The 448,016-nt window shown below is 38.5% G+C and overlaps 12 protein-coding genes, 2 long non-coding RNA genes and 1 pseudogene across 23 annotated transcripts in view; 5 read left to right on the top strand and 10 right to left on the bottom strand.

Annotated features, from left to right (window-relative positions):
* Positions 1-1,560: 1,560 nt before the first annotated feature.
* LOC127421962 (zinc finger ZZ-type and EF-hand domain-containing protein 1-like) lies at positions 1,561-78,007 on the bottom strand. Of its 4 annotated transcripts, XR_007894121.1 has the most exons (55): positions 77,158-78,007; positions 74,385-74,529; positions 73,778-73,972; positions 71,424-71,607; positions 70,654-70,853; positions 69,637-69,847; positions 64,830-64,946; positions 64,338-64,516; positions 63,809-63,907; positions 63,569-63,660; positions 61,048-61,193; positions 60,615-60,720; positions 59,950-60,168; positions 59,645-59,736; positions 59,351-59,535; positions 58,477-58,610; positions 58,296-58,366; positions 56,524-56,638; positions 56,123-56,282; positions 54,804-54,925; positions 54,438-54,560; positions 53,338-53,507; positions 52,688-52,769; positions 49,217-49,418; positions 48,565-48,713; positions 48,218-48,461; positions 47,437-47,516; positions 47,251-47,341; positions 46,561-47,044; positions 41,577-41,741; positions 41,326-41,445; positions 40,968-41,129; positions 31,967-32,096; positions 31,097-31,235; positions 30,475-30,640; positions 29,584-29,846; positions 29,149-29,318; positions 28,879-29,020; positions 27,305-27,471; positions 26,859-27,139; positions 25,933-26,107; positions 25,601-25,733; positions 23,430-23,665; positions 22,557-22,874; positions 22,103-22,203; positions 21,012-21,147; positions 20,545-20,904; positions 19,764-19,907; positions 19,398-19,566; positions 17,500-17,598; positions 16,476-16,641; positions 14,787-14,937; positions 8,359-8,430; positions 3,828-4,309; positions 1,561-2,503 (listed from the first exon to the last, which is right to left on the bottom strand). XR_007894121.1 is itself a non-coding variant. In XM_051665226.1 (54 exons), exons 1-54 carry the CDS (start codon positions 77,602-77,604, stop codon positions 4,229-4,231), a joined length of 9,090 nt encoding a protein of 3,029 aa, XP_051521186.1. In that variant the 5' UTR covers positions 77,605-78,007; the 3' UTR covers positions 1,575-4,228. The 4 variants fall into 4 exon arrangements, 3 of the variants coding, with proteins under 3 accessions (XP_051521186.1, XP_051521196.1, XP_051521202.1); XM_051665226.1 differs by having other exon boundaries at positions 1,575-4,309; XM_051665236.1 differs by having other exon boundaries at positions 1,576-4,309; positions 48,571-48,713.
* Positions 78,008-80,602: 2,595 nt separating this feature from the next.
* LOC127421113 (neuferricin) lies at positions 80,603-82,418 on the top strand. Its single transcript, XM_051663883.1, has 4 exons — positions 80,603-80,989; positions 81,082-81,222; positions 81,954-82,140; positions 82,241-82,418. Exons 1-4 carry the CDS (start codon positions 80,695-80,697, stop codon positions 82,416-82,418), a joined length of 801 nt encoding a protein of 266 aa, XP_051519843.1. The 5' UTR covers positions 80,603-80,694.
* Positions 82,419-84,846: 2,428 nt separating this feature from the next.
* Positions 84,847-114,912, bottom strand: LOC127421100 (rabankyrin-5-like). 2 transcript variants are annotated; one of them, XM_051663871.1, is made up of 25 exons: positions 114,832-114,912; positions 110,240-110,444; positions 108,337-108,455; positions 108,060-108,195; positions 106,774-106,897; positions 102,166-102,315; positions 101,879-102,044; positions 98,384-98,588; positions 98,195-98,263; positions 96,430-96,629; positions 96,246-96,343; positions 94,521-94,731; positions 94,295-94,393; positions 92,631-92,784; positions 92,256-92,424; positions 91,904-92,022; positions 89,686-89,842; positions 89,209-89,409; positions 88,540-88,716; positions 87,273-87,420; positions 87,068-87,158; positions 86,659-86,783; positions 86,340-86,486; positions 85,989-86,079; positions 84,847-84,995 (listed from the first exon to the last, which is right to left on the bottom strand). In XM_051663871.1, exons 1-25 carry the CDS (start codon positions 114,839-114,841, stop codon positions 84,863-84,865), a joined length of 3,504 nt encoding a protein of 1,167 aa, XP_051519831.1. In that variant the 5' UTR covers positions 114,842-114,912; the 3' UTR covers positions 84,847-84,862. The 2 variants fall into 2 exon arrangements, with proteins under 2 accessions (XP_051519831.1, XP_051519838.1); XM_051663878.1 differs by lacking the exon at positions 114,832-114,912 and adding an exon at positions 110,569-112,289.
* A 578-nt stretch (positions 114,913-115,490) lies between these two features.
* On the bottom strand, positions 115,491-124,750 carry LOC127421120 (ubiquitin-conjugating enzyme E2 G1). Of its 3 annotated transcripts, XM_051663896.1 has the most exons (7): positions 124,572-124,750; positions 122,726-122,788; positions 122,344-122,446; positions 121,972-122,069; positions 120,915-121,093; positions 118,942-119,067; positions 115,491-116,978 (listed from the first exon to the last, which is right to left on the bottom strand). In XM_051663896.1, exons 1-6 carry the CDS (start codon positions 124,615-124,617, stop codon positions 118,981-118,983), a joined length of 576 nt encoding a protein of 191 aa, XP_051519856.1. In that variant the 5' UTR covers positions 124,618-124,750; the 3' UTR covers positions 115,491-116,978; positions 118,942-118,980. The 3 variants fall into 3 exon arrangements, with proteins under 3 accessions (XP_051519856.1, XP_051519875.1, XP_051519865.1); XM_051663915.1 differs by lacking the exon at positions 122,726-122,788; XM_051663905.1 differs by lacking the exon at positions 124,572-124,750 and having other exon boundaries at positions 122,595-124,548.
* A 3,710-nt stretch (positions 124,751-128,460) lies between these two features.
* On the top strand, positions 128,461-155,905 carry LOC127420338 (protein spinster homolog 3-like). The gene is made up of 13 exons (XM_051662558.1): positions 128,461-128,659; positions 138,643-138,891; positions 138,992-139,057; positions 139,659-139,795; positions 140,012-140,163; positions 140,309-140,375; positions 148,424-148,566; positions 148,749-148,901; positions 149,770-149,959; positions 150,220-150,285; positions 150,557-150,655; positions 150,892-151,063; positions 155,261-155,905. Exons 2-13 carry the CDS (start codon positions 138,666-138,668, stop codon positions 155,302-155,304), a joined length of 1,515 nt encoding a protein of 504 aa, XP_051518518.1. The 5' UTR covers positions 128,461-128,659; positions 138,643-138,665; the 3' UTR covers positions 155,305-155,905.
* A 3,838-nt stretch (positions 155,906-159,743) lies between these two features.
* On the bottom strand, positions 159,744-162,844 carry LOC127420349 (uncharacterized). The gene is made up of 2 exons (XR_007893800.1): positions 162,712-162,844; positions 159,744-161,225 (listed from the first exon to the last, which is right to left on the bottom strand). It is a non-coding gene; the product is annotated as an uncharacterized LOC127420349 (long non-coding RNA).
* A 22,567-nt stretch (positions 162,845-185,411) lies between these two features.
* LOC127424955 (sphingosine-1-phosphate transporter SPNS2-like) lies at positions 185,412-275,178 on the top strand. Of its 3 annotated transcripts, XM_051670547.1 has the most exons (14): positions 185,758-185,850; positions 196,182-196,234; positions 210,724-210,789; positions 234,570-234,706; positions 243,491-243,642; positions 246,925-246,991; positions 251,433-251,575; positions 253,027-253,179; positions 253,409-253,598; positions 257,943-258,008; positions 258,574-258,672; positions 264,673-264,836; positions 267,548-267,584; positions 272,088-275,178. In XM_051670547.1, the coding sequence occupies exons 4-14, from the start codon at positions 234,587-234,589 to the stop codon at positions 272,097-272,099; spliced, it is 1,203 nt and encodes a 400-aa protein (XP_051526507.1). In that variant the 5' UTR covers positions 185,758-185,850; positions 196,182-196,234; positions 210,724-210,789; positions 234,570-234,586; the 3' UTR covers positions 272,100-275,178. The 3 variants fall into 3 exon arrangements, with proteins under 3 accessions (XP_051526498.1, XP_051526507.1, XP_051526503.1); XM_051670538.1 differs by lacking the exon at positions 196,182-196,234 and having other exon boundaries at positions 185,412-185,850; XM_051670543.1 differs by lacking the exons at positions 185,758-185,850; positions 196,182-196,234; positions 210,724-210,789 and adding an exon at positions 211,296-211,323.
* A 24,191-nt stretch (positions 275,179-299,369) lies between these two features.
* LOC127424993 (ruvB-like 2) lies at positions 299,370-314,833 on the bottom strand. Its single transcript, XM_051670564.1, has 15 exons — positions 314,793-314,833; positions 314,079-314,133; positions 313,795-313,850; positions 313,515-313,656; positions 312,863-312,992; positions 310,693-310,759; positions 307,516-307,622; positions 307,150-307,243; positions 306,926-307,049; positions 306,675-306,769; positions 306,329-306,447; positions 304,944-305,063; positions 304,716-304,845; positions 304,493-304,607; positions 299,370-299,619 (listed from the first exon to the last, which is right to left on the bottom strand). The coding sequence occupies exons 1-15, from the start codon at positions 314,802-314,804 to the stop codon at positions 299,594-299,596; spliced, it is 1,392 nt and encodes a 463-aa protein (XP_051526524.1). The 5' UTR covers positions 314,805-314,833; the 3' UTR covers positions 299,370-299,593.
* A 33,135-nt stretch (positions 314,834-347,968) lies between these two features.
* Positions 347,969-360,581, bottom strand: LOC127424926 (tripartite motif-containing protein 16-like). Its single transcript, XM_051670489.1, has 7 exons — positions 359,870-360,581; positions 357,907-358,002; positions 356,527-356,760; positions 351,135-351,294; positions 350,808-350,864; positions 350,074-350,142; positions 347,969-348,789 (listed from the first exon to the last, which is right to left on the bottom strand). Exons 1-7 carry the CDS (start codon positions 360,446-360,448, stop codon positions 348,263-348,265), a joined length of 1,722 nt encoding a protein of 573 aa, XP_051526449.1. The 5' UTR covers positions 360,449-360,581; the 3' UTR covers positions 347,969-348,262.
* Positions 360,582-368,265: 7,684 nt separating this feature from the next.
* On the top strand, positions 368,266-375,835 carry LOC127424909 (tripartite motif-containing protein 16-like). Its single transcript, XM_051670453.1, has 7 exons — positions 368,266-369,135; positions 370,761-370,856; positions 371,157-371,390; positions 372,596-372,755; positions 374,430-374,486; positions 374,661-374,729; positions 374,939-375,835. Exons 1-7 carry the CDS (start codon positions 368,545-368,547, stop codon positions 375,457-375,459), a joined length of 1,728 nt encoding a protein of 575 aa, XP_051526413.1. The 5' UTR covers positions 368,266-368,544; the 3' UTR covers positions 375,460-375,835.
* A 7,715-nt stretch (positions 375,836-383,550) lies between these two features.
* LOC127425149 (intraflagellar transport protein 22 homolog) lies at positions 383,551-387,711 on the top strand (annotated as a pseudogene).
* A 149-nt stretch (positions 387,712-387,860) lies between these two features.
* Positions 387,861-390,138, bottom strand: LOC127425107 (ATP synthase subunit g, mitochondrial-like). Its single transcript, XM_051670765.1, has 4 exons — positions 390,118-390,138; positions 389,325-389,481; positions 388,753-388,913; positions 387,861-388,070 (listed from the first exon to the last, which is right to left on the bottom strand). The coding sequence occupies exons 1-4, from the start codon at positions 390,121-390,123 to the stop codon at positions 387,972-387,974; spliced, it is 423 nt and encodes a 140-aa protein (XP_051526725.1). The 5' UTR covers positions 390,124-390,138; the 3' UTR covers positions 387,861-387,971.
* A 2,751-nt stretch (positions 390,139-392,889) lies between these two features.
* On the bottom strand, positions 392,890-401,403 carry LOC127424931 (Na(+)/H(+) exchange regulatory cofactor NHE-RF3-like). The gene is made up of 10 exons (XM_051670501.1): positions 401,330-401,403; positions 400,958-401,000; positions 398,296-398,507; positions 397,938-398,142; positions 397,225-397,361; positions 395,806-396,010; positions 395,501-395,697; positions 395,169-395,393; positions 393,488-393,712; positions 392,890-393,383 (listed from the first exon to the last, which is right to left on the bottom strand). Exons 1-10 carry the CDS (start codon positions 401,390-401,392, stop codon positions 393,339-393,341), a joined length of 1,557 nt encoding a protein of 518 aa, XP_051526461.1. The 5' UTR covers positions 401,393-401,403; the 3' UTR covers positions 392,890-393,338.
* A 6,400-nt stretch (positions 401,404-407,803) lies between these two features.
* On the bottom strand, positions 407,804-432,336 carry LOC127424893 (ATP-binding cassette sub-family G member 4-like). Its single transcript, XM_051670430.1, has 15 exons — positions 431,949-432,336; positions 427,103-427,340; positions 418,794-418,911; positions 418,203-418,335; positions 417,530-417,580; positions 414,830-414,975; positions 414,574-414,697; positions 414,312-414,426; positions 413,026-413,171; positions 412,827-412,925; positions 411,988-412,156; positions 411,705-411,805; positions 411,450-411,608; positions 409,868-409,986; positions 407,804-409,536 (listed from the first exon to the last, which is right to left on the bottom strand). Exons 2-15 carry the CDS (start codon positions 427,329-427,331, stop codon positions 409,311-409,313), a joined length of 1,935 nt encoding a protein of 644 aa, XP_051526390.1. The 5' UTR covers positions 427,332-427,340; positions 431,949-432,336; the 3' UTR covers positions 407,804-409,310.
* Positions 432,337-437,304: 4,968 nt separating this feature from the next.
* The window catches only part of LOC127425175 (uncharacterized), a 14,315-nt gene continuing 3,603 nt past the window's right edge, over positions 437,305-448,016 (bottom strand). The window contains exons 1-4 of one of the 2 annotated variants that reach the window (XR_007894574.1): positions 444,458-448,016; positions 441,800-441,967; positions 441,071-441,273; positions 437,305-437,451 (exon numbers count right to left, since the gene is read on the bottom strand). The exon at positions 444,458-448,016 is cut by the window's right edge and continues 3,603 nt beyond it. This is a non-coding gene — a long non-coding RNA (uncharacterized LOC127425175). Of the gene's footprint in view, positions 437,452-437,973; positions 440,946-441,070; positions 441,274-441,799; positions 441,968-444,457 lie in introns of those variants that run through there. The other variant, XR_007894573.1, reaches the window with a different exon arrangement.

Raw genomic sequence — 448,016 nt, 5'->3', positions numbered from 1 at the left:
GTAATGGAACTTTATAAATATAACCAAAGCCTTGAAAATGCCAGTCAGTACTGTTCAATCAATTAAGAAGTGGAAAATTCGGGGATCTCTTGATACCAAGCCAAGGTCAGGTAGACCAAGAAAGAATTCAGTAACAACTACCAGAAGAATTGTTCAGGATACAAAGAAAAACCCACAGGTAACCTCAGGAGAAAATAGGAAATACAGGCTGCTCTGAAAAAAGACGTGTGGTTGTTTCAAGGAGCACAATACGATGATATTTGAACAAAAATGAGCTACATGGTCGAGTTGCCAGAAAGAAGCCAATGCCACAAAAAAGCCCGGTTACAATATGCCCAACAACACCTTGACACGGCTCAGCTTCTGGCACACTGTAATTTGGAGTGACGAGACCAAAATGGAGCTTTATGGTCACAACCATAAGCGCTATGTTTGGAGAGGGGTCAACAAGTATTGTGCTCCTTGAAACAACCACACCGTCTTTTTCCAGAGCAGCCTGTATTTCTCCTGAGGTTACCTGTGGGTTTTTCTTTGTATCCTGAACAATTCTTCTGGCAGTTGTGACTGAAATCTTTCTTGGTCTACCTGACCTTGGCTTGGTATCAAGAGATCCCCGAATTTTCCACTTCTTAATAAGTGATTGAACAGTATAAACAGTATGGCATTTTCAAGGCTTTGGATATCTTTTTATATCCTTTTCCATCTTTATAAAATTCCATTACTTTGTTAAGCAGGTCTTTTGACAGTTCTTTTCTGCTCCCCATGGCTCAGTATCTAGCCTGCTCAGTGCATCCATGTGAGAGCTAACAAACTCAATGACTATTTATACACAGACACTAATTGCTATTTAAAAAGCCAAAGGTGTGGGAAATTAACTTTTAATTGCCATTTAAACCTGTGTTTTTCACCTTGTGTGTCTGTAACAAGGCCAAACATTCAAGGGTATGTAAATTTTGATCAGGACCATTTGGGTGATTTCTGTTACCATTATGATTTAAAAAGGAGCCAAACAACTATGTGATAAATAATGGCCTCATATGATCACTATCCTTAAATAAAAGACAGTTTTTTTGCATGATCAGTCATATTTTCAAAATCAATGCCAAAATGTCACAATTTCTGCCAGGGTATGCAAACTTTTGAGTACAACTCTATACTGTTGACGTGACATCTCGGGTATGATATTTGTTGTCTCTGTAATCAATGGAAACAGGACACTTGGGATGTTGTATTACTTTTCAAATGGAAATGGGAAAGGACCTTCAAGCGTAACATTTTGTTTTGGTTTGAGTCAAGTTTAATAAAAGTTGGATTATGTGTAATTTAGTGTAACTCCTAGAAGCATGCCACATTTGATGGCTCCAGGCTTCAAATTTAAGGGAGTTTTAGATGAATGGTTCCTTTCAGCAAAGGGAAAATGAACAAAGTCCATCAAATAAAGAATAATAGAAAAAGTGCAAATGTCTTGCCGAAACTTTAGGCAAGTTTGTATGTTGGATATAAACTTGATTTGATGACTTCTGTTTGACAGCAAGTAAAACATAGTTAAACAAGTTTAAATACACAAGAAGTTCTATTATTTCAGCTTTAAAAGTTAAAGGGGATATAATGTCTCATTTTGAATAACTAAAGTACTTGGTCAAATAAGTAATAGAAGGCAGTACAAGAATGTAGTACAACATGTTGAAGTGGCACATCTTGAGTCTACACAAGTAGCCAGTAGATAAATAAGACATAGCATGTTCTTTTACTGAACAGCAATTTTTCTTGAAATTAATTTAAATTGACTTTATGCAAATTAATAAAAACCGAGTGAAACTCCCAGGCAAATTAATTTGCACATCTTGCTTTTTTTTAATTAAAAACAATTCAACAATCAACCCAAAGCAGTTTTTTTGTGACATGGCAAATAAATTCAAAAGGATCTAAGTGTACTACAACAATATAGTAAATTATTCTGACATTTCTTTAATGTGGAGGTGTGATATGAAAGATTATTTTCATATCAATTATTTATGCAATTATCAATATTCACAGCTATGTACATTCATGTCAGTTTCAAAGCAATATGAACTCTGAAACAGAAAATAAATTCATAAAAATAAAATAGATAGAAAATGCTCCAAATGAAACTATAGAATTTTCTTAAAAAATTTAATTGAAGAGACAATCTTTACAATGATATGAAGATTAAATTAAGATTGCTTCATTTTAACCATAGGCACATAGTTTGTTAATATCTGAGGCTTTAGAGAGACAAGACGTCTTCCTGGCAGACATTTTGAAACCTACCCAAACTGAGGCTGAGCAGGGACACCAAAAGTATCCAGTGCTATACACACTAGTGCTTGTGTAAACAAAAACGTTGAGGACTAAAGGATCTGTGTCCGTAGCTGGTGCCCATCTCTTCAATCAGAACATCAGATCTCTGGTTTATCTCCATTACACCACCGCCATCATCCACCCCAATATAAGACCCCACAAACCACAACAACCAGTTGTTCTGGAAGATAAATAAACATTTCTTTGTGTTAGATTATTATTATTTTTTTTTTAAACAATAACAGGTTCTTTGGCATAAATATCCATCTTTCTCAACCCACTAAAATAAAGTGAAATCAAAATAAAAATTATTATAACATACCTGAATGCCCCGTAAAAAAAGAAAATCATAAATGCTTCTACGATATTAAATAAAAAAAAAAGAGAAACATTGGCTACATGGGGGAAAAAAGAAGAAATCAAATCTACTACTTATACATAAGCATTGATTAGAACTAAGAACTGAAAAATAGCAACAAATCTCTATTAGCCAATCATATGTTTTACTCTAGATCTACCCAAAACATCCCTGTAATAATAATAATAATAAATTATGTCTTTTAAAGCAACACAAGTTTCATACCATCATCCATGTCACCACTGTTAAAATACTGGTGCATGTCTATCTAAGGAGGGAAGAAAACCATTTCAGTGGATGAAGTTTATGATTATCAAGTTCTTTCAGGTCAATTCTGTTTTAATTAAGAGATTAAATACTGCAGACCAGGCCAACTGCAGAAAAATTACAGTATATATCTATAAAATGCCAACCGCTGATTTCACTCAAATGTAAAGCCGCTTCAGTCATGGACATTATGGGTCATGAGTCTGTGTTGCATGTAGCAAAACACAAAATGAAACTGCTCTACGTGGTGCTCTACATTTCCTCTCAATGAACTGATTTAAAGGGATAGTTCCCCCGAAAATGAAAATTCTGACATCATTTACTCACTCCTCATGGATACTGAAACATTTATTTCTTCCGTGAAACACAAAAGTAGATGTTAGGCAGTATGTTAGTCTCAGTCTCTCTGTCATTCTAAAAAACACTTTTCTTTGTGCTACAAGGAAGAAAGAAATCAACACGGGTTTGTAAAAACATAAGGATTAGCAAATGACAGAATATTTATATTTTGAAATTTCCCTTTGATAAAATGACAACATTCACATCAGCTCAATAGGCTACAATCAGCCCACAGAGGGTGAATAGAGAGAAGGCCCCACAGTTGGATAGATATTGATATACTGTGAGTAGTATATGTTGTTTCACTCTTGCTTGAAGTCTCAGGCCACCCTGACGGATGAGACTGCCCTGGCAGCTTTGTATTTTTAGGCGGTGTGTCCAGGGAGAGATGGTGGAAAGTGTGTGAGGCAGGGAGAGGTGCTTTCACCTGCTTTCACTTTGATCGATTGTCTTACTAACGATGGCTTTTCCAAAAAAGAAAATGGAGCAGTGTGGAAAACATGGAAAGCTTACAGATAAAAAGCAAAAAAAATGTGCACACCTCACAAAACTGCTCTCCTTGTTACAGCTGATGTAAAACAGGTAAGGTGAGCTCAAAAACATCCTTCATCTTAATTTCTTCCATAATTTTGTTGACCAGAAGGTACTGTAGTTTCAACAGAAGGTAACTCAACAGAGGCAGAAGTTTGCAATTAGGAAAGCCTTGTCTAATTATATGAGATGATTCGGAAAGAGTCCCATGGTATCCATAATTGGTACCAAGATGACTGGGAGACATCACTGTGCCCCTCGCTTTACGATTAAGGGGTGGGTTTACAGGTGGATTTTCTGGAAGACAATATGTGAAGCTCTCCTGCTGCAACCATCAACCACAGAAGGCTGTTCCTGAGGGCCTCTGGCAGGCTTCCCTTCCCTCATCTACCTCTCTCTTTCATCCCTCTTTCAAGGGGACAGGTTGAGCTGCTTGGTGGATTTATTTGGGTAATTAATGGCCAGGCTGATGGCTGCGATGTTCTTCAGAGCCTGGGCAATAAAACAGGAGAGAGAAAGATATAAAGAAAAGTGAATGAGTACAGGATGAATGAGAGGGGGAAGATATAAGGGAGCACAGAGGTAGAAAATGAAAGAGAGAGAGAGAGAGTACCATTAAGCAAAACACTGTGGGCAATTTATCAAACTGTTTAACACATGTGGCCCTCAGTGCTCAGCAAAACACACCCACACGCATGCACGCTCACACAATTATCAAACTTTAAATACGGCTCTGTTGTGCCAATTAAAAAAAAAAAAGAAAAAAAAAAGGCACATAAACACACGAACACGATAATGTTGGTGAAACACAAAACATCTACCTAAAATACATTTACAGGCAGAATCCTGATTTGGTTTTTTTTTTTTTTCAAGCTAAAATGGTGCTTTGGATAAATACAGGGCATTAATCCTATCCTACACAACACAATATAGCCCTTTACCTTCCCCTCTACCGGAGATGAGGCTGTGCCACACCAAACAGGATAATGGGGTTAATTACTAAATGCAATAGAGTTACCTACAGCCCACACACAAACACACTCAGCCATACACATATATAGAGGTTTGTGAGCAAAACGATGGTACGGGGCAGAACTCTTTAGCAGGCCCACACGGAATCTACGTCACATCCGAAGGTTCCGCAAATTTCTGCAGAAATCAAACACTTGACATTTACAAAGTTCTGCATATCCAATGCACCACGGATTTTCATTTATCAAAGCTTGACTGTGTTATTTCTGTGCCATTAGTGTGACAGGTTTCCCCCCAAACATTCCCCCCATCTGCCATGGATGGACAAACAGACAGTCCCACCCCAAACACATGCCACTGGTTGAACCACTGTTGCTGTGGGGCTGGCTGGGATTCCCAAACAAACAGCAATGTTTTGACAGAGCCAGAGAGGTGAATTTACTCAATTTACTCAGTTGAACCACTTTTGAGCATGGTATTAATCTGCGTCTTATTCACTAACCACCCGCAATCTAGTTTAAGCAGGTGCAATTTATACTTACCGTATTAAAGTGTTTACACTTTTTGGGGAAAATCAACCTTAAAATGGCTTATTTATATCTAGTTGTTTGTGCAAAATTAAGCTGGGATAGAAGAAAATATAAAAAAAATTCTTCGCAGAAATGTGATAAAAAGTCTACAGATGCTTTGTAGGCCTGCTGTTTATTTAATTTGATACAATCTGCACATTAATTTGTATCAATATCCTTTCTGTTCACCTTTGTTTTGCAGTTACATTTGTTGCTTTGTGTTATAATAATATTTAGTTAGAGCAGCCGTGTGATGAGAAGTACAAATGTTTTTTCAACCATAGGCAATTTTGCGCTAATACCATTATCCATAACTGACATGAACAAAGGTCAATCCCACTTATACTTTAGACGACTCATGGAGAAAAGAGATAAGTTCCCAAATTGACGCTCCAATTACATTTTGTTACTGCAACAGAAAGGACAATCTCTACACAAACAAAGTGAAATACTGTATAAACAATACTGTTTAATAGTGAAACCAAAATACACTCATCAAATTTTCATGAATTACCCATACACTTTACAATGGAGCGGAATAACTGTCAGTCAATATGGTTTGCTATGAAAACAAACCTACGCTTTAAACATCATTATAAATGATAGGATCTTCCAAGTCATTATCACTCATAAACATATGGTGGGACATTTGATGCAGCCATCCATTAGGTCTATACATTAAAAAAAAAAAAAAGAAAATTCAACTTTACACTAAAAATTGTGGAGTGGTTTACTGTGAATTAGCAGCTTTGTGGCACAAGTTAATGCACTACTAAGCTGAGCCACATCTCACTACAGTATGTGTGGCTGTAATGCATTAGCTCTTAATATGGTTGATCTTGTCTATCATGTGGCAATAAGTTTCATCACAAACTGCACAACCTTTTGTAAATTGTATTTCAAAGTCTGTTAGCCTTCTTTTTCTATTCGTTGATTTATAGTCAATGTTATGTTTATTCACAATGGCATTTTTAGAAAGACCACCTGGTTAGTTATCTGTATTTATGATTCTAAAATGTAATACATTTTGGCTATTATGTTCTCAGCACCATTTTCTTGGTACAGTTACTTTTAGTGAATCTAAAACTATTGGTAAATCCAAGGCATTTGAATCATTTGATTGTAATAGTTATAAATTATAGTTTCTATCCTTCCAGTCTATATGTGCTTTTATGTATTTATTAGAGCTGTCAAAATTAACACGTTAACAGACTTTGGGACACTTTTAGTGTTACTTGAATTTCAATCTTTATACTATAGAAGGCTTTGTTTGAAAAATGTTCATAAATATTGTTACATATTGTTTTGTTCTCTTTCCTAAGAAGAAAATAAATGCATTTTAACAGGGAGAAAATGTATATACTGGGTCTGTCCCAAATCCTAGTGAGCTTCCTTCAGAGGCAGCATTAAGACCTCCCAGGCACGCTCCTAACGTGAAGGCTGTACCAAAAGGTAGGTATCTTAATTATGCTGTCTCATAAGATATCTCGTTTTGGCCAAATTTTAAGGTATCATCATCGTATGTATCCTTCCCCGGGTAGGCGATCCCAGATCCAGAACACTAAAAATGTGTGTATACTATGCGTATTTATGTTCATTAGAGTATCGCTTCATTCATTTCACATAACCTGTATTAGTCAGTTGCTAGTCCAGTCTTGTGTGCGCGTGAGGAGCGCTATTTAAATGATCCGTGGAGCTGCCACCTATGTAGATTGTTTCAAGTTGCTGTCTTATGAGGCATCATTCCAGTAAGGATGCTGCCATAGAAGACAGCTGTCTATGCAGGCAGGAGACAGTGAGGTAGCTATGAAGGTAAATCAGTAGCAAAACCCGAGAGCTTGCATTTTTGGATTTGAGAACTTGTACAATAAATATGTGTACTCATAAGTTGAAATTTACACTCACAGCACCGATGTGAAAACTTGTAAAATAAAAATTTGAAGTTGAATGTTGCAATCTGCACTCGCAGACAATAATTCAAAGCTTGTGTTTTGAATTCAAAATTGCAGACAAGTAGTCACAAATGTGTAAAATGATATTCACATAAATACAACTAGACATAAACTTGTATTACACATTAACTTTTGTACTTTAATTCATTTTCGCAGTAAAACCACAAATCGGCACTTACAACCTTCTCAGATCTGGCACTTTAAATCTTCACGCCTTTACTTTTGCAGCTCACTTGTGCACTTGTAGAATCCTGATGCGAGAGAGAGCAGTGTTCGGCGGGGGAGGGGGAGGAGACAAGAAGTTGTTTTATTGGTTGATGCCTAGCCAATGAATGCCACCGGTGTGGATCGTGTTAAATGGGGGTGTGCGTGTTCATGTGAATAATTTACCTTGCCTTTTCAGCAGATTCCTTCAATGTGAATTGCCAAAGATCAAAGAAATCTACCTACCTACTGATTTACCTGCATAGGCAGCTCACTAAGTTTTGGAACAGACCCGTAGACTCCATTTTCAGCACTTACAAAATTTGCAATTACTCACGATTAACTATGAAATATTACGTGATTAATCACGATTAAAAAAATGTAATCGTTTGATAGCACTAGTATTTATGCAAATACCTTTTTGCTGATAATTCTTGGTAAAGAGATTTAAATCTCAGTGAGAGTAACCTGGTTAAAAAATAATAATTGCTCCGTTTAAAAACCTAGTGAGCTGCCTACAGGGACAGAATTTAAAGCATCGTAAGGCTGACTGGCCGCATGTTGAGAAAACCTGGGCCACAAGCGGACAGTCCGTGCAAACTGTACTGATGGCAAAATTTGCGTCACGCATACTGTGCACATTCTGATCAGCAACACGAACAGCCAAAGTATACTAAGTATACAGTCTTTATGAGGTTCCTTGATGGTTAGGATACTGCTTTAAAAGGCAGCTCCATAAGTAGGCAATAAGGCACTAGGTTTTGGAACAGAGCTAATATAGTTAATCTAATATGAAGAGAACTAATAAATACTCTATGTTAGGACTGTGGCTGTGTAGTCATACCTGTGCAGTGCGCACTACCAGCTGTTCATTTGTAGTGAGAGCAAGAAGGTAATCCTGCAGAATACCCTGATCCTGATGGACAAATGAAAAGAAACATAGCAGCTTAATTATTAAACCACGACATTCATTTGACACATTTAGCCATTTTTAAAGGTCATCAACATAGACTTTACAAAATACTTAACATTCTATAGCACTTGCCAGGAGAGTAATCGTTGACAAGAGGCTGGTTAGAGACACTATTCAGTTCAAGGCCAGTTAGGCTAAACAGTTATTCACCAAAGACTGGCTTACGCTCCTGTGGCTCAACATGAGCTGTTATGACATGACTCAAACCAGACACCATCTAAATGACATCTGCTTCTGGTATCTAATTCCTGCTTAAACCACTTTCCGGAGTAAACAGTATTTGCACTATTCCAGGTCATTCCCATTGATCAAAGTCTATACTGTTTAAGGGTGTGTTCACACTTGTAGTTCGGTTCTCTTGGTCCGGACCAAAAAAGAAAATGATACATTTAGTCCTGGTTTGCTTAGCGTTCACACTGGCATTTTTAACACTGAACCTAAAGATACGAATCAAAAGGCATCAGGAAAAAGTCACAACCTAACCGGACAACTTTTATGACGTATATTTTGCGATGGAACTTGCCGAACATCCAAAACAATGCTGGCTGCTGGGCGAAATGCGTTCGTTATATTTATATATGGTGGTATTTTTACCAGCTGAGAACAATAAAATGTGTAAAGGAGTCAAAACAGCACCAGGAATTCCTCCGTTGCACACACAAACAAAGATATGCTGCAAGGATGGCTGACGGCGGTTCCGACGCCTGTACCGAACTGTAATGGGCAACATAGATCCTATGATGAGAAGAACCAGGTATGCTTGAGGTCAGTATTAGGCAAATTACTTCCTGTTTTTGGTCCGTTTAGATGTCTTTGGTCCATGCTGCGTTCATATATCAATCGAACCGCACCAGAGTTCGTTTGGAAGCGGACTGAGACCCACTATTCATGCAGTCTCAGTCCGCTTGTTTGGAGCGCACCAAGGTTCAGGTGACAGCGTTCACACTTGTTCAAATGAACTGCACTAACAGAGCAATCACACCAGAGTTCGTTTTAATCGAACCAAACCTGCCAAGTGTGAACACACCCTAAGTAAGCATTGTTGTGTTTTTTAATAGCTGTTATATGATCTCTGTGGTAAGGTTTGAGGGAATATAGTGGAACCTAGAAACTGCACAGAAAAATCAGTGAACATGTTCATGTCAAGGTAAACTTTGTAAACATCTCAAAATGGTTTTCGAACAGATGAAACAATGAGAACTGTATATTACGACAGTTAACACAGTTAGTACACAAGGTTCAATTACACAGATGACTAGGCTAATGAATAGTCATGCACCTATTGGCAAGAATTAGCCTTAGCATGTTAAAATTTGACCATGAACTCCAGATGGCACCCAAGACTATGCATGCAAGTAATGCTTATGACAAAGGACAAACTAAACAAGTGTAGCATAATTGGTGTTTTTAGGTTAAACATTAAAAGGGAAGATCTCATACACATATCAATGTTCATTTTTATTTAGTTTCCCTTTTCTATTTCATTTTAAAGTAGATCGTTTGGGTAACGCTGCCTGGTAGAAATGCACTAGTAAAAGGCAGGAAGCTGCAAGTACCTGTTTAATGGTGCGTTCAAGTCCTTCTGGGAACTTTGTATATACAAGGTCGGAAATCCCAAATACGATATGATGTGTGTTTAAGTGATTTTAGTAGGAATGAACGGACCCTGTTTTGAATTTAATTTTTCTTTCTCTCTTTTTCACTTGCGAACGCAGGAAGCTTCTTTAGGACCAATTCAACAAAATAAAGAGCAAAACAAAGCATTAGGTATGTAATTAATGATTTATCTATTCATTGTATGCATAAACCAGTTAAAGGACTCTTATTTTCTGGCAGGTTTTAATGTTATTCTTCATTTACAGTACAAAAAATGCATACAAACTAAACTGTACAGTCAAGATCATTACGTAAAACTTAATTATTACTAATAACAATTTGCTTCCGCCATGATTCTTAAATCAACATGCCAGAAGTTGTCATGTCTGGCCACTCAAACAAACAGAGCAATGTTTTGATAGTGCCACAGAGCCACAGAGTTTACACTTTTTCAACATTGCTTTTGAGTAGATAATTTTTTACTTTTTAATCTTAATGTCGCTACAAAAAAAACCAAAAAAAAACCAGATATAGCAGATAAACTAAGATACAGTACATGCATGCAAATATCCAATTCAGCCTCGCTTGCCTTGTAAATCAAGTTAAGCTCCCTTACTAAGAGCTCAGCTCTGATGATTTAAATGTGGAGGAGTTAAATTAAAACTCCACTGTTGGGGGCCTGGGTAGCTCAGTGGTAAAATACGCTGGTTAACACCCCTGGAGTTTGCTAGTTCGAATCCCAGGGCGTGCTGAGTGACTCCAGCCAGGTCTCCTAAGCAACCAAATTGGCCTGGTTGCTAGGGAGGGTAGAGTCACATGGGGTAACCTCCTCGTGTTCGCTATAACGTGGTTCGTTCTCGGTGGGGCACGTGGTGAATTGAGCGCGGATGCTGCGGTGGATGGTGTGAAGCCTCCACACACGCTATGTCTCCGTGGCAACACGCTCAACAAGCCACGTGATAAGATGCGCATTGATGGTCTCAGAAGCAGAGGCAACTGAGATTCGTCCTCCGCCACCCGGATTGAGGCGAATAACTACGCGACCACGAGGACTTAAAAAAAAAAAAAAAAGCACACTGGGAATTGGGCATTCCAAATTGGGATGGAAAAATAAATAAATAAATAAATAAAAACTCCACTGTTAGATTGAACTGTATCTAGACATCTCAAAACATTTCTTGACAGAACTCACGAAAGGCTGTGGAGAGGCTGCAGCCTTTTGAAAAGCTTGTTTTTGTCATGTTACAACACATTCTAAACCACTTCCTTTGTGAAGGAGTGGTTTTTATCATCCCTCACAAATGAGTGTTACTACACTACAGGAGAGGAAGAGAGAACGAGTCTGAACATCTTATCTGTTTTTTTCCCTTTCCGTCTTATTTCTGACTAACTGTGCAAGAGCAGATTATATAAACATTAAAACTCTGTTGCAAATAAATGCCGTCTATCCCTTAATAATTCAGTGGTCTGAACCAGGGTTGAAATTAACCAGGGCGTGGGGCCAAAATGCCACAAAAAGTTACAAAAATGATCCAATGTTGGGGCAAAAATGTTACAATGGAGAATTTATCTGTTATATGTTATCTAACATTTGATATTTAATAATATAATGATGCTGCTTATGTAGTTATGGATTTAGTATGGGTTTATTGCCTTAAGACATCATAGTGACTTTAGCTTTCAAACATACAGTTCTGTGAAAAAATGTTAGGCTCTTGTGAAAAATGTTGCATAGTGAGGATGTCTTCAAAAATAAAGCCATAAAGAGTTTTCATTCATCAATTAACGTCATACAAAGTCCAGTAAACATAAAAAAGCTAAATCAATATTCGGTGTGACCAACTTTGCCTTTAAAACAGCACCAATTCTCCTAGGTAAACCCGGACACAGTTTTATTTGTTGGCAAATAGGATGCTCCAAGCTTCTTGGAGATTTTGCCACAGTTCTTGTATCTGTTTAGGCTGTCTCAATTGCTTCTGTCACTTCATGTAATCCCAGACTGACATGATGTTCAGTGGGGGGCTTTGTGGGGGCCATGACATCTGTTGCAGGGCTCCCTGTTCTTCTATTCTAATCTTTTCTATTTGCAAAAGTAATGTTTGGGAGTCTAAAATTTATATTTCCTATTGACGCACTAAAGCTGAAGATATAAATAACCATCTTAAGACAAATGTTTTTATGAAACATTTTAAGTGCCTAAAACTTTTGTACAGTACTGTATGTATTCACTGACTATCTCAAAGGCAAGTGTTGTTAAATGTGTAGCTAACATGAGGTGATTTTGTAATAAATTAATAAATACAATCAGCTTTGAAAACACTAAATATGAAGAAAACCCTTCCAACAAGACCTACCATGACAGTAAAATGTCTTTGTTTGTGTAATCTAACATAGTGACCGGCCAACTATTGAAAATGTATTCTATCATAGCATTTATTGTGTTACTGTATGTGTTTGAGTGCATTATTTATGTTGATACGACATAATGCAACAACCATTTTTGTAATAACCATAATTGTTTAGACTGTGAATGTATTTCAGTTAGTTGAAATTCAATTGAAATATTTGACATATGGATAGCATGTTGTTTTTATGTGGGTAGAAAAAAATATAATCATTAAATGGACAAAAATGCCCCCTAATTTACTTTGTAACAACATGATGTTATGGTAAATGATGACAGAATTGTTATTTTTGGGTGAACTATCTCTTTAAAATAATTTCCAGGGGGCTAATATTGCCCTTTAATATAAAAGTTCATTTCTGACACTGGTCTGAGCCCAATTTTATAAAGTAAACAAATAGACCACTCATCTGGTTGCAAGGAAATTGTCTGAAATCTTTATGGTCAGTTCTGAGAAGTGCAGTGGTTGTGGTGAGGGATTACAGTTGACAGCCTCTTTATAATGAGCCTCAACAGTGCTGAGAGTCTATTGGTGTAGCCACTCAACACTTCATCCATTTTCCTGTCACTTCACCAGACTAATGCTCACTTAAACATATCACATTCAAACTCACACACACACAAACCACTTCACATTCTTATCCAACTTGGCTGTTAAAGGATTATGACTCAGTGATGAAAGGGTATTGTCGTAAATATTTTCCTCCCTTTCACAGGCTAGCAGAGAGATAGAGAGAGAGCAGCCATTTACTCATCATGAAGGTTTTACCTGAAATGACTCTCTCTCTATATAACATACTTTACATGTTCATATTGTGCCTTGATTACAATGTGTTCTTGAGGAACATTTGGCTTACTTTGAATATAAACAAGCAGGTTTGTTAGTGCCCTCTCGCGCCCCCTTTTCTGACTTTCTCTACCACACACTCATATATATTCACATACACAAAAACTATAAAATAGACCACAACCATAGCAGTGCTTCCATCACAGACACTCATTCACACAGACCCTGACACATTTCAGATTGAATGAAGCCTGATGGTGTTCCTCATATACTTCCTATATTTCTGGCCTCATTACAACTATGTTTCCATGTTGAACAATGTTTCTCAAAACAAAATGATGCATTTCATTATGAATAAAGGGCAACCGTCAAGATATTCTGCTGCATCCGAGTCTGACGTAACCCTCTGAAGACTCTGTCCTTTATTTTGTCAGAACTCAGTACAGTTAACTTGTATGAAAGCTCTGTGTTCTTATAATACTAATCTAAGCTGGCATTGGTTAATAAGTTCAGATGCACTAAAGTCAAGTGTTTGGATTTAAAGAGGTCATATCACGAGGAATTAAATGTAACCTGAGGAAAAAAGTTCATTGTACTATGGAAACATATTGTGACTTTCAGAACTTAAAACCTTCCACCCAGCTGCCATTTATCAAAACCAAGCTACAAAAAAAGGTTCAATTCATACTTCGAAAAAATAAACAAAAGCACGCACATCCAACAGCAAAAAAGTTCAATGTGGGTGCCTGACCAAATTAACTACGTCTACATCCAAGAATTTTTTGCATAAAAAGTTGTAGCGCATCAAAATGAAGCTGATGGAAACGCAAATTATCACTAAAATTTCACAAGTGTCGACATAATATTTTTTAGTTTAACTCTAGTGTATAAACTCTATGTCGATACTTCAAATGTCACGAAAAGCTGGAAACACATTTTGTCGAGAAAATTGGCATTAACACAAAAATGTGTCACATGACAGAATTTGCCCCGATCATTAGATAGCCTGTGTTGATCATGACGATGGTATACATCCTTGAAAGCCAATTTATTGTACGTGATTATGGATTGATCTTAACGGCATATATATCCAATCTGCAAACATGACACTTCCAGGAGTGCCAACACAAATATCTCGTATCATGCACATCGACAAGTGCACGGAGAACAAATTAATGGCCACTGTTTGTGATTAATTTAATCGCGGTAGCCATAATAGACAGCAGTCATGGAATTAGAATCTGAGAAGTAATACACTTCACAGGCAAAAAGGGCATTTACATAGAAGTCTTAAAGGCACAGCAGCAAAAAATGGCCTAATTAATTCCAAGGGTCAGAGAGAGGGTGAAAAATGGCCATGATAAACTAATTTATTATAGTTTTTTTAAACAATTGATCAGGGGTATTGTGAAACATCTGTGTGTAAAGTGAATGGTTTATCTGAATTGTTAATTCATAAATGTTCTGCTTAGAAGACATGCTTGAGTAAGGAAGAAGAGGACAGTCACTAACCATGGCCTTGACTTCAGCGATGAAGAAGAGCTCGGTGAGAGCACGATGTAGGGGGAGGAGGACTGTAACGCTGGTGGGGTCCTGACTCAAACCGCTTTCCATAGTGGTGAAGAGCTGCCACAGCGGCCGCAGAAGTGTAAGGTCACAACCCCTGCAAACAGACAGAAAAACACACAAGTGAGGTCGTTGCCACTCTGAGCTTGCCGTTATCATTACTCATATTTTAAGTATGTGGCCAACTGTTCCGCCCTATAATGATCCTTATTTGATGAGCAGGTGGGCATTTGCATGGGCTGTTCTTCTGACACCACAGGTCCATCTCTTTATTTCTCTCTCACACACTCTGTCTGTTGATGATGATGTAACTGTGTCCAAACACCATGGAAATCATGCAAATCACCCTGACATGTTGCCATGGGAACAATCAAGGCAGAAAGCCATTGTCAGCTGCATTATGCAAAAGCTTTGTAAATCTAGATATGCAGCACTCACCCAAAACACACTGACAAAAGGAGTCAAATGTAATATGAACCCATTCAGAAAAGGTTTTGAGGAAAACCACCAATAAGATAATACACCCCTATTGCTCTCTTATGGGAGAAGGCAATTTGCCATCTGATCGCAATTTACATCATGGGTTTCACAAGGGGTCAGTTCAGAATGGCATACTAGTACACACTATTACTATTTCTGCCGTTTATATGTATAGCACAAATAGTAAAGAGTAGTGTTGTAGTATGCCATTCCAATCAAAGCTAGGGTCTCTACAATGTATTATTAATAGAATAGTTCACCCAAAAATTATAATTCTCGCATCATTTACTCACCCTTATGCCATCTCAAACTCGCATGACTTTCTTCCACGGGACACAAACGAGGATATTTTGATGGAGATATGGTGTGAATATACCATAAATCTCAAGTCAAAGGGGTTCAAACTTTCAAGCTCCAGAAAACACATAAAGGCAGCATAAAAGTAATCCATATGACTCCAGTGGTTTAATCCATGTCTTCTGAAGCCATCAGATCGGTTTTGGGTGAGAAACAGGCCAAAATGTAACTCCTTTTTCACTGTAAATCTTGCCATTGAAGTCTCCTTGGCATGTTCATGAGAGAAGTTACAGCATTAGCAAGTGAAATCAAGCACGATTGGATAATTTCAGAAGACATGGATTAAACCACTGGACTTGTATGGATTACTTTAATGCTGCTTTTATGTCCTTTTTTGAGCGTCAAAGTTTGAACCCCTATTGAATTGCTTTGTTATGGATATATTCAAATCATACTCCATCAAAATATCTTTATTTGTGTTCCGTGGAAAAAAGAAACTCATACGAGTTTGAGACGGCATAAGGGTGAGTAAATGATGAGAGAATAATAATTTTAGGGTAAACTACTACTTTAAAAGTATTGGTCTAGAATAAAGTATTTATAAAAGTTAAAAAACAGAGAGAGAGAGACAGAGCAAGAGAGCGAGAGTACTTGAGGCTTGTTAAATTAGGCCAAGTTGCACCTGCAGTCCACAGAGTACAGAACTGACAAACCTGAAGGTTTTTAAAAGGAAGCTGCCACCTCATCTCTATAGAACAGTGGAAAGGATGTAACCACTGCTGGAAAGTGACTGCAATTTGTTGCGTTTAATAAATACTGTCAACATTTTTTGAAGGATCTATCAGAAAAGAGACACACCACTGAGACGGACACTGCAGGAGCCTCAGTAGCAGGTGAATGGCTTTCAGCCGCTGATTTCCTGTTTGGCGGCAGGCCACACCGACCTGCCACTCACAGATGTCAGACAATGGTAGGTGAGTGAGGGCTTGCTCATCAGCTAGCATCTGCTTCAAGATCTCAAAACCTGTATGGGTTTAAAGAGATTAAACATTAGTGATCTTGCAAACATTAAAGACTCTGGATAGTGTTTTAGTCGCCCTTCACTTTCATTGTGTGGGGAAAAAAATGCAATAGAAGTGAAGGGTGACTGAGGCTGTCATTCTTTCTACCATCTCCTTTTGTGTTCCTGGGTAGAAATAATGTCATACAGATTTGGACCAACATGAGGGTGAGAAAATGATGACAAACTTTTTATTTTGGGGTGAACTATCCCTTTAATGTCTACTGTGACAGCACCCTAATCCTGCACATGTTGGACCGCTTTCTTTGTATTGTTTACCTCCTCAAACCTCATCTATGAAAAAAATTAATGAGCTGGCAGACCCCATAAACGAGGCATTCCTTCTATGGCTGGGAAACCCATTTCATATTCCATTAAAGAATAATAATTTCAGAATGTGAACAAGTCTATTAATTCTTTGATTAAATATGGACGAGGCACAGTGTGTTCACAGCGACTCGTGACCGAGAATTGACAGCTGTGATCAATCACATGCTCAAAAAACTTACATAAGGTGGGCAACAGGGCTGAGGATTCCATAATGGATAAACATTGTAGTTCACATGTAGTTTAAGTGCTGTCAAGATCCTTAAAAGACTAAATGAACTGCATCAAAATGATGCTATGACTGTAATGCGCTTTGAAAGACATAGACAAAAAGGAAAAGGTAGAAACAAATGTTTTGATGGATTATTAGAGGGTAATCTTTGATTATCTAGGAGACAATGGCTAATGATGACGGCAAAAGTTGAAGATTAATTGTGGCTAAATGTTATTAAAAGAGATGTCAAGAGGTAATAAATAAATGAATGGAAAAGGTACCAGTCTGGAAGCGTCCTCGATGTCCACCAGTCACAGTGAATTTGTAGCCCCATTCTGTGTTACTCATATCAGTTACAAACCTGTAGTAGAGGGTGTCCCCTGGAGGAGAGAGAGAGAAAAAATACCAGTTGCATTTTGTTCATCCAGTACTTAAAGGGATAGTTCACCCAAAAATAAAAATTCTCCTATCATTTACTCACCCTAATGCCAATCCAGATGTGTATGACTTTTTTACTTCTGCTGAACACAAACAAAGATTTTTAGAAGAATATTTCAGTTCTGTAGGTCCTCACAATGCAAATGAATGGGTACCAAAATTTTGAAGCTCCAAAAAGCACAAAAAGGCAGCATAAAAGTAATCCAAAAGACTCCAGTGGTTAAATCTATATCTTCAGAAGCAATATGATAGGTGTGGGTGAGAAAAAGATCAATTTTAAAGTCGGCATGAAATCAAAATGGACAATTCTTATTTTCTTATTGGATGTTGCTTTTTTTATTACAAACGATTTATCCGTGCACGTTATAATTGTTTTTGTTTTTTTAAATGGGTTGCCCTTTTAATTTTTTATCAAAAACAATAACTTGCCCCCCAACTCGGAACGAATATTCTGCTCTGCTGACGCAAGTGTTAACCGAGGGTGGGGCTTTAAGTTTGACCAATACCCAGACGAGTTTCAACCCCTCCCCTTCAAGAGTCTTGTAAATAAACCTGCCTTTAAAGCAGCTAATGCAGAGATGAAAAGGTGTATTTTCAGATGTTTTCCCACAAAACTCCCATTCCTTACCCCAAACTTGCTTGGTTACGGACCCGCTGGCTTGAATTTACATTTCGAAGGAGGAGGAATAATGGCGAATTCGCGGCTGTGTTCGAGACATTTCACGCTTGAATTGCTGAGGTGATCACTACTGAATACAATGCGAGTCGGATGCCTCTGGAGTTTATTCATATTTCTAAATGCAGATATCTTGGAATGTACAGCACGAGTAAGTGTTTCCCCTTTATATTTAGTATATTGCGATTCAAAATGTTGAAATTTTGTAATCTTTTACTCGCTCGTTTCTCAACGGCTTCAGCCTATTCGTAAACAAAGACCGTAATGTGCTATTATGAGTGTGTTGAGATCGCTGTTCAATTTACCTGGTAACCGGCTCTGGCTCAAGCTGCATGGTGGAAGGGGTGTGTGTTTGTGTCTGTGTGTAGACAACTCGCATTCAGATCTGCCTCCACTCCATTTTGCAATGCCCACTTTTCACAATCCAATCAACAACCGATGGATAAAATCAAGTCCCCAGCCTACATTTTTTTCTTGTTCGATAACTCGGTAATATGTCACAATATGGAAGTAAAGTCGGTCACAACTTCCGTTTCATGCCAACTTTAAGTCCTTTTTTAAAATAAATTCTCCTCCCTGCTCAGTAGGTGGCGATATGCACAAAGAATGTGAATCCCCAAAAACAAAAGAAGAAGAATGTGAAAGTGGAGACTGATAGTAAAAAAGGACTTAAATATTGATCTGTTTCTCACCACCACTTATCACATTGCTTCTGAAGATATGGATTTAACCACTGGAATCATATGGTTTACATTTATGCTGCCTTTATGTGCTTTTGGAGCTTCAAAATGTTGGTACCCATTCACTTGCATTGTATGGACCTAAAGAGAAAATCTTTGTGTTCAGCAGAAGTAAGAAAGTCATACACATCTGGGATGGCATGAGGGTGAGTAAACAATGAGAGAATTTTCATTTTTGGTTGAACTATTCCTTTAACCTAAACAGATTAATAATGTGTACATCAGCAAATCTAAATCAAAACAAAGTACACATTTCTATTATAATTTATTGATAAACCATTGGCATAGACTCACATCCAAACATGTCTTTTCCTTAAATTCTCACCTGGAATCTCAAAGTCTGTCCATTTCTGGTGTGAACCGCTGAAAGTGTGCAGGTCCTGCAGGAAGTCACAGCTGCTGGCCATCAGGAGCTCATCACATCCTTCCTCTGTGTGACAGCGCGAGTCAAACTTCACAGACAGGTAGATCGCTCCAGGGATGTGCACCTTATCCTGACGTAAGACAAAAATGTACAAATGGGAAAAGAGAGTGGTCCAGATTCCCATTTTAGGTATTTCAAGACAGTTTGAAGAATAAAAAACTGTAGCTTGAGCAGATAAATAAAATGCCACTTTAAAGGAGTGCGTTATTGCCAATAATTTCTTTAATTTGGACATATCCAGGGATTTTGTGTAAAAATAATTCTTACCTCAAAGTTAGTGTTGTTGTCGTAGGGGTGTTTGGATTCACGGACCTGCACAGCCATTCCAGGCTCCTCCATAAATTGACATGCTGTCAGTGACAGATTACCCAGCATGCTCTGGCTGCAGCCCCTCAGAACCTTCTGCAAGATCTGAGTCCCAACAAATGATGAAGCATTATACATGTGCTTATATTCACATAAAATCTTAAGTTACACTCAGTCGCTCAGTTTGAAAGCCATTTCAGCAACTTACAGTATGTAATCCAGCATACATGATATTTAACATATCATACACAAAACACAATGATAGTGAAGAAAAGAGATGCACCTTATGTCAAAAATGTTGCTAACCCCTGCACAAATACATTTATACTAGAGGTCGACTGATAATGGATTTTGCCGATACCAATAACTAAAGAGGTGGAAAAGGCCGATAACCAATTAATCGGTAGATAGTTTTTATAATCGATTTATAGAATGTTCAAAAAAAAAAAATTGAACCAATGCGTTCTAACTGTAGAAACCTCCAGCTCCAGCCACAGAGGAATATGGAGGAATTATAATAATAATAATAATTAAAAAAATATCTGCAACTATTGGCATAGATTTTTGCCGATATCTGATAGTTCCAAAAAGCAACTATCAGCACTGATTAATCAGTAAGACCGATATATATCGGTCTACCTCTAATTGATATATTCTAACAATACAGTTCATACACTGAGACTTATAATACAGAGAGTTTACCTAAAGATCTACAAATCCACACATTCTTTACTCTGCTCACCTTCTCCCACATTGGTCTTTCCTCTAGCTGCATGAGCATGTCCAGTATGTAGGCCATGTGAGAAGCACCACTCAGCTCCAGATCGTCCTCTCTGATGGGTTTGTCGGAGGGCCAGTCGGCAAGCAGAGTCGCCAGCACGTGACGCGCGTACAGGATAGCAATGGCCTCATTCACCTTGAAAAGGTACTGTCGCACAGCCTTGTTACTGCGCGCATCTAGCTCTTTGTGCAACAGAGCTGAGCTTTTCGTGCGCCGCTGTTTGGTGTAACTCAGCTGTAGGTCACTCTCAGTGTTAGTGATGAGTTTCTGTGTGACAACGTTTGTCTCTTCTGTGGCTCGTTCACACCGGGTGGGTTTAGACTGAGGGTCAAAGAAGGTCAAGTGAATTAACATTAACTTTAGAAAGTACAATGGGAAGAGGTTTAATCTTAAACTTCTTTAAGATTTATCATTTATCTTAATCTTACCACATAAGGCACAATAATTATATCAGTATCTACAGCCTTGGCACTCCTCTCCTCAGAACGAGGTCCTTTAGATGGCTGCCACTTCTGTGCCAGTGTACGAATTGTCTCATCGGTTTTTATAGCATCACCATCAAACCTGGGAGAGGATATGTTAGAGAAAAGGATTATGGGAGAGATCATAGTATTTAAAGTCTTTGAAGTTATTTTTACCCTTTTGTTGTGTCATGGTCACGCACAATTTATTTATTATTTTTTTTTACGAATTTTCTTTTAACTTAATCCAGTTGGAAAAAAATGCCTTGACTTTATTTACATATGGTATCTAAAAACAAAACAAAAAATTGGACCATTTTCTTTACATTTTATTGGTTTTATTTCACTTTGTTACACCTGCTACATTCACCGGTCAAAAATGACCGGCCATTGAAAATGAATGGATTAGACTACAAAATTCAGAAATATTAAGTGTTCAGGAGCATCCCAATTCTCTAGATGAGAACATATGTGGATGTGTGTTTGCACACACAAAGTCTTCGGACATGTGCCCATGCACGCACACACACATGTGCATCTTTTTTCCAGGTACATTCTTTGAGGGATATTTTAAGATCTTCTTATCATATTATGTTGTGTTTGGGCTCGTTTGAATTGAGATAGGGTGCTGTAAGACACGATATGTTATTGTCTATATTATATGTATGTTTCAAGAAGTAATAAGGAAAAACGTGACAAAAAGACACTCCTGTTTATTATATTTATGTGTGTCAGTGGGAATTTTATAGATTAATACTCACTGCAGTTTGGACTCTGAGAAACAAATTTGCTCATTGCGTTTTACTAATTGAGACATTTCCAATGGTATATAACACATGGCTATGTCATCCTTTTTTATGTTTTTATAATTGTTGTAATAACAAATTTACTATTTATGAGAACAAAACAGTTCTAATTTGTCAGCAAATTAAAAATAATTATTTAAGAATTGGTAAGATCAGCTTTAAGCATTCCATAAAATAAATCATATTCCATTAAATAATTACTAAAACTTGGTTATGTGTGCAACTGGAATGAAGATTTAAAGAGTAACTCACCTCTTCTGCACCTCAAGGAAAAATGAGTCTGTTCTCTTCATTTGGAGCTCATACATGGCTCTCAAGATGTGCAATGGGGCATTGAGGGCATCATGGGTAATCTGGGAGCAAGACAAAAATCAATCTTTCCCAGGGTCCAAAATTAACCATCATTAGTTTATCGAAGATTCCAAAAGGTTTTTTTTCCCTCCAGAACAACACTTTTGCAAAATATTCCTCATATTAAGTCACCAAAACAAAAATATGAAGGACAAAATCACTATGGGTCTTCATGTTTTTGCAAAATATGTTCTTAATTTACCCGCCTTTGGTAGATGTGAAAGTTAATTTTGGATTGCTCCTCTAAATCCTAGTTCTGCTCTCATAGGTTTGATGAAAGAAGAACAGAAGTAAGTAATGTCAAGTGCTGATAAGGGTTCAAGACTAACAGAAGACGCAAGAGAAGAACTCTGACCTGGAAACAGATCTTAGTCTCCTCATCCAGTCCTTCCAGTGGATCAGGTCTGTTTGGATCAGCATCATCGGCACAGCAGCCGGAGTGATCAGAGTCATGCTCTTTCTCCTTCTCCCTCTCTCCAGCCATCTCTGTGTCTCCATCCTCTGCCATGGAGTGGATCTCTCGCTTGGAGGAGTACAGCATGATGGAGAGGATCTCCAGGTCTCGTAGAAGCCACATCTTGCTGAAGCCCGTGCCCTTGCTACACTTACGGACCAGAAGTTGCATTAGGCCTGAGCCTTGGATGGCTTCCTGGGCTTGATCCACACCGTGCTTCTGCATGAGACAGAGGTCCTGTTTACACCTAGTATTAACATCAACATTGGGTGATCCGATCACAAGTGGTCAGGTAAGACAGATTGCCATTTAGCCCCGTTATGTGACCATTTGTGATCGGATTTGAAGGGACCGATTTGCATGATGACAAAGCGCAAAAAACAAAGATGCACTCTGTGATTTTTTCGCTAATTGCTTAAATGAATGTACACTCACACGAGATGAAGACTTAGTGAAAAAGCTGCTTTATTCTATTTATGATGTTGGATACACATTCAGTAGTGCCGCCATGTTGAATTCACATGACCAGCCAAATTATTCACTTTATCTTGATAATCCTTGGTAATTAAACAATGTTACTCATGAAATATATCAATCATGGCTGACTGTGAATACTGCTTTTCTACAATGTCATCGGTAACTGAAAACTTGTTTTTTTCGTGATGCTGAATCTACGGCCCTAAGTGTCAGCACAACATAAACACAAATATTAATGAGTGCACCTTTAATCTTTAACATATTTGCTATAACAGTTTATGTGTGTCTGGTACATACCTTGAGAGTGTTATAGAGTCCTTTAAGAGCCAGAGAAAGCACCCAGGTGGCCTCCACAGCATCTTGGGTGCTGCTCTCCACCCCCACCTGCAGCAGGTGGCTCACGATGGAGATGAAGTTCTTCAGGTAGAGGCTCAGGTGGGAGGAAGTTGGGGACACAGCCTGACCCTCAAAATGTCCCTCTGCATTACTGTTGCTGCTGCACTCATGTGCTTGGACTAACTGGTAGTCTTTCACTGAGAGCAATAATGGCAGACATGGAAAGTTAAAGGAATGTTCCGGGTTCAATACAAGTTAAGCTCAATCGACAGCATTCGTGGCAAAATGTTTATTACCACAAAAATTTATTTTGACTTGTCCCTCCTTTTCTTTCAAAAAAATTAATGGGGCCAATTTTTAGATGGTTTAAAGACAGAAATGTGAAGCTTATAATTTTATAAAGCACATACATTAATTCTTCTGTTAAAAGTTGTGTATTATTTGTCAAAGTTGTTTAAAACGTTTAGTGTTTTTGGTTGTAAAATTGGATATAATTTTACACAAAAGTTTAGTAAGCGATTTTATCACACTAAACTCATGTTAACACACATATTGTTTAAGTCTTGTAGCTATAATTTTTAAACAGTGAGTATCTGAACATTTACGGACTAGCCCCATTCACTTCCATAGTAAATGCCTCACCGTAACCCAGATTTTATTTTATTTTATTTTTTTAAAAAAAGGAGGGATGAGTCGAAATTCATTTTTGGGGTAATCAACATTATGCCACAAATGCTTTAGATTGAGTTTAACTTGTATTGAACCCAGAATATTCCTTTAATACACCTTTTTACTGTTATTGTGTGACTATGGGTGTGTCCAAAACGTTAAAAATGCTGCCTTAAAAAGAAATATCCAGAGGTAAGAAGGCATCAAGGAAAGTCCAAAGCGAATGTTTGTGTAACATCATGTCTACTGAGATGCCTCCACTTGTTTGATTTTTCAAAGCAGCATAGAATCTAAAAGGGGCCCATGAGAATCACATGAGAACGATTGTAACGAGTGTAACGATTCACTCGTCTCACGATTCGGATCGGTTCACGATACTGAACTCACAGTGCAGTTTGGTTCATGTTTCTTTAAACTAAGCCTGAATCAAGAAAAGTTAAGATTGAACGTTTTTATTATTATTATTATTAAAGACATGCAAAATAGTTCCTTTCCTTTAAAATTTAGCTAGTACTTTTAAGAAAAGTGATAAATGATATAATGGGACTACAAATTAGCCCAGAACAGGGCAATGGTGACAACAAAAGGAAATATTAGCTAATAACTCTACTTAATGAAAATACTGAATTATGTTAATTACATATGCTGCTTACACACTGTCACTGATTACATGAAATTAAATAAAATATTAAAATAATATTGTCTCTGACCACATTTAAATATTATAAATATTAAATATACTATATACTAAATATTAATTAGTATTACATTAATCTATTACATTAGATGTGCTGGTTTGAGTATTTATGTAACTGCTGATCTCCTGGGATTTTCACGCACAACAGTCTCTAGAATTTACTCAGAATGGTGTCAAAAACAAAAAACATCCAGTGGGGGCAGTTCTGCAGATGAAAACACCTTGTTGATGAGAGAGGTCAACAGAGAATGGCCAGACTGGTTCACACTGACAAAGTCTATGGTAACTCAGATAACCACTCTGTACAATTGTGGTGAGAAGAATATCATCTAAGAATGCTATTCTGAGATGCGTGTTGGCGGCACGAGGGGGACCTACACAATATTAGCCGGGTGGTTTTAATGTTGTGGCTGATCGGTGTGTATCAAATATATTGACAAGCCCTTCATTGTAATCATTGTAATCATCATATATTTGCTTGGTTATCTCTAAAGCCTTGGAAGCCAGCCAGTTTACTAAAGGAGTACCTTTATACAAAAACACTGTTTGTTTAGTGACTGGGCAGTGACGCAGCAAAGCAGCTGCCTTCTGTTTCAGACACACCCTGTGCAAATGAAGGTGGCTATGAATGTTAGTGACTAATGTGATTTCAGATTGTGCTGTTAAACGTCAAAGATTCACACAGCTTTGGGCTGCCAGAAAAGGTATTTTTACAGTTGAGAAAATGTGTGAATAGTGAAGACCCTGTTGACAGCTGTTCTCGCACCTGTTCTCCTCTTACGAGTCTTCACATCCACCACAGCAGCTCTGTTCTTCTCAGTGAAGTGTTTAAGCAAGATCACGCTGTGCCGTTCATTGGCGTTATCTATGAACACAGCCTGAGTCCCCATACATAGCACCTAATATAAGGAGCAACACATTTATCATAAGCAGCACAATAAAAATGTCATAAGTGCTCTTGCATCTTCAAATTGGGTTATTAGGATATGATTTTACCAGGAATTTTTTTTAATTTCATATTACTCTGAAGATATCATACCATAACTTTCCACAGGCCTATATTAAATGTGTTAGCATGTGCATATGGCATCTTCGTACCTCAGGGAAGCCCACGAGCACCAGCAGAGTGAAGAGATTCATTCTCTTGAGTTGCTGCGGTAACTGTTGGATGCAGTGATCAGTAAAAGCTGCCACAACTGCACACCACTGAGGACAAACATTCAGGTTCCGCAAGATGTCTGCCACTGAGCATGCCCAATCCAATCCGATACGGCTAACAAAACATAAAACCAGATGTAATAATAATCATCTGAAATCCAAAAATGGGATCAAGCACCATTACTCCAATGTGTCACATGCATGTATGTTACCACTGCACCATAGTTACAAATATATGGTGTGCAGTTGGTGATATACACTACCGTAAGTTTTGAAACACTCATTCTTTATTATAATTTGTTTTCTTCACATTTTAGAATAATAGTAAAGTCATCAAAACTAGGGAATAACATAAATGGAACTATGGGAATTATGTTGTGACTAAACAAAATCCAAAATAAATCAAAACTGTGTTATATTTTAGCATCTTCAAAGTAGTCACCCTTTGCCTAGAATTTGCAGACATGTACTCTTGACATTTTCTCAACCAACTTCTTGAGGTATCACCCTGAGATGCTTTTTAAACAGTATTGAAGGAGTTCACATCTATGTTGGGCATTTATTGGCTGCTTTTCTTTATTATTTGGTCTAAGTCATCAATTTAAATAAAAAAATTAAAAAAATCTTATTAAATATTAGTTTTGTAATGAAATAAATTAATATGGTGACACAATTATATTTTTGTCTACAAAACTAATTTCAAACATTTAAGCATCTGCCTTCAGATCAAAAGATTTTTAAGATCATGAGAAACATTTCTGTCAAGTGTTTCAAAACATTTGACCGGTAGTGTATATTATTATATTTTATGCATTACATGATGCCAATATAATGTTACACATTATGAAAACATTCTATTAAACTACCTGTCCAGACACACGGCACTCAGACTGAAGAGCAATTGAGTGGTCTTCCAACCCTGAATATCAAATGTTGCTCCATCACCAAGGGTAAGTAAGTCAAATTTTTCGGTGAGTGCCTCAGCCACAGCTGCATCAGCTTCTGCAGGCGAGATCCTTAACAGAAGCTTTCCCAGAAGACCCAGTGTCAGGTGGTATGTTTCATTTAGACAGCCGGCGTTGGAGATGACTACTCTGAACAGCAGTGGCAGGATAGGATGCAGGCTGGACAAAGAGATTGTGCTGCCCTATAAGGGATAAAGGTCACAGAATAAATGTTTATATTAGTATATTCTGTATTTCTAAGGAAATGTGAAATTGGTTCATATTAATAGTAGGTAACACAAAAACTAAGCAATCTATAAAATGAAAAGTTTACAATTACAAATTAAACTGGAAGGTTTTGTTGTTACCGGTTTGGCCGCAGGCAACATGGCTGCCAACAATCCCAGAATTCTCTCTCTGGAGCATTCAGCAAACACATGATCCTGTAGGGGCCCTCTGGCAGTCTTCTCCTCTGGGTCTTTATATGCATCCATGTTCTCTGAGGTAAGAGATGTGATGGTGTCCCCACCTGACTCTGAGATAAAAAAAACAAAAAACAGTCAAATTTACAGCTGTTGTAAAATAGCCCATATACACACGACTTGTGACTACTAGGGATGTGCAAAACTACCAATTTTCCTAATCGATTAGTCAGTTGGTTGTTTGAACGACTAGTTGACTTAGTCAGTGTTAAGGATAATAATGTATAATTAGGCTCGGTTATGTACATGTGACTCCGATCAGATGCCTTTTAGAGAGATAATGTATAAGGATGCAAAGTGCAGCACTTCAACATGGTGACTAATGGATATATTCAACAAACAAACAGGCTATGCTGACTACCACCCCTGGAGTCACGAGTTCGAATCCAAGGTGTGCAGAGTGACTCCAGTCAGGTCTCCTAAGCAACAAAATTGGCCGGCTTGCTAGGGAGGGTAGAGTCACATGGGGTAACCTCCTCGTGGTCGCGATTAAGTGGTTCTCTCTCTCAATGGGGCACGTGGTAAGTTGTGCATGGATTGCGGAGAGTAGCATGAGCCTCCACATGCTGAGAGTCTCCGCGGTGTCATGCACAGCGAGCCACGTGATAAGATGCGCTGATTGACTGTCTAAGAAGCGGAGGCAACTGAGACTTGTCCTCCGCCACCCAGATTAAGGTGAGTAAACATGCCACCACGAGGACCTACTAAGTAGTGGGAATTGGGCATTCCAAAATTGGGGAGGAAAAGGGGATAAAATAATAATTAAAAAAAATATATATAAAAAAAGAAAAACAACGGGCTAAATTACTATAACATCTTATTGCACAAAACAGTCAAAGTAAGAAATAAGAAAGGCTCCAATACAGAGCAGCACAAAACCGCTTACGCGCATCCTGAACGCACCATGACACGCTTCATGTGCTTCAGGGCGAACATCGCTGTGCATTCAAAAGCACAGAACTGCAAGGTAATATTGCAGGTACACATCTAGTTCATGACCTCAAGCAGTTAAAACCTTTTTTACTGCAACTATTTATTTAAGCAGTGTCTGACAGAATCAGCAAAAGACTTAGCATCTGACAGTGATCTGACAGCGCATAAAAAGACTAAACTTAAAGCATTAGAGAGATGAAACGTCTTGCAGAGTGTTTTACCATGCTGACTGTTATTCACTGTTACAGTAAGTACAGCAAGCTATCATCATACAAAAACGCTCTAAGAAGCTAGTCTCTGTAAACAAAACTAAAATATGACTGTGGGCTGCGGTCATATTCTTTTTTATCCAATCAGAAGTCTTTGAGGTACTTTCTGCACGTCAACTATTTTGCATGTTCACGGGCAGCACGTATATGGGACGCTGGCGGCTAAAAGCATGGTAGTCATTCAAAATCTTTGACGAAATGAGATGACAAATATCTCTAAAAACCGTAGTGTCAATTGATTGATTGCACAGCTCTCACCTCTGACTCCAGGGGACAGCGTGACCTCACTAGACAACGAGGGTGTCTGACTAACACTGGATGAGTCTGACGTATCTTGAGAGACCAGCTTCTTTTTCATCCTCTCATCACCCTCTGCACCCACTTCTTCCTTTTGGGGTTTCTTTTAAAGAGGAATACAACAAGAAGACTATGAGATGTTGTATAGATAGAACTTTAAAAAAAAAAAAAAAAAAAAGGTAGACATATATGAGGTCTTAATGGTTTCAGAACCGATGTGCAGTGACTGACTGTGTCTCTAGGTGGCGGTGGGGAGCAGCTAGCTGTGGTGCTGCTGGGCAGGGATGAGGTGTCTGTGCTGCTGATGTCCTGAGAGGAGCCAGGCGTTGCAGGACACAGTTCACTCTCTGTGGCTGATTCATTAGAGGAGAGCTGGGACAGCAAGGCTGAGGCTCGCAGACCTACACAAAGACACAGAGAACAGTTGATTAGATAAAACTATGAGGAGTGAGAGAATTTGAAATATTCCACCATTTTCCAAGAATGATTTCAAGACACAAAATATATAACTTTTACTACTATTACTACTAAACAGTTCATTTCTCATCTCTTCCAGGTTTGAATATACAGCCTTTTTTTACAAGCCCAGGTCATTAATCTCTAGACAACACCACCCCCAAAAGCAATTAATGTGAACAGACACTACAAGTGCACGTATCTCTCCACCTTTTCCTGTTTGTCCCTTCAGCAGGCACTCATTGATGAGGTCTGAGCAGTGGGTCTGCAGAGCGCTGGCATAACCGAGGGTGACATCATCCAAAGGCTCTCCCTCCTGCTCTTTCTCACTGACCAGCTCCGAGGTGAACAGGGCAAGCGCGGCGAACAGAAGCCAGGAGTAGTTGTGGATGTAGGGTTGGATCAGCCTGTGGCGGTCGCTGATGCGGATGGTGACCATTGGGTAGACAGTGATACGGTGGGTGGGCAGATGGCTAGAAAGAGGGAAAAGCAGAACAGAAAGGTCATCCAGTGACTTCTTTGCAATAAAACAGTAATTGCTGGACTCAGAAAGTATCTGCAGAATTTTCTGAGCTGATTTTAGGGGGAAATTTGTGGAATTCTGCTGAATGGATTTAGACATGTGTTCAACACAGCTGAGAGTACTACACTTTAATTGGTAGCTGAAAGCATTATCAAATTATATCAATATTTAAGTCCTTTTTTACCATTAATTCTCCTCCCTGCACAGTAGGTGGCGATATGTACGAAGAATAAAACAAAAACAAAAGAAGAATGTGAAAGTGGAGAGAAAGGTGTCAAAATTAAACAATGCATCTCAATAAACTCCTACACACCAAATTCAGAATATTGTACTGTGATGATATCTTACTGTTTCATTCGGAGGCAAGGTAACATTTTTATTCTTCTTTTGCCTAACAATTAATTCAGGTATCCAAACTTAGAATATACCACATCTGAGTATAAACAGAAATTTGCATGTTGCACAAAACTAGAGTGAATAGCTTTGGTTTGAAAATTTCATGTTTGTTGTTTAGTCACATTATACTTGTGTGTGAACAGGCAATAAGTGCTAGCCGTGGTCTGCAGCTAGTGTTTTACCTGTCTGGGTACTTTTTAGCATTGTAACATCCAAAGCAGAGGTCAAAGTCTTCACAGACGTTACAGTTGATTCTGCTGCCTACAATAAGGCCTTGACAGTGGTCACAGGCATACTCCATGTTTACCATCTCATGGTCATCCTCATGGCCTTCTGGTTTAGCACCACCTGAACCGGGAGAACAGAGCTGGTAAATACAGTACATACTCTAACAGTTCAAGTATATAAGAAATGTACTGCTGCACGCTTCTAAGTCCTTGCAGTTAAAACTCTAATACAGAGTGTTTACTACAGAGTAATTATAGTGTCTAGCTTGTAAATGAAAAATATACATGAACTTTGTTTTCTTTACTTTGAAAGCTCAAAAAAGTTCATAAACTAATATTTTTTTCTGTCTAGTTTTCTGAAAATCAACACTTGTTTATTTTTCACAGCCCTAATTACTATTATTTGGTTATCTTGCTTATTAGAAAAATAAGCAATTATCTTCTGATAATGAGATAGAAAAAGTAATGCATACATAAAACTATCTCTCACAATGTCTATATGTTGTCTGCACTAAGTTATCAGTTAAGTAATGAAAGCTGACTGTCAAGAAGAGGCATATGTGCTGGTGGGACTCACTAAGGAAGCATGTTTTGCAGAGGTCCATGTCAGTACATTGCAGGCACCGGTAACGATGCCACGGTGCAATTCTCTCGCATCCGTCACAAGAAATCTCTACATTCAGCAGGTCGCAGTAACATGCAATGAACATGTGCATCTGCAAAAGTCAGTAAATTAGCACCAAAAGAGTACAAAACAAGTACATTTATGCTTGCGTATGTGGTTCTGTTACTTACAACATTTTTTTTTTTTAAACATGTTTATTTCTTTTTTTTCCTCCCCTTTTCTCCCCAATTTGGAATGCCCAATTCCCACTACGTTCTAAGTCCTCGTGGTGGTGTAGTGACTCGTCTCAATCCGGGTGGTGGAGGATGGATCTCAGTTGCCTCCGCGTCTGAGACCGTCAATCCGCGCATCTTATTATGTGACTTGTTGAGTGCGTTACCGCGGAGACCTAGCGCGTGTGAAGGCTTCACGCTATTCTCTGCGGCATCCATGCACAACTCACCACGCGCCCCACTGAGAGCGAGAACCATATTATGGCGACCACAAGGAGGTTAAACCAACATGACTCTACCCACCCTAGCAACCGGGCCAATTGGTTGCTTAGGAAGCCTGACTGGAGTCACTCAGCACGCCCTGGATTCGAACTTGTGACTCCAGGTGTGGTAGTCAGCATCTTTACTTGCTGAGCTACCCAGGCCCCTATTTCTTTTTATTAAATCTTTAAAAAAAAAAAATGAAATAAAACAAAATCCCAGACTGAAATTAGATGATCTTTATGATCTACAGTATGATATCTTGAATGAGACTTTATTGTACTGGAATACCTTCATTTGTAATGGAAGTGCTCTTTTAATACTGCTGTATATGTAGTTCTATCTGTACCTTTCTCTTCTCCTCCAGTGAGGCCTGGCCAATCTTGTCAAACCATTTCTCAAACATGCCATCCAAACATTCGTCCATCCACTCACAGTTCCTCTCGTAGTCTGCAATCTCATCCTCTTCTGTCCACTGACTACACCATCACATCACAACCGCAGAGAAGATGACAGAAGAGAAGACCAGCCAAATTAATATTACTGACCGCAAGAGGCTGTGTTAAAGGGTTAGGGTTAGTTTACCCAAAAATGAAAATTTGCTCATCATTTACTCACCCTCATACCATCCCAGGTGTGTATGACTTTTTCTTCTGCTGAACACAAACAAACATTTTTAGAAGAATATCTCAGCTCTGTAGGTCCATACAATGCAAGTGAATGGTGACCAGAACTCCAAAAAGGAGATGAAGTCAGCATAAAAGTAATCCATATGACTACAGTGGTTTAATCAAGGTTTTCAGAAGCAATCCAGTTGGTTTTGGGTGAGAACAGACCAAAATATAACTCCTCATTCTCTGACAGTAGTCTCCTTGGCGATAATGATTTCAAGATCAATTACACTTGCCATCGAGCGCTCTGCACATGCGTCAAGTGCTAAGAAGTGTAATCGAGCTTGAAATTATGATTGTTCCTAGAGACTGCAATGGCAAGATGTACAGTGAAAAAGGAGTTATATTTGAGTCTGTTCTCACCCAAAACCAACTTGATCACTTCAGAAGACACTGATTAAACCACTGGAGTCTTATGGATTACTTTTATGCTGACTTTATCTAATTTTGTAGCTTTTGGAGTTCTGGTCACTATTCAGTTGCATTGTATGAACCTACAGAGCTGAGATATTCTTCTAAAAGTCTTTGTTTGTGTTCAGCAGAAGAAAGAAATTCATATACATCTGGGATGGCATGAGGGTAAGTAAATGATGAGATAATGTTCATTTTTGAGTGAACTTATCCCTTTAAGCACTAGTGGATTATCGTCACGCTAGCCAGATTGGTTGAGAGAATATACCAACAGTCACGTGGTGATATGGGCTGAACTCTGAAGGTATATACAGAGCCATTCTACCTCTGCCTACAAGTTTAGCATAGCAATGCATAATGCGGCGATCCCATAGACATTCTATAGGTGGTACACTGGCAAGGAGACAAGACGCATTTTTTTTTAATGGATGTCTGTGGAGGAGATGCTTCAGTGTGCTGAATAAACTACTTTTGTGTGGAAGCAGCTCATCACTTAATGGATTGACTGCCTGTCTGCTAAACTTCAACATGTTTTACACTAAATCCTTTTGGAATGAACTAAGTGTGGAGTTTACTACGATAAAACTGCTGTTTTCTAAGAGAAGAATTTTGCAAAAGGTAGGTGTCAGTTTACAGCTCTCCACATTCATTTGTATGGTATCTACAAACGTTGCCTTACTGTCGTAAAACACGCTAGTTCACCATTAAACTCTCTCTTATGGTAAAAGCGGAGGTCATTATCTTGGCAAAGAAGATCTCTGGTATATACACCACTGTAGCTCAGCGCTCTGCCTCTTTTGCTTTCTTGCCTGATAAGGATAGGTTGTTTTTCTTTTGAATTATGTTCGCACTGTTAAATTAATCTTATTTAGAGCAGCGAAGCTCTTCCACCATTCGACGGATTCGGATTACCTTATCATCTAAGATGGCGGCGTGCATAGATGCAGTGGCCTCTCTGGGTTTCTAAAAACTGGTGCATCTGTTGTTATTGTTTGCACCAAGGTTTCCTGGAGAACTGTATTTTATTTTTCTCTCTGCCCTGCAAAGTAAAAAATGAAAAGAAACTTGATTTTGATTTTGGAGTTTTTTTATCATTTTGGTAGTTTTATGTTTCACTAGCGTGACATTTTCTCAGCCCGTCAGTAACACATTTTGCTTATCGGTGATATCCAATGGCTGGTGTTAACCGTGCTGACGGTTCCCTGCTAACTTAAATATCTCTCCAAACCGGATTGTCTTCGTGTTTTTTGAACATTTGTGATACTCTGTGTCCCGCAGTGCAATCCGACAGGCAGTTTTTTTTGAAGCAGTGGATATAATCATTCATATTTCTTTCCAGAAGCATTTTTTGCTTGAGATTGAACTGCCTTTCGGTTCTAACCGGAGGAATTGGATTACTTCTTTCTTGCCTTTTATGCCATTGTTAATTATCACACTACTCTACTTCTAGCTTACAGTTCTATCTGAGGGTGTTTATTAATCAAAGTGATCATGGCTCACAGCTCTATTGCCACCGGCTTCCCGCCGTCCTGTAGGTTGTACCCAAATGTTTTTCTTCCTGATGACGATAACGTGAAATTGACCGATATTGCTGTACACCCTTCAACCCAGGATGCACTTACTGGTTTCTCAGTGGCAGGTGGCTCTAGTGCAACAGTTACTCTTAGCGGGCAGTCCATGGCAGCTTCCCCTTTAGGAAGGAGATGGATGGCTGTGTTTGGCACCTGGACCCAGCCCGGCAGCAGCTTTGGCCACTGGGTTTAACCCTCTTCTAGAGGTTTGTGAACCTACGGTTGTTCACACTATCTCCAGGGCTACTTCCACACGACAGCTCTATGTTTCATGTTGGATACTCTTTTCTGCGTGGTGCATGAAGCGTAGGATTGATCTTGATGTTTTTTAAAATCCTAGCCCACACTCCTTCCTCCAATACCAAGTTTAAATCTTTCTCACATAATCTCTTGATAGAAGTTAAAGCGCCATCCCCCAGACTCTTAATTAGCAGGGAGTAATACACTGGTGCCTCATAACCTTTTCCAAAAGCAGTAATCACCACTCCCAGAGTATCTGCCGCTTTGGATACTTTTGGATACTAAGGATGGCCACTGTATTTGGGGGGGGGGTGATTTCTGAGATCATCCGATAAAGATATCGTGTTACGTGAGGCGAGGAGTAAAGGAAGGTTTTCTTGGAAGAACCACAACATTTTCTTGTTCCCTGACTTTGCGAATTCGACAAGAGAGAAACGTGATAGATTCAAGGAATGCAAGAAGCTCTTACATCAATGGAAGATCGCTTTTGCGCTGATGTTTCCGGCCAAATTGAGAATAGATACTAAGGATGGCCGCAAAGTGTTTACATGCCCACAACAAGCGATGTCTTTCATAAAGTCATTGGAATGAGTAAGTTATTTTGGTGATTTTCATGTTGCTCCTGAGTGAGCTTGACTCGCTGAACATTCACTTGACTGTCCGAGGAAACTGGGCGCCTTTCTGCCTTATTTTATTTTGTATTTATATATATATATATATATATATATATATATATATATTATTTTGTGTGTGTGTGTGTGTGTGTGTGTTTTGGTTCGGCTAGAGGCTGGAGCTTGTTTTGGGGAGGAACACACCTTCTTGACAGTATGTGGATGAATCTACACATTCTTTGTGTTTATTCTGCCTATTGGCTGGAGTTTGTTCCGACGGCAAAGTTGTCGCGGGGGCTCTCGTAGGCGTACATGGACTTTTTGAGTTTAGAGGAATGGACGCCGGTTGGTGCTGTCGTGCGCGGGGTTAATGCGCACGGTTTTCTTTTTTCTGTTTGTTTGGTTCTGGGGGAAGTACGGGGTTTGATTGTTGCACTAATGTTGGAATGTGGTCTTTACAATTTTGTTTTTGACACACAATCTATTTTTTCTAATATGTCAAATGTTAATATGAGTGGATTGTCTCTCTCCACATGGAATGTGAATGGGTTGGGGCACCCCATAAAAAGAAGGAAAGTTATTTCTCTTATTAAACTTAAGAAATATGATATAGTGTTTCTTCAAGAAAAGCATCTTTTGGGAAATCAAAATTTGGGAAGATATGGGGTGGACATGTTTTCTTTAGTGCTGGCACAAGTAAGAGCATGGGAGTCATTACATTGATAAGTAAGCATCTACAATTCAAATGTCTCAAACAGATTAAAGATAAATTAGGAAGAGTCATTATTGTTTTAGCAGAAATTCAGGGGCAAAAGTTGATTTTGGCAATATTTATGCACCTAACATGGATAATCAGGGCTTTTTTATAGATCTTTAAGGGATGTTACAAGCTGCTGGCACCCCACATGGTATAATATTGGGAGGAGACTTTAATCTTTTGATGGACTTAGTCCTTGATCATAGTGAAGCAAAAGTGTGTCAAAAGTAAGCCCCCTAGTGCAACATTGACACTTCACAGGATGTGTAAAAATCTTGGTCTTACAGATATTTGGAGACTTTTGAACCCATCTGGTAGGGACTATACATTTTTTTTTCCATCAGTCCATAAGATCTACAGTGCATCCGGAAAGTATTCACAGCGCTTCACTTTTTCCACATTTTGTTATGTTACAGCCTTATTCCAAATTGGATTAAATTCATTATTTTCCTCAAAATTCTACAAACAATACCCCATAAATGACAACGTGAAAGAAGTTTGTTTGAAATCTTTGCAAATTTATTAAAAATAAAAAACGAAAAAAATCACATGTACATAAGTATTCACAGCCTTTGCCATGACACTTACCAGATGGGGGCCAGAATTGGCTCCAAATTTGCTAGAAGTTTATACGGAATCATTAAAGAATGGAAAGCTTCTGCCAACCATGACGCAAGCCCGGATCAGTCTGATACTTAAAAAGGACAAAGATGCAAGCAAGTGTAAAAGTTACCGTCCAATTTCCCTGATCCAGCTAGACATTAAAATATTGCCCTGGAACCATTAGCAGCCACGATAAGAAGGGAAGATGATTTCCCAGGGGTAGTGGTGGGAGGTGTGGCACATAAGCTTTTGCTTTACGCTGATGATATTTTATTATTCTACTCCAACCCTAATAGATCTATGCCTTGCCTCCACAGAATTATTCATTCCTTTTCTAAGTTCTCAGGATACAGACTCAATTGATGTAAATCCAAAGCTTTGGTTCTGACAGCGCACGCCTTTCAGTGGCCCAAACAGGGCATTATGTATTTGGGCATTTTATTCCTAGCAAATTTGTCTTTTTTGAGTTAATTTTGACCCCTTAATAAAAAGGTTTGAGCGATGTGGGCAGGTGGGCTTCATTACGTTTATCTATGATTGGGAAGGTTAATGTTATTAAAATGAATTACAATCTCTCCCTGAAGATGCCCCCCTCTCTTATTTCAAGCAATTTGATAGCATAGCGAAGTCCTTCATTTGGAAAGGTAAGCGTCCCAGATTACATTTCAATAAGTTAAATAGGCCGATTGACAAAAGTGGGCTAGGCCTACCAAAGACTTTGTTTTATTATTATGCATTCGGTCTCAGACATTTGGCTCATTGGTCTCTTCCATCTGAGAGAGCCCCTCCCTGGTTTTGTATTGAACAGGAAGTTCTGGCCCCTATTTTGCAATTGCAAAGCCTTTCTATTAAACTAACCACAGATGTTAAGTTACACCCCGTTGTCTTGCATTTGCACTCGGTGTGGACAAAAGTGTCCAGTGTTTTTAATTCGGACATTTATTTAAATGTTGCCTTGAGCATATGGCTGAACCCCAAATTATGTATCAACAAGTCCCCTTTTTGCTGGTCAGAGTGGATTGTGATGGGGGTTACTACACTCGGTGACCTATATGAGAGTGTAGTGTTGAGATCCTTTCAAAATTTACTCCCTGCTAATTCAAGAGTCTGGGGGATGGAACTTCAACTTCTTTTAAGAGATTATGGGAGAAAGATCTAAACTTGGTATTGGAGGAGGAAGTGTGGGCTAGGATTTTAAATAACATCCAGTCTTCATCTAGAGATGTAAGGGTTCACCTTATGCAATTAAAGATGTTACATAGAGTCTATTGGACCCCCTCTAGATTGTATAGACTTGGTCTCAAAGACACACCCACCTGCTGGCGATGTCAATCAGAAGATGGAGTCACAACCCATGTCTTTTGGGGATGTGTTAAGATCCAAGAATTTTGGTTGAGTTTTATGTCTGAAGTATTGGGCTCTCAAATTTTATTTTGCCCCAGACTCTGTATTTTAGGTGATGGGGCGGTCATTAATATGGAGAATAAGCACATAAAAAACTGGGTCCTAACTGGCATTATGATTGCCAGACAGATAATTTTAAGGGGTTGGAAGTCGGCTGGAGCACCCCCATTTCAGGAGTGGTGTTCGGAGATGGGCAGGGTGGCAGCTTTTGAAGAGGGGGCATCCAGAAGACTGGGGAATTTAGACTTGTTTGTGGAGAAATGGGGCAAGTATCTGGCTTTTTTGGAGGGCTCTCAGGGAGGGACATTGGAGAGAGAGGTGTAGTGGATGTGTGTGATTGTTATATATTTATTTTTTTTGTTTGTTTGTGTGTCTATAATTATGTGACTACTGGGGTGTTGTTGGGGGTCGGGCTGGGGTTGGGGGTTGGGGGGCAATTGTGAGGGTTAAATATTGATTCTGTTTGTATATTTTTTGCTTTTCATTGTTTAATAGATGAATCAATAAATAATGTTGATCACAAAAAAGAAATGTGTGATGCAACAGTTTCCTTCAGAATCAAAGCACATGCTTATAATTTGTAACTTTAAAAAAAGACAATTTTTTGGGGCAACGTATCCACCTTTTTCCTATGTCCCGTGATGCTTAGCACGAAATGTGGCCGTTACTTCCATTATCAAGTTAACACAGTTGTTGTTGCGTCTATCCATTTATTCTTTCCTTGCTGTGTTGCGATTTTGAGGAGAGGGTGTCTGATTTCATGAGGACATACTGTACATCAATCACTACGTCAGTGTGTTACTGAATGATAATAAACTGCAAAAAGTCATAAATACAAAGAAAGCACGAATAAAACCGGCGCACTGTTTTTCCCAGTTGCAGTTGAAATTTCATTCAAGCACAAACGTAACATTTCAAACAAAATTATCTGTTGTGTTAGTGTAGTACCTCTGGTAGTTCAGCTTCAGATGTGTGTGTGTGCTTGTCATCTTGTCACCCTGCATGATGATATCAGACAGACACACTGAGGAAGAGCCGTGAAGTTCTCATGCTTGGGAATGTAATCGCGTTTTCAAGTTGTCTGATCGGACGGTTATTTCTTTTTAAATCCATGTGTTTAAACTTTTGTTCAGCACAGCAGTTGATTGAGAGGCATGACGCATCATTCAGGACAGCGTTTACACCTCAAATGTGATGTGGTCACATGCGTTTATGACTTCCTCTGTATGTGTTTTTTTGTTATCCAATCACAAAATGTTTTGCACCCTGTATATAACTATATTAAGCGCTGACCATTTGCAATCGGATCATCTGAAACACATCTTATTACCAGCTGTAAACAGGGTCTAGCAAATGCTATAGCTAGCAAATGCTATAGAACGACTTCCGGCGGAAGTTGCACCCACATCCGTTTCCCAGTAAGACCCAGAGGAAAAAGGTGGATAGGATTTACACTAAAATTAAGTAAAAATTAAAAATATAAAATTATAAATAAAATTAAAAATAAAATTAAAAAAAAGTAAAAATTAAAAAAAAAAATGATCAGAACGGAATTTACCAGTTATTAACCGGTTACCAACATTTAAAAATAAGTTTCAGTCCCTGGTTGGTATATTCTCTCAACCTATATGTCTGGCATGGTGATAATCCACTAGTGCTTTAAAACTGCCGGAATTCACAGAACAACAGATACATATGTAACTAGTGTTTCTGTAATCAGGCTAAAGTCTACTTTAAGGTGTTTGAAGAAAAGCCTCAATAAAAGTGTTGAGAATGCTAGTCACAAACTAAGCTCAAAAATGTACACATAAGATGTGCTCAACCCATTCAAATTAAACAATGCTAACAGGAATAGTTCACCCAAAAATAAAGATTTTGTCATCATTTACTAAACCTGGCACATAACACACAAATGAGATTTGAGAGCTATGGCAGTAGGAAAGATTATGAGAAAAACACAGCTTAAATTTTGGCCTGTTCCTCACACTAAACTATCCTGTGACCTAAAAACACTGAGACTTCTTATATGATACATTTACTGTGCTTTTTTGAACTTATCGGGGGCTTTCACACTGGGCATGTTTGCTGCGGTCCGATTCCGAGTGCGATTGTTCCCGGTGCCCCCCGCAGCTTTGGTCTGGTTTCACACTCACTTGATTCTATCGAACCCCGGTCCATTTTCGTTCATCTTACGTCATCACAAACACACATGGAGAACACAACGCGGCTCATCATACTTTTTGTTTTATTTGTTTTTTTGATGCCATTATGCACAGCAGAGTGAATGACAACTGCGTATATGTGCGCTTCATGGTGTAACTCATCAGATGTCCAGGGGAAGGAGGCTTGCTGCTGCTCGCAAACAGCGTTTTTTGAGGAGACAGCTGACTGCAAGGAATTCATTTGCAACTTTGTTTTCACTGCACGCATACTCACGCTCATGTCCAAGGTGAAGTTATCACCACTGTCATCTCCTATTATACCCTATATTTATAACCTATAATAGTATTTATATATAGTATTTATAAGGTGTATAGATAGATAGATAGATGTCATCATCGGCTAAAACGCATGCGCAGGTTACTTTACTTCCTGAACGAGTGCGTACCCGAGTCCGATTTGCTTTCACATTCACGTGAATCATGCTAAAGTTCTATTGCAACTGAACTCAGACCACTTCCTATAGGTAGTCTCGGGTTTGGTACCGCGGTGCGCTCCCCAGTCCGCATGACAGCTTTCACATTACCAATTTTTCATGTGAACCGTGCTGTGTTTCGAACTAAACTGCCAGTGTGAAAGCACCCTTAGTAGCTTGGTTATATTGTTTACAATCCACTTTCCTTGCACGGAAAACAGAAGCTTGATTTTCTGCTTAAGATCTCTTTTTGTGTTTCACAGACTAGGCTAAAGAAAATAATGCATGGTTGAAACAACATTGGGTGAGTAAATTATGACAAAATTTTAATTTTTTGGGTACACTATTTAAGTTAAGATTGTTGTTCTGAATAGCCACACAAAGGTTGATAAACAACATTTATATTCTCAGTGCGTGTGTTCTGATTCCCGAAGGCCTTTCCCATACCTGATGGCAATGTCATGTACACTGATGTTCTCCTGAGACATGGTGAGCAGAAGATCAGGCAGCTTGATGTCCAGAAACAGTGGCAAATCCTCTGCCTCCCAGCTCATATCCAGCAAATGCAGCAGACAAGTCTGCACACATGACAGGGCAGGCAACAGGACCCTGATGACACAGAGAATAAATGTCAAGAGAAAGGTGTTGACAGTGGCTTTATTACGGGTTGCCACAAATAAGTCAATAGCCAAGTCAATAGAGAATTACAACAAAAAGTTTAAAAAGGTATAATAAAATGAAAAGATATGCTAACTCTTACTGTAACAAAGCTATAATGTTTAAAAACAGGGGAAAGAGAACCAACTTCTCATTAAGTGTGTTGAAGCCCTGCACCGCCTCCACAAGCATGAGAACCAAACGATGATACGAATGTCTGACCAATTCCCTCATCTCTTGCCCACTGCCCACCAACAGAGAAAAGTAACTGAGAAGGAAAGAAAAGTTAAAATTATATTAAGACATTACTTTAGGCTTCAGGTATCTATGCCACCAGAAATGACCTAATATATATTTTCTTATTGGATACCCTATATATCAAATTAGTGGGGGCCATACTTGGTGAAATCTTTCTGACACGCCAAGAGTTCCTGGAGAAACAGAATACAGGGTGCCTGGAAGAGGTGCGGTTTGCCCAGTGTTAGTATACACTGCTGCACGATCTCTAGAACCTCACACACACTCAGAGCCTGAGCCTTCTTCAGAGCCAGAGTATGAAGAACACTGCATACACAGAGAGAGACACGTCAGTACAGCTGATTGTGGAAATGTATTTAAAGGGATAGTAACACAAAAGTGGATGTGATTTGAGAGCTACTGCTGAGGGGAAGATTTTCATTGAATAACAACCTTAGTTTTGGTCTGTTCCTCACACAAAGTTATTGTATGGTTTCAGAATATGTGGAATATAGGGCACAAGTCATATGGACTTCTTTTATAATATTTTTATAGTGCTTTTACATAGGGATGTATGATTTGGACAAAATCAAATTATGATTGTGGAAGCAAGGGCGTGGTCGTGCGTTCGTCTGGGGAGATAAGAAGCGGTAAGGGTTTTCACCTGAGATGAATTGCTGGTAATTGCTGTTTCTATGTTCGCAGTGACAGACGGGGGAAAAAAAAAAAAAGGGGCCAGACCTCAGAGTGAGAGAGAGAACCCAGCTGACAAGCTACGTGTGTTGGCCACTGCCGTTTCCATGAGAGAACCTGTTGAGTGATTTACCTGAAGCTACACTGTTGCGCTTTCAAACGAACATGTTTGTGTTATTAATAAATTTACATTTGAGTTGGATTTGCCATCTCCCGCTTTCTCATTCCTTGAACCTGTTATAACGATTATTTTGAAAAATATTGCAGTTGCGATTTTAAACTGTGATATGATTATTAACATCTAAAAAAACAAACAAAAAAACAACCTTTGATATTTGAACTCAACAGCCAAACAAACAAACCCCTCCCTACAGTACTCCTTCAGAAACTCTGCCCCCCAAATTCATGTATGCGCAATAGTGTTGTGTTTAATATAAAAATAAACTTTGTTTATTTTCCCATTTTCAGAGCCAGGGCTGTGTACAAACACCAGATTTTTTTTTCAGCGGACCGTGAAGAGATATTCACAGAATTTGACAAAAAGTGTATTGGATTAAAATGACTTACTCCACGTTTTAATCATAAGCAAACATGCTTTACTGCCAATAAATATACTGTTTAAGAAAGGGTGTTCTGTTTCATTCCTCCTGACCGCCAGAGGCAGTGCTTAGCACTAGTGGATAATCACAACGCCAGCCAGATAGGTCAAGAAAATGTATCAACACAGTCACGTCATGAAGGATAAATCCACAGCAGCTCGGTGCCCTGCCCATTTCGCTTTCTCGCTATATGACAGGTTGTTATCTTCTCCCACGCTGTTCAGTGCAGCTTACAAGAGTTGCGAGGATTTACCCTCTCGAGCTGTGACAGTGCACTCTACACCATCATCTGGACGGATTTCTCATATTACATAATATGTGAATGCATTTATTTTATACTGATTGTTAGTGTCGGCGACACCCTGTGCTTCACGGTATTATACGGTGGCTGGTGTGTGACCGCGCTTAGGTTACGGTTCCCCGCAACCTAAAATTGTTATTATTATTATTTTTCACTTCTGTACGGTATAGTTACTATTGTGTATAACTATCGTGTCATTAGTACCATTCGGTGCTATCCGACGGCCAGCCTGATTCACTTACGTGTTCTAGGTGCTTGTATCTTTCGGTTCTTTCTGAAGATATTTGGTTTTTCAATTCTCCGAGCTCGCTGTTATAATCATGACTGTTTTGTGATTCCCAACAGTCCTAATCGAGGGTGCATATTATTAGGCTGAATCATGGCACACAGCTCTCTCGTCACCAGCTTTCCACCGTGTTGTAAACTGTGTCCGAATATACTTCTCCCCGATGACGGACACAATCGCTGCCCATCATGTTTAGGGATTCTACATTTATGGGAAGCCTTGACGGACCTGTGCTTGCACTGTAATATGCTACCGATGTCAGAGAGGCAGCTTCGCCTCTCCAAGCTGGACCCTCAATCGCCTGTTAGCCTCACGCAGCCGGATTTAGCCCCACGGCACGTTCATAAGCGCCGTACATCGGCCGCAGCTAGCACTTCGTCAGCGAAGAAGAAAGCTGTCTTGCAAACTAACAGTTCTGAACATTTGCTTTCGAAGACTATTGCTAATCTCTCTTCATAAATGGCCGGGATGAAGCATCTTCATCAAGCTCTCCAACCCACAGTATCGGCCACGACTACTAAGAACACTCCAGTGGATGATGATTTTCAAACTCCACATAATGTTGGTTTGGATGCTCTTTCCATGAGCGCGTCCAATTTGCATTTTCATTATGAGGATTTGGTTGATGCCGGTGTGGCTTGCTCAGGCTAAGCTGCCTGAAGATTGTAAAAAGACCGTGAGGGAACTGCCAATTGTTCCAGGACATCTGTTTGGCCCTAATGTCTCTATGGTATTGGAGAAGAGAATTAGGTTTTCAGCAACTTACTTCACGACAACTGACTCAGATCCCACAGCGCCTACTTTTAGAATGCCACCAGCTCCAGCTCATCATCGTTACATGATGCCAGAGCAGATAATTAGTCACCACACAACTTCCCAACCTCAGGCCCCACAGCATCCTCGGGGTGCTGAGGAGGCCCAGGGCCATCGTCCGTTTCACTGTCAGCCTCAGGGGGTAACATGTCAGCACCCTCCCGTCGGTACTACAGACAGGAACCACAAACCCTGAAGCGCTCAGGCCGGCAGTCATCGTTTCTCCTTTCAACATCTAAACTATTGGAGAACCTCAGTGCCAGACCCCTGGATTCTTGCAACTTTGAGCAGGGGATATACTCTGCAGTTCCGACACCGGCCACCCAAGTTTTCAGGAATTCTCCTGACAGTTGTTGAGGATACAACACATGTAATGGCTCTTTCTCTAGAAATTTATTCTCTTTTGGAGAAGGGAGCTATAGAGAAAGTTCTTCCCCGCAGTCAAAGGGACTTCTTTTACTCCACATACTTCCTCGTTCCAAAGGACAGCGTTTTTTGTCCAGTTCTGGACTTACGACGACTGAATGTGTTCTTAAAGTCGCTTCCCTTTTGAATGTTGCGCACAGCCGACATTCTTTGGTCTGTGATGAAAGGAGACTGGTTTGTGAGTGTAGATCTGAAGGACGCTTATTTTCATGTTCCCATCGCACTTCACCACAGGCAGTTTTTATGGTTAAGCATCCAAGATCAAGTTTATCAGTTCAAACTGTTACCATTCGGTCTGTCTCTGGCACATCGTGTTTCTACGAGATGTATGAGTGCAGCCCTGTCTCCTCTTTGGTCCAAAGGCATGAGACTCCTGTCCTATTTAGACGATTGGCTGCTTTGTGCCCCAATGAGACTACATGCTCTTCGCAACACCAGGATACTGCTAGAGCATATCAAAGGGCTGGACATCACTGTGAATGAAACGAAGTGTTGTCTGGTTCCAGTGCAGTCCATAACTTTTATCGGACTGACTCTGGATTCTCTGGCAATGTCTGCAACATTGTCACACGCTCGGACAGTCAGTTTTCATCATCTACTCCACAGATTCCGACTGGGGGCAAAACTTTCTTATGGTGCCTTTCTACAGCTAATGGGGATGTTGACTGCTGCCTCATCTGTGATACTATCGGGTTTACTCCATCTCAGGCCCCTTCAGAGGTGGAACAACAGTTTACGGTTGAACCCGGTGCACCTTTGTCCAAGCAGAGACTGTCACGTTGGATTGTGGAGGTGATAAAATTGGCATATAGTAAGGCTCAACAACCCTTACCAGAAGGTATTACTTGCCATTCTAGTCGGGCTGTCTCTTCCTCTTGGGCTGCTTTCCGGGGAGTTTCCTTGGCGGACGTCTGCGTGGCGGCTACTTGGTCATCTCCGCTTCAGTTCTTCTGAAGCGAACTTGATGATCCACCACCTCTAGCGGTCAGGAGGAATGAAACATAACGCTAGTTACGTATGTAACTGTGGTTCTGTGAATTCCAGATGACCACCAGAGTTCCTTGTCATTCGGAATGTTGTTCCGAGGCAGGGCACCGAGCTGCTGTGGATTTTATCCTTGTGGCTCGGTCTGCATCATGACATGACTTTGCTGATAAATTTTCTCAATCTATCTGGCTACCGCTGCAATTATCCACTAGTGCTAAGCACCGCCTCTGGCAGTCATACAGAATTCACAGAACCAGCTACTTAGGTAACTAGCATTCACATTTAAGTCCTCTTGAAAAGAACCAGACTAAGTAAATAGAAAAATATTTACTTCAACTTCACATTGTATCTGTTCGCTGTGTACCTGTTTTTGTCAACTTTGTGAAAGGGTCTCAGCCCACTTTTCATAATTATTTTTTGGAAACCAATAATAAGTTAAGAAATGTTTATGGAAATAAATTGTTGTTTAATATTAACAACAAAAACTATTATTATTATTATAAAACTGTACCATATTTATGTAATATTTTATTAACCTGCAGGCGGCATAGCTATGCAGGCCTTTATTTTGGTGGTACACTGGAGGAAGACATGAAGGAAGAGAAATGCTTTGAGTATGTGAACACTACAGAGAACAGAGCTGCGCACAGACAGTAAGCGCAGCGAGTAGCGTGTGCAGACTATTTAAGTATTTAATTAAATCGCAGCCTTTGTAGTTTGATAATCGCACTATATCATATTGTGATTTTGATTTTATTTTGATTAACTGTTCAGCCCTAATTTTTCGCCATTTTGGGAGCTTGAAATCCCAGGTCCTCATTCACTTTTACTCTATGGAAAAAAGCCGACAGGAAATTTTTAGGAAAAAAGACAATTAGCACAAGAAAGAAAGTCGTACAACTTTACAGTGACATGAGTAAATGATTAAATAATTTATTCATTTTGGGTGCACTATCCCTTAAGTTCTTAAGCCAAAATCTGTTGAATCATAGAAACACAAATATAAGCATTATCTGGTGTCATGAGGTACTTGGTTCATACCTGCTTTCACTGATGACCATGTCCTTCACAAAGCAGAGGATGTGTTTGAGGATAGGGAAGCGTTCTTTAATAGGTGGCACCACGCGAGGCTCCTCCATTGATCGTAAGGAAAGGAGCCTCAGGCGTCCCCGACTGAAGGGTGCTTTTCGTGGGAAGATTAACGGGGACAGAGGCTCTCCTGTGTGGGCCTGAAGACTTTCTGAGGAGCCTGTGGCACCCTGTGCACAAACACTGCTAGAACGTCCAGCATCCACTGAAGCAGAGAACGCCTGGTCCTGTGCCCGTTCTGCTCCCTCGGGCGTCTGGGAGATTGAAGGAGAGGGACTGGGCTGGAAGTCTCCCTCTGATGTGGAAACTGATCGGAGAAGAGGACCAGCACAAGCACCCTCTTCTGCTCTGAAGGGCTCTTGTTCTGGAGGTGAAGAGCTTCCTCTACAGGGACTGAATCTGAAGAGGAACAAACTTCTACTGATGCAAATCTCAGCTGTAGAGAGAGAAAAAGAGAGAGAAAGGAAAGTGAGAAAAAACAAAATATAAATCAGGGTTTTTCCCCAACTGGATATTTGCAAACAAGGTGGGGTTCTAAATGAAAAAAAAAAAAAAAAAAATTATAAAAAAAAAAATCGCTGACAGACTTAGTACACTCAGTATTTTTGATATGTATAAGTGTTTTTTGGCAGAAAAACTTACCAAGTGACTCCATAGTAACCTCATTCTGTCCTTCCTCTTTTTCCTCTAGTCCGTTCATTTTATCCACAAGGTAGCGCTGTTTCATCTCCAACTACCAAACGGGTAAAAAAAACAGAGGTGACAATTAAATTTTTTTTTTTTAAACTACCATTTATTGTCAAAGCACGAATCATAAGCCAGACTCACCATCCATGTTTTGATGCCATCTGCCAGTGCGTAGACCTGCATGAGGTCATCGCTAAGACTGCTCTGACCGCTTTTAGCAACTAATCCAGGGGAAAGGGGACAGGAGAAATGGGGTCAAAATTACACATTTTAAAGTATATTTGAAAGATTAGATATGACATTTCTTTTTATAGTGTAATGACTTCAATAAAGTGGGCGGATGAAATACAGCAATACATGAACATTTGAATACTATGGCCACATAAAAACTTGAGATTTCCATGTTATGCATTTGGCAGACACTTTTATCCAAAGCGATTTACAGTGTATCCAACATATACACAGTAAACACATTTAATCAGAGTTCCACGTGAATCAAACCCATGACCTTTGCGTTGCTAGGGCCATGCTCTATCAGTTGAGCTACAGAAACATAAACTTAGTAAAGCTGCTGTCTTTGTCTAAGAACTTAAAGGTGCTGCAAGCGATTTTAGCCATTCTAAAATGTTCACAAGCTGAGCCGTTGGATTAGCCACGCTCCCTTTTTTCCAAAACCCAGCACTCCAAAGATACCAAGTGAGCATTTTTGAGACAGACACCAGCGGAAACAGTTGTCAAAAACAGCAAAACAGTGCCCTCAACTGACAACTGTTATGAGCAACGTGGCATAAAAATGGCATTATGCCTCAATAATTTGCTGCAACTACAACACTATGAGAACGCACAAAATGATGGAAAGGCAGAAAGCGTCAGAGACCGTGGCCTGCAGACACATTTTATATGAAACAGAGCCTTTATTTACCAAAGCTCCTAAGACTATGGTGAAATGCTGGTGTGTGATACACCATGGCTGCCCAGGCTGCATTCACAGCCTGGTCCACTTTGCATCCTGCAGCAATCTCGTTCCTGATTAGCTGCTTCTTGCAGGTCATCATTAGAGTCCTCATGAGCTCTGCTCTGCTATCAGAAGAATCCTGGGAAAGATTCCAATGGGCAAACTCCATAAGGAACTCCACCAAATCATCTTTTAAATGAGCTGACGCTTCCTGTGGAACAATAATAGTACACAAAGCATAAATGTTATTAGAATAAGTACAGATGCTTTCTTGGACTTAAACATGCTCACATACATCAAGTACACTTATGTACCCTCACTTGTGCACTTTCCAGGCTGGCCAATGCTAACTTTTCTCTGCCGGGAAAACCACTCAGTCCATGTCTGAACAAAGGCTTCCATAGAGGAGAGGACAGCACATGATTCATCACACCTGCAGGCAATTCCTTCACACCACGGATCTCTTAAAGAGGAAGACAGCCAGGAAACAAGATCATCAATGTAAGTCTGTGTGCGTTTACGCTTTTGCTACAAGAAAGACCAAAGGGGTCGCCTTAAATTGCAAGACTAGGCAAATATAGTAGAAAAAAAAAAAAAAAACAAGGTCCCTCCCATACACTTTTTGCTGACCAGGCACTGACAGATAAACTTATCTATCCACACTAAAAGCATAAATGCTACATGACGTGACACAATAAGTCATACAGTGACAGACAGTGGATGGAGCTACCCACTGCTACTTCACCTAAAAAACATCACCTCTTGTTGTTTTATAGCATCATGTCTGGTAAGTGTCTCATAGTCATTAGACAATTTTGTATCAATATGCATGACAAAGCCCTTGCCTGTTTTTCAGCAAATCATTTCACAACAATAAATTATTTCTAGAAATGAACATTTTCTGTGTTCCGGAGGTATGCAAATTGCTGAAAACAGACCCTGCAGTGTGTGTGTATGTACTCTTACCGTAAGGTGATTTCAAAGCCATGGTGCGTGAGGCCAGACGGCCCATCAGCCTGGACACGAGGAGCTGCAGATCAGACGTCCAGGAAACAGTAACGTCTGGCAGGCCGTACGCGGTCACTGTGAACTTGTAACCCCACTCGCTATTACTGCTGTCTGAGTGGAACAGAAACTGAAGCTGGGGACCCGCTTTAAATGTCACTTTCTGAAAAGAAAACACTATTTATTAAACATAAGACTTAACTGTATTATTCCTCGGGATATGGCAGCAGACTGAAACAGTGCATTTGAAAAGATAAATGGAAGTATGAAAGTATATATAGAATACACAATAGACAATATATATATATATATATATATATATATATATATATATATATATATATATATATATATATATACACACACATACATACATACACATATACATATATATATATACATATATATATATATATATATATATATACATACATACATACATTATATATATATATATATATTACACACACACACACATGCATACATACATACATATACACATATATGAATATATATATACATACATATACATACATACACACACACATACACATATGTAGTGCAAATCTAAATACAAACCGGTTGTGTACAGTGCAAGGGAATGTAATGGCAGAAGAGGTAGGATGTGTTGGATAATATAAAAAGACTAAGTTGTGTATTGCACATTAATTATTGCTCAAACGGGCAGTTTTAACTGTTCATAAGATGGATAGCCTGGGGGAAAAACTGTTCCTGTGCCTGACGGTTCTGGTGCTCAGAGCTCTGAAGCGTCGACCAGAAGGCAACAGTTCAAAAAGGTAGTGGGCAGGGTGAGTGGGGTCCAGAGTGATTTTTCCAGCCTTTTTCCTCACACTGGAAGTGTATAGTTATTGAAGGGGAGGCAGGGGGCAACCAATAATCCTCTCAGCAGTCCAAACTGTCCTTTGTAGTCTTCTGATGTCTGATTTCATAGCAGAACCACACCAGACAGTTAATGAAGTGCAGAGGGCAGACTCAATGACCGCTGAGTAGAACTGTATCAGCAGCGCCTGTGGCAGGTTGAACTTCCTCAACTGGCGAAGGAAGTACAACCTCTGCTGGGCCTTTTTCGCAATGGAGTCAATGTGGGTCTCCCACTTCAGGTCCTGTGATATGGTAGTGCCCAGGAACCTGAATGACTCCACTGCTGCCACAGTGCTGTTTAGAATGGTGAGGGGGGACAGTGTTGGGGAGTTCCTCCTAAAGTCCACAATCATTTCCACCGTTTTGAGCATGTTCAGCTCTTGTTTTGACTGCACCAGACAGGCAGCTGTTTAACCTCCCTTCTGTATGCAGACTCATCGTCATCTCAGATGAGTCCGATGACAGTGGTGTCGTCTGCAAACTTCAGGAGCTTGACAGAGGGGTCCTTGGCAATGCAATCTTTGGTGTAGAGGGAGAAGAGTAGTGGGGAGAGCACACATCTCTGGGGGGCACCAGTGCTGATTGTACAGGTGCTGGGAGTGAATTTCCCCTGTCTCACAAGCTGCTGCCTGTCTGTTAGAAAGTTGGTAATCCACTGACAGATAGACGTGGGAACAGAGAGTTGGTGTAATTTAGTCCGGAGAATAGCTGGGATGATGGTGTTGAAAGCCGAACTGAAGTCCACTAAAAGGATCCTTGCATATGTCCCTGGTCTGTCCAGATGTTGCAGGATATGATGCAATCCCAAGTTGACTGCATAATCCACAGACCTGTTTGCTCAATAAGCAAATTGAAGGGGATCTAGTAAGGGTCCAGTGATGTCCTTCAGGTGGGCCAACACCAGTCTCTCAAATGACTTCATGACCACAGACGTCAGGGCGACAGTTCTGTAGTCATTAAGTCCTGTGATTTTTGGTTTCTTTGGGATGGGGATGATAGTGGAACGTTTGAAGCAGCATGGGACTTCACACTGCTCCAGTGATCTATTGAAGATCTGTGTGAAGATGGGGGCCAGCTGGTTAGCACAGGATCTAAGACGTGCAGGTGAAACGCCATCTGGGCCCTGTGCTTTCCTTATCCTTTGTTGTCGAAAGACGTGGCTCACTTCATCTTCACAGATCTTAAGTGCAGGTTGAGTAGCAGGAGGGGGGAGGAGGGGGGTTGCAGGAGGTGTTGGTGTTTGTGTGAAGTGAAGGTCAGAGTGGGTGTGGGGTGTGAGATTGGGACTTTCAAATCTGCAGTAGAACACATTCAGGTCGTCAGCCAGTTGTTGGTCCACCACAGGCTTGGGGGTAGGAGTCTTGTAATTCTTAAGTTGTTTCACGCCACTCCACACTGATGCAGGGTCATTAGCTGAAAACTTGTTTTTCAGCTTCTCAGAGTATCTTCTTTTAGCCACTCTGATTCCCTTATTCAGTGTGTTCCTGGCCTGATTGTACAAGACTTTATCCCCAACTCTGTAAGCATCCTCTTTGGCCTGACGGAGCTGCCCGAGTTCCGCTGTAAACCACAGTTTGTCATTGTTAAATGTTAAATAAGTCCTAGTAGGAATGCACATATCCTCACAGAAACTGATATATGATGTAACAGTATCTGTAAACTCATCCAGGTCTGTGGCTGCAGCCTCAAAAACACTCCAATCAGTGCAGTCAAAGCAGGCTTGTAGTTCCAGCTCTGCTTCGTTGATCCATCCCTTTACAGTCCTTACTACAGGCTTAAATCATATTCTGTATACTTTCTATGTTACATAAACACATAAATCATTTTTATAAGGCCTATTTACTTGTAAAACATCCAAAGATAGTAAGTGATACTGCTGCTGGAGTAATGTTAATAGCTTGCACATTTCTGACATCATTTACTCACCCTCCTCATATGACATCATCCAAATCACTCGTGTGCTACAGTATATTTAAATTCCTATGAAGCCATGCGATAGTGTTGTGTGAGGAACAAACTGAAATTTAAGTGTTAATTCACCTCTTCACCCATGCAAATCTGGCACGCACGAAAACGTCTTTACATAAGTGTAGCGCAGTGAGCGCACCTGACAGCACACAAGTATAAATGCATCAGGCCGCCGAAAGCTGTGCGCACAGGACACAGGCGCTGCAGGGGAAAAAGGCGGAGGAAAAGAAATTGCGTACATTGGTTCTTGCATGTATTGTGGCTAATTTTTTGAATACGTGAAAGTGAATGAGATTTGAGAATGGGGCAATCTTCCGTGCCCCCCTTACAATACCGACCCACACTTTGAGAACCACTGCATTACAGTGATTTTACCACAGGATTGAAAGACACCAATGTTTAAAGGTTATGGTTGCCAAGCTATGTAGCGCATTATTATAATGTGCAGTCAGAGGTGTGCATTTATAGTCATTAAAACGGTTTCAAACACGACTCATACATTCAGAATTTAGAGTTGAAACAATCTGTTTTATGAATATACAGTATTTACAATAGACTAATATAAAAATGTTCGCACTGTACCTTTGGCCATTTCTCCGTGCCGACCTTCATGTCGTATCGCACTTTTCCACCCCTGGCATCAGTGAATTCCAGATAGTCGTATCTATAACAATAACACACATCAGTCTGAATACAATACATAGATACACATGTTGCGTCAATTTCCATTTAATTTTCTATTTAACATATGTTTTTGCAGTGGTTGATCATTTCAACCAATCAGACACGTCCATTGCTCACTTCTGTGTATGATTTATTAAAAATTTGAATAACAGCTTTGTTTTTTAAGCTTCTGAGAGGGCCAATGTAAAGTTGACCAGTTAGGTAACTAGTCTTGATTTACTGTTTTATAAAACAGCAATAAAGTCACCAAGAACATAGTTTTCAGCTTGTTTTGGATGTGTAGCCAATATAAAGAATACAGCATGCAGTTGATCCACCCAAAATAAGTATTTTAGTGTAAATTCTATTAATCGAAATTAATCACAATTACAATATCAAGGGAAATAATCGACAATTATGATTTTTGTCATAATCATGCAGCCCTAATACATACTAAAAGTTAAACAGGCAAACGACTGAACTCAAGCTACATGAAGGTTTCTGTGACAGGCAAGAGTTTGCTTGAGTCCTGCTATTGGCAGAAGGTGGCAACAGAGAGTTCTTCACACCTTTTCTCCGTTTCACAGCGTTCATCAAACTCCACCTCGAAGGACATAGCCCCAGGACAGACAAAGACGGTGGTCTCATGTCTGCTATTCTCGTAGTTATGAGGGGACTCCATCTGCCACGACCTCAATACCACAGGCTGCTGAGTCTGCTGACAGCCCTCCATATCAACCTACAAACATACAAAACATAAAAAAAAAACTCTTATTCTTTCATTTAATTATTGATGGCTTGATAATCTTACTTCAAGTCTGCATTAAATCAAAATTGACCCAATTTATTTTCTTAATGCATGCTACTGGACTTATTATGAACCATGCATAACTGTTAAAAAAAAAATGTTGACCTCGTAAATCATTAATCAAAATGTCATGACTTGCCAGGCTGCTTGGCAGTTAAATCAACAGTCAAAAGTTTTTAGACAGTTTTAACTCAGCCCCTTCAAGAGCCTGTCTTTGTACACAAACCTGGCTCCAGTTGCAGCTGCAAATGCAGAGAGGTGAATTTTTTTTCCCTGTGGTGCGGTTTCCCTCCCAAAACCCTGTTTCATACACTAAACTACCTCGGTTACTACGCGCCCCCATTTCCTGTTGCAGAAGGATATACATCAAAACACCAAATAGAACTGCGTTCAAGGCACTTCACAACGACTTTGAAGGTGGGCTAAATAATATTTGTGTTTATGTTGTGGTGATACCTAGTGGTGTAGATGCAGCATCACGCAAAAACAGTAGTTCTCAGGTACCAAAGTAAATAATTCAATATTCACAGTCAGCCATGATTAAGTCATTCCATGAAGGAAAGCACCCAATTACAGGGGTTTATTGAGATAAAGCAAGTAAAATTTGGCTGGTCATGTGATCTCAACATGGCGCACATGAATGGATGCCCAGCACCATATGTAGGAAAAACAGCAGCTTTTTCTCAAAGACTGATCTGAAAAAAGTCTTCATCTCATGTGAACGTAAATTTTTATCAAAAATACTATTCCACTATTACCATTCCTTTCTATTTAAAAATCATGAAATAACTAAGAATTACCATTCATTTTAATTTATTTTACCTGAACAAAAATGCTTTACCGCACATACAGCCTACTGACCTTAGAAAAGATGTCCTCTGTGTCACTGGAGAGCTTCTTGAGTAGGTCTGCCAGAGGATAGAATCTCCTGAGCAGCACACAGTGAGGAATATCCAAAGCACACAGCTCCAGCAGGAAGATTGTCTGCAACAGGACACCATACATACACTCAGTCAAAACATATAACACCATGGATAAGGAACCACAGATCATGATATTGTTAATTACCGATAGAATCACCATAGAAAGTAAAGTTCCTCCCTACTAATAAACATTTTCTAACTAATCTGTTGTGTTTTAACAGTAATGCGAGCAGTTGAACAGGTATAGTGCAGCTATCAGAGGATAAAGACACAGTTTGTAGTAGTATGATAGAGGGTTTGCTACTAGCTGTCTTGTTGCCATGGCGAGGATGGATTTGCTGAGTTTGTCCATGATGTCAGCTCCAGAGAAGCGATTCATCAGAGAACTCAGTATGTCTCTGGTACCGACCAGGAACTGTTCCACATCTACAAGCCAGGAGAAACCGCACACACTTATTAACACTGTCACAGACAATAATCAAATATCTCTCACGTTCAAATTGAATACCATTTATTGTGGATTACACCTCTACCTGTCTGACAATCAGAAATAGCTGACAATGCAATCTTTTTTTTTTATCCCATTTTCTCCCCAATTTGGAATGCCCAATTCCCACTACTTAGTAGGTCCTCGTGGTGGCACGGTTACCCACCTCAATCCGGGTGGCAGAGGAAAAGTCTCAGTTGCCTCCGCTTCTGAGACAGTCAATCCACGCATTTTATCACGTGGCTCATTGTGCATGACACCGCGGAGTCTCACAGCATGTGGAGGCTCATACTACTCTCCGCGATCCATGCACTTACCACGTGCCCCATTGAGAGTGAGAACCACTAATCGCGACCACGAGGAGGCTACACCATTTGACTCTACCCTCCCTAGCAACTGGGCCAATTTGGTTGCTTAGGAGACCTGGCTGGAGTCAGACAATGCAATCTTAAAATTGGACTAAAAAGCTTGGTTACTGGAACGTTAGATCACATAAATTTGTTGTTTTACCAAAACCTTTTAACTACGAGGGAAAACATTAAGGCAAATAAAGAACTGGACTACATATTACATCTTTATGTTTACTGAAGATCAGATTTTTTTCTTGAGTGAAGTGGATCCATTTTAATAAGATTCATAGAGCATGTGCTGTCCCACATAGACGATGAAGAATGGGTTTAACCTCAGATACTATTTCTGGTCAGGGGTCTCAGAGGCTAGCCGTGACAACCTCACTGAAAACATGAGAGGCTGTGTCTTCTCTAGCACATTTCATCCGGTATATCTGGTGCCATTATACATATGTTATTGGATACACTTAGCTAGCAGTGTTGACAGTCTCAGTTAATGAGTTGTGTGTGAAGCAATTATGATGCTTAAAAAGATCATCTCAAAATTTGCATACACTCACCATTTTATTTAATATGAAATGTTGTGTTATGTTTTCTTAACTATATTATGCAAATTAAGATCAACTGTAATGGACTGGTCCTCTGATTGAAACCATATGACTCATCAGTTTTGCTCTTCAGATGAACAAACATAGAACACCACTAACAATCCAAACCATTGTTTCTGAGAAGTATTTTGAAGGGTTTTGTAAAACTAGACTGAAGAAACAAGTAAAGCACACTAACATTTAAGCAATATTTCCCTTGCTAGTTTAGCAGAGGTGGCTGTTCCTCCTTTGAGCTGCAGGAAGCACCAGGAGAGCAGACTGCCCTGGAGAGCCCAGAACAGAGAGAGCAGGACCCTCCAAATGGACCCTCCACTCAAGTCCAACATCAACACCTCACACTGAAAGGGGCATTTTAACATGAATAAACATTAAGTTACTTTTCATAAAGCTAGACATGGGAAAGCAAAACCTATCACCATGTAAGTCAAGTTGTCAAAGTGTATTACAACACAGGTTGTCAGCTTACAGATGTTAGTGAATTGTAAATATCTAAAGCATGTGTCAGTTATTTGCAAAGGTCTGCGTGGACGGTCCGTGTGACTAGATGAGGCTGATGGCTGTCAGTATGTGGGAACATACCTCACTAGTGGCCACGATAAGCAGAGTGTCCATGACGGTCAAGACAGGTGAGATGTTAAAGTCAGACGGGGCTCCTGTAGGCGGCAGCAGGAGGAGACCTTTCGGGTCCTGATCACTGGAAACAAATTAGTGGCAGTTTGTGAGAGCAGAAAGTACAGGACAAGGTGGGGACAGAGGAGAAGAGAACTGGACAAGATAGGACAGGGTTTGGAATGACATGGGAGTGAGTAATTTATGATAAAATATATGTTTTTGGGACAGAAGAGGAAAGGAAAGGACAGGGACAGAGAAAAAGAGGACAGGACAGGAACAGAATAGAAGAGGATGGGAAACGACAGCATGAGAAGAGGATGGGAAAGGCTAAGGACAGGATGTGGACAAAATAGAAGACAGGGATGGGACTGAGTGGGGACAGAATAGAAGAGGACGGGACAGGACGGGGAAAGAATAGAAGAGGATGGGAATGGGTGGGGACAGAATAGAAGAGGCCGAGACAGAATGGGGACAGAATAGAAGAGGACAGGACAGCATTGGGGACAGAATAGAAGAGGACTGGAAAGGATGAGAACAGAATAGAAGAGCACAGGAAAGGATGGGGACAGAAGTGAAAAGGATGGAACAGAATAGAAGAGAACAGGAAAATGAAGACAGTAGTGAAAAGGATAGGACAAAATAGGCTCAGAAAAGAAGAGGACGGGACAGGACGGGGACAGAATAGAAGAGAATGGGAAAGGAAGAGAACAGAATAGAAGAGGACATGACAGGATGGGGACAGAAATGAAAAGGATGGGACAGAGTGGGGACAGAATAGAAGAGGACAGGATGGGGACAGAATAGAAGAGAACAGGAAAAGATGAGGACAGAAGTGAAAAGGATGAGACAGAGTGGGCTCAGAATAGAAGAGGATGGAACAGGACGGGGACAGAATAGAAGAGGATGCGACAGGATGGGGACAGAATAGAAGAGGATGGGAAAGGAAGAGAACAGAATAGAAGAGGACATGACAGGATGGGGACAGAAATGAAAAAGGATGGGACAGAGTGGGGACAGAATAGAAGAGGACAGGATGGGGACAGAATAGAAGAGAACAGGACAAGATGAGGACAGAAGTGAAAAGGATGAGACAGAGTGGGCACAGAATAGAAGAGTACAGGACAGTACGGGGACAGAATAGAAGAGGATGGGAAAGGATGGGAACAAAATAGAAAAGGATGGGAGAGGGTGGGATCAGAATAGAAGAGGAAGGAACAGGGTGGGGACAGAACAGAAGAGGACGAGACAAGTTGGGGACAGAATAGAAAAGTACAGGACAGGGTGGGGACAGAAGAGAACATGGGGACAATATAAAAGAGGACAGGAAATAACAGGAACAGAATAGAAAAGTACAGGACAGGATGGGGAGAGAATAGAAGAGGACAGGGCAGGATGGGGAGAGAATAGAAGAGGACAGGGCAGGATGGGGACAGAAGTGAAAAGGATGGTACAGAGTGGGGGCTGAATAGAAAAGGATGGGACAGGACGGGGACAGAATAGAAGAGGACTGGAAAGGAAAGGATGGGGACAAAATAGAAGAGGACAGGACAGGGTTGGGACAGAATAGAAGAGGACAGGACAGGATGGGGACAGAATAGAAAATGGCAGGACATAGTGGGGACAGAAAAAAAAAAAAAGAGGATGGGAAAGGATGGGAACAGAATAGAAAAGGACAGGACAGGTGGGGACAGAGGAGTAAAATATCTGACTGAGAGGGTTTAGAGATAGGAGTTTAATACCTGAAGTAATTGCAGAGAGACTCAAATGTAAGTTTCACAGACTCTGGTTGATTTTCCTCTGTTATATTTTTCTAAAATAAATAACAATAAAAAAAACTAATTAAAAAACAATAAAGGAATTTATAAATTATATAATAAGCAAAAAAGTTAATCTCACAGCTCAACATACACACAGCCTTACCATCATGTGGAAAAGCTTATCTCTCCTGCTCTGTTTGTCAGGGAAGAAGATGGCAGCTCCATTGAGAATGGCTTTCACAGCTTCTTTCCTCAGAGCTTTCTCCACTGCAGTCTCTCCTTCAGGCCCATCCACCACTGCAGAACACATAACCAACAGTTATAGTATCAAACTATTGACACAAAGAACCGTTACAATCTAAAACTACTGCCACATTGAGCAATCTACTTTTAGCCATGAATCTTTGCCTTAACATCATATCGACACACTGTCAGCTGGATATAATGCATTTGATGTGAGGTGTTAATTAAAGGTACAGTTCACCCAAAAATGTAAATTTATTTCTCTCATACACTCATGAACATGCAACAGAAGTCAAGATTTTCACCAAAAAATTACTTCCATTTCAGGTAGTTTCTTACCAAAACCTATCGTATGCCTTCTTGAGATTAGGAATATGATGCACGAGTCACATGGACTACTTTTATTATACTTTTGGGCCCTATTTAAGTTTTAAAGAAAGTCACTATCAACAGCCATTGTACTAAAAAGACAGACCGGCATTACAATTTTTCATTCTGTGTTCCGCAGAAGAAAGTCATATGGTTCTGGAAAAAAAATGAGGGTGAGTAAATGATGACATAATTTTTACCTTTGGGTGAACTATCCCTTTAATATGTTGTTCTGTACTGTAATGAACGTGTTGAGCACTATGACCCTTAGTTCAAGTCTTTATATGCGACTCCAGCAGCGCTCCAGGAACACAAAACGACCTGCACATGCAGCAGCGAGGCATTAAAAACAAACCAGCACAGTGTTGTCTGGTGTTTGGCACAGTCATCATATGGAGGTATGACAGTAGTTTGCTTGTTCTCACCTTGACACAAGTGACTGTAGAGCTCGCTGACAGCTTCTGCAGGGTCCACTTCTGCTGATGCTGATGCTGACAATGAGGTGGTGATGTCTGACGGCTGGGTTTCTGTCAAGCTAGCCAGCATTGGGAAGCAGTTCTGCAGCAGCTGAAGCAGCAGAACTTGAGTTTTTACTGCTTCCTCACCCTCACTAAGAGTGTATGCACACACACAGACAGACAGGAGATAACACATTACAACAGATACTGACCAGTCAAGTATATATTCATGTTTTTCATTTTGTTTACAGCTTTACTTACACAGATCTGAGTTTGTGGTAAAAGTCCCAGAACAGAAGCAGGTTAAGGTCACTGAAGTCCAGCAGGGACTTCTGCTTGGACAGAGACACATCCTGTAACACAGGCTCACAGTTTAAACAACTCTCTATGGACATGCTGGAAAATTTAGGATGGATGCGCCACTGAATTCAAGAGAAACTTGTGGGTAAACAGGATTATGAATTAAAGAGTAATGTTTAAACCAAATCACAGTCTTGGTGTAACTGCTTCTATTTGATAACATGTACAACATTCAGAATGAATAAATGAGGGCTTGGTGGATGTACCATGTCTCTGGTGAGCTGCTGGATGAAGTAAAGGGTTTTCTTCATGAGGGTGAGGCCAGTGACCAGAGCCGAGACGCTCCCCTCTGCCTGAGGGCTCAGATCCTCCACATCCTCCAAACGCTCAGAGTCTGGACACAAATACCCACTGAAACTCACCTGTTGAACACCCAAACGCTCTGCTGTGTCCTGCCTGGCACACAGGAACTTCACCATCAAAAACTACAGACAGACACATAGAGAGCGTTAACTGTAGTAGCAAAAGAATGTCTATTGAATATAATTATAGTTTTTGGAGTTGCCATATTTAAGTGCAACTCTTTAAGGTGATCTGTGTAAGTTTTTGATGTTGAAATACTTGCCCACGAAACACTATCCCAGCTTAATATGCAAAGACAACAAAATAAATGAGCCATTCATAAGCTGATTCCTCTGAAAAGTGTAAACACTGCAGCGCTTTCAAAACATTGCTGCTTGTTCGACTATCCCGAGCAGCCCAACAAACAGTAGCAACATTAGCACAAACAATGCCATGAGTTTGGGGCGGGCTAGCCGCTAGTGACGCAAAAATAACACACTTCACCTTTAAATGAGAGAGTGAGAGAAAAAGAGAGTGAGTGCAAGAGGACAAATAGAGAAACAGAGAAATAGAAACAATGAATTCATACTTTTGACACTCGACATTGCTGCAGTTTGATCTCTACATCGTTCCAGTCCTCCTCCACCTCAAACCAGCCAATCGGCTCCTCTTCACTCGTCTCTGGTATCCTTGTGCTACAGTGGGTGTGCGAATGTAATATATGTGAGAATGTGTGTGGGGTACATAGTTAGATAATAGCAAGAGTTCAATTGACTCACAGGTGCATTCTCATTGAATTTACAGCTATCTTGGCTGCACAACACACATGCACTTACAAGACCGAAATATACTAACATTCACTGGACAATAAGAGGACAGTAGTCAGTAGCTAGTGAGCAACAATGTTTAATCTATTGCATTGTTAACTCTAGATAAATAAATCAGTAGAACTAAATAAAATAAAATAAAAATTCACAAATATTCTTTTCAAACAGACCAAGTAAGAATTTGACATACAGTACCTGTCTTGGACAAATTCCTTGTAGTCTTTGTAGTCCCAGCTGTCATACTTTTTGAACCTTTTGAAGTGTTTATCTGCATCAAATGCCTCACTGTCATTGTATGCAAACACCAAGCCACATTTAGCACCAATCGCTCCTTTACGCACCTGGGATGGAAGAACACACCAGAGTCTACAGTAATGCTGAGCTGAATATGCAAATAAATATTGATTTTCAAAACTACAATGTGCAGATCGATTCAGTTTATGTGTTTACAGTTGCGGTGTGGCCAATTGTAAAACTTGAAAAATAAATAACATTAAACAACTGTATTTCAAACATGAGCAAACCTCAAAGTATTAATAAAATTACTTAAATATTATTACCAAATAATTTTCTTCTTTTTATGGTACTAATTATTTTGTCTGTTAGAAATGTGTGTTTAACCTTGTACCATATACAGTACATAATTCAAATTAATTCAAATCGGGAGACTCTAGGCTTTTATTTAAGCATTAAATTATCCAATTATCCACATGACAAAAGATGCAGGCAATTTAAGTGAAATGCTTCTATATAAGCAGACCAAACAAAAGTTCACCTGGTAAAAAACCTCATTAAGTTTTTACATTATAATCTGTTTCTGTCAAAAGAGTAACATATGTACTTTTAACTAATGTGCCAATTTAAAAGTTTCAGTGATATATCACAAGAAAGCACACTGTTTATCACGTTGTCCTCGTACAAGGACATCGGGACTTTATGAAAAACCAAAGACCCAGTGGGCGTGATCACCACTGGCTGCATCTGACTGCTGGAAAATGCTGCCTTAGGAGCCTGAAAACCGAGGTAGGATGAAAATAAGGTGCCATTCAAACTGTTCTGAGACCAGTGCATTCATTCAAAACTCTGTAGGTTAAGCCATTAACTGATTAGGCAGCAATACAACTGCCTATAGCTTTCCTCTGCAGTAAAGTGCATTCACTCCTTAAAAGAATATTCTGGGTTCAACAGAAGTTAAGCTCAATCGACAGCATTTGTGGCATAATGTTGATTTTCCACAAAAATAAATTTCTTTAATTTATTTATTTATTTTACTTTAAAAAAAAAAAATCTAGGTTACATTGAGGCACTTACAATGGAAGTGAATGGGGCACATTTTTAGAGAATTTAAAGACAGATAGCTTATAATTTTATAAAAGCACTTACATTAATTCCTCTTTTATTTAATTATTTTTTCTCCCAATTTGGAATGCCCAATTCTCACTACTTAGTAGGTCCTCGTGGTGGCGCGGTTACTCACCTCAATCCGGGTGGCGGAGGACAAGTCTCAGTTGCCTCCACTTCTGAGACAGTCAATCCGCGCATTTTATCACGTGGCTCATTGTGCATGACACCGCGGAGACTCACAGCATGCTGAGGCTCATGCTACTCTCCGCGATCCACGCACAACTTATCATGCGCCCCGTTGAGAGCGAGAACCACTAATCGCGACCACGAGGAGGTTATCCCATGTGACTCTACCCTCCCTAGAAACCGACCCAATTTGGTTGCTTAGGAGACCTGGCTGGAGTCACTCAGTACGCCCTGGATTCGAACTCACGACTCCAGGGGTGATAGTCAGCGTCAATACATGAATTCCTCTTTTAAAATAAATGTATTATTTGAGCAGTAAAGTTGTTTAAAACATCATTTTTACAGTCATTTTAGGGTTTGTTGACATTACATCGTCATGGAAAAAAGTTTTACAATTGGATATAACTTTACACAGAAATGTTATCACACTACAATCATGTTAACAATCACTGTTTACATCTTGTGGCTATACTTTTGAAACAGTGAGTATTTTAATGTTTACAGAATGGCCCCATTCACTTTTAGTGCCCAGATGTTTGCTTTTTTTTAAAGAAAAGGAGGGGCAAGTCAAAATATATATTTTTTTAGTAATCAATATTATGCCACAAATGCTGTCGATTGAGCTTAACTTGTATTGCACCTGGAATATTCCTTTAAATCAGGTTAGGAGTTTAGTTCCAGGTTGCAGATGACATTTTGCACTGATCAACATGATTTGCAGTCACACTATGTTGACCATTACATTGATTCAGAAATGATAAAGCTAATTTCTGATTTTCCAGATGTTACAGCACTGGCTACCTCTTGTTTTTTTGACAATGCAATGAGAGAACATTAAGACGTTGTTGCAAAAGTAAAGAAAACACTGTAATAAAAAATGTTAACCACAAAGCTGACTTTCTATAGTTGGTATTGATTAAAAAATTCCAAAACAAAGACCCACTGTCACCATATGAGGGCATACATTTTTAGGACAACTATTTGGTGTTCTAAGAAATTACTTTGTTTGCATAGTTATTAGGTGCTACTAACTACAAATCATAAAGGGAAAAAGCAAAGTTTTAAGTCTAAAGTGCAATACATTTCCAACATTATAATGTTCTGAAATAAATACGTTAAAGCTAATATAATTACATTTTTAAGAACATAACCTATGTATAATATAAAAAGCTGAAGATAGTATCACCTTTATCTTGATCTGTGTGACCTGAAAGCAGCTCTGATCTTCAGTGGACAGAATCACACTGGCTTTCCTCTTTCCATTCTCTGTCAGGAAACCTGCAGGTCCACATTAAACATTCACTTTAAAAGTATTAACTTTGAATACCTTTTTTTCTGATCATTTCAGATGTAAATACCACAAAGTAGCTCTAAAATTCTATTTAAAACCTGTATGAGGCAGAGTGTGAATGTATGGTGTGTGTACCATCTCCAGTGTTGGGTTCAGTAAGCATGTTTTCTGGGCCAGACTTCTCCTCTTTACTCTTGACATCACATGCCTGAAGATGCAGCTGCAGGGGTTTACCTACACACAAACAAACACACAGATTTACATGCATTACAGTGCTATTGGGCAAATGAAGCTAATCCCTGTTGTTCTACACAGAGGGGTGGACTTTGATTAAAAATGTAGAGATGGCATTTGTCATTATTACTTCACCTCGCCCTAATTAGGTGTGTGACCTGTTGAGTTTCGAGCATCAAAGAATTCTGTCCTTACTTAAAACAAAATTCTGTGTGAAAATAAGTAATCTGTGCTGGTCCATGTTTGCGGTTTACATAAATAGGTACATTAGTTGCATATGGAGATGGAATTTGACCAATGAAATTTCACTGTGGGTGTACTTCTCTACATTAAAGTTTAGTTTACCTCCTGAACACTATCTGAAAGCAGTTTGAACTGAAATCAGATTTTTCTAAAGATACAAATGCTCTATAAAACTAATGTGTTTTACCATTACGGTAGAGCAGTCTTAACCGGACTGACGCCATAGAGGCCAGTAGTGAGGAAGCTCTGTATTCTGAGTCCAGATGCTCACAGATACCAGACAGAGAGATGAGAACTTTAGCCACGCTGCCTCTCGCCAGAGCAAATGCTAACAAAGTCAGCTCAGCCTCAGGAGACACACAGCAGCTAGAGAGAGAGAGAGAGAGAGAGAGAGAGAGAGAGAGAGAGAGTTAAAAGCAAAAGGACTTCTAATAAGCTTTCTCTACAGAAAGGGGCAGTGTGTACAATTACATTCACATTAAATTGCTGTAATTATTCACTGATAGAAAACAGTCATCTATTAACACCAAGCTGACTCGTACTGTATAATTAAATCCAAAAGGAATTTGCCGCTATTGCTGTCTCTGTCAGCATTGTTTTGATTTATTAATAAGAGATCTAAACGTGCTGAGCTGAGCTTATGAAAGCTCATCTAGTTGTGTGAAAGGTTGTTTCTTACTCTGCTATGCGCATTAAAAACCCATCCACTTCTTCTAGAATGTTTGCAGAGAAGAATTTGGGGAACTCAGTAGAAGATGGCGTTAAGGACAGGGGCGGCATGTGCTGTAAGGCTTTTCTAGAGAATGGAAAGAGTAAAAAACACAGTAAAACAAACTACCTTTCATCAAAACAACACTAACAAAAAAGGACCATTGTATTACCATGATGATTTGGACATTGTAACATGGTAATTTCATATTTTTTTGGACATGTACAATAGTAATTAGAGGTAGACCGATATCGGTTTTACTAATTAATTGGTGCCAGTAGTTGCATTTTGGAACTATCGGTTATTGGCAAAAATCGATTCCAATAGTAGCTGATAATTTATATACATATCTATATCTATACATACACACTACCGGTAAAAGTTTTGAAACACTGACTGAAATATTTCTCATGATCTTAAAAATCTTTTGATCTGAAGGCATAAGCTTAAATGTTTGAAATTAGTTTTGTAGACAAAAATATAATTGTGCCACCATATTAATTTATTTCATTATAAAACTAAAATTTAATAAAAAATAAAAAAATAAAAGTTTTTGAAATGGATGAGTACATGTCTGCAAATTCTAGGCAAAGGGTGACTACTTTGAAGATGCTAAAATATAACACAGTTTTGATTTATTTTGGATTTTGTTTAGTCACAACATAATTCCCATAGTTCCATTTATGTTATTCCATAGTTTTGTTGACTTTACTATTATTCTAAAATGTGAAAAAAAAAAAAAAAAATTATAATAAAGAATGAGTGTTTCAAAACTTTTGACCGGTAGTGTGCACATCTTTTATTTATTATTCATCCGTGTTCCTCTGTGGCGGCACTGAAGGATTTACAGTTAAAAGGGCTTGGTTCTTCAGTATAACAGCTCTATAGATAAAATAAAAACAATCACTGACACTGACACAACCACTGGGTATTTGCTGTATCTATATATCTATGGATCTATACATAAATACATAAAATTCTTTATCTGGTCAATATACAGGCTATAAAAAAAAGCTTATTTGGTTCATACTTAAATACAGACCACTGTATCGAAGCCAAGTATTTGTCATATTAAAATAAGAGTTAATTGTGTATTTGGGCTTGTTTATACTTAAAAGACCTATTTTATGCACCATATCTTTATTTTTTTTCTGGTCATTATTGGGATTTTAGTTGAGCAATAAACTACATATTGGATTTTATTCATTTTGGACACTTGTAGCCTCTGTGTCTGTGCCTGTCATAGTTAGGAAAGACATTGATATTTTTTTTAACATTCTATAAATGATTTTAAAAAAGCTATCAGCCATTTAATCGGTTATCTGCCTTTTCCACCAGCTTAGTTATAGGTATCGGCAAAATCCACTATCGGTTGACCTCTAGTAGAAATACCATATTATGTTTGAAGCCATGTATATGAATATGGTAGTCATTCAGTACCATGATTATATATATATTTATAAACTCAGCAAAAAAAAAAGAAACGTCCCTTTTTCAGGACACTGTATTTTAAAGATAATTTTGTAAAAATCCAAATAACTTTACAGATCATGCTTGTTCGATAAACCATAAACAATTAATGAACATGCACCTGTGGAACCGTCATTAAGACACTAACAGCTTACAGACGGTAGGCAATTAAGGTCACAGTTATAAAAACTTAGGACACTAAAGAGACCTTTCTACTGACTCTGAAAAACACAAAAAGGAAGATGCCTTAGGCATGTTGCATGGTGGCATGAGGACTGCAGATGTGGCCAGGACAATAAATTGCAATATCCGTACTGTGAGACGCCTAAGACAGCGCTAAAGGGAGACAGGAAGGACAGCTGATTGTCCTCGCAGTGGCAGACCACGTGTAACAACACCTGCACAGGATCAGTACATCCGAATATCACACCTGCGGGACAGGTACAGGATGGCAACAACAACTGCCCGAGTTAAACCAGGAACGCACAATCCCTTCATCAGTGCTCAGACTGTCCGCAATAGGCTGAGAGAGGCTGGACTGAGGGCTTGTAGGCCTGTTGTAAGGCAGGTCCTTACCAGACATCACCAGCAACAACGTTGCCTATGGGCACAAACCCACCTTCGCTGGACCAGACAGGACTGTCAAAAAAGTGCTCTTCACTGACGAGTCGCGGTTTTGTCTCACCAGGGGTGATGGTCGGACTCGCGTTTATCATCGAAGGAATGAGCGTTACACCGAGGCCTGTAATCTGGAGCGGGATCGATTTGGAGGTGGAGGGTCTGTCATTGTCTGGGGTGGTGTGTCACAGCATCATCAGACTGAGCTTGTTGTCATTGCAGGCAATCTCAACCCTGTGCGTTAAAGGGAAGACATCCTCCTCCCTCAAGTGGTACCCTTCCTGCAGGCTCATCCTGAAATGACCCTCCAGCATGACAATGCCACCAGCCATACTGCTCGTTCTGTGTGTGATTTCCTGCAAGACAGGAATGTCAGTGTTCTGCCATGGCCAGCGAAGAGCCCGGATCTCAATCCCATTTAGCATGTCTGGGACGTTGGATGGGAGGGTGAGTGTGAGGGCTAGGGCCATTCCCCCCAGAAATGTCCGGGAACTTGCAAGTGCCTTGGTGGAAGAGTGGGGTAACATCTCACAGCAAGAACTGGCAAATCTGGTTCAGTTTATGTCTTAGTTGTTGAATCTATTTATGTTCATACAAATATTTACACATGTTAAGTTTGCTGAAAATAAAAGCAGTTGAAAGTGAGAGGACGTTTCTTTACACACACTGGAGGCCAAAAGTTTGGAATAATGTACAGATTTTGCTGTTTCGGAAGGAAATTGGTACTTTTATTCACCAAAGTGGCATTCAACTGATCACAAAGTATAGTCAGGACATTACTGATGTAAAAAAACAGCACCATCACTATTTGAAAAAAGTCATTTTTGATCAAATCTAGACTGCCCATTATCAGCAGCCATCACTCCAACACCTTATCCTTGAGTAATCATGCTAAATTGCTAATTTGGTACTAGAAAATCACTTGCCATTATATCAAACACAGTTGAAAGCTATTTGGTAAATGAAGCTTAACATTGTCTTTGTTTTTGAGTTGCCACAGTATGCAATAGACTGGCATGTCTTAAGGTCAATATTAGGTCAAAAATGGCAAAAAAGAAACAGTTGAAATTGCCAAAAAACTGAAGATTTCATACAAAGATGTACACCACAGTCTTCAAAGACAAAGGACAACTGGCTCTAACAAGGCAGAAAGAGATGTGGAAGGCCAGATGTACAACTAAACAAGAGGATAAGTACATCAGAGTCTCTAGTTTGAGAAATAGACGCCTCACATGTCCTCAGCTGACAGCTTCGTTGAATTCTACCTGCTCAACACCAGTTTCATGTACAACAGTAAAGAGAAGACTCAGAGGTGCAGGCCTTATGGGAAGAATTGCAAAGAAAAAGACACTTTTGAAACAGAAAAACAAAAAGAAAAGGTTAGAGTTGGGCAATGAAACACAGACATTGGACAACAGAAAATTGGAAAAAAGTGTTATGGATCTTAAACCCATTGAGCTTTTGTGGGATCAGCTAGACTGTAAGGTGCGTGAGAAGTGCCCGACAAGACAGCCACATCTATGGCAAGTGCTACAGGAAGTGTGGGGTGAAATGTCACCTGAGTATCTGGACAAACTGACAGCTAGAATGCCAAGGATCTGCAAAGATGTCATTGCTGCACGTGGAGGATTTTTTGATGAAAACTCTTTGAAGTAGTTTAAAAAGATTTTTTTTTCAAATTGCAATAGTAATTAATGTCCTGACTATACACTGTGATCAGTTGATTGCCACTTTGGTGAATAAAAGTACCAATTTCTTTCCATAAGAGCAAAATCTGTACATTATTCCAAACTTTTGGCCGCCAGTGTGTGTATGTAAGTATGTATGTATATTATATATATATATATATATATATATATATATATATATATATATATATTACACACACACACACACACACACACACACACACACACACACACACACAGTACTGTGCAAAAGTTTTAGGCACTTGTGAAAACTGTTGCATAGTGAGGATGTCTTCAAAAATAATGACATAAATAGTTTTCATTTATCAATTAATGTCATACAAAGTCCAGTAAACATAAAAAAGCTAAATCAATATTCGGTGTGACCACCTTTGCCTTTAAAACAGCACCAATTCTCCTAGGTAAACCTGGACACAGTTTTTCTCGTTTGTTGGCAGATATGATGTTCCAAGCTTCTTGGAGAATTCACCACAGTTCTTCTATCTATTTAGGCTGTCTCAATTGCTTCTGTCTCTATATGTAATCTCAGACTGACACGATGTTCAGCGGGGGGCTTTGTGGGGAACATGACATCTGTTGCAGGGCTCCCTGTTCTGCTCTTCTAATCTTTTCTATTTGCAAATGTCTAACATTTATATTACCTATTGACCCACAAAAGCTGAAGATATAAATAACCACCTTAAGACAAATGCTTTTGTGAAACATCTTATGTTATAAGACTTTTGCACAGTACTGTGTGTGTATATATATATATATCAGTATATATATTAGTACCATGGTATTACCATCTGATATCATCACTGTACAATGGTACCACCACAATACTTTTAAATTTTAAGGGAAAACAACGAATTATACATGTCTGTAACACAAAACAAAAAATGTGATTGTAGGCATGTCACTATTACAAAAAATACAATGGTATCACTGCCATGCTTTCATGAGAAGCAACATTCATTAGTGATTTCTCATTGACTTACTGCGTGCTCTGTAGAACCGTCTGCGCAAGTACAGGGTTGGTTTCCATGGAAGTAGTGACCAGAGATGTGAGGAGTGACAGATACCATATAGCCGAGGCGTCGGATACAGAAACCTCTTTACTCTTGGTGATCTGGTAGCCAATTGCTTTTAGGCCGTGAATACGTGTATCACAGCCATCACTTAGACAACGCTTAATGTTTATCTGAATATCTGAGAGAAAAAGAAGAGTTTTACCACTCAACATTCTGTCTAAGTTTACAGGGGATCTCTAAATGTAAACATCCTCCGAAACATTCGTGAACATAACAAAAGTGCATACTTAAAAAAAAGAAAAAAAAGTGCAGTCTTTTTTTTATACTGTACGTCATTCTTTACAGGCAATTTCAAATTACAAAACACCACATTGAGACTTCAAACTATGCATGGCATTCTAAAGTTGAAGTGTGTAATTTCTGCACTACTAATGGCACTGAATGTAATTGCAAAAATAATCAGTGCTACCAAACTGTGATTGTACAGCAAAACAAGTAGTCCTGCCCTAAACTCATGCCAATGGTTGAGCCAAGAGTATTTGGTAACATTTTACGATAAGTTTGTTAACATTTGAAAATGCATAAGGTATCACAAAAAACAATGATCAGTGGCATTTCACAGCATTTATTAAACGTAATTAATGTTAACTTATCAAAATTCTATTGTTTATTATTTATTCATGTTCGTTCGTAATGCATTAACCAATGTTAATGTATACAACTTTTAATGAAAAAAAAGATTAGTACATGTAGAAATGAACATTAATAAATTCTGCAAAAGTATTGTTCATTGTTAGTTCATTTTAACTAATGTAGTAGTTAACTAATGTTAACAAATACAAACTTTTTGTAGTGTTATCGGGTATTTTAACACTGACAAAAATAACACACTTCACCTTTAAAAGAAATAATGGATTTAAGTTTTGTCAGTTTAGGTAACCTGTATTTGAATAAGAAAATGATGCTATTTAAGGGTGTGCTCACAGGGATGGGTGATGTTGGCGTTATCCAGTAGCGGTACATATCCTGTGACATTACTGGGGATCCTCACGTCCCTGATCTCCTGCAGGGAGCGCCGGCTCTTCCCTACAGCTATAGACACCAGCTGCGGCATGTAACTGTGGTCATTAGATGCAACTGCAATGGCCAGTCTTCTCAAAACTATATCTGGCTTCATTTTTAACCTGTGTAAGAGATCAGAGGAGCTGATTATTGTTGGGTATTGTTCAACAAAAATGTTTATTAGTTTTTTATTATCATTGGACATGATCAAACAATAGTGACAGATTGATAAATCGGCTAGGCTGATTAATTATTTGGTCAATATATCGCCATTTTGAGATCTTGAGATTGTTGGCATCAGCAGATAACTGTGCTTGATTAGCTCATTTAAAAGAAGTGGTCATTTAGCCTAGCATCAGTTCCAGAATCTACCATTAGCTTTGTCAAAGGATAATGGAAATGTTCTGTTTTCAATCCATTTTTTTTTTTTTAAATAAGTGTTCATTTAAATTCAGCAATTTTGTGCACATCTTATTTGTTATGGTTAAACAATATAGGCATTATACTGGACATCGGCTACACTGTTCACTAGATATTTTCTAGTAAATAAACAATTAGTTATTAGCGAAGGTCATGGAATATGTGAAATTAACAGTAATGCATTTGGAAATGTAGGTGTTTACATGCTTAAAACTAAAACTAAAACTAAATTTTAATTCCATTTCAGTGCACCAGTGAGATGAGCAGCTTGCCTTATCCAGTGTGAGCGAGCACTGCCGTCCGACTGCCAGAAAGACACAGTCTCTCCGTTAGTTAGTTTGTGTATATCGGCACTATTAGACGAAGCGTCAATGAAGCTGTAGCACTGAGTGACCACTTTGACCTTATCCACGTCTGGGTCGTGATTGAGCTCTGATCTGTACTGGATGTCTAAATCTGAGAGGAGAGTGAGAGAGCAGAAGATGAAGAGAAGAGGAACAGGGAAAGTGAATGGGGAGATTTAGGAACATCCTCTAATATTTTAAACCATGGTTCCATTAAAGGTGAAGGGTGTCATTTTTGCACCACCAGTGGCACCAAATGGATTGGTACAAGTACTGGTTGTTTTCAGACAACCTTACCAAACACTCCTTTTGCCCTACCCCCATTATTTGGACCAAAAAGGTAGTCTCGAACCAAAGTAACACAATGGTTAAAGGCTTCATACTTCATACGAAAGCGAAGAAAGAACGGGTGTGACATAATTTAGAACAAAATCTGGCCAAAACAAAGGTGTTTTTAAGGAACGTTTCGGTGGTTCGTAACAGCTCGCCAGGGCAAGAACTTCGTACCAGCTGCTAAACACCTTCTTACTGCCATTGGTCCACTTCATCGGTAGGTGTGACCTGAAGCTCCACCTTCTTTGAGGCCGATAGCTAATTCCCGTTCAGTCAGTTGGTGTAAACTTACCTACATCTGTACGATCGTTTGCGTAGAGAAATTTTTCAAGACCATGTCATGCAATTTTTTTATTTTTTATTAGTATACAAAAGGAATCAAATCTACTCAAATACTCTTAAGTGCCCATTCACTTTGTTGTTTGATATGCTGCTTCAATCATGTGCCATCTGCAATAGAAAGTTACTCACACATCTGTCAAAAATGAGTTATTACATTCTTATCATGATTCTTTTGTCTGTATTCTGGGCATTTACACTCTTTTATACACCCATCTTTGCAGTAGTATCAGTGTCATCATAAAATACAATAACAGAGTGTAACTGATGCATATAATGGGACAGTGTTAGTGCATTAGCACCATGAATGCAGAATGTAAACATGACAAATTACACATTATCTATGGCATAAATATTACTTTTAATCATCATCAAGTTGTTAAAACGGCTTCTTTTACTGATCATATGTGAATTTTAATGTAACATTTGTAAAGGTTTTACATGTAGTCTTGTGCATCCTTGTATTTAAATATTCCTCTAAAAGCATCTCACAATGCCTTGGCCGGTGTCTGACTGTTCACAAACAGTATGCTGTTGTTCAGCTGTTTCAAACTTCTTTTTGGCTCAGAAGAATGAAGAAAAATTTCTCTGCGAGTATGCCGGGGCCTTAAGTCAGAAGTTGACAGGTCAAACTGCTCAAATAATCAAAGGAATGTTTCGAAAGTGCCACATTGTTTACATTCTTCAGGGAAATCAACCTATAAATGGCTTACTTTTAGGTGTTGATACACATTAAACTGGGATAGGAAAAGTATGTTAACGTCGTCAAAACACTTCACCTTAAAACTTTCTCTCTTAAGTGAAAATTAATGTCAGATAAATGTAATCATTGCAAAGATATGATGAAATATAAAAAAATAAATAAACTTAAGAAGGCACCTTATATGGTGAGAATGTATAACCATAATTGCAAGAAAAAGCATAAACTGGCCTCAAGGACATGTCAGTTTTCTTAAAAATGTGTGCAGAAAACTTCGACGATCAGCCCTTCGCCCAATTCCTTTCTTCTGTTATTTTGAATATGTCTGGCTGACTGCCTTCTAGTTACACTTCTAATAACACAATATTTTAATTATACAGTCACACTTCTGCAAACAACTCCACTCCAGATTTAAGTATTTTCAGTTTTAGTGGACATTACGTACTCCTGTCTTATCTCAATGTGCTCCTCAATGTTCTAAGCCTTTAGTTCCAAGTAACCCCAAAATACATTCCTACCACTGATACATCAGTATATTTCCTTGTGACCTCTCTCAACATGATATCCATGCTCCAGTTCAGATGCTTGTTCACATTATTTTCATCTAAACATTTTCAATGGCTGAACAATCAACACCAAAGTACACAACTGTACAATCCATTGAATGGACTCTCAGCCTCATTTTCATCTACCCTAACTAAGGTCTATTTATCGAGGTGTTTTCATCCAAGATATCCGATGATATAGTAACACAAATTCAAAGTGCTACCAAGTGTTATATCAGGGAATTAACTGCAATTTATATTGCCAGACCCCTGACTTTCACTCTCAATGTCTCATTGCCATAACGGAACATAATGAATTGAGTGTAACAAGCAGAGATGAGCATTATTAAGCATTAATTTGTTACCTTTCTCCTTCTGTAGCAGGTATTCCAGGAAGTCTTGCACTACAGATGACCTCATGGTGCAGATGCTGTTGTAGCCCTCCAGCACTGGGAATGGGATGGCAGTGCTGGGGATGCGGTTCCTGTGCAAGAATTTCAGGATCTTGGAGGCATGTGCTCTGAGACGGTCCTTGGACTTGGAGAAGATATCCACAAATCCTGGAAAAGCATGAAGGGTTGGAGAGGACATTCAGGACAACAACAAAGTGAAAAACTGAGAGTCATCCTTAACTTTGCCAAGCTCCGGGAACCCACTCCTCTGGACTGAGGAATTCAATGACTTTTCATTACCTTTTTCAAGATGGATACATATTTTACAAATTATTTTATAGAGATTGCACTCCAAATGAGCAATTTCTGGCCAATTAAATATTTTAGAACATGACTAGAAAAATATGCCTTTTCCAGGCCTGGAAATCAAAATTTTAAACTTCCCTAATTCTTCCAGGTTTTCTATTACCATGGGAACCCTGGTGATTTTATGACGTGACCAATAGTGGACATTTGCGCTTCAGTTTCCACTGCAAGAAATTTTACTCTCTAAATTAAGTTTTCAAGTTTGGTCCCCCACCTGGTGTCAGAGAGCATGCCTGAAGCTGCCTGATCACATGACTGAGTTCTCCCTGCAGATTGGCTCCAGTAGAGTTCTTCAGTGCCATGAGCATGTTCTCCACATCAACGATCCCATCACCCTCAGCATCAAACTGACCAAAGGCCTACACAACACAAATAGAAAAGTTGATCTATTCTGGCTGTGCATCCTGTGATACAAATATTAGAATACTGATTATACTAAGAGATAATCACACAATTAGGAGAAGCAAAAAAGAAAACAAAAGGAGGCTGCAACAAAGACAACAATTACGCTGCTGGCCTCTCCAGGCAGATCAGTTGTCTATTTCAACCACATAAAGAAAAACAGGCCAGCATTTGAATCATTTGAAAAGCAAATGAAAGAGACACAAGGTTAAATCAGTGCAGTGTCTTCCAGAAGCATGTAATGGAAGACAATACTGTGAGCAAATTACAGATAACACATTTATCCAAACTGATTAGCTTGGGACAGAATGCACATTTTAATGAATAATTTTCTAACAGCTGAAAGGTAAGCTTACTTGTTTTCTCTTTTAGACTCATATACAGTATGTTTGCTTGGGATTTAAAGGGATAGTTCACCCAAAAATGAAAATGATCTCATCATTTACTCACCCTCATGGCATCCCAGATGTGTATGACTTTCTTTCTTCTGCAGAACACAAAGATTTTTAGTAGAATATCTCAGCTCTGTAGGTCCTTACAATGCTGAATGGTGACCATAACTTTGAATCTCCAAAAAGCATATAAAGGCAGCATAAAATTAATCCATAAGACTCCAGTGGTTAAATCCATATATTCAGAAGCAATATGATAGAAATAAAAACCGATCAATATTTAAGTCCTTTTTTTTTACTGTAAATCTCCACATTCACCTTCATATTCTTCTTCTTTTGTTTTTGACAGTTCACATTCTTTGTGCAAATCGCCAACTGCTGGTCAAAAGTGGAGATTTAATTTTTTTTAAAGGATCTGTTTCTCACCCACACCATTCATATCACTTCAAAAGATATGCATTTAACCACTGGTGTCTTATGGATTATTTTATGCTGCCTTTTTGATTTCTGAAGATTCAAAGTTGTGGTCACCATTCATTTTCTTTGTGAGGTCCAACAGAGCTGAGATATTCTTCTAAAAATCTTTGTTTGTGTTCAGCAGAAGACAGAAAGTCATACACATCTGGGATGGCATGAGGGTGAGTAAATGATGAGAGAATTTTCATTTTTGGGTGAACTATCCCTTTAAATCCATACCACAAATTAAAGGAATGTTCTGGGTTCAATACAAGTTAAGCTCAATCTAAAGCATTTGTGGCATAATGTTGATTACCACAAAAATTAATTTCGACTTGTTCTTCCTTTTCTTTAAAAACAAAAAGCAAAAATATGGGTTCCAGTGAGGCACTTACAATGGAAGTGAATGAGGGCCAATTTTTTATGTTAAAATACTCACTTTTTCAAAAGTACAGCCACAAGACATAAAAAAAAAAAAAAATGTGTGTTAACATGATTTTAGTGTGAGAAAATCACTTACAAACCTTTTCTGTGTAAAGTTATGACAATGTAATGTCAACAAACCCTAAAACGACTGTATAAATGACGATTTAAACAACTTTACAGCTCAAATAATACATGAGTTTTAACAGAAGAATTAAAGCAAGTGCGTTTATAAAATTATACGTTTCACATTTCTGTCCTTAAACCCTCCAAAACTTGGCCCCATTCACTTGTATTGTAAGGGCCTCACTGTAACCTTGATTTTTTTCTTTTTTTAAAGAAAAAGGGGAATGAGTCAAAATTAATTTTTGTGTTAATTAACATTATGATACAAATGCTTTAGATTTAGCTTAACTTGTATTGAACCTGGAACATTCCTTTAAAATACAATAAAAGGTAAAGTGACTAAAACCCTATACAAGGTATTTATGATCTACTTTCACTAAAAATTCTAAAACTGATTTAGACCTGACTTTGTTAAAAAAATATTTTCAAAAGTCATACATACAGTATGTTTATTCAATAGGAAACATTGTATTTTTCACTTGTACAAACAGGAAGTCAATAGTCGGGTTCAGACAAACTTAATTGTAGAGCTGCTTTTTGAAGTTATATTTGTTGTGCTTGGAAGAGATCACCAATTAACACTTTCTGGGCTTTCTACATCTATTACACTAAATTTTACACAAGTGAGCAACTTACAGTGTCACAGCACAGGAAGGTCTCTTTTTGGCTGACATGGTACTAGATTTGTCCGACTCCTTGAGAGTCAACATCTATTGGTCAATGTAATCAAACCCTGTTCAGATCTTGGAGAAAAGCAAAATCTCAAAAAGTACACTGTCTCAGGATGATAGCATACTCGAGGTTTTGAGACACAGACAATAAGTAACCTTTATCAAATGTGTGATTCACAGATAGAGATTACACAACTCACTGACAGGGTCGTTACGCAATAAAAAGTCGCACCTGGTTTACATCACTTATTGACTTGTTAGGGGGCGTTCACAACGAACGCGTTTTTTGCATTCATCTGTGCTGTTTTTCAATTGTTTTTTACGTGTTCTGTCTGAACAGCCCCTAACAGAGACAGCAACCTAGGCTTGAGTGCCTTGCTTGAGGACCCAATGGTGACAGTTTATCCATCACTACTGATTGGGTTTGAACCCGTAACCTTTCAGGTACCTGCCCAGATATTGAACCCCAAGACTAAACATCCCACCACCTCATCCGTCACTTGAGAAGCATCATTACCTCTTCGCACTCATCTCTGGGTGCGTCTCTGCTCTCCAGCATCTCGCAGAACTGCTCCAGAGTGACGGACTCCTCACCGCGGCCCTGCCGCTCCTCCAGCCAGCGCACCAGAGCGCTCTTGTTCCGCGCAAGCACTGATTCCGAAATGGCGACCCATGAGTCGCTCATACGGGCCGCTGCCTCTCTCAACTTCACCTGCTCCAGCAGAGCTTCAGGGGTGGGGAGTCCGTAGCTCGGTGCCGGTGGGTTCGCGGATCCTCTTCCGCTTCTCACCGGACCAGAGCCGCCGCCGCCTGCAGCTGCTGCTGCTGCATCACCACCACCGCTGCCGGCCCTGTTGCCTGTGGCCGCAGAGGCCGGGCTGCCCTCGGCGAACACGGGACTCTCCGTTTCTAAATCCTCCTCATCGCCGCTTCCAGCGTCACAGCCGCTCTCCGCGTTCCCCATGCTGTTCTGCGGCCTTGGGCTCTCTTCCGATCGCCTTCAGCCCAGGTTTAAGGTTTAGTTTTAGTGTCAGGTTTTACCAGTTCAGGGTGCTTCTTCAGTCGGTGCGTTCCTCCGCTGTCACTACCGCATTGACGGGCTCCGCCAGCTGACGTCATGTTTGTCAGCAAAAAAAACCTTTGGTCTCTTCCGTGAGCTCTGGAACGTTCGCTGCACTAAAAACACGCCCCCTAGCGTATTACATCCAGGATTTAAAATTACTTTTTTGTATTACTTTTTTTTAAATGTATTTATTTTTAATGCAGTAATGTATATGGGTTTTTTCTCAATTCTAAGAACGCAGAGAACGGACTTGTTTTCTTATGAAGACCAATCTTGCCAAGCTACCATGGAAGAACGAACTCGGAAGGACAGGAGAACGTAGCGAGCTTTGAGATTTGCTGCGATCTTCCTGTTGCGCAATGAACCGTCACAGCACATTTTAATCCAGTGAGAGAACTATTGGCATTATCACACCAGTGGCAGCATTAATATAATCACACCAGTGAGCTTTAGCAGAACCAGTGACACGTTAAAAGAATAAAGTCTGTAAACACTCGTTTTCTCCATGTTTATTCCTGTATTAAAATGATGCCCAAAAAAATAACAAATCGTGACGGAGTATAACAAATCTCAGAGCCACGGTTCAGACTTTCGCCAGATTACAGCGGGAAACTCATGAGGAGCGAATGATTTTGGTTTTGTAATGTAAAAATCTCCCACTCCCCTACTTTATTTTTGTTTATTTTACTTATTTACTTATTTTTTGTAATTTATTGTTTGGTATGTCGTGGATAATGTGATATAATGTAAATTGAACTGTAATCTCTGTCTTTGTAAATCTATCAGTTATGACTGCCTTTCTGTTAATGTTCATACAAGAATAAAAATACATAAAAAAATAAAAATAAAAATAAAAAACTCTTGAGGAACAATTTAATCGAACGATAAATGTCCTTCTTCGGCCACCGTAGAACCGAGTGTTTGCCCATTAATCACTATTCGACGCATTCTCGTGTTCAAGAATATATCCGGGTAATTGTCTGCGTGCTCGGTACTTGCGTTCTTTCTTTTTTTTTTTTTATTATGATATTTATGATATTTAACAGGGGAATAAATAGTCTTCAAGCAATCATGTTTACAAGACCTTATTCATCTAACATATTCCAACATAAATACATCAACCATCTTCCTTACAAACAATTTTATTTATTTATTTTTTTTTCAAAAGTAGAGATGTCTTATTAGCATTTTTGTTATTCTTTAGGGAAACTAATGAGTCATAAATTATTTCTGAGTCAATGGAAAATAGTTTAATGTTTGGCATATTTGACATACATCTTGCTTTGTGTATATGGTATTTCCCAAACAAAGCTAGAATTGTAATTGTGTTGTCAATCGAACATATATCCGATATCACAATCCAAAAAACAAGACCATAGCATCACTTATTTTAAGAATTGTATGAAAAACCTCGAAAATATTTAGGGATACTTGAGACCAAAATTATTTTTAATAAATAAGTATAAAATAGGTGTGAGATTGTTTTTGATTCCTCTTTGCAAAAGCAACATTGTGGTGAAAGACCTTCCTTAAACGTACTAATAAAGGCATTGCAGGGATAATATCGGTTTATTACTGGATCTCTTTAGCTTGGTTTGGAATTACATATTTATTGATGTCTAACCACAAATTCTAAATAGAAAGCAACGGATAATCTTGCTTCCACTTCATAACAGCACTAGAGAAGAGACTATTATCTTTGGTTAAGATCTTTCTAATATATAAGTTATATATATTTTTTTCTTTTTTATCCCTAAGGTCAATGCTCCCAACAGTAAGACCTGGAAGTGAACCAACTACAGGTTTATACATATTTTCTGCTTTTATGAGATGAAATATTAGAGGAAATACAATTAACACATTTTAAATATTCTTTTAGAGGTACGTTTATCCCAAACATATTAATGAATCCACTTAAATTATATACATCACCAGAATGATTTAATAAGTCTACAACAAAAATGAAGCCTTTGTAGAGCGTTCCTTGCCTCCTTGAGGATTGGAATCGAACTTCGGCGGTGGATGAGGACGTAGAAGAACCAACGAGAACGTAAGAACACAAAAGAACGCACATTGAGAAACGGCCATTGAATAATTCATATTTAAAACAAAACATAATTTTTTGCTGGTTTTCGAAGCTGCACAGCTCCCATAACTGTTTGTAGGCAAACTCGGAAAGCTAATTCACCATGGGTTCCCTCAAGACTTTCACGTTTTGTTCTAGATTCTAGAACATAAATTACCCACAGTCATACCTTAATTGTGAATTTGGAAGCTGTTGTGTCTTTTAAAAATGAATGTCGCTAATCCACCGCTAAATAAGGACTACAACAGTCGTCAAATTCGTAATGCACATTGCTCACATGCTCATGGTACTTGTAGTCCTTAATTAGCATTGTGATCGAAACGTGCGTTTAAAATAAATAAATACACAGTGGTTTCAAACGTGATGTTTGAGGGATGACTGTGTACAATGCTTGTTCTAGAACAAAACGTAAAAAGACTCTTAAAGTAATTTTAACCACACTTATAAATGTAAAACTGACATTATAAAATCCCAGAGGAAAATCCGAAAGGAAACTACGGCTCGAAAATGCGAACTGTCTTGTGGGTTTTTGAACTACAACCTGAAAATAATATATGTTTATATGCGTAAAATGCGCTTATTTTATATATATATATATATATATATATATATATATATATATATATATATATATATATATATATATATATAATTTTATTTTACACACACACACATATATATGTGTGTGTAAAATAAAATTATATATATATATATATATATATATATATATATATATATATATATATATATATATATATATATATAAAATATGCGCATTTTCTACAGCGCATGCGTTATACGACTTCCGGAAACATAAACGATGTGTTGCGCGGGGTGTCGGTCTGTTCTTTATTCAATGCTGACTACTTGATATTTTAGGCTTGCCTGTATACATTGTATGCGCAATGCTGAAATACTTAGTAGCTCTCCTTTCAATGGTCTTGGCTGTATGGACGGTGCCCGAGTGGCTCACATTCCCGATTTATGGCAATATCTTGAATGCATTAGATTCATGGCTGCAGCAGCCACTCAGAGATCTGTCATCTTCACCTGGTCGCATGCTGACCGAGGATGACCTGTCCTTATACAGTGGAGCGCAGGGCAGTAAGGGACTGTACCTGGCGATTTTAGGACAGGTGTTTGACGTTGAAAAGGGGAGGAAACACTACGGACCTGGCGGCGGTTACCATTTCTTTACAGGTTAATTAATTCACTACACGTGACTGGCTAGTTTGAGTGTTTTTAGCAGTATAAAGATGCATGTGTGATCTCTGAAATGTGTGTTTGTTTAGGCAGAGATGCATCAAGGGCGTTTATCACAGGAGATTTCACTGAGGCTGGCTTATCTAGTGATGTCTCAGATTTCTCTGACTCTCAGATTGTGGCTCTTTATGATTGGCTAGCATTTTATCAGAAGGACTACACTCCAGTAGGTGGGTACCTCAACAGTGACACTCACCTTAAGAGGGATAGCTCGCCCAAAAATAAAAATTCTCTCATTTACTCACCCTCATGCCATCCCAGATGTGTATGACTTTCTTTTTTCTGCTGAACACAAAGATATTTAGAAGAATATCCCAGCTCTGTAGGTCCTTTCAATGCAAGTGAATGGTGACCAGACCTTTCAAGCTCCAAAAATAACAAAGGCAGCATAAAATAAATGTATATGACTCCAGTGGTTTAATATATGTCTTCTGAAGCAATGCAATCACTTTGGGTGAGAAACAGTTCAATATTTCAATCCTTTTTTACTATAAATCTACACTTTCAGAATGAGAAAGTGAAATTGGAGATTTATAGTAAAAAAGACTTAAATATTTATGTTCCTCACCTACACTTATATTGCTTCTGAAGATATGGATTTAACCACTGGAGTTGTATGGGTTACTTTTATGCTGCCTTTGTGGTATTTTTGGAGCTTGAAAGGTCTGGTCAGCATTCACTTGCATTGTATGGACCTACAGTGCTGAAATATTATTCTAAAAATCTTCATTTGTGTTCCATAGAAGAAAGAATTTATAAAGTCATACACATCTGAATGGCATGAGAGTGATGAAAAAAGATGAGAATTTTCATTTTTGGGTGAACTATCCCTTTAATGTATTATCCACCAAATGTTACTCATATCAAGTGTTCTGTCTGTAATATGGACCCTGTGCTGCAGGTAAACTGATAGGCCGATTCTACACAGAGACTGGACAGCCCACAGATGCTCTGAGGCAGGTGGAGGCCTTCTTGTCGGAGGGTTTGAAAAAGAAGGCCCAAGCTCAGAGTGAGATGCAGCTTTACCCTGCCTGTAACTCAGAGTGGAGCGAAGCCAGCGGGGGGCGAGTATGGTGCTCTACAATGAGGTAATTCTCCTGTATGTGCATTGTTTATAGAATATCATGTTATCATTAATGCATTTCATGGACAAAAATGGAACACAAGTTAACTTTAAATTTTCTGTAGTGGCGGCATTCACAGAGACTGGGTCGGTGTACCCAGAATGCTCTTCTCCCCTGGATCCATCCACTCCCGATGTGTATGTATTCAAACATCCGATCCTGTGCACTCAGAGAACCGGAACCTGAGAGAGTACAAGGACTGCCCCCCTCATGCAGAGTCTTGCCGTATCACCAAAGACTGAGCTTCAAGTCTTGATCACAGTCCAAGAGCTGATCTATCTGTTTTTCATTTTAAAGACTTTTTAAAGTGTGGTTTTACCCTTTTCAGTTTGATTCATTCCAGCATTCAGAGATCATAATACAAGGAATATTCTGGGTTCAATGCAAGCTAAGCTCAATCGACAGAATTTGTGGCATTATGTTGATTTCCACAAAATGTATTTAATCTATTCTTTGAGGTTACACTGGCACTTACAATGTAAGTGAATGGGATCAATCTGTAAACGTTAAAATACACACGGTTTCAAAAGTAGAGCCACAAGACGTAAACAATGTTTTAAAATGATTTTAGTGTGATAAAATAGCTTACCTTTTCTGTGCAATTTTACAATTTCATTGCCATGACGAAAAATGCTGTAAACCCTAATACAACTGTAAAAACAGCATTTTAAACAGCTTTACAGCTACAGTAATACACACATTAACAAATTTAAGTGCTTTTATAAAATTATAAGCTTCACATTTCCACCTTTAAACCATCCAAAAATGGGCCCATACACTTCCATTGTAAGTGCTTCTGTAACCTTGATTCCTGTTTTTTTTTTTTTTTTTTTTTGTTGTTGTTGAAAGCACAGATGAGTCAATTAATTTTTGTGGTAATCAGCATTATGCCAGAAATGCTGTTGATTGAGCTTAACTTGTAATGAACCTGGAATATTCCTTTAATGTTTTCATTGTTTAGGTTACGGTTTATGATAGTGGGCATAATGCCAAATAACTGATACTGCTAGTTATTTATATGGTTAGGTTTCCAAATGATTTTAGATGTATGCTTTCTCTGATTTTAGTTGTTTACACCGCTAATTACACTGCAATTTGTAGCACATTTAAAATACATTATACCAGAAAAAAGATGACAACTTTATGAATTTTTCAGTTGTCCTTTATGTAAAGTTGTCCTCCCTTTCTTGAAAAGGATACTAGAGGCGGTGACAGGCTAAATATCTGAGCATACAGATACCATACAATGTGCAGAAAAGATTAAACAGAGGCAAAATTTAAGGTTTGTCACATAGACAAAAAGCACAACCTGCATCAAGTACAAAACAGTTAATAGTGGTCAAAAATATTATACATTTATCTGTACAATTTCACAATACCAATAACGGACTGTGGACTTCGCCCTTCCCCCCCAAAAAAAACTAAAAAAAAAAAATAATAATTCTGCTTTTGAAATATGATCAGAAATGTGTAAAAGGTAATTAATTTTGATAGAGTGCACCTGTTAAGCATGGACATGAAAAAGCATTTAAAATATGACAGGTCAAAATAATGTGACATTTTGTGCACCAAGAAGGCTTTTGAAAACTATGACCAAGCTAGCAGCTTCTCCAGCGCCAACATTTAACTGGAATGTATCCTTTGGTGATTAGAAATGAATAACTCTTGATTGATACAATGATAACAAAAAGAACAGGCTACAAATGATGTTATGCATAGTAAGCACATCATGGTTACGCACTTTAAACCCCTGTGTGGCTTAATAGACACAAGGAAAGATTTTAGATTTCATGTCAAAACATGTTCATTTGAAGTGTTTCAAATCTTTAAGTAGGCTATTATGTAAACGCTAATGGATCAGTTAAAATAAGGTCCACTGAATATGCAGGTTAATCAATGATTAAGTGATCAAGTCACATATCCAATCATATAACGCAATAAAAACCCAATCACGGCAAGGTACATTTCTCCCCCTCTCTTGTAGTGCTTTGATTTGAACTACAGAAAAAGATACATTTCCTGTTTATATCTGTCCAGAGAGGTGAAAATGTGTGTAAAACTGAAAGGCAAAACCCTGCAGTGTATGATTAAGGCTTCACACTAAAGGCTATCATTAAAGAGCTCTTCATATCCAGCAGCATTCAATAATAAAAAAAATGCTCAAACAACAAAGGTGTTGAATAAACCCCTGTAACCACAGGGTTAAATCAAAATGTAGAACAACAGTTGAGGGGTGGTGATGGCATGATTGCATGTGAAAATCATGTACTTTTGTGTCCAATTCCAATGGAAAACGTGAAATAACACTTAAATAAGTCTCCATATAGCACATTTAGCCCTCTCTAAAACCTGTTCTTTCATAAGTGGAAAATGACAGTTGCCCTCCTGGATTATTTCAGCCTGGGTACAAGGTGAACTTAGATCTACAATTTTAATTTGTTTCTGAATTCCACTATTTTAATATAGATCCTCAACACATAATAGTTTGGTTCTAAAAAAGTACTGCTAGAACAAACACACATTGCTATGGTTGTATTTTTTGCTTTAACAAGAATGGAATGGTTTTGTTCAAGGGCTCGTCCACCCTGACTTAACTCCATTTCTTCATCCTCCTTGGTTAATGCTAGGCCCAGCCTTAAGGTACATGCTCAGCTTGGCTGGTGCCCATCCTTTATCCTCTGGTGTGTTAGGACACAAAGCCCAATGTCAGCACGTCAAAGCAGATGTCGCATACGCGCACAGGTTTGTTCAGGTCAAATTTGATGATGGGGATCTCTTTTATAGAGCACTTATGGCAGAGAAGACGCCCACAATGGCGGCTATGAGAGAAACCAAACAGACAACAATTAAGAATGAGTTATTAAGTGGCACGAAGGAAAGATATCATAAATGGCGGGAAGAGTAACAGTTTAATAAAGGAGAAAACATGATCAGTTAGGGACCTGTTTACACTTGTTATTAAAAATCTATATCGGGCAATTCAATCACAAGTGGTCAGGCGAAATGTCCATGTGAGAACTTGCCTTGTTTTTAGCGCTAAACAACGCAAGCACTCATGTGAATGAGCTTCTCTCACAGCACTCATGAAGACGAAAAGGACTGCAAGATTTTCAATAAAAATGTCTTTAATTTCATGTTATCACTAAAACATATCGTATGCCTTCGTAAGGCTTTGGAATATGACGTACAAGCCGCATGGACTACATTTGGGTCTTTTCAAGCTTTATAGAAAGTCACTATAACTGCCATTGTATTGAAAAGATGGACCGGGATATTCATCATGAATATTTTTTGTGCGCGTGTTCTGCATAAGAAAGTCATACGGGTTTGGAATGGCATGAGCGAGAGTAAATTATGACAGAATTTCCATTTTTGGGTGAACTATTGGATACAGCTTCATCCAAATGTAGTAGTTTTCAGGTTTTGATGCCATTGAAGAAATGTATTATTCACAGTCAGCCATGATTATTTCAAAACCTGAGTGAAAGTGTCCAATAACAGGGCAGTTACAGCGATAAATCAAGTAGTATTCGGCTGGTCATGTGATTTTAACATGGCAGTCCCCATGATGGGACGCTACATGTAGAATAACACAGCTTTTGTAAGATTACTGATATGACTGGAGTCTTCATCTCATGTGAGTGGTCATGATTTTATCCATATGTTTCTAAATTAATATTATTATTATTTTATTTTTTTTTTGGAGTAAAAGTTTTATAAAGAGAAAGAGTTCACATTTAATACCAGATGTAAACAGGATCTTAGAGAATGCAATTGCTAAACCACTATATTGAAGTAAGTTGGTTAAATACCAGTGATGCTTTCTAGTGGTGACTCCAAATTTGGTCGTACATTCATAGCAGTTTGATCCATCACACCAAGGGGGCTCTTTGGACAGCATGTCTGCAATGTTCAAAATGTTAATCATAAGACTACTTTACACAATCACTAAATGAAAACTATATACATCTGTATACAGCATATTTGTACATATGTTAATCTGTCCTATTGTGCATTTCTCCAATGTTTTTTTTTTATTTAGTGTATATTATTTTATTATCTATGTCTCATTGTGTCCTCTTTGCCCTGGAAGCTTCTGTCACCAAGACAAATTCCTTGTGTAAGCATACTTGGCAATAAAACATGAAGACTGTAGCTCTTACCTAGCAGACGGAACAGAAGCTGCTTGGTAGCAACTTGATAGTTAAAGATGTTGATGCACTGGTTGTTAGTGACCCCGAGTCGAGCTCCAGCCCTTACGATGGCACGACACAGGTTGGCATTACCTTTCATGTAGGCCAACAGAAGCACTGCAGGGAGAATCATCAATGCATTAAATTTAAACATTTCACACAAGTGAAAATTCGCAAGCTATTCATGATTATATTCCCTTCAACCAAAATATCATGATTTTTTATTACAGTTGATATGGAAAATGAGGAATTTAGAAATGCTTATTCAAAGCAATCCAGCTCTACCAACCCGTGTTTCCCTCATTGTCGGGTTTATCCAATGGGTATTCAGGCATGCAATCCAAAAACAGCTCAAAGATGGCTGCTGCATTCTCTTTCCCATACTGGCCTAGGACATGCATTGGAGATTGGCCTCTAAGAAAAGATGAAGGGACAGGGAAAAACTATTAACATCCAATATTATTTCAAGACTTTTCGAAAGATAATAGCGAAAAAGTAGTAATAAGCGTAATTACACATATCACATATTGGGCCTTCTTCATGAAACAAGAATAGAGTGAATTGTCCAAATCACTTGAATGCAACAATTTATCCAAGAATGGATTTCTGAATGATTTACACAGAAATTCGTTCTTAAATTTAATGGGCCATATTCATGAAACATAAGTGTGGAGTGACAGTGATATTCGGAGTCAGACCTGAGATTGTAGGCCTCTGCATCTATGTTGGACTCGGTGAGTAGAGCACGAACATTATTCAGACGCCCCTGCATCACTGCCAGGTGAAGAGCTAGAGAAAAAATAATAATATAGATTTAGTCATCCAAAGATATTAGAATAGAAGTAAATTAAGTAAACTACTGAGCCCTTTCACTCTAAATCTGAGTTTAGCACAATTGCATACCATTGTTTCCATTCTCATCGACAGCAACGAAGTCAACGCTGTTCTCGATTAGTACTGAGCAGATAGTGGAAATATCCTGTTGTGCAGCAAGATGCAACGCGGTCTGACGATGTTTGGTCAGCTCATTTACTTTTGCACCAGCTAGGAGCTAAATACACACATACAGACAAAACATAAGTTTAAGCGCAAAAGACTTTACCATAAAAGATAATAAAATCACTGTTAACAAACTCAAGTATGCAGCATAAAATGTTGAATCATCAAGGACAGAGTTCAAATCAAGTGTGCAGCACTTACACACTGACCACGTTTGCATGCACTTAAGACAACAGTTTATTCCAGGGTTTTTGCAGAAAGCGACATTGTAAACGTATGTAAACGAGAACACCAAGTTCCTTGCACCGTAAAAGGGATTAACCCACCTAGGTTTCTCTGAGACAACATGGCATATGTGGTTATGTAAACGCATGAGCGGCGTTCTTACAGGTCTTTGAAGAGTGCGCATGTGTGTCAACAAACCGGATAAACATCATAAGATAGAGCCCAACAAGTCAACCATGGAAATAATTCAACATGTCTGGGAGTACAGTGGGAAAAGCCTTTTTCACTATAAATAATACCCATTTATACACATCAGTGTAGCATATCGACTGTCCCTTACATTTGCGGATATACGTGCTCATACATTGGGAGAATCCCAGAGTTTTATGTAAGAGGAAAACCCTACTATTGCAGCGCAATTCCAATGCAGGTCGCGAAACAAAGGAAACAAAAACAGCAACAACTCTGAAATATCTGGAAATAAAGCGAAGCAACAGAGAATAGAATAGCAAAGTCTTTCTCAGATGCCATGTTTATTTACAAGAGTTGCAGGGAAATTACGATGCTGTGGAGAAAGTTGCTTACTGACCAAGCCGCATGTATACGGAAGAGTACGCCACTTATACAGTCCATGTAAATGTGAACGCCACTTTCTCGCAATAAGCCACTTTCTGGTGTCCATGTAAACGGTCAATGTTGTAAGTTCTTATGAGATACATCATGTCTAATGACACAGAGACATGATGACCAAAACTGCAATAAAATAAAAAAAGGCAGCCAAGCTCAAGCCAAGATTACTGTATCTTTAAGAGGCAACTCTTCGGATAAAGAGTATGAATTATGCACAAATGCATTAACTCAAAACTAATCAATCTGAAGTCATTACTACCCATGTGGCTATATTGTTCATTTCACTAAACAACCCCTACTGCTTTGTCTTCTTTACCAGGTTTCTGACGATGATCTCAGATCCTGCCTGCACAGCCAGGTGCAGAGGAGTGAGTTTGGCACTGTCCTGCACTCTGGAATTTACATTGGCCTGTACACTAATGAGAAAGAGCACACTCTCAATGTCTGAGTTCTGCACAGCTAGATGCAGGAAGTTACGACCTTTGTTGTCCACCTAAAGAAAGAGTGGGAGAAAGAGAGTGAGTCATTCACACAAGCAACAGCTTACTGTGTTTTACATGTATTGCTACAATTCCCATCCCACCACCAAAACTCTTCAGTTAACCAATTATAACAAGCAGAGCTAGAAATATAGTAGGCCTTTCAGGCACTTTTCCAGGCACTTTCTTTCAGACATTTAATAGCTCATGACATCACATAGACCTACACATAAAGGGTGTGGAGGTAATGCATCAGCTTCTTTACACTTTTTTGAAAGGCTCAAACTCTTTGACAGCAGACATCTTGCATCAAAGTGTCCTAACCTTGTGTGCTTGAAACGATGTTATTGCTTTGTCCACACATAGCGACATTATGGAATAAGGAACTCATTAAGCAAGCCAGTTTTATAGAGATTATTTGCCGGTATTTTCGTAAAACCATTAAGTTTGTTGCAAATTCTGTGTGTGCGAAAGTGTCTGACTCAAACATGAACATGCACACACACCTGTTCAGCAGCGCCAGACTCTCTCTTGAGGATGGCTTCGGCAGCCTTGTTGTTCTTGTGGGTCATGGCACAGGCAAACGGCGTCATGCCTTGTCGGTCTCGGATGTTCAGGCGGATCTCAGGGTGTGAGATGAGCAACTGGATGATGACGCTGTGCTGGTTGCTGATGGCGATGTGGATAGGAGCACGGCCCTCTGAATCCTGCATCCAGAAATATAGACATTGCAGTTGTCAGAGTATTTTAATCAGTGTGCATATGGAACATATCTACATAAATACATTAGCAGCCGTTAGATTATTCTGAAGGCAAAGAAGGCCCAGAACCGGTTATGTAATATAAATTCATACATATAAATCACTACTTTTTCATCTTAAGAAAAAAAAAAAGGAGAACTATACTGCCATGCAAAGGCAAAACACAGTAACAGTATAGTAAAGTGAATGTATGCATTGGGTTCATGGTTCATCTGTATGGACCTGTGCGTTCACATTGGCTCCAAACTCCAGAAGGCACTGTGCAACCTCCTCCAGACCCCAGCATGCAGCCAGATGCAGTGGGCTCTGTCCGTCTCTGGCCTCTTCATCTCCCTCACCATTAGGGCCAGGCCTTCTGGGGCTGTTTACATCACAGCCACTGGAAACAAACACAAAGGTTGAGGTGATCCCATTGCACAAGGCCACTGGGTCATCATATACTGTAAAATTCTGATCACAAAAACAGGCTAAAAGAAAGCAATGATGAATACTGATGACACGTGTTCATTATGAAAGAGATATGATTAAATGTCTAAAAATAGCCTTAGAATTTTATTGTAATCATTACAGTATTAAACACTGTCTTAATGTCATATTGAAAAATTAGATCACTTCTATTCAATGATTCAACAGTCACATACTATACAAAAATAATTTTGATATATACTGTATATTCATTTAACGTAATCAAGAGGACTGGCTCCCCCAGCTGAGTCTGGTTCCTCTCAAGGTTTTTTCCCTCCACAAACTAACATCTTAAAGAGCTGACTTCCTTGCCACAGTCATCTTCGGTGTTCTTGCGTTACCATGGCGGGAACAAACCTCAGTACCCAATGAGCGATAGAGATCTTCAAACATCTGTGCCATAAACTGGATGTGTTATTATTAAGGTAATTTCCTATAAATATATAGACTTTAACTTACTTGCTCAGCAATATTCTCTACAAATTGTTGCTCCGCTATGACAGCAGTTGGCTTGAAAGAGAAAACTCACTGTAGAAGCGAACAGTTCACACTAATCTCGCTATAGCGGCCCTTGTGGCAATACTGAGGAAGCAACGCATACTTGTGTTGTGTTATGAATATAGAGCAACAGTCTGGCTTTGGAAGTACAATCCAATTCATTTTTTCCACTGGCGAATTGATCTTTAATGATAACTTCTTAACCTTTAAAGACAGACCTACCGTGAGCTCTGAGGTTGTTCACGATGGTATCTGCATCTGTTGAAGCCATAAGTTCGCATTATTTTAACTTTGTTTAAAAATCTAGTTTATTAGTGGAATTCCCATGTAGGTATAGCTGCAGACAGGAGATCTCCAAATGGGGGCGTGGGGTTACTCCAAAAGGGGGTTGCGCTAACTCCAAAAGGGGGCGTCACTTCCACTCACGGTTAAGGATAGGGGCTCCCTATATCTTTATTGGCGATTGAGCTCACACCCCTTTTAGGAGCTATGCCTGCAGCTATACCCTTCTCAGAATTCCTGGAGAACAACTACACTACCCATGGTCCAGCAGAGAAATATCCACCAATCAGAGAACCGTGGCCAACAAAGCCCGCAAAACGAGTCCAGCAGTGACAGCCCACTCCCATGATGCACTGTGTATGATGCAATCGAGTCACTCTCCCTTCACCCTAAAACTACTTAAATATTTGCATATATTGGAATATTTAGCAAAATACGTAAAATATTGTTTTATTTCCATAGTTTCCATCAAATTAAAGTTTGTAATGGCGTGATTCACCTCGAGCAGGTTGGTTTGGTTCATTGCTTACAACTCTATTATGAAGGATTTTATGAAAAGTCTATGAGAAAAATACATCCGGAACCCAGGTGGCAGAAAAAGTGTGCGGGCACTGTTGCATTCTATTGCAATCTGACACATTTTGGAATGCAACAACGTACAAAATTGAGCTTGCATAGCTTGTAGCGTCTGCATTCACGTACTTGCATAGAGTATGTTTCGGCCTTAAGACATTTAGGCATGACCTTCTGTAAAGCTGCTTTGAAACAATGTGTATTGTTAAAAGCAGTGTACAAATAAAACTGAAATTGAAAAAAAATTGTAAATGGATGTGGCAGGGCGGAGGGCGGGGCCGGGTCGTGATTCCACACACCCAGCCCCTAATAAGGCTGATTAAGCCCGAGAGGGATAAGGCCGACCGGAGACGGCAGTGCGACAGAGAGAGAGTGAGTTACGGACAGCTGTCTGACACCTGTGTGTGTTTGTCCTTTTGGTTTATTTTATTATTAAAATATTATTTATGTTATCAAGACGGTTCTCGCCACCTTTACATTGAGAGTATTACAATGGACTACACTCTGAATTTTACAGAGAATTTTCTGATTGTAATGAATATATAAATCTGATTACATTTCATATTATTTAAAAAAAAAAAAGAGGAGGAAATTAGGAGAGGTGTGCTGGTGGAGTGCAAACCTGCGTATAAGGAAGCAGGAAGTGACCTCATTGTTCTCATCGATGGCTCGGTGGAGAAGAGTCTGCTGACAGCCTCCAGGCCCTGAACTCCAACACGTTGCATCACAACCATGCCTGACCTAATCCAAACAATAAGTCAAAATCAGCTCGTCATAAACACAGCATGACTAAATCAATTCTAAGTGTTTAAAGATCAAATGGACAAAGAGGACAGAAGTAGAATAAATAAAAATCTTAGCATGTTGAGCAATAGTTCTTAAATTGAGTAAATGAATGTGAAAAACAATTCAATCATGACTAGGAAACCATGATACACCCCACCGATTTTTGTTTTTAAATATAAATAACAAACCAGTGTAGACGCGATGTCCTCCAAACCGTTCTCCAGAGCTAGCCAGAGTGGAGGATCTCCCTTCTCATCCACCACTGACATGTCGGCTCCTCTTGTGCAGATGGCGTCCACCACCAGTGGGAGCTGGTTGCTGATGGCCAACTGCAGGGCCGTTTGCCCCTCCTGTGTCCTGGAAAAAAAGAATAGGGGACTTGTGGAATGAGGATTTGTTTATTACTTAGATTTACTTGCTCATTTTGTGACCAACACTAAAATGAAAATAGATGAGTTGCAAGTTAATGTCAAGGCTTATGTATAGTGAGACTTCATAAACAAATACTCGTACTCATTTAATATCAGTTCTAACAATACAAAAGACACTGGGGCATGTAATACCTGATGTTGATGTCGGCCTGGTGCTCCAGCAGAAAGAGGGCACTCTTGCTGTCCTGTCTCTTGATGGCCATGTGCAGCAGAGTCTGTCCATCAGACATGGTGTCATTAATGGCTGCTCCAGACCCCAGGAGCTGTGCAGCAATAGTGTGCATACCTGGCAATGCAAACAAGACAAAAGAAAAAAACATTACACAGTTCTTAGCAATACTTGATTCCAAATGGTCAATTGCAGGGTTCTGGGATCAAATATTTTTAACACTCTATAGCAGTGATTCCCAACCGAGGATACATAAGCAGGTTCCAGGGGGTACGTGAAAAGAACTGGGTTTTTCTTTGTTTAACCTAAAAAACTAAATGTATGAATTGAAATAAAAATAATAGGGATTAGGGCTCGGTAAAAATTTAGATTTCCCTATTCATCATGATCTTAGTTTGAACAGTCTCGATGTCTATTCTTCTTTTAATATGCAAAGTTCAGAACAGAGATCCTTTCACTGTGTGTTGAGAGTTTGGTTTGTTCAAGGATGAGATCCATAAAGCCAATTTGTCATTGATCATCTCTTTTAATATCTTTTCTGCTCTTCAGACAGATGTTAATCAAAACAAAAAAAGAAAAATTGTATTCCAATAAAGAATAATATATATATATATATATATACACACACACACATATACACATACATACACACATACACACACACAAATGTACCATCTATCAAAATGACCAAAATGATGAAAAACTATTGATAAAATTGTACCAAGTTAAAAGGTTCCCTGTATAATTAAACAGCATTAGTCTGTTCTAATAGTTGGTTTATATGGCCTAGTTTTGTTTAGCCTTTGGTATCTTTGGTATTGTGTCAATGAAGCAGTACTTGGATAGTACTGTGGGGGTAAAAGTTTGGAAAATATTGAAGTCCGTTTTTAATATAAATTCTCCCCCCTGCCCAGTAGGTGGCGATATGCACAAATAATGCAAATTGCCAAAAACAAACAAGAATGTGAAAGAGGAGATTTATAGTAAAAAAGGACTTAAATATTGATCTGTTTCTCACCCACACCTATCATATTGCTTCTGAAGATATGGATGTACCACTTGAGTCGTGCGGATTACTTTCATGCTGCCTTCGTGCTTTTTGAACTTTCAAAGTTCCGGTCACCATTTACTTGCATTGTATGGACTTACAGAGCTGAGATATTCTTCTAAAAATCTGTGTTTGTGTTTAGCAGAAGAAAAAGTCATGCACATTTGGGATGGCATGAGGATGAGCAAATGATGAGAATTTTCATTTTTGGGTAAACTATCCCTTTAACTGTTGTTATTTAGAAAAAAAAAGCCACAAGATTTTTTTATATAAAGACTTTTTCCTAGGGTCACCCTTACAGGAAAGGCACATACTGACTTACTCCTCAAATTGCACTGTTAAACAAATTTCAGTACATTTCTAATTTTGCTCTATCTTTGATAAGTTACATAAGTGACAGTACAAAACTGAGAAAATATCAACGTTCTGTTCCACTAAAGAAATTCCAGTAATGCACTTCATAATTGGAAATTGGATTGGTCTGTGTTCATTTTGCAATGATGAAAAATTATTTGAATAATCTGCTTAAGCAGCACGGTCAGTTAAAATGTTTAGTGTGGCTTCAGTGAAGAAACTCACCAGTCCAGAGTGCAAGGCCCAGGACAGTCTGATCCATTGAATCTTTCAGATTGAAGTCTGGGATGATCTGCAGGTTGTTAGTAGCATGTAGAGCATTGGCTGTGAGAGATGGATGGAAACTGAGGTTATGAGAGGCAAGATAATGCATGTTTGCACAAATTCAAGATACCCCATCTGAATTCAAATCAAATATCTTTCATCATCCATGTATTTGCATTATCCTCACCTTTCTGCTCTAATATAACTGACACCACGTCTGGGTGGTTGTGAATGATGGCCAGGTGGAGCGGGCTCTGTAGGGAAACACCCTGGCTGCTCTCATCTCCTTCAGGCAGGGTGCTGTGGGTTTGCATGTTAGGATTTGCCCCCTGCTGGAGCAACTCTGCTGTCAACCCTGCCAGCCCACAGCGACAAGCCGTATGAAGTGGGGTTTCACCCTACAATGAAAAATTATTATGACAAAAACATCAGAAATGTGAAGGGAAACAAAAGACCATTAAGAGAATGTGTAGTAAGTAGACAGAGAGGGTGGAATGTAATAGAGAGAAAAAAAAATTGGTCACTAATTCTGATCATTTATCATTAAATACTTGTAGACAAATATAAATTGTATTTACGTACAAATCTCTTTACAAAATGGAAATTTGGACAGGATAGTGAAGGAAAAGCAGAAAGCTAGTGCCCAGCATACATGGGAACTCCTTTAATGCTGTTTAAAATGTATCACACTTGGGATACCTCGTTTGGCTGAGAGAATGCCCAGAGGGATCTACAAAATGCCCAAATAGTGTAAAATGTTAAAAATATTTTCAAGACAATTAGAAAATAATAAAATAAAATATATTTTGATGTTTTATTTTTCATTTATCACAGAGATAATGCAACAAATCTGGACAAATCTAAAACAGGATTCATTACTTTAACACTGAAATTTATGAGATACAGCTGGCTGTCAAACACGTTGAGCTACACAGAACACATAAGCTGCACATAAGTTACACAAGCATTTTCTCAGGCACTTATTGAGTCTAAATAGATGCACAACTTATGTAATTTCAGTAGTACACCCAAATGACAACAGTCACAGCATACTGTTCATGTGTTGTACTTGCTATAGTTTACTTCCATGTTGTTTCTGCATCAAATAGCAATGTCAAATGTAAATCAAGTCAATCACTGAAACAACAGCGCCACCTTGAGGAAGAAGTAGCATGTATATTATGTATGTGTACATGCATATGGAATACAAATAAATCATCATTAATGCACAAAAAAAAAATCAATGTGATATAGTATTTCTTTGTATGAATATAGTGCTAATTTCTCTAGCAACAAACAAAAAAGTATATATATATCCAGTGATAGTAAACTTATTAGTGTTTGACAGCCAGCTGCATATGAAATAACCATAAAAAAAAATAAAATATATATATATATATATATAAAAAAAAACAAAAAAAAACAACACTTACATACCTAGGGTCTCTGACAACCCAATACACTTTTGGTACTTTGTTACACAATTTATTGGAGACAGATTGAGGAATACTAAAGAGGTGTGGGCACAATAGGGTTGGGCGATCTTCTCCATAGTTAGATCGTCCTATCGTCAGCCTGTGAGATTGCCAATACCCGATATTCAAACCGATGAGCGACATTACCGCTGGTTGGACGCTAGGTGGTACTATGGGGTAATTTTCATTGAAAAGGGTTAGGGTTAAGCCTAAACAGTAAAGCAAGAAACCTTGATTTCAAACTTTGAACTTTATTTTTTATTTATTTTAACTAAAAACTTACTTTGTTATTACTATTTTCCTCATTATAGAGTACTAGTAAAGAATCACTAGGTGTGTCCAAAATTTTGCCTGGTACTGTATTTTGAAGCATCAGTATCTGCTCATTTGTCAATGGCACTAAGTTTAATATTTCAAATCTAAGCTGACAGACTCACCCATTTGTTGGTGTGATTCACTTTAGCTCCATGTGTGGCCAGGAAGATAGAGGCTGCTTCACTTCCTGCAATAGCTGCTCTCTGCATGAGGCAATTCCCTGCAGAGGAGATGGCAACATTAAGACAAATTAAGAACTGGAATAAGCCTCTACAGAGATGCCATTTAAAGAGATTGTTTTTGCACCGTTGGAGTCTGGTGCATCAGGATTGCTCCCTCTCTGTATGAGCCGTGCTGCAAAGCTGTTCTCATCAAATGAGGTTCCATTTACAACAGGGGCCTCATCCTCAAAGGGGTTCACTGAGGGGTCAGCGGCCACAGTGATGTACTGCAATGCCAGCCACAATGCAGTGCTGCCTTCATGATCCTTCAGCACCAGGTCAAGCCTAATCCAGAAAGGGAGGGATTAGTGTTAAACCAGGGAAACAGGAATGGGACAATGTTTCACCACAGGGTACAGTTATCGCTATGTCGGGAATGGAACACTAGCATACTGCTTACTGCTAGGGACACTATAGGATGAAACGGGGTACTTGCATACATATGAATTGGGAGAAATTGTAACACTAAATATGGCAGCTGTAGGAATGGAAGTCCCGCCTTAAAGTTAAAAGCGTCAAACCACTTTTTTGATAAGGACATCGCCTGTCTATTTACTCGAGAACGTGCATGAGTATTATTTAGACATAGGGCTGGGCGTTTTTTTATTAATTTGAATTTACGTTTTGACAGGATTTTCATTTTGAAAAAAAACCTTTGAGTTGAATGCTAAGCATGCACCACTAGAGGGTGCCGCATGCCCTGGACTCTATCGGCAGCGATTTATGATTATACATACAAATTGTTTGATATAAAATTAGTACTTTTAGATAAACTTGATCATTTCTGGATAGACTTGGTTAAGAAAAAAATTAATACCTACATTGACTAAGTTATATTGCAATTTTCTTATTTTATACTATTATTTCTCAACATCTGGGTTTATTCAATTAACATTTATTTGACATTTACACTATGTTGACAATTTCCTGTGTGGTGCAGTTTTTTGTGCATTTTTGTTGCACATCTTTAATGAAAATAACTTTGATTTGTCTAAACAGGTTGCCTTGCATTCTAGTAACGAACATGTTATTTGAATCATGTAGGAGTTACTTTTTAGATCAGTACATTTAAACGTTGAAAAATCGAATTATTTATTTTTTGCCATATCACCCAGCCCTACTTGGACCAGTCTAAAAAATAGCATTTTTGTTTGTATGATTTGCGTTAAAGCAGCGCAATTTATGACACCATTATTGTCTGATTTTATTGCTGATTAGAAATATGTAATTTGATCATAATCTTCACTAACCACTTAGGAGATTTAAGTCTTTCCCCATTCAGGTAGACATGACCTTTATGTTGTATGCAAGTTGTAGCTTGAATGACTACAAAATATCTGCCTGGAGACATTACGAATATGACCACTGAGCTGACCTGACTTGCCTTAAAGGGTTGTTGATACTGCACAGTATACTATACAAAAATAGTATCCCAACTGAAACCCATTATGCATCGATAAATATTTCAAACAGTACTATGATACATTGTAGTCACAACCTTATTACATTTAGTCAAGTCACCATCTAAGAAATGAAACTTGTCACTTTGCATTTTTAATCCAACTCTTGGCATTCCGAACAAATAGTGAGTCAAGACAGATGTTAAAAATCACAGTTGATATTACTTCTGGTTGATTTGTATTTAAGGAAACGGAAGGTCAAATTAAGTGCACTCCATTGTGATACAGTATAGTATCCCAAACATTGCACTCTGTTACATGTAGCTACTGAATACAGTAAACATAATACAGAAATAGTACAAGAGGTATGCCTAGTATGCTAATCCAAACCATAGCCTCCATCAAGTTTATCTTTTAGTAATAAAATATAACATGTTGGATTTTGCTTACTGTTTGCATTGCAGCAGCTGGTTAAAGACTGGCTCATTTCCAGACACCACAGCCTCATGTAATGGCGTTCTAAGAATTAGAATAAGTATATATAAAAATTCAATATATGAATACTGTGAAGACAGTACTCACCCAAGAACATGCAGAAGAAACCTTTCACTTCATGTTTGTTTGAACTTGGTAACTTACCGTCCTTTGCTGTTTTGCATGTTTGGGTTGGCACCAGCTTTGAGCAGAGCCTCAGTAATGTGGGCCATGCCAGCCATAACCTCACTACTGTGTTTCTTAGGGCTGAAGGAACAGACAAGGTGCAGAGGTGTCTCTACTGCTCCCACTGTTGCAGCATTTACCTGCGCTGAGTGTCGGATAAGAAAAGTGGAGGCAAATTCATCTCCTAAGAAGAGAAAGAGATACAGGACAGAGAGGTTATTTATGGGGCTTTTCCACTGCACGGTAAGGCTCGGCTCGACTCTGCTCGCTATTTGGGGGTTTTCCACTGTGGATAGTACCTGGTACTTTTTTTAGCACCACCTTGGTCAAGGTTCCAAGCAAGGAGAGCCGATACAAAATGTGACGTCAAAACCCTGCAGATCACTGATTGGTCAGAGAGAATCGTCACTACCAGCGTCACTGGATTTGCGACACGGGACATCAACCCGCTAGTTTTAAAGTTAACAACAGCGATAGCAGTATCATTTGTTCACGCGACTTTCGAATTGTAAAAAGAAATGGCTGTGCGCAAAACCACGCAGGTCAAAAAACGTGGTGCAGACGTTCCTCTTGTTAGTAGCCGAGGAGAGGATCCAGCGAGAGTTGGATGGGGCAATGCGAAGAGGCGGCGCAACTATGACGATCAGCCTATAATCACACCCACGTTGAGGCTGCACTAAACTGCATTGGAAAAGCAAGCTCAGAAAAGCGAGCAGAGTCGAGTCAAACCGTAACATGCAGTGGAAAAGTGCCATAAGACCACCAAAAAAAACATATCTACTGACATTTAATGCAAGTGTTATGGAGGCAGCATAGATGATATGAAAAATTAACATCAATTTTTTTTAAACTAACCATTTTTTAAAAGTATTTTAACAATACTTTATTTTGCTTTAAAGCTGAAGTGTGCAGATTCGTATTCGAAAGTGTATTAATCACAACTAGGACTGGGTAAAAATATCGATTTTCTGAAGCACCGCGATCTTCATATGAATGATCTCGATATCGATTCTTAAATCCCAAAATCGATCCTTTACTATATGCGCAACTTGCCTATGCAGATAAATCAGTCACATACGAGACCAAATTTCATGCTATGTGACTAAAAATGTCTGCGATTAGCCACTCTCTGGTAAATGTTCAGATTTCACTAACCAGCTAATGAGTAGTATATTGCCGAAGAAGTTCAGTATCCTTTCACTGCATGTTGAGAGTTAAAGTTTGATTTGGCTCATTCAGTGTAATGTGTACCCAAAGACAACATCCATTTGTCATTGAATTATGCCTCTTTTAATATCCGTTCTGTTCTTTGCATTCAATTGTTGATCAAAAACAACAAAACAAAAACATTCTTTTCACGAATAGCAAGGATTAGGTAAAGCCATTCAAGTCCTCTCTCGTTAATATCTTTTACAAATCAATGTAAATATTTGAAAATAGTATAAATTGTGCATTAAACAATAAACATGTAACAAAATATATGCAATATAATATTTATTGATGGAATACATGGATTTGTAAATTTTTAAAAGCTAAAATGTGACAAAAATGACGAAAAACATAATTTGCTAAATTAATGTTTTTGTAATGTTCCTAGTTAGAAGGCCCCCTGTATAATTAACAGCATTAGCTGGGAGAGAATTTCTTTAATATGTAAGCAAAATGGACATTATAACTGAAATATAACCGAATCGAAAGCTTGTGAATCAGAATCGTGAAATCTGTATCAATACTAGGGGTGTAATGGTTCTCAGTAAAAAAAAAACGAACCGTACCGTTCGCCACCCACGGTTCAGTAAGCATTGGCACTGCGGTTCACATCAAGTTTAATGACGCATCTGGAGCACATGGTTTTGTGAAGAAAATAATGTGTCAAATAGACACGCACAGTTACAACCTCCACTAATGCACCTGAATGGATCTGTAGATGGATACGCTCCACCTGTGTTTCACGTGGGTCAACTTGATGACATCACTGTTCTGCATGTGTTGTGTGTAGTTGAAAATGGCAAGTGGAGAAAACGAGCCACTGATAGAGAGCCCCCTGTGTTATTCAGGTCTCCTGTCTGGAAACATTTTCTTTTCGCAGTCAATTACAACAGTGATGGTCAAAAACCTTTAACAAAACACGCACTGTTTGCAGACATTGCTCGACATGAGTGTTGTATACTGTTATTTACGCCGAAATCAACGGGAAAAGACAGCATGCGGCGTGACACAGAGCCGAAACTGCACACACTCCCTTTCGTTTTTAAGCAGGCACTCAGTGCTAATTCGGACAGGCATAAAACAATACCTAAAGCGATTGGGGTGTTCACTGCCAACGGTATGTTTCCCTACTCCACTGACAAAGATGTGTGATTTCAGAGTATGATTAAAACACTCGAGCCGTGTCACAACATCTCTCGTATCCATTTTAATAGCAAAGTTCCTTCTATAGTGATGTACAGCTTCTGAATATTGAATATGTGCGCAGTAGAGTTTGAAATACATTTTATGTCGATGCATGTAGCATAATAGTGCAGGTATTAAGTTAAAATGTTGACTTAGTAATTAGAGAAAAGGGTTTTTTAAAGACCCTAACGAAAATTAATCATGATTTTACTAATAGTAATATTGTAGTAACTATGACTGCTGTCACCATGCTTTTCTTTGCAGAAATCATTGTTGATTAAATTAAACATGGTTTTACAACAGTAATACTGTACCATGTTGATTTTGTGGTTACTATGATTTGACTACAAATACCATAGTTAAAATATGGTTACTGTAAAACAATGATTTTTCTTAAGGGAAAATCTGTTGACGTGTTTGTTACCAAACAGAGAATTCTTACTTTGGATTTGGCAGTAATATTTTTTTTTCTTGAACATGGCAAATACCTAACCATACCGAAACCGGACCATAAAACCATGATACAAACCGAACCGTAAGACACCCATAATCAATAACCAGTCCTAATAACAATGGATGCAGAGAATTCCACAAGCTGGTGTAAAACCTTGATAGTCCAGGCTACTGAATCATAATTTAAAAATGTTGCAAAGAGCATCTTGCAAGGAAATATGACACAAATAATCTTATTTGATTAGTAACCTAGAAATAGTGCTGAACCTTAAATATTTCTTCATGTCATAACATTTCTTCATTTTACATTTTTTATAGGCTCAAATTTTATTACCTTGTTTAACAGAAATAAAAGACAGATTTTCAAATTGGACCCTACTGTATATAATAACCTAGTATAGTATCGGCGTCTGCTGTGTGGCGCAGAGAGCACTAGTAAACGTTCTGTTAAACAGCAATTAAACAGTCTGTGTAAATGCTGCATTCTTGTGATATATATGCATGTAGATGCACCCTCCGTGTTATCGTTGCAAAGCAAGACAGTTTTAGTCAGGTTCCCAAAATTGGAAGAAAGAATTTCTTTGCATGGGTGCATTTTCCCCCTGCCGTAACAAAGGCACTCATTACCTCTCTGGATGGCTTTGTGAAGAAGACTCCAGCCACTCTGGTCCACCATGTCTACATCTGCTTTGTTGTTAAACAGTGTGGTGGCAATGCTCTCCAGCTTCTTGGACAGAGCCAAATCCAGTGCCAAGTCTCCATTATTGTCCACCTCATTCAGCTTTCCTGGTAACTTGGGGATGACATTAAAGAAAAATTTACCTTAATAGGCTTATCAGTTGAGGTTAAAAACAACCCTTTTAAAGCAGGAACACTTCTTTGATTCAGTTCTAGTTCTATTCAGGTCTCTTTACCTGTGCATCCATCTCTATTAGATAAAGGAATACCACATCTTCCCTTTCCACTTTAATAGCTTTGTGAAGGGGGTACTCTGTCTTGGACTTGATCATCTTATAGAGCAGCTGAGCATCCATAGTACTGAAGTCCTCTTTCCGCAAGTCATCCTGTTTGAGAGAGGGTGGAAAGAAGTAAGAGATCAATTAAACTAATTTAAGAACTTTTCACTAGCACACCCTCATGTCTACAATCAAACACACTTAAACACAGTCTCATAATGCTTTCCTCATTTTAAAACAGCAGGTGACTCCATATGCCATCTACACATATCTCAGTCTCCCATCAGTCTGTATCAAGATTTTTTTTAAAGTCTGCTGAGCCCATACTGATTTGTTTGATTCAGTCAGCAGATAGTGTCTGTATACCCACCACAATGTTTCTTTTATAACCCCAGCCATAAACATAACCTTGAGAATCAATCATTATGCTCTGCAGGAATATATGAGAAGTCATAAAGGAGTCCCCAAACATCAAGCAGAGCCTGCTGTTTTGTAACAGAGAGAGTGAAATGAAGGAAAGATGTTTTCTACTAGCAAAGGCTCTATTTTGGGGTTTTAGTAATTCATCAACCAATAAGTCCTGCAATAATAAAACTAGATTTTTACACTTTCTGATAAAACCTTGCCAATGCAAAACAATCCAGCTGACACAATGCTAGAGTGTTGTTGGTGGTTGTGAGAGTTTTGCAATGCGGTTGCTAAGGTGTTCTTAGTGGGTTTAGCGTAGGGCAATATGGCCATATCGATATTTATCACAATATACATTTAATAACATTAATGGGGGAGGAAATGCATTCCACATGTTTGTTAGACCTCAAGAATGTAAAAATAATTTGTTTGTTTACATGTAAACTCCACAGGGTAAGCTACCTTTCAATTTGGAGTTTAAGAAGTATACTAAGTTTAGGACTGAATCCTACATAAGGTGTGTGGCCCCTTTTCGATTAAATTTTGCCAACTTCATCGTCTTCAAAGGACAGTGACTCCACTGAAAGACTTTGTGATGCTCCACACTCCAGCTATGTAGGTGGCAGGAATGCAACATAAGCTGGATGCTAACTGCCAATAAACATCACAAGAAGAACAAACACTTTCTTGCCTGTGACAGAACTATGGATCATGAAAAAACATTTAAAAAACAGTGCATAAATAAACAGCAATGGTGTTGATTTTATAGTTTTTGTTGTGTTCAGTCGATAGCTAGATTGCACTGTCAGTGCTGTCTTGTTTGATACACAACAATATCATATTAGCCGGACAGCTAGCTAGCGGCTACCGAGCCTCACTACTGATTTACACAGAGCCCTTCTTGGTTTACATGACAACAGGGCGAGGTAGCCAAGAAAGATTTTGGCAGAGCTCCAAAAATGGGCATGATCTCCAAACCACCAGCAAAGATATAGGGAGTTCCTTACCTAACCCTTTTCCTAACACTAACCGTGTGCGGAAGTGATGCCCCCCATTTGAAGTTGGCGCAACCCCCTTTTGGAATAACCACACACCCTTTTGGAGTAACCCCGCCCTCTTTTGGAGATCCCACCCCCATTTGAAGATCTCCAGCCTGCAGCTATACCTACTTGAGGTAGCTGCTAGCCAGCTAATACTTCCTAACTAGCTAATATCATGACTGTGAAGGGGTGGGTTTACCTCGGTCTCTTCGGCCTATTGATAAGTTGAATACATTCACTAGCAATTGTTATAATCAAAAAGTAATCAAGCATTTTATTGTGTTTAAGTTTTAGGTCATTAATGTACCACATGTATTTACTGACACAAATGCATTCATCACTAAAAGTATATTTCTGCCTTACTTTGCTCTGTTGCATTTGGACGTATTGCTCTCTCATCATGTTTGTTTCAGCTGAATAAGGCCTGTGTTCCAGTCAAAGTTTGACTTAACCTTGGGGAAAAGATAGCCTATGTCTTATGGTGTCATTGTAGGAATTGTTTGGAGTTTTGTGGCATGTGACTAAGTCAGAGGAACTGAATGCCAATGGTATCTAAAAAGAAAAGAGCCCTCTCGATCTACGACTTATCTCTGACCTGTATCTGCAGACCAACTTGACTTGGTGTTTAAAAATATTATCTTTTGAATGACTGCATTCAGGTAGTTGAACTGAACACCATGTTTGGATGTTTCAAAATCTATCTGTACAGTTCACCTATCAGAACTCTGTACTTGTAACAGATGATGTCAATTAATTTGCATATGCTTATAATTATGGTTGTTTCTGTAATCTAAGTTAGTTCGAGTTTAGATCCTCAACTCATTTTCTGTTTCTGTCTTTTGCCTTTGGAAATGCAGAGAACTTTGTCTTCAGTAAACACTCTCTCAACTGATTTAAACTTCAACTTTAAATCCTGGTCATCACTGTTCATACTGGTCTCTTTACTGGGTATAACTGTATTACCTTACAACTGTGATTCAGTTAGCCATGTATAAATTTGCCAAACTGCTTGCGTTTTTAGCTACACATACCTGATCCGATCATCTAGATGTAGTCTAAATTTAGAAAATTACTCAAAAGTTTGTCATCGATATCTAGGATTTATTTTTTCCAATAAATATAGATATCGTTTTATTGCCCAGCCCTAGTTTAGGGCATTGTTATGTGGTTGCTAGGCAGCTACTTGCTACCCCAAGTTGTAGGATCCCATTCCCAAACCTCTAAGGCATTCCTATTCAATATAAGTCTTTTACGATTTTTTCAATTCCAATTACTAAGAAAAGCAAGAGCACATCTCTCCACAACCAGCCGCACAATTTGAGGTAATCAAGTTCATAGTACAAATGGTGCAGGATGAATAACATGCCAAAGATTAATACCTTAGGGCTGGGGTTTGTTCAAATCCTCAACCCCAAGTATGGGCTATAGTAATACTATGATAGCCTTAGCAGGCTCCACTAATCATGGTTTAGAGTTTGGAACTGTAGTGAACTACTGGCAATTGAAATGAATGTCCAGAAATGAAGAAAAACATTTGCAATCTTCAATAAGATATTTAAGTAGAGCTGCAACTAACGATTATTTTGATGATCGATCAATCTTCAATTATTTTTTGTTTGTTTTTTTATTAATCTGAAAATTAAATTTTTATTTCCTGCATTTTATTAAAATGTGATTTTTCAAATGAAATCATAAAAGGCGTGAATATTTGGCTCGATTTACGGTACTGAATTCTACTACACAATTCTATACTCTCATAAAACTTTGAACAAAGCCCGGATCATGAAAAGTTTGAATTTATTATTATTAATATTATTATTACTTTCAGGACATATGCAAAACAGTTCCTTTACTTGTAAAGCTTAACAAAAAGTACTATTCATTAAAGAGTAAAATGATCCATCAGGGATGGAGTTGGACAAAACATCAGCCCAGAAGAGGGCAAAATGACACCAGAATAAAAATATTAATATTTCTGCCCAGCTGAAATAGACATATTTATGTTACTGATTACAAACATTAAGTATTTAAAATTCATATTGTAAGTTTTAAAAAGTATAGTCACTCATATGTTTCTAAACTATTATTTTCGAAAAATCACTTTTAATGGTAGAGTATGCTTATCCAGTAAAATAATGTTTGCCATAGTATAAATTTACTGGTGAAATCAGACATTACATTTGGCATTATCAGAACTATCAAATATTAGGACCCTCAGCATTATTATACATTATATTCAGCATAGAATTTATATAGTACAATCATCAGCTTCACTCTCGCGCTAAAAAGTCTCATCCTAGATTTTTTTGTCTAGACATCCTAAGCTCATTGTATTACATGCACTTTCAAGATGAGAAACGATCTAAAACACTTTAAAAGCTGGCACACTTGGACCTCTGAGACATTGTGACATCCATGAAAGCTGCATAACTGATTACATTGAAACTGAAATCACGGTATGATGTTGCACACGTGTAATCAAAATGATTGTGCTCCCTTTCTCCATTGCAATCAATTTGATTTACGTGGATGCGCACGTGCTCGCATGCTCGGTAAAGTTTAAGGGGAGACTCATGACAAATGGTTTTTGCAAAATGGAAATACGTGTCTGATTTTGAATTCATCACATGTATACATTACAAAACAAACAAAATAGCAGTCAAATGTAAGTTATGCGTTGGAAAGAAACAAGTCTTAAGTGCATGAAACAGCACAAGCCCTCTCAACGCACCTGATGCAGCAATCGGTCTACATTACACTATATGCTTATTATGATCTTCTCTGAAGTGTTTCTAAAGTGCTCTCGTGCGATGGGCATCTTGGGTCATGTTTTTTCCGCTTCAACTTGTCTCCGTCGTTTTTCAAACGAGTTATCATGCAACACATTTTTCACTGGGCTCTAAAGTGACGTCACTGACGAAGCTTCTCCATGCTCGGCACAAATATCCAACTAATCGATAATGAAATTCATTGTCGATGATTTTTATTATTGATAATTATCGATAAGTTGTTGCAGCCCTATATTAAAGCGTGTGTGTCTATAAAACAAATCCCACATCTGTCTAAGTTTGATAAGTCTTTTGAGGATGAGGATGATGACTCAGCTCTTGAGACTTACCCAGTGACTGGCAATAATCTCTCCACAATAGTTCATCAATGTTGTGGCGTCCAACTCTTCGGCTGTCTGGTAGAACCTGATGCAGTTCCTCACGTTAACTGATGACATCACTCCTTTCTCACATCTACATTGGAATACAACAAAGGTTTTGAGTTTACTTTGTGTTCTGACCTTCAGTCAATTGTCACAAATTGCTATTTACATAATACATGCATAATACATCACCTCAGACAAAAACAAATTAAAACAAGAGCCCATGACACTGTCAACCTCATCTGCAAGACGTATTGGAATCCTAAAGGTACATTCCATAATTGTATGTTCCACTGGAGAATGTGGCATTCGTCTTGGACTTATACTGACAGCAAGTGGCTTGGTTGCAGAATCAAGACAAAGAAAATGTTTTCAGTTACCAAAAAGTATTCGCTGCCAGCCATGATTATTTTTTTCAAAAGTGTTTGATAATAGGAGGGTTTACGAAGATAGGAAGAGTAGCATTCTGCTTGTCATGTCAGCACCCATGAGGTGACCCCACTCAATGCAAAATAACTTTATAAAAGCAGATTTTTCATCTCATGTGAGAGTGCATTTTAAACATATTTTTAGTACTATTTATTAATGACCAAAATATTTTTAATTAGGAAGAACATTTATTTAGCATTTTTATATTTTAATAACTAAAAAGAAACCTATTGGACAAAACTGAGGTGATCATTAGCATAATGCACAAAAAGCTTGTTTGCTTGCGATTTAGTAGATGCTTTTAACTAAAGTGACTTAAAGCACCCAGACAGGTTTACATGTCTGACTCACAATTGCACAATGATGATGATGGGGGATCTCACAAAAGCCTCTTTCAGGTAAACACCAAGTACAACAGCAGATGCTTTCAGAGATATGTCGATTTCTTTTGATAGGCAGAACTCAATGATGGACCACAGTGGCTCAAATTGATGGCATGACGCATTAGAACAGGCCCTCTACTCTTCTCTAGCATTTTCTACAGCCAATACTGTATAAATCGAGAGCAACAATTATACATCACCAAAAGTCATTGTGCTTCATATCAGTCGATGCCGAGTGGTGCTTTATACACTTGTAGTTGATCTAAAATGTTGAGTGATCTAACTGATCGACAAGAGCAGTTTCATGTGGCTTTTTTTGGTATGCAGCGAGACATTTAATAACGGTGAATCACAATGTGATGTTAAGATGCAACATGTGGCTTATTAGTCATGAATCCATCCAGTCAATCATATCTTTTAATCTTAACAGACTGTTCCCACCTTTCTCGTAGCAGATGGAGCTGGAAGCGGTTGGCTAACTTCATCAGATCGATAAGGAAGCCATCGTTCTCACTTAACTCAAGATCATCCGTATATGCCCAGCGCAGCATTGCCATGGCAACCTCTGGTTTAGCCTCTAGCAACAAAAATGCCAATACAAATGAAAGAATTCAACGAGAGGTTCAGTTTTGAGGGATCTGGATTTTGATCAACCAAAACATAATCTAGGTACCCTACCTCTCGAGTACAGGTTGAATGAAACAGAATTTATTGTTACCTGAGAGATCCAGTTCTGAGGTGGAGGCCAGGTTGACTAAACTCCAGATTTCACTCCGGGCAGCCAGCACGAATTTATGAGCACTGAGCTTCTGTTCGCCAATCTTCACCTTTAGATCACTGAAAGAGAACACATTTTCATACTCATATTGGACTTACTCAACAGGTATTACATAGATCACTCTAAAACGTGCAGTCATCAGCTACAGTATAATTTGATATATTAGATGTTATGTATTATTTATGGTCTCAGTGGGGGAAAATCAGAGACAAAAGTCTTGGCCAAAATCATAGATGGGTCATTCTGTAACCTCATAAGCACACAGTGCAATAAAAGGAAATATTAATATTACTGTAATATTACTTCACATCTTTACCGACCCCATAGAAACAGTAAAACTCTTTCAGCCTCCTGTAATACACTTAAGTCCCTTAGAAGAAAAATTTAAATATATATAAAAACGTATATTGCTAGTTGGGTATTGCAGAAAGTCACAATCAACTTTACTTATTCCTATAACGAGGGAAACTTCTTGAAAACTGTTATAAGTAATGACCAGATCAAATTTCACTCAAGATTAAAAGAATAAGAAATTAGGCTATTTTCTTTCATAAAAAAAATTAGGCCTACTGTTTAAAACCAATGGGATTTATTTGCATGATGATTTAATTTTTCATTAATAAAAAATCTCGAACCCCTACTTGAAAAACTGACCCAAACCCAGCACGAAACCCGACGGGTTCTCGGGTCCCATTGGGCCCGGGTTGAGTTGCAGACCTCTACTTAGCAATAAACGATGGCTTACTGTTTATTACAAACACACTGATAAATGAAAGATCAGAAATAAATGGTTTACTAATCAGCACTACTGCATGGCGCAATACAGTTGGCACTCAACATATTTCAATAAAATAAACATCTCACCTCGAAGCAGTTGCTTGAGCCGTTCTCTGCTTAACAGTACACTCACGACGATGGCGCATGTTTTGGGCCATGTCAATGCAAATGAGCAATGTGTTGTGACACGTTCCATTCAGAAATAGAGGTCTGCAACCTGGGTTGGGTCAGTTTTTCCAAGTAGGACTTCGGGTTTGTAATTAATGAAAAAATAAACAGGCTTACCGAACTTGTTTCGTGCACGCGCTCTCACTCACAGACACGCGCAAACAGACGAGTTAGGAGCCGTTCACACCTAATGTGTTTTTGCACACTTTTGTTCTGTTTTGCACCACGTCTCGCTTTTTCTTCAGCGTCTCGTGCTTCGGGTTTCATTTTAAGGCCCGTGCAGACCTCTGTTCAGAAGTGATCATCCCTTTATCCTTTCGAAGATAAATACCCTCCACTGTGAGAGCTTTAAAAGGCTGAAAGGTGATAACTTTCATTTGGAACTCACTTTTAAAGTGATTCTTAATAGAAATTGTGTTTGGAAAGACCCTACAGCATGCACTGTGCTCCCTTCAAAGTGCCCTGCAAAGGCAACATCAGAGGTGGTTAAAACACAGACAGGGACACTAAACAGAAGTAAGGGGAGAATGTATTCTTGTTGCAGAATGCCTTTGATTGGACAAAGTTCCTTAGCAACGTTGTGATGTCAAGAATTTTCCTGCGTCGTTTTAGCTGGAAGAGAGAGACTGCAGATTTTAAATGCATAGGCTATATCTGCTAAAAGCTAATTCTGTCAACATTTAGAAGTACACCATCATATAGAGGCCCTTAAAGCTACTAGACATTGGCTAAAAGTATCCGAATTTTAATTTTAGTTAAAACGTTTAACTCCAATTTCATGGGGTCTTTAACAGCCTTAAAACAGACTTCATATATGCAATATATAGCTTCAAATTTTGTTATGAACCACTGCTCCAGCAGTTTGTCACAGTTTATGTCCATTTCTCCCAGAACTCACCTGTACTGTTCTTGCTGGAAGAGGTCAGCCACGATGGCCAGCAGGCGGCTGATGAAGGACTCACTGGCCTGGGAGGCGGAGCCGGGGAGAGAGGCCTGGGCAGCCAGCATGGAGCACCGCCTCTCCGTCTCCACCAGCTTCTGTTGCATCTTCACATACTCCTGCCTGAGCAGAGCAAGGTGCTTCTGCAATTTCTGCACCTCCTCTGTTGACAGCGACGAGAAGAGAATAAGGAGACCGACGTGTAGAGATGTGGAGAGGAAATTAGGTAGGAGGTAAGAGAAAATTAACGGGTAAACGGATAAGATCAAACAGAGAAAAGTATCCACCTTTTTCCTGACTTCTCCATGGGCGGCGCCATTACGGCGAGAGACTTCCTCTCGGATGCTCCACACTTCCGCTTAGTTGTTGTTATCAGCTAGACTAACGTTACAGGTGATTGCGAGCAGCGGAGGTTCTGGATGAATATGCGCTGTTATAGGGCGTTATAACAACTACAGGTGGCTTAAAAACTACTGTAAAATGAATGTCACAAAAATAAGCCCCCACAAAAGCTGCCAATGCTGAAACATTTCAAGTCAAACCAGATGATGTAATCAGAGGTTGCATAAAATTAATTCTCTGTCACTTGCCTATTTTTTAAAACATTGACAGATAATTCGAAATGAAGTCCGTCATTTTGGAAGATAAAGATGAAAAACATTTAAACCAAGCTCCTTGTTGTTGTTTTTTTATTAATCATCTTTACGAGGTTGATATATCATGCTGTGAGTGTATGTGAATGAGGTAGAGACAGAGTGCGTGAGAAGGCGGTAATTGTTAATGCAGAAAAAATGCCATAAATCGGAAGATTTTTTTAAATGGAACCTATGATGACCATACACCCTCTTTTTCGAACCTTAATAAAGCATCCGGTTGGATTTCTAGATTCCCTAAATGTCCGGGATTTGGCTGTTTTTATATTTAAGTGCACAACAAGAAACGCAATGAAATCTAGCGCATCATATTAGTGGATTCTCTCGCTCTCTCTGCATGCTGTTTGTCTGTCTCTCTCTCTCTTTCACACACACACATACAGGGTGCGTGCAGAGAGTGTTAGAGTCCAGTAACTTTTCCATGCAAATGTGTGTGTGATTGTGTTCTCATCTATTCAGGGTTGCCGTCGAAACCTAATGTCCATACGCTGACATTAGTGAGAAAGTGATTTACTTTTAAGTAAACACAGACTGTTCTTCCGTTTTTGACTGTTGTTAGTGATATTATAGTGCTTGGTAATGGGAATAAGTTGCGAAGCGGAAGTCTGTTGCATCCGCATTGGAAGAACGCGCTAAGCATAATGGGTAATTTTGCTGCCTGTGAAAAAGGTGGATAGAATGAGAGGTAAAAGAGTTGGGCAAAAGGTGGACAAGAAAGGAAAAAACTTATGAATCAAAACATTATGAAGCAAAAGGGAAGTGAAGAAGTAGGAAATGCCATGTAAAAGGAAGTGAGACAAATATGTATTTCACATGAACATAAAAAAAAGCAAATCTGCTGACACAGATAAAGGAAAGCAAAAGGGCACTTTGAGCATGTGCACGCACACACACACACTGCTTATGAGAAGAGAAGCATTTCGTGGACATGAGAGCTTCACACATTCCAAGTTATTTTAACAGGGTCCGATTCATGATAACCACAAACCCAATAGTTTGTATCCTCTCAGGAGGAGCCTAATTCACTCAATCGTTAATGCAACAACTTAAACTGCATAATGACGGTGGTCATTTTTCCTTTGTCTTGGATGAGTAACTAGAGGATTTCACAGCTTAATGTACATTCAAAGCCGCTTGCTTCCTCTTCCCTCTGAATTTATTCCTGAATGTGTCTCCCCTGAATGCTGAGGCAACACTTTGCCTTTGTTCCACATTAGCTCAAGAGTTGAGAGAGCTAGTCTAGGAACTCCTTAAAGGAATAGTTCACCCAAAAATGAAAATTCTCTCATCATTTACCCACCCTCATGCCATCTCCGATGTGTATGACTTTCTTTCTTCTGCTGAACACACATGAAGATTTTTAGAAGAATATTTCAGCTCCGTAGTTCCATACAATGCAAGTGAATGGATACCAAATTTTTAAAGCTCCAAAAGGACATAAAGGCAACATAAATGTAATCCAAAAAACTCCACTGGTTAAATCAATGTCTTCAGAAGCGATATTATAGGTGAGGGTGAGAAACAGATCAATATTCAAGTCCTTTTTACTATCAATCTCCACCTTTCCACTTTCTTTCATTTTTAACGATTCGCATTCTTCATGCATATCGCCACCTACTGGGCAGGGAGGAGAATTTATAGTAAAAAGGGCTTAAATATTGATCTGTTTATCACCCACATCCATCATATCGCTTCTGAAGATATGGATTAGCCACTGGAGTCATATGAATTACTTTTATGATGCCTTTATGTGTGTGGAGGCGATGGCACGGTCGAATGCCAGTCTGGGAAGAGAGGAAGTGGTAAGGAGGTTCACCTGAGATGAATCTGCTGGTAATTACTGTTTGTGTTTGCAGTGAGAGACGGGGGAGATAAAAACGGCCAGGCGCACAGAGAGAGGGGCACACGAGAGACTGCGTGTATGCTACCGAGTGCTTTGTGTATGCTGAAAAGCGGAACTTAATTTCTGTAAACTGAAAACCAGTTTCTGTTTGTTGAGAGTTAAAAGTCTGACTCATGTGAATCATGGAAACCGGCTCCCGCTTCCTCCTTTATCTGTCCAACAACGAACTTTGTTACAATGTGCTTCTTGGAGCTTCAAAATTTTGGCACCAACAGAGCTGAAATATTCTTCAAAAAAATCTGTGTTTAGCAAAAAAAAAAAAAAACATCATACACATCTGGGATGGCATGAGGGTGAGTTAAAGATAAGAATTTTCATTTGAGTAAACTATCCCTTTAACAGTCGACATCTTCAGGAAAAACTCTGATTGCTGCCAAAACACCAATTCGGAGCCTGGTATTTGGTCAAAACGTCACTCAATGACAAAACCAGTACTACAATTTTCAGCATCGGCGTTGGGAATAGAAAAGTCTGCCTTGATAAGTCATTGCAAACAATTAAGCCTGTTTGTTGTGTAAGATTAGCAAGTTTCAGTTTAATATTTGAGCCACTGGCATTTAGCCTCCATTCTAGAATTGAGTGTCCTGAGGAATCAGCAACTAAATGCTGTCCAAATAGGTCTCATAAAGTATTAAACAGCTCATCCGCCAATCAGATGAGGAAACCGTGTGAAGCAATGACCTGCTTATGTCATCCACAAATATATGCATAATTTTCTCAATTAATTCAGAGTGAAAATAACTTGTGTTTTTCAAGAATCAGGAAATTGTGCTAAATGTATTCCAAGTATTCTACAATAAAGAAATGGATCTGGATGCAAAGCCTTACAAAAATTACCATGGTAACTAAAAGTGGTTTAAACCAAGATACCATCGTTGCTGCTAATTAAATAAATTGTTACTACAATAAAACTTAATCAGGCATTAGCTACAAATATTATCACCCGTTCAGACCGGACGCGTTTTCTCGTGTCTCGAAAGCGTAAGTTCTTTATTAGCTGACAGACACAACGTCTAAAAAACGCAGCACCTCTGCGAGACGCGCTGAAAAAACCTCAAGACACGGCGCAATGGGCAAAAACGTCTGTTTAAAAAATAAAACAAATTAAAATTAAAAAGGCGAAGAGCGAAGACTGACGCTAAAACGTGTTCGGTTTGAACTGCCCCTCACATAGCTTGTCGCAGCAATGGTTAGAATGGTATTTTGTTTGTGAGGGAAGCTCAGGGCAGATGTCATTGGTGATAAAAATGAGCTTTGTGATAAAACTAACGGTTACAACCGCCTGTCGCGACGTAACTGTGATGCAAAAATAGTTATACGAACAATACACTGGCAAAGACATGTTTTTTTTTTTTTTAAAGTACGTAATTCACATACACTTATTAAATATACCTACATCACATTATGTATCCAAACATTAAAATACTCCCAGATACACTGATCATGCACATTAGATCAACGCAATGGCAGTTTGGACAGTTAACTGAATTTCCCACTGAAAGTGATAAAGACCCATATTAAAGACTTAACAAGAAAATGATTGTTCTGAGATTATTTCAGAAACCCAGTGTTAAAGAAGAACGCAGGGCGACATTTGTTTCCCAAATAATCTCACATCAACAATTCCCATTTCAACAATGCAATAAATGCACTAAATGGCAGACATCGACCTACTAAAAACGAGCCGCTGATCACAGTGTACTAAAGAGTATTTTATATATTATATATATATATTAACATCGGAGCTAAAATCACCCGGCGAATTATCACTACCAACCACCCAGCCCACCACCAGACTTGCAACTAGCTAGCTAGACAAAAAACAATCCAAGCATTAATGTGGTCAAATTCAATGCGATGCCATATTTATCATCAAATAACTGTGGTGATATCAATTAAATGAAACATTAGGACTGTATGTCGCATAGAGAAACAACCGCTTTAGGCATTAAACAGAAAGGGCGTGAAAAATAAGAAAGAAACCATTCTCATACCTTCCGCCATGTTTGATCCGTGGCTCGTCGCCTAAAATCGCGAGAGATCGCGGGAGAAAGGTTTCGATTGGGGAGGAGCATGTGTGTAGAAGCAATCTTACCTCCTCTCCAACTAACCCCCAGACACACACATATACATACATACATACATATATATATATATATTGCTTTATGTGAGTTTTTCAGGCAAAAGTAATGTCAGAATATGTAAGTTTAATGGTAGGCTAAATGTGCCTCAACACTGAGTGCAGGTGCACCATCTTTGCCTTTCTGATGAACATTCGATTTACTTTCCACAAGTTTGTTTCAAACTTTATGGGATAAAGAGTTGCATGTAAATAAATGCCCTCTTTGGCACACAGTCTCAGAACCCTTCTAAAAACAGGGCTAAGCCTGTTGTATAAAGGTCTCAGTAGACCTAAATAGCAGCTACACTCTTTAGTTTGCCTTGATAGAGGTGAAGTCAATTTGAAACAGAACTCAGCTTTTATTTAAAACAAATTTCCTACACTTCATGATGCCCAATCAATCTTTTCTCTTTACAAAATTGTAAATTCACTTTGTTATGAACATAAATGGAGAGTCATTAGACATCTGCATAGGCAGCAACACTTTAAACACAGACTGAATTGCACACAGAAAGCACGCTCAAAAACAAGTATTGGAAAAGAATTATATTTTAGAAGAACTCACAAGAGGTGACAATTTCCATAACATGAAAAATATACATCGGTATTTTGTCTTTGTACATTAGGCAAAAGAACTGCAGTAGTCTGTCAGAGCCAGAATAAAACCAACAAGAGAATTAAAGATTGTGGGAGGAGAGAGAGTGGGATACAGGCGCGCGCACACACACACACACACACACACACACACTCAACTCACAGTTTAAATCCCAGAAACTGCTAGCGAGAAACCTACATTTAAAGCATGGCTAAGAACCCTATCAAAGACACCACACAAAAAGAAATGTCAAGCTCTTAAAAAAAAAAAAAAGTATAATCTGGTTTGATGAAAGGAAGAAATCTATGCTTCCTTACAAGACATCTTATGCGAATATCCAATTTAGCATGTCCACACACAAATGGGCAGAGTTATTGCTACACCAAAACAAAATTAAAAATGCTGGTACAAGGGTTATGAGAAAAAAGAAAGGAAAAAAACCACCTCACACATTCACACAAGCTTCAGAGGATGTTGAGTTGTTTTAATGTTAACACGTCACTCCCGTTAGCTCCTGTTTGATGCAGGGCATGTAACAAGCCAAGCAATTTAAATTGGAGGCACTTTTGAAAACCAAAAAGAGAACTTAAACATGCTCAGAGAGGAGGAAAAAAAAAATAAATTCACATTTGATGGGTTTCCTTGCCACTGCCTCCCCGCACCAAAACAGAATAGGAAAAAGATTAGAACCTGACACTCAGAATGCAGTCATCCTCTATAATAGAGCTCTCTTTCAGCCAAAGCAAGAGAACTCCCCTTCCCTCCCACCCCATTTAAAAACCAAACCAGAGAAATACCTTCATGACCCCCTAATCAATTAGCAAATGAACGTGCTCTTCAGCTATTTATTTTACCTGAAGTGTCCCGAGTGAGAGCTGTCCAACATACTTGAGGAATTCTAATGATTGAAAAATGCCAAAGCAGACTTTTGTTCAAACTGACAGATGAGTATGTGAGGCCACTCATACCTGTAACAGATCTGATGCACACTAGAAGATGTGAGGCAGCAGGAGGGGAGGGTGGAAGATGATCTATTCTCTTCAAAAACTTTACAGGATGTCACACTCTAACTACAGAACTTCTATTTTATTTGGTACTAAGTCTCGCTGGATGGATAGGAACAGTTATTATATATTATCCGGATTTTATGTCTGTGCTATGTACAGGTCTTTACAATTTCTTCCTGAAAGTTGTATCAGTTCATAGACTTGGAAAAAAAGGAGAAAAGGTAAGTTATAATAAGTTTTTTTCTCTTTTTTTGTTGGCACTTGCTTGGCATGTTCTGTCAGCATCTGTGATGGCCTTATGTTCTATTGCAGCCTATTAATGCCAGCCTGTTACTGCTAACATTCAATGAAAACCAGTCCAGCAATAGGGTGGTAGAGTGCAAGAAAACAGTGCCATGTTGTTTCTCAACTGGAGACCTGTGAAAGACAAGAGAGATAAGAGTAGAGATATCAACAAATGTAAAAAAAAAAAAAAACCAACAAAAAAAAACACCATATCCATATAAAAGTATAAGCGCCAACCAAATCAGACTTTCAGACATGTCAAGCTTTCAACAATTGATTACTCCAAAAGAACACATCACACAATTTTTAGTTATGTCATATACTTATGTTGCGAAAAAGAGGCTGATAGATGTACCAGATATACACTCACTGAGCACTTTATTAGGAACACCTGTACACCTATTTATTCATGCGATTATCTAATCAGCCAGTCGTGTGGCAGCAGTGAAATGCATAAAATCATGCAGATAGACAGGAGCTTCAGTTAATGTTCACATCAACCATCAGAATGGGGAAAAAACGTGATCTCTGTGATTTGGTGCATGGCATGATTGTTGGTGCCAGACGGGCTGGTTTGAGAATTTCTGTAACTGCTGATCCCCTGGGATTTTCACACACAAGTCTCTAGAGTTTACTCCGAATGGTGACAAAAACAAAAAAACGCCCAGTGAGTGGCAGTTCTGCGAACAGAAACGTCTTGTTGATAAGAAAGGTCAATGGAGAATGGCCAGACTGGTTTGAGCTGACAGAAAGGCTATGTTAACTCAGATAACCACTCTTTACAATTGTAGTGAGCAGAATAGCATCTCAGAATGTTCAACACGTCAAACCTTGAGGCAGATGGGCTACAACAGCAGAAGACCACGTCAGGCAATTTATTAGGACCGTAAAGTTCCAAATAAAGTGCTCAGTGAGTAATATCAGTAATATCTTTTGAAATGGAAACATTTATTTTTAATCATCTACAGACAAGGGGGTCACACACCGGACGTGTCTGATGGGTGACACAGTGAATTCTAAAATTCGAAACAATTGTTTTCTATGCATGTAAGCGGCCAGAAACGACAACGGAGGCTGCTCAAAATTCGGCAGCGCCATGGAGCGCCTCTCACATAGCTTTCCATTAAATTTGACCCAAATCATTATCAAAAGACATGGCTTATTTACTTTAGTCATGACTGGATGATACATTGTGTATATGTATCTTTCATATAGCCTACACAGTGTATTTTCAGTTACAAGTATGAATTTTTGTGGTTTGATAGCTTGAATGAAGCCTATTCAAGGCTACATTTAGAGAAATTGCATAATAAACGTCACCATTTTATTCAGTTGCAGTTGAACCGGTGTCATATACTAACCTGCAAACTCAAAGTCACTTTGTTCACTCTTAAATATGTACAAAAAAAACATTTGTAACTTTTGTTTATGGTGACTGGATTCACAACTTTGGACTGCCACCTACACCGCACTGTCCTGTGTGCAATAACTGTGCCTTGTCCTACCAGCAACACGGCATGGTGCTTCTTGTCAAGTGTGAGACTGGCTTTAGAGTGTCAAGTGCAATTGCCCATTAATGCACAAATAAGCGCAAACAGTGCTGCAAGTATTTTATAAAGGCCCTGAACTAGAGGGTGTACAGATACCTCTAGTGGACTGACTTTGGGCTAAGCAGACAATAGAGAGTCAGTACTGTTAACAAAAACACCTTTTACACTGAACCCCCATTTCAATCACAGGCCTCATGAACCTCTTCTAACAAGTTACCCATAACTTTACTTTGACAGAACTCTACTCAGACTTACAAAAGCCGTATTTGGACAAGAGTAGTTGTACATGGGCAATTTAATAATTACCAGAGCTTCAAGGATTTTCATATTATCCAAATCAGCCATGTCAGTATTTTTCCCCTGACTTTTTATGGATTGTGTTTTCATTTGTTATGGTAAATATTACAATGTCTATTACAGTATATTACACCTTCAATCTACACAATGCCCTGAAAAAAATACGCTGTACAGCCATGTACAGTTAAAATGATATCAATCACAAGACTAGGGCAGTGAAAGGAGGAGGTAAAAGTCCACTTGCTTACCCTGAAAATATTGTGATGCTACAAGCTGCTGGATGAATATCACTCAAAGGCAGTCTCTTGGCTCTTTCTTACACAGCGGGCGACTTTCCTTTTGAATTCGCCGTGTCTGTCTTCCCTCCACTCTTTCTTAGATATTAAATAAAGAAACAACTCACATCACAAGCAAGGGAAGACCTAATTCTGAAATGTAACTTTTGACACGCATTCATCAATGTGTAATGAGGCAAAAAAACAAAACAAAAAAAAACACAGGAATCACATTAATTGAACTAGAATAAAACAGATATTATAAATTAAAGCTGAAGTATGTAATTTCTGCGACACTAGCCGAACAGAACTGTACAAATAAACAATGTTTTCAAAACAGCTTTCTGAATACATCCTCGCCTGCAGTTGTTCAAACAGTCAGACAGTCCCGCCCCCAACTAGGGCTGAAACTATTAGTCAACGATATCGACAACATCGACTATAAAAAAAAAAAAATTGTCGACAAAACTTTTCGATGTCAAATAATCTTTGATCTCATTGAACGTAACATGAGATCTTATGGAACTCTAATAATGACACGCAAGAGGAGCACTTCAGCTCGAGTTCATGATAGAGAGGAAGAAGACACAGCTCACAGTCCAGACGCACTCCAAACTTTCTTTTATTAAAGTTCAAATAATAAGGAAGCGGTCAGAGCCACTTCTATGATCACTTGAAGTGACCCAAAAGGTGGAGAGTTTGAAACTTTTCTCGGCTGATTTGCTCGTCCCTCACACAAGCTTGTTGCAGCTTGAGATGATATTGTGATGACTCGCAATGTATTGAATTATAATATGTGTGTCACGGTGAATATCTTATCGTGAAAAAATACGCAAGATGCAGCTCTTAAGAAGAGTTTGTTTTTGTGAGTTAAAGACGGATCGAAATCAAGTGAACAAAAAGGTGAGAGAGGGTAGTCACAGCCCATTATACACTGCAACAAAATAAGTTTTTATTTAGTCCTTTTTGGCTTATTTTACAATATAAATATCTAAAACGCTGTTAAAACAACGTATATTTACTGTAGGATCTATATTGCAGAAGACAAATTTGTTATCGGAGAATGTTGAATACAATATTTAATATTTAAAAATGTCTAAAAACCCTAAAAACAAGATCCATTTACCTGAGAAGCAACATAAGATATTTAGATTTGCGTTCAGAGAATATATTTTGAATACAAGTGTATTTTTTACAAGTATTTTGTCTTTACTTCACTGGTAGAAGTATAAAGAAGTGAAAAATACACTTGTATACAAAATACACTTATATTCAAGATACATTATCTGAAAGCAACACTAAATATCTTATGTTGCTTCTCAAGTAAATGGATCTTGTTTTAAGGATTTTTAGATATTTAAAACAAGGAAAAATACACTTAACAATAGGATTTTTTTTGCAGTTAATTTTTTACCAAATTAAACTTAAAGTATTTTCATTTTGAAATTTAGTTTTTTCCTGTAATTCAGTTATGCCATTTAGAAGTATTTATAAAAAAAATAAAAAAAAGATTTTGTCCTCTATTTTGTTAGTAAGAAGCATTTTAATACAACCTTTTAACTCAAGGCACAAGCTAAATGGTTGGTTAAGTGCTAATGAATAATCATTGCAATAATCGCCCGAATAGTCGAATAATCGTTCTAATAATCGTTGGATTAGTCCATTTTCAAAATAATCGTTAGTTGCAGCCCTACCCCCAACTCACGCCATTGGTTGACTAACATTGTTGGGGCGGGTTTAAACATACATTTTTATAGCGCCACAGAGACACAGTGTTTATAGTTTGAGAAAGTTAACCTATTAATGACTGAATTATAGTTGTCTCTGCATATTAAGCTGGGACAAAAGACAGTATTTTAACACTGAAAAAGTTACATACTTCAGATTTAAAACTTTAGTGTAGAACACATCATACAGTGGGACGCTTCAGTTAGCATAGGACTTACTGCTGCATCAACGTTGGCAGGGGAATCACCATTGGGGTCAGCTAGCATAGAGATGACACTAATCATGATAGTCTCTACAGTGTGGATGGGGAGCCAGCGCTCTTCTGGTTTCTCATAGCCATATTTATCTTCTCCCGGTTCGTGTAATATTGAAATACAAACATCACCATTCTTGTCAACTGCAAAGACAATCCAAGACAGGAAATGAGAAAAGAATGAATATCAGTGATTAGTTGTTTTACACAGGTGAGCCAATTAATTAGAAAGATTTTTTAAATTTTTACATTTACGCATTTGGCAGACACTTTTATACAAAGTGACTTACAGTGTCCTTATTACAGGAACAATCCCCCTGAAGTAAACAAGAGTTAAGTGCCTTGCTCAAGAACACAATGGTGGTGGCTGTGGGGATCGAACCGGCAACCTTCTGCTTACCAGATCTGTGCTTTAGCCCACTATGCCACCACCACTCCTATGATACATTTGTAATAATTTAATTGAATGCATTTAAACATAGTAACGTGTTAAACAGAGTTAAGAGTTCAACACTGTTATTGGAGGATGAAAGCATTAATCAAATTAGCCAAAATTAAAAATAGAACAAGGGGCAGAGGACTTAAGTGGTTGAGCTTTTAGCCATGTTGTGCAGGCAACAGATTTCTGAAAGATAGATTGGCAGGGGAAGAGTCATTCACATTTATGAATACAGCACTACCTGAATTGTTGGGGTTAGGTATAGGGTTAAGGTTACAGTTGGGATATAGTTTCTCCGACCAATTATGTAGAGCTTTCCTGATGAGTATTCCTGGATTGTCCAATCAGGTATCACTTTCCACATGAATATTAATAACTATTCCTTGCCATGCTTCGTTTTGGAAATTTACTTGCAGTCCAGAGATGAGCAAAGAAACAATTTACAAAAAAAAAAAATCTCATAAAACTTTCTTGGGTTTAACAAATAAATGACCATTCAAATGGACATTCAGCATTCAATCATTAAATATAAACATGGGCAGAAATAAATAAATGAGATCCAGTGGGGTAAACCCAAACTTACCGTTTGGATGCCATATTTCCGTTATGAACTTCATTTTGGGAGGTCTGAGAGGATAGTCTTTGGGAAACGTAAGATGGGCTTTAAAGACACCACCCTCACTGTAAACAGACAATACAACATGCTTAATGTGATTATCAAGAGAGAGTTACTTTGATGGTACCCCCTTCGGGTGCAACTTACTGAAATATTCTGCAATTACAGTGCCAATTAGGACTCCCTTTTTTATAAACATATGGGCTTTGGCACTAAAGTTGCACATATTCAGGATATAACAACTTTATTAAGAAGTTACAACACATTCTCTGACATCTGTTATCAAAGGTTTGGAATTGTCAAATGTGGCATTTCATAACACAATAAAAATATACTTACTAGAGTGTATCAGGAGGACCAATTATTAGCACTTCCCATCTATAGAGGTCATTATCATCTATCAAACCAGCTGAGAATCCTTCCACAGGATTTTTATTCAGTTCTAACATGAAGAAAATGACAAAAGATACATATCAGCTGTTTTATATGAAAGATGGAAAAACAAACCGATCACCTCAATGTGGCATTTCAGGCTAACTGCTGCACATGTGCTTTAAGGTGGGTAATGATAAAAGGAGCTATTGCCTTACCACTTATTTGAGACTCCCTTATTGCTGAAGGTTTCCCTTTCACAACCATAATTATAGGACCAACCAAAACTGTTTTCAGGTCAGGGTAACATTTCATACAACAAAAAGACAGATTTGCCTGATAAACTGACTTAGCCTGGAGCCAAAGAACATCAATCCATTTCTAGCCATGACATTTGACAGCTTGGTGTGTTCTTGCAAGAGAGAGCAAAACAAAATCACTGGCGGATGAAAGGATGTGCATAATGTTGACAAAAACAACACAACAGTTGGGTCATCCAGTCATACGGATGTGTCATTTTTATGAGCACATGAAACACTAAGACAGTCTGGCATCACTACTGAAGTGTCTCTTCCCTGTTAAAAAGCAGGACAAGACACAGACGAACAAAACAAAGATTACAAAAGACACATATCTACAATAAAAATCACGTTTGTTAGGCTGGTACAAGATGTTTTCCCTGGCTGGTATCTTTAAAATCCAACTTAAATGGATGTTTGGAGGTTTTGGTTCCCACACTCCTGCTGAGGGTTCACCAAGTTTAGAATGAGGGTAATGAGTTCACCATGCTGGTCCTGCTGAAGAGAGACAACCAAAACAGCACTATCCCCTGAATCAGTCAATCAGGCAGAGGGCCACTGCAGAACCTGATGCAATGACATGCTGAGGTGATGCTCACCCTGTTGACCCTTGGAAAGAAATATGTGAGCTGCCTCTGCATGTGTAAACTGAGTAATATGGAGGGATGGGGGTTGCTTCACGAGTTTGCTATGTCTCCAAAGAGACAGCTGTCATGAATCATACCTAAAACATGCTCTTATATATACACACACTGGGTTTAAACTGAGAAAGGGTGTAATCTGCTTCTTTTGACCCCTTTACTACAAATTCACTTCGTTGGCTGTACTGCGCAAATGGGGCCCAGTGGAGAAATCCTTCTTTGGCTTGAGCTCACTAAAGATGACACACAGATCATGTTGCTCAATCTGTGTGCTGGACAAAGAAGAGCAGAAAAAACAACTTTGTAACAACACTTATAATAGGTGATTTTCCATATCACCAATATCAAGTCTTCAACAAAACATTGGCCTAAACTGTATATGTTAATCTACTGTACGAGTATAGTTGGGCTGGGGGTCTAACTGTCTGTTAGCTATGCTAGAAAAACAAAGGGAGTTGATCACCCCGCTGCGGGTAGATGGCACACAATCTTACGCTTATTAATCTCGCCTTTAATGTCTCACGACAACAACAATGTCTTGATTGATCACTAAAGGGCGGTTAACAGAAATGGGTCCAATGACAGCGAGCTTTTCTCCCGTTAATGAGACGATACGAAGGCTGCTGCTAACATGCAAACTGCATCCGGACACAGATGTCAAAACACGGGCTAGCCGACTGCGTGCAGTCCGTCCGGCCGGACAACGCAGGATCAACCCCAGTGTGATAGGGAAAAAACAGCCTGGCACTTCTACATTTAAATCAGGAAAATTGGATCAATTATACTAATGTAAAAATTGGATTGTTTATACAGAAGTTCAACAGCTCCTACTTTTATAAGCCATCATAGATAGTACCAAAATAGCATTTAAAAGTAACAAGAGGCATCGTACTAGTCAGCGGGCGGGGGAACGGAGGCTAAAGTAGCGGCTAACGAATGCTTGACAATACATGCAGCGAAAAACCAAGCGCTTTAGCTGATTAGCAGCTAAAGTAGCGGTTAACGGCTAAGGGGCCGTTCAGAGCAAACGCGTTCTTGCGCTAAAAAAGCTAGTCGCAACAAATAGAACAGCACACAATTGTCAAAGACGTCCGTGTAGCGCATGTTTACATAAAAAAGCGCAGACAGACGCAAATACGTGTTCGGTGTGAACGGCCCCTAACTCCGATGCCACTGCTTTAGCAGGCTACATGTTCACCGGCGCATCAAGCATTCGTTTATCGAGCTTCTTTGCCGACAGCCTTCAAAACATTACCTGCCAGCTGTCTCCTGAGTAACAGTGCTGACTGGGGCTCCGTCATGTTATTATAAGTTATATTCTATGTCGACAGTCCTTTACTTCACTAAGGAGAAGAATATTTTTGCGCTTTCTTGTGAGTCTATCCGTCTCTGCTCTAGTCCTTTTCGCTCAACATTCTGATCCGATGTGCGCATGCGCACTGCTGTCTGTGAGGCCGCGAGGATAGAGCGCTCCAGGGTACTTATGGGCGGAGGATACTTGCATGTTCCAAACACATAAACTTATTACAAAAACAGCAGCGGCTTTGAATGGGTGGTCATATGCAGATAATGATAAGAGAGAAAGTAGAGCTATTTAAAGTGAATAGACCTCTGTTTTTTCATTATAGTTCAAAGTAGGGTAATGAGAGACTAAATAAACCTCAAACATCTGATGTGACAACAGTTTTACTTTTTATCTTTAATTAAGAACAACGATCGGATTTATGTGCTGTTCAACAAAAGCAACCCCAGTTTATACATTTGTTGTTTGTTCTTAGTTCGATGCAGGGTCAATGCCAATGTTTTTTCTTTGTATGTTTACAGTGTGAAGCCGCAGCAACATCGCGCGAGACAGCAACACGATCCTATTCATTTTCAATGAAAGTACAGCGACTTCCTGCGACACGAGCTGCCTCGCAGTTTGCGATAAAGATCGCCGTGGAGAGCGACAAGAGAAGTTGAGAAAATGTCAACTTTATGCAAATGACGAGCGACATTCACGAGCGACTGCCAATGAGAGTAAAGACAGCAGAGCACACGTCATCTGTCTCCTGGCAGACTGGGGACGAGTGCACGCAAGACAGAGAAGTTTCAGCGTCGTGAGGGATTTTTACTGTTCTATATAATTTGTTTGTAACCACATGCATGGGTATAATAAAACATTGATGCGTGGAAAAGCATGTCAGAAACGGTCTGCATTCCGAGTGAGTTTGATTCATTCATTCATGATAGATTGATTGTCCTTTACAATGTACAATTTTAGAGACAAGAGAACTGATTCCTTGTCAAACTGTAATGATATCTTAATTTAACCAGTATTAGGTCTCATCCGTTATCACAATTTTAAACGTTATTGCTAGACGTGCAGTCCTCCAATAACGTTACAGCGACAAAAAGTAGGAACGCCCACTAGCGACACAGATCACAGAGTCCAGCGACACCAAGCCACAAAGTCGCTGGCAGTGTGAACGCAGCTTTATTCCACCACTAGGCGATAGTAAAGAGTAATATAAATTATAATCCAGATAAAATGTTCCCTGTTAAAGGTGCACTGCACTCAGTAATGTTTTCCTCATTAAAAAAGTTTAACTCCTAAAGACATGAATTGTGATTTTGTAACATATGTATGAGATCATGACCACTCACATTAAAATGAAGACTCCAGTCATATCAGTAACCTTATAAAAGCTGTTTTATTCTACATGGAGAGGGTCCACACATGGGGGCCGCCATGTTAGAATCACATGACCAGCTGAATACTACTCACTTAATCTCAGTAACCGTCCTGTTATTTGACACTTTCACTCAATGATTAAAGTAATCATGGCTGACTGTGAATACTACATTTCTACAATGGCATCTGATATAGAGCACAACAGTGCCCCGCCCATTTATTCAGCGTCTGGGTACCGGAAGTATTTTTCCCATTAATTTCTATCATAGACTTTAAAAAAAAAAAAACCCTCCATTAAAGAGTTGTAAAGCATGAACCAAACCAACCTGCTCCGAGGTAAATCGCAACAATACAGACTTTATTTTAAGGCAAAAAAAATATTTGAAAATCCAACAAAAAGTCACAGGTACAAGTCTGTGTACTTGCCGTCTTTCAAGAGGGCATGAACTGCAATCCCATATAGCATTGCGAATGACATGATCAAATATAAAACTATGGAAATATATACAACTAAAAGGATGTTGATTATAAGTATATAAACAATATAGTTTATGTTTATTGTGAAGTATTCTGATATACACAAATATATAAGTGCAGGGAGACCGACTTGTTTGCGTCATTCAGAGTGGGCGGTCACTTCTGGTCACTTTCCGGGCTTTCTTAGACGCAGTTCTCTGATTGGTGGATCTTTCACTGCTGTACCATGGTTACTGTATTTGTTCACCAGGAATTCCGCTATTAAACATGATTTTAAAACAATAAAGTTGAAATAACGCAGATGGATGGCTTCAACAGAAGCATATACCACGGATTAACAACCTCGGAGCTAACGGTAGGTCTGTCTTTAAAGGTTTATAAGTTATTGTTAAAAATCAATTAGTCTATGGAAAACATTTATGGGATTTTTACCTCCGGAACCTGACTGTTGCGCTCTATTGATTTTAAATGATGCTGCATCCAAGCCACTAGGTGTCCGTGTAAGTCCAAGATGACACAAAGACAAAAGTTATTGAGTGCACCTTTAAAGGTTCACACTGTAGCTTTTTTCCTCATTTAAAAAGTTTTACTTCTAAAGAAATGAATAATAATTTTGAAACATATGTATAAAATCATGACCACTCATGTGAGATGAAGAGTTCAGTCATATCAGTAACCTTACAAAAGCTCTTTTATTCTACATGGAGCAGGGGTGTCATACGGAGGCAGCCATGTTTGTATCACATGCTGAATACTACTCGCTATAACTGCCCTGGTAATGGACACTTTCATTTATGGATTTAATTAATCCTGGTTTACGATGCAAAGTGAATTTTTACAATGGCATGGTAACTGAAAACTACTGTGTTTGAAAGATACTGCATCCAGGCCACTAGGTGTCAGTGTAACCTAATGTAAGCCACTTTGACATACTTCAAAAAATTACTGAGTGCACCTTTAAATGCACTTTTAAATTTCTAATGGGGATTGTTATACCATTTCACATGTAGAGTACAGTTGACTGAAGTTCTGAATAGTGATTATTTGCTTCATTCACAGTTTGGTTTCAACTCATCTTTGTTACTATTTTATAGATATTATTTAATTTCACATTTAATATCACACATATCATGATCAAATAAAGTTACGGTTTAATTAAAGAGAACATGTTTGATAACATGCACAGTTAAAAATTTATTCAAAAGAATGCATCTGTGTTATATATTGGCTTTGTTTTTTAGAGAAGTGCTTGGACAGATGATTTCACAAGTATGACAGACTTGCGCATTTTCTGGACAGCCTATGTTTCACAACTTGTTGAGAAAAAAACGTAACAAAATAAATTACAAAGATTTTACAAGGTATGATAAGAAAGGCCCAATTTAACTGGACAGAGACTCTCACTGCCAAGCTATTTCAAGATATAAGTGAACATGATCATGTGTGACCTGCTCGATCATTTTGAGCCACTTTGACCCACATACAGTTTTTTGAGTTTTATGCACTAAAATAAAAAGGAATTCTCAGCAAACATTTAAATTATTATATCGTGGCAATTTATAGGAGTAGGAACATAATAATTATATGTTATAATAAAATAATGCATAGCAAAATAGCAATATAATTTAATAATAATTATATAATTAGAAAGCAAAGACATCCCTTTGAACTTTAGCATTAAACTCAAAATGTTTTTCTGGTTCCAAATGATGGATAACATGAATTGTTTACTGTTTAAAACTTTGGGTATAAAAGTCATCTGTTAAGTTAAGATTTCCATTTGAATAATTCCCTCAGTGGTGCTTATTTTCTGGGAACTCAGTTTCTCAGACTATTGCCCTGGTGTTCAGAGCCTTACTGGAAAAGACATACAACCTGGCAGATCTGGGTAACAGATCAGAGTAAAGCAGAATGTGTAGAGTGAGCAAGGGGGCAAAAAGCTGCTGGTTTGTGGTTTATATTGCAATACAAGGAGGAACTGTTCTGAGGCGTGTGACCAGAGAAAAAGGGACAGCACTTGATTCTAACGTAATAACCCTGCAGTGTTCTATATACACAGAGGAATGTCCTTCTTAAAACAGTGACAGCACAACAAATACTGCAAAAAAGACGAGACAGGAAAAAGGATCAACAGAAAAAATAAAAGATGGATTAGAGTGGAACAGGATACTGGATCACATCAACCCAACAGTGTAAGCAACTTTATTCCAAATCTTTAAAAAAGTAAAATTATATTCTCTAAAAATATAGAATGGATATAGTGTTGCATTTTATTCAGGAAAAAAAAGAACATAAAATCTCAATGTCTCATCTGGTTGCATTCGAAATTTATCCAAAGCTAAACAATCACACGGCATTGTCCTGCTGTGGTAATACACAGCTATGCACCACAACACACTGTGGCAGTCTGCTATAAGGAACTCAGTCCTGTGCACATCTAGTGATAGCATTTTAGTAACTTTTAATGGGATCTTCTGTCCAGAATACCACAAAAAAAAGGAAGCTTAGGTGTTATGTTCTCTCGACTGTTGATTTAGTCTGTCTGATCTGTGATAAAAATAGGTGGAATGCCTGTTCCTTTCATTTCTTTTATTAACATTTCCAGTTCCTCGGATGAGGAGAGAATGACTTGTCAGGTGCTGTTGTTCTAAGATGTTAGTTGCCAATTACATGCTGTTATTTTATTTGTAAAGTACATATTTTATAAATATGTAAGAATGTAACATTTTATAGTTATACTCCAGGCTGAAAAATAATATTGTCCAGCAAATAAAATATGTTTTTCTAAAAGTCAATTGATCAAAGCCTAAATTTGATTTGTGTGATTCCTCTCTATAACATAAGTTTGTGTTGGTTGTGTTGGGGATGTAAAAAGGATAGCTCACCCAAAAATGAAAATTCTCTCATCATTTACTCACCATCATGCCATCCCAGATGTATATGAATTTTTTTCTTCTGCTGAATGCAAATGCAGATTTCTGGAAGAATATCTCAAGCTCTGTAGTTCCATACAATGCAAGTGAATGGTGACCAAAACTTTGAAGCTCCAAAAAACACATAAAGGCCTAATGAAATTAATCCATAATTCATGTCTTCTTAAGCTATCTAATCAATTTTGGGTGAGAACAGGCCAAAATATAACTGCCTTTTCACTGTACATCTTGCCATAGCAGTGTCTAGGCACAATCATAATTTCATGCTTGATTACACTTCTTGACGCATGCACAGAGCGCTAGATGGCTCTAGGAAGTGTAAAGGAGTTATATTTTGGTCTGTTCTCACTCAAAACCATTTGGATCGCTTCAGAAGATATATATTAAACCAATGGAGTCGTATGGATTACTTTTATTCTGTGTTATACAGTATGCGCTTTTGGTCACCATTCACTTGCATTGTTTGGACCTACAGAGCTGAGATATTCTTCTAAAAATCTTTGTTTGTGTTCAGCAGAAGAAAGTCATACACATCTAGGATAGCATGAGGGTGAGTAAATAATGAGAGAATTTTCAATTTTGGGTAAACTATTCCTTTAAAGACAGTAATTGGGTGCAAAACAGTGAAATCACAACCAAAATTCATATAAAATCTTCCAGTCTACATTACATTCTAAAAACGTTTTCTGTAATAACAAATAAACAATTTATCAAGACAAATGCTCAAGATGTATTATTAAAAGGCGAGATTTGCTTCTTGAATAAAATAGTTATTAATATGTATAAGGTTACAGGAAAAAGGAAGGAAGCGGTTAGCGGGGTGGCAGTCCAAGTAAGTCAAGGTTTAATGGTTTTCAGCTTGACAACAGTTCATGAACTTTAGCTTCACAGCATAATACACTTCAGCTTCACAACTTAATACACTTCAGCTTCACAACTTAATATACTTTAGCTTCACAACTTAATATGCTTTAGCTTCACAACTTCAGGGTTTCCTTGTTCCCGACTCTCTTTCCCTCACTGGCATTCTCGGCAGCCTTTTCAAGCCCATCTCCGTCGTCACTGTAACGAGACACAGGTGTTACATATCATTAATCACCAGGTGATGGCCCTTAACTCTTCCTCTCTCCCCAGCGACAGACATATGACTAGGTCCCACTCCACATACCCCCACCGCCCGACTCAGGCCCGGGCAACGTCCGGCCTGCTAACACCCCCCCACCCCCCATTCCTGGAGAGGAAATCAGCCACAACCATCTGTGGCCCCAGCCTGTGGACCACCTTGAATTTGAAGGGCTGAAGTGCCAGGTACCAACAAGTAATCCACGTGTTGGTATCCTTCATGCGGTGGAGCCACTGAAGTGGGGCGTGATCCGAGTGGAGGATGAAGGCCCACCCCAGCAGGTAATAGCGGAGGGTTAGGACTACCAACTTGATGGCAAGACACTCTTTTTCAATTGTGCTGTACTTAGTCTCTCTCAAAGAGAGCTTACGTCTAATGTACAGCATGGGGTGCTCCAACCCCTCCACCTCCTGTGAAAGCATGGCCCCCAACCCCCTCTCTGATGCATCTGTCTGTAAAATGAAGGGGAGAGAGAAGTTATGAGCATGTAGGAGCAGCCTGCCACAGAGTGCAGATTTCACACTCATGAAAGCCTGTTGGCACGCCTCCATCCACTGGACCAGATCTGGCGCCCCCTTTTTAGTGAGATCAGTCAAGGGGCTGGTGACATCAGAAAAATTAGGCACAAACCTTCTGTAATAGCCAGCCAACTCCATAAACTTTCTCACCTCTTTTTTGGACTTGGGACGTGGGCAGGCCACTATCACTGCGGTTTTATCAATTTGGGGTTGTACTTGCCCATGTCCCAAGTGGAAGCCCAGATACCGTACTTCCACCTGTCCAACTGCGCACCTTTTTGGGTTTGCCGTGAGTCCCGCATACCTCAGCGACCTCAGCACAGCTCTTAGATGCTGCATATACCTCTTCCAATCATTACTGTATATGATAATGTCATCCAGGTAGGCAGCGGCATATGTGGCGTGTGGCCGGAGGATCTTATCCATTAGGTGCTGGAACGTGGCGGGAGCCCCAAACAAACCGAACGGAAGAGTGACGAATTGGTGTAATCCGAACGGTGTGAAAAAGGCAGTTTTTTCTCGGGATAATGGAGTTAAGGGGATCTGCCAATATCCCTTAGTTAAATCCAGTGTCAAATAAAATTGAGCCACACCCAACCGATCGAACAGATCGTCAATTCGGGGCATTGGGTAAGCGTCAAATTTAGACGCTGCGTTGACTTTCCGGTAATCAACACAGAACTGGACTGACCCGTCACTCTTAGGTACAAGAACAACCGAGCTCGCCCAATCGCTGTGCGATTCTTCTATTTCCCCCATTTCGAGTATTGCCTCTAATTCCTCCCGAATCACCTTTTTCTTGTGCTCGGGTACGCGGTATGGCCGACTACGCACAACCACTCCCGGTGGGGTCTTGATATGGTGCTGTATGAGGTTAGCATGACCGGAAGAGGAGAGAACACGTCCACAAACTCTTTTTGCAATCTGGCCACCTCCGTGAGCTGGGACAGTGAGAGGTGGTTTCCACAAGGGACCGGGGTGAATGGATCAGCTTTGAACTTCACCTCTAGCCCGAGCTCCGCCCTCTCTGGGGCTACCATCGCCATGGACACGGGGACCGCCTCTCTCCATAATTTAAGGAGTTTGAGGTGGTAAGTTTGATGTGCCCCGCCTCTATCCATTCGTTTAACTTCATAATCGAGGTCTCCTCTTGGTGAGTAATTTCGAGCTCGATGTGGGGAGTAATACAAGTACTTTGTCTCCCGGTGCAAATTCCCATAGCTGGGCACCCCTATTATAGAGCCGCCTTTGTGTCTCTTGAGCTTAGAGCAAATTCTGTTGTGACAACTGACTCAGTGTGTGTAGCTTTGCTCGAAGATCAAGGATGTACTGAATTTCATTTTTGCTCTGGGAAGGTCCTTCCTCCCATGCCTCCCGTATGACGTCAAGCACCCCACGGGGCTGGCAGGGGAGTCATTACATTGATAAGTAAACATCTACAATTCACATGTCTCAAACAGGTGAAAGATAAATTAGGAAGAGTCATTATTGTTTTAGCAGAAATTCAGGGGCCAAGGTTGATTTTGACTAATATTTATGCACCTAACGCTGATGATCAGGGCTTTTTTATAGATCTTGAAGGGATGTTGCAAGCTGCTGGCACCCCTCATGATATAATATTGGGAGGAAACTTTAATCTATTGATGGATTCAGTCCTTGATCATAGTGAAGCAGAAGTGTGTAAGCTCCCTAGAGCAACACTGACGCTTCTCAGGATGTGTAAAAATCTTGGTCTTGCAGATATTTGGAGACTTTTGAACCCATCTGGTAGGGACTATACATTTTTTTTTCATCAGTCCATAAGATTTATTGTAGAATAGATTTTTTTATATATATCTAAGTCCCTCATTTCATCTGTTGTTGATTGCTCAATTGGAAACATCTTAGTCTCAGATCACACCCTGGTGAGTTTAGAGGTGTTGCCACATAAAGAAAAAAAGAAATCGTATAGTTGGTGCTTTAATGTATCCCTTTGCCAAATCCTGATTTCCAAAAAATGTTAAAGGCTGAAATCAATGTTTATATGGAGACCAACTGGTCCTCAGTATCCTCTGTGGGCGTGGCTTGGGAGGCACTTAAGGCGGTTCTTAGGGGTCGGATCATACAGTATGCCTCATTCATCAGAAAATCCAAAGCACGAGAACTCGTGGAGTTGGAAATGATTATTAAAAGTGCCGAGGCAGAGCTGAAGTGCAGAATATCGCCTGATGGCCTCAGAGAATTGACCCGATTGAAATACAGATATAATACTATTTTGTTGTGGAAGGTGGAGTTTTGGCTATTCAGTCATACTTTGAGTCAGGTGACAAAGCAAGGAAGCTTTTGGCTAGATATATAAAGCAGAGAGAGTCTTTTTCTACCATTCCCTCAGTGAAATCTGCTGGTGGTGAAATTTTTACCTTGGCCATTGATATTAATAATGCTTTTAAAGAATTCTATCTTGATCTCTATAGTTCCACGTCTTCGTCTACTGATGAAGATATTCAAAATTTTGCGGAACCTTTAGAACTCCCTAAATTGACGACTGAGCAAAAACATTCTCTTGATTCTGAGATAACTTGGAGGAGCTTGGCTAGGTAATTAAGGCCTTACCTACAGGCAAGTCTCCGAGGCCAGATGGCTTTGCCGCTGAATTTTTGAGATCTTATGCTAAAGAACTTGTTCCACTTTTGTTAGAAGTTTAAATGGAATCATTAAAGAATGGAAAGCTTCCACCAACCATGACACAAGCCCGGATCAGTCTGATTCTTAAAAAGGACAAAGATCCAAGCGAGTGTATGAGTTACCGTACAATTTCCCTGATCCAGCTAGACGTTAAAATATTGTCAAAAGATTTGGCTAACCGATTAAGTAAAGTTATGACATCTCTTATACATATAGATCAGGTGGGGTTTATTCAGGGCCACAGCTTTTCTGATAACATTAGGCGTTTCATCAGTATTATGTGGTGAGTGGCGAATGATCAGACTCCGGTCACTACCATCTCACTTGATGCCGAAAAGGCATTTGATATGTAGAATGGGATTATCTTTTTAAGATTTTGGAAATGTATGGGTTTGGAAGTATGTTTATTGGATGGATTAAATTGCTTTATAGACACCCGATAGCGGCGGTACAAACAAATGGATTAATTTCAGATTATTTTACTCTGGATAGGGGCACCCAGCAGGGTTGCCCTCTTTCCCCATTATTGTTCTGTCTTGCCCTGGAACCATTAGCAGCCACGATAAGAAGGGAAGATGATTTTCCAGGAGTGATGGCGGGAGGTATGGCACATAAGCTTCTGCTATACGCAGATGATATTTTATTATTCGTCAGTTGGTCTAAATACGAAGCTTTGGCACCTTCCAGTGGCCCAAACAGGGCATTAAGTATTTGGGTATTTTATTCCCAGCAAATTTGTCTATTTTAGTTAGAGTAAATTTTGACCCTTTAATAAAAAGGTTTTCAAGCGATGAGGGCAGGTGGGTTTCGTAACATTTGTAACGTTCCTGTTCTGCCTGCTCCGTACGGGACTCAAACCGATGCCTCCGGCATGAGAGGCGGGTGCGCTAACAATGTCAGTCGCTAGTGCACCTCTTGAGGTCAGGAGAGTGAGGTTTATACACATTGCACAGCTATCTATCAGCTGGCCACCTTTACACATTTATCGATAATTGGGAAGGTTATTGTTATTAAAATGAATTGTATTCCAAAATTAAACTACCTGCTACATTCTCTCCCTGTAGATGTCCCCCTCTCTTATTTCAAGCAATTTGATAGCATAGCAAAGTCTTTCATTTGTAATGGTAAGCATCCCAGATTATGTTTCAGTAAACTGTAAGCAGATTGACAAAGGTGGGCTAGGCCTACCCAAGATTTTGTTTTATAATAATGTGTTCGTCTGAGACATTTGGCTCATTGGTCGCTTCCACCTGAAAGAGCCCCTCCCTGCTTTTGTATTGAACAGGAAGTTCTTGCCCCTATTTCAGCATTGCAAAGCCTTTCTATCAAACCAACCGGAGAAGTTAAATTACACCCCGTTATCTTGCATTTGCACTCGGTATGGACAAAAGTGTCCAGAGTGTTTAATTCAGATATTTATCTAAATCAGTGGTTCTCAACTGGTTTTGCTTCGTGACCCAGATTTACATTGGAAGTCAAGTAGCGACCCACTATAGTAAAAACGTAAGCTGTATTTAATGTATCCTGGGTCGCATTTCCTTTTATCTTGCATAGTTTTGTTCATGGTTTTCAAGTATAAGGGCATGCATCAAGTGACATTATTTTTGTTGTTGATGTCAATGACAAAATCTACAGGAAATTTTCTCTTCCCCCTTTTAAAAACTGAACAGCATATTTATTTATTGGTTATGAACCCATTATTATCCCGTTTGTTTCCTAATTTCAAACATCATTCAAACACAACATACATATTACATACACAGGAGGAAAGGCTCCTCATAACCATGGTGTAACAGGGTTCAATGGAAAGGAGGAGGCGGGAACCGGACGAAGCATCAAACTAATGTTTTTAATAAACTTAAACACTAAGACACACAAACGTAAAACACATACAGGGCAGCTGCCTGTAGCTCTCTCTCTCCCGAACTGCCGCATCTCGTTGCACTTATCTCTCTCCTCGGCTGATTAGCCTGATTGGGGGCTGAGCGTGCATAGTCATGGCCACACACATGGTTAGGTCAATGTAGCTAGTCTTAAATAATAGTAATAATAATAATAATAAATTATAGTAGCCTGTTGATGAAAAAAATACTAGCTGAAACACATTTTGAAACTTTAACTACAACTGCCATTGTTGATATAAACATGAGGTCTAATAGATTCTACCTATAGATTATTTCATATGAAACTATAACTTTTTGTCAAAATATAACAGTTACTTTTACTCATGTAAAATCGTGAAACTGAGGATGTGTAATGATTTTATTTTATTTTTTTTAGCGCATAACACAGTGTTGCTCTTTTCCTCATCAGTGGGTTTGACTTGACTTCCTCTGTGATGCTTTAAACTAGAAAAGTCTTACTAGAATTGAAATGGGTCACATCAGTTTTAAGGTCTGCGTGCCACAATATCGTGGGAAGGCCGGCTGTTGCACGCGCGCGTCAGAGAGCAGAGGAGATCATTAGCACGAGCTGGTAATGTTACACTTGTGCGAAAGCTTATCGCATCATGAAAATATCTCAGTGCAAATGAGAAGCCTTAAACTGAATGCGAGCTTATCATTAAATCTCTTCATTATATGTTGTATTATCATTAAATAATCTCTATCACTTGGGCGAGTGCCGAAAAATCATTGTTCTTTTCCTGCTGTCTGCGACCCATTCTGAATAGACCTGCAAGACCCACCAGTTGAGAAACACTGATCTAAATGTTGCCTCAAGCTTATGGCTGAACCCCAAATTATGTATTAATAAGTCCCCTTTCTGCTGGTCAGAGTGGATTGTGAGGGTTACTACACTCGGTGACCTATATGAGAGTAGTGGGTTGAGATCCTTTGAAAATTTGGTTCAACATTTTGGGATCCCTAGATCTCAGTTTTTTAGGTATTTACAGCTGCACCACTTGCTCTGTACTATTTTTGGGAATAGCATACACCCCCCTAAAGCGGCAGATACTATGGGAGTGGTGATTACTGCTTTTGGAAAAGGTCATGAGGCATCAGTGTATTACTCTCTGCTAATTCAGAGTCTGGGGGACGGAGCTTCAACTTCTCTCAAGAGACTATGGGAGACAAATTTAAACTCGGTATTGGAGGAGGGAGAATGGGCTAGGATTCTAAAAAATTTCAAGTCTGTATCTAGAGATGCAAGGGTGTACCTTATGCAATGCAAGATTTTACATAATTCTAATGGACCCCCTCTAGATTGTATAGGCTTGGTCTTAAAGATACACCCACCTGCTGGCAATGTCAATCAGAGGATGGAGACATAGCCCATGACTTTTGGGGGTGTGTTAAGATCCAGGAGTTTTGGTTGAAGGTTCAGAGTTTGGTGTGTGATGTATTGGGCACTCAGGTATCATTTTGCCCCAGACTCTGTATTTTGGGCGATGGGGCGGTCATCGATGTTGAAAATAGACACATAAAGAGTTGGGTCTTAACAACTGTCATGATCACCAGACAGATACTTTTAAGGGGTAGAAGGTTGGCTAGAGCACCCTCATTTCAGGGGTGGTGCTCGGAGATGGGAAGGGTGGCGGCCTTTGAAGAAGAGTCAATTAGGAGAATGGGGAAGTTTAACTTGTTCGTGGAGAAATAGGGTGGATATCTGTCATTTATGGATGTGTGATTATTATTATTATATTTTTTATTTATTTATTTATTTTGTGTGTGTGTCTATATCATGTACGTCCACTGATATGTTGTTGGGGGCCAGGGTGGGACTGGGGATTGGGAGGGGTAATAGTGGGGGTTAAGGTTGATTCTGTGTATATATGTTTTGTTTTTCTATGTTCAAATATGTGAATCAATATAAATTGTTAATCTGAAAATAATTGGAGCCTTTTTTAATTGGGTATGTGTTACACAGTATGTGTAAATTGTAATCTTTTACATTTGAGTGTGAAAAATTGCAGGCGGCTGCCCAAAAATGCCCCAGAGTTGAAGAGGTAAATTTTTTGTATTTCAATAAATAAATGTAATTTTTCAAAATCAAAATGGACTACTAGATACTAGATATGATTTGTGTATCAGATGAAAATGATAGATTCTCTAAAATGAAACGGAATGTAAATCCAAATCCTGATGAGAATCACATTTTCCATGTGTATAAAAGGAGCATGTCACTGTCATAGAAATATGCCTGGCATTCAACAGGGACGCAGTTAAGGCACAAAGAACATAAGTCCATATTTTTTTTCTTCTAATTCATTGCATACAGTCCATTTACACCAACTTCTTATGAATGTGCTGTCTTTGTTTATATCGCTGGTGCTTGACAGGAAATGGTCTATACAATAGGATGCAGACGGTGCCAGAGAAGAACCTCCAAATTAAATTGCATTTGACCCAGCCCAGGGCTTAGATTTAGTGCATGCTTGCATGAAAATAACAAAACTTCATGACCATGCCCATTGAATTAACATGTACAGCTTATGGCATAGCACTGTACTTAGCACTGGACTCTTAAAATAGGGCCCATTATATTTGAATAATTGATTCTACACTAAGGCAAAGACTTGGGCATTTATTTTGTTCTTTTCTACTAAATATAATAAAAATGTTCCCAATCCAGCATAAAAAACCCCCCAATAAGTTGGTGAACAAATGTCTTGATTATCATATATTAAAAGTTCTGTTGGTGATCCCATCTCCAATGGAGCGTTTTATTTCCCCATTAGACATTTGCCACAAGTTGAGATTCTAATTGCTATTGCTGACTGGGTTCATGTGTAACTGATTATGACTACACTCCAAAGTATGCTTTTCTTTGTTACCATGGTTACTTCAATCCTTAAACAATTTCCAGTAGCCAAACATTACATGAAATCCACATGAGCTTCATGCCACAGTTCTCAAGCATACATTCTTCGTGAAAAGAATCATTATTTTGTCACTTTTACTATCTGTAAAGTGCTCACAAGTCTTCTCTCCATATAGAGACATAAAGACATTTGGTAGCCATGGAGACAGAGGGCACTGTGGCCTCGAACCAACATAGTCGGAAAACCCGCTTGAGTTTCAGCACAATCATAAGTGCACGCTATGGCTCCATAAGCTCTGAGTTACCAGATGGCAATGCATCCTCAGTACAGACAACCTCCATCTCCCCGAGGCGCTCCTACATTGCAGTGGCAGTGCTCTGCTATATTAATCTCCTCAACTACATGGACCGTTATACCATAGCAGGTAAGTGCACAGTACCCAAACTCAGTGTAATGTCCAGAATGTTACAGTTGTGTTACAGAAATCTCTTTTTTTCACCACGACTGTGTCCTGGTTGTTTTAGGTGTGCTGCTTAGCATCCAGAAGTACTTTGATATCAGTGACAGCACATCTGGCCTCCTGCAGACAGGTATCAGTTTGAATGTGTTGCAAAACAGAGCAGTAACAAGAGTGACATTATAGAGGAAGTGAACATTGCAAGATTTTATATTACAATAGAACTTCCTTGCTTGACAGGTTTTACTGTCATTTCAGTATTTACCACCAATGCAAAGCACAAGTAGACATGTGTCATGCTGTAAAAGAATCTGTCATGGCTTACTTGCAGCTTCCAGTAAGTTTTGTCTAGTGTCATGCTGACATGAATCTGGTTGCAGAATTATGTTTACGCAGTCTCTCTTTCTAAGTATGCCATTTTTAACCAGTTATCACTATGAACTCAGTACACTTTCAAATTGCTATTGATTATTTGCTGTTTAAATTATTCTTCTTATATACTGCTGCATTTTAAATACTTTATAAAGTCAATAATATTTTTTTTTGTTTTTGTTTTTTTGGTTAAAATATTATAACATTTAGTACATGTTTTTTACATTGATTCTGTTTTATGGCTATTGTGGTAGCCTTAATAGAGTTCTGAAAATGCTGATGAAATATAACTGAAGTTTGAAATATCTCTTGACCAAACAGCACAACTGATTGCTGTCTACTGTGTATTAACATATTTACAGTTTTTATCTGTAGCTTTATGTTCTTGGCCCCAGTTTTTGGTTACCTTGGAGACCGTTATGACAGGAAGCTAATCATGATTGCTGGGTTGTTTGTGTGGATTGTCACGACCCTGGGAAGCTCTTTCGTCAAACAGTCGGTACAGTAAAATTATTCGTGACTGGGGAATTCTGGGATGTTTTGTTGTCGCCAAAGTCAAAGTCTCAACTTTAACATTGTGTAAATGTCTTTTAACTATGTTTTTGGACCATTAACAAAAAGTAAAACAATGGCAAAATAATAGTTAAAATAAAAATTTAATTCATTTAAAGAAATTGATCTCATTTTATTAATTATTCATCTCATATTATCGTAGCACTTCTGGATTCTGCTTCTGACGAGGGCACTAGTTGGTACAGGAGAAGCCAGTTACTCAACCATTGCTCCCACAGTCATTGGTGACTTGTTCGCTGGCACCCAGAGGACTCTCATGATCTCCTTCTTCTATATTTTCATACCGGTTGGAAGGTGAAGGCCTTTCTCCACCACTTTAGATTTAAATGTATATATCATGTACTATAATATGGTGTTTGCTACAAATGAACCTAGCTTCTACATATCAATCAGTTTTCTGTGGCGATAGTTTCTGTTCTTTTTGAATTTTCATTCATAGTGGTCTTGGATATATATTGGGGGCAACAATAGCTAATGCAACAGGGGACTGGAGATGGGCCCTGAGGGTAAGATAATGATTTGATATGACATCCATCCATCCATCCATCTACATTATATAAACATTATGAGAGAGCAACAATATTATAACAGCATTGCATGAACACACTTTGTAGTCTTATTGTGTTAGACTTAACAATCAAGTAGTGGTCTTACTCTTCTTCATCATCATCTTACAGTTTTTGTTGATCGCTTTGGTACTATTATTGCAAGTTTGTGTTAAAACCTCACAACTCTTAGTACATAACTCCAAACTCATCACACTTGTAATGCAGCCAGTCTTTCATTCAAAACTTGCCATTGTGCATTCATTTGGATTGTAAACATCTCTCACCACACAACCATTGATTCAAAATATAAGTTTCTCATGAAATGTCATGAGAACATATGGTTTAATCACCAAAACACAACATAATAATATCTTGTCAATTTAATCGTTTTAACTACCAGTGAATCCAATAACAAACAATGCAAGATACATGTTTTATATGTAATAAATGTTATGTTATATGTAAATGTTTTATGAATTTACATGCATTACAGTTTACTGTAAATGTAATGGTAAAGCATAGTATATATCCTCCAGACTTACCGGTTTTCTTGGCGAAAAGTTCGGATGATAGAATTGACAGTTGATCTTTTTAGATTTGGATCAACTACAGTTTTTTTTTATTGGTTTGGTGCAATTTTCCCAAGCAATTGGTACATTTTCAAAACTCTTAGTACAAAACTTTAAACTGATCACACTTGTAACACCGCTAGTCATTCTTTCAAAACCTGATCTCATGCTTTCATTCTAGTTGTACATATTTTCATTCCACATAATCATTGTTTCAAACACAAGATCATCGTGATATGTAATGAGAATATTTGGTTTAATCATCAAAACACAACAGTAAGATCTTCTTTCAACTTAGTACTTTTAATAATCAGTTCATTCAGTAGCAAACAATATAAGGTACAGGTTTCAAATCACCCTCGGTGCTGAATGAATGTTACTTTACTGTAAAACTGTATACACAGCCATCACAATGGATGTTACACTTACGTTCAAATAAACTGACAAAAGCCATATATAAAAAAAAAAAACATGTTTATACAACACGATCAAAGAGCACATCAAAAGGAATTTACAGTTTTTACAACAATACTGTGGTTGTATTGTGGGGAAAAAAAATGTAAATGGAGATCTGAAATACACAAAATATTACAGTAATTAACATCAAGCCGGTCTTCAACATTTGGCCATAAATTTTCATCAACATTACAGTGAATGTCCTCATTGTTCAGGCACCGTGGGAAAAACCTTCTGGCATGACAAATCCAGGCTTGACATTGCTCTGCAATTATATCATTGCAAGATTCATCCATGGCTTGAAGGGTGACATGCTCATGGGGATGGCAATCATACACCTTCCACCACCAAGAAGAATTCCTCAATTGGGTTGAGGAAAGGGGAGTATGGGGGAAGGTAGAGGGTCATGAACCGAGGATGTGCCTGAAACCATTCCCGAACCAGCTCTGCATGGTGGAAACTGACATTGTCCCACACAATAACATAGATGACATCTTCACCCTGACAGGCCTGCTCAAGCTCACTTAGAAAAGCTATCAGGTGTTCAGTGTTGTATGATCCAAGAACTGGTCTATGGCCTACTACACCATCTTCAGATATAGCCACACACATTGAGATGTTTCCCCCACATTGTCCGGGCACTTGGATGGTTGCCCTTTGGCCAATAAGGTTACATCCACGGCGTCTGGTTTTTGTCAGATTGAAACCCGCCTCATCAACAAAAATATACTTGTGATGATTCACAGCAGCATGCCTCTAAAATAATAATTTGGTTAGCTCTTTTACAAATAATAGTTGACATTGTTAGTCTGTAGTACAGTACTGTAAATTGCATGTCTATCACATACAGTAAAAGCTGAAAATACAGTACACTGATTTAGTGTTGTACCTGAACATATTCTGAACGCAGTTGTTTCACCTGGGCATTGTTTCTCTCAAAAGGCACCAGGTAAATTTGTTTCATAGAAACCTGGTGCTTCTTCAAAAGGTGGACAATAGTTGGAAGGCTACTTGTTGCCACATTGGAAAAGGTGTCATTGCTCTCCTCAGTAGCCTGCTTGATTTCAGACAGCCTTGCCCTGACCATTTCCACCACAGCCAACACCTGCTGGTCAGTCAGAACACGTATGCGACCACCACCAGGTTGTCTCCTGTTACTGTAATTCTGAGAGTAAAACAGTATGCTGTCAATATTTTACTACTATAAATGACATAAAACTGTAACAATTACAGGTTGTTCTTCTTTACAGTAATACCATTTACAGTACTATATTTTAAAAATATAGTGAATAGTTACTGTAGCAGACTTACCGGTTCCCTATCTGTCACTCACTCAATGATGTGTCGATGTAGTGACACTAGGGGTCACTCTTGGGAGCCCGAGACACCTCTGGTCTTTGGTAAAAGGCCAATGAAAATTGGCGAGTGGTATTTGCATGCCACTCCCCTGGACATAGGGGTATAAAAGGAGCTGGTATGCAACCACTCATTCAGATTTTCTCTTTGGAGCCGAATGGTCATGCTCACTGAGCTGAATTCCCATGACTGTTCATTCACCTCTGCTGGACCTGACGGCGCATTTCAGTGGCTTCTCTCCCCTCTGCACTGGTGCAATGCAGAGAATGCCTCTGGGCGCTTCGGCAGAAATAAGAGTATGTTTCTCTAAAAGAGTATATTTCTCTAAAAGAGCGGCACACATGGAACATCTTTTTAAAGACGTGTCTTTTTAAAGATGCCTTTCCGATTGTGTGTTATTCCTGGTTGCGCTCGTTATCTCTTGCCTTCTGACGGTCATGATCACTGTCTTTCATGTCTGGGCACTGCTCACGTGGAGACAGTGTTCGTAGATGGTCATGTTCTCATTGCGAGGACATGTCCATGGCAATGATACGGTCGCGGTTCACCTTCGTAAGAAAGCAAGCCACCCCAGAGGCTCCCCACCTCAGTCCTGCTTTCCCGGGCAGCCGCGAGCATCGGCTAGTGTGGAACCCTCTGCTCTTCCCTGAACCCTCTTGGTTCCTAGGCTCACGGCGCCGCTCAAAGCCACACCCCGGAGAGGTTGGAAGGGAGGCTGTCCCCTTCCACCTTGAAGGTATACGTTGCCGCCATAGCAGCACACCACTACGCAGTCGACGGTAAGCCCTTAGGGAAGCAAGACCTGATCATCAGGTTCCTAAGAGGCGCCAGGAGGCTGAATCCCTCCAGACCGCGCCTCGTTCCATCATGGGACCTCTCTGTAGTTCTTCAGGGTCTACAGAGAGCCCCCTTTGAGCCTTTGCAGTCAGCCGAGCTTAAGGCACTCTCCTTGAAGACTGCCCTCCTGACTGCGCTCACTTCCATCAAGAGGGTAGGTGACCTGCAAGCATTCTCTGTCAGCAAAACGTGCCTGGAGTTTGGTTCGGGTTACACTCACGTGATCCCGAGACCCCGACCGGGCTATGTGACCAAGGTTCCCACCACCCCTTTTAGGGACCAGGTGGTGAACCTGCAAGCGCTGCCCCAGGAGGAGGCAGACCCAGCCCTGTCGTTGCTGTGTCCAGTGCACGCTTTACGCATCTATTTGGATCGCACGCAGAGCTTTAGAATCTCTGAGCAGCTCTTTGTCTGCTTTGGTGCACAGCGGAAAGGAAGCACTGTCTCCAAGCAGAGGATCGCCCATTGGCTCATTGATGCCATAACTATGGCATATCTCGCCTGGACATGCCGCCCCCGGTAGGGCAACGAGCCCATTCTACCAGGGGTGTAGCGGCTTCCTGGGCCCTGGCCAGAGGTGCCTCTCTAACAGACATTTGCAGAGCAGCGGGCTGGGCAACACCCAACACCTTTGCAGGGTTCTACAACCTCCGGGTGGAACCGGTTTCATCCCAGGTAGTGGCACGCAATACAAGCGGATAAGCCCGGGATAGCTGGCCAGGTGTATCGCTTGCACATAGCGCCTTCCACCTCCTTTTGAGCTGAAGACGTGCGCCATTAATTCCCAGTAGTGTTCACAAACTTTGTTCCCTGGTTGACTTCCTCCGAGCCCTGTGGCAGTCGAGTTTTCGGAGAGACTTGCTGCCGGCCCAGTACACGTGCTAACTAAGAGTCCTGTTCTGGGGTAGGTGCTCCGCATGTGGCGGTTCCCTGTAAGGCTAACCCCATGCGATATATATCTTCCGCTAGTTCGTTTCCCTGTTGGCAAACTGCGTCTTCTTAGGGCAGAGCCCCTCTGCCCCAGTCTCCATGTTTGTAATAACTCCTCCCCCGTTGGGTAGGATCTACCTTGAAGACTCTCCACATGGTCGGAAAGACCCCTCTCTTTGGCGAGGTGTGGTCTCCGCGGTGTCTTCCCCTTGGGAGGGACACCCCCCGACTAGACCTGGCGGCCCAGTCGGATAATCCCCCTTCTTTTTTAGGGAGTGGAAAAAGAGAAGGGAAAAAGAGGCCACGACTGGGTTAAGCCTGTCTCTATCTTTTGGGTAGTCGACTTGTCCCCAAAGGGCCGTTCGACACTCATAACTATGTTGGGGTGGTTACGTGTTGACCTGGTGTGCTGGCTATGAGGCACACAGTAGTCTGCCCACCACACACCGCCAGTTCACGTAACACAGTTCAGCCAATTGTGGCATTTCGTATAGGGACCCCTAGTGTCACTACATCGACACAACGTCGAGTGAGTGACAGATAGGGAATGTCATGGTTACTTGTGTAACCTCCGTTCCCTGATGGAGGGAACGAGACGTTGTGTCCCTCCTGCCACAATGCTGAACTACCCGCTGAAATGGCCGGATCTTATATCGGCTCCTCAGCACAAAACCTGAATGAGTGGTTGCATACCAGCTCCTTTTATACCCCTATGTCCGGGGGAGTGGCATGCAAATACCACTCGCCAATTTTCATTGGCCTTTTTATCAAAGACCAGAGGTGTCTCGGGCTCCCAAGAGTGACCCCTAGTGTTACTACATCGACACAATGATGTCACGTTCCCTCCATCAGGGAACGGAGGTTACACAAGTAACCATGACGTTTTCTTGCCGAAAAGTTCTGATAGAGCTGACAGTTGACCTTTGTAAGTTAGGCTGAACTAACCTGGCAGCCTCTGCCATGGTAAGGCCTCTGTTAACCACATGGTCAACAATGATGGCCAAGACTTCATTTGGGATGACAGTACGCTGTCTTCTGCCTACATTTCTCTTTGTTGAGGAGCAACACCACCTCTTTGTCTAGGCCCATGGCCACCTCTTTGTTGAGGAACACCACCACCTCTTTGATGCAGGTTTCCTCTCTCTACAAATCTATCCTGCTCCATGTTTGAACATTGCAAATTCTCACACACAGTTCTACTTATATGGTATCTAATTGTGATCATCGGGTGAAAGTATTTAGTAATATTTGGGATTATTATAATTGGTCTTTCTTGACTGAAAGCTCTTACAGCAATTTGTAACTTACAAATTATCAGACAACAATCAGACCAGTTGAAAATCTATGGACATAATAAATGATTAATTGATTAAACATTAAGATCAGCTGAATTAAATGATAGACAAATGTATTAAACTGAATGATAAGAGATGCAAATCAAAAGTTTGATATTGATAAGATTATGAAAAGCAGTTACTGTGAATGAATAGTTGATATAGATGAAACACATATTATATGTAGTGAAAAGGATACTTTGTGATTTTGTGTTTTGTACTAACACAATTGAAAATATGCTGAAATGTTTGAAAAAAGTGTATTTTTGATGATCTGTTGTGAGATTAGTACTGAGAGTTTGGAAAATGTACCACTTGCTTGTGAAAATTGCACCAAACCAATTAAAAAAACTGTAATCTGGCAGCCTCTGCCATAGTAAGGCCTCGGTTCACAACATGATCAACGATGATGACCCGGACTTCATTAGAGACAACAGTTCTGCCTCCCTCTCTCTCAACCCTTCGACGGGCCCCATGCCCACCTCTCTGACCTCTCTGTTGGTGCCCATGCCCACCTCTCTGATGGATCCCTTGTCCACGAGCTCTTCCTATTCCTTGCTGTCTATCCTGCTCCATGTTGATAGAAATTGCCAGTGTTTAAACCGCCCCTTTTACTGTATATGGTGACCAATTGTGGTTACCACTATGTGAAATCAATTAGCAATAATGAGTATTCATTATGTGTGGTTACATGTAATTTAGATATTCATACAAACCCACATTTTATTTGTGTAGTTCTTGAAATCCATATACTGTATATAGCTGACAAACCAATTTAAAATCTATAGGTTTACCAAACGGTTCAGTGATTAACCATTAAGAGCAGTTGGATTAAGTGTTGGTCAAATGTATTTACGCAAATCAGAAGAGAAGCATATCAAAAGTATTGTGAGCATTGCATTGTGAAAGACAATTACTTCATATGAAAAGTATTTCTTTGATGACACACTGATTAGGTGTGGTGAAAAAGTTACTGTGTAATTTTGCGTGTTGTACTTAGTCAATTGAACATGTGATTATTTTTTGAAAAAAAAACAGCCTTTTTGATGATCTGCTTTGAGTTATGTACTAAGAGTTGTGAGGTTTTACCACATACTTGCGATAATAGTACCAAAGTGATCAACAAAAAAATGTAATCTTATGAATCATGCAGTCAAAGTAAAATGTAACAACTATAAAGCAGGCTCTGTATTACATTATATGTTAAGGGTTTTTATTGGGGTTTCAAGCTTAAAAAAGTTCACTTTAAAGTGGAGCAGTTTCTTTTTTTACATTTTGCACATGCTTTAACTGATCAAACTTGATTTGATTTGTAAATTCTTGTTCTGATCAGCATAAATAGTTAAAGAATCTAAACTGAGGGATGATCTGATGTATAATGCAAGAAGAAACAAAGATAAAGACTAGCTTCCTTAACCAAATTATGATCCTGAAACATTATGTGGGAAGCTATAATTAAAGGTGCACTCAGTAACTTTTGTCTTTGTGTCATCTTGGACTTGCACTGACACCTAGCGGCTTGGATACAGCATCATTTAAAATCAATAGTTTTCAGTTTCAGATGCCATTGTAGGACTTTAGTATTCACAGTCAGCCATGATTACTTCAATCAATGAGTAAAAGTGTCAAATAACAGGATGGTTACTGAGATTAAGCGAGTGGTATTCGGCTGGTCATGTGATTCCAACATGGCAGCCCCATGTGCAGACCCTCTCCACTAGAATAAAACAGCTTTTATAAGGTTACTGATATGACTGGAGTCTTCATTTTAATGTTAGTAGTCATGATTTCCTAAATTCCTAATTTTGATTGCAAAATTACAGTTAATGTCTTTAGGAGTTCAACTTTGTAGTGAAGAAAAAATTACTGAGTGCACCTTTAAAGGAATATTCTGCGTTCAATACAAATAAACTCAATCAACAGCATTTGTGGCATAATATTGATTACCACAAAAATGAAAATTTCTTTAAATAAAGCAAAAATCTGGGTTACAGTGAGGCACTTACATTGGAAGTAAATGGGGCCAATCCATAAACTATGTTAAAATACTCACTATTTCAAATGTATAGGCACAAGACATAAACAATATGTGTTAACATGATTTAAGTGTGATAAAATCCTAACTAACCTTTTCTGTGTAAAGTTATCACCAATTTTACAACTTTGTTGCCATGACAATGTAATGTCAACAAACCCTAAAACGACTGTAATATGACAATTTAAACTTTACAGCTCAAATAATACATGAATTTTAACAGAATAATTAATGCTATTGCTTTAATAAAATTATAAACTTCACATTTCAGCCTTTAAACCCTCAAAACATTGGCCCCATTTACTTCCATTGTTGCAACTTTGATTTTTTTTTATTTTTTTTTTGTGGTAATCAACATTATGCCACAAATGCTGTTGATTGAGCTTAACTTGTATTGAATCCGGAATATTCCTTTTAATCATTATTCAATTCAACATTTAAATCAAGACAATTTCCTTAAATATTCATAAAGTGTTGATTGTGATGTAGGTAAATCCTGCTCTGGGAGCACTGGGCATACTGCTTCTGGTGTTTCTAATTACTAATCCTCCTCGGGGAGCCTCAGACAACCACGGAGGAGCAGCCATGGAAAGCACATCCTACCTTGAGGACGTCAAGTACCTCCTGAAGAAGTAAGCTGCATTGTAGAGTTTGAAGAAAGTTTAAAAGTCTAGTTTGATGTATGTGGTCAATAAGGCATTTACCTACGAAATTTTTAAAGGTTTTGGAAAGATCTTAGTTTCTTATCTTCTGGGTTTTCTGGTATAAGTATTAATTTGACCATTTATTGTGTTTTGAATCTGTGTCCCTCTAGTCGTAGTTTTGTCTGGTCATCTTTTGGCGTGACTGCCATGGCTTTTGTCACAGGGGCTTTGGCCTTCTGGACCCCCACCTTCCTGTCCCGTGCCCAGGTTGCACAGGGAAACAGGCTACCTTGTGGAGTAGAGCCCTGTAACCCTATAGACAGGTACAGCAAGTCTCTTGTCTTTTGACTTTCCATTTATGGGCAGAGCATTGCAAAAGACATTGTTCAACATTGCCAAACATTGTCAGAACATTGTCAAAGTTCACAACATTTCATAGTGACACCTCCAGCAACTATTTTGGCAACTTTTGTGTTTTGCATTTTATTGTTTATTCTTTATGAATGCATGAAGGGAAGACTGGGGCTAGCTGTCACACCTTTTATTCCAGTGAATTCTCAGGCCAAGATTCTTTTTGAAAGTCATTGCCTGTATGGGCACATACCCTATAGTCTTGGCCACAAAAAAAGATATTGAACATTTTCACCATTACAGAAAAAAATAAAAAAAGATAAATTTAACTGAATGCACATTGACCACTAAATGGGGCAAGCTGTCATGAAGTAAACCTGCCATTAAATAGCCTATTACTTGCTTTTCAGCTAAATTTAAACAGTACAACTATTATGAAACAAAACAATTAATGAAACAGCAAATGTAAGTAATGTACAAAAATATAAAACCATTGTTTTGATCGGCTAATATTGTTATTAATCAGTTGTACAAATTAATGGCATTAAAAAAAGTGACAATTTGCTCCGACCTGACAATTATGAAAAAATATCCTTGTCCTAAAAACACGTGTGTAATTGGACTTTTGACCCAAAACCTAGTTACTGAGATATAGCCCAACTTCCGGGTCACCTCTATATTCTGCAGGTATGCATGTATTTATTCCACTTACTAATTTACAAAACAAAAAAAACAAAACAAACAAAAACAGCTATGATTGTCCCCTTTATGTCTCCACCATTTAAAAAAACAGCTATGATTTTCCCCTTTATGTCTCCACCATTTCTTTTCTTGTCAAAGTTACATCTTCGGGGCAATCACAGTGGTGACGGGGATTGTGGGAGTGTTTCTGGGCACTGGCATATCAAAGAAGCTGAGAGACAGAGTACCCAATGCAGATCCTCTCATATGTGCTGTGGGCATGCTCAGTTCCTCACCCTGCTTTTTCATCGCCATCATGCTAGCATCCACCAGCATCCCAGCCACATATGTAAGCACACTTCAGTCCTCAACCGTGTTTCTCTGCAATCTCACTGGGCTGAATTATTATTTACAGAAGAGTGAACTCTGGCAAATCTGGGGGGAGGGGTTGCCCCTTGCCCCCCTGTAAGACTCGGCCATGATAGATAGTGAAACATGAGTTATCCACTACCATAGCACAATGTGACCACCAGGGTGTGTTTTGCTTTCAGGTTGATCTTCCAGTATACTCTCAAAATATCTCTATTTGATTTATGTGTTCTCCTGCAGACATTCATTGCTATTGGAGAGACTCTGCTGTCCCTCAACTGGGCTATTCTGGCTGACATCCTACTGGTAAAATGTTTAACTTGCAAGTGAAGAAATTACACACACTCTCTTTTACATTAGTACAGGGTGACAAGTCCATGGACTCCACCTTTAAGTGATTTAATAAAACTAACAGTATAAAAGTACAATTTAATACCATTATACTGTACCTTAATTTAGCTCATGAACACTTTGAGAACACTGGTGTATTGTTAAATTAATTGTTTAATTAATCATTTTCCAGTGATGTGTGTAAAAGGCATCTTTTTAATCTTCAATCTTATCCTAATTCTTTTAGTATGTTGTCGTGCCTACTAGAAGAGCGACAGCTGAAGCCTTACAGATTATGGTCTGTCATCTCCTCGGAGATGCAGGAAGTCCATACCTTATTGGTGCGGTAAGCATATTTGAATCCCAATCCACAATACTCGCATTTAAAATATCAGTAGGTTCAAAGGCTATGCCTTCATTATACAAGCCCTCTCATTACCCAGAAGTGCTTTGAAACACTTGACGCTACTATATATAAAATTGCACCTTGTGTAATTGCAATTATCTCAGCATAATTAAAATGTTTTCACAGGGCAATTTAAAAGACAAAAGTAATTTTGTCTTTTTATGTGTTCTTTTCAGATCTCAGATGCCCTACGCAAGTATAAACCAGACTCTCCTAGCTGGGACTTCCGTAGACTGGAATATAGCATTCTTCTCTGCCCCTTTATTGGGGTCCTGGGTGGCCTGTTTTTCCTTATGACCTCTCTGTATATAAAAGAGGACAGGAAAGCTGCACAACTGCTTGTGTCAGGTAATAAGAGGCTACACAAAGTATATTGTAATTACAGACTGTCCAAACTCTTTTTCTTCTAGGTATCTTCTTGTGACACTTGCTTGTAAGTTCTTGGAAATAATCAGCTGGCTTTAAAATAGGGTGGAAACACGTAAAGTGGAAACTATATCTGATGGCAAATGGCTTAGCCCCTCACACAATACCATTTATATAGCAATAGATTTTCACTGCATAATACAGAAGAAAAGAGAAGACATTTTAAAGGTGCTCTCATTAACTTTTATCTTTGTGTCATCTTGCACTTACACTGACGTCTAGTGGCTTGGATGCAGCATCGTTTAAAATCAATAGTTTTCAGTTTCAGATGCCATTGTAGAAATTTAGTATTCACAATCAGCCATGATTACTTCAATCAATGAGAGAAAGTTCAAATAACAGGACGGGTACTGAGATTAAGCGAGTGGTATTTGGCTAGTCATGTGATTCTAACATGGCAGCCCCCATGTGTGGACCCTCTCCATGTAGAATAAAACAGCTGTTATAATGTTATTGATATGACTGTAGCCTTCACTTTAATGTGAGAGATCATGATTTCCTAAATATATTGAAAAATTACAATTCATGACTTTACACATTTTTTTAATGAAAAGAAAAAAAAAACAACAATTGCTGAGTGCACCTTTAAATATAAAAACTCCCACTGTACCCATTTTCATCCTATAATAATTAAAAAGTTAAATAGTTGTAAGACAATATATATATATATATATATATATATATATATATATATATATATATATATATATATATATAATATTTGTTTAAAATGACAACATTCAACATTCAACAAAAGCTCACATCAAGTTGTTAAAGCATTAAAACAATTAAAAGGAAATCTGGTGTATGTTTCCAAATTGCAGATGATATTGTCTCCTATCTGTGACAAAGTATAAGAGATTACACTATGACCAATCTATGGTGTAACATATGATGAGATTCTTACACAAGGCTCAGAGTTGAATCCAGGAAAAAGGCCTCCATTGTCCCCACCTGCTGGCCCTTTTCCACTGATGGGCAATGCATAAACAAAGCACATTCCTTGGAGGAATGTGTATCTTAATGATTTAATTGTGTTATGGGTAATACTTAAAAAGTATACAAATGGGAGACAGGGGCTACTTGTCACATGGGGAAGTTGTCATATGGCTATATCTCAGTCACTATTGACCTTATTCACAGTAGCGCCATCTTCGATTTTTGACGGGAATGACAACAAGGTTGTGAGGGATAGACGTTAATAGGGTGTATTCCCCTTATGCACCAGAGAATCTAGCGCGCAGCCATCTTGAAAATTTTGTCTCGGAACTAACGTCCTGGCGGGTCTATATAGATTTCTGTCGTGTTGATGTCAATGTGTAATTAGCTATCAAAGTGGATTTACAGGTTATAGAGATGTCAAAAATTATCATGAGTATTTTAAAGTGTTTAGGAGATGTCATAACAACTGAAACCCTACAACACTTATGACCATCTTCTCGTGTCATTCACTCATCAAGTTATAGTTAAGGTAAGCAGATTTTTTGAGTGTTAAACCCGAATGGGGGAAGGGATGCAGCTTTACACACACACACACACACACACACACACACACACACACACACACACACACACACACACACACACACACACACACACACACACACACACACACACACACACACACACACACACACACACACACACACACACACACATATGTTGGTGCAGCTATCATTATGAGGACTCTCCATAGACACAATGATTTTTATACTACAGATTCTATCCCCTAACCCTACCCCTACCCCTAAACCTAACCCTCACAAAAAACTTTCTGCATTTTTACATTTTCAATAAAACATTGTTTAGTATGTTTTTTTTAAACAATTTCAATTATGGGGACACTAGAAATGTCCTCACAAACCACATTTATAGCATAATACCCTTGTAATTACCAGTTTGTAACCTAAAAAAAAGTCCTCGTAAACCACTTAAACCTGCCCACACACACACACACACACACACACACACACACACACACACACACACTTATATTGCGTTTAGAACTATTTTAATCACATTTAAACCTCTTAAAAATGTGGGGTGACAAATTACTTTTAAAAAGAAAATGTAATTGCCTTTATGTAATGAATTTGCATGTAAAATAATACGAGCTGTCCTGTTTGAAATTTCATGTCAACTACACATTTTAAACCAAATTATTAACGAGTTGAAACCTAAAAACAGAATTACACGTATTACAATAAAACGCTTGTATTATGAAAAAGTGCAGTGTGTCATAGCTGTCTGAATGTGATCTGCCAGGTCCAGTTTACCTCTGTGAGTGTCAGAAAAGTGAACATCTACAGTGACCGAACAAACACCTCATGAGCATTTTCAGGTAATAAAGGGGTGCTGTAGACTCACACCATCAACTCTTGGCAAAAAATACTTTCTGTGCTCCCACACGTAATCCATTTTGATCGACTCTTCTCAGTAGCATCAATGCAAACAGGAAATTAGATGACAAAATTCAGAAGAGCAGAGTGCTGAAAAGGGTCGGGACTGAATAAGGTGGATAGATCTGTTCAGCTGTGATGTCAATCCAACGAACCCGGAAGTCTAATTCGCTATGGGTTCCCTGGGGATTTTCCTATGGGTTTTTGAACTTTTGAGTCAGATAATGTCTGTGGTAAACATTACTTGACTATACGTGGATGTTTTGTACTACAACATAAATTACACACTTTCATACCTCAAATGTGAATTTTGAAGCTGCAGTGTGTTTTTATTTTTATTTTTTATAATGCATTTTAATAAGGCTTCAAAATTCACATTTGAGGTATGAAAGTGTGTAATTTATGTTGTAGAACAAAACGTCCACGTATCATCAAGTAATGTTTACCACAGACCTTATTTTACTCAAAAGTTTAAAAATTCCATTATAAAACCCCATAGGAAAATCCCCAGGGAACTCATGGCGAATTCTCTTCTGGATTTTTTGACAACAAGCGGAACAGCTCTATTGCAGTTTGAAGTGTTTTTGGATCGTTCCGTGGACAAAACATTGAAAAATACATCTTTCCAAATACATCCAGTAGACAAAAAACTCCAGGCAGCATGAGTTGTGGAAAATCAGATGTGATCTATAAGCTTTTTACAGCTTTATACTGTGCGTGCCATTGAAGAGATGGTAAATCTATCCCTTACAGCCTCGTTGTCATTCCCATTAAAAATCAAAGATGGCGCTAGCGTGAATAAGGTCTATAAGGTGTTGAGTCAAATGTCCAGCTACACAAATTTGTGTTTTATCTAGTAGTGGTTTCAAAGGCCTAGTTTAAAACTGTGTTAAATTAGAATAATTTTTGTGAAATTTATCTTCCAAACTAAATTCAAATATCATCATATTTTTATGATAGCTGTTGGGCAAACAAGTCAATGTAATAAAAAAAAAAAACACTGGTATACATTCAGGAAAGGGTCAGCTATATAATCAAAGAAGTACATTTTAACTAAAAGCCCAAAGTGTGCTCTAATACAAGGGTATTTGCAAGCTGTCAAATGTGTTTAAAATATTTTTATTTTAAATATTAATTACAGTAATTGTTGGCCAGAACAATATTATTTTGGTTTGATATTTTTTGTATGTTATCTTTCACATTTTTGCTTTTTCACAAATCGTTTTGGATTTCATAATTAATTTACTGTTTATTTTGTATATAAATCTATATAAAGAGAGGAAAAGAAAAGACAGTGATATAGATTGGAGTAAGTGAGATTAGACAGATTAGTTGATGCACCACTGACTTCCTGTGTGATAGTGTTCATCTGTTTACGGCAGCTGTTTCTAGTTTGCAATCATATCAATATATTTGTTGTGTTTCTCAACCATTGGTACCTCAAAACTGAGCTGATCTACTTATGCAGAGAGAGTATTTATTTCTGAGTTTGACTAGTCAGAGTGGTCTGGTAAATCTTATAAGACAAAAAACACAGTGAACTTTCTGAATTGATTAAGGCCAAAATCTAATAATATCGCAGTACAAAACATCTGTGTTAAAATGTCAAAGGCTGTCAAGAAAGATCTTGAAAGTCTATTTTGGGCATTACTCCATAACAGTACATAAATACATATTTTTAAATCATTTTCTTACCTTCTTTCTGTCTTTTCCAATTCAGGACAGGCTAATGGGCAGCCGGCAACATCCACAGAGTCAGTGTGACCTTATAAACATCAACCAAAACAGGCAATCATGTTCACCACCAGATCTTGGGTGAGCTTTGCTTGATCAAGCAGGCTCTTAGAGACACAACATTGATTGATGGACTGATTTTGGACAAATTTGTTTTTCATGTTTTTTGAACATTTTTAAAATAATCATGACTCACACTTGTGCGAGAGTAACTTTCCATTATCTTGCTTTTCTTAGATTGCCATATTTTGCCATTTTCACACACTAATCCTAATCAAAAATTGATCACCAAAGCTGTGCCATGTACAGTTTGTGTGGGCAGTTTGTGTGAGGGTCTATGCGGTCATGTTAAACAGTGAGCATTTTGAAGCTTTCGTCCTGCTTTTTTTCGGCAGCTGTGTGCTACTAATGGGAGCCTCAGGGGAACGAGGGGAGAGAACAGCCCCTCCTGCATTTAAACTGGAATCTTGAAATACTGTATGTGCCAAATTACTCTTCTAGAGACTTTTTATTTTCATCTAGAGAGTGTAGACTGAGACAGAGAATGTATAGGAAATTCATATTTTAATAACATTATAATTTTTAATGTCCATCTTTTTAAAGCTTTTAAATAAATATAATATATAAAATATATTAATTTATGATTATGCTTTGTTTGCATTATCGTTTCCACACAGCTGGTAAATTATGTCATACCATTAAGCACCACAAGATGGCAGAATATACTCACGTTTAAGTGCTTTCGAATGGTGTATTGCCTGCAAAACATCCATTACCAATACTGAGTAGTACAGAGCTAAATGGTAAATGCTCTATAACAGACGACTTGTCCCTGTGAGTTCAGAACCAGTATTTTACCATGGAAGCTTGAGAGTGGCTCATTAGCACACCTGATAAAGGTAATTAAAAATCTATTCCAGGAATTAGCAAAGTCCTGTATGCTGAGCAGTGTCATGAGCTGCCTATATATTATCAGATCAGATACCAGTACATTTTATTCAGTTCAGTTCAGTACAGTTTATTTATTTATTTATTGCCGGTGCTGAATAACTGGTGCTGATATAAGGTTAGTGTTGTTCAGTCATTACAACTCTCGGAAAGATTTAGCATGTTAATGTAGGTATGACGTAGTGATAGCATATTGGTCTTGGTGGACTAGATCTGTGTACGGAGACTACTGAGTTAAAGGGTTAGTCCATTTAAAAATGAAAATTCTCTCATCATTTAATCACCCTCATGCCATCCCAGATATGTATGGCTTTCTTTCTTCTGCTGAACACAAAGTTTTCTAGAAGAATGTTTGCTCTGTAGGTCCTTGCAGTGCAAGTGAATGGTGACCAAGCTCCAAAAAGGAGATAAAGTCAGCATAAAAGTAATTCATAAGACTTAAGTGGTTTGATCAATGTCTTCTGTAGTGATCCAGTTGGTTTTGGGTGAGAACAGACCAAAGTACAACTCTCTTTTCACTGTACATCTAGACAGCAGTCTCCTTGGTGATCATGATTTCAAGCTCGATTACACTTCCTATAGCGCCATCTAGTGATCTGCATGTGTCAAGCACTAGGAAGCATAATCATTCTTGAAATCATTATCGTGCCTAGAGACTGCAATGACAAGATGTACAGAGAAAAAGGGAAAAAAATAAATAAATAAATAAGTGTAAAAAAACTAATTTTCTGGTAGCAGGGGTGCCGGAAAATATCTGTTGAAAAACAGAAAAGTACTGTCGGATTAAAAACATAGATAAACTGTAAAAAAAACACACAAAAAAAACAGTAATTAGCTTTACCATAATTAACATATATTACTGTAATTCTACAAGAAATCTCCCTATAATTCCATGAAATCTTTTACTTTTAATATATATTAATTGTTAGAATAGAGTCATACACCTCTAAAACACAGAATAATTATATTTAAAAGAATGATGAAGAAAAGCTTAAGTACAGATAATTACTATTGTTATTACAAAAAATACTGTAAATCTAAGACCATTTATATATAAAACACACACACACACACACACACACACACACACACACACACAAACAAAAAACATGTAACTTTACTTTGCAAAAGTCCAGGTTTAAATTAACTGTCAGAAGTGTTGCAAAAAAAAAAAAAAAAACACTGTCACATTATTTTAAATTTTTTCCAAATACATTAATAAATGGTCAAAATAAATGCATTTTCTTTCTCTAAATGTAGGTTAACTGTACTTTTACATTGTGTCATTCTTCATTTAAAAAATATAAACTGCAAAAAACTAATTATCTTACTGAAGCAGGATAAGATTTGTCTGCATAATACTTTAAAATCACTGAAAGAGTGAAAAAAACTTACATAAAGGTTGTGCTATAGAATTAAAACTTTATGCCTGTAGCAACATTTTGGAAAATAGTTCAGAATACTAATTAAAAAAATAGACCACCTCTGTGTCACTCATTGGTTCTTTTTTCTTTTTTTTCTTTTTTTATTATTATTTGCAAAAACAGCATAAAAAACAACATACAAATTCTTTTGTTCAGCATATTACTCATTAGCAATGGCTTTAAATGCTTATGCATAGTTTTCACTGGTTCATCATTTTTTAAAGCTGACAAACCAATCTCTAAATGTTTTTGCTCTGGGAACAACGGCTTTTGTTTTCTGCCCCTGAAAAAAAAATACTATGGCCTTTTTGACTTAACATATTATGAATTAAAACATGATAACACACACACACACACACACACACACACATACACATTCATACACATATATTTAAAATAACAATAGAAGCAGAATGAACCTGCAGTGGAACATTTGAACATTTAAAAATTACAAATTACACTCAAAAAATAGCACTTTGGCTGAACATAATTCAATCATGGATAGTGGTTCCATGTGATTGAAACAAGTTCTCTTAACAAAACTGAATCAATTTAAACCTGATAAAACGGACCATGTAAAACTAACTTGAATGAATGGTGTTTGTTTAACTTGAATGAATGGTGTTAGTTTAACTTGAATGAATAGTGTTCGTTTAACTTGAATGAATGGTGTTCATTTAACATGAATGAATGGTGTTAGTTTAACATGAATGAATGGTGTTCGTTTAACTTGAATGAATGGTGTTCGTGTAACATGAATGAATAGTGTTTGTTTAACATGAATGAATGGTGTTCATTTAACATGAATGAATGGTGTTAGTTTAACATGATTGAATGGTGTTAGTTTAACATGATTGAATGGTGTTCGTTTAACATGATTGAATGGTGTTTGTTTAATATGAATGAATGGCTTTCATTTAACTTGAATCAGTTATGTCCTCCTGTATTTAAGCCTTCTTGTCTTGTTTAGCCTACATGTTTATATCACGTTAGATGAAGTCGATTAGGTCAAGTTACTAGAACAAGGTATAATGCCAGTTATAAATGTCAATTCTATTTTCTCATTCTTCAGTGACTGTCAAATGAGACTACAGAGGCAGCACACAGTATGTAACTAATCAATTTATTGGAAAAAAGTTCTGAAGTCTGTTGTACATACCACATTCAAAGCTTAAGGGAATACAGGTTCAATACAAGTTAAGCTCAGTCGAAAGTATTTGTGTCAGTGTTGATTACCACAAAACTATTTTGACTCGTAATTCCTTTTCTTTAAGTGAGGCACTTACAATGGAAGTAAATGGGGCCAATTTTTTGAGGGTTTAAAAACACTGTAAACCTGGATAAGTTCTACTAACTTAAAACATTTGAGCCAATTGATTGCCTTTACTTTTACAAGTATCAAAACTTAAGTCTCAAGTATGCATAACTTGTTTTTTCTCAGAAACTAGAAATTAAAAGAAATGATTTTGGTCCAATCAAAATATGCAGTTACTAATGTTTATTTTAATTAACCACAACTCAAAATTTAAAGTTTTTTAATTTAAACTTTAAAAATGTATGTTTTTGAAATCATGAATATGCTTTGTATTAACTTATTTTCTAAAGCCATGTTAACTTAATAATTAAACTATATAATTTTAGGTGACTTTTTATTTTTTTATTTTTTTAGTTTCCTTAAATGTGAAAATTTTGCAACTTAAACACAAATTTTTTTAAAAAATAAGCAAACTGCATGTAGTACATATATTTAATATAAAAAGACAAGGTAAAATTATTGACAAAACATGAGGCACAACACTGAAGAAAAAAAAAACATTTGACAACAACAGGATAAATTGTCTACAGTTGCATTAGTGTTGCACATCCTTCAATGTTAAAACCTTATAAAGCCACCTGTCTTTAAAACTCTTTTGGGTAACTCAGATCCAATGCATAAATCAGTAAACGTAAAAAGAAATCTGAAAAGCCTGGGCAGGTGGGTGATGACTTCACTTTTAAGAACAATAACATTTCTGACCAGATTGTAGTGAATCAGAATCAGAATCAAAATGAGCTTTATTGCCAAGTATGCTTACACATACAAGGAATTTGTCTTGGTGACAGGAGCTTCCAGTGTACAAACAATACAAAAACAATACAAAAACAGCAGCAAGACATAGATAATAATAAAAAATAAAAAATAATTATACACATACATACAGACACACACATACATACATACACACATACACATGGGTAGTGCAAATCTAATACAATCTGTTATGTACAGTGCAAATGTTTTTTTGTTTTTTTTTAGAGGAATGAAATGGCAGAAGAGGTTGGATGTGTTGGATAAATATAAGAAAGACTAAACTGTGTATTGCACATAGTTATTGCTCAATGGGGCAATTTAACTGTTTATGAGATGGCATCTGTGTGTTGCAGCATCTGTGAGTTCTCTGACCGCAGTTAACTGGGCAACTGGTGAATATCCAACATTTGGTTCTTCTGAATCTTCAGCCCTGAAATGCTGAAACAGAAAAAAGTGGCAAAATTAAAGAACAATTTATTAAAATACATTTCAAAATACACACCTACATAAAAGAATAGTTCACACAAAAATGTGTTGTTCTAGACCTGTATGACTTTATTTCTTGGAAATAAATTTTCCAATTCATGGAAGACAAAAGCTTTGTTTTGTTTTTTTGTTGTTTTTTTTTGGTGTTGTTATTGTTTTATAAATCATCTTCTTTAAAAGGATAGTTCCCCCAAAAATGAAAATTCTCTCATCATTTACTCATCCTCATGCCATTGCAGATGTTTATGACTTACTTTCTTCTGCAGAACACAAATGAAGATTTTAGAAAAATATCTCAGCTCTGTAGGTCCATACAATGCAAGTGAATGGTGACCAAAACTTTGAAGCTCCAAAAGAATGGTGACCAAAACTTTGAAGCTCCAAAAAGCACAAAAAAGCACAAAAAGGCAGAATAAAAGTCATCCATAAGACTCTAGTGGTTAAATCCATACCTTCATATACAATAAACAGATCAACAGATCAACAGACCAATATTCTTTTTTATTACAAATCTCCACTTTCACTTTCATATGTGAAAGTGAAACTAAAGAGGTTTTTAGATGTAAATGTGAAAGTGGAGATTTATAGTAATAAAGGACATAAATATTGATCGGTTTCTCACCCACACTAATTATATCACTTCAGAAGACATGGATTTAACAACTGGAGCCGTATGGATTACTTTTATGCTTTTTTATCAGCTTTGTGGAGCTTTAAAGTTCTGACACCCATTCACTTGCATTGTATGGCCTTACAGAGCTGAAATGCTCTTATAAATATTTATTTGTGATCTGCAAATAAAAGTCATACACATCTGGGATGGCATGAGGGAAAGTAAATAATGAAAGAATTTTCATTTTTGGGTGAGGTATTCCTTTAAGTTAAAAAAATGGTTAAATGATTTAGAAATGTGTGACTAAAGTAATTTACCCCACATGTTTTGGTGAATCTTGAGGCGTCTTCTCTCAGTAGCACAGTGTACGAAGCATAGTGGTTTGACTTGTGTGGACACTATGTTGATCCTGAAAGTACATTTTTAATCTAGTGTTATATGTTGAACATGTTGAATGTGTTATTCAGCCTAAACATTGTGAATTATAAAAACAAAAACAAAACAATTCAGTTCCCAACCCAAATTCATAGCTTTTGTAACCTTCACAGTAGTCTGAAGTTAGGAGAGCTTAGGCCCAGACAGAATCTGTAGAATTTTTTTGGCTCTTTCGAAGCAAATTTTTTGGGAAAATCTACAGAATTAGATAACTGTTGCCATTAGTTTAGTATTCTGCATATCCTAAAATATCATAATTAAACTTAAGTTAAACTAAGAGGTTACTTCAGTTACCTAAACCAGCAACTTGCTGTATGTCTCCTTCCAACATTAAGTAGTGTTTGGGATATTTTCGTAAATACATCTAAATTTAATATTTGTGTAGTTCCCATATTACAAAAATAATAACAGAAGTTATGATTGAACTTGAAATGACTTAACAACTTGATGGAGGACAAGTGCGTGCTCAGAGACAGCATGTGTTTGAACAGAAGTATATTACTTCTCCAAAAGAAAAGTCCTCTAATTAGAAGCTACATGCATGTAAACTTTAAATACATGCAAACCGTGTATGGTTTTCGTGTATGGTGCAATAAATAAGTAGATATTATGTCCAAATTAATATGCACGACAATAAAGGTGTCTGTTCCAGCTCAGCGTTTTTAATGTACTTGCTTTGCTTTGCACATCACATAAAAGTGTTAATTTATTCTTTCAATACACAGTGAGTTCATTTTGTTCATTCTGGCCAAATCCTTTTTAATTGGTGTTATACATTGTAGTTTGGAATGACAGTGATAGGGGAATGTAGTGATGGGTAATTTATGCTTGATTTACATGTCATATAAACGTAAGGAAGTGTAAAACACAGTTATTAACTTTAAATGTAACTCAGGTTTTAGAACATGAAATGCACTTATTTCACAATAAAATCTTTAAATTAATACAAATGTAGTGATAAAGTGTGTCAAAATCTGATAAAATTGAGTTTTTAACTGTCTCATAGAATAGTCAATACCTGTTTTGTTTTTTTTTGTTTTTCTTTTCAGTTTATGTATGTAAAGTAGTGGTTAAGTCATGCAAAATGACAAAATATTTCTTTCTTTAGTCATATATTTTCTTGCAATTATACATTTCTAAATGTATTATTAACAGTATTTTTTATGACAGTGATGTATCGCCATATCAAAAGCATTTTTTTGTAAAATGAGAGAAAACTATGCTATTTTTGTCAATAAAATTAGTTTGTTAAAATTGTCATTTAAAAGCTGTTAAAAAACAGATATTTAATGTATTCCATTTATACAGAATTTTTTTGTTAAATCACGTGACACGTTTTGATAAACAGTTTATTCTTGTAATTTTAATAACATTTTCCTGTAATTTTTAAATACAGGGGAAAATTTTACATTTTATTGGTAAAAACTGTAAAAAAATACAAATAAATATTTACAGTGTACCTTTTGGTCTGGCCTGGATCACTTCAGAAGACATTGATTAAACCACTGGAGTCTTATGGATCACTTTTATGCTGACTTTATCTCCTTTTTGGAGCTTTCAGAGTTTTGGTCATCATTTACTTGCATTGTATGGACTTACAGAGCTGAAATATTCTTCAAAAAAATCTTTGTGTTCAGCAGAAGAAAGAAAGTAATACACATCTGTGATGGCATGAGGGTGAGTAATAGATGTGAGAATTTTCATTTTTGGGTGAACTATTCGTTTAAGCATGTGGACATGCTTCTTCACAATTAGACATAAATAATATCCCCATGTAGCAGTCCTAGCCCGGTGGAGCTGGGGAGGTGGAGGGTTTCAGAGAAAAATCGCAGCGCTCTGCTGTAAAACCGGTTTAATTACAAACTGAAATTTAAATGTTAGCCAAAAAGAGAGTATGCAAGTTGATTGGCTACACAATTACACATCAAAGGACCTATCAGCTTACACCATGTGAGCCGCTGACTTGACATAACACATGTGAGTGAGATGATTGGCTCACAGATAACAAGTACAAGAACCTATCAGCTTGTGCCATTCAGAGTTTCATGCCAGAACTTAGTTATTTGTGTATAGTGTACATAATCACTTATTGTCACATAATGTCATAGTAAAACATATTGTGTTACTATCCCCTAGGGGTAAGGGTTAGGAACCCTTGAAGGAAAACCTCTTCTAAACATACTCAATAATGTACTGATGAAAAAATGTGAAGATGTCTTTAAAGGTTAGGTTTAGGGAAAGGGATAGAATGGAAAGTCCCTACCATAATAGAAAAACAAACGTGTGTGTTTGTGTGTCTATATCTATGAATTCCATGCCTGTCAGACATGCTGCCAGTTTTGAAGCAGGGAACTGTCATTCAACCAGCTAAACCCAGTGTCATTTGCTCCGGGTCAGTGTCTAATGGCATGTACTCATAAACTCACACAAAAACAAGCCCTTACACGCTAAACCCCTAATCCCTCTGACACTTATAACCCATAAAATATATCCATAAAAATAAATGTACAAGGACATAAATACATTCACAAACACAGACCTACTCACATAAACTCACTTTTACATTTATGTGGAGAGCTTGTCACCGCATGTAAAAAATAGACATAAGGCAAACTCTATGGTGAGCTCAAAGCTCATTCCGTTAGTTTAAAATTAGTCTTAAGAGCTTAATAAATGTCAAAATGTCAGATCTTTGATGTCCGAATTTGTTTCTGACACACTTCAGTGGTGCTATTGGGCTGTTTGAAAGTATTGAAAGGACGGAAAATGTTGTTTTCCATTTATGTAACTGTGCTTTGCACACCCTTAGAAATACTTTCCTCAAAACATTGAACTTAAACTTATGCTATTGACTGTAAAAGGTCAAGGTAATTCATTTAAAGTCATTGTCGAGCTGTTTGTTTGTCTTTGGCTAGAATCCACTTCCTCTAACATGTTTTGTCCTTTTCATCCGTACTCTCTTGTTTTTCTGACCTTACGGTTGGAATTTGTTCATTCTTCAGCTGCCATGAATGAGGAGGTACATACATAACCATATTGAGGAAACATACCCACAGACACACGTACATAGACGCAAACTTACGCACATGCCTACAACCTGTCCTGAAAAACATTCCATTGAGGTAATAGTTTGACCCGCAATTAGGACACAATAGGTATTGTGTGCCCACCCGGTTTCTGCAGACTTTATCTGAGCAGTTGTGTGTTTCCCCTGGTCGTCTGCTGAACTTGGCAGGAAACTGTCACAATGGCTAATAAATTTATGGGGCGATCAATGAGAAGAGTGATGGTCAGCCAAAAAGAGAGGAGAAAGAGTGGAGAGAGAGAGAGAGAGAGAGAGAGAGAGAGAGAGAGAGAGAGAGAGAGAGAGAGAGAGAGCGAGAGCAGACATGGTCAGTTTTTACTAACAAGCTCAAACTTTCTCATGAACAATAAGTAAATTATGTGTTTTGTTGTATCTGGCATCTTAAAAATATGGAGGAACAAAGCACCTTACGGGAACTCTCTGGCTACATTTTCTTAATTACTATTCTTCTCTTGCTTTCCAGTAAAAATATGTAAACATCTTTTTAACAAAATAAATGTACTTGTGAAACAAAAGTGTGGAAGATTATGAGACTTGCTTTTAGACAATATATCTTGAGTTAAGTTTATTTATTTATTTATTTTCTGGTTTTAAATAAAAACCTTGACAAATTTTGTTAGATTTATGCTTAAAACAAGAAAAAAACTTGCCAATTGGATAAAACTATCATATCTTATATATATGTGTGGCTAATGGAGTATTGCTTCTAAAGTAAATATATTTTGTTCTTAAAGGAATATTCCAGGTTAAGCTCAATCGTTGTGTCAATGCAGTGACACTAGGGGTAACTCTTGGGAGCCCGAAACACCTCTGGTCTTTGATAAAAGGCCAGTGAAAATTGGCAAGTGGTATTTGCATGCCACTCCCCCGGACATACGGGTATAAAAGGAGCTGGTATGCAACTACTCTTCAGGTTTTATGCTGAGGAGCCGAGACAAGGTCCGGCCATTTCAGCGGGTAGTTCAGCATTGTTGCAGGAGGGACACAACGTCTTGTTCCCTCCATCAGGGAACGGAGGTTACGCAAGTAACCAGGACGTTCCCTATCTGTCACTCACTCGACGTTGTGTCGATGTAGTGACACTAGGGGCTCCTATACAAAATGCCGCAACTGGCTGAACTGTGTTACGTGAACTAGTGGTGTGTGACGGGCAGACCACTGTGTGCCTCATAGCCAGTGCACCAGGCCGACACGTAACCTCCCCCAACATAGTTATGAGTGTCGAACGGCCCTTTGGGGACAAGTCGACTACCCAAAAGATAGAGACAGGCTAACCCAGTCGTGGCCTCTTTTCCCCTTCTTTTTTTCCACTCCTTAAAAAAGAAAGGGGATTATCCGACTGGGCCGCCAGGTCTAGTCGGGGGGTGTCCCTCCCAAGGGGAGGACACCGTGGAGAACACACCTCGCACACTGGGTATGTGACCCAGGGAAGGAGGAAACCGCTCTTTTGCTGAACTTTGGGTACCGCAGCCACTTGGGCATGCAGCGAAATCAAATAAAAGGGCAACAAAAGATTCTCCACCCGGCCCTCCACCGGGGGATGGAGTGGTCTTACTACCAGCTCCAATGCAGTGGGTTTCGTCGACACTGGGTCGCCCGTCTCAGGGGCGCTTTGACGACCTTCGTGGGTTCTTAGTGGCCGGCCGTGAGACGGGTGGCGTCTGCTTCCCGCGGTGGGCTCCACGCCGGGGCCGGGCTGAAGGGGTGGGTTGCGGCGGAGCCGGTGCAGTCACCGCAGGGGGACACCCTTGGCGACGAGCAGACGGGGGTGCGGGATCTTGAGCCGCACCAGGGCAGGATATGCCGGATAGCCTCCGTCTGCTGCTTCACCGTTGAAAACTGCTGGGCAAAGTCCTCGACGGTGTCGCCGAATAGGCCAGCCTGGGAGATGGGGGCAGCAAGGAACCGTGTCTTGTCGGTCTCACCCATCAAGACCAGGTTGAGCCACAGGTGGTGCTCCTGGACCACTAATGTGGACATTGTCCGCCCGAGAGACCGCACCGTGACCATCGTTGCTCGGAGAGCGAGGTCGGTCGCCGAGTGCAGTTACTGCATCAAATCTGGGGTGGAACTACCATCGTGCAGTTCTTTTAGCGCCTTGGCTTGGTGGACCTGCAGGAGAGCCATGGCATGCAGGGCAGAGGCGGCTTGTCAGGGACGACGTGAACCTACAGGGCTTGGATGGGAGCTTTGGGCATAGGTGCACCGCGAGCGCCTTATCCACCAGGGGAATCGCCGTATAGCCCCTGGCCGCCCCACCATCGAGGGTAGTGAGGGCGGGGGAACTGAGAAATCGGGAACAGGAAGAAAAAGGTGCCTCCCACGATTTCATCACCTCCTCGTGCACTTCTGGGAAGAAAGGCACTGGAGCAGGGCGTGGCTGCTTTGAGCGGCGCCGCGAGCCCAGGAACCAATCATCGAGCCGCGAGGGTTCAGAGGAGGGTGGAGGATTCCACTCTAGCCCGAGTGCAACGTTGCCATGGTCATGTTCTCGCAGTGAGAACATGAACCATCCACGAACGCTGCCTCCATGTGGGTCACGCCCAGACATGAAAGACAGTGATTGTGACTGTCTGAAGTTGAGAGGTAACGACCACAACCAGGAATAACACACAATCGGAAAGGCATCTTTAAAAAGACGCGTCTTTAAAAAGATGTTCAGTGTGTGCCGCTCTTTTAGAGAAATATACTCTTTCAGAAAAATATACTCTCTTTTTTCTGCCGAAGCACCCAGGGGCATTCTCTGCAGTGCACCAGTGCAGAGGAGGGAGAAGCCGCTGAAATGCGCCGTCAGATCGAGCAGAGGTGAATGAACAGTCGTGAGAATTCAGCTCAGTGAGCATGACCGTTCTGAATGAGTGGTTGCATACCAGCTCCTTTTATACCGTATGTCCGGGGGAGTGGCATGCAAATACCACTCGCCAATTTTCATTGGCCTTTTAACAAAGACCAGAGGTGTTTCGGGCTCCCAAGAGTGACCCCTAGTGTCACTACATCGACACAATGTCGAGCGAGTGACAGATAGGGAACTCGAGGTTACAGTGAGGCATGCAATGTAAGTGAATGGGGCCAATTTGCGGGTGGTTTACAGTAAAAGCAGAATTGTGAAGCTTATAATGTTTTTAAAAATGCTTTCATTCATTCTTCTGTTAAAACGTGTGCATTATTTGAGCAGTAAAGTTGTTTAAATCGTAAGGTTTTTGGTTGTTTAGGGGTTTTAGGGTTAATGCCGTTGCGCTGTTATGGCAACATAGTTGTGAAACTGGATATACTGCGTACCTTTACACAAAAAAGGTTGAGTGATTTTATCACACTAAAATCATGTTAACACTTATTATGGATTTACGGATTGGCCCTGTTCATTCACATTGTAAGTGTCTCATTGAAACACTTTTTTTTTTTTAAAGAGTGGACAAGTTGAGGTAAATTTTTGTGGTAACCAACATTACGCCACACATGCTGTCGATTGAGCTTAACATGCACTGAACCTGGAATATTCCTTTAGAGGAATGTTCCAGGGTCAAAACAAGGTAGGCTCACTTGACAGAATTTCTTGCATAATGTTGATTACCACAAAATCTAATTTCAACCTACCTTTTGTTAAAAGCAAAATCAGGTTTCGAGAAAGTACTTAAAATGTGTATACGTGTATTATATGACCTGTGAAGTTGTCTAAATTATAATTTTTCCGATAGAACTACCGTTCTAGGTGGATGAACTTCTGGTTATTCACAACAGATGTAATTCCTGTGGGAGGCACCAGTACATGAATCAAGCGTGTCGTCACCAAGGTTGTCACGCACCTGGGGCTCTATTTTGGTGACAGCGCTAGGTGCAGCACAATGCACAACAACCGTTCTCTACATCTTATCCAATTTTCATGAGAGCGCTAATTATAAGCACAATTTTTTTGTGCCAGCGCAAATGCCCATGGGTGGGAGTGTTTGCACTATCTGTGGGTGTATGCGTGCAAACTGTGGGAGTATTGTATGTTAATGAAGTGGTGCAAAGCACCATTTGCCATTTTCCTGAGAAATAAGTAATTGTGAACCTCAGAATTAAATTGCACTTGACCCAGCTCATTAGCATTTGCACGCGCAATTTCCCCAGACCACTTGCGTTTAGACATAGCACTGCGCTTTAGGCATAGCACTGTTAAAATATAGCCTTTGGTGTCAAGTAAATGCTTAGCAGACAGCTTTTATTTAGACTGCTCTGGCTGTTTTTGTCGTCCAACATCATGAACGTATGCAGACAACAGGAAGATATTGTTCTCTTGCTGATTTAAGACAACCGCCTGGCACAATACACCCCATGTTGGGTGTATCTATTGGCCATGTCTATTAGCTCTCTACTCAGTTTTCTAAGCAAAATCTAAACTTTGTATTGCAGCACTTCTCATATTATTGCCTCCTTAGGATGATTTGCTTTTGCTGTATTCCTAACTTGTAAATTGCTTTGGATAAAAGCGTCTGTTAAATGAATAAATGTAAATGTTAAAGGTAAAATTCCCAGTCAGCTCTATGAAAACAAGGAAGCTGCATCAACTCCCTTCCAGATATACTTGCCTGAACATTGTGCAAAAGTTACTGGTATTACAGGATTTTCCTGCATTACATCATCATGACAACAAATGTGAAAAATTTGATATTAATTTACATAGACAAGTGTGCGATTTTTTCCACACTATAGGGTCATATTAACACATTATGTTGAAGTCTGTGGCTATACTTTTAAAACTGCTTGAATTAGAACATTTTGTAGATTGGCCTTATTTACTTCTATTGTACCTTACTGAACAACACAAGGCATGAGTCGAAATTACATTACCGCAAATGTTGTTGATAGACTATAGCTTAGCTTGTATTGGACCCGGGAGATTCCTTCAATGATATTTAGATAATTTTACAGGAAAACAAGTGTTGCAACTGGTTCATGATGTCCAATGTTTTTGTTTTCCTTGTAATGTGCTGTGCTGTATGTTAAATTCCCCTTAGCTTTGCATATGCAGAAATATGCTGTAGTCTTCATAACTCATGCTCTGCTTCATAGTCCTGTAATTATTGTTGAATTTCATTTCGCTGTACTTCATGCTCGGTCGTAGTACCACGTCCCGCATGGGCTTTCTGGTCCTCACTGATCTCAGACCTGTTTGAAGGAACTATGATCGGCCTGTTAGCAGATGGCATAAGATGAAAGGCTTCTTATCTGTGTCTGTCGTGTCAGGGAGGAAGAGGACACTCCCTGTCTTATCACCCTCAGCCGGAGAGGCTGATGACATCACAGAGGGACTCTACACACAACTGACTATTCGTATGTCTTCGTAATACTGACTTATCACACTGTCCTGTCTGTGCAAAGCAGAGGACATAGATGGAGTTATGCCAATGCCAATTTTAATATCTATTTTTATAACTTGCAGGCAGCATTTGCAGACAGCATAAGACCACATGCTGGTAAACATACACACTACACTCACAGGCTGACACAGAGGAAAAGTTTGTGCTTGGGGGTTTTCTGTAAATGGCATTAGTTTTTTACTTTTTCACTATGATATACATACAGTAAAAAGGACTGTTGCACAAATGCAGCCTGATGGTTAAACCAGGAACTTTTCATTTGTTTGTCAATTTGCAGCAGTTAATAAGTCTGATTAATAAAGGTTTTCTCTCACACAGTGCAAACATCATAACTCATAAGTTCACTTTTGTCCCAGTTTTGTGGTTTGATAAACAACTTGTGGATTGGATCCAAGGTTTAGCTCTAGACATATCTGAATAGTCCAGTGTAATGTATTCAGCATTTCATAGTGAGCTATATTTATCTCTGCTGCATGTATATGTTATTTTCTTTTCTGCTACACTAGGACCTGCTGTGAATGCATTGGACAGCTTGCTAATGAACTATGGATCCCTAATACTCCTGCTAGGATTTTATTAAACAGTGCTGATCTCGGACCAGCTTTCAGCACATGGATTTCCAATAATAACTGTGATGAGGCAGCTTAAGGAAACTTTTCTCAGAAGAAAAGGTTCCAGCATCTTTATTGTTTACTTCTGACGTTTATGTACAAGTAGATGCAAAAAGGAGATCACAACTTCCTGTAGCACTTTGGGATATATGATGTTTAATTATGTTTTTAAATGGTTTGAAAGTAAATAAAATAGAAAGTAAGAATATAGAAGAAAGAGATTGGCCATGCTGCAGAGACAAGGTGTGACACTGGAGTATTATAAGCATGAAACAGGTGGTGTAGGGCTTGTAGCACAGTAATATATAACAGGATCTAACACATTAAGATCTATACATACATTTTTGTTGACTTCAAAAAATGTATACATCATATCATCCAAAGGCCAGCCTTTGTTGGGTATGAATCATTCTTTGGTATTTGAGTGTTACCCTAATTCTGATGACTAAACCTAATGCTTAACATCAAAACCTGAACCCTTTTTAGGACATACTGAATGATCTGTAAATTGCCTCTAATACACTTAATGATCTGGCATAAAAACACTATAATTTCACTGAAATGTGTATTACACAAAAAATATTTTCCATATGCAAATCTTTGTTGTCCCCTCAGGCATATTCCATATTTTACTTCACATTTTGTGCAGAACATGTAAAAAATAGCTGAAACCCAAAAAATGAAACCAAAACCAAGGTCAGGCACTTAATCACACAGTATATCTGTGGTGTGTGTTCTCCCATGTATTTAGCATTCCTGCATCTAAGCCGCCTTTCTCTTTTCTGTGCATCTCTCTTTCTCTATGTTTTTGCCACTATATGGAATGCAAACACATAAACACAGGAGAGTAATTACAAAGGACTAAAAATATTGAATACCACTGCACTGCAAAGAGATGCATGGAGATCTTGTTACACTGTGTCCTCATTCCTTAACTAAGTGGAGGACACTTTAGAGGTCTGCTGGAGTTATTATACACTCACTTAACACATTATTTGGTACGCTATGGTCCAAATAAAGTGCCCGACATGGTCTTCTGCTGTTTGTAGCCCATCTGCCTCAAGGTTTGAGGTGTTGTGCATTCTGAGATGCTATTCTACTCACTACAGTTTTACAGAGTGGTTATCTGAGTTATCATAGACTTTCTGTCAGCTCGAACCAGTCTGGCCATTTTACGTTGACTTCTCATCAACAAACTGTTTCCGTCCGCAGAACTACAGTTCACTGGATGTTTTTTGTTTCTGTCACCATTCTGAGTATACTCTAGACACTGTTGTGCTTGAAAATCCCAGGAGATCAGCAGTTACAGAAATACTCAAACCAGCCCATCTGGCACCAACAATCATGCAACGGTTGAAATCACTGAGATCATATTTTTTCCCCATTCTGATGGTTGATGCGAACATTAATTGAAGCTCCTGACCTGTATCTGCATGACTTTATGAATTACACTGCTTCCACAGGTTTGGCTGATTAGATAATCACATGAATAAGTAGGTGTTCAGGTTTTCCTAATAAAGTGCTCAGTGAGTGTTTGTCACAATGAAATAGTGCAGTTGTTATTTTTAAGACAGTTTTTTAACAGTATGAACATAAAATAATCATTGCCAGCATCCATGCATCAAGCACAGATTCAACATCCCCTAAACATTCACACATAAAAGATTCCCTGTGTGCATGCATCATTCACACAAACTTTCATTATAGCCTTATCGATCATCCCCCTACCGTTCATCCAAGGGATTATGACTTCAAAGTAGTTCTCCCCAGTGCTTCTACTAGAGACCGTGAGACATAAACAGTTGTGAGAGAAAGGTATAAGAGAGATGGGAGGCCATACAATGGAATTGCATGACACAATATAGAGGTTAGATTGGCCGGTGTGAATTTGTTGTTTCTACTGAGGGTTACATCTTCAGGAGATATTTTTTCTCTCTAACATTTAAAGGATTAGTTCACCCAAAAATTATAATTCTCTCATAATTTACTCACCTTTAAGCCATCCCTGGTGTGTGTCTTTCCTTTAGCAGAACCGAAATGAAGATTTTTATAAGCACATTTCTGCTCTGTAGGTATGTCCATACAATCAAACTGAATGGGTGCCGTGAGACTGCTAGCTGTTTGATGGTCCAAAAGGCATATTTAGGCAGCATAAATGTAGTCCACATGACTCCAGTCAATCGATGAATGTCTTCTGAAGCAAATCGATAGGTTTGTGTAAGAAATAAATTGATAATAATTTTTTTTTTTTTAACTATAAATCATTTGTTCCTGCCAGCACTGTTTTTCTGTTTAAAATGACCTAACTCTCTTGTGATGTTCATTCCTCTGTTGTAAACAAAGCGCACACTTCCATCTTCTGGCGTGAACATGCTATCATGCTTTCGTCACGCGACAGCTCCATTATGGGTCGACTGGTAGCAGGAAGCTTTTTTAAAAAGTCAATAAAGTTTTAATTATCAATTTACTTCTGACTACCACCCCTGGAGTCGCGAGTTCGAATCCAGGGTGTGCTTAGTGACTCCAGCCGGGTCTTCTAAGCAACCCAATTGGCCCGGTTGCTAGGGAGGGTAGAGTCACTTGGGGCAACCTCCTCATGGTCGCTATAATGTGTGGTTCTTGCTCTCGGTGGGCGCATGGTGAGTTGTGCGTGGATGCCGCGGAGAATAGCATGAAGCCACGTGATAAGATGCCTAGATTGACGGTCACAGACGTGGAGGCAACTGAGATTCATCCTCTGCCACCTGGATTGAGGCGAGTCACTATGCCACCATGAGGACTTAGAGCACATTGGGAATTGGGCATTCCAAATGGGGGAGAAAAGGGGAGAAAGTCAAAAATATATATATTATCGATTTACTTTTTAAACAGACCTATCGATTTGCTTCAGATGACATTAATTGATTGACTGGAGTTACTTTTATGCTGCCTAAATATGCTTTTTGGACCGTCAAACAGCCAGCAGCCTCATGGCACCCATTCACTTTCACTGTATGGACATATAGAGCTGAAAAAAATCTTTATTTCAGTTCTGCTGAAGAAGGAAAGTCATACACATCTGGAATGGTTTAAAGGGGAGTTAATCTTGAGAGAATTTTCACTTTTGGGTGAACTATTCCTTTAACATTCACCTACACAATATGGAGCAAATTCACTAGACAGTTGTGTCATGACCCTGGCAGGACAGTCCCTCCTCCTCTGTCTGTTTGTCTTGTCTGTGTTTGTGTGTGTCCCTCTCCCTCGTGTGTTACAGGTGAGTGTGAGCATGGTTGCTATGGGAACGCTGCTGATGCTGCCCCATCAGCTGATTTGCGGCACCTGTTCCTCATCTCACTCTCCTTATTTAAACCCCTCAGTGTGTCTATATTGTTGCTGGATTGTTCAGTGTGTTTTGATGCTCACCTCTAGCAGTCTTGTCTCTGTCGGTTCTGTGTGTGAATTTCCTGTTTCTCGGTTAGTGGCTGCGTGCCTTCCTGAATCTGAAGCTCCAGTGGATGACTGAAATCAGCCTCCTTGCCTTTGGTTCTATTCCTGACTCTCCAAGCCCGGGTGCCCCGGTAATCTGGATATCTCTCTGGGTCTATGCCCGCTGCAGTCTGTGCCAGTCCTTGTTCCAAACTCTTTGATTCTGTGTTGATTTATCTTGAACTGTAATTAAACTTACGTGAACTGTTGGGTCCTACCAACTACTCGTAACAAGTTGTGTTTGACCATGCGCTATATGCACTCTTTAGTGCTGTGCCATGCGTATTAAGTCATTGTCAGTATTTTCAGCGCAAACAAACGTCCTTTTTATGTAAATTAATCTTATTATAGATTGTGCCTTATTCATAAATGTCAGTGCTGTTCGCAATTAATATTGCACTATTACTGCCTGCTTTCTGCAGAATTAAAGAGTTGTGTACATTTTCTGTTGATTGTGTAATCAGTAAATCATCAAATGATGATCAATTAATGGAAAAGAGAGCAGATGCAGTATAAATTAGTGCATTTTCTGCATTTATAAGAGCCAATTCAGGTGCCTTCTTTAGTAAATCTGGAGCTAAAGTAAATGATACTATCAGCAGGCACAATTAATTTATAATGAATCCCTCATACAAAGAAATTCATTCAGATGACATCAGTTGTCAAACATCTGTTCAAAGGAAAATTAGAGATTACTTTTCATAAGTGTTTTAAATTTTCTTTGTTTTTCTTCTTGTTCTGTGGTTCACTGCATCCTGAATCTGAATAGTGCCGTTCAAATATAAAGGTGGAAATCAGAATTCAGAGCACACACCATGAGTATGATTGTGGCGGTGTAATGGCTGAGGCTGGTGCAGGGTTAGAGGAGGACAGTCTCAGTGACACTGTGTACAAAAGCAGGCTGAGGCAGACTGGACTGGACTGGAAGGAGTGACGGACACATTACCATGACAAAGATTAGCTTCACTGCTGTGAGACTCGACTATACAGAGATTCTTGATGCATTATTAAACTCAGTGATAAAAGAGTCTCTCCATTCCTATCATCTATGTATCTCTCTCTCATTCTCCAGGCTAAATTTAGTGTCTTCCAGTAGAAATCCAGGCACCACAGATGGGAATCTAGGGAAAGAGTCGTCAGCTCCGATTTATCTGAACTAAGCAGCTTCAAAGTAGAAAAAACACAGAGTTTGTTGATGTTTGTTTGCTTTTCATGCACATCTATGATTGTTGTGCCAATGCTGTCCCACCCCCACCCCCTTCCCACCCACTATCTGCCCACCTTTTTACATATTTTCACACCCCTTTCATGACCCTTTTTTTAATAAGTATAGATTACAAGTATTGTTCCAATTAATAACATGTTTAAACTGTTTATATCATTTTTACACACGATTCTTTCCAATCACCCCTCAGACTGTGTATATATGATAATACAGCCAGTAAACTTGTCCTCAAGGTGAACTGAAATAGTTTGTGAAGTGTTTTGAATGTTTTCTTTCTAGTTGAGCTCATCAACAACAAACTCATCATCACTGCTGCAGCTTGTAGAGAAATCCATTTTCTTTCTTCGATCTGTTTGTCATAGAAATTGCTTGCATGTTTTCGTATTGCGATTTCATGGTTATTTCGAAAACTTGTCAAGTAGTTCTTCTTCTCATCCGTATTGGGGGGAGGGCAATCCAGATAAAAGGTGCAATGCGCTACCTGTACTGGGGTAAAATTGCTTGCCAATTAGCACCACCTATTGCAAAAGCAGGAATGTGTTAACGCCGATCATTCGCCTAGCTTTTAATGTGAAAGGACCATTCGTTGGTGATTCGTTTTAGTCTCGTCTGTGGTGTGCAAATACCTATACAGTGTAGAAACAGTAAGATGGGGCAACCGTTGTCATGATGTCTCGCGGTTGGGGTCTGGACCTAGACAGCGGCCCTCTAATTAGTGACCTCTGCTTTAAGGTAACAACTTCATATTTCCACTTTTAAGTGTAAGCAAGTTAAACTGAGAAAAACAGGCTGTAATCTCACAAACATAACATGTCAAAGCAATGTTCTAATAGTCTATAAAACATGACTCTGTATATGTAAATGTGTGTGTCCATGTTTGCATGCTTGCTTTGACCATGAATGTGTTTTATGTAAGTGTCATGCTGTTTTGCGTTTCAACTCTGACGTTTTTGCCTATTGTACCACCCTTGATGTGGTCACACTTACATCCTAAAACAGCTGGGACAATAGGGTCAAAGGTCCTAAAGGTCAGCTGTGGCATGGTCTTTACCTTCCTGCACAACAAAGTCTAACAAACCCTTGGCTCCAAAAACATTAACAAAATGTTTGTGTTTGTGTGTGTGTGTGTATCTGTGTGCCCATGTTAGCCTTTCTCTGCATATCAAGATTATAAATGACATGACCGTATATGGATAGTTGACATGAAAAACTTTTGGGAAGTTGATATGTCCTGAAGTGTGATATGTTGTACTCCATCTCAATTTATTATAAACTATTATTTTACAATTATTTTGCATGCAGTTTTAATTACCTCATATTGAGACTTTTTAGAATATTTGTACTTTTCAAAATTCATTTGTCACATGGCAGAACCATTTTAAATGAACTAGTATAGGCAAAGAGGTGATTAAAAATGGTGAAAAAGAAAAAGTGACCAGTCACAGAAGCTAAGATATATACTTTCTGTTATAAACTGTACCCTAAAATCTTGATATTGCTAAACACAGTCCATTGACATGCTACACTGTATGGCCAAAAGTTTGTGGACACCTGAACACCAACATTTATTTCAAATACCCATATACACGTAACATAAATTGAGTCAAAAATGAGAATTTAGCTATAGAGGCAGAAATAGTTGTAACTACTTTTACATGCTTCATAGACAGAAACTGGAGGCAACAAATCCACTTTCAGCCAACTGAGTGATATGTAAGAGACCAGAATGTTTCACTTACCTGCAAGTCTCAAATTCCCTTATTAATCTTAAATTATATATCAAGAATTGAATAAAGATCAAGGAAATGTAAGAAAAAGTGACAAAAAGTCATTTGAGCCATTGCAGACTGACAGAATGAAGCCCACATCCATCTGCAAAATGCTCCTGACAAAAGCTCTATTTTTATTTGCCACTCTGCGCCCATGTGGTTTCAAAATGAGTGGCCTGGCTTGAGTGGCTTAACTAAATACTGTATTCAGTGAGTTATCCACATTCATGTGTATGGTCTTGGCAAGAATAACTCTTCACAACATGATGAAGTAGAGGGAATGAAAAAGAGCTTGGGCTTTCTTGTGTTTATGAGTTCTGAAGTTAGGATTAGTCTGAATTGCAAAACAGAAAATGGTTGTGGAAAGAGCAATGACAAAAGGATTCAGCTCATATAAGATCAGCTGTTTCTGCCTCCATAGTTATACTGACCAAGGAGGCCTAATACCTGAAGAAAGCTTTCCACATTCGCATTCATCTCCAAGGCAGTGGCGCTTGGCTGGCACAAGACCCACTGGAAGTATGCAATTGGAAATCTAGTGATCAAAATCTAAAATCAACTCTAAAACCCTTTTTCTCAGTTTTGTGTTGGCATTACTGTGTTTTGCCTTAATAGGGCATAACAGTGTGTCTCTATGCAATCTACCTCCTCTGACTTCAGAAAAAGTTTTTTTTTTCTCTCTCTTCAAAAAAACAGCATGATCTCCTGGACAAAATGTACCAGCAGAGAGCCAGCACAGCTACAGATGAATCTTGGGTTTTAATTTACTAGAAGAGAATTTCAGTAGGGTGTTGTGGCAAGTACAAAATAATTTGGCTAATAACACAGTATTTCCATCATGTCTGAATGAGCTATTTGGCCCTGGCTTTAAAAGAGATGTTCTCTAATACATACATCTTCAAATAGGAATGAATGGAATGCCTTCCCCAGAGCAGGTGCTTCCTAAACCTCAGCAAATGAATATGCTACTAATTGAGGATCATCTGTGGGAGTGTGTATGCCTGCATGTAGGGAGAGAATACTCATTAGAATGTGTGTGTGTCTATAAGCCCTTATCAGTTACAAGAATGTTATCAGAATTGCTAAAACACTGTTTATTGCATGTATTTTTTTTTTCATGACAAAAACATAGCAGACCGATCATTGGCCTTGTTATCACTTCCTACATGCAAGTGTTCAAATGGAGCACCAGTTTATCATTTAAAACACATTGTTGCCTGAGAAATGATAATGTATTATCTGCCACACAGCTCTGTGGTTCCACCATACAGGAAGGAAGAGATCAGTGGAACGGCCAGCTGGACGAAGGCTATTCACCGAGACAGCATGCAGACAGAGTAATTCAGTAATGCTAACCAACCTTTTTCTTTTTGTCATCAGCCATGTAATAGGCACCATAAAAAAGATCTTCCAGAAAGACAATAATATTAAGGACATATCACAACAGGTCCAAATTAGGTTTGCCTCAGACAAAAAGTCTTGTCTCAAAACCCCTTTTTCCATCAGGCTGACAAATCATAAACTGTGACAAAAGGAATTGTCAGTGTTCAATACAAGTTAAGCTTTTGAATGAATCCACTATTTGCAGTGTGGAAAAATTAACCAGAATTTTCTACTGCTGTGTTTGCCATGTTTCACTTACATTAAAAAATAGTGAGGGAATAAATAATGAATGATGGGGAGGTGTAGGGAAAGAAGGAGGGAAAGATAGAGAAAACAAGCAAAGAGATAAACAGACTGAGAAATCCAGAGACTTTTCTATGATCTTGAGTTTGATCTACCAAAACATGATCAATATGAAAAGAAGAAACAGGAGCAACTAGAGTAGAGGAGGGAAAGCAAGGCCAACGAGAGCAAAAAGAGAGTGTGTGTGAGAGAGAGGATAAAACAGATACAACATAACATGATAATGGGAATGATAAATAAGTAACAGTAATCCGTATAAAAACAAAAGAGAATTGTCATGAAGTGACTGGATCACAGGGACATGTAGCCTGAATGCTTTTGGACTTGAAAAAGTCTTGCATTGGTGCAACCTATTCCTCTTATCTTTCTGTTAATCAGCAATTTTCTCACTCTTTCTCTCTCTGTCTGTGTCTCTCTCCCTAATTTTTATACACAGGCCTTTTTAGCTGAGTCAGAGGCCATTCACCACTTGGGACCATAACACCCAGTGACAGCTAGAAAGCCTGTAGTCTCCAGCCTGCCAGAAACCTCTTATTCATTGTATTGTGTTGACCCCGCCCTCTTCTGCTCTCGCCATGGCTACAATCACCACAAGCATCATTAGCCAGAGCTTTGCACAACCTGACCTCGACCTAGCACTGTGGAGAAGTGCAAACTAATAACTTTGATCCTGCTGATGTGCAAGATAAATAAAAAAACACAATACAGTGGTTTAAGTGATCTGGTCTGACATTAGTCCATAAATGATTGATCTTCTGAATGCAGAGCCCCTGCCAAATTTTTGTATTGGAAAAAAATGACATGTGTGAATTGTGCGGCTATAAGTGGCTTGTTTATCTTCTAATAGCAATAACTGGCTGTCTTGTTTAAATGTGTTTTTGTTCATGTTTTGATTTCATGTCTTTTATTTAATAGTTTAATTCCTGTTTTATAGTCATGTGATCTTGTCATGTGATCCTGTCATGTGTTTCCCCTGTTCATGTGTCTCGTTTTCATTAGTTCATTGTTTGAGTATCTTGTTAGCAGTCTTGTCTGTTGATTGGTTGTCATTGTCACACATTTTCATGTATTTAAGCCCTCATGTTTGCCCTTGTCAGATGTCAGGTATTGTGTTAATGTAACGTTGTTCGGTTTTCATGTTGTCAAGTCATTTATGTTTGTTTTGTTTTGGATTTACGGTTTTGGATTTCACGTTGTAAATAAACTGCACTTGGGTTCTTCACACTTCATTGTCTTCATCTGCCTGTTGCTAGCGACGTTACACTGGCCAATAATAGGCTAATCGAAAGAACATTTTGGCACATATCCTTTCAGATTTTTTTTTTTTAAAATCAAAGTCTAATACTTTGAGTTTAAATTAAACTGGCATTGTTTAAAGAGTCCTTAAAACTCTGAGAATCAGAATTTGTTCAGATGTCATTATAAACGTTTAGAGGTCATTTCTGACATTGACATGGAACTTTGATTATGACATTGACATAATTTTGAGAGAAATTGCAATGCTATGCTTCATTTCTAAAAGTATTTTTACTACTGGTAATATTACAATTATTATTTCTGCTAAACTATGAAACCTAAATTGTGTTGTGTAGACAGTGAACACACTTGCATCAGGACCTAATTTCTGTGAGATTGGTTGTATTATGTAGGGCTGGGTATCTATACAGATTCTCAGATTTGATTTGATTCCAAAATCTTATTTCGATTCAAATTTTGATATGGTTTGATTCAATTCTGATTTCTTATATTTTGGTTATAATGTCCATTTTGATTACATATAAAATAAATTCTCTCTAATGCTGTAAATTATATAAGGAACCTTCTAACTTGGTACTTTACGAATATATTCATTTAACAAATTAACAACAGCACTCAAAAAAATATTTTGATATATGCCTTTCCATTTTTTAACAAAATTCCACCAAATTGAATTGCGTAATCTTTAACTAAATTAAATTAATAAAACTTGAATTTAATAAAGTTTTATTAATTCAATTTTGTTAAAATTACGCAGTTCAATTTGATGATATTTTGTTATGAAATTAAAATTAAAATATACATTTGTTTTGAGGGAGTGCAGTTTAATTACTATTTATTTTGTTCAAATGAAGATTGTGATCAATCAGAAAATCTGTATTTTTACCGAGCCCTAGTAGTCTTGCCTAACAATCTCAATGTTGAGACTTATAACATTTTCTGTTCTGGCTGAAATAGACAGACACCAGAAACCACAGACTGGCTTTGCGCCATTTCGCCAGTTTTATTGTTGATTGCTGAGACCAAGGTGCATATAACATTGATTTTAATGTGACCATAAAATAATTAATTATTTACTGAGACAATTCGGAGATCTGGGATTTCATGTTTATCTTCTGGGCATTTTATTTACCAAGTCTTTGACAGATACAAATGATGCCCTGGCTAGAATACCAAGAGGAACTGACCATTAAAATTAGTATGATTACCACTCTGATTTTCTATGTGTGATATATAACATTCACCTTAATAAACAATAGTCCTTCAGGGCTACAAAATTGACAAGGCTAGATAAACTTTATCAATGCCAGAGCTCTCCTTAGTAAGATTTCAACATTCAGATAATACAGTCAAAAAGCCTTGTGTCTATAGTTAAGCAAGTGTTCTTTTCTGCTACACTGCTCTTTTGTTTGGGAGGGTTACGTATATTTACACAGTAGCTGGAGTTCATTCTGTAGCATTAATACAAGCTATTGTTAACCTATTTTTTTATCTTCCCCCACACATTCTCTTTCCTTCTTACTTGTTTTCTAATGTAACAGCATCCCTATAGCATAGACCAGCAGGTCATAACACATCTCCATCTGTCTCTCTTAGTCCCACTCTCTCAGGGTCCTCCTCTTTCTCTGTTATCTCTGATTTAATTTTCTATTTTGTTTTTCTTTTGTCTGAATTCTTTTAGGGTTCTATTCTATTCTATTCAGTACAATTTAAAGGCTACCCACCAGACGTTTCTTTTTCTCCGTAGTTGCATTTTAACTGCTACATGTAAATGCAGCAGGATAAAGTTAAGAATTTATTATACCAGAGATGAACTAGAATTTCTTTAAACAAGTTACACATATTTTTCTCTGCACTCTGGACCATGAGGCAGAGTTCAGGAATGTAAAGGAAGATAAATAATATTTTGGAAGCCAAGCAGGACTAGCCCCTTTCCCCTTCCTTCTCATAGTGCTTATCATGTCATTATTTGAGGGACAGAAGTCGCAGAGGCTTCCTTTAGTGAAATAAATGGTGTGAACAACAAAAAACAACACACACACACTCACACACACACAAGCTATTATTTATTTCCCCTATAGGTGTGTGTTTCAGTCTAAGTATATGTATACTGATAAGTTGTGTAATGCAGATGCAGAACCAAGTCAAGAAGGAACTCATGATTTGTGGAAGACAAAGGTAACCTTTAGAATTTAGGTTGTTTTACTTATCTGTGATCCAGCCTTTGCCAGAGAGTAGCTGATACACAGCAGGAGGTAGATAAAGGATATTTGGTTCCTTATTGCACGGCCTGTGATAATAAATATGTAAGATGTGCTGGCATGCAGATAGCTCATGAAGGTTGTTTTTGAAGACCACAAGGTCATCTAAGCTATAGGTAGTCTACTGATAGCTTTAAAATGCTGACTCACACACGTAGGGCTGCCAATCCTTTTATAGGAATTAATAAATTAGCAAGTCTTTCTTAAACTGTTTAGAGAGTATTTTTTTAACACCACTATCTAATACTGTTGAAATAATTAAGACGTGTTTTCATTTGGAAAAACTGTTGCTATGAAAGAGGCATGATCATAAGCTTCTTAGATGAAGATGAAGAGAAGCATTAAAATAATAATAATAATAATAATAATAATAATAATAATAATAATAACTTCAGTATTTCCCAAACATTATTTGTCCAACAGCTTTCATCCTTCTCTCTTGAGAATGACTTGAACACTTCCTTAATGTATTGTCTGCACTCGAGATCAGTGAGGGTTAAACCCCTCAGTTTCGACATTTCCTGCTCTGCGAAAGGATATTCTGAGCCTTGGTTTATTATAGAGATGGATATTATAACATGAATTAGACATATTTGCTGTCGCCCAGCAGCATTTACAAATTTCACTCTGGCATATACAAGTGATTATTGAATTAAAGGAATATTCCGGGTTCAATAAAAGTTAAGCTCAATCGGCAGCATTCGTGGCATAATATTGATAACCACAAAAATGAATTTTGACTTGCCCCTTGTTCTCTTTAAAAAAAGAAAAAAAATCTGGATTCCAGTGAGGCACTTACAATGGAAGTGAATGGGGGCCAATCTGTAAACGTTAAAATACTCACTGTTTCAAAAGAATAGCCACAAGACATAAAAAATATGTGCGTTGACATGATTTTAGTGTGAGAAAATCGCTTGAAAACCTTTTAAAGTTATAGCCAAAGACGATGTAATGTCAACAAACTAAAATGACTGTAAAAATGACGATTTAAACAACTTTACAGCTCAAATAATACATGAGTTTTAACAGAAGAATTAATGTAAGCGCTTTTATAAAATTATAAGCTTCAAATTTCTGCCTTTATACCCTCCAAAACTTGGCTCCATTCACTTTCATTGTAAGTGTCTCTCTGTAACCTCGATTTTTTATTTTTTTTTAAGAAAAGGAGGGACAAGCCTTTTAGCGGTAATCAACATTGCGCCACAAATGCTGTTGATTAACCCGGAATATTCCTTTAACAAAGAATGGAAAAAGAGGGGATGAGAGGGGCGGGAAAACTAAGATGTACTTAATGGTCTGATTTGATGAAATCTTCGCTGATGGGTTTCGGTGAAAAAGCGGACCATGAAAAGAATCAAAAAGTGCTCCGTAAAATTCAAACAGGAAGTAAAATCATAATAAATTTGCGTTATTTTTCGTTGCTATTTTACCCAAAGATGACCATAATTTGTTAAATCAGGTCAATATCATGTTTCCTACAACATGAAACATTAAATGGTAGCCATTAAATAATATATCCTACTATAGTAAGGCTGAGGTGAAACTATATTTATTATATAAATCTTTTTTACTGAACGATTTTAGATAATGAGCTGTCCAGAGTGCTGAAGACGATGTGTCGCTTTCAGAGGAGGTGAGTAGCTACTTGTAACAAGATGATTTAAACCATGCAATCCCTTTCATAACTACAATAATGTGCTATAATTCGTGCTATAAAACCACATAAAATCAACAAGCGGTAGCCTATGTAGGCTAACAACCATAGGGATTATTTTTGAGACTGAGATTATGAAACAGGGAACAGTCCTGAACTCAGAACTAAGTGTAATGAAACACTACGAGATTTGACAGAGGTGAATGCGATGGCAGTATACGCATCACCAAATAGCTATTTAGATATTTCGAGTGTCCAAATGCATTGCGTTTCATGTTTAAATAGGCATCTTTTCAATATGCAATTATTTTCTAAGAATGTGTATTGTCATTCCGATCAGCATCACAGTTATTTTCATGTGTCCAAGCCACCAAAGCGAACTAAAATTCGTGCTTTCACGGGTCTACCTGAATAGGGAACAGTTTTTAACCCTTGTGTGGCAATAAAAAAAAGTTACCCAGAGGTCCTTAGAGGACAAAAATGTCCGCGTCAAAAAACTGCCATAATAATATTATATATTAATATTATTTTCCACTTTCAATGCGTTATTTTTTTAACCAACATCAGTCCTGATCATAACTACCAAATATTCATTCATTGTCAGGATTTTAACCCTTTAAACGCCAGTTTGTTTACATAATGCCACTGTTGTTTTTTTTATATAAAAAAACAAAAAAAAAAAACTAAAAAAAAAACTGAGATAATCCACCCCCCCCCCAAAAAAAAAAAAAAAAAAAAAAAGAATTATTTTCCATATACTAAAAAAATCCCCTTGGGGGATTATCACAGTCTGGGATATGTCAATGATTAGCAACAACATTGATTTTGATGCATTATTATTTTTTGTGCAGTGAAAAAAACAAACAAACAAACAAACAACAACAAAAAAAAAAAAACCCTCACACTCATGACCTTAGAGGACAAAAATGTAAATTCTGCCATAAAAATATTATATATATATATATATATATATATTATTTTCCACTTTCACTGACTTTTTCTGGATTTAAACCCTTTAAATGCCAGTTTGTTTACATAATGCCACTGTTGTTTTTTTACACACACACACACACACACACACACACACACATACAAAACACTCTGACATCCACCCAATTTTAGCTGCATCATTTATTCAGTTGGCCTGCAGTGCTCTATACAGCAAACAGAAAATAGGAAAAAAGCATGTATTTGCTCCATAGGCTAAACATGAGAAAAATGGCGCCATCTGGTGGAAAATATAAAAATTTAAAATTTTGAAGCCAGGGCTCCAGAATAAAAGCATAATATCATAGAATTCATGAATTTATGCTTTAATGGCACTGGGATCAAATACTGCAGTTTTAATGGATTTCAGTGAGGACATTTTTGTTCTTAAGGTCCTGAGTGAAACTATTTTGTGTACACAGTGTTTTATAGATGTATTATAGGTACTGAGGTTGAAATATCAAAATTCCCCCCAAAATACACACAAACAGAGAACATTTCAGCGCGCACGGTTCTCACTCGATGACTCGCGCGCCGGGCCGGTCCATTGTAGCCTCTCAAACGACAAAAAAAATAAATAAAAAATGAACAGAGACAAATCAGTCTTTCACCTCAAGCCCTGTGTGTGTGATGTGTCAAAATTTTGGCGACAATTTCTTTCGTTCACGTGAGCTTCGAGTTGCCATTCTCCGCATTCCGTAAACACTAAGTCCTTCATTCTCTCAGAGAGTAGGAGAGGCGGGGTTAACGCGTACAGCCGCGCCTCCTCGCTCAACACTAGTACGAGTGAGAGAAAAGCGCCTCGCGAGCGCTCAAGCTTGTCACTGTACAGACATGAACCGAGCTCAACGAGCAATAATCACATACTTGATATTTTCCCCCTCTGCAGTTAACACGTAATTTTTTCTTTTAAGTCCGTTAAGAAGTGTTATTTTTTCCACCTGCACCGCCTTGTCTCCGTTGCCGAGAAATCTTCCTTTTTTGCGCTGGATCTGTCGTGGAAGAAGATGTGTGTGGAGAGCGATGGATGCGAGATCGAGGGTTGCAGTAGTTCGGATGAGGTGCACACACTGTCTGGAAGCATGAGTCCGACTCTTAAATCAAGTCCAGACCTGCATTCCTGCAAACCTGGGCAGAAATTCCGTGCCGCATTACTCCGATGCCGGTCTCCGTTCGTTGCCGCCGGGATTCTGAGTTTTGGGAATGTGCTCAATTACATGGACAGATACACCGTTGCAGGTAAGACCAGTATTTTCTTGGTATAAAGAAGACGTCCGTTTTATTATATGGTTATTAAGAGCCAGAACAGCGTTTCTGTCACACCTGACTTTTCACTTAGTTTCAGTTTAACACATTGGCAAGGAAACGCGCGTTGTAAGCATGAAAAGAAGTCAAGTCAAGTGATCATTTGAATAGTATTATCTCTTGGTTTTATTGAACGGGTTCGAAGAATTTGTCTTCCAGGTCTTATGCTGTGTGATTTAATCAAACCATCCGGACAGTGAGCGGTGACGAGTGGCCACCGTTGTGCTAACATGATAGCCTATTGATTACAATTGTGAGGGATCTTAGATCAATCCAATCTGACCCTTATGACAACTGGCAATGGCAACTGAGTCAAAAGCTAAAACCAAAAGCCTCTTGTTATGACACATGACAAGTGATCACATGTATAATTTTATGTCCCAAATGAGGTTTTTAGAGATAATCAAGTTTCACTATACAGTGTACATGTTACACATATCACATATTAGGCTACTTTATTTATGAACTATAACAACAATATGCACATACAATCTTAAAAATAATTAGATAGCATATTAGGTAGGCTACTTATTATAAGTACTTAAGTATTATTTTCTTTGTATTGCAGTTATTACTAATATAAATTCACAGCAGCACTGCGATTTATAGCATTCCTGAAAATCAACAATAACTTTGTCTGTCATGACATAGCCTATTTATCAACCGATATGATTGATGTGAAGTTTTATGGGCGTTGTGTTCAAATATATATAGTATATTACACACACATACACAACCCCCATTTTTAAGCAGTTGGGTTTTGCTCTTTCCGAAGATATTACAGTCCATAGTAATTCAGTGCAAACTTCTCGAGGGACACATCTTATATCCAGAGGGTTTATTTTAGTAACCACTTTCGAGCAAGCACTACACGATGCCCTTGGAATCCAAATAGAAGTTATTCAGGAATAAATGCAGAGCATATAATCTGTGTGCAGCCACGGTTTCCATAGAAACTAGAGCAGATTTAATCAACTAGATATTATCTTGGGTCAAACCAAGCATGCATCAAAAGTGCAGAATATTTCATTTATTGTATGCGTACTTGGAGTGAAATTAAGAATAAGGCAGTGATGATCTGAGGCAACATGTCAGCATTTGCTCCAAAATGCTCTGAGAGGGGTATTTTTCATGAATAACTAATGATAAGCAATTATAGGTTTGGAACAAAGCAAGCTGTTGGCTAAGGATTTCTCAAATGCGAAATTTAACCTAACTGTCGATGCTGGATACACTTATACCACACATCTCTTAAAAATGTCCCCCTCTGGCATATTAGACTGCTTATTAAGGATGAAACAGCTCTTGACATAATTGGTAAAATTGCAGTGTTAATGTTACACTGTAATTCCTAATACAAATTAATATCACTTACTTCAGCCTATATTTAATTATTTTGTGGAGCCGCTTTTTGGCTAAATACAAATTGTGGCTAATATAGTTATCATGGACACTGTGATGTGAAGTGTTTGCAAACAACACTAAACACATACAAGTAATTATAAATAGGAAGAATAATAAAACTCAGAATTAGTCCAAATTTAGGTTACATGATCCCAGGGGTGTAGATTCCAGGTAATCAAATAATCAAAACAAGCAAGTACTACCCCCCCCCCCCATTATTTATACCATGATCAATGAAAATATGTAAATGCTTCACACTGCAACCCCCTCAATGTTCAAATCTACACCCTTGCTTGCTCCTATCTGCCTGCAGTATCCACAATTCCCACTCTGAACAGCATATTCTTTGCGTGCACTTCACAAACAGTTTGACAGCGCGAGACGCTTGAACGTGCTGCTGCAGCATATTATACACCTACTTTACTGCAATAATGAGTGGCTTTATTTACTCAACCAAGCCCGGGACACCTCGATAGTTATAAATGCAGTAGCTGATTTGTCTTTTCTGAAGCTTAATCATCACAGATACAGTATAAGCCAAAAATACAAAGGTGGGTTACTTTGCCAGATGAATTCCAGAGGTCAGTCAATAATTAATGGGGCGAAATTTACGAAGACGTGAGGAAAATGTAGACAGGGCAACGTAATCACCTCATGGTGGATTGTAGCGCTATAGTAGCCTACTATAGTGTCCAGCATTACATAAGACTGCCGATCTGTGATAACATTATGAAAAGGATGTGTTTACGTAGGACATCGCATTTAATCTGCGCATCTAATCGATCTCATTTCACTCAGAGTAGCCTATATCCTGGAAAGACAGATTTGCCATCTTTTTATTGAAAGAAGTGAAATACAGCTAAATTCTATTCGTTTTTACTCAAGTAGTGAATTTACAGTGATGCATTTAATGTCTTTGTGAGGAACCTTTGTTATCTTATACAACTGCTTGTGTTGTGTGTATAACACGCACAGTCTCTGAAGTGAGTGAGTTACATCTGAACAGTTTAGCTGGATGAAGAGAGTGAAATATAGAATACATAAAGACAAATGGGATGAGGACTCCATGGAGACTGCAGCAAAAATGGCTAATTCCCTGGAGTGGGGTTGTGTGTATAAGTGTGTGTGAGTGTGTGTTACTTCATGTTGTAGAAAGCAGAAGGGCTCTCATCTGTACTACTGGGTCTGACTGATCATGCATTATACATGGGGAGGGTGTGTGAGGGTGAAGCCCCCTTCATGGGCAAAGAGGAGAGGGGAGAGCTGATGCAGTCATCCTGCAGTGGTAGTTACCATTCTTTTGTAAACAAGTAAATTAGAGAAAGAGAGAGAGAGAGAGAATGGTCCACATGGTGACTGAGACCTCATCACCTCTGCTATTAATTAATTTCTACTGCAGTCAGACTGACACAGGCATCAAGTTCAGCAGCAGTGGTGTTAGTGAGAGCTTGTGTGTGGTATTTAGAGTTTGTGTGTTTTTATGATGATGCGCTAATGCTAAAAGGGGTTTAGCCATAAATTAAAAGTAATCCCTGATTCCATGATGTTTTACAATTGGCAGTGATGCAGTTAAAATGATGACTGGAAGTTGTCTGGCATCCCATGATGAGGTCATCATTGTGTCAATTGTGGTTTTATATGATACAGCAGGGCTTTGTAAAGTTGCACACAAAAACAAAACAAAATGTATGGGCAACATTACATTGAGCTTCATATTAAATTCTTAATTAGTAACTTGACTAGATTATTGCATTTCAGCCCCAAATAAAGATAGCATATGTCATCGTGAAAACACTTCAGAGTTTTTTGCTTTTTATTTCATGTTCATTTACTGCCAGTTGAACTTTTTACAAGCCCTTCCAAGCTGTGGCTGCCTTGCAATCTTCTAGCATCAACCAAAGTCTCTTATGTTAGTCAGAACTGAATAAAAATTTAATTTCCTTCAGGGAAAAAAGGAAAAGTGCTTATAATATAAGTTTTTCCTCTCTACAGTGTGTCATTTTGGCCTTGCTGGTTTAATTGATTGATTCTCATGTTTTTGAAAGGGAACAGTAAGGGATTGGCTGTTCTCTTCGGCTGAACAAAACTTGTGGGTGAGCAGTTTTTAGAGCTGAGGAGAGACAACCAATCCCTCAAGGACCCACAGAGCAGAGGCATGTGTTTGTGATGTGATTGAGAAGAACTAGATTTATATTACCCTTTCCACTATATGTGAGTGTGGATACTAAGGACATGCGTAGGTGTGAGTATGTGTGTAAAATGGTCGCAATAAACTCAGACGTTATGTATGTATTTGGTGACGATGCTGTCTGGGACATGGTTGCTATAACTCATATCTGGCTTTCTAGAGTCCTTGGAACGCCTTGAACCTTTTTAATGTTCAGCCTGAGGTGCAGTACTACAACATTGGGGCTCTTCTCTTTCCCCTCCCTGTTGGCTCATTATAGCTGTCCATTATATCTGTCTCTTTCTCTGTCTCCAACACAGCCTCCAGTGGGACAGAGAGATCAAATTGATGGGACTGAGGTTGCGAACCATTTAGTTTGATTAAATTTGTGGTTTGGCTGTTTTGGCTTAGACTCATGGAGGCTCGCTGGCTACAGTCCCTCCAGCAGACAGACTGAGCTCAACAACAGATTATGTTTAAGACAGGGATTAGGACATGCAGAGAATACCACAGGGGTGTACAGATGGAGGCCACTTAACATTATTTGATCTAAGATCCTCTGTTTCCTCCTCTGTTGAGCCACCAGCCTGACTCATGCTGTAACGAAGGCAGTTTGACTTGTAATATGGATTATGAGGCGCAGCAGATACTGAAGGTGCAGTTTTTTTTTCTTAAGGCATCTGAGGTATGAGGATGTTTAATCTCACACAAGTTCTTTATTAAGTGTGTGGTGGTCAATCCAGCAGCCTGAGGAACTCCCTGAGGGAAAATGGGAATGTCTGCACATTCAGCTACACAGGCTCACACTTTTTGAAGGGAATTTGGGGACTATAGACAATGTACATTTTTACTGCATTGCTGTTCTACACTAAATTATCCAGTCTGGCTGTCTCAGCTGTAATTCTACCTGGACACATTCTCTCAAAATCCCTTTTGTGAGGCACACACACACACACACACACACACACACACATGTTGTTGCAGCTATCATTATGATGACTCTTCATAGACATAATGATTTTCATACTGTGCAAACTATAGATTCTATCCCCTAACCCTAACCCTACCCCTAAACCTAACCCTCACAAAAAACTCTCTGCATTTTTACATTTTCAATAAAACATTGTTTAGTATGTTTTTTAAGCGATTTGAATTATGGGGACAGTAGAAATGTCCTCAGAAATCACATTTATAGCATAATACCCTAGTAATTACCAGTTTGTAACCTAAAAAAAAGTCCTCGTAAACCACTTAAACCTGCCCCCACACACACACACACACACACACACACACACACTCACACTTCCAGTTGTGCCCCTTGTGGTGTGAGTTGAAGGTGTGATAAGGCCCATCAGCAACACCACAGTGTGTCGTGTGGAGTGAGATCAGAAACAGTAGCAAGTAGTACATCCATTAATGACACTGTATTACATCATTTGTTTCTGAAAACGTGTGGGGGTGGGCAGTAGTTAAATTTGAACTTGCCAATGTTATTATGATGGATATTAATTTGTAATTGTTAATATTTTTTTTCATTGTATGATGGGTGGATCTTGATATCTTGCTGCTCTTATGGGATAGTATAGATGTGGAGCTTACTACTAAGATGTTAGTACAAATAGATAGGTAAAGTTTGTCAAGACAAACTTTGATGTTGGCTGCAAAGCCTTGTCTGAAAGTTTATTTTAAAAGTTTTACATTTGATGGTTATGCAGACATTACAGTAAGACAAACAGCCAACTATCTAGTCTGATTAACCATCAGATTTATATAAACATAATATATATATATATATATATATATATATATATATATATATATATATATATATATATATATATATATATATATATATACTAGAGGTCAGCCGATAGTGGATTTTCCCAATGCCGATAACTAAGGTGGTGGAAAAGGCTGATAACCGATTAATTGATCAATAGTTTTTAAATTTGGTTTAAAGAAGGTTAAAAAAATATTTCCTTACTGTAATGGCACAGACATAGAGGCTACAAGAGTCCAAAATGAATTAAATCTCAGATTAAGTTTATTGTTAAACCAAAACCCAATAATAACCAGAGAGAATGAAGATTTGGTGCTTAATGTGGAACTTCTAACTATAAACAAGCTTAAAACACACAAGGGGCTCTTAATTTGAAATGACAGAGACTTTGCTCCATTAGATGACGGCTAGGTGTGTGTTAAACGATTTTAAATGGCTATAGGCAGCACTTCAGCACAGCAACATAACATACACAACACATTACAGTTTATATTGTCTTGCATCGCCTTGCTGGACAGCGAAAAATGCATTTAATAAGTCCTTATTTCCTTCTCTCACCCTCTGTGCAAAACAAGCCGAATTCCATTATATTAGCTTAGGGTGACCATACGTCCTCTTTTTCCTGGACATTTCCTCTTTTTCTGACCTTAAAAAAACGTCCGGCTGGGATTTCTAAATTTGAGAAAATGTCCGGGATTCGGCTTTAGTTGCATTATGATGTGTATCTGGTCTAATACTTCATTGTGTGTGCGTGCATATTTGCATTGCTTTAACCCCTCTTTGTAAGTCCCGCCTTCTCGCACACCAATTGGTCAATTATAAGAGGCTTGCAGCAACTATTGGCCAAATTCCTGCCTGTCAATCTCTCCGTGAACACCGAAGCGCTGTTGTGTTCGGCATCAAACAGTTGCTTGACAGTAGCAGCAAATGACAGTTGAGTGGAAACACTGCCCAAACGAAAGTGCAAATTTACAGAAGATTTGCACAAAACAATCCCATGCTTTCATCCAGGTCAAGATCTGTGGGAAGCAGAATGTATGACATGTAAAGCTGGCTCTGATGTGTCAGTTGCTAATAAAGGTGGAAGTGATTTAGAAGCACACATTAGCTCTGCTAAGCATAAAGGGTCAGCAAAAGGTGAAAGTTCATCAGGTAAATTAACAGACTACTTTTTGCGACCAGGTACAATTGTTATCACATTGCTTCATTTTCCATGGCCATTCAAAATAATAGTAATAGTAAATGAAGGTACACTCATGGCATCAAATATTTTATTTTAGTACATGGACATTCAAAAGAATGTTTGAAATTTTTATTTATTTATATATATTTATGTTATGCTAATAGAGTCAAGTCAAGTCATTTTTTATTTCGTTTCAAAGCAGCTTTACAGAAGATCATGCATTAGCAGAAAATGAAACTAATATCTATAATGTCATATCTATAATAGAGTGTCTTTTTCACTGTATTAAAGTTTGCATTCATAGTAACAATGTTTTCCGGTGGAAAAAAAATGTGTCCTCTTTTTGGAAAACCAGAATATGGTCACCCTAATTAGCTATGCTGATGAAAGTGGTTAGGAAATGTTTTCAATTGTTATAGCTCACTCTGCTTGCTCTGCAATGTTATGTTGCTAGGGTTACAAACAGAGCATTAATATCGAACGGTGATTAAAACTGACCGGAACTACCTGTGCATTCAACGTTTGGAACCGCATGCATTCCAGCCAATCAGAATCGAGTATTTGAAAAGACCATGGTATAATTAGGAATAAGGTTTATTATCATGGTTGCATTTTAATTTGCACACCCTTGCTTTATTATAGATTACTTGATTATCTAATCAAAATAGTGCCAGCCACAGAGAAACACAGAGGAATAATAAAAATGATCTGCTACTATCGGCATAGATTTTTGTTGATAGCTGATAGTTGCATAAAGCAACTATCTGCACCGATTAATCGGTAAAACCGATATATCAGTCTACCTCTAATATATACTGTACATATTTAGAGGGAGAGAGAGAGAGAGAGAGAGGGAGAGAGAGAAAGAGAGAGAGAGAGACTTAAAGCAGATCAAAGACATTTTGTAGGTTTGTCTACATTTCAATTTTTGACAGTAGGAGTCTGAATTAATGAGCATTGTGTTGGCCTATTTGAACATTCTGTCAATGTAAATCTATGGAATTTTCCCAACATTTGTTCATCTCCTGTGCAAAAACTGTTAATCCAATCAGTTAGAAAAGACATTGCACACTATTCCAGAACAGTCTGAAGGTCTGTGCCGAGCTTGGTGGATGTAGCTTGAAAGCTCTAGGAGTTAGTGTTAGAAATTTTGTTCTTGATTTAGGGATTTTGAAAAAACCCACAACAAAGTTTCCAGAATAACAGTATGTTGGCAGAGAATTTACGTCTTTGCAAGTATTTTTTGATAATGTTGTCACAAAACTACCATTAGCTTAGTCTAAATGAATTACTTCTGTTAATGTGCTTTAATTGATGGTATAATTTTTAGGCTTATAAAAGAAGACAGGATATTTTCTGAAAGGTCAGACATAACATATATCTTACTGAGCAAACTAATAATAGTAGCTAACACACAGTTGATAGTTTTTGCAAATGTAAGCTTAGTTTTAATAACACTTGCAACAATTTAGCAGTCTGTATTGAAATTAAAATTTGAGGTTGACTCAGTCACTTTAGAGTTGGCTGTCATCCCTCTTTTCTCCTTCTGTGCTCATATTAAAGGACTTTCAACAACAAAAGCATGAAAGTAATGGAAAAACTCTCAGTAATTGAGTTTATGAGCTTGTCTCTTCTGAAACCCTCATGCAGAACAAATGGCTTCCATTTCTCCAAAAGCTGATTCCCACATGCTAGTTATAGAGCCATCGTTTTACAACTGATATCTCTCTCAAACCTGTAATATAAATCCATTAAGCTTTTATTAAAGAGCTATTGCAAGTTCATCTCTAAATGCTGGAGTGTATTTATGAAGGCACAGAGTATTTAATATCCACTATAACTGTGCTGTACAATCTGCATTAGGGTTTGAGAAATTATTTGCATACTTTAATGCTCAAGGTGATCCATTTTAATTGGACAAATTTCTTCCTCTTATTAAAGTTCTCTCCTATCAAGTAGGGCTGCAACTAACGATTATTTTGATAATCGACTAATCTAACGATTATTAGAACGATTATTCGACTATTCGGGCGATTATTGCAACGATTAATCATTAGCTCTAAACCGACTATTCAGCTTGTGCCCAGACATAAAAGGTTGTATTAAACGTGTTTGCTAACAATAAAGAGGACAAAATCATCTTTTAAAAATACTTCTAAATGACATTCACAGAATTTAAGGGAAAAAAGACTTTTTATTATGTTTAATTCAGTACAAATTTCACTACAAAAAAATCCTATAGTTATCAAGTGTTTTTGTCTTTTTTTCCATTTAAAATGGTCTAAAAATCCTTAAAACAAGATACATTTACTTGAGAAGTAACATATAAGATATTTAGACTTGCTTTAAGAGAACATATCTTAAATATATGTGTATTTTGTATATAAGTGTATTTTTTCACTTGGTTATACTTCTGCGAGTGCAGTAAAGACAAAATACACTTATATTCAAGATCTATTCTCTAAAAGCAAGTCTAAATATCTTATGTGCTGCTTCTCAGGTGAATGCATCTTTTTTTAAAGGATTTTTAGATATTTTAAAATATTTGTATTTTTAATATTATGTTCAACATTATATTAAGGTAAAAAAAAATAAAAAGGTCTGCTGCAGTATAGCTGCTAAAGTAAATGTACGTTGTTTTAAAGGAGTTTTAGATATTTATAATGGAAAATGAGCAGAAACAAAAACAAATCAAAAACGTATTTTGTTGCAGTGTATAATGGGGCGAAGACTACCCTCTCTCACCTTTTTGTTCACTTCAATCCATCTTTAACTCACAAAAAAACAAACTCTCTCTTATTAATAAAGCTGCGTTTTGCCAATTTTCTTCACGATAAGAAATGCACAGTGACATATATTATGATTCAATTAGTTGCCATCACGTTATAATCTAGCTGCATTAAGTGCGCGCACTCATGGGATGACTGTCCCCGCAACAGAGAGTGCATCAGCCGGATGCAGTTTCAATCTCTCTCCCTTAGATCGGGACACTTCGCTCAACTTATAGAAGTGGCGCTGTCTGCACAGAGAAATGCCAGTTTCCTTATTATTTAAACTTTAATAAAGCTATAACGCATTAAATAGAACTGCATTAAAGATGTAACGCCGGGGTGTTTCCTTTAAAGACGCTCGACATGCAAGTTTTGCTTAAGCTGAGTGTCAACTCCGGCTCTGCTTATTCTACAACAAGAGTGCTCCTGTATTTACTTATTTTTTATTTTTGCATTATAATTCCCTCATATTTTGCGATCTACATCACCTGAAGCTGTTTGGAAAGTTTAGAGTGCGTCTGGACTGTCATTTGTCGACAATCTTTTATTGTCGATGTTGTCGATAACGTTGACTAATTGTTTCAGCCCTACTATCAAGATATCTCCATATCTTCTTTGCATGCGTGTATGTGTTTGTGTTTTTGTGGGGTTGTATTTAGTGGATGTATGGGCTGCCTGTGAAATAAGTGGCTGGAATTAGACAGTATCTCTTCTCCATTTTCGACACTGTTCTTTTCATGTGGTCACAGCATCTATTACACAAGCCAGCCAAGCCATTTCCATGACAGCCACTATTTCCCTAAAGACAGCTTGGCTTCTTAAGCCAGAACTAGCCCTTAAAGTTAAGGAAGAAAGTAAGAGAGAGAAAGAGAAATCTTTTTTTTTTTTTATAACTGTGGTAAAGTCCCAAGAGCGTCCAACCTTCCTGAAACATTTATTTTCATTCATCTGCCTCAACAGTTTCCTTATGAAGAGCGCACAAGCATGACCACCTATCTGACCTCAACAATAAGGTCAGTGTATAAATATACATAGACACGAGTGGCGTTCAGTGGGAGAATTCAGTCTCATCTTGCTCTAGAGAGACTATATTGGGCAAAGCAGCCTGACGACTCAACAGACCAGCATCTCAAAATAAACACTGACACAATCGTGTCCATTAACTGTCTTTGAGAACCAGGATGCAATTTGTCTGGTTTATTTTAACGGCATTGTCTTTCATTGGTTTGTGCTTTTGGACCATATGTTCATTTAATGTACCATGGACATTCCAAACAAGGCACAACTCTTGTTATTTTTTTCCACCAGAGTGATGGCTACCGTGCTTGTTTAAATTGCATTGACCCTGGTAATATAATTGGTGGCCCACTTTTAGCTCATAGCATGTCCAAACATATGCGTAGTATGTGTGTTTGTGTGTGTGTGTGTGGATGTTTATCTGTTTTAAATAGCAATTCACAGTGATTTTTAGCCTCCAAATGTGTCTTTTTGATAGAGTGTATCTAAGGAATTAAGGGTGGCAAGTTTGACAGACAGCTGTAGAGGAAGGTGGAGGAAGATGGAGAGGGTTGCCTTAGGGGGTAGTGCACCTGTGGATTATAAATCTTAGGTATGTCAGTGTGCATTAGATCAGGCCTGTTCTCACAGCACTTATGAATTTGAGTGTGAGAGATATCCTCAGACCTGACCTCTGACCCCATAATGCCAACAACTGGCCAAACAGGTCTCAGGGGCTGCACACAGAAAGTGTCAACCGTTTCCCACTTCTGGATTACTCATGTATGTTGTTGTATGTGAGAGGGGTAGAGATAGAGGGAAAGAGCAATTTAGAAGGATAATACTGAGGAATATTAGAGAAAGATCATAAATCACAATCAAGACAGAAACCAATCAGGAGTGACAGGCTAAATCCATATTAAGGTGCTGCTGCACAAGTTGACATTTCTGACAGTCCCTATGCATCATGTGCAACAACCCAAACTGACTCAAATACTGTTCTCCTGATATCAACAAACCCAGTAACCCTGAAAGTAATGCTTCAGTATGCGACATAACAGTTGACTACATAATTCGAATGATACTGAAAGCACTGTAAATCCCTATTGTGCTTCAGCATAACTGTGAGATACTGGAATCCCCAATAATGAGTGAATGCACCTGAAATCATATATGATTTGAGTATTCATGAATATACATGGATTAGATTGATAATCTGTTACGTTTTACAGAAGCCTTACTATTTTTCCTGTAAATATTGTCTCCAAACCAATTCAAAAGAAAGGTGAGAGGACTAAACTACTCTACCAAAGCGTGGCTTTGTCCTTAAAGTAGCCTTTGGAAGCGCTCCACATTGCCAAGCAAATATTTGAACTGGACTTTACAGCCTGTCTGTGTTTGCTGAGTCTTTATTAAGGAAGAAAATACAGTATGTCATGTTTCCTTCTATTCAAAAGTGATAGAGTAAATAATCAGTGCAATCATTATGCAACGCATTTATCCCCAGATCTGTAAACAAATGTGGGTGTGTGTGTATGTGAATGTCAGGTCTACAACTTCTTTCTTTTGAGCAAAGTGATTCACTGTACAGGGGATTTATGACTACAAAATGTGACACAGTGTCAGTATTATTGAGTAAATAGGGGCATAGACTTCTCTCTGTTTTGTGAGTCAAAGATCAGGCCTACTGTCTGCAGTGGGAACAGTCTGTATTTGTAATATTGTTCCACGCCTTGCAATGAAACAGAAGAAGTAATGTTGTACGTGAATTCTTGTGTCATTTTATGTCATTGTATTTCTATTTATACTTAAAAACATATGGATTTGTTTGCCACCCTGACACATATCAGAACCCCTACCACATCAGTGGGAAATATATCTGTGTTATTTCAATGTTGTGGGATCTGTAGATGTTCTGGTTTGAAGGTTTAGGTGTTTGCTTAAAACATCTCTTTAACCTCAGGGTAGACAATCAAACATTAACATCCTGCCCTTCATAAATAATGTTTAAATTCCAACGATTCTTCACCTAGTCCTAGACAAATGTCAACTCATTTATTTCTTAGAGCTGTTCATTGACCTGTCCTAAAAATAACCCCTTATTTGTTGCCTCAGATACCTGACATACACCTGCATCCATACTAGAGACACAACCTTCAAGTATGCAGAGTAACAAATACTTAAAGACTTTAGTTTCCTTTAAGGATTAATTGGGCATTCTTTCCAAGTTAGCCACAACTGAGTGGTTTGGCCACACCAAAACATATAATTGTCCAGAAGTAACACCTAAAAATACCTGTATGTATATGTGTCTCCACCTCATTGCAGTGGAATGTGAAGGTAGAGCTGAAATTCCAGTGATGTACTTGTTTTGTATTCCCACAGTTACTTTACCTCCGAGCTATAGTTACCAGTCTCCCATCTATAGTTACCAGCCCACGCCACAGGAAGACATTTATGAATACAAAATCAATACTGGGTGTCTCACAAAGCAACTACATATAAGGCCAAAATCCTTCTTTATGGCTCCTACAATCTCACTTCGTCATGTGTTCTTACAGTTTTCTTTCTTTTTGTTTATTGAATGCTTCGCCACTGTTCAATCAGTGTGTCAATGGCAGAAGACTGTGGTAGGTCATTTTCCATTTGCTTGCAAGAATAAATATGAATCTAAGACATACTGTCTCTCGAAAGTGTCTTGCACTGTTCTGCATTAAACTAGACCAGAAAGAAATTAGATTAATCTCTAATTCATGAAGGAGAAAGTGAGATGGATTACTGTGATGGCGAGTCTCAGCTGTTCTCAATGAGAATGCTGGGTGAATGGATGAAAATAGTGCTTTGCAGAGCAAGAAAATGGATGAAATTAGATGCTGGGATTGGAAAAAAGTGATCAGGAGGTCTTGCGTGTTTGTGTATTGATTGGATAGAACAGAGGTTTATGGTGCTATAGTCAATTACATAGACTATAGTAGCCCTTGAATATGTGCCATATATATTGATTTCAAGCAACCCAGTTCTGGTACTTTGCTGTCTGTGTGTTCATCAGCACACAATTACTCAACTACTGATTGCTGAGATGAGGGTAGAAAAAATGCTATGGGATATCACAGTATTCTTTATTGTAGTATGTGTACTGCACACACATACTGTTCACTGTGAATTAGGGTTGCACTAGGTGGAAAGCAATGTCTTACCAGAGGAGTCCCTTGAGAGAGATCAAACAGAAGAGCCAGTCCATGCTGAGCAAAGAGGGATGACAAATTACAAGCTGTATAGCACTTGATAGTAAGTACTGTCCTCTCTAAAGTTCTTTTGGTCTCCTCTGAAACAGTGCTCTGAGCAATGTCTCTGAGCGTTTAACTCTTTGATACAGAGCACAGCCGTGCCCACTCTTTTTCAACCATCTTGGTTCCGGAAGTATTTTTCCCATTCATTTTATTCCATATGGTTTTTTAAAAATTCTTCATAAAAAAGCTCTAATCCATAAATCAAACCAACCAGCTCCAAAGTGAATCACAACATTACAAACCTTTTGATTTTAAGTGAAAACGTATTTAAAAAATTGATAAAAAAAGACCAAGGTACAAGACTGTGTACTTGAATTAACTACAATCCCATGAAGCATTGCATATGACATTAAAAATAAAAATAATGGAAAAATATAAAACTATTGATTTAAAGTAGTTTATTAAAAAACAATTATTCTGTTGCAAAATTATTCAGATATGCAAATCTAGAAGCTGTTTGAGTGTGCAGGGAGACTGACTCGATTGCATCATTGCATCAAATTGTGCTATTAAACAGTTTTTAAAAGAAGTTAAAACATGGACTGATTGCTTCAGCAGAAGCATATACCATTAACAACCTTGGAGCTCACGGTAGGTTTGTTTTTAAAGGTTTATAAGATCAGTTCACCTATGGAGAAAAAAAAGAGAGGGATTTTTACATTCAGAACCGGACTGTTGTGCTCTTTTAAAAACTGTTTAATAGCACAAGTTGAAGAAGATGAAGAATTCGTAGCAGGTTGCAAGGGGTCATATCATCTTTAAAGTATAGCTATAACTATGTACAGCATGAATCAGAAAGAGAAAATGTGGAACATTTGTGTAGGTTCAGTTGACCATTATAACTGACTGACCTAAATTGAGGACGTCTGACCAAAAAGATGACTGATCCAAGGTGTTTTGGTTTTTTTTTTTTTTTACACATATTTGTCCTTAATTTCTCCCTCAGCTGTCAGTTTTATAAACCTTATGGCAGCTCAGACAGAGACAGAGCAGTATGGGTACCACTTAATGGTTAATTGAACTAGAAAGACCAGCTCTCAACATAGGCTTTTTCAGCCCTAAGCATGCTAAAATGCCCTTTCCAACTTAGCTCTCCTCTTTTCCCTCCAGTTTTCATTTACTCGATCCCTTGACACCTCTTTTGTTCTCTCTTCTCTCTGTTTGTTTTAGCTCTAGATTGCTCTACACCATCAGTTGTAACTTTGAGAATAGCTTCGCCTGTTTAAAGCTCTATTGATTGAGCTCTTAAAACATAGACATCTTAAAAATCAAAGAACTTCCTTGATTTTTACTCAGAGTTCGTATTTTTGTAGTCTAGTGCAATTGCCACTTTCAGATCAAACCTAACTTTTAATCTAACCAAAGACACAATTTAAAGTCAAACTTTAAAAAACAATGACAACCCAGACCCAAAAATGTAGATTCATGTGCTGCTATTAAGTGCAGATAATATCTTAGTCTTAGCACTGGTTAATAAAATTCAATTTACCATCTCCACACTTTGTTATAGGGATATTGTCTAATTATTGAAGCTTCACTGTAGGTTTGCACAATGGGAATAGCAGTAATTAAGAAAATCAAGCATTTCAGCACATTTATTCAGGAGTAATTATCATCAGAATTATCCTCAGACCCCTTGTAGAACACAAAAGAAGATGTTAGACAGAATGTTAGGGATGTACAGCCTTAGTCACCTTTAACTTTTTTATTTTATGGAAAAAATATGCAATAAAAGTGGATGATGACTGACATTTGTGTTCCATGGGAGCAAGAAAGTCAAGTGGGTAAATACTGACAGATTTTAAATTTTGCGGGTGCACTAGCCCTCTAACATGAGCATTTGAGGTGGATAAGGGAGGGTAAGTGAAGCTTCTCTGTGCTGTTAACAGTAGCACAAAACTAACAGGATAGATGTCAAGGTTAGCGTCAGAGCTTGCTGACAGATATTAGTGGTAGCGTGAGGGCAGCGTTAATTGCACTCCACTGTCTGTCAGAGGGCTGCTGTAGAACTGCTTTCTCTCCTGCTAAACGTCATCCACAGAATTGCTCAATGTGGTCAGACGCTCACTTAATTAAAGCCTCTGTGAATGTGTGGGTTTGTTTGAAATGTCCTCTGTACAGTGTACATAACAGTAAATGTATAGGGAATATCACTAGCAATATCATCTATTGCTGCACTTGATCTCAGTGTCTCGGCGTGTTTATGGATAGCATAGGTTTTTTTATTGTGAGTCTGATTATGTATCACAGTGTAAGGAGTAAGTGTACGAAATATCTATAACTGCTTTTCCGCCATCAGGCTGATCACGTTTGCACGGTTACGGTTATGGTTTGTTTTTTTATTGTGGTGCTGCAAAATCAAGATTACAATGGACTGACTGGGCAAGTGAACAATCTTAAGTCGCTTAGTCACTAAAGCCTTCCACCAGCACAGTTCTATTTATTAAGTAGCTAATTGTGTTGAGAAATCTGGGCTGGAAACGGTTTGCAAATGTACCGTACCTATCCTCAAGTGGAAATGCTACAGGAAATGTAACTTACTGTGCTCAGTAACTGTTCGGCCCTATGGTGGAAATGCGCTTCATACGTCTTCAATATAACTGCTGCAGCAGGGAATTTACTGACCGTACACACCCTAACTGCATTTCTATAGCAGCACTCTGTATGTGATGTGGAGTATCTAAGGGGATATCAGGGAGTCTGTGAGATCTTTGCACCACAGCACTCTGATCGCTGCACAGCTATACATTGGCTCACAGTCCACAGAATAATTATCTGATGAATTATTGATGCCCTGCACTATATGCTGTTTCTGCATAGCACCTGTGGAAAATAAAATCTTTCTCTTTTTCCACCCCCTCTCTCTCCTTTCTTTTTATAATGCAATATTTAAAAGCAGGTGATGTGGTCTAGACTAGCTATCTTTTGGGAAACCCTGCAGTGCATGCATACACACCATATTTACACTCTCAAGTATTTTGGTACACAGGGAATGTATCTGGGGTTAGTGAATAATTTAGTATGTGTTTGTGTGGTTGAATATACATAGATTTCATAGACACAGACAGGGCTGCACAAACCATATACACTACACATACTACACAAAAATGCCTTAGAGCTAATTTATTCTCAAGTTTTCAAAGCACACAGACACAAACACACCTGAAAACCAGTCTCAGATCAGCAGAGCAGGGACCAGCATAATACACCAACAGGCTGCATTGGTAACCTGCTTGAGGGTGAGGCAGCAATGAGGAACGACTGGTACAAAAGTGTTAGGGAATTGCAAAACACCCACACCCGCAAACGCCCGCTCAGAAACACCCCCGGTCCTCTGACATCTGCATTGTGTTTATAGTGACTGCATGGTGGTTAAAAGGCTGAGTGGAAAAAAGCATCCCTTGCTTGTGGCGCAGGCCAGCAGGAGGATGATGGACCCGCTCTTTGCATACTTGTGGTCAGCTTCTTCCCTGCCTCTGCACTCATGAAGTTTGGGCTTGCTGTAAGGAAGCAGACATTTTGCTGGGAAACACAGATTTGTGGGAACGGTTAACATGGGTAACACAGTCTCTCACACTTTTTCTCACTTTCTCACTCTCAAGCCGAGGTGTTGTTATATTGATCCTTGTGACACTTTAAGAAGGATCACCCTTAGCTGAGAGGAGAGAGAAACAGAGAAGAAAATGAGAAGGGGATGGGAAAAAAAATAAAAGGATGAGGCTTCAGGATGTGTAAGCAGTGGTACAGTACCAGTGGTTTGGTAGAATGAAAAGAATGAGGGAGAGAATAACAGAGCAATCAGGAAAAGTTCTCTTACCACAGAGAGTAGCATTACACAGGATATGAAAATGTACATTTGTACTGCAGTTTGACCTACCACACACATATGAAGAGTTCTGTCTACGCCAAGAAGCTTTGCTTTCTTTTCTAGTTTTCTTTCCACTTACCTCTTTCTATTGCTCAAAGATTTCCCTTTCATAGCTCAGCAGACTTATTGGAGTTCTCGGTTATGTTTCATTTAAAGGGACAGTTCACCCAGAAATGAACATTTTGTCATCATTTATGTCGTCCTTTTTATTTGTATAGCGCTTTTCACAACACACATAGTTTCAAAGCAGCTTTACAGAAAATCATGCATTAATAAAAAAATGAAACTGTAATAATGATGAAGTCTGAGTGATCATTGTGTAGTTTGATTAACTAACCTCATGTCTGTTGTTCCAAACCCATATCACCATTAATTTTCATTGTATGGAAAAAGGATGCAATGAAAGTGAATGGTGACTGAGACCATTCAAACATACTACCTATATCTTTTTGTGTTCCATGGAAGAAATAAAGTCATATGGGTTTGGAGCTATACAGGGGTGAGTAAATAATGACAGAATCTTTTGGGTAAGCTGTCATCTAAGTATTAGTTTTGTCTCAGATGTTTCTTTTAAAACTCAGGAAAGATACAAATAGAAACAAATGAGACATTGTTTTAACATACATTAAGAATAGAACTATACAATGTATGTGAATAGCATAGCTTACAGTAGATAATCATTGATTGCAGTTATGATTGCAAACTATGGGATCTTGGGAATCTGAGCACGATTTGAGATGTTGCCGAGATCTCTTATGAAACTCTGGTGGCACACATTCAGTTTCTAGCGAAAACATTCAATTTAATTAATTTCAAAAGTTAAACTTTTCTCAACTTTCTGAAGTCAGTGGACACACACACATCTAGTCGCCAGAGGTCGTTGTCGCCATCGAAAGTTAATGAGATCATGTCACTTCGTTGCTAGAAGTCACTGCATGTGTGAACGGGGCTTTAAGCAAAAGTCGCCATTTGTTCTCTGTTTGATTTTATTTGTCTTCGAGAAACAACTGAGATATTATAGGAAATCTCATTTGTGATGTTTCTACCCTATGGGTCCTCCACTTCTCAGTTACAATATATAGGGCGTCCAGCCTCTGTTGCTATGCCTTTATCCTAACCTACTTCTCCCATCCTAGAAATAGCACTGGGGGCTTGCTCAGGTCTATCATCTCTCTTTTGGGACTGGGAAATGAGGTCTGTCCTACCACTCTATGATCTTCATTTTCATTCCCTCTCCCCAGACGACTAGACGATTCTCTGGGTCTATACAGTGACGTCTGTGTTCAAAAATAAGAACAGGGTGTATAGCATTAGCAGGTTTGCATTAATCCAGTATTGCCACCTTAACAGACATTTGTGTCTGGGTTCCAAGAAGAAATTTTTATGCCATTGTCTATGTGCTTGACAAGTGAATAGATGCATTTGCATTTTAAAAACTGTATTGAACATTTTGGAATTTCAGCCCATAAATAATTTCCTGTTTTAGTGAATGGATAGTTTAAAGCTCAAGTGTGTACTGTCTGCATTACTAGCATCACCAGGTGGCCTTACGAAAATATCGCTGTTTACAAACACATACTAGAAAATGTTCCCTGGCTTCCATTGGTTGTACAAACAGACAGTCCTGCCCAAACTCACACCATTGGTTGAGCCAATGTTGCTGTGTTTGGCTTGACAGTCTGCTGAAGCAAACAGAGGATCAAAAATGTATCTGCGCTTGACTTTTGAGTAGGTCAGTATATCGAAACTCAAAGCCCTTGGTCTCTCTTGGCAATGAGCTCATACTCTATTATAACACACTCTCCCCAAACTAGCACTTAAACTATGTAAATATGGGTCCAAAGAATGTATGTCTCAGGTAGCCATCTTGTGTAAATCAAATTGCATTTTAGCTTGCAGGATCCATTAAACAGCTTCACTGCAACATTGAATGAATTCCTCTGAGATTTTAAAAGCACTAGACACATTAATAGAACTGATTCGCTCATCCTGACCCTCAGAGCTTTTTTCAAAATGCTATTGGCCAGTCTACTGGTAAATGGCCAATGGGTCTCCTGGGAAAGTCACTATAGTAAAAGCATTATTGGATTCACTTATTGAAAGACATCATTCATATGCACTGCAGTCTCTCGCTGCATCGCAACAGTGTAGCCTCAATATTAGCATATTGCCATTTCAATGCACCAATCAGCTGGTACGATGGAGACCCACACGAATGGGTCAATGTTTCATTAGCATTTAGGATAATGAAACTAGTGTGAAAGCAAACAATAGACTCTCTCTCTCACACTACTGTGTGTTTGCATTGCTGTTTCATTGGTGTGATTTGTGACCATATGTTGATTTGCATCTAAATTAATACCTTTGATTTATATTATTACTAAGCCATGACTTCATTAATTTTGTATCTTGGAATTTGCAAAATAAGCATCAAGGACTTTTTCCATTAATTAATTTGCTAAGATTAAATAATAATATATTACATTCTAAGAAATAATCTATCTGTCTGTCTATCTGTCCATCCGTCTGCCTGTCCATCCGGCCGTCTGCCCATCCATCCATCCATCCATCCATCCATCCATTCATCTACTGTATAATTATTAGTAATTAAACACACACACACACACACACACACACACACACATATGTTGGTGCAGCTATCATTATGAGGACTCTCCATAGACATAATGATTTTTATACTGTACAAACTATAGATTCTATCCCCTAACACTAACCCTACCCCTAAACCTAACCCTCACAAAAAACGTTCTGCATTTTTACATTTACAATAAAACATTGTTTAGTATGTTGAAATACGTTGTATTGAATTAGTATGTTTGAAGTATGTTTGAATTATGAGGACACTAGAAATATACTCATAAACCACATTTATAGCATAATACCCTTGTAATTACCAGTTTGTAACCTAAAAAAAGTCCTCGTAAACTACTTAAACCTGCCCACACAGACACACAAAGTAATGAACTACTGTACCTGCTAAGAAATTATTCTTTCGAACTCACCTATCATTTATAGCTTTGTGGATTTCTGTAGGAATGGAATGTAAAACACACACGCACACACACACACACACACACACAAATTCACAAGAAAAAAGGTGCACCTCTGCGGATGTTATTACCTATTATCAGGTCAGACACCAACGTACTGTATATTATATTATATACTGAGTCAGATACCAAAGAAGATTTCTTTATTAAGAAAAATGTTTACATCTTAACCACCATCTCTGGACTTATGCTGTAACAAAATTTGTAACTCAATTGCTGTTGGCTCTTATACTCATCCAGTAATGTGTTTCATACAAGGAACCTATAATAGAGCAGTTACAACAGGCAGGGCAGCATTCTTTTACCTCTAAGTATCTGTTGCGGTTTCTGCATTTGAGTAATGCAATTAGAGCACAGCTCACTATTATTCTTATACAGGCTGCAACAAGGCGCACTGCAAGTGACCGTATCAGCCAAAATGGACAGATCTTTTACCTCTAACTATGCCTTTAGAATCAGGTACATTTTTGGCTAAACTAGATAACTGTAGATGTCTTAATATCACAGATTTCCTTTTTCCGTGCTCACCAGCCAAATTTGACCAATAGTCAGCTTACTTTTCCCTTCTCTGTGCGCGCCTATGCCATGTTACTATGGCAACACCTGGGGACTGATGGTATCAAGGCGGGCACTGGAAGGTCGATGATTCTACTGTTGCCATTTGGGGCATTTGTATCACCTTGCATGGCATCGCCCACATAGTCGACAGGTTTTACAGTATGATGCAACATGTAGTCAGAGTTGTTACACCTCAAGTGCTTCTTGACACATCTCTCTGAAAAGTGAGGTGTTTCTATGTTTTGCCTGAGCAGTGTAGCTTGAAAAGAGAAAGAGAAGGGGAGCAAGAATAGAAGATAGAGAGAAGAATTTAGGGCAAATCACATGTGAATGGTACTGCCTGCCAAAGAGAAAACATAATTTACTAATATGACAGTTGCTCAAATGGTCCGGTGTTGTGTAGTGCACACGCTGACCTGCTAGTACCAGCCTCTCCCAGATAAATGTATTTTATTCATAAAGTTAAGTAATTACCCTGTGAGCATAATCAGCTATAAGCTTCTTGAAATCATTCATGTTGTTACAAAGTTCATTCATCATATCATCATACAGACACACACTCCTACTGTTTGAATTGGTTGCGGCTGTGGGAGTTTTGGTAGGAGGAGCACGGTGGTTGAGGTTGCATCTTTGGCAGGCGTGAGGGTTGGCAGGTGCAGTCTTGGTTGAGAGGAGAGAAATGCATCACCATCTGGCACAGGTATCCCCCTCCCAGTGGGAGGAGAGGGAGAGACGGAGGGATTGAGGGAGGGGGAATTGGAGGAGTGTGACCAAGGTAATTAGTACACTGCCTCAGATTAGAGTGACAGCAAGAGGGAGGGAACACCCTGTAACTACTGAGCATAGAGAAGAGCTAAAGTGAAAAGCCAACGCCCCACATCCGCTCATCAAGTACAGCAGGGTGCAATTGTTTCTCCTAGAACCAAAAAGAACAGCCAAAAAATTCCAAGATGCTTCAAGTTTACCTTCAGGTGTTTAGCCTTTGACATGGCCAAGTAGGAATTTATTATGTTGGCTTGAAAAAGCCATGTTCAAACAAGCCAAGGTCACATCTACACTAATGCGTTTTCGTTTGAAAGCACATTTATTTCACTACATCTATGCCTGTCATCCACACTGAAATGGCATTTCACTCCACCGAAACCACTAGCCATTACTGCATACTTTGGAAAACAATGATATTAGGAAACTGAAAACAGAGGTTTCAAATGAAAATGGATTAGTGTGGATGTGGCCCAAGACTATTCAAACTCAAAATGTAAGAAATTCAAAAGTAAACAAGCTTGCTGGATATTTGTCTTACTGTAAGTTCTGTTAAAAATTCAAGCTTTTAAAACTTAAGGCCAGACTTTGTCAAGCCAACATCAAAGTTTGTCTTGACCAAATGTAGTTATAGTTATTATAGTATATCTAATATTGCAGCTGTTATCTGTAAGGACCAAGCGAGATCTGTCTTCTTAAGAATTATAAAGGTAGTTAGAAAGTTGACATTACATTTTTTGGGACAGTTTACATGTTCTGCAATGTGAGATACTATTCTCCATCTAAATACTTTTATAATTATTATTAATAAAATATGAATTATTATAATAATTATTTAATCAGCTCATATTAATTGAGAGGCTACATGGGATATTTGTACTTTTAAAACCTCATTTGTCACTCAACAGGACCATTTAAAATGAGCTATAGTGAAGGCAAAAAGGTGACCAGACATCTTGAAGAACCTACAGTTTTTACAAAACTTTTCTCAATACTGAGAACACATTTTCAAAACTCGTCATACAATCAGCACAACATCAGTCTACATGGACTAAACTGTAGATACGTTTTCATTTCTTTAACATAAAATCCATTCAGTGACATCATGAAATCTTTTGTCACTAACTCTCAACAATTTTTATACTTGTTTGCATCCTGTTTTCAATACTGTTAAACTTCAGTTCAAAACCTTATACAAAACTAAATTTGACTAAACTATATTTCTATAATAATAGTAGGCTATACTTAAATATATCCACAATCAGGATACGTAAATAAATAAATAATAAAAAAACAGTTGATTCCCATTTTAGCTTAAGACCTACCCAGGTGTTTTGTCTTCTATGCCATTATCATCTCTACAAAAGAAAATTTTTGGAATGGTTCCTTTGCAAGCATGGATCAACAAGTAAGTAACAGAGAAAGACGAGTTGGTAGAAGGAGAGGATTACAAATGTGTGGTAGAAGACCAATGAGGGGAAGACCAAGAACTGTAGTCTCTGATGAGAGAAAATTCTCTTGTTTCAGAAAACAACTTTGAAAATTCAATAAGTTTTAGACAGTCAGAAAAAGCACATTCGCACAGCAGGAATGCAAGCAGGTAATGTGACTTGTTTGACAGGAATGTTGCATTTGTCACAAGTCTGCACCTGCCTGAGCGCTTCTATTATGTACATCTTTGCACTGCAACATGCCAGTGACAAGTCAAAACGGGTGGTGATGGGAAACCAATCGAGATGAAACTCGAAGATGACTAAAGCCACTGCATTAACAGTCACTGCAGAGACAGACCATCAGTGTTTATATTTTTCACAGCCACTCCTGTCTTATGTGCATGACGTAATTAGCCAGGCAGCACTGAGAAGTTAATTAAGAGATGTTTAAATGGCATTAGGTGTTTAGATGATCTGAGTGCATGAAGGCCTGCGAAGCAAATTTCTTTATCTTTCCATTCATAAAAGACTATTCAGTGATTCAGAAAGAGATAACATCATGATAATGTCAAGCACGACCAGGCTGTTATTTCAAGCATTGGATCTCTGTCGTACTTTTCTAATTCATTGGCTGTCAGTTACAGGCCCTGCTTACAGCCTCTCCCAGCATTTAGACCATTCTTGAAGTGTCTGAAAGCGTACGTACTTTTTCACAAATGGAAGATCAAAGCACATGTCTAAAGAGTTAGACAGTTTAACATCTCCAAAGGCTCAATTTTAAACTTTAAAGTGATCAGAAAGAGGGAATGTTAAGATGAGAATCTGCTGATTTGAAGGCAGCAACTCAAAAGCTGCAATTACACAAATAAGGGAGTTATGATCTGTTCAAGAGGTCTTCAAATTCCTGTTCAAATCAAACACATACTGTACACACACCACTAGAGCAAAAATCCATAAAGCATCCCGATATGCTCTGATGATGCAAAAGATAACACGTTGCATCCTCTGAAAAATGATTTACTTTTGAGATGATTACAATGATAGATTCCTTTTTAAAGAGATTTTTGACATATTTGCCTAAAGGAATCTTGATCATGCACTTCTGTTGAAATATGATGACATGAGCAGTTTGCAGCATACTTTGTTTTATTGCTCTCAGATATTTATGTATTTATATACGCCCTGAGGATTAAACTCAAACAGCCCAGAGTGGAAACGCGTATGTGTGTTTGTGTGACTGCCAAGTTCATCCTCTTCTTTAGGATTACACACTTTCATACTTTTAAGCATATGATTGTTCTGTTATTGAGGATTAGAATGAAATATAGTAAGATCTTAAAACGTTTCAGTATTTTTAATGCTTAAAAATGCTTAGCACAAAAGATGCTTGAAATTTAATTAAGTAATTATGACTTCAAATAGAGACTCAAATACTGTACTTACAGTAACTCGCATTGTTATGCTTCAAGGCCAAAATTTGTGTCACAGAACCAATTCTAAACTCTCCCTCTCTCTCTATTTCAGGTGTACTCCTTGACATACAGAAGCACTTTAACGTCCGTGACAGTGGAGCCGGCTTGTTGCAAACAGGTAAGTCTCTCATAATACCATAATTACGTGGTTTTGCAATCATGCAGCATGCACACACTCTCGCAAACACACACAGTGACTTATCGCTGACTCGAGGTGGTAGAGAGGTCTAAAAACCATTAAGCTCCCTGCAGCTGGAGTGACAGGGATAACAAAGGACAAAAAGTATGGATGAGGTGCTGCACTCCACCCCCCTCCTCCCCAAAGCCGGTGCAATTGACTGTGCTTGAAGCACTTGTTTGGCTTTAACAAAGCAGAGGACTGTCACAGTTGTTTGGATTATAAGGACACCCTCCCTGCACTGTGATCCGACCATTTTACTAGTACAAGTAGGAAATGACATACATTTTCCAATAGTTCTATATGAAGAAAAAAAAAAAAAATCACAGTATGGCTAAATATAATCTGTTAAAACTCCACTGAGGTACAGAGGAAGCAGTAAATGTTTTTTCAGTCTGGTTGTTACAGGAAAAGTTAATGGTTCTGCAGTGGACGCCCAACACTGCAAGAGTGGTCTTTTAATGGAAGGAAAAGGTGAGTTTATTTTGGAACACACTGAGTTCTTGTTAGTTCACTGTTGCATAGATTATTTGTTATCTTTTATTTTGCACAACATTTAGAATGGCTAAAATTTAAAAATGACTTATAATTGTTCTCTTGTTATATGCAGATGACAGTTATGTGTAGCAAATGTGCTAACGAATTATGACATCATTAAAGGCTATTTGTGGTGGGTGATGAAGTATGTATACAAATGGGGGTGAATGAAAGGGCTCAGTATTGAAACAGCAGGCTTGTGACTGTGGAAACGGTTTTTGCAGTGAGTTGGGCTTTGGGGTTGGGCTTCCTGAACTGGGCTGGGTCCATTTCAAATAGCTTTTGTAAAGGAAAGTCACTGTGTGGAGGACCTATTGGAGAGCTTAGTGAATTAAACGTTAGCATATACACAATCTATACCTGTATGCAGGTTCACAGATATAATAAAGTATCCATGTGGGATTGCATGAATACACACACGTTTACCTAACCATCTAAATGGGGACATACCATAGACTTCTGTTGTTTTATATGAAGCAAATTGGTTTCTAAAGACTAACTCAAACCCTAGACCAAAACAAAAACCTTTTTAGTTTTCCAGTTGAGGACAATCACAAATTTCCATAAAGGGAGATTTTGTCAGATTTAGTTCACTTTTGGGGACAGTTTTGTCTGCAAACTGTAGTTAAGTACGCACACACACAACACTGTCAGACTAAGTCATAAACACAGACAGAGGCAAGAATATATACAACAAGCACACACATACACATACACATACACATACAGAGCCTCATTGAGCAGTTGTATAGCCGGGGATGTCTGGGATTCAGATTCAGCTCAATGTTTATCTGTTCCCCCATTCATTTGGTTTGAAAATATAAAAATCGCTGGCCCGTGGAGGCCTGAAAAAACATTTTCGCATAAACCTTTCAGTATTTATGAGTGGGATATTTGATTTTTAGGGGGGAAGGGACAAATAAATCTTTGCACTTTGGCACTTTTTTGTTGAGTATGAATATTCAAGTTAAATGATTATTCAACTCATTTATATTATATAACTGCATAACTGTACAAATGATTGAGGGGTACTGTAACAGAAAAAAATCATTCTGTCAGGCAGAGTGGAAGAGAGAGAGAGACAACTTCTGTTTTTGCTTAGCTATCCATTTTAAACTGCAGCATGTACTGTCACACACTGTGGAAAATGTGTTTTTGATTAATCTGTAATTGGTAGCAAATAAACATTACAGATCTGCCTGTCACAGGCTGACCATAACACGGATGACTGTTTGGAAACTTTTTATAGGATGATTCTCAGCAGGGAACGTACACTATTGGTTCTTTGTCAGAATGGCAGTCAACTATAAGTCCATATGCTACAAAACAGAAATTGATTGTTTGTGCTTGTAGGGAATGGTGGAGTTTTTTGTGTCTAGATGGTAACCCTCATGATGTTAACCTTGCAAGATTCACCTTAACCCTATCCCTTGTTAGGTGTAAATGTTCTACCAAGTTACCGCAGCACAAGGGTTACCATCTAGACATTTTGGGTAGTTTGAAGTTTGGTTGACATAGTTGCACCAAAGGACACTCAAGGCACATTTTTGGCTCATAATTGTATGAAAGTCATTGCATTAGACAACAAAATATTGAAGCAAGTTGCATCTCCAATCAAGTGGTGCTAGACCTTTTCTCAGAACTAACTTCACTTTTCTGAGCCATTTTTGCAATTACTTTTAACCAGCTCACCCCAAGGACATTTTTAGTGCATGTATGAAGTCTGTTTCCCTCAAGTCCACAGAGGTTTGCTAGCAAAGTAACCACAGGTATAGTTGGTCACATAAACTATGTAAATGTTTCACTATAAATAATTACTTCAAACACACATACAATACATTTATTCAGGAATAGTTGCCATGGAGCCATGCCATGAAGTACACATCGGCACAACAGGGATTGACCATCTCCATAACTTTTAAATTCATTTGACACCCCAACCTGTGTTTGAACCTGTGTTAGCCCACATCCTTTAACAGCCACTAAGCTACCACCAAGAGAAATGTGAGCAGAGTAAAGTCCCTTTGTTAAGTCGTGCATATGATCTTTCTTTAAAGTGTGGAGAAAGTGCCAGTGGCGTGACCCCAGGCTTCACATAACATAACGAAATTTCAGATGCTCCGGCCACTGGCTGGAAACCTCTGTGTGAAAAGTTTGTTTTGGAGGGATGATGGGAGATGAGCTGGAGTGTGACCCATTGTGATGTAATATGATTTGTGTGTGCATGCTTAAAGGTGAAGTGTGTAATTTTTGTGCCACTAGCAGCACCAAGTGGAATCTTTAAAATGATTACTGTTTTTAAAAAGTTGTCCCAGACTCTCCCCCTGTCTTTCATTGGTCAAAAAACTGATTGTCCCACCCTAAACTCACACCATTGCTTGAGTCAATGGTGCTATGATGAGCTGGTCAAACAAATACAGCAACGTTAAAAGTGCCACAATCTTCTGAAAAATCAGCCTACTGAAGGCTGACTTATAATTGTCTCTACTTATCAAAATGGAATAGGACAAAGATTTTAACAGAAAAAATTACATCACATTTAACTCACCCTACTGTATATAGCTCTGCAGCAATTAAACACATAACCCTTTATTCTTCTTCTTTTCACACACCTTTCTCTATCCTCTACTTTAAAATTTCCATCTTTGGCTCTCTTTTCTTTTCAAATATGGCAAAGAAAAGACCCTCCCTCAAGAGTCCTTGTCTGACTTTTGATACTTGGCCACCACTTTACACGCACCACACATCTCTCACATACACACACACATACACACACACACACACACACACTTCTGTGGGTTTGACTTTGGTTAGTGAGCCTTCCCAAAATCTACAGACTGAGGCAGGATGACTTAAAGTGCACATGCCTTGAAAGATGTTGAGATTAATGTCTTAAGTAATGTCTTGAAGAATAGCTGACTAAGGCGATCTTCCATTAAACAGGAGGTGAAATACAGAGACAAGTTGGGAGGAAGGAGCGTTTTGTAATATAATTCAACCTGTAGCCCTTTCTTTGAGAATCTATCTATCATGATGGTGAGCTATTTTCATAACAAAAGGAAATTAATTTACAGTAAAGTCAGTGAATGATTTCCTGTGGTGAGACTGGAGTATCAGGTACCATAGAGATGAGGTCATACTGCAAACAAAGAGACACTAATGCCTTACCTCAGTGCAGTGTGATTCAGGACCCATGTACCATTGATCTAATGTTGTAAGTACCAAAACATGCATATTTTTAAGAATTCCCAGTAGATGAATGGTCATCAGTTTATGTTGTGTTTTGGGTGCTGGTGTCCCCACCAGGCTTTTTAACTGGCTGAACCAGCTTCTTTAGAAAGACCATGCTGGTCTACATGCTTCACCCGCAAGGCTATACCAGCACCAAACCAGCACTAACCAGCATAAACAACCTAGACCAGCATGGGATTTGCATGCTTGTTAAGCTGGTCTTTTCAGCACGGATGTGATACATGATGTCTAGTTTGTGTCTGTAACAAGGTAAAAATGGGAAAGGAGGAGGCGGGAACCGGCTGAACAGTCAAAGTAATATTTAATAAAACAAAAAGACACAAAACACAAACGCGCACACGGCAGCGTGTGGCTCTCTCTCTCTCTCAAACTGCCACATCCCGCTGCACTTATCCCTCTTTTCGGCTGATTAGCCCGACTGGGGGCCGGGCGTGCATAGTCACGGCCCAGCCCCGCCCTCCTCCTCGTCACAGTGTCCTTTAAGTGATGGCCAGTGTCAAATTTTCAGACAAATGTGTGTCTATACTTGTGACTGACACACAGACAGCTCTCATGTAATCTATTCAAAATTGACTTTACCAGGCTGTACACGATGTGCATGTGGCTCTCATCCCTGTCAATCTCCTCAACTCATGTCAACAAAGACAAACCTTCAAGATCTGACCCCACTCAGAATGCTAATATCACTAGATGTTCTTCTCTCATAGTTCACTATTTTGCCCCAGCTGAGTTTTACCCAAAGCTTTATCAGACTAAAAGATTCTAATTTTAGATTGGTAGGAGAGAGCAGTTATAGATGACACAGATCTAGAAATTACTGTTTGCTAGCCACAATACACGCAGGCTCTCCTGGATGTCTTTGTGATAAGGCGAAAGAGGATAAAAACAGCATTAATGAAGATGGAATGATGATAGAAGAGAGGGTTAACTTGGATGTTATTACTGTCCTGAGGGCCTCCTTTACTGTTTACTGTTCCTCCGTTCCTCCGTTTCTTTTGTTTGCTAGGTGACATCGGCATTGGGGGGCAGGGTATGGGGAATCTGGATGGCCTCTCTGAGTCTCAAAGAGAAATATTTGCTGAAGATGGATGAAGATGAGTTTTAGGCAGGTGAATGCCTGTGGTTAAATGGTTGGTTTAGTAAGGCAGCAGAAAATGGTCTTCAGGATGGGCTCTCACACACCCTAAATAAACCCTAACTGTGATTTTATGCTAGGAAGGTTTGCAATTGTTTTGAGAGCAAGAATAATAAGAAACTAGTGGGTGAAACTTGTCTACGCAAAACTCGACGACACAATGGTTGGGTGCTGTGGGTGGTTGCTAGGGTGTTCTGGATGGTTGCCACTAGGTAGTCCAACCCTAACCCTAAGTATGAGCAATAGTAATAGTGATGCTTGCCTTAAAAAGAACCACTAATAATTATTTGAATAAGAACAGAAAGATGAAAAATGAACTTAAGAAATTATTGAAATCAGGCAACGTCCACACTAATACTTTTTAGTTTGAAAATGCATTGATTTTGCTATGTATATGCCTCTCATCCACACTGGAATTGTGTTTTTCTCCACCGAAAACCAAAACTTTACAATACACTCTCCAGTAGTGCATATTTTGGAAAACAATATCATTAGGAAACTGAAACAGAATGAAAATTACAAACGGAAACATATTAGTATGGACGTGGCCTCAGAGACTTACACAAATGTACAGTTCATACGGTTACTTCATATCTCTGACCACACTGCAGTCACACTCAACTCTAATTAGACTATATTACTCCAAAGGTTAAGAGGTCAGTGCCCTCTCTGGTCAAAGATGGCAGCTCTTGTCTGCATGTGAGGTGTGTGTCTGGAGCCATTGCTGCCTCTTCCATCTGTCGCTGCAGTCTTGTGCTCTGCCTTGAACCCTGACACGACTTCACAGTGTCCGTGTCTTCGTCTAGCCGATCAGTCTGGGGCATGTGTCCTATATAGCTGCCTGCCGTCTGTGGCTAGTCAGTCTGTAAGTGAATGGCTGTAGCCCAGGTGCCTGAATGCATCCACCCAGACAAAGAATGTGCTATATTAAGAGGTTTGGATGTGGAGGAAGTTTTCGGTGTGGATTGTAAGTGTCAAGATATTGGCTTACATTGCCATGAGCCATCAAAAGGCATTATTGAAAAAGTTAGATATCTTAGCACACAGATGCACAGTCCTCCTATAGTATTGTACTTCCACTATATGTTTATACAGTCACAATTGTCTCCTTCTCAGCTTTCGTTTTAATGATGGCTCTTACAGTTTCTGATTTCTTTGGCCTGGACGGAGGAGCTGCTACTGTATCTATGTATTATCAGCTGTTCACACTCAGACCACAGCTGTACCCCTCTTCCCCCACTTTCTTCCTCTCTGCCTCTGTAGATCTGTTTTTCCAAAACTTAGAAAGGCAGCTGGCCATTCAGACTGAACGCATATTTGCACTAAAAAAAGCTAGACTCAGTGCTACGCATATAACAGTATGCAGGTGCCTAGAGACGCGTTTGTAAAAGTTGACGTTCTTTTTTTACTCACACGGCAGCAAAAAATGTGGTGCTCCTCCATGAGATACTGAAAAAGCAGCTGGATGTGGTGCAGCGGTCAAAGATGGGTGTTAACCTAGAAAAACAATGGAAAAACAGTGCAGACAGACACAAAAACGCATTCAATGTGAACAACCCATCATCCTAACCTTTATGGAACCTCAAAAATTACTGTTTTGGAATGCTCTATAGTCACCAAATCGCCACACAAATAGTGCTCCGCACGGAAGACAACAATTGATTTCAGTGGAGTTTGATGTTAGCATGTTGCTAAGCTAATGGTGCGATACTTTTAAAAGCATGTCTCGAATGTTTTGCGCTCCGCTAGCTTTTTTTTTTTACAACCGTATGGCCCCTTAAAATGCTTCCTCTGTAGTCAGCTCACTAGGTTTTGAAACAGAGCCTCTGTCTCTCTCCATATGATTTGGGGCCTGACATGACACATTGCTTCGTTGCTGTTTCTGCTGCACTATCAATTTGACAGGCACTTTTTTTTAAAAAAGAAAGAAAAAAAAATAGAATAAATGGATTCCACAGCAGGAAAGAGACAGCAGGACACATGCTTGAGAGAGAGAGGGACAGCGTCTAACCAAGGGGGGTGGAAATGATGAAGAGATGTATATTGAAAGAAAAAGAGGACAGCACGGCACCTGCTCATCACTCCCACTGTCAAAGGCACAGAGATGTAATGATCTATAGTTGTCTGTCAATGCAAAAATGGCATCTCTGCACATGCTATGAATAGATATGTAAGTCTTACAGCTTAAATCTCTGTGGCATCTGTGCAATTCTGTGTTTGTAATGAATAAGACAGAGAAAGTGGGAGTCACATGGGACATCCTCATAGATTCCCCCAAACCCCACCCTGATCCATAGGACTCTTTTACAGTGCTCCATGCCAATAAAACAACCTGCAACCAATCAAAACAAGCATTAACCCCAAAGCCATTGAGCAGCCAGTCTCATTTTAGATTCACAATTGCATCCTCCCTTTCATTTAAAGAGTCTGTGTGGACTGCGTAGTGTCAGTCTGTGTAGACTGAAAACACAATCAAAGCACCCATCTGCCCTACTTCTTTCTCAGTGGTCAACACAATATAGCATTCTTATTAATGACCCCAAATCCCTCACACATTAGAAATAGATTGAGCGTTGCACAAACCTAGTCCTATGGAGGGTTTTTTACTGGAATGACGAAGATATCAACAAATCAATACAAGCTAAGTGTCTATTCTCTGTCCCCTGTGGACAGAAACACCCATCCACACATAATACAGCCTCATCTCTCAAGGACGTAGGGTTTATTAAATTCAGAAAGAGGGAAATGTGGGTGTGACCCTTTCATATATCATACATTAGTATGATAGTATGTACGTGAGTGTTTGTGCGCATACTCACCCGACATGTGAGTAAATTTGTCATATTGGTTTAAACAGCATTGGCAAGGTTCTTAGCATAGACATTTACAGACACATTTACACACTATGTCATTTGAATGGCGCCCTATCATTAGATGTACAGCTCTGGGCTGGAGAGAAAAACTCCACACCCACTTTAAAAAAGCCCATATCCCACGCTTCTCACACACCAGCTACCAGCTATCACACAAAGTGTAACCAGCCATAAGCAAGGAAATTTCAGGATGTTATCTTCTCAATTCTGGTTTCCAACCAAGGCGAAAACTGTAAAAAATACAGTTAAAGCTCCATTTCCTATCTACAATTTGTTTCTTGTACCTTAAGGGGCCGTTCACACAGAATGCGTTTTTACGTCCGTCTGCACTGCTTTTAAATTGTTTGTTCTATGTAAATGTACTAGAAATACATCTTTGACCATTGCTCCGAGTCCTGCACTGTAACGCGGAGGATAGAATGCTGTTGAAGTGAGGCGGCCATGTCGTGAACCGGAATGTATAACCACACACTACTGATTTTTTTAACACACTGAGAAATGCTTGGTAATGTGCACCACGTGACTGCGTAATGCACGGGTGGGTGACGAGTTTCGAGCGTGTGTTGAGAGGAGCTGCCATTAATAAGACGGGAGCATTTTATGTGGAGTGTGGGTTGATTGTTCTCTGAGATGCCAGGAAGCGTGCAACGCGATCGCAAAACGCACGAGTGGGCGCAAACTCAAACATCATTGCCAATCATAAGATTGCCGTTATGATACAAGAGCTTCAACTAGGTTGTGGAAAAGGAATTTCCCCATAGCATTCATTGCAATGTCTCATTCCCTTCATCTCAGGGAACCGAGGTTACATTAGTAACCGGAAATGTTTCTTTCTTATTTTTAACAGCTACACGCAAACTAAAACAGTGCTCTTCTTTCCTATGTTCATGGACGTGACATTATGACGCAAGGATGTACGTCATAAGCCAGCGATTTCACGCCAAATCGAACCCGACAGCTCAAAATAAAAACCATTTTTATAGGCTTACCTTAGTGAATCGGGGTAAAGTAAGGACATTGTTTTGAACACTGATTGTTTATGTATTAACCAAAAAACTTACATAGTGCTGCTTTAAAACAAGATAAATTGTTATCTTGTTCATTTAGACTTGTTTTCAGAGAATATATATCTTGAATTAAGTTTATTTTTCTTACCCAGTTGGCAAATACTTATTTCTTCTTTTAAGCAATAAATCACACTACGTGTTGTTAGATTTATGCTTAAAAAAAAAAAAAAAACTACTTGCCAATGTGGTAAGAAAAATAAACTTAATTTAAAATATATTCTCTGAAAACATGTCTTTATATCTTGCACAATTTTACAAATGTATCTTATTTTCAGAATTGTCATATTTGTTACTGAAAAGCAAGACAAAAATACTGATTAAGAAATATTTTTTACAGTGTACTCTACTATACATATGGGTCAATTTTAAAAGTCAGACCCTTCTGTGCACAAAACAGATGAACATGAAAACCTCTGAACCTCTTTATCTGTATTCAATTTAAAGCTTAGCGCAGCCTGTGTTCATATTGGTCGTATGTAAAAGTGCTATTGTATTTCATCTGAGAAAAGTGTGTTTCTGTACATAATACTTGCCTAAACACCACCTCGTGAATATTTTGGTCCCACACACTCTCTCTACTAACACTTTTCAGATGTAAAGTGTTGAGTTGGTCTTCCCTTTTATCAGCAGCACTCCTCTCATCTCTCTCAGAGATGTTGAAAGGAATGAGTAGAGCTGAGAGCTAATAGTGAGAGCAAAGATCTAGTGGTGAAAAGCATTACAACCTAATACCATTTTCCACCACTTCCACATGTGGGCCATACAATCACATGGATTCACCCCAGAACTTTGGCAGTATTGATTGAGGTGTTTCTAAAATAATAATAATAATAATTGCTACAATCTGGTTTGCTCCATACAGCGTGGCATAATTCAGAGAATCGCTTCCCAACAACTCATGTAATAAGCAAAGAAACATATTATGCCCTCACACATATACATCATACACACCCACGCCAGTAAACCAAGAGTACTGAAGCCTGAAATAGTTTTTTGAAATGGTTTGCAACTAAGTAAAATCTGAGGAATGTTGGTGATGTTAACCGGATAGGCAGCCCTGTGGGTTTGTGTTGCGGTTATAGCGTTAATTAAGCTCTTTATTGAAGGGGAATTCTGACTGAGGTATGCATGTGTGTCAAGATAAGGTGAGAAAATTGTGAAGGTGGATTCTCACTCTCAGACATTGCTCTTTCATTGCTCTGGAAACTTAATGGAGTTCTCAATTATATCTCTATAAAATATAAATTTTGTCTCAGATGTTTCTACTAAATCGCTTAGGAGAATAATCAGACACCAAATAAGACAATTATTGACATACATTATGTGTTTAGAGCTATCAAGTGAATGTGGATATATAGCTAAGATACTCTGGCCGTGGAAGAACTTGATGAAAATTGCATTTGAGTTCATATTGAAATCTCAGACTTGTGATTGCAGACTTTGGTATCTTGGCAAATCAGAGCACAGTTTAAAACATTATTTAGATCTCTTCTGAAACTCTAGAAGAGACACATGTTAGATTACTGGAGTCTTGTTTTGTTTTGTTTTTTTCCAAAAGAAAAATCTGAGAAGCAAAAAACTTAAGCAAATGTCTCCACTGGCTTTCCATTTTATCTGTCTTAGAGCATCAATTGAGATATTATACTGCCTACATTTGTGATTTTTCTGTCCTATGGGCAGTTGTCTGTTTACCGAGCATTCCTTAAACATTTAATGACAGAAGCACTACAACAATGGGCAGTAAAAATGTTAAGCAGTTCACAGTCTCAAGACATTTCTGTGACAGCCTCCATAGAGGTTTTACGTTAAAACATTGTATAATTTTGAGGTGAAACATCGCTGCTGTTTCTATGGTAATTCTACACCTAGAAGAGAACATATAGCACCTCTCTGACACATTTACTATAAAGAGGAGAATCCACGGAACACTGTCTCTCAGATGTGAATATTTTTCATATTTTGCCTGTGTTTGCTGTTCTACAGAGGTATGCATGTGTGTGTGTGTTTGTGTGTGTGTGAGAGAGAGAGTGTGTGTCTGAGTGTGTATGTGTATATGGGTGTCTTCATGCTTAGTCATTGTTATTTCAAATTAAAATTATTTGTATGATACATTTCACAATACATATTGTTCCAAAGCGACTTAACAAGAATAATGCTGCACATAGTTTTATGATATGTCATTCTCTGGGCATTTGGCCTGTGAGATTGTGTTAGTATCTAGGTTTTGCATTATGAATACAGTTTTTCTTTGTTCTCTTTGTTACTACAGAGGCTGGAAAACTTTACATAGGTGTTCCACTCTATTAACACCATCTTTATCATTAGTATCCAATAGAGAAGTTATTCAGTGCATCTAATACACTTAATTAAATCTTTAATTGGTGTAGTGTTAGCAGGCTAGCATCAACTTATGGATCCCAGGTGGCTTTTTTTTTTTTTTTTACCTTGTAGCATTTTAGCTCATTACTAATTTGCCATAGACAACCTGGGAGAAGTTTCATTTTCCAGCACTTACCCACATAAACCCTTCCCACTCTCCCTTACACACACTCTATATAGAACCCTAAGATTCTTTACTCAGCTCCAAAGAAACCTTTATGCGAAAAAGGTTCTATTTACAAAGATAAAAAATACTAAAAAAAACTTTTTGCACCCTTTTAGCATATAATGTTTTTAATTGATATATTAAATGTTATTCTGGTAATAAAACAATTTAAAAACCAAACAAAAAACAAATATTACGATTTCATGTTGGGACCCCTAAAATGTTCTATATAGAACATTTTCACTTGGCTCAAAGTACCCTTTAGGGTTTAAAACCCTTTAAAAGGGTTCTATGTAGAACCTTTTAGGGGTTCCACATATGAAGCGAGCAAAATAACCCTTTTGGGTTCAATATGGAACCTTTTTCTAAGAGTGCACACACACAAACACACACACACACACACACAAGTGTTATAAAGCATACTATAAAACACATTAACATTACTGTAATGTGAAAGAAAAATTCTTGTTGTGGCCTTGGGACATCTTATTGAAATCATTAATTGTTGCCACCTTGGCCTTATTCTAATATAAGTTGAACTGTCTCAGCTGTTTGAAATGAGTCCATTTAGTCATTTTTTTAAAGGTATCTCTTTGCACAAGCACATTTTAAGTGGCGGTCAGAAAAATCTGTATGGAGTCTTCTTTCTCCTTTTAACAGGATGTTGAGGGAAGGACTGTGGGTGGGTAATTCGTGGACAAACTGCTCCTGAGCTAATGGCAAAGGATTTGTCATCAGCTTTTAAGTTTTCTGATTTGAACAGAACAGAGTTATAGTCATTTGAATGCTTTCCATCATGGCAGCTGTGACACATCTGTTTTTCTTGCTGTTAGCACAAAACACTGATGAAAGATGGATAGTATTTTTTAATTGTTGCTGCATTTATCACTTTAGTGGCTAAACAGTTATGTAAGCAAGTGTCCCTTGCTTTGAAGGATTAGCTATATCAGATGTGATGAGATTATTTTACATTTACATTTATGCATTTGGCAGATGCTTTTATCCAAAGCGACTTACAGTGCCCTTATTACAGGGACAATCCCCCTGGAGCAACCTGGAGTTAAGTGCCTTGCTCAAGGACACAATGGTGATGGCTGTGGGGAATGAACCAGCAACCTTTACCAGTTATGTGCTTTAGCCCACTACACCACCACCACTCCATAGTTTATCTATACAGAATAGTGCAGCCCTAATATTTTCTATGAAATTCGTTGTAACATTACACCTAAAATGTAGTAGCATCAGCCGCATCTCTACATTAGGGGCAGGTGGGGCTAAGCCCTACCAGAGGTGGTACTGTTGTGCAAATTGCATGGCATCTTCATACATTTATTTTAAGAAATAATATATTTTCCGCAACTTAAAAAATAAAAAAGTATATATTCTTTTGAGAAATTCTATTATTATTTGTGTGGCATCCCATTCAAAGGTTGCCCAAAATGTTTTCTTTATTCGTCACTTTCTGTAAAATTTCTGTCATAGTCTATTTTTATCAGTCATACTTGTTTTCATTTTATAAGTACTAGGGCATTGAGGGGCATAGCATCTATTTTAATGGCACATACATGACAGTAGATAGGCTTTTATGACTCCCCTTGTTTGAGTCCGGTGAAACCAATGAGTTCTAGTGTGAAACTTCTACTAAGTTTTTAAACTTTGCTGGTTAAAGCGCATACACACATGCACAAGTTCACAGAACTTCATAGTCCTTGATGTAAACATAAAGTGTAATATAAAAAGCACATCTGTGAAGCTCAATTTAACACAGCTACTCCACTAAAATAACGGACAATTCTGCTCTAAACGTGATGTTTGTGCTTATTAAATGCATGCATAATTGGCTGAAATTATGTGCTGCTTTTTTTTGTTTTCTTTTTGTTATTATGCAGTTTGCGCTTTATTATCATACATTAACACACTGAAGTAATGATTGATGTATGCAGTCAGAAAATCAGATACCCTCTACTCAAAATCTAAACACAAAAGAGATGCACAATATCAGGTGTAAATGATGATGGTGCCAGTTAATACGCATCTAACACGCATATTAATACCAGGGAATAAACAGGGTACATGCATAGGGGGAATGTGAGGGACAAAGAGTGATGTCAAAACTGATGCACTATGTTAAAATGTTTTTGTTGTTTCTTTTTTATCTGTCAAAATGACAGACAGAATTTTGAATTATTCTTCAATGTTTCAAAGATCATTAAATAATTTATTGTTAAGTGATTGTTTTTGCCCCACACTAAATAATGACCCTGAGACGCCACTGGGTAGCATGTCAACAAATGGCATCAGTCTTGTTTCTTGGTGTGAATGCCACATGGTTAACTTTTATGGTCAAATGTGTGGGACAATAAATCTTCTACCAAACTGCATTTTTTAGAATGATTCTGACATACTGAAAATGATTGACATAGTGACTAGCCCTGTTTCTTAAGAAATGCAGTAGCTATCTGCATACCTTTTCCATAGCCATGCACCTGACTCAGTCAGTCATTGTCCAGAGGTGATTATATTTAGGTGTGTTCTGTAGAACCCAGAACAAAAACCTTCAGAACTGTTGTTAATGGTAGAGAGGTTGCACATTCCTTGTCTATTCTCTCTATTTTTGAGTGCCTTTCCTAACGAATTAAGTTGTCTATCAAGCTTTCGTAAAGATTTGCCTTACAACTTCTTAACCATCTAAAGCATTGCTTTTCACCTCAAACATTTTTACATAGAAGTTTACATGATCATTCCCTGGCATTGGTGAACAACTTCAGTCACATTTTTTCTGAGACAAAAAACATGCCAACAGTGTTTCTTGGCAGACAGAACATCATCTTTACAGATCAAAGCACAGTATAGTCACTGCACTTGTCTTCTTGGTACAAATATTCCATTTATTAAGATTAAAACTGACTGGGAGGTAAAGATGCTTTGACATTTAATTAGTATAACACTAACTGATGGCAGCTTTGTCATATCAGTTACTAAGGGCATGTATCTTCATTTGGTGTGTACTGTATATCTTAATTTCTAAATTATGTCTAAAGAAAAAGTTATGCCACTAAATTATTACAAAACTCTGGATATTCTAGCATCCAAAATCTGGATGGTTAACATCTCAAACCTACCTGTATAAAGTAACAGCTTTGTGATTATTCTCACATTGTTTCAGTCGTTTTTATTGCTTCAGCATCAGATTTATAACTAGTGACCACAGTCTATCTATCAGATTACCAGTCTAGCTGTAAAATAATAAGATTAGGAAGATATGAAAACATTTCAAATCATAAAATCATAAGCTGTAGTGATCTGATAAGAAGTATGATGATTTTCTGAACACATCATGGGCTAGTAACAGCTCATGGACTACAGTCTCAGCCAAAGAGTTTAGTAACTTTTATAAAATAGAATCAAAAACAAATACACTTACACCCATACACACTAATGTAGCAGACAATAATAACTGTGTGCATTTTACATGGATTCTTAAAATAACACACACACTGTCACATAAGTCAAATATGTAAAACTCGCCAGATCCTGGTCAAGGTGACATTGTTCACTGGAGGAGCTCAGAAAATTACTGGCACATTTCTCTTTTCTGCTCTCTATGCTCCCTCTCGCTCTTTCTCTCTCACTACCTGAGATTTATCCTACTAAACGTTCTTTTAACACTAAAATAAATCTTGTTGTTTGAACTTAAATTGTAAGTTGTGTCAACTTAAGAGGGAAAGTAGTTTAAACAGAACCTAAAGTTGACTTAAATCAGTATAACTTGGTAAATGATCTTAATGTCTTTCTAAGTAAACCTGACTTTCTAAGCTAAATCAACCTCATTCTAATTTAATTCAAATTGAATATAGCACTTCTATAACTTATATTATGATTTAATATAACTGATGATAATAAAAAAGTAGTCAGGGCTATACCATTGTCAGAGGTAAAATAAACTGCCATTTGATGGCAAATATAGCCAGTTGATGATCAGAGATCATCATTTGATCCCTCTATCATATTCAGACTTAAGCTTGTCAAGGAAACACTTTACATGCAAATCACAATGATGGTGACAATCATCAAACACATCACTGAGTAAAAAGATGAGCTTTAAATGACAAATAACTTAAAATGACAACAAAAACAACAACTGAGAGCATAAATAAAAGCAGCAAACAGTAAAAAAAAAAATAAAAGGAAAAGAAAGACATGCAGTGCATGTTGGGAATCTGAATAGGTGAGCATGATGCGCATAGTTTTCTTGACTTTTATTTTTTATTTCAGCTGAATTTTGAAGTTTAGCCATCAAAAACTTGGATAATTGAGTTACCTCAATAAGATCAATCCCGGGCAGTTATTCTAACTATATGTTTTAAGTTATGATAACTAAATGGCAAAGTCAGTGTACAAAGGTTTCATTCATATACATTTTAACCTAAAATCATAACTTAAAAAACACAGCCCTAAAAAAGGACATATTATTTGTCCCACATACACACAGTGCATTCTTGAGTAATTACACTGTGATCAGCAATAAATAGAAAAACACTGTTATCTATTTTGTGTCTGCTTTGTCTTTCATTTATACAGAGATAAGTGTACAGAGATAAAAGGACACAAGAAGATAAGATATTTCTAGTTCTGCGTGTCAAAATCTGCAAAGCTCTCCCATATCTCACTTTTATTTCAAATCAATTGAGGAGATGCTCTTTGTCTGTTTCAGTTTAGTTTTACAATTTGCATTCTTAGAGCAATGTTTCATTTATAATGCATAATTTTATGTGAGTCACTAAGCAGAACATTTGTAATCAACACTCTGCCAGGGAAGAACAGGGGTGTCCCTGATCTATTTCTTATACCTTCACCAAGCTCAGGCCTTATTAACCTGTTGTACAGTATCATGCTTTCTGTTTAAATTTGCATACAACTAGCAATTTTCAGTCAAGAGGCTACTATAACACTTTCTGAATGTTGAACTTTTGATGTTTTTCTTTAGAAAGTAAAAAAACATCCTTGTCTATTCATCAGTGGGGTGGAAGTTTCTTTGACTGCCCCCAATACTGTAGGTGAAGTGTTCCTGTCTGTGTCCTCTCTTGGCAATTGCTGCTTTGCCTGGCTAGTCACAACCTTTTTGTATCCAAACACCCACTCGCATACTGTCCAACTGCCGTCCAAATGAAATTATAAGTGGAGAACAGAACTCATTATTGTAACATAGGTGAAGGCCTTATGGCTGAGCATGCTTCTCCTTGACAGCAGGACAAAGCTGGTTAAAACGATGGTAATTCTTGTAGACTGAGTCACAACATGGAAAGCATCATGCAGGTATAGTCCTCTGTTGTCATGGTAACAAGTTTCTAATAAACCTTTGGTATTTAATCAAAGAAGAGGATCATTTTGAAAGTACGCTTAGAGTCTGAATACACCACCACATACACGAACAAACACCCCCTTACACAACATTAACTGTGGTTTATTAAATAACATTTAGTCTGATCTGTTAAATGAAAATAACTTCAATTTGACCACTGACAATATTAAAGCACTGTACCCATGAGCTCTAGGTGTATATCATTTGTCTAATTGGTTTGGTTGTCTTTGCTCACTATGCCATATTCTGAGGCTACTCCTACACTTATGAAATCATACACTCCTACCTGTTTACTGGGGTTGAGCACTGACTCAAGAAGTTGAGGCGTTATTTGAACACTGCGCATAAAAGATATCCAAGCAATTAAATACAGAGTGATGTAATCTGTTAGGTAAGTCATCCACAGCTAGCCCACAAAACATGACCCATTTCTAGACATTACATTGCACTCACCCACACTGGCTCAAATTGCCTTTTGCTATATGGGGAAGGCAGTGTAGGAGCTCAGGATATCTTATTAATTTGGACACAATCCAAATACAGTATGTATGTTCCAGAAGTATAAAATATCTTAATGAGCTTATAAAGTAACTTGACACAAACGTTTTCAAAACATGTGCTGCCCAAACACCCAAGTATAGTACAATATGATGCATCCTTGTGACACTAGTGTTGCCAGCGAGTGATAATGTTTCAAATGCTACGGTATCTCTAGTCACACCTGATGTTTTTCTCTAATGTGATTTAAAGCAGGTAATTACAGTATGTAATTTGCATCAGGCCATAATTTGCATGAATAGAAGCAGGTCGAGCTTTCTTTGTTTACACTGATTTACCGTACATGGAATGCAAGCTGGAATCTCTGCTATTTCATTAGTTGTAAGTGTCAACTGTCAGCTTTAAGGTTTGTGGTATCTCAGACATTGTGGGAAAATGTTTGGCCTTCATTTGTGACTTCATTATAAGTCAGTGAACCTTTAAAGGAAATTTTAGCTCGGGTCAGAGGTTTGGTATGTTGCAAACAATTACAGAGGACTTCAGTAAGGTGGATACTGTGCTTCAGTAAGGCAGATACTGTGCTGTGGAGTGGCATTGCCTGGAAAATTCATGGAAACTACTAAAATAGTAAAAAGTCATGGAAAAGTAATAGGAATTTCTATAGTGAAAATGCATTTTCCAATTAGGGTCTGATCTCTTTTTGAGTAAAATTTCTTCAAAATTAAGATTTCTCAAAATCTTTATCCAGTAATAACTAATTACTGGAAAAGTACTTTATATTTTTTGGTCAAAAAATCTAGGAACCCTGGTACCATCAAGATCCATTTCACAAGTTCACTGGTTAATATAGTCCTGGAGAACATAAAGGTAAACTGATTTTGCATGCTGGCCATAATGTAGGGGTCGAGCACAGGACTGGGTTTGAGCTCTGAGACACCCCCCCCCCCGACTATTTGATTAAAGAATGAAATAGAAAGACAATTTTGAAATAAAAATTGGTATAGGCGTTATGAAACAGAAATGTAGAGATGGCAGGTGGAGGGTTGTGGAATATGATTGGCAAGCCTAGAAAAACAAGCTCCTCCCGAACTTACATTTGGAACTTTATTTCAAATAATGTGGACTAAATGGCTAATTTGCTTATCAATGAAAAATATAATGTAATGCTGAAGGAAGCATTGTATGACTTCCAACCAGTGTTGAGTAAGTTACTCAAAATCCACTACAAATGACTAATTACTTCTCTAAAATTTAATCAGATTACTTTTCTGATTACTTCAACTAAAAGTAATCACATTAATAATAATTTTAATTTTAAGTTACTTTCTAATTCACTTTTCCTTGGAAGGTTTTTGATTTTCTACTCAAATTTCCTCATTCATTGTTGCACACCCTTCAACTTTCACAGAAATGCAAACAGACGTACATATGAATTCATATTTTAAAAGTATTATATATATATTACTTTAGCTCAAGTAATGTACTTAAAAGTAATTACTTTAATTGAAAGTCAGTAACTATAATCTAATTACAAGAATTTAAAATGTAATGCATTGCAGTAACGAATTAATTTGTAAGCGGATACAGTCAACACTGCTTCCATCACACCTTTGAGGACGAATTCTTTTTTCTCAAATTCTATTTGTAAATCTCATATTGTAAGTCTGCTTTCCATAGACAAGTACATTCACTCGCTCCAGTGAATCATTGTATCACAGTCATAAATGCTAATACATTGTGTTTCAAAGCAGCTTTACAGAAAATAGCGCCTTAATTCCCCCCAGTGGCAAAGAAAAAACTACATAAGATGTTTAGGTACTCCAGAGAGTGTATGTACTAAAAACAAATGGTATATTTATTTTGTTCTGAGCCAATGCAGTTAGTCTCTTTGGTTCCTGTTGCTAAAAACACAGCATAAAAAATTGCCATACCGTTGTGAGGCAAACTATAGCCGTGCTCCAGTTAAACATGAAAAAATAAAAAGAGCTAGCGGGTGTCCTGCATGACTCTCACTTACAACACTGATTGTAAAGGGTCACCACGCTCTGACAAAAGGGTTTAGGAAGCAAGTAACGAGGGTGATAAGGAGGGTCATTCTCTCTCAGAACAGTGGAAGGATGTAATCCATCTTTATATCATTTATCATCTCCAAGGCAGAAAAGCAGAGGACGTGTCTGTTCAAACATCTATCTGGGAGCTTTTCTGACAGTTACAAGACCAAGTGAATTTTAAATAAAAAGCAAGCAGCAGTGAGTGACAGAGGAACATTGCGTTCTAAGTGAGAGGGAATCAAGAATGATATTTACAAGCTGTGAATCAGCCAGTTGAAGGGCAGCATTACACAGTTGCTTGACGCTTGACGATATGAAAGCAATGCAAATGTGTTTTTTTAATAAATCTCCTAGGAAAAAGGGATCGGAGGTCATATAAAGGAAAGGTTTAATTTCTTTTAAAAAGGTGTGTTATTTGAAGTCAGAAAATTCCCACAGCATTCACCTGGACTGACAGGTGAGGTGTGTGACATGGCTTGAATAATTTCAGAAATGGCAGTAGTTTAGGTAAGTAATGAGGAAGTATGTTAATTGATGAAGACTTAGGCAAATACCTCAGGTCATAGCAACCTGCAGAGGGCATGCTCTTTGTGCTTACTGTAATATGTGGGGGGGAAGGCTTAAAAACAGGCATTCTTGCTTTTTTAACTAAGCTAAGATGATTGCTATCTTTGTTCCTATTTTAAGGATCTCTCCTTACCGTAACACTTTTTTTTGGAGATCACTCTATTGTGAATGAACATTCTGTTCTGTCTAACATGCTAATTTATACTCGGCAGGATGAATGGTTCATTAGGGAAAGATGAATGAATATTTCAGGAGCTTTTTCACTGCACACATGTTGTATATTTGGTGTTTGGTCCATATGTTCTTTCTGTCTCACAGTCACACATATACACAGGTGTTAGTGATGTGCATAGATGTATTATGTGATGAATACAGACAAAGAGTGAGGTCATTACCAGAGAAATTAGCAGAGGGCACAGATCAGACACAGAGAGAGTTGTGGGAGGAGAGACTGCTAGTGCAAAATCTCCCTGTCTTCCTATCGGTCTTTCTCTCACTGCTCTCCAAGAGGGAGAGGTGTTGATTGCATCGTTTGGGTTGTGGTTAGATGGATCATACCCTCTGGGATCTCTGTTCATTTAGTGTATTATACTGTACAGTATAAGAGAAATGATTCCATTCTAATTAAATGCACATTACACTGACTCGTTTTCAGTGTGGATGATTTTCTTTCTTTCTTTCTTTCTTTCTTTCAGTGTTTTTAAATAGAACCGGGGGCACTGACCATTCATTAACTGTGTCAGTGGGGCTAGCACAGCCTTAGCCACCGGGTTAGTGCATATGGTCGCATGGGAGGTTATGCCACACTGTGGGTATGGTCAAAAACTGTTTAGCCCAAGACAGAGAACTTGTATTAAAATGAATGGTAGAAATTGGAACACCCAGTATGGCAGATTTAGTAAAGGATGTCCTGCCTTACAGGTAAAAGAGCCAACCACCTTTTAGATGTAGGCATCGCCTGTCAATCAACTCCAGAAAGCGCATTAGCTAGACCAGCTGGGAAAATAGTGTTTTTCAGTGTGATGTGAGGTAAAGAAGCACAATGTATTATACCACTGTTGTCAGATTTTACTGCTGATTTGAATTATGTTTGGATGGCACATTGGTTCAGTGGGTAGCACTGTCACTTCACATCAAGAAGGTCCCCGGTTTGAGTCCTGGCTTTTGTCGAGTTTGCATCTACTCCCTGTGATTCTGTGGGTTTACTTCAGGTGCTCTGGTTTCCCCCACAGTCCAAAAACATGCAGGTCATCTGAATTGGAAACTCTTAATTGCTTGTAGGTGAGAGTGTAAATGTGTTTGTCTGTGTGTCTTAGCCCTGTGATGGACTGGCCACCTGTCCAGGGTGTTTCCCTGCTCTCGGCCTGAGACAGCTGGGATAGGCTTCAGCAATACCCCCGACTCTAAATAGGACAAGTGGCTACAGAAAATGGATAGATGAAATAGGTTTTTTGATTGTAATCTCGACCAACCGTTTTGGAGATTTCGGTCTTTCCCCATTCAAGTAGATAGGAGCTGTACTTTCATGCCGCTTGTATCCATACAAAATAGTTTGTTAGTTGGCTTCTGGCTGATGACCCTGCAGGTGGACTGAAGGCACTGGTGGAGGTGTGGCAGGCTATAATGCCTAGGAGATTTTGACAGCTACCTATGCACCTTATTAGTATCTGTACTTAATGGTGACAGAGGAATGACATGCAAACAGTTTCATTATGAGACTTGGTGTCCATCAGAAAAGTACAAAGTAATGTTTTGATCATGTATCTTTAGTTTCGATGCACTCTAAGTTGCACAACAGTGTTGATGGCACCACCCACAGCACTTAAGATCATTTTTGACTGTATTTTCAAACTCCCAGCTAGATCACCTGAGAGCAATGTGAGGCATGTGCCTCGTGACATAACCAAACATCAGAGGGAGTGTAGACATCCAGGGCACCAGTTTCACTTCTGTCAAATCAGATCCAACCTGCTGTAAGTTTTGTAAACAAGTCCAGCTCTGACTTATTTAAACCACAAAAACACAATTTAATTGCTTTAGTTTTTTTAATTTACCCATCGTTTAGAGAACAGAAGTCTTTTTCATTTTTGGAGCCGATTTCAAAGGCAGCCTAATTACAGTCACTAAGTGAGAGAACTCATGGATAAAATAGCAGATCATTTAGCATAGTGCCACTGTAATTTGTACTGATTTGAATGTTTGGAGAGTGTGTTGATTTCCCAGCAGGCTCGTGTGGGCTTTGTGCCTGTTTCTGGAGTGTTTCTGGAAGTCTAGACAACCTTTGGTTTGAATAAGCAGCCAAGGACAACACAGGGCAATGTTTCCGGTGGCTTCAGCAAATTCAAGCTTCCACAAAAATTGGAAGTTATTAAATATCCAAACATGGCTATTGATCAAGGGTGGGGAGAGTGCAGAAATTTCAGCCCAGACTTTATAGATTTAGACTCCACTGTATGTAACCAAGTACTCTCAGAATCAGCACTAAAGAAAATGCATTTGTGCAAGTGATATATTTTAACTGTATATTGCAGTAATACATATTATATGTACAGTGACCCCAAAATGTATTTGGACTATGAAGCTACACTTAAAGTGTATGAATGTCTTTGTATTATAATAAAATATCAAACAAAGTCATTAATTTTAAAGACATCTAGCACAAACACACCTTTTAAGCAAAAAATATACAAAGTGATAGATATATTGTTCAAAATTATGAAAAAAAAAAGTATTTGGATACTGTCTGTTTGCCAAAATTGGTGAAACATGTCCATAGTTCATGTGATTATCTACACCTGTGTTTACTCTGTTAGGACACCTGTGTGAGGTTGAGGTGAACTGACTTCATACATCCACTAAAATATTATATATTTTTTTAAGTGTGACTTAAGTGTCCAAAAGAGTCCAAATGCTTTTAGGGGCCACAGTACAGGGTATGTGTGACATTTTACAGCAACTGCAGCATTTTACAGTCTTAAATATAGCAGACTACTGTATTTTACTAAAGTCCTTTTCAAGGCAAGTCAGTCAACTCAGCGGCCATCTTTGGAATGCTCCTGGGCAGCTATTTTCTTTAGATTCAAGCGGCATAAAAGCACAGCTCATATCTACTTGAATGGGGAAAGACCGAAATCTCCAAAACGGTTGGTCAAGATTACTATCAAAAACATATTTCAAATCAGCAGTAAAATCTCACAACAATGGTATTATAAATTATGCTTTTTTAGCTCAGATACACAAAAAAACACTATTTTTCTGGTCCAGCTTATGCGTGTTCTCGAGTTGACTGACAGGCGATATCTGTATCTAAAATGTGATTGGATCTTTTAATTGTAAGGTGGGAAGCCCTTTTCTACATCCGCCATATTAGGCATTCCAGTTGATCCCATTCATTTTAATACAAATATTCAATCTTAGTCTTTGATTTTACAGACTACACTGCATTTGTCTCTCTCTGTGAGCTTTGCAATCTTCATGTTGCGTAACACAACACACACATACACATTCTACTATGTATGTGCAAAAATGTGCAAAATCGCCATCTCCATATGAGTATTAGTACCATGACATCTATGCAAACTCATGAAAGTATTTCAAATGGAGGAAGGAGTCTTACAGTTTCCTCATCATTTTAAAGAATAAGGATGTGGATGCATGTGTTCACATTGATATACATGGTATCAGTTGTTCAGTTTTCATCGAATAAGTGGACTTAATTCTCCGTCCATCTTGGGACTCTAAATATTATCTAAACTTAAGCAATGTTATATAAAGTATAGAATAAATGTTATTAAATTAAATCACTCTCTCTCTTTCTCTCTCTTTCTTTCCAGTCTTCATCTGCAGTTTCATGGTGGCCGCACCCATTTTCGGATACCTGGGGGATCGCTTCAACAGAAAGATCATTCTGAGCTGTGGAATCTTCTTCTGGTCTTGCGTGACGCTGCTCAGCTCTTTTATTACCAAAGATGTAAGAGTCATATTTTTTGGTTCTTCTTAAGCAAGCATCTATCTAAACCTTCAAATTCATGGTTGCTTAGAACTTCTTCACAAAATCATGTTGATTAATTTTAATAGAATCTTTAAAATATAAATGCAGCTAATTTTTGCACAGAAATGGCTGGACTAGTTCTTGCAGTGCCAGCTGTGTGTATTTTTAGAAGCAGAACTGCAACCCCGGCCCAGCCGTTGCATCTCTGGAGCTCATTCAGTTTCTGGCTCATTTAAGAGAGAGCTTTGAAACAACACTCGAGTCATTCAGCATAGCAGGACCCATTGCACATAAATCTGCTGAAGTCTCTTTAAAAACATTGTTTTACAACTAAAAAGCTCACTACACTCAAATGTATGTTATTTATCATTTAGATGCCTGTCCATTTTCTCTCATCTCTCTCTTGCTCTCTTTGCTTTTTTTCATTTTCCTTTTGCGAAGATTAAAATTACATGCTCACTTAGCATAACACTAGCCATGTCTCTAAAGACCTCTTGTTACAGTGCAATGGCTGTTTGTCACCTCCTCTTTGTTTTCTCTATATATCTTACTCTCTGTTTCTTCCCGCACTCATTCGCTCATGTCATAAAGAAATCACAGTTGTTAGCCAATCATTGTCAAGAGTCACAAATCCACCCAATGCAAAACCTGCTCTTTAAAAAAAAAAAGAATGGAACCATGGCTGATCTTTAATCATGCATTTCTATAATTAGAAACACTAATTCTCACAATGATGTGGCAAAAATAACAGACCCTGGAGGACGATATGAAAGCCAAATTGAGGGTGGCAGGCAACAATAGATGATAACAAGAACATGCCTTTTATTGATACCTATTGTCTAGAATCCTTTGCACACCCAATCAATCAAAGTGTATGCATGTGTGTGGGGCCAGTCTCTGGGGAGGTTATTGAAACAGAGATAGAGAGTGGCTGCTTATTAAAAGGCCATGTTAATGAGAGTAAGACATGACAGCTGAGATATGTTCCTTGTGGCTAAAATAACAGATTCTTGTGAGTTAACTTCTCTGACATACAGTAGTGTGTTTGTGTGTGCGGTTTTGTCCTTTTGCCTCTTGCCAGTTTTCATTTTCAATGAGTGTGTGTATCTATGTGTGTATCTGGAGGAAATGTGTGTGTGGTCAGAATGGGATGGCCGAATGCCACAGGGGGTATAAATGCTTTAATCCCCTCAATCTGCAATGCTGAGTCGACACTGAGAGGAGAAGCCTCTGTGCATCAAAGTCACATGTTCCCTTAGAGAACACAGACCCAAATGCAGATGTATACATCAGCGTAGAGGATGCAGATATCCCTTTATCTGTCAATCATTCTACCCATGGCTGTATGCTGTTATATAACATTCTCCATAAAGAGCAGTCTGCAGATCATGTTTAAACACAAGCTCCTCTATAACCATCACGTTAATATTACTGCAACGTTACTACAAGGCTGCATAAAATGTTTAATGCAGTGCTCATAATGGATACACTAAAATGATGAAAAACTGTATTAGACCAAGAAGATATACACTATATTGCCAAAAGTATTCGCTCACCCATCCAAAAAATTGAATTCAGGTGTTCCAATCACTTCCATGGCCACAGGTGTATAAAATGAAGCACCTAGGCATGCAGACTGCTTCTACAAACATTTGTGAAAGAATGGGCCGCTCTCAGGAGCTCAGTGAATTCCAGCGTGGTACTGTGATAGGATGCCACCTGTGCAACAAGTCCAGTCGTGAAATTTCCTCGCTACTAAATATTCCACAGTCAACTGTCAGTGGTATTATAACAAAGTGGAAGCGATTGGGAATGACAGCAACTCAGCCACGAAGTGGTAGGCCACGTAAAATGACAGAGCGGGGTCAGCGGATGCTGAGGCGCATAGTGCGCAGAGGTCGCCAACTTTCTGCAGAGTCAATTGCTACAGACCTCCAAAGTTCATGTGGCCTTCAGATTAGCAAGAACAGTGCGTAGAGAGCTTCATGGAATGGGTTTCCATGGCCGATCAGCTGCATCCAAGCCATACATCACCAAGTGCAATGCAAAGCGTCGGATGCAGTGGTGTAAAGCACGCCACCACTGCACTCTAGAGCAGTGGAGACGCGTTCTCTGGAGTGACGAATCACGCTTCTCCATCTGGCAATCTGATGGACGAGTCTGGGTTTGGCGGTTGCCAGGAGAATGGTACTTGTCTGACTGCATTGTGCCAACTGTGAAGTTTGGTGGAGGGGGGATTATGGTATGGGGTTGTTTTTCAGGAGCTGGGCTTGGCCCCTTAGTTCCAGTGAAAGGAACTCTGAATGCTTCAGCATACCAAGAGATTTTGGACAATTCCATGCTCCCAACTTTGTGGGAACAGTTTGGGGATGGCCCCTTCCTGTTCCAACATGACTGCGCACCAGTGCACAAAGCAAGGTCCATAAAGACATGGATGAGCGAGTTTGGTGTGGAAGAACTTGACTGGCCTGCACAGAGTCCTGACCTCAACCCGATAGAGCACCTTTGGGATGAACTAGAGCGAAGACTGCGAGCCAGGCCTTCTCGTCCTACATCAGTGTCTGACCTCACAAATGCGCTTCTGGAAGAATGGTCAAAAATTCCCATAAACACACTCCTAAACCTTGTGGAAAGCCTTCCCAGAAGAGTTGAAGCTGTTATAGCTGCAAAGGGTGGGCCGACATCATATTAAACCCTATGGATTAAGAATGGGATGTCACTTAAGTTCATATGCATCTAAAGGCAGATGAGCGAATACTTTTGGCAATATAGTGTATATGAATGGGTGAACAAATGACTGAATGTGTGTTCTCTTGTATTATACTTTTTGTTTTCTGTTGAAATTATCTAATGTAATTTCTATATTATCTATATTGCTTCAACTGACCTCTCGACCTCTAGCTGATCTGTTCCTCATCTAGAATTCCCTCAGAACTCGATGTTCCACTTCTTTTAACACAATTTCTTAGAGCTTTGAGAAGAGATAGTCATTTCACTTCACTTTATGGCAGGAGCATAATTGAAAGTAGGGGTGGGAATCAGCAGGGATCTGGCGATAACGTGGGAATATCTTACTTACGCAGGATCTGCAAGCTTTACAAATAAACCATGTTAAAGACACTCACTGACCACTATATTAGGAACACATGTACACCTACTTATTAATGCGATTATCTAATCAACCAATCATGTGGCAGCAGTGCAATGCATATAATCATGCAGATATGGGTCATGAGCTTCAGTTAATGTTCACATCAACCATCAGAATGGGGAAAAAAATGTGATCTCAATGATTTCAACTGTGGCATGATTGTTGATGACAACAGTCTCTGGAATTTACTCAGAATGGTGCCAAAAACAAAAAAACATCCAGTGAGCGACAGTTCTGCGGATGGAAACACCTCGTTGATGAGAGAGGTCAACGGAGAATGGCCAGACTGGTTCGAGCTGACAGAAAGGCTACGGTAACTCAGAAAACCACTCAGATGTACAATTGTAGTGAGCAGAATAGCATCTCAGAATGCACAACACGTTGAACCTTGAGATGGATGGGCTACAACAGCAGAAGACCACGTCGGGTTCCACTTCTGTCAGCCAAGAAAAGAAAGCTGAGGCTGCAGTGGGCCTACCATCTGTGTACCTCAGCAGAAATCGAGATTCATCAGACCAGGCTATGTTTTTACAGTCTTTAACAGTCCAGTTTTGGAGAGCCTGTGCCCACTGCAGCCTCAGCCTAAATTGAATTGCAAAGCATGCAAAGAAAATGCTATTATATGGAAACTTACCCCATCATCAAATACATCGGGGTCTCCAACTTCGTATCTTGTTAATAATAATTAAAAAAACCTCATCAGTTGAATATGTATTCATACAAAATACCTTATCTCGTGAATATATAGGCTATAAAAAGCTTAATTTGGTAAATACTTCAAAATAGAGCATTTTAACGAAGTCTCTGTCATTTCAAAATAAGAGTCCTCTGTGAATTTTGGGCTTGTTTATAGTTAAAAGTCCCACCTTATGCACAAATCTAAAGTCTGGAAATAATTTTTTTTTCTTTCCTGGTTATTATATAATAATGCAATAAACTGAATCTGGGATTTTATTCATTTCACATAGTAAGGAAAGACTAAGAACCTTTTTTAACATTCTGTGAATCTATTTTAAAAACTATCGACTGATTAATCAGTTATCTGCCTTTTTCACCACCTTAGTTATTGGTATCGGCAAAATCCACTATCGGTCGACCTCTAGTAGATATCTATAGCGGTAAAAGAGGGATCACGGGCAAATATTATTTTTGCATTACTGTTTGTTCCAACAGTAAATGAAAAATTCCTCTTAAATTTCCATGACTTTCCAAAAAAAGGAAAAAATAGAGAGAGACGGATTACGTTAGTCAGAAGAGAGAAATGTACTGTTACTCCCTCAGTAGCTATATGTGAAACTTCATCACAGCAGTTTTTTAATTAATGGCAGAGTGTAACAGGTAAAGGATGGGCAAGGAAGTGGCGGGAACCGGCTGAACAGTCAACATAAAGGTTTAATTATATAAATGAACTTTAAAACAACATAAAACCTAAACAGACACACACAACGCGGCCGCGTGCATCTCTTTCTCTCGAACCAGCGTCTCTGGCTGCCCCTTATCTCGCTCTCCCGCTGATCAGCTAATTCAGCACCGGCCGTGCTCCATCACTGCCCGGCCACGCTCTCCTCCTTGACACACAGGGTAATATAAAACAAAGAATAATTGAAAATATAAAAAGGTTTACAAGAATTACATTGCTAAAATAAGATGGAAACATGTCATCACAGGCTGTGAAATGGATGCATTGAAAGAGAGGATTTTTGGGGAATTAACATAAAAACCCTAATGCTTTGAATATTTGAACAGAAGTAAGGAATATAAGTGGCAATTGAAAGGGAAATTTAAGGATGTCTGTTGCCCATGGAAATTCCCCAAGCCAAATTTATCGTAATCGTGTTTCTTGCTTTTGACAAATGACAAGAAAACAAAATGTCAGGGGCTGATGGTGGTGGTGGTTTTTAGTTAGATATGCACATATTCATGTGGAATGTATTTGAAAGCTCATGTTTATGTATATGGTTTTGAGGGATGAGGGAAGTCAGACGTGTACAGTCAGTCTTGCAGTATTGCAGCCTCATGAATTGGATGTGGTCTGGAAAAAAGACAAGGAGACAGATGTGTCAGCTTTGTTGTTCAACCTGGGGTGTGAACCACCCAGCCACAATCTCAGATAGAAGCTGTGCATGTGAAAATGATCAGATCAGATAATCCGTTTTTAAGGAATCAACACCTAATCATGTACAATTCATTTTACATCTAGTCCATCATCACAAAAATTAAAAACAAAGACCCAAAATCTTTGGCCATATTATACTGCAGAAGCCTCAGTCTAGGGCAGAGTGTGATGTGGCCATGTCACTATATATTATACTGTGAGTGTTTATGTGTGTGAGTTTGGCAAAGCAGGGAGGTTACGGAGATCACCAGCCTCAAGTCCCATCCCTCACACCATTAATCCTATCACATCTGGTGACAATGAAGTGTGTGTGTTGTGTACTTGTGTGTCTCACCCCAACTAACCACCCTCCAGATGTGTGTATATACTGTGCTCATGTTTATGTGTGTGTGTGTGTGTGTGTGTGTGTATGTGTTGGGGTGAAGCGGGGAGAGGTTGTATAACATACAAACAAACAAACATTCATCTACTAGGCATCATCTACTGCCTAGCCTTTTTGTTGTATTCCCTCACAGCACTTCTGTCAATATAAATCTAGCACAAAGCTTTTGTCATTTTTGAACAGAGTCACGGAAAGCAGGAAAAGATAGAGAGGGAGGGAGAAATCCTCTGGCTGGCAGAGGATAACCCAGCTTGCTGCAGTCCCTCATCATTGCTGATTCCTGTCACGTACTCTAAAGAAATTCCCCTGCTGTTGAGTTATGTAACACTCAACAACATATAAAGTTATTATTCTTTTAGCTGTATACTGAGGAAATTCTGTCACACCAAAGACTGTCAGGTGGAATAGAGTAAGAGATGGAAAGGAGGAAAGGGATGTGAGGGATCCCCTCTAATGAAAAGTGACCACCGTACAACCGCTTGAGGTTTGCTGCCTCTTGTTTTGAGAGCAAGAACGAAATTATTGAAGCATACTCACAATTATTGTCACTGAGTATAGGAGTACAATTGGTTTTGGCTGGGACATTATCTTGTTTATTTCCTCACAAAATGATGCAGATTTAAAGCCAAACTGAAAACTCGTCACGCACCCAATGCTAGTAAAAATTGGCTTTGGTGAGTGAATAAAACACCACTAAATAAAACAAATACTTGCCATTTGGCTGGTTAATTATTCGAAACTCCAACATAATACATGATTTAATAAGAATGATAGTCTGACCCTCACTGTTAGTGACATAAAAGTAACTTGCATGTCTTCTAACAAATTTTAGCTTAACTTTTACCTAATTTGAAAATTTACCATAAGATTATTATCAGTAAGTTTTTTTTCTCCAAAACTCCATGCTGAGATAACATATGTGCAATATTCCTCCCATTAAACACCAAAATGAATATATGAGGAACAAAATCACAATTTGTCAATGTTTTTGTATCAAATGCAGTTTCACAAAGAGATAGAAACTGACTAATCTTGTGTATGATAGTGCTATTAAAACAATAACCTGTGCTCTCACTGATATGGAAGAAAAATAGCAAAATAATCCCATTATCATGAGGACAAAAATTTATATATTTTTTTTAAAATAGTGCAAAATGCAGTTTTATGGCAAGTATGAAATGTTTATGGCCAGAAAATATTCTCTAATTTTGGTCCCTGTTTACAGAATAGCTGTAAAGACTATAAATATAGCTATAGGTACATAAGCACTCACTCTAACTCTGGTCTCATTAGCATTTACAGGAAGCTTGTTAGTACACAGGGGTACACAAAAGTCTGCCACAACAGCATCTGGCTGGTCAGGTGGCATTGTGAACTCCCTCAGGAGATATCACACATGGAGGTCTGCAATGACAGATCTCCTCTCTCTCTCTCTCTCTCTCTCTCTCTCTCTCTCTCTCTCTCTCTGCTGTTCACACAGTAATGGGATGACCTGGTGTCTCTTGAGGATGTCCATATTTGCTGCTTACATTTTCAATCACTCCATTAATGCTGGGTGTGGCTTGACTGCCCACTGCCTCTCGTGTATGTGTGTGTGTGTGGGCAGGTTTAAGTGGTTTACGAGGACTTTTTTTTTAGGTTACAAACTGGTACTTACAAGGGTATTATGCTATAAATGTGGTTTATGAGGACATTTCTAGTGTCCCCATAATTCAAATCGCTTAAAAAACATACTAAACAATGTTTTATTGTAAATGTAAAAATGCTGAATTTTTTTTTGTGAAAGTTAGGTTTAGGGGTAGGGATAGGGCATAGAATCTATAGTTTGTACAGTATAAAAATCATTATGTCTATGGAGAGTCCTCATAATTATAGCTGCACCAACTTGTGTGTGTGTTTGTGTGTGTGTGTGTGTGTTTGTGTGTGTGGGTGGGTGAAAATGAAAGGTGAACACAGCCAAAATATACAAGACAAAGTCTTTAAGATAGACAGATGTAAGTAGTGAGACATTATTCAGGAGAGGGTGTGAAAAGAAACAGAAGAGCAATGTGATACGAGTGTGATATTATGGAGGAGGTGTGAAAATGACATGAAGAAAGAGGTCATAAAGTAAAGAGAAATGGACCATGTGCACAATAGTGAGAGAAATCTATAACTAGCGTCCTCACTTGGGAGACTGCCAGGAAGACCCAAATTCTCCACAGCAGTATAGATGTCCATTACACACACCCACGTTTAAACGTCTTCACATGAACAGCTATACAGTATATACAGCGAGTCTAGGCCATTTCAGGGAAGGGTGGTTTCTTAGTCTGGCTTCCTTCCTCACCAGTAACCAGATCGAGGTCAAAGGACAACAGACACTTGTTAGCACTGTATCAGAAATATAGGATACTTGCTCTTCAGCCACAAAAAACAACTGTATTAAAGGACTAGTTCACCCAAAAATGAAAATTCTGCCATCATTTACTCTTTTACTCATGTTTTTCTAACCCCATATGACTGAATTTCTTATAGTAGGAACACAAAAAGAGATGATTTTCAGAATGATAGGGACTGGTAGCCTCAGTCACCATTCACATTCATTGCATCTTTTTCCATACAATGAAAATGAAAGTTGACCGAGACTGAACATTTTATGTTCCATGCAAGAAAGAAAGCCAGATGGGTTTGAAACAACATGAAAAATTAGTAAATGATGATTTTTTTATTTTATTTTGAAATAGCCTTTAAGGTTTGTCTGCTTCTTTGGAAGTTAAATTCTCATTTAACTGAATGAGCAGTCAGGTCTCAGTTGCAGAAGACTGAATCTATTTCTTTCAGAGAATGAACATCTTTCATGTAGGCTGGCTGCAATCAGATAGCTAAATGAAGAAAAAGCTTCACAATATAATTCAAAGATCTTGATCTATAGTGTTTAAATGTCAAGGAATGAGGAAATGAGAGCCATATTTGGATGATTGATTAAAACCATTAGAAAGCTGCTGGTAATGTTTTGTCTGCTTTACAAGTCAGTTGGCAATTGAATAGCCTACAAAATAAATTCCTTCAGACATCACCATTATTTAAAGAATGGTTTCCTTTTTTCTGATCATATGACCTCTTTCTTTACAGTATTATTGGTTGCTAGTGCTGTCCAGATGTCTAGTGGGTATCGGAGAATCGAGCTACTCCTCAATCTCTCCTACAATCATTGGAGACCTGTTCACCAACAACAAAAGGACCATGATGCTCTCTGTCTTCTATCTGGCCATCCCACTGGGAAGGTGAGTTTTAACAGCCATATAACAAATTCTTCTCAACAACACAGTGCATTTTGTGTGGTTGCGGCCTCAGACAGCAAGCCTGAAAGATCAGTCTGGGCCAAAGACTGATATTTTAAAACTGCTGCTGCTGCTGTGAAAAGACTTTAAGCTTGCCTGTTTCAGTCACTTAACACAAGCAGTGGCATTTTCTTTTGTTCACTGAGGTGAAAAAAGACTGGGGGAAGAGAAAAAAGATGAGAAAATAAACAGAGCGAAGGTGATAAAAAATTTATGTATGTGTGTGTGCAGCATTTTTAGCGGCATTACCTTCACATACTGAACAACATCTTGCAATTTAGTCATTTACTAGTTGGAGAAAACAAACAACACAAAATGAAAAATAAATGTAAAACAGGCTTGAATTCCATTTAAACGTTTTTGCAACCCCTGCGAATAAAATAAATACATAAATAAAACATCTTAAACCAGCCTAAGCTGGTCTTAAAGCTGGTCTCCCAGCCTAACCAGCTGACAAATGCTCCAAACCCCACTAAAACCAGCAAACAGACCAGGCTGACCAGGCTTGGAGACTAGCTAAGACCAAACCAGCATGGTTTTCCTCATTGAAATGAACACTTTTTCCCTACATATCTGAACACTGCAGCTGCTGCTATCAGGCCTTTTCTATAGGCTACTAATAGTATCGATGAGAGATTGAGTGCATTCAGAGGACAGGAGCTGGAGCCAGGAGAGTTGTGGTATGTGCAGGCTAATAGGGTTTGGCCCTAACAAAGCGATTGACAGTAGGAACAATAAGAGGTGAAAGACTGGAGTGCTGCAGTGTGCCACCTCACTTCCTGTCCAATGCCCTGTTTATCTGCAGTCAGGTTGTTACTGTTTCCAGGAAGTGACTTCAACCATGAGATTACGGTTTACCAGGAAATGGATTCCTCTAATGAACATGGACAAACTTTTCTGTTGCTAATAAACATGGAAATACTGGCTCATGTGGGACACTGTGGGCTTTTGCTTAAACTAATGTGTGTTTGCTGATAAGGACCTATTGTTTGATTGGTCAGGTCAGGCTGATCCATCAGTTGGATATGCCAGGCGAAGTTGAAGGTAAAACAATATGGTTTACCTGCCGAGCAACAGTCTGTCGCAAATGTCTGGGAACACAGGAAGTGTGTATTAGGTTAAATGCTGGGAGGGACGCTCTAAATTTAAACAGAATGATTAAAACACTGCAGTTATGCCAGGGCTTGAGATGTACAATAGGAAAACTGAACAAATGCCAAATACTGGCGACTACTGTACAAAACCACTTTAGTAATATAGTAAAATAGTAAGGAAGAACCAACTCCTTTATGACAATGGTTTTGAAAATAAATTCTCATTAAGCACATACGTTTGGCCATTTAGTGTATTTAAATCTCCCTCATTAAGTAATCATTTTCATATCTCAAATAATCAGCAAAGTGGGGGAATGTTCTGAAATAGTTTCTCGTTTGAGTTTATTCATGCTAAACTTCTCAGAAGATTAATTAAGTTTGCAGAATGATTTCCCAACCTGTTTCAACATTGTACCTCTGTATTTCTTGCTTTTCCATGGCTACCACACACCTTTACTAATGATGACATCGTGGTGAATGTAGCACCTTATAGAAGCAAATACACTTTTCTTTGGACTACCTTTTGCCTTTAACAAGCATGTGTGGGAAGGTAACAGGTGTACAAACATGGGAGGGTTTGATATCCATGGACATTCAAGAAGACTTTCACACAAACATGCATTAAGGCAGACTGAGTAAGTTTGAGAATAATAATGAATCAGATGGAGGGAATTTGGAGGAATACTGTAGAACGGAAATGGAGAACTGATGGAATTAAAAACAGCAAGACACCCAATCAATTTTTTTTTTTGTGAGAAGATGATGTCTGAGGAGAAAGAACAATTTACACACAGCCAGATGACAGACAGCTCAGTCCAATAACATCCAGTGACTGTCTAAGACCAGATAATCAGCATACAGACAGACAGAGGGAATAGTTCTTCTGTGTTTTATCCCAGAGATCATAACAGTGTAATTATTAACTTTATCAGACTGTAAACAGGATGTAAAGCTGAGAGAGTTTGGTCTGTGTCTGAAGAAATGTGACTCACAGATTCCTCAGATACCAGAAGGGACAAAAGGATCCCACCTTGAGTGCCTGCCTTCCTCATTTTCTTATATCATTCTTTCTCAGCCGGTCTTGTCAAATAAGGACATACAGGAATATCGGTGTGAGAAAAATGCCCTTTGCAGCCCCATCTTCCTACTGCTAGCGGGGATTGACAGTGCAGAATCTATGAGAATTAGGTCATCTGAACATTTGAATTTAGGATTTCACCACAGTTCCCAAATTCATCCAAACCCAGATAAACACTGTGCAGAAAGCTGGCACAGTAGGAAGCTTTCCCCAGTCATCCTCTCTCTTTCTCTTTCCCTTGCTCTCAAAGCCGATCTGTCATTCTAAGCCCCTGAGTAATGATAAGTGGTTGACTCTCTTACATAGCCAGAGGTGATGTTCAGTTTAAAGCCATTATCGGCGGCATTAGTTTGCATGCTGAGTTTAGCCAGCCAACCCAGCACATTACATTTTTAGGGTGCATGACACAGCTTTGGGTGGGGGAGACAGCCAAAAAGGAAAAAGAGACAGAAACCCAGCTGAAAAAAACCCCCATCTTAAACCAGCTTAAGCAGGTTTGCTGATTTTAGCAGGTTTAAACTGGTCTCACAACCTAACCAAGCCGATTTTCAGCATGTCTAGCTGGTTTTCAGCCTGGCCAAGCTGGTCTTCAACAGGTTAGTTGGTTGGCCAGCTGGTCTTCCACCCTGACCAAGCTGGTTTAGCTGGTTTTCAGCCTAAACAAGCTGGTTTTCAGCTGGTTTTATTGGTTGGCCAGCTGGTCTTCCACCCTGACCAAGCTGGTCTAGCCTAAACAAAGCTGATCTTCAGCTGATTTTATTAGTTAGCTAGCTGGTATCTCAGCCTGACCAAGCTGGTGCTCAGCTGGTTTAGATGCTTGAAATGGTGGACCAGCTGATAAGTGCTAAAAACCCTATAAAACCAGCAAACCAGACTAGTTTTACCAGGCTGGTAGACCAGCAAACAATATTAGGCTGGTTTAAGATGGGGGTTTTTTTTCAGGCGAGAGAGATTGAGGATTGAGAGAGTAAGCCTTGGCAATATCTAGGGGTTTATGACAAGAATATGATGTTTACTTGTATATGTTGACATTTTTTGCTCTCTTCTCCACAGTGGTCTGGGATACATTCTGGGATCCATCGCTAAAGATGCTGGAGGGGACTGGAACTGGGCGCTGAGGGTAAGAGATGTAAAATGTGTGAGTCTCTGTGTGTGTATCAATATTTTAGAGGAAGCACGAAAAGCCTCCACAAATACACACCATTTCCTCCCATGCTGTTCAGAAATATCTCTAAAACCCATGGCAGACAGGTGAATCCTGAAATACCTTTGCCCATCTCTTGAAAAAGAAACATAACATTCCTACCCCCTTGAAGCCTGTGTGGTGAGCACTGACAACCAAAAGTGCATTAATGTTAAAGTGCATTAATTTAGCATTACCTCCAGCTCGCTTGGGTTCCACTCATACACGCTATCCTTAAGTCTTTCCTCTAATGAAATAACAAGGTCCTCTCAGTTCTCACTGCATTCTTTGTGCGGCAAAAATCGAGGAGAAGAGGGGGCTCGCTTACAAAGACACCTTTGTTGTAGGATATCCTTCTGTAGCTTGATGTAGCACAGCAGTATCCAAAGAGCCAAACCTTTTAATACAGTTACAAATAGTAATAGCTAATTAATGATATAATTGAATGAGGGGAAATGATGTGGTCTGCAATCTTTTTTGACCATTTTGTAAAACAGGAGGGAGTGCAGCGAAAGAAAGAGCCAAAACAAAACTTGTCAGAGAAAGTAAAAGGCCTCCAGAAGTGCTTTGGATTCCAGTCTTTTCCTCCTTCATTAGCTCAGCGCTGTTTTAAAACCAGGCCCTTCACTCTTTCTGTTGAAACTTTAACAGGTGAAAGCTTAAATTAACAGGTGGACTTTATTAGGCATTCTTTTTGTACGGTCATAAAGAATCCACAGAGGGTCTTATCGTGAAGTATGCTCATTTTTAAACTTTTGTAAAGCTCTTAGAACTAAAAGAACACTTTAAGAGGAGTGTCAAACCCTCTCGAGCTTACAAAAACACTTCTCCACATGATCGTTATATGGCCCTCAGAAACATAAATGGCTTTATTTGAAGCTACATTTTCGGAACGCATTTGCAAAAACCAGCGCGGAGCATCATTGTTCGAGCGCTAACTTGTATGCAGTAAAACATTCCTGGAAAAGACAAAACTCGGGCAATAAATTGACAGGCAATAAATCATCACTGGCAATTTAAACGAGTATGAAAATAGCAGAGAGATCAAAAGGGACTCCGTATCAGCCATATCCTGTTCAGAGAGGGGAAAAAACAGTCCGTGCCACTTTCCACTTGTTTTGAAGGCTCCTAAAGAACTCAGTGGCCTTCCTTTCTTGGAGAAAGAGCGAGAGAGATTGAAAGTGAAGTGGACAGTGTAAGCCACATACACACTGCAAGGTTTTGAGAGTGACAACTGCATTTAAATGCAAGAGTGAATCCCCTATATTATCATTTATTTTTGTGGAGTGACTGTAAGTGACATTGCGATCACTGACAAAATGAGAACTATTGCACCGGTTTGGAATCACAGCAAACTAGAAGTTTATGCCGTTTGGTGTTTGTTACCTTTGATCAAAGTAATCCAAAAGTAACTGACCAAGTAATAATAGTGAATAAAGATGTGTTCATTCTGCAAATCTGAATTAACTGCCTTCGACTGAGGCACCATGTCTGTTTATGCTTGTTAAACGAATGCTTTTAAATAGTGTGCTGTTTCAAGACCGTCATTTTGTGAGAGTTACCCCTAGCACTGTAAGGCTACTGAGAGCAACTAAAGCCAAGCGTAGACTACACGACTTGCAGTCAGTGTCCTGCAGCTCACAGTCTTGTTTTTCGTTGTGCTGGTGCGCACACTACAGGACTGTAGTGTATCAACTACATCACCATTCGTCCCCAACAGAGGACATGTATACACTGGAATTAAGATGCATTTTGGATGATCCCAAATATAAAACGAGACACATCACCATTACACCTGGTCGTCTCTTTTGACCACTTGTGTTCAAATTTCGAGGAGAGAATCTCTGATTTCATGACGACATACATCAATCATTACATCTGTGTTTTACTGAATGACAATAAAGTGCAAAAAAGTAAAAGACGAGAAAGAAAGTGCTAAAAACCGGCACACAGTTTGTTTTAATTATTTGTAAACATGACTTTTAGTTTAGAGTTATTTCAGTGCAGCACCTGTAACTGTAACTCATATCTGTGTCCCAAATTGACCATGTTCATGTATTCGCTTTTTTTTATTTTCCGATCGCACGCTTATTTCCCTTTAAATCCGCACGGAACCAGCTGTTACAGCTGCCTTTAGCGTTGTCCCATTTCAAATGGATCCCCTCAAAATGCATCTTAAAATAAAGAAAATGAATTTTTGAGCTTATTGGCACCATTTGTGAAGGCAATAAAACAATAAAAACAGCTTGAAATAATAAATACAGTGGATAGGGGTATGTGGGTGATGTTTTATTTTATTTTCTAATTATTTTTTTTACTTCTGCTTACTAATACCTTGCCCTCCTCTTGCGCTCTTTCCTTGGCTGTGGCTCATTGTCGGTCTCTCACTCGTCGGGATGGTGCGCACACCTAACGACAAGACCTTTAGATATCAAACTGTTTTGAAAACCTTCGTAGCTTCTGGGACTAGTCTCGGCATGTTGCAGAAGTGCACACCCAGCAAGGCGCACAACAATCTGAGACTTCTCGTCGCAGACCAGTCGCCGACTCAAAACATCAAAGGAGACGAGCTTGACTCATGTAGTGTACACTAGGCTTCAGGTGGAGAGACAGACTTGTATCAAAATTTGCATTTGAATCAGGACACATACCTCTTTGCATGTTATGTGCTTGCACTGCTCTTGAAAAAGAGACACACAAATTGCAGATTCACTTCTAATTACAGCAACTATTTTTTCAGTTTGGTTCTACCTGAATTTTTCGGGAGTGACTTTGGTCATAGAATGTGGTTGTCACTTCCGTAAATAACCAAACTCTGTGTGTACACAACAGGATTAAGCATAGCTGAAGTGTGTATGTGACCATAGTGTTCCATGTGGAAGATTATACCTAAATTATTGACACCCATCAATCTTCTGCAGACCGGAGATGGGAAATACCAGCAGAAATAGCACCTTGATCTTTCTTCCTTTGTTTGCAATTGCCCTTTGGTGCTGCTCTAAGACCAGTGTCTAACTTCATCCTTTACAAGCGCAAAAGAAGCCCCTGCTTTTGATTAACAGGAAAAGGCAGTGTCTGACAATACCATAGCTGAGTGTGAGACAGAAGCAGAGTTTAAGAAGACTTATCAGCACAGACTTTGATATATAACTAGACCAGAGGAGGGGACAGATCCCCACAGTGTGTCTGTCAGGAAAGGGGTTCACTGCAAAGACCTCTTTTACTGCTGTTGGGTTTCCTAGTTATGGTGTGATAACGAGATCAAATCCAGGGTTTAGAGAGACTCAGCAGTTCCGTATCGAAGCTGTGCAGTACTTCGATACATAGAGAAACGTTCAGAGTTCAGCGTAGTCAAGTGATCTGTTTCACTCTCACCCTGTTCACTAGGCAGGTTTATAATGCAGCAACTGGATCACTAGATCCGTACAGACACTTGCACACCATTTTGAGCAGAGCTTTGCATTAATGTGACATAAATTATTTCCAGGAGAATTGCACCTGACAGGCACAATTGCTTTGGCTTTCACAAGCAATGGAGGCTTTTACACTGTTTCTATGTGGGCAAGCAAACCAACTAACACACACACACACACACAAACTGAGATACACATGCATACACACACTGCTTTGCTGCAGCCATCAGGAAGGATGATAAAAGAGATAATATCTCATGGCCTGTTGGACAGCAGTTGCTCCCACAAAAGGGAGAACAACTGTGAAAAAGAAAGAGAGAATGAAGGAAAGACACCTAATGGAGTCCACTACTTCACACAGCAGTCCAGAAGACAGTCGACAATACACACACTGACTGAATTATAAAAAACAACTCAGCTGTAACATATAAAACCATAAGCAAATCACATCACAAAATAACACCACATTATAGACCAAATTAATAAATTGCTAGACCAAACAGGAAGCAAGACAGTTTCGTATCATTGTTCAACACACAAGATTTGTTTGACAGATGACATGGTAATACAAGCAAGCCTAGTTACAGTAAAAAGCACTGTAACTCATACTGTATGCATATGAGAGATTTCAGGTAATATTATCTAAACATCTTTAAAACAAGATACATGAACTTGATAAGCAACATTTTGTAAGATAATTAGACTTGTTTGCTAAAGGCATAAGTAAAATAAACATAATAGCATAAACAAGATATTCTCTGAAGACAAGTCTTCTTAATATCTTATGCAATTTTGCTTCTCAAGTAAATGTATCTCGTTTTAAGGATGGTTAAGATATTTTACAGGGAAAAAAAGACCAAAATACTGATTAAGCAAATATATAAATATATATATATAATTTTTTTTTTTTTTTTTTTTTGCTGTGTGTACATAAAGACATGGTTTTCTTCTCTTCTGTCTAAAAGGTTTCTCCAGTGTTGGGGTTGACTGCCGGTGCCCTCATCCTCATCTTTGTCCCTGAGCCAAAGAGAGGGTGTGCTGATCAACTGGCTGGACGTATAAGGACACGCACTTCCTGGCTTTGTGACATGAAAGCTCTTGCCAAAAAGTATGCCACATTTGAATTCTTTGGTAACACTTTACAGTAAGGTTCCATTTGTAAACATTAGTTAGCAACATAAGTTAACTTGAACTTACAATGAACAATACTTTCACAACATATAGTAATATATATCTTTTGATTTTAAAAATGTATGTTAACATTAGTTAATGCACTATGAACTAATGCAATTGTCTTTTTATTAACTAACATTAACAAAGATTAATAAATGCTGTAAAAATACTGGATATTGTTCATTATTAGTTCATGATACCTTTCTTCTGCTAAACAAAAACAGATTTTTAGAAGAATATCTCAGCTCTCTAGATCCATACAATGCAAATGAATGGTAGCCAGAACTGTGAAGGTCCAAAAAGTAAATAAAAAATACTTTTATGGCAGCATAAAAGTAATCCATATGACTCAAGTGTTTAAATCTATGTCTTCAGAAGTGATATGATAGTTGTGAGTGAGAGACTTTGTTTTATTATAAATCTCCACTTTCACTTTCACCTCATTCTTCTTTTGTTTTTGCCAATTTGCATTCTTCATGCATATCACCACCTACTGGGCAGTGAGGACAATTTAAAGTAAAAAAGGACTTAAATATTGATCTGTTTCTCACCCACACCTATCATATCACTTTTGAAGATATGGATTTAACCGCTGAAGGTCCAAAAAGCACATAAAGGCAGCATAAAAGTAATCCATAAAACTCCAAAGTTTTGGCCACTGCTCACTTGCATTGTATGGACCTACAGAGCTGAGATTCTTCTAAAAACTCTTATAAAAACTTTCATTTGTGTTCAGCAAAAGAAAGAAAGTCATGCACATATGGGATGTCATGAGGCTTATTTTTGGGTGAACTATCCCTTTAACTAATTTTAACGAATGGAACCTTCTTGTAAAGTGTTACCAAATCTTTTCTCTTTGATCAATTACTTGAGGCTAAATGTGTGTGGATTTGTGACAAAGTGAAAGTAACAGTTTATATATGTGAATAAGACATAAAGAAAGAAAATTAATAACACAAAACTGTCAATGCAGACAAAAGGGTGGACACTATTTGTTTGAAAGAAGGAAAGCAGGAAAACTTAAAGCTGATGTGTGTTTTTTATTTTTTTATATTAAAATTCATTTCTCGCATCCCAGCCTAAAAGTAAGCCATTGTCAAAACATTCCTCTGTCTGTTTAAGCTACCCGACAAATTGTGAGAGTTTGGGGCAGGATTATCTGTTTTTCCAACCGGTGGTAGACGGGAGACCTTTTCTGGAATCTGTTTGATAACACTTTTTATTTTCGCAGTTACATTTGGTGGCACAAAAAAAAAAGCAAGTGGCACAAAAATGGCACACCTCAGCTTTAAAAGAGAACTCTGAGACCCCATGTTTTCTCAGTCGGGTACATTAGATTTATGCATACTCATTAATTTTCGGACAACTCACCTTTGTGCTCCTCAGCCGCAGCTATGTGTTCTCATCTCTGGCGTCAGCTGCGGTGTCATTCGCCACAGGGGCATTTGGGATCTGGATTCCTCAGTACTTGTTTAGAGCTCAGGTGGTGCAGCAGACAGCGGTGAGCTGCACCTATCAGCCATGTAGCAGCAAAGACAGGTGAATACAAAAACATTTACATTTATGCATTCGGTAGACACATATCTGAAACAACTTTCAGTGTATTCAAGATATACATAATATTTCTATCAGCTCATTCCCTGGGAATTGAACCTATGTCTTTGGTGTTACGAGTGCAAAGCTCGACCAGTTGAGCTAGAGGAACATACAGTACACAAACAAATGTTTACACTTTTGACAATAATCCATGCTTCTCTTTCATCTCCAGTCTGATTTTCGGTGCCATCACCTGTGTGACGGGTCTGTTGGGTGTGGTGATTGGTGCTGTAACCACGCGACTCTTTCGGCAGAAGACAGAACGTGCTGATCCTCTGGTGTGTGCAGTGAGCATGCTGGGCTCTGCTATCTTCATCTGCCTCATCTTCGTTGTGGCCAAGAAGAGCATTGTGGGAGCATATGTGAGTGGCTTGGTTTCTTTGATTGTTGCTCCCAAGACTGGGGTCAGTTTTCTCTTGGTTACAGTAATGTTTTACAGAGTGTTAAAACTCCTACCACTGATCTTAAAACTGAGCAGAGAAACACCCTAGTGGGAAGTACTTTGGTTTAGTGGGAATTTCAGTTTAAGTGTACATGCCTATTCCAAAAATGTACTTTATATTCATATCTCTCTAAAATGTCTAACATTAAAGTCGATCCATTATTCTTACAATGCTGAGCAGACATGTCATGAAACAGGTCTCATTTATTGGTTGCCATGGAATCATGGTGTTAATACCCGGATTCTCCTGATTGGCTTCTTAACACAGTACCCTGAACATTTCTGGTACAACTCCCTTCTGACTACCATAAAGTCAGGATGAAATAAGGCCATGTCTATTCAAAGTTCAATATAAGGTTTTAAACAGATTTTAAATCTGTTCCATTTAGTGGTTTTAACAGCCATAGTTGCTTGGTAGGATTGTTAGGTCCAAACCCAACACTAAAATAATAAGAAAGGCAGGCACTGCTTGCTTGTTTAATTGGCATGTAAAGCAGGAAAAGGGTGCAGTTTTCACAGTTACTGCTGAGAAACAATGGACTGTGGCATTTCTGAGTAACTAATGGAAACAAGTTATGCTATATAAGTAAATGAAATGCAACCAGGTCACATTAATTCTTACAACATAAAACACAATCAGGTCAGAACACATTTTCAGTGCTCTTGAATACAACTCCCTTTGGGCCCAAACTAGACTGAAGATCTCATAATTGATTTGATGAGAAGTTTCAATATTGAAAGTATTTTTAGGGACTGTTTGACTTTCTTGTGAACAAAAGTGGCTAGCACACAGTGATAATACCACATACTGTATCTAATGAAACTAATTTAATCAAGCTTTCTCAATGTTTGCCATCTTATCTTAACTATGAAAGGTTAATAACTGTACTCTCAGCTGACATTTGGCAACCTCTCTGTACCTCTTGTGCCTTTGTTAAAATTTGTGCTGACTTTGAAAAGGTGTACTGTATAAGGAAGACAGCTATTCAGGTGAGCTGTGGTGTCCGGTTTGAGATGTGACCAATATACAGTAGATGGAGTGTCATGGATTCATGGATCAACAGATCCTGGGTTCATGATCTATACAGGCATGAGAACTAGAACAACAACATTAATAATAGCTTTTTAACAATACTCTATTTTTATCAAATATAATATAATATAATATAATATAATATAATTACTTTGTTTTTTAATTTATATGCAATACTGAATACTTTTCATTATTATTTCAAATTCAAAAGAAATAACTTTAATCACTTTCTGGCAACTTGTTTTGAAACCTATTCTGCAAAAGGGAGAAATTTATTTAGATAATTGATGCATCCATCAATTTTTTTTTAATCAATATCTAAATTTTAGGTAAAAAAGTTTAATTAATGTATAAGTGAAAATGTATCTACCATTATTTTTAGCATTAATCAGCTTTTTGCCTTAACCATATAGTCTCAAAGATAATGTGAATTCATAAAAGCAACATGCATAATAATTATTAAAGAATTAGCAAAATGTCTTTTTAAATAGTTTGAGTACAGCATGTCACACCACAGGGCATGTCAACTACCCATTTGTCTCATGTTGTGCATTATGTCACTCTCACAGAGAGCTATCAACCAGTGCAGATTTAACAATAAATAATAACAGATTTTGGGTATTTATGGAAATGAAAGACAGATACAGGTCTGTATGCATCTTTTCAAACTGGTAACATAACAGTGGCTGCGCTGGGTAAAGGTATCCCCAGCTCTCAGCTAAAGACATGAGCAGCCCCCTCAATCACCTGTCAAGAGGCCTCTGTAATTACATCCAAATGGGCTGTACAAAAAACAAGGAAATCCAAAACTTTAAGTAGGGAAAATATTTTGGAGTGAGAAAATTTGATAGTGACAGATGTGGTGTCTGAGAATGTGACAGCTTGCTAGAGAGAGACAGCGGGAGAGAGAGAGAGAGATAGACCTGTCGGGGTCCGCTCCAGCAGGGACAGCTGCTGTCTCGTCAGCATACTGGCTGATCACACTTCAGAGTCCAGAGTCCTACAGGGCTTTACAGTTTTTGCCTTTCTGTCCATCCGTCACGCTGTCTGAATCTTAACTCACTTTGGGACAGAGTTTCATACATGTCCGTACACACACTCCCTTCCATTCTACTCAGGTATTCTCTCACACTGGTATATAAAAGGAGAACAGGGATAATTGGAATGCTGGTTTTTGCTTATTTATTCAAAAAATGTTTAGCCTAAACCTTTGAATTTTTGTCTCAAACTTGCTTTTGACATACAGAATTAGCAGTCATTACCCTTGTCATTTAAATGTATAACTTAGCTGAGTTGGATACAATTAAACTAGAAGTACATGAAGGATAATGTTACTGTACATTCATTATACCTGTGCTGTATAATTGTTACAGTGGTATTTGATAAATGTAACATGAAATGGAAAAAGTTCCACATCTACAGTAGAATGTGAATAATTTTATTTTATGTGTACATACTAATGGTAGTCAATAGAAAACACATCCTCTAACACTTGACTTACACTGGTGGTAACCTGCAATTGTTACCTCAAAGGAATAGTTTACCCAAAAATGAAAATTCTCTCATTTACATCATTTTGATGTGTATGACCTTTTTTTCTGCTGAACACAAACAAAGATTTTTAGAAGAATATTTCAGCTCTGTTGGTCCTCACAATGCAAGTGAATGGGTACCAAAATGTTGAAGCTCTAAAAAGCACATAAAGGCAGCATAAAAGTTCTCCATAAGACTCCAGTGGTTAAATCCATATTTTCAGAAGCAATATGATAGGTTGGGGTGACAAACAGATCAATATTTAAGTCTTTTTTTGCTATCAATCTTCACTTTCACTTTTACATTCTTCTTCTTTTGTTTTTGGCGATTCACATTCTTCATGCATATCGCCACAGGAAGGAGAATTTATGATAAAAAGAGACTTAAATATTGATCTGTTTATCACCCACACCTATCATAACACTTCTGAAGATATGGATTTAACCACTGGAGTCTTATGGATTACTTTTATGCTGCATTTATGTGCATTTTGGAGATTCAACATTTTGATACCCATTCACGTACATTGATAGGACCTACAGAGCTATGATATTCTTCTAAAAATCTGTGTTTGTGTTCAGCAAACTGGGATGGCATGAGGGTGAGTAAATGATGAGAGAATTTTTAATTTTGGATAAACTGTCCCTTTAAGGTTTAATTTCTATGTTATCTAACCTTTAAAAATTACTTTTCAGGTTGATTTAGTCATATTAAATCGTTGATTTAAATGTTACCACATGAATGTAAATTTGATTAGGTTACCTTTTTTTTTTTTTTTTACATACCAAAGGAAAGGCTATAAAATTGACATTAGACTACATGTAAACACACAGCAAAAATAAATATATAAAAAATATAAAAAATGATGTTGATATAGATATTTTAATAAATTGTAAACTTTAAAGATAAACTTTTTAAATGGGTAAGAACACCAAACATTACATTAGACATTCAAAACCCTCACGTCTCTTTTACTCCCTAAGGTCATGTCTTTGTCAGTTGTGTTTAGCATACAGTGTCTCTCACAGCAGTCAGGACCCAACATAAAACAAGACCCTGTCAAAGCCAGAACAGAACAGCCACTGGAGAGATCAAATTCCCCTGCAGCCAAAAGTTTTTTGCACAATCCTAGCAGCTGCCATCAGTCGCATTATGGGCTCAAGAGATGCAGAGAAACAATGTACACACTGTCAAGTCACTCTGATTAGTTGAGATATTCAGTACTTGTGTCTCAATCTGGCATTAAGCACCTTGAAAATCCGGATCAAACAGCGTGTGTGGCAGTTCATTTGTGTGGGAATGCTGAAGTCAGTTAGTCTATTCTCATGGGATTCCATCAAGTCTGTTAAAATATCTTTGCTCTTGTTAAACTGACAAGTTTTCAGCTGCCAGACATTTTGAGTTCCACTCTAGTTGAATGCTAACTGCTCGTCTGTTTTTATGGTTTGGAGCAAGAAAAGGTTCTATTGCCCTCAAATCAAAAACTGCATATAATGTAACCACAGTATAATAACACGTTTTCTTATTCCACAACATTTATTGGGGTTTTTATGATTTGGTAGAGGGGCAGGGTTAATTTTGTCTTCGACCAACAGTAAACCCTGTATAAGAAATATAGAGAAACTTTTCATTTCTAAAGAATAAAATCAAATATGATTGACCTTTCCTCTCTGTTTTTTTCTCTTCCCTCTCTATCAGATCTGCATTTTCATTGGAGAGACGCTGCTGTTTTTGAACTGGGCCATAACAGCGGACATTTTAATGGTACGTATTGAAAGCCTGTATTTATTTGCTGGGCAGAGTGGAAACTTTAAAGTCTTTAACTGTAACAAAAGTGGTCATCTTTCCAGGCTAGTTTCTTATTTTGAATTGGTAGGATGTGTGACTACAAGGTTTGGTGTAGCCTGGGTGGGGCCCAAGACAAAATTGCTGCCTTTGATTGCACTTAATGGAAATGCCACACATGGAAAATAAAACGGAATAACAATTTTAGTTTGTTTGCTTTTCGTGTGTCAAGGAAGTGAGTGAGTTCGAAAAATGAGAGTACAGAGAGTGAAAGAGACAAGCAGTAAACAAAAAGAGAGAGAGAGTGTGTGTGTTAGGCAGAGTGAAAGATTTAGTAAGAAAAGCTGTCATGAAGTTGAGTCAGCCAAGCTCTTTTTGCATATTTAAACTCCAGTCAGTCTCAGTCAGTGTAAAACAATCTGACAGTGCTGGAAGTCTAGTGGCAACAAGGTATGCTAAAGTGAGTGCTTTTGTAATTTTTGATTTCCTGTTTATTTAGAGACATTTTGACTCTTGTTTTCCCATCACTTCTCTCCTACTGCAGTACGTTGTCATACCAACCAGAAGAGCCACTGCTGTCGCCTTTCAGGGCTTCACCTCACATTTACTAGGGGATGCCGGGAGCCCGTACCTCATTGGCCTGGTAAGAATGTCTCACACAAACAAACTTATGTTATGCTTTGGATGCTGGTCCCCAATACGATGCTGATGCTATTTATTTAGTTTGAGGACTCAAGTGTGAATTCCCTTTCTAGAACAGTATTTCCAGTCGGCAGTAGAGCATGGGCGTTAATTTTGGTCAACTTTTTTATGTTTACAATATTGCAGTTCGAATTGCAATTGCAATATTTTTCCAGTTTTGGTCCATTTCATTCAGCCCTTTTATCCAGTATTTTAAGGAGTAAGAAAAGCATGCAGTATTCAGTAAGGAGTCATGCAATGTGTGGATCAATACTTAATCTATGCTTTGCACCTCAGATGGATAACCTCAATCAGTTTTTTGACACACAAGCAGTTTTGAGAGATAACATAATGCTGGAAAGAGGAAGTCAGTAATATTGAGATTAAATTGTGGTTTTATGGTAAATTAGATTTTATGTAAAGCTAAACAAAACAGACATATATGACATGACCTTGTCACACCCTTTTTTTTAGATCAAAATAGTGGAATTTCAGAAAAGCCCTCTAAAGGGAACCTAGCTTTTTTAGATAATATATCTCCTTCCGATCTGTGCCTTTCCAGTAATACCTCTCCTCACGATACATGATTGTGTTGTTCATATTCCAGTCACCAGCTTATTCAAGGCTACATTCACCCACAAGTGTTCCCTTCGGACTCTTAAACACTTCTGTCCAACAATAAGCTACGCCGCCTTGTGCCCTGTGACATTGTGCTCTGCAATTGATACGCTAACCCAGGCTCGGTTTCCCTTTTCCGATTTCCACTTTTGTTCATGTTAACAAAACAAAGCCGAACCGATCACAGTGTGGCATAAAATCATCATTCTTTAAAGCACACAGTGGTTCCTAGACTTCCGACATTTGCTAGACATTCCTGGCATTCCGAACAGTAGTTGATCCAGGCTAAACAGTAACTTCTGTGCATGCCTCCGACAGGTTCAGAGCCCCCTGCCCTGCTGGACTTAGGGGTCAGACCCATTGTTCACTTATTCCATTATTACTCTCAACTCCTTACAAATAAAGTACATTTACAGTCTGTACTTAACGGGATAGTTCACACAAAAATGAAAATTCTGTAATCATTTACTCACCTCATGTTGCTCTAAACCTGTATAACGTTTTTCTTTCGTGGAACACAAAAGGAGATTTTACGCAGAATGTGAGGAACAAATAGCCTCAGTCACCATTCAATTTCATTGCATATTTTTTCCATACAACGAAAGTGAATGGTGACAGACAACATTCTGCCTAACATTTCATTTTGTTTTACGGATGAAAGAAAGTCATGCGTGCTTGGAACAACATAAAGTAAATGATGACAAAATTTGCTGTTTTTGGAGGAAGGATACTGTATATTGTTTGCTCTTCATCATTTTAATGCATACATTTGTTCTACAAGAGTGTGCCTTAAGCACACATTAGGAGGTAAAACATGTGACCAGTCTGCCTGTATATTGTATCTACAGTATTTTTATCTCTCCATCACAGTCTCTGGTATTTGAACCACCTGGCACAGTTAATGATTTAATGGCATGACACTGATTCTAACCTTAATATATATATAATCCTTTATAAAAAATTATCTCATCATTTACTCACTTTCATGCTATCCCAGATGTGAATGACTTTCTTCTGCTGAACACAAATAAAGATTTTAGAAGAATATCTCAGCTATGTAGGTCCTTTCAATTTGTCAATGGTAGCCAGACATTTGAAGCTCCAAAAATCACATAAAGGCAGCATAAAAGTAATTCATATGACTTAATATATGTTGTCTGAAGCGATGCAATCACTTTGGTTGAGAAACAGATCAATATTTCAGTCCTTTTTTGCTATAAATCTCCACTTTCACTTTCAGAATGTGAAAGAATATGAAAGTGAAAGTGATTTAAAGTAAAAAAGGACTTAAATATTGATCTGTTTCTCAACCACACCTATCATATCACTTCTTAAGACATAGATTTAACCACTGGAGTCATATGGATTACTTTTAGGATGCTTTTATGTGATTCTTGGAGCTTGAAAGGTCTGGTCACCATTCATTTGTCCTACAGAGCTGAAATATTCTTCTAAAAATCTTTGTTTGTGTTCTGGTAAGAAAGAAAGTCATACACATCTGGGATTGCATGAGGGTGAGTAAATGATGAGAGAATGTTTGGGTGAACTAACCCTTTAAACAAGCTACATTTACTTGAAAAGCAAAATGACATAAAATATTACAGTAAGTCTTGATTTTGAAGAAATTTATCAAAAATTTTGTGTGGTTTATGGTATAAATGAGAGGGGGACTATTAGCCAATGTGGTAAGAAAAATTTAAGTTGTGTATTTTTCATACCCCATTGGCAAATAGCTTTTTTCTGTATCTTGTTTTAAGGATGTTTCCATATTTTTTATTGGAAAACAAGACAAAAATACTGAGTAAGAATTTTGTATTTTTTTTTTTTTTTTTGCAGTGCAGGTAGGTATTAAAAATTTTCCCACAGATACTAAACATAGACTTCACAGAATAAACCTGGTCCAGTATTACAATTAGGAGCAATTAGGAGTAGGATTAGAACTGTGAGGATTTCAAGGTTCAGACACGTCTTAAGCTTAAGGTTAATTGACAGGAAAGTTTGGGCCTTCTCTCAAAGACCAGAGGTCAAGTTCACTCGAGACACTGTGTTAGCAACATACCAAATGCCATCTTCTCAAAAAACACCCTACCTGCGGTTCTCAGAAACTTTGACAGACAGCTGGGCAATGAGGTTGTCATGGTTTTGTGACTTGCTTCATTTGTGGCTATGTGTTAAATCTGGGTCAAATTCAAAGGACTCTTTATTTCTGGGAATACAATGATCTTATGGAGAAAAGTTTACCATTTCACTGTAGATTATAACTGGGGTTCTTCTTCAAATGAAGTTTTGGGACATTCTGACCTGTCAAGTCCAGGAATGTTGGACCAAGTCATACATCAACAGTTACTTGGTAATTTCTCTCCACAGGTCTTGCAAGCTTGTGCGAAGGCTCCTCTGACGTACTTCTGTCACAAAAAATCCTCATACGTTAAACAAAACATAGGAAAACTGTTTGTTAGAGGAAAGCCACAGGAACTTTGACACTGGACAATCACACTATAGTGTTTCCAGCTATTAATACATGTTGTCCAACTCAGTGAACCATTATTCAAGCAGAAGTATCCAATAGCCTACTGAAGGAAGAAGGTTTAAGAACATGTAGCACTACATTAGCATGTAGTTAATGCTTCTCTTTCAGAAAGTGATGTTTGGAAAGAGAACGATGCGTGTATTAGGCCTTTAAATTTAACTACGTTTCCTAAATACCTGGTAATGCTCCATTTCACTCTAACTGATGTAAAAACATTTGTATTACCTGTGTATGAATCTATAGCCTTGGGCATAGTGGGTGCTGTAATTATCTAATAAAATAGGCTATCAGCCACAATCTACCATCTATTTCTCAAAAACCTCATAAGACACGCAACAGAAATGCTCAAAACATCTCAGGCCTACTTTGTCAGTAGAAATAGTTCAACAGTAATGTTTGGCATCATAATCCTTGAGATATACGTGTGGTCTACTCATACACTGTCAACACCCACTCACACACCTTTTAAAGTTAGCATTCCTACCCGACCCATGAGACCCACACTAGTGCTGATGCTAACAGATTAACCGTCCTAACATCGGTCAGAGCGACTGTGTGAGGAGATTTATTAGCCCAGTTTATGACTCCTTGATCACTTTAATGTAGCCATCAATTTTATATAATTTTGTTTCATAAAATATGATGAAGATAGATGAAAAACATCTGGTTTTAAAGGCGTTTCCTTCTACCTTATTGTTATTGGCCACATCCTTATCAAAGAAGCTTCTCTAATTGGCCACTTTTATTTAAAATTTGCCAGTTTGTCATTCTTTGCTCTTAAATACCTGATGAAGATTGCATGACTGAAACATTTCTGTTATGTTATGTTATGTTATGTAAAAAAAATAAAAAAAACAATTCTTGCGAGCTACAGCAGTGTGCAGGATTTCTTTCCCTCTCTTTGTAATTTTGGTTCTGTATTATGTCACAGACTGTGCATTTCTATTGCCTGTTTATTTTGTTAGCAAAGCTAGATACATATGAACTAATATTAGCACTACCTACAGTAGATCCTCTTTTTTTGTTTTCTTTTTACCTCGCAAGTCCTGGTTACGAAAATGACTTTGAAAATGAAGCAGTGGGCTTAGTCTTAAAATTCAGAGTCAAAACTTTTGTATTGTCTGAGCAAATCTTTAGGGAACATACTGAACAACAAAAAAGAATTATTTAAAGGTTATGTTAAACAGAAACATATGCAGTGTTTCCCTAATTTAATCAATATTTTAATAAATGCTTTTTGTCTCTTTATTGATTTATTCATTAATAACAGTTACCAGTTGCTTAAAGGGATAGTTTGCGTAAAAATAAAATTTCTCTCATCATTTACTCACCCTCATGCCATCCCAGATGTGTATGACTTTCTTTCTTCTGCTAAACACAAATGAAGATTTTTAGAAGAATATTTCAGCTCTGTAGGTCCATATAATGCAAGTGAATGGGTACCAAAAAATTTAAGCTCCAAAATGCACATAAAGGCAGCATAATGGTAATCCAAAAACCTCCAGTGGCTAATCCATATCTTCAGAAGCGATATGATAGGTGTGGGTGAGAAACAGATCAATATTTAAGTCCCTTTTTATTATACATTCTTCTCCCTGCCCAGTAGGCGGCAATATGCACAAAGAATGCGAATTGCCAAAAACAAAAGAAGAAAGTGAAAATGGAGATTGATAGTAAAAAATGACTTAAATATTGATCTGTTTCTCACCCAAACTTATCATATCGCTTCTGAAGATATGGGCCGGGGCGGCATCTTGCCGGTGGCAGCATGAGGCGCCCATACAGACAAATGGGCGCTCTGAACTCCACCAGCCATCTCATTTACAATCACCATGTGCTGAAGCGGGTTTCGCCCAGGGCGCCATACAAGCTAGAACCGCTACTGGATATGGATTTAACCACTAAAGTCTAATGGATTACTTTTATGCTGCCTTTTGGAGCTTCAACATTTTGGTACCCATTTACTTGCACTGTGAAAACCAACAAAGGTAAGAAATTCTTCTAGAAATCATCATTTGTGTTCTGCAGAAGAAAGGGTTACTATTTTTGGTGTGTATTGAAATATCCCTTTAAGACAAGGTATCACAAGCGGCTGTTTTGTAAAATAACTAACTAATCACTTGCTGTGTCTCGTTTCGAAGGCTGCGTGCTAGGTAGGATGCGTCCTTTGAAGGCTGCAGTATACCGAGTGTCCTCCTTTAAACAAGCCTCATTTAAACGAGACGGCATTCGTAGGACAAACGGAAACGGAATGTAACATGGTTGCTATGACAACACACCACTCTTTAACAAGCACGAGCGCTTTGAGTGAGAAGGGAACAAAGTCCCTCTGGAAGGGAATGTATGAGGTACATTTTAGGAGAGTTATAATGATGTAAAGAGAAAAGAAAATAGATTTTATATTAATATAATTATACATATTATATACTCTGCACCCATCTACTGAGGTACTTCAACTTGGGAATTAACATTCCTTTCGTTTGAACATCATATTTACGGGCAAATTGGCATCATTTTTTTTTTTTTTTGACATTTCCGTTGATGCAAAGAATTGTGGGTTGTGAGTGCCCACGAAGGATACACCACATGCATACTCTGAATTCCCGTGAAAGAAGGTCACATTCGAAGGCTGCATTTGAAGTGTCCTACTTGCTTTTCTGAAACAAGACAGCCTCGATGACGTATGCAGCCGACAAATGCGACCTCCGGAGGATGCAGCCTTCCAAACGAGACACAACTGATGATTCACAGTAGACTTTTCTTTTGTTTGCTAATGAGTGTTTCTTTTGTTTGTGTCTCTGTGTGTTCCTACAGATATCAGATTCGCTGCAGCAAAGCTACGCCACGTCAGTGTTATGGCAGTTCCTTAGTCTGGGCTATGCCCTCATGCTCTGCCCCTTTGTCATCGTTCTGGGAGGAATGTTCTTCCTTGCCACAGCCCTTTTCTACCTAGATGATCGTGAAAAAGCAGAGACACAGTGAGTGCCCACGCCTTTACTTATAACCTTGATAGCTTGTGTTAATTAAATTAAATTAAACATTTTTATGCAAACGGTTTAATGACGTGGGGTTATCATTTCATCCACTGACAATGACAGTCCAGTGAATAGCTTGTTGCCATGGTGATTTTGGCTATCTTGGCCATCCTTGTTCGCTGGCAAATAGCCTCAGGTGGTTCTAGCTATTCCACGAGGGGGGATGAGTTACGTGGGCGATAAGTTGACAGGGAGATTTAGATCTATTCTAAAATAAAGACATTCTGCATAAGTAATGATAAAACTTCAGGTTACAGATGTCAGAGTTAGTTCTAGTAAATGTACTGCTTGTATTGATCATGACTCATGACAGTCTTGAAAAACCTGGAATTATCAAGGAATTTTTTGTATGCAATCTCCATCAAATTACTTTAAGTAATCATGAACAACTGGAAAAGTCATGAAAATAAAATGTATTCATAAAAAGGTAGATCAAGAGCCAGCTTCCTCTTCCCAAATCATAAACTTTTAATTATTATAATTACATTATAAATATCATATTAGTAAAACAGCATTGAGCAAGCTAACTAAGCAAGTTCATAAACAGCATTTGTGACCCGTTTTTAAAAGACTTTGTCCAGTAAAAATAGACATGAGAAGAATTGTACACCAAATAAACCCCAGTGTGGTCACTTGCTATTCTCACTACCCAGACACGTCATTACATTTTAACACAGCTTACTTAAACCATTATAAGATATGTTGTGCTATATCTGTGTATATTTACACAAAAATTTTAAAACAATCCTTTATCCAAAATATATGCCGGTTTTGGTTATGGGAGAGTCGCATGTCCTTAAATGGTAAAGACAAACACGATGCTCGAACTTTGCGACTCACTTTCTTTTTTGTGGCGACCTTTTATCAAGAGGCTTTCCTGTGTGTGTTGCCACTTAAAAATGACATCCTTCCTGTCTGCTTGTGGACATTTTTAGGCAGGGTGGTATGTTGGATAACTGTAAACACCCTGAAGATCTTCCCACGATAGGTCTTAGAGACACAGCACAGGAGGTTGACTTTTCCTCTTGGCAAGCCATCTATTACAACATAAATCAATCATTATGCTCTTTTTTTTTTTTTTACAAGGAGCTACTTACCATTTGCATTGGATTATTTAATTTAAATTAGAATTATTATAATCATTTATTACAGAATACAGATACTGTATTCAGGTCTTGAATAAATCTAATAAAAAAATTAATTGGCTTTATTTAAATTTAATTATGACAGGTGAAGGTGAACACTGTCCTTGAGGATTTCAAGAAGTAGACTCTCACGTTTGGTTGTACTTTACCCACACCAGTGTGAAACATGCCTTCATTTGGCCACTGAATTGCATCCTGTATTCTGTGTAAGCCACGCTTCAGGCTTTTTTTGAAGAGCAACCAGGGAGCAAATTTTGAAAATTAGCCTTGCTCGAGAAAGCTCCAATATTTACCATTGCTCTAATATACAGTACGAGCATATGGTGCAGCATTTATCTAAAAGTTATGCTTTATGTAATGATCTTCTATGATTTTGTACAGAAAAGTGCATTCCAAAGCATCAGCTTCACAGATTATAAGCAGTTATATTTGTGAATTCATCTTAAATTATAAACTCAACTTCAGCAGTAATAAGTCTGTGATTTTATTATAAAAAATTTCCAACCAATACACTAATACATAACAATTTTTCATAAGCAGTGCATCATCATGGGGTTTAATCTAGTCCAGAAATAGAGCCTTTATTAGAACTGTGCTTTTTCATGCATGATAGTATACACAAATATCTTTTACTTGAATGTAGTATTCCCATTTGTCCTCATGCATCCTCCTCCTATTTATAAAAACGTAACATGCAAAATGAAAGGCATTCACTGGAGCGAATGTGTGTATGTGTATATATATATATATATATATATATATATATATATATATATATATATTGAGATTAAAGAGTGCTGTATTATTTCTAGGTTGTTAGCTGTTATGGGCCAAGAGGGAGCCATTTATAGCACAGGGGAAAACACTATGCAGGCAGTCACGCAAAAATATGAGCACGCACATTTGTCTCATATCCCTTGCTTTCCTGGCATCAGCTGGCATGGTATCCATTGGGACTTACTGTAGATATCAGCATCCCTGATCTGTGTGATTAAGCAAAAGAAGTCTGTAGGAAAGACAAGCACATTGCCATCCATTGAGAATGCCAACAGAATGAGTGAAATTTCAAGAAAGCAAAAAAGAGCTTTTCTTAAAGCAAACCAACAGAAAGAACTAAAATGCTGAAATGATGAGTCTAAGCATTTTTTAACTGAGAACTCGATTACTTTTTACCAAAATAAAAGAATGCAAAAAACAGAGGTCATGTCAATGTTATTTCCCCAAAATGAGGCACTCTGTGTTCATTTTAAACAGAATTAGTCTTACAGACTTGTGGATCCTCTCCAACTTCTTTCACTACCCAACTGCTGGTGGTCACTCCGAATCAAACCACTTTGCTATTTTTACTCATAGAGCTCTGATTTACAACCCTTGTATTTCATTGATTCTAATGTAAATTTGTAGGATATTTTAAGGGCCTCTGTCTATATGCAAGTAATTTTTAATAGCATGGCAAAAATATCTGCATGCTCTCATTATTCATTTTTTCCTATTCTTCTGTTTCTTCAGAGTGGAACAGCTTTCCCGCCAACCATCCACAGTAAAGGTAAGACCTGGTCAAATTTCTGCAAGCCTCCAACAAAGCCCCACCTGTTCATTTCCTTACACAATTGTTTTCCTTCTGACCTTTTTAAATAAAGAATACAATGGTTCAAGCTTATTTATGAGAAAGCATTCAGGACTGTATGATAACATCCCGCCTTTATGAAATTCCAGACCTATAACTCTGATGTTTGTAGGGTCTTTGATTAACTTAACATAAGAATAGAATAGAATAGAATAGAATAATGAGGCTATGAAACCTTGACCTTATTAGCGATGGACTTTTGGTGGCTTGACCTGTTTATTATGATTCATATTTTGAGTAGTGCTGTGAGTGACCAGGTTATTTCAGCAGTCAATAATCTCAAATTTGGCTCCTCTACACGTTCTATTTCTGGCCCCTTCCCCTGTTTCTCTTATCAGCCTCTCACACTCACTGTTGTAAGTCTATTTATATTATTACCTTAGCTTTGCTTGCCCGAAAGAAAGAGTGAGGCATCAAAAGAAAGAGAATAAAAACATCTAATATTCGGGAAACAGGCTTCTCTGGTGGCCAGTTTTTTAGGTGGAGGACAATGTGTGGGAGCAGTACACTAAAAATAAGTAGTCTCTCAACTGTTCTATAGGCAGGGCAGATTTTCCCCGTTTATGTTACTGTGACTATTAAAATGTGGTCAAGGAGTGTTGTTCTGCATCAAATTATTCTTTTTGTTAACAGTTCTTGAATGTCTCCATTCTTTCTACAATGCGGACAGAACACTACACCCAAGTAGTGCAATTCACAAAATAGTGACTCTAATGAGTTGGTTCTAATGAAACAGTCAAAAAGACTCATAAATTATGGGTTTGATTCAGTCTAATGAGTCGGAGTGGTCATTAGTTTTTTGTATCCAACTCGAACCAAGAATTCTTACTGTGTTTGTAGAGTATTTTTGCTCAGTATATAATTAGGACAAACTATTGAAGTGGGGATGCTTCCTCAGAAGAATCGTTAACAAACCAGAATCGTTAAGCGGAATCAGAATTGGAACCAGAATTGTTATGGTTTCCATCCTTTCTTAGATGGCCTCCTACTCCTCTACTGCATTCTCCACTTTCTAATTAGCAAAACTGCTGCTGTTTACTGACTTTAGGTTAACAGCCTAAACTGAGTCACTAATTTAATTAGAAATTGTAAAAGCTGCCTTCTCTTAGGGCATACAGCACAGCATTCTGCAGTTCTCCTAATGCTCCTCCGGGCCTTGGTTTAACAGGAAATCAATTAGATATCTCTGGCTGGACAAAGCGTCAACCATGGCCTTGTCAGAGGCACATAAATTAGCATAAATGATAGCATGATGGCAAGACATATTGCCTCAGTCACTTATATAGATGGGAAAAGTTCTCTGATCAATGGAGTCTATAGGGGTCAAAGCACAAAGTGGAGAGGAAACTGCAGAGTTATGTAACAGACAGACACCCACACATGCACTATTACAAGGAAGCAGGGTGATGTGACAGTGGGTAAAAATGTAAGGAAAAATGAGCATTGATGAGGGCAAAAGATTTGACAGAGACAGTGTGGCCTGCTACCAATGCAAGGAGGAATGAATGAGAGTGTTATAGAGAACGAGTGAGAGATGAAAAGAGGACTGCTGCTGTTGAATTATAAAGTAGATAGAGAATGTTTTAATCACTAAAGCGATGTTGCATTGTGAGCACTTAATTTTTGATTGTTGTAAATCTAGTTAAATATCAAATAAACCCACAAATATCAGAATGATATGACAACATATAGAATCTTGTCCATAGAAAGCTTGTCTTCACTCTTAGAGAACATTTCTTAAAGGGATAGTTCACCCCATTATGCAAATTCTCTCATCATTTACTCACTCTCATGCCATCCCAGGTGTGTATGACTTTCTTTCTTCTGCTGAACATAAACATAGATTTTTAGAAGAATATCTAAGCTCAGTAGGTCCATACAATGCAAGTGAATGGTAGCTAGAACTTTGAAGGTCCAGAAAGCACATAAAGGCAGCATAAAAGTCATCCATAAAATTCCAGTGGATGTCTTCAGAGGTGATATGTTAGTTGTAGGTGAGAAGCAGATCAGTATTTAAGCCCTTTTTTACTATGAATTCTCCTCCCTGCCCAGTAGGTGGCAATGTGCATAAAGAATGTGAATGGCCAAAAACAAAAGAAGAAGAAAGTGAAAGTGGAGATTTATAGTAGAAAGGACTTGATTATATATTGATCTGTTTCTCACCCAGACCTATCATATCACTTCTGAAGATATGGATTTAACCACTGTAGTCATATGGATTACTTTTATGATGCCTTTATATGCTTTTTGGACCTTCAAAGTTCTAGCTACCATTCACTTGCATTGTACAGACCAACAGAGCTGCAAATCTTTGATTGTGTTCAGCAGAAGAAAGTCACACATCTAATTACAATTTCAGTTGTGTAATTTGTAATCAGTATCAGAATACAATTCAGAAGTAATCTACCCAACAATGTACACTGCACAATTTTTACTTTTGTGTTTTCACCATATGTGTGAAATTAACAAGACTATATTACATACATCTACAGAGTTTAAATGGCCAGATCAAGTATTTGTCCATAATTACTGAATTTCTTCACCAAAGCATTGGTTGTTTGATGATTATCGTGTATGAGTGTGAGTACTATTACATAATTAAGAACACAATAAACATCACTGTCTAAAACTCTAATCCCTGTTTAGTGTATTCTAAAGCAACAGACGAGTTTTCAGGCCAGATGATTCATAGCATAATGACAGACAAATCCTTAACAAGACCCTGGATGCTTCGTAAATGTACCTAATGTGATTATCTGAGGGTAATACCTCAGCACTTTTAAACATATTCAGTTTTCAGAATGGAATATAATCTTACAATGCTGCAGCTCTCTTTGCTTTTCTTTGTAAACCATATTAAGATGATACTAAAAAAGTATGTTTGTCAGCTTTGAGATAGACACATATTGGCCACGTATAAACTGTAAAGTTTTGAGAGTGACAACCACATTTAAATGTGGTAGTGAATCCCTTCCGTTATCTAGCCAGATCTCATGAAAATGACGTGACTGTGGCAACATTTATGCAAAATTATATTACATGGTATACACGTATCATGGCATGGTGAAATATCGACCATGTGGCAGTAAAAATTAGTAACATTTTTGAGTTCAATAAAGGTTAATGCTCTATCAACAAAACATACCTCCCTCCCCTAAACCTTAAACATAAACCTAACTGACAGTGTCATAAAAAGAGATGAGGTTATTAAGGTTTATGCTCTATAGAGTTCAACCCAACCTATCTCCTTACCCTAAACCTTAAACCTAACCGTGGTTCAGCCATTGCGCAATTTGATCGCACTCAAACAAGCTTGTAAATGTAGTTGGTTATACAATGCAAACATTAAAATGTACTGCCTTACAAGTCATGCACTATTGTAAAAGTGTTCAGATGTCATAAGATACCATTGTATGTGGAACAGGGCGAAAAGTAAGTGTTTATGAGCTGATAATCTGCCGTTTTACTTGTAATACTATATAAGGGAAAAAGAGTCCTTCTTGTTTTTGTGCCTCTAGTATTTATTTCACCAGGAATGTGCCGCAACATGTACAATGTAAAAAACAGAAAACATAAAGCGACGTAAAAATAATTTAGCAAAAAAAAATTTTTTTCATTCATGTGTATGGAATACAGAAGTCACTCCAGAAATTGTGCTGATTAACATAGTGATATACCATAGCAACAGTCTGGTCTCACAGCTGCAGACAAAAAACATGGATGCCATTTAGATGCAGTGTGTACTAGGGGTGGGAGAAAAAAAATCGACTCACCAATGCATTGTGATTCTTTCACCAATGATTCTGAATCAATTCTCAGTAATTCAGAATAGATTCTGAGTTCACCGCGGCAGGGCAGTGGCGCTTATATGTGCAAAACAGTTACTTGATTTTAGTGTGGATTTTGTAGTTTTTGCAATTTTCTGGGCAAAGTTGAGCTAGACTTGTCACAGGACAACTTACAGTATAAGAACCCCAATTTTGATCAAAATGTGAAGTTATTGTGTTTTGCCTTTGCACAGCAGAATAATCGATAAGAAAAACATGTAGATGTATCTGGATTCATTTTGGAATCGGATCCTGCGTCCCAGAATTGGAATCTGATCGAATCGTGAGGCGCCTAAAAATTCCCACCCCTAGTGTGTGCATGGCCATTGTGATTTCAGTGGGGCAGTTGGGGACAGCTTTTACACCCAGAAAGGGAGAGCTGGGAAGCTCCAGTTCTAGTGTGCAAGGGGGTTGGTTTGGTTTGCCTCCCCAGCAAAACTAGACAGATGGCTCAGTGGGTACAGAGTTCTAATAATTAAAATGAAACATCCTGTTGAGAAGCCAGAGACTAGAATGTGATTTCTCCAAGTTTTATTTAACAACACATACAACCATAGACTAACCCCTCTCTCTTTCTCCTTTTTCTCTCTCTCAGGTCACCAAATGATTGCTACAATGAAGAGAATATGGAATGAGAACATGTACAAGTGAAGGAGAGGAGCAAAAGGAAGAAAAATTGCAGCTAACTCACTATACGCACACGCAACATACTCTGATCACTGCTATCATCAGCATCATCATCTCTGCTTTTTTTCGTTCCTTTCTGTGAAGGCTATTCTGAATTCAAATTGCCCCTTGCTTGCCCCAGGAAACCTTGTATCCCTTCAATCAGCTGGCAAGAGGCAATGCAATGTACAAAGGTCAGCCAATCAGCAGCTGGTGTGCAGCTATTAATGATGTATATTTTAAGAAGGGTGAAAAGAGCCACACAAGCTCTTGATGGGTGTTTAGAACAGGGTTAGTGCCATACTACTGAACACAGCACGGACACGCAATCCCGTACTGTCAAGCTGCCTGTCGATTTGCACCAAGTGCCATAACATAACATTCCTATTAGGAACCAGTACCGATGATGCTCACAGTCAACAGGGGCTCACCAATAAGCCAAATTTACAAAAATGTGTAAATGTTGAACTGAAAAAACCCAACAGATACAGTCTGTGCAGTGAGCCCTGCCTTGAAGCACAGGTCTGGTCCCTTGTCATTTTTCTTTCGTAAAGATTATTATTTTTTTGCTTATATTTAAATGTATTTTCCTTTTTTTTCTTAGCACTTACCATTTACTGCGGTGCCAGTTACATCATGCTGCCATGCATGACCCCTGAGACTATTGAAATTGATAACTATTGTTTCTATTCTGACTGTGTTTATATAAATGAAACTGGAGGGACTTCTAAGGACAGCATAAACTATTGCTGAAAGGGACACTGGATTGTAAATATGTTTTTCTAATGAAGAAAATACTTTGAAAATGAATAATGAAAAATGCTTTCATACTTTTGTCAACTGATTAGGAATTAGCGAACAGTTTTCCAGGATAAACAGGACACAGGCACCTCTCACAGTAAGCCCAAGAGGAGAGCAGAAATACTGAAAAAACTTAAGTAGTGAACAAAGCCAAGGTTATCGTTGCTTATCATGCAAATTCTTTCTAGAGTGCCGGGTTACCCACCCAGACAGGCAAACCTCCTTTTAACTGGTGATAAGATTCACAAGCTCGCTCTATAAGAATGAAAGTCTTTGTATTCTGAGTTACTGTGCTCATTTGGTTTTACATATCCCTTTACTGGAGAAGGAGAGAGGGGAAAGGACGATAGTGTATCGCAGCCAAGTTAATTTCCTACTGCAATCCATCCATTTTTAAAAAGGGACAATTATAACTCTAAGGTTAAATGAGGTCTAGAGGTTAAGCTTTTTATTATTATTATTATTAGAAGATTTAGACTGTAAAAGCAAATCTAGTGTGCTGACCACTCCAAATCAGTTATGATCTGAACAGGGTGAATCTTTTAACTTTTTGTGGATTCTGTGAATTTTTTTTTTTTTTTTTTAGATTTCGTTTAGCTGATTCAGAGTGAACACAGGTATTTGAATGTGTTGCATTCACTAAGAAAAGCACTTTTGCTTTTTATTAAGTGATCTTGTATAAGAAGGGATAGGAGAAATTGCAGAAAATGTCACTTATCGCTGTTATTGCCTGGTGTGGTTTTGCTTCAGACTATAGTTAGTAATATATGCAGTTTAAAAGCAGATTTCATCATGAACAAAACATGAAAGCTTTGACAGTGGCAATAATTTGTATAATCTCATATTTAGTAAGATTTTCGCCGTGCAAACCACTGTCACTTTGCAACATGTTGTTACCAAATCTGTCTGTGTCTGTAGCCATTAATGTATAAATCTGTTCTCGAAGGGAAATCAGAGGCTTTTTTCCCGTCTTGAAAAAATGCACCTTGCCTATAAATTGAAGTGTTGATTGGAGGGGGTGGGGGGGGAAGCTATCGCACAGTCTGTGTTTTGAAGGTCTGACTTACCATGACATGTGAAATTACCGTCCCTATTTGCCAATCATATCCTCTAAGCTTTCATCATGCCAGATGAAAAGCCTTTTTGAATGTGATTCTGTCCAATCCAATGTGTTTACACAGGCAAATTTATCTTAATAACTTTTGTATTATTATTCTTTTACAGATGTCTTTTTTTCTTTTTTCTTTTTTCTTTTTTACAAATATGAGTTTTATATATAAACACTATAAAGATATACTATATTATGCAGCAATTTTAATATATTGTAAACCAATGGCTTTGATGCAATGTATTTATTATTATGTTTTTGTTTTGTTTCTTTGCTGCCCTTGATGATAAGATGGTATAAAGGGAAAATAATGTTATAGATGTTATGTACAGTTCAGTTTTCGTAAATTTTTGTTTGAAAATACCCATGTATCCTCATGACTATTGAAGAATCTTTCATCTCAGAGAACTGTGTGTTCGTAGGTCGAACAGACCAGAGCCAATTATTTTGCTGGTTCATACATAAACATGCACTCACACACATAGAGGCACAGCATGACTTACACTATACAAAATTACAAAAGTGTATCAACATTTATTTTTTTTAGACTAATGAACTGATATTTTACCTGATTTATTTCGCACAAGTTACTGGGTGTGTGAATAGTGTGCTAATCAGGGGGGGTTTCTTTTACTGTCTAAGCCAATAGTTCTACACTGGCATTTTTGTAAGTGCTAGCTTTGAAGGATTATTACCCATTCACTGCCTGGCTACTAGCTTTTTAAAGTTATATTTCATGCTGTCAATTATTATATGATTATTGTTCTTTTTTGAAAAGCAACACTCTCAGTGATCTAGATCAGATGAACATCTGTCTTAGTGTTTGTAATGCCAAGTCTATTTTACCAACAAAAATGGATGCTTGCAAGTAGTTTGATGAAATCATTTTAACTGCTGAATTGTGAGAGTATTTCAGAATGCACATTTTCTTGTCATACAAGAATTCTGTAAATTAACCTATTTCTGATCTCAAGCAGAATTAAAAGGTGATTTTATTTTTTAGAGCAAGTGTGATTATAAAGAAGAAAAGTATCTAGGATGTTACTGTGATGCTCCCACAGGGATATACCCCCTGTATGTAACTGATCAAAATAAACTTATTTAATCAAAACCGTGCAACAACGTGTCTATTTTATTATTGGATTCAGCATGAGTGCGCTCAACAACTTCTCTTGAGCAATAATTAATTATACCAAAGGAAGATACATCTTTTAGAGAAAAGGTTTTATTAGGCTTCTCTATAGAACCTTGTAACCTGGCTACAAAGAACCCTTTAGGGTTCTTTTGATTGAACTCTTGCTTGAAACTTTTTTAGGGGTTCCAAATATGAAGCGATAGAATAATGAGTGATAAAACGATTTAAAGGGATACTTATCCCAAAACTGAAAACTTTATTCTGTGGAACACTAGATGATGTCTGGCATACTGGTTTGGAAGTATTCCTTAAAGGTCCTGTATGGAGTAATTTCTTCTAGTGAGTGTACTAATGATCATTTGTCATCTACTCTTTGGTTTGGATAGATAAGTAAACAAGAAACAAAATCCCTTTTATCAGGTGGCTTTTTCTTCTTTTTTGTACATCTTATTTGGATAGATAAAAAAGGACACAGAATCATCAAAAATTAGTAAATCAGCACATTCTTAGAGGATCCTGCCATATACTGATTCTCACAGTCATTTGAAACATGACACCTTCTCCCAGAGCAGCACACCAGGGGTTCATGAATGGGCTCTAATGTCATTGAGACCCATTAGCACATACCTGAGGATACTTTCTCTGCTCCAGAGCAGGAAGCTTTCTCTATTACTCTTTTTCAGATGGGTGGGCACAGCAAAGGTTTGATTTTCATCGGGAAATGTAAGAGCCAGCCCCGATTTGGGGGTCTGGATAAAGTCCAGCATTGTTCAGAGAGGTGCTCTGCACCTTTGTTGCCCGGCAACAGTTTCTGTGACTCCAGAGGTCACCAGTGTGTTGACAAGACATTCAAACACACTCAAAGAGACACACGCATCTCGCATACATGAAACCACTACATTTTATATATACCTAGGAAATATATGCCTAGCAACAGTTTCACATTCATTCATATTACAGATGAAAGAACAATATTTGCCCATGGTGTAACCCAAAACTGCATTTAAAGCAAATCGAGAAAGTTCTCAAATACCTGCAATGGTGGCCACAGCTGAGTACAGAATTACTTCACACCTTGAAAAATGCTGAAAAGTTCTTGTAGATGCAGACTCGGTTTCCTAGGTCACAAGAAGCACACAGAACAGAAGGCCCATAACAGGCCAAGCAGGGGCGGGTTTACAATTTCTGAGGCCCCAAGCAACCGACCACCCCGGGGCCCCATTTAGAAAATTTTGCTTAAAAATTACATACAGTTTATTTTAAATCATAATTTTAAATTCATCCTATCAGCAATTGTTGCCAAGTACATTCAAAATGTTTAATGAAATAATATTCCAGTTCAAAATTAATGCATGTTTTCCAGTTGTTATTTATTATTATTATAACCCAATAATCATTAATTGTTGTCCAGTTTTTCATTATAATGCAGTATGATACAGTATTATTATTATTATTATTAATTTGATGACTTGTTGTACACAATAGTAATATATTTCGGTCTTATTTACTTTCACCTGGAGCTTATATTCTAATGCTGCAGTGTATTGTTTATTATGTTGCCAAAGGCTGTATTTTATGTAAGCATTGTAGGCAACATTCGTTACAGTAAACGTACAAGGCATGGCAGCCCCTCAGCATACTAGAGCAGAAGGAAAAAAAACATTGCCGTTTATCAAGCGCTGAAACTTTGCTTGCTGCAGAATAATCTGGAATAATGTTAAACATTGTAACAGTCACCTCTTTGCAGCCTGAACTTGTTCAAAATGTAAAATCTTTGTGATGCCTGTGGTAAAAACAATCTAGACACAGTGCAACGAATGAAACAGAATGCAGGTGTCTTGACATGCGTTTCTGAGACCTGAAGTTATTTTTAACTTGATACAGTGTCTAAAAATGTGCCGGTCCTGCATGAGACACTGAAGAAACAGCGAGACACAGTGCAGCAGTCAAGGACGTTCGTCCAGCACGTGTATACATAGGAAAACAATGGAAAAACAGAGCAGATGCACGAAAAAACACATTCAGTGTGAGCGGCTCCTAACTCATGGGCAAAACAAGTTCGGAAGTCCTGTATATTTTTTTATAAATTACAAACCCGAACCCAGTCCTACTTGAAAAACTGACCCAAACCCGGCAGACCTCTAAAGTGAACCGCTCTAAGAGCACTGACAACAGCGTATTCACACATGTACCCAGAACATCATATCACCCCTCAAGCGGTTTTTGCGGAGCTTTCCTACCGGGGCGAGGGCCCCCCGAAGTCCGGAGCCCCACGCAAGTGCATGGTTTGAGTGGTGGATAAACCCGCTATTGAGGCCAAGTAATAATGATGAGGTGTTTCCTTTAGTTCAACATAGACTTGAAAGCCCCAGTGGCCTCAAAATCTGCTTACGGTTGCTGCATTCAATCAAAGTATTGATCACAGGAGCTTTTCTAATTACAAGTGAATTTTTTTTAAATCTAATTTAAAGGAAACATCTCTATGAACTCTCTGTTCAGTTAATTTATTATCTAACCGTCCAGTTGATGTCTTATTGAGAGACATTTGTAAATGTACATTTCTTAGTGAAAGCATGCTGCTTAAAAAAAGATATTTAAACCAGCCTAAGTTGGTTTGCTGGTCTTTGCTGGTCTCCCAGCCTCAGGCTGGTCTGCTTGCTGGGTTTAAAGGGGTTTTGAGCTTTTTTTTTTAAGCTAAACCAGCTGAGCACCAGCTTGGCCAGGCTAGAAAACCATCTAGACTAGCTTAAGCAAGATAATACAAGCAAGCTTAGGTTCAGCAGGGTTATAATGAGAAGGGGGGGATCTAAACTAGTATGCAGCTTCTAGAAATGAATATATTGAGTATATGTAGGAGTTCAAAGGATAACCAAAATAGAACAAACAGGTACTCAATATTTGCATTTAGATGTGTAGGTGTTAAACAAACTCTACTGATGGTGTGATGAAGACCTTTCCTCATTGGATATTAAACTCTGATGAGCTGACATCTGAAATCCACTGGTCAAACAAACCAACCCTAATTCTGGCATGACACCATGGAGGGAACACACTGTCAAAGTCAACAGAACAGAGGAGATCGGACAGGAAACTCTAGGGTGTAGACAGGATAATGGTTCCTTTTCCTCAGTAAAAGTAGGAAAGTAAATGTGCTCATATTTTTCCATGGAACTGTTAAAAAACTCCATGGGCCAAGGAAACTACAAATAAAAACAGCGGTAATTTTAGGTGCACTTTCTAGCTTAAGCAAATAGTTGCTGAAGCACATGTTTAGTGATGACAAGCTATGTTTTTGCTAGTTTTATTAAATCCACATGTAGTATCCTGTAACCAATAACTAAGGTGGTGAAAAAGGCTGATAACCTGTTAATCGGTCGATAGTTTTTAAAATCAACGTATAGGATGTTAAAAAAGTTCTTCGTATTTCCTTACTATGACTGGAAAGGCATAGAGGCTACAAGAGTCCAAAATGAATACAATTCCAGATTGCAGTTTATTGTGAAACCAAAATACCAATAATAACTACAAAAAAAATCAAGATTTGGTGCATAAGGTGGTACTTTTAACTATAAACAAACCTGAAATTCTAGAGGACACGTATTTTGAAATGACAGAGACTTGGCTCTGTTAAAATGCTCTATTTTAAAGTATTTGCCAAATTAAGCTTTTTATAGCCTATGTATTCACAAGATAATAAATTTTGTATGCATACATACTTCAACTGGTGAGGTTTTTTATTATTGTTAACAAGATATGAAGCTGGAGACGGCGATGTATGTGCTGACGTGGTACGTTTCCATATAATCAAATTTTTCTTGCATGCCCTCAATTCAATTTAGAACACTAAATATGCATTGAACTGAGGATAAAAATATGGATGAATATTGTCATTAATTAAGATACAGCAAATCCCCATGAGGTGCCTGTTTTTCATGTGACGTCACTGTATGACCACGCCGCCATATTGTGACAAAAATTCCATGGACCTTTAATGTGATGCGCTGTAAGATGCAGCAAAAGCCAGCAAATTTTTTTTTCTATTTATAAATCACGAAAAGGTAATACTGGTGTTTGATTGCATAGCCAAAATGTAATTTTTCTTTCAATAAAGTTTTATCTTTTAAGTTATGTGGCCTCATTTTGCCAGTCAAGAAAAAGATCAGATCAGTGCAGTAAGGCCACATATAACTACATGAGATGAAGGGGGAGAGCAGGGATAATAACACTTGTGGGTCTTTGCTCATTTAATCAGACATGTCAGTTATCTGTACATGTGTCTGTTTGATTTGGATACAATCAAACTGGAAATGCACATAGGACGATTTGATTCTATATAGAGTGGCGGTGGTGTAGTGGGCTAAAACATATAACTGGTAATCTGCCGGTTCGATCCCCACAGCCACCACATTTGTGTCCTTTAGTAAGGCACTTAACTCCAGGTTGCTCTGGGGGTATTGTCCCTGTAATAAGTACACTGTAAGTCACTTTGGATAAAAGTGTCTGCCAAATGCATAAATGTAAATGTATTCATAACACCTAGTTTGTCATCATTTTAACACATTATAATAAATAAAAAAGCACTATAATGTGAATATATAGTATATATCTAATGTGTATATGCTAATGTTAGTCAATAAATGACACATCATAAGATCATGAAGCACAGACATTATTCACACCACCAGACTATAATGCAAACATATTCAAATATGCCTCGCTTTCTGTGTATTCTTCATGAGTTAAACGCAGCACTTTCATTCATACAGACGGGATCATCACAGACGTTTTGTAATATTGTGACCAAATCGGAGCAGAAAACAACACAAACATGTGTAACTTCTAAATGAGAGATGTTTATGTTGATGTACCGGTAGGCGTGTGCACTTGCCAATCACACATCAGACTTGCTGCTGTACGGTGATGAATTGTTGATAAAATATATTTAATTGTCTGCGAAAGTCAATTTTGCCAATATTTGAGCTGACCTCAGACCTGTATACACCTTTATATGTAGTTATATCTGTACAACTTCCATTTCAACAGGTAGTAATATTCAATCCACACAACTGTACAACAGCAGCTGAAAAGCAAATGCATAGGCTATTCCGAGGGCAAACTTCCAATAATATGCTCTCTGATTATGAATGAAGTCATTCCGCGCACGTTTTAGTGCAGTCAGCATATTTGCCATTCCGTCTCAAATGCAAGAGACCAATGCAAATGTCAAAGCCAAGAATAGCACCACACAAGAAAATACACATCTTAATTGTGCATTTACGGATTAAAATAACATATAATTAGCCTAGAACTGTGCTTCATTAAAAAGGGAGGAAAGCCAGTCTCCATCCTTGCTCATTAATATAAAATGAAACCAAAGCGCAGAGCATGACAATGAGCACAGGCAATCTTGTTTCTTTAAAAAAAAAAAAAAAAAAAGCCCTGGGGACAAAGTCGAACTTGTTCACAAAATCATCCTTTCAATATAATGGAGGCATCCAACCATATTTCTCCTGTGAAAAGACGAATTGCTGTTTTGGTTTTTGAAGTCAGACAGAACCGCTGCATGAACAGCTCTCTGCATATAAAATGAACACACAGATATAAATATATATTACAAGAGTCTAAAATCAGATGGAATCAGGAAGGAGCACAACACAGAATTCTCAGTCATTTTGAACTCATTTCCTTTAGGAGTAATGCCATTTAGAAGCTTATGAGCTTGGTAATTCAGACTGACATGCTAAATTAATTGCCATTTTCAAATTTACTTTTAATTTTATGCCACCTTGAATCACAATAATCTACTTAAGACCACTTCACATGAACTGCAGTTCAATGCGATGTTTTTTTGTTTTGTTTTTGTTTTTGTTTCCAAGACATTTACATAGGATAATGTGTGTTTGAGAGTTGTGAATTCAAACTAAATTGTCAATGCCATTTTTAGCACTGATACTTGGATTGTATGTCGCTTCAGGCCTGTAAATAGGTGGATGCCTCATGGTGTGTTTACGGGCCATTTGTGAATTTTCACTTACACATGCTGGATCTGTGTCTTCCACACACAGACTAATCTTACTAATCAGCTGCAGTGCGCGCGCCACTCTAACTTCATGTTCTCTGCGTTCATTCATTTTCGCGGTGTTTTCTCATTCATCACTAAGCGTGCATCTTAATGAACGCAACATGCTACACGTGAGCCATTCACAGCACTTCATGAGCCCCTGGAGCGAGAGCGAACAACTAGAGCATGTATGTAGCCTTCCCTACATATGAGCACAGCTGGAAAAGTACTGTCAAGACAAATGGTGCAAACATTTACATTTTGTGGCTGTTATTTAAACGAACAAGCCAAAAGTTAGCTACAAGATTCTCTCACATATCCACATTGCTTTCCATAAAACTAGGCCCAAAATGTACCACTATGGTTGCTATTAGGATGTTTCATGTAATCAAAGCTTTTTTCTCTACTTAATTAATGTATGGAATATTTTACACAAATATAACAAAATGTGGCATCAGAAGGTTTAAACAGGACACACTAAGGGATTTTTCTGTATAGAAACAATCGGCTATTGTTACATCAGTTATACTTATTGTGTATGTGCAGTCAGTCCCAGACCAACACTGACATCCCCAAGGCATAAATTCATCTGTAAGTGCCAGTCCCAATAAAAAGAACATATTGTCACAGTTAACATGTTACAGTAAAAAAAAAAAAAAAAAGTTAATTTTGTTAACAGTTAGTTAGCATGCATGTAACATATATGTAAAAAATTATAGGCTAATATATTTAACAAGACAATACATGTAATTTTATTGTAAAATTATGTTTGTCAGTTTGTTACTATATAATTAGCGGTAAAAATTACATTATATTTAACAAAAGAATCCATGTACTTTTACGGTAAACTATTGCTAAAATTATGGAGAAAAACAATAATCTAGTGTTCCTGCGTGACCCATCACATTTTGTTATATTTATGTAATTAATTAAATGATTATTGCTTTGTTTTAGTGTCACATGTTACCCTGATGGTGTTTTGTGTTTGTGTGGGTAACACTGTGCACTGTGTCTACAGTACATGTGTATTAATTATTGCTCCTGGAAGGGCCACTCATGGTGAACTGTAATTCATCATGTGACCTGTTGTTACTACAGGGATTAACCATACATTTTAAAGTGACAAGCAGATTTTTGAAGTTTAAGGTTGGTATATTAAGTTTATATCATTTAACACTATAAACATTAGTGAACTGTAAAATATACAGGCACAAAAATAACATCCCGTAATGCCTGAAAAATGGTCACTGTGTTTTTACAGTGAATTACTGGCAATCACAGCCGCATGTATTTTACTGTAAATTTAACAGATTTCTTTTGAACTTTTATTCCATAAAAACAAATTCAAGATAAAATCATCAACATCAATATTAGTATTCATGTAAAGAAGGTATTTGCACATGCTAATTCTTCTCTTATCTTCACCTGTCATGGTTATTATTATTATTACACACCATTATATCAGTGCAGCCTCACTGCACTGATCTGATCTTTTGCCGATTGTTCTTTCTCAGTATGGACACAGTGAGGATCTCACAAGGTTTGTCTGTTTCTAAAGCACACAGATACACTTTCTCAGTCACCCAGCTTCCCACACTGACATCTCTCTTTGAACTGATTTTTTCTTAGCACTGTTTAATGCTACAATAACATTGAGGGGAGAAATCTCTCGGTCCCTGGCGATGCCAAAAAGTTCCTCTATGACAGATTGCTTCCCTCTCTCATGAAGGTGGAAAACACTGCCTCTATGTGTGGAGGCCTGCTAGGCTCTGATGGCTAAATGGCTGAATACTGAAACTGAATTCCAGCATAGTTCACCTCAATGTACCTTTCTTTCTTTCTTTTCTTTTTCTCTTTCTTTATTCTTTTATTGAATCGACAGCCATTGCTGACCACACAAGTTGAAGTGTGGAGGAATGCAGATCTTTGAGTGTCCACATTAGATTCATAAGGATAAATATTTTGAAGGTTTAAAGTAACTGTTGGGTGTTACGCATACTCTGATAGCAATATATTGAGACTAAGCAAATTACTGTTTACCTTGGTTGTAGCATGTGGCTTTTAAAGAAAAGTTTTCATGATATTTATAGAATAAAATGTCTGTGAGCAGCAAGGATCGAGACAAAGAGTAGATAGAGTACTGACATTTAAGAGTATGAATTTAAAGAATGTGAACTATGATGTGAATTAGAAGAAAGTTTCGATTACTTCCTACAGTAGGTAACAAATGGTTTTTCAACGTGTACTGATAATTGAATTCTTAAGTATTCTGATATTTGCCAGGGCTTAGTTGCAAGAAACCCCTTAAATTAAGAAAACCCTTCTTAAAGGGATAGTTCACCCAAAAATTCTCCCACAATTTACTCACACTCATCCCATCCCAGATATGTATGACTTTCTTTCTCCTGCTGAACACAAACGAAGATTTTTAGAGAAATATCTCAGCTCTGTAGGACCATAGAATGCAAGTGAATAGGTACCAAAATGTTTAAGGTCCTAAAAGCACTTAAAAGGCAGCATATAAGCAATCCATAAAACTCCAATGGTTAAACCCATCTCTTCAGAAGCTATATGATAGGTGTGGGTGAGAAATAAATCAATATTTAAGTCTTTTTTTTTTTTTTTTTTACTATCAATTCTCCTTTCCTATTAGGTGGTGATATTCACGAAGCATGCAAATTGCCTAAAACAAAAGAAGAATGTGAAAGTGAAAATGGGGATTGATCATAAAAAGGACTTAAATATTGATCTCTTTCACACCTCTACTTTTCATATTGCTTCTGAAGAAATGGATTTAACCACTGAAGTCGTATTGATTACTTTTACGCTGCTTTTAAATGCATTTTGGACCTACAAAATTTTGGTACCCATTCACTTGCATTGTGAAGACCTACAGGGCTGAGATATTCTTCAAAAAATCTTTGTGTTCAGCAGAAGAAAATGCAGGAATCAGGTAAATAAAATATTTCAACGATCAAAAACAGAACAAAAACTCACGAGGGAGACAAAGACTGAACCAGATAAAAAAAATAATTAAAAAAAATACACAGTACAAAACAAAAACTCTCATGGGGGAGAAAATAACAGGAGAAAGCAAAAACTGGCAGGAATGAAAAAATAAATACAATACAGGAACAAACAAGATACAGAACTTGACCAACCAACTATAGTTCAACAAGATACACTTGAAAAATTATATTAAAATATACTGGTAGTGATTGAGGTGATTGAGCCCCCTGTTCTTTATGTAAAAGCACTTTGAGTGTAATGTCAGAAAAGCGCTATAAGTGTAAAATTAATTCATTCAAAATATGTGAATATGAGTGTTGTTAATCTTCATCAAAGTAATATTTCAGTTTTAAATGTTTAATCATATAACATTATATCAACATAAAATAGTACATTATGACTCCGGCTCCGAATATCTCCAATCATAATCACACACAGGCGATGTCCAGGTAAGCTCAAATCATGAGATTTATCCGCCAGAAGAGCACTGCCGAAACATGAATCACATTTAGTGTTCTTCCGCAAATTGCTTGCAATTTTAAGTTTCAACCACAGATGTTGTCTCTAGAGAGCACAAAGATACGTAATGCAGCTTTAATCACTCGATGATGATTTATGACGGTAATACACTAACACACTATGCACGACAATAATATGTACCAGTAACACTCTGTTATTGTAATTTATGATGACACTGATACTACTGCATAGATTGGTGTATAAAAGAGTGATAATGGGCAGAATACAGACAAAACCCAGACAGCACATGTACGTCTTTGAGATGTCTGTTTTAGATTTTTCATCTGGAAAGCATCACAATCTAATTAAAATCTACTAAACATCTTAAAAAGATCAGATTTACAAACATTCTAAATTATAAACTTCTCAAAGACATCTGCTGAATGTCTTATTGACATCCGAGAGGAAACATCTTTTAGATGTATTGCAGATGAGCAAACAACCTAAAAAATATGTCTTCCAGATGTAAACCCACATCAAATAGACGTTTGGGAGATGTACCTGTGCTATCAGGGAAGAATGCTGATTAGAGAGGCATATATTACTATGGGAAGATGAGTGAAGCAGCATATCAAACAACAGAAGGAATGGGCACTTAAGAGTATTTGGGTAGATTTGATGCCTTTTGTAGACTAAATAAACAACAAAAATGCATGACATGTTCTTGAAAAATGTCTCTACGCGAACAATCGTACAGATCTAGGTAAGTTTGCATCAGCTCGCTAATAACTCTGCGTGCCGATGAGTTCATTTTGACTGATCTTAACTGAATGAACGGGAATTAGCTGTTGGCCTCAAAGAATGTGGAGCTCCAGGTCACACCTACCGATGATGTGAACCAATGGCAATAAGCATCCGGTAAGAAGTTTTCCTTAAAGTTTGCCCAGGCGAGCTGTTACGAACCACCGAAACAAACTCAAAAAAAAAAAATTTGAACAAATTTTGTTCTAAATGACGTCACACCCATTTGTTGGAAGTATGCAGAGGCCTTTACTCTTAAGTCTATATTTCTTGTAGGTGTAAATTAGTAAGTCCTTTGCCAGAATTTCAGAAATACAGCGTTAAAGCATCTTGATTACATCTGCACAGAGAAATAACCGTGTAGCCTAAAAATAAATAAATACAATTACTGATTCTAAAAAAAAAAAAAAAAAAAAAAAGAGGACTTGAGCCAAATAAGAGGACACATACAGACACCATTCATTCCATCTCTCTATTTACTCATACAGTCCCTACTTTTACATTGCTTCTTTATATAAGGCATTAGCCATTATTCTTTCCAGTTTTTATGTTGATCTCTAGTTGAGCTAGTACAGTGAGTTCAAGAAGTCCTTCAACTCCACCTCTGCTCAACCCCATTATGCTCAGACAAACCAGTGTGTCAGTTGGATAAACTCTTATTCATAAAGAAAATAACTTGTTGTTACATAACTGAATGTGATTTTATAATCAGGATCATTTGGGTGTTTAAATGCTCTGAATTTGAGCCTGCGTTCCAAAGCCACATTATAAAAATTGAGCATCATCAGCCTAGGAGCAAAGTAACAGTAATGACAAGAGAGAGAGAGAAGCAAATGAAGGGGAAAACTGTTTACATTGTGTCTTGTCACACCCCTGCAGCAAAATCTCCCTCTAATAATGCGGCACAAAGATGTAACACATACACACACATCAATGGGAACAAATGGGGGGCTATTCTGGAAATGTGTGAATGCACTCTCAGCAATCTCTCATAGTCTGTCTTTGACTGAAGAAAATGAAAGGACTGCAGCAGAAGACAAATTAATAGAGGAAGAGAGAGGTGAGGTAAAGTCTGTCATTGCAGACTCAAATATAAAGTTCACATGGGTGGCTGATGAGTCAAAACATACAGAGAGAACAATAGCCCTCAATGACAAAAATACACAAGAAGTGTCATGGGAATGCCAACCAATATCTTGCAGCAAACGTGCAATTACTTTGTGGCAACTTTGCAGCAAACAAAACTGGAAAACCTTGAAAAAATATATTGCCACTACTGGTGAACCTTTGGCAAATTTCTGCCATTACTGGCAAACAGATATGGCAAACCGGTGGCAACAATAGACTCTCAATCACAGCTGTTAAACTGCCTCTCACATCATGAAGTCAGAACAAATGAAGCAATCAGCTGTATGTATCCAAGTAATTATTTAAATGATTGACATATTCTAATGACTATTAGTGTTGTATCTATTTTATCAACTACTGATGCATAGGCAGAGTTTTTTTCTAACAATTTTGATATTCTTTTGCCACAGTAGTAATCATCTACTTACTGATGAATCTTAGCTGCAGTAACATAAAAACGATGAATGTTTCCAGTAATTAATTGAGACAAATCTCTCTACAGATTGTAGAAACAGGGTTTCCTTACAATTGAGTTCACTCGACATTGCGTCATGCTGACGCATATGAGAAATTCCTTTTCCGATGACCTATTCGAAACCTTTCTACAATAACAGCAATTCTAAGATCGGCTATGGTTTTAAGCCCTGCCCTTTTAGGCACGAAGCTGTCCGGTATATAAGCGGGCGTAGAAACACCATTCCTCAGAATTTTCTTCCTTCAAGACAGCGATTAATCTCGTCTTAGAAGCCTTCTACATTTGTCGCCATCGAAATACACGAGTCAGTGGACAGAATCTTCGTAAACTTAGAAGACTCTCCGCTCCCCTGCAGTGTTCCCTGGACATTCTACACCTCACCGTTAGACGCTTCATTGGTGAATGGGTCCTTGCCTCAGTGATACACCTACTCCACGCAGCGCTTCGGTCTGAGTATCCTTTATTGCGATATCTGCTCTCTCTCTCTCTCTCTCTCTATCTATATATATATATATATAAAAGATCCACTTACGTGTTCGTGTCTTTTTGAAGATGTCATTCCATAAGTGTCCCTTATGCGAGGGGCACATCACGTTGTCAGATCAACATGAGAGCTGCGTTCGCTGTCTGGGCCGCGCCCACGCAGAAGCAGCTCTCGTGGAGACAGACTGCCCTCATTGTGAGGGCATGAGTCTCAAGGCGCTTCGCTCGTGAATTGACCACGTTCTGAGGGACGATTCAGCCTCCCATGCCCTCCCACCCACCTCTTCTGTGACTCTCGAGGAATCACATGAGGAGGCACGGCGGGGCCACGAGGTTGAGCAGGATGAATTTGAGGTGGACCTCGTGGCGGCACATGCCCTGCGAGCCCCTCAATCTCCATGTACTGCATCTGTGCCTGTACAGTATATGCATGACGAGCTATGGCCTTCTGCAGGAGCACACGACCTTGTCACGTTTGGCGGTTCTGACTTTGGGGATGATGTTATGTCTCTCACTGCATCTGACACTGGCGAGTGGTCAATGGAGGACGTCGCCGCCCCTTACCCCAGCGAGGGCAAGGAGTGTGCACGCGCCACTGACAAGGAGATGCTTTGCGTCCTTTCAAGGGCAGTTGAAGAGCTTGGCCTCAAGTGGTCTCCTCCAGAAGGACCGGAAAAATCTCACCTTGATGAGTGGTTCCTGCAGTCCGGATGTTGTCAAATGACCGCGTCCCACAGATCTGCCCCGTTCTTCCTGGAGGTTCATAACAAATTGACAAAAACCTGGCGTGCACCCTGTTCAGCTCGCTCGCACAGCGATTCCACACTCCTCACTAAAGTAGACCATGGTGAAGACAAAGGTTATGCCCAACTAACCCTGTGGAAGAGGCGGTAGCGGCACACCTCTGACTGGCAAGTAGCAGGGTGAGGAAATCATGCCCTATTCATCCTTCCAAGCTGTGTCGAATAACGTCCGCACTGGCTGGAAAAGTATACTCAGCAGCGGGCCAAGCAGGTTCAGCACTCCACGCGATGGCGGTGCTCCAAGTTTTCAAAGCTAAGATTCTCAAGCAAATGGACAAGCAACACTACAATCCAGAGATGTTTAAATGCTCTGCACTGCTACGGACTTAGTGCTGCAGGCCACTAAAGTCACTGCACAGGCCATTGGCAAATCAATGGCCAACCTGGTGGTCCTGGATTGTCACATCTGGCTGACCCTCACAGAAATGCATGACATGGAAAAAGCCGCCCTATTTGTCGCTCCGGTGTCTGTAGTTGGCATATTCGGCAGCTCTGTGGATGAGTTTGCGGAGCGCTATGTTACGGGTCAGCAACACTCGCAGGCTATGAGACATTTTATGCCAAAATAGAGTAGTACATCATACCAACCGGCTCACTCCCGCTCTGTCTCGGGCCAGCCCCCGGCTATAAACCCCACGCCTGCTGCCTCAGCGCAGCCAAAAGTTGCCGTCGAGCCGCAGGTAAAGCTGCGCAAGCCATGGCCCAAACGTAGGCAGCCACCTCAGCGCAAGCCCCATGCCAATGGGAACTTGTGGCAAGCCCTCACGGGCGTGTCAGACTGGGTGTTAAAAACAATCGAGCACAGTTATACGATTCAGTTTGTATGCCGGCTATCTCGCTTCACTGGTGTTTTGCAATCTGTGGTCTGACCATCTGCACTGGCCCACAAATGGCCAGTGAAACGCAAGTATGCGTTTCTCCCGGTGCGCCACCTCCATTCTGTCATCAGCAAAGTCCGAGTGTACATGGAAACAGTTCTGTCATTCCGAAATGACCCAATCAGTCCTGGTTTCCGGAGATGGTAGAAATACTGGATGGGCTCAAAGGGAAATACCGCTGAGCAGAGACCTTCTCTCTTCATCACAAGGCATAATTTGGCATCCCCAGCCAGAACTGTGGAGATTACACGTGTGGCCACTGTGTAACTTATTAAATGTGCCATTTTAGGTTGTGCTTTGGCTTGTTTTAATCACAATGCTGCGATGTATACTACCGTTCAAAAGTTTAGGGTCACTTACTCATTCTTTATTTTTAATTTTTATTCACATTTTAGAATAATAGTAAAGTCATCACAACTATGGAATAATAGAAATGGAAATATGGGAATTATGTTCAAAATCCAAAATAAATCAAAACTATAAGCCATAAGTGAAATCGATAGCCCCCATGTAACACATACATGTTTGTCGCGTTTCATTGATTGCCTCATGAAACAAACAGAATATGGGAAATGCCATCGTTACTTACAGCAGATGACGAAAACCAGCCCCAAACTAAGTAACAAGGTGCAGAGGTGTTGGCAAAGGTTACATACGTAACCAAGATGTTCCCATACGTCCTGGACAAAAACCTGAAATTTTGCAATGCAGTTTTCCAGTCATGGAAAATTAGTGGAAAATTAGAAAAATACCTAAATCTCCTGGAAAATAATTATTTGTCCTGGAAAATATTTTTGTATAATAAAAAGATTTTTGATGATGATTTTCGTTACCTGTACAAAAACATGGTAACAATCGGGACTCAGAATGAGTCAAATACACAAAATGCCAGTGGCTGCGGATTGTGAAATGGTTAAGGGCGCTTACACCCTCGTGATTGATTACAGCAGCAGCCAATCAGCCAAGCAGATTGCTTGATTGGTTACAGCTATGGTCAATCTCATGCTTGGCTACAGCAGCACGTGCACAGTGAGAAGCAGCACTCGTGAAACTTCTCATTCATAAACAAACTGAATGTCATGGTACAAGTACCGACTGAATGAGAGGGGCATGTTGTTCGTTTACTTCAGCATCAGCAAGTGAGTCTACCTTGTTCATCACAGAGAGAAAAGGGCAGAAGAGCTATTAATGTGTAAAAGTGACGGATGTTTATACACGTTGAAGGGCTTTCACATGACTCGTGTCAGTGCTGCCGAATACATTGAAGTCTATGAAGTGACACGTCAGCGCAACCTCGGCTCCAACTTCACACCAAAGTGTTTTTCACACACATTTTTGCCTCACAAATAATGTCTTTGAGAGTACAAAGCTACAATAAATATTAAAAAACTGTCCAAATTTACGAGAGATATTGAAAATCTCATAATTTATTTAAAATAATTATTATCTTATCGCCGAATATCCAGAAATCCCAGTTATTGAACTACAGTAATTACACTCACCAAAAAAAAAAAATAAATAAAAACATAAAAAAACAAACAAATAAAAAAACACTAAGACAAACATAAACGAGTCATCTTTTCATTTTCTGCAATAAAAGCAATTGCCTTTTTTTCTCTTCCAAATACATGTTTTTAATGTTTATTGTGCAGATTTCCCACTTTCTTGCATGACAAGCTCATAAATTTACCCCTCCATGATGCTTTCTGCAACGCTTGTTATGTGAAGGGCAAACGCCACTTGATGCTGGCGTTGAGCAGAGCATTGAAGCCTCGACTCAACTCGTGAAATGCTCTTTACAATGATGAAAAGACATTGTTGATACTCAAAATTATTATTATTAGGCTATTATTGTTGTCTATTCTGATAAAAGTCATGATCGGCAGTTTAAATTCTGTTGGAAAATGATACAGTAGATCTGCTTTGTTCTTATAATGCTTAAACATTCTAATGAAGTCAGTAGATTTGACATGCAAATGTTAATAAAGGAGAAGGTAAGGACGTTATTGAAACTTATTATTATTATAATTAGACCATTATTGTTGTATTTTTGGATGAAAAGGCATGCTCGCCAGTTCACAAAATGAATGGAAATTATAGATCTGCTTTGTTCTTATAATACTTAAATACTTTAAAGTCTCTTGGCAAATTTCGGTCATGAACATCTCAAAATGATTCAATGACTCACTCATAGCACATAAGACACTTGTTTTTTGCCACCTAGTGGCATCTCCAGAAGTGGTCACTAAACTAGTCAATTAATGAAACTGAACAAATTTGTGAAACAGAAGCAAGCAGTAGCAGATTTAGGCATGGGCGACATGTGCCGTTGCCCAGGGCGGCATCTTGTGGGGGCAGCCCAAGCCCCCCACATCAACAACTTGGGGGCATGTTGAAGCGGGTTTCGCCCAGGGTGCCATACAAGCTAGAACCGCCACTGGAAGCAAGCCACACCAAAATACCATTTATTGCTGCTAATTTTGCACAATTGTGCAGATAAGTTGCTATACTTGAATCATTAAAACAGCTTAAGTTGGTGTTTTTAGCTTATTCTTTAAAAAAAAAATAACCCCGGAAAACATATTTGTGGATCAGTGATTGTCTCAACTTTTTCAACCCTCATGAGTTTACATCCCTGTGAGTTATAAACTTTAGACAACTATGACATACAGACCACTGATTTTTAAAAATAAATTAATTCACACTGGGTTGGTAACATGGTGATTTGGCCTTAATACTTCAGAATGTGAATTAATTTTCAACAATTCAACGATTGGAGTCAGCTTATACCGCGGTTACTATATGTAGTATGCGGAAAACACGGCATCTAGTCATAAAAATGGCATTAGCAATAAAACGCAGAATGTCATGGAATATGACATATTTGGATGAAAATTAATGTTTGAATGTACAATTAATCAAATTAAAATTGTGATATGTACTAGTGTGATAATTAAAAAAAAAGTTTCTGATTTAATTGAATAAATAATCTGTAAGTGATGCGCGCTTCAAAATAAATGTGTAGAGCTGTCCACTCATACACTAAAAACACCTCATCATGATCATCACGCGCGTGCTTGTGTGTGAGATGACAAAGTGCACTCTGAAGTGCACAGTGCATACAGATTATATATTTATTTAATTCATTCACAGCTTTACAGGGATTAATAATCCCACTGAGCCATGGAGCAAACTGCTTAACTGGAGGTGAGAAACTACCATAAAAAATAAAAGAATGGATGCATGTGATTTTGCTTAAATATTACACTTGCTGGGCACATAAAATGTCCTTGAAATGTCCTGGAAAATTGTGCCTTGAAAAGAGTGGGAACCCTGTAGAAACCATACCTTCTTTGAAGGTCCAGGTGTAAAAATAATGGTCTGTCAATGAGAGCACGCCACATCTATGTGTTTTTGAACTTCCGAGACAATAGTGGGTCTCTCTCATAATTTTACTAACTAGGATCAGATTTATCTGTAAATAACCAAAAAATATGGCCCTTCCACATCCTTTAGTCTCCTTAAATTCTCCTATAGTCTATTCATGGAAAACTCCCTTCTTTTCAAATGTAACTTTTCAAAGCTGGTGTTCCCAGCATGCACCAGGCTCGAATAATTAATGAACTTGGTTTCACTGTTTGCAAGTTTATTTACATAATCTTTATTGCTGATTTTGATTTTGTATGACATGTTACATTTAGGAACTTCTTGTTTTGTGAAGTCTGAAGTTCTTTTTCTACTTAAACACCCTTTCATAATCAAAAAAATAATCTGTTGATTGTTACCGTCATCGTGTTTTGTGCACCAAGTGTTCAGGTCTGCGTGTGCAGCTCTGGATTTTATTTCAATCACCATTAAAGCAAAGTAATGTCTAATAGACTACATAACATGGATTAAGCTATCCTGTAGAAGACTTCTGTGTTATATGGTACATGAGTAAGTACATTAAAAATGATAGTACACTTTTAAAAGCACGACTTAATTCAGTGTTACACTGCTTGAATAAAATGTACATGAAATAGAGTTTTACAAGTTAACTTTACTTGGGAATATCAAATTAAAGCCACCAAGAATTGTGTGCGGCCTTTACTTGAAAATATGGTCTGTTAAATTTACTAACAAATTCTGCATGGAAATTGTTTTCTAGGGTTTTTTAAGTTAACCCTACTCCAAATTTGTTTCAGTGTAGTGGGTAGTTTACTACTTATGCTCCTAAATTTTAAGAGTGGCTTGAGTGGTCTTTATTTTAAATATTTTATGTAACATCAAGCCATGTGTGCATGTAGCCACCAAAATTGATATACTGCACTGAAAGTCTTTAATACAATCCACAAATACAGTACTCACAGGGCATTTGGTTTCTGTTGTAAATTTTGTTTCTAAATTAATGCACAAATAAATGCCAAATTATTTGTATTTGCACCCTGCATCGAAAATAATGTATTTCAAACAAGCCCTCGTCCATAATTCTAGACACTCTTCTGTAAAAACACATGTTGCAAAATAACATTTAATGTGTCGTTGACATTCAATTTTGTGCTTCTGCAACCAGCAAATGCACATCGACCCATGCTTCAGGAAAAAGTTGCTGTCATTGTTTAAGGCCACACCTTCTCATAAATAATTATGAGGCGGTCCAAACTGTACATCCCTACATAATATCTAGAGACATTCTCTCATTATTGATTTCAAAGCTGGATAATAAAAACTCCAGTCCCTATTCCTAATTTCCTAAGTAACAATGATTTGAAAGTTAAAATGCAAGCATTTCTTTTATCATGAGTAATATTAATTGTTGTGACCTTTAGAGCAATCTGAATAGATTAACTAAAAAAATGAATCTAAACAATTATACAATGGATTATAATTTAAAGGTGCTGTAAGCTATTTTTTATGGAATGGTATGCAGACAATGTTCCTTCTCCTTGAAAGATATCACTAAATAAAATGTCCTGAGATATCTCATTGGCCTCTGTGACAGCACTAGACTGTGTAAACCGCAAACAAAAATGTGACCACGGGCCACAGACACATTCTTTGATCAGCCAGTCAGAAGACTTTGATGTGCTTTCTGCCTGTCAATCATTTTGCACCCTCTCATTACGTAGTAGTTGAAGTGGATCATTCAATAAGGATATAGCTGCAGCCAAAGCTCCAAAAAGGGGTAGGAGCTCCAAACTTCCAACAAAGATATTGGGAGCCCCTAACCTAACCCTTTCCCTTATCCTAACTGTGAGTGGAAGTGACGAGTGCAACTTCTGGAGTAACTCTTTTGAAGTAACCTGCTCATTTCTGGAGTAACCCTGACATCTTTTGGAGATTCCGCCCCCATTTGGAGATCTCTGGCCTGCAGCTATACCTACTTGGATTGGTCAAGGCTGTGAATCATCTTTTGAATCAATTCACCAATTGTCAACAAATTGCTTTGGTGAACTGATTCAAAAGATAAGTCACTGCCTTGACAGACCATGGCTGTGTCCGAAAACTGGAAAATGCTGCCGTTGGAGGCTGTATATGGAGGTAGGATGAAAAATAAGGTGCTTTTCAAACTGTTCTGAGACCAAGAGTAAGAGTTCCATTCATTCAAAAATGCTGTCGGTTAAGCCATTAACTGATAAGGCAGCAAGGCTGCTGCCACAGTTTTTGGATGCAGTCCACAAGCTGAAAACCACTGATCCTCCTCATTTTCCAGTCATAGCTGGCAATGTTAATTAGAACAAATTAATTTATATGTTGTTCATCAATTTCTGGACTGTTAACCATATCTCCAAATAGGCATGCAGGTCAGAGATCTCCAAATTGGGGCGAAATCTCCAAAAGAGGGCGGGGTTACTCCAAAACGGGGTTGCAGCAACTCCAAAAAGGGGCGTCACTTCCACACATGGCTGGTGGATCGGAGCTCCTGCCCCTTTTTGGAGCTCTGCCTGCAGCTATAATCATTGTAATATTAGTGTTTTTTTTATTTTATTTATCAGTAGTTAATAGCTTCTTGTGGTGCTGAAATGTGTGCATATTATAATGTGTGCACTGTGTTAGCAATTTATTTTGAGTTACCAGTCTTGGTAAGTGCCATTTAAATAATTTGTGAACTAGTGGTTTTAGATCATTTAAGAGTTGTATTTTTATTCACACATTCAGCATGCACGTTGTATGTGTTTTTCAGTGCATTTGGAACATTTTAACAAATCAGATGCACAAGTGCTGTGATGTGCTGGAAATAGATTCCCACTAAGTGACTAAGTCATACCTTTATTGGAACCGGAGCAGAAACACCCTGTTTGCTTTTCCTTGCTAAATATAACACACCAAGGTGTATGTGTGTGTGTACATGAATGAAGCTCAAACATTGTGGATAATTCTATCACAGGCACACACCTGGATGTTTGTGAATTTGTCAGAGCTTGGTCTCCATTTATGTGAATGTTTTGGTACAGTTGCCACACAGTAGGATGTGTGTGTTATTTGTTTTATCAGCACACACCCACGCACGCACACACGCACACACATAGCACAGGTAGAAAAAGGGAAAGCGGTGGGAAGACTTCTTAAAGAAAGAGAGATATTATCAAATCTACAAATTAATAAAAAATAACTACATTTTAACATTTTCTTAAAGAAAATGTGAGTGGTGCTTGCCCATGCAAAGCTCGCCTCCACGATGCAAGGGTGTTGCTTAGCAGTTGCTAGGGTGTTCTGGCTGGTTGCTTTGTGGCATGAGTAAAAAAAAAGGCTCTCATGTTTCTGTGATGTTCTGGTCCCTTTATACAGTATGGCTCAGGTCTCTCCTTCAATATTTTTTTTTTTAATTCAACTAATAGCACACCTTTCATCAACTACATGCGCAGTTAGTGGAATCATTAAGGTAATGTTTGTAGCACGAAAGGTGAGGGACAGGTTTAATATTACAATTAGGGGCTTATTTAAAGAAAAAAGAAAGAAGGTGAAGAACAAGAGCAAATGACAAAGGGAGGGAAAAAGAGAGTACAGTGTGATATGAAGATGCCTGTTTCTAGGTTGAGTAGATGATGACAGCCGCTTAATGCATCACAGGAACTGCACCACACCCTCCTCAGGGATTTCTCACCTCTCATTCTCATTTGAAATTCTGCTCTTCAGCAAAATACCTGAGTATTCACATACATATTTAATATAGTCTGGTTTGGCTTCACTTGGAGTGGGATGCAGCAGACTATGGGGTCATACAGTGAATAGAGAGTGTGTCTGGTGGTTTATTAGTGATGATGTCAGAATGACCCGGACAGACTGATGCAATCGGTCAGGGTCTGAATGTACAATCCCTGAGTGAGAGCACTTGCTGGTACCCCACAAAACACACAGATGGACCATGCTAAAAACAGATTGCTTCATACCTCACTGTCCTAATCCATCAAAACACACACACACACACAGCAATGCATAACATGCATGTCCTAGCACAGAGGCCTCATAGTGACAGCTCGGACTTCTTGACAGTCGCTCACCATGATAGTATATCCATTTCTCCCAAGTACATGTTTCTCTCTGGATTTAGATCTCTCTTAGCCATTTCTTGTACTTTATGTACAATCTTTTCTGGGAACAGATAATTCCAGTCCTCTAATTTGATTGGACAAGCAGTGTTCCAAGTGCTTTAATATTACAGCACGGGGATTGATCCTGATTTGGCTTCATTTGGAACTATTTTTGTAACTGGAATTTCCAATAGGTTTAAATAATAGAAATTTTAGATTCATGCATAAAAGGGATAGTTCCCCCAAAATTAAAATGTCCTCATCATTTGCTCACCCTCATGCCATCCAAGATGTGTATGACTTTCTTTCTTCTGCTGAACACAAATGAAGATTTTTAGAAGAATATCTCAGCTTTGTTGGTCCATACAATGCAAGTGAATGGTGGCCAGAACTTTAAAGGGCCAAAAAGCACATAAAGGCAGCATAAAAGTAATCCATAAGACTCCAGCGGTTAAATCTATATCTTCAGAAGCGATATCATAGGTGTGGGTGAGAAACAGTTCCATATTTAAGTCCTTCTTTTACTATACATTTTCCTCCCTGCCCAGTAGGTGGCAATATGCACAAAGAATGTGAATCGCCAAAAACAAAAGTAGAATGTGAAAGTGAAAAGATAAAAAAATTTATTGTAAAAAAGGATTTAAATATTGATCTGTTTCTTATCCACACCTATCATATCACTTCTGAAGATATGAATTTAACCACTGGAGAAGTGTGGATTACTTTTATGCTGCTTTTTGGAACTTCATTGTTCTGGCCACCATTCACTTGCATTGTATGGACCTACAGAGTTAAGATATTCTTCTAAAAATATTTGTTTGTGTTCTGCAGAAGAAAGTAAGTCACACATACCCAGAACTATCCATTTCAAAAAGGTCTGGTCTGTGGATAACTTTAATTAAAGATACTTCCCCGTTTTGTTGTACAACATAAACTTTAAAACATTAATTTTGAAGCTAATGTGTGTGTGTGTTTAAATATTTAATTTGCTAACAAGTTGCTAAAGTCCCATCTCTCATTTTCTCTTCACTTGCTTCAGCTCTGTGTATTTAACTTTAGCTTCAGCATTATGGCTCCAGCAGACACTTCTGTAATGTTGAAGCAGACGATGTTGGGAGAGCTGCTCACAGATAAGCAGTAGGAGACTGAAAGGGATTAAGATGACAGACTAATCCTCTTGAGTGAAAGGGAGAGATTGGGAGAGTTATGAAACATTAAACATCTCAGGTAAGAAAGCTGAAAGGGAGCCACGAGGCTTTTTTTACCCTTAATCTCTCTCTGAGTCGATAAAAATGAGTTGTATTCCAATAATGCTTTACAGGGATTCTTGAGTGCACCAGATCGGCTCTGGTGTAGTCTACAAGAAGTAGAAAAAGTGTATCAATATTAGTGAACCCATGAAGTCCATTAACTAAAATAATCACACAAGTAAAATTCCTTCAGTACATTAGTCTTAACAAACAGTCGAGTGTCCGTCCCCTTAATGGTAACGGATGTCATAATTTTCAAGGATCGCACAAAAAGTAACTGGGCCCCGATTCAAAATAGTTTCCAGTCCTTTTCCTCCTCTCACTGCCATTTATCCTGACATGTACACACAACCCTCTCAAATGTACAGACCTTTTCAATTTATATACCTTTGATTTCATCTGCTTTTTTTTTTTTTTTTTTTTTTTTTTAACTCTGAGGCAGCCAGTCATTACTGACTCCACAATATGTCTCCAAGGATTATGTCGTATATCCATGCCTCCTCCTTTCTCCAGTTTGAAGCAGTCTGGTGTTTTGTTAGTCATGGTTCTTTTTTAACAGGCAGACACCCTTTAAATGGAAGGTTATGTTCACTCATGTGGCGTGTCAGAAACGTCGCTTTGTAACCTCGGACGTGACGACGACTGTGTGAGGCCCTTCTGCTAAGATTACTCCGAATAAAAGAGCCACTGTCCATCTATCTATCTATCCATTCAATCCACTGTGAATGAATTAGCTTGTCTTCTACTTTGTAAACCTTTGGGTTTCTAAATCTTGCTCTGGTTTGTAAATGTGTACAGTCCATATAGGAATACTATTTTAGCATACATGTATATGGATAAAGCCAACATGTACCCTAAACTATTTTAGTCATCTTAAGGTTTCAAGAGAAACTTAATCTTTCAAATAAAAATGTATGAAAAGGAAACTTTCGACTACACTGGTAAAAAAAAAAATATATACAGAGAGGCATCGACTGTCTACTGTCAACATGAACTGCTCTAAACAGTGAATATATACTGCCACCTAGCTATGAGCTTTAGTGCTACAACTGATCAGCAGCATATTGAAGAGGGCAAACTAGAATCACAATGGATTATCTTCTTGCATGAACATTGTACACCATTTATAACCAAAATAACTTCAATAGTACATTACTAAATCACCAAATGAACACACATGGATAATCACCACTGAGATTGATTTCAGAGATCATTGGGTTGAAGGTCATGAAATTGGCTTTTAATCAAAGAGTATGTTGAAATAACTTATTTCATCTTTTGGTTGCCAAATAACACAGCCAAACAAGAAGAAATTCTTCACAACTCTTTCTTTAATTCAATGCAAAACATATAATAATCACGCAGTAGCAAAATTAGGAAAAAAGGAGACAAAAAAAAAAAAAAAAAAACATTGTGAACAAATACACTTAAAGACTGAACACTTCTAAGATGGCTCTGCAAGGGGCGAGGTCACAAGAGAAGCTGAACTTCAATGGAGCTATGAATGAACACGCCTCTCCATAGTTCCACTCATTAGGAGGTATCCATCTGAGGGGATTCTGACAGGAGAGAGAGGAAAATAAGCCATGGTCAATTTGACACTGTAACCATTTCAATGTACTTTTTACAAATGGCTCCTAAATAATATCAAGGCATGTTTATGTTGAAACAGAAAACTCAGAAAAGGCAACTGGGCAATTAATTAAAGTGTGTTCTAACAGAGCATTTATTGTGTTATGACATCAGGCTCTATTATTTGTGACCGCGCTATAGGCACAGCACTATGCGGAACGGCAGTGTGCTGCATCTTATCCAATTGTTGTGAGAGCGCTAATTCCAAATAGGGGTGGGCGATATGACAAAAATCTTATCACAATATGAGTAATTTTATATCACAATAACGATATATATAACTATATAGTCAAAGTTTTCTGGAAAATCAATACAAATTGGTTTATAAATTAAATAACCCTATTGTAATGCCTATTTTTGGAACTCCAGTCAGTGAATTAAATACTTTATAAATTAAAACTACTACTACTTTATTTGGAACAAGATCAAAATAAATAAATAAAAATCAACTTGTTTTCAAAAATCAACCTTACCAATATGCTAAGTATGCTAAGTACACATTTCGGGGGGGGGTTAGCTCAGTGGTAAAGACGCTGGCTACCACCCCTGGAGTTCACTAATTCGAATCCCAGGGCGTGCTGAGTGACTCCAGCCAGGTCTCCTAAGCAACCAAATTGGCCTGGTTGCTAGGGAGGGTAAAGTCACATGGGGTAACCTACTGGTGGTCGCTATAATGTGGTTCGTTCTTGGTTGGGCGCGTGGTGAGTTGAGCGCGGATGCCGCGGTGGATGGCGTGAAGCCTCCACACACACTATGTCTCCGTGGCAATGCGCTTAAGATGCGTGGATTGATGGTCTCAGACGCGGAGGCAACTGGGATTCATCCTCCGCCACCTGGATTGAGGCGAATCACTACGTGACCACGAGGACTTAAAAGCACACTGGGAATTGGGCACTCCAAATTGGGTGAAAAATCCAAATAAATTAAAAAAGTATGCCACATTTCAGTTTAAAATGTTATTGACCAATATTATTATTATTATAAACTTTGCTCAAGAAACTTAAGATCTTCTCAAAGCAATGCGACAAAGAAAATAAAACATAAGTAAAAAAATATCCAACCAAAAAAAATAAAAAAAATAAACAAATCACATTTTGCTAAATAAATAAATTAACGATTTAATGTGTTCATCTTTTGTTTTTCATAATATTCTTTTGCATGCCTCATTTTGAGGTGGTAAAACAGATTGCTTGTATTACGAGTGATTATATTTGTGCGAATTAAATTTTTCTGCACCTCTTTTAATAACAACCTCTTCATTTTCTTGACCTGTATGGGAGTCGTCATGTTCTGTGGAGATTTCATTCTCCATTTAGGGTTTTCCTGGGTCAAAAATAATTGAGTAGCACAAATGATCCTGCTCTGAGCTCTCCTGTCTCAGAAGCACAAATATCGGAAAGCCTGCTGGACTCGTGCGCGCACTTCAGAGCTCCAGAGACAGCGCATGCCACAGTCACCTGAAACATTCGCATGTCAGATGAGAAAAATATTTAGCGCTTTTTAACACGCCAAACTCATGATGAAGGTCATTCAATTTGCATGGGGGGCCGCAGAAAAATATTAAATGCTGGAAAACTATTAGTCATATCACCCAGCCCTAATTCCAAACACCATGGCCATGGGAGTGATTGCTTGGGCTATCTGTGGGCGTATTATTTGTTAATGAATTGGCGCACTTCGCAATTTGCTATTTTCCTGAGTAATAGGTAATTGTGCTTAGATGACTGAGAACCACATCTATTCTAAGCGCAAAGTCTAAACTCAATTCCTGCATTTGCAGTTTGGGAATTCCACCAGCAGATGATATCAAACCGTTATTGACTGATATCACTTTTAATTAGTGCACAGATACTCAGTCAATTACATTTTTAATCATGATTAACTATTAGTGATGTCATAAAATATCTATATATTTTTGAGGCATCGATATTTTAAAATTAGCCGACATTTAAATTAGAAGCCCAATTTGCGTGCTTTCCTATTGTCTCAGTTGGCCTGTTTAACAGTCTGAGTACAAGAGGGTGATATAACATGTATCACACACACACAGGACGAGCTGAAGTGGCGCAGGAGATGGTAGTCTAATGTTATGAAGGTTTTTATCCTTCTTCAAGAATGAACAAAGTGACGTTGATCAGTTTGCAGGTTAATAAAACGTGTAACTGCGCAAACTGAATGATTCGAAATGGCGACGTTTATTATGCAATTTCTCTGTATTTAGCCTTTAATAGGTCTTTCATTCAAGCTGTCAAACCACTACACAACATACTTGTAACCTAAAATAGGCTCTATGCAAGATGCATGTTCACAATATATCATCCAGTTATACTAGAGTAAATAATCTTTGTCCTTTGATAATGATTTAGGTTGAATTTAATGGAAAACTATGCGATTTGTGCTCTGTGGCACTTCAGAATGTTGACGCTGAACGCTGGTGGTGTGTGTGTACCTTTGTAGAAATAAATAATTGTTTTGAATTTAGAACGCGTCATGTTGTCCGCCAAACGCATCTGGTGTGCGACCCCCTTTAATTTACCCTACTGATCAGTTTACCAAAGTTGTGTTGAGAAATATATTTGAAGAGACAAAGACTACTGTGCAACGAGCAGCCTTATTTATATCTGATAAAATTATGAGATATATACCGATAATCATCAGGAAAATCTTCTGATTATTGATGCGTGAAAAAGGCATCGATCCCAAGCCTATTAACTATAAAAAATTATGCGATTAATCACGATTAACAGATTTTGAAAGTGCTGAAATTAGATTCTATATATACTTCTTTTCCTGTCAAAATGCAATTATTTCCTTCATAAGAAAACAAAACAATATGTAACAATAATGCTTCATTAACATTTTCCAAACAAAGCCTTCCACAGTATGATAGAAAAGCACTAAAATAGCCACAATTCAAGTAACATTAAACGTTTCTCAAATTCTAAGTGGGAGGTTGACTTACTGAAATAACTAGTCCCCATAAATTGCGTATTCATTGCAATGCGCATTAAATCTCATAAACTCTCATCTTCCACAACATTATTCTGCTGGCAGACTGTGGTTATCCACTTTGCTATAGCAATCGTGAAGCCGCATTCATGATTCGTATCAGGGATTCAATACCATGGTCAAGCGCCGCTTTGAACGCCACATGAAAAGCGTCTTGTTTTGCTTTTAACGCTGACGCTGCCCACGCAATAATACTTCATCCAAATTGCCGTTTTGGTGATAATGAAGACTTGACATGCTTCTATGATAATTAAATTAACCTGCATAGGCTGCAAAGTACATGATTTCTGTGACAAGTCCCATCTGGGTTTGTTTTGTACAACAAATAGCATTAAGAGGTTCTTTCCCCATCACTTGACCACTGATACAGAACTGCTGGGTGTTTGTATGGGGTGTGTGCGTCAGTGTAAAAATGTCCCCGGACACATTGCACGTTAAACAGTTTAGATTAAACGCATGCGTCAACGCATTAATTTTGACAGCATATTAACTATAATGTGTCAGTAGATCTATACGATTAATTATACTTATTCTTAGGGGGCCTGGGTAGCTCAGCAAGTAAAGACACTGACAACCACACCTGGATCGCAAGTTCGAATCCAGGGTGTGCTGATTGACTCCAGTCAGGCTTCCTAAGCAACCAATTGGCCCGGTTGCTAGGGTGGGTAGAGTCATGTTTGGTTAACCTCCTCGTGGTCGCTATAATGTGTGGTTCTCGCTCTCAGTGGGGCGCGTGGTGAGTTGTGCGTGGATGCCGCGGAGAACAGCGTGAAGCCTCCACACGCGCTAGGTCTCCGTGGTAACGTGCTCTACAAGCCACGTGTTAAGATGCGTGGACTGATGTTCTCAGACGTGGAGGCAACTGAGATTCGTCCTCCGCCACTGGATTGAGGCGAGTCACTACACCACCACGAGGACTTAGAGCGCATTGGGAATTGGGCATTCCAAATTGGAGAGAACATTTTTTTTTTTTAAATGATACTTATTCTTTATAATTTAACGCAGCCTACATCCAGTTAGTCCTGATGAGCACCACATTTTCCATGCATATATAAAGAGCATGTTGAATGTCAGGAATATTTCTATGACAATCACAAGTACGTATTTAATGCACAAAAGAACGCAAGACACAAATGGTCCATATTTCTATTCTTCTAATGCATTGCATACAGCCTATTTACACTTCCAAATTGTTCCAAATAGGCTTTCTCAATTTTTAGCGACGTTGCCTGACAGGGAATGGAATATACTTTATAATAGGATGCAGACAACGCAATAACCGTAGAAGAACTTCAGAAATAAACTACATTTGATCAAACCCATTCACGATTTGTGCATGCTATTTCGCCAACCCACTAACGTGTTCTTGGCACATGCTTGCACGGAAATACCAAAACTTCATGGCTAATGGCCATGCCCACTAACTTTGTGCGTATCGCATAGCACTGCGCTTAAGATGTAGTGGTCTTAAAATAGGGCCCATCTTTTGCATTATTTACAGATACAGTACTTTTAAGTTTGATTCATTTTATTTCATAAAAAGGCATTATTGTTCAGATTGAGAATTTATTTCAATTAATTTAAATTATGTAAAATAAATAAATAGTAAATAAAGCCCTTGAATAAAAAAAAAGTTAATTTTGGACACTTTGACAGAACGTGGCATGGTGTCTTGATAATCTATTTGTCAGCAGGCTGCAGTATCCATGCCTTGCTTTCTGTTTGTATGGGAGTTAAGGACCCCCCAGCAGAAGCATGAAAAAATCCAATAAATGGAGAGTACAATCTTACGTTTTTCATTAAAGAGGAAGGAGTCCTGGTACTCTTTCATGTACTGTGAGGAGCGAGACTCATCCAGGAAGAGAGAGTAGACCCTCTTAATGTCTTCTACTTGGACTTCCGTTCCCTGAAAGAAATGCAGAATGGTGGTCAGGAGTAGCTTGTTTACTAATCCTTGATTTGCTATAGTTTGTATTTTGCTTGGGGGCACGATACATGTGTGGGCTGGCATTACCCGGCGTTTGCGGCACACCAGGCCTGCAGTACTGATGAGCTGGATGGCATAACGGAGTGAGGTCTCCTGTCCAATACGTGTTAAAACGGTGTGTGCCTCCTCACTTAGCTCAACATCCTCTTCCTCACACCTGAAACACAAACATACATGATTACAAGTCTACACATGATTTGAGCAACAATTTGTCCTCAAGAAGAGACGCTAATAAATCAAAGGAAGTTCTCTCACCGAATCTTCAGGATCTGTCTGGTCTCTTTCTCTGTGTAGGGAGTTGTAGCAATGATCAGCAGACGGTCAAGCATGTCTATGGGAATACCATGAGGACTTTGGTAGTTGGTGCCTCTAATGCTGTAAAAAAGAAAACACAAGAGTACAGATGTGAAATAACCCACAATCTCATGTATTGTGGTACTTAACCCTTGTGCGTCAATAAAAAAGTTACTCAGAGGTCGTTAGAGGACAGAAATGTCCACGTCAAAAAAACTGCCATAATAAAATTATATATTAATATTATTTTCCACTTTCAATAAGCTAATTTTTTTAACTAACATCAGTCCTGATCATAACTACCAAATATTCATTTTCAGGATTTTAACCCTTTAAATGGCAGTTTGTTTATATAATGCCACTTTTGTTTTTTATGAAAAAAAAAAATATATATATATATATATATATATATATATATATATATATATATATATATATATATATATATATATATATATATATATATTTTTTTTTTCTTTTTTTCCTTCTCCATATACTAAATGCTAAGTGGAATTTTTTCTTTTTTGTGGGATTATCACTGTTTGGGATATGTCGATGATTGGCAACAACATTGATTTTGATACATTGTTATTTTTGTGCAGTGTCAGATTAAAAAAAAAACAAATAAAAAAACACTCGGGACCTTAAGAGGACAAAAATGTCCACGTCAAAAAACTGCCATAAAAATATTATATATTAATATTATTTTCCACTTTCACTGACTTTGATTTTTTTTTAACCAACATCAGTCCTGATCATAACTACCAAATATTCATTCATTTTCTGGATTGTAACCCTTTAAATGCCAGTTTGTTTACATAATGCCACTGTTGTTTTTTTACACAGACATCACAATCTCAATACACACATACAAAACACACTGACATCCATACCAACACACCCACACAATTTTAGCTGCATCATTTATTCAATTGGCCTGCAGTGCTCTATAATACAGCAAACAGAAAATAGGAAAAAAGCATGTATTTGCTCCATAGGCTAAACATGAGAAAAATGGCGCCATCTGGTGGAAAATATAAAAATTACAATTTTGAAGCCAGGGCTCCAGAATGAAAGCATAATATCATAGAATTCATGAATTTATGCTTTAATGGCACTGGGATCAAATACTGCAGTTTTAATGGATTTCAAATGGGACATTTTTGTCCTTAAGGTCCTGAGTGTAACTATTTTGGTTGAAATATCAAAATTCACCAAAATACACATCTTTGGCAAAATTTATGCCATTGGCATCAACACAGACAAAATGAACGAAAAAACAAAAATGAAAAAGACAAAAATGTCCCAAAGGTCACACAAGGGTTAAAGATATTTTGTGTACGTACCGGGTGATGCCTCGGTTTGTGGCCATGATGAGTACAGGTGAGAGATCACTCTCTAGAGCTCGATTCAGGAATGAAAAGCATTCTATATCCAACATGTGGACCTCATCTATAAAGAGAACCTGCAACCACAAAAAAAAAAAAGAAAAAAGAAAGGACATTAACAATACATTTCCACTGCAGGCATTAACGGACTTAACTAAGAATCACTGAACTCTCACTTTTCCTTAAGACCTGCTCAATGTTTGGGAAGCTTTCAATAAAAAGAGTGAGAAAAAGCTCACTCTTTTACTGGCTGGTTCCTCTCCATTGAGCTCTTTAAAAGGTCTTAGTTGTCTGGCCTGCTTACCCCAGGAATGATCTCTGCTTTGCCTTCCTCTCTCCATTCAGAAACTTTAGCATTGATCTGCTCTCGAACCTCTGACTTTATCTCACCCGTGTCGCCTGCAGAACAAACAATGATCATACATCAGCTACAGAAAATGCTGGAAAACCTACAGAGATATTTAATGTGCTAAAAGACTGATCAGGGATTAGTTCCACTAAGCATGTCATTTTCTAGTCTGTCAGTCTTAAAAAGCTGACAAGAGCCTGAATTACCTGAAAATAAGGCCAGGAATCCCTGAGTGCGGCTGTTGATGACATCAATTTCATGAAGTGAGACAGTGTGAACAACCTCCTTCCGTTTTTGCAGCTCTCCCTCTGGACACTGCACAAACTGTGTCTGAAATAAAAAATAAAATAAAAAAAACAGCAAAACAACAGTAAGAAAACTGTCAGGTAAATAGATGGACTCTTTTCGCAGATGAGGAGAGACAGTTTACCTGTGCTCCCATGGCGTCGTAATCTCTTGCTCTAGTAAAAGACCGGCCTAGCTTGCTAATTTTCCCAGTGGCTTTATCAATGGTGATCACATCCCTGCAGAGGATGAGATGTGATATGACATGGTCAGCCTTTAACAAATCAAGCACTGAAAAGATGAGACATGGTGTTTTGGCTGAAGTAGGGTCCTTGTTTGCCTTTACTTTTTATTTAATCTACAGTACATATATAAAACAAATAAAATGTCCAACAAAAGCAAATACACTGTCCACAAGATCGATTATCCACATAATTTGTTCATTACTGCAGTATCCAATGGACCAGCTGGAGTCGCCAGATCAGCCCAAACCAGTGGTTAGTCTACCCACCCAGCTTGTACTCTCTCTTTACTGAGACTCTCAATCATCTTGTTCCCCAGGTCATAGATGGTCTCCATTTCCGTTGTTTTCAGCGTGAGCTTCCCTACTTTTGCACCCTAAACAATACAGAAAAGTGAGAAAACTATTTTTAACTAACTTTAACTAAACACAAAATACAGTTTTTAAATGATGGTATTTATTGAGGCAAAAAGGTTATCCAATACCAACTGAGCCTGTGTGAAAAAGTATTTGCCCCCTTATTTACTAAATCTATGAAACTGCATCCACAATAGGGTTCAGCTTGACTAGAAACACCCAGGCTTGATTACTGCCAGCCCTGTTCAATCAAATCAACACCAAAATAGAACTTTTTCAGCAGCATGAAGTTGGCTAATAGGTCTCACTCCATGAGTTGAAGCTTAAGCGCAACTGGATTATGCAGCAAGACAAGGATCCAAAGCATAGGAGTAAGTCCACCTCTGAATGGCCCAAAAGAAGCAAAATTAAAGTTTTGGAGTGGACTAGTCAAAGTCCTGACTTGAACCTGATTGAGATGCTATGTTAGGACCTTAAACAGGCAGTTCATGCTTGAAAATCCTCCAATGTGGCTGATCTAAAGCAGTTCTGCAAAGAAGAGTGGGACAAAATTCCACCACAGCATTGTGAAAGACTGATCTCCAGTTATCGGGAGGGTTTGGTTGCAGTTGTTGCTGCTAAAGGTGGCACAAGCAGCTATTAAGTTTAAGGGGGCTGTTAGTTTTTTTACATGGGTGATATAGGTGTTGGATCGTCTTTTTTTTATTCAATAAAAAAAAAAACTAATATATATATATATATATATATATATATATATATATATGAAAACTGTAATTTGTTTACTCAGATTGCCTTTGTTTTATGATATTTATTGTTTGAAGATCTAAAACTTAGTATGAAAAATACAAATAGAAGAAATCATGAAGGGGGCAAATACTTTTTCACATTACTGTACATTTGCAATCAAAATTATTCAACCCCCTGACCAGCAATACATTCTGGTGATGTGAATTAAAACACATCAACTAAAAACTCAGTAAACAGTCAAAGTAAATTTTTAATACACATTTGAGTGATTTTGAGAAGAAAGAGTTCAGTTTCCCCAAATTTTAAAATAAAAAATAACTAATTCTCTCCACAATTGTCATGTCAAAAATATTCAACCCCCAAAGTCAATCATTTGTGGAGCATCCTTTAATCTTAATAACAGCAAATAAATGTTTCAGGTAAATGTTCTCAGGCTTCGGACACCACTCTACTGGAATTTTTACACATTTCTCATGAGCAAAAGCTTCCAGCTCATTGACATTCTTTGGTTTCTGTGCCTCCACTACTTCCTTGAAATCCCAACAAAGGTTTGCAATGGGATTTTAATGATGGCCTGAAAGGGCCATTTAAGGACATTCCACGACCTATCCCTGAACCAGATTTTGGACAACTTGGATGTATCCTTGGTGTAATTGTCTTGCTGGAAAGTCCAGTGATCACCAAGCTTCAATTTACACACTGAAGGCATCACATTTTTCATGCCAAAATGGCCCGATACCTGAAAGAATCCATGGTGTCAGTCACATAGTCAGGATAGCCGTTTTCTGCAGCCGCAAAACACCCCCATAACAGGACTGACCCACCTCCATGCTTGACTGTGGGGATGATGTTGTTCTTGTCATCACCTTGTCATCTTACTCCAGACGTACTGCTGACCCATGGGTCTAAAACTCATTTCAGTTTAGTGTCATGCGTCTATAAAACCTTCTTCCAGGACTCCTCAGGTCTTTCCTACTTCTTTCCTATTACTTCTTGAATATTCAAGTCAACATTTCCCTTGGTGAAGTTTTGATTTCTTCCACACCCCAAAAAGGTTGCTGTTGTACCATATTTAAAAAATTTATAAATGGTGCTGCCAACTTTGTCTATTGGAAATTGAATTGCCTTGGAAATGTACTTTTAGCCATGACCTTTCTTGTGTAATGAAATAATCTCCTCTATTAGCTTTTGAGACAGCTTATTTTTAATTGCATTTTTTGCATAGAAATACATTTTTGCTTAAATAAGTGCCAATGCAGATTGGTAACTTATTTTTGTTTTAAAACAATTACTTGTGTAGCCTTACATATTTAAGAAACAGCTACATGCAATAGGGGTTGAATAATTATGACATGGCTGTATTTTTAAAAAATCCTGCTATTTAGAAATATTAGGTTATATATTCACACTATGACTTTGAATGTGTCACTCAACTGATATAGATGTAAAGTTTAAAAATTCTGGGTCATCAGAAAAGCTTATCTCTGTAAATCCTTACTGTCTTGGGGGGGTTGAATAATTTCGATTGCAACCGTATTTGTTTTTGTATTCACAAAACATCTTAAGGCTAAAAGTAGCTCCTAAACCCACGACTCCCTAAGAGTGACTCACAAACGATCCAAAGCATGCTGTCGTCAATCCATATTAAAAACAATATATTAGAATATTATTATGACACTGACCATTTCGCCTGAATCACAATCGAGTCGATTTATTTTAATCATATAATATTATAAATATTATAATGCTGACATTGACCTTTAAGAAAAGGTATTGCCTTAATCGCAAGGGTATTTTCATTATTGCAAACTTAGTTAGAGATGCAGTTAACTCTCCCACAAACTGGAACAACCCAATTACACAGGAGATAAAGGTTTTAACAACTCTGCGCTCCCTGGCCATATCAAAATAAAACTATGTAGTGCAGATGAATTGGGAATTTCTGTCATCTGTCTGCAGAATATCATCCAACAATTCACAGCATATTTTTTTCCTGTGGATGCACACTCGCTGCAGAGAAAAAAGGGGGCATTCACGGGGAATCACGGCAATTGTGGGGCTACCCGATGTTTTGATGCTGTTGAAGGGATGCACGCTCGTTTCATTACATCAACACAGGATGAAGAAATGTTTATCAACTGAAAAAAAAAAAAAAAAAAAATCTATCTATCTACTGCACGTATAAATCGTCACCCATAGCAACAAGGTCAACACTCCGCCTTACTCTTATTTTAAGATTTCCTTACTAAAACTTGCTCGTAGCAGTTTTGTGAACAGGTTTTAAGAAAAAACTCCTAGCTAGGAACTCTTCCATTATAAAGAGAGAAGACAGCAAAGACTCACTGTTCCTGTAGCAGGTCTGTCGATCTGAATCTCTACCACCTCTCCTTCAATAATCTCTGTCTCCTCTCTGCCGGGCAACAAATACAGGTAGAACATTAGCAGTTATGTGATAATGATGACTATCCCAGAAAACTGAGCTCATTTCAGGGTTCGTACAGATGCTTCAATGTTAAATTCAAGGACTTTTCAAGCACATTTTTATTTGTTTTCAAGGACTATGCTCGAGATGTCATTAAAACTAATTCTTTAATTGTTAATTTTAAATATAAATATTTTATTCACAGTTAATTTATTTTTATAAAACACCACTTATTACAAGTACAAAATATCTCAATGTGCATCTTTAACTACATATTCTCACAGTAACAATTCTTGGTTCATTCATGACGAAATGTATGTGTTATTGTAGTGTGCTCCCTTAAAACACACTTTGCTTTCCAACAAAAGTGAATAACTGTGTCTGTAAACAGTAGTCTACATGACTCATGTGCTGTGTTCCATGTTTTCTAAGGTCACACAACAGATTTATGTGAGGAATTGCAAATGAGTCATTCTCAAACAAATTTGACTTTCCAACTTACAAAATATTGAAATTTCCCATTCAGTTCAGTTTTTGCCTATAAACGCTGAGGGTACACATTTTGTAACATGTTGACATTATTTTTATTAATAAAGAACAACTTGGCTGTTGTTCTTTCTTTTATTATTTAATTTTGTTTCACGAACGAAGCAAGTTAACACTAAATTAACACTAATGAGGGTTAAATGGGTTACAACACCAAATTTGTGTGTGTGAAACACACAAAAATAATTACAGTTAAAATGTGTAATTAATAACTTTTTAACATGCTGGGAAAAAACACTATATGCATATTTAAGCAGCATCTGAAAATATTTTTAAAACAATGTTTTTTTTTTTTGTTTTTTTAAAGATTGATAACACCAATGCCATGAAATTAAGGGACAAACATTCTTTTTAAATTATTCAAATTATTAATAATAATTTTGTTTTGCTTTTTTTGCACACATGTTCATCCTTGCACTAATGCTTCTATTAAAAATAAGTACAAAATAAATACATAAATAACTTTAAATGTCATAGAAGTCGTGTAAAAGATGAAGGGGACAAGGATTTTTTATTTATTTTTTCTTCAGGCAATTGATTTCAAATATATTTTCTAAAACAAATTCAAAACAGAGTCAAGCCATTTTATATAATTAAAGGTTAGGTTATACAATGATACCTTTTATTTTTTTGCAATTAGAAAACTATTTCATGACTAATAAAGTCATGGGACATGTTTGTCAGCATATTTTGATATTGACCCAAATGTTGTCAGACCCAAACCTATTTTGTGAGACACAAAGCTGTCTTTACACCAGGGGGCGCTAGACGGCAGACACAAAACTGAATCCTCCATTGATCTGCATTCAAATCTCAGAATGTTGTATGTCTCATCTAATTTTTTCACTCTGGTGAGTAATTTTTAATTAAAACTGATAGTTGTAAGAATTTATACTTGTTAAAACCGCCACAGCAGTATGTATAAAATATACATTTTCAAAATCCTCCAGTAACAATTGATTGTGATTGGCGCTGCCAAAAGTAACTGGTGCCACGTGACAGCGCTGTCTATGCGCTGCCAGCTTCAGCAGCGGTCTAGTGGTCTGTCGTCATGTTTTTCCAAAAATAAATACATTTAATTTATTAAATGATTTAAGCAACGTATTTTACGTTTTTCTATAATTCAAGCACTTTTTAAGCACCTCTTGGTAAAAATGGCTATTTTCAAGGGTTTTCCAGGACTTAAATTTAAAAAGCCAAATTCAAGTACTTCAAGCACCTTGTACGAACCCTGTCATTTTGACAACTAGTGTATTGGTGGGGCATGTATTAAAACTATAATAACTATAAGATGAACTGTTTACTGTGAAAGTAAAATGAAAAGATATAACATTAGTCTTAGAAATTAAATCTAAAATCAATAAATAATCAATAAAAGATTCAGTTTCCAACATAGTGATACAAAACAAAACATTACAACACTGATGTTGATGGAGGTTGTCCTTTGTTCCTAATCTAAGAATTTATGCTGTTTTATGCTTGCATTAGATTGAGAGAAATTGATCCAGGAAAATGGCAGTTCACACTTTGATCAGCCTCACTCACTTAATCCGGACTCCAATGGCTTTGCGGAAGGCCTGGCTCAGCGCCTCTGTCTTGCTCATCTCCAGAGAGAAAATCTCACTCCCAGCCAGAGCAGTGAAAGGTGTGTCAGGGCCAAGGGACTGGGCAAGACCTGCACAACAAACAAAGCCCACAATTATGAATGGGTCTAGTGTCATTTCCCCAGCATATAATAATGTATTGCACTCAAAAGTGACTTAAGACATCTAAAGTTCTTAGTCATGCTTACAAAGAAAGTCACACACATCTGGGATGGCACGAGGGTGAGTAAATGATGGGAGATTTTTCATTGTAAGTATTTAGAGCAAAAGTGTGCCCTTTTTTTAGTGCTTATTTTTTTGTGCTTTATCAACATGCAGTGACTCACTGAAGTAGTTAGTGATGCATGTTGCCATGAAATCAGTCAGATCCTCCTTTTTATGAACAGACAAAATCTGTTCACAAGTAGACACAGGAGATGCATCTGAGACGTAAATGTCCAGGCATAAATGCCACTTGGTCAATGCAGACCACTTGAGTTTAGATCACCATGATGGATGGTAATGCGAGGTGTAAACAGGGCCTTGCTGTACATTGTAAATGAACTTAAAAGTTCAAATCTGGTTTATAATGATACATATAAGCAGAGACTTGCCCATAGCAATAGCTGTCTTGCCCGTCCCAGGTTGGCCAGCAATAAGGACTGCACGACCAGCAATCTGACCATCTTTGATCATTTCAAGGATCAGCCCTGCTGCCCTCCGGGATGCCAGCTGACCCACCATCCCCTGTGACACCTGGTGAGAGAGACGGAGAGGAAGAAGTGCGGTTGATCATAATTCTATGCAGTCTGGTTATAAATGTTGTAAGCATTATATAAGCCTATGACAAGTATGTAGTAACTGGTAATTCCAATCATACACATTTTATTTTACCTGCCGTGGTTCCAAGGCATCGTCCAATCCAAGGCCACGAATATGAGAGTGTGCACCTGTGAGAGAAGTAAAGATATTTTTCTCCTTTCTATGCAACTTTACAATGCATCAGTGACAACAACAATCATTTACAGAACATCTCAAATGTTAGCAAACCAAATTTGACCTAGTACACCAAACGTTTTCGAAATGGTTTAAATAAACAAAGCTATCATAATAAGTAACTATTCTGATACCAAAAGCATTTGTTATGATTTGTGTATTATTTGATTTGATTTACTTACCAATCCTCTCTATCCGAGTGATATCACGCACCTCCGGAACCTTCGTGGTTGCCACCTTTCATAGCAAATGACAAAAGGTGAATATTATGTAAAGTGCGATTATTAAACACGAAGCTGTAGTTTAATGCCGTGTTTTCATCCATGTAATTTGATCAGTAAGCAACTGTTTAGCGCTTGCACATGTTGCCATAGTAACACAGGAGCCACAACACAGTTTCCAGTTAGCTGAAGTTGTAGCAACACTGCAAAAATGTGTAAACGGCGGGGTCTTAATTTCCCCAATGTGAAACATGGTTTGTGTCGCAAATGCGGTAATAATACAGCAAATATGCATACATTCATATCCCCGCTAAAAACAGTGACATGCAGGCTATCCAACTACAGACTGATGGCATGATCGCCAGCTAGTTTAAGAAGAACTACTTTGCAGATTCTCAGTATCAGTTATATCTGATTAATACCCATTTTCATGACTGTAAATCAGAATAATAAAGCTCTGCAATAAAACCTTATGGTGTGAATTAAAGTCACATGTGCTCAAAAGCGGCAAGCTCACGAACGTGTTTATTCAGCCCGTTTCCCCCACAAAAAAAAATTCAAGGCTCTACAGGTTGCACCCAATAGTGAGAAATATAAGAATTTTGTTGTGTATTACCTGAAAGAACCACAAATTTATGAATAATGCTCAGATAAATCTCTATTCATTTGACATACCTGCGCAGCCATGTTCTCTCCGGTTGTATCTTCTTCTTCTTCTTCTTTGGGGTTTTACCGGCAGCTTGCATCCTTAATGTTGCACTACTGCCATCTTCTGGAGTATCTAACTCCTAAATTGTCCAGTATGTCATATTCTCCCCATCAATCCTGTTCTTATTAGGAAGCTGTTCAAGCATCTTCTACCTTGTCCATTCCCACCACACTCCAGTATACTATTTACTCGTATTCCTGATACTCCAAATCTTTCCATTTCTTCCATCATGTCATTTCTTTCTGCTTCATATTTCCTGCAATTGACAAGCACATGCTCTATAGTTTCTGATACCTGACAATGATCACAAAAGCCGGTTGGATGTTTTCCTATAATGTGAAGTGTACGATTCAGATTACTGTGTCCTATTCTTAACCTAGTCTTGATTGTTTACTCTTTTCTGTTTCCTCCCCAACTTTTCACAATTTCAACTCTATTTTGAATGGAATATAAATGTCTTCCTTTTTTTCTCCTGATCTCACTGCTGCTGCCATTCTTTAATGATTTCTCTCCATACAATGCTCTTTCCTTCTGATTTTGAGATACTAATATTTGTGTCTATTTTTTTCTTTTTTAACAGCTTGTTTGGCTAGTTTGTCCACTCTTTCATTACCCATAATGCCTGTATTAGCGGGAATCCAAATGAATATGATATCAGTGACTTGTTTCCTTATTCTTGAGTGTAATGATATTATTTTGTAGATTAAATCCTGACGATTACTGGTCATACCTGATATAAGACTGTACAGGGCAGAGACTGAATCACTACAAACAAGGACTCTGTTTGTTTTGTTTTGTTTCACCCATTCTAATGCCATCAATATGGCATACAATTCAACAGTATACACACTTAAGTAATTTGAAGTCTGTCTTCATTTCTCACTTCTCTGGTTAGGAACTACAACCGTAGAACCTGTACTTCCTGTTATTGGATCCTTTGATCCATCTGTAAAAATCTGCTCATAGTCTTTATACTTAGATTACTTATATCTATAAAACTCACTCACCAGATCTATGCTTTTATTTCTAGCCTTGATTTGAAGCAGTTCCAAATCTACCACCAGAGTTTCTAGCATCCACACAGGGGTAATTGGCCATATTACAGTTGGACAGAAGTCCTTTCCATGCACTCCCAAGTCTCTTGCTGCTGCATCTCCTGTCCAGCCAAAACTAAATGTTTTCACTCTCTCCCTTTCCCAGCTGGACTGTAACACAATTTTAGTTGGATGACTATCTCCATGCCCCCTCAGATTTATCCAGTAATTTACAAGCAGCTGTTTTCGGCAGAGACTCAATGGCATTTTCTCCAGCCTCAACTTGAAGTGCACACACTGGTGATGTTCTCACTGCCCCTAAACATACTCTCAAGGCCTGAGCCTGTATTACATCCAACCTCGCAAGCACAGATTTTGCTGCTGATCCAAATGCCACACTCCCATAGTCTAACCTTGATCTTATTAGAGCTACATATATATGTATTTCATTGATTCAATATCAGCTCCCCATTTCACTCCTGCAAGACATCTCATAATATTTATTACTTTTTACACTAATTCTCCACATTTCTAATATGCTCTCTCCAGGTTAATCTAGAGTCAAAATGCACTACCAAGAAACGAAAACTTTCAACTCATTCCAGGTTACTTCCATATAATTTCAGATTAATACCTTCCCTGAGTTTCTTTCTTGTAAAAAGCATCACTTTGGTGTTCTCCACTGAAAATTTAAATCCCCATTTCATCCCCCACATTTCAACCTGTTGTATTCCATCTTGTATTTTCTTAACTATGTGTTCCACATTCCTCCCTTTTTTCCACAGAGCCCCATCATCTGCAAACAGTGATCTTCCCATGTCCATTCTTATATTTACAAATATATAATTTATCATCACAGAAAATAAAGTAGGACTTACAGCATTCCCCTGAGGTGTTCCATTCTCTACAACATGTTTGCTTGACAGTTCTGATCCTATTTTAACTTGGACGGATCTTCCACTATGAAAATCCATTTTCCAGTTAAAAATTTTCCCTCCAATTCTCATACCATGTAATTTAATAATTAATCCCTCACTCCATAGCATGTCATATGCTTTTTCTACGTCAAAAAAACACTGCCGCCACTGTCTCTTTATTTATTTGAGCTATTCTGATTTCATTCTCCAGACACAACACTGAATCCATAGTACCCCTTGCTCTCCTAAATCCTCTTTGGAATTCAGCCATCATTTCTCTTTATTCCAAGAAATACATTAACCTCTCATTGACTATCCGTTCCAACAGACATGTCCGATTGTATCTGAATTGGTGTGCAGTGGAAACCCTCCGGATGGAACACATGACCTCGTGCCTGGGTTCTGGCTAATGAATTAATGCAGTGTTTCCCCACCACTGTGAAAGATTGTCAGGTGTGCCATGGAAAATTTTCAAATTCCACAAAATAAATAAATGCATAAATAAAAATAAAAAAATCGATTACAGCAGTAGTCAATCGCGTGCTTGGCAACCACAGTCCTACCCATGCAGATTGCTTGATTGGTTACAGCAGCACATGCACAGTGAATCTGTGTCTGACAGGAATGGAGCTTGAACTCTGAAGAAGAGGCACATATTTCATTCCATAGGCACTCGTGAAACTTCTCATTTGTAAACAAGCTGAATGACCTGTTACAGGTACCGACCATCTGAATGAGAGGAGCATGTTGTTCGTTCACTTCAGCATATTTCATCTTCCTTGTGCATCACGGAGAGAAAAGGGCGGATTAGCTATGATTAATGTGTAAAACTGATGTTTATACACATTAAGGAGCATTCATGTGACTCGCGTCAGTGCTGCTGAATACATTGAAGTCTATGAGGTGACGCCACTTTACACCAAAGTGTTTTTCCACACACGTTTTTGGTTCACAAAGAATGTCTTTGAGAGTACAAAGCAACAAGAAATATTTAAAAACTCCAAATTTGTGAAGAGATTGAATGTCTCACAATTTCTTTTAATTAAATATTACACCAAGAAAACACTAAGAACTAAACAGAAACAAGTCCTTTTATTCCTTTCTGCTATAATTTTTTTCTCTCTCTCTCTCATCCAAATACATGTTTTCAAAGTTTATTGTGCACATCTCCTGCTTTCTTGTGTGGCAAACCGGTAAATTTGCCCCTCCGTGACACTTTCTGCAACGCTTGTTATGTGGAAGGGCAAATCGCCGTTTGACGCTGGTGTTGAACGGAGCATTAGGTTTTTTCGACTTGAACTGCATCTCGATTTGCTGATCGGTGAGATTTGCCGGTTGCAGTCGGGTGAGGAGTTGAAAAGAGAGCCGGTGAGAAATCGTATGAATTCCAAACGGCGTTTTTGCGCCCTTGAAGGGCACTGCGGGAAGGGGACACCACACGAAGGGGTGTTTCAAACGAAAGTTGGCAACTCAAGCCTTCCACGAAGGGCCCTTCCACATTGCCGTTAGTGAAGGGTACATGCGATGGTCACTTCGAGGAAGTAATTTTAGCGTTTATGATCACGTGACCCTGGGTGGCATGTCCTTGGGATATATTTTAAAGCAAGGTTGTCCATCAGAACATATTACATGTTCAAATGCTCGGGAAAGCACTATTGCCCTTTTATAATAGATACTTCTCCTCCTCTGCAGTTTACATTCGTCCACATACATAAGATATTAGACAGCCATTAGCAGAGAGATACTCCAAAAACAGGGTAAATTTTTTTCCTGTAGGCTAGTCTAATCCCTGTGGTATATTATTTATTTATTATTAAGACCTCTCCTGCACCAAATAACTTTTGGCGGGAAATGTTCATTCATGTATTTTATATACAGTTTTGTACATATGTATTACAATTATTAGGGGTCAAGCCCTAAAAGGGCGAAGACCCTTATTGTAATCGTTAGTGTTCTTATTCTTCTTCTTTTTTTTTTTCTGCCATGGGAGTCTATGGCAGCCCATAGAACCATTCGCAGTAAAGTTATGAAATTTTGCACACAGCTAGAGGACAGTCTGAACTGATACCACAGCTGTAAGTCCTAGAGACAAAATTATTTTCTCCCTGATTCCTGAGCTCACGCCGAGTCGAATGCATACCTTGGTTTCGATTTCCGCCTGACTAGATTTTCCACCATTTTGAAAGTTTTTTCGCTACTCCTCCTACAATTTTTGTCCGGTTTCCACCAAAATTATTTTAAAGCGATCATGAGATAGAGCTACACAAAAGTTATCACTTTTTTTCGATGTTTGAAATCGTTCCTGAGAAATTGCTTCACGAAGTTGACGGCGAGCATGCCAAAATTGACATCATGCTGTATCTCTGCAACACTTTGACGGATTGTGACAAAACTTGGTTTGTGTTATCGCCATCATGCCTTGAGGTCACCTGCAGCATTTCACCACACTGTCACCTACTGGTCAGGAGATAGCAAAAACTGCTATTTTGGCTTATAACTCTTTAACACTTTGGCCAAAAATTAAACTGGTCTCTTTAGATTCAGTGAAACATTCAGAGTCAAACGATACCCAATTTTCCCATGTCAGCCATTTTGGGCGTTGGCCATTTTGAATTTTGTCACAAAATGCTGTATTTTATGAACGCATTGGCGTTACGAAACTTTGTATGTGTCATCAGGACCACGCTCTGAAGGTGCCTGAGAAGTTTGGGTCCGGCGCCACCTGGTGGTGGAAAATGATTTTTTTGTTTAAATTTGTGAGCTTATAACTTTTAGTGCCCTTGGCCTATTTTCACAGAAAATAGTTCGGGAGAACTTGCCGAGCGCAATGATACCATATTTGCTATGGTTCACCTTATGGCCTGTTGCCACTTCGAAAATAGTTCTGAAAGTACTTTAGCAAATTGCTTCAAAGCCGTTCGTCCGATCAGAATGAAACCACCAAAATAAGAAGCGCCATTTGTACATTTCTTAAAATCAAAGAGAACATGGCAAAATTGTGGTCTCTGCTTTTACATAAATTGATATAACTCTTAAGTGAAATTAGATATTTTCACCAAACTTGACACACTTATATAAGGGCTCAACCTGAGAATTCACAGGAAAAAGTTACGGGTTTTGGCCATTTGGTGGCACTATAACAGGAAACAATATGAAAGTGGCTCTAAATATAGAAACATTGGTCTGATTAATTTCAAAATTTGCATGCAGTGTCTTTGCATTCAGTGTCTTTATGGGAGTTGCCATCATTGATCATGAGGACAGTTGCATATATTGAGAAACATGGCAGCCATTGGCCAATCATCAACAAATTTGACATTGAGCACACCTAAATGGAATTGAGGCTGTATGTTTGCATTTTTGTGAGACTGGTCTTGTTAGATTGTTTGGGTCATGCAGAGAACTATGATACTATGGTTGGCCATGATTTGATTGCACATGCAAGGAATTTGTCTTGGTGACAGGAGCTTCCAGTGTACAACAATACAAAAACAATACAAAAACAGCAGCAAGACATAGATAATAATAAAAAATAAAAAAAATAGTTACACACATACGTACATACACACAGACACACACATACATACATACACACATACACATACGTAGTGTAATCTAATACAAATCTGTTCCCTATCTGTCACTCACTCAACGTTGTGTCGATGTAGTGACACCAGGAATCACTCTTGGGAGCCCCAAACACCAATGGGAATTGGCCAGTGGAATTTGCATGCCACCCCCCCGGACATACGGGTATAAAAGGAGCTGGTATGCAACCACTCATTCAGATTTTCTCTTCGGAGCTGAGTGGTTTATTCAATGCACTGAATTCAATTCCCTCCAAAGACGCACCTCAAAACTGCTGGATTTACGGCGCATTTCAGCGGCTTCTCCCCCTCTGCACCCATAGAGTGCAAAGAACGCCCCTGGGCGCTTCGGCAGAGCGAAAAAAGAGAGTATATTCTAAAAGAGTATATTTTCATTCACAAAAAGAGCGGCACACACGGAATGTCTTTTTAAAGATGCCTTTCCGTTTGTGTTTTATTCCTGGTTGCGGTCGATATCTCTCCGCTTCTGACGGCCACGATCGCTGTCTTACGTGTCTGGGCGCTGCGCACGCGGAGACATCGTTCATGGATGGGTCATGTCCTCATTGCGAGAACATGACCATGGCAACGTTGCGGTCACCCTAGCGGCTCCCCGCACCGGTCCTTCTACCTACGAGTGGAACCCTCCACTCTCCCCTGAACCCTCACGGCTCGACGATTGGTTCCTGGGCTCAGGGCGCCGCCCACGGCCACGCCCTGCCCTGGTTCCTTTCTTTCCGGAAGTGCATGAGGAGCTGACAAGATCATGGGAGGCACCTTTTACTGCCCGGTCCCGGTCTTTCAGCTCCACTGCTCTCACTATACTCAATGGTGGAGCGGCCAGGGGGTATTCGGTGATCCCCCAGGTGGATAAGGTGCTCGCTGTGCACTTGTGTCCGCAGAGTGCCACCACCTGGCACGGGCACCCGAAGCTCCCGTCCAGGGCCTGTAGGTTTACATCATCCCTGATGACTGGGGCCTACAGTGCTGCTGGACAAGCTCTCAGGCAAGCACACCAAGCCAAGGTGCTAAAAGAGCTGCATGAGGGTAGTTCTGACCCGGGATTGATGCAGGAACTGCGCTCGGTGACCGACCTCACTCTCCGGGCGATGAAGGTCACGGCGCAGTCTCTCGGGCAGGCGATGTCCACCCTGGTGGTCCAGAAGCACCACCTTTGGCTCAACTTGGTTGAGATGCAAGAGGCTGACAAGGCACAGTTCCTTGACGCCCCCATCTCCCAGGTTGGCCTGTTTGGCAACACCATCGAGGACTTTGCCCAGCACCGTCTTGGCGGTGAAAAAGCAGACAGAGGCCAGACAACACATCCTGCCCTGTGTGCCCAGCTGTGGCACAAACACGCCCACACGGGATTGGTTCCGGTGGACTATGTGGATGAGATTTCTCCTCCCCCCTCTTCGGCCAATCTTATGGTGGGCAGCAGGAGCCAGGTAAGTGCTTCGATGTCCCTGGACTCAGCATGGCCACGGGGCTCAAGTCCCCTCGACGTGGCACCTCAAGCTCCGCCCCACCGCGAGACCCCACCCGCCGGTACGTCTGACGTGATCATTCCCTTGGTCCCCCTCGCCTGGAGTTTGGGCGCGTGGCTCTCGCTTTCTAACCCGTCGCAATGGCCGACCCGGACTGTCCGACTCGGCTATGCAATTCAGTTCGCCAGGCACCCGCCCAGGTTCAGCGGCATCCGCTTCACCTCGGTGAAGGGCGAGAATGCCGCTACCTTGAGTGCGGAGATTGTGACCCTTCTGCCCAAGGGCGCGATAGAGCCTGTCCCTCCAGCCGAGATGAAGAAAGGGTTCTACAGCCCTTACTTCATCATACTGAAGGCAGTGGATTTCGACCAATCCTGGACCTGCGAGTATTGAACCGGGCTTTGCACAGACTCCCGTTCAAGATGCTGATGCAAAAACGCATTCTAGCAAGCGTCCGGCATCAAGATTGGTTTGCGGTGGTAGACCTGAAGAACGCGTACTTCTGTGTCTCAGTCTTACCTCGACACAGACCCTTCCTTCGGTTTGCCTTCGATGGCCAGGCGTACCAGTACAAGGTCCTCCCCCTCGGCCTGTCCTTGTCCCCTCACATCGCAGAGGCAGCCCTTGCCCCGCTAAGGGAAGTGGGCATCCGCATCCTCAACTATCTCGACAACTGGCTAATCCTAGCTCACTCTCGAGAGTTGCTGTGCGCACACAGGGACCTCGTGTTCCGGCACCTCAGCCGACTGGATCTTTGGGTCAACTGGGAAAAGAGCATGCTCTCCCCGGTTCAGAGCATCTCTTTTCTTGGTTTGGAGTTGGATTCAGTCTCGATCATTCCCTTGGTCCCCCTCGCCTGGAGTTTGGGCGCGTGGCTCGCGCTTTCTAACCTGTCGCAATGGCCGACCCACTCACATCTCGGGCGACCTAAACACCACAGTGGACACACTGTCATGACAGGTTATGCTCAGGAGAGAGTGGAGACTCCACCCTCAGGTGGTCCAGCTGATTTGGAGTCGATTCGGTCGAGCACAGGTAGACCTGTTTGCTTCCCGGGAATCCTCCCACTGCCTGCTTTGGTATGCCCTGACCAAGGCATAGATGTGCTGGCACATAGCTGGCCCCCTGGACTATGCAAATACACGTTTCCCCCAGTGAGCCTACTTGCACAGACCCTGTGCAAGGTCAGGGAGGACGAGGAGCAGATCGTCCTAGTAGCACCCTACTGGCCCACCCAGACGTGGTTCCCAGATCTTACCCTCCTCGCAACCCCCTGGCGAATTCCCCTGAGGAAGGATCTTCTTTCTCAGGGACGGGGCACCATCTGGCACCTGCGACCAGACCTCTGGAATCTCCACATCTGGCCCTTGGACGGGACGCGGAAGATCTAAGTGGCCTACCACCCGCGGTGGAAGACATGATCACTCAGGCTAGGGCTCCCTCTACGAGGCGCCTGTATGCCTTGAAGTGGCATCTGTTTGCTAAGTGGTGTTCTTCCCGACGCGAAGACCCCCAGAGATGCGCAGTCGGATCGGTGCTTTCCTTCCTGCAGGAGAGGCTGGAGGGGTGGCTGTCCCCCTCCACCTTGAAGGTGTATGTAGCCACTATTTCAGCTCATCACGATGCAGTAGATGGTAAGTACTTGGGGAAGCACGACTTGATCATCAGGTTCCTGAGAGGTGTTAGGAGGTTGAATCCCTCCAGACTGCACCTCGTCCCCTTGTGGGACCTTTCTGTAGTCCTTTGGGGTCTATGGGGAGCTCCCTTTGAGCCCTTGGAGTCAGCTGAGCTTAAGGCACTCTCTTTGAAGACTGCCCTCCTGATTGCACTCACTTCCATCAAGAGGGTAGGGGACCTGCAGGCATTCTCTGTCAGCGAATTGTGCCTGCAGTTCAATCTGGGATACTCACACATGATCCTGAGACCCCAACTGGGCTATGTACCAAAGGTTCCCACGACCCCTTTTAGGGATCAGGTGGTGAACCTACAAGCGCTGCCCCAGGAGGAGGCAGACCCAGCCTTGCCATTGCTGTGTCCAGTACGAGCTTTACACATCTATTTGGATCGCATGCAGAGTTTTATAAGCTCCGGGCAGCTCTTTGTCTGCTTTGGTGGACAGCAGAAAGGAAGTGCTATCTCCAAACAGAGGATCGCCCACTGGGTCATTGACGCCATCGCGATGGCATATCAGGCTCAGGATGTGCCACCCCCTGCAGGGTTACGAGCCCACTCTACCAGGATTGTGGCGGCCTCCTGGGCCCTGGCCAGAGGTGCCCCTCTTTGGCAGACATCTGCAGAGCAGCAGGCTGGGCAGCACCCAAAACCTTTGCAAGGTTCTACAATCTCCGGGTTGAGCCGGTATCGTCCCGTGTATTGGTAGGCACAAGCAGGTAAGTTCTGGGACAGCTGGCCGGGTGTACCTCTTGCGCATTGCGCCTTTCCCCTGCCTTGAGGTGAAGATGTGTGCTCTTGACTCCCAGTCGTGTTCACAGACTGTGATCCCTGCATGACTCTCCTCCTTAGCCCTCTGGCAGTTGAGTTTGCGGAGAAACTCGCTGCTGGCCCAGTACGTGCGCTAATGAGGCCCTGCACTGAGGTAAATGCTCCACATGTGCTGGTTCCCCGAAGGCGACCTCATGTGATATCTTCCGCAAAATCGTTTCCCTGATGGTAAACTGCGTCTTCCTTGGGCAGAGGCCCCCCTGCCCCCGGTCACCATGCTTTGTAGAAACTCCCCCCCTTCGGGTAGGACCTACCATGGGACCTCTCCACATGACATACTTCCGACAAGACTCGGTAAGACCATGTGACGTATTCCACTCAAAATACCCCCCCCCCCCCTTTTTGGGTGGGGTGTGGTCTGACCAAATCACCCATCACCCCAAATCTGTATTTGGCATCCTAATATTGTGTTTTTGTTTTTTAGGTGAATGTTGATGAATGTTTGTGAGAACAAAAATGAGCTAGTATGATTGTTTATGTGTGTTTGCACACATAGAAGACCAAACGATATGGCAGTGGATAGCTGTGTCTGTTGTGTGAGAATGTGTGTGAATTTTATTTTATCACCGGTCTCCTCATTGATGTTATTTTGTCTTAAACCATACATCATCATATGGTCTCTGGTTAAACACTATAAACATATAATCTTAAATAAAATTTGTTTTTACTTAAGATTGTTTTTACTTAGGACACCCCCCGACGTAGACACTTATGGCTCCCAGTCGGTTAACAAATTCCACTCTTTTTGGGGAGAAAAAAGAGGAAAAGAGGCCTCGGCTGGGCTAGCCTGTCCCTACTGTTGGGCAGTCGACTTGTTCCTGAAGGACCGTTCAATGCTTATAAGAGTGTTGAGGGAGGTTACGTGACAGCCTGGTGTGCTGGCTATGAGGCACACAGCGGTCTGCCCATCAAGCACCGCCAGTTCACGTAACACAGTTCAGATAATTGTGGCATTTTGTATAGGGACCCCTAGTGTCACTACATCGACACAATGTCGAGTGAGTGACAGATAGGGAAAGTCATGGTTACTTTCGTAACCTCCGTTCCCTGATGGAGAGAATGAGATGTTGTGTCCCTCATGCCACAATGCTGAACAATTCGCTGAAATGGCCGGGACCTGGTCTTGGCTCCTCAGCACAAAACCTAAATGAGTGGTTGCATACCAGCTCCTTTTATACCCTTATGTCCGGGGGAGTGGCATGCAAATTCCACCCGCCAATTCCCATTGGCCTTTTTTAAAAAAAAGGTGTTTGGGGCTCCCAAGAATGACCCCTAGTGTCACTACATCAACACAATGTCTCGTTCCCTCCATCAGGGAACGGAGGTTACGAAAGTAACCATGACGTTGTCTGTTATGTACAGTGCAAATACAAATCTGTTATGTACAGTGCAAATGTTTTTTTGTTTTTTTGTTTTTCAGAGGAATGAAATGGCAGAAGAGGTTGGATGTGTTGGATAAATATTTTTAAAAAAGACTAAACTATGCATTGCACATAGTTATTGCTCAATGTGGCAATTTAAGTGTTCATGAGATGGATAGCCTGAGGGAAAAAACTGTTCCTGTGCCTGACGGTTCTGGTGCTCAGAGCTCTGAAGCGTCGGCCAGAAGGCAACATTTCAAAAAGGTAGTGGGCAGGGTGAGTGGGGTCCAGAGTGATTTTTCCAGCCTTTTTCCTCACTCTGGAAGTGTATAGTTCTTGAAGAGGGGGCAGGGGACAACCAATAATCCTCTCAGTAGTCTGAATTGTCCTTTGTAGTCTTCTGATGTCTGATTTTGTAGCTGAACCAAACCAGACTGTTATTGAAGTGCAGAGGACAGACTCAATGACCGCGGAGTAGATCTTAAGTGCAGGTTGAGTAGCAGGAGGGGGGAGGAGGGGGGTTGCAGGAGGTGTTGGTGTTTGTGTGAAGTGAAGGTCCGAGTGGGTGTGGGGTGTGAGATTGGGCCTTTCAAATCTGCAGTAGAACACATTCAGGTCGTCAGCCAGTTGTTTGTCCACCACAGGGTTGGGGGTAGGAGTCCTGTAATTTGTGAGTTGTTTCATGCCACTCCACACTGATGCAGGGTCATTAGCTGAAAACTTGTTTTTCAGCTTCTCAGAGTATCTTCTTTTAGCCACTCTGATTTCCTTGTTCAGTGTGTTCCTGGCCTGATTGTACAAGACTTTATCCCCACCCCTGTAAGCATCCTCTTTGGTCTGACGAAGCTGCCTGAGCTCTGCTGTAAACCATGGTTTGTCGTTGTTGAACTTTAAATAAGTCCTAGTAGGAATGCACATATCCTCACAGAAACTGATATATGATGTAACAGTATCTGTGAGCTTGTCCAGGGCTGTGGCTGCAGCCTCAAAAACACTCCAATCAGTGCAATCAAAGTCAAAGCAGGCTTGTAGTTCCCGCTCTGCTTCATTGGTCCATCTCTTTACAGTCCTTACTACTGGCTTGGTTGATTTTAATTTCTGCCTGTAGGTTGGAAGAAGATGAACCAGACAGTGATCAGAGAGTCCCAAAACTGCTCTAGGGACAGAGTGATATGCCTCCTTTATTGTTGTGTAGCAATGATCCAGTATGTTCCTGTCTCTGGTGGGGCATGTAATGTGCTGTTTGTATTTGGGCAGTTCACATGTGAGGTTTGCTTTGTTAAAATCCCCAAGAATAATAATAACTGAGTCCGGGTATTGTTGTTCCATGTCTGTGATTTGATCAGCCAGCTGTTGCAGCACTGCATTCAAACACGTGCTCGGAGCAATATACACACTCACCAGAATAAACGAGGAAAACTCCCGGGGCAAGTAGAAATGCTTACAGTTAATAAAGAGCGCTCTCAAATTAGGACAGCACATCTACTTTAACATTGTTACATCTGTACACCAACTTTCATTGATGTAAAAGCATGTTCCACCGCCTCTCGTTTTCCCTGTTAATTCCGTGATGCGATCCGCTCTGAACAGCTGGAAGCCCGGCAGATGTAACACGCTGTCCGGAATGGCTTCGCTCAGCCAGGTTTCTGTGAAGCACAAGGCAGCAGAGGTTGAAAAGTCCTTGTCTGTGCGGGTGAGGAGATGTAGTTTGTCCATTTTGTTAAGAAGAGAGCGGAGATTCGCAAGATGAATGCTCGGCAGTGTTGTTCGTAAGCCCCGCCGACAGATTTTGACCAGCGCACCGGCTCATCTTCCTTGCCTGCGTTTCCTAACAACAAAGCCGCACCTCCAACTAAAATGTCTAGCAAAACGTGTGAATATTCAAAAACCGGGAAAAGACTGTCTGGTATAAGCTGTCGAATGTTCAGCAGTTCGTCTTTGGTAAAACTGACTGGAAAAGATTACTAAACACAGGACAAACAAACAAAAACAACAAAACAATAGGAGCGCTCCACAGCGAGGTGGCCATCCGCAGCACCATCATGATGAATTAGCTGTAGTAAAACATGAACACTTATCAAAAAATATAAGATAATAATTACAGAATCAAAATAAATACTTATTTGAAAAAATAGCAGTTCTGTATTTAATTGTGTATAAATTCACTCTACCAGAATTATAAAGAAAATATAGGAAATTACATTATCAATCAGTAGAGATGTGATTATTCATTTGACATTTTAATTGATCTACTATGTATTCTCTAAAACCCCGGCAAAAATTAAGTTTTCTTTTTGACAAAGCCACATGGAAATTAGACTGTCAGTAGATGTTTTCATGTAAAATGACTTAACACTTGGAGCAATCTAAGGTTTAGTGCTTTGCTCAATGGTACAATGACAACGGCTCATGGGTAGTATTGAGCTTGAACCAGCAAGTGTTCATTACCATTCTTGAGCTTTGCCTATTATGCAAAACCACATCCATGGGAATTGTTATTGTAGTTATATTTATAATGTAGTTAAATATTGCAAATAGCCAATATATTAATACAGTTGTAAGTGCACAATAGTTTTGTTTAGAGAAAACAAAGTATAATTGAGAAAATCTGAAGTTTTACATTGAAATACAAAATGTCATGAAAATGTGTCCCATAAGGTTTTAAAACATGTTGGTTGTTTTTGAAGTAATCCCTGAAAATTGTGAAAGAAGTAAAAGAAGCTTTTTTTGGTTCTGCTGTCCTGCTGTGAACAATTTCTGGTTTAAATGTCATACAAGTATGCATGTAGTCATCAGTACATGACTGTGCAGCATCCTGATCCTGTGATATCCTCACAGTACTTTATAGTTCTACAAGATAAGAAAACAAAATATGTTTTAACTTGAGATATTAAAAAGAATAAGGAATGACATAAAAATGGAAAGTATGGAAAGCATTTATAAAAGTTAATATACTCACATCAAGTCTCATCAAGTTTTTTCAGCAGTAAAGTGTAGTCTTTCTTTTGACCTCTGTTGTTGTACACCAGAAGGTGAACAATGAGATGTTAAGATTTTTTTTATTATTAAAACAGAGTCAGTTGTTTTAAACCAGAAGGTGAAGGATGAGAGGTGTTGTTCTTAAAGTATTAACAGCAAAGTTCTAAAACATAAGAAAACAAAACAGATTTTATTGTAGATTTTTAATTGATATTAACAAATAACATGAAAATGAAAAACATATTTAACAAATATACATACTCACATCAAGTCTCGGTCAAGATGATTTTTTCAGCAGTGAAGTCTACTCGTCTTCTTTTTGGTCTGTGTTGTTGTACACCACAAGGTGAAAGATGAAATGCTAATGTTTCAAAATCAGGAGGTCAGTTGTTTTTAGCCAGAAGGTGTACAGTAGGATGAGATGTTAATGTTTTTGAACAGAGGCTCAGAAGCTCTGTTGAACTCAATTGTCAGTGTGTTTGTGTAGGTTTTTATTTATTTTTTGGTGCAACTAAATTCACAAATTCCTTTATTGCCTTTTTACAACAACTGCAGTGCTTTAATAAGAGGCTGAGCAATGAAGGTGCCAAAGCACCTAGTGATGCACCGAAATGAAAATTCTTGGCCTAACCCAAAAATTCTGGATGCGCTCAACCAAACACCAAAACAGAAAATGTTTTTAAATTACACTTTGTTTGGAATAACTAAACAAATGATCAATATAATATTGCATAATATATTTAAATGATTATAATATATTGTAATATAATTTTTTAGTGATTGCACTTGTTCTTCCATTAGGTCTCATTAATATCATAACATCTAGGCTCCTACAACTTTTAAATATTGGATTAAATTTTAAACTTTTTTTGTTGTTGTTGTTTAAATTGGATTAAACTAAATATTGCATAGATGTCTATAAATGTATTGTATATAACTCTATGGATGTAAAAACTGACTTTTCCAATTTTTCCCCAAAAAATCCTACAAAGCTTGAGAATACACAAAACAATGTATAGTGTGCAATGTTGCACTTAACACCTTCTGCACAACCTTGAGTAAACGCTCTTTATCAATGTACTAATAGTCAAAAGAGCAAGCAATTTTGTTCTGCCGATGATAGCGATTTTAATGTGCAACTAGTACACGCAAATAGAACAGTAGTGTATCTTGAGAAACATGGCCATAGATGTTTGTTTTTTTATCTTTAACTCCTACAGCATTCATCAGAATTCTAACTTAAAATGTATTACGATGCTTCTTTCTCTGCTCATGCTGCCGATAATTGGTTTATATTTATTATTATTATTATTATTATTATTATTATTAAAACAGCAACAGTAAGCAATTTTAAATAATACACAAAAGATAATTTTTTATTTTTTGTTATTATTTTTTTTACATAAGGTATATTTATTTTCAATAAATTAACAGCAGTAAATAAGAGATTAATGTTGTTAGAACAGCTGCGCTGCATCGTCGTGGTAATGTTTCAGATGAAGTTAAAGTGGAATTGACGTATGTCTTTCATTACTCCCGTCATCAAGGTTGTTCCAAACGGCCATACATGAGACGCGAGTGCCCTGCTCCCTCCAGAGTTCTCACTTCAAGGGCTAAGCATCATTCTGTTATTAAGTTAGTTTTTAAACCTCCTGGGCTTTGCCGCAGAAACAAAGGATATTGGGAATTTAATTCTAGTTTATTAAAATGCCAATCATTCTGTGATGGTATTAAAACCATAATCTCTAATGTGATGACTGATGAATCTATAACATCATTTATTTCTAAATGGGAATTTCTAAAAATTTAAAATTAGGGAATATTCTATTCATTTTGGAAAATCGCTCAACAGAAGTAACAAATGAACAGAAATTAACATCATTAAAGAAATAAACATCTGTTACAATAAGACATCACCCACTGACAATGACAAAAAGAAACTACAAACTCTGCTAACTAAACTGGATGAAATTTATCTTTGAAAAACTGAAGGGGCTTTCATAAGATCCAGGCAAAATGGATAGAGGAAGGGGAAAGAAGTACATCATATTTCTGTTGAGTAGAAAAGGCAGGCAGGACAGAATTTCAATTAAAACCTTATTGAAGTAATTACAGATCCAGCCTTGATTGCCAAGGAAATTGTCTCTTTCTATAATAAATGATATTCTTCAGCCTTTTCTATGGATGACGCTGACTCCTTCTTCAACCATATCAAAGATCTTATTCTCTGTATAGATGACATCAGTATACTTCTGATGAGCTGGATAAAGCAGTAGATAGTTTGTCTTTAGACAAATCTCCAGGTAGCTATGGTCTTACAGCCAGTTTCTATAAACACTTCTGGGACTTATGTTAAAAAGAAGCAACAGATAATATGACATTCCCTTCCACTATGAAACAAGGTATAATAACTTTAGTTCCCAAACCTGGCAAGGACCCCAAAATACTAGACAATTTTAGACCAATCACATTATTGAACAATGACTACAAAATTGTAACCCCTCTTTTTGCTAACAGAAGTAAAAAAAACTCTACATAAAATTATTAGCGATTCTCAGTCTGGTTTTATGAAGGGTAGATCCATTCACAATAATATTCACTTAGTACTCGATCTTTTAGATTATAGACATCTAATAGATGACAATGGTTTTATCTTATCTCTTGACTTCTATAAAGCATTTGATTAAATTGAACACCTGTTTATTTTCCGTTGTTTAAGGTTATTTGGCTTTGGAGATAAATTTCGAAACATTATAGAATCTCTTTATGAAAATTCAAATAGTTCAATCTCTTTACCAGGAGGTACATCACCCCGATTTACCCTCAAATGTGGGGTTAAACAGGGTTGCCCCTTTTCTCCATTTCACTTTATAATAGCTACAAAAATGCTTTCTATCTTTATTAAAAATTCAAACATAGCTCCATTAGAGGTACTTGGGCAACCAGTAATCATCAGCCAGTTAGTAGATGATACAACCATCTTTATGAAGCAGCTAACAGAAGTCCCCAAAATATTACAAACGATTCATACCTTCTCCAAAGCCTCCGGTCTAAAGCTAAATTTGAACAAGTGTGAGTTAATGCCAATTCATCAAAGTCATTTAACAGAGGCTTACAACATTCCTATAAAATCCACGGTTAAATACTTGGGCATGTATATCCAAAGATTCAGTTGAAAGCGAAAATATTAATGTGTGGAAAGTAGTAGATGAATGCCAAATTAAATTTAACTTAGCTAATAAGAGATATTAGCTTATTGGTTTGAATATTTTTTATTAAAATGGAAAGCATTTCAAGGTGTATCTATCCTGCATACTCAATGGCTATTCCAAATAGAGCTAATATCAGGTTAATTTTGACTATATCTGGAAAAGGAAAATTCACTACATTAAGAGAGCAGAGATGACTCTGAATTCAAAGAGGGAGGCCTACAAGCCATTGATTTTGATTTTATAAATGGGACTCTGAAAATTAATTGGTTAAAATCTTTTTTAAACAACAACAACAACTTCTGGTTCCATATCCCCAGAGAAATATTCAAGAAATTGGAAGGGATAGAATTTTTAGTTCAACGTGATTTCACTATTCAATGTCTCCCAATTAAATTATCCCAGTTTCACCAGCAGGTCATGTTCTATTGGAAACTCTTATACAATCATAATTTCACCCCACATAATACACCGATATGGAATAATAGATATATTACCGTAAAAAACAGATCGCTGTATAAGAAGGACTGGATGGAGAAAGGTATTTGGTCGGTGACTTATTTAGTTGATAGTAGTGGCTGTATCACTATGTATTGTATTGGCAATCGGAACACATTCAAATCCATATCTAAAGCCGTCCCCAACTCTATATTATGTTAAAGTAAGTAATTTTTACTAATTCTATTTCCATCACCCCATGTCTCCCACAACTTTTAATTGGAGGTTGTGACTTTAATCAAATTAAATTCTCAAACAAAACAATTTGAAATAGGTTTGATAACATCTCGTACCCTATAGTAACTTACAGAAACTTGATTTCACAAATTGTCTCGAAAACAAAAAAAACATTCACATGCTACAAAATATTTAAAATTCCCCATATTGAAACCAGTAAATGTGTATTTTGTGACAATACTGAAACTACTAATCTTTTATTTTTCCATTGTATGTATGCAGATGCTTTATGCCTTGATATACAGGACTGACTTTACCCAAAGTTCCTCACCTTGAAATCTTTTCTGAAAAGGACTTTGTTTATGGATTTTTTATTTTTATTTTTATTGTTATTATTTCTTGTATGTTTTGATTTGTCCTTTTATGCACCTGATCCTACTGTTATAATGCAAAGATGTATTGTTGTTGCCATGTTGTTTGTACATGACAAATTGTAAAAAAAAAAAATTTTCAAGTGCTCAGCCCTTCAGAGGGAGTAGGGCATAGGGATGCTCACTTCTGTTTGGAATTTACCCATGAGTCCCCTCGGAAAATCGGGTCTCCCTCTGATGTCAGCAATTCTATTGGCTGAGGGACCTATTAATGGGTATTATATTCATTGCCTGAGTAGAAATCCTTTAAAATCGTTTTATGATGTATGTCTATATATCTTTGTAAATACAACATTTTATTACTTTTATACCATAAGTTAGACATAATAGTATATAACTGAAGTTATAGATTGTGAAATTAAAGATGTGTCATTGTTTGTGTTTTTCAGTTAGCCTAGATTTTAATGACATGCTATCATGATAAAGTGATTGCTCAGGCATTACAAACGCTTACCCCCATGGGGACTCGATTTACCAGGTGGACTCAATAAACCATAGGCTCCTTAGAGATGAGCAAGTTCTGCACAGTGCAAAACTGCAAACATGATGGGAAACGACTTGCTGATGACACAGCTTAATGCTCACTGGATTAAACAACCATGATGTTTCGTTCTCCTCTAAAATTTTTTTAGGTTTTTTTGTCTCTAATATCATGTTTTATGTGTATAACTTATTTGTGAATATTCCCAACACTCTGACAGTGCAGTATTTGTATCGGTGTCACGTCTAGATGTTTTTTTGTTCATGTTTTATGTTCATGTATTTTATTTTGAATGTTTACATGTCATGTTATTTCCTGTTTCCATGCCATGACCAAAATGAACCCAGCAATCCAGCTTCTTCGTTTTCACCAGGGGAATCGATCCCTGGAAAATTATGTGGAGGACTTCTGCGCTCTGGCCTGCCGGGTGGACTTTAATGAAGTCGCCCTCAAGGACATTGTCCGGGTGGGATTGAATGAGCCAATCTCTTCCCTGATGCCTGGTGGTCGCAGTCCTCTCAATCTGACTCAGTATATCGACCTTGCCCTCCAGATAAGTGGTTCTACGTTCACTGTGGGGGAGGCGGATGCCGAACTGGAGTCCCACGTCATGGCCGCTGAGCCAGGGTCCCACGTCATGGCCGCCGAGCCAGGGTCCCACATCATGGCCGCCGAGCCAGGGACCCACGTCATGGCCGCTGATCCAGGGTCCCACGTCATGGCTGCCGAGCCAGGGTCCCACGTCATGGCTGCCGAGCCAGGGTCCCACGTCATGGCCTCCGAGCCAGGGTCCCACGTCATGGCCGCCGAGCCAGGGTCCCACGTCATGGCTGCCAAGCCAGGGTCCCACTTCATGGCCGCTGAGCCAGGGTCCCACGTCATGGTCTGCGGTTTAATCATTTTTTTGGTTCTATAACTCTTTTTGCATAATGTGAGGTATAATATGGTGCTGATGTTATGTGACCTATTTTCGACACTTTTTGATTATAGTGTTAATAGTTATAGTGTTTGTGAGTTCTTTTGGATGTCTTTTTCTGTTGTGTCTTTGAATGCCAGTGTTCTAAGGGATGCTGTTAAATGCAAGGCCTTGTTTTTGTTTACAAGACAGTTTGGTTCTGACTTTGTATTTTTTCAAGAGTCTCATTCTAAATATAATGATAGTTATCTTTTATTAATCCTAAAGGGTTATAATGTGAATCTTATTGTAGTTAATTTTTATGGGTATAATCTTAAGTCTGATAATGATCAGTTATTATTTTTAGTGGAGGATAAGCTTGCATATTGGCAGTCAAAATTTCCAACGCCTACTTATTGATTGGAGGTGATTTTAATATTGTTTTAAATTAATCTCTCGCTTCTAGATATATGGAGGGTTAAAAATATAAACGATAGAGTGTACACATGTAGCAACAAAGACTCATATAAGCTTTCACGAATTGATTTTTGGTTAGTCTCAAAAAATCTTGACAAAGATAATATTTACGTTGATGTCACGGCAACTCCGTTATCAGATCATAAGGCTGTTTGTATTAAAATTTTACTTTCTCCTGAAGCTAGATACAACAGGGGCTCTTCTTACTGGAAAATGAATAGTTCATTATTTAAGTATAATGAGGTTAAGTTAGAGCTGAGAAGACTTATTAATTTTTGCTGGAATATAGCTAAATATGAAAATTCATTCAGCTGCAATTGGGAATTGTTAAAATTTGAAATTGGGAAATACTTAAGAAAATTCAGTTCTAATTTGGCTAAATCAAAACGTCTTGAAGAGATGAAAGCTGTAAGTGAAATTTCATCTATTACCAATACCTTACCTGAGAATCTGTCAGATGGACAGAGAGCATAATTAGCTGACTTGCAAATTAAGTTAGATGATTTGTATAAATTAAGAGCAGAAGGTACTTTCATTAGGTCAAGGCAAAGGTGGCTAGAATATGGTGAACAGATGTCTACCTATTTTTTTTTTAAACTTGAGAAAAATAGGGCTAAACACAATTCTATTTGTCAATTAAATATTGGGGGGTCTGTTTAAGAAAACTCCAAAGAAATTTCCCAATTTTGTCAACATTTATTTGAATTTGTATAAATCTAATTTTAATGTAACTGATTTGGATACTTTCTGTAAGCACCTTGGTACTGTTAATTCTATTAGTCACGATGAAAAAAACATGTGTGACTCTCCTATTACTGCTGATGAAGTTAAGGAAGCAATTTCTCTCTTAAAAAATAGTAAGTCACCTTGTAATGATGGGATAACGGCTGAATTTTACAAGCTATTTTCTGAACTCCTTTCCCCTTTCCTTTTAAAAGTGTATTCAGAAAGCCTAAATTGTTCTGAGCTCACAGCTAGTATGAAGCAAGGTGTCATTTGTTTAATACCTGAACCTAAAAAGGATACTTTTTTCCTAGACAATTGGAGACCTATTAGCCTTCTTAATAATTGCTATAAATTGTTTGCCCTTATATTCTCAAGGCGATTGTTGATGAGAATCAGTCAGGCTTTATGGAAAACTGTCATATTTTTAATAATATTAGACTTGTCCTCGACCTTATTGATTACTCAGATCTTATTATGGATGATAGTTGAATTCTTTTTTTAGACTTTTTCAAGGCCTTTGACACTATTGAATATCCTTAGTGCGGTTTGCATTCGAGGGTCGGGCATATCAGTACAAGGTCCTCCCTTTTGGTCTGTCCTTGTCCCCTCGCGTCTTCACAAAAGTCGCAGAGGCAGCTCTTGCCCCGTTAAGGGAGGTGGGCATTCGCATTCTCAACTATCTCGATGATTGGCTAATCCTAGCTCACTCTCGGGACATGTTGTGTGCACACAGGGACTTGGTGCTCTCGCACCTCAGCCGATTAGGGCTTTGGGTCAACTGGGAAAAGAGCAAGCTGCTCCCGGTTCAGAGCATCTCTTTTCTCAGTTTGGAGTTGGACTCAGTCTCGTTGACAGCGCTCCTCACGAATGAGCGCGCCTCACGAATGAGCGCGCACAGTCGGTGCTGACCTGTTTGAAGGCATTCAAACAGAAAACAGCGGTTCCACTGAAACTCTTTCAGAGGTTCCTGAGGCATATGGCATCCTCAGCGGTGGCCACTCCACTCGGGTTGATGCATATGAGACCGCTTCAGCACTGGCTTCAGTCTCGAGTCCCGAGATGGGCATGGTGCTGCGGGACACATCGCGTGGTCATCACGCCAGTCTGTCACCGCCTCTTCAGCCCTTGGACCGACCTCACATTTCTACGGGCAGGCGTTCCCCTAGAGCAGGTCTCCAGGCGCGTCGTGGTCACGACAGATGCCTCCAAGACGGGCTGGGGCACCGTTTGCCTTGTGGACTGGCCCGCGGCTGCGTTGGCACATCAACTGCCTCGAGTTGCTGGCAATTCTGCTCGCCCTGAGGAGGTTCCGGCCGTTGATCCAGGGTAAGCACGTGTTAGTTCGGACAGACAACACGGCAACGGTAGCATATGTCAACCGCCAAGGCGGTCTGCGCTCTCGTTGTATGACACAACTCGCCCGCCGTCTCCTCCTCTGGAGTCAGCAGCACCTCAAGTCCCTGTGAGCCACTCACATCCTGGGCGACCTCAACACTGCAGCGGATGTGCTGTCACGGCAGGTTACCCTCAGGGGAGAGTGGAGACTCCACCCTCAGGTGGTCCAGCTGATCTGGAGTTGAATTGGACAGGCACAGGTAGACCTGTTCGCCTCCCAAGAATCCTCCCATTGCTCTGCTCTGGTACGCCCTGACCAAAACACCTCTTGGTATAGACACGTTGGCACACAGCTGGCCCCCTGGACGCTGGCACACAGCTTTTCCCCAGTGAGCCTACATGCACAGACTCTGTGCAAGGTCAGGGAGGACAAGGAGCAGGTCGTCCTGGTAGCACCCTACTGGCCCACCCAGACGTGGTTCTTGGACCTCACGCTCCTCGCAACACTGATCATCAGGTTCCTGAGAGGTGCCAGGAGGCTGAACCCCTCCAGACCACGCCTCGTTCCCTCATGGGACCTCTCTGTAGTTCTTCAGGGTCTACAGAGAGCCCCCTTTGAGCCTTTGAGCCTTTGCAGTCAGCTGAGCTTAAGGCACCCTCCTTGAAGACTGCCCTCCTGACTGCGCTCACTTCCATCAAGAGGGTAGGAGACCTGCAAGCGTTCTCTGTCAGCGAAATGTGCCTGGAGTTCAGTCCAGGCTACTCTCACTTGATCCTGAGACCCCGACCGGGTTACGTGCCCAAGGTTCCCACGACCCCTTTTAGGGACCAGGTGGTGAACCTGCAAGCACTGCCCCAAGAGGAGGCAGACCCAGCCCTGTCGGTGCTGTGTCAGGTGCGTGCTTTACGCATCTATTTGGATCGCATGCAGAGCTTTAGAATCTCTGAGCAGCTCTTTGTCACCTTTGCGAGGTTCTACAACCTCCGGGTGAAACCGGTTTTGTCCTGTGTAGTGGCACGCAATACAAGCAGATAAGTCCGGGATAGCCAGCTGGGTGTATCGCTTGCACATAGCGCCTTTCACCTCCCCTGAGCTGAAGATGTGCGCCATTAACTCCCAGTAGTGTTCACAAACTATGTTCCCTGGTTGACTTCCTCCGAGCCCTGTGGCAGTCGAGTGTTCGGAGAGACTCGCTGCCGGCCCAGTACACATGTAACTAAAAGCACTGTACTGGGGTAGGTGCTCCACGTGTGGCGGTTCCCCGTAGGTAACCCCATGCGATGTATATCTTCCGCTGATTCATTTCCCTGTTGGCAAACTGCATCTTCCTTTGGCAGAGGCCCCTCTGCCACAGTCTCCATGTTTGTAGTAACACCTCCCCCGTTGGGTAGGACCTACCATGAGACTTCCCCACATGACATACTTCCGACATAGCTCGGCAAGACCATGTGACGTATTTCCACTTAAATACCCCCCCTCTTTGGGCAAGGTGTGGTCTCCGCAGTGTCCTCCCCTTGGGAGGGACACCCCCCGACTAGACCTGGTCGGCCCAGTCGGATAATCTCCCTTTTTTTAGGGAGTGGAAAAAAAGAAGGGGAAAAGAGGCCACGACTGGGCTACCCTGTCTCTATCTTTTGGGTAGTTGACTTGTCCCCAAAGGGCCGTTCGACATTCATAACTATGTTGGGGGAGGTTACATGTCGGCCTGGTGCGCTGACTATGAGGCACACAGTTGTCTGCCCGTCACACACCGCCAGTTCACGTAACACAGTTCAGCCAGTTGCGGCATTTTGTATAGGGACCCCTAGTGTCACTACATCGACACAACGTCGAGTGAGTGACAGATAGGGAATGTCATGGTTACTTGCGTAACCTCCATTCCCTGATGGAGGGAACGAGACGTTGTGTCCCTCCTGCCACAGCGCTGAACTACCCGCTGAAATGGCCGGACCTTGTCTCGGCTCCTCAGCATAAAACCTGAATGAGTGGTTGCACGCCAGCTCCTTTTATACCTGTATGTCCGGGGGAGTGGCATGCAAATACCACTCGCCAATTTTCATTGGCCTTTTATCAAAGACCAGAGGTGTCTTGGGCTCCCAAGATCGACACAACGTCTCGTTCCCTCCATCAGGGAACAGAGGTTATGCAAGTAACCATGACGTTATGTGAAATTAGGACATGGTATAACACAGAGATTTTAGAAAGAGGAATTCAGCAAGGCTGCCCAGCCTTTGTATATCTCTTTCTTATTGTAGCTCAGGCCTTTTGTCATGTTATTAATGATAGTAAGTTTGAAGGAATTCATATTGCTGGTAGAAGTATTCTGATTAGTCAACTAGCGGATGACACAGCCTTGTTTTTAAAAAAATCTAGCCAGATTAATCAGGCAATTAAAAACTATTCAGTTATTTTCAAATGCTTCAGGTTTGTACATTAATATAAAACAATGTGAAATATTAGCCTTGAAAACCTCCTCCCTTTTGTCTGTGCATGGTATTCCTGTTAAAGAAGCTGTTAATTATTTAGGCGTTGTTGTCTCGTAAAGTGAACAAGATAGAGTTTCTTTGAATTTTAATCCTGCCATTGAAAAGATAAAAAACAAATTTAATCTTTGGTTATTAAGGGATCTGTCCCTTAGAGGTAGAGTTCTTCTGTTAAAAGCAGGAGTTTCTAGACTCAACTATGTTGCTTCATCTATACACTTAGACAATAAAATTGTTGAAAAAGTTATTGATCAGATTTTACTTAATTTTTTTATGGAAAAACCGTGTGCACGATATTCTTAAATCTGTTGTTATAAATTCACTTTAAAAAAGGCGGCCTTGATTTTCTGCATTTTTCTACTTTAAATAATACCTTTAAAATGAATTGGCTAAAATTCTGTTTGAATAAACCTTCTTTGTGGAATTTTATTTTTGACCAACTTGGGGGCCTTTCTTTCTGTTTCTTTTTTTAATAAATGTGTGATTATAAGATAGACAAAATGCCAGTGAAATTATCTGCCTTTCATGCACAAGCTTTATTGGCTTGGAAGCTGAACTACAAGCACAATTTTTAACAAACAATGTTATTTTATTTGGAATAACTGTTGTATTTTGTATAAGCACATAAGTATTTTGTTTTTTTTAAAAAGCTGGTTTGATAGAAGTATAGGTTTAGTCCGTCAGTTATTTAACTCTCAGGGATACCTTATGACTTATGACAAATTTCTTTTGCACTTTAATCTTCCTGTGACTCCCAGGGAATTCTCTCTTGTATTTTCTGCCATTAATTCTGGGGTAATTTCTTTATGTAGAGAAGTAATGAAGCGACCCGATATGCCCATAATGAACCCAACTGATACAGTATGTGGTAAAATTTGTTTTTTACAATCCAAAAACAGCAATAAATCTATTCATTCTTTGTTTTTAAAGGAGGTTGCCACCAAGTCTTACAGTACTGATTATTGGGCCAAATGTGTTAATGACCTACATTGTGAAAGTGTTTGGTTATTGCCTCATAAGTTTTTTTGTTACAAATAAGGTAAAATAAATGTTCTACCCTTAGCATTTTCTTTGTAAGTTTAAGAAAGACATTGATGTTAACTGCTCTTTTTCCTTTTTGTAATTGGAAACAGTTATGGAAAGACGTGTCTACGTAAATTTTGATTTGCATTTTGAAAATGTAATTTTTGGTTATTTAAAGTATGACAACAGTGTCAGTAGTGAAGCTTATTTAATTAATCTGTTTATTTTATTAGTCAAATTTCACATTCATAAATGTAAGTTTTTTAACAAAAAGCCCCTTTTTTCAGTAGTTTTTAAAGAAATTGAGAATTATATTTCTACTATTCAAAATAGAACTAATAGAAAAGCTTTAAAAACTGTTCACCTGTGCTCTGTCTTTAAAATCTTTGTATAGAGTGTCAAGTGTCTTTGTGAATGTATGTACCTTTTTTTTAACTCGCTCCCCTGGCACAAAAATGTATGTGGTATTGTAGTCATGTTTTGTTGTTCAAAGCATAATAAATAATAATAATAATAAAAAAAAAAAAAAATAAAAAAAAAAATAAAAAAAAAAAAAATATATATATACAATTTCTAACTGAACAAACCTGGGGGGACGGCCAAGATAGCGTCGTAGGAAGACAGTCTTGCTGTAGCTCTTAAAACTTTATGAACACTTTATGTTCAGGTCCAACTACAATGTACTATTATATCTGCCCTTCTTTTGTACCTTTTTTTGCTTGTTTTTTTTTGGGGGGGAGTTCAGCAGATGTAACTGATTTTTGCAAGCTAGTTGCTAATTATAAACCATGCACGTGTTTATGCTACATACTGCTGACTTGTGAGCATGGAAGATAAAGAAGAAACACATCTTGCTATGCAAGGAGAACACTAAATGCTGAATTGGATGCTGTTGCTGGACAGCTTGGACTGGTGCCTTTACCCAGTACTCCTGAACCTAATCCTGCCAAAAAGAGCAAACCAAGTACAGACAGTCCTGTGGTGAGTGACGCTCTGCTTATGAGATTCATGCAGAGAATGGAGGCCATGCATGAGGAGACCTTACACCGAATTCAAGGGGTTGAAAAAACAGTCATTGAAAACTCTTTTTCAAACTCTCCAATTAAACAAATAATCAACTCCCTGGTATACCACGGTGAACAGGTGAAATGTTTGACAGACAAAACTGAAGGACTCGAAAAGAAAATGGAAAAACTTGAGAAAGACAACCTCGAACTTCGTGAAAGATATAACAACTTGGATGCCTACAAGGGAAGGTGGAAAAAAGAAAAAAGAAACAAAAGGAAAAGGAGAGAAAAAACAAAAGCTGAACTCAGTTTCTCTGAATTTAAATCGGAGCACCTTGTTGCCGGGTGGGCATTTTGATGGTTGCACTTGCACTTTCTGAGGAAGTAGTGGATTGAACGAGTGTACTCTCTTGGTTCACTCAGTTACTTTAGCTTGGTTATCTTTTTTTTTTTTCCTTTCTTGTTTTTTCTATTGTTCTCTGTTTATGTCATTAATCTCTTTTAACGCCAGGGGGCTCAGGGATAGTGTCCAACAGAAAGCTCATTTTTTGTTTGCTAGAAAACACAAGTCAGATTTTTGTTTCCTTCAGGAATGTCATTCTACTAAAACTGATTACAAATGGTGGAAATCTCAGTGGGGAAATAACATTTGGAGTTCACATGGCACTGAACACTCGGCTGGAGTAAGCATTTTGAGAAACAAATTTGGAGGGGACATATTAGGGTCAGATTCCGATAGATTGGGTCACTTTCATTTGTTAGTGATTTCATTGAGTCAACAAACAGTAATTCTGGGCAACAAGTATGGGTACAATACGTCTCGGGATATTGATTTTTCTTTTTTTTTTTTTTTTTTTTGACAGATTAGATGAGAAACTCACATATTGGTCAAATAAATTCCGTAATGCACTTTTTATTCTAGGAGGAGATTTTAATGTATCTAAACTCAACATGTGTAAATATTTGTTAAATGTAACTTTACACCTCATTCATATCCCATTTGGAATAATAAGGACCTATTGTTTAAACACAAATCTTTTATCTTTGATAGTTGGTTTAAAAATGGTATAATTTTTGTATTTCAACTTTTCAATCAAAATGGATCGATTTGCACTTATTCTGAGTTTTTATAAAAAGCATGGAATTCCTATAACTCCAAAAGAATTTGCCATTGTGTCAGATGCAATACCACAAGGAGTACTTTTCAAAGGGTTGTCTATGTCAATCTCTTCTCACTCACTGGATCTTTGTGAAACATTTGTAGGTAGACAGTGTCTTTCTTCTAAATCTAAAAATAATAAGAAAATCAGGGCTTTGTTTCAGGAGGAACTGGTTTCTATATCCTATGTGATTTCTTACTGGAATGGTATTGCAAATGATATTCCCTGGAAGAAAGTTTGGACTTTACCTAACAAATATCTTATAACTAACAAAGTGAAAGAAATTACTTTTAAACTGATTCAAAGATTTTATCCAGATAAGTGCTTTATCAAAAGACTTAAGAATGATATTAACACAAGTTGTTCTTTTTGTTTAGAGAAGCCTGAAACGTCTTTGCATTTGTTTTGGAATTGCTCCTGTACAGTTAAATTTTGGTGTGACATTCTTGATTTTGTTATGTAAATCCCAATTTTGAGTTTACTTATAGAAATGTCATTTTTGGTTTTCACGATTGTGAAAATAGAAATTATTATATTATAAACCTTATTTTTCTGTTAGCAAAATACCATATTCTAAAATGTAAATTCTCTAACAGCAAACTGTTTTTTTTTTTTAGGTTCAAACTTGAATTGAAATTATTTATTGAGTCTATTCAATTTTCGTAAAACCTGAAAGCAATAAGAACTGTGGCTGTGTGTGAAAGCTTGGCACACATTTTGGACTGAAGGACTTGTAGAGGAACCTGGCCTGTTGTGTTGTGACAATGGTGATTGTTATTGTTTCTGAACATTTAATTAAAAAAAGGACATGCACTGCTTCAAGTCGATCGGTCTTCGCAGCGCTGCACGAAGTCGAACACACCTCTTTATGCCTCGACTCGTAAAATGTGCTTTACAATGACAAAAGGACATTATTCCTTCCATCTTCTATAGCCGCTTGTCCTATGTAGGGTCACGAGTAGTGCTGGAGCCTATCCCAGCTGTCTCGGGCCAAAGGCAGGGAAACAACCTGGACAGGTGGCCAGTCCATCACAGGGCAACACACACAGACACACACATTCACACTCTCACTAACGGGCAATTTAGGGGTCTCTTGTAAACTTAACCTGCACCAGAGTAAACCCATGCGAACACGGGGAGAACATGCAAACTCCACACAGAACAGCCCAGGTGAGCCAGGACTTGAAACGAAACCTTCTTGCTGTGAGGCAACAGTACTACACACTGAGCTGCCAAAAGCACATTATTCAAACTCAAAATTGTTATTATTAGGCTATTATTGTCCTATTTTTTAATAAAAGTCATGCTCAGCAGTTTAAATCTGTAGGAAAACGATACGGTAGATCTGCTTTTTCTTTATAATTCGTAAACATTCTACTGAAGTCAGTAGATTTGTAGTCATGCTAGTTTCAATGGAGAAGGACGTTATTGAAACTCACTATTATTACACTATTATTGTTGCCTTTTTGGATGAAAAATAATGCTCAGACTGAAGGAAAACTATAGATCTGCTTTGTTCTTTTAATACTTAAACACAAAATCTCTCGGTAGATTTTGGTCGTGAACGACTCAAAATCATTCACTGACTCACTCATAGCACACAAGACACTCGTTTGTCCCCACCTAGTGGCATCTCCAGAAGTGGTCACTGAACTAATAAGTTAAGAAAATTGAAAACATTTGAGACACAGAAGCAAGCCACACCAAAATACCCTTTATTTTTGCAGCTAATTGTGCACAATTTTGCAGTTAACTTGCTTTACTTGAATCATTAAAATAGCTGGAATTGGTGCTTTTAGCTAATTCTTAAAAAAAATAAAATAAATAAAAAAAATCCCTGGAAAAAATGTTTGGGGGGCCTGTTATTCTTGCAACCTGCATTACATCTGAGATTACTTATCATAGGACCCATAGACTTTATGTTAGACTCATAAACTTAACATCTTGTCTAATATACAGTATATATATATATATGAAAATATTCAGCCCCAACCTTTATTTCACACAAATGATTTGCACATCCTGAGATTGAGTAATTCAACTGATTTTTTTATTTGTGAATCACTAAAGTACAGCCAAAAATAAATAAATAAAATTAATACTAAAATAATAATAATAATAATAATAATAATAATAATAATAATAATAAATCAACAACCAAATTGTTAAGTATTCATCTCACTACTTTAATACTTGGTTAAACCACCTTTTGCAGCTATTTCAGACATCATTCTGTTTGAATAGGTCTCTATCAACTTTGCACAAAGTGATGGAGCAATAAAAGCCCATTCCTCCTTGCAAAATAGCTCAAGCTGTACCAAGATAGTTGGAGATTGTCAATGAACAGCAATTTTGAGATCCTACACAGATGTTCAATAGGGTGGGGGTCAGGACCCTGACTTGGCCACTCAAGGACATACATTTTCTTCATTTAAAGCCACACCAGTGTTGCTCTGGCTTTGTGCTTTGGGTCTTTGTCCTGCTGAATTCCTCCCAATTTTACACTTTCTGGCAAAGGGGAGTAGGTTCTTATCCAAAATATCAGTGTATTTTGCAGCATTCATTATCCCATTAATCTTCACAAGTTTTCCAGTTCCTGCTGCTGAAAAGCACCCCTATAACATGATGCTATCACCAGTGTGTTTCACTGTGGGTATGGTGTTATGTGGCTGATGTGCAGTGTTGGCTTTCTGCTACACATACCGTTTAGTGTTTAAGCCAAAAAGTTCCACTTTAGTCTCATCAGACCACAAGACCTTCTGCCACATCTTTGCAGAATCATCTAAGTGACGTATTGCAAAGTATTTACGGCCAAGCATGGGCTTTTTTTTTTTTTTTTTTTTCAGCAAAGGCTTCTTCCTAGCCATACAGCCCCCTTTTGTGCAATAGTTTTGAGATTGTTGAGCTATGGACATTATTTTTTAGTCACAGTCACTGACTTCTGTAGGTCAGTCAGAGTGATGGTTGGCTTCAGGGGTGGACTGGGACAAAAAATGGCCCTGGACTTTCTGGCCCTGAGCAGCCCACCAAACCTGGCCAACAACACACCACACCATAACACACCGGCTCATTGATTTCATTTTCCGGCTCAATTTAAACATTTTGTTTTGAGGAAAACACATTTCTATTGACTGCTAGTCATGACAATGGACCCCATCAGTGCAAAAATTGTCATAACTTTAAAACATATAAAACTACTGTAAATGTGATGAGCACTAAAAATAAGCACTTCATAGCTCAGACAAATAACATGTTCAAAAACTTTTTTTCCCCAACATACAGATGTTAGGTTAAAATGTACATGAAGGAATAAGGGAAAGTGGTAATTTTAGGTGCTGTGACAAGTCAGCAAGTTTTTAAAGATCTTAATCACCATTCAGTGTTTTTCTAGAAGTGCAAATAAACTATTGTCTTAGTTAATATGAGGTTGTGGAAACAACAAATATAATAATAATATATTATATATGTACAGTATATACAGTTATACAAGATAATAAAATGTTTAAAATAGTTAGATGAAGAAGGTGTCACACAGCAGGACACTGCTTATGCTTAAAATTTCATGTCAATTACCCAGATAACTGTGTAAATGTTTATTTAAAAAAAAAATGAAAACAAAGTAGGCCAGAATATGTACATATATAAATATAATCAAATATAAATATATGTAAAATAATAAAATAAACATACCTCCTAAAGTCTTTGCAGATATTTTGCAGATTAATTGCTCATATTTTCACTCTATGTGAGTTTGTTGCATCTTTATATCTGCAGTGTTTTAATTCCTTCCCCAGATTATTCTTGAGAAAAAGTGAAAAGCCCTATACTTTGACAAGTGCTTTTTCTGCTATCCTTCAAACAAAGTAAGCCTCAAAGACTCAAATAGCCACAAAGTAATATTTTTCATGACATATTTTCTGCATTTTTATCAGGTGTGAGCATTATTCACCAAGCCGCACTTCAGCTCGCATTAATGCTTTGCGGTAGAAATAAATTATGCAAATGACTATGTACTGCTCATAGCTTTACTGTTTGCTGATTTTATTTACACTGCTGTTATTTTATTTGTTGTAACTTGCAGTTATTTTTCATTGTTTTTGGTTGTCACCATTATTGTGATTTGTATATCAAATAATGTGGTCCACGCGAGGTATAGAGCTAATATCATAGATATACATATGTAGATGCCTCATTCGGCTGATTCAGATAAAGCAACCGCGGAACCATCTTGGAACGTTCAACAAGTACAGCTGTTTGAATGTAAATGAATGGAGAAGAACAGCCCCAGATCGCTGCATAAACTGCTTTTGTGTGGAAACAGTTCATCATGTAATGAATTGACTGACTGGGTGCTAAATTTCAGTATGTTTGCCATGATATATTCATTTGTAGAGGACTTTTTTTGCAGTTTTAAAAGTGAAGTCAGGATTTTTTATATAATATAAATATTGTCCAATGTTTATGGAAAATCTGATAATCTGAAAGTTGGCTGGAAAAGACAAAAGACTTTTGCAGACCGTATCTGTCAATTTACATTCATGTGTTGATGGACGGCTCTTGACCTATCCAATATGGCGGATGCGCAACGTATCACGGTCCATAGAAACAGCTTCTAATATGGTATCTACGGTTAATACACACATGCGGAAATGCACTCCGATGTGTAAGTAATTTCAAAATAAAAGAAATTACATTATTTCAAAATTAAAGACATTGTATTTGCTTTCCTTTACAGAGTGTAGTGAATATTTGCTCTTTAATGGAGTCCTGGGTAGCTCAGTGGTAAAATACGCTGGCTACCACCCCTGGAGTTCGCTAGTTCGCTAGTTCGAATCCCAGGGCGTGCTGAGTGACTCCAGCCAGGTCTCCTAAGCAACCAAATTGGCCCGGTTGCTAGGGAGGGTAGAGTCACATGGGGTAACCTCCTCGTGGTCGCTATAATGTGGTTTGTTCTCGGTGGGGCGTATGGTGAATTGAGCGTGGTTGCCGCAGTGGATGGCGTGAAGCCTCCACACGCACTATGTCTCCCTGGCAACGTGCTCAACAAGCCATGTGATAAGATGCGCGGGTTGACTGTCTCAGATGCGGAGGCAACTGTGATTCGTCCTCCGCCACCCGGACTGAGGCGAATCACTACGCCACCATGAGGACTTAGAGTGCATTGGGAATTGAGCATTCCAAATTGGGAGAAAAAGGGGAAAAATCCAAAAAGAGAGTGTTTATGCTCATGAAGTAATAAAAAGCATAGTGGAGACTAGGAGTTTATAAGACAATATCTTGAACCTGAGCAAGGTTAACCTAGTAATTATGTAGGGTATGAATATATGTGTGTGTGTAAAATAAAAGTTTCAACAACAGTTTGAAATCAGATTTGTATTTATTATGTTGCCATTTATGCATTTAATGTAATTTTATAATTATTAAACTACAAACACACAGCTGGACACAAAATTATATTAAAGATTTGAAAGTATTTTGGGAAGGGCTGTATTGTAGGATAAAGAGGTATTTGAATTTTCACAATACTCATATTTTTTAACAGATTAGGCCTATATGATATATTATAGTTTAAAACTAACAAACACAACTGTAATCAGTTTAATTAGAAATATGCATTCTTTACAAAATAATTAAATACAGCTAAAAATGTCCATATGTTCAACCATCTACAGCTGACAGATAGTAATGGCAGACTCATACCACACCCAGAAGCCGGGATAGACTGGCTCACTGAAAGAGGCTTTAAACTGATGAATAAGTGACATGGACTCTGACACATTATAGAAAGAAAGAGTGCCTCCTGAACAGTCCAGGAAAACCCCGATACGGGAGGAGTAGGGTGTGTTAATCTCAAGCTGGTCTTTGTTGTGTCGGGCGGAGTAGCTGGAGTCAGAGCAGAAGAGACTCCAGGACTTGCGGTTGTAGCCGATACGAGCCGAGTCCCCGTAACCTGTCCTCTTGATGCCTTTGTAGGTGACACCGATGGAGGCTCCCTCTCCGCTCCACTCCACCTCCCAGTAGTACGCACCTCCTGAGAGAGCCTCTTTGCACAGGACCTGGGGCAAACAGTCAAATCTCTGATTGCTGTCATTGTAAGACTGAGGTTCTCTCTTCAAGGCTGCTTTCCTGTTGCTTCGGGAGAGGTAGAGCTGTCTGTATGCTGTGTTGGGGTCCAGAGTTAGCTGGCAGGCATCTTTAAAATAAACAAGTAAGAAGAGAGATGATCAGGATTGGGGAAGCAAACTTGAATGTATATGTGTATAGACAAAGAGGAATAGTGTTGAACTTTATGTTTAATGAATAAGTTATGATAACACCTCTGCTCAAAGTGAATGTGTACCCATGTGTACAACCACTTTACATGTGCCTATCTTGATGTATGGACATGTAAGCAGTATCCTCGTGCTTTATAATAAAATAAGTGCCAGTAGAGATATTGTATCGCATTGACATAGAAATGTGCATGGGTCAAGTTAAGACATGGGATAAAACCAGATTGAAACACAGACCACCAAGTTAAGACAGCAGGGTTTTGAGCCCTATCATTAACTGTAAATGGGAAATCAAGAACTGAAAGCCAAATAAAGCATGTTAGCAGACAATGTCTACAGAGCAACCAACCAACTTCTGTAGCATTTAAGTTGTATGAAGAGAAGCTTAAAACAAGAGAATCTGACAAGATAAGTGGACAGCACTGCATGCTTATCTTAAGCTTATCTAAGCTAGGATTCCTGATCTCCAAAATACAAACACACTGCAGCAAACCTGATCCTAGATCAGCATTCTTGACACACAACATGCATGATAAAAAGGATACAAAAATATCAATTTCCAGGATAAACAAAAATCACCTGCCTATTGGTTGAGTCTGCACATTGGCTCTCAGAGCTGGTTGGACATTTGGAGGTGGTTTCTGCCAGAACTTCTCCCTGAAGTGCGTGAACGTCTCTGATCTAGAGGACCGAAGGGGTCGATACATATTTAAGACTGACTAAACATGCTATTTGTTTCTCTTTATTGTACTTTACATCTAAACACCTTAACACTACATACAGTAATTACTTGTTATCCTGATATATTTACTGTATATTTAGTGTTTTAGTCCCCTAGAAGACCACAGCTGACCGTTGTAAGAAGAGAAGCTGAGATGTCCAAAGGTTTATCATGACAGTTATCATGAATCACCCATACACCCACTCACCGAGCAGACTAAGCCTGTTCTTATGATATGCTTAAACACAAACTCAGTATCTAAGGTATGATGTTAGACTGCTCCTACAAGAGCATGAAGCCAGCATGTTTTCTGATGCCAGTAAATAAAATGTACTGTTTTTTTTTTTTTTTTATTAATCGTCACCAGAAGTGAGAATTCAACTGACCTTGAACTTTATATTTTGTAAATGATATCTATACAACATCCCCTGGTCTGAGGCATACACGCAAAAAGGATATGTTTGAAAGAAACAGATGAACTTACACTGGAGAAAGTCGTCCCTTGTCTGGGGAATGCTGCTTGGAGTCTTGTACACATCAACAACATCAACAGCTAGAGACATAATAAAAAGAGGCTTTAGCTTCAAGGGATAGTTCACCCAAAAATGAAAATTCTGTCATAATGTACTCACCCTCATGTTGTTACAAAAGCCCTATGACTTTCCTCTGTGGAACAAAAAAGCAGATATTAGGCAGGATGACAGCCTCAGCCTAATTCACATTCATTGCATCTTTTTATCTACACAATCAAAGTGAATGGTGACTGAGGCTGTCATTCGGCCTAACATCTGCTTTTGTGTTCCACTGAAGAAAGTATACTATCCCTTTAAACATTAGCATGCTTATCTTAGAATGAAGTGCAGAAACTTCCACACATTACGAGACCTTTAATCTCATCTTTCATAACAAACAGATTATGCCACTGATAAAAATTAATGAGGGATATCTAGGTACTTTCTGGATGGTTGTTTCAGGTTTGAAGTGAGGATACAATTACATATAACAGTTTCATGATGTGTGCATTTCATAGAGGAGATCAGCTTATACTGTAAATATATATTTAATGTGATGCTGGTCTGCAGATCATTGCTTAGCAACCAGCCAACAATGTCTTGCACCCTGACATTGGCTTTTGACAAATGCCATTCAAAAATGTCCAGCTATTTTGTACAAAGAAACCAGCAGGAAAGCTGAAGTTTTGCATTTTCATTAACTTACACTTCATAGTCTTTTTCTTCTTACGGTCCTCTAGCTGACAGAATGGCATTTTGTTCACTGGAAAAGAATTGAGAGTTATGAGGAAAGTCAGATTAACAGTTAAGAAGAACCATAATAAATGAGACTGCAGCATGATTTGTTTAAATATTATCATCAGACACATAAGTTTGTTTAAAAGACCAGCATGGATTTCTAGGCTGGTTTAACCTAATAAATACTGGTTTGGTGCTAGTGGAGCCATACTGCATAAAAGCTGTTCTTCAGCAAAACCTAACTTTTGAAGCTAGTCTACCAGCATGGCTTTTGAGGAAATCAAAGAGTACATACCGGTCTTTGCCACCTTGACCAGCTCTTCATTGCTGAATTCATTTAGATGTTGCTTCATCTCAGAGACAGTCTTGGTGACAGCACCAAAGGAAAAGTAGGGGTTCACTGTAACAGTGGGCAACTCCTCAGCATCAGTCTGGGCAAGCAGCATGTGGTAACTCTGAAATGAAGGACAGAAAGAATCTTAGTCTCATTTATGTTTTTTTTAAGATGGCTATACACTGTAAATTATGTAGTAAATTTAGATGGTAAAATGCTACAATAAAAAAAAAAAAGCGTGAATTGGTTAACAGGTAGTTACCTTAAAATATACGGTAAAAAATGATAATATATTTAAAAAGACAATACATGTAATTTAATGGTAAAATGTAAAAATTACCTTTTTTAGATGTAAAAAGTATGATTTTACCACAGAATTAACGGTAAAAAGTTATATTACATTTAACGAGAGTACATGTACTTTTTACGGTAAATTATTGTTAAAATTACGTTAAAAATATAATAATCGGGCATTCCCACAATTCCCTGCATGACCTATCACATTGGAAGAAGAAGCTCATTGTGAAGTGACACGTTTTACGGTAAATAGCTGTTATTTGCAAAGCATTTTGCGAAAATGAATATTAAAAATCTTTGTGAAAGCTAGGGACATTTGTTAACCATATAATTTACAATCCAAAGTGTAATAGAGCTGTGATATGTTATTAATGTTCATGCTGTTGACACATAAAAACAATCCTAGATCAAATCCTGTCACCATGCAGCCTTCACTTGACTAAATGAATTTTAAAAAGTTCAAATTTCTTTAACTTTAGTGCACTGGGGCGTTATGGTGATATGTACAAAAGTTTTTATTCAGAATTAATAGAGTTCTTAGCACTATTTAGTGTTTTATTTATTTATTTTATTTATATTTGTATAAATAGTTGTGTTTTGTTTAAAGACACCATTATGGTGATTACTGTTCCCTTGAGCTAGCACCTTAGACCTTAATTATTTTATAATGTTCTTCCAGCCAGTCTATTTGTCTTATAGTAAAACACATTTGGTTGCACTGTGTTACTTGGAAGACAAAAAGCAAAACTTAAGATCAGACTATTAGTCTCATCATAACTTGCAAATACCACTATACAGTATGTGGCAAAAATGTATGTCATTATACAGTACTTAAATAATATAATAGTATGCATTTAAAAAGAGTTCTGCAATGTGATTTTAGTAAACTAAGTGTTTGTTGTTTCTGGTGAACTTATGAGTTGTGAACCAGACACACACATACACTGATCAGCCACAACATTAAAACCACCTGCCTAATATTGTGTAGGTCCCCCTCATGCCGCTAAAACAGCACCAACCTGCATCTCAGAATAGCATTCTGAGATGATATTCTTCTCACAAAAATTGTACAGAGTGGTTATCTGAGTTACCGTAGACTTTGTCAGTTCGAACCAGTCTGGCCATTCTCTGTTGACCTCTCTCATCAACAAGGTGTTTCCATCCACAGAACTGCCGCTCACTGGATGTTTTTTTGTTTTTGGCACCATTCAGAGTAAATTTAAGAGACTGTTGTGCATGAAAATCCCAGGAGATCAGCAGTTACAGAAATACACAAACCAGCCCATCTGGCACCAACAATCATGCCATGGTCGAAATCACATTTTTCCCCATTCTGATGGTTGATGTGAACATTAACTGAGATGTGGGTTGGCACTGTTTTGGCAGCATGAGGGAGACGTACACAATATTAGGCAGGTGGTTTTAATGTTGTGGCTGATCGGTGTATAACAATGCTCAGCATACAAAACTCAACAAACATATTTTTAGATAAAAAGTGAAATCTGAACATTAAAAAACAAGTAACTAAGACTGCAACAAGAACAACTGCAAAATAAACCAGTAAATAGTAAAAAAAAAAAATCCATGTAATTTTTTTCATGCCACAGTGCATGCAGGGAACTTAAGCAACAACATAGTACTGTAAACATCACTACAGTTAATCTGTAAATAAACAAGATTACTGTCCTAAATTACAGTTATGTGTTGCATTTGCAAATACAGTGTGCAGATGTATTAATATAGTGTTTAACTGAAATGTGCTTACAACAGTAAGAGCCAGACGTGTCAATAGGTCAAAACATTCAGACCAGCCTCGAATGTTTTTGTCTGTAATTGTTGGTTTTTGAATCGAACTGAAGGGGGAGCTAAGTATGCGTTTGTTATTGCAGCGGCTTTCCAGCAAATTTAATGACAATCATCTGCCGTTTGGAGCTTTATACGCTAAATATGCAAAATTCACTCGCCTGAAGCTGCAGTTATACTTTCGCTGGGCAGCGCAGCACGTCTTGCACGCACAGCTCTCGACGGCCCGAGGCAGTTATACTTGATGTGCAAAACCAGACTTGATGCGCTCTGCTCTATCTCTGGAGTGCGCGCGTCGTCTGGGTTCCCACAAACTGTTGCAACCCATTTGAATTCTACTCAGAAATGTCTAGTTTAAAACGCTATGGAGGAAATGAAACATCTCAAACAGCTAAACAGCAGTGACAAGGTAAAGACCTAAGAGTAATGTAACCATAGTAATAAGGAGACACCCATGGTCTTACCCAGGGGTGGGCAACTATTTTGGTAAAGGGGCCACATCGGGCTTTAAGTAGTGCATGGGGGCCCATGCTGTATTCCTTTTAAGATATAATGTTCCGCATTAATTTGATTTTTGTATCTTTTATGCCCAGAAATAGTTTTGTACTCAATTTTCTGAAGTGTATATGTGACTAATGGGACTATTCTGCAATTGCCTAAAGTATTGTATTGCTCTACAAAGGTAGATACATTTCTATCAGGCATTAAAAAGCTTAACAGAGGCTGAGCTTATTATAAATGATATATTTGACCATCTCTACTTCCCTGTTAATTTATTATTCAATTTAGCACTCTCTAAATCAGGGGTCTGTTTTAATAAAAAAAAAATGGAAAATTATAGAACTTTTAATGTTTGTCGCAAAGGGGGTGAGTTTACTTATTTTATTCTCAAAACATTACCCGTTTACACGCTAAAGGGTCATTATACAGGTCTCGTCAATGGTTTGGCTTTCCATTCAGCACACAACTGAATAAAACAGGCTGCATGACTACAGGTGCAAGGGGACTTTTCTAAATTGCACAAATAAAAAATACATATGCATATTTGTCTCGCGTGTCAATGAATACCCCTCCGTGTGTCAGCGATGCCAAGATCTACTTTTATATTTAATTTAATCACTGAGAAGGTTTACCTGCAAACTTAGTAGCACCAAACATCACAAGCAGCCTCAAGAATGGACACAGAGTTGCCGTATAACACTTTCCTTGAGCAGAATATTGTACTAGAGATTGCTAAATTTGTTCAAAGGGGAAAGCGAGAGCTAGAAAGAGCCAGTTTGCACAAAATAAGTATAACATTAGGTGGAATATTCCAATTTGCGCAAGTATAAATCTAAAATTGGGGGTGTTGCGTCTCTTATCTGGCAACCCTGAGCATGTTAAACGCTCGTGGAGGCATGTTAGGTCCCAGTGCAAGATAACTGAAATATCCAATGGGGGAAAAAAAAATGCTTTTAGGATAAATGAGCTGTAGGCCACATTAAACCATGTGGAGGGCCGGATCGCAAGTTGCCCAGGTCTGGTCTTACCTATGCTTAGGCATTGCACTATAAATATAAGGGCAAAGGGCTTTAAAGTCTGGACGTATGGAAAAAAGATGGCTGAAGTTTCCCTCCTGTGTAATGCATGTTTTTTTTATGAATGATGTTTAATAAATAAAATGGTCTTGTTTGACTTCAAATATTCCTACCGATAACTTACTCATTAAGAGCTTAATGAACGGAAAACAATATCTGTTATGGAGTAGAAAAAACATTTTCACTAACAGAGTCCCACCTCAGTAAAGTGGTCTACACATGGGTACAGTCAGAAACGAATTCTTGTCTCATAATCTAATAGAAATAAGGTGTTATTTAAATTTTGTTTGATTTCATATAGCACCTTAAAAACTAATTCATATACCTTAGAGTATTGTTTATTTAACATCAAAATACCATGGTACTGTGACAGCTTTTTTTTTTGTTTTGTTAAGATGATTGTAAGAAACTTCAGAGAAAGGTCATGTAAATACTTTAAGTCTAGAGATGTATTGTATCCCATATTTACATTCAAGCGACACAAGAAAATGTAGAAATCCTGCTCCCAAACTTATTAAATTCACATGTTTTGGAGCTGTTCTTTTAAAAAAAGAAAATCTCACAGGGAAGCATGCCCCCCAACCCCTCTACTAAATAAGGGAACACTATTTTACTTTACAGGTGATTCATTAAAGTGATTTACCTCACATGTGTAAAACGAAATATAATGTACATAATGTTTATTTATATGAATTTATAGCTTATGGTTTGACATGAGCCCCTGATGTTTTGGCCTCAACCCCTGATGTTTTAAAATCCTAGAGATGCCCCTGGTAAGAGCTACAGAACTTAATTATTGGTGAAACTGCTGCCAGTAACATACTATGCAATACTGCCACCAGAACTGTACTGTACTTACTTTAAAAAAACAATACCTGCCAGTATTTGATGAATACAGTAAAAAAAAACTGCATTTGAGCTTTACGTTAAATCTGAAGTATGTAATTTCTGTGACACTAGTGCCACCGAATGGAATTGCAAAAATAAACAATGTTTTAAAACAGCTTTCCAAATATGCCCCTCCTCTGCTGTTGTTTAAACAGTTAAATAGTCCTGCCCCCAACTTAAACCTTTGGTTGAGTAACATTGTTGAAGGGGGTCTAAACGGTCGCTCAAAACAAACACAGGAAGTTTTGTAGTGCCACAGAGACACAGTACAGTTTTCAAGAAAATTAATCTATGAATGGCTTATTGTCTCTGCATATTAAGACGGGATAGGAGAAAGTCTTTTAACACTGAAAAAGTTAAGTGTGCTGTATATTTGCAGTAAATTGCTGCAAGTATTTTACTGTAAATCTAACAGAAATTTTAACAGTATATGATAGATCGATAATCAAATTCTATTTATCCTGCTGAAAAGACCAGCTCCTCAGGCCAGCAAGAATTTCCATGCTGGTCCAAGTTGGTTTATGCTGGTTAGCATAGCCATGTTGGTCAACTACCATGGTCTTTCTGTTTGGTTGACCAGGGAAGGCATGCCTGTTAAGCTAAATAAGAAGCTTAGTAAGGAGACCAGCGTACCAGCATATCATGTTGGGGACCAGCATTAAAAACACAACTATGCAGGTCTCAACAAGGTATATTGCAACTTGTTAATGAAATACTATCCTATATGGAGTGAAATCTTTCCACATGATGTTTACTCTACTGGTTGTGCACTCCACTTGTCTACTCACTTGAATGAAGTGGATGTGGTCCTCAGTGCGAGAGAGCTGTGTCAGCTCGTTGTCTCTCCGCTTCAGGTCAGCAATTTCTTGCCCCAGACGATCCATGTGACCCTCAGCAGTGTTAAGTGCTGCCTTCTTATTGGTTGAGATGAGTTTGGTCATTTCCTGTTGCATTCTTTCAATGGAACGAAGCATGTCACCGAACATCTTTTCACTCTCCTGCAAGGCCCGTTGTGCTGAGCTCTAAAGAAACAATTGGTGTTATATTTCAATCAGTAATATATTTCTAATTTGTAACGTTCCATTCTGTTTCTACTATTTTCTTTTTCTGACATTCTTAACCTTACATATTTTCATGCACACATCTATGTACAAAAAGTTTCAGAGGTTCTTTCTGGCTAAGATTAGGTCACACTACTGCAGATCAATAATTAATTCTACATCATATTCTTGTCAAACAATTATGTTACATAAGATTCCTAAAGTAACCATATTGTGCTTTGTATAATCCATGTTTACATTACATAACACTATCACTCCAGCACATTTGAAGCATCCTAATCTGTTTTATCTGAGGCCTCTCCATCTATAATCTGCCTGCACTGTATTGCAATTTGCATACTTTTTTTGTAAATTGTACATTATTTGGTATGGTATTTTGTGTTGGATTGGTTTTTGAAAACAGTATTGTTTTACTCACAGGATTGTACATTTGAACTCATGCACTTTTAAACACTGTCCAATGTACACACTCACTGAGCACTTTAACAGGAACGCTATGATCCTTATAAAGTGCCTGACGTGGCCTTCTGTTGCTGTGCTGTGCTGTCGTAGCCCATCAAGGTTCGACGTTTTGTGCATTCTGAGATGCTATTCTGCTCACTACAAATTGTACAGAGCGGTTATCTGAGTTAGCCTTTCTGTCAGCTTGAACAAGTCTGGCCATTCTCATCAAAAAGGCATTTCTGTCCACAGAACAGCCACTCTCTGGATGTTTTTTGTTTTTGGGACCATTCTGAGTATACTCTAGAGACTGTTGTGTGTGAAAATCCCAGGAGATCAGCAGTCACAGAAATACTTAAACCAGCCCATCTGGCACCAACAATCATGCCACGGTCAAAATCACTGAGATCACATTTTTTCCCCATTCTGATGGTTGATGTGAACATTAACTGAAGCTCCTGACCTGTATATGAATGATTTTATGCATTGCACTGCTGCAACAAGATTGGCTAATTAGATATCCGCATGAATAAGTAGGTGTGTATGTACCTACAGCAATGTCTACAAACCCTGCAAAGGCTTCTATTCTATTCTATTCTAAATTTGAGGATGAAATCTGGCAGCCTTCTTCAACCCCACAATTTCCTGTCACTCCCCCATACAAACCTTAAGAGCATCAACAGCCTGTTTCAACTCCTCCATTTGTTTCACTCTGTCATGGATCTTCTCCTGGATCTCAGCTTGGGTGGCGCCCAACCGTTGCTATAGAGAATTAAAAACAACAAATTGAATACAATAATGTATAGTGATAAAGGCATGGTGTAAATACACCATCGTCCTCATGACAATACAATCCCTTTTTGATACCTTATGTAATCTGTTGTGTACTTCAAATAAAATCATTTCAAATTCATCATAATTTTAAAGTGTTTTTATACATTTCTATATAAGTAATATTATTAATATGTAAGCTGACGGATTTGTTTGCTTAAACATTGCTTCATTCTTTTACACTGAAACCCAGACTTGGCTATAAAATTGTGCAGATCTGTGTGTGTTTGTAAAACAATGGCAGGTTTTCTTTGCTATTAATAATGAAACACCTCCCTCACCAGTACTACAGCATACACCTCTTCCTTATCCCCTTTCTGGGTGGAGATCATCACTCAATGACCATGTTTGTTTTAGGGGGGTTGGCAAATAATTGTACTTTTTCAAAGTGTGTTTTATGTTGAATGGTCATGTTTAATTGTACTCAACCTAGTATGTTGTACAAAAATACAGTGAATGTCATTTTTTTTTTTTTTTTTTTGTATTCATGAATAGGAACACATACTGTACATTCATGAGGTGAAAGCCCTGCTGAAAAAAAAAACAGCTTAAAACTTTCCTAAGATGGTTTGCTGGTCTTAGCTGGTTTATGCTGGTTTTATATGGTTTAAGCTGTTCTCCTAGTCTGGTCAAGTTAGTCTTGCTGGTTTCCCAGTCTGACCAGCTAAAAAATGCAGAATATCCCTCCAAATCCAGCCAAATGACAAGCCTGACCAGGCAGGGAGACCAGCTAAGAGCAGCCAACCATCTTAGGCTGGTTTTTAGCTGTTTTTCAGCAGGGATATTTGCTAGTTCTTGATAAGGTTACTTCTGCTAGTGACACACTAATTATCATTATCGAATCTGTGATAAAAGATGAACCAGCACAATGTTGCCAATGGTAAAAATATGATCACAATGGCACTGTTGCAATGTAGGAGATGCTACACTGATCAACCACAACATTAAAACCACTTGCCTAATATTGTGTAGGTCCCCCTAGTGCCACCAAAACAGCGCCAACCCACATCTCAGAATAGCATTCTGAGATGATATTCTTCTCACCAGAATTGTACAGAGTGGTTATCTGAGATACCATTGACTTTGTCACTTCGAACCAGTCTGGCCATTCTCTGCTGACCTCTCTCATCAAGGCATTTCCATCCACAGAACTGCTGCTCACTGGATGTTTTTTTGTTTTTGGCATCATCCTGAGTAAATTCTAGAGACTGTTGTGTGTGAGTCTGGCACCAACAATCATGCAACGGTCCAAATCACAGAGATCAAATTTTTTCCCCATTCTGATGGTTGATGTGAACATTAACTGAATCTCCTGACCCATATCTGCATGATTTTATGCAGTGCATTGTTGCCACACGATTGGCTGATTAGATAATCGCATGGATGATTGTTGGTGCCTGATGGGCTGGTTTGAGTATTTCTGTAACTGCTGATCTCCTGGGATTTTCACGCACAGAAGTCTCTAGAATTTACTCCAAATGGTGCCAAAAACAAAAAACATCCATTAAGCCGCAGTTGTGGACAGAAATGCCTTGTTGATGAGAGAGGTCAACAGAGAATAGCCAGACTGGTTCGAACTGACAAAGTCTATGGTAACTCAGACAACCACTCTCTACAATTGTGGTGAGAAGAACAGCATCTCAGAATGCTATTCTGACATGCGGGTTGGCGCTGTTTTGGCGGCAAGAGGGGGACCTACACATTATTAGGCAGGTGGTTTTAATGTTGTGGCTGATCGGTGTATGATGACAGACAGACACACACACCCCTGTCTCACGGAAACACTGAAGAGTCTTACCTGCATTTCTGATCTTTCCTGTTCAGCAGACACCATGTCATGGCCCTTATGCTCCTTCACCGTACACAACACACAGATACACATCTGATCAGTGCGACAATAGAGCTCCAGACCTTTCTGGTGCTGAGGGCAGATCTGTCGATCCAGGTGTCCGATCTCATCAACCAGCTTGTGCCGTTTGAAAGTAGCTGATTCATAATGGGGCTTCAGATGTTTATCGCAGTAGGAAGCCAGACACATCAGACAAGACTTGACAGCTTTGAGCTTCTTGCCGATACAGATGTCACATCCCACATCTTGGGGTCCTGCATAGTTGTAGTCTGGGGATCGAGGAGCTGGTGGGAAAGAGTCAGAGGTTCTTTGGGCTGAAGTAGAATTGCGAGAAGACTGAAGGCGGCGTGGACTGGGTCTCTTGTTGTAGGTGACCCTGCACTGGGGACACAGATATTGTCCAGTATGGTCTGCATGGTCCCAGTATGTCTTGATACAGACAGAGCAGAAAATGTGACCACATGGGATGGAAACAGGTTCCCTGAGATCCTCCTTGCAGAGGTAACAGAAGTCCTGGTCCAAAGACATGGTTAAATCCCCAAAGAAATCAGGATGAGATCTCAGGAGAGGAAACGCGTGCTTGCGTGTAAAACAAGAGAAGTGAGACTAAAGTGCCTCCACAGCAAGTTATATAGAGTAAACAGAGAGAGAGGCTAAACTGGTTATGCAGAAACCAGTAAATGAATGGGGGAGTGGCTGAGGCACAGGTGAAGAGAGAAATTCAGAGAAAGAAGAAACATATCATTCAATGTCAGTGAAAATTATAACAGTGCAGAAGAAAGCTAAGAATGAAATGTATGATCTTAGGGCATAAAACTGTTTTGAAAGTTGCAGGTAAGGCTGCAGAAAAATGAAAAGAATTCTGAATCATCTATGTGGATGTAAAAAAAATATAAAAAAGTATTTTTATTAGACTTGCACTCTTGTTCATACTATTGAAAAGGCATTTTAAAGACCTCATTAAATCGTTTGACTAGCACAGCTTTCTGTCCTTTGTTGATGTATCAATATTTTTGGTCCATATTCCTGGAAGAGAAAGACTGTTAATTTCAAATCCATATACAGTATCTGCTGCTAAAAATGCACAAGTTTTGTCAACTTTTAGGAGTAGACTAATAAATAGATGGCTTCAAAGCCAATAGATGTTGACTAAAAACTAAATTTCTGATTTCATTAACATTAAAGGGGCTGAAAGTGATTTTTTAATTTTCTTTTGGAATGGACCCTTTTCATAGACTGTGATGATGCCTTATTTCTCAGCGTTTTAGCAGAAAATTTTGCCTCTTTCTCTCTTCTGACTGCTGTAATCCACTGCTCTCTATTTTCTTCTTCTTTTGGTAAGCTGTGATAGCGTAATAGTGGATTTTATCTTTTGCTATTGGAGCAAATGGGTAAGCAAAAATTATATTTGCTGCTGTCTGTTTACCTATATGCATTCCAAACCCGGATATGTAAAAAGGGTCCATAGCACACAGAAAACATTCATACTACTGACAGATAACACAGAAAGCAACAGCCCTATGCTCTGTAGACAGCAAGAAAGAATCTGAATAGTATTATTTAGCCAATTAGAAGATTTTGAGACATGTCTTTGGAGGGTGGGATTTTGATGAGAAGAAGGGCAAGTAAGCGGAAGTTAGCAAGATGGCTAATATCACTTACAGCACCTTTAACATTTATCAGTCTCAGTTGCATTTCTTTTATCTTTAATAAACCTTCTCTTGTGGCTGCAATGACTGGTGGCAAACTATGATCTCATCATTGAACTGTTTATGAGAACAATGTTTTTAAGGGGCCCCATGCCAGCAGACACCTCAGTGTTGAGCGTAGTGCTTCACTTGCGGAGGAGCTGCCAAAATGGATGAATACTTAGAGAGCAAGCATTCACTGACCTTTGGTACAGGCCATCAAAGCTGGAGAGTAAATTATTGGAGGGAGGACAAGTATGTTTTGTATGGTTTTTTTTCTCCTTAAAAGACTTGAAAATTATGTTCTATTCTTTTAAAACTCATTGAACAAGTGATCATCTGAATTTTGCATCAAAGTGTTCCAAGGTAAGTGAAGCCCTGAACTCACATTACAACGTAGTTCCATACTGTACTGTTCTACAATGTAGTTCTATACTATACTATAAAAGTTATGTTAAGAAAAATGAGAAAGAAATTGCACAACACAAAATAGTTGTCTAATATAGGAAAATAGGTTTTTTATCAGTCATTACGTAATTTTTGACACTTAACTAAGGTTAAGGTTATTCTAAGTTATTTATAATTGCTGAGTCAACCTCTTAAATTCAGTACAAATATTTATATTTGCAGAGCAAAATATGGAGATTAAATGGGGATTTATTTCTCCTTTTTCATTTGGAATAAATCATTATTTCTGATTGACCATGAAAGTAAACTTTACTTGATGTAATTTTTTATTTGTCTTTTTTTTTTTTTTTTTTTTACATATTTTGGGACATTCTAGGATGCACAGTTACTGAGAAAATCAGGCAGACATGCAAGGTGATCCACGGGGGACAGATGTAAAACTGTGTTACTGGTCACACTGCAAAAGAAACAAGGTAGCAAATGCTCCTTCTAGAGTTTTGTGAGCCTTTATTTAGTCAGAAAGCTTATATAAGTCACACAGACAGAGAGACAGGCAGGCAGGCAGATAGACAGATAGATAGATAGATAATTTTTGACATTCATTTTGTTGGTAGACAGACAAAGGCATCTCATGTTAAAAAAAAAAAAAAAAAAAAAAAAAAGAGGAAAAGGCATGTTTATTATGGTCAGTATTTGTGCAGTATAGCAAAAAGAAAAAGTGTTACAACTGTACTCAGTCTATCCTACTTCAACTGGTAGAGCATGGTGGTGCTCGTAACATCAAGGTCATGGGTTCAATTCCCAGGAAACTAATACTGATAAAATCTAAACCATGAATGTAAGTTGTTTTGAATAAAAGCATCTGCCAACTATGTTCATGTAAACATTACACTACCGTTCCACCTCCAAGTAGGCTGTATATTTCTATTTGAACCAAAATAACTCATCTGTTACACATTTACAGGGTCCACAAAGTTTAGATGCAACCAGTCAGTAAAGATTTAGTGGGTGAAATCTAAAATCTTAACTGTACATTTTTTTACAGTGTATGGTACAATATTGCAGAAAATAGTGCACAACAGGACAGATTTTTTTTAATTTTAGAGGACTCATTTCCACTGCAACAGCAGCTGTTGTGTCTTCAAGCAATGCCAGGCCCATTTTGCTCTGAAAAGGCGTTTATTCCTGTGGCTCAAATAAGTTGGAAATAAGTGTTTGTTTTAGATTAGCCTCTCTCATCTCTCTAGAGCACACATCCTCTGTACAGCACAGTGGAAAAAGCTCCAGGAATCTCAGTTGAAAAACAGGAAGTGGAAGTAAGTTTGCAGTGACTTACATTCAGTGTGGTAAAACGCTAATTAGAGCTTTTCTACTGGGACAGTACATCCACCCCCATATTTCTCACCAGTCCTATGTCATTCTCATGACAATTTATGCATTATTAAAATAAGTACAATGCATTAACTTAAATGCTATTTGTTTTGTTCAGTCCATTTTATCCAAGAGCCAGAACACAAATGTACATTTTCTTAAGACGTATGATAATCTCAAAGCTACTAATTTAATTAAAGACGCCTCTTACATAAAATGATTGCCGGCTTGTGAGTTTCAGTACTGAGAGCAAAAATGTTGGCAGGAATGCACCCAGGCCTGATAAGTGAGATTACAGCAAGAGAGGCCAGCAAAGGTGAAAGTTTCCACTTTTCAAGAGAATATCCAGACTTTTGCAGGACATGTGCTTTATGAATGGTTTTTCAAAAAGAAATATAGTTTTCCTGTAAAATTGAGTAAATGTCACACATAAAAGCCTAGATAACCTTTCACTTATTGATTCATGGCCTGCACTGCTGTCAGAGTCATTTCAGACCATTCTGGCGCCCTAGGCGGGATCCCTATTGCTGTGACCGCCTAGTTCGCCTATGCCTAGAAATCGCTGTGGTCAGTGTGCAGTGTACTGTACTGGAGGTGCATGGAGAGTATTTGTAGATGGCTGATCTTGTCTTTCCTGATTGCTCTGTAACTGAAACTAACTCTCATTCCACAGTGACACCTCTGTAAAGAAATTGTGGAGGTATCACATTTTCCCAGACAGCTATTCTTTCCCTTGTATCTCTCATATTTATTGAAAAAGAGTTCCACGTTCAGGCTATTCATACTGTAAATGGTAGAGTATTATATGAGCTTTTTGTACATGAGCGTATTGAGCCACTTTACTGAAAGCAAGGAAGTAAAGCAACATTCAGGCTTCAGATATGTTATCTTTTGGTAAAACATAATCACTTCTCCAAACATTCCCTCATAGTCAAGTCACTGATAGTGAGCCTGTTGCATCATAATTTTTTTATGATTTTGTTCAAAGCGCTAGTTTCTAAGCACTTGATGTACTAGCATTGAAACTCCCTTGATAAATACTTTGTGTCTTCCTTTGTGTTTTTCAACAATTTTGTTCTGGACAGCCATTTACATTTTACCTGGCATCACTCCAGCTGACCAGCCAAACACATACACACCCACATACTGTGCTCTACATTTCAGCCAGGACTCACAAAGGTGACCATTGTTCACAAGAAACACTTGTAAATACCTTGCTTCCATGCACTCCTTCCACTGACCAATCAAACGGACAGAGGCAACCCCTTGATTTTTACAATAACAACATCCACTTATTCGAGCTCACGCTCCACACTTACTTTGTCACCCTCCACCAGGCAGCGCACACACACTCCCCTTAATCATGCAGTTTAATGAAACTTGTCCTCTGACCCTTAATATACACAAGGAAACACGAGTCCTCCGGCATGCTTAGTCAAGTATGCAACTCCTTCAATAGGAAAACGGTCTCTCTTGAACTGATGTGAACTGGTTGGGGTCAGAATGAGGGTGGGGAGAACAATAAAGGTTGTGTTAAAGGAACTGATTTCTTTTGTACTGTTTACAACATTTCCTCTCTAAGAACTGTGTATCAAGACCATGAGAACAATATGAGCACCAAGACTCCATGTATAATTTGCCCTTTTATGACTGATCCTTGACCACAATTCATTAATAAAATGAATGCAGTTGGTGCAAACTGCATAAACTGATCTTAAATCTGCAATAAGAGGCCTGACAAGCAAATGGGCCTACTAACAAGCTGTTTTTTATTTTTGTATTTTTTTTTTTACTTACAGTGAGTTAATCAGTAATCACAGTCTATAGCTTGCACTGTAACTCCTGGAATCTGATCAACTCAAGGGAAAAGGGGAAGAGAATCTGGCTTATCAGAAAACAGACCAAATAAGGCAAGAGGTGAAACTATTTCTGAAGGGACACAAGATGTGTCAAAGGGGCAGAGCTGTTGGCAGGAAATTGTGCAACCAATCAGCATGTAACAGGTGTTGCTTTTTGTACCTCGGCTCTGGCTAGACTAATGGCTTTCAGTTTTCATTTGAAAGTAAATAAGCATAAATAAGTCAATAATTTAAAGGAAATAAAATGTATGCATTTTCCTTTCAACCACAAATTTGAATCATTCAGTCATAAAAAAAAAACCCCTCTTTGGTATGAGCTAATAAATAACATGTTCGTTGCATAATGTCCTGTACTCAACAACACTGACTGCAGGTGGTGACAGATGTCACATGACACGCTTACTTGAGTGTCACTTCCTACTACAAGCAGAACTTCATGCCCTGCCCCCTATATATTCATAGTGTTTGTAGTATAGTTGGTGAAACTAACTCATTAACTTACCCTGAGAGATAAAGGACTGATACTCCGCACTTCTAAGGGTGGTTGGGGGTCTGACCCACTTTACTGAACCCCAGCGCAAATGGGCGTGGGTGGGAATGTTTGCGCTACTGTGAGTGTAGGCGCGCAAACTGTGGGTGTATTGAATGTAAATGAAGTGGAATTGGCTATTTTCCTAAGAATTTGGTCATTGCACTAAGATGTTTCAATACCACCTCTTAACTCAGCGCAAGTCCAAATTCAGTTCCTGCATTTGCAGTTTGGAGATTTCACCAGCATGTGGTAATCAAGTTCATGTCCAAATTCTGAAAGTACAGAACATCAAATAATGTCCTTGACGACTGCTATTGAAACAAAAAATTATGAGATTTGTGCTACATTTTCTAGAGGTCATGATTTATTTTTTCAATTATTATTATTATTTTTATGTTCAAGTCACTGCAAAAGGAGCCGTGGAAGAAGGAGAGAGTAAAATGTTTGGATTTGGTTAGATTTTTTTTACCACTTCGTAATTTTTATTATATTTTCATTTCGTTTGAAGTGTAATTTGAATTTAGAAATATTTTTGGTTAATTTTTTTCGTGTTTCAATAAATTTATTTAATTTTTCAAAATTAATGTCGACCGGTAGAAGTGAAGTACATTCCGATACAATAACTGTTAATACTAGCCATGATTTGTGTGTCTGTAGATGAAAATTATTAATAATACTTACATTCTCTGTAATTTAACATACTTAAACACATCCATATCCTGAACCACATTTTCCATGTGTATAAAAGCAACGTGACCCATTCAAAAAGGATGCACAAAATAATATAAATCCATATTTTTATTCATCTAATTCATTGCATACAGTCCATTTACACTACCAACTTCTTATGAATGTACTGTCTTTGTTTATATCGCTGGTGCTTGAGAGGGAATGGACTGTATAATAGGAAGGAGACAGTGCCAGTGAAGAACCTCCATTGACCCGATTAGTGCCTTGCGCACGATTTCGCCAAACCCACTTGCGCCTAGACTTAGCGCAGGCTTGCACGAAAATACCAACACTTCATGGCCATGCCCATTGACTTTGCACTTATAAGTTAAAGCATTGTGCTTAACGCTTGCGCACTTAAAATAGGGCCCATACTCTATATAACATTAATCACAACTTTTGAAATTTTGTTGTAAGAGTACATGAAGAGAACAAAATAATATGGAGTAGATGTCCATCATTATTTTCTAGCCTATTTACATTAAGGTGTATTTTACATATTATGGAAATGTAGGTATTATGTAAACCAGATTTAATAATAATTGCTTTTATAATAATTGACTTTAGTTTACTAAAGATTACTCAGTTGTATATATCACAGTGTTGCATAGCATTCAAAAGTGGTGAGTGTAATTTTATGTCACTAGATTACATCAAAGAAATATGACAGGAATTTATGCACACGTCATGCTATTTCATGTTTTTCAAAAGTTGCAGTTTTATTTTTAATTACTGTTAATTTGATAAGATTTTCTATTACGCATTTAGATTAAATAAGATTTTGCATACCTTTATATTTATTTTCATTGAAAACTCTGTTATCAAAGATACTTAAAAGGAAGTGCTTGTTTATTATGTCAGTGGCAAAAACAATGCAAGTAGAAGCAAACAAGTGAAGTAGTGTGCCAAGACAGTGCCAACACAATAACAGAGCTTTTCTTTGCAACCCCCACTCCCAAAACTATTTGTAGTCAGTACAAACTATTCTGACAATGTGAAATGTTACGTCTGAAATATTCTCAAAAACTAAAATATTGTTCATACTCTTTGTGCCACACCCACTGAAAACAAATAAATTACATATTTTCTAGTTCACAACACCCATTCCAGTTCAACTGGCCTTAGTTCATATTCTCAACGCACTCTGAGATCAAACACACCTCAAACATTGAATGTTACTATTGTTTATTTAGTGTCGTGAGCAATGTTAAATGCCCTTGTCTTGTGTTAAAGACAGTTTGAACTCTATACATTTTACACTTAAAATTGCTGCATTATAGGTTAGATGTTACAGGATAAAATAAATCATGCAAATCTTTCATAAATATGAAAATTGCAAAACCAAAAGAACCATTATTTGACTATGCTATGGCTGCAGTAAGTATTTAGTCATAAAGCAACAGCATAGAATAAACACAAGACTTTACAATAAGCATTTTTACATATCAGAGCCTGAACTTTGAAAAACACATACAAGTGCACAACAAATAATGACCAATTATTAACAGACTGGTTTTAGGGTAACTGATAAATTCCCTTCAACGCTTCAGCTAACCAAAAACACTGATACACAGTTTGTGTGTGTGAAAAAGAGTTAAAGAGAGGTATTTAATGTTTAAGATTCATCTTGGATGGCCCTGCTTTGTACTACAGTTCATTCATTCTCAACTGCACCTTTTTTCTTCAATGTCTCTCACTCCACCCCTTGCCCCTCCCTCACCCACTCTCTCTCAAGAATCCAGGACTCTCGCAGTCCTGGCTCAACCTGTTTATCAGAGCTGGGTTGTGCTCTACCCTCTCTCTCTCTCTGTTGGTCTCCCTCCCTTCCTGTTCTCTCTCTCTCTTTAACTCAAACTCTCTCACACACTCCCTTAGTACAAAGGGGAGGGCTTTGCTTCTTTTAATTAGTAACCTGTGAAATTCAGAAATTCAAGGCTGTCTGTAGTAGAACACACGCCAGGCAGAGCTTGGCTTCTTTGTCCTCGTTCTCACTTGCAGATATTTCAGCCGTTTTTGAATAGATCAGCTGGAAAAACTATGGCTGATCAAATGTCTTCAGATTACTTCAGCTGCCCGCTATGTACGGAGCTCCTGAAGGACCCAGTGGCGATCCCGTGCGGTCACAGCTTCTGCATGGACTGTATTAGTGGCTACTGGAATGAGGCCGATTACACTGGCATCTACATCTGTCCCCAGTGTCGGATCACATTCACCCAGAGACCTGTGCTGAGGCCAAATGCTACTCTCACCAAAGTTGCCGAGAAGATCAAGAAGACTGGCTTAAACCTCAATTTGATGCCTCCCAGTAATGGAAGCTTTGCTGGCCCTGGGGATGTTCCTTGCGACTACTGTACTGGCAAAAAGCTTAAGGCTGTCAAGTCCTGCCTGAACTGCCTTGCCTCTTACTGCGAAAAACACCTGAAACCCCACTACGAGTCAGCCACCTTCAAGAGGCACAAGCTGGTGGATGAGCTAGGGAACCTGGACCGTAAGATCTGCCCACACCACCAGAAGAGCCTGGAGTTGTTTTGTCGCACGGACCAGATGTGTATTTGTGCCCTCTGTACTGTCAGTGAGCACAAGGGGCATGATATTGTCTCAGCCGAAGCAGAAAGAGGCGAAAAACAGGTAAACAAATCTCCCTGTAAAACACTTGATAAGAATAAACTGTATTAAACTAGTATGTTTGTTTACAAAGGTGTAACTACTGGCTTACTGAGAGGCTACAGTGGTGACTGTGTGGTCAAGTATATGATTATATCATTTAAATATATTAAGTTTTAGATTTTCTAATATGATTTTTTTTTTTTTAAATAAGCTTCTAAGAAATCATGAAGATACACTGTATAACCGGTTCTGTGCTATCGCAAACACGCTGGTCCAGATCATTACAAAGATCTGATGAGGAAATATGCATTACAAGGGGAGGAGATGATGATTAAATAGATAGAAATGATGGATATGGTTGGGGTTGGGGGGACATTAGTCAAACAGTAACTGAAATTTTGATCCAGATATAGTTTTCAATTAAAACTCAAAGGTATGGGAGTCAAACAACAGGGCGTGTTCCTTTACAATGTGCAACTCAAGAGATTACATGACTTAAAGGTTGTTCTAAGCTGGCCTGCTTTCTGGAAAAATCTGTTTTTGCTGAGAGAAAAATAACTGTTCTGGGCTTTGAGATGAGAAACAGGGCAGGTCAGGATTCTGGTGTAGGGAGAGGCAGGTCCCATGAAGGAATGTGAGTTTGAGAAAATCAGGCAGGAGTGTACAGACCAACCCCATCACCCCCTGAGAGAGAATAGAACAGTGCTTTTTGTACCTTGACCCATCACTAAAGTCATCATAAACCTCAGTAGATAAGTATAGCTGAAAGAAATGTGGACAGCTGCCACTTCAAACTGTTTACTTGACAATGTTTTGTCCATTAAAAACTGCTCAATGAATTCCTGAAAATATTATTATTGTGAGTCACTGTATAAAGTAACGGTGATGATAATAACAACGATATCACTGAAATCTATATATAGATACTGCATTGATGTTTACTGTTTCATCAGTACAAACCACTGAAGGAAGACCTTCAAATGTTTAAGATTTCAAAGCTTTTCCTTCAAATCATTAGTACTAAACAACATACATATATCTGCTCAAACAAGGAGGGAGCAGAAAGGCTGTTTCTTGTACTGTTTTGATTAACCTGTCAAGAGTCCTGTTTAAATAATTTGATCTGTAATCTAATACTTATAGCATGCACTAATTGCAAACAGTTTGTTTGTTCTGTTAAACATAGGGAATCCTAAATTTAAGCCCCATCTCCCATGGCACAAAACACACACTCACAGGCAACTTTTATTCACCCCCTCCCCAGATTCTTCACATTCCTTCAAGCTTATCTTGAAGAATGGTTCGGTGAGCTTGGCAAGGGGTTGCTCTAAAGCCCCTTTCTATTTTCCTAAAGAATCGAGCATGTGCACCTAGAAACGTCTCTCTTCCAAGGAGTTTTACATTCCTGGCGTGATTAACATTCTCCTCTCTTTTCAAAAATAAAGAAACCCAAGTGAAGCTGGTTCTTCAAATTCTGGGAAAATGTATAACATACATTTAACATACAAGATTCTTTACTAGAGAGGAAATAAGTAAACATTGCCATGAAGAAAGCGACCAACAACAAAAATGTTTGTATAAAAATTCTACTAATGTCAACAAAGATTGAGGTATGTTTTCTCTTTTATCATTTTGTGTATGGACAGAAACTCCTTGGAGTGTCTCAGGCAGAGATCAAACAGAAATGCCAGCAGAGGACCAAAGAACTGGAGGAACTGAAGACAGCTGTGGATTCTCTGAAAGTATGTTTCAGACTCAAATGTAACCATTTAAATCGATCCTAACTGCTCCTATCAAAGTCACATTTGACCAAATCAGATGGCCATAATGGATCTTTTGTTCTTCATAGAGCAATCTAGATGTTGGTACTTTAGATATGTGCTGATAGATAGCTGCAGTAGCAGCTTGTGTAATTATAATGAGCTATATAGCTATTCTTTTAAGAAAAAAACAGCACATTAAAAATAGTGACAATGTCCCAGTGTGCTAAAATAAATGCCAGTGATCTTACACCCTAAAATTTGTATTGGATTTTATTGCAGAGCTCTGCACAAAGAGCAATGACTGAAAGCAAGAAGATGTTTGACGAGATGATCACCTCCATTGAGAGGATGAGGTCAGAGGTCACCAAACTTATCAACATCAATGAGAGGGCTGCTTTCAATCAGGCAGAGGGGCTGATGGAGCGACTGGAGCAGGAGATTGACGAGCTAAAAAAGAAAGAGACTGGACTCAAACAGCTCTACAGCACTGAGGACCATATCCACTTCTTGCAGGTACTGTAGGATTCTCCAGTCCTTACTATTGGAAAGTAGATACGGTTTAGGAGGTTTAGGGGGTGTTTACATAAAACATCTTTTTTTGTGTCCATCTGTGCTGTTATTGTTTACATAGTCTTTGTTTAAGGGATATTCTGTGTTCAATAAAAGTTAAGCTCAATCGGCAGCATTCGTGGCACAATGTTGATTACCACAAAAATTTATTTTGACTCGTCCCTCATTTTCTTTTAAAAAAAAGCAAACATTTGGGTTCCAGTGAGGCACTTACAATGGAAGTGAATGGGGGCCAATCTGTCAACATTAAAATACTCACTGTTTCAAAAGTATAGACAAGACATAAACAATATGTTTTAACATGATTTTAGTGTGAGAAAAATCGCTTGTTAATCTTTTCTGTGTAAAGCTATCTCCAATTTTACAACTTTGTTGCCACGACAACGTAACGGCGTGATTTAAACAACTTTACAGCTCAAATAACAAGTTTTTACAAGAAAATTTATGTAAGTGCTTTCATAAAATTATAAGCTTCACATTTCTGTTTATACTCTCAAAAAATTGGCCCCATTCACTTCCATTATAAGAGCCTCATTTTTTTTAATTTATTTTTTTTAAAGAAAACAAGAAACAAGTCAAAATAGATTTTTGTGGTAATCAACATTATGCCACAAATGCTGTCGACTGAGCTCAACTTGTATTGAACCCGGAATATTCCTTTAACATGGGCTAGATGAAGGTCTCGCACAGGAGCACCGCATGTTTTAAGATGGTGTTTCAAGTTAAAAGACCTTAAACTTTTAAAAAACATATCTCGAGACATCTGCGCTCAGTTCTATTCATTGCCCTGCATCTAGCTTATTTTAACGCATGAACGCGTTCAGTCTGAATGACCTATTAGGAAAGACATTTTTGCCACAGTCACCTTAGGCTTCCTCATTGAAAGGCACTATTTTCTATAAAGTCGCTTTACATGTACATTTTATTCATCTGGCGGATGCTTTTATCCAAAGCAATATACTGTGCATTGCATTCAAGGTATACATTTTGGTCAGTGTGTTCCCTGGGAATCGAACTCATGACCGTGGTGCTGTTAGAGCCTGTTTCTACCAGTTACAGTAATACAGAAAAAAACAACATGCATTGTGAAAAGCACCAGAAATAAAACTTTACCTGACTTGACAAGATTTTTTTCTCTTTTTCAACAGAATTTCAATTATCTATGCACCCCAACTGATGATGGCTTTTTGCCCAGAGTGTCTCTGAATCCTGAATTCTCCTTCAGTGCTGCAAGGAAAGCTGTGGCTGAGATCAAAGAGAGACTGGAGGAGCTGGGCAGAGAGGAACTGCGAAAGGTCACAAAATCAGGTCAGAGCACAGATTTCTCCACATAGCAGGCACATACTGTATATAGTAATAGGATGATGCAGCCCTTGCTTGCTGATCTGAGCACATTGCCTACTATTATATATGAAAATAAATTGTGAACGATAAAGTGTAAAACTGACCACAGTTTAATTCAAAATACCCTTATCTACCAATGCTCTCTGATTGTTCACTCTTTGCAGTTTAGTTTCATGACATTAGAGTATAATCTCTTGGCCATCAGAAAATCTGATACATCCCAAATTCCAATAAATAGTTCAGTCTTTAACTTTGACAGTCAGCCCTGATTTGCCTGAAGGTGACTCTTCATCTGTTACCCATGACTATAGAGTACAGGGTTGGAAATTAACAAGGGCTCGGGGCAAAAACAATTTTACAATTTACGTAATTAATATATTAATTAATCTGGATATTTTAAATTACCCTAATGTTAAAGAAATCTTTAGTTCAATAATAGCCTACTTATAGCTGCATTATATTAGTTTTGTAGACTGTTAACTTAATCGCCAAATTCTTTGGAAATACGTGAACGAGCAAAAAAAAGTTAGCCTGAATGTGTTTCAGTCACAGTGCACATTATGCAGTTAAGAGATCATCAGGCAATATGTAATTAACCATGCCTGTTGAAACTTTAACTGGAATATTCTCAAATTAACTGATATTAAATCAAATCAAAATTGGAAACTAACTGAATCAAATTAAATTTGGAAATCAATGCTAATACCCAGCCCTGCAAATATTGGCTTATGCTGATTTAATTTTATTGTAAAAGGATGACACAGAGTCATTTTATAAGGTTAAAAAAATGCCCTTGCAAAGGAAAAAATACCTCTGAAAATTCCTGACCCTGGTACAGTACATTTTGAAGTTAGCAAGGAAGTCATGATATGATATTCAGAGTAGGCTCATTTGAGATGAGCAAGTTCTGTGCAGAACCGATCACCGGTGATCACAGACAGGTGTTGGAATGTTTATCTGTAATATCATGTTTTAATGTGTATAAATATATGTCAATATTCCCAACACTCTGACAGTGCAATCTCTGTATGGGATATGTGACTGGCATCATATTTCTGAAATATCTAAAATACTTGTCTTTATTAAACTAAAAATGGATGGAAAGACACATCTTATGGGGGGAATTAAATAACAGGTACATTAAGTGTTTTGCTCATCATATTTATTGTCATTTAAAAGCAACAGAATTTAAATTTGCTTCCACTTTATTAACAACAAAGCACATGAACGTGAATCCCACGATATCTACCTTTGATCTCATAGTGACAATCCACTACGAGATGTGAGAACTGTCCGACTTGACAGCTCTTATTTCACTCCTCCCCTGACTGCATCAGCCTGCTTTCGTCTACTTTGCAGGCGAGGCGTTTGGCATCTCAAACGAGCCTAGTGTAAACAGGGCTCAGAGTTCCTCCACCCTGTTTCTCATTCTCTGAGCAACCTGCATATGATAAACAAAAGAGCTATTCTAATTTGATGAAGCAAGAAGCTAGCGAGCAATTCTATTTTGAGAGAGAGTTTCAGACAACAGGATTTCGTGCCTTAGTTCTGCTGGCATAAATCTAGCATTTCATGTTTACTAAAGTAATTTATTGTAAATCAAGTTTTCCTGATGTGTACTGTTTTGTTTTATAACAGTGAATGAAGTACCTGTGTACAATCTGGAAAATCGCACAAAGGAAAAAGGCATCAGAGGTAAGGCATGGTGATGAACTAAATATATGTGTTTATACATTGATTAACACCAATTATCAGACATGATTTGAACAACTATAAGCCACAAAACTTGGTCAGAAGATGACAGTTTAAAGAAAATACAATATAACATAAATATGACATGGTAAAGTGTGTGTTTTTCTTACTGTTCAGTTAGAGAAGTCCATACAGTGGACAGTGCACCTCCTGCAGAACCCAGAAGCAGAACTGAATTCCTGAAATGTAAGTATCTGACAATCATGATTTTTGTAATTCAAAAGCTGCCTTTCCCTCAAAGATGACATCTTGTGCTGTACACATTGCTTGCCATGACTCAATTATATTCTTTATTCCTAACTAAATTAGAAATAAAATATATAAAGAGACATATATCCAAAGATCTGTTCTTACCAACACATTAATGCTTCCTGTATCTTTGTGTCCATCTCCAGATTACTGTCAGCTCAAACTAGACCACCACACCGCGCATAAGGAGCTGTTTTTGTCGGAAGGAAACAAGAAGGTGATTAGAACCCGAGACCTGCAGCCATACTCTGATAGTCAAGAGCGCTTCGACAGCTTTGCCCAAGTGCTGTGTCGTGAGGCTTTGTCAGGTGGCCGCTTCTACTGGGAGATTGAGTGGAGTGGGGAATTCTCAATTGGAGTGGCCTATCGGGGCATTAGCCGTAAGGGTAAAGGTTCCCTGTGCTTGTTGGGCTACAACGACAAGTCATGGAGTCTCCTCTGCTCTGACTCAGGGTACTCCGCCTGGCATGACAAAGTAGACAAGTCTGTTAGTGGCCCTCACTCTTCAAGGATAGGGGTCTATCTGGACCATCCTGCAGGGGTGTTGGCCTTCTATAGCATTGGTGAGACTATGACGCGTCTGTATCGTTTTGAGACCACATTCACTGAGCCCCTCTATCCTGGTTTTGGGGTTGGAACATCAGTCAAGATCTGCCAGTTAAAATGAACACTATTTTAAGAAGTTTGAAGGACAGATATTTTTTTACTTTGATCTATTATTTGATATTTTTGTACTCTTTACTCTGTATTTAATGTTTAATGCCATATGCTTTTATTTTAACAATTTAACAGGTTTTGGAGGAATTGTAGCACTTTTCAGTTATGATTAAATCTGCAAACTATAAAATTTCCTCTAGAAGCTTAAATGAAGAAATTTCTTCAAATTGCCAAGATCTGCTTTTTTTTATTATTATTAATATTATCTTGAATTCTGAAAAATTATGTATCCAAAAGCAAGAGCTACTTATTGCCACTGTAAAAGCAACATTATTCAGCAATGGCCTCTTCATATTTCAATAAAGTTAAAAAAAAGTTGTAATATATGCTAGTTTCTCATTAACAACATTTTTTATGAAACAATGATTCATTGGGTTTTTAATTACTACTAACATCTAATGTTATTTCAGATGTTGATGGATATATTTTATGGTAACATGTTTTCAGGCTTGTAGAATTTCTGTTGCTGAAACCACTCAACTGATTAAAGGTGCAATCCAAATTTTTCTTTTGAATATGTCATCTTGGACTTACACTGACACCTAGGGGTGTGGATGCAGCATAATTTGAACGCAATAATTTTTAGTTGCCGATGCCATTGTAGAAATTCACTGTTACCTGTCAGCCATGTTTAATTTAATATATGAGAGAAAGTGTCCACAGAACGGTTACTAAGATTGAGTAGTATCAAAGTCTTTTTAGCAAGTCAGTCCACTGGTGGCCATCTTTGGAACGCTCTCAGGCAGCTATTTGTCTATGTAAACAAGCGGCATACAAGTGCAGCTCATATCTACTTGAATGGGGAAAGACCAAAATCTCCTTGGACAAGATTATGATCAGAGAACATATTTCAAATCAGCAGTAAAATCTGACAATACTGGTATCATAAATTGTGCTTCTTACACACATTCTTAAATGATGCAAATGAGTCCACATACACCTGCTTTTGAATGAAAAAAGTTTTGCACTCGCTATATATATAGTGGTCAATGCATATTTTGTTAGATCTGACTTCTTACCACATAGTATGACTTAATAATTCATTAACTGCCCAAAATCACCAAAAATAATCACCAGGTATATTTAAATATAGCCAAAATAGCTCCTTGTCGCAAAACATAATTAAACATTGCAGGAACTATGAGAAACTAGCTAAATTTGGTGACAAATTCCCCAAATTGGCAACACTGATTCATTAACCTTTGGGCGTTCCAGTTTCTCCTATTCATTTTAATAGAAGTAGTATTCAGCTGCTCATGTGCTCCCAACATGGCAGCCCCCATGAGTGGACCCTCTCTGTGTAGGATAAAACAATTCATAAGGTTACTAATATGACTGGAGTCTTTATCACATGTGAGAACTCATCATTTTATACATATGTTTCAAAATGACAATTAATTTCTTTAGCAGTAGACCTAAAACATTATAAATAGAAAAAACTAATTACTGAGTGCAGGATGCTGAAGTGGCCCATTCACCACCGAAGCATCAAGCGGCAAGGTGGAGTAAATGTTTGCCAGAATATTGCAGGGCACGTTGCCGTGAAGATACCGCCCGCTGACTCATGTATGTCAATGGCAAAGAAGTAGAAGGCTTCTAGACGAGAGATGAATTGCTGTCTTGAAGGAAGAAAATTCTGAGGAATGGTGTTTGTGCGCCCGATTTTATGCGGACAGCTTCGTGCCTAAAAGGGCAGGGCTTAAACACCATAGCCAATTTTAGAATTGGTGTTATTGTAGAAAGGTTTCAAATAGGTTGTATAGAAGGACACTCCCATAGCATCAGCTTCCTGACGCAATGTCAAGTGTACTGAGTCGTAAGGGAACTATTAAATAAAAGGTTGGCTCTAAAGTTTTTACCCACACTCCATTTAGAATTATGAATGGCCTTCTTGATATTTATTATGGACAAGAGGAAGTTATATTACAAATTAATCATATCTGAAGTATGAAGAGAAGACAGAGTGTATTTTCTTAAGATCTTCTGAATGTGAATTTCCATATGCAATCAAGTTTTCGATGATTATTTGGTGGTTTACAAGTTCAAAAGTAGGACACACTCACCACGGATCTGTCTAATCTGAAATATTATCAGCAAAAGATTTGTGTCACTGGGACATTGGCAAATACAGCCATTTCAAAGCAATCATGTGTAAAATTGGACAAAAGTCATAGCTACATTTTCCCCTGTTGTTATTATATGAATATGGGTGTTTCATATAAAGTTGCTTACAAAGAGCACGGAGAAAAACGTCTCGGTTTCGTACGTAACCTCGGTTTCCTGAGATGTGGGGAATGAGACATCACGTGCTAACTCATATTGGGAGATGTTCTTCCACACAACCTAGTTGAAACCTCTCTACAATAACGCCAATATTCTAATATTGGCTATGGTGTTTGAGCTCCACCATTTTAGGCACAAAGCTGTCCCCTATAAAAGCAGGTGCACAAACACCATTCCTCAGAGGGATGAGGAAGGGATGAGAGGGATGAGCGCATCTCTCGCACCTCAGAAGAACTCTGAGTCTTGTAGTGCGGCCTGCGTTCACAATGTCTCACAGTTCACAGCGTCCCATCACGCCAGACTACACGACATAACCTTCCTGAGAGGAAACATGATGCCACATTCCCGCTGGACGGCGACCGACATGACTATACCGCAAGTGAGTGACCCTCATGTTGTGCCAGGAGGGGAGCACTCAGAATGAATATATGAACTATAGTCATATAGTATGAACTAATTCCTTCATGAACCCAGTTTATTTTTTTTATAATGAAAGTGCTTGTGACTTTATGGTAAATTACAGCGGCCTGAATAAATGCAGTTGTGTAAATGATGGAGAGCCCGTAGTTAAGGGGAGGGGCATAAGTACACATTTGGCAAACAAAATAGCAAGCACTCTAAACAGAGAGGACTTGTGAAGAGATAGAAGTTACATCTAGGTTGTAAAACCTTGCGAATGTGTTTTGAGAAGACCATCCTTCTAAAAAACATATGTCTTGTAAAGACACACCGTTCGTCAATGCCCATGAGGAGGCCATGCCTCTAGTTGAGTGTGCTTTTACACCAACTGGGCAAATTTTACCCTGTAACTCGTAAGACAGGGCAATTGCATCAACGATCCAGTGAGAAAGTCTTTGCTTGGAGATGGACATTCCTTTCGTGCATCCTCCATAGCACACAAAGAGCTGATCAGACAGCCTGAACTGGCGGGTGCGCTCAACGTATGCGTGTAGCGCTGCACAGGGCATAACAAATGCAAGGATTGTTCCTCATCTGAATTAAATGGAGGAGGGAAGAAAGCTTGAAGGTGAATCATCTGCGCTCTGTAGGGCGTGGTTAGAACCTTAGGCACATAGCCTTTTTGGGTTTGACAGTGACTTTTGAAAGACCGGAGCCAAACTCCAGACATGAATTGTCAATTGATAATGCATGTAAGTCACAGACCCGTTTTACTGAGGCCAGAGCCAGCAGTAATGCGGTCTTAATGGAGAGCATTCACAAATCAACGAGTCCAAAGGCTCGAAGGTCAAAGTTAGGTCTCAAGTCGGAACTGTAGCCGGCCATGGTGGATTTAATCATCTTGCTCCTTTAAGGAACTTTATGATTAAATTATGCTTTCCTATAGTGGCTTCAGGTGCATGATACGCAGATATAGTCACCACATAAACTTTGAGCATTGACGGAGTGAGTCCTGCATCCAATCGCTCTTGAAGAAATATGAGAATTTCATGTATGGGGCAGTTTACTTTGCCATGTGAAAGACACCAATCAGTGAACACATTCCATTTTGCGCATAGAAGCATCTCGTGGATGGTGCTCTTGCCTGTAAAATGGAGTTCATGACTGAATGCTTCAGGTTCCACAGCCTGGCTGGGGATTCCAGATTGTGCCTTGCGCCTGAGAGAGGGGATCCCTCCTCAGCAGTATTTCCCATGGCGAGCTGTATAACCTCTCTATCATTTCCGGAAACCATGGCTAATTGGGCCATATCGGCACAACCAATAGAATAGTTTCCATGTCCTCTCGAACTTTGCATATGACAGAGTGAATTAGGCACACCGGGGGAAATGCATATTTGCATTTCGCTGGCCATTTGTGGGCCATTGCGTCCGCTCCCAGTGGTGTTTGTGACTTTGAGTACCAGAGAGGACAGTGGCCATTCTCCACTGAGACAAATAGATCGATTTCTGCTTTGAAGAATATTTCCCAAATCCTCAGGACAGTTTGAGGATGAATTTTTAATTCGCCTGATATCACCCCTTGGCGTGACAATAGGTCCACACCGTAATTCAGACGGCCTGGGACATATGTCGCTCTCAGGGAAAGGAGATGACGCTCGCTCCACAGGAGGAGGTGACTCATCAGTCTCATCAATGGCAGTGAATTCATTCTGCCTTGGTGGTTTATATACGCCACCACTGTCATGTTTTCTGAGCGAATCAGAACATGATAGTTCACTATTTCTGACTGAAAAGCATTCAAGGTCCATCGCACCCCCCCCCCCCCGACCTGTGTTGGAAGGGACCGTAGTCACCACTTTCCACCTGACAACTTGGCCCAGTGTGACACCTCGCTGGTAAAAGGCAGGAGCTATCCAAGGTGCTAGAGCAGCTATACAGAGGCAAGATATAGTGATGCGCATGCACCCATGGTGCCAAGCATGTTGTGGCACATGGCGCTTGAGCCAGCACTAAAGAGGTCTTGTGTAAAAGGCCTAATGGAATGACCGTGGATGCGCTCATTCGTGAGGTGTGCGTGCCTGCTAACGGAGTCGAGGCGGGCTCCCAAAAGGAGATTTGTTTGCTGGGGGAGAGCTTGCTCTTTGCCCAGTTGACATTGAGGCCTAAGCTGTTTAGGTGCTGAAGCAGTAAGTCTCTGTGCTGGCATAAGAGAGCCTCTGATTTGGCCAGTAACAACCAATCATCGAGGTAGTTCAAACTGCGCACGCCGCTTAGTTTCAGAGAGTCAAGAACTGCATCGATGCACTTTGTGAATGTGCGAGGAGCCAGAGACAGCCCGATGGGCAGGACTTTGAATTGATACACCATTCTCTCAAACGTGAATCTCACTTTATTTGGCCAGTAACAACCAATCGTCGAGGTAGTTCAAAATGCGCACGCCGCTTAGTTTCAGAGAGGCAAGAACTGCATCGATGCACTTTGTGAATGTGCGAGGAGCCAGAGACAGCCCGATGGGCAGGACTTTGAATTGATACACCGTTCCCTCAAACGTGAATCTCAAAAACATCCTGTGATGTTCCATTCGGACATGAAAATACGCATCTTTCAGATCTATCGATGCAAACCAATCGTGTGGGCGGACGTGCGATAAGATCCATTTCTGAGTAATCATTTTAAATGGGCGCTTTGCAAGAGAGTGATTTAAATATCTCAGATCTAGGATTGGCCATAGCCCACCATCTTTCTTTGGGACAAGAAAATTGCGGCAGTAAAACCCTTTTTGGGTTTGAAAATTTGGAACAACCTCTATCACGTTTTTCAGGAGGAGATTGTGTATTTCTGCTTGTAACACTGCCGTGTCTTCGGACAAAACAGTGAAAGAGAGAACGCCATTGAAACGGGGTGGCCGGCATGCAAATTGGATTGTATACCCATGTTCGATCGTTTTTAGCAAGCAATCTGAAATACCCGTAAGGGTTTGCCACGCATCCGCATAATGGGACAGAGGGCAATTTGGTTTGTTCATTGTATGATATAATGTGCCACTCTCTAGTGGGAAGCGGTTGTGCACAATGTGTGGGCTTTGAAGAGGAAAAGAGCTCGTTATTGAGAATGTGTGAGTGTCTCGTGCATGTGCAGCAAGCGTTGTATTCTTTTTTGCATTTATTGCATTTTTTATTGCATTCATACAAATGTGAGAGACAGAAAAAACATTTTGAACAATATTGTGAACAGCAACCCGACAACCAACAGTGGGGAGATGGGGAACAGTGTTGTGTGTCTCCAACTGAGCCTTCTTCGGAGCAGACCCGGAGGGAACAGCGAGGTCTGCATTCTGCTTCAAAGGGCTGTGTCCTTCAGCTTTTGCTGCGTAGGGGGGTTTGTTCTGTTGGCACGAGGTGGGCACTGATATGGTGCTTCCATTTGGGCCACAGCTTGCGTGGCCTCACCGGTGGCTCAGTGGAGGTGCTGAGGTAGCGGGCATGGGGCTTTTGGCTGGGCGCTGGCTCGAAGCAGAGCGTGAGCGAGCCGGCTGTGAAACGTTACTCCATTTCGGCATAAAATGTCTCATAGCCTGTGATTGTTGCCGAGTCACGACGTAATGCTCGGCAAACTTATCCACAGGCGCTGGAGACACTGGAGCATCCAACAGAGGGGCTTTTTCCTTGTCATGCATGTCTGTGAGGGTCAGCCAGATGTGATAATCCAGAACTACCAGGTTGCCCATTGACTTGCGCAGTGACTTTCATGGTGTGCAGCGCTAAATCCGTAGCGGTGTGGAGCTTTGAATGTCTCTGGATTGTAGCCTTGCTCATCCATTTGCTTGAGGGGCTTGGCTTGAAATACCTGGAGCACCGCCATCGTGTGGAGTGCTGAACCAGCTTGGCCCGCCGCTGAGTATGCTCTTGCAGCCAGTGCGGACGTCAGTTGACAGGGCTTGGAAGGATGAATGGGTGTGATTTCCATGCCCTGCTACTCGCTGGGCAGAGGTGTGCCGCTACTGCCTCCTCCACAGAACCACATTAGAGAGGACGTAATCGCTGCACAGGCTAGCTGAATAGGGCGCGCGCCAGGAATTTTGATAGTGCTTTTTTGAACTTCAGGGAAGAACGGGGCAGATCTACGAGACGCGGTCCTTTGATGGCATCTGGACTGCAGGAACCATTTATTAAGGTGAGATTGTTTAAGTTCCTCTGGAGGAGACCACTCGATATCGATCTCTTCGACCGCCCTTGAAAGGAAATGAAGCATCTCCTTATCAGTGGCGTACACGCTCCTCGCCCTCGCTGGGGGAGGGGCGGTAGCATCATCCACTGACCACTCAACCGATACAGCGAGAGACATGACATTGTTATCATCCCCAGCGTCAGAACTGCCGAACGAGACGAGGCCGTCACGCACATAATGTATCGGCATAGACATGTTACATGGAGATTGAGGGGCTCGTGCAAGCACGAGGTCCACATTAAATTTATCCTGCTCGACCTCGCAGCCCCGCCGTGACGCCTCAGGTGACCACCTCATTCATCATGTGCGTTTGAGCGAGAGATAATGTGCGTGCATGCAAAAGAGAGAGAGGGTGTGACAGATTTTAAAACTTTCGGAAGTTTGTGTTGTATTACATTAATGCAAGGGACCGTGGTTGGAGAAGTGGATTCTCCCAATTTGTCTAGGTTCTATATGACAATGAAATTATTTCCAAACCAGCCTGTTTCTTGTTATTTTAAAATTGGAAATGAGCAGCAAATAGTGAATGACATTGTTACCAGTCATTTTAAGGTAAAGTTATGCAATGTCTCTAATTATAATAGCAGGAGTTTGTCTTCTTGTCACACATTTTAAAAACTCTTAAGAGAACATAAAAACTAAATTTAGTGTGTGATTAAAGACTGCAGTCTTCACATGGCCATGGCCAGAACATATGGAATAGGAAACACTATTAACTTACAGGTAAGCTAGTGATATTTTATCAAAGCAATATCCACACCAATATATCTTAATTAAACCCACTGCTATTTAATCTGTTTAATCTGGTCGAGACTGCTGAGTTTAAAAGCTGCTGTTTTAAAAGTTTTCACCACATTCCATGAAAAAATTCACATACCATACTGTACGTTCCATTTAAAAACAATGGTCCAAATTAATATTTTTATTTTATTACATCTCCATAAGATGCCTATTAATAGTTATTGAAGTGAATCGAGCAAGAAAATATGTGCAATTTGTTTTTCCATCGGCATGTAAGCCATTTAGACTTGAGTAAGCTTCTCCCGTCCCACTAACGTTAGTGTTTGGATTTGGGTAGGAGAAACTGACCAGCAGTTACAGAAAAACTTCAACTTTATCACGGAGCAGCAATGAAAGATTCCAGTGGGGTAGTTATTGTATTTAACCCAGATGTGCCCAGCCATCTGAAGGAAATCGAGACCTGGCACTCTACATTCATCTCCTCACAGGGGTTACTGGAGGCCCAGTGTCTGCTAATAGCACACCATAAAACAGGGAGTAGGGCTGATACCACCCGTCCACAATTAGGTAACATCTCTTGGCAGTATTACATAATTGTAAGATTTCCAATATAAGTAACTCAAAGCCTATTGAAGGGATTGTTCACCCAAAAATGAAAATTCTCTAATTTTTCTCATCCTCATGCCATGTGTATGCCTTTCTGTCTACTGCTGAACAAAAAGATTTTTAGAAGAATATCTCAGCCCTGTAGGTCCATACAATGGAAGTGAATGGTGATCAAAACTTTGAAGTTCCAAAAGAGGCAACATAAAAGTAATACATCAGACTCCAATGGTTAAATCAATGTCTTGTGAAGTGATCCAGTCAGTTTTGGGTGTGAACAGACCAAAATATAACTTCTTTTTCACTATAAACCTTGACATCAGCAGTCTCCATGGTGATCATGAATTCAAGCTCAATTACACTTCATGCGCAGAGTGCTAGGAAGTGTAATCAAGCTTGAAATCATGATTGTGTCTAGAGACTGCATTGGCAAAATGTACAGTAAGAAGGAATTATTTTTTGGTCTATTCTCCCTCAAAATCGATTTGGTCACTTAAGACATGGATTAAATCACTGGAGTTGTATGGATTACGTTCATGCTGCCTTTTTGGAGCTTAAAAGTTTTGATCACCATTCACTTGCATTGTATGGAGCTACAGAGTTTGTGCTTTGCAAAAGAAAGAAAGTCATACACATCTGGAATGGCATGAGGGTGAGTAAATGATGAGAGAATTTTCACTTTTGGGTGAACTATCTCTTTAAGACCTGCAATTCTTGTTGCAGCATCAGCTCTTAAAAAGCTGCTTTAGAGTTTAAAATTTAATACAAGTAGAAATTCCACAGTTGTATTTTTTTAATCTTTCAGTGAACACTAAGTTGCTCATGGTTAAAAAAAACAGAGCCGGCGTTCTCATCAGAGTAAGACGCCGCGCAAATCGACCCCCGCTACCCAGTATTCTACTGGCAAATGTTCAGACTCTGGATAACAAGCTCTGCGAGCTGAAAGCGCGGATCTCTTTCCAACGAGATACAAGGGACTGCTGCATTATCTGCCTTACGGAAACTTGGATGTCTGGGGAGATTCCAGACTCAGCCATTGAACCCACGGGGTTCTTCGTGCACCAAGCGGACAGAGCGAAAGACCTCTCAGGTTAAAGCAGAGGAGGTGGTGTATGTTTTATGATCAACAAATCCTGGTGTGATCAGAGGAACGTGCATTCTATCAAGTCTTTCTACTCTCCTGATCTGGAATTTTATGCTTCTGTGTCGACATTTCTGGCTACCGAGGGAATTCACAGCGGTCATTATCACAGCTGTGTACATTCCCCCACAAGCCGACACAGACCGGGCACTCAAGGAACTGTATGGGAGTATAAGTGAGCAGGAAACCGCACACCCTGAGGCCGCGTTCATTGTGACCGGGGACTTTAATAAAGCCAGTTTAAAATCAGTCGCACCAAAATATCACCAGCACATTAGTTTCAACACACGAGGGGACCGGGTTTTGGACCATTGCTACTCTCCCTTCCGGGATGGCTACAAATCCCTCCCCCACCCACCATTTGGCAAATCAGACCACTCTTCCATTCTGCTTCTGCCCGCTTACAGGCAGAAATTGAAACAGGAAGCACCCACCCTCAGAACGATCCAGTGCTGGTCAGACCAATCAGATTCTACGCTACCACACGTTTTGATCACACAGACTGGGAGATGTTCCGGTCCGCCTCTGATGACGACATCGAGCTTTACACTGATAGCGTAATGTGTTTCATCAGAATGTGCGTGGAGGACGTGGTTCCGACCAGAACAATACGGATCTATCCGAATCAGAAACCTTGGATTAATAGCGATGTTCGCGAGGCACTTAATGTGTGGACCTCCGCTTTTAATTCCGGGAATGCGGAGGTGCATAAACAAGCCAGTTATCAGAACCGCAAAACGCCAGTCTCTTTGTCTGTAGTCCCCACATGCTTTAAAACATCCACCATTGTGCCTGTTCCAAAACAATCAAATATAACTTGCTTAAATGACTGGCGTCCTGTTGCTCTGACCCCCATCATCAGCAAATGCTTTGAGAGACTAATCAGAGATTACATCTGCTCTGTGCTGCCTCTCTCTCTTGACCCGTTGCAGTTTGCTTACCGCAACAACCGCTCCACTGATGATGCCACTGCATCTACAATACACACTGCTCTCTTCCACCTGGAAAAAATGAACACTTATGTGAGAATGCTGTTTGTAGACTACAGCTCAGCATTCAACACCATAGTGCTCTCCAAGCTAGATGAGAAACTCCGGGCTCTGGGCTTAAACAGCTCACTGTGCAGCTGGATCCTGGACTTCCTGTCAAGCAGACGCCAGGTGGTTAGAACAGGCAGCAACATCTCCTCCTCACTGACCCTCAACACTGGAGCCCCATAGGGCTGTGTTCTCAGCCCACTCCTGTATTCCCTGTACACACATGACTGTGTGGCAACACATAGCTCCAATGCCAACATTAAGTTTGCTGATGACACGACGGTGGTAGGTCTGATCACTGACAATGATGAAACAGCCTACAGAGAGGAGGTGCACACTCTGACACACTGGTGTCAGGATCACAACCTCTCTCTCAACATCAGTAAGACAAAGGAGCTTGTGGTGGACTTCAGAAGAAAAGACAGAGAACACAGTCCCATCACCATCAATGGAGCACCAGTGGAGAGAGTCAGCAGCTTCAAGTTCCTGGGTGTCCACATCACTGAGGAACTCACATGGTCCATCCACACTGAAGTCGTTGTGAAGAAGGCTCATCAGCACCTCTTCTTCCTGAGATGGCTGAGGAAGTTTGGAATGAACCACCACATCCTCACACGGTTCTACACCTGCACTGTAGAGAGCATCCTGACTGGCTGCATCTCCGCCTGGTACGGCAATAGCACCGCCAACAACCACAAAGCACTGCAAAGGGTGGTGCGAACTGCCAGACACATCATCAGAGGTGAGCTTCCCTCCCTCCAGGAAATATATACAAGGCGGTGTGTGAAAAAAGCTCGGAGGATCATCAGAGACTCCAGCCACCCGAGCCATGGGCTGTTCTCACTGCTACCATCAGGTAGGCGGTATCGCAGCATCAGGACCCGCACCAGCCGACTCCATGACAGCTTCTTCCCCAAAGCAATCAGACTTCTGAACCCTTGATCTCCCACGATCAAAATACATCAGCACTGCACTTTATTACCCTTACTCTCATATCTCACACCGGACTGTCATAAATTATATTATTATTATATTATATTCTCTTTTAACAACTGACTATCAACCGACAGCCTGAATGTCAATACAGTACAATACTGTACATTCTATATATACTATATATGCTTTTTTTATATATTTTTATTGAATAATGTGTATCTATATAGTGCATATTGTATACTGTACAGTGTATGTTATTATTTGTATATTGTTGAGTGTAATTATGTGTATATCAGATGTTTAAATTGTGCTGTGTTAATTTGATGTTATTGTAAATTGGTACTGTCTCATCACTGTCACGACTGCTATGTTGATCGGAACTGCACCCAAGAATTTCACACACCATTGCACTTGTGTATATGGCTGTGTGACGATAAAGTGATTTGATTAAGTCAATAAAATAACCAATTAATTTAACTTTTTCTTTAACCACACAGCTAAGCAAACTACCTCTTATTCACTCAAATCTTAAGGAAGAGCCTGAAGATGTCTGACAGGAGTTCCACAAATATTTAGGAAATGTTACTCAGATGCTATCAGAAAATCAAGAACGTGATGAGATGTTAATTACATAAGTATTTTTGGACCACACTGCATCTTAATTACACATGTGCTTTATAACTTTCGTAATATCTTCCTGTTAGCCTTCTGTCTGGAGATTTCTCACAATGTTTAACACTAAACCACCCCACAATTACATTGAAATTACTTGTATGAGTTTGTAAACACAAAATGGAAGATTTTTAAATTAGAGTGGTTATGTAGTAAAGTGCATTCTGTAAGGGCTGAGCTTTGCTTGATTGTCTACATATGAGAATGCAAGGATACAACTTTGATATTTGAAACAATATTTGAATTCATTGTACTCGGTGTAAACTAATTAACATGTTACTAAATGGAAATTAAATAAGCATTTCAGTGGTTCGTTCTTTAACAATATACATTTATTTAGTTCCTGGATTCCAAGAATTCAAATAGTGAAGGGAACAGACAAAACTCAGCAAAGAGAACAAGCAGAAAGGACAGTCCACATTTATACATCATAGCCTATAATGCCTCCCTTGCCAATGATCTCCCCAATGTAGAACCACATCAGAACTTCTGTGGCAACAAGTCCATTCCTTAGAGCATCCTGTGGAGACAAAAGTGCAATTAATAGACAAATATAAAACATCCTGGAATTATAAATAAGCTGGTTTATCAGTATTTTCCCCCAAATGGAGGATGCCCATTGAGTTTAATTTCATCAATGTCCAGCTCTTAGCCAGCAAACCAAGACTGACAGACAGGTAGACACTTTGTCTCTTTATCTCACCATTGTCATTAGAAAAAAAATACTACACATACATTTTGCAAACTACATTTATTTTTTGGGAAAGAAATAATTTGGCTACAAAGATCAGTATAATTTCTGCCTTTGATCTTAGCTGTGGGAGAGTAATCTTCCATTTGACAAATGAACAACAGGTTTGCACAGCTTGATAACTTCAGCTAAATCAAGAATGAATTTACTTGAAAAAACTGTAGTTGCTGTACGGCTTAAGGATTGGCTATTGACCTGAAACTAAGAGAGACTCGGCATTGCAGTGCAAAACATTGTAATTTACTTGTCATATAGCTACGCTACCTCCCAAATTATTCGAATTTGGTAATACTTTTGACTGACGATTGTGCGCAAAAACTGTCAAGTCTCACAGAATAATTGCTTGCTATGTTCCTCATATGGAAGTCACTTTAGATAAAAGCTTCTGCTAAATGACTAAATGTAATAGCCCCTTGAAATGACAACTAGCCTTTAAAGCATGCATACTGACCCTGACTGTGGTCTGACCGAGCCGTCCTGACTGGAAGCCCTTGAGGAGATCCTGGACACCGCTGATGGCCTTGGGGATCTCGGCGGGGCTCGGTGGCACCAGCTCCACGCGGGCGTAATACCAGAAAGTGGCCAGTCGGGGCTTGGAGTAGCTCACAGCGGCTGCAAAATATCAATATAAAGAATGACATCGTAAAGCAGAGACTAAATGAACAAGAAAGGCATGATGAGTTATTAATAATTATTTAATGAGAGTATGTTTTAAAAACATATACGTTAACACAGTGCGACTGTTCTGCCACTGTCAACTCCACCATACTGCTGTTGGATGAGCTCAACATTAAGAATGAATTGCCATTTCTAGATGTGGAAGAACGCTAAAACATTAACTAATTATATTTCTTTATTGCTGGTCATTTGCTTGAACCCAAAGTCAACCCATTATTACACTTGTTTATATTTTATCTTTGATCACGATTTCCTCATTACTGCGGCCTTCTGCTCCACAGCGCAACTCAAACTTCTTATACAAACATATCTTCTACAGCTCAAGTAAAAGATTAATATTCTTACCGCCGACCAAAGTTGGTACTTTAGCCACAAGTTTCTGTACTGCCTGTGCCATGATTTGTATTGCTGTGAAGGTTTGTGCGCCGTCCACAAACCGAGACCCTTCAATGAATGTCACCTCCAGCGAAGGACCCCACAACCGAGGAGGCAGCATATATGCCTGACGTACATTTTTAGCATGCCAATAAATACAGCTATATACATGGCATAAAGTCGAACAGAAAAGTCAATGTTATATTAAAATATAAACTAAAATACAAATTAAGTAAAATATATACCAAGTGTTTACCAGATTAAAATATATTGTTACAAAAACAAGCACTGCATAACAGCCGACTAAGTGCTGCTAATGCTAATAGCCGTTTTCCATGTATATTACGGTCAACATTTTTTTAGTTAATTAAAGCGTCACCTGCACCACACACAACACAGGCCTATGCCAAATGTACAACACGGTTGGAGACATTTTTGAACATCTGTCTCTAATTGCAATTTGGTTCAGACATTTTGGAAAGATACATAGCATACAATTGGATAAAACAAAGAATATCAGCGTTACCTGTTATTTATTGGGATATTGTGAAATCTGGCCTAATAATTTAGGGGGAAATGAATATTTTGTTTTAAATAACATGATGCTTTTCTTCCTTTTTTATTTTTATTTTTTATTTATTTTTTTCATTCGTAAGTGTAGATTTTTAAAACTACAGCTGCTTGTTTTCAAAATGGAGTTGTCCTAGTATTTGTGCTTTAAAGGGATCATTCTCCCAAAAATGAAAATTCTCTCATTACTCACCCTCATGCCCTCCCAGATGTGTATGATTTTCTTTCTTCTGCTGAAAAAAAAAAAAAAAAAAAAAAAGATTTTTAGAAAAATATCTCAGCTCTGTAGTTCCATACAATGCAAGTGAATGGGTACTAACATGTTGAAGCACCAAAAATCACATAAAAGCGGCATAAAAGTAATCCATAAGACTCCAGATGTTAAATCCATACCTTCAGAAGTGATATGATAGTTGTGGGTGAGAAACAAATCAATATTTAAGTCCTTTTTTCTAAAAAGTAAAAATTCACATGAAAGTACATTTTCATTCTCTGTTTTTACTGTTTATTTAAAATGAGGCAAACTTGGTATCATTTTAATTTCCAATCTTTTAGCTAGCATCTTACATAGTCTTTTAGTGACCAGCCAGGTTTAAATCCCAGTTGCGCCGACGGTTGCAATTACCAAAAACTATATGCAATTCCATGCAGTTAGATATGTAACTGACATAATTCACCTTAATGCATGTGTGTGTGTGTGTGTGTGTGGGAGTGTGTGTGTGTGTGTGTTTTGTCATCAATCCATGCATTATTTCGGTCAATGCTGTGGCTTTGTTGTGTATTTATTGTCAAGTGTCAAAATTATTGCTATATTATATATGACAAAGATATAAATGGCTTTTATTGACATGAAAATTTAGTTTATCTTCTAGGCTTTTTAATTAGATCAGATACAGTTGTTAGAGGGGGATTTTAAGCTGTTATATGGTCTTGTTACAATGTGCCCTTCACCTGTTACAATGTGCCCCACCTATGGGGGCACGTTGTAGCATTTCACTTTCTTTCTTTTTTTTTGAGGTAGAAGGTGAAAAACGTATATGCTGTATTCATGAAACAAGACTACATATATGTAATAGATGTGTGAAATTAATGTGAAAAAGAAAAATACATCGAACCCCAAGTACATTTACACAAACTTAAGAAAACAAAAAAGTGTTAGTTTGTCCCCCGCTCTCCCAAAGTCTTTGAGACATTTATGATTTATAAAGATTCTAAATTTGATCTTTTTAATATGTTTAGCTGATGTTAGATGCTTTCCAGATGAAAAGATCTAAAACAGACATCTCAGAGACCTGTGTGTTATCTGGGTTCGTTGCACTGCGTTGGTCTGAACAGCCTCTAGGCTTTTAGAAATGCTTTAGCCATTAGTAACATGAATGCTACACATACTGACGAAAATGTAAAAATACTACTCTTAATGTCATCAGAATTTAATGGTTTCTTAAAAAAAGAAAAAAAAGAAGAAAAAAAAATATTTCTGTGCATTACCTGCAGGCAAAAAGTAAGCCAAAATGCTTACTTGACTTACAATGAATGAAATATAGAAGTGAAATTGAATTGTTTTTAGGCCCATTTTAGTTATAGTACAGTAATACTGTATTTTGTGAAGCACAAATGTTTCTTGACTTGAATGGAATATAATAGTATACAGAAGCTGGTAATTTGTATTGTCATTTTAAGCCACATAAGCACTTTGAATCTTTAATTCATTTAAATCAAGCTTTTCACATACATTTTGTTAACACTGACATGTCGTAATTGTAATACCAATTTTTTCACAACCTAGGACGTGTTGTTTATTTAATTTTTATTCTCAACTGGTAATATTGTTTAACCAACATAAGCTTAAGAAAATAATAAAGGACTCGACTTGAAGTCGGTCTTGACTCGAATTCGACCTACTCTGGTCTTGGATAGGACTTGGACTCAGATGAGCTGGTCTTGACTACAACACTGCCCACGACCCTGCGTAGGATAAGCGGCTACAGAAAGAAGCGGCTAGTTTACCTATTTATATTAGATCAGCATCAACAATACATGATTTTAAAACTAAGATGAAAACATATTTTTTCACCTTGGCTTCTAATCAATCCTAGAGGTTGTGCTTCGTATATCTGTATTATTTGTGTGTTCTTTGTGTATTATCTTGCTATTTTTACCCTTTGGTATTGTACAGCACCTTGGTCAACATCTGTTGTTTTAATTTGTGATTTATAAATAAATTTGAATTGAATTGAAAAGAATATGGATAAATGGATGGATGGATAGACGGACATTTTTTGTGCATATCTCCACCTACTGGGCAGGGAGGAGAATTTATAGTAAAAAAGGACTTAAATATTTATCTGTTTCTCACCCACACTTATCATATCGCTTCTGAAAATATGGATTTAACCACTGAAGTCTTATGGATTACTTTTATGCTGCCTTTACATGCTTTTTGAGCTTAAAAATTTAGGTACCCATTAACTTGCATTGTATGGACCTACAGAGTTGATATATTCTTCTAAAAATATTCGTTTGTGTTCAGCAGAAGAAAGAAAGTCAAACACATTTTAGATGACATGAGGGTGAGTAAATGAAGAGAGAATTTTCAATTTTGGGTGAACTGTCCCTTTAAATATTATTAATAAAAAAAATCCAGAAATCAAACCAATAACTTGAATATTTTAGATAAATAAGGTTTTTATATAATACAACCCATAACCATTTAATCTTTCTGTGTTGTGTTGTTATTTAATTTGTATGTCTATATGCATGTTTTTATAAATTTATTTCAGCCTGTAACTACATGTTTTTGTGGATATTTGCCTTTTTGTTATATTGCTGCGAAGTTTGAATAAAAAAAAAAAAAAACTTGCAACACACAAATCTAAATAATTTCAGATCAGATATATGCACAGCATTAATCAGTAAATTACTACTAAAAACATTGTGCTGATTTAGTCATGTACACAAAGACGTGTTTACTTATTGACATAATATTTTCATTTGAAATATTTATTTATTTAATAATAACTTAATTTGTAAAAGACTTTTGACTCTCATTTTAATGAGAAACATATCTGGGATCAAAATACAATGCTGAAACAGCAGTACAGTCATATGTTATATATAACATGACAAAAAACATGTGGAGTGTGAAGACAGGCATAAGTAAAACTTTTATAACTTTTCTTTTATCTTACAGTAGGTTTATATAATACTTTATATAAATCAAGACTTAACGGAGATGTTTGCTTCCAGAGACCAAACCACAGCTTCAAAGATAAAGAAATTGTTTGAGTTTCCTGTTAAACATATTTGCAAGGTCTTGAACAGACAAAATTCCCCATGGCTGATTTCTTTGATATTTTAAGGACTGCTTTAATGTCCATCACCCCTGAAGACATATCCAGGTGGACTAATAGTTCATCATTCTGTTGGTGGTTCAGCAGCCTTTGAGACATTTTTCTCTCCCTAACAAATAAAACATGAACAACTATGAATGAAGGCAAATGATATGAAGTGATAATTTGCTCCTGATTTTTGAATGTTTGAGGACATCATACATCATTGCATACCTCAGAGGTTGTCGCCAGTTGGTTCACTTTGATTGGCTTCTCATTCTTCTTCAGCCACTCATAACCTCTCTGATCGACTACTAGTAAAGAAAGAGAGCTCCCTCCTTTCTTCGCATGTAAGATCACATCCTCCACAGACTCTTTCTCCACATTCTGTCCATTCACCTCCACCACCACATCACCCTGTAGAAGACCAGAACTCTGTCCTGGGCCTCCTGCTGCTACCTAAAGAATATGAGGTAACACATTGTAATAATGAAACATTAGTTGTTTAAATTAAAATGTGTATGTTTTTTTATTTTAAAATACTTTCTCATATTCCAGCTTAATATACAATGACAACTACAAGTAAAACATTCGTAGGTTGATTTTCCTGAAAAACATTCAAACACTGATCTTTTGTTTGAACATTGGCTCAACCAATGGAGAGAGTTTGGGGCGGGGCTATCTGTCTGTTCAATCAATGGCAGATGGAGGGAGTATTCAGAAATCTGTTTGAAAACAATGTTTATTTTCACAATTCCGCTTTAATCAAAATGAAATATATTTTATTTATGGTGTGTCCAAGCATGTAACTTTCAGATCACTCTTCTTCTTCTTCAAAAGGTAATGTTTTATGTAGCTGCATACTTTCAAACAAATTATTTGTTAGATATTTTACACAGGTATAATCTCACTATGTTGACAGTGGATGTTTGATTATAAGATCATGATATAAAAAGTAAATTTTGGTTGTTGTTAGAAAATTACATCTATGGCTGATTTCCCAAGTGTACATTTTAGTGAAGAAATCCCACAGAGGGTCTCCCACAGGCATTTTAGTCCAGAACAAAGCTTAATTTCAAACCTGGAAACCAGTCTTAAACTGATAGTTCACCCAAAAATGAAAATTCTCTCTTCATTTACTCACCCTCATGTCATCTAAAATGTGTTTGACTTTCTTTCTTCTGCTGAACACAAACAAAGATTTTTAGAAGAATATCTCAGCTCTGTGGGTCCATACAATGCAAGTGAATGGTGATCAGGCCTTTGGAGCTCCTAAAAGGAGATAAAGTCAGCATAAAAGTAATCCATAAGACTCCAGTGGTTTGATCCATGTCTTCTGAAGCTATCCAGTTGGTTTGGGTGAGAACAGACCAAAATATAACTCCCTTTTCACTGTACATCTTGTCATTGCAGTCTCTAGACACGATCATGATTTCAAGCTCAATTACACTTCCTAGCACTTGACGTATATGCAGAGTATTAGATGGTGCTATAGGAAGTGTAATCGAGCTTGAAATCATGTTTGCCCAGGAGACTGCTGTCAGTGAAAATGTACAGTGAAAAAGCAGTTACATTTTGGTCTGTTCTCACCCAAAACCAACTGGATCGATTCAGAAGACATTGATTAAACCACTGGAGCCTGATGGATTATGTTTATGCTGACTTTAACTGCTTTTCACAGGTTCAAAGCCTGATCACCATTCACTTGCCTTGTATGGACCTAATATATAGCTGATACATACTTCTAAAAGTCTTTGCTTGTGTTCAGCAGAAGAAAGAAAATCATATACATCTGGGATGGCATGAGGTGAGTAAATGATTCAAATATTTTAACTTTTTGGGTGAACTAACCCTTTAATATCTGAAGTCAGTATCACCTAAATACTTTTTTGTCAATGAAAGGGATTCATTGTACCTGGCTGATCAAAGTGCCAGGTTTCTGTTGGACACAGCCCAAATGGAAGCCAAAGCCAACTGAGCCCAGCTGTAGCACACAGAGTCTAACATTAGGATTGATCTGCTCGTCCTCCTGGGGCTCAACATGGGGCACTGTAAGCTCCAGTGTTAGCGGGATTTCCATTTTCTCCACAGGGATACCAGGTGTAACATTCACACAGAACAGCAAGGGAGAGAGGCCCAGCTGAGAAAGAATGATATAATGACATTTAAAAGACAAGAAGACAGGCAGGCATAAGGGAAACAAATGAAGATCTCTTAAAAGAATTCAGTGTCTCTGTATACATTTACCTTAGTGTAAAACTCTTGGCCTTGTGGTGGCATAGTTGTGAGGGTGACATTCTGTCCACTCTGTCTGATTTTGTTGACAACTTCATCATGACCCAGTGAGTCTGTGGGCTCTCCATTCACTTCAAGAAGCACCTCACCTTCTTTAACACCTCCCAATTCAGCAGGGCTGCCCTTATCCACCTCTCTTACCATGTGGACTATGTAAACCAAAAATAAACATGGAGAGTATATATCCTACTGTGTTGCTGTATGAAAGACAGAATTTGAGGTTGTGCTTGTCAAACATGTGTGCGTGTGCCTCTTACCAGTGCGTCCTGCCCCTGTCTTCTCCTTCCTGAGCAGGAAACCGTACCCTTCTGACCCAAGCACCAGATGTAGTCTGCGGGGCTGGTAAGGCATGCTCACTGCATCAGCCATGGGTGGAAGAATGGGCATTTTCCTTCGGGCATAACTCTTCTCACTCTCACTGTCAATCACCAGCACTGTCATGTGATCGCTGCACTTCTTTACCTGGGGATATAAACCGACAGTATCACTTGAGACTAAAGTTCAACTCAACCAACATGTGAGCAGGGTTGGGGAGTAACAGAATACATGTAATGGGATTACGTATTTAAAATGCAAAATATAAGTAACTGTATTCCACTTCAGTTTAAATTTAAATCATTGGTAATTAGAATAAAGTTACATTCAAAAAGTATTTTGATTACTGAAGAGATTACCTTGCATTTTATTGTCTTTTGTTTCATTTAATATGTAGTCCTTTCAGATGGAAAACATTTATACATATAAATGATGTGATCCAAAGTGCATTTGAACAGCGGTGAAACACTTTCTTATGATGTGTTACACTCATACGAGCAGACAGATAAGTACGTTTGAAGTAAGTTTGGAGCAGAAGAAATAGAAATAAACCTTGTGTAAATTGTCAGCTTTACGCTAAGCTAAAATGCTATTTACATGCACGTAACCAGGCACGGTCATATTTTTTTTATCAAAAACATTCACGTTAGATCATTATTTCTTTTTTTCTAGTAAGACCTTTGATATAAGGGCAAAAATCATATTCATAATAATAATTTTTTATTGTTTTCCTGTAAAAATATCTATAAATCCTTAAACAAGATCAGTTTGATTTATCTTGTTTTAGAAACAACACTGCATAAGATATTTAGGTTTTTCAGAGAATGTATTTTTAACATGTGTATTTTGTCTTACTGTACTAACAGAGTTTTTATAGTCAAAACAAGTAAAGAAATCTACCAGTGCTGAAGAAGTAATCTAAAGTATTTAGATTATGTTTCTAACATAGCCGAGCTGTGTGTGCGGCTATGTGTTTTATGTTGTTTTAAGTTGAGTTTACATCATTAAAGTTTAAGTTGACTGTTTTGCTGGTTCCCACCTCCTCCTTGCCCATCCTTTACCAGTTACATTGGTGCCGAAACCCAGAAAGGAGGAGGGATGCGCTGTCGTGGAGTAATCTAACGGAATACGGTACAAATTACATTTTACAGCATGTATTCTGTAATCTGTAGTGGAATACATTTCAAAAGTAACCCTCCCAATCCTGCATGTGAGTGACGAGTCTGTGTCGAGTCTGTGAGACATATAAGACACATCAAAGTAGCTCTGCAAATTTCAGTTTAAAAGTTTATGGTGAAATTTTAGTCCAGTTCAGTTAAATAAAACTTTTCAAAGCAAGTCCTTATTGTTGCCTTATTTACCATTTTGCTGATGGCAGAGTGTGTGAGTTCAGAGGCCATGGCACCATTGATCCAGATCAGACGGTCACCTTTCTTCACTCCTGCCTTCTGTGCGGCTCCTCCATTCACTGGACTTGTATAGAATTTGCCTTTCTCACCTGCTCCAAGGATAAACCAACAGACCTCAACATGAACCTCAAAAACTTTATTATTTATTATTATTATTATATATATTATATTTTAAATGATGTTTTATGAAAGCTAGTCTTATGAAATCTTGGTTAAAATGTGATGGCCATAATTTTTCCAGTGTCAAAATACTTTCTCTTGGGATAGCTTAATATGAGGAGGCAATTTATAAGGAAGTCATTCGTTGTTTTATATCACCCAAAAAGTGTGGATACTGTGGTACTATCAAAACATTGCGGTTTGTTTAAGCATTCCAAACGGCCCAACATAGCAACATTGGCTCAACCAATGACAAGTGTTTGGGGTGGGGCTATCAGTTTATCTGATTAATGGAAGATGGAGGATGGAGGAGATGGGTTTGTTGGAGAAACCTGTTTGAAAACAGTCATTATTTGTAGTGCTGCTAGTGGTGCAGAAAAATACACTTCATCTTTAACATTTAGCCTCACTTATTTTAAAAAAGGACAACAGCATTGGTGGAAAGGTTAATTTTGAAGATGTTTATTTCAAATGTAAATATGAGGATACTATGGTTATTTTCTTACCTTCCACAGGCAGTATGCTGAACCCCAGGCCAGATGAAGCCTCTCTTGTGATGTGGCAGAGACGGGGAGGCCTCCATTCTTCCCCACGGTTGGTTTTAGCCAGCTCTCTAAGGTCACAACCCTCAGACACAGCCTTGTCATAGGCCTGGCCATCCAACACCAAGAAACAAAGCTGTGAACCACACACCTGAATCCAGCGGGCCACCTGTGAGAGAGAAACATGATAGAGAAATAAGATTGCAGAAATAATTTTGTTGCAAAGCTTGAAACAGAAACAAAGAAGATGTCTGTAGATTTTACAGTACACAATATTAATAAAAAATTACAAATTCATGATTCAGGGGTCATAACCTCTCACCTCCATGTGTCCCATGTTGTCTACAAACATCTCATTTACTTCAAGCAGGTGATCCCCATCCTTGAGCCCACTTCGCTCTGCCACACCCCATGACTGTAGCTGCCTGATAACATGACCCTGCCTCCCTCTTTCCACACGCAGATAGAAGCCAAAGTTTTCTCCCTCTTCCCTCTTCAGCACGCACACCCGAAGTGAGGGATCTGACACAGGTTCTATTGGAACAGATAATAGTTATATGGCAAACCATATACTTTTAAAATTTCTGTTGGCACAGATTATGCTATAAGTAAATGACAAATGGAATATGTACACATGAAAGCAGTACTTCTTTGCATATATATATATATATATATATATATATATATATATATATATATATATATATATATATATATCAATGTCATACAATGTCAGTAAACATAAAAAAGCTAAATCAATATTTGGTGTGACCACCTTTGCCTGAGCACCAATTGTCCTAGGTACACCTGGACACAGTTTGTCTTGGTTGTTGGCAGACTGGATGTTCCAAGCATCTTGGAGAATTCACCTCAGTTCTTTTGTCTATTTAGGCTGTCCAAACTGCTTCTGTCTCTTCATGTTGCAGGGCTCCCTGTTCTTCTATTCTATTCTATTTGCAAAAGGAATGTTTGGGAATCTAAAATTTATATTTCCTATTGACACACCAAAGCTGAAGATATACAGTAAATAACTATCTTAAGACAACTTTTTGGTGTGAAACATCTTATACATATACTGTATATATACATACAGTATATACACTGTACACACACATACATACATACATGTATGCATACATACACATCTATCTACATACATACATAAATACATACATACACATCTATCTATCTATCTATCTATCTATCTATCTATCTATCTATCTATCTATCTATATATACAGGTGCATCTCAATAAATTAGAATGTCATGGAAAAGTTCATTTATTTCAGTAATTCAACTCAAATTGTGAAACTCGTATATTAAATAAATTCAATGCACACAGACTGAAGTAGTTTAAGTCTTTGGTTCTTTTAATTGTGATGATTTTGGCTCACATTTAACAAAAACCCACCAATTCACTATCTCAAAAAATTAGAATATGGTGACGTGCCAATCAGCTAATCAACTCAAAACACCTGCAAAGGTTTCCTGAGCCTTCAAAATGGTTTCTCAGTTTGGTTCACTAGGCTACACAATCATGGGGAAGACTGCTGATCTGACAGTTGTCCAGAAGACAATCATTGACACCCTTCACAAGGAGGGTAAGCCACAAACATTCATTGCCAAAGAAGCTGGCTGTTCACAGAGTGCTGTATCCAAGCATGTTAACAGAAAGTTGAGTGGAAGGAAAAAGTGTGGAAGAAAAAGATGCACAACCAACCGAGAGAACCGCAGCCTTACGATTGTCAAGCAAAATCGATTCAAGAATTTGGGTGAACTTCACAAGGAATGGACTGAGGCTGGGGTCAAGGCATCAAGAGCCACCATACACAGACGTGTCAAGGAATTTGGCTACAGTTGTCGTATTCCTCTTGTTAAGCCACTCCTGAACCACAGACAACGTCAGAGGCGTCTTACCTGGGCTAAGGAGAAGAAGAACTGGACTGTTGCCCAGTGTTCCAAAGTCCTCTTTTCAGATGAGAGCAAGTTTTGTATTTCATTTGGAAACCAAGGTCCTAGAGTCTGGAGGAAGGGTGGAGAAGCTCATAGCCCAAGTTGCTTGAAGTCCAGTGTTAAGTTTCCACAGTCTGTGATGATTTGGGGTGCAATGTCATCTGCTGGTGTTGGTCCATTGTGTTTTTTGAAAACCAAAGTCACTGCACCCATTTACCAAGAAATTTTGGAGCACTTCATGCTTCCTTCTGCTGACCAGCTTTTTAAAGATGCTGATTTCATTTTCCAGCAGGATTTGGCACCTGCCCACACTGCCAAAAGCACCAAAAGTTGGTTAAATGACCATGGTGTTGGTGTGCTTGACTGGCCAGCAAACTCACCAGACCTGAACCCCATAGAGAACCTATGGGGTATTGTCAAGAGGAAAATGAGAAACAAGAGACCAAAAAATGCAGATGAGCTGAAGACCACTGTCAAAGAAACCTGGGCTTCCATACCACCTCAGCAGTGCCACAAACTGATCACCTCCATGCCACGCCGAATTGAGGCAGTAATTAAAGCAAAAGGAGTCCCTACCAAGTATTGAGTACATATACAGTAAATGAACATACTTTCCAGAAGGCCAACAATTCACTTATGATGTATTCTAATTTTTTGAGATAGTGAATTGGTGGGTTTTTGTTAAATGTGAGCCAAAATCATCACAATTAAAAGAACCAAAGACTTAAACTACTTCAGTCTGTGTGCACTGAATTTATTTAATACACGAGTTTCACAATTTGAGTTGAATTACTGAAATAAATGAACTTTTCCACGACATTCTAATTTATTGAGATGCACCTGTATATATATATATATCTATATCTATATATCTATATCTATATCTATATATCTATCTATCTATCTATCTATCTATCTATCTATCTATATATATATATATATATATATATATATATATATATATATATATATATATATATACTTAAGAGTAGCAGAAAAAATATACTAATAAAAATATAAACATCACTAACCTGTATCACCTGCAATCACCATGGCTGGACTGTCGATTCCCTCCTTGGGATTGAAGGTGAAGCAAAAGAACAGATTAATAAATAAGTATACGCCCTTTGTTAAGTGCTGTACACGAACAGCCAATGAGATTAAGTGCACTGCCATAAAGCAGTCATAATGCCCTCCACATTGGTACTTCATTGACTGTATTTTAGATAGCAAAATGAGAGAGCTGATGAAGTCATTGTAATGTGGCGTGTTTCTGCATGTGTGCTCTTATCAAATCAAAAGGCACAAAGTCAAAGCTGAGGAATCTTCCATAAGGTAAAGGTCTGCCTGTGTGGAGTGCATGTGGATGTGTGTCTATGAGGGGTAATAAAAACATTACTTACTCTGCCAGTTCCATGGTGGCCCACAACATTGCAAGCAAAGTAATAAGTGAGACAGATCAACATGAAATAGCGAGAATTTTACAGTGAGGTCAACCACACCTACAATTCCTGGCCAAAAAAAAAAAAAAAAATCCACCCCGCAGATTCCTAGCACTGAGTCAAGATCAGTAATTTTGCTCTTGACCTTAAGTTTTTGTAAACAGATCTTGAGTCAACTTATTTTGATGGAAAAAGTAGCTGTTGCTCATCTGCGCTGTCCTCCCTTTATACTTTGGATTGGTCAGTCATAGTGAAAACATAACGTTTGTAAGTCAGAAAAAATCAAAACAGTGTTTGCTTATGAATGATAGACTTTGATTAAACATCTTAGTTAAATATGCTTTTGATGTTTGCATTGTTGTCAGTACTTAAGCTGGCTTAGTAAATCATCAGTGCATTAAATTCTGCACACTGCCATGATTGATAGTTCTTTCTGGTTTATGGTTAATTTCATATGTCTACATTTCACAAGTGCACTGAGTTTTGAAAACTATAAATGTAATAAATATAAAGAATGGCTCTCTGTATGGAATATAATAGGTAATGGATTTAATTCCCTTATCTGGAATTTTTGTCAACAATGATAATGAACCAAACCCAGTAGCCTTGAGTGAGAGTTCATAAAAACACACAACTGTGGTTGCTAAAAAAAAGTTTACGATTGTTCTATAACATCTGTGACCATGCAGGCATAAAACAGTTTTTGCATAAATCAAATTTATCCAGTCTGACCTCAAACATTTTTCCTTCTGTTTACATAATTTTCAGACTCAGTGGGCCTTATTCATAAAACACAAACAGAACAAATTCTGTATAAATAGTTCATTCAGTAAATCCAATCTTATGTAAATTGTTGTATTGAGTTGAATGCAACAGTTTGTGTAATAATGCTTTTATAAGCAATTTACCCAAAAATGAAAATGTTATCCTCCATCACCATTCACTTTCATTGCATCTGCACTGCCTGTACAAAAAAAAAAAAAAAAAAAAGTTGCCGTTTGGATTTAAATAAGAAGATACTTGAGAGCCTATGATTGGATCATTATTGCAGTGATTGATATGTTTCTGCTGGCAACAATTCTTTTAACCCTAACTGATCCAGTGTGTAGCTTCTCTCTTAAACAACCATGTCGGAAGATGTATCCCATGGTCATGGAAAAGATGTTTCTGTGTTTCAGAAGGGACAAATTATTGGCCTGAATCAAGCAAAGATAACAACTAAGGAGATTGCTGAAATCACTGGAATTGGGTTAAGAACTGTCCAACACATTATTAAACCTGGAAGGATAGTGGTGAACCGTCAGCTTCGCAGAAGAAATGTGGTCGGAAATAAAACCTGAATGATCGTGATCGGAGATCACTAAAATGCTTGGTGAAGTCACGTCATAAAAAATCAACAGTAGAACTCATGGCTATGTCTAATAGTGAAAGTAAGAGTATTTCCACATGCACAATGTGACGAGAAATGTCAGGATTGGGACTAAATAGCTGTGTGGCCACAAGAAAGCCAATTGTTGGTGAGGCTAATCGAAAAAAAAAAAATAACTTCAATTTGCTAGGGAGCATAAAGATTGGACTGTGGAGCAATGGGAAAAGGTCATGTGGTCTGATGAGTCAAGATTTACCCTATTCCAAAGCGATGGGCATGTCAGGATAAGAAGGGAAGTGCATGAAACGATGCACCCTTCATGCATACTGCCCACTGTACAAGCCTCTGGAGGCAGTGTTATGATCTGGGGTTGCTTCAGTTGGTCAGGTCTAGGCTCAGCAATACTATGCAGCAATAAAATGAAGTCAGCTGACTACCTGAACATACTGAATGACCAATTTATCCCATAAATTGATTTTTTCTTCCCTGACTGAACAGGCATATTCCAGGACGACAATGCCAAGATTCATCGGGCTCAAATTGTGAAAAAGTGTTTCAGGGAGCATGAGGAATCCTTTTCACACATGAATTGGCCACCACAGAGTCCTGACCTTAACCCCATTGAAAGTCTTTGGGATGTGTTGGAGAAGATTTTACAGAGTGGTTCGAAACTCCCATTATCAATACAAGAATTAATGCAACTCTGGACAAAAGTAAATGTTGTGACATTGCATAAGGTTGTCGAAAGCAAGTCATAACCAAAAGGATGACAGAATTTAGATTTTTGGGTGAACTATCCCTTTAAGAATTAGCAGTGCATAATATCTATGGAGGGCAGTCAAAAATGTGATTTTATATAGTGACGAGGAGGAGGGTGGGGCCGGGCCGTTAGGACACATCAGCTAATTAGCTGGGAGGGGAATAAAGATGAGCCAGGGGCGCTAGTTCAAGAGAGAGAGAGAGACACACAGCCGAGCTGTGTGTGCAGCTATGTGTTTTATGTTGTTTTAAGTTGAGTTTACATCATTAAAGTTTAAGTTGACTGTTTTGCTGGTTCCCACCTCCTCCTTGCCCATCCTTTACCAGTTACATTGGTGCCGAAACCCAGAAAGGAGGAGGGATGCGCTGTCGTGGAGTCCTCGCTGCTGCCGTCCGCCGGGGGACGGAGGTGTTGCTGCTGTCCGCCGGGAGTCGGAGGAACCGCTGCCATCCTCCAGGAAGAGGAGGAGCTGTTCCATCCACCAGGGGTCAGAGGACTCACTGCCATCTGCCCGGTGAGGAGTGGCTATCGTCTGCCAGAGGGCAGAGGAGCGGCTGAGGACCAGGCAACAGCATGTTCGGGGACCGCCTGTCAAGACTTTCTCTCTCGCTCCTCTCTCTCTCTCTCTCTCTCTCTCTCTATCTCTATCTCTGTCTCTCCCGCTAGCCCTTTCCCTCTCCCCTCTCCCTCCCCTCATCTCTCCCCAAGTTCCCAGGAGGCAAACACATTAATTCTTCTCTGTACATCACCTGTCAGCCCTGAACACAACACAACCTAGAACATTTTCATGAGCCCTGTGAAGAAGGGACCCACTATGGTCCTTTATAGCCTACTCATTAGGTCCCGGTACCAGTGAATTTGATGGAAGATGGAAAGGTTGGGTCTGAGGGGGAGTGGGAGGGAAGGTGAGATTGAGAGAATTCCACAGCTATCCGGAGCTGTCAATATGTTTTCTCTCTGATGGAGCGCTAACCCGCTAATTGCAAATGTGCTGTGAAAAGACAGCCTCAGTGAAGATTAAAGTTTTTTTTAATCTTTTAAAGAAAGTATAATCAGAATGATTAAAACATAATGGTAACACTTAACAATAAGATTCCATTCATTAACTTTAGTTAATGCAATAAATGCATAAAGTATCATGAACTAACAATGAAATATTTTTCAGCATTTAGTAATATTTGTTAATGTTAGTTAATAAAAATAAAATTGTTCATTTTTAGTTTATGATAGTTCATAGTACATTAACTAATGTTAACATACTGTATACAACTTTAGATTTTAAAAATGTATTACTATTAACCAAGATTAATAAATGCTGTAAATGTATTGTTCATTGTTCGTTCATGTTAACTAATGTTGTCAACTAATGCTAACAAATGGAAACTTATTGTAAAGTGTTACCAAAATAATGAACCACTGTAATCTGAGTGTCTGACAGTAATGTTCACAATGCAAATCAAAAGCAACAATTAAGCTACCACAGTACATTATATTATTACTACCAACAATACGGTATTACCACTATATTATTTGCACAAATGATCATCTGTACAGTTTTGATTCATAACAACATACAGAGATTGCATAAAGTTTCGTTTACACTGGAAATTCAATAAAATACAATACTGAATAATAATATATAAATGCATTTATTATAATCAATTGAACATGTTTTAGCACACATAACTTGCATTTTTGATGAGACAAACATAATTATTATGCAGAAAAACTGGGAAGCTAATGGCAAAAAATCTTGTTCTCTGGTTTACACAATCTGCAGCGCAAGCCAAAACCTTGCCAAAAATGTCTTTATACATAAAACAGAATCAACAAAATAATTTTTCAATATCTCAAAATCCATTTGCACTTTACCAGCTTATCTTTTTTTCTAATCTGAGAGAGAAGATGTTGAAGGCTTTTTGTTCATTAAGATATGCACACTGCATAAAAAAAAATGTGACTTTGCGTAGAAAGAAATTAATTTGTAAATTAATGAAATACATGTTAATCAAATATGACTGCTCAAGATGAGTGTGTGAAATATGATCTTATTCTTATTATCTCAACCCTCCAGTACAGCAACCCATAACAACACATATTAATGGCACAGACATCCAAAATGATTTTTACAATAGAGAATTAACAGACAACCACTGGAAATACATAGAATATTCAAGGATTAAATATCATTCACTAGGCACAGAACAATACTATTGCTATTAGAAACAGGTATTACCCAACTCTCTACACAAGAGATTTTATCTGCACATTCTTTCACATCTGTGTACCATTGCAAGAAAAAATCTTGATGGTGAACATTTCCTTATTCTAGTCCTGTCCAATGACTCCAATGGAAATAGAACACATACACACTTTATCTAACAGGCTGCAGAGTAGTTAGTATCACACAGTATTGAGTACAGAATTGTTGGCTGTTGTACAGCTAATAGTTTGTCTGCCTTTTATTGATCCCTGTTCTGAAGCAGCTCTTTTGAAAATGGAATCTGTGCTCCTAAAGCATCTACGACCAAGGGTGCTCACCTAGGATCTTAGATAACCTAGTTTTCCCTTGGTATGGCAATAAAGCAAAACTGATTATAAAAGCAGTGATTCTTTGATTGCAGAATGATCAATAGATCATCTTCAAAGCTGTGTGCAATGTTTAAGTGGACAGATTGTTCTAGAAAAAGAGCAATCATACCTTACAGTACTATGAGTAAGAGCCTCTCTTTATACCACTGACGATAATGAGAACGCTCTGTTTTGAGGGCAAACCTCCTCTCTCAAAATCTCTAAATCACCTGTTATAGTGGAGTAACCTTGGAGCCCAATGGTAATGTTTCTAAAACAAAACAAAGATGTCCTAAAATTAACCCTCTGTAGATTACTGAAGTTCTGTTAGGAGTCTTTTTGGATTACAACACATGTGCAACATATATTCCTTGCAGCACCTTGTTTTCTGATTCCAAATTCATCATGCATTTTCCTTTTCCATAATACTCCCTTTTCCAGCAGTGCGTGTCATATTTGCGGATATAAAAATAAAGTTAATTACAAATTAATGCCCAAAAAGTTCCAATAAAACCACATCAACAAAAGTGCATACATGTATTTACAATTTCCCTTAAAGCAAAACAGATACACTGATTGCCAAAAGTTTGGAATAATGTACAGATTTAGCTGTTTCTGAAGGAAATTGGTACTTTAATTCACCAAAGTGGCATTCAGCTGATCACAAAGTGTAGTCAGGACATTACTGATGTAAAAAAACAGCACCATCACTATTTGAAATAAGTCATTTTTGATCAAATCTAGACAAGCCCCATTTCCAGCAGCCATCACTCCAACACCTTATCATTGAGTAATCATGCTAAATTGCTAATTTGGTACTCGAAAATCACTTGCCATTATAGCAAACACAGTTGAAAGTGGTTCATTAAATTAAGCTTAACATTGTCTTTGTATTTGTTTTTGAGTTGTCACAGTATGCAATAGACTGGCATGTCTTAAGGTCAATATTAGGTCAAAATGGCAAAAAAGAAACAGCTCTCTCTAGAAACTCATCAGTCAATCATTGTGTTGAGGAATGAAGGCTATACAATGCACAATGCAAAGGTGTACACTGCAGTCTTCAAAGACAAAGGACAACTGGCTCTAACAAGAAAAGAGATGTGGAAGGCCCAGATGTACAACTAAACAAGAGGATAAGTACATCAGAGTCTCTAGTTTGAGAAATAGATGCCTCACGTGTCCTCAGCTGACAGCTTCTTTGAATTCTACCTGCTCAACACCAGTTTCATGTACAACAGTAAAGAGAAGACTCAGGGGTGCAGGCCTTATGGCAAGAAATGCAAAGAAAAAGCCAAGGTTAGAAAAACAAATAGAAAAGGTTAGAGTGGGCAAAGAAACACAGACTTTGGACAACAGATAATTGGAAAAGAGCATTTGTGGGATCAGCTAGACTGTAAGCTGTGTGAGAAGTGCCCGACAAGACCGCCACATCTATGGCAAGTGCTACAGGAAGCATGGAGTAAAATGTCACCTGAGTATCTGGACAAACTGACAGCTAGAATGCCAAGGATCTGCAAAGCTGTCATTGCTGCACGTGGAGGATTTTTTGATGAGAACTCTGAAGTAGTTTAAGAAGTTCTGAACATTTTTTTTCAAATTGTAATAGTAATTTTTCACATTATTAATGTCCTGACTATACATTGTGAACAGTTGAATGCCACTTTGGTGAATAAAAGTACCAATTTCTTTCCATAAGAGCAAAATCTGTACATTATTCCAAACTTTTGGCCGCCAGTGTATACTTTCTTGTGTATATACTCAAGTTATTAGTATTCTTCTATATATAAGGAGACATAACACATAGCAGGACTCAAAAACATTGAGTCAGTTGTGAAGATGTTTGCATTGCATTGCTGTATTGAGTAGCCTGGCTAGGGAGTATAAAGCAGGGAAAAAAGGAAGTGTATATATATAGGTGCAAACAAGAGGCATGTTCATAAGCAGCACACCACACTACTGAAGATGCATAAAATCTCCATCCAGAATTCCATGTTTTTCAGGACACACATCTTGGGCCAGTTGTGTCACTCATTCGACAGTGCAGCTAACTGCAAATGTTGAGTCCTGAAATCCTCAGCAGTGCAGTTTAAGTGTACAGAAAACAGTCGCAAAGAAGCAGAAAGTGTTTTCATGTAAGAATATAACAAGGTTCAGCTGTTATTGGACAGTCTTAATATCAGACATCAGGATTGTAGATCATTTTCTGACATTTGATATGTATCATTCATGGGTAAATGCAATAAGTCAGTGGAGCTTTGTGATCAGCCCCAATTCACGTTGAAGTCTTTTCCTTTTTGGTCACTGTAGGGAGCTGTTTGACTGTTGAAGTTCAAGGTAAGATCCCTTCTTATGAAGCTGAGAGAGCCTAACACAAACTACTCTCTCAAGCGACCACAGAGGCAGTTGTCAGAAAATTCAAGGTAAGAGGACAGATTTAATTCTGGCAGCCAAAATGTTTGTCAAGCAAGATATTTCAGTTCCCTTTTAGAAAAAAATTACAGGCAGTTCACATCAAGGGCACTTGCTGCAACATTGCCCAAATGGTTAGATTTAGGCTGACATGGATTCTTGAGAATTGCCATGAGACTGTAAAAGTGTTCTTTAAAGTGTTCTTTCAGCAGGTCATCGCAGGAATGGTAGCATATTGTTCTATAAACTCCTGCAGAAACTCAGAGAATTGGTGGGAAGACTGGCAAATTGAAAAGACATAATGGATTTGAAGATACGCTGGTTGGACATTTCGTATTGTCCACAGTATCCTGACCAAACTCAGCACAGTTCTGGGTTCTACTGCTTGCATGTTCTAAGGTGCCCCCAAGCATGCAGTGCACTCGCTTCCAAAACACATACAGTTCTTCAGCTCAGTCTAAATGAAAGTCATTAACAATAAGACAATAGGACTATCCCACAATCTGATACAAAGAGACTTATTCACATGTTGGCTCATGTCCAATTCACATGCTATAGAGTGCTGTCATGGGATTGTCATTGTTATTACATCCAGTCCTGTCGACAGAGACTCATGCTTCTAAGTTCAAAGTCACATCAGTTTACAATGCATTTACAATGCTTAACTGAATGGAATAATACATTCAAAAATTATAGTAAACGAGTCTTTATTTACTATTATATACTTATTGGAGGATTAAAAAGTCAAGTAACAAAAACAGAGAACAATGTTGCACTGCCACTTGTGAGTGTGCAGACTGTGTGTGTCTGTAATATTACATGTAGCCCTGGCTCTAACGCTCTGACTTGACCTTATAGCGCAGAACTAGGTAAGTGGCAAGTCTCAGAACTAAGAAGAAGACCCCCAACACCATGAAGTCCACATAGAGCTTTGCATCCTCCACATCCAGCAACTGCAGGACCTCCTCCGGCTTTTGGAACTTACACACCACGCCGGGACACTCCAGCTCTGAGCGGTTCATGCCGTAGATGGAGAGGATTACCCCCTCAAAGCCATACCTGTGAAAGAAGAGGGCACATTCTTCAGTGTGTGGGTGTGAGAACCTGTGGCATCAGTGGCAATTCTGGCTCACCTGGGTAGATGATTTGAGTTTAAAGCAAATGATCACAAGAAGGTACGACTCAACTGGACTGATAAATTTAGATAGGTGGTTTCTGCCAGAGCATTTGACCCACAATAGTCACATAATTATCAAAGATACAAATAATGATTAATAATTCTATTAATTAAAAAAAAATTAAAAAAAAGTTTTTTTTGGAATTTGTATTCAAAATCTACTTGGCTCAAAAATCAGTTCGAATGGGCAGGATTTTATGGTTCTTGACCAACCTGACATATGACACATAGGAGCTCCACTGAAGGTATTTAGGAATGGTGTCAAAGTTGACGAAGAAGCCAGAGAACAGAAGAACTGGGATGGCAGAGACTGGACCTACAAATGTGGCAACCTGAAATCAATGCATATTTATAGAGTTAGTGGATGGTCAATGTATGTTAAGGTACTTTCTGTGTTTTAAAATACACATACTGTATATATTGTATAAAAGATGACACAATTAATTTTTCTTTTTTTTTTTTTTCATTTAATCATTGAGCTTCTTGCACTTTATTGAAAGGAGAGCTGAGAGAAGACATACAATTATGGGAAAAGAGGGACAGGGAATGGAAGCAAGCCAGATTCAAACTCCCACTGGCTACATGAGCACCACAGCATAATACAGTGTGTCAAGAGCATGTGCACTAACTGCTAATCTATTGATCTGACATGAGGGTGTTTAATTACTATGTACTGCACTGAAGAAAAAAAAATTATTTTGTGGTGAAGTAAATATAGCAGAAAAGATTAAGTACTTTCTACACTGAATAAGTTAATTTAAGTGTGAACTTGAAAATATTAAGTAAATTCTACATTCAAACATGTAAAAATTTATGCTCTAGCTTAAATGTAAATATTATTTATGATTGTTTGTTATTTTTACAATGTGTCATCATGTATTAATCTTAAAGTAGAAAACCTTGTCATATTTTTGTCTGATAATTTGTGTAAATTTCACTGTTAAATAAAATAAGTAAATTTTACGTAACTTTTTGAAGCTGGTGTTCCCAGCATGCCCTGGGCTTGAATAATGAATGAGCTTGCATGGATTCACTGTTTACAAGTTTATTTACAATGTTTTAATTGTTAGTTTGTTATTACATATAGTTATTTCTTTTTTTGTGCAGTTTTACGTTCATTTTCTTCTCAAAATTAATCGTTCATGATCAAAAAAAGTTTTTGTTGATTGTCACCGTCATGGTGTTTTGTGCACCAAATGATATATCTTGTTTCTATCGCCCAGTATTGCGGGGTGATGTTGTCTCATTGACTGCATTGAGTGTCCCTGTATGTCATGTAGTACATGATTATACATGTTTTTGAAAGGAAAATTCAAAATGTGACATGTTCTAATAAGATGTTTATTTAATATTATGTATATCATATTTGTTATTACATTTTCAATTAAATTTACTCTTTAATTTATACTTTAATCAATTTTATGTCATAAAGTTAAATAGATTTTACTTAATTTTATACCATTAAGATTTATTTAGAAAAACTGTGTACAAAAACTTGTGAAATAAAAATTAAGTAAATCTTACTAGTAATTTTTTTTAAAGTGTGTAGTATATTTAAATGCTATAAGTATATACAGTGGAGATTAAAATCTGTGATTCAAAATAAAAAATTTCAATTCAACTTTGACTCAAATTTTATGCTGATAATATAATTTGTAATAAAAAAACAAACGGTATAAAATTAGGAAAATTCTATATGGAAGTATTTTCTATGGTCTCAGACTTTTGAACCCCACCTTACTGTGCTTTATATTTTAAGTGCACTTTTGTATGCTACCAATACTAAATCCCATACCTGCAGTGAGGTGGACGCAGCTCCAATGAGAAGCCCCAGAGACTGAGCCACTAGGGCAGTGGAGGTGGACAGTGCCATAAACAGCAGATATCTGCCTGCCTCTGGAGGCTGCGCTGTCATCCAGTATACTATACTGCAGTACATTATTGGACAAATTATCTGAAAGAAAGACAGAGACTGTTTGGTAACTAAGATTCTCACATTCAAACATTTGTATATACATCATACAGTAAGAAAGGTATTCAACAAAAATACCTGGAATGGAATGTCAGCCATGGTCTTAGCCAGGTAATATGCCTTGAGGCTGTACCAGTAATTAAGATGTTCCCTTAGGAACACAGGCATCTCTAGTGGAACTGCAATTGAAAGACAAAATTTTTTGCGTCAGAGCTTAATTAAATCCGATCCTCTCAATCAAACCAATAAGAGTGATTATGATCCATTACAACCCCAAACAGAGTAAGGTAACAACTCAAAATGTATTTTGCATGCTCAAAAAGCCTCATGAACACCCCCACACACATAGAGACTTCCTTACATGTCAGGACAGTGGGCATGAGTGCAGCAAACATGAGAAACAGCATGGAGAAGAAGAGGAAACCAGTGTTGTTGAACACTTTGCTGGCATCATTCCCAATGTTCAGGTACAGCAGACCAATCAGCACTCCAATAAACAGGTGTGACATCACCCTCAAGTGAGTTAATACCTAAACACACATCGACAACATTGCTTTTGGTTGCATTTTTAACAGACTGATTTCATACATTACAGTTTCTTGTTTTGCACTGCATTATTGTCTCTCATTTCACTGCCTAGTTGTTCCATATCTGATCTGTTATCATACTGAATCAGTATATTGTAAACATGAATATAGGCACTAGTAAGGGCCTTGATCCACTAAACACTGGGACACTGATGACTCAGTTAACTGTGACATGATTATGAGGTCGCACATTCAAATGTAACTGTATAACACAGCATGAACAATATACTTCTGGTATCATTTGTTTTGTTTATTCTACATCATCATTATAGCTGGTGAAAGCCAATGTTCACTGGTTTTTACCATGCATTATAGGAGTTTCTAGGAAACAAACATGTCAGTGGAATGATTCTGACTATGGGACAGCATAGAAATGTCTGACACCCTGGGAAGTGTACGTGTAAGACTGTAAAAAGTAGTAACATTCAAATGTTTTCTTAAGGAGATATTTCTACCTGATGTAACCGTTATAATGACGTTTGTTGGTGTAATTTAAACAGGCTGTAGTCACGTTAAACAATATTTTCGATTAAAAAGAGTTCATTTAGACGTGAGACACATTTTTCAGTTATCTGACATACTTAACTAGGGATTGTTTTGAGACCATCCTTACCATGTCCCTGCATATAGTGATGAAGGTTCTCTTGAAGAGTATGCAGAACTGTGTGAGGGAACTGGTGGCAAAGGTGTGTTTCTCAATATGGCCTGAATCCTGTATGAATACACAATAACACAAGAGGTGGGTGGATCAGATCCAGTTAAACTGATACACAGACAGATTTTGTGTGTGAGGGTGTGTGTCCATCACTCACATTATGACATTGGGAGGGACAGGATGTTGTGGGGTCATTCTTGTCAGTGGAGTTCTTCTTGCCTTCATCTGAACACAGTCCTCCCTGGACAGCCTCGAAGAGCACGTGGTTCAGATCACCGTACTCTCCTGAAGCGACCTCAATTACTGCCAACAGAGAGATAGCAGAATTCCTACGCATGATGACTGATCAGCTGATAGACAAGAGGAGCCCGAAAAGACTGCATTGTTCCCTAAGCCACTCAGTAACATTTGATATAATATATTAATACATTATTAAAGGTATAGTTCACCCAAAAATTTAAATTCTCTCATCATTTACTCACCATCATGCCATAACAGATCTGTCTCACTTTCTTTCTTCTGCTGAACTCAAAAGAAGCCTTTATGTGCTTTTTGGAGTTTTCAAATGTTAGTACCCATTCGCTTGCATTGTGAGGATCTACAGAGCTGAAATATTATTTTAATATTTGTTTGTGTTCAGCAGAAGAAAGTAAGTCATACACATCTGGGATGGCATGAGGGTGAGTAAATGATGAGATAATTTCCATTTTTGGGTGAATTATTCCTTCAAAGGTGAACTGTGTCATTTCTGCACCATTAGTGTCACCCAACGGAATTGCAAAAATAACGTCTCCCAGACATTCCCCCTGTTTGTCACTGGCCGATAGTCTTATCCCAAATTCATGCCATTGGAGCCAATTTTGTTGTGTTGGGCTGGTCAGGATGCTCCAGCACACAGAGCAATATTTTGATTGCGCCAAAGAGCCGCAGTGTTTACACTAGGTAAATACATGTTTAGGTTTCACTGGCTCTTTTTTGTCTCAAACAACTGATTAGCCTCTCTGCTGCCCCCACCAGCTCTGGAATGCCTATGGTGTTTATATGATTTTACTGCAGATTAACAAGTAGAAATGTGGTATGTTTGTCTAAAATTTGTTTATTAAATTTTGCGTTGAATTGCTTCTACCATGAGGGGATGACCTGCCTTATGTTGAATAAAATAGCTTTTTCTAGACCACTGATTTGACTGGAGTGTTCATGTCATGTGAGTTTACATAATTTTAAACAGATTGCTTAAAAGTTCTAATAATTTCTTACAGTGTTAAAACTTTTTTAAAGATGAAAATGTTTAATTTAATTACTTTTAACATATCAATATAAAAATATACTCTTATTTATACATAACAGCTCTGACAAACTACTGCAAACAAATGCTGCAGTAATCTATATTTATTTCTATATTTCTCTCTCTCACACACATACACATATACACATTAGACCTACTAAAGTCTGCAGGATTGTGGTACGTGGGGCAGTGGAGTCCAAGGTTCTTCAGGTAGGGGATAAGGTTCGGTACAGTCCCCTTATATATGCACTGACCTTGACTCAGGATATAAAGCTACAAAGAAAGACAGACAGAATTCTTAAAGCTTTAAATATGAACATGAACAAATGTGCACACACTTAATACAATTCTTTCATTCAAGGAATCCATTTTCATTGTATAATTTTAGATTGTAGCAGTCTTAATAAATAATGCGTTCACCTTGTCAAACATTTCAAAGAGTTTAGCACTGGGCTGGTGGATGGTACAGATGATGGTTCTTCCTCCCTGAGCCAGAGATCCCATCAAGGATACCACTTGGAAACAGGACGCACTGTCTAGACCACTAACACAAACACACATACTCATTTGAGGATATTAAAAGGAAATGTTTGGTAAAGAACTAATATTTCTGCAAGCATGCATCATTTCCCATCAAATTTTGAAAGAATTATGGAAATATTGCTGCTGCAGGTACCTGGTGGGTTCATCAAAGAACATGACAGGAGGGTTGTTGACCAGCTCTAGAGCGATAGCCAACCGCTTACACTGGCCACCTGACAGAGAGACAGTACGAGTGTGGGCACACTCCTGTAGTCCTAATGCGGTGAGAATTTCATTTACCTGTCACACATGATATAATTATTTAACTAAAACAAATACACAATGTCACCATGTACTGTAACTTTATAGTAGGGCTGGGAAATTTAACATGTTAATTTCTGTGATTAATAGTTGACAAAGTGTTAAAAGAAAAACTGAATTAATGCAGTATCGGTTTTTTTTTTCACTACCTAAAACTTAACTAATAGTTTTCTCCATTTCCTGTAGCTAAAATTGCCATAAACTGTATACATTTCCAGGAGGTACACATTTGACTCGACTGTACATACTAGCACAAAAACTGATTGTGTGGCGCATTTCACGCTTTTGTTCATTACAGTCGATGCATTTCCCGGGCATAATAAACACGGGAGCTGATTTACTATATGAAGAACGGATACTGAGCCAGGTGTGGGAGAGACAGAGGCAAGCTGCCATATCTCTTTGAATCGTCCAAAAACGCTCACTCACTGTAATCTGAACCAGTCAGTGTCAAAAAAACGAGGAGGTAAAGTAACTCAATCCTTTGATGCCTTCATCGCCCACCTTCGGGAGGTCTTCAAGCTGCCAATGTGGTCCTACGATGCTGCAGTTCGTTTGGAGGGGTTTTAAAAGCCACCTACCACGGCCACTAAGCCAACACCTACGCCTGCTACGGCTACCGAGCCAACACCCACGCCTGCTATGGCCACTGAGCCATCACCCACGCCTGCCACGGTCAACAAGCCAACGCCCATGCCTGCCATGGTCAACAAGCCAACGTCCATGCCTGCCACGGTCAATGAGCCAATGGCCACGTCTGCCACAGTCAACGAGCCAACGGCCACGCCTGCCACGGTCAACAAGCCAACGTCCACGCCTGCCACAGTCAACGAGCTAGTTCCTGAATCTGTGTCCGTCCCAGAGCCGGCGTTGCAAGCCTCGTCCATCCCAGAGCCAGCATTGCAAGCCTCGTCCATCCCAAAAACAGCTTTCATGACTGCTCCAGACCTAGAGGATTTTTCCGTCCCCACAACTGTGCTCATGGCCGTTTGGAAGAGGAGGAGGAGAAGGGCTCCTACTCCCCAGTGACTGCCAGTGTTCACGGCCATGGAGGTCGTTCCCTTATCACTGCCGCTTTTCAAGACCACGGAGGTCGTTCCTCTATCACTGCCTGTGCTCATGACCACGGAGGTCGTTCCCCTGTCACTGCCAGTGCCCAAGGACACAGAGGCCGTTCCCCTGTCACTGCCTGTGTTTACAACCACAGAAGTCATTTCCCTGTCACTACCAGTGCCCACGGCCATGTTTCCCAGTCGCTGCTTCACCCGCTCCTTCTCCAGCAGCTCTGCCCGCTCCTTCTCCAGCGGCTCCGCCCCCTCCTTCTGATACTCCTCCTCCAACATCTCTTGAGCCGCTTACTGCTCCAACACCTGCGGCTCTGCCTCCAAAGACTCACTTCCCTGAGCCTGCTGCGGCTCTGCCCACGTTGCATCCTGCAGCACTTTCTCCTGAGCCATCTACTGCTTCATCCCCTGCGGCTCCGCCTCAAAAGACTCAATTCCCTAAACCTCCTGTGGCTCCGCCCATTCTGCCTCTGGCTCCTCCTCCTGAGTCTCAAGTCCCTGCTCATCCAGCAGCTCCACCTGCTCTGCCTCTGACTCCTCCTCCTGAGACTCAAACCTCTGCTCCTCCTGCGGCCCCACCCGCTCCACCTTCGGCTCCGCATCCTGAGACTCAACACTCCGAACCATCTGTGGCTCCGCCCCCTTACCCCCTGTCAGTTCCATCCTGGTGTCCTGATCCTCCGCCAGTTGCCTTCCTGGAGCCTCCTCCCAAACTGCAGGACCCCTCTCCCTGCCTGGAGCCTCCTCCCAAACCTCCAGACCCCACTCCCTTCCCTGGCCTCCTGATTGTCCACCAACTCCTCCTTGGCCTCATAATCGTCCTCCGGATTCTTCCTGGTCTGTCACATCCCTTCATGTCACCACTCCTTCATGTTCATTGACTCTTAGTTTAACCCCTTCATGGAACTTTTATGTTGTAGTTGTTCCGCACACTACAATTTCCAGCAAGTACCATCATCATTAGTTTCTCCATCAGTGTTCACAGCTGTTCCTCATACTGTTAATTCCCATGCCTGTATATATTCCCTTGTGTTTCCTCACTCATTGTCTAGTCTCGTCCATTGTAGCATTGAGCTAAGTAGTTCCTTTGTTCATCAAGCCTTGTGTTATTTGTATTTGTATATTCGTCATCTTCTTCATTAAATACTGCATTTGGGTTCACTAACTTCTCTCTCTCCTTGTTCATTGCTGACACATACATGTAAGAATTTGTTCTACATTAATTTTTCAGTTTAACTTCTCCCTCAAATTGTTATGCTGATAATATAATTTGTGATGGAAAAAAATAAAAGCTATATTAATTTATAAAAATGCTAAATAGAAGCATTTTTTATCGACTCAGACCCAACAGTGTTATATAGAGTATAATAAATGTATACTCTACATAACATTTTTAGAGTCAACATACAACATATTTAGAGTCTGAATATATAGTGGTGCCACAATAAGGACTGAAAAAGTGCACTTACCAGTTCTTTTTTCACTTCCATAGTTTCATTAAGCTTGAGGTTAGCTGAGACCTACACAAAACAAAGAAAGATTAAATTAATCTGTAATATATGGGAAAAAGCTTCTTGTGCACACACACACTCACAAGCAGACACCAGGTTATTGTTAATGAAAACTTTTATAAAGATGAAAACAACAGTATCAGTGAAAAAGTATTTTTGCCTAAAATAAAAATAAACATGGGAGTTTGCAAAAGAACAAAATCAAAACTGAAACTATAAATTTGCACTAAAATATAAATCAAAACTCAAAATGACAGAAAAAAAATGACTTTTCTCAAATGTTATTCAGATTTGTTCATGTTTTCACTGAATGTTGGATGGTCTGAGTTAATTAATCTCTCAAGTCTTCCTATGAGTGTTTTCTGTCCAATCACCAATTAAAAAGCAGTCATGTAATTTACATGTAAAACAACAAATAACAATTCACTTATGGCATTTTCTTATAAAGTGTTGTGTGTGTCATTGTACGTAGATGGAACAATTTGTGATCATTATAAGGAATGAAAACAAATACTAACACTGAATTAAAATTTTAAAACTGTCATTTTCAACACACAAACAAAATAAAAAACTAGATACATTTTCGAAACTGTAATAACCCTGGCAGACACGCACGCACAGTGTCTCTTACCATCATGGCCTCTCGTGTTGTGAGGTTTGGCAGTAGCATGTCATCTTGCATGATGTAACATGACATTTTCCTGAAAGTGCGGAGGTCACGGGGTCGTCCGTTTACCAGGATCTGACCTTTCATGCCTGTCTCTCTGCAGAGAGAGAGGGACAAGGGATCAGGAATCACCTTATCTTTAAGGAATATTCCGGGTTCAAAACACATTAAGCTCAGTCGACAGTGTTTGTGGCATAATATTAATTACCACAAAAAAAAAAAAAAAATGTTTACTCGTCCCTCCTTTTCTTTAAAAAAAGCAAAAATCGAGGTTACAGTGAGACCCCATTCACTTCTATTGTAAGTGCCTCATTGGAACCCAGAATTTTGCTTTTTATTTTTTTCAGAAAATGAGGGATGAGTCAAAATGTATTTTTTGTGGTAATCAACATTATGCCACAAATGCTGTTGACTGAGCTTAACTTGAATTGAACCTGGAATATTCCTTAATGAATGTATAAACAGAAATGCTGGGCAGTGACATGACATGAATTACTGTTATAAATAGTCTTTCTTTCACTCTCTCTCTCTGTGAACACAAACATCCATTCTCACCTGTAGCCAGCAAGAATGTTCATGAGAGTGGACTTGCCCGCCCCTGAGGGTCCCATGATTCCGATAAGCTCTCGACTGCAGAACTTTCCGGACAGACACTTCAAAAGTGCCTTATATCCTGCACACAACATTTTCACACAATCATGATTACTGTGTTTTAAGACAGCAACCATCTTGCCAAATGAAATCCACAATGGAGTTAGTTGCCATCAAAGAAATATGGGCTTGAAAATATACTGCAGTATTTATGTACATACTGTATATATATATATATATATATATATATATATATATATATATATATATATATATACACACTACATACAAAACAAAAGTTTTGAAACACTTGACCGAAATGTTTCCCATGATCTTAAAAATCTTTTGATCTGAAGGCATATGCTTAAATGTTTAAAATTAGTTTTGTAGACAAAAATATAATTGTGCCACCATATTAATTTATTTCATTATAAATCTAAAATGTAATTTAAAAAAAAAAGTTTCTGAAATTGATAACTTGGACCAAATAATAAAGAAAAGCAGCCAATAAGTGCCCAACATATAGATGGGAACTCCTTCAATACTGTTTAAAAAGCATCCCAGGGTGATACCTCAAGAAGTTGGTTGAGAAAATGTCAAGAGTACATGTCTGCAAATTCTAGGCAAAGGGTGACTACTTTGAAGATGCTAAAATATAACACAGTTTTGATTTATTTTGGATTTTGTTTAGTCACAACATGATTCCCATAGATCCATTTATGTTATTCCATAGTTTTGATGACTTTACTATTATTCTAAAATGTGAAAAAAAAAAAAAAAATTATAATAAAGAATGAGTAAGTGTTTCAAAACTTTTGACGGTAGTGTGTGTGTGTGTGTGTGTGTGTGTATATATATATATATATATATATACACACACACAAAATCTTTATCTGTGAGAATTTTGCTCCAAAGCAGCATTTTGTTCTTGTACAAGTATATTATTCATTATAGAAGAATATTAGGCCTAAAGTAACTTCCAAAAAAAAAAAAAAAAGTTTTACTATGATCAACAGAAATGTATTATTTATTAATAAAAAAAATGCAATTTCAACATATTGCCCAATATAATATAATAATGATCAATGCAATACATTGCATTATTATCCAGATACACTGCAAACTATTAAACATAAGAAACAGAACCACCTTCTGATCAAGCATTCTGTATATGTACTGTAAAAGTACAAAAGTAATTAATTTGGGTAGCATAAAATCTTAGTACAGCCACAGAATAAACATTTGCTCCTCGTGAAAGATGAAATTGCCACAGGACACAACTACAATACCTTGGACAAATGCAAATGTGGGTGGTTTTATTCAATGATAATGCAGCGTTTAGGGGTAGGGTTAGGGAATAGAAAACATTATTAGCTCAGTTAAAATAGAAGTCAATTGAAAGTTCCTATGATGATGGGAAAACAAACGTGTGTGTGTGTATGTGTTGTTATATTTTGGGTGAGGGTATTAGTGGACTGAGTCATACAAGTGACTCTTATCTCTGCCTCAAGAGGGAGACAAGAACTCGGACTGCTACTACAACTCTTGTTTGTTTATGTTATATGTTGTCCTCCACTTCCTCTGCATGTCTCTCTATATTTCAATCACAACCCTGAGTCATTAGTAAAGTGCTCTAATTGCTATCTCCCTCTCTTTTCCTCCTTTCCATCTCCTCTCCATCTCTGTGCTTCCATCAAGGAATGAGATATGAATGATAAGTGAGAGAAAAAAAAGTGAGTGACAGGGACAACAACCTTACATCATCAAATAACTTTCTGGATGTTACGCTGCATACTAATGATTTAGCATTAAGGTGTGCGTGTGTATTAAATGCTGATAACTCATCCAAAATTTATATGCCCTCCATCCTGATGTAACTAATAATTCCTAAAGACAGATTATGCACATGCTGACGATGTGTAACCTGAGCACCACTCATCCTCTTCTCTGTCTATGGTGCGAGTTAAAACCAAACACCACTGCATGAGCTCACTTATATAGGTCTGTATTCTGAAGATGAGCTGAACGGGGATCAGTATGAGAGTGCACTTGAAAGCTGAAACACATTTAATCAATAGATGCATCCATGCTGTCTGTGGCTATGTGCAGGAATAAGGAAGAAGGCATCCATCAATCTACTGGTAATATGGTTGTGGGTTAGAGACAAGAGTATTTTCTTAAGGATTACACCTACAGATTGAAGTGTTGTGAGGATTTCTGAATATAAATTAGTGGTAAAAGTCAGTGACTAGAGAGTTTACCTTGGTACAGGGCCACAATATATATTTTCCCAATAGACATTAAAATGTTTTAATATCAATATTTTGATGACATAGTAATAATATGTTAATTTTATGTCAATAATACATTAATAGAATGCAAATAATACAATTTTGCAAAAGAAGAGTTATAGCGGAGCTAGAACTGTTATTGCTGTACAAACTGCAGGGTATGAATGAAAATTATAACACTGATTGAACTGTACAGTGATGGACTATGTACAATTCTCACATCTCTCAGTGTTTTGATGAGAGGATCTGTAAACATTTTTAACCTCTAAGATTTACACCCCAAAGGAAAAGCACAGAATCACACATTTTGCAATAGAATGAGCTAGTAAACAGCTTAAAGGTGGAATGTATGTGAAATGAATGTGATGAATTCAAATTAAATTAAATATTTGCTGCAGTACAAAAATGTCCTTGAATTAGTTAGCTACAATTCACTACAGAAACCATCAAATGCAGAGACAGTCCCTCTGGAGTGAACAAATACCTTGTTATAAAGCATAATATTGAAAAAAAATTGCTACCGCTCCTGCATGGGCATTAACTATAACTCTACCTACCCCACAGGGTTTATTTGCATATGTATTGATATTGTATAACATCTGTGTCAGGCATGTAGACCGATCAGCCACAACATTAAAACCACCTGCCTAATATTGTGTAGATCCCCCTCGTGCTGCCAAAACAGCGCCAACCTGTATCTCCGAATAGCATTCTGAGATGCTATTCTTCTCACCAAAATTGTACAGAGTGGTTATCTGAGTCACCGTAGACTTTGTCAGTTCGAACCAGTCTGGCCATTCTCTGTTGCCTCTTTCATCAACAAGGTGTTTTCATCTGCAGAACTGCCCCTCACTGGATGTTTTTTGTTTTTTTCACCATTCTGAGTAAATTCTAGAGACTGTTGAGTGTGAAAATCCCAGGAGATCAGCAGTTACAGAAATACTCAAACCAGCCCGTCTGGCACCAACAATCATCCATGCGATTAACTAATCAGCCAATCATATGGCAGCATTGCAGTGCATAAAATCATGCAGATATGGGTCAGGAGCTTCAGTTCACATGAACCATCAGAATGGGGGTAAAATTTGATATCAGTGATTTGGACCGTGGCATGATTGTTGGTGCCAGACGGGCTGGTTTGAGTATTTCTGTAACTGCTGATCTCCTGGGATTTTCACACACAACAGTCTCAAGAATTTACTCAGAATGGTGCCAAAACCAAAAAACATCCAGTGAGTGGCAGTTCTGTGGATGGAAATGCCTTGTTGATGAGAGAGGTCAACAGAGAATGGCCAGACTGGTTCGAACTGACAAAGTCTATGGTAACTCAGATAACCGCTCTGTACAATTGTGGTGAGAAGAATATCATCTCAGAATGCTATTCTGAGATGTGGGTTGGTGCTGTTTTGGCGGCATGAGGGGAACCTAGAATTTTAAATAAAATTAGGCAGGTGGTTTTAATGTTGTGGCTAATCGGTGTATGGTATATCCCATGGGTTCATACTTTCCAAGGCAACCATTCAGAATTCAGTGCATGCTTATGTCTCAAATGTTCTAAAAGGATGACAGAAAGCAGAACAGGGGATACAAAATTGCAGGAATAGAGAAGATAAAATGTGACAGGTTAACAAGATTCAAGAGAGAGACAGAGTGGAGAGAGAGGGACCTGAGGTAATACAGAAAAAGGAAAAACAACTGAGACGGATCAATAAAGATGAGAGGCTGGGAGTGGAAAAACAAGGAAGAGGCAGTATGACATTTAAGAAGGAGAGATAAATGACAGGAAAGCCACAGAGCAACCTGTACTCAGCCATCAAAAACAATACCATCAGCCTGCACATAACAATTACTCTATTTGCTCTGCTACATTATCATGCAAGGCTTAGGGTCAGGGTGGTACTTATAGGGGGAACAATATGTCCTTCACAATTATATCTTCCACATGCCTCCACATTAAACTGACTGCAAATACACAGCATGTGCAGTGAGTATGATGAGAAAACCAAGGTAGAACAAACCTGGAAGAGCATCTAAAACTTGCATGCAAGCAAATATATTTGCTAATGCAATTTTTAAAGGTGAAATGTGTCCTTTTTGTGCCATTAGAGGCAACACATAGAATTGACAAAAATAATGGCAGGTTTCGAACAGGTTTCTTGAAAACACTCTTCTCATCTGCCATTGTACATTGCTCAAACAAACAGATAGTCCTGACTCAAAGTCACTGTTGATATGTCGGACAGTTCACATTTCACCTTTTACCTTTCAAAGATATAATTCCTCAAAAAAAGAAAACAGGAAGACATTCTCAAATTGACTGTATTTTATAAAGCTATAAAGATATGTAAATGCAGTTGTTGAACAAATATGTCTCATTCTAAAGGTGAGAAAGATTATATCAACCATTTATCAGCATGAGAAGCTTCATACATAAACTGCACAGATGGAACAACAGAGGGACAGTATAATGAGGTATGACCTAATAATGAAAGAATGGTCCATATCCATACTGATGTTGGAGGCACTAACTGGCATAATGAGTCATAAGAAAGATTTAACTTAAACAAGAAACATGGAACAAGCCTCAGGAATAGCCTGCCATCAATGTCACAGGGGTCGTCATTGTATGATTTACTGTATTCCAGCATATATTAAGTGTTCAAGTGTGAAAAACCTCATGATACTATACAATGTTGCATGTCTGTCCTGTGTGTGCTTGGTTTGCGCCATGCGTGTCTATATGTGAGAGTGTGTGAGCAAAGTCCCTTTAAGGTAAGTCAGTTCATTCAGCGACCATCATGGTTACACCCTGGGCAGCTTTTCGTATGTAGATAATAATAAAATGCTACCTACATGAATAGGGAAAGACTGAAATCTCCAAACCTTTTTGTTAGGATTATGTTTCAGTAACATATTTCAGATTACCAATCAAATTTGACAACAATTATATAATACATTTTGATTCTTCAGCTCAAATCACGCTAAAACTGTATTTTTCAGGTTGGTCCAACTGAGTAAGCAAACAGCAAACAGCACCTATCAAATAAGTGATTAGCTGTTTTGACTGAAAAAACAAGCCAAGTTCACCCAGAAAACGATAATTCTGTCATCATTTATTCACCTTCAAGTTGTTCCCAACCTGTATGACCTTCTACTTTCTTCCGCGGAACACAAAAGTACATGTTAGACAGAAGGTTAGGGACTGACTGAGCCTTTGTCACCATTCAATTTCACTGAATGGAATAAAGGATCCAATGAAAGTAAATATTGAGGCTATCAGTACCAAACATTCTGCCTAACAGCTCATTTTTTGTTCCAAGAAAGAAAGAAATTCATAGGGGTTTGATGAGAAAAGTATGAGAGAATTTACCATTTTTGGTGGGATAATTTACCCCACCAAATTCTCTCATCATTTATTCATCCTCATGCCATCCCAGATGTGTATGACTTTCTTTCTTCTATAGAACACAAAATAAGATTTTTTAGAAGTATATCTCAGTTCTGTTGGTCCTTACAATGCAAATGAATGGAGAACAGACCTTTGAAGCTCCAAAAATCACACAAATGCCACATAAAAGTAATCCATAAGACTCCAGTGGTTAAATCCATATCTTCAGAAGCGATATGATAGGTTTGATTGAGAAAGAGATCAATATTAAGTTCTTTTTTGCCATAAATCTCCACTTTCACTTTTTGGATTTGGAGATCAACTGTTTCTCACTCACATGTATCATATTGCTTCTGAATATATGGATTTTACCACTGGAGTCTTATTGATTACTTTTATGTGGACTTTGTGTGATTTTTGGAGCTTCAAATAATTGATATAATTTTCATTTTTGAATGAACTCTCTCTTTAAGTGTTGCAATTTCCACCATTTCTTGTCTTACAAGTGGTCTGTCTATATGGTTTCTGGTGTGGGTGTGGGTGTGTGTGGAGCTTAGCATGCTGGAGGACATGAAGTTAAAGAAGCTGCTGTGTGTGCAATCGTCATCATTCACCAGCATTAACACAGCACTGCACCAGCCTCTCTGCTGCTTACAGGCTAAAATCCATGGAAATGTGAAGAATGTGTGTGATATGCGAATTACAGGAGAAATACAGTAGAAGATCAAGAGCTATGCTCAGTAATGAGATTGTTCTCATCAGTAAAGCACATACAGTAGAGTAAGACCAAAATTCTAAAAAAGAACAATGTCTTTTTTTGTGTGTATAAAAGCATTTAGGAACAAATAATTTATCCTGTAATCAATTTAAACCTTAATTGCATTGTTACTTAGATGTTATATTTCTCCATAGTTCATCATGGAGGGGTGTGTCAGCAATGCATCTTCATTACATCACTGGATACGGCAGAGAGCCTTTTTGTTTTATCTCTTGAGCTACGGAGATGAGAATGAAGATATTCCCAGCATGCCAGAAAAGTTTAACCAAGAAGAGACATTCCCCTAAGACTCATCCAGCCATCAAAAAATATCCTGTGCTGCACAGCGACAAAAACAGTGTACAATGATCAACTGAACCAAAGCAAAAAACATGGGCATTGTAGAGGGAGAGTGTCCTTGTCAATACAGTGTGTGTGGGCTGAGCTCATGTTGGGCAGGTTTAGTTAGGCTGGGCAGTAGACAGCAGAGCAGTGTGCAGTATGGGGAAGTGAATTATTTACTACTGTATATCTAAAGTCTGCTGAGAATAGCAATCTACAGTTCAGGACAGGGTGGTGTGAGTGTGTGTGTCAGCATGACCATGTGTAAGTGTGATTGTGTGAGAGGCTACTAGGAGTAGCTGTGTCCATGTAAATGTGTGTGTGTGTATGTGTGTATCTGTACGTACTTAGCTACACCCCCCCCCCCCCAAAAAAAAGCTAAATGTTTTTGTTTGGGATCGGGTTAGGGTATGGGTTATGGTTAGTCTATAGTAATTATAATTAGCTTTATATAAAAATAATGGAACTCAATGGTATGTCCCAAATTAGATAGCTATACTGTCAGTAAATGTGCATGTCTGTGCAGTGCACATTATCATCTGGTACATTTGTCATGGGCTGGGAAAGATTAATGAAGTAAATAACTGGATACACTGAATATGAGAGCAAAAGAGTGAGAGAATATTTCTTTTGTACTGTGAGGCTGTCAAAGGAAAATAAATCAACACCGTCTTGATTTTTGACACATTAGAAATCTCAAATTGACAATCACACAAGTATTTGTTTCCTGTTAGCACTTACTATTGGCCTGATAACAGATTTTATGCTTAATTTGTAGCATTATTGAAGTTCCTGACTCGTATATAATATATCCTTCTTATCACTTGTTAATATCAATTCTTCTTCAGCTAAAGGGATAGTTCACACAAAAATGAAAATTCTCTCATCATTTACTCACCCTCACGCCATCCCAGATGTGTATGACTTTCTTTCTTCTGCTGAACACAAACACAGATTTTTAGAAGAATATTTTAGCTCTGTAGGTCCTCACAATGCAAGTGAATGGGTACCAAAATGTTGAAGCTCCAAAAGCACATAAACGCAGCATAAAAGAAATCCATACAACTACAGTGGTTAAATCCATGTCTTCAGAAGTGATATGATAAGTGTGGGTAAATCTTCCATTTCAATTTCACATTCTTCTTTTTTTGTTTTAGGCAATTCACATTCTTCATGCATATCGCCACCTACTGGGCAAAAAAGGACTTAAATATTAATGTTTCTCATCCACACCTCTCATATCGCTTCTGAAGATATAGAGATGTAACCTCTAGAGTCGTGGTGATTACTAAAATATTCTTCTAAAAATCTTTGTGTTCAGCAGAAGAAAGAAAGTCATACACATCTGGGATGGTATTATGGTGAGTAAATGATGAAAGAATTTTCATTTTTGGGTGAACTAACCCTTTAAGATTCATTTCAATTTATGCCTTAAAATTTAAGCTTCATCTTACTCTAATCACCAAATAAGCCTCATCATATATTCAAGATATACCTCTCCTCCTCCAGCAGGGGCCCTCGCGAATGGTGTAGGAGAGCTCTGTAAACTCTAAGTCCACTGCTGAACGTCGAGGCAGGTGAGAAAATCGCTGTGCCTCTGTGATATGGTTCTCGACTTTCTTTAAGTGAGTCAGCAAGGCAGCATCTGGTGGGGCTCCTCCTGCACGCTTGGTCTCCTCCATTGGAATGGAAACTGACCCTGGCTCTAAGGACTTCGCAGCCATACCAAGAGCCTGGAAAATAAAGGAGGAAGCAATGATGAGAAATTAGTATAATGTGTAAATAATGACCAACAGTGATTAAACATTTATACCAACCTGATCTCAAGAAAATTTTTACATATTTTATGAGTTGGCTATTTCATATGATTTTGTTCATATGAATTTGTATAATTTCATCACGTGCAAATGCCTGGATGTTAGGGTGACCATATTCTGGTTTTCCAGCATTCTTTTGAATGTCCATGTACTAAAATAATATATTTGATGCCATGAGTGTTCCTTCAATTACTATTACTATTATTTTGAATGGCCATGGAAAATGAAGCAATGTTATAACAATTAAACAAGTTAATTTACCTGATGAACTTTCACCTTTTGCTGACCCTTTATGCTTCGCAGAGCTAATGTATGCTTCTAAATCACTTCCACCTTTATTAGCAACTGACACATAAGAGCCAGCTTTACATGTCAAACATTTTGCTTCCCACGGATCTCGACCTGGACGAAAGCATGGGAATTTTTTGTGCAAATCTGCTGTAAATTTGCACTTTCATTTGGGCATTGTTTCCACTCAGCTGTCATTTGCTGCTATTGTCAAGCAACTGTTTGATGCTGAACACAACAGCGCTTCGGTGTTCGCGGAGAGATTGACAGGTAGGAATTTGGCCAATTGTTGCTGCAATCCTCTTATTAGAAAGAGGGGTTAAAGCAATGCAAATATGCGTGCACACACAATGAAGTATCAGACCAGATGCACATCATAATGCATCTAAAGCTTTTTTAAGGTCCGAAAAAGAGGACATGTCCGGGAAAAAGAGGACGTATGGTCACCCTACCGGATGTGTAATGCGGAAGTAAGCACAAGGTGTCAAGGACATGATGATAAATAGTATGCCCTTACCCAAACCCCTTATCTACACCTAACCGATCAGTAGATTGTATAAACATGACAGGAAGCTGTTATGTGTGACAGAAGCAAGTAATTGTCGCATATTAGATGAAAACGATGTCCAGCAATGTCATTGGCTGTAGTGAAGGTCATACGAATTCATACGAATTAGCCAAATTTAGAAAAGTCATACGAATCCTTACAATTTCGATGTGAGAGTGTTTGTACAGACACAGAAACATAAGATTAAATACATTTGAGTGTTGAAAATGTTAAAGCTTGAAATCACAAAACTGTCCCAAAAATGTACACATGTTCAAAGCAATCAAATATTTTTCATACAATCAAATCACTTCACACACTCACACACACACACATACACACACACACACACACACACACACACACACACACACACACACACACACACACACACACACAGTATGCAAGGGAGAATGTGTCCTTGATATGTAATTAGTCTATGGTAGCCTACATCTGTGAAGAGAAAAGGAGGAACAGAAAAGTAACAAGACTGTTCCTTCTTTTGAAAGGAAACAGTGGGTTTTACCTATTTTGAACTTACTTCAATCATGGTGGTCATCCTTCTCCTCTATGGACATTATCTCATCCTAATCACATTATGTTACTGTATGTATTAATATAATGTAAAGAGTATTCACTTAGGCCATTGGAGTGGTATTAGGAAGCTAATTACATTGCCCTACGGACATCTGGAAAAGTGCTAATTTGAGCATAAAATTGTCATCTCTGTGAAAGAAGAAGCATCTGCTCAAACATAAGGGTTACACCACTTGCAGACAGTCTGAGTTATTAGAGAAAGGCTTGAAGGTTATGGAATTTGATGCCAGCACTTGAAGCATTGATGGAAACCTTTTTTCTCCATTGCGGGGGCAGCCCTCAGAAAACACTTGGATTATATCTGACATGACCATTGGGTTGAACATCTCAGTGTTTAGTATTTTTAGTATTTCTGTACCTTTCAGTAGTAATGCAGAGCTTTTCAGAGCTCAGTTTAACACACCTGTGCAATCCTGTATTAACGTTTAAAACATCTAATATGAGCTTTTTAAAGAATGATCCTCTATTTTTGATTGAAACTATTTGTCAGACAAATTTGTCAGGCAGAATTATTTGGATTCTCACGTTTTCCTGCTGTATGTGGAATGCTGAGGTTGAAATTCCAGAACTGTTGTGAGGAGTAGGGATTCGATTACAGCCTGACAACAGTATTGTGCTGATTCACGAGAAATTACCTGATGACAGATAATACCAAAGCCCTAATACTCCAGCCCCATTTTATAAATGTACTGTATTATATTTATACAAACATTAAAAATAGCCTATAAAATAACAATGACAGATTAATGGGAGTAGTCTGCGACATACAAGACAGAATGCACACACTCTGCAATCAAGAGTTTCGGTCTTGTAAACTTAGTTATATCAGCATTTAACCACTCGTATTCAATGACACTGACACTGCAAGCACTGGACCTAGCAACAGAGGTTCAAACAGTACTGACAGCAATGAGAATGTGGAATCCATATGAGTAATTGTATTTCACATCAATGAGAATGCACTTAGGCTGCAGAAGCATCTAAACCAGTTACGGGATTTCTCAAAAGGATGAATGTTTTTAGTGTTGCCAGCTAACAAATTATGCACTTGTATGATTTAAAATATAAATTTTAATATAATATAATATTAAAAAATAAGATATATAATGATAACTTTAAAGTGTTTGTATATCAGTATGGTATTTTCTATTAAGAAGTGCTTGGCCTATTTTCCATTATGATTCAAGGCACAAGATTTAGGACTGGAGAATCTAACAAAGCAATGTCCACAAAGGCAGTAGTCTAAAATCTAGAATCCTGGTCTATAAATCCATATGCAGTGCTGAGTAATAATGGATTACATGCAATTTGGATTATGTAATCAGATTACAACATTTAAATACATGTAAATGGTTTAAATTACTTTTTAAAATACTCATAATCAGATTATATTTACTTTTAAAATATTACATGATTACATATTTATCAGGCACCAGCAGTAAATTGTTCATAATTTATTATTCCCCTAACTGTTCTTAAAAATAATTTAAATTTAAATTACCGCTGATATAGTCTTCGGTTGCTTTCACACTTGGTTCGATTGCTTTGTCCGAACTGAGTTTGTTTCCTCCCCCCTCCCCATGCCCCCGCTGGTCGCAAATTGATTTTGAACTCTGCACCCCGGGCACCCTGCGACTGTCCATAATTATAGAAACTCTCCCATAAGAAATGCTTGTTAAACTTAAACATATTTCAGTCTGTCATTGATGGAGGGCCTAGAGCTCTATCAGCATCACAGGGAATAACATGCAACTCCCTTCATATATTAATTTACACCATGTACCGTAAATACATTTGTAATCCATGCTTCTGAATTTGTGGACAAAAACAGCACACAAACAATTAGATCTTCTCATGATGAATAATTATGCTAGTAACTAAACACTGCTGATGTATAGCTGTCAAATACTATGTCTACATCATATCCAGAGACCTCTGCTAATTACTGATTCTGGAAGTCTGAACAATAAAATGTCAAACCTGGAAGACAAAAGTTAAAAAAATATATATAAACTTTATTATTATTATTATTATTCTAAATATGAATAATTTTCACCATCTTTTCTGCCATATTGACAAAATATACATATGCTTAAAAATGTGTTTTATGAATGGATGTCATTGAACAAAATTAGTTATTTTTCTGCTAAGGCAGTGATGTTAGGGTGGTAGTCGTATAGTAGCAAGATGAAATACACACCCCAATGATGAGCCACAAATCCTTAAGGGACAAGAACTGTATATTCATCCAATTCATAGGCATGAGTTATCACAGTCACACGTAACACTGATATTCTTCAGTGTCCCCTTGTGTTTCATCTCCAAGACTTATAAGCATGTTTTCCAGGAAACTTCTGTTTTCAATTTAGAGTAGTGATGCCCATTATTGATTGTCCCACTAAATGTGCTCTACATTTAGTGGGAAAATCAATAGGCATCACTACTGATACAGCATGTTGCTTATACATTTGACCAGGGCCGTAGCTAGTGGGTTGAAAAGTGGTAATGATTCTAGGGGCCCACAGGTTCAGGCGGGGCCCCACAATAAATTCTAAACTGTATTTTTTTAATAGGAAAGGGGCCTTGAACAATATACAGTCAGGGGGCCCTGTACCTTGCTACAGTCCTGCATTTGACAGCAATGAATCACAGTCTAAATGTAATATATATTTTCTGACCAGTCCAAGAAAGGCCACATCCTTGCAGAAACACAGTCCAGCTGTTCTAAAATCTGCCATAGATAGGTCACCGCGTCTCTTCACTCACTGGTGCTCTACACCCCAGCACAGATATGAGACAGAATACATAATGACCAGTTATGTTGTTAAGAAAGGGACCAAACAGTCTCTTCATAAACAAAGAAATGTATGAGACTGAAATACCTTTCACATTCCTTATATGTGTGCTCACATTTCTTTACACCTTATTAGCTTCTGATTAAAACAGCTTACATCACATGCCCGGGAGCCTGTCAATGACATCAGACCCATGCAGAACCCAGGATTGTGTGTTTATATAGTAGTCCATCTACAAGTGTTGTTACACACCCACTCACACGCCCATATACACAAACAAAATTACTTGATACATACTTTTATGACGTGTCGAGTTGATCAAGACGACTCAAGGGACTGGCAGCGTCGATTCTTATAATGATGTCCAATGCATGCTTTTGAACTCAATTACATCATATGTACACACAGGATCAAGCAACAGGAGTGGGCACTACAGTCCAGTTAATAGAAAAGATGCTCAGGTCCGTAACACACCTTATCCCGCGGACCGGAGTCGGTGAGGACGCTCTTCTCCTTCGGAAAACCGCTACACACCACAAACATATCGTTCATTGAAAATACACAAATAATTCCCATCCAAAACAAATATAAGAGTCATGAATAATTAAACAGATGCAGCATCCTTGTAAAAACCCCGAGTGGTCATTTCGGATAGCAGATGGAAGGACAAACAATGACTCGACCATTCCGCATCTACAGCAGTCATCCTGTATGCGTTTCCTGCTAGTGCGAGAGTAGTTGAGCTCGTCCTCTCTGGTCCTCTGGATGGTGTACCGCAGTAGTTGTTAACACGCAGTGGTTAGAACATTTCTGGCACGTCCGGCGGTCTGAGGTATACTGGGCGTAACTGGCAGGTTGAAAGGGTTAATCCGAAATAAACCCGAGTTACACACTTGAGCGAGGACATTTAAAGTTGCAGTGATGGATTTGGTTCATGAGTTAGAAAATGTAATTTCCAAAATAACAAGCCAATTCTGGAAATATCGCAAGTGCAAAATTATGTTTTATAAACTCGTGCTGTTAAAAGCGTTGTTTATGTTTTTCTGTACTGAAGACAGATGTAATTGTCCTATACTGTCATGCTTTACTGTTTTGCTAATTTGTGTTGGCAGATGCGTGTAGAGAGCATGATGACATGCCTCACTGGACTGTTGTGGGGTGGTTTACTTAATAAAAAATAAAATAAAAAAAAAATTTAAAAAAAAAACACAACTCTGCAGAAAGTGAGGGCAAGATTAGCATGCAGCCATCCTACGGTCACGGGACAGGTGGGGATATCAATTTTCCCATGATGCAGGAGAAAAGTCGAGCCTCGGTAGCCTGCTCCTCTAAGGGGCCGTTCACACCGATGTCGGTTTTGAGTCCGTCCGCACTGTCTTTCAATTGTTTTCCAGTGTAAACATATCTGAGAGACGGACGTCAAATTTGATAATAGCGCCGCGTTTTTAGACGTCTTGTCAACTTAAAACGAAGTTCAACAGTTAAAAACGCGTCTCGATTTGCGTTTTTCTGTTCTATCGCAAGGACGCGTTCAGTTCAATTGTTTTTCGTGAACACGGGCAAAGGGTTGTTTCCTTTAACGCTGCAGGGGCAGGCCAACGTATGGAAAATCTATTTTTAGAACCCCTAAGGTGGGGGGTAAATTAGGGAAATGGAAAACTTAAACAAAGGGGAATAACAGCCTATCCAGCAGCATGAGAACATTGTGCGCGCGGTCCCTTTAAAGGAGGCACCTGCGCATCCTTTGGTGCTGATGCTGCAGTGGTGGGGTTATTTTCGGTGAAACCGACGGGGTAACTAGCGTTCAAACGACGCCCTATATCATTATTGGCGAGCGCACATACGGTAACTGCTGGAAAACGCTCAACATCATACCACTGTGCCTAAAGTCTATTGCATGCTAACCTAATGTAGGGATGAAGAGAGAAAACGTGTAACCTTTCCCGCAGCATGTATCATGCCTTTATAAAAGGATTTTCAGATATTTTATGCTGAAAGGGTAAATACAACTCCTTATGCATGTAGCCTCGAGATGCAAGACGACAGGCATATAGATAGATAGATAGATAGATAGATAGATAGATAGATAGATAGATAGATAGACTCACAAGCAGCTTCTGCATATGTAGAGGGGAGACATATAGGGTACAATGGGGCTAAAGGCACACCTAGGAAATTTTTCTGGTCACAAAATGTATAAAGATGATAGAGCAACATAATTTGTATGTAAAAAATAATAATAACAGAAGATTGTTTTGATTAAAAAATTTTTTTTAAGGTGGGTCTATAGAGATATCTTGTAGATATAGGGGCAAAATTTATAGTGCAAAATTGTCAACTAATGCAAATACTTTTGAGACAAAAAGATGCTTTTTTTGAGTAACACAAAGACAATGCTTACTCAAAATAACCACTTCAGAGAAAGAGGCACTATTTCATAACATCTCAATTGTTTAAACAAATTAATCTCCATTGTGATTGGATCAGTCAATGTGATCCCACTTCGAACATTATTAATAAAAAATCTATCCCAATGTGTCTTATAGGGGCCTTTAGCCCCTGCAACAGAGGGCTTTTTACCCCCCAAATACTATCCTTTCATTTATTGGACAGTTATTAAAAAACTTTTGATTTAATCACCTTGAACAAAACTGAAAATGATAAATAAATATTTTGTCTCAAAATAAATGCAATAATTTCAGGGTTTTGCATTAGATAAGTACATTTCAAACATAAAAAAAACTTAAATATTAGATCAATTTGCCTCAATATGAACCTTTGGGAATTACACGCAATCATCTCTTGTATCAGGAAAACTTTGTGGTGCATAGTGACAAAGAGATGTTTAGGAAAGTGCAGTGGTGGTTTTTGTTGCTATTTAGTGTTTTGGGAGAAACTCAAATCAAATGTACCTTTTAGCACCATTGTCAGGTTGAGAAAATACAATAAACTAATTAGATAAAGGCAAGTATTGCATAGTACGTCAATAGGTTATATCAGCTGCTTTCATCCTCACCTGCTGGAAGTGTAACAAGATTAAAGGTTCAAATTAGTACTTAAAGATGACACCTACACATTCACTGGTACAGTGGCCAGCTTATTTTGTGGTGATTGAAAGCTATTTAAAAATGGGATGCCAATTTTATATATCAATATGATATAATTAATGAAGTTATAATCAGAGGTTCAGCTTGTCAAGTCACATCACACCCGTCAATCACACTGCAAGTGCATATAAGCTGCTGCTTACCTCACTCCTATGACAATTCTTCTGGCATCCCTCCACCACCCCAAATCCTCCTTCATTTTTTCTTATAATTTTTAATCTTAACTTCAATAGTCCGGGGGGAGAACTTAGATCCCCTCCCTTATGGACATCAAGACAAATTTGTTTACCCTCATCAATATGCTTACCATTTCCACATAAAGGACTAGTGGACATGAAAACTCAACAATGTCCTATAATTAATGGCAAGTACACAAACTGTTAGGAGATAAGGAGAGGTCAGTTCTGAATGATGACTTATAGGAATATACTAGGTTCAATACAAGTTAAGCTCAATTGACAGCATTTGTGGCATAATGTTGATTACCACCAAAGATAATTTTGAATCGTCCCTCCTTTTCTTTAAAAAAAAAAGCAAAAATTAAAGCAGTAAGGCACTTACAATGGAAGTGAATGGTGCCCATTTTTGGAGGGTTTGAAGGCAGAAATGTGAAGCTTATAATTTTATAAAAGCACTTACATTAATTCTTCTGCTAAAACACATGTATTATTTGAGCTGTAAAGCTGTTTAAATTGCTGTTTTTACAGTCGTTTCAGTTTTTTTTTTTTTTTTTTTGACATTACATCGTTGTTAAATTGGCTATAACTTCACACAGAAAAGGTTAGTAAGTGATTTTATCACACTAAAACCATGTTTACACACATATTGTTTAAGTCTTGTGTCTATACTTTTGAAACAGTGACTATTTTAATGTTTACAGATTGGCCCCCATTCACTTTCATTGTAAATGCCTCACCGTAACCCAGATTTTTGCTTTTTTTAAAGAAATGTCAAAATACATTTTTGTGGTAATCAATATTATGCCACAAATGCTGTCTATTGAGCTTAACTTGTATTGAACCCAGAATATTCCTTTAATTTCATAATCCACACCCTATCAAAGGCACCCCTCACACCCTCTTCTTTCTGCAAAAGAAAACTGGGACTACGCCAAAAAAGTACATCTCTCTTTCTATACTTTCAATGTTATCAGTGTTTGTGCTTGACTAACAGCTCAATACATCAAGCCAAGTAAATGTTTGAGGAAAAGATTGAAACAAAGCATCAATAGCATCAATATCAATTAATCTATGTTCTTAACAGTCAACAAAGTGGGAAAACCTGAGATAAGACTTCTTAGTAATTTATTATCTAGAACTTTGCTTGTAAGGACCAACAAGAATATAAATACGTGGAGTGTGAGGGTGTGAAAGACACTAAGACAAGCTGGGCAGGCTGGTAGAATGGTTCTGAGAATGATTTGCCTTTTCTGCTTTGTGGCTTTGCTGCCTTTCCCAGGGCTGGGGTTGCCTACAAACTTCGGTGAGTGCTGATAAAGCCATGATTTCTGCTTAAAACAATGTTTAGTATAACTGACATGACATAAACATGAATTTCTATTAACATAAAGTATACTGTATAGGATGATGTTATACAGTGTGTTGATATGTTAGATGTTCAAGGGGCGTTATCATGCACAAACTGTGAACTTTTAAATGAACATAAATAAATACGGAAATTCATCAGGATTCCCCAAAAATTGCAACAGTATTTGTTATTAACAACATAGTCAGTTCTGGTGTTCTCAGGACTGTTTCATCACTTTTCATTTCAATCCCTTGTTTTTTCTTTTTATCAATTATTGTTGACAGATATCCTATTTATACTCCACTGAATAGGGCCCACTGAAATTGTCGGTGGTCACTGACAGATCATTTATAGCTACTATTTTATTAACAAATGTTTTACTTTAATGGTACTCTAAAGTGTTATCTTATGGCACAGAGTACACATTTACAAACAAAATTTATACATTTTAATACATTTAAACTAGAAAAACCAAACTGCTTGTATTGTAAGTGAATAACAACCTCTTGTTTTTCTTTCTCTCTCATGAAAAGGTGAACTCAAACAGCTGCCCATTAGGTTGACCATTATTAATGAATTCACTAGTGAGCAGGTTGCTTACTCCAGCTCTGTGATTGAAGGAGGGGTGCTCTTTGGGGCCTTAAATGACCTACAGGCAACAAACAACGGCTTCAAGTATTCCACAACATTCTTTTACAAACTGTTCTTAAGTAAACTCTTTTAACCTTTTGACCTCTAGGAGAGTCAAGAGCACATTAATTTAATTGTATATTGTAAGTGTAAGATTTTAGCAGGTTCCTACAGGATTTTTCCACTTTGTCTCATATCAGAAATACTTTTACAGTCAACCTGTCTCTTCAGTCAGCTGAGAAAGGCTCCGGACTATTACAAAAATCCACCTTTGAACTGTTGCTCAACTGTGGTGCTGATCTATTTGTAGTGCTAATTTGCTCCCTGGATTTCTGTTAACAACAGATTCACATATACTATTAACAATAACTTTGGCATACATCTGGAGAGTGTGAATGGGTTGGGTGAGTCTGATGCGGACCAGACACACTGGAAGCTTCTGTCTGAGAATGGAGGGAGATTAGCCCAACTGGAGATTGGTAAGAGTCTCTCTTGGTGAATGGACATACTTTCTAGGGCTACAGTTCCCGTAAATGCTGTGGAGCAAGAAATTTGTTTTATTTATTCAACAATATTTTGTTTTTATTTCATTTACAACATAAAATAATAAAATCAAAACAGGTTTCAAAGGCATATAGGCATTTAGAACAAAATACAGAGACCTCACTTTTAAATCCTGATTATTTATGCCATTAAATGCCTGTACATATGACATCATCTAAGAAAAATTTCTGTTTTTTTATCTTTTGTAGGAATTGGCTGCTACCAACCCCAGAATGATGAGCATATTATTCTGAGGTTCACCACTTGGGCCAAAAAATAGATTTGACAAAGAGCTACATCCTAATTCAGATAAAGTTTATCAATACTATATTGTGTCATATACTCAAATTAAAGTTTAAGCGAATGAATAAACTCAGTATTTCATTGGATTTTGTACAATAGTCTACATGATGACAACTGCACATCTCTGAGAATGATTTGTCAATTTTGCTTTGTGGCTTTGCTGCCATCAAACTGAGTGAACAGTCATGATTTCTGCTTAATAAGATACATTGGGGTACATAAGGTACTTAATAAGGGGTAAATGGTACTTTTAATTTGATTTTCTCCCAAAAAACGACATAGCAACAAAAACTTCCACAGTACTTTCCTAAACACCTGTTTGTCACTATACACTGCAACATTTTCCTGATCCATAAGGTCATAGTGTGCAATATCTAAAGGTTGATTTTGAGGTAATTTTATCTAATATTTATTAACTTTTTAAGTTTTGCAAATTTATGTAACTGTTAATGAGAATCCCTGAATTTATTACATTTTGAGATACAATTCTTATTTGTCATTTTCAGTTTTGTTTTGTTCAAGGTAATTAAATCAAAAGTTTTTTAATAACTGTCCAGTAAGTGAAAGGATAGTATTTGGGTTTAAAAGCCCCCTTGTTGCTGGGGCTAAAGGCCACCATAAAACAAATGCTTTTACCCCAAATGTGGAGGCCTTTTACTCCAAATGTCTATCAACACAAATTATATTGCTCCAGCAATGTTTAATAAAAATACATTTATTTTTTCAATCTTGATACACTTTGCTACCAGAAAAAAGTTACATATTAAGAAAGTTAAGAAATCATTTTAACAATGTTATGCAGAGTAGGGTAAACTGAGTACAGTTATAACACTTTTTGCTGTACTGCACAAATATAGAGCAGAATAAACATCCCATTTTTTCACATGAGATACCTTTATCTATCTACTTACAAAACATGTCAAAAAACTGCATACATTGTTCCTATTTTCTACAATCAGGGTTTGAAGACAAGGAGCACTTTTGTTACAACTGTCCCTATACCAGGTACCAGGTAACACTACACCAGGACAGTTGTAATGTGCTAAATAAGGCATTATGCCTAACTTAAGTGAAATATACTGACACATTTTATACTCTGTGATTGCTTTAAAGTATTGCTTATGCTAGAATATGTATAATTTCTAACACATCAGCTAGAAATCATATTATTTTAAATTAGTATTTTGGTTTGTTTGCATGTGTGTGCATGTCACAGAATGACTCGTATCAGGTTGAGGATAACAAACTAACTAACATTTCCATCCATCCATCCCTCCATAATAAATTGTTTTGCTTACTTATCTAAGCTTTCTGACTGAATAAAAGCTAACAAATCTCTAGAAGGAGCACTGGCAACCATGCTTCTTATGCAACGTGACCTGTGGATCACCTTGCATGCTTGCCTGATTTTCTCTGTGACCTTACATCCTAGGATGTCCCAAAATACACTAATTGAAGGTAGATAAATCAGTAATTACAACAAGCAAAGTTTCCTTTGATGGTCTTTCAGAAATAATGATTTATTCACAATGAATAAAATAAAAAAATAAATAAAAAAATAAATACCCCCAAAACTGATGTTCTCTAATCATGTTTGATTAATGTGCACTATGTTCTTTACATTTTCCACACAGAGAGAGGATGGTAATGTAAATATGCATACTGATAATGAAAGTTTGCATTAGAAGCGAAATATTCATAGTGTTTCAACTGTACTCCGCTACATCTGTACTCGGTGTACCCTACAATAACTAACTAAATTAGCAAATGCATTTTTATATTTTTTGAACAAAGTAACCTGATTGCCTGTATTCTGACTGAATAACACCCAGAGAAGAAATGTCACTCTTTTCTTCTCTCTTCTGAACAAGCGAACTAGAAAAAGTGCCCGTTAAGGTTACTGTCATTAATGCTTTGACTGATGCGCAGATCTCCTACTCCAGCGAAATGGTAGAGCAAGGGTTGCTGTTTGGAGTCTTAAATAACCTAGCTAATTTCCCAATCCATGAGTTCAGGTATTCCACAATTTTTTTTATTACATTTCTTAATGCTTCGTTCACTTCACATTAATTTTGTCAAATGGTTTGTCACAGGATCAATCCTATTGTATAATATAAGATTATTATTTCATACTCTCTGATGAGACTATGCTTCTGCAGGCAGACCTGAAGGCCAGTCTCATCAATCAATTGTGCAAGGCTCAGGACTATTATGAAATATTAGGAAAGCAGCCTCCTAACATTTGCTCATCTGTTTTTAGTGGTAATTTGCAACCTTTATTTCTGGTAATACTGTACAATAGTTTCAACTATACAATTCACAAAGACTTTTGCATATATCTGGAGAGTGTGAATGGGTTGGCTGGGTCCAATGAGTACCAGACATACTGGGAGCTTCTGTCTGAGATAGCAGGCACCATAACCCGACTGGAAGTGGGTAAGAGTCTCTTGGTGTATGGAGATAATTAAATAATACATACTTTCTGCATAGTCCCTGAATATGTATGTAAATGCTATGGAGTAAGAAAGTCACTTTTTCTTCACTAGTACACAATACAAAATACTGCACAAAAATCTCAATTTTAAAATCAGATTAATTATGCTGAAATGTCTATACATATGACAACCTAAGAAAATGTCTGTTTTCTGTTCTGCTACCAACCCCAGAAAGATGAGACTATTATTCTGAGGTTCACCAATAGATTGACCTATAATTATAATAATAATTATATAGGGTAATACTACAATAAAACTAAGAGCTGATGGAACTGAAAAGCTTCCCTGGTCTTTCAACAATCCTGAGTCCTTACTAACTTTTATAAAGAACATTCAATGCTCACATAATTACCTCCTCACATGGTTTATGTTAGGAGGTTAACAAGATTAAGGGTTCAGCTCGGTACTAAACACAGATCAGTGAGAAAAACAGCAACATTCAGTATCCAGGGTTTTGTAGTTAGTAATTAACACACAGGTCTCTAGCCTCCAATTCCAGTGATATTTAGAATCTGATGAGATCAGTATGAAATGTCTTCATCTTCAGTTTAAAAAGAAAAACTTTAAGTTGCATGTCAACCTACATTCTCTACAATCATATTAAGATTCTTGTAGACTCTTGTGGTCAAATGGCTTCATATAAAATAATAAAAATAAAAATATATTCACTCTTGTCTATCCTGCAGAAGCTGCAAAAACACAAACAAGTTCAGTTTTGTAAATATTTTAATGATTTAGCTAAAGTGTGTTACTGCATTAGTTGCCACTATAATGTTTCAACTAGCAGCAATCTAGTTCACTCTATAAAACTTACCACAGGGAATGAAGCAGTCACAGTCACAGTAGTTACATTGTCTGAACCAGCGCTTCCAGCCCGATTCTTTAGTCCTGCAGTTCTCAATGCGACTGCAGTCATGGTTCAGAGGGACCGCATAGCTCTTAGCATCTGGACAGTGGATGCACACGTCCCGTCAATGTCTTTTTCATTGATCTCCGTCCGGCCATGATGACAAACTCCTAATGTGCACACACAGGACAGTGAGAAGTAGAGACATAATGGTGATTGAAAATGTGACTAAATCGATTAAATGTAAATCTATTGTTTGCACAGTGAAGAAAATAATATGACAGACCACACAGAAGCAGTATGTAAGGTAGATTTTCTACATTAGACACTCCACACTGCATGTGGGTCATTCGACAGCTTGTTAAACCTAAAACTTTGCAAACTTGATATTTTTATTGTCTCTGTGGTGTACGCTACTCCTTTTCAATACATTTAATACATGTACACAATTTAATGGAAATTAATTTGAAGTATAAGAAGATATTTTGCATTTCCACATGCTCCCTGACACGTTACAGATGAAGAAACTGAGATATATATATATATATATATATACACACATATACACACACACACACACACACACACACACACACACAACTGGTTAGTCTAAAATCACTCCTAAATATAAGATAGATGGGGTATTCAGAATTTGTGTACATTTTACTGGTAACTTTCAGCCAGACCAGGACTTACCGAGGCAAGACGGTTTAGGGGTCCATTTCCCATTGGACTGGCAGGTTCGAATAGGATCCCCCACCAACACGAACCCTGGCCTGCAGTCATACCTTACCACAGAACCCACCCACCAATCATTCCCTGACACCATGCCATTAAAGTCCAGATCAGGCTTTCCACAATTCACTAGGGCAAAAAACACAACAGAGGAGTGTAAGGATTTAACAGTGGACACAAATCACAATTCATATACACTCACTGAGCACTTTATTAGGAACACCTGTACACTTACTTATTCATGTGATTATTTAATCACCAATCGTGTGACTGCAGTGCAATGCATAAACTCTTGCAGAATGGGGAAAAAAATGTAATCTCAATGATTTAAACTGTGGCATGATTGTTGGTGCCAGATGGGCTGGTTTGAGTATTTCTGTAACTGCTGATCTCCTGGGATTCTCATGCACAACAGTCTCTAGGGTTTATTCAGAATGGTGCCAAAAACATCCAGTGAGTGGTAGTTCTGCGGACAGAAGCACCTTGTTGATGAGAGAGGTCAACGGAGAATGGCCAGACTGGTTCGAGCTGACAGAAAGGCTACGGTAACTCAGATAACCACTCTGTACAACTGTAGCGAGCAGAATAGCATCTCAGAATGCACAGCACGTCGAACCTTGAGGCGGATGGGCTACAACAGCAGAAGACCACGTTGGGTTCCACTTCTGTCAGCCAAGAAGAGAAAGCTGAGGCTGCAGTGGGCACAGGCTCAACAAAACTGGACAGTTAAAGGGATCATGAAGTGCTTATATATATATATATATATATATATATATATATAAATTTTATTATCTTCCCTGAGGTCCAAAGATAATGTTATAAAAGTTTTTTTTGCACCAAAACAGTCAAAATTTTGTAATATATGATCATTTTCCACCCTGTTTTTGGCCCTCTGTCTGAAACGCTCAGATTTGGCATAAGCGTCTCCTTACAACTTTAACTTAAATGTTAAACTGTTATGATTGGCTAACATCATGCAGCCCCTCAAATTCAGCAAACTCAATCAGAAGAAAATGAACCCCGACATTATAAAACAAAATTGCAGGATCTACACATAACACACATTGCATCTGAATATATATTAAACTGTTCATCTCAAGCACAACCGTTAACACAGTATCAAACAGTCATGACATTTGAAATATTCATGACTGAAATGGTTTACTTACATTTTTGAAGTGTTTTTAACTGCCCCTTTCTTCAACAACAATTATGCTTGAATTGTATTTTGTCCGTTCACAAGCAATCCATGCTGACATGAGCCACACAAACTAACACATTATAGTCCAAAGAAAGATGAAATTATGCACATAAGTTTTGAAACACTCATTCTTTATTATAATTTTTTTTTTTTTTTTTTCTCACATTTTAGAATAATAGTAAAGTCATCAAAACTATGGAATAACATAAATGTTGGGAATTATGTTGTGACTAAACAAAATCCAAAATAAATCAAAACTGTGTTATATTTTAGCATCTTCAAAATAGTCACCCTTTGTCTAGAATTTGCAGACATGTACCCTTGACATTTTCTCAACCAACTTCTTGAGGTATCACCCTGGGATGCTTTTTAAACAGTATTGAAGGAGTTCCCATCTATGTTGGGCACTTATTAGCTGCTTTTCTTTATTATTTGGTCCAAGTCATCAATTTCAAAAACATTTTTTTTTATTAAATTTTAGATTTATAATGAAATAAATTAATATGGTGGCACAATTATATTTTTGTCTACAAAACTAACTTCAAACATTTAAACATAAGCCTTCAGATCAAAAGATTTTTAAGATCATGATCTTTTAAAAGTGGCGAGATGCATGGCAGCGGTCAAAGAGTATGCTTATATACAAAATAATTAAAAATAGTCCAGATGGTTCCCCTTTGGTGTCACACAAGGCGTGCCATCTGGACTTGAACTGCAAACCAGTGGGCGGGGCCAAGGGTGCGATGACACATGTTGTGGGATGTGTAAATACAAATGAGCAATGTGTCGTGATGTTATTAACACAGAGATTTCAAAATGAGATGTTTCAGCAGGGTGGCAACTATAAATGCTCTTTTTAGACTGGAGAGGAAGTTTTGAGTTCTGAAATTTACAGTATGTTTTTATAGTAGTTACCTCTTATATGTCTAAATATCAAGGAAAATCTGATTCTCCATTTCATTACCCCTTTGAAGATTGGGAAAACATAGCCTGGTCTGGCCCACTGCAGCCTCAGCTTTCTGTTCTTGGCTGATAGAAGTGGAACCCAACGTGGTCTTCTGCTGTTGTAGCCCATCCGCCTCAAGGTTCGATGTGTTGTGCATAACATTTTTTGCCCCATTCTGATGGCTGATGTGAACATTAACTGAAGCTCCTGGCCTGCATCTACATGATTTTATGCATTGCACTGCTGCCACACGATTGGTTGATTAGATAATTGCATGAATATGTAGGTATACAGGTGTACCTAATAAAGTGGTCAGTGAGTGTATATCAGAAATATTTGATCAGTGGATTTCTGGAAACACCCCCAAGTCTGTTATGATCATTTTAAAGCTGACAAAATGTTTGTAGCACAATGTCATAGCACAGAGAAGGCCTTTAGAATAATAAACACTTATGATGATAATCAGGTGTACCTCTACAGAGGGATTTGTATCCCACCCAGCAGCACACAGAGTCTCCACATCTGTCCCTCTTCAGCTCCCTGTGTCTGCCCTTACACCCTCCAAAACAAAGGGGGGCTGTTCCAGACCAGTACGTGTCTGCCAGCTTATCTTCCTGTTCCACCTCTAATAGACCTAAGGCATACAGTGCAGTCTTCATTGTTCAAATGTACACATCTTTTATCAGCCAGACATTTCAAAGTAAAACAAATTGTTTATCATTGGTTCAGCGTCAGTAGGCGAAGAACCATTCAAAACAAATAACTAATACTCTTAGTTTATTGGTGTAATGAACAAATACTTTTCTTACCACTACCATGATCTTCCTCCACAGCTATTCTTTCAGTAAGTGCAGTTACAGGCACTTGAGTGAACAGCACTTGCATGGGCCCCAGAAATAGCAACAGCGGCAACAACACAAGAGTCCCTAATTTCATTGTTTTTTTGTTGAAGTGCCTCAGGGAATTATTCTCCAGTGCAGAAAAATACCTCTTCAGTTCTCCTCATTTGCTTGTCTTCCACTCATTGTTTCCTCGTTTTGTGGTCTTACTTTTAAGTGTCTCAGATCTTCTGATTTTTTTATTTTATTTGGCAAAGCATACTACAGAAGTCTTAATGATGCAAATAAGATAAATAAATAATAATCATTACAATTTTTTTCTGTGGTGTTTGCAATGCTATTATTAAGAACCTGCCTACCTGCAGAGAGACAGAGAGAAAGCAGTGTGTCTTAGCTTACACTAAGCCCTCAATGCAAACTAATCTTTTAAAATCAGGTAACACAGTTAATACAACCAGAGCAGAGAGGAACAGATTGTAGAGAAAGGCAGGGAGACATTAGGAGTCACTTTCAGTTATGCTGAAATCATACTTAATGTTTCTCACATTTAAAGATGATTGTTTAAGAAATTAATCCTGCCCGATTTGTTTCTGTGTTTCTTCTGAGTTGAATTGCAAATGTGCTTGAGATCTGTAGTGCATTACACACAGATCTGTGAAAAGCATTCAAATACGGACCTCTGACTACAGCAGTAATGCATATAACTGTGCCTAAACCAGCACAATGTGACTGCTGACTCCTGCCATTAGAGCTTCAAACAAACATACTCTCAAGAACTGTTCTCACAGTCACACAAAGGACCACTAAAGAACAAAGTGATTATCCCCCAAACACACTCTCACTTTTTCTCACAAAACTTCATTTAATCAATGCAGAGAGGCTTGTAGATATTGTTGTAGGTACATATACTCACCGGCCACTTTATTAGGTACACCTGTACATCCATTTATTCATGCGATTTTCTACTCAGCCAATCATGTGGCGGCAGTGTAATGTATAAAATCATGCAGATATGGGTCAGGAGCTTCAGTTAATGTTCACATCAACCATCAGAATGGGGAAAAAATGCAATCTCAGTGATTTAGACCGTGGTATGATTGTTGGTGCCAGATGGGCTGGTTTTTATTGTAGTGTGTCCAGGAATTGGTCTGCCCCAAACTGCATTATCCCGCCTACAGCTAGTTCAAAACGTGGCAGCTAGGCTTTTAATAGGGTCAAGAAAGCTTCAACCAATGATTCAGTGTCGAGTCCAGCTAAGACATCATTTGTGAAATGAGTTAGATACATTTCTGAAAAAAGACTGGCAGTAGACGGGTGAATGGACTGGAAGTGACGTAGGGCTAAGAAAAAGTAGGCAGAGGACAAGTAGATACAGACTCAAACATGATTGAATAATGATCAGAAATGCCAATATCTAAGACCTCTAAGTTGGATAAAGAAAGACCATAAGATAACACAATATCTAATGTATGTATGACCCATATTGTGAGTAGGACCAATGACATGTCATACAAAATGTAAAGACTAAGTGAGGGAGATAAATTCATTTACCAGAGGGTTTGATGGACAGCATACATTAATATTAAAATCCCCAAGAATCAGGAGTCTATCACCACGAGACACCAGTCCAGAGAGAAATTCTGAAAATTGCAAAAAAAGCAGGACCCAAGATTTCAATCTTTAACAGTTGGACCTCAAAACTGGAATACATGTCCATAGGTAGTGTTCTGCATTTAAAAGAATTTCTAAAAACAGTGGCAACACCACCTCCTCGCCCTGAAGTCCGTGGGGAGTTTAAAAAGTCACAGCCTGGCGGTGTTAGATCCCCAGGATGTACACCCTAGAGACTGTTGCGTGTGAAAATCCAAGGAGATCAGCAGTTACAGAAATACTCAAACCAGCCCGTCTGGCACCAACAATCATGTCACGATCTAAATCACTGAGATCACATTTTTTCCCCATTCTGTTGATTGATGTGAACATTAACTGAAGCTCCTGACCCATATCTGTACTTGTGGCGGTGGGGGCATGGTCAAGCGTTGGTCCGGAGAGATAGAAAGTGGTAAGGGTACACACACCTGAGCACTATAATGTCTAACTCCTGTTTCTGATTACAGTAAACACTGGGGAGAGCGATAAAAAGGGACCACGCCAGAGACAAGGACTCCATGCCGGCGTATTTCCTCCAATTCTCCCGGGTTTCGGCACCAGTGTAACAGTTCAAGGTTGGGTGGGGAAGGAGGACACAGGAAACTTGGGAATTCAGCTCAAAGGTATGACTTTAATTAAACTAAAAATAGATTTTCAGCATCACACTCATTAGGTCACAGTTCAACACAGTCTCTTTCTGGCTGGTAGCTCTCTCTCTCACCTTGTCTCTGGCATGGTCCCTTTTTAATCGCTCTCTCCAGTGTTTACTGCAATCAGAAACAGGTGTTAGACATTTTAGCACTCAGGGGCCGGTTGCACCAGCCATACGTACTTTACAACTTAGCTTAGTTGTGGCGTAAATAAGCACTAAGTCACAATTTACGCACCATTAAACTTAGGTAGGACGTAACCTAAACCTAAATATATACGGAAGCCTCCGACCAGGAGTAACGGATGGAATAAAAAAGCATGACTCACTTAATGACATCAATGAGCTCATGTTTTGCGTGACAGTCTTCAATCCTTTCGACATACAGTGTGATGTTTACTTTTACGAGAGAGAAAATAAACGAACTTTTAAGTCTTCAAAACTCAGAACTCTTCAGCATGAAACCGATAAAACGGTGCAGTTTTCAGGATGCGTCGCCCGGTGTCGAGTTTCAACACATTCAAATATATATATATATATGATATTAAAATGAATATTTAGACAGGGCAAATATACTATTTATCAAATCTACTTTTATTATGTATCGTATTTTAATGGGGATATAAACAAGGTTTGCACATCAACTGTAACAAGATCAGATTGAAATTCATGGCTTTTTAACACTTTTGTGTACAAATTTGTAGGCTGTTTATTGGATAAATACAGATAAACCTCATATTATGCGACTACGCATTACTTTAGGAAGAGCTTACGACCTTCTAGCTATGTCTTGCCTTAAGAACAGGTGGTGCAACCGAATTAAGCACCGACTTGGTTACAAAATAACTAGTAGTTACTAAGCCCTTAGTGTGAACTTTATGTCCTAACTTAAA

Source organism: Myxocyprinus asiaticus, chromosome 3 (assembly GCF_019703515.2).
Source record: "Myxocyprinus asiaticus isolate MX2 ecotype Aquarium Trade chromosome 3, UBuf_Myxa_2, whole genome shotgun sequence".
In the NCBI taxonomy this organism is placed as follows: domain Eukaryota; kingdom Metazoa; phylum Chordata; class Actinopteri; order Cypriniformes; family Catostomidae; genus Myxocyprinus; species Myxocyprinus asiaticus.
This window is presented reverse-complemented; position numbering and strand designations above follow the sequence as displayed.

Bases quoted from the DNA above. Each gene is read 5' to 3' on its own strand.
- LOC127421962 (XM_051665226.1), bottom strand. From the start codon at position 77,604: ATGGGGAACGCGGAGAGCGGCTGTGACGCTGGAAGCGGCGATGAGGAG. The intron at 47,045-47,250 runs GTAAGTTTTTCT...CTCTCTCTACAG, and splicing joins GGTTACTATGGAGTCACTTG to CTGAGATTTGCATCAGTAGA. The intron at 41,742-46,560 runs GTATGAACCAAG...CTGTGTATGCAG, and splicing joins ATGGTCATCAGTGAAAGCAG to TGTTCTTCATACTCTGGCTC.
- LOC127421113 (XM_051663883.1), top strand. From the start codon at position 80,695: ATGCTGAAATACTTAGTAGCTCTCCTTTCAATGGTCTTGGCTGTATGG. The intron at 81,223-81,953 runs GTGGGTACCTCA...CCTGTGCTGCAG, and splicing joins GAAGGACTACACTCCAGTAG to GTAAACTGATAGGCCGATTC. The intron at 82,141-82,240 runs GTAATTCTCCTG...AATTTTCTGTAG, and splicing joins GTATGGTGCTCTACAATGAG to TGGCGGCATTCACAGAGACT.
- LOC127421100 (XM_051663871.1), bottom strand. The intron at 102,045-102,165 runs GTAAAGAGACCT...GTCATCCCCAAG, and splicing joins TAATAGAGATGGATGCACAG to TTACCAGGAAAGCTGAATGA. The intron at 86,784-87,067 runs GTCTGACTCCGA...ATCTTTTCTTAG, and splicing joins GCAGAGGCCTACAATCTCAG to AGGCCAATCTCCAATGCATG.
- LOC127421120 (XM_051663896.1), bottom strand. From the start codon at position 124,617: ATGACGGAGCCCCAGTCAGCACTGTTACTCAGGAGACAGCTGGCAG. The intron at 122,447-122,725 runs GTCAGTTTATCA...TCTTCATGTTAG, and splicing joins GTTCTTTGGCTCCAGGCTAA to AACTGAATAAAAATCCTGTG. The intron at 121,094-121,971 runs GTAAGTTTGGGT...TTGTCTTTGCAG, and splicing joins GGAAATATGGCATCCAAACG to TTGACAAGAATGGTGATGTT.
- LOC127420338 (XM_051662558.1), top strand. From the start codon at position 138,666: ATGGAGACAGAGGGCACTGTGGCCTCGAACCAACATAGTCGGAAAACC. The intron at 138,892-138,991 runs GTAAGTGCACAG...TGGTTGTTTTAG, and splicing joins GGACCGTTATACCATAGCAG to GTGTGCTGCTTAGCATCCAG. The intron at 139,796-140,011 runs GTACAGTAAAAT...ATATTATCGTAG, and splicing joins GCTCTTTCGTCAAACAGTCG to CACTTCTGGATTCTGCTTCT.
- LOC127424955 (XM_051670538.1), top strand. From the start codon at position 185,619: ATGTGTGTGGAGAGCGATGGATGCGAGATCGAGGGTTGCAGTAGTTCG. The intron at 246,992-251,432 runs GTAAGAGATGTA...TCTGTCTAAAAG, and splicing joins ACTGGAACTGGGCGCTGAGG to GTTTCTCCAGTGTTGGGGTT. The intron at 253,180-253,408 runs GTGAATACAAAA...TTTCATCTCCAG, and splicing joins CCATGTAGCAGCAAAGACAG to TCTGATTTTCGGTGCCATCA.
- LOC127424993 (XM_051670564.1), bottom strand. The intron at 313,851-314,078 runs GTAAGTAAATCA...CTTCTCTCACAG, and splicing joins CACTCGGATAGAGAGGATTG to GTGCACACTCTCATATTCGT. The intron at 306,770-306,925 runs GTAATTCAGGCT...TTTGTTCTGCAG, and splicing joins ATTCCTGGCCTTATTTTCAG to GCGACACGGGTGAGATAAAG.
- LOC127424926 (XM_051670489.1), bottom strand. From the start codon at position 360,448: ATGTCTTTGGACCAGGACTTCTGTTACCTCTGCAAGGAGGATCTCAGG. The intron at 350,865-351,134 runs GTATGTACTCTT...ATTCTTTTCCAG, and splicing joins GGTCAAGGTGGCAAAGACCG to TGAACAAAATGCCATTCTGT. The intron at 350,143-350,807 runs GTAAGTTAATGA...TTATGTCTCTAG, and splicing joins GAAGAAAAAGACTATGAAGT to CTGTTGATGTTGTTGATGTG.
- LOC127424909 (XM_051670453.1), top strand. From the start codon at position 368,545: ATGGCTGATCAAATGTCTTCAGATTACTTCAGCTGCCCGCTATGTACG. The intron at 370,857-371,156 runs GTATGTTTCAGA...ATTTTATTGCAG, and splicing joins CAGCTGTGGATTCTCTGAAA to AGCTCTGCACAAAGAGCAAT. The intron at 374,730-374,938 runs GTAAGTATCTGA...GTCCATCTCCAG, and splicing joins CAGAACTGAATTCCTGAAAT to ATTACTGTCAGCTCAAACTA.
- LOC127425107 (XM_051670765.1), bottom strand. The intron at 388,914-389,324 runs GTAAGAATATTA...GATATTTTGCAG, and splicing joins AGTACCAACTTTGGTCGGCG to CCGCTGTGAGCTACTCCAAG. The intron at 388,071-388,752 runs GTCAGTATGCAT...TTGTCTCCACAG, and splicing joins TCGGTCAGACCACAGTCAGG to GATGCTCTAAGGAATGGACT.
- LOC127424931 (XM_051670501.1), bottom strand. From the start codon at position 401,392: ATGTTGATCTGTCTCACTTATTACTTTGCTTGCAATGTTGTGGGCCAC. The intron at 398,143-398,295 runs GTGAGAGGTTAT...TCTCTCTCACAG, and splicing joins ACAACATGGGACACATGGAG to GTGGCCCGCTGGATTCAGGT. The intron at 393,384-393,487 runs GTATGCAATGAT...TTTATTTGTTAG, and splicing joins AACTGGCGACAACCTCTGAG to GGAGAGAAAAATGTCTCAAA.
- LOC127424893 (XM_051670430.1), bottom strand. From the start codon at position 427,331: ATGGCTGCGAAGTCCTTAGAGCCAGGGTCAGTTTCCATTCCAATGGAG. The intron at 411,609-411,704 runs GTATTTTTGTTG...TCTTTCTTTCAG, and splicing joins TGGCTGACATTCCATTCCAG to ATAATTTGTCCAATAATGTA. The intron at 409,987-411,449 runs GTATGGGATTTA...CATTGATTTCAG, and splicing joins CTGCGTCCACCTCACTGCAG to GTTGCCACATTTGTAGGTCC.